The sequence below is a fragment of the Anolis carolinensis genome, chromosome 3, assembly GCF_035594765.1.
Source record: "Anolis carolinensis isolate JA03-04 chromosome 3, rAnoCar3.1.pri, whole genome shotgun sequence".
Taxonomy (NCBI): Eukaryota; Metazoa; Chordata; class Lepidosauria; order Squamata; family Dactyloidae; genus Anolis; species Anolis carolinensis.
This window is the reverse complement of record NC_085843.1, coordinates 193,188,188-193,757,696: the sequence shown is the minus strand read 5'-3', so window position 1 is coordinate 193,757,696 and position 569,509 is coordinate 193,188,188. Positions and strand designations below refer to the sequence as shown.

Genomic DNA, 569,509 nt, shown 5'->3' with positions numbered 1-569,509 from the left:
GACTATGATGAAATAGTCCAAAATTAGGATTGTTGTTGTTGTTGTGTGCCTTCAAGTCGTTTCAGACTTAGATCAATCCTAAGTCTAAAGTTTAGAACAGGGGACAGGTAAATGACCTTTGGGAACACCTGCCATAGAACATGCCAAAGAAGACTTTTTGTTAAACATGGGTAAATGAAATCATAAGTTCCCTGTCCCTCAGATATAGAAGTTGTTTTGTGTCAAGCCTAGTTCCTCAAACAGATTATTTATGAAATTTTCCACTGACGTGAAATATAAGCTGATTTATGATAGTCCCAATAAACTCAGTATAACATCTTTTCAAAGTAAGAGTGCTATGAGCTAGCATCTTAAAAGGAGAAGTATTGTTATTTTAATAGCTGCTGTTTCTAAATTGTTTTACTAATTTGTAGCTTAAATGTTTAATAGATATTTATAATTAGAAGTTTGGGTTTCTAAATCAACTCATAAAATATAAAGATGCCAAATAAGGCAGATGTTGAAGTCAATATAGTGTAGTGGTTTGAATATTGGATGAGGATTACAAGATAGCAAAGTTTTAGGCCTCGTTTAGCCATGAAAATTCACTCAGTCAGGTTCTCAACCTGGGCCCCCAGATGTTTTTGGCCTACAACTCTCAAAAATCCCAGCCAGTTTACCAGCTGTTAGGATTTCTGGGAGTTGAAGGCCAAAAACATCTGGGGACCCCAGGTTGAGAACCATGCACTAGATAATCTTGGACAAGTCCCACTCCCTCAGCCTTAAAGGTAAGCAATGCCAAACTTCCTCAACAAATCTTGCCAAGAAAACCATTAAGACAGGATCATAGCAATACCACAACAACTACAACCTAAAAACTAACAGAACATAAACAGAAAAGAGAAATCAGAATCTCCTAGTTTAATGTAATAACACAAAAGAGACTTATCCAGCATTGGTGGAAACAGTAAATAAACCAGAAACTACCCCTGTATGTCAACAACACTCCCACAGAAGCCAGGTATAGAAGAAACTCATCCATGCATTACAATAGCAGACAAAAGTCTTAATACAACCTTGTTGACTTATAATAAGGCCAGGTCTTCATACATGCCATGTTATACGCACAACTGCCAGTGAATGATTGGTAGTTGATGCAAATCTTTTGTGGTTCAGTCTGATGATGAAGGGGGATTTGGGTTTCAGCAGGTTGACCAAGGAAATGTTGAAGGCTCTGAATTGTCAGAAATGCAGACTGACCACGGAAATGTTGAAGGCTCTGAATTGTTAGAAAGGCTGCCGGCTAGCAGGGTTATAAGGATGACCTTTCACAGGATTTTGAACATCAACAAAGTCCAGATGGCTTGGGCAGCGAGGCAGAGGAGTCTTCCTTAGATAGAGACACTAGATTAAGATCAAGAGTTCGTCCCAGATATTCTGTGAGAATCGCTAATAAACGTGTGGGAACCAAAGCTCAGAGGAATGTTTTTCTAGTTTGTAAGCATGGTTAAAAAGGGTGAAACAGGGAAAGATTTCAGACAGAGCAATGTTGATTTTGGAAGCTTCACTCCTGCCTTGTCTCTGTTCATGGAAAGGGATTCTTGTTTTTGTTCTTGCTTAGATCCTGCGTTTTGGATTGTATTTCACGCTGCCTTGTTTTCAGGACTGATTTGCTATATTAGAGAATTTGAGCCATATTTTACAGAGGCTTTGAACTATAATCTGCTGATTACCTTTACAGTTGGATTATTGCTTTCTTTACTGCTTTTTATTGAGATCTTGCTATCTTTTATCAATAAACTGGGGGGGGGGGGAAACCAAGTTTGCTGTGGTGGAGTGTGTGTTAAGAGCAAGGTGAACGAGCGCTGAGGTGCAACAAAATCAGTGTTCCCTGCAAGCAGGGATCTTAATTTTTCATCCCACAACATTAACCCTACAATTGCTTATTCATAGAAAGAACTGCAGTGTAGAAAAGAACATGACGGTGCTAATCAGAATACGTTTGGGGAAAGGGATAATTGTACTAAGAGTACAGTATAGAGCTGTTTGGTTTCCAACCTATAAAAAAGCCAAAAAAAAGAGGAAGGAAAAGAAAAAAATGCCAGACCTCATAATCCTGAGGTCAACTCTACCCACAAGCACACGCTGGAGCAAGATATGCAATCATCAGGCCACAACATGGCTCTTTCCAACCTCAAATCTCATATGTACCAGGAAACACAGAGGAAAAAGTATGGGGAACATTTGCCAAAGTCATACTTTAAGGCATAAACTCAGCCAGGGTTGTAGCCAATTTTTCAGGTTAACCCCCCCCCCCCCCTCCCCGGCTCTCCTGGCGTGTCCTTATGCACCAGGAGAACTATCAGATCACTAATATGGAGGCAAAATAAGTTTTTTCTTACTTTTCAAAGCGGTTTGGGGGGCTTTTGGGGAGGAGGTAAGTGTCCTCGCGGTTTTCTGGGCTAATTCAGCTCATTCAGCCCAGAAAACCGTGGGATAGTTTTCTGGACTGCAGTCCAGACAGCGGAAGTAGTGGGTTTATCCCTCGCCTTCCTGGAAGACATGGAATAAACTCACTATCAAATTAATTCACCACAAACCAGGGTTTTCATTGTTTGTGGTGAATTAATTTGTGGTTTCCAGAAATGTCATCTGGACAGCCCCCTTTTTGATGTGGGAAGTCCCGCATTAAAGGGGCTGTCTGGATGGGCCCTTAGGTTACAACTGAGTTTATCTGGGGTTTGGCTGCCCAACATGTTTAGGCTGTCAGATATTGACTTTAAAAGTTAACCTTGCAACTTCCAAATAATTTAGTCAAAGTAAATCTACAACTATGATAAATTATGTTGACTGGGTTCTTCCTTCATTCTTCTTCCTTCCTAAACACGATCCACCAAATAAAACTCTCCATGTCAATATAGTAGCAATTTCTCTAGCTATGAGTAGGAACAAATTCAAATGTCTCTTTGTTCAGGTCCTTTCATGGTGGTGAGTCATGAAGCTGGAAGTAGCCAACATCATAACTTTGCATGAGAAACTCATTCTACCATGGTTGGGAAAAGACTTTTCCAATATTATAAATAAGCTCTGTCAACCAAATGTAGAAGTATTGATGAGATTCCCAGTCTCTTATCATGTTTGTAAACTGTTTGATTTTTTTAATTACCTGGTCCTGGTGATGGTGATGATCCAGAACCTGTCAGTGAACAAACATAATAGCAGATAGTGACGCAGATGACACTGTAATTCTGTCAATTAGAATGCAATTCAATTACTCAGTCCAAATAAAAATGTCTTATGTCAAAGAACAATTTGTTATCATATAACTTAAACAAAATACACCTGGAAAGAAGGGTTTGACAGATGTTAAAATGACAGAGAATACTGGCTAACATATGTATGATCACGTTCATGACAGATTACACAACTATTTAGATTCCATAACTACAGTATAATTCTCCCAGGTCATATTTCATTTTGAAATTGCCTCTGTGGGACATGGGGATGGTTCATGGAATGGTTACAACCCTCTTCCCAAATAATCTTATACATACAGCTGGGGTCAATGTGAAATCTCATATGTAAATTTATTATTGTATTTTAATAGTGTGTTTTGTACATTTTATGAATTACCTAGTAGTGTTGGTACTTCAGACACAAGTATGAAGTATGAACAAACATGAGGCATTTTGGATATATTGTGTCAGTTGTCTGATATTTAGTGATACAGTAGAGTCTCACTTATCCAAGGTAAAAGGGCTGGGAGAAGCTTGGATAAGTGAATATCTTGGATAATAATGAGGGATTAAGGAAACGCCTATTAAACATCAAATTGGGTTATGATTTTACAAATTAAGCACCAAAACATCATGTTATACAACAAATTTGACAGAAAAGGTAGTTCAATACGCAGTAATGCTATGTAGTAATTTACTGTATTTACGAATTTAGCACCAAAATATCATGATGTATTGAAAACATTGACTACAAAAATGTGTTGGATAATCCAGAGCGTTGGATAAGTGAGACTCTACTGTATTTAGATATTTAAGCTGATATTTAGTACTCTTTCAAAATATTAAATATTTTAATATTTAATATAGTTGGAGCTATAATCTTTCCTATTGGATTAAATGGCAGCTATTCACTTATAATAAAGGAAGTAAACTGGTGCACTTAGGCCACTTCCACACAGCTGAATAAAATCCCACATTATCTGCTTTGAACTGGAATATATGGCAGTGTAAACCCAGTTCAAAGGAGATATTGTGGGATTTTCTGCCTTGATATTCTGGGTTATAAAGTTGTGTGGAAGGGCCTTTGGTTAAACATGCCCTCTGTCTTTGGTGACCTGGGACAAGTCTTTCCCACATAGACTCCACACCTGCAATTACAATTGGGTTATAAGTGAATAGCTGTCATTTACTCCAGTAAGGAAAAAAGTAAAACCACGTACTTGAAGACAATGCCCCTGGTGCTGCCTTCAGCTTCACTTCATTTTTTGGGATGGATGAACATGTGAAATTTACTGCTCCCAAGAGTCAATAGACAGAATGGCTCACATTTCTAAAGCAAATACTCCTTTTTTTCCCCTTGTGTGTCATGCTATATTTAGATTGTAAACTTGAGATAAGGAAATTTTCAGATTCACATTTGGGAAGCCCTTCTGAGAGTCTTCCACACAGGCATATAACCCAGAATATCAAGGCAGAAAATCCCACAATATCTGCTTTGAACTGGGTTATCTGACTCCACACTGCAATATATTCCAGTTCAAAGCAGACAATGTGAGATTTTATTCAGCTGTGTGGAAAGGGCTGCAATTAAACAATACAGCTTTTATCAAATGCAAGAATAATGTTCTTGCTAGTAATTCTAATAGAGACAGTCCACACAAAATCTGAATGTTACCAACAACAAGGCCCAGGGTCCTTCTCAGGGCCGGTCGGAGATAAATTTAAATATTAAGCGGGGGCGCTGAAAAGCGCCCCCCACCGGCCCCGCCTCCTGAGCCCTGGCCCCGCCTCCCACCCAGAGTGCCCTGGCCCCGCCTCCCACGCTGCGTGGGAGGCGGGGCCAGGGCACGCTGGGTGGGAGGCGAGGCCAGGGTTGGCCCCGCCTCCCATGTTATTCGCCCTGGCCCCGCCTCCCACGCAGCGTGGGAGGCGCGGCCAGGGTTGGAAAGAGGGAGGCTTCGCCGCCCGGGGAGGGGAGGAGGGGATCCTTCCTCCCCTCCCCGGGTGGCGAAAGAGGGAGGCTTCGCCGCCCGGGGAGGGGAGGAGGGGATCCTTCCTCCCCTCCCCGGGTGGCGAAAGAGGGAGGCTTTGCCGCCCAGGGAGGCGAAAGAGAGAGGCTTCGCCGCCCGGGGAGGGGAGGAGGGGATCCTTCCTTCCCTCCCCGGGCGGCGAAAGAGGGAGGCTTCGCCGCCCAGGGAGGCGAAAGAGAGAGGCTTCGCCGCCCGGGGAGGGTAGGATGGGATCCCTCCTCCCCTTCCCGGGCGGCGAAAGAGGGAGCCACAAGGCCAGGGCGCACTGGTCGGGCGGCGGGGCACCGTCAGAGCGGTGCCCCGCCTCCCACCCAGCCTGACGGCGCCCCCCGGGACCTGCGCCCGAGACGGCGGCGTCACGTGGCCTCAATGGTGGGGCCGGCCCTGGTCCTTCCACACAACTATATAACCCAGAATATCAAGGCAGAATATCCCACAATATCTGCTTTGAACTGGGTTATCTGAGTCTAAAGGTAAAGATAAAGGTTTCCCCTGACATTAAGTCTAGTCGTGACCGACTCTGGGGGTTGGTGCTCATCTCAATTTCTAAGCCGATGATGTCCATAGACATCTCCAAGGTCATGTGGCCAGCATGACTGCATGGAGCGCCGTTACCTTCCCGCCGGAGCGGTACCTATTGATCTACTCACATTTGCATGTTTTCGAACTGCTAGGTTGGCAGGAGCTGGGGCTAACAGCGGGCGCTCATTCCACTCCCGGGATTTGAACCTGGCACCTTTCGGTCCGCATGTTCATCAGCTTTAACACACTGTGCTACCAGAGGCCCTATCTGAGTCTACAGTACCCTATATTCCCATTTCAAGCAGAAAATGTGGATTTTTATTCAGCTGTGTGGAAAGGGCCCCAGCCTGTCCTAAAATACAGGATTGAAAGCCAAAATATCCTTGGAATGAAATGTTGAAATTTCTTTAATTTTTGTATTGATTTCTAGGGTCCTTTCACATAGCCATATAACTCAGAATATGAAGGCGGAAAATCACACAATATCTGCTTTGAACTGGGATATTTGAGTCCACACTGCCATACATCCCAGTTCAAAGCAAATAATGTGGGATTTTATTCAGCTGTGTGGAAGGGGCCCTAGTTTTCTGTCTGTGACTGTTGAGGATATTGTCTTCAGAAACCGAAAATGTAGTGTTATACCTGAACAAAGCACACCCGCAATTGTGTTACTGCTGCATCCTCCTTCTTGAAAAGAGCATTGCCACAGGGCATCTTCATCTCCTTGACATTCCACGTTGCTCAGGTAAGGAAAAACATTCCCGGCATACTCGGAGATGGTGTCAATCGCCTGGCCACAGCCAAGCTGCCTACAAACAACTCCAGCATCGATGAGATTGAAGTATTCAGAGCAAACGCCAGTCCAGTCACCAAAATAGTAGACTTCAATATGACCAGAACAGTTATTGCCGCCGCCACTTCCTAGCCGTACGTAGATTTCTTTTAAATGACAGGGGGAAAAATCAGTTAATATATATCACTTGGGGGTGAAGATGTGTTCTGATATTTGCGTACAGTTGTTGGTTTTAAAGCACACAATCAGTCATTCACATCCGAAATTTTGATTACAGTAAAGTCTCACTTATCCAACATTCGCTTATCCAACGTTCTGGATTATCCAACACATTTTTGCAGTCAATGTTTTCAATATATCATGATATTTTGGTGCTAAATTCATAAATACAGTAATTACTACATAGCATTAATGCATATTGAACTACTTTTTCTGTCAAATTTGTTGTATAACATGATGCTTTGGTGCTTAATTTGTAAAATCATAACCTAATTTGATGTCTAATAGGCTTTTCCTTAATCCCTCCTTATTATTCAAGATATTCGCTTATCCAATGTTTTGCCGGCCCGTTTATGTTGGATAAGTGAGACCCTACTGTATTTGCAGATTTGATTAATATGTTCTCTTTGGGAATCAAGAAGTCATCTAGTATAACTCTTTGGCCAATTTCTGGTGGAAGATGGTCGTGCTGGTGGAACTAGATATCCCTAGAGAAGTATACAAGTGTTTCTTTTATATTCATTTTTTCACTTTCACAGGAGTTCTGTACCGCTAACACTAGCAAATATGGAGGCCTATTGAATTACCTAAGTAAATGAAGAATATATGATTTCTTTATGATTTCTTTTAAATGAAATATTAAGAACAAAAGAAGAGCTGTGCTACAGAGTTTAGCATTCCATTCACTCAGCGAATGAGCAGTTAAGTACAGTAAAAAAAAGCCCATTTACCCTGTTCAGCAACCAATGTACAAGTCAGTGAATCTTTCCAGTCTTCTTTTAATGCCAGCCAAATGGGCAGCCATCACTATACATTGTAGTGGTGATTTTCACAATTTAACTATGCTGTGTGAATAAATTCTTAAATTTTCAAAATGTTTGATAGTGGCTTGGTACAAACCTCTGTTCTTGAGCTCTGTTCTTTCCTCTGGCATCTCTATGGCCCCTTCCACACAGCTGAATAAAATCCCACATTATCTGCTTTGACCTGGAACATATGGCAGCGTGGACTCAGATAACCCAGTTCAAAGCAGATATTGTGGGATTTTCTGCCTTGATATTCTGGGTTATATGGCTGTGTTGAAGGGCCCCCAGATCTAAGCCAAACCCAAGACTGCTATTGACTTGTGACAATAATTGTGCCATCTCTCTGTCCCAGAAAGAGAAACTAACTGGACTTACTTACTTCAGTGTTATTGATGGGAGAGCATCCTCCATAAGGTTTACATCACCTGACTACTTTAGAGGGCTAAGGATTTTGTGTCATACAAACCATATAACCCAGAGTATCAAGGCAGATAATCCACAACATCTGTTTTGAACTGAGTTATCTGAGTCCACACTGCCATATAATTCAATTCAATGTGGATTTTATACAGCTGTGTGGAAGTGGTCTCTGTTCAGAGTCATTAGCTGCCCCTGGTTGATTCATGTCTGGAACTCCTCTGTTTTCAGAGTGTTGCTTCTTATTTACTGTTCTGATTTTTGAGTTTTTTTAATACTGGTAACCAAATTTTGTTCATTGTCATGGTTTCCTCCTTTCTGTTGAAGTTGTCCACATGCTGTGGATTTCAATAGCTTCTCTGTGTAGTCTGACATGATAGTTGTTGGAGAGGTCGACTCTGAACAAAGGATGCCCCCAGGCAGGAAGAAGCCAGGAGATGAAGCTATTCAATGCTAATTAAAGTGATTAACTACAACATTCTCACTCCCCTCCATCTGACAAGAGTTCTTCTCTCACCATGGACTTTCCATAGATATATATAAACCTTCCTTGCTTAGTTTCTCCATACTTCACAACCTCTGAGGATGCCTGCCATAGATGTGGGCAAAACGTCAGGAGATAATACTTCTGGAACATGGCCATACAGCCCGGAAAACATACAACAACCCATATCTCATATGCATGGGGGTATTCAGATAACAATACAAAAGGTTTGCTAGGGTAGACTACGGGCCTGCTAGGGGCCCTTCCACACAGCCATATAACCCAGAATATCAAGGCAGAATAACCCACAGTATCTGCTTTGAACTGGAATATCTAAGTCCACACTGCCATATATCCCAGTTCAAAGCAGATAATGTGGGATTTTATTCAGCTGTTTGGAAGGGGCCTAGAACTTCCTTTTTCAACCTGGTGGCTTCCTGAGGTTTTGGAGTGGAATTTCATGACTCCTAAACACTCTATATATAAGCTGGACTAGTGAGTGTAGCCATCCAAACGACTAGGAAAACATTAGATTGGGAAGATACCATGTAGGTGCTGCTCCTCCCTTGCCTCCGATTGAATCATAATGGAGTTCTCAAAGAACTAATGAAAGGAGTTAACTAAAGAAGTTTGGGACAGCTTTATCATGATCTACAGCAGCATCCCTTCTGATTTTTCCTTCAAACTCTCAACAATTAAAAAAAATTCAACTTGTTTTCACCAAAGAGGTTTAAATGGGACAAATTATATGTTACAACACTCACCATCTGCTATTACAGCTGGAAATCAAACAAAGAAAATTAATTAATACACAGCAGTTATTAGCATTCAAAAGCACACCTTCCTTTACTGTTAAACAGTTGCTTGTAGTCATTTAGCTATTAAAATCCTCATACTTTTAAAAGAACAACAGTAATATATTGTATATACATTCAATATTAATAATAATATTATGATGTAATACAATATAATAATAATTATTACCGGGGCCAGGCTGTGGCGCAGGCTGGTGAGCAGCCTGCTGCAATAAATCACTCTGACCATGAGGTCGTTGCTGACCTAGCAACCCGAAAGATAGTTGCATCTATCAAATAGGAAAAAAAGGTACCATTTATAAAGTGGGGAGGCAAATTTAACTACAGTAGAGTCTCACTTATCCAACCTAAACAGGCCGGCAGAACGTTGGATTAGCGAATATGTTGGATAATAAGGAAAGATGAAGGAGAAGCCTATTAAACATCAAATTAGGTTATGATTTTACAAATTAAGCACCAAAACATCATGTTAGACAACAAATTTGACAGAAAAAGTAGTTCAATACACAGTAATGTTATGTTGTAATTACTGTATGTATGAATTTAGCACCCAAAAATTACGATATATTGAAAACATTGACTACAAAAATGTGTTGGATAATCCAGAACGTTGGATAAGCGAGTGTTGGATAAGTGAGACTCTACTGTAATTTACGACATTGGAATGAGGAAGTGCCGTCACAGTGGATAATGTAGTAGCTGCTCCCCCCGTGGCCAGAATCGAACATCTCCTCAGGAGAAGGTTCAATTGCCTCTGCGTCTGTCTCTGTCTCGGTTCTATGTGTATATGGGCATTGAATGTTTGTCTTATATGTATTTAATGTGATCCGCCCTGAGTCCCCTTTGGGGTGAGAAGGGCGGAATATAAATACTGTAAATAAATAAATAAATAAATACATGCAATATTACTAATAATATTGCAATATAATCGTATAATATAATATACTAGTTGTGCCCGGCCATGCATTGCTGTGGTAAAGTATGGTTGTATGAAAAATAAAATATTGAGGAATTGGTGGTAGTTAAGGAAAAGGGTAAAGGTTTTCTCCTGACATGAAGTCCAGTCGTGTCTGACTCTGGGGGGTTTGTGCTCATCTCCATTTCTAAGCCGAAGAGCTGGCGCTGTCCGTAGACTCCTCCAAGGTCATGTGGCATGACTGCATGGAGTGTCATTACCTTTCCGCCGGAGCAGTACCTATTCATCTACTCTCATTTGCATGTTTTTGAACTTTAGGGTTGGCAGAAGCTGGAGCTAACAGTGGGGGCTCTCTCCGCTCCCCCAATTCAAACCTGCAACCTTTTAGCAATGATAGTAATAATAATGACTTTGGTAGTACACACTGCCTCACTTCCTTCTCAGTGTGGAAGAGGCCTAAGTGAGGCCTAACTCTGCCTGACCCCTGGGCTGAGTGGGTTGTTAGGAGACCAAGTGGGTGGAGCTTAGCCTTCTAACTGGTAGCAACTGGATAAAAACAATTATTCCTCTCCCTCTAATTAGGACTTTATTTTTCTTTTCTTTTTGTTGTATGAACGTAGAGGCATGGATGAGGGGTTGTGCTGCCAAGTTTAATGTTTCTAGGATGTGTAGTTTTGTTCTTTTGTCCTAGGCCGAAATTTCATTGCCCTTTTATATATATAGATTGTATGTATATATACTTGTAAACTGCCCTGAGTCCCCTTCGGGGTAAGAAGGGCAGGATATAAATGTCGCTAATAATAATAATAATAATAATAATAATAATAATAATAATAATAATAATAATATAATTTCAAATGGGATGATCAGACAAAGGGCCCTTCCATACAGCCCTATATCCCAAAATGTCAAGGCAGAAAATCCCACATTATCTGAGTGTGGACTCAAGATAACTCAGTTCAAAACAGATATTGTGGGATATAGGGCTGTGTGAAAGGGCCCAGAGTGATGGAAAGGTGGGGGGGGGGGGGGGGGGCTAAGACATCCATGGTCAACCACAGCCCTTATAAGTTCTGTAGTGGATCTTTTCAGGGAGACAAAAGCTAATGCTTTTATGCAACCCATTATTCTGACAGGGATATGTTACTCTCATATGGCCTTATTGTGTGTGTGGATGTGTACCCTAGAATAAACAATGTGTATTAAATTTATGTCATAACATGAATGCAAGTCTATCATCTACCAATGTATAGCGGTCTTCAAATGTTTTGAACTTCAGCTTCTTGAAGACTTACGCAACATAGCAAGTGATCAGGGCTTCGGGTGGTGAAACCCCAAAACATCTGTCCGGCCTAGGATTGGGAATTGCTACTTTGGAGCTTCTATACATTTCATCCCATGAAAATTAGAAAAAGGAAAAGAACAAAAAGAAAATTCTCACCAGTTGTGGGTGTTTCGGTGGTGGCTGTTGTGGTAGTGGTTGTTGAAATCCAGAAAGGAAGGTCAGAAGTACTTTCTGTGATAAAGTGGAAAACAGGATATTAAAAGCAGTTCATTCAAGTATTGATAGAATTTTATAACTTTCCTAGAGTTCTGCGAGACTGAGGGTGACAATTGGTCATTAACAACCGTCAATGAGAACCCGTAGCAGTTACAAGATCATGTGTCCAACTTGTATACAGTATATTTTTGCTTAATTCTTTAATATTTACTTTTTTCATGATTTTCATTCCGTTATTTTTTTTTAAATTGTAAGCTGTTTTGAGGTATAGTCTGGGGGGATAGAGAAGCAGGGTGATGATGATGGAGGAAGAGGAATTTTTAATTCCTAATAGGATGCCTGCACTGAATTTTAGTGATTACTGAAGTACAGATTGCTTCTTTCATTGCCTTAAAACTACACAGTTATGAAATAAAATGAGCATTATCTAATTTTCTAGTTGAGCCCCTGGTGGCGCAGCAGATTAAACTACTAAACTGCTGAACTTGCTGACTGAAAGGTCAGAGGGTCAAATCCAAGGAGCGTGGGTGAGCTCCTGCTGTTAGCTCCAGCTTCTGCCAACCTAGCAGTTCGAAAACATGCAAATGTGAGTAGATCAATAGATACTGCTCTGGCAGGAAAGCAACAGCACTCCATGCAGTCATGCCAACCACATGACCTTGTAGGTGTCTACGGACAACGCCTGCCCTTCGGCTTAGAAATGGAGATGAACACCAACCCCCAGAGTTGGACATGACTAGGCTTAATGTCAGGTGAAAACCTTTACCTTTACCTAATTCTCTAGTACACACTGGTTCCCATTTACCAACAAACTATAGCTTGAATTCAGTTGTCAGTACGAAACAGAGTAGAGTAGACCAGCAAATCCATTTCTGAATGTTGAGTCAATGCATACACATATTCTATTTATTTAGTAGATCTACCCTAGTTAAGAGTAACAATTGTTTTTTTTTTTTACCTAAGGTTGCCCACCTGAGAGTAGAAAATTCCAAGAATATAAATATAAGATTGTGCTATTATTAAACACCCACATTAATATTTCTAATATACACTCAGGACCATTGAAAGCCCTTGTGGCAAAGATAAACATTTCAGAAGTTTTAAGAATCAACAGCCTAAACACTTTAAAGGCACACTGTTAATATTTCATTGTTTTTAGCTTGCTTATTACACTTTTAAACTTGTTTAATGTGGGATTGTTAGCCGCCTTGACTCCCCATGAGGAGAAAGGCCGGGTATAAATAAAGTTGATAATATTCAGCATATATATTCAGTGTTGCACTGTGTTAAATCTTTTATATATTGCATTTTACTATGTTATTTAACTATTTTAACTGTTTTATTCTTATTTTATTGTATTATGATGTACTGGTAGTGGTCCTGCCAGTTGTGTAAGCCGCCCTGAGTCCCCTCGGGGAGAAGGGCGGGGTAGAAATATCAGAAATAAATAAATAAATAAATAAATAATGGCACCAAATCCCATTTGATCTTGGTGGCTAAGCAGAGTCAGCCTTGGTTAGTATTGGTATGGGATATTAAAATACTTACATCTCCTTATACTTTGTATGTTATTTTCTTATAGCATTTAGCTGTAATAAAGATAAAGGTTTTCCCCTGACGTTAAGTCTAGTTGTGTCCAACTCTGGGGGTTGGTGTTCATCTCCATTTCTAAGCCAAAGAACCGGCATTGTCCGTAGACAGCTCCAAAGGCACGTGGTCAGCATGACTGCATGGAGTGCCATTACCTTCCCGCAAGAACTGTACCTATTGATCTACTCACATTTGCATGTTTTCGAACTGCTAGGTTGGCAAAAGCTGGGGCTAATAGTGGAAGCTCACCCCACTCCCTGAATTCAAAATGAATTCAAAATTCAGTCAACAAGTTCAGCAGCTGAGCGGTTTAATCCGCTGCGCCACTGGGTACAGTTTTAAGCAAAATATGTTGCATGATAAAACTATATAGGTTAGCATCACAAACACTTTTGGCAATAGTTTCTATACTATTTTTTAAAAGACTATGTTAGTTTTGAAATGAACATATGCAGCCTTTCACCCTTGTATCCTCATATGCCCATTGCACCCAAAGGGTTTTGGAAATGGCTAAACTCATCCATAGCCACTTGCCCAATAATAAAGTTGCAACTCTTATGTATAACCTATTTAAAATTATACAGATATTGCAAAAAGCGCAACTGACATAACAAAGTCCATTCATGTGGGAGTTGTGGTTTGGCAAGGTACCAGCATTCTTTGACAGAGAAGGCTATAGATCTTGCAAAAAAAACTTATATGACTCCATAGCATTGAAGCATAGCAAATAAAGTGCTGTCAAGCTGCTGTTAATTTAACAGTGCAGATATACCCAAGGTTTATTTCCTTAGGACTCAGGGACTCCCTATCTCCACACTGAAAACATTGTAAAACCTTCTTTATTTCTGCCACACACTTTTCTTTCAGGTGCTTTGTCACCACTGGATTGCCAATTTCTGTGAGGACTTTTATGGGGATGTTCTGATTCTAGTTCTGAGATAAAATGTCTTTTCTTTCTTTCACGAGAAAATCCATTTTTTCAGTTGCCTTCGCCACTGTTTTGGCTATTTGACAGCACTGCTACCTATAATCTTGTAGGAGTGTGCTGTAAAATATTTCCAGCCCCATTAAGTTTATTACAGCCTTAGCTTCTGTCATAGACTCACTCATCCAGCTTTCCTACAGTTTGTTTAACCCTCAGCCCAGAGGAGTATAAATCTACCACTGCCTACATTTCATTATGTGATGTTCTAGGGCATGCATGGGCAAACTTTTTTGCAGGGTATAAATAAATACAATAACAATAATAATAAGCAAGCTTGATGGAGGCAACACCATCAAGGCCATAAACACCTGGGCCATACCTGTCATAAGATATACTGCTGGCATCATAAACTGAACAAAGGTGGAACTGGAAAATTTGGACAGAAAAACAAGAAAACTCATGACCATTCATCATTCACTGCACCCTCGCAGTGATGTTGACTGGCTATATCTGCCTATAAGATCAGGTGGCAGAGGACTCTTACAAGTAAAACAAGCAGTCAAAGAAGAGCATGCCCTGGCAGAATATGTAAAGCAAAGTGAAGAACCTGCTTTGATTGAAGTCAAAAATCAGAAACTCCTCAAAGCACAGCAGACAAAGAATCAGTACAAGAAACCCACACTACAAACTAGAGCTGACAGCTGGCACAACAAAACATTGCATGGAATGTTCCTTGACAAAATTGAAGGAAAAGGTGACAAAGAGAAGACCTGGCTATGGCTCACGAATGGGTCACTGAAGAAGGAGACAGAAGGCCTGATCCTGAGCCCAGGAGCAAGCCGTCTGAACAAATGCAATTAAGGCCAAGATCGAAAAATCAGCTGATGACCCAAAATGCAGACTGTGCAAGGAAGCTGATGAAACCATTGATCATATCCTCAGCTGCGATAAGAAAATCGCACAGACAGACTACAAACAGAGGCACAACTATGTGGCCCAAATGATTCATTGGAATTTATGCCTCAAGTACTACCTCCCAGCAGTAAAGAACTGGTGGGATCACAAACCTGCAAAAGTATTGGAAAATGAACACGCAAAGATACTGTTGGACTTCCGAATCCAGACTGACAAAGTTCTGGAACACAACACATCAGACATCACAGTTGTGGAAAAGAAAAAGGTTTGGATCATTGATGTTGCCATCCCAGGTGACAGTCGCTTTGACGAAAAACAACAGGAAAAACTCAGCCGCTATCAGGACCTCAAGACTGAACTTCAAAGACTCTGGCAGAAACCAGTGCAGGTGGTCCCGGTGGTGATGGGCACACTGGGTGCCGTGCCAAAAGATCTCAGCTGGCATTTGGAAACAATAGGCATTGACAAAATTATGATCTGCCAACTGCAAAAGGCCACCCTACGGGGATCTGTGCGCATCATCCGAAAATACATCACACAGTCCTAGACACTTGGGAAGTGTTCGACTTGTGATTTTGTAATACAAAATCCAGCATATCTATCTTGTTTGCTGTGTCATAAAATAATAATAATAATAATAATAATAATAATAATAATAATAATAATAATAATAATAATATGTTTAGCATTTTCACATATTTCTGTCATTTTTACAAAATAAATTTATATTCCAAGTTGGGTTTAGAGCAGGAAGAAATTATATTAAGCAAATGTTAGGCTCACCTTAATGCAGTGGTTCCCAACCTTGGGCCTCCAGGTGTTTTGGACTTCAACTCCCAGAAATACCAGCCAGTTTACCAGCTGTTAGGAATTGTGGGAGCTGAAGTCCAAAATACCTGGAGGCCAAAAGATTGGGAACCACTGTCTTAATGTCTCCAGAATTTGGAAATGATTTGAACATAGCAACACTAAAGGTTGTGTGCAAGATAATCAGCTGGATGAACTGTAAATCAACAGTAAGACTAAAGATGAGCCTAATATAATATTTTAGCTTTTCTTGCTTAGATATTAAACCATCCAGTCATTAAAAATACAAAAACAAACAGTATATTCATTTTGTCTTTGCTATGGTCTCCATCCACATAAGGATTACTAAAAAAATGATCATGTGTCTATGAACATCTATTCTTTCAGATCAAAATCCATGGCAGCAAGGCTAGATTGTGGATTGCTTCCCAAATAAAATCTAGGAGCAAGAGGTATAACTTTCTCCATCACCTTTTACATCAGTGGTTCCAAATCTTAGGGCCTCCAGGTGTTTTGGACTTCAGCTCCCACAATTCCTAACAGCTAGTAAGCTGGCTGGGATTTCTGGGAGTTGAAGTCCAAACACCTGGAGTCCTAAAGGTTGGGAACCAGTGTTTTACATGCACAGTACAAAATTACATGCTGTTTTCTGAGATTTTCCCCACTCATTAGGAATGGAGAAAATATATTGATTCCTATTTTTAAAAAATCAAAGTTCAAAACCACTTCTGAAACTCAGTCCTAAAATATATATTTTTAGATATTTTCAGGATCACGTCATGCCACATTCGTGAATAGACAATAGTAAATTTGTACCATCAAAATTTATCCCTTGTAAATGATAAAATAATTCCCAGTAGAGGCTCTCTCAGCATGTCAGTTCTGACATCTATTCTCTTGATACCATTCAGCTTTATGCTGACTTTATCAATGTTGTATGTATTTAAGAATGGTAGCTGGTGGTCCCTTCGACAGATTGGTTTCAGGACCTTGGATAGCTCCTGAAAAGTTTGAGGGATCTTGTGCTGTATTTGCTTCCGCTCCTAGAAAGTGACTGAACTGGCTAAGGTTTGAGTTACATCCTGCTTCGGTTGCTGTATGCTTTGAAGAAACCTCAGCTGATACAAAGGGAGTTAACAAATGTGGGGTTAATAAACCACATAATTTTCTTGTTACAACTTCACTGACTACCATTTTATTGTGTTGTCAAAGGCTTTCATGGCCGGAACCACTGGGTTGCTGTGAGTTTTACGAGTTGTATGACCATGCTTCTGGAACATAGCCATACAGCCCAGAAAACTCACATTTTATTTCCAGGCACAATTCAAAGTACTGGTTATGACCTACAATGCCTGTATGGATTAAATCCCAACTATTTGAAATGTGACAGATCATATCTTCTTTTATCAGTCTACATGGGCTCTGAGATCCTCAGGAAAGACTCCTCACTAAGGGTGCATCTACACTGTAGAATTATCACAGCTTTACCCCATTTTAATTGCCATAATTCAATGCTATGGAATCATGGGAGGCATAGTTTTGCAAGGTGTTTAGTCTTCTCTGCCAAAGAGTGTCGGTATTTCACCAAACTACTAATCGTTTTGTACATTAGTCACTTGTATTGTATATGTGTTCAGTTTTAAACCACTTTGCATCCCAAGGGAAAGGATACAAAGAAAGATAATGATGATTGGACTTCAACATGAAACAGACATGGTATTTTTCTTCCTATGATGCACAGGTTATTTCCCCCTATCTTTCAGTTAAATATATTAATGACTGAACAAGATAAAAGTTTTGAAGCTAAAAGTTTGAAGAGGAATATGATATCAAAATTGAGATAACAAAATGTGGGTGGATTAGCTGGCTCTCCAATCATTTAAGTAAAAATCCAGATTAAGAATCTGATCACCCATCTCATGTTCATTCATTTATTCATTTATATTATACTATTTCCCGAATCATTAATCACTCAAGACAGCTTACAAAAATTAAACAGTTCCATATAAAATCTAACATCAGTTAAACACATACAATTAACCTACCAATAACATAAAAAGTAATTTGAACTCATATCCACTAAAAAGCAAACAAGAACATAATACTAGAAGCCCTTTCCCCATTTTAATTTTTTTTCATTGTGTTTCTCATCTCTTTCAGTTATAATTCAATTACCTATCCTTACAGTTCAGGATTGCTACCTATGCATTTAAAAGCAAACTGTTGTTAGTTTTAATTGTTCTGAAGACCATGTATCGTGTTAACTGCATTTCTAAATAGAAGATATTTATAGATGTAATTACTGACTTTATAGTAATGCATTTGTATTACTAAAACTAGCTTTCTAATAATTAAATTTGCCAGTCATCTCAAAGGAACAGACTTCATTTTACTGTGCAGAAACTTTTTTAAAGACCCATACATTGATCCCAAGCTGAAAACTACATTTTCTAATCTTACTTTTAACTGCAATCATTTCTCGATAAGTACTAATAAAAAAGATTTGTGTGATATTCCACTTCTAGTAATGCCTTGTGAATTTGCAAAAGTTATCTTTCCCTAAATTCTGCATGTGGATCTCTGATAAGTAAGTCTCATCTAATGAGAGAAGATTAGGCACAGTAATTACCTGAGGCGGCTTGCAAAACCAAAGAACCGAACAGTGTCACCCAAAGGAGCTTCACTGTTGCATCCATCGTGCCAAATCTTCTGTTCAGACTCCAGAGGCTAAACCAAATTTAAAGGCTCGGGGTGGCACAGGGTGTGGTTGTGCACTTTGGTCATTCTGCCACTCTCATAATTTTTACGATGACAGCTTTGATTTGATAATCCAAATATTTACTGCTATCATTTCCTTGTCTGCCCAAAGGTATAGCACCGGAAGTAAGAACAATTTTCCACTGCCTAGTAAAAACGGGTCAGCAACTGCAGCAGGTATATAAGAGGGCAAACTTTCCCTTTCAGGGTGGGCTGCTCCATTCCATCTTCAGCTGGTTTTGAGGTGAAAATAAATTTGGAAGAGATGTTTGAATTTCTCTTGCATTTTTAGGTAGGTATGCCCTTCAATTGCCCCAGTTAATTCTCTGTCACCCCACTGTTGCATCTATCAGTTTTGCTCTCCCCACTTTTCATTTTCACCCCCAGCTTATTTCAAATGCTGCAAAGAAACAGCAATTCAGGCCAAAATGATTTCTTTCCATGGGATCCTATTGTTCTGCATCAAACCCCATAGGATACAAGAGACTGCTGACAGCTGGGCAATGAAACAGGACGGGAAACCTTTTTTTAATTATTGTTATTTCTTTAGTTTAACTCACGAGCCTCCGGTGGCCTAGAGGATAAAAGCCTTGTGACTTGAAGGTTGGGTTGCTGACCTGAAGGATGCCAGGTTCGAATCCCACCCGGGGAGAGCACGGATGAGCTCCCTCTATCAGCTCCAGCTCCATGCGGGGACATGAGAAAAGCCTCCCACAAGGATGATAAAACATCAAAACATCCGGGCGTCCCCTGGGCAACGTCCTTGCAGACAGCCAATTCTCTCACTCCACGAAAAAAAAAGTTTAATTCATTCAAATAGACATACATTTGTGGGTGTTTGTTGCATACAGTGCAATACTTTCCAGCTATTAGTCTTCCATAATCATTTCTTAGATCATATATTTTCATTAAGGGGTCACAGGCTTCTATTTAAATAGTACATATAAAGGTATTATAGGCTCCAAATTAATATCTGTTTCCTCCTTGTCTACAGTCTTGTAGCTTCCCCTATGTATGTTTTTAGATTAATTTTACATTGAGTATGAGAAACTTTGATAGTTTACATCCCACCTGTTTTTCAGTTGTAAACATGGGAGTAAAGTGCGATAAGGGGTAGGACCTCTGAACAAGATTGCTGGCCCGTGTCCTCCTTTCAGGACATTTCTGCCTCTTTTCAACCCTGGAACAGTGCCTCTCGGTGCTTGTAAAGAGGAAGAAGTATCCTATGAGGGAAAAATTTCTCAATGTGATGAGGTAGATTGCCAGAGTTCTCACCTTTCAGGACACTTCTGCCTCTTTTCAACCAAGAAGGGCTATGCATGATGACTGGAAATAGTTTAACTCATGTGATGAGTTCAGTGCCTCTCTATGCTTGAAAAGAGGCTGAAGTGTCCTACAACTGGGAAATGTCTCAATGTCAAAAGGTGGTAAGTAGGTACAGTAGAGTCTCTTATCCAAGCCTAGCTTATCCAAGTTTCTGGATTATCCAAGCCATTTTTGTAGTCAATGTTTTCAATATATTGTGATATTTTGGTGCTAAATTCGTAAATACAGTAATTACAACATAACATTACTGCGTATTGAACTACTTTTTCTGTCAAATTTGTTGTATAACATGATGTTTTGGTGCTCAAATTGTAAAATCATAACCTAATTTGATGTTTAATAAGCTTTTCCTTAATCCCTCCTTATTATCCAACATATTCGCTTATCCAAGCTTCTGCCAGCCCCTTTAGCTTGGATAAGAGAGACTCTACTGTAATTCCAAACATTTCTTTAATAAACAAAGGACTGGAGACTTGACTCAATTTTTAGAATATCCGCTATTAAATGCCATTAAACAGACATCAACTTATGGCAACCCAAAAACAAAACACATCTGAGTCACCTGCTAACACAGTGTTTCTCAACCTGGGGTTGGGACCCCTGAGGGGTTGTGAGGGGCAGCCAAAGACCACATATTTCTAAGGGTCTTGGGCAGAGACGAACTTTGGCAGACACAACTGAAAATCTCTCTGCCTGTCCAGGTTTCTCTGGATGCAGGGAGGATTACAATTACCATCATTTTGAGTCAGCCGCCCCCTCTCCCAAACCCCACCAGTATTCAAAGTTGGTCATATTGAGTATTTGTGCCAAGTTTGGTCCAGATCCAGCAATTGGGTGCACATTGCTCTGTTTATATGAGTGAACTATAACTCCCAACCTCTATGGTCAGTCCCCTCGAAACCCCACCAATATTCATAGAATCATAGAATAGTAGAGTTGGAAGAGACCTCATGGGCCATCCAGTCCAACCCCCTGACAAGAAGCAGGAAATCACATTCAAAGCACCCGAAGTTTGGCATGTTGGGTATGTGTGGCAAGTTTACTAGTTCTATCACTAGTTTGCTAAAAAGTGCTCTCTGTTGGTGAACTACAACTCCCAGAATTCAAAAACAGCCCCCTCCCCCAGCCCCACCAGTATTCAATGTTGGCCATGTAGGGAGTGTGCCAAGTTTGGTGCAGATCCATTGTGGGCTAGGTTCAAAGTGCACTTTGATTGTAGGTTAACTACAAATCCCAGCAACTACAACTCCTAAATGACAAAATCAATCCCCCCAATCTCGCCAGTATTCAAATTTCCTGCAGAGTACTTAGATAACCTAATTATCCCAAAACATAGGAAAGCTTTCTCTTTGGCTAAATTCAATGTACCCCCTTCTGCTGTATTTGAGGGAAGATATAACAAAGTACCATACAATGAACACCTATGTCCCTGTGAGACAGAGGCAGTGGAAATTGTGGAGCACATTTTGCTGTACTGCTCTTTTTACCAAGACCTTCGTAAACATTTTATAAATCCAATTTTAGAAAGTTTACCAGGGAGATCTGTAAGGTTTTATGTTGATTATCTTTTGGCGGACCAAGACCCAAAAATTACTGCCAAAGTTGCTAGCTTTTGTGCAGCAACAATAGCTTGTCGGCGCAAGATGTTGTCACAGTCTTAGAAGGTTTTAGTATTTACTTCAGTATTTACCTTTGTCATCTTAGCATATAAATGTTTAATACCGCTTTAACTACCATATTCAATACTGGGTTTTAACCTTGCTTTTGACAGTGTTTCTAAATACCGAAATGTATATGTTCCTATTCTATTCTGATGCTTGTACTTTTTTGTTGCTGGTCATCAACCGTAATAAATAAAAATATAAAAATACATTTGGGAGTATCGGATATTTGTGCCAAGTTTGGTCCAGCGAATGAAAATACATCCTGTATATCAGATATTTATGTTAGGGTTCATAACAGTTACAGTTATGAAGTAGCAATGAAAATGGTTTTATGGTTGGAGGTCACCACAACATGAGGAACTGTATCAAGGGGCCACAGCATTAGGAAGGTTGAGAACCACTGTGTTATCAGGTCTTGCAAATTCAGAGCCATGGCCTCCTTGAATAAATGTATCCACCTGTAGTGTAACCTCCCTCTTTTTCTACTGTCTTTTGTATTCCCAAACGTTATCCTCTTTTTTAAAAAGAGTTCTGTCCTCTAGTGATGTGTCCAAAGTATGAGTCAGTTTCGTCCTTTTGGCTAATAGACATTTCATTATTGATTTCTGCTCCAATGGTGGCATCTAAGTTATATGGTCCTTGTATCTCATCCTAGTGAAGTGGCTGGTAGCAAGAGAGATGGATACCTTTTCTTACTATTCCCAAGTCTACCTTGTTGCCTGGATAATACTGTTTTGTTAATGAAGGATTCAATGGTTTATTTGTGACTTCCAGAATCTTAATCTTAAATCAGACTTTCCCGCTTTGTTTGTCATCAATCCTTTTGACTTGGATGGGGAAAAGGGGGAAATGAGATTTGCATGAAATATTTGTATGAATTGCATGATTCATCTTTCCCAACAAAAGAAAGTATGCTCTTGCACTGGTAAACAGGAATTTGGCAAACACTTTTTCAATAAGCTGGTTGAGTGTGACAAAAAGATAGCTTGTCTCATCAAGAAAGAATATTTTTTCATGAATTCTTCACGTCCTGAATCAGAAGATACAACTGGCAAATTGAACACAGTCCATATGGGCACTGTGAACCTGCTGTGGGTGTGCAAACATGAATGTCAGCACTCATATTTTACTCACACTCAAATCCATTTCCACATGTGCATTACTCTTATTGGAGGAAATGCTGAGTATGTCTGGCTAAGAAAAACAAGCATTGCAATATATTATTGTAACTTCCTCTAACATAAAATCCCCCAGGTTTCGATCTAAGTGAATCATGAACAGAAAGTAAATGAAAGGTCACTGTCAGAAGAAGAAATCTAAAAAGAAACAGATTTATCAAACGATGTATTGACACAAAGAGACATTGTGCTTTTAGGACTCTGCTCTTCAGACTTGATTGCCAGTCTGGAATGTGAATAGTGAAGCAGGATAAATAGAGGTGACACTGTTGGATGCCAAAAAGGAGTTAGAAAGGATCTCCATTTAAAAGCCAAATTGAAGAATGTTCTTTCCCATAACAACGTAACAAAGAATTGAGAAAGCAAAACAACCGATGCGTGTTTTGCTCCGGAAAATTTATTTCAGGCAAGTAAGCTAATGCACTTAATACAAGTTGAGCATCCCTCAAACCGCCGAGCTGCAGAACTTTCTGAACGAAAGGTCGGCGGTTTGAATTCAGGTAGTGGGGTGAGCTCCTGCTGTTAGCCCCAGCTTCTGCCAACCTAGCAGTTTGAAAACATACAAATGTGAGTAGATCAATAGGTACTGCTCTGGCGGGAAAGTAACAGTGCTTCATGCAGTCATGCCAGCCACATGACCTTGGAGATGTCTATGGACAATGCTGGCTCTTCGGCTTAGAAATGGAGATGAGCACCAATCCCCCAAAGTCGGACAGGACTAAACTTAATGTCAAGGGAAAACCTTTACCTTTATCCATTGTCCAGAATTCCAAAATCAAAAATGCTATAATATCTAAAACTGTCCACCTAGGTGACTGAAACAGTAATACATTTGATTTAATATACACATAATAATTTTATTTTGTGCACAAAATTATATTGTTCCAGAATTAATGAGAATGGTTTTAAAAATTATGGGGTGTTGTGTGATTTCCAAGCTGTATGTCCATGTTCTAGCAGCATTTTCCCTTGATGTTTCACCTGCATCTGTGGCTGGCATCTTCAGAGATCTTCTGGAGATGCCAGCCACAGATGCAAGGAAAGCGTCAGAAGAAAATGCTGCTAGAACATGGTCATACAGCCTGGAAACCGCACTATCAATAGGCTGACAACATTCAGTTTTGTTTCCTTCTAAGGAACAGATACCTTATTTCTGCATCGGTTTATCCTGTCTAATAATCTAGCGGGTACTGGCTGAGACAACACTGATGTTGCAACAACTCTTGTAGAGAATTACACAAGGAAGGAAGCGAAGTTTTACCCAGTCCTGTGAAACAAAGTTTGTTAATCATAACATGTTGGGAAAAGATGTATCAACTTTTACATGGCTCCAGGTCACATTTTGACTTTGTCTTTGCCAACTAACAAATTCTCAGCTCTGAACACAAAGGCTTTCTTTTTGGAATATGAAAGACAGAACTGCCAATATAAAGGGAAACGAAACCTTTATTCGTGTATTTGTTTGTTTATTCATTTGTACGAATGTAATTTTTCTCTGAAAAAGGTTAAGCCTCTTGAGAATTTGATTTTTGCATTTTCTTGACATAGGGAATGTGAACTTGTTTTGCAAAACAAAACAACCCTTTGTTTGGGTTGCTGTGAGTCTTACAGGCTGCATGGCCATGTTCCAGAAGCTTTCTCTCCTGACGTTTTGCCCACATCTGTGGCAGGCATCCTCAGAGGTTGTGAGGATGCGTGCCACAGATGTGGGTGAAACGTCAGGAGAGAAAACTTCTGGATCATGGCCATACAGCTCGAAAGACTCACAGCGACCCAGTGATTCCGGCCATGAAAGCCGTTGACAACACAATATACTGTGTGCAGAGCACTTGATGAACCAACCTGGATACAGCATATTATTTGAGAACACAGAAATGCTGAACCACTTTAACAACTACCATATCAGCGACCCAGTGATTCTAGCCATGAAAGCCTTCGACAATACATTAAACCCTTTGTTTGCAGAAGAAGTGGTCCTTTTGCTAAAGCAACCAAACTAATAGTCTTCCATGCATTGTAAAGATCTTATTATGCACATATCATATGAACAAATGGATACATATCCAATGCAGAGTAATTACCACCTTGTATATGCTGCTAGTTGGGAACAGTTCTCTTGCCATTTTCAAGCAACAGTAATTTGATGATGAAGTATTACTAATTGATATAATTAGACATGAATAAGTTAAAGGTGGGTTATGTTACAACAAAGTCTTAAGTGTTAAGGAACCTGTTTCTTGAAAGCAGCAATGCATCATTCATCACACACTTGTCCTCAGTCTTAAATAAACACACATCAGGTGTCAAGTGTCAGAACAAAACCCAGGCTCTGAAAAGGTAAACATCATAGTCTTGGCAGATGGAGACCTCGGTGACGCAATGGGTTAAACCCCTTGTACCAGCAGGACTGCTGACTTGAAGGTTGGGTTGCTGACCTGAAGGTTGCCAATTCAAACCCAACCCGGGGAGAGCGAGGATGAGCTCTCTCTGTCAACTCCAGCTCCATGCAGGGACATGAGAGAAGCCTGCCACAAGGATGGTAAAACATCAAACATCCAGGCGTCCCCTGGGCAACATCTTTGCAAACAGCCAATTCTCTCGCACCAGAAGCAACTTGCAGTTTCTCAAGTTGCTCCTGACATGAAAAAAAATAGTATTGGCAATATTTTTATTATGTTATCAATGGAGAAACACCTACGAATCAAGGAAGACAAGCCATATGCCAAGAACTGGATCCTGGAGCCAATTTTCTTTGCCTTCAGGGACTGCATGAATTGCCAAAAAGAAACACAGATGTTTCTAGAAATCCTCTTCTCCTTTGGAAAAAAAATGATAATTTTAATGTTAAACAGAAAGGTGTTGTTGGTGTTGGAGACTTCCATGAAAGACAATGCAACCCAGAGATGGAAACAGGGAAATCTTGATAGTCTATAAGGCTTGGGGACCCCCAAAACAACATTGGAGTCACATGCAGCCCTCTGGCACTTTATGCCCAATTCTGCCAGATGCTACAGGAAATAGGTGATAAGATATAAAAAATAACTAGCTAAACAAGTTCAAATATTTGGCTTAAAATATTTCCATAGTACTGCCACAACACAACAATATGAAAACACTAGTGAGTCCAAGTATCCATATAAAGCAGCCGTAAAAAAGCAGAATGGTAAGCTACAATATAGAAAGGGGAAAAAAGCAGGTTTGCAGTATTTAACTTGCCCAGTCCTTTTCAGACAAGTTTTATTCCGACAAATGATTTAACTTGACTGCAAAAAGCTGGGAAGTCTCTGTTTAAATTTCCCTATAAGAAGTTGCTGTAGACAAATGTCCATCTTGTTGTAAAGGTGGATAATTTACCCCAACAGTGCATATGAGGAATCTTTAGATTTGATGTTGTTGTTAGATCTTAAGTCTCTGAGCATTCTTGCATAGATAGATCAATAGCCTCTTCTACACTGCCATATCAAATCAAAATTATCTGCTCTGAACTGGATTATAAAGCAGTGTACATTTATATAATCCAAAGCAGATAATGTGGATTGTCTGATGTGATAATCTGGATTATATGGCAGTGTAGAAGGGGGCCTATGACTGCCTCATCACTGCCTGTCATGGTAAAGTAAACTACTACTGCACCAGTGGATTGGAGTATCAGGTGGACCATGGCATCTACTGGAAATTCTTCACCATTGATCTTTGAATCAAAAAGTAACCATCTTGGGAGGTAAAGGTTTTCCCCTGATGTTAAGTCCAGTTGTGACCGACTCTGGGGGTTGGTGCTCATCTCCATTTCTAAGCCGAAGAGCCGGTGTTGTCCGTAGACACCTCCAAGGTCATGTGGCCAGCATGACTGCATGGAGCACCGTTACCTTCCCGCCAGAGCGGTACCTATTAATCATTCCGCTCCCAGGATTTGAACTTGGGACCTTTCGGTCCGCAAGTTCAACAGCTCAGCGCTTTAACACACTGTGCCACCATTAATCCATTTTTTTCCAATGGGAATACCAAAGAGAGTTCCCAAAGTTTGCTTCTTCCCAAATAGATGGTCCAATCATATCTCCCTTTCACATGGTGATTGCTTACTTGCATTACTTTGGAATATACTGCTTCCTTCTTTACCATCATGGTAGCAATATGTTATCACACTGGCAAAACTAAGTCCTATACAAACCTTAAGTGATTTGTAATAAGAACTCTGAGATCAGCAATGATCACAATGGAAGCTGGCAAGTTGTGTGTGTACTAACTCTATAGAGCTAATGCTTATTGATCAAACTCCTCCAAAATCCCTGATAAATCTGCTCTCCTGCCTGAATTTTTCAAGGATTATGACGTTCAAAGGTTCATATCCTATATTTTGTTGTTGTGTTGAACCATGAGAAAGGCCAAGAAGGGGGGAAATGCTGTCATTAGTCTTCCTTGACTTTTCAGATTATTCAATTATTTGCGTTTCTAAAACAGGAGCTGGAAAAGCTGCATACTTCTGAGATCTTTAGTATGGCTCTATCACAGCTGTCAAGTTCAAGTAGAGCTATAAACATAAATCTCCAGTTAATCTTCTATAGTGGCAGAATACATAGAAATATGCTGATACAAAAAATGAGATAGTTTCTACAGGCTTTATTTGCACAGTCATTGTATAACGATTTTGTTTGCATAAGGATTAATATTTGATTCCTTTGGGTACTGTTTCCAATTTAACTGCAATACATGACCCCATGTTTTATAGTTATCACTTACATCCTGTTTTCCATATATCTCCTACAATTTCAAACATCTCTTTTTCTTTCAAAGGTTCATATTTTTGAAATATAGTAATGTTATATACTATACTAACTGTGCCCAGCCACGCGTTGCTGTGGCGTTGTCTGGTGGTGTTGGTGAGAAATTGTTGAGGTAGTGGTGGTATTGAATGTCTGTTGTATGGTAGTCTTTGTGTTTAGTATGCACACTGAAGTGGATTATATGGCAGTGTGGAGTCAAGATAATACAGTTCAAAGCAGATAATATAAGACTCTAAATGGGTGATATAGCTGTGTGGAAGGACCTTGAGTCTACACTGCCATATAATCCAGTTAAAATCTGATAATCTGTGGAAGAGGCCTAAGTGAGGCCTAACTGTGCCTGTCCCCCGAGACCAAGTGGGCGGAGCTTAGCCTTCTAACTGGCAGCAATTGGATAAAAACTATTATTCCTCTCCTTGTAATTAGGACTTTATTTTTCTTTTCTTTTTGTTGTATCAACCTAGAGCTGTGAATGATGGGTTGTGTTGTCAAATTTCAAGGTTGGAGGCCTGTAGTTTTGTTGTTTTGTCCGCTACCCTGATGCTATCCCTCTTTTATATATATAGATATAGCTATCATTTCCAATTTTCTTTCCTTTACTTCAGACTCAGCTCCTTCTGCCAGAAATAATGAACAACTGGGGCAGGAGGCAATGACAACACTATCAGATTGACCTACTGATTCAAGTGAAGCTTGACTTCTCTACTAATGTATTTTGCATAAAGAGCCCAAATATTACCAAAAGCTGTGAAAAAAACTCAAATGAAAATTATTATTATTGCTGTTGTTATTGTTGTTGTTGTTGACAAATAGATAGTAAGACACACCAAACAAGATATATATGCTGGATTTCGTAATACAATATCATAAGTTGATCACTTCCCAAGTGCTTAGGACTATGTGATGTATTTTTGGATGATGCGTGCAGATCCCAGTAAGGTGGCCTTTTGCAGTTGACAGATCATAATTTTGTCAATGTTTATTGTTTCCAAATGCCGGCTGAGATCTTTTGGCATGGCTCCCAGGGTGCCGATTACCACCATGACCACCTGTACTGGTTTATGCCAGAGCCTTTGCAGTTCGATCTTGAGGTCCTGATAATGGCTGAGTTTTTCCTGTTGTTTTTCATCAATTCGATAATCACCTGGTATGGCGACATCAATAACCCAAACTTTTTTCTTTTCCACAACCATGAGGTCTGGTGTGTTGTGTTCCAAAACATTGTCAGTCTGGATTCGGAAGTCCCACAGTATTTTTGCATGTTCATTTTCCATTACCTTTGCAGGTTTGTGATCCCACCAGTTCTTTACTGCTAGGAGGTGGTACTTGTGGCATAAGTTCCAATGAATCATTTGGGCCACATAGTTGTCCCTCTGCTTGTAGTCTCGATGGATGCCACCTTGCTGTGGTGGGGGGGCTTAACTACTCCAAGGATACTGAGAGCTATGCTGGTGGTAGTGTAACTACCGGCAGGTCCAACCAAGCCAGAGAGGTCTCAATTTAGGAGTAGAACTAAGAGCACCTAACCCATTAGCATTATGGAGAAACAAACCAAAATGAAGTCTATCTGCCTCGGTCGTCACCCAGGATAAAAAGGACCGTGATGGATTCTGCTGGTTCTGGATATCCATCAACAAGTGGGCTACAGAATCAAAATACAAATGAACAGTCACATAAGCAGAAGAAATATACAATGCCAGAAAACCGCACAATTATTATTATTATTATTATTATCATCATCATTATTTTAATTATTATTATTATTAATTTATTTCATATCAAAAACATTGCATAAATTAGTATAAAACTAATAAAAATAGAAGGAGCACAAGCAGCTAAATATCTTTTGACCAAAAACGGGCAACAGTGACCACATTGTGGGTAGCCTCAAGCCGTTCTTCCTCTGTACATGAGGCAGGACACTGTGGACAATCATACAGATGCAGAGTTGTCTGCTCTGCTCCACAGTCGCACAAGGTGGAGGATTCTTTTAGGTAGTGCCATTTTGCCAGGTTGTCTTTTGATCTGCCCACTCCACTTCTGAGTCTGTTCAGGGACTTCCAAGTTGTCCATTCTTGGTTTGCCCCTGGAGGCAGACCCTCGTGGGAAACCATCCAGTTGGGATTTCCTGGCTTAGCTGCACAGAGGGATGCTTTTGCTGTTCCTGGGGGAACGTCAAGAGGAGTGTTGGTCCTCATGAAGCTTTTCTTTGATTTGAGTCTACTGGGAGGAGGCTGATAGCCATGCAGTGGATGGCTTTCACAGTGTTCAGCCTTATTTCATCATTATTATTATTATTATTATTATTATTATTATTATTATTATTATTATTACTATAGTTTTTACCTGCCTCTCCTCATAGCTCAAGGTGGATTGTGTCAGGACCCAGGCTGCAGAGCACCAATAACCATGCGCAGAGGCCAGAATCTATCTAATATCTTTATTAAAGGAATATATAAAGTCAGTAAAAACAAGTGAAGAATATAGTTCAGTAGTAGACCTTTCAGGAAAGGTCAAATATAGTCCAGGAAAACAATGTCCAATATGAGATATTAAAGTCCAAAGTTATAATCCAATAACCGAAACACACACCTTGCCAAGCAAAGCGTGGGGAAATGACAGGGTCCTTTAGTCCAATGGAGCTTGACAACAAAGGCTGGAAGCAAACTAGATGCTTGGCAAACAAGGCTTGATACGTGGCAACAAGAGGCAAGAAGCAAGAACGAGGTCCGTGGCAAGATCCGAGGACAAGGCAGGCTTGAAACTGGAACAAGGTCCGAGGGAACTGGAGTAGCGTAGTCCACACACAATCTACTCCCGAAGCTGACAAATTGACTCCGCAAGGATTCCTTTGCGGGCAAACACCTATATAGGATCTTGTTTTCCCGCCAAGGAACACTTTCTCTGGGGAACAAGAAACGAAACCTATACTGTGTCCAGATGCATGACTCCTTAAAGTTTCCCAAGGGAAGCAGACTTAATCAGCTAATTGTCTGGCAGCTATCCTGGCGCTCCGGCGAGTCGCCTCCCGAGCGCCTCTATCTTGATTATAATAATCCCGGTGAGAAAATGGGGGAGATTTCTGCTCAAGGCTTGTTTGGCTGACTTCTTGTGGGCAAACATCTTGCAGGTGCAAGGGCTCCAATTCTGGCTGAAACGGTGGGAAACCCAAGTTTTCCTCTTTATCTGCCTCAATAGTACCAGGAACGGGACTACATGGCCCATGAGTCATCACAGATTGCAACATAGCTGAAGACCCATAAGCATCTTAAACACTCTGTAAAATATACATATTAAAAGTATTTCTATAAATACATATTAAAATACTCAGAACAAAGTCTAAAATACAAGACACGAGTTCAAAATTCATGATTGAAACGGCTTTCTGAAACCAGGGCCAGTAGAATTATAAAATCATAGATTTGGAAGAGACCACAAGGGCCATCCAGTTCATCCCTGCCATGCATGAAGTATATAATCAAAGCATTCCTGACAGATGGCCATCCAGTTTCTGCTTCAAACCCTTCAGAGAAAACTCCAGCATGGTCCAAGGAAATGTATTCAACTGTCAAACAGCCCATTCCATAAAGATTTTTTTCCCTTATGTTTAGGTGGGATCTCTTATCCTGCAGTCTGAATTCAATGTTCTATGTCCTAGTCTCTAGAGGAGCAGAAAACACATTTCAGTCCACACACTACACACAGACCTTACCAGCTATTTCATTATTGTTTTGTGGCCCTTTTCTCCTCGTTTTTATTTTATTCATGGCGCAAATTCATTTTGCCAACTGAACCGGTCAAACAGACTTTCATCAGACTGTGCTTCTTACTTAGGACCTTATCACATGAGGTGGGGGGGAATCATAGTATTGTAGTGTTTAGTCCTAGCATTACAAAACACATAGTTCTGTTTGTCATTTCTTATCACATGTGGTTCCTTCTTACCTTTTCTTCCAGAATAATCCAGCAGGAGGCTCCTTTGAAGTGTTCCTTGTGCCGTGTTTGCAGCAACCCGATGGAATTCACCCATTACAATTGTGTCACTTGGGAGGTGGGAGAGCAGGCTTTGCTTGGGTTTCTCTTGCATAGCAATGCTTCTCTTTAGGCAGAAGAGTTTACCAAAGCTCATTGCTCCCTCTTTCTTTCTATTTTTCAATTACACCCCTCAATTCCTCATACAGAAGCACTGCAATATGGGGAACTTATTTGTGAAGCTTCAAAAACTCAGCAAGACATGACCAGTTATGCATTCCTGAAATGCATTTACATGGGGAAAGATATAGGAAAAATTAGTGTGAAGGAACAATTAAAGAGAGAGAACTCTGAGGATACTGGCTTTTCTCTGATCTCAGGACTCTCAATTAGGTTTGGGCCAGAAACAGTTTGAATGAAAATGATTTGTAATATTCAGTGGTCCGTTTTATATAATATCTGAAAACAGAACAGAGAGGAGGGAGCCACAAACCCCAGCAAAACTGATTAAGGGAGCCAGATTTTATCAATTTTGGAGAGGCATGAGTTAAATCTACAATATACCTGAGGAAGGGATAACTTTTCTCTCTCCCCGGCAGAAGCAGTCTCCATCCATTTCTTCTTGGAAAGTTCCCTTCTCTTCAGAAAGGGGCCTGGGAACTCGGTTTCCCAGCAACACTTGCATAGGGTGGGCACTGAAAAGTTCCTCTCAGAGTATGATGGGATTTGAAATTTCTCTCTCTCTTTGTTTCTCAGCCAGTATAAAGCCTGGTGGTGTACTTTGATTGGCTGAGAATGGACACAACCGGCGACTACAATTCCCAGAACCTTCTTTTGCGGTGTTGTGACTCAGCTGGAGCCTCAGAGTGACTCTGATGGGGATTATGGGATTCAGGTTCAAGATGATGGGATTCAGGTTCAAGATGACTCTGATGGGAATTATGGGGTTCAGGTTCAGAGTGTTCCTGCTGTGGAAGATGAGGAACAGGGAGGCTTTCCCACGGCAGGGAATGGTGTTGGTGATACTGAAGCTAGCCAGGTGCAAATTGACTCAGGAAGGGAGGACAGCTCTCAGTCTGATAGCATGCAGACAGACACTAACGTTAATGAGCTGGCTGGCCTTGACGAAACGGAATATTTAGATCGAGTTGGCCGTTTGGAATTCAGGATTCGCAGGAGTGTTAAAACAACAAACAAGAGGGAGGTCAGAGGCCAAAGAAATGCTTTCATGCTATGCAAAGGGTATTAAAAGAGTGTGCTGAGAGAGAAACCTTTGCCAAAGCAACTTCTCGCTCAAGTCAAGAAGCAAGCCCTCGCTTTCCTGGATTATCTTACAGCCTTGTGTGCTCATGTTCATGGGACTTTGTCATGCATTAATGGAACCTTGTTTTATGCTTTATGTTTTCTTGGATTATTCTTTTAAACCTTGTTTTGCAACAATCTTTTGGAACTTTACTTTTGTTTTTAAAAACTATTTATTTCTTATTTCCTAATAAACTACAAAAGACTTCAACCTGTGTACAGCCTGGTGTATTTAGCAAGGTGAAGCTAACCTGAGGTACGACATGCAGTTTGTCTTATTTTTAAAAATGTTATGGTTAAATTCTAAAAAATCAATAGATTAGTTTATTTGTCTTGAAACTTGGCAGGCTTGCAGTTGTAAATGGGGTCTAAAACTGAGGTAGGTTTCATGCAGATAGGCCTTAAAATGGCTGAGGATTGAGCTTTTAAAGTTTCCTATTGTTGCCAATGGGCCGAATCTCTGCCGAATGAAAACGGCAAAACCCATCCCTATTCAAGTAACTTCCCGGTAAACAAAATGAGGTGTCAGCTGACAATGGACCCCAAAACGGCATGCTTTTTGGCTGAATTGCACACCTCTACTCTCCATTGCAGAAATCCTAGATTTAAAAAGCTAGCAGTACAGACAGAAGAAACAAAGGTATTTTGAAATGTTGGTATTTTGAATGGTTACATTAATTTAAAATGGCCATGCCAGGCTCATGAAGCAGGATTTTGGGAGAGAAATGTCAACACTTGGTAGGGGATTGCCCACAGGAATGCCCCTTACTCCCGGTCACTGAAACTATTGAAACTGGGCAAATTTGACAGCTCCTATGCCATGAGTTTTTGGGGTATTTTCTCATGTTATATCCCAGTTCCTGGACCAGAAAATGATATCTGACTGTCTTCGTGCCTCCTCCCTTTTTTATGACTGTTTCTGACGTTTCCCTAACGACTCCTGACAAAGTTGACAGGAAGTCCTTGATCATGGGAAGAGCTCCGTCATAAATCATATCCTCAATAGATTATAAATGTTTTTAAAAGAGGCTGAGGGAAGTGGTGGGTGGGATAAGGTCCTTATGCCATGCTATGGAAGGTCCTTAATGTCATGCCATGGGCAATCGCTTGTGATCAAGTATGATTGTCTTCCAGAAATATAAACTTAGTAGATGATCTGTAAATGACTGTGAAGACCGATTCTGGATCAACATGGTCTTTCACATTGAGGACATAGATTTCCAGAAGGATTTGCTTGACATGCCTTTAGAATGGGGAGAAATGCATTCTGTAGTGACCATTCAAGTAAGCAATATATGTAGGTCTGTCAAGGTACAAAATTGAAAGGTAAGACCAAACCAGTCCAGATAAAGGGCTTTTTTATTCCAAGATATTACAAAGAAAAGAAGATATGTCCTTATAATCTCCCCTGCACATTTAGCCAAGCAAAGTTTCTTCTTGTGATAATGAACTTTCCTTACCAGCAACAGTATGAAGAAATCTGTGTGACTTATATTTACTTATAGACAGTTTCACAACATGCAAGGCAACTAAGAGGAAGAAGATAAAAATGGGAAAACACCCTGGCCGAAGTTACTTCCTCATACAATGAAGCATGGTTGACCCCAGCCTGCATTTTTAAATAAAGTCATGCTGCAATGAAAGGACATTTTCTGTATAAATTCAGGATCTGGAAATCAGCAAAAATGTTTATGAAACAAATGTAGGCAAAGCACAGTGCAGTGCTTTGGAAGCAAGATGTGACCATCGCAAAGGAAAGGAACTAGATTTTGATTGACAGCCACAAAGGGATAAGGTCAGTACCTCCATTTCCCGAAAACTCAGACATGGATTTACGCAAAAAAGGCTCTGCAAGGGAGGGGATGTTTCCACTAGATCTCCTCTTTCAGCTGATTTGTTCTTCAGCAGTGTTTGTGCCCATGCTTAAAATAACACATCCTTTTTAGAAGATTATTCCCAAGATATTTTGCTACTTGAGGCAGAACAACAGAGGGTGTCTCCAGGTAATGTACACAGTATTTACTTATTGAAATATTTGTATTCCACGAATCCTGACTATTGCTAATAATCTCTTCCGTATTTGTGGGATTTATAAAATATTCAAAATATACCAAGTTAATCCTGGCACATGGAACAGGAAAATCCCTGAAGAGTCTCTCTCCACACCTAGCAGTCAAAATACAATAAACAACCCCCCAAAAGAGAGGATATATTGCTATTCTTTCATAGCAACCCAAATCTGCCACCTGAGGCATCTTCTTCACTCTGCCAATGCCTACGGCTGCTCTTCGATTAAGAAGTGGAACCTGAAGTTGCCAGGTTTACATGCTTTGAAATAGCATCACAGGAATAATTACGTAACGTATTATTTCTGGAATGTTCTGTTTCAGATGCCAAAATAGCATGGATACAAAGTATCTTAGGGGTAAAGGAAATTTCTCTTTCACTGCAGGCTACTTTCTCAAACTCTTGCTTGTTTTCATTGCTCTTATCCACACCCTTTCAATTTCCACAACAACTTTTTTTAGGTGCAATGAACGGAGGAGTGGCTACAATACACAGCTCTTTTATACTTGTCACTCTACACCCCCTGCATTCATCTTGTAATCTTCTCCCATTTTGCTAAACCTATTATTTCATCAGGTTTTCTTGTCTTTTAACTTATTTTAGTTAAATATTACAGGAGCATTGGGATATTGATTTTTATTTATTAATGTATCCTTGCCTTTTGTCTTTTACTGTTTATATGGTCAGTGGACTAATCAATAAACAAATCTATCTATACATTTTTTTGGACTCACTGACCTATTTGCAAGATTAATCTTTCCTAATCTAACCTGGTGGCACAGTGTTTTAAAGCGCTGAGCTGCTGAACTTGCAGACCAAAAGGTCCCAGGTTCAAATCCCGGGAGCGGAATGAGCGCCCGCTGTTAGCCCTAGATCCTGCCAACCTAGCAGTTCGAAAACATGCAAATGTGAGTAGATCCATAGGTACTGCTCCGACGGGAAGGTAACGGCGCTCCATGCAGTCATGCCGGCCACATTACCTGGAGATGTCTATGGACAATGCCGGCTCTTCGGCTTAGAAATGGAGATGAGCACCAACCCCCAGAGTCGGTCACGACTGGACTTAACGTCAGGGGAAACCTTTACCTTTACCTTAATCTAATGACCTAAAAACAAGACAGTAGCTGTTTTCCCTGTACTAACACAGATCAAGCCCAATTTCCAGTTCAGAGATGATGATATTTTGTAAATAACAGGTGGCAAAGCAAAGAGAAAGCCACACCTCTCCAAAGCAAAACTCTATAAAACCTGAAACATACATTCCATCCAAACCCCAAAAAAAGACTACCTGAGAGAATGACTGCTAACATGGCCCCTACACTGCTCTTCTTGATCCTTATGGGAATACTTCATGTGTTCAACTCAGGTAGTGTGCCGAAGATTTTTCTATCTCTTTCTTTGCAAAGTGAAAGCATTTTCAAGATTAAAGACTTCAATGAGGGAGAAAGGGAAATAGAGTAGTTTAACTGCTGCGGACAATCTTGAAGCATTAAATCTGTTTCTTTTCTGTTCCATTTGTCAACATTACAAGCTCTATTCCTCATCCTCATTATATGATTGAGAGCATAGGAATGTTTTAATTGCTTTTTTAAAGCGAGTAAGGGGGGGGCATTTCGATGTCCTTGGGGAGGACATTCCAAAGTTGTTCCCATCAGCCATGCTTGAGATGGGAGTGGGACCAAGAGTAGGGCCTCTTCGACAAATCGAAGAGCCTGGACAGGTTTGTACAAGGAGATGCAGTTTTCTAGATAGGCTGGGCCCAAACCATTTACTCTGTTTACTCAGCCTCTACTCCAACTCCTATCATGAAGTCCTATCTTGATTTGGCTCAGAGGTAAATCTCACTGTGTTGAGATTTAGGTGTGTTCTGGACAACATTCTCACATATATGGGTTCGTGCATATTGAAAAACCCTCCAGGTGGAAAGCAGGTGAAGATACAAATAGATTATTTTATGTCACTGAAATGACAACCACCCCCAGTAATTTGTCATCTCCCAAGAATTGTAATGAGCCTCAGAAATCTGCACACTTCAAGGCTTGTCGTACGTTTTGCATGCATGAAACATCAACAGGTTTTATATATACCATTGCCAAAATATGTACAATGTGTACATTTCTGTTAACAGAAACTTATAAACATTTCCATATGAAAGAAAGTGACAAAAATATTGCAATGAAAAAGAAATAAATTGGGAATGCAGATGGAATTTGTAAAGAAATAACAAAGCTGAAAAGCAGGTTATTGCACAACCTGTCCTTTTATCTCTCTCAGAATGAAGTCTACTAAAAAATCTTTTCCTCATAGAAGAAGCCATCACTTAGAATTGCTGTTTGATTGTTAGATTGTAAATCTGAAGACCAGAATTTAATCCCTTGCTCAGCCATGGAAACATATTCTCAGCCCCCCAAAAACCCTGATAAATGTCAGAAACAACTTGAAGGCGCACAACAATAACAACAACGAATGCATGTACTCCCTGTTCCTGCTTTCAATTCTAGTTATTAGGCATGTGGAAAGAATTGGAAAGTGTCATAAGTTGGATCAGTTTCGTATGATTCGTACTTATGATGCGATATCCAATGTGCATGAGCGGTCTGCGCAAAAAATTAAGAAATTGAAACTTACCCCATACTTTTTCGTTTTAGTTTTGTAAATCTCAGAAGGCTCCTAAAGTCAGTTTCATATTCAGTGCAAGGAATCAAAGCTCAAAAAGCAAAGCCAAAAAAGGCTGCCTTAGTGCCTGCCTTACCTTTCCTCTGCAAATTAATGGCCTCTCTCTCGCCATTAGGAGAAGGGAACAGAGGGAGCAATGTTTTCTGGGAGCAGCATAAAACTCTGGGAAATGTAATTTGGGAAAGGAGGAGTCCTATGCCAGAGAATTCAAAGGGCTATGCCCTAAACTACATTTCCAAGAATGCATCAGGATCAAAAGCACCAAAAAGGGTAGTGGAGAGAGAGATTTATACCTCCCTAATAACAGCCTGCGAAAGTTACAATGAATAGTTAAATCTGCAAAGAGGAGGACTGACGAATTCTTTGAGTAAGTAAATCTCTGTGCTGGGTTGGGAAGAAACCCCTAAATGTATGGCCCCCATACTATAGGGGAAGCATATTAATTAGTTTAGAGGCTGGATGGCCATCTGTCAGTAGAGTTTTGATGGTGCCCTTCTGCCTGGAAGAAGGGGGTTGTATTAGAATGGCTCTTGGGAGCCAACTCTAGGATTCAATGAGATAGCTGTTGTGGCTTTTAAAAATGTTTTTGTCAAAACTTTTTTAAAATCCCTAAAATCAGTATATGTATAAATATTTCTGAAAGTTGGGGGGAATGATCCCCTGTTATCTCCTGTCATTGTATAGAAAATTCAAAGAGATAGCTCTTGTAGTTTTCTTTAAATGTTGTTTATAAAAACTTTGAATATTCCCCCAAAATTACATGGATAAGTGAAACATTCTGAAATTTAGTAGGTTAAGAGTGGTAAATGTACCCTACCTTTGTAGTAAGTTTCACCCCGATAGCTTTAAACATGAGGGAGATAGGATCCTCTGAAGTTTCCCCAATTATAGTAATTATGTGCATGTGCAATTACAATAATGAAATACAGTAGAGTCTCACTTATCCAAGCTAAAAGGGCCGGCAGAAGCTTGGATAAGTGAATATCTTGGATAATGAGGGATTAAGGAAAAGCCTATTAAACATCAAATTAGATTATGATTTTACAAATTAAGCGCCAAAACATCATGTTATACAACAAATTTGACAGAAAAAGTAGTTCAATACGCAGTAATGTTATGTTGTAATTACTGTATTTACGAATTTAGCACCAAAATATCATGATATATTGAAAACACTGACTACAAAAATGCTTTGGATAATCCAGAACCTTGGATAAACGAGTCTTGGATAAGTGACTCTACTGTAGTAACAAAGTTTCTTTACTCTCATTATAGTAATGAACTTTCCAGTAAGTATACTTTCGAAACACTTTAAAAACAAAGTGCTCCAGTTTTGTAATGACTTTTGAGCCATATTTTATGTATTGCACATCCCTAGTAGTTATTATTAAAAGGAAATGTATTGGCAAGCCCCTGCTTCTCTGTTGTAACCAGCAAGTGGATCATTGATCCATCAAGTCTAGGGGACTAAGGTGGGTAAAAGTGATTTACATTTCAGTTAGCTGATAGTTAGATTGTTAACTTTTGGAACCAGTAATCACCCGGCAGATTTTGAGTGCTTCGGCACAAAATGTGGCAGCATTATAGGTTATAACTGGGTTGGTATCTGAGAGCAGCAAGGTGGTGTAGAATTGTCCTGAATGGCCTGGGTAATTATATAGCAAAGGCAGGATGAGTCTGGATTGAATGTCCCTGTAGAACAAGCACTAGAGGAGCAAATGATCAGTTGTTTCTATTTGACCCAAGTCACAGGGGCAGAGTCTCTCTGGGTAGGGGCCCTCGTGTACAGCTGATGGAAGGGCATGACATTGAGCCAGGGTGAAGGTCCTCCAATGATTGGGAACCTCTAAATTTGTTAAGTATGCCATAGGGGAGGTGAAATCAGGGCCAGCCCTAGGTAATTTTCAAGTGTAAGCAAACAGAATATTGGCGTGCCCCCCCCCCAAACCAATCACTGAAAAATAAAAGCGTTGGATAAGTGAAAATATTGGATAATAAAGAGGGATTAAGGAAAAGCCTATTAAACATCAAATTACATTATGATTTTACAAATTAAGCACCAAAACATCATGTTTTACAACAAATCAACAGAAAAAGCAGTTCAATACCTGGTAATGTTATGTAGGAATTACTTTATTTGCAAATTTAGCACCAAACATTGAACTGGGATATAGGGCAGTGTGGACTCAGATAACCCAGTTCAAAGCAGATATTGTGGGTTATTCTGCTTTGATATTCTGGGTTATATGGCTGTGTGGAAGAGCCCTGAGGGTCCTTCCAATAGGCTTGATCCAATTAGTGCTCTGTGTCTGAGATACTTTGTTTGATTAGTGCTTTGGCTTGATCGTGCTCCGTCCTGAGTAGCAACCCTGGTCAGAAGCCCAGTGATGAGATTTTCGTTGCTACCGCTTGTTTCCATGTGGATTGGAAGTCATTCTTCATGGTCAGTGGGGCAAGACCAGGAGAATCATGGGATATTCTGAGCCAGTAGTTAAGTAAGACAATCCACACTCTGGCCTCCATTTTCATGAAGGCTGTCTCCAGTTGCAGAATAACATTTGAGACACATTTTGGTACTTGCAGGACTGATCTCAAAATATTGCTTGTGCAAGCTCTATGGGGGCAAAATTGGAGAAGGGGCCTAGCTGGGCTCCATATAGGAGTTGTGCCACTGGTTTGGCTTCAAATAATTTGAATATATGTGTGAATATTTCTGAAAGTTGTGGGGGAATGATCCCCTGTTATCTCCTGTCATTGTATAGAAAATTCAAGGAGATAGTTTTGTATTTTTTAAAATGTTATTTATAAAAAAATAAAAATTCCCCAAAAATTATGTGGATAAGTGAAACATTCTGAAATTTGGTAGGCTAAGAGTGGTAAATGTATCCTACCTTTTTAGTAAGTTTCACTCCAATAGCTTTAAACATGAGGGAGATAGGAACCCCTGAAGTTTCCCCAATTATAGTAATTGGGGAAACTAGCTGGGCTCCATACAGGAGTTGTGCAACTGGTTTGGCTTCAAATAATTTGAATGCTGCAGGTATGAAGTTGCCCCCTCTTGATTGAGGTATTTTAGAATGGCAAATGAGCTCCTTTTTTCAGACTCAGCCACATGTATCCATGGGCTCTTCTGCTACTGTTGGATTGAAGGACTACTCCCAGATATTTGAAACATGAGACCTGATCAATTTTTATCCATCTGTGCTTCAGTCGTGACACTTGGGTCTTTTGGCAAATGCAATGATTTTGGTATTCTTATAATTAAGTTGGAGCTGATCTGCCTTGCAGTATTGTGTTCATGGTCTCAGTGCTCTTTTAAGGCCAATGGGTGTTCTTGAGAGTACAGCTACATCATCTGCATAAAGTAAGGTGGAAATACGTTTTCCTGTCAGTTTGGGGGGGGGGGGGAATCCATGTTGTGAAGAAGGTCTACCATGGAGTTGATGTAGCAGTTAAATTGTAGAGGGGCCAGGATGCAGCCTTGCTTGACACTTTTTTTCTGTTCCAACTACTTCGTTGAGGTGACCCTCAGGGTTACATCTTATTTTCAGTGAGGTCCCTTCGTGGAGTAGGCAGATTAGGTGAAGAAGTAGTCAGTTGATTGTAGAGCTCTCCAGTTTTTCCCATAGTTTAACTCAGGAGATAGAGTCAAAAGCTGCTTTAATGTCTATGAAGGTGACATAGAGTGAAGATGTATTTTGGAGGAGTATTTTTCAACAATATGTTGTAGTGCCAGACATTGGTCTATGGTGGATTGACCTTCTCTGAATCCAGCTTGCTCCTCAGCAATTATGCTTTCTCCAAGTCCAGTCAATCCCCACTGGTAGTCTGAAGTGAATAGTTGAAGCTGGTAATTTCCAAGTAGGTGGAACAGTGAATCCATTCCAGATTTTAATTCAGATTTCAAGAAAAATATGCAAACTGTGAAGGCATGTACTCTAAATACTAGCAAACTTTAGTGGATCAAACCCTCTTGAAAATGTGGATAGGACAGTAGCTTAGCAGTTCAGGAAGAATGTTCACTAGGTTAATGATCTCAAGGAAGCAGCCAGAGCACAAAAGCCTAATTCTGATACCTATTATATGGCCATGATGTTTACATAGTAAACTTGTAAAAACTGCTCACCTACCCTCCTATACTCTATAAAACCATCTGGTAGTGAGAAGAATGACTCCACCAAATGGTAGTATTTTTCAGATAGCAGTGTGGGAGTGGCTGTGAAATCCTGGCTCCTAGATACAAAAATGTTCCATATGGCTCTTTGGTGTTTTCCTTGTTGGTAGGGCAATGATTCTGTTCTGTATTTTAGTCTGAATGTCAAAAGAGCTATCTAAGGTGTTGAGCTCTGACCCCAAATCACACTGGCACCTTGCATAACTAATTTTGAGTAAGTTCACCCTCCCGATATCATAGGAGCCACTAACTGCTACTAGATGTGTACTCAAATACACTCCTTGCCTTAATTGGGTCAGGCAAGTACAATAGATAAACAGACAACCAAATTTAGGTCTTCGAGAACAGCAGCAATAATGTTTTCTGTATTTGTCCAATCGAGCATTTGACAATCCATGACTTACGACCTCATCACAAGATGGGTTGCAAGTATCCTAGGATATTGGCAGCACAGCTTATTGATGGAGCCTCACACATTGCAGGTTGACTTCTGCTTCAGCTCTATCCATAAACTGAGGCTCAAGTGTTCTCGGAAACTTGGCCCAGAACACGGGAGGTCTCCCATTTTCCATAAGAAATCATGGGGCCAGTGCAGAGGGATGCCACATAGCGATGCTTCCCCGTGTGTGATGGAGATGCATTGCTGCTGGTGAGGCAGGGTGTGGGGCTCCAGGTTTTTGCCCTACTGATTTGCCACAGAGGCTGGCGAATCAATCCAAAGGACCTTATCAAGGTGTTGGTGACAATCCATGACTTACTATCTCAATTGGTGAAGAGATGAAATGGCTGGAAACTGATACTGTTTTATAGTTGTTGATCAAAGAGACGACATTTTCAACTGTCTTCTATCAGCAAAGGAAGCTGCAACCATCAGAACAGGACCCCTGTTGCAATTCTTCCTTGGTGCCTCACTTGCTGGTATCCTGGAGCTGGAAACTTCATCCTCTTGAGCCCACATTAGAAGGTGGATGAATCCCCATATCTCTATGCGGCTGCTAGATGTTGAGTAGATTTGAGGGGTAAGGCCAGAAGACATTATTTAGGACTCATCCAAATAGGCCCATATCCCGGGACCTGTCTCAGTTTTATGAGAGGTGTCCAAAAAAAGGCCTAAAAAAAAAAACAAATTTGGAAAAAACAGGATTTCCTTGGTTTGTTCCAAATTCATTTGATACCCCATTAGATCTGGGCCTTCCTGAAAGGCCCAAATCTAAGGGGGTATTGGGCCTGTGAGGGCTGCTTGCCAGTCACCAAAAGGAAGGGCAGCTAGCTGGGTTGGGCGGGAGACTGAGAACACAGTATTCCGGAAAATGTAGTTTGGGAAGGCGAGCCCCCCTGTGGCAGAGAATTCAAAAGGCCCTGCCCTAAACTACATTTCCCAGAGTCAGTCTAATAATAATAAAATTATTGAATCTACAAAGAGGACTAAAGTAAGTAAGCAATAGCATAAATCTGTGCTAAATTGAAGTTCTACATTTAACCATGTGTCATATAGACACACTCTTAGACAGACATTCAAGGGGATTGCTGTGGTAGCCTTTTGGAGATAAATGTTTTTGTCTCAACTTTTAAAAATCCCCAAAAATCAGTAGATGTGTGAATCTTTCTGAAACTTTGGGGGGGGGGGTGTTGATGCCCTGGTTATCTTGTGCATTGCATATAAAATTCAAGTTGATAGCTCTCGTAGTTTTTTTAAATGTTGTTTGTAAAAAAATGCAAAAATTCTTTCAAAATTAGTGAATGAGTGTATTGTTCTGAAATTTGGTGGACTAAGAGTGGAAAATGTGTGGTATAATTATAGTAAGTGTTATCATGGTAGCTCTAAAAGTGAGGGAGAAATGAGCCTCTGAGGTTTCCCCACTTGCTCAATTACTTAGCAAAAAAAAGTAATGAAAAATTTGTTACTTCATTATCGTTATAAAAAAATTAGATCCATAGTTTTGGAAACACTCTCCAATGTCATAACGCGTATTGAAACATTTTTTTTCGTTGATTGCAGAGCCCTAGTAAACATGAATATTTGAGAAAGAATCAGAGTGATTCTACATGGAAAAGCCTCCTTTAATGTTATCTGACAGAGGAATTAATTTTATTTGGAGAATAATGAAAAGGCTAGTACAGTAGAGTCTCACTTATCCAAGCCTCGGTTATCCAAGCTTCTGGATAATCCAAGCCATTTTTGTAGTCAATGTTTTCAATATATTATGATATTTTGGTGCTAAATTCATAAATACAGTAATTACAACATAACATTACTGCGTATTGAACTACTTTTTGAACTACGTATTGAGCAACCTAATTTGATGTTTATTAGGCTTTTCCTTAATCCCTCCTTATTATCCAAGATATTCGCTTATCCAAGCTTCTGCCGGCCCATTTAGCTTGGATAAGTGAGACTCTACTGTATATAGATTATGCCATATTTATTTTGTTGTTACTTAAGAAAAATGGTTATTCAGATTTTAAAATTGTGTTTGTGTTAATGTTATTGTTTTAGTATTACATGTGCTTGGATAATCTTGAACTTAATAATAAGCTCCCTGTTTGTTTGTTTTTTAAATTATTATTGTAGCACCATCGTCATCAACCACATCATCATCAACCACAGTGACACCTACAACACCAGGTTTGTCTTAGTAACACTCTAGTTCACATGGGGGAAATGTAACATTGCAGTTCTATATTTATGTAGAATTAAAGTAAGACTGAATTCAGTAGGGTCTACCTGAGCCAACATGATGCTTGAGCACTGGACTACCACTCCAGGATTGAGATCCTGACATGGGCATGGAAACTCGTTGGATGATCTTGGTCAAGATATACTCTCTCAGCCTTAGAAGAAGGCAAATGCAAACCCTCTCTGTAGAAATCTTACGAGAAAAATCCCGTGTTGGGTTTGTCTTAGGGTCACCATAAACTGGACATTGTTTGAAGGCATGCAACATTTTAAACAGATAAAGCAACCATTGACTGCAGAAAGATGTACAAATACTTGAAGGCTTGTGCCCAGGCCTGTAGCGAGGGGGCGGTTTTAGGGGTTCAACCCCCCCCCCCCCGAAATTGTTCAGGTTATAAAAAAAACCTGGTTTACTCATGAATTTTAACTGGTTAACCAAATCCCCATGCTAAGTCTATGAGACACAAAACATTAAGAGTCCCTCCAGGCACTATCTCAAGCAGATATTGACAGGTTTGTAGCGGGGAGGGGTGTGTGCTAGGGGTTAAATTTTCAAAACCCCTCCCGAAATTTTTTTCTGGCTACGGCCCTGCTTGTGCCTATCTTGCACAGAAATAGAAATCTGGAAGGAAATACTATGTGAGATTGAAGTATGATTCTTTCTTGCTGACTCCAATGAAAGATCATATTGAGAAGGAAAGTGGAAGACTATTGCAATAGGTTATTACAGATTGTTGTATGTATAAAAATGGAAAGATACTCCTACTTTGCCACAGGAGGATTGGTTAATGAAAGTTAATGCCCTTGCTGAGAAGGACAAGTTACCGTAAGTATTTTGATTAGATAAAAATTATTTCGTTGACCCAACAAAGATTGGAATTGTTAATTGGTTTTTTTGTGCATGTGAGATTATTTTTTGGAAAAACAAATAGTGAGATTTGAAGAATAGTAGGGTCAAATAGTATTTTATAGAAGGTCATTTATAGAAGAAAGATTAATATTAAAAAGATTTATTGGAACATTGGAAGTTATTATTCTTGACCCCCCCCCCCCCCACACACACACACACACACTTTTCAGGTGTGTCATTTCCAGAGATGTGAGAGGGGTAAACAATTGTTTTGTTGTTTTTTTATGTGTGTGTTTTATGCATTAAACATTGCATTAAATTTTTTAAAATTCCAAAATCTACAAATAAGTAGTATCTTTATTGACAAACCAAATTGCAGAAAATACATTATGCCAGCTTTCAAAGTTTCTCTGGCTTTTTCATGAGGTAAAGAAGTTAAAATACAATGAGGAGAAGAAAGGCAAAAATCAGATAATTGCATTTCAATGAAATTAGCTGGAGCTACCTTTTATTGCAATTTATTCATAGTTCTCACACAAGAAAGGAAGAGGCTTCTACCAGCATTCAAATTATCAATGACTTCTTAACTCACAAGAGCTGAGACAAAACATGGACCTGGGCTCTAACATTTCTCTAATTTAAATGTTGCTTTGCCTTAAATAATTGCCAAGGAAAGTTTGGTCTTCAAGGATTTCACACATTCTATGAAATAATGAGGTTGAAACCCATTCTTGAGTGTAGTCAAGTGAAAACCACACTGATCTATTTACTTTTGCTCTTTTGCAGGACTGTCCCTGAGGCTAGAAGACACCTACAACTACTGTGAGGGACGTGTTGAAGTTTATTATGAAGGCGCCTGGGGGACCGTTTGTGGCAACAACTGGGACATCAAGAACTCCCAGGTTGTCTGTAGGCAGCTTGGCTGCGGAAATGCTGTCCAAATTGTTCCTTGGCCTCGATTTGGCCAGGGCTCAGGCCGAATCCTCCTAGATGGTGTCCAGTGTGAGGGGGATGAAGCCTTCCTGTGGGACTGCAAGAACCGTGGATGGGGGGTCCATAGCTGCACTCATCAACAGGATGCCACTATTCTCTGCCAAGGTATGAACAGATTCTTGAAATGCTTCTCATCTGTGGATGGAGCCAGCCAGGTGATCACTGACCAGGTGGAGACTTCAGTGGTGACCCATGTCTTCTATCTCATTGGGCAGTGAATCTCTTCTAACTCTTGGTATAAACTTTAATGGAGCTTTAAAGTTTATGAACTACACCTATGCCACTATTCTCTGCCAAGGTATGCAATGATTCTTTGAAGCACTGTCTTTATCTTGAAATGCTTCTCATCTGTGGACAGAGCCAGATGATCACTAACCAAGTGGAGACTTCACTGGTGACCCATGACTTCTGTCTCATTGGGCTATGCATCTCTTCTAGCCTTTGGTATAATCTTCGATTGAGCTTTTTAAGATGATAAACTCCTCCTGCAAATCATTCTAGTACCCTGGATAGCTTGTTTAAATGTTTGAAATAAAATTAAAAGAGGATTCACTGCCCAATAATAAGGTATTCACCAGCTGCCATTGAGCAACTTTCTGCAAAAGCCTGACAAAGTTGCCACAACCACAGATACAACTACAGTAAAATCCCCTCGTCCGAGCCCCGCTCGTCTGAGCCTCCGTGCAAGCGGGTGAACAGGGAGGGCCGCAAAGGCCCTCCCCGTTCACCTGCTCGCTGGCTGGCTAGATGTGCGTGTTGCTAGGTAGATAGCAAGCTACCTAGCAACACGTACAGGGCGCTTGCCCCTTTGGAGGTGCCCCCTGCGTGTTGCTAGGTAGATAGCAAGCTACCTAGCAACACGCAGGGGGCACCTCCCAAGGGGAGAGCATGCCCGTGCGTGTTGCTAGGTAGCTTGCTATCTACCTAGCAACACGCACAGCTGGCTCCTTCGCCACGCCGGGCGCCGGTGCTGCCGGCCCCCGGTGTGACGAAGGAGCCGAAGCACAGGCGGGCAGGTGAACGGGAAGGGCTTTTGCGGCCCTCCCCCTTCACCCTCTCAATGGCTGGGCCAAACGCCCGCCGAAGGGAGAAGTTTCCTCTCCATTCGGTGGGCGCTTGAACCCAGGGAAGCAGCACACTTCGTGCTTCCCTGGGTCTAAGCGGCTGCCAAAAGGAGAGGAAACCTCATAATCCGAGTGATCCGGGTTGACCGAGCTGAGATCTGCCCATTTAACTTGGACTACCGGGGTTCTACTGTATGTAACAAAATTTGAAAAAAAAATCTGTCCCTGGTTTGAAAGTGTTATTCCTGTTTAACTGTGTGGTATTTCCTTTGAAAGCAGTTGTTATACTCCAAAAACTTTATTTTTGTGGCTGCCACAAACTATGTTGAGTTGGTTGAAAATCCATGAGATATTTATTTTAAAACTATAGCAAAATGTGCTGCAGGAAGTTTATTAAACCTTTTCCTTGTTTTTAATGATAGAATCAATTAGGAAATGACATTTATAACCCAGGAACAAACATTGTGTTGCATAGTACTAATTAATAGCTTGAGAACTAGTATTCTGGGAATTACAGTCCAAAAGGTAAGGCTCTGTTTTACAACAGTAGACATGAACAAACCAGATAAGGTATTCATTTGTTCTTTGTTTTTATTACACATAATCTTGCAACTACTTAATCGTACCTCCACACATGATATGTATGGTGAAATTCTTCTTAACAACTTGGCAGAAGGACATAAATGATTGAGCTACTACCTTCCATAGCCTTTATAATTTTACCACGTGGTCAATGATTCAAGACACATGGAAGGTAACTACTTGGATTCATTCCTGTATTCATCTGCAATCTTTGCATATACTGATTAGGTTTGCTTTTAATTCAGTATGAATTATGGAACCACATGAAAGCCAGAAAGCAAGAAAAAGAGAAAGTCGTTACAGCTCAAGATCATATAGTTGTTTCACATGTTTTCGGTTACCTATGGGCCAGCTCTTAGCACTATGGCACTCATTCCCATGCCATTTCAGTACTTATTTAAATAAATACAAACAAGTAGGGAAGGATTTCCAAACACGAAGGGAAGGAGATTCACATGGAAAGTTTCTACAGTGCCTGTCAGTCCGTAGGGGAGAAGAGCAGAGTTCCTATGAGAACTCCGATGTTTTGACCTCTTTTGTGGTTACAGTGGATCAAACTATTATGAAGAGTGGAAATAACTTTATCTGGCATGGAATAACATTTCCTTCATGTTGTCAGGGAAATTGTTTTGCAGAATAAGTTTTGAGTGAAGAATTTCAATATTATCAAAGCTGAATTTGTATGTCTGGCTCCAAAAGTTTAGTCTGGGTAATGGGAATTGTTTAACTAACATTTTTGCATTTTCCTATGGTGTCAGACACTAGTGTTCAGTATACATAGACAAATTACAACTTGGTAAAAGCTAACCACTTTTTCAGCTGCTTTAAAAAGGCTCAGTTTATCTCTCCTTATCTGCTATCTATCCTCATCCTTTGTTACATTAGGAGATGCAAACTAAGTTCAAAATGCATAGTAATTTTTACCCAATTAACAGTGTGGTGGGATGGACAAGGGTTTGGAATCTTGCTACGTTCACAAAAAACTCAGGCAAAAGCAAGTGACTACAGTTTCTCACCATTTGTATGTTCTTCCTAATTAACAATATTTGCTAACTTAACCATAGTCTAATGTCAGTTGGTTATATGTTTCTTATTTTTCTTATGTGAAATCAAAAATTAAAGTGTATCAGACAATCAAAAGATACAGACTAGCAGTCTACATATAGTTGCCATATTCTTATCTTTTATTGTTGCCATTTCTTTCTTAACAGATGAAATCTATAAACCAGGTAAATTTATCTTTTATATGTATGAATCTTCTCTCTTTTCTTGAATATTTTTATTTTTTCCCCACAAATCAACTGAGAGCTTCCTCATCCTGTGAAATACAAAAACAGCTCCAGGCACAGAAATGGACAGTGTGTAAGACATCCCTTGGTAGATAAGGCGATGCCACAATACTGTGTAGAAGCTTGATGGCTTATCTATTCCTTACCTTTCTCCCAACATGGCAAGTTCATGTTCACTGGATGGCATGCATGAGAATTCTGTGACTTGACAAATTACTGAACTTATTGTGGCTCAATATGGCATGTACTAACTGCATGAGATGAATGAATATCATAGAGTTACCATATTCTGAGAAACAAAAAAGAGGAGAATTTTATGGTATACTTCCTCTGAAAGTTACCATAGAGTTGTATTGGAAGACCTAGCAAATTCCTAGGTACCTGTCTATGATTTTATAGGTTCTCCAATGCAACTCTATGATATGTTAGGACCATAAGTGAGAAAATGTAATGGTGGTTACATGTAATTGTTCATGCTGTTATGATTAATTCTGTTTTAATGTTTGCATATTTGTATATTTTAAATTATGTGGTCACACTTTTAATTGCAAGCCACTTAGAGTCTCCTTCAGGAAAGATAAAGTTGGGTATAAATAAACATAATAATAAACATCATCATAATCAACATCATCATCATTATTATTATATCACCTATAAGATACTGTTCCATTATCTGGGAGGAGGCCACAAGGGGTGCTAGAGAGAGCAGGATAGTCCATTTTACAGGGGTGGAAGGTGGGTTGAAGTAGTAAAACCATTTCCTCCTGTTTTCCTGTTATTCCCCCCACCCATGTCCCCATCATGGAAACAACCTTAGTTTATGAAATGGGAAGTGGGGAGGCGAAATAACCAGCTAAACTGGGGGAATGGGTTTTCCTCTTTCAACTTGTCCCCTGTAAAATGAACTATCCTTCTCTCTCTAACACTCCCTTGTGGCCTTCACCTGGATAATGGAACAGTACCAATAAGAATAATAACTGTAGAACTTATTTAATGCAAATATCAGAATCAGACCCCATTAACAAAGTATATTTCCCACTCCAGCTCTTGAAAATCTTTGCCCTGCAGGCTTTTAATAATTTGACTGGAAGAAGAAAAATCTCGCCATGTCATCCTCATACAAAAGGAAAAACATTCCGTATTCTGTTGAATGCAGCATTCACAAGGAAGAGAAATTCTACCCAATTTTTCTGTGTGAGAGGAAATTGAAATTGCAGATGACATGACAGTTTTGTTTTTTAAAAGAATGATTATAGTCTGGGTAATCTAAATGGTAAAATCAGGATCATATCATGATAATAATGCAATGATTTTACACTTACGTCCATATTCATTGCAATTAATTTGTTATACAAAAAGCTTCTAAAATATGAACATCCAATCAATTCCTACAGTTGCACCGGTTCTTTCTTTTGTCACTCTCCAGCTGATTTCTATCAATATTAAATAATCACTTTACTTTTATGGTACTTGGCTGTTACTATTTTTTATCAATGCTGCTGAACTTAATTTTGTTGAGGGAAGGAATTATTTCATAAACAAGTATTACAGATGTTAACCATCATTTTTTTTTACATTTTCTTCCAGCTGGAACTGTAGGAGATTGTGAGTATTTCACATATATTAAAGTAATTGCTTTTAAATACAACATTGCCCTTAGTTTAACACAAAGTAAGCTTCTAAGGCCATATGAGTAAAGAATTTTGCATGAAACTCTTTCAATGTAATAAACATGCTAGTGTGGTTTAAATGTGTCTCTAATGGCTAGTTGTTAGACCCCTGCAGTCTTATCTGTCGTTCTCCTTTTTAAGAAAAATTATGGTACTTAATTTTAATAATTTCACTCCATTCAAGGACTGGGAAATTATATCTCTCTATTGAGGGGTGGATGAGCTATAATATTTTAAACCAATCTGCAACCCAAATGTTTTTGTCATGTTGCTTGTATACGCACAACCCAAAGATTTATTTGTCTTTCCATGGAGACGACCTTGAAAGATACATTATTGGACTAGGACTCCCAGTACCTCCAGCCAACACGGAGACACTTGTCCAAAAGATATGTTTTCCAAACTTTGGGAAAAATTAAAATCAAGCTGTTACTGAACAGTAAATTGTAGTGATAGTTTGGGAGAACCCAATCTGTTTATTTTCAGCTTCAGTTAGAATACAGTAGCAATTTACAGTCACAAAAAATCTGGAAAAAAAGCATTCAAAACAATTTCCAAAAAATTGTATACCGTAAAGATTTGAATGTATACTAGATAACCTAAATCCAATTGACTTGACTAGAGTAAATCCATTAAACGGACCGATAAATGGTAAGCCAAACATTATATGATTTTATTAATTCAGTGGGTCTGCTCTGTTTGAGACTGATAACTGAATTCAACACTATAATATAATCTTAGCTTCAATATTTAAATTGGGTTGTTGTGTGTTTTCCGGGCTGTATGGCCATGTTCCAGAAGTATATACCTCACAACCTCTGAGGATGCCTGCCATAGACATGGGCGAAACGTCAGGAGAGAATACTTCTGGAACATGGCCATACAACCTGGAAAACACACAACAACCCTGTGATTCCTGCCATGAAAGCATTCAATAACACAATATTTAAATTGCTTCAACTACTCAACTCAAGGCATTTTCTCTGATGCACATTACAAAGTTGTGTTTTTAACTCAAATGTTTAAATCATGCACATTTAACTAACTCTTGAAATGAGACCAAATTATTCTGAGTAATTTTTGAAAATTTTAAAATTTCAGTTCAGGCAGTCATCAAAGCACCGAGTCTCATGTATGACAGAATAAAGATCTGTTCATACTTATAGACACTGGAGAGGAATCTTCTTGGTGATTTAGGTTTGTACTACCAGGGGATAAACAAACATCTCATCCCCTTTTGCAAAGAAGTATCAATACCTCCTTGTGTAATGGTTTCTCTGAAGTTTCCCAATAACAGGTGGTTGCCATTTTGGCGTACTTCTGTCCTCATACCCTAAATTGTTTTTTAAGTGTTGGTAATCACAATATAGATATTTGCAAGACTATTTTAAAATGTTTTTAACATCCCCTCCCCCCTCTCCAAGTCATATCTTTACAGCTGGAGAATGGTCCCAATTCATGCGCTGGTCGTGTTGAAGTCACTTACTTTGCAAACTGGCGGACTGTGATTTGCAGTGAAGGATGGGACATAAAGGATGCTGAAACTGTCTGCCAACAGCTTGGTTGTGGCTATGCTCTGGTTGCCTTGACGAATGGCCTTTTTGGAGAAGGAAGAGGTGGGCCTCTGATGACCAAAGTAGATTGCTCTAATGAGCACTATGATTTGTTTTCTTGTTCTTACGAATATCGGCCTGCTACCTGTGGAAACTACAAGCACGCTGGCGTTATATGCTCAGGTAACCATTGCTCTCCTGTTGTTATAAATGTCCTCATTGGCATTTTATAGAAAAAATTTCCATCCCTCACATGCATGCATTGATCCCTCCTCTGCCTCAATTGAGATTGTGTTGTTTAGAATAATGCATTTATATCTGGGATGGTAACACATGTTCCTCCAGATGGTGATCCAATTGTTTGAATATGATATAAAATCACAGTCACTAAACAAGTTACAATTTCTTTATAAATGAATGCCATTGGAATGGTTTGAGAAATGTACAAACATTATGTGAACTTCACATCAAATCAAATCAAATCAAAATCTTTATTATGGTCATAGACCAGCATAAGTGGGGTACGGTCTCATAGAAGCATGTACATAAAATCTAAAAGGCTAAAAAAAATAAAGGTATGTTGAAGGGTAAAATACAAATCTCTTTAAAGAAGTGATTGGACAAAAAAGGAATTGAGAGGGAGGAAAGAGGGAGGGACAGGCCTGTAGCTGGGGGGGGGGGTAGGGGTTCAACCCCCCCCCCCCAAAATTTCAGGTTGAAAAAAAAACCTGGTTTACTCATGAATTTTAACCAAATCCCCATGCTAAGTCTATGAGACGCAAAAAATTACGAGTCCCTCCAGGCACTATCTGAAGCAGATATTGACAGGTCTGAACCCGGGGGGTGGGTGGGTCAGGGGTTCAACCCCAAACCCCCCCCCCCCCAATTTTCAAAACCCCTCCCAAATTTTCTTTCTGGCTATGGCCCTGGGGAGGGAGATTGATTGATGTGGACAAGTATGAGCATTCAGGACACAAGTTTGGGGGACTGGGGTGAAAATAACTGATATACATTTCGGTTAGCTAATAGTTGGATTGTTAGCTGTTGGATCCAATGATCAGTTGCCAGATTGTAAGTGCTGCTGCACAAAACTTGGCGGTATTGTAGTTTATAACTGGGTTGGTATCTGAGAGCAGCAAGTTGGTGTAAAATTGTCCTGTACGGCCTTGGTAATTATATAGCAAAGGCAGGATGAGTCTGGATCAAATGTCCCTGTAGAACAGGCACTGGAGGAGCATATGCGCCGTTGTTTCTATTTGACCTGAGTCACAGGGACAGAGTCTCTCTGGGTAGGGGCTCTTCCGGTATCGGTCCTCAAGTACAACTGATGGAAGGGCAAGCCAGGGTGAAGGCCCTCCAATGATTAGGAACCTCTAAATTTGTTAAGTATGTGGACTTCTGTATCAGTTATAAATGCATTTAGGCTACACAGGCACTGTGAAGGTCTCCCAATTTGCATTTACCTGGAAAAAGCTGTCATGATCAGCAGGCATCTGTTCCCATATTTCTAAGGAAATCGCTTTCTATCATTCTTTCCCACCTGCAAAAAACTGATCTTCCCTGTTAAGGGGAATTGTGACCGAGATACTGTTTGTGCCTATTGCACCAGAGATGGTTTGTGCCTATTGCACCAGAGATAGACCTCCAACTATTGCAACAGTAACTGCCTAATAAATAGGGATTGGGTGTGTGGGAGTGCCATGCCAGTGTCCATGATGCAGCAATGTAATTATGATGCTACATAATTCATAAATATCATACACTTTTCTATCCATTTAAAAAACGAATCACTGTATTTCTTCAATAGTAAGATGCCACCAATTGTAAGATGCACACTAATATCAACACCAGCAAAAATACGCCTGCAATTCTAATATGCACCCCATTTTATATAAGAAAAAAGTGCATCTTAGAATTGAAGAAATACGGTAGGGCTTTTTTCCCACTTCATATGCTATTTTTGAAAACAATGTGAACCTTAACTGTGAACAAAACCAAACCCTTCCTGATTTTCTCACAAATAGTTCTGGGTGCTACATGTTTTGAAGTTAATAGCTCTTAATGGGCAAGGTTTAATTTCATTTGGATTAAAGCACTTCCTTGGAAGTGTTCTATGTTTCAGTGAATGCACACATTGAATCACAGTCAACGTACGTTGACATTAGCAAGAGGATTAAATATAATAATAAATTAATAACTGCCTTAATTTGCCTCACCACAGAAATTCAACAGATAGGCTTTCATTTATTTTAGTGCAAGACTGAGCTGCATGAAAGGGTCATTTTAGACTATTAGTTTGCCTTCTATCAGGTTAGACCATTAATCCATTATTATGCAAGGGAAGAATTCTGTGGAGCAGGGGTTCTCAAACGTTTTGAGCCACAGAGCCCTTTTTGAAGCAAACATTTCTTGTGGAGCCCCAAGAAATGTTTATATATTATATATAATGTATATATATAAGGCATGGGCAAACTGTTTAACCAATGGAAGACCCCAGGGCCCATCCAGTCAAACCTCCTTCTGCCATGCAGGAAAAGCACAATCAAAACAGCTCCTGGGCGATGGGAGGGAAATAGGGTTTTAGAAGCAAGGAAGACCAGAGGGAAAGGATCTGGGCAACAAGGAAGGCAGGGAAAAAAGGCTTTTGAGGGTGTGGGAGGAAGGGGAGGGAGGAGGAAACCACAGAGCCTCTCAGTATGCTTCGCATAGCCTCAAGGGCTCCCTGGAGCACACTTTGAGAACCTCTGTTGTGGAGCATCAGGCAAAGGTCTATTTCACTACCTGCTGTCTGATTCTTTAAACTGGAGGCATTGAAGAATGACACATGCCTACACATTGCTTTTGCCACTGAACCATCTGCACAGCATAGCTTGATTTCTTTTTGCACTGTCACAAGTATTTGAGCAATTTAGGAAGTATTTGAGCCTCTTTATGTTTCTATTCACAGAATCTGGGATGACAACACCTAAGCAGCAATGTAAGCTAAAATTTATGCTTCACCACAATTGAGGGGCGGCATCAGAAGGGGGGTCTTTGTTCTGTTGTAGTTGTCTGTTCAATACACTCTTTCCATTGTATATCAATCCTGCAAGCCAAGTTGCTGACTATTTTGTATGATTGAACTTATGGTGGCAGTAGCCATTAGAAGGAGAAAGAATATTAGAAAATATTTAAAAAATAAGGATGATGTACTCATATTTTGCAAATAATATGTGACCAAACAAACTGAAAGTCATGCTTCTCTGGGGTAAAACTCCATAAAAATTCAAACATATATTCAATTAAAAACAAAACAAGAAGGCTATCCAACAGAATGTCTGCTATCATAGTCCCTACTAGACTGCTCTTCACAAGAAGTTGGCTTTTTGCTAAATTGATATTCAAAGGACTTAAAACAATTTAAAAAGGTTTGTTAAAATTCGACAAGATGCAAAAGTTAGAACACAATGAAATAATCCATAAAATCAAGTTAAAATATAATCACACAAGTATAATATTTGGCAATATCCAGTGCATTGTATAAATACTCCTTATATCTCATATCAAATACCAATGGTCCACAAAAGAAAAAAAATCTACTTTCTCTGTGGAAAAAGTTTAGAGCCTGGGGGTCAGCCACATGATATACATAGCAGATTTCAAAGCACAGGTTGATTCATAAGGGAGTATACAGCCCTTCAGACAACCTGGTCCTGACATGTACAGGGTTTTAAAGCTCATTTTGGAAATGGATTGACTAGCAGAGTTGTTGCAACAAGGGAGCTTTGTGTTCCCTGTAGCCAGTCCCAGTTAGAAATCTGGCTGCAGCTCTTTGGGCCAGTTGCATTTTCAAACACACTTTAAAGGTAGCCCCACATAGAGCATGTTAAAGAAATCCAGCTAGGATGTAGGCATGTGTCACTATTGCTAGATCTGACTTTTCGTGGAACAACCACACATGGCACACATACTTTCACTGCTAATCTGCTACAAACCTGCATATTCAAAAGGAATATACTTCCTTCCAACACAAACTTAATCCCTGTTTCCTGATCTGCCATTCAAGGGACCAGGAGGACCTCAATCTTATTTAGATTGAGCTTCAATTTGTTTACCCTCATCCAGTCAATTACTGATGACAAACGCTGCTTTAGGATCAGGACATCTTCCTTGGCTTATCATAGAAAGAAGTAATAAAAATTGGGTGTCATCTGCATACTGCATACACCACACCCAAAAACCCTGGATGATTCTCAGCAGGTTCATGAATAGGCAGCAGAACTGACCCCTGAGAACCCACAGATACCAGAGAGACCACATGGTGCAATGCCTGGAGAACAAGGTTCAAATCCCTACTCAGCTAGTGAGGCCCAGCAAGTGACCTTGGGCAAGTCAAGAATATCCCATGATTGATTTGCTTTAGGGTTGTCTTGTGTCAAAATTACATGAACACACACAACAACAACAACACAATACGGCACAGGAATGACTGATCCAGGAGCAGGGGGAAAGAAAATGTCCATAAATCCTGTACTTCCCTAATTCTTCTTTAGTATACTCAGGAATTGAAATTTTGTCTCTTTTGTAGTAAGTCTATACTTTTTTGTGCATTCTCTTATTATAATTTTTTTGTTGTAACCTCCGCCAGCAAGGGAGGTTAGTATAACCAAAAGCAGGCGATTGTTCCTTGCAATCTCACTTTCCATGAGAAGAGGCTGGAAACCTCATCCTCTTGAGTCTAGATATTCTCATATTCAGCCATGCTCCATTTTTTTTGCTCAAATTGGTATGTTTGGAAGGTTGTAAATATGCATATTTGAGAAAGGACCAAATTGGTTCTGTATGAAAGTGCCTGCTTTAGTGGACATTAATGCAGTTTGGAGTTTACTAGAAAGGGTTAATATCAAAATTGTACAACATTTATATTGTTTGTTAAAAATTAATATTTAAGATTTTTTTTAAAAAAATCATATGTGTGTTTGTTTTATTGTTCACCCTGAGTGAGGTGATCTTTGTTTAAAATGTATTTCTCTGATTCTGAACTTAATAATAAATTCCCTGTTTTGTGTTTATTTATCATACCACAATGACACCAGTATTATCAACAACACCAAGTAAGTCTTGTTAACATTCTGGGCATATGGTGAATCTCTGCTCCGTGGTCTGCCTTTTGTCTGACCAAGAAGACCTCCATGAAGTAGGGTGTCATCCGCATACTGATGGCACTGAACTGTTAAACTTTGGATGTCTCCCAGCAGTTTCATGGATATCTTAAATAGTTGGGGATGCGGTGGGGGACAGACCTGTACTGCAGTCATGATTGTGCAACATTTATCTTGCTATTAGTTTTAAAATGTATATTTAAGATTTTTTAAAACCCAAATGTATGTTTGTGTTTATTGTTATTATCCACCCTGAGTGAGATAATCTTTGTTTAAAATGAGTATGGCAGATTCGGAACTTAATAACCTCCCTGCTTTTTTATTTATCATTCTACTATGGCACCAGCATCATCATCATCAACAACAACAACAACAACAACAACAACAACAACAACAACAACAACAACAGGTAAGTTGTACTGACATTCTGGGCAAATGCTGAATCTCTGTTCCCTGATCTGTCTTTTGACCTGTCTTTTGGAGGACCTCAATGAAGTTGGGTGTCATAACAATGGCGTTGAACCTCAAAACTTTGGATGTCTCCCAGTGGTTTCATGTACATGCTAAATGGTGGAGGGGACAGGCCTGATCCTTGAGGGACCCCACAAACCAACAGAGCACCAGCATGATATAGTGATTTGAGCATTGAACTACCTCTCTTGAAAATAAGGTTCGAATCCTCACTCAGCCAATGAAAACCACTGGGTGACCTTGAGCAAATGTAGATAACCATATGATAAGTTCACTTGAGGGTTGCCATAAGTTGGAAATGACTTGAAGGCACAAAACAAAATGGCTGGCATTGTGTATTGCAGATTGAGCTGTAATCATGGAGCAGGAGGAGAAGGTTTCTACTTTCCTCCCCCAGCAAGGGAAGCTGTAACCATCCAAAGCAAGACTGCTCTTGCAATTCCTCTTTTCAGCCTTATGTGACATGAGAAAAGGCTAGAAACTACATCCTCATGTGTCCAGATCTTCTCATATTCAGCCATGCTCCATATTCATGGTTGTCGTACTACTGCTGGCTGAATGGGGATTCAAACCTTGTTCTTCAGAGAATTAGTATAATGTTCCAACATAGCACCAACATTGTAAAAGACCCCCAACCTTCCCAGCAAGTAGCTACCATGTTTCCCCAAAAATAAGACAGTGTCTTATATTATTTTTTGCTCCCAAAGATGCTCTAGGTCTTATTTTCAGGTGATGTCTTATTTTTCCATGAAGAAGAATTCACATTTATTGTTGAACAAAAAAATGAACATATATTATATACTGTACAGTAGTTGTCATCATAAACCAGCATAACCAGACAAACTGTGAATCCTATCAAGAATTTCTTGTTACTACCAATATTTCCATGTACAACACTTTACAGTACATACATTTACCAATCCTGCATGCTCTGTTGTTCTGTTTGGCGTGCATGCTTCCAAACAAAAACTTTGCTAGATCTTACTTTCGGGGGAGGCCTTATATTTAGCAATTTAGCAAAACCTCTACTAGGTCTTATTTTCTGGGGATGTCTTATTTTAGGGGAAACAGGGTAGGTTTCCCTGGCAATCATGGTGCAACAAAATGACCTCTCCAGCCCCCCACCCCCACCCCATTGACCTATAATTCAAAAGGAAACTAGAAATGCCATCCTACGTTTCCACCATGGTGAGCAAAACAGATTTCCACCATTCAGCATTCTTAATATAGATTGTGGGAGTCAGACTAGATGATGTAAGTACATCAATATTACTTTTGACCAAATCGGTTTGTTTTCAAGGTTGTAAATATGCATATTTGAGAAAGGACCAGATTGGTTTTCTATGGAATGGTTTCTTCTATGGAATTGGTTTTTAATGGAATGTCTCTGATAGAGGCATTAATTCAGTTTGGAATTTACTAGAAAGGGGTAGTATCAAGATCATACAGCACTTACCTTGTTATTAGTTTAAACACTGATATTTAAGATTTTTAAAAAATGTGTGAGTGTTTGTGTTTAATATTGTTTATTATTTACACTGAGTGAGATGATCTTTGTGTTATCAAAGGCTTTCATGGCCGGAATCACTGGGCTGCTATGAGTTTCTGAGCAGTATGGCCATGTTCCGCAATGCTTCTGGAACATGGCTGTACAGCCTGGAAAACTCACAGCAATCCAGAGATGTTTTAAATGTGCTTGGCCAATCCTGAACTTAAACTCCCTGTTTTGTTTTTATTTGTCATTCTCTATGGCACCAGTATCTTCAACAACACCAGGTAAGTCATACTAACATTCTGGGCAAGTGCTGAATTCCTGTTCCCTGATCTGCCTCATGTCTGACCAGGAGGATCTCCATGAAGTTGAGTGCCATAGAAATTGCACTGAGCTTCAAAACTTTGGATGTCTCCCAGTGGTTTCATGTATATGATAAATGGTGGAGGGGACAGAAACAATCCTTGAGGGACCCCACGAGCCAACAGAGAGCCAGCATGGTGTTAATTTGAGCATTGAACTACCTCTCTTGAAAATAAGGTTCGAATCCCCACTCAGCCAATGAAAAGCACTGGGCGATCTTGGGAAAATCAAGAAAGCCATGTGATAAGTTCACCTAAGGGTTGATATAAGTTGGAAATTAATTGAAATCACAAAACAAAATGGCTGGCATTGTGTATTACAGTAAGAGCTGCTGCTGAAGGAGTAGGAGGAGAGTGTTTCCAGCTGTCTTCCACCAGCAAGAGTAGCGGCAACCACCAGAAGTAGGATCCCTGTTGCAATTCTTCCTTGTAGCCCCACTTGCCAGCCAGAAGCGTGGAAACCTCATCCTCCTGGGCCCAGATCACCAGCTGAATGCATCTCCATCTTTCGACCTGGATCTACATTATCCTATATCCCAGGATCTGATCCCAGATATCTGCCTATCTCAGATTATCTGGCATTTTAGACTCACATATTCTTGTCCAAAGCAGACAATCTGGGATCAGATCCTGGGAAATAATTCAGTGTAGATCCAGCCTCAGGGTGGCAGCTGCCCATTAAGGCAGGTTGAAGTGTGGGGACTAGAAGACAGTAATAGTTACACATACCTTACTAATTCCCTCAACTTGGGACTGATCTCTTGATGAAGTATTCACAAATCTAATAGTTAGAGATTTAGCTCCCTCTTGAGGAACTACAGTAGAGTCTCACTTATCCAACATAAACGGGCCGGCAGAACGTTGGATAAGCAAATATGTTGGATAATAAGGAGGGATTAAGGAAAAGCCTATTAAAATCAAATTAGATTATGATTTTACAAATTTAGCACCAAGACATCATGTTATACAACAAATCTGACAGAAAAAGTAGTTCAATATGCAGTAATGCTATGTAGTAATTACTGTATTTACGAATTTAGCACCAAAATATCACAATGTATTGAAAACATTGACTACAAAAATGTGTTGGATAATCCAGAAAGTTGGATAAGTGAATGTTGGATAAGTGAGACTCTACTGTATTTTAAAAATTATATTTACAAATTGAAGAGCAGATTCCAATTGCTTCCGTTTCTAATACAGATATATTTTTCTACTTTGGAATTTGAGACAAAAGATGAAACTGAATATCATATTTTGCATTTGAACTGATTAAAAACAAAGCAAAATAATTAAACCAATTATTTAAATCTGTAAGAAGAAATACCAATTTAAATCAATTTGCCCATGGATACTCCTTTGTGTGTTATCCAAACAATGGTGCAAAACTAACCCTACAATCCCGTATCATCTTGCATTGAAGTTAGCCTTTGGGTGTTTATGGGACATAACCTTTGAACACAGATGTATTGGATGATATTATAAATTGTGTTAATTTATGAGCAAATCCCCAACCTTATACACTAGTGGATGACAACTGTGTGATGAGCCCCAGACTCTCCAATAGGTCATACACATTCACATTCACACACACACACACACACACACACACACACACACACACATATATATATATACACACACACATACACACACATGCACACACATACAAAGCCAAAACACCTCTTTTTGCCTCTGGAACCCCTCTCAAAATGACATCAGAGAAATATGTCATTTAACATTTTTTAAAGTATACCTTTGTGTTTAATGTACCATATATACTCGAGTATAAGCCAACCCGAATATAAGCCGAGGCACCTAATTTTACCACAAAAACCCGGAAAACTTATTGACTCAAGTATAAGACGAGGGTGGGAAATGCAGCAGCTAAAATTCAAAAATAAAAATAGATATTAATAAAATTGCATTATTCGAGGCATCAGTAGGTTAAATGTTTTTGAATATTCATATAAAACTGTAATTTAAGATAATAATACTTTAATAAGACTGTCCAACTCTGAACACCTATATACTCAAGTATAAGCTGACCTGAATAGAAGCCGGTCAGGACCCTCACTCAAGTATAAGCCAAGGGGAGCTTTTTTCAGCCGTGAAAAACTAGGCTTATACTCGTGTATATACAGTAATTCATGATCCATTCTGAGTTAGAAGATCTTTGTATTAAATGTGTTTGGATAATCCTGAACTCAATATTAACTTTGTTTTGCTTTTAATTATCATTCCACTATGGCACCAGCATCATCAACCACAGTGGCACCTACAACACCAGGTAGGTTTTACTATCATACTGGGCATATATTGATAACTAGATAAAAGTAAATCCCATTGAATCAAGTGAAACCTACCTTAGTCAACTGCTTGAAGTAACTTACAAGGAAAGTTTGTTCTTTAAAGACTTAGCAACTTCTGAGACCCACTTTTGATTTTACCCAACATAATGCCACATTGATCCATTTACTTTGCTCTTTTGCAGGACTGTCCCTGAGGCTAGAAGGCACTTACAACTACTGCGAGGGACGTGTTGAAGTTTATTATGAAGGCGCCTGGGGGACAGTTTGTGGCAACAACTGGGACATCAAGAACGCCCAGGTTGTCTGTAGGCAGCTTGGCTGCGGAGATGCTCTCCAAGTCGTTCCTTGGCCTCGGTTTGGTCAGGGGTCAGGCCGAATCCTTCTAGATGGTGTTCAGTGTCAGGGAGATGAAGCCTTCCTGTGGGACTGCAAGAACCGTGGATGGGGAGTCCATAGTTGCACTCATCAACAGGATGCCACTATTCTCTGCCAAGGTATGAACAGATTCTTGAAATGCTTCTCATCTGTGGATGGAGCCAGCCAGGTGATCACTGACCAGGTGGAGACGACTTACCATGACTTCTATCTCATTGGGCAGTGAATCTCTTCTAACTCTTGGTATAAACTTTAATGGAGCTTTAAAAGTTTATGAACTATACCTATGAACAAGTTTACGATCCTGAATAGCTCCTTTAAATGTCTGACTAAGGCCCCTTCCACACAGCTGAATAAATTTCCACATTTTCTGCTTTGAACTGGAATATGTGGCAGCGTGGACTCAGATAACCTAGTTCAAAGCATATATTGTGGGATTTTCTGCCTTGGTGTTCTGGGTTATATGGCTGTGTGGAAGGGCCCTAAAAGTCAGAGGGGATTCATTGTCCATTGATAAAGAGGTTACCTTATCTGTGATTGAGTAACTTTCTGCAAAGCCCTGACAAAGCTGCGTTCTGGACAATCATTCCCATAATCTCTCAAATAACATGACCACTGACAATATGGAGTGGACACTAGGATATCAGGAGCTGCATGACTCAATTTGAGAATATATTTAGTTCTTCTTTCTCTTCATTACACAACCAAATCATCATACCTCCTCCCTTGAGATGTGTAGTAAAATTTTCCTGTGATTTGACAGAAGGACAAAGGTAATCCAGCTACTAACTTAGGTTTGTCCAAACATCTGGATCACCTTGGCAAGAGCTTGTATCCATTCTTGTATTATTCTGCAATCTTTGCATATACTGACATAGTTTGTTTTTTGTTCAGGGTGAATCATGTAATTACAGGAAGGCCAGAAAGGAAAAACAGAAAAAGCCAAAAAGATCATATAACTGATTGACATGTTTTTGCTTACACATGGGCCAGCTCTTAGCATTATGGTAGTTGACCCATGCCTTGACCCAGTAGTTCATTCCCATGCCATTTTGGTACTTATTTGAGATTCTTATGGAAAGTTTCTACAGTAAGTCTGCCAATTCCCAAGGAAGAAGAGCAGAGTTCCTGTGAGAACTCCTCCCATGATCTGACATATTCGGTGATTACAATGGATCAAACTATTGTGAGGAAGGAAAATGAATATATGTCACCTATCATGGAATAAGATTTCCTTCATGTTGCCAAGGAAGTTGTTTTGCAGCATAAGTCTTGAGTGGAGAATTATCAAAGTTGTGCGTCTGACTTGAGATGTATTGGGAATTGCTTGACACAAGTACAATTTTACATTTACCAAAGGTTCCTTTTGGATTCAAAGGTAATGAGCACGCGATTGGTTAAGAATACAAGATTTTATTAATTAGAAGGCAAAAGCATCAAAGAGAGAAGTACATACCTAACAAATGTCCTTTCCTAAGCCAGTTGTTGGGAATCCTTTGAAGTGATCAATTTGCAGCACTTTCCCAGTATCAGCCTGTAGTGAGGTTAGCTTTACGCTGAATTGCCAGAGTTTGTATAGCCATCTCAATTAATTAACAACTTTGTTTTACTCAAGTGTCCTATCACCTAGGTGTGTAAAAAGTAAACGTTTTGCACCATACAATTAATTAACTCAAAATATGATAGATAAGCCAAGTGAGTGCATAGCAGCCAAGTAGCCAAGTGAGTGGACAGGGGCCAAACCTACTAATTGAAAATTGTATCCCCACACACAACAAAGCCATACCTTTCTCATTAGTTCTGACTGTGGAACAAATTCAGCAAAATAATTCTTATAGAAGATTTAACCCTAAAGGTTTTTTTGGAGAATGGTTTTTAAAGTAACTATTATGTTGTTTTTATCTTATATTGCATTGTTTTTAAATCTCATTGTTTTAGTGGATCGTGTGTATTGTATGCTATGTTGTTGTCATATTCTCGTTGTAAGCCACCCTGAGTCCCCGTGGGGAGATGGTGGCGAGGTATAAATAAAATTATTATTATTATTATTATTATTATTATTATTATTATTATTATTATTATTATTATAACAATTGTGACACTCCAACCTCTCTCTTCAATATTCAAGGGTTTTCCAAAACATTTCCCCACAGTACTCTTCCTAAAATGCTAGTTGCATTGACTCGAGGTGTTCAAGACACACAGAACAATTACAACTTAGTAAAGTTGGCTAATTTTGTAATGACTGTCTTGACTCATCCTCTGCCATCTCACTTTTTCAGCTCTTTAAAAAGGCCCAGTTTGTCTCGCTTCCTTGGCTTTCAACCTTAGTTGCATCCATTGCTGCAAAGTGAGTTCAAAATGCAATAGTAATTTACACTCAGTGAATTCTGTCAGGTGGAATGGAATTTTACTACACCCACAGTAGGCTCAGGCAAAAGCAAGTGACCTCAAAATTTTAGCTTGTATATTCTTCCTAATGAACAAGCTTTGTCATGTTAACTATAGTTTGATATCAATTGGCCATATGTCTCTCAAAAAATAGAGTGTATCAGAAAAACAAAAAGATATAGAATAATAGTCCATTATAGTTGCCATATTCTTACCTTTTGCTATTGTTGTTTCTTTCTTAACAGATGAAATCTATAAACCAAGTAAGTATATATTTTTATTTATGAATTCGTCCTCTCTTCTTGTATACATTTATCTATTTTCCAATGTACAAAAAGCTGAAGGCTTTCTCATCTGCTGAAATACAACAAAAAGCTTCAGACACAGAAAGGGACATTGTGTAAGACAACTCTAGATGGATATGAAAGAAGATACGAGAAAGTGTAGGAGCTTACTTAGACTTTATATACTCTGGGAAGCAAAGAGAGAGAGAGGGATAGCCTATGATATACATCCCCTGAAGTTACCATACAGTTGCATTGGAGGATCTAAAATACTCGTAGAGAGGATAGAGTTGTGCATTGATTTGTTTTCAAAAAAGGTATTCGGCTGGTCCAGCTGGTCCGGATACCCGTAACGGCATGGGTTCTGCTGCCATTTTTTTCGGCTGCAAAAGAACTTTCTGTTGCAGCCATGGCTACTTTCACACAAGTCACACAGCCAGTCAGCCAGCCAGCCAGCCAGATCTTTATGAATCCCTTAAGTCCTCCCATGCAACTCTGTTGTGCTAGGACTATAAGTAAGAAAATGTAATGACATTGTGATTTTCTCTATGGTTCGTGCAAACTGGCTGCAGGTCTTAGTTTTGGAGACATGGAGAGTGGTGAATATCCCCCTCCAGATGTAGCAAAGGACATGCCAAGCTCTTTCACCAAATGGATGTTGCTTACTTCTGCTCTAGAAGAATCTGTGTCTTGAAAGCTTTTAAGGTTGATGAAATAAAGAATTCTTTTGTATAAACATGGATTATAGATATTAACCATCACCTTTTTACATTTTCTTCTAGCTGGAACTGTAGGGGATGGTGAGTCTTTCACATGTTTTAAGGCAACTGCTTTTAACTACAAGATTGACCTTAGTTTAATTCAACATGAAGTAAACATCTATAATGATCTAAGTAAAGTGTTTTATATTATATTCTTTCAATGTAATGAATTGTATTGGTTGGATAAGTTGTACTACTCATGAGTAGTAGTGAGAGCTCTGCAAACTCTTCCTGGTGTTTGTATATAACGTTATTCATGTTAATAATTTCATACTGTGGCAGAACATAGAAAGCCATGGCCCCAGTGTTGGTCTGGAGTACTTATCTTTCTGAGCCAAGGTATCCAATGATGGTGAGGGCTAGAGTCTGCCAATGTCAGCAGAATTGAGTTTCCTATTGCTGCTCTATGCTATCAAGTACAGAACAGACGAGCAATAACATTTCTAAGAAATCTTCAAACTAAATGTTTTAGTCAAGTTGCCTGCAAAGCAGAGATTACAATCTCTTCATTTTCTAAGTAGAAGAACATGGGAAAAGTTTTTTTTTTATTGGGATTCCCAATATCTCCAGCTAGCATGAGCACTGGTTCAAAATAACTTTTCAAAACTCTGGCCAGGATCATAATCAAGTAGTTACTGCACACTAAATTCTACTAATAGCAAGAGTCAAAGATGTTTATTTTTAGCTCTGCCTAGAAACCAGCCTGGAAAACTGCAGTGGCTAGAGTTCCAGAGAGAAGCATTCAAAATAATCTCCATATAATTGTGCACTATAAAGATGGAAATGGACAACAGAGGACCTAAATCCAATTGTCCCAACCAGAATAGATCTATTAAATTGACTGATGAATAGTAAGTCAACCATTATACGAATCTCACTAATTCAGTGGTTCTGAATTAACACTATGGTATAAGCATTTTCTTGATATCTTATTTAAACTACTTAAACTGTTCACATTACAAAGTTGTGTTTCAGACCTCAGATTTTAAAAATCTGCACATTTATCTAACTGTTGCAATGAGATCAAATCAAGCTCAAGCTATGACAATATGAAGATCTTTTCATCCTCATAGGTACTGGGGGCCCATCCAGACAGCCCCTTAGAAATGTGAGCTCCCACTTCTTTAAATGGGGCGTCCAAATGACACTTCACATAAAAGCAACTGCATTTGCTACAAAGCAGGAAAACCTTGCTTTCTGGTGAATGAATTTGATAGTGGGTTTTCCAGGCTGATTCAGTTTGAAAAACCATGAGGGCATCATCTCCCCCAACCCCTCCCCCAAAAGCCTTTAAAAATAAAATAATTTACTGGCCGGCATTAGGCTTCGGAGCACACTTCCTGGAATGTACCAACTATGCCGAGGATGCTGAGGAATCACTCCTGTCTTCCGCAGCTTCCTTACTTGTAATTGGTACATTCCAGGAAGTGTGCTGCAAGGCCTAATGATGGTCGGTAAGTTATTTTAATTTTTTAGGGCTTTTGTGGGGGGTTTTGTTTTCTGTCCTTATGCCCTACTGGAAAGCTCGACAGGGCAACTGGATACCCGCCCTGGAAAAGCACGCACTTTCTGGGGCTTGTGTGGACTTTAACCCGGACGCAATCATGTTTTTAAAACACGATTGCATCCGGGTTAAAGGGCTGTGTGGAACCGCCCTGCATGATTTAACCGTTCAAAATAAAAACACTAGTATGACAATTGCAGTTACAATGCCCTAACACCCTTGTCACGCTAGAACATGGATCCACTCTAAATCCAGTTTCTGCCTCCTGAAGAATTCTGGGGTTTGTAATTTAATGAGGACCAGGACTGTCTGACCGAGCAGTTTAAAGGCCCCTCCCTAAACTACAAGCCCCAGAATTCTGCAGGAGGCAGAAACTGGATTAAAAGTGGATCCATGCTTTAGTGTGATAATGTCCTAGTCTAACTTAAGACACTGTAACTGACTAATCGAATGCCATCCATTATTTGCAAACTACAGTAGAGTCTCACTTATCCAACACTCGCTTATCCAACATTCTGGATTATCCAACACATTTTTGTGGTCAATGTTTTCAATACATCATGATATTTTGGTGCTAAATTCATAAATACAGTAATTACAACATACCATTACTGTGTATTGAACTACTTTTTCTGTCAAATTTGTTGTATAACATGATGTTTTGGTGCTTAATATGTAAAATCATAACCTAATTTGATGTTTAATAGGCTTTTCCTTAATCTCTCCTTATTATCCAACATATTCGCTTATCCAACGTTCTGCCGGCCTGTTTACGTTGGATAAGTGAGACTCTACTGTATTTGCAAAGTTTTTTAAAAGTATCTAAATGGCAATATAGATATTTGCAATGCTATTTTTAAAATCTTTTAACCCCGCCCCCCCCCCCCCCCAAAGTCCTGTCTTTACAGCTGGAGAATGGTCCCAATGGGTGTGCTGGTCGCATTGAAATTACTTACTTTGCAAGCTGGCGGACTGTGATTTGCAGTGAAGGATGGGACATAAAGGACGCTGAAGTTATCTGCCAGTATTTTGGCTGTGGCCATGCTGTGGCTGCTTTGACCAATGGCTTTTTTGGAGAAGGAAGAGGTGGCCCTTTGATGACAAAAGTAGATTGCTCTGGTGAAGAAGATTATTTGTTTTCTTGTTCTTATGAGTATCGACCTGCTACATGTGGAAACTACAAGCATGCTGGTGTTATATGCTCAGGTATTTGTTTGTTTATTTATTTACAGTATTTATATTCCACCCTTCTCACCCCGAAGGGGACTCAGGGCAGATCACAATGCACAAATACACGGCAAGCATTCAATGCCATTAGACATATGACATATATAGACAGACACAGAGGCAATTTAACATTCCAGCTTCTGGTGTCATGAGAGTATGCTCAATTCCGGCCACAGGGGGAGCTTCACCATCCACTTGTGACACCGAGTCCTTGATGGAGTACTTCCTCATTCTTCTGCACACTGCTGGAAGGCTTTTATTGTGTTGTAAATTAGTTAAATTAGCCTCCCCGCATAAAGCGGCACATAAATTTCCTACTCAATAGATGCAACTGTCTTTCGGGCTGCATAGGTCAACAGCAAGCTAGACTATTAATGGTCGGGAGCTTACTCCGACCCGGGCTGGCTTCGAACTCATGACCTCTCGGTCAGCGGTGATTTATTGCAGCTTGGCTACTAACCAGCTGCACCACAGCCCGGTCCTTAGCCATTGTGCTCTTTGCCATTATGAATATCCTAACTGGAATTTTTATGGGAATTCCCTTCCACTCTCCCATGTACATGCATAATCCCTCCCTTGTCTCAAAGGCATTTATGTTTGGGATGGGAACTTACGACACTCCAGATGTTGACCCCATCATCCCTCACCACAGATGAGGTCAGCTAGGATTTGTGGAAACTGCAGTCCAGAAACATCAGGATTCCACATAGCAGTAATGTTTCTGTGGCTGATTTCTTCCATCTTATATGAAACCTAAAATGGTATATAGCTACATATGATACATGATATTAGTAAATAATAATAATAATAATAATAATAATAATAATAATAATAATTACATACATACATACATACATACAATATAGATAATTATGTCACTAAACAAGTTCTAATTTCTTTATAAATAACTAGCAGGCAGAACAATTTGTAGAATGGTCAGATTTAAGGCCTTTAAAATGTACAAGCAATATCCAGAATCCTATATCAGTTACAAATGTGTTTAGAGGCTCTGTAGGGACTATGAATGTCCCCCAGTCTGCACTTACCGAAGTTAAGTTAACACTTACTATGTTCAGCAGGGGTCTGTATTTCTCAAGAAGCATATTTCTGGCCTTTTCATCCATCTCCCATAAGACTGATCTCCAGTATGAGGGGGAATTCTGACTGGGATGGTGTTTCTGCCTGTTACAACAGAAATGACTCATGGGAAGTTTCTTAACAGATATGCTTCCATTTATTTTAGTGCAGGACTGAGCTCCATAAAGGGTAATTTTGGATCATTGGCCTGTCTTCTACCAGTTTAGACAATTAATCCATTATTATGTATGGGAAGAATTATGTGGAGCATCAGGCAAAGGCCTGTTCTGCTACCTGCTGTCTGATCCTTTAACCTGCAGACTTTGGGTATGGAAATTCCACTTTCTAAACATAAACCATTGACTCTGCTTTTGAACCATTTGCACAACATAGCTTCATATCTATGTGCAAGGAATTCCTCCCATGTGCTTCTATCGCAGATAGCTGAGAAATTATATGAAGCCTTTGAGCATCTTTCTATTTTCATCCACAGATTCTGGAATGACAATACCTACACATGCACGTAAGCAAAAAAAATGCTTTATCACAATTTGGGGGAACTTCAGAATGGGATGATTGTATTGTTGCTGTTGTCTGTTGTAAATGCTCTTTTCTTGTGTGATGTACTATTTCACATCTCTTGTGAAATCCAGGATGCTGACTATTTCACATGATGAAATGCATGGTTACAGTACCCACTAAAACTGTGGTTCCTAACCTTTTTTTTGACCAGGGACCACTTTGACCAGGGACCATTCTCCAACATTAGTACCAAAAGGGTTACGAATCAGTTTTTAGTCAACTTTAGATTTGGTTTGGTTATTTGGCGTGCTGATTCAGAAAATTGCATTGGCTAGACCACATCAGTTCTGATACAAAACATATGCCATCCAGTAGTCACCATTTGCTCACGCACAGAAAACCATATTTAATAATCTAGAGCTGATTTTTCCTGCATGTCTCGTGGATTTTATTTTAGATCTCGCGGCCCAACAGTGGGCAGGAACCCACAGGTTGGGAACCACTGCAGTAGAGGAAAAAAGGACTATTAGAATTTATAAAAAAAACATAGAGATTGTTTACTTATATATTTTGCAAATAAAATTTGATAAAAGCAAACATAAAGGCACATGTCCCCAGGGTCAAACTCAATTAAAACAACATATATTCCATCCAGAAAATAAAAAAGACTTCTCAAGGAATGTCTGCTACCATAGCCCTATGCTGCTCTTCATGTTCATTACAGGAATACTTTGTGAGGCTGGCTCATGTAGTGTGCCTAAGATCTTTCTGTCTCTGTTTCTGCAACACAACAGTATTTTTAAAGTTAAAGACTCCAGAGATCCTGAAAGAAGGAGGAAAGTAGAAGAGGTTTAATTGCTGGGGACAATCTTGAGGTATTTACTCGAGAAGCATCACATTCAATGGGTGCAATGAATACAGAAGTGAAAAAGCTATTTCACTGGTTACAACTTCCAGAATTCCAGTTCTGGGAAGGAGTCATGCTGTCAGGAAGTTTTAGAAAGCTACCGTACTTTCTAAACATGGTATAACATTGAGACATTCCGGTCATTGGATGCGATCAGATGTGTTTTATTTTGTTTACTATGTAGCATCGTAAATTCAATCAACTTGCTATATTTGGAGGGTCTCCCATTCACTCTGGGGCTCTGGAGGGTTATTCAGTATTCATTCTCTGTATTAAATGCAATTGGATAATTCTGAACTTAATAATAACTTCCCTGTTTTTTTAAATTATCATTCCACTATGACACCAGCATCATCAACCACGGTGACACCTACAACACTGGGTAAGTCTTATTAACATTCTGTGCATTTGCTGGGAACTAAACTGCCTGCTTCTCTCTTGGTCTGGATACCAGTAAGCTCCATTACATTCAGTGGGGCTAACCTGAGCCAGTTTGGTGTAGCCATTTGAGTGTTGGACTATGACTCTTGAGAAAAATGTTTGAATCCTTGCTCTATCATAGAATCCTACTGGGTGACTTTAAACAAGTCACAATCTCTTGGCCTCATAGGATGGCAAAGAAAACTCTCTCAGCAAAACTCTTGCTGAAAAAAAACCCTATGATTATTTTACCTTGGGGTCAGTATAAGTTGGAAAAGTTTTGAAGGTATGCAACAGCACAATAACCCATTTGTAGGAGAGTATAAGATTGAGGCATAATTCTATCATAACATACAAATTTTAGATTTCCTTCAGAGTTTTTTCACTTTCTTCCGTGAGCAGAGAGAAGAATAAGATAAAAAGACATGACTACGTATCACTTCTCCTGTATCACTTTTAATATATTTGTCTGGAAAGTGCAGTAATTGGCACTTTGTAAGCAGGTCTTAAATAGTCACATATCAATGGCCTGTTGGAATAGAAAACTCTTTAATCATCTCTAAAAAAAAACAAGTAAGGAAGATATTGGTCTAACATATCTGGAATACCTGAGGGTCCCATACTCCCACATAATGTATCGGTGAAGCAGGTGAGACAGAAAGAAAAGCTTCCCCAGCAGATCTCAAAACACATGCTGGTTTGTGATGGAGAATACAGCTCTTCACATCATCTGGACATAACTCATACAGTGCCTTAAAGCAGTTGAAAATTTTGGACACTCCAAAGGCAACCCCTCACATACAACATATTACTGTAATCGAGTTGCGATATAATCATGTAGCTGAACTTAATAATAATCTCCCTGTTTTGTTTTATTTATCATCCACTATGGCACCAACATCATCAACCACAGTGACATCTACAACACCAGGTAAGTCTTCTCCTATAACACTTTTAATAGTTTTGCCTAATACGTGCAATAATTGACAACATTTATATTGTAATCTGCTCTGAGCCACAAGGAGAGGCAGGCAAGAAATAAAATTGTTGTTATTGTTGTTGTGCAAGCAGGCTTTAAGTCATCATAGGGGATCACTCATGGCCAAGTATAATTGCCTTCCAAGTATAGATAGAGTCTTGGCAGTGGATCTGTAAATGACTGTAGAGAACTATGTTGGATCTGCATGTTCTTTCAAAGTGAAGACATTGATTTCCAGATGGAAGACGGTCCTGACAAGGGTTGGCTTGAAGTGCCTTCCTCTTGTCATGTTTCTCTATTTCACCCTCCATTTTTGCCTTTTTGAATTCCACAGCACTGTTGGTAACAACTGACCTCCAGTCGGAATGCTTGAGGGCCAGGGCTTTCCAGTTCTTGGTGTCTAATCCACAGTTTTTAAGGTTAGCTTTAAGGCCATCTTTAAATCTCTTTTGCTGTCTACCAACGTTCCACCTTTCATTCTTGAGCTGAAAGTAAAGTAACTGCTTTGGGCGATGGCAATCAGGCACTTGGACAATGTGGCCACTGCAGTGAAGTTGATAGTGGAGGATCATATCTTCAATGCTGTTGGTCTTTGCTTCTTCCAGAATGCTGACATTTGTCCACCTATGTTCTCAAGAAATTGGTAGGATATTTCAGAGGCAACACTAGTGGAATCGTTCCAGAAGTTGAGAGTGACATTAGACAGTCCACATTTTGCAGGCATATAACAAAGTTGGGAGGACAATAGCTTTATAAACAAGCATCTTGGTATCCCTATGAATGTTCCGATATCCAAACTCTCTCTGCTTCATTCGAAAAAAACTTCTGCAGAGCTCAGACTGTTGAATTTTGGTGTCGGTGTTGGCTCTTTTCGGAGAAGTAGCTGCCAAAGTAGCAGAAATTGTCAACATTTTCTAACATTGTGCCCTTAAGCTTTATTTCTGGCATAGCAGAGGGATTGGTTGTTGGTGCCTGCTGGCAGTGCACTTTGGTTTTCTCAGTGTTCAGTGAGAGGCCAAGCTTTTCATATGCTTCTGCAAAAGGGTTTAAAGTGGCTTCTAGGTTTTCTTCTGAATGAGCACAGACTAAAATATCATCAGCATATTGGAGTTCTATAACAGATGTTGTTGTGACCTTGGTTTTGGCTTTCAGCCTGCTGAGATTAAATAGCTTGCCATTTGTCCGGTACATGATTTCTACACCGGTGGGAGGCTTTCCATTAACAAGGTGCAGATTCAAGGCTACAAAGATGGAAAATAAGGTTGGGGGTTTTCTTTTTGTGTGTGAAAAATGTATGAAAATGCACAATAAAAACGTTTTAAGTAAATAAATGGGACAATAATGCATCCCTGTTTGACACCTGATTCCATTTTAAATGGGTCACTTGGATGGGCTGTCCAATACTATTCCCAACATGTCATCATGGAGGAGCTGCAAGATGTTCACAAATTTATCAGGGCATCCAATTTTTAGGAATATGATCCAGAGAGCATTGCGATTCACTGTGTCAAATGCCTTTGCAAGGTCGATGAGTGCCATGTACAGATGATATTGGTTTTGTTCCCTACATTTTTCTTGGAGCTGTCATGCAGAGAAGATCATATCCACAGTTCCTCTGGAGGAGTGGAGGCTGTTCTAGAATTCGAAGAGGCTATCTTCTGAAATAGGTAGAAGGTGCTTTGCAAGGATTCTTGCAAGGATTTTCCCAGCAGAGGTTAAAAGGAAGATGCTTCAATGGTTTCCACAGTCTGTTCTTTTCCCCTTTTTGAAAAGGGTGATGATGGTGGCATTCTTGAAGTCTATTGGGATCTTTTTGGTCATCCATACTTTTTCAATGAGCTGGTTGTTTCATTTAGATTTCAGCAGGTACACCAAATCTTTAATCCTGCATCTTCAAAGGGACTGCCACCCCATCCAGTACAGGATGAATCCCTTTTCCCTTATTTGGCTTTCAACCAACCAGGACAACTTGTCTGGATTGAATTTCAATGTGTTTACCCTCATTCAGTAGATTACGGATGACAGGCACCAGTTCAGAAGCAAAACAGCTTACGTGGCTTGCTGTGGAAAGGTGTAATAAAGTTTGGCATCATCCATATACAGATGGCACTGAATTCCAAAACTCTAGAATCTCTCAGTGGTTTAATATATATGTTAAATGGGGACTGAGGCGAGGGGGGACGGACAGGGATGGACAAATCTCTTAGGGACACCACAGACCAGCAAAGAGCCAGCATGGTGCAGTGGTTTGAACAGTGCACTACTCTCTGGAAAACAAAGTGCATGAATCCCCACTAAGCCAGTGAAACTCACCAGGTGACCTTGGGCAAATCAAGAAAGTCATATGATAAGTTTGCCTTAGGGTTGTCACAAGTTAGAAAGTACTTGAAGGCACAAAACACAGTGGCGGGTGTCTCATAGTGCAGTTTCCACTTTTGATCAAAGAGAAGAAGGTGGTTCTAGCTGCCTCATGTCAGCGAGGGAAGCTGTAACCATCATAAGCAGAGCCCCTACAATAATTATTGCCTGCAACATCACTTGCTGGTGGGAGGCGACTCGAAATGTCGTCTTTCTGAGTCTGGTTCGGTAGCTGAATGGATCTCCTTTGTGTGGCTGCTAGTTGTTAAGGCAAATTAGAGAGTGGGAATCAGACCAACAGACATTATGTACTTACCAAACTTGGGACCTACTTCTTGAGGAAGAGATCAAAATTCTAATAAAGACAGAGACTTGGCTCCCTCTTGTGGAATTATATTTTAAATTATGTTTGAAAATTTAGGAGAATATTTAAAATCTTCCACTTTCAAATCAAGACTAGTTTTTCAGTACCAGATTTTCCCAAATGTCATATATACCTACAGATATACACAAATATATATTCATATATATACACAAAGCCAAGTACAGTAGAGTCTCACTTATCCAACATAAACGGGCCAGCAGAACATTGGATAAGCGAATATGTTGGATAATAAAGAGAGATTAAGGAGAAGCCTATTAAACATCAAATTAGGTTATGATTTTACAAATTAAGCACCAAAACATCATGTTATACAACAAATTTGACAGAAAAGGTAATTCAATATGCAGTAACGCTACGTAGTAATTACTGTATTTACGAATTTAGCATCAAAATATCATGATATATTGAAATCATTAACTACAAAAATGCGTTGGATAATCCAGAACGTTGGCTAAGCGAATGTTGGATAAGTGAGACTCTACTGTACCTCTTCTTGCCTCTGTAACACCTCTCAAAATGGCAACAGAGAAATTTGGCTTGTATGATTTTGAAAATTATTATATGCATTTTTCTGTTTAATGTTACTCAGTATTCATTCTGAGTTAGGGGACATTTGGATTAAATGTGATTAGATAATTCTGAAATTAATAATATCCCTGTTTCTTTTTAATTGTCATTCCACAATGGAACCAGCATCATCAACCACGGTTACACCTACAAATCCAGGTAAGTCTTATTAACATTCTGGGCACATGCTGGGAACTAAACTGTATGCTTCTCTATTGATCTGAATAAAAGTAACGTGCATTAAATTCAATGGGCCAACCTGAGCCAGTTTGATGTAGCCGTTTGGGTGTTGGACTATGACTCTTGAAAAAAATATTTGAATCCTTGCTCAATCATGGAATCCGACAGGGTGACCTTGAACAAGTCACATTTTCCTGGCCTCATAGGAAGGCAAAGGCAAACACAACAAAAAAGCTTGCTGAAAATACCCTATGAATGTTTTATCTTAGGGTTGGCATCAGTCGGAAAAGTTATGAAGATGCACAAAAGCACGATAAACCAGTTTTAGGAGAGCATATGGCATAATTCTGCCATGACATACACAATTTTGAATTTTCAAAAAAATTTAAATATCCTCCAGAGTTGTTTTTTTCACTTACTTGCTTGTGCAAGGAGAAGCATAAGATAAAAAACACATGACTATGTATCCCTTCTCCTGTGCTACCTTTAATATATTTGCCTGATAAGGAAACCAGTGAAACTTGATATATTTCCCGCCTTTTGGTCAAGAAAGGCATCCCTCTTTAGTGGAGAAAATAATGAGAATTTGGTTTGTTTGTTTTTTACTGTGCTTTCTTAGCCTTTATTGAGACCTGTCCAGGAAACATAGGAACACTTCGTGGTTGTGACTCTGCATGAAACAATTCTTCCTGGGTCAAACACAGCTTTTTAATGAAGATTCTTAGAAAAGGAGGAGGATAAAAGATACCCAAAGCCAAAAGTGATTAATCATAACAGGAAACCCAACTGGCATATGCACAAAAAGATTGTGCAGAGGATCAGGGAAGAACAGAGAAAGGGAAGAGCTTGGACGAATTCCTTCTATGAATCATTACTTCCACAATCTCCAAGTCAGGATGGTCATGCAAGTTGGGAAGCTCGCAACGGGACATTTCTAAAATGAACATTTCTGAGTTCACTGAAGAGGCTAAATTAGTTCTAAATTAAACATATTACACCAATGTGCAAAACTTAGGGAGGTGTCAGTTTTAACCAGCTGAACAGCACTTGAAAGAGTCTCCTTTGTCCTTCCCGCTCCAGCCATCTTATCTAGTCAGAATTGTGCCGCCGCACCTGGGGCTATAACTCCTAGTGAAAGAGGCATGGACATGACATCTTTCCCCAGGGGATTGCTTCTTGCCCTCCTTTAGGGAAACTGGAACTCTCAAGGACCAAAACACTGTAGATAACTCAAAACTGGTTTTATTGTTCACAAAAGGTTATCCCTTTAAGGCAATAAGCTGGAAGTTTCAAAGGGGTAAAGGAAAATATACGTTACAGTCTTTGGTTGTCTTGGGTCCAAGGAGCTTTGCAGCTGAGAAGCTTTTCCAGGTCCCTCTTTCTCAATGGCTGTGAATGCCGAAGCAATCCTCAACCCCAGTCCAAATGACCTATGTTTGAAGACACAGAGCCTTCCTCTGGTGCCAAAGAACTGATTTGAAGGCACTTGAGACTTCTCAACGTTGTCCAGGTTGGTCTGAACATGGAGCATAAGTCTCAAGGGTAAGAACCTCAGAATTGGTGCTGAGAGGTAACTTAATCAAGGGCTTTTAGAGCCAAGTCTCTCTCTTACGTCCATCTAGTAGAAAGCTTGATAGTGGAATGAAAAAAGGAAACACTGCCCTACTCCAGGAAGAGGTGGAGTCAAAAAATTGAGCTGAGGAAGCAATATAACTGGTGCAAACAACATTGATTGACAGCTATAAATAACCAATCAATCCAACTACATTTACAGGGTAAAGACAATATCAGGTATGATACAATTCAAATCTTGCAACTTACAGTACAACATATAGATGGCGCCACTCGCACCGTCACAAGAATTACACCCAATCCACTTTTCCTGATTTATGGAGGTTTTTTTTATATTGTTAAACTGTTATTTCCCCATGGTTCCCCATTATTTGTGCAGGTTGGGGCTGGCCGGTGTTTGGGTTTTGGCCTTCCCTGACTTAATATTTGTCTTCCCGAAGTAAGTGTCAATGAAAGTTTGGACTTCATCTTCTGTGACCTAAGGGAACATAGAAGTCAATTCTTAAGATTAAATAATTCACTGACCTTATTAATCCATTCACTTTTGGTCTTTCGCAGAACTGTCCCTGAGGCTAGAAGGCACCTACAACTACTGCGAGGGACGTGTTGAAATTTATTATGAAGGTGCCTGGGGGACTGTTTGTGGCAACAACTGGGACATGAAGAACGCCCAAGTTGTCTGTAGGCAGCTTGGCTGCGGAAATGCTGTCCAAATTGTTCCTTGGCCTCGATTTGGCCAGGGCTCAGGCCGAATCCTCCTAGATGGTGTCCAGTGTGAGGGGGATGAAGCCTTCCTGTGGGACTGCAAGAACCGTGGATGGGGGGTCCATAGCTGTACTCATCAACAGGATGCCACTATTCTCTGCCAAGGTATGCAACGATTCTTGAAGTACTTATCTTGAAATGCTTTTCATCTGTGGACAGAACCAAGTTATTACTGACAAAGTGGAGACTTCACTGTTGGCTCATGGCTACCATCTCATTGGGCAGTGTATCTCTTCTAGCCCTTGGTATAAACTTCAACTGAGCTTTTTAAAATGATGAAATGGCCCTGTGAATATCTTTAGAACCCTAAATAACTCCTTTAAATGTCTGACTAAAAGTCAGAGTGGATTCACTGCCCATGAATAAGGGATTTATTATTTGTTTTCATTTGTTTTTGATTGACTTTCTGGATAACAATTCCCACAATTCCTCAGATTACATGGAATGGGACCTGGTATATGAGAAGATGCAGCCCAAAAAGTAACTTTTGAAAGTGCTGCTCATAAGAACAGGCATGAATCAGTTTGATGAGATATATAGTTCTTCTTTCTCTTCATCACACAACCATTCATCACACCTCTTTCCTTGAGATGTGTGATAACATTTTCCTGCCAATTTGGCACAAGGACATAGCTGATCCAGCTACTGCTTTAAGCAGTTTGATCAACCATCTATATCACTTTGGTAAGAGCTTCATGATGATGATGATGATGATGATGATGATGATGATGATGATGATGATGATGATGATTTTATTTTTGTATGCCACCTCCATCTCTCCAACGGGGACCCGGAGCGGCTCACACGGATGCAAGCCCAATACAATCATATAATATCATAAAAGCAACAGTTGAGACATCAAAGAATGCATTTAAAACAAATTAAACAAGTCATGATTTAAAATAGACATAATTAAAATATTAAACAATGATTCAAATACATGGATGATTACAACTAATATCCATCATTGTATTGCAGAAGGCTAGAAAGGGAAACAGAAGAAGCCATTAAAGCTAAAAGTCATATAGCTGGTCAACATATTTTCAGTTACACATGGATCAGCTCTTAACATTATGGTTGTTGACTTGTGCCTTGACCCAGTAGCTCATTCCCATGCAATTTTGGTACTTATTTGAATAGCTACAAATATGTAGGGAAAGAGATTCACATGGAAAGTTTCTACAATTTGTCTGTCAGTCCCAAGGAAGAAGAGCAGTGTTCCTATGAGAATCCCTCCAATGGTCTGACCTCTTTGTGGTTGCAATGGGTCAACTCTTGAGGGGGAAGATAACACTACTTCACCTGTCATTGAAGGACATTTTGTTCATTTGGTCTGTGAAGCTGTTTTGAAGCATAATCCTTGAGTGAAGAATTTGTTAAATATTATCAAAGCTGAGTTTATATGTCTGACTCCAGAAATCTATTCCAATTTTTGGGAATGGCTTGAAACAAGTACAATTTTGCATTTTTCCTAAAATACCAGTCACATTGACTCCAAATATTATTCAGGATGCAAAGAACAATTACAATTACAACTTGCTGATAGCCATTGAGGATAGAGGAAAGCTAGGATTTCAGTTGAGCTCCTAGGCTAGTATAAGCAGATTATATATGTGTATATGTACTGTATGTATATCTATATATATAAAAGAGTGATGGCATCACGGCGATGGACAAAACAACAAATCTACAGCCCCCCCAAACTCGAAAATTGGCAACGCAATCCATCATCCCCGCCTCCAGTAAGATACAACAAATTTACACATAAAACACTATCACAACACCAAAAAATGCCAAAACTAAGTACGCATGCGCAAAAACACCATGCTTCAAACCTTTATGGCGCTCGCGCGGCTCCAGTAAGATTTATATGACAAACACAATCACAGGGCCACAAACGGCCAAAAACTGCAACAGGCGATGTGCGCCTGCGCGCACCCCCCCATCCCTTCCCGCGCGCGCACACACACACCTCGCCTCAGAGCTGAAGGAAGGAAGGCAGGGAGGCCGATTCCTTGCTGGGCGCGGGATGGAGGAGGCCGCGCTGGGAGGCGTGCGGGCCTCACGTCGCTCTCTGCCCTCTCCCCCTCAATGTCCTCCCCCCTCAGGGCCCATGGAGGGCCCCGGTTGCCGTTCAGGCCCCCTCCTCCCGCCCCTCTCCCCTCCCCCCAATGCGAGGAAGGCCCCGTGGAGCCCCCCCCCCGCCTCACCCTCTCTCCTCCTCCTCCCTTCTCGGTTCTTCTCGGAGGTCTTCAAGCTCTTCAAGGTGAGGGGGGAAGAGGAGGGCACGGCCCTCGAGCAGGCCTGGACCTCCCCTCGAGTTGTTTGGGGCGCCAACCCCCGCCCTTCCCGGCCTCAGGGCCCTTCCTTTTCCCCCTCACCCGGTTAAACGGCTGACGGGGAAAAGGAAAGAGCCTCAGGCCAGGAAGGGTGGAAGTTGGCGCCCAAAACAAGTCAAGGGAAGGCCCAAGTTGGCCCAGGCTGAGCTTCCCCCTTTTCTGTTGTTGTTGTTGTTGTTGTTGTTCTCACCCACAAATTACAACCCCTCCAATGCCTCAGAAGCCCCCCTTTTTCCCCTCTCAAACCCTATCGCCCTCACCTTTCCCTTCCCTGTAATAATTATTAATATAATAACTGATCATCAGTTAAGAATGTAATAATCACCAATAATAATACTAATTTATTATTAGTATAATACTGATAATCATTCGAGAACATAATAATTCATAATAATAGTCAGTTCTTATTATTATAACACTGACAATCATTCAACAATGTATTAACAAATCGTAATAATAGAAAATTATTATTATTATTATAGTAATAATCATTCACAAATTAATAATTATTATTATAACATTGATAATCATTCAACAATATAATAACAACTAATAATAAGTAGTTATTATTTTTATCACAATGATAATCATTCAAGACTATAATAATTATTATTGTTATAACAGAAGGCGCCTCATATAATCCACTTCTAAACAAATAATATCACATTATAAATATACACTAGAATCTCACTTATCCAACATAAACAAGCCGGCAGAACGTTGCATAAATAAATATGTTGGATAATAAGAAGGGATTCAGGAAAACCAATTACACATCGAATTAGGTCATCATTATACAAATTAAACACCAAAACATCATGTTATACAACAAATTTGACACAAAAAGTAGTTCCATGCGCAGTAATGCTATGTAGTAATTACTGTATCTGCAAATTTACCACCAAAATATCACAATACATTAAAAACACTCACTCCAAAAACATTGACTATTAAAAGGCAGACTCCATTGCATAATCCAGAACATTGCATAAACGAATGTTGGGTGAGATTCTACTGTAATATGAAATAATTACTGTGGTACAATAATACACAACAATATCATCTCAGGACAGTAAATAAAGATCAACACTCTAAAAACACAGCTATTCCATCCAGGAAACAATCAGGGCCATCTAACACCTCCCACCAAAGGATTCCCCCCTTCACACAGGAAACCACCCACACTTTGAACCTACAAGGCCATTCCGTACTCTGGGGCCAATTTGCAATATATTAATATATATAATAATACAATACATATATAATACAATACATTGTATATACATATAATACTGCTAATAATATTATAATACACTACAATATAATACTAATAACAAAACAAAACAATATATATATTACTACTAATATTGTGAAATAGTCGTATATGTTATAGCGTAATATCCTATCATATGTCTTTAATGTAATAAATGAATAAATAATACTGTATAATTTTTGTTGACGGTCACAACAAAAATAAAACCCAATGTAGATTGACCAACATCACTAAAAAAAAGCCACAGCAACGCGTGGCCGGGCACAGCTAGTCTATATATATAAAAGGGTAGTGAAATGTTGACCTAGGACAAAACAGCAAAACTACACATCCCAGAAACACTAAACTTGGCAGCACAACCCCTCATCCATGCCTCTACGTTCATACAACAAAAGCTCCAGCTACTCCAGAAAATGGCCAGGCTTTGAGACTGCAAGGCTATTCACTGCTATTCCACCTGGCCAACAAAGGATTCCCATAAACCACAGCAACGCGTGGCCGGGCAAAGCTAGTGTATATATATATATTGATGGATGCATGCTGTTTTAATCTGAGTTTTAATCTGAGTTTTATGTTGTTATTTACATGCTGAAATGTTTTATTTAGTTGTATTTTATATTGTGTTTACTTTATGTTCTGTTTTTTAGGCACCTTGTGCCTTGTTTAAGCCGCCCCAAGTCGCTTCGGGGAGATGGTGGCGGGATATGAGAATAAAGTTATTATTGTAGCTCAACAATATATGTTCTGTATATAAATAATTGTTCACTTATTCAATCAGTTCATTGTGCTGAAGAGCAAGTAGATCACAGTAGATCACGACCGGTTTCGACTAGGTCTTCTTCAAGTGAATTAATCTGGGAAAATTATAATGAATTAAATTAAGGAAGTGGTCTGCGAACACTTAGAAACAAATGCGGTCATTGCTAATAGTCAACACGGATTTACCAAAAACAAGTCATGCCAGACTAATCTGATCTCTTTTTTCGATAGAGTTACGAGTTGGGTCGATACAGGGAATGCTGTGGATGTAGCGTACCTGGATTTCAGTAAGGCCTTCGACAAAGTCCCCCACGACCTTCTGGCAAACAAACTAGTAAAATGTGGGCTAGACAAAACTACGGTTAGGTCGATCTGTAATTGGCTAAGCGAACGAACCCAAAGGGTGCTCACCAATGCGTCGTCTTCATCATGGAAAGAAGTGACAAGTGGAGTGCCGCAGGGCTCCGTCCTGGGCCCGGTTCTGTTCAACATCTTTATTAACGACTTAGACGAAGGGTTAGAAGGCACGATCATCAAGTTTGCAGACGACACAAAACTGGGAGGGATAGCTAACACTCCAGAAGACAGGAGCAGAATTCAAAACGATCTTGACAGACTAGAGAGATGGGCCGAAACTAACAAAATGAAGTTCAACAGGGACAAATGCAAGATACTTCACTTCGGCAGAAAAAATGGAAATCAAAGATACAGAATGGGGGACGCCTGGCTTGACAGCAGTGTGTGCGAAAAAGACCTTGGAGTCCTCGTGGACAACAAGTTAAACATGAGCCAACAATGTGATGCGGCTGCTAAAAAAAGCCAATGGGATTCTGGCCTGCATCAATAGGGGAATAGCGTCTAGATCCAGGGAAGTTATGCTCCCCCTCTATTCTGCCTTGGTCAGACCACACCTGGAATACTGTGTCCAATTTTGGGCACCACAGTTGAAGGGAGATGTTGACAAGCTGGAAAGCGTCCAGAGGAGGGCGACTAAAATGATTAAGGGTCTGGAGAACAAGCCCTATGAGGAGCGGCTTAAAGAGCTGGGCATGTTTAGCCTGCAGAAGAGAAGGCTGAGAGGAGACATGATAGCCATGTACAAATACGTGAAGGGAAGTCAAAGGGAGGAGGGAGCAAGCTTGTTTTCTGCTGCCCTGCAGACTAGGACACGGAACAATGGCTTCAAACTACAGGAAAGGAGATTCCACTTGAACATCAGGAAGAACTTCCTCACTGTGAGAGCTGTTCGACAGTGGAACTCTCTCCCCGGGGCCGTGGTGGAGGCTCCTTCTTTGGAGGCTTTTAAGCAGAGGCTGGATGGCCATCTGTCGGGGGTGCTTTGAATGCGATTTCCTGCTTCTTAGCAGGGGGTTGGACTGGATGGCCCATGTGGTCTCTTCCAACTCTACTATTCTATGATTCTATGATTCTAACCAAAAACATATAAACATATAACATATCCATGTAAATGTCATTATAAATTTGACATAGAGACTTACAATAGTACATTCATATGTATACCCTTTATGCTCCTCTTTCTAGTTGTGTTTTTATGTCTTCTCTTTTTTTCTAGAGTAGGTCTAAATAAAAGGAACAAACAGTGGCTATAACATAATTTAAGATTTTTAAGTTTCAATTAAGATAGTATCTTATTTATATACTCACAGTGTTGATACTCTGCTGGCTCTTGGTTATCTTAATTGAAACTTAAAAATCTTAAATTATGTTATAGCCACTGTTTGTTCCTTTTATTTAGACCCACTCTAGAAAAAAAGAGAAGAAGACATAAAAACACAACTAGAAAGAGGAGCATAAAGGGTATACATATGAATGTACTATTGTAAGTCTCTATGTCAAATTTATAATGACATTTACATGGATATGTTATATGTTTATATGTTTTTGGTTAATTCATTATAATTTTCCCAGATTAATTCACTTGAAGAAGACCTAGTCGAAACCGGTCGTGATCTACTGTGACCTACTTGCTCTTCAGCACAATGAACTGATTGAATAAGTGAACAATTATATACAGAACATATATTGTTGAGCTACAGTCATTTTTGATGTATGGATTATGTTTATTACAATTGTGAATTCTGAACATATTGTATTTTATTCTATATGAGTTCTTACGTTATACTTGTTGACTGAACATTGCTAAAGCAATCACTACATTTGTGGGTATCTATTACTTTTGTACATAACCAGGAACCCATTTACTTAATAAAGTTATTATTATCATCATCATCATCCTGATCATCATCATTTTTATATTAAAACTGCATTCTTATTGGCCAGCAAGAATGCTAAAATAACATACAAAATGGTCCTTTTCCTATATGAAGCAGCTCAGCTAAGAACTGCATACTTGGAGTTGATTGGGGTAAACCGTAGAGGTGATGCAGATATATGATCGGGATCTTGATCTCTTGTTAACAGCTTGTTTATTTTAACTTGGATTGTGCACTGTATGTGTATGTGTGAAATGTGTTTGTCAAGTGTTTTGATATGGCCAATGGGCTAATTTGTAAGTGAGGTGCTTGTAACTCGGGGACTACCAATATTATATGTAATGGTGTATTCGAAGAGAAAGACAAACTAAAACTAGATCCAGCAGCAAATTAACTTTTATTCCTTCCTTTGATCTGAATCCTCCTATAGACCAGCCTACAATAGACCCATTGAATCAATGGAATTTATAAAACTATTCATTTAGCACTCAACAACTGATTCAATGGGTCTACTCTACTTGGGATTATCAATTAGCATTCACACCTTGACTCCAGTTTGATGGGGTTTTTTATAAATCAGACAATTAAAAGAACATAAAGAGTCAAATTTTTGCTCTGAAACTAAGGCACATATCCTCCAACTCCCCCAATTTCATAAAGTCTATCACAGCTAGCATATTCTTACCTTCTGTTTTGTTATTTCTTTCTTAACAGAGGAAATCGATAAACCAAGTAAGTCTTCCTGTTCTATTCTCTAATGTGGGGTAAAGGGCTTTGTGCAGCACCCCAGGAGCCCCAGGGCAGCCTGCCATATCTTTACCTCTTCCATCCCTTTTGCTTCCTCATGCCCTCTTGGATTCATGATGACCATTGGCATTCAGAGAAACCAAAAGTGGGTTTATTTGGGATGCGGAGGACATGGAGAAAGGTGAATCCCTCCAGGTCCGGCAGAGGAAGTGTCAGGCTCCACTCCTACTCTAGAAGAATATATGCCCTGAAAGCTTTTAATACTGTTATTCAAAGAAGAAAAATCAGTCTAAGTTTCCTAATAGAAAAGGAAAATATTTTTCCCTGCTCATCTCGGTATTCACAGGAAAGAGAAATTGTATCCAGTTCTTCTATGAGAGAGGAAATTGCTATTGCAAATGATATGTCAGGTTTTGTTGATTTTTTTTTTTAAAAAAAGCTGTTATGGTTCGGATTGTATAGGGATTGTAGTCAGGATCATTTCAGGACAGCTCTGCAACCACTTTACACTTCTGTCCAAATCTATTTCACTCAATTTTATTATGCAAAAAGCTAGTCTACAAAGCCAGCTTCAAAACTCTGAGCATCCTACCAATTTCTGTATTTGCATTGGTTCTTGTGGCTCCCCAGCTGCTTTCTATCACTATTGGACAGTCACTTTAGTTTTATATAACTTGGCTGTTGATACTTTTCTAACAATGTTTATGTAAACATGGATTACAGATGTTAACCATCACCTTTTTGCATTTTCTTCCAGCTGGAACTGTAGGGGATTGTGAGTATTTCACATGTTTTAAGGCGTTTTCTTTTTCAATAATAAATTGACCTGAGTTTAATTTAGCACAAATACTTCTAGGCCAGTGGTTCTCAACCTTCCTCATGCCGCGACCCCTTAATACAGTTCCTTATGTTGTGGTGACCCCCAACCACAAAATTATTTTCATTGCAACTTCACAACTGCAATTTCGCTACTGTTATGAATAGTAATGTAAGTATCTGATATGCAGGATGTATTTTCATTCATAGGACCAAATTTGGCACAAATATCCAATATGCTCAAATTTGAATACTGGTGGGGTTGGGGGGATTAATTTTGCCTTTTGGGAGTTGTAGTTGCTGGGATTTATAGTTAACCTACAATCAAAAAGCATTTTGAACTCCACCAACAATGGAATTGAAGCAAACTTGGCACACAAAACTCCCATAACTAACAGATAGTTCCTAAGTCCATCAGAAATATGGCAACACCACACTTGCAAACCCTCCAGGAGTCCCGACGTCCAGGTTGGGAAATACTGTTCTAGGCAATCTTATTACAACAATTTTTGAAAATTTGCAAATTTGAGTTCAAGCAGAGATCAAAGCTTCGAGCTTTTCATCTTCACATGTACAGGGCAAAATACACTTGCACGGAATTCACATGACTAGGTTTGCAATATTCAGGGCCACACAATCCTATGTATGCTTTATCCTCTTGTGTAAGAAGATATCAAGTACCTCCTTGTGCAATGGAGTTTGTCAGGACCACTAATACAGATTCAGCACATAGCTGAGCTTTTAAATCTTATTTTATGATGAAAGTTCAACTTAATGTTCTTTCAGGTTTCAAGGGAATCTTGGCCACTATGGCTTAGATTCTGCATCACACACATAGCCATGATGTTGTAGTTATGTTTTTACTCCTCATCCGCCTTCTGAAATCATCTTAAAACCCAGTCAGCCATCCAGAGTAGTGGTGCTCTGAGCTGCTCTCAAGAGAGGCACTGCAGGATGAAATGACCAGACCCTTCCAGCTTAGAATCATAGACTCATAGAGTTAGAAGAGACCTCATGGGCCATCCAGTCCAACCCCCTGCCAAGAAGTAGGAAATCGCATTCAAAGCACCCCTGACAGATAGCATCCAGCCCCTGCTTAAAAGCCTCCAAAGAAGGAGCCTCCACCACAGTCCGGGGCAAAGAGTTCTACAGCTGAACAGCTCTCACAGTGAGGAAATTCTTCCTAATGTTCAGGTGGAGTCTCCTTTCCTGTAGTTTGAAACCATTGTTCCTCATCCTAGTCTCCAGGGCAGCAGAAAACAAACTTGTTCCCTCCTCCCTATGACTTCCTCTCACATGGCTATCATGTCTCCTCTCAGCCTTCTCTTCTGCAGGCTAAACATGCCCAGCTCTTTAAGCCACTCCTCATAGGGCTTGTTCTCCAGACCCTTGATCTTTTTAGTTGCCCTCCTCTGGACACATTCCAGCTTGTCAACATCTCCAATTGCGGTGCCCAGAATTGGACACAGTATTCCAGGTGTGGTCTGACCAAGGCAGAATAGAGGAGTAGCATGACTTCCCTGGTTCTAGATACTATACTCCTATTGATGCAGGTCAAAATCCCATTGTCTTTTTTAGCTGCCGCATTACATTGTAGGCTCATGTTTAACTTGTTGTCCACGAGGACTCCAAGATCTTTTTCACACGTACTGCTGTTGAGTCAGACATCCCCCATTCTGTATCTCTGGATTTCATGTTTTCTACTAAGTGGAGTATCTTGCATTTGTCCCTGTTGAACTTCATTTTGTTAGTTTTGGCCTATCTCTCTAATCTGTTAAGATCATTTTGGATTCTGCTCCTGTCTTCTGGAGTATTAGCTATCCCTCCTAATTTGGTGTCGTCTGAAGTTTGATGATCATGCCTTCTAACCCTTCGTCTAAGTCGTTAATAAAGATGTTGAACAGAACCAGGCCCAGGACAGAACCCTGCGGCACTCCACTTGTCACTTCTTGCTTGCCCCTATGGATCTGACCACTTCAACTGCATTGATCAAGTCCTCCATGTTTGTTAAGATGAGTTCAAGAGTAGCCGATCCCCTTGCTGCCTCTTCTACCTTCTGGACCATAAAATTGTCTGCAAGGCAAGCGAGGAATTTATTGGACTTTTTACTCTTGGCCGAGTTTGTTTTCCAGCAGATATCTAGATAGTTGAAATCGCCCATGACTGCTATATCTCTTCGTCGGGTTCTTTATTCTGGCTCAGACGTCTGTTGTATACACCCACAACGATGGGTGTCTACTTATGGACAATGGTGTGATGAAGACTTGTGATAGTGTCCCTGCTTCTGCTGCCCATAGCATGGCTTGCAGGTTGGGGCAGGGGGGCTGCTCACATGATTCTTCAATGTCCTGCTCAGAAACACCACACTCTTTCTCTCTGGATTTCTGACTGCTTTTTAAAGATAGATTTCAAAATCATCTGTGGCTGAATCATTGCTGCCCTAATTGCAAATGAGACTACAGAGCAGTTATGGTGTGCTAACTCTAACATAAGGCACTGTAACTGACAATTGTTTGTAAATTGTGCATTTGTAATGGTGATAAAGTTATATGCAGTACTTTTAAAAATGTTTTAACATCCCCTCTCCCATCCCCAAGTCTTGTCTTTCCAGCTGGAGGGTGGCCCGAATCGGTGTGCTGGTCGTGTGGAAGTCACTTACTTTGCAAGTTGGCGGACTGTGGTTTGTAGTGAAGAATGGGACATAAAGGATGCTGAAGTCTTCTGCCGGCAGCTTGGATGTGGCCATGCTTTGTCTGCTTTGACCAATGGCTTTTATGGGGAAGGAACGGGTGGCCCTTTGTTGACCAAAGTACATTGCTCTGGTGAAGAAGATTATTTGCTAGATTGCTCTCATGAGTATCGGCCTGCTACATGTGGAAACTACATGCATGCTGGTGTAATCTGCTCAGGTAGCTGTTGTTCTCTTTAGCAAACCTTCATTGGACATCCCTCTGCTTGATACCCCCTCTCCCACAGCCTCTATGGGGATCCTTTTATTTAGAAAATTAATTTATATTTTGGGTGGGAACTTGTGACCTCCAAGATGCTCATGAGCTGTCTATCCCATCATGAAGGTGGCTAGGATTAATGAAAGATAAGTCTATTAACATCAGGATTGTACAAAGCTTTCCAGCCATGATCCATGTGATATTTCCTGTGGCTGATTTCATCCAATTTATATGAAATCTAAAATGGTATAGGTAAAGGTAAAGGTTTTCCCCAACATTGAGTCTAGTTGTGTTGACACTGGGGGTTAATGCTCATCTCAATTTCTAAGCCGAAAAACTGGCATTGTCTGTAGACACCTCCAAGGTCATGTGCCCGGCATGACTGCATGGAGCACCATTACCTTCCCGCCGGAGCGGTACCTATTGATCTACTCACATGTGCATGTTTTCGAACTGCTATGTTGACAGAAGCTGGGGCTAATAGCAGGAGCTCACCCACTCTTGCTGATGTGATCTTGTATCAGGATGGGTGGGAAAAGTGAATTGCTGGCACTGTTAATGGGTCTGTGTCATGCTTGATAGGGGGACTTAGAATATTCAATGTTTCCACCTTCCTATACCCCTAAACTCCATGAATGTGAAGGGCTGAAAATAATCATAAAGGAAAGTGAGCTAATTTCATCAACCACAAAGATTTTGGGGGGAATGTGCTGGGGTTTTTTTTTCATTGAGTTCAGGGCTAAAAGGGGAATTTTGACATAGGAATCTGCCATCTACTAGGTTAGACCATTAACCCATTATTATGCATTGGGAGAATCTGGAGTATCAGGCAAAAGTCTATTTCACAATCTGAGAGTAGAAATTTTAACTTTCTCTACATAAGCCATCACCTCTTTCTTTGCAAATGGATCCTCCCACCTCCTACTCTCACAGGTAGTTTAGCAATTTTATGAAGTATTTGAGCCTCTTTCTGTCTCCATCCACAGATTCTGGAGTGACACCACCTGAACTAAAAGGTAAGTTAAAATTCTTGCTTTACCATATTTTTTGAGGACATCATCTTGTACTTTGTAACTATTGTACATCAGTTGTGCAATCCAGGTTGCTGGTTATTCTACTTGACCAAACTCATGGTAGCAGTACCCACTAGTGCAGTGGTTCTCAACCTGCGGGTCCCCGGATGTTTTGGCCTTCAACTCCCAGAAATCCTAACAGCTGGTGAACTGGCTGGGATTTCTGGGAGTTGTAGGCCAAAATACCTAGGGAGCCACAGGTTGAGAACCACTGCACTAGAGATAGAAAGAGCATTAGAAAACATTCAAAATTGGTCATAAATCACTTTTCTCAAGTATTAGGAAACCTTAATGAGGAGAATTCATGACACACATGTATCTTTATAATTTAGAACTTATTTTATATGAAAAATTCATATGGAGTTGCATTTAAAGTGACATCTGCATAAAAATGTAGTTTCCTGTTGAGGAATCTTGTAATTTTTTAATAAAACCCTCTTTTTCTCCATAAAAAGCCTATACACATTTTATTTTACGATTTCAAAATGGAAATAGTCTGCCACTGTTCTTATAGCAGTGAGAAAAATGGTTAAAATTGTCCTTATCTACTTTCACATGTTTCGTTTTCACAGCCTCATCTGCATGCATAAAAATCCTCAACTTCACATTATAGAAAAGGGGTGGAAGATGCCCACTCCTTTTCTACATAAACTAGGCTCCTACAGAATTTCTCCTATAGTTCTGAATGTTGCTGTATCTGCTACTTAGCCAAATAGACTTAACTAGTGTTTCCTGACCCAACCAAACCCCAAACATGATTAAAATGCCATTGAATGGTGCTTTGATAGTTAGTAGAACAGATCTCCGTCTCTCTTTGCAGCTGATGATGCCCAGTAAAGTAGGTTTCAGGGGAGTTAAGATGAAAGTAGCCATCATGACTGTAAAAGCTACCAAAACTTACCCATAACGGTTTTGCATTAATGACCACTACTTATGATTGTGACCAATTACCACAATCACAACTCTCTTTCTGAAACTTATTTTATGGGGAATTAACTTTATGAGAAGGTCCATTCTGTCATTGTGATTAGGCCATGAGTGAATGATGTTAGACCAAAAGTCTTTACTTAGGTCAGAGAAAACTTTGAAGAGAAGATTTTGTAAAACTACAGCTCCTGGTATTAAGATAGCGTTGAACCACGGCAGTTAAACTGGCTTCAAACTGCATTAATTCTACAGTGTAGAAGAAAAAGATGAGTATAAACAAAACAATACAAAATCATAAAACGATACAAACCGTGTTGCTGTGACAAAGTAATAAGGACAGCAGGAAAAGATAGTGGAAAAGAGACTGTTTACAGGGGCCTGAGTTTGAGAGACGGAATAGAAATTGAAATTGTCTACATTATTTCAACAGAGGAAAACAACTAGCAGTACTTACTGTTTATTAATTTCCAGCTATCTGTGTATGTGATTAATAGAATTTCAATTTCATTTAGGCAAGTTCTACACTGGGAGTTCAGGGGTGGGGTGAGGGGGAAACTACTGCTGATCAGATTAAGTTATTATGTGGAGTTATATTGAGGCTGTTAGGCTGCCAACAAATTTTCATTATGGTTCTGAAACTAAGTACTATATGGTACAACTGTTGAGATTACTGTACAATATCCATACACAGAAATGAGCTGTTAACCATCTTTATACATGTGATTATCTCAAAGCCTCAAACTAAAACTAACTCTGCTTCATTCCAGACTTTGAAATACAGCTGGTGAATTCTTGCAGCCCTTGTGAGGGGCGTGTCGAGGTTTATTACAATGGCACCTGGGGAACAGTTTGTGATGATGACTGGGATATCAAGGATGCACAAGTGGTTTGCAAAGAGCTTGGATGTGGAGATGCGGTTTCAGCTCCAGGAGAGGCTCACTTCGGGGAAGGCAATGGAAATACCTGGCTTTCTAACCTTCAATGTGAGGGCACTGAATCCTACCTTTGGCAGTGCGAACACTTGGGTTGGGGCATCCATGGCTGCCACCCCGAAGAAGATGCCAGTGTCATCTGCACAGGTAACTTCATAAAATTATGAAGTGGAATTTGTCTAGTATGAGAATGAAACCAGCGAGTCTATTTACCTTTGGAACAAACTAGCTGCATGGCAGCAAAAAACTCAAGACCTTGGATGAGACCATAATTGATTTTTCCCCTGTCATTAGTATTAGAATTTTTGGTATTGTTTTACAAAGCAGGGATGAAAACATAATTTAAAATGTAACGTGGAATGAAGAAATGCTAAATCCTTCTCTTGGAAGCTAAGCACATCAGCCATTGTTACTAATTGAATAGAAGACCACCAAGGTGCATCAGATTGTATGTCAGGGGAACTGGCAAAACTACATTTGAGTATTCCTTGCCTAGGAAAATCAGATCAAATTCATGGGGTTATCATAAGTCAGCAGGTGACTTGAAGGCACACACATACCTGTCTAGCTTTGCAACTTACTAGATATGTAACAGACGTGGAGGTTCGCCTTAAGAACTAATGAACTAATTTGGTCATGAACTTTCAGAGCTGCAAGTCTCCTCCAATATGCTGAGATATAGCCTTTGAAGGATAACAGGATCTTTGAAGTTCTAAATCAAATTATTAGTCCCGCAACAAGAAATAAATCCAGTGGAACAATGCAACTTGCATAAGTGTTTACTTGCCATGTTTTGTGTTATTTAAATAGGGCTCCTTTAGTGGATACTAACATTTGATTTATGCTTGAAGCTCTAAAGATTTGTTGTTCTTGAAGCAATAGATCAACACAAGTTTGTTCTGGAATCTTTCATTTGCTCTTTAATGATATAAATGCACACTGTTCAGTTACTCATTCCCACAGTTCAGATTAATAGGCAACATTTTCCAGCCATTGTAATTTATGGAAAGCGTGGATTTTATATTGCCAATAGATATCATTCACAACTAGTGAAAAATGATGGCCTATCCACTAGGTGGTGATAGAAGCTACACTCCATAAGCAATCCCCAATAACTTGATCCTTTAGTTCCTCTATCCTTAGTTTCTATGCTTCCCCGGCTGATGAACAACAGAAGTTCTGCAGGTTTGTTTTTAAGTTGAATTTGTATGTAAGTTGGAATAGGGACATTTTTAAGCAGAATTCTAGCCATTTCTTTTTTAGTTTTGGATAGCCTAGGGAAGAGTTAATTAATACCCATGTAACATTTCTTTTGCTGTCTGTGGCCCTGTTCAAAAGATTTCACCTCACTTTCTGCTGATAATTGGATTTTAAAAATCTTGCATTGTTGTGGTGAGAAAGCTTCTGTTGAGACACTTTTGATAGTCCAATGCTCCATAAATTAAATAGCTCCTGGTCAAAGGGAGCCCCAAACCTTTCAGAGTGGGAAAAGTTACCTTTTTTGAACAGTTGGAAGCCTCCAACCAGCACAAGAAGAAAATCCCAACAAAAATGTGTCAAAACATTTTAAGACACGTTACAGATTGAACTTCTTGTTGGAATTCTGATCTACCTTTTTGACATTTCTACATCAATGAAATGCAGTCTAAGTTGCTAGGCATGTACCATCACGCAGAAAGGTACAGGCCACATTATCAGACACTGAAAATCCCTCTCCGTCCTTCACTGTCAAATGCTATATATTGCCTCTGGAATAATAATTTATTAAGGGAGATTCCTATCACATTAGTCATCCTTCTGTATCATGTCAGCGACTGACAATTTGAAAGGAGAAATAATTAGGTGTCAAAAGTCATACTTCTCACACAGCAAAATTGGGGGTCTCTGATGTTGCCCTACCCCTTTTTAAATGAAATTAATCCAATATAAGTATATATTGCTTTCAGACAGAGAGAGGCCTGTAGCAACATGACCTAACTTTCAGTTATTTGCCATGCAGTGACTGAATTGGAGAAGTACCAACATATTAAGAGCATAGGAATGTGCTAGGGACACAGCATTCAGCAGTCTCTTCTACGATGATGGAAGGATAGAAAGTTTCCCTGTGTTTGCATAGCCATGGTATGCAAATCACTATTCACGATCATTGTCTTTTGCTGCCATTATAGGGCACTGGATGTGAAGGGAGGTCATTGTTAGCTGTGTATTGTTAGAACAAAAAATGCAGTGCCTGCAATTCAGTACATTGACTTCGGAAGCTTATGTTAATATGCATTGACTGAATCATCACATGAATGGCCTTCTGGGTCTGGAATGAATCACCAGTAGTTCTCATTTAACTACAAAGGTCAAGCTATGCATATGCAGCAAATAGTTCAGCGGTCGTATGATATTATGTAAAAATCACAGTTGGATGGTTGCCTTGATTATTCAATTTGCTTTGATAAAATCTAGAGCAAAAACCACTTTTGTGGCAAAGGCAACAAAACATTTTAATAGGTACCTACTGTGGCCCTGTCTGCACTGAGCATTTAATACAGTTCGAAGCTAGCTTCAAACTATGGTGGCCATACAACCAATGCCCACAAAATTTTGCGAAAGCAAGCCCTTAATGTGCATCAGTACTCTGTAGTTTGTGTCATCACTATCCGGGCCTTTGGAATCATCTGCAAAGTGAAGCCACTTTCTTCAATACTGGTTTGAAACTGATTTCAGTGGTCAGTGTAGTGCCCTACATTTCCTAAGTGCAAAAGCATTTTTGCAAACTATCCCTCAGCATAAGAAATGTGGTTTGACAGTACACATCTACCAATATAGTGAAAAGATTGATCATTTCTATCTATTGGATTGTTAAAAGAGTGTTGGAATAAAGCATGCACTGAAAACATGAGGTGGGGAAAAGTTCAAAAGATGCATTTTCATCAAGAAAAACACAAAGACACTGTTAGAATTATTTTAATTCAACTAGGAAAATACAGTATTTTTTTTAAAAAAAAATCAGCATGGAGTCATTAAGCAAAGGTCTTTGGGATTGTGTGTGTACACGAGTCAGTATTCCCACAAATGTTAGATATCTTTCTTTTAACAACTGTATTTTTAGGAAGAATCGAGCTATAGAAAGACTTAGCATTGTACTGTATGGTTTAGCAGTCATTCTACTTTCAGAAAGTTCATAGTAGAAATAAAATGCAGCACAGAATCAGATGTTGACCACTGAAGGTATAGTGAGAGGTGGAGCCAGTAGATATTACATAGCATATATTAAGAACAGCAGAAGTATCTTGCACTTTGCATAGGTGTTTGGATTTTTTTTGCCTTCAACCTAAATGAAAATTATTTTATTGGCCAAACCAGTTCCACTGCACATGTAGATTGTTGGCCAAAAGTCTACTGTTTCCTGTACCAGCACAGAGATAATATAAACAGTCCATTGCTTGCTCTTTTACAGAGAACATGAAATCCAGCTCATGTTTCAACTTAATCATCAATTTCTTCAGGTATCACTGTTAGAATAATGTCTTCATTGCCTCGGCGTACCACCAGGCTGAGCGTATTGTCCTTTTTGATAATGTCACTGACATCATTGGCTGAGAGTATGGGTTTTCCATTGATGCTTATAATGATATCATTTTCTTTCAGGCCCCCACTGAAAGACAAAGAAATTACCTTAAGGAAATAATCAAAACCTATCAGAATTTGCAAGATACGTGATCCAGAAATCTTAAGCCAGAAAACAGCCATTGTTTGGAAATACGTTTGTATTGTACTCTTCAGATGCTCAATTTGGTTCCTACTATCAGAACTTTTTTGGGTGGAGGGGTCCTCTTTTGGACTTCAACTCCCAGAATACTTTTTCAAATCACTGATTACTAAACAAGCCAAAAGCAGAACAATATCCAGTGGCAAATGTTCTTCAATAAAAGCAATTTGAAAAGATTGTGTGGTCCGCGTTTGTGTCTCTATGACATGGTGCAAATTGTGAACCTCCAAATATCATTTGACTTGCCACTCTCAGTATCCTTACCATTGGTTTCTTTGGGTGATGGAATTGCAACTAGTGTACATCTGGATAATTCCCATCCAAATGTATGCGATTTGTTGCTATGTGCAGTAGGTTTTGCACCACTGAGTCCAATGGAGAAACACAAAATGTGCCCTTAACTAGCAGTGTCCTACTTGAGAATTATCAAAACAAGAAGTTCTGGAAGCCTGAGTGGATGTCTGCCTTTTTTGCAGCAATCTCATATGATTTTCAATGGGTACCCTCTTCATTTTTTCCCTTTCACCAATATCCCATAAGCACTATTTTTCTACAGCAAATCCAGGGCAAATGATGTGCTTTCAAAAGCACTCGCAAAGGTCACTGCTGGCACAGAGGCAAACAAGGAGGATACCGCAGCTATCCTCTTTGTTTCGTCTTGTCTCATCTTGTAGACAAACTCTGGCTCTGAGTTATGGAAACATTAACCCAGCTAACGGGATGAAACATGATTCAGAGCCTTAAACATAATCACGTTATATACCCACAAAGCAGTCATAGCCCCTCATCCAAAGACAAATGCCTTACATAAGCACTTCTTTCAGGATGGATATTTTTCAGATTTGATTAATTCTTTTAGAGGCCCTGACCTTTCTCTGGGTGAACAGACTTCCCCAACTCCTCTCTGTGTAGCCCATCACTAAAGAAATGCTGGTAAATATGAGATGCAAAAATATACTAAAATATACAATTAATTTAGTAAACTGTTTTTGAAAATCAGGATCATATGGTTAAGAATACATTAGTTTTATATAAATATATTGCCAGATATAGTATACTTTTCAATATCTGAAACCTGAATACATTTTATATTGTAAAAAAAATAATTGTCACAAATTAGTGCCTTCCAAAACTGCCATTTGATTTTTTAAAAGAACTTAAGAAATGAGCAAGAACATATTATTGAACTTCAGCATCCACTATCACTCGCTTACCACTGTCTTTGGACTATGGCTGATGTGAGTTGCAGTCCAACAACATCTGGAGGGCCACAATTTTCTTTAGTTTTGTGTAACAAACTGTGGCTCTTTACTCAAACAGTAATGTTCTGAAAGTTGCTGAGTGCCACATTAGAGTTCATCTAGTCCAGTGGTTCCCAAACTACTTGACTGGGGACCACTATGACCAGGCTCTGCTTTGACCAGGGACTACTCTCCAATATTAGTACCAAAAGGGTTATGAATCAGTTTTTGGTCAACTTTAGATTTGGTTTGGTTATTTGGAGTGCTGATTCAGAAAATTGCACTGGATAGACCACATCAGCTCTAGTTTCTGATACAGAACATATGCCATCCAGTTGTTGCCATCTGCTCACCCAAAGAAAACCATATTTAATAATCTAGAGCTGATTTCCCCCGCATGTCTCGTGGACCTTGTTTTAGATCTCGCAGCCTACCAGTGGGCTGTGGCCCACAAGGTTGGGAAGCACTGATTTAGTCTAATCAGCTAATGAACAGGAAGTCTCTAATATCAATGCTGGGAATACAAGAGTTGGCTAATGTTATTAGCTTAGCTTACACAAGGTGCATCTACACAGAAGAATAAACAGAGTTTGACACCACTTTAACTGCCATGGCTATAAAATTATAGCTTTGTAAGGTATTGAGCCATTTCTGCCAATTAGTGTGAGTACATCATAAAACAGTTCCCATGATTTGATGGCAATTAAAGTAGTGTCAAATTCCATTCATTCTACAGCAGTTCTCAACCCGTGGGCCCACAGATATTTTGGCCTTCAACTTTCAGAAATCCTAACAGCTGGTAAACTGGGTGAGATTTTTGGGAGCTGTAGGCCAAAACACCTGGGGACCCACAGGTTGAGAACCACTGTTCTACAGTGTAGGTTCACTCATGTTGATTGTGAAGCTTTCAACCAGGTGATGTATATGGCACTTCTTGACCACTGAAAAGCTTTAAACAAATGCATGGGCTGTGTGGAAATAATGAATACAAGAGTGGCTCTGTGGGATCAGATTTGGCACAATGTAGGTTGCATTTCCTTCTGGTATGCTATCATTCAATTGTTTGTGCAACTTTTATCAGATGAGAAGACTAGTCCATTATCTATTCCTTTCCCATTCTCAGCAGTGCTTACTGCCCAGCATGGGATGGATATAACAGCAAAGTCCCTCTTCTTAACTGTGGCACTGGGAAATAAACAGATTTTCTAAAATAACACATCAAAAGTCAGATGCACGGAAAATTTTAGTTATTTTTCCTTTCATTAAACATCATGATCAAAGACTTATTAAGTGTTTATCCTTCAAGCCAACAAAAATAGGATTATTTAACTTACGCCTCAGCTGGCGTGCCTGGAATTACTTCAATAATATAGGCTCCGGAAATAACGTCAGGGAAGTCTTTATGGCGTTCCTTCAGTTCTTTAGCTTTACTATAAAAACAAAACCAATCAAATTGAATACGAATTAACCTTTATGTTAGAGTACTTAGCAATGAAATGGAACAGGTTTCCAGAAAACCAAAAGGCATTAAAAAAACTTAAAAGGGGAACCACAGTTCAGATTTCCAAAATCCAAAAAAAGAAAAATTAATTCTGTGACTTCTGTTGAAAGTTATTTCACAAGAAATGTTCTATTTTGTTGCCCATTTTGATATTTTACTGATTTCATTTTTTAAAGACACCCAAAAATTAACTTCAGAAAAATTGAACGCTACAGCGTTTTTGAGTTTCAGACAGCATTTGACACAGAGCTTTAGGTTTAAGAGAGAATTTGACATGAACAAAGATTGTGTCATTATTTTTTGTTGCATTTGGCAATGCTTAACATATTTATTCATATCAGATTCTGTTTGAACATGCCAAATAGACTCTGATGATCTACAACAGCTCTTCGCAGGACTTCTTAGAACTTCTAGGGGAAGGGAGAGGAAAACCATATGTCCCTTGTTCTTATTTATTTTCTATGGCATATAAAATATAAACTGGAATGGCTCAGCAGTGAAGAATCATAGGTCAACCTGCCCACACATCGACTAAACACAATTTCAGGAATGAGAGACTCTGGGCCCTTCCACACAGCCATATAACCCAGAATATCAAGGCAGAAAATCCCACAATCTCTGCTTTGAACTGGGTTATCTGAGTCTACACTGCCATATGACAGTTCAAAGCAGAAAATATGGGATTTTATTCAGTTGTGAGGGAGGGGCCTCAAATTCAAGGAAATATTTAAACACCTTTCTTTTCTTGGACTTCCCCATCTTCATCTTGTCCAAATTACCCAGTGAATTTCCATGACCAAGTTGTGATTTAAAAACTGGTCTCCAGGATCCAATTTCACCACCAAACTACTAAACCATGCTGGCACTCATATATTTAGAATGGCTCTCATGAAATTCACAACATTTAATTCTCAGAAAATTAGAAAATAGGTGTTTGGTAGATGAAATACAATACTTTTAAAACTTACCTAGGAGTGAGAGATACCATTCGTATGCCAATGTATTTCTTCTTTGTTACAGCTTTCCCTGTTGTTGTTGTTTTTTTTAAAAAAAAATTTTAGTATGGTATCATCTTTTTCATTGGATCAGAAATACTGCACATGTTATGTATTATTATATGTTACACCTAAACAAATACTGAGCCACTTTAAAAGAAATAAATGAGGGAACATTTTGAATGTTCCTACACCAACAGTAAAAAGTAAACAAGTGCATAATGTTGAGAGGTCCCTTTACAAATATATTATCTTACTAAATTTAAAAAATACACTCAACCTTCAGCTATAACGATACTGTTACTCCATTCTACTATTTTGTTCTATGTAGAATGCTCTTAAGGTACTATTTTGTGCATCGACAATAAATTTCCCTGTTTTCACTGAAGCTTAACCCTCCATAACTGTGTGCTTAAGAATGGACAACTCTTGACACTTCAGACTAGAATTCCCATAATCCATCGGCTATGTTGGCCAGGGCTGAAATTTTGTTGTTCAGAATTGCAGCCTAGGTTTCCTGTCATGTAATACAGTATATGGTACCTTTGGATTGTCGATCGTGTGACTCAGTAAGGAATTTTTTAATTTTGTCCGATGGAATTGCAAAGGAGATCCCAGCAGTGACTTTCAGGGTATTAATGCCAATCACTTCGCCATCCTGTAGTGATATGAAAAATTAAATAAGCACAAATCATTTCTAAATAAAAATTGCAATTCTGTTCTCCTTTAGCCAGAACAACTATTTTGTGGGCAGACAGATATTCTAAGCTGAATGTCAGAAAATATAAAATCTTGTTCATTTCTTTTTTACAGTGAACTATTTTTACTAGTATGGCTATTTTTACAAGCTGGCTCAAGATCTTAGTGGTATAAAGAATACTATGCATCAAGAGTCTGAGAAAATCACTTCATGAATATGTTTTCGAACATATTGCAGTATAGTAAGAAAACGTATTGTATTCAAGCATTCGGAGATATCACTTTCCACAGGGAGAAAGCAAGGGAACTCAAGGACATAGAAGAGTTTGTTTAAGGGGGGGGGGGGTAATCAACATGATGGTATTTCCATAAACATTTGTCAGCTTCCCTCTCTAAACTTTACTAATCTGAAGATGGGAGAGTAGGGGTGTGTGTGTAAAATTATTACGAAATCTGAAACATACATTTAAAGTACTAATAACATATCTTACCAGGTTTACCAGAGGTCCTCCAGAGTTTCCATACTGTAAAAATAGAAAAAAAATGTTTTAAAATTTTATTCATTTACAAACTTTCTTTACATTAGGAAATATGGCTGCTGCCCAGAATTTCTATAATCCAGTAGCCAATTCTAATAAAGCACCTAAGTGTCAATCAGAAGTACTTTCAGGCAAGCAGCTCCTAGTCAAAAGATCAATCAAAAGACATTATGCTACTATACTTTTTTATTCCCTAATGGGTTTTCTGATGGTGAGAAAAAATGGTAGAAGTAATAGGAAAGTATGGGAGGGATAAAAATGGAATACACTGCCATCTGAACCCTTTGTAAAATTATATGAATGAGGTAAGACAATTCCATGATTAAAAGCATCATCTGGAAACTTCCCACAATCTAGAAATTACAATATCACAAGATTTGAATAGGTGCTTCCAGTATTGTAAGTGTGGTAAAGCAAAAGCTCATTGAAAGGTACACAATCCTGAAGCGCATTGTTGAGAATTTCATGAAAGAAAGATCCCTAAACATGTAGTTGAACCATTGGGAAGAGCAAGAAGAGCATTCAAAGGGGACTGAATTGGAAAGTTTGCTGAAGCACACTGAAGACCAAACTAAATATTACAGTAGCCAAAATAAAGTTCTCTTGTATGAAGGTGCTTAAGGAAACTGTCACTGGAAAGCTTTACAAGGTAGTAAGCTTTTGTACCTTATTCAGAACCCAATGTATTTACATTGTAACTTTGATGCCTGTCTTTAAAAAAATACATTTCATATACACGTACTTTACGTTTTTCTTCTGTCAACTTCTTTTGCCATTTTGTACTTCTCTTGCTCTAAACCCACAAGACACTGATTCCTTTATTTCCTGACCTTGCTACAGAAGCTTAGGAAAATATGGATGTTTTCTTAATTCTGCAGACACCTAAATTACAGGAAGTTAGCTCTTGGACAGTTAGATGTATGTTAGTTGCTCCTTCTAGTCTAGTAGATGAAGCACTGTAAGTCAGCATTTCTTTATCTTAGTCCGAGAAATGAATCTTTAAAAAAATAAAAACAACGGTTCAGGCAAGCCATAATTAATATTTAAAGGCAGTTCAAGAATACAGCCTGCACTTAATTTTAAAAGAGTGCTGTGGTTTACTACCCTATACTTGATAATGCTTTTAAAAGAGTAAACATAAATTTTAATGAAAGTCATTATTATCTGTTCCAAGCAACAAGAATGGAAAGAACTGTGATTTGTTAGGTAGGAGCAAAAGTAAAGTCATAGCAAAAAAAATCTGCTGATATCTCCTCTTTTGAGGTCAGAAACATCAAGTCAGGGAAAGAGAGCTTTGTGAAAAGTGACTTACATTAATAATTGCATCTGTTTGGATATAGTCCATATCAGAGTTTCTGAGTCCCAGTTCTTTGCCTCCCCGTTGAGTTGTGCTAACAATCCCCGTAGTCACTGTATTCTGAAGAGAAAATGGACTTCCAATGGCCACCACAAATTCACCAGGACGTAACTCTGCCGAACGCCCAAGCAATAGGACTGGTAGTTTCCCCTGCAAACACAGAAAGGAAAAAAAATGTAAATCAAGAACAACTCAAACACTTGGATGCTTAAAAAGCATCAAGAGATGAGAGTTTGGTTTCCTGACCACTTTTGTAAGATGGCACCAGCCTGAATTGCTAGTGAACAAAATATGGCAACTTGGGAGATTCTTAATAGGAATCTACTTGGAATCACTGTATGGTGGAAACAAGAACTGTTCTAAAATACAGCTTCATCTTTACAACATAAGCACATGCAACTGGGACACTTGATACAATACCCAATTGAGATTAAGATTATATGTGCCTAGATGTGACATCAAATGAAAGTTCTGTGTACAGTACTGAGCCTTGTGGATATCACTAGAATTTCACAACAGCACTGATTTGTATGTTTAGTTAATATATAGTTAAATAAGAACACAATACTATACAGAAAATCCAAACCTGACCCACTTGTGCTGTCGCACCCAAACTGCTTTAAATGTCTTTAGCATTAATGTGTCTTAACTTTCTATCAGCTTGGGGGATGCTGGATTGCCTTCTTATTTGAGCAAGGAACCCTACAGAATCAATGTCCACACTATTGCTTTCAATAACAATTTACTAATTGATCTTGGGTCTATCTCCACCCAGGTACTAACTTGATTTCCCCACAACAAAGCCCTTACCTAATGCCCAGGTGTTAATTAGTTATTGGTTAACTAATTATTGGTTAATTGACTTGAAATGGCTTGTTCAAGCCTGGATCTCGCTGGGACCAACTGCAGACATGTCTTGCTTCCAAGATTCCCTAGTGGTAATAACTCTGATATAAAATTTCTCTCTTTCCCTGGGCAAAGGGGCAGGCAAACTTACTGATACAAACCAGGAAGGGTTTTCTTAAGCTCCACCCTCATAAAACTAACAGAAAAGGGACTAATCTGTAACTGTGAGTGAGGCAGCCTGACAAAGGGAACTGGGAGTTCCAGCACACCTCTCAATACCCACTTATTGGGAGCAGCAGCTGCTATAATAGGGGCCTATCCTCCTATCACTTGGGACTTCAGCTAGTTTCTTCCTAACTGACAGGAGAACAGACCCCCAACTCAATGATCACAGCAACTGCTGCATGGCAAGTACAGATTGGGGGCTTTCACAATCACTCTATATCCATCTAAATGTGCTTAGAATTTCCTGAGACAAAATATAGCACTTCAACAGTTTACCAACCCTATAAAGCAAAGCAAAAGACATTCTGGAAGCAATTCAGGCAGCTAGAAAAAACTTCTGAAGGGCAATCTGAATCAGCCGGTTTAAAATAATGGAGTATCCATAGACACATCCTGTGTTATACAGTACTCACATTTATAACGGCATGTTTTAACCACTGTAGTTTAAACAATTACATCCCAGGATACAAAGGATACTTTTATCATGTCTTTTTAATCTTGCTTTGAATGCTATATGAAGCAGGGTTTTACAAAATAGAAGTCTTAGAGAAAGAAAAAACTAGAGAAAAGGAATAAAGGACAAAGTAGGTTTGGTAGTGGAAATGTTGTGTCAGGCATAAAGGAAAATTCAGGAAAACAATTGGGAAATGGCCCATTTCATGATTCATCAATAGCAAAGTCCAAATGATAGTCTCACATATGATATTCTGTCAGCATTTCCCTGTTTCTGGTTTCTTGAACATTTCCAATTCCTCTATCCAATAACACTCTTTCCATTGATGTGTCCATGCTGCTGAATATGTAAAATGTCAACAAATTATAGGTAGATGAGCTTTAGTAATATCATAATTGTGAAGAAGGGGGGGGGGCAGGAAGACATCATACCATCCTGTCTCCTGTTCCATCAGTTGGCAGTCCCTCCCACCAAGGAATAACTGCCAACTCTGGGACCAGAGTGAAGAACGAGGGGCCAGGAAGACATCATACCAACCTGAGAGCCAGGAAAATAGTTCCATCTTGTCTCCTGTGCCATAGCAACATGCTATGCTAATTTTACATACATATATATCACACAATAATTTATAAATATATCACATATTGTATAAACTTATAATATTGTAATACAATATTATACTAATAATACTACTATATTATATTATATATTATATATTAAATTTAATATTACTAATAATATTACCATATAATGATATAGTACAATATAGTAATTTAATATTTATATTGTGCTATCCTAATAATAAATTGTATGTACATTTGATTTGCCAGCCGCTCTGAGTCCCCTCCGGGGTGAGAAGAGCGGGATATAAATGTAATAAAATAAATAAATATAAATTAATATAGTTGCACAAAGATATCTTTCTTCTAAAGAAATTGTGTTTGTTAACCTTCAAAGACATAAAGTAGTTTTGTTTATATACTACTTAATTGAGCTGAAACACTTTGAAATATATCTTACACACACATCTAGAGAAGAGGGAAATTAGGGGGACCAGAAGACTGAAATACACTGAAGCAGCATAATGTGTTCTATAACCTGTCTAAAATGGTATATCTATCAGATCAACCACTGATAAGAGCAATAACTCTCCTGAGACAGACACACATTTTCATAGCCTTGGGATACCTTCTGGCAAGAGAAATTAGCTATATAATAAATAGCTGGTGAGTAATGCAATAATCCTCAATTGTGCTGAGTCTTCAAGCCTGGGCCAATATTGGGTGAAATCTTAATTCAAAGTCAAATACTGTATGAGCTGGCTCAGGATCATCTATGTGATTCAACATGCCTTCTGGAAAGAGTTAGCCTTTTCTTCGTGGGTTTAAAACAAAATTTGTTACAAAATCCCTTCCTCAGCAGATGTTATAAAACATGGTTGCAAAACAAAATGAGTAGCATACAGAAAGTTTCCATCTTCTTATCTTTTTTTAAAAAAGACATCATTAAGCAGAAATCTCTTGAGATAAGACTGCCACTCAATGTGGCAACCATTATGCACTTATATAAACGGAAGTCTCTTCCTTTTTCTTTTGGAAACGGGTCCAGTTGAGCTCAAATGTTTAACCAAATAAATCAGGACCTTAGAACACTATCAAATGTAAAGGGTTCAGCTAGCTTGCAACGTTAACATAAAACCAACTTAGCTCAAAATGTTTTTGCATTACAAGTATCACTTGTAATATTTACAATGTTTTTGCATTACAAGTATCACTCTTCAATATTAATTATGATTTGACACAGGCATGAAGACTCATGGGATGTGTTGAAAGCCATACGTATTACCTTAAAGCAATAAAAGTTCAAATTTGCTTACAAAGTTTATTCCTCCCAGATTTAAAGGGAAGACTGTTTTTCCTTTAAATGTGCAATGAATGCAATCCATAGATATGCAGATATAGGACCAAGCTTTTGAAGTGTGTTTGACTTCCTTAGAAATTATTGGCACTCCTAATTATCATATTTTTGGTGGAAAGAGGTTTCTGATTTAGTGACTGGTGCTGCCAAGATTGACAGAAATGAACCCCCCATTTAGTATAGCCATCCGTTTTCAGTTCAGTTGCAAATTCTCCATACAGATAAATAGTGATGTTGAGGAACTATTTGAAGTCTACTTCCCAATTCAATACCCAATTTATTGCTATTGCTTTATCTGTCACACGTAAAGTTTAAAGAATGAACTGTCTTTTCAGTTTGATTGTATTTATCTATTCTAACTTGGTTGTGTAAAGCAAAGATGGAAACAAGCGGCCCTCCAGATTTGTTGACCTGCTACTGCCATCAACACTAATCAGCATAAACATAGGATAATGGGTGCTGCCATTCAAAACATCTGGGAAGTCCCTCCCCCCCGGTCCCTAATGTAGGGTCATCACTATACACAGTCCTTTAAAAGGAGAAGATGGTAGTTAATTCCTGCCAAAAATGTCTAAGAACAAGAAAATATTCAGTACATTAAAAAATAGCACCTCTTGTTCATAAAGAGAGCATCGGAAAAAGGCAGGTGGGAGGGAGAGGGAACTATTTTTGCAAGTAAACTCTATTGGACCGAATTACTTTATAATTAAAATGGAGAGCTTTCTAAAAGCATGGCATGACATTATATGCCTTCCAGCATACAATAAAGGGTGAAAGTCTGGACATGTCATTGATTTAAATCTCTCTGTGTGTGCCCTTCCCTCCTTTCCACACAGTGCTGAGTCACTAACTCATTATATAGCCCAGGGCAAACCATAACCATTTGTTTCTCTACCCCCCGCCCCTCTTTTATTCAATTCCTGCATGATGTGTGCTTTCATGCAAGATTCATACAGCAAAGTATTATCAGATTTTTTTTTCAAATTCTGAAAGCCAAGATAGCTTTTCAACTCATGTGCGTCATAAGCTCTGCTCGGAACACTACATTTGTAGACTCAAATACTATCATGCTGCTCTCCGGGCATAGGAATCTGGATAATCAAGGAAAGTATACAGGAACCCAAACATACTATGATTTATCTTTACTATGATGAGGATCTGACAATAAATACCCATCTCTCCCATCCAATGCTGTTCCTATAAAGGAGAAGTGGTTACCAAGTTATCTCTCTTGCTCTTCTCTTCTAATGTCCCCAGCCATGACAATTAATTCACTAGTAAATTATATGGGACAAATGCAAGATACTCAACTTAGGCAGAAAAAATGAAATGTAAAGATAAAGAATGAGGGATGTGTGGCTTGATAGCAGTATGTGAAAAAGATTTTGTAGTCTTCATGGACAACAAGTTAAAAATGAGCCAGCAATGCGATGCGGCAGCTTAAAAAGCCAATAGGAATGCGATTTTCCTGCGTCTTGGCAAGGGGTTGGACTGGATGGCCCAAGAGGTCTCTTCCAACTCTTATTATTCCATGTGATAACCTCTTTGCTTCACAGTTTTGTTGGAATGGTAGAGTATAATTCAAAGAAAACAGATTTTGTTGAACATTCATCACTTAAGTGCAAATTAATCTATATTCAAAATAATAAAAAATGGCCCTCAGCCCAGATAATAGTTCTTTCAATAATCTCTGAAATGGTTGCTACCGTTTTCTCCAGACCTACCAAGATAGTCACAGAAATGGCTTCTGGATAAAAACCACAGTACAGATTCAGGCACTAGGCGCTACCATACCTGCTTGAGATAGTATTCAAGAATGCTAAAAATCTCAGAAATACAGCTTCCATTATTCAGTTTACAGAGCACCCCTGGACTCTGAATATATGCTTGTTCCAGAAATATTGAAAGGTGGTAATGAGGAAAGCTAAAAACTGGAAGAATCAATATAACCTTGTAGATCTAAAAATCTAGTATCCAACTTCTTCTAGGATTTAGGATCCATTCCCTTGTCCCTCTATCCCCTCATCCTGCCTTCAGAGATGTAATTATCAGTGCATGAGAAGACATGTAGCAGTCTTAACTGAACAGCAGTGATCTGGGAGAATAAGTGACGTCAAGACTTAGAAAAACCTTACTATATTAAGGAAGGAATTCCATTTTATTTGTTAACACAATGCCAGGAAAAACAGTATACTTCCAACTTCAATATGTTCACAGGCTTATAATATTTTCACACACTCTGCTAGATTCCTACTGTATCAATAATACACCAGTAAGAATGCAGCAGAAAAAATAGACACTACTTTATGTTGTGAAGTCACAGCGTAATTAGATGTTATTTCATTATTTTAATGTAATGTTTTCTTTTTAATTATGTTTTATTCTTTTAAGTCTATATCTGAACTATTTCAATACTGTGATTTATATGTTGCTTTATTATTCTTTTCAGATGGCAAGTTCTTTTCATCTTGAGTTCCTATTTTGTGAGAAAATCAGGATACAATTGATACAACAGTAACAACAACAACAACAACAACAACAATTATGATGCTGTAGGTTGGCTGCATCCTCAAACATGTAACATGGCGTTCAATTACTCTAACAAAAAACCTGCACTATGCCAATGTCCATCAAAACAAGCACGCATGCCCCTTTCTTTACTAATACAGCAACAGTGCTATATGGGTAAACATTATGGCTAGAGGTATTTTTAAGTTACTATACTTAAAAACTACATCAAGTGTAGTAACAGTCACCAGTTTAATTCCCATGCAGTCATGCTGGCCACATGTCTTTGGAGGTGTCTACGGACAACGCTAGTTCTTTGGCTTAGAAATGGAGATGGGCATCGATCCCCAGAATCAGGCACAAGTAGACTTAATGTCAGAGGAAAACATTTATCTTTACCTATACTGTACTGAAAAATAAACATGGAGAACTATAACATATTGCTCAGCTGGGAATTTTCTTCAGGCTATGCAGGAAGCTATATAATACTTTATGTACTCTCTACAGCTTTTAACACTTTACAATTGGAACCATCTTACTAAATGAACACATACAAGATGTAAAGGATTTTATTATACTCCTAGACCTGGGAAGCGTTCAATGAAGCATGAAAGAAACTCAACTACGTATCACTTTTGAACAAACAGAAAAATAACCAACTCTTCCAATTAAAACCTTTTAATTTTAGCAAATGGCCTGTTAAACAGACACCATAAAAACAAGAACTTCCAAAGGTACTTTTAAAAGTAATTGATTGAAGTGACAGTCCAAATCAAATCCTAATAAATTGGTGGCAATTTATTAGAAGTAATCCTTTTAATTATAGTTCAACCCCCCTTATCTACAGAATCAATAAAGATGGTTTTGAAACATGATGGTTCAAAACATTTTTCCCTATGATTCCATTTTTGTATCCACATGCAAGATCCTCGGCTAATTTGTTTCTATCAAAGCAGTGCTTCAGGTCAACCCCATTTAGTTCTCAAAAGCAATTGCGAACTTTTGTCCTTCTAATTTCTCTTTAACCCACTATTTTCCTTTCTATTTGTCAGATCAGTTCATGTGGTTTTCTTGCCCTCTGTTAACACTGTGGTTACTGAATTTGTGTGGCCAGAGAACTTGAATTTTTTTTCCTGTGTACACAGCCGTTGCAAAGCAGCAAAGCAAACTTTGGGTGTTTATTCATAACTGTGCTACTAGCCAACAGTTTTTAATTTTTAAAAAACTGGTTGAATTTCAGAGGTGCCTCTTATGAAACATGTGGAAGTGATTTTAACAATAAAAGATATAACCTGACCTCAGAAAGCTTAGTCTCATATGTTTACTTCACAGTGGTTTAAGAGATCTAATGCACACAGACTTCAAAAAAGAAAACAATATCATTTTTCTTGTCATTATTTTCAAATTGCGGTAATAGTCGCTAGTTATTTCCCAAAAAACATTTTAAGACGGACCTCCCTCAAAGAACATCAAAGTAAAACTAAGCAGTGAACTGAGGGTGGAGAGGTGAGTAGGCAATGGGATTTTCTGGCACAGAATCACCTAGACGTTTGAGCATATTAACCATATACTAGATCACAAGCAAGCAGACAGGTAGGTGGCAAACAAGCAAGGAAGTGAACTTTACTAGTTCTTTGAATTTGTAAGAAACCTTGTGCATGTCAAAAATGGTCATCATAGGGATGAAACTAGGCAAGCATCCAGAGGACAGACTATGAGACTTAAGAGCCTCAATTTTTGACAAATGATCGTCTAGCATTGTATGTGGACCCCAAATGATAATTAAATCAAATTGAAATGTCAGTTACTTGAACCTAAGTATCATGTTGTCTAGTTTCAGTAAATCATATTTTCAGGTAACTAAGCTTTGCTGGGGGGGGGGGGGGCTAGTGGCACAGTGCGTTAAAGCGCTGAGTTGCTGAACTTGCGGACCAAAAGGTGCCAGGTTCAAATCCCGGGAGCGGAATGAGCGCCCGCTGTTAGCCCCAGCTCCTGCCAACCTAGCAGTTGAAAACATGCAAATGTGAGTAGATCAATAGGTACTGCTCCAGCGGGAAGGTAATGGCGCTCCATGCAGTCATGCCAGCCACATGACCTGGAGATGTCTATGGACAACGCCGGCTCTTTGGCTTAGAAATGGAGATGAGCACCAACCCCCAGAGTCGGTCACGACTGGACTTAATGTCAGGGGAAACCTTTACCTTTACCTTAAGCTTTGCTGAGTTCAGTCATGATGTCAAAATGCAGTGAGTCGAAAGCAGAACTAAAAGCTTCTCCACAGCTGGACCAAAGGACAAGTTTAGGTTGAATTTCCCCCCTTCAAGGGAATCAGACATAGGTAGCTTTCACAAATATTTCCAGCAGTATCCCAAGATGCCATTTTAAACCACTATATTGCTTGGAACTTCTAAAGCCAAAAGAAATGTCTTTCTTCTAACCTTATCTATTTCTGGGACATTTAGATTACCAAGTGAATTCTGATAAGAGCTATGTTCAAGCACTCAACTCTCAGAGGAAGAGTCAAGGCAATACCATTACCACCCAAATTATTAATAACATTCGTAGTGGCAGCCTAGAAGGACTTCTTGGCTTCTAGAATCCCAAATCTATGCTTACGGCTTTCTTCTGTAACAGCCTCCATGTGGGAGGTCTGCTCAGTTCCATTCATTTTGGCCTTCAATCAGCTAAAGTGTAATCACAGGATGTGACCTATGTTCATGTTTTGTTGGGCTTTTTTCCTCCTTTTTGGTACAGTTTATTCTTTCAGGGGAAACAGGAAGTTTTAATTAACTATTTGTGGTTTGGCAATACTTCATTAAATGGTTTTAGTCACTGCATGTTGGAGCTTACAAATTATTAAGGTTTGCACATATTGGCCAGAAGTTGTGTCCTTATCTGTACATACTCAGATCTTGCAGAAGGAGGTATTCAATACCTCCTTCCAAACAGCCACCAACCCGGGAAACTACAGCAACCAGGAAGATGCTGTATATAATCTTATTCCTGAAGCCATTGGCTGATTGCAATAGTATGCCTAGGTTTGCACGGTATCCTCTTGAGTTCTGAAGAAAGAGCAGCCATATGTTGGGACTTTGAGTTCAAGAAGAACTGGAACAAAGCAGGCATGTCCTTATACCTGAGCTGATCTGAGGTTAAGGGGATGGATCTATGCCTAGCAGCTCTTCACCAGTTGTTGATATGTACCAAGGGAAGCAACTGGGCAGATTGCAAATCTACATATGCTGGTGGAGACTTATGCAATGTAGAACCTAGACTGTTGTTTCTTACATATAAACCCATGAAAAAAGTTATAGGAAATCATGTGGATAAAAATATTTCTTACACTTAATGGGAGGGAAAAGGAGAGTGACTATGAAAAGATATCTAACTGCTACATCACTCAAAGGGTTCTGACAATTAAAGGATACTGTGCAGTTATTTTATCTCTTCTCCTAGCAGATTTTGGCAGGTAAGAGCACACTTGGAAAAAACAATGGAAAAAATCAATAAGAGGAAGGGATGCAAATTGAAAATAATAGTGTTTAGACATCTCAAATATTTCCATGAACTAAACCGAACAATTACCCTAGAAAAAACTACATCCTGAAGTACTCACAGTGGACAATTATCCTGTATAATATAAACATCAAGATCCATACCAGTAATTCAGTTTTTCAGTTCTGATGCTATAGGTTTTTATACAGGCTGTAAATATCATTTTCCCAGTTTAACACTGCTTTATGATAAATATTTTTACACTCAAAATAATATATCTTGCTATTTTCCTTTTGTCTTATCCCTTACTGTTCTCATTGCAGTCCAAAAAATACAGCATAGTATGTGTATTGAACTATCTCATGCCTGACAGTGCTTTTTGAACATTTTGTGGGAAGAAGGGAAGCTATATAGCAGGAAAATAAAGGGAATGCTAAAAAAACTAAAAAAGCAAACAGATACTAGTGTGCTTCAGGTATTTATTTGAACCTGAACTTCATCTCTGGAAAATATTTTTAATTGCCCTATATGAACCAAAGATGCATTATCTAAAATATCAATTACATTGACAAACATTTTGAATACAAGTTAAGAATGTTTAAAAGTCATGTGTTCTGGAGAATACAGAGAAAAATGTTCAAGTTATTTTTTTGAAGATATGCGAAAACATATATTTGGCTGGGTACATTGTCCCTATTCATGGGTAGTTTCAGGATTTATTTATGGTAATAAGAAATGATTTAGACATGGCAATATGATGCTATCACTAATTATGGTATATCACTAAATGAACTAAGCATCTGAATCATTGTAAGGCAGGTCATGACGTTCTTTTTCCCAAAATAACTTTTTCTCCTCCACTCAATAGCAAAAAAAAGGGGGGGGAGGGGGAGGGAGTAACAATTAAAGAAAATTCATTCTCCCAAGATAATCTTAAGAAATGGGGGTTACAAAGTGGAGTCCACGACATACGAGTGTGGAGAAGAGCAAACCACAGACCTCTTACAATGCAGTCTGAGCCCCACCACATACACAATAGAAGACCATCTTACAGCATCACCAGGGGCACTCAAAGTGGCCAGCTTCTGGTCAAAGAACATTTAGTATAATGCCAATTTTTTAACTTTTGTGTGGTTTTACTATATATTATAACTGTATTCTCAATTCGCTTCAGACACGATAAATAAATTCTCCAAGATCTCGAATTTTAATCATCCAATTCACCATGTACCTCCCTGTAGGTTTTGTCAGCACAATCTTATGGAAAGAGCATGGGGAATTTTTCAGAGATCTGTTTTTCATTTGCACTGAATTCTTTTCCATGGAAAGTGGGTTAGGCAGTGGAAACCAGTTAGTTCTACTGGTGCTTGCAATTTAATGCTTTATTTAATTTCCTTTCCTGTTTAAAAAAAGCAGGCTGTCCTAAGCCAGGAGAACAGCACTTAAAGGAAAATTGTATGCATGGGAATGCAGGAACAGGACTATTTTAGAAATGTCAGCAGAGTGGAATCTTAAGAGCAAAACGCTGTGCATTTTTAAAACCACAGACATTCCATACCCCATGATAGTCCTCTTATCTAGCCAAAGGAAGAAATGCTTTGCTTCAGTTTCAGAAACAGAATTATGGGAAGGATATGTTCAGCAATCATTTAAAGGGTATTAAATATTCTAGTCAGCTAAAAAATTTTAAGTCTATGTTGAGTTCATATTGCATAAACTAAAAAAAAGGACTGAATAGGAATATTTCCTAGAGTGTATTATTTTACTCTTTCCAGAAACAATACATAAAACAATCCAGGAAGCAATGTTTAAAAGGAAATTGCTGGACTCAGCTACTGCACACACTTCCTCTCTTCATCTTTGCCAAAAGATGAAACTCGCAGCAGTATCCACCATAGTCAGTAAAATATCTGGTTTTGTATTTCCTACACAGTTAGAAACAGAGCTTGGAAATGTTTTTTCTACTACAATTTTTTTAACTTCAAAGTCCACAGGGGCACTGTCACATTGCCAAGCTCAAAACAAAAGCCCAATGAATCTAGACTGTGTGCAAAATAAGTGGATGTCACCAGCACCATGGAGAAAAGCAGGACTTCCCTTTTATATATGTGGCCGTGAGAAGTGAAAAAAATATCCTAAAATTCCACAGATGCCACCGCACACATGAATTAAAATGAGTAAATATACTATGTATTTATCAGAAGGAGAAACTAGAACAATCATGATAAACGTAATGACACATAATGCTTAATAGCTCCTCCATCTCTTTTGATACTAGTCACCCATCAATCCCCATTTGAACACATTCCCCTGCTTTTTCATTTGACTGTGTATTGGACCCAGCTGCTAGAAAATTGACTTTAAAAAAACATTCTCTAGGCCTACTTCTTTCACCTGTATAAGTAATCTTACAATTGCTGAATTTCTGTATGGCTCAGCATAGCATAATAGTTCCACATGGACTAACTCCCAGATTTATTGCTGAGCTGCACACTCCTCATGACGAATGCTGTGGACCTTGGGCATGAGTACCAGAAAAGCATCTAACTATGTCCCCATAACCTGGCATGAAATGTTTACCCTATATACTCATGCATAAACCTGCCAGTTTTAGTTGTTGTTTTTTTTTAAAGGGTAACCCAAAAGGTATCAGTTGACTTGTCCAAAAGTGAATATGAATACTATGCCCAAACCCTTTATCAAAAAAGAAATCATCCCCTTGTTTGATAAGAGTAGTGAAAGGCAAGAACCTATACTATCCCAGGAGAAGCTAAGACACACCAACTCCCTCTGCTCCTCCCATCGTGGCACCACTTCTGATTTTTTGAATGCCTAGATCAGGGGTCCCCAAACTAAGGCCCAAGGTTATTTACCTGGCCCCCTCCCTCAGTTTTAGACTTAGGCTCGCCCAAAGTATGAAATGACTTGAAGGCACACAACAACAATCCCAATTAACTTTACTATCTCATTGGTCAGAAGCCAACACTTCCCATTGAAATCCTAGTAGGTTTATGTTGGTTATTCTTATTTTTAAATATTGTGTTATTCTTTCATTGTTGTTGTTGTTTGCACTACAAATAAGACATGTGCAGTGTGCATAGGAATTTGTTCGTATTTTTTTTCAAATGATAATTCGGCCTCTCAACAGTTTGAAGGATTGTGGACCGGCCCGCTGCTTAAAAAGTTTGAGGACCCCTGGCCTAGATGGATACATGGCAACAATCGTGGGCCTCCTTGAGATGGTACTAGCTCTTTCCCCTCTCTATGGAATGACCCTTGATTTATCCATGGGTCATATAAAAATCTTTATTCCCCCCCCCCCCAAAAAAAACCTGTCCTCAGTTTGTACAAGGGTTTAGATATAAGTATACATTATCCATATGCGAGAGGTCTCAGCATATGTCATCATTTCATGTCTGGCTATGGAAATACAGTAAGTGCTTCTCTAATCGTTCCCCAGTCAAGGAAGTGAGGTTGGGTTTCCAATCTAGGGGTGGGAGTTTGGTGATTGCAGTAAGAAGAAGGAAAATATCATTTACCCAAAAAAGACAGACACAGGCTTAAGGCTGCCTTTAAACAGCATATTTGTCTAACAGGATAAACAGTCCATGTTTAATAATGCTTTGAAATAATTCTATTTTGAGTGTTGGAGCTGCTATGAATGTGTGCCTTATCACACTGGGGTCACACATAAATACTGGCTACACTTGACCCTGTTAATTGTTTAAATCATGCCAGAAGCATCCTGACAATCTACTAATGAACTAAAAACATTGATTGTAAACGTCTGGGAGCCTAGGCACGTGCTTCTGCATGCAGCTGGGGAATCAGTTTGATCCTTTTGTGGTTTTTCAAATTGTAGCATTCTGACTCAGTACATCCTATGTTTGTCAAAAGAGACAGCAAAAAATGAAGGAAGGAACCAAAAGACGTGACAGTACATATTGTTCAGGTTCACTCCTCACACCAACCACACTGCCAATAGTGGCCTGAGAAATTACTTAGTGTTAGAAATTGATGAGATCCTGCCAATTGTAATAGGAAGCTTGAAATAATACTTAAGGGTGGATTTACACTGCCCTATATCCTAGGATCCGATCCCAGATTATCTACTTATCCCAGTTTGTCTGGAAGTGTAGACTCATATAATCCAAATCAAAGCATATAATCTGAGAACAGATCCTGGGATATAGGGCAGTGTAGATCTAGCCTCATTCTTTTCCTTACCACTTGTGTAGCTTCCTTACCTTTTATATTATAGACATATTAATAAAAATAGCTAATGGTAGCAAAACACTACCTAATGGCATTCTATCAGTTGTTGCAAAGCAACACATAGTTCCTTATTAGGTTCCTTTACATATTTACTCAATAGGTTTATAGAATACAGGCAAGAAGGGATGTGATGCAGTGGATGGGGTGAGGAAGAGTAATGTGATAATGACAAAGCAATCATAAAGCTACAGAACAGTTTTACAGGATTATTCTACACAGGACAAATAGGGACATTTCTTCAATAAAGTGACATAAATCTGACACAAGAAACAATAACATCAAGGACAATTAATTGCTGACCTAAAAAAAACTGGTGGAGAAAAAGGAAATTGCAAGACAAGAGTGGAAAATGAGACCGCTGAGACAAGACACATTCGCATTTTCTAATATGTTAGCAGACATCTGAATAGAGATAATGGCTCCTTTGCATAAGAAAGTCCAGAAAAGTACATTGTTTGGGGATGCATGCAGTCATCAAGACTTTTTATGATCTTCAATTCTTCTACACTTGCTAGAGTGTACCTTTTCTGGCCTAAAAATGAACTCTACTTATCAAGACCATAAGTCGACTTTTTGCCACCTCCTTTTTAATTTTTTTTTCATTTTGCCTCCCATGACATAGGACAGGTTTAATTAAGATGGTGTCAATAACAGCAACAAAATGTTCCTCAAGAATAGTCTCTAGTTTCAACACAGCCAACATACCTGAAATTATTGCTTTTGTGCTCAAATGACCCAACAGCTATTAAGCTGCTAGAATGTTTATGTCAAGATCTTTAGAGGTTTGTGGCCATTATGAAAACTGTCCCATTTCATTCTAATCTCATCCCAGCAACTATTTGGCTGTACATTTGTACCTGAGGCATGAATATTGTACTTATCAGTGCATCTGAAAAAAGGGGATTGTGATCCATGAAACCCCATGCTAAATAATCAGTTAACCTCAAAGGTGGGAAAGTGTGTCTGTGTTCCCACTTCGACACTTTGCAATTTAAAATGACTAGGCGTTTTTCTTTTTCAATATGCCAAACTATATAAAACAACATGCACACCTGAGTCATTAAAGGAAGTCTCTAAAATAACATGAAAACAGTGGGCAAAGCAAGCTCACCACATTAAAACCAGGGAGGACTCCAGGGCATAAATAAACATTATTCTTACCACATTTTGGGACAAATATCAAGCACATGCTAGAAGATGTAGTCCTAAAAGACTGAGTTATGTTGTAATAGAGCATTCTGCTCCCAAGTAAACGCAGCCAGTCAATTGGGGCACATCTGCACAGCAACAGCTTGTTTTTGTTTTTAGCTAGGCAAAAACAGAAGGAGGCTCCACGCAAAAGATAAGTCCCTTCTGCCCAAGAGTAACCCTATGTTAAGAAAGTTGGCAGGTTCCCTCAAAAACAATTTTCCAGTCATGTTGACAATTTGCTTGATGTTCTTCCTTGCACGTGAACTGAAGATTGCTCTACACACAGTGGTTCCCAACCTGTGGTCCTCCAGGTGTTTTGGACTTCAGCTGCCACAATTCCTAACAGTTGGTAAGCAGGCTGTGATTTTCTGGGAGTTGAAATCCAAAAACAACTGGATGGCCAAAGATTGAGGACCACTGCTCTACAGCAATGTATTTCATCTCTTGAGACATGTTCAAACAAGTTTCTTAACTATATGATATTCCCTGTATGACATATTTGTCAAGGATCCACTTGGACAGAAGCTATTGTGTGTGTGTGTGTTGGGGGGGGGGGTTACCGTCCAGGCACACAGTTGTACGAATCTTTTACCAAAGTAATCCTGTAGAGCTGGTCAAAACATACAGTCATTGCTCCACATTTGTGCTTTTGACTTTTGAGGATTTCATTATTCATAGATTTGATTAAAAACAATTCCCTAGGAATCTCTAGGTCCTCCAGTGTGACTCTATAAATCAGCTTCCTCCAATCAAGCTGGAGGACATGGAAATTTCAAGAGAGAAAACCTTCCCTGTCCTCCAATATGATTCTATGTTCAGTTTCCAGAGAATGTAGACCATAGAGGCATGCTGGAAGACATAGAAAATCCAAGAGAGGTTTTCTTTCAGATTGAAAAAAAATAACAATTCTTTATTCACTGTGTTTTCACTTTCATGAGGGTCCTGTACCCCTAACCCTAGCAAATGTGAAGGGCTGATTATACATGATATTCCTGTTCCAAATGATTAAAATGCAGGTGTGTGTGTGTGTGTGGAGGAGGGAAACAACTACCCATCCCCCATCTCAGTTTTGGTATGACAATCTCGTATCTCAATGGAGATCCCTCATACAAAATTTCAAATGTTAGGAAATCAGCATTTAGAGTAGCATTTATATATTTAAGAGAAGAAAACTTTTGGAGCTAGGTATTTCAAAGGCACAGAGACGTTTTCCTGTATTGAGTTTTTCTGAAAGTGTGCATGGCAATAACAAACTCATGCTAGTGTGCCAAATATTTTTGTTTCCGCTCCACTAAATCTTTGTTTCTTTTCCTAGTTGAACAACTATCAGATGAGAAAGACTCAAATAAGCAATTCCTTTTAGATTCTGGAATGTACACACAAGTAAACTCACCATTTTACATTAGCAGGGACCAGGTTGGGGACCATTTTACATTAGCAGAAGCACAAAACAGGTTTTTGTTTTACTTTGCAAGAGGTAGCTGCAGAACACACAGCAGGTCAAAATGTTTTTAGACTCATCCCCCATACTGCAATCCTGAATATTATTTATATGGAGTTTTAATAAACTCAAAAGTAAATAAAATCAATGGAACTTAGTTCAGTTATACAGTTGGAAAGTCTATATTGAAAGAATATTAGAGCACTGCTAGACAATTGATGCATCTTACTTATCACTGACTCACCTGAGTGTCTATTTTTATTAGTGCAATATCTGCTTTTTCGTCGACATCTTTAATTTTAGCTTCATATGTGACACCATTCTTCAGTTCCACTTTTACTTTGTTTTTATTGGTAACCACATGGGCATTAGTAACTATCAATCCATCTTCAGAAACAATGAATCCTGAGCCACTGGCAACAATAACTTCCCTCTTTGAAAAAGGCAGCCTAGAAGAAAATAATTTTGGGGGGAAAGAAGTATATGAACACAGTGTTAAAAGATAGTAAAAACAATCTGCCTCTTTGATTTTTTTTATACTGAGAAGGCACACTTGGGTTTTGTAAAATCTCAGATACTAATTTCACAACATATTCATTACTGCATCAATTTCCTTTTCACTTGGCAAATATTTAAGAAAATGTCAACATGTAACTTTATTCATTGTCTAAAGTCAATTGTTAGTCCTGATTAGAGGAGACCTATTGAATCGATGGGATTTAAATAAGTATTGATATAAAAGGCCCTATTCACTGGAAGGGGTAATTCTAGTTGGAATTAACAGTTAATATTATGCTTAAAACAATATGTTTACAGAAGTACACAAAAAGCAAAAAGTCACAAGGGAAATTATAAAATTTGGATCTTTTGCTTACTTGCGAAACAATTCAATATGAACAACAGCCGGGGCGATCTTCTCTACCACATCTGCAATGAAGTTGTATTTGTGCCGCAAGCTATTGGGATCTTCCTGGCCTGAGGAGTAAAACAGAAAACAACTTGTCATCAGTTATGAACAGGACATAAGGAATTGTATAAAGAATTGCAAAACATTCGTCTTAAAAGAGAAGCTTGTGGCCAATGAAGTTTTACAACAATGTCTCAAAACTTCACTTTTAGGGGCAGAAGAAAGATTATATTTAATTACCAGAGTAGTACAGAACAAAAGTGAATCCAATAACAAACATTGAAGGGGACTGTATTTCACTCTCCAGACATTACTTCCCCTATAGTACTAACTGAGGGTGCATCTACACAGTAGAATTAATGCAGTTTGCCACCACACTACGTGCCATGGCCCAAAGCCATGGAAACATAGCAGCTATAATTTTACAAAGTCTGTAGCCTTCTCTGCCAAATAGTGCTTTTGCAGCACCAAACTACAACTCCCATGATTCTATAGCATTGAGCCATGGCAATTAAAATGGTGTCAAACTGCACTGATTTTACCTTGGGATAATGAACGAATCCCATGTTAAATGAAAGGATCTCATCTTGGGAGAAAGAGGGAATATAAAATCAATCAATAAGTGACACTAACATGTTTACATAGAAGGGTCTTGTTTTGTACCTCAAGTTCAACTTGGAAAAACTGCCTTCTTACCGTCTATATGGGTCATTCTTAAAAAACCAAAATATGGAGTCTCATTTCAGGAAACAGTTCAGTTATGAATTAATGCACACACAAGCATATGAACTGGGTGAAATATTTTTATATATACATACTCTTTAGCCAGGTATTGCCCATTTGCCTTTCACTTTAGAGATAATCGAATGTATCAGCGACAGAAAAGAGGGACTGTTTCTCTTTCCTTTTTAAAGTAATTTGTTGAAACCTGAAGTCCTTTCCTACTTATGGCATCCCTATCACAGGATTTTCCTGGCAAGATTTGTTTAGAGTGGGTTTTTCTTTGCCTTCCTCAGAGGCAACGCTCAAGAGTGGTGACAACAAAGAGAAGCTAAAACAATTTCCTTTTCTGATGTTTATCCACTCAAATCCCCAGCCAATGCTTTTCCATCAACGGAGAAAGGGGAGATCTGAATAAAAATAGCACAGTATTTGTTCTAATTATTAATATTAACAAAGTTCCCAGACATGACCTCCAATGTTGCTTTACACATAATTAAGTCTTATATGCAGTTTAATCTTTACTATTAGCAAAAATTACATTCTCTGTTTGCCTGTGCTTCTTATCGGTTACAAAATAGGTTTTGCTTTTTAAAAGATTATGAGCTTAATGTGGTGACCTCACCATCAAGGCATCTACCAGCAGTTTCAGTGGTGGAAGTGTTCATTCAGACAATAAACGGCAGCACTGAAAGCTCAAAGAAGTTGAATCTTTATCCTAAAATACAGTGCATGTGTATGTGTGATCTCATTTGCCCTCTTTGATTTATTAGTTACTGCTGCCATGCAAAAGTAGTAATTTGAATCTACAGCTCTAAATCTCTTTTCCAGAATGGCCCTACTGTTTGCTGTTAAGACATTTTAATGCAGTGATTGATCTTTAATAAAAGCAAGCTGCTTCAGTGCTGATAACTACGCTGTTATGCAGTAATCTATTCATTACTGTATGCCTATCTAAAATGGTCATTACATGCCTAAGAAGCTGCTTTTGAAAGTATTATGTAACTCGCACTCAGGCCATGATGTGGGCAGAGAAATAATTCCAATAATTTTCTCAACTCACTAAACCTAGTTCTTGTGTGTCTTCAAGTCATTTGTAACTGACAGCAACACTATGGTGAATTTATCACAGTGCTTTCTGGGTGTGGGTGGGGGTGGTAGAGTATTTTGGGCTGGGGTCATTCCTCCTCCTCCACTTACCTCTCTCTCAAAGGTAAAACAGTTTTGTAAAAACGCAGTAAATCTAAGGTGCCATCTAATCTAAGTTGCACCCCGTTTTTGAAGCCCCTTAATACAGCCCCGGTGGCGAAGTGCGTTAAAGCACTGAGCTGGAGACCAAAAGGTCCCAGGTTCAAACCCCGGGAGCGGTGTGAGCGGCCGCTGTTAGCTCCAGCTCCTGCCAACCTAGCAGTTCGAAAACATGCCAATGTGAGTAGATCAATAGGTACCGCTCCAGCGGGAAGGTAACGGCGCTCCATGCAGTCATGCCAGCCACATGACCTTGGAGGTGTCTACGGACAACGCCGGCTCTTCGGCTTAGAAATGGAGATGAGCACCAACCCCCAGAGTCAGACATGACTGGACTTAACGTCAGGGGAAACCTTTACCTTTACCTAATACAGAGAAAACATTGTACCTTAGATTTGCTGAAATAACAGTACGCTTGTGTTTGTGTGTGTGCGCACACATGCGCATGCACGCACACACTCAAAGTCAATAGGAGCTATCCAGTGTATTGAACTATCCACTTTTGCTCATGATTCATACAAATGCACAGCATGTGCCTAAATACTAGAAAGGTCAAACAGTATTTAAAACAGCAGCATTTGGACAGCATGCAGTCTAAGGCAGCTAATGCCTGAAGCCACAGAATCAAAATGGGAGAATAGCAAGTCTTGGCACCAATAGAGAAAGCACAGGTATAGTTTGTATGTGGAAAGCGTGGTTGTCACTGGTCCTAGAAGCCATTCAAATGACTTTTTTTTCGTGTCAGGAGCAACCGGGGTTGCTTCTGGAGTGAGAGAATTGGCCGTCTGCAAGGACGTTGCCCAGGGGACGCCCAGATGTTTTGATGTTTTTACCATCCTTGTGGGAGGCTTCTCTCATGTCCCCGCATGGAGCTGGAGATGATAGAGGGAGCTCATCCACACTCCCCCCAGGTGGGATTCGAACCTGGCAGCTTTTAGGTCAGCAACCCAACCTTCAAGTCACTTAGTCCACTACGCCATCTGGGGGCTCCTATTCAAATGACTGATCATGACCTATAAAGTCCTATGTAGCTTGGATGCTAGACTGTGTGAACAGCCCTATCTTCCCATATGAATTGGTTAGGTTCTAAGATCTTCAGGGGGAGGCCTTCTCTTGGTCCCACCACCATCAGAGTCTGGTTGCTGAAAACATGGATGGAGCCTCTCAGTGGTTGCTTCCACTGCCTGGAAAGCCCTTGCACAAGAGGCTAGGCTGGACCTCTTCTCAGCTTTCCTTCTTCTATTTTCTTTAAGAAGGTGATTAATGTATAAGAGGGGGGGGGGGCTTTTACTGGGAATGTTTTATTTATCTTCAACGTGTGTATGACTTAATGATTTTAGCCTTCTGTGCCAAAGATTGCTGGTACCTCGCCAAACTATAGCTCCTAGGATTCCACAGAACTGAGCCATGGCAGTTAAAGTGGCATCAGACTGCATCCAATCTGCAGGGTAGATGCACCCAGGAATAGTTTTAACCAGTTACCCGCAGCAATTCCGTCCCACCATTCTGACATTCCAAGACCTTCTGATAATACCTATGGCTAAAAGAAGTCAGTTGAAATAATCAGAGATTCTAGGGAACATCATGTCAGCAGAAGCTCATTTGTTTGTTTCATTGACAAGATTCAACCAGAACAACCGTTCAGATTCTCTTGCATATTTACATAAACAATTTCTGATATGTTGAAGGTGACAAGAACCTTTTAGGGCATTACTGATGTTCCAGCGCTCTTCTCCAGATACCATAGGTGTAATGAACCAAGTGGACCTTTCTTCACAGAACATTAAAAATGCTTTTTCTAGAAAGAGAATATGTTTTTTTTTTAAGGTGATGCTATCAAGGAACTGAGTAATATACCCTATACATTCGCTTAATATTAATAGGAAACGATTTTATCAGATCTATTGCTACTGAGTATTTTGAATCTTCTGAGGCTGAAATTCTCCAGAATGCCTCCATGCCAGGCAATTTGAAGATACTACCTATGTTTATATGTTTGCATATCGATAATTTGCTCATACAAATAAAGCTGCATTTTCCAGTGAAGGCATGATCTGTTTTTAAAACAGTACATTCCAGATTCATTCATCTTATTTGATTGAGCTGAAATGAGTATGCGTTAACTAGAAGGATTTGAATTTAAGCTTTGAACAGCCCACCTGTATGCCATAACGGAAAAAAAAGAACTTCAGTGGGCCCTTGGTATCTTCTTGGCTTTGATTTCAGGATGGCCCATAGATATTAAAATCTATGGATACTGAAGTCCCATGATATACAATGGCATAATAAAACTGCAAAACTGAACTTTGCAAATGGATTTTTAAAGATATTTTCAATCCATGGAGGGTAGAATCCAGGGATATAGAGGTTTGACTGTACTGAATTTTCCCTCAGTTTCAGTAATGATTTTATATAAGGTCTAAGCACAAAATACATTAGAGATTTCACTGCAAAAAGAAACGTTGAAAGGAAGTTACTATGAGTAAAATGGCATTACTTCAAAGTAGGGCATCCCCTTAATACCCAACAACCACATTAAAGTGTTCTGAAGCTGAAGGCCAGAAGGAGAAGGGAGAATGTACTTTTATGCATGACTTCAGCATGGAAAATCTGCCAGGGATTTGCTGCACTGCTGGCAGGAAAAAGCTAACACTGGCACCCGTTTTCTCTTTTAATGCTTATTCATTAAAAGTTTCTTGAAATAACTCATCTCAGGTAAGGCTTCTGAAGGAGAGGAAGTATGGCAGAGAGGAATCAGGATAATCTATTATTTAAATGCAAAAGTGGGTGATGAAGCAAAAGCTTGAAGATATGCAAGGATGGTCAACTACTCTCTTCAGTGAAAGTAAATTTAAAATCACTGAAGGATCAAACAGTGTGTACACTAGCGCTACCTTATTAAACCATGTGAAATCCCACTCAGCTGTGGAAATCTACGGCTGACCCTGAGCAAATCACATTTTCGGAGCTTCAAATGAAGGCAGTGGCAATGGCAACTCCTCTCTGAACAAATGTTACCAAGAAAGAAAAAAACCATTGCTCATTTAGCCTTAAGGTCAACATATGGTGGAAAGGACTTGAAGGCACACAATAAATTTCAAAGGGAGAAAGCTGATAAAAGTATACTATAGAAATCAAATTACCCTCCATATATTGTTAAATTCCAGTTCCCAGCAGTCTCAACAATAGTGTACTGGAAATGCTGGAAATTTTAGTTCAACAGCATCTGAGGACCAGATTACTCACATCATTTCGTGTATCCACATGAGTGAGAAAATAATTTCCATTTTTATAAGGGTAATAACAGAAAACATGCAAAATCTACAGCAGAGAAGAGAGTAATTCAGCACCTTCAGAGAATTTGAACAGAACTTAGAAAAGTTTTTTTTTTTTACTACACTGGGTTGCAGGGTTCTGTGAACTATAGAAGAGAAACGTTTCCAATATTAATTTCTGCCTGTCCCAACCAGGGTAGCCAAAAAAGAGGGGACTGTGGATTGCCTCCAAAGTGGCAACTTTTCCATGCAGGCTTATTGAAGAAATAGGAGAGTCCTACCCCACCTCAAAGCTCAGCTGTTGTTTTAAATGGCAGAGATGTACTGAAAGGCAGAAATGCCTCTTTGTATCTTCATCAACAAACATGTACTGCTATTCTATTCTATTCTGCAAGGTGAAAAACTACAAACAGGAGTGTTGGACAACCCCGGTTTATCTGAAATTTTAAATTTACTCTTGGGAAAGGCCACACAGACGCGAAGACACGAAGACCTATTCATTGCAGAATGATAACACAATACTTTAAATTGCAGGAGAGAATAATTGCAACTTCAGTACAGTCTCATACATTATAGGCTGGATCATATAATATTATCATATAATCCCGTTTCTAAGTCCAGATTATCTGCTTTGAACTGGATTATTTGAGTCTATACTACCATATAATGTCAAGAGTCAGACGCCAGTTAACATACAAAACAGAGTTTATTCCGAAGATAAGCCAGAAAATAACATAAACACAGGAAATATCCTTGAAACACTTCACTTTTCAGTGTTTCGAGAGTAGATTGGGACAGTAATAACTCAAAAAACGAGCCACGCTAATTTCCCATGCTGGCATTCAATAAAAAACTAAATAACGCTTCAATTCAGCTTTGGAAAACAAATAGCGTTAATTGCTGGAAAATAAACAAACTAGAAAAGCAATAAAGCTGCTTCCACGGTGCAGATAAGCCGAAAGCCTCAAAGGGATGATGAATAGCCGTCGTCAGAAGAATCCAAGGTCAGGTCAGGAGGCAGCAGAAATTCCGAAAGACAAACCAATAGTCAGAAGCCGGGAGTAGCCGTCAGTCAGAGGGAGTAGACAGAAGCCAGGTCAAATTCAATCCAAAGTCCGAAGAGGGTGCAGTCATCCAAAACAGGTCCACGATAAGACACAGTGAGAGCCAAGCTAGGTGATATCAGCAGATTCAAATCATAGTCCAAGTCCAGTCTTCACAGAGATCCCAATGGCGCCTCAGCAACACCTTGCCACACGCAAAGTGCAGTGGCCAAACATTCCCATTTTATTCCCCTTCCTCCTGGGTGACCAAACACTCACACCCAAACACCAGGTGTCCCAAATCTACTCAGAGTCTGAACTCCACACAGCTAGAGCTCGTGGATCTGGAGTACCTAGCAATTCGTCGGAGTCCCAATCATCCTGCCCACACTTAGCCCCATGAACACTTAAAGAACCATCCTCCCTTCTCCAAGCATCCCAATTGGGATCAGCTCCTGCAGAAACCCCAGGTTCAGAAGTATCCATAGGCCCCAAATCCCCAGACATCTCCGGTGGCTGTGCCCATTCAGTGCCCGCTTCCCCAGCCACCACCTGTTCCTCAGCATCCATCTCCCCATCTGAATCTTCCTCAGAAGATCCCCTATATAGCTCTCTAAGTCGCTTCCTGCGCAACTCCTTCAGTGAACCCTCATCACGAGGGTTTTTTCTTCCTCTTCGAATTCCATCACCATCAACCATAATCCCCGAAGGCGCAGTCACAACATATAATCCAGTTCAAAGCAGATAATCTGGATTTAGTCAAAAACTGCATTATATGGCAGTATAAATGAGGCCTTACATATTCTTTTTGCACTAATTTAAGTATTTCCTCTTAAGCATGCAAATGTATAATTTATTTCTTCTAAGACAGAAAAAACATGTATCCTTCAGGAGGTCTCTTTAATTAAAGCGTACATAAACCTAACAGGAAACCAGAGATATAAAACAAAGTAGTTATTACTATTTCCTTCTTAATAAAAGGAAGACAATTATGTCTTAGTGCTCTTTGATACAAGGGTTTGGTCATCTAACATTAAGAGGGAGCAAAGATGGACCTCTCATACACTGTTGTGACTGCGCCTTCGGGGATTATGGTTGATGGTGATGGAATTCGAAGAGGAAGAAAAAACCCTCGTGATGAGGGTTCACTGGAGGAGTTGCGCAGGAAGCGACTTAGAGAGCTATATGGGGGATCTTCTGAGGAAGATTCAGATGGGGAGATGGATGCTGAGGAACAGGTGGTGGCTGGGGAAGCGGGCACTGAATGGGCACAGCCACCGGTGATGTCTGGGAATTTGGGGCCTATGGATACTTCTGAACCTGGGGTTTCTGCAGGAGCTGATCCCAATTGGGATGCTTGGAGAAGGGAGGATGGTTCTTTAAGTGTTCATGGGGCTAAGTGTGGGCAGGATGTTTGGGACTCCGACGAATTGCTAGGTACTCCAGATCCACGAGCTCTAGCTGTGTGGAGTTCAGACTCTGAGTAGATTTGGGACACCTGGTGTTTGGGTGTGAGTGTTTGGTCACCCAGGAGGAAGGGGAATAAAATGGGAATGTTTGGCCACTGCACTTTGCGTGTGGCAAGGTGTTGCTGAGGCGCCATTGGGATCTCTGTGAAGACTGGACTTGGACTATGATTTGAATCTGCTGATATCACCTAGCTTGGCTCTCACTGTGTCTTATCGTGGACCTGTTTTGGATGACTGCACCCTCTTCGGACTTTGGATTGAATTTGACCTGGCTTCTGTCTACTCCCTCTGACTGACGGCTACTCCCGGCTTCTGACTATTGGTTTGTCTTTCGGAATTTCTTCTGCCTCCTGACCTGACCTTGGATTCTTCTGACGACGGCTATTCATCATCCCTTTGAGGCTTTCGGCTTATCTGCACCGTGGAAGCAGCTTTATTGCTTTTCTAGTTTGTTTATTTTCCAGCAATTAACTCTATTTGTTTTCCAAAGCTGAATTGAAGCGTTATTTAGTTTTTTATTGAATGCCAGCATGGGAAATTAGCGTGGCTCGTTTTTTGAGTTATTATTGTCCAATCTACTCTCGAAACACTGAAAAGTGAAGTGTTTCAAGGATATTTCCTGTGTTTATGTTATTTTCTGGCTTATCTTCGGAATAAACTCTGTTTTGAATGTTAACTGGCGTCTGACTCTTGACATACACATTGTTTAAAACTGCAACTTTAACTGAACCAAGGAGTCAATTTCTACTTCTGGGACCCTCCAGTGCCTGTATAAATAGCAAAAACACATCTATGGTTAGTTGGGATTTTAAGCGCAGTATATGCAATCTATTTATTCATTGTGTTGTCGAAGGCTTTCATGGACGGAATCACTGGGTTGCAATTTTCCAGGCTACATGGCCATGTTCCAGAAGCATTTTCTCCCGATGTTTCGCCCACATCTATGGTAGGCACCCTCAGTGGTTGTTGACAACATCTGAGTGTGGCTGCTATAGATATAGGTGAAAGGTCAGGAGAGAATGCTTCTGGAACATGGCCATACAGCCTGGAAAACTCAGAGCAACCCATTATTTTCCGCAATTTTTCCTAATAGAAGAACAACAATTTTAAAATAGACAATGCCTCTCCCTTTTGGGGACAAAAAAAAGGTCATCCATGCAGAGTTGACCGCTACAAAAAAGAGAGAAGCGTTCTTTGTTCACTTGCACATAACCTAAAAAGAGAATAACTGAAGTTGCATTAAGTGAAAAGCCACACTGAAACAGGAAAATGTTTGAATTCTCCTGTATCTATTATATGATAAAACTACTTACTCAACAAAATCACCATAGCGTAATTCATCTGTATTCCCATAACTACTGACGCTGTTTACAAAGTGCAGACATAAAGGGCAAGAATAGCTACTTCTTTGATTCCTATATAGGATAAATGGTTGTACTGTGTACTGTTTTAAAGTATGACTCACATTTTGTTTTCAGTCATACCTGCCCATCTGCAGGAAAACAGCAATGCACTTCACCTTCAAGGATGAAGACATAACATGTTTTCTTTCTCTTGTACTACAATGCCATATAGAAACTGTCATGGATTTTAAAAAGCCCTGGGCTAGAATCTGGGGCTCTAACATTTATAGTCCCTAATAGCCCATTTTCAGACTAGGCTGGCTCTTCTTAATTATTTAATAACAAAAAAAGAATGAAGTCATAAATTATGTTGGTCCATTAAATCTTCAGGCAGGAACACCTTGGTTTTAAACAGGAAGTCTTCTCCCTACTCAATTATAAACCACAGACAGCGGTGTATGAATCAACCAGCCCTCAACATGATTATAGTCACTGCTGTTGCTATTACTGCTGCTGTTAGAAAAGACCATCAAGAAATAGAACATCATTTACTAACAAAGAAGAGACTAGAAGTTAGAGTAGGCGTTGAAAATTCATGAACCCCAGGTCTTATTCTTATTTGAGAGTGGTATCTAACCACAATCTCCCAAGCCTGCTTTTAAAACTATTATAACATTTTACCAAAGAAGGCTGGTCATAAAGCTTAATTGAAACTTACCAAAACACAGAGGAAGCGGCCTCTTAAATTTCCAAATATGACCCATAGGCTGTTGATATTTTTTTTACTGCACTTTACATTCCCTCTATCAAAGCTATCGGAAATGTAAGCCAATGGAAATATTTGAGAGGCATATATTGATCTTCAGAAGCAATGAGAGAGAAAGCTTCTAACAAGACAGGAAGGAAGATAAACCAGGGTGTCCACTGCCAAAAGAAAAATAACTCAAGGCTGACAGTTACTCACAAGATGAAAAATGAGAATTCTCTCCACTCTTTAAAAAATGAGCTTCAACATCAAAAGGTCAGTCATTCTTTACTCCACAAATGGGCAACTATGGCCAAAAGTGAGCAACTTATAGTCCTTCAGAGACAACGTTGGATTGTAAATGCACACATAAACCTGATGCAAATATCCCCCCTTACGCAACCTATTGTAATTACTTTTTTCTCCTCCTTAATGTTGACAAATTACAGTCTGCTTAGCTGCTTAGCTCACAAGTAAAGATGGTAGTGGACAAAACAAGAGGGAAACGAGGCATACCATTCCATTCAGAAGGATGAAGAAGAGTCTAAAGTCTTTTCTACACTGCCATATAATTTAGATTACCAACGCAGATAATCCATGTTATCTGCGTTAAAATTGGATTATATGAGTCTACATTGCCATACAATTGTTCAAAGCAGATAATCTGGATTTTATATGTAGAAGGGGACTAAGAATCCAAGACACCATTTAGCAATTCGCCTGAAAACAACACCATTAGAATGATTAAAAGTTAAGAACTCTTTATGGCTTAGGGTGCTGTGAGTTTTCCGGGCTGTATGGCCATGTTCCAGAAGCATTCTCTCCGGACGTTTCGCCCACATCTATGGCAGGCATCCTCAGAGGTTGTGAAGTATGTTGGAAACTAGGCAAGCAGGGATATATCTGTGAATGTCCAGGGTGGGAGAAAGAACTTTTGTCTGTTTGAGGCAAGAGTGAATGTTGCAGTTGGCTACCTTGATTCAGCTTCCAAGCCTGGCTGATTCCTGCCTGGGAGAATTTTTTGTTAGGAGGCGATTAGCTGGCCCTGTTTGTTTTAACCCTGGAATTCCCCTGTTTTTGAGTGTTGTTCTTTATTTGCTGTCCTGATTTTAGAGTTTTTTGATACTGGTAACCAGATTTTGTTCAGTTTCATTGTTTCCTCCTTTCTGTTGAAATTGTCCACATGCTTCTGGATTTCAATGCCTTCTCTTTGTGGCTTATTTTCCATTTTTACAACTTCCGATTCAAAACAGAGACTTCTCACATGTTTCTACCAATTAAATAGGAAACTTAATAGATATAAACCTTCTTCTTGTTTTAAAGTTGATATACACAGTGGCATGGAAATACCAGAAATAGTGGAAAATAGGATTCAGCACTGTAAACAAAATATGCACCTGTGTTTGGATTTTATTTAAATGCTTGACATTTATCTCTTGGAAAACAGGATGCAACTATTGCATTTAGTAAGATGTCCTATACAAGAGAACATTTGATATAAGTGTTAATATTCAGTGCAGCAGATATTCTTGCTGTGGAGACAAGGAACCAGTTGTCTCCATGGAAAATCTTGAAGAAAATAATTAATTAATGAGGCTGGTAAATCAAATTCTTAAGACACTAACAGAGTATACGGAAAGGAAGGAAGAGTTCCTATTTTGCCTTAATGTTGTGTAAATTTTAAGAATCATATTTCAAGCAACAACTCCCAGCAAACTAAAATAAACATACAGAAATTACATCATTTAAAGTTTATTTCAGAAGAACTGGCTACAAATGTGTTGTAATTTGGAAACTGGCTTAAAATCCTAAGCCCCAGTTAAAATAAAACTTAACTTCTAGCTATGTTTTCCCCCAAATTTGGAATTTACTTTTGGTAATAATACAATAACCCTGCATGTTAGAAAGGGACATCAAATATTCAACAAAAACAGCATTTTTTAATTCTGCATCTGAGTGACTAAAAATTGTTCACCTATCTCGAATAATAAATGCAACGTAACTATATATTCTTCTGATTTGTTTTTGAGTAGGAAGCCATGGGACGTGAGGTTGGTATTTTACAGTTACGTACAAAACTAAAGTGCGATTTTAGTGTTTAGTCCATTATAAACTCTTTTTCCAGTTACTTTAATGGGTCCTGTACAACCAGACTATGAAAGCATGGACAGAAAATAGAAACACATTGACCCAAGTGCAATTACTAATCCTAAAGAGAGCAAACCTGTCGAAGCAATAGAATTTATAAAAGCACAGACTAATCATTCAGCAGCTTAATCAATATGACCATTTCAGCTAAGAATAACAACTGGATGGATATGACCAAGAATCTCAGTGCCCTTTAATGACCTAGAAAGAGTCTTAATACAGACAATTTTTTTCACTTAACAATTTTAGTAACTGTTCCTGAGGTTAGGCAACGTCCATCAGGTAGTCCATACTTATTAAGAGACACACATACTAATGCAGCAACCCAAGCCAGCCTTGCTAAGAGTAAATGAGCATTGTGCAAAACCTAAATGAAAGATGGAGTGTATCATGAATTACACTTTTTTTCTAAAAATCAAATTATGCTAACAATGAAAATTATAATGAATCTATATTTAAAAATTCAGTTTTTAAAAAGTAAACTGCTCTACACAAAATGAACTTTCGGATGGATCGGAACAGTTATATGTAGAGAAATTGACTGAATTCAATGGTACTTCAATTAGTCAAGTATGGGTAAAGGTGCATCTACACAGTAGAGTTAATACAGACCAACACTATTTTTACTGCCATCACTTAATGCTTTGGAATCCTGGCATTTGAAGTTTGGTGAGGCACCAGCACTCTTGACTGAGAAGGCAAAAGACCTTGTAAAACTACAATTCCCATGATTCCATAACATTTAGCCATGGCATTTAAAGTGATGTCAAGCTGTATTAATTCAACAGAGGAGATGCATCATAAGTTTAGATCTAGGCCACTGTATTCTCAAAATTATTCAATGACTTTACTTTATTTAAAAATAGCAAGATAGCTCAAGGATTCCATGTAAGTTGCCAATCATCATCATAACTTTATGCAACCATTCGAGCATTTTGACTGCAAAATTAGTTTTGCTGCATCAGGGATGAGACCTGTTTTTTCAGTCCCACCCTCCTTTTCCTATTGCCATTCATACAAAAGCACCAGCTAGAGGAAATACAAGTGTTGAGTCTCCAGAAACACCAAATGATCACAGTCAAAACATATTCATCAGAGTCAAGGGAGGAAAATAGTGAAGGAAACATAAGGATGTCTGAGAACCAGACTGGAAACCTAGAAACTGGGTATCCAGGTCAAAAACCAGGCAGACAGCAGAAATAAATTTTGTCAAGATTTCCGAGCTGCAGGAGATGTGGAAGGGCATGAATTGTGTGAAGAAATAAAAACATCTTGACACTTGCACTATCTGCACAAAGTAAGGGCACATCTACAATGTAGAATTAATGCAGTTTGACACCACTGCCACTACCATGGCAGAATGCTATGGAATACCGGTACTTATCATTTGCTGGGGTACCAATACCCTTTGGCAGAGAAGATTGTGACCTTGTAAAAGTATAACTCTGATAATTCCATATCACTGAGTTATGGCAGTCGAAGTGGTGTCAAACTGTATCAATTTGACATTTCTATCAGCTTACATTACTATAATAATAATAATAATAATAATAATAATAATAATAATAATAATAATTTTATTTATAGATCACCCTCTCTCCCCAAGGGAACTATCATTTTCTTCTTCCCAAATCTTGTCTACCACCATTTCCAATGAGCACTCAAACCTATAAGAGCAGATTTTCAGAAAGCACAGAAAGTTGCAGAGGGAAAACGAGGGAGAAAAAGTTATTTGCTGTGAACTTTGGGCTGGATCCAACTGGGGACATCTGCTGATGGAAGAAACTCCATCAGCAATTCCAGGAAGAGGTGATTCCACCCTTTTTGCACAGCAGCCAGAACAAGATGTTCTCCTTTCCCTCCTGTCCCCAGCACCACCCAAAAGTATGCTCTGGAGGGTTTCCAACAGTACCCCATTTTGGGTCACTGGATGTAAGACGGAATGCAAATATAACAAATAAATAGGAAATGGCAAAGGGAAAGGAATCACAGAGATACTGGACTGTTACCTAAGTTTATATTTAATTCAATCTTCTCAGGCGGTCTACCTGAAAGTTTACCCCAAAGTACTTTTCACTGGTCACTTGGGGCAAAATATTTTTACTTTTGTAGACTCAATAGATGTACATTCAAGCTTCTAGTTCATGCTGTAATAGGGATACTGAGGAGTTTGTTGGTTTTCAATGGTTTCTTCGCTGTATATTTTTCCTGAATATTACTGGTTTTTTAAGTATATGTTTTTAATTTTTTAATACCATTGGATGGGACACATATATTAAAACCTTTTAAACAAGCATACATCTTGATTTGATAGTCAGAATGAATTTTTCCCAATAAAATTTTGTTCTTCTCCACTGATCCCTTTCCAAGATAGAAAAGCAAATTTTAGTGTTTCTTCAATAATTTTAGGAATTAAAAAACTTTGTGGACCCAAAACCGATCTCTAGGAACAAATCCTGTTTATAACTCTGGGGCTCAAACCGAATGGACTTTCCTCAAATGAATTTCAAATCAGGCCACTGCTAATGTAATAAACAACATTCTGGATGTTTACAAAAATGGAAGATTAGGACAATGTAACAAAGAATTTGTTATTATTTGCTGGTACGAACGGATAGAAACATTCTTTCCTGAAGGTTACAATGCAAACTGGAAAAACAAATGATTTCTTTTGTATCTTTCCAGGTAAGATACAAAGGAAATGTTCAGTCAATCAAGATATGCACATAATATGTCACAATTCGAATTCTTCAAGGGCAACTACACAGGTTTATGGCATCATTAGCTGCAACAGATAGAGATTCAATAATGAATTTGAATTTTTTTCATTTAAAATGTTTTAAAAGGTTAAAGCTGCATCCACTCTGAAACTAGTAGGATTTTTCTAATCAAGCAAATTCCAGAAACACAATCATCTGAGCCATTAATGCACAACTAATGGGGGAAAACCATGCCACAATCCAGCTGGCATAAAGGTTTGGAAAGCTTCACTCTCCCAAATACTGCAAGGTTGTTAGTACAATGACTGCCCATATTTAATGCAATGACAGTGGGCTGTGCTCTCAGTAAATCTGCATATGAGTTAAGCCTGAAAGAGATGGGATTTGTGCAAATGGTGCAGCCTAAGGATTATGTCATGTACTTTAATAAGTTAAGCACCACTGCTATGAGTCCTCCATTTGTACATGGCCTGCGTTTATGCATGACCTGGACAAGCCGGGAAAAGCACTAGTTGTATGTGAATCTGTTGTCGTGTGCCTTCAAATCATTTCTGACTTATGGAGACTTTAAGACAACCTTATTACATGGTGTTTTCAGCGAGATTCATTTAGCAAGGATTTTCCTTTGCCTTTCTCTAAAGTTGAAAAGTATGACTTGCTCAAGACACCCAGTGGGTCTCCATGGCTGAGTGTGAATTCAAACCACTACACCATCTTGGTTTTATATGTGAATCTACTCTTAAATTAAATATTTTTCAACTTGTGAATATTTCACAAGTTGAAACTCATTTCTCCACATACACCCAGACTAGTATCACTGTGTTTTGTTTTACACAGCAAGTATATATCTATTTCCAACTGTTGGATGAAAAAGGTTCATTTCAATATCAACACTGAAATAAGATCAAATTACACTAGGGTCACCCATGAGCCTGAACAAGCTGAATGAAACAAATTGATAAAGATCTTGGTACTACAGTTTGTTTCCATGGTTTTCTGTTGTACATTCAAAGGAAATTAATTTCAAAGCAAGGAAAAGACCGTATAATTCATGTTTTCTCAACTGCATCCTCAGAGGTAGCATACCCAGGAAATGCTTCATAATAATATTGTGGTTATAGAATTATATAAACTGAAAACCTGGCTATGTATGCAGGCATTTGAAGAATAAGTATGTCTTGGCTTCGACGCGGTCTGAATTAAGGCTCTTGTATAAGGTCTGGTGGATGAATGGCATAAGCACTTTGCATTGTTTAAGCTTTGTATATTGTATTTTATGACTGTTTTAACTGTTTTAACGTTTTAGTTCATTGTATAACAGTGTAACGGCATCAATTGCCACTTGTAAGCCGCCCTGAGTCCTCTCGGGTGAGAAGAGTGGGTATAAATAATTGAAATAAATAAATAAATATGGATCTTGCAAATTACCCTATCAGTGGTTTTTCAAATTTGTCAATCTTTTGGAATTTGTCAAACAAAGGAATTGAAAAGCAGGGTTCGCTAGATTCAATACATTTTATTATCAGGTAAGGTAAGTTTGTATAATGAAAGCAGCGTAAAGCTTTCCAAGAACTGATCAGGTTTAAGACCCAAATTTTCTACATGGTGATTCTGAGTACTATTCTCCAGCACTTGCAAATATTTATCCAGCCTCAGGCTAAAATATGAAATGCAGATTCTGATGGAATAGGTTTTAGCACTGCCAAGAATGGTTCCATGGGCTTGCAGTATCCATTTACTCTGCTAAGATTGCTGACTTTGCTTTTCTGATTTCATTTTCCATGACATCATCACTTGACTCAAGGGCATTTAGCTATAAAGAGATTAAGATTAGGCACTTCAGTTACATCTGCTCTGGTGGACATACCTACAAAGTCATCTCCCTGGCTATTTTTATATGTAAAATACTATTAAGCCAACACAAAAGTAAAGAAATCAGAACTATACAGAATGTTTCCTGGATCCAAAGGGGATATGTCCCAAGAGCCCTATCAATACCTGAAGTCATGTGAACATTTTTTAAAACTATACCATCAAATCACATTGGAGGATCAATATAAGCCATAAACACTTAGGGAATTCTTTTTTCTGGAGAAGGGAGTGAAACTGGATATCAAATCCATGTACAGGGGGGCTTACTACAATGAGAAATAATAGCTAGATGTTTCAAACACTCTTTGAGAATTGTGTTAATACTTTCCTGTATATGATAAAGATATAATTATGGCTGTGTAACTAATATGGAACCAAGTGAATAGAACCAATTTGGACCAGTTTGGGATCAGCTCCATTCCACTGTGTTTCTAATGTCTAAGTATAGTTTTGGAAATTGGACAGTGATGAAAATTTGAAATGGCTGTGCTGGAGACAGTTGTACAGATACCATGGAGTGCCAAAATGACTAATAAAGAAGCCTAAAGAAAAAAAATCTGAACCTTTGCTAGAAGCCAAACTGACTCATGAGAAAATATGATTATTATTTTTTTAATCAGGAGGCAGTAGGAAAAGAAGATGGTTGATAAACTCAAGTATGGCACAGCTGTGAGTTTGCAGGTTCCAAGTATGGCAAGTTGGTTGTCTCTCATTGATGGGGTTGTCATAAATCAAAATTGACTTGATAGCAGTTTAAACAACTGTATCAAATTAGATTAATTGAATTCAGTTCTGAATGGAACACCCTTGTTGGAACAAATTTGGACTGATCCAGATATCAAAAATAAGCAAGAAAAACTACATAGTGAATCTCTAGCCTGACCATATCAGAAAAACACCAAAGTGATATAATGTGGAGGGGAGTGGGATTTGCTCATTAACAACTTTAATAGGCAACCTGGGACAACTGTAGTGTTCAAGGGCAGACTGTGGGATTAAGTTTATAGCCAGTTTATTTTCTACATTTCTTCTCTTTTCAGTTTGAAGATCTATGAGCTTTTAACATTATCTCACTGAGTCTGACTAAATGCCCTAAAAGCACCATGTCCTGTCTGGTCCTGGAAACTAAGCAGAGTCAGCCCTGGTGAATACTCTGGTGGGAGACCACCAATGAAAACCAGAGACTTTAAGATATATTTTGGAGGAAAGAACTAGCAAAACCACCTCTCAGTACTTCTCATCTAAGAAAAGTCTTGAAATGAATAGTGTCATCATAAATTGAAAGATAATTTGAAAACACACACACATCGGTTCATTGAAAGTATGGTGTTTAAGGTTTGGGTCTTGTTGGTTATCATCTGAATCCTTCTTTTTTCGTTTCCAAACGACTGTCTTGATGAATAACCAAGCTTAAAAGCCTTTTTGCTGATTTGTTAATTTGAGAACTTAGCTGATAATGTGCACTCAAATGAAGTGCTTTTAGTTGTTCTGTGCAAATCTTTTTTAAGATCATAATTCAAGAGCTTTTGTCTATCTATGCAATTTTGCTCTGCCAACAAGCATATTTATTTAATTCGCAAAGCACATTTATTATTATACTGTATGCTTAATTAATTTTATAAGGCAAAAATTATGATCATTTTATTGCCTAGAGGGTTGAGTAAGCAAACCATTGATTTAGTCCCTATTAGTTCTTCTCATCAGTTAATCATATATGGTAGAAGTTGGACAGTCTAAGTCACCACAGAAAATGTAGGACCAAAACCCAGGATTACTATCTGTCTTCAATGTAAACAGCTGAGCCTGGGAAACCTGAGCATGATTGCGAATGATCTCGTGACTTGGATCTGGTGACTGCTCATTCATGGAACTGCCATAAGACAAAAGTTGACTTGATTGTAGTCAACAACAAGACAGTTGTCAGGACATTACAGCATCTTTAACCTACTTGCAAAAATTAAGAGGCAGCACCAAGTCAATTTGCTGAGGTCAGAAGTAGAAAAGTCTCAGCATTCAGTGAGCAAGTGAAGGACTTCTAGGTCAGGAACAAAGAGTGCTGTATTCTCTGGCAAGAATTTATGCAGATGTTGACAAACAAAGCATAAAGCCACTCCCGATGCAACAGAAGAGCACTGGGAATCTAGATCCCTAATTCAGATTCATGGTTTGCATCGAAAACAGATTGATCCCAGATGAATCAATGCAGAGATGAATCGCCAAACTGAGCTGAATTAAGGGGGCATGCAGATCCGTGGAAAGACCATAGTAGCAAGAAAGATCACTAAAGTCTTATAGTTTGGATGTGTAATGAACAGGCAAAAATATCTTAAAGTTCTTTGCCTGTCCTCAGCAAAATGTGACTTCAAGATTACCCTTTTTCAAAAGAAGTGTTTGCACCCATATTCCAGGCCTATCCCAAGATCTACCAGATGTTTGGACAACATGTCAGGCTTTCTTCAAAACAGAGGTACAAAAAAATACTCCAAGAGTCTACATTCATTCCAGACTGCATAGTTTCATTCTAGAATCCTAGCCTTAAACGTCTCAAGTCTGTCCAATACCGCTAATCATTGCATGCACTGCAGGCTGATCCAACAGTTACTAGGTCAAAATAGCAATATGCACATTTATGAAGAAGTAAGCGGTGCAGAACTTTGTTAGACGTGGCAGCATCCAGCCCCATCATTCCCAATTAAACCTAGAATCAGGGGTGGTGTTACTGATCTAAAGTGCAACAACAAATAGAGATGTATTCTTACAGCTTGCCACACTTTCCCAGTCAAAATACTTTTTAGATGTGTTTCATCCTTACTGATAGTAGAGCACCCTCAGGAGAAAAAACTTAAAAAGTGAACTTCTGGTGGAAAAACGGTTGGAGGTAGGATTAAAACTCTCCACTCCTACGCCCTATTTGGAATTAAAAATCATCACTTTGCCCATCATTTTATAAGAATATTGCAAGAATCATAATTTTGCACATAAGTCTTCCATGGATATAGCCTTACAGTGTGTTCTTATTTATATTTACTCACAAATAAAACCCTGTGTTCAGTGCCCCTTCCACACAGCTGAATAAAATCTGACATTTTCTGCTTTGAATTAGAATATACGGCAGTGTGGACTCAGATAACCCAGTTCAGAACAGATATTATGGTATTTTCCGACTTGATATTCTGGGTTATATGGCTGTGTGGAAGGGCCCTCAGTTTAAGAATCCAGCCTTTAGCAAGCATCAGGTAGGAAGCTAGCAAGGGCAGAGCTCTTGTTGATTCTTCAGGCATGCTCTTCTAAAAGAAAATATTTATCTCTAGGAAAATACTATCTAGAGCCAAACCAGATGTTGCACACCAGACGAGTAACCGTCTCTCAACTTTTCCTTAATGAAGAGCAGTCATAAGATTTTGCAAGTTTGGATAAAGGAAAGGGACCATTTAATTCTTTCTCTTTTATCTGCTTTTCCACTCACTACCCCCACCCCATTTGCTTCCCTCTCCTTGAATTAGCACTTTTACCTTCCCCTTACATGGAAAAATAGCTGGTGGGAGTGGGTTAGCTGAGTCAGGAAATGGGCAGAGAAGTATGGATAAAGCAGTCTTTCATCAGCCACTTCTCTGTCCAACACTACAGCATCCAAGGACTGTTTTTTTTATTTATTTTATAGGAGTGTGACATCAGATTGCAATGTATTAAGGCACTTGGGTGACTCTTAGGGCACTTTCACACAGCCCTATATCCCAGAATATCAAAGCAGAAAATCCCACAATATCTGCTTTGAACTGGGTTATCTGAGCCCACATTGCCATATATCCCAGTTCAAAGTAGATAATGTGGGATTTCCTGCCTTAATATTCTGGGTTATGTGGCTGTGTGGAAGGGACCTCAATCAGACAAGAGTTTGCGTTGAAATTATGTCTAATTAAAATGAGAATATTGAGTTAAGACCACATTGCACATGATTAAGGCTGTATAACTCTACACATTAACCAGGGAGTAAATTCCACTAAATTCAGTTGGACTTACTTCTAAGTAGACATGCTCTAGAGCAGGCATGGGTAAACATGGGCTCTCCAGGTGTTTTGGACTTCAATTCCCACAATTCCTAACAGCCAGTAGGAAAATTCTTGTGACTATTATCAATCATTGCTAATGTAACACTATCACACAGATATGCCCTGTTTAGCTGATTGTAACATTGCATTCAATCTACTTAGCAGCAACGTATAATTCTGGAATTAACAGTACTGTACATGCAATGGCTAGTAGTTGTGTATTTGCACTGCATCAAAAACAAAAGGAAATAATGTCTTTTATCACTATTGATTTGCTTTTGAAATAAAACTAGAAAAATACTAATCTTTTCCCAGCCGGCTTCTCATCCCATCTCTCTACAGACTTTCCACTTGCTAATTTCCCAAGCAATACCACATTCTCCTCCACCCCAGTCTGCTTCCTCCTGTCTCCTTACTCAGACCATCCACTTTTGTTCCCCCCTTCAATTCACAAGGATTAACTAATTCTCTCCTTCTCACCATCTTGCCCTGATGACCCACTTTTATTTCTGTTTTGGAAAGGGGGTGGGGGAATGAGGGTAGCATGACCTCTCCGTGGTATTGCCCAAAGAAATTTCATAATCACTTGAGCAGTAGTCCGACTTTAAAAGTTTGGGTTCTTTATAAATGCACACTCACCCACAACCAATTATCATTAAGATATGGGCAACCAAATGAGATTTTGTACTTCTGAAGGAAGGGGGGGGAGTATTATTAGATTTGATTTTCCGTCACCAAACATATTATAGAATAAGTGCAGTTTTTAATGACATAATCAAAGTTGTAAGTAATCTCTAAGTTCATACCTTGCTCATGCAAGGAAATCCAGGAAAGGAATTCCATCCTAACAAGTGTCTATTAACTTCTGCTAAAAATCTTCCAGCAAAGGAGTACCCACCAAATGACTTATTCCACAAATAAGGGGAAATGGCCTAGGGACACTCACAGATAATAATAATAATAATAATAATAATAATAATAATAATAATAACAACAACAATTATTATTGGAAAACTATTAAGTTCAAAACCAGATTCTTCAGAAAGACTGAGATTGGCAGAGAAAGATGCCTGATCACCAGCGAATACAGAGTTAGATGTGACTATTAGCTCAGCAATAGGCAGCTTCCAGTAAGCCTTTATCTTAGGCCTGTGATCATTATTATTCTTTCAATATTGTAGCTGTTCTTCATGTACTTTTGGATGCTGAATTTGAAAAGCACAAACAAAAATGTGCCATGCATCCATTATTTTTTATACCTATTTCTTATTTTTTATCACAAAGAAATCTTATTCAGGTATGGATACAAATGTCTGAGCAAGTTGTGGAGGGAAAAATCCTGTATGTTATGGAACAAATCTGAGATCATTTTTGGATTTAGCATGCCCAGGATACCTTTTTTTTTTAATGAATCGTCACCTTTGCAACCCAGTGCAATATGTACAGTTATAAACATGATGGCTCAAATCTTCTTGGTATGCTACACCTATGTAATGGTGCCTTATACTTGTATATTCTGGGATGTGTGTATTGTTATTGTTTTTCATTTCTATTTTACCACAGTATTAGGGCTCAAGACAGTTTAAAAGACCTAAAACAAAAAAAGGTTCAGTGTCCTTTATCCAAAATGCTTGGGACCAAAAGTATTTGGGATTTCATTTTGGGGTTTGTTTTGGAATACCTGTACATGCACATAGTACATAGTGAGATATTTGGAGTTGGGGTCCTGGTCTGAACACAAAGAGCGCATTTCAACACCGTTTTAACTACCATGGCTCAATGCTACAGAGCTGTAGTTTCACAAGGTCTTGAGCCTTCTCTGCCAGAGAGAGCTGGTACTTGAGCAAACTACAAATCACAGGAGTACATAGCATTTAGCAGTTAAAGTGGTGTCAAACTGAATTAATTCTACACTGACTGTTACAGCCACCCCTGTGGAACATTGTGGATTTTGGATTTCTGAATAAGGAATGCACAGCCTGTACATTTATAAGAATACAGTAGAGTCTCGCTTATCCAACATAAACGGGCCAGCAGAATGTCAGATAAGCAAAAATGTTGGATAATAAGGAGGGATTAAGGAAGGCCTATTAAACGTCAAATTGCGATAAGTTTTTACAAATTAAGCATAATGTTTTACAATAAATCAACATAAAAAGCAGTTTAATACAGGGTAATGTTATGTAGTAATAACTGTATTTACAAATTTAGCACCAAAATTGCAATGTATTGAAAACATTGACTACAAAAACACTGACTACTAAAAGGCAGACTGTGTTGGATGATACAGAATGTTGGATAAGCGAAGATTGAATAAGCGAGACTCTACTGTATATACATATTTAAAAAATGTAAAATCAGGAAGCAAAAGGTGATACTGGCTGCAACTCCACTGTGGAATGAATGTTATTTGACACCACTTGAACTGTCATGGCTCAAAGCTATGGAATCCTGGGATTTGTAGTTTGGTGAGGCACCAGCAGAGGCTAATGGCCTTGTAAAACTACACATATCCAAGGATTCCACAAAACTGAACCAGGTGCAGTTAAAACAGTGTCAAGCTGCATTTATTTTACAGTGTAGATGCACCCACTATCAGCAATCCATATGGATAATCTGGGTTTTGGAATTCCAAATATGGAATGGTCAACCTTGTACATTTGTAAGAGTACAGATAAATACACACACACACACAAATGAGTGAGAAAATATAAAATCAGAAAGCAAGAGGGTCACTGTCTAAAAATCCCATGTGGTCCATTTGGGGTTTTGGAATTCCAAATATAGGATGCTCAGCCTTCAACTTGCACTTATGTAAGGCTGTTTTCATATAGCCTGATAAATGTGTGTGCTGGGCTGGGCATCCCTTATTCAGAATATATATGGATAACACACACACACATACACACTTCCAAACAGTACTAGTGCTATAAATTCCATATAAGTCATAACAGTGGTCATAATCTTTAAGTTGGATGAGACCTCCCTCCCTCATGGGCCATCCAGACCAACCCCATTATTTTGCCATGCAGGAACACACACCCAAAGCACCCCGACAGATGGCCATCCAGCCTCTGGGTAAAAACTCCAGAGAAAGAGATACAGAGACAGAAACGGAGAATAATAACCCCTTTAGTTTGCTATGTAAAAACACAGTCTCCAGAGAGGAAGGGGAGAGAGAGAGAGAGAGAAAGGAAAGCTTAAAAGTTGGAAGAGAGCCCAAGGACCAGCCAATCGAGCCCCATTATTCTGCCATAAAGGAACACACAATCAAGGTACCCCCAAAAGAAGGCCATCCGGTCTCCGAGTAAAAACCTTCAAAGGAGAGAAATAAGGTAGATAGACAGACTATGAAGAGTTGGAAGAGAGCCCAAGGGCCATCCAAAGCACTTCTCCACAGAAAGAGAGAGCGAGAGAAAGCGAGATACAGATAGCCCAAGGACCATCCAATCCAAGCTCATCCTTCTGCCATGCAGAAGCACACAATCAAAGCTCCTCAGACAAATGGCCATCTAGAGGAGAAAGTGGGAGTCTTAAGGGCCAAAAGAAACCCACAATGGCCATCCAGTCCCACCCTGTCACAATCAAGGCACCCCTGCATAAAACTGCCAGTGAAGGAGAGAAAGCAATAAAGAACAGGACCAGAGAGAAGATCGTAAGACCATCGAAGGGCCATCCAGTCCAACCCCATCCTTCTGCCTTGCAGGGACACGCAATCAAAGCACCCCTGACAGATGGCCATCCAGAGGAGAGGGGGGGGGGAATGAGAAGATTGTAAGATGGGTTGCTGTGAGTTTTCTGGTCTGTAAGGCCATGTTCCAGAAGCATTCTCTCCTGACATTTCGCCCACATCTATAGCAGGCATCCTCAGGCAAGTGGGGTTTATATATCTGTGGAATGTCCAAGGTGGGAGAAAGAACTCTTGTCTGTCTGAAGCACGTGTGAATGTTACAAATGATCATTTCCATGAACCTTTTTAAAACTTTCATGAACTTCCAGACAACAATCAGGGCCCGCTAATCACCTCCCATCAAAAGATTCCCCCAGGCAAGAAACAGCCAAGCTTTGAAGCTGCAAGGCTATTTAATGATAATCAAGCTGATCAATTGCAACATTCACACTTGCCTGAAATAGACAAGAATTCTTTCTCTCACTCTAAACATTCCAGATATATAAGCCCTACTTGCCTAGTTTCCAACAAACCTCACAACCTCAGAGGATACCTGCTATAGATGCAGGTTAAACGTCAGGAGAAAATGCTTCTGGAACATGGCCATACAGCCCGGAAAACTCACAGCAACCCACTGATTCCGGCCATGAAAGCCTTCAACAGCGCAAGATTGTAAGAAGTGGAAGAGATCCTCAATGGCCATCCAGTCGGACCCCATCATTCATTCATGAATCAAAGTACCCCCAGCAGATGGCCATCCAGCTTCTGCTTTAAAAACCCCAGGAGAGATAGAGAGGATCTTAAGAGTTGGAAAAAATCCCCAAGGGCCACCCAGTCGGACCCCATCATTCTACCATATATGAATCAAAGTACCCCCGACAGATGGCCATCCAGCCTCCAGAGAAGGAGAGAAACAAAGAGAGATAAGAGGGCCAACCAATCCAACCCCATCACTCTGTAATGCTGGGACACAATCAAAGCACCCCAGACAGATGGCCATCAAACCTATGCTTCAAAGCCTCCAGGGAAGGAGAGAGAGATCCAGTCCAACCTCATCATTCTATTATGTAGAGATACACAATCAAAGCCTCCCCCCCCCCCCCCCACACACACAGATGGCCATGTAGCTGGCAAGGCCATGAATGCTAATCAAGGTGATTAATTACAACATTCACACTGGCCTCCAACAGACATGAGCTCTTTCTCCCACCCTGGACCTTCCACAGTTATATAAACCTCCCTTGCTTAGTTTTCCAATATACCTCACAACCTCTGATAATGCCTGCCATAGATGTGGGCGAAACGTCAGGAGAGAATGCTTCTGGAACATAGCCACACAGCCCGGTAAACGGTTCCTCACTGAGGACTGGAGATTTGGGCAGTGTGGGGCTGAACTCGCAACAATGGGGAGAGTTAGGGTTAGGGTTTAAAGTGGATCCAAGCTCTAGTGCAGGCATGGGCAAACTTGGGCCCTGCAGGTGTTTTGGACTTCAACTCCCACAATTCCTAACAGCCTACTGGCTGTGTTGTTGAAAGCTTTCATGGCCGGGATCACAGGGTTGTTTTATGTTTTCTGGGCTGTATGGCCATGTTCTAGAAGTATTCTCTCCTGACGTTTCGCCCACATCTATGGCAGGCATCCTCAGAGGTTGTGAGGTATGGAGAAACTAAGTAAGGAAGGTTTATATATATCTGTGGAAAGTCGAGGGTGGGGGAAGAACTCTTTGTCAGTTGGAGGTCTGCGTGAATGTTGCAGTTTATCACCCTAATTTGCATTGAATGGCTTCATCTACTGGCTACTTTCTGCAATATTCACTGGCCTCCAACTGACAAGGGGTCTTCCCCCACTCTGGACTTTCCACAGATACAGTAGAGTCTCACTTATCCAAGCCTCGCTTATCCAAGCCTCTGGATTATCCAAGCCATTTTTGTAGTCAATGTTTTCAATATATCGTGATATTTTGGTGCTAAATTCGTAAATACAGTAATTACAACATAACATTACTGTGTATTGAACTACTTTTTCTGTCAAATTTGTTGTATAACATGATGTTTTGGTGCTTAATTTGTAAAATCATAACCTAATTTGATGTTTAATAGGCTTTTCCTTAATCCTTCCTTATTATCCAAGATATTCGCTTATCCAAGCTTCTGCCGGCCCATTTAGCTTGGATAAGTGAGACTCTACTGTATATATAAACCTTCCTTGCTTAGTTTCTCCATACCTCACAACCTCTGAGGATGCCTGCCCAGATGTGGGTGAAACGTGAGGAGATAATGCTTCTGGAACACAGCCATACAGCCCGGAAAACTCGTAACAACCCTGTGATTTCAGCCATGAAAGCCTTCGCCAACACATTAACTAAAAGGCTCCTCACTGAGGACTGGAGACTTGGGTAGTGTGGGGCTGCCAACAATGGGAAGGGTTAGGGCAGAGATGGCCAACCTATGACACACGTGTCAGCACTGACACGCTTAGCCATTTTTGCTGACACGCTGCTGCATGCAGATTGATTGGATGACTATGTCTCTTGTGGCCAAATTTGGTGTGATTTGGTCCAGTGGTTTTGTTGTTTACCCCATGGGAACTATGCACTTTTATATATATAATTGTAGTATATTATCATATTATTACTATTATTATTATATTATTCATTATTCATGACTACATTGAAACTAGAATAAGAGAGAAATCAGCATGGAAACTGCAAGAGGTACCATAGATTGTTGTACATGGAAATAATGGTAGTACAGTAGAGTCTCACTTATCCAACATAAATGGGCCGGCAGAATGTTGGATAAGCGAATATGTTGAATAATAAGGAGGGATTAAGTAAAAGCCTATTAAACATCAATTTAGGTTATGATTTTACAAATGAAGCACCAAAACATCATGTTATACAACAAATTTGGCAGAAAAAGGAGTTCAATACGCAGTAATGCTATGTAGTAATTACTGTATTTATGAATTTAGCACCAAAATATCACTATATATTGAAAACATTGACTACAAAAATGCGTTGGATAATCCAGAATGTTGGATAAGCGAGTGTTGGATAAGTGAGACTCTACTGTAACTAGTTTTTGATTTATTGAATACAGTTATATATTACAATGATATATTTTTGTTATTTAAACTATACATATTACGAAATTACGTTTTTTTTTCTCGAAGTAACACACCACCCAAGTCATACTAGGTTTTTAGGTGAATTTTGACACACCAAGCGCAAAAGGTTGCCCATCATTGGGTTAGGGTTAGGGTTTAAAGTGGATCCAAGCTCTAGTGCAGGCATGGGCAAACTTGGGCCCTGCAGGTGTTTTGGACTTCAACTCCCACAATTCCTAACAGCCTACCGGCTGTTAGGAATTGTGGGAGTTGAAGTCCAAAACACCTGCAGGGCCCAAGTTTGCCCATGCCTGCTCTGGTGTGATGTGGTCAAGCTAACTAAACTGTTCCTCACTGAGGACTTGAGACTTGGGCAGTGTGGGGTTGATCTCCCAACCACGGAAGGGAGGGCTGGGAGGCCTACCGTGGCTGCAGGGTCCTCTCTGGATGGCGATGAGGGCGGGCTGCCCGTGTCCCTCGGAGCGGCGGCTGGCGGTGCGGAGCTGGCACAGGCTGGTGTAGGTCTCGCCGTCGGATCCGCAGACGGGCTCCGGGGAGGCGCAGGCGCAGCGGCCGGCCTTGGCCCTCCTGCGCACGGTGGCCGAGGCCGGGGCGCCTCCTTCGCCGGGGGAGAGGACGCAGAGCAGGCCCTCGGCGCAGGAGGGCAACTCTCCGCCCGCCGTCGCCCAGCACGGCTCCCCTTCCTGGGCCGCGCAGACCGGGCAGCAGCCGCAGGGGTCGAGCGCGGGGCTGCCGGCGCAGTCCGCGGGCAGCTCGGGGCAGCGGGAGCGGTCGCAGCGGTCGGGGCAAGGCGCGGCTCGGTCCTCGAAGCGGCGCCCGTGCAGCTGGGCCTCCGTCAGGGCCGCTAATAACAGCAGGAGGAAAGAGAGGCGCTTCATTTTCCCTCAGGAGAAGAAAAGGCGGGAAAGAGACGCACAGAGAGATGGAGCAGCGCTCTGGAGATCTCTCAACCCGGCGCAGAGGGGGAAAGCGATCCGCTTTTAAACAGACGGATGGAGGAGGAGGGGACTCGCTGCTATTACACAACCAACCAAATAAGCCAGCCGTCAAGGATTACCCTCAGGGCACGCTTTCCTTCTTCTTCACAGATCCTCCCTCTTCCTTATCTCAAGCCAGGCTAAGCTCCTTTCTCTTGCTGGCACGCTCTCCTTCGGAAGGCGCTCACACGTTTCGTACTACACCCAGGGTTTCATGGTCGGAATCACTGGGTTGCTGTGAATTTTCCGGGCTGTATGGCCATCTTCCAGAAGCATTCTCTCCTGACGTTTCGCCTGCATCTATGGCAAGCATCAAAGGTCTGTTGGAAGCTAGGCAAATAGGCCATCCAGTCCAGCCCCATCCTTCTGCCATGCAGGGACACACAATCAAATCACCCTTGACAGATGGCCATCCAGAGAAGAGAGAGAAGATTGTAAGATGGGGTGCTGTTAGTTTTACGGGCTGTATGGCTATGTTCCAGAAGCATTCTCTCCTGACATTTCACCTGCATCTATGGCAGGCATCCTCAGAGGTTGTGAGGTCTGTTGAAAACTAAGCAAGTAGGTCCAACCCCATCCTTCTGCCATGCAGGGACACACAACCAAAGCTTCCCAGAAAGATGGCCATCCAGCCTCTGCTTAAAACCCCCCAGAGGAGAGAAGGGTTGAAAGAGACCCCCAAGGGTCATCCAGTCTGGCTCTGTCATTCTGCCATGCAGGAACACACAATCAAGGCACCCCCGACAGATGGCCATTCAGCCTCTGCGTAAAAGCTCCAGCGAAGGAGAGATAGCAATAAGGACCAGAGAGACTATTGTAAGGCCATCAAAGGGCCATCCAGTCCAACTCCATCCTTCTGCCATGCGAGAACACACAATCAAAACTCCCCAGACAGATGGCCATCCAGCCTCTGCTTAAAAACCCCCAGAGGAGAGAAGGGTTGAAAGAGACCCCAAGGGTCATCCAGTCTGGCTCTGTCATTCTGCCATGCAGGAACACACAATCAAGGCACCCCCAACAGATATCCATTCAGCCTCTGTGTAAAAACTCTAGCAGAGGAAAGAAAGCAATAAGGAACATGACCAGAGAGAAGATTGTAAGGGCATTGAAGGGCCATCCAGTCCAACCCCATCCTTCTGCCATGCAGGAACACACAATCAAAGCACCCCTGACAGATGGCCATCCAGAGGAGAGAGAGAGAGAAAGAAATTGTAAGATGGGTAGCTGTGAGTTTTCTGGGCTGTATGGCCATGTTCTAGAAGCATTCTCTCCTGACGTTTCACCCACATCTATGGCAGACATCCTCAGAGGTTGTGAGGATAGCATAGGGAAGGGTTGACACCCCTGTGGGGTTTGTTCTGCTGTCTGTGCCCCTCTTCAAAAGATTTCACCTCACTTTCTGTCGCTTGGATTTTGAAAAAAAAATGGCTTGTTGTGGAAACAAGGATAAATAAAGCTTCAGTTGAGACACCTTTCCCGATGATAATTCTTTCAGGAGTGATTTCCCCTTCCTAGATATAGATTTCTCACTTCCTGTTGTCTCATATAATAATAATAATAATAATAATAATAATAATAATAATAATAATAATAATAATAATAATCTATTTATATTCCACACTAGCTCCCCGAGGGGACTCAGGGCGGATTCCAACATAAAATGGCAAACATTCAATGCCTCCATAAACAAACAAATACTGACATAAAAATCCCAGAGAAACCCCACATATAAAAATAACAATAAAACCTCACATCAATTTAAAGTCTAACATCAATAAATTAAACTACATGTAGTCAAACAAAATTATATAAAAATTATATAGAAATCCAAACACCATCCACATTAGTTTATAACAGCCAACAGGGGTGTTGTCTCACCCCCGTTCTTAACAATTAGTCAGTTTTTTGTAACCCGGGGACGGCTTCAGCTTGTATTCCATAGCATTGAGCACTGGTCCATGGCATTTCAAAGAGGTATCAAGCAAAATTCATCCTACAGTGTAGATCGCATGTGTCAAGCTCAAAGCCCACAGGCTGCATTTGGCATTCCATGTAATTGTATTATGTGGTCTTCCAGATACTGGACAACTACAACTATTGGATTTCTCATCATTAGACATCATGACTAGAGCTGCTGGGAGCTGAGATACAGTAACATCTGAAAGCATTTGTTGTTTTATCAGAATAGTGGGTTTTGAATTTAGGTGTATGGATATGCTATCTGATGTTAAAATATCCTTTCACCTTTCTCCACAAGTGCTGTTAGGTTGCCACTCCCATTATCCTCAGTCCGCATGGTAGATAAAGCAATGGGAATTGTCATTTAGTAACATCTGGGAACCCAAACTGTAAAAACTAAAGAGCACTGACTATTATGTTAAAAAAAAATAGTTGGCCCTCTATGACCATGTATTCTCCATCCATGAATTCAACAGGCCCTTTGAAGGCAACCATAAAGGTGATGTGGATAGTGCTATGACTGTGTTTCCACAGGCCAGGAGTTTGAACTAGATGGCTCTTGAAGCCTCCTCCGACTCTATGGGGGCATCCACTGTGGAATTAATACAGTTTGATACCACTTTAACTGCCATGGTTCAGTGCTGTGGAATCCTGGGATTTGTAGTTTGATGAGGCATCAGCACTCTTTGGCAGAGAAGGCTAAACACCTTGTAAAACTACTACTCCCATGATTCCGTAGCATTGAGCCATGGCCATTAAAGTGGGGTCAAATTGCTTTCATTCTACAATGTATTGCATCCTAGGATTCAAACAAGACTGGTTTTGCTGTCCATACAACAAAGGTGATGAAAACCAGATCCTGTCTAATATTGAAAACTATAAGCAGGGTCAGCCCTGATCAGTACTTGGATGGGGGACCACTAACCAATACGAGATGCTGGAGGAGACTGTATTTCAGAGGAAGGAAATTGGCAAAACAACCTCTTAAGTATTCCTTAACTAAGACAATTATATGAAATTCATGGGGTTGTCATAAAAGAACAAGCAACTTCAAGGTAAATTGTTGTTTATTTGTTCAATCGTTTCCAACTCTTCATGGCCTCAAGGTAAATACAGATGTGCAAAAAGAGATCAAGGGTGGGTAAAACTTAAAACTGGAGGGAACACGTACTTCGTCTGAGGCTTCAAAGTTTTTGTGCACAGGCTGCTTTGCAAAAGCCACATAGATTGGTGACAACTCTGACCCAAATATCTGCAGCTTTAGAGACATAATTTCAACACTCACTAACAAAACAGAACTCAAATTCATTGTGGAAGACTTTGCTATGCCCTATAGACGTTTTTGGCTAATGGTGGCCCTATGGCAAACCTGTTGTGAGGTTTTCTTGACGAGATTTGTTGAGACGGGGTTTGCATCTGAGGCTGAGAGAAAATGAGCTGTCTAAGGTCATGCAGTGGGTTTTTGTGATCAAGTGGAATTACAGATTACAGATCTAAGGCAGAGTTTCTCAAACTGTGCCCCTCCAAATGTTTTGGATTTCAGCTCCCACAGTTTCTAACAGCTGGAATTTCTGGGAGCTGAAGTCCAAAACACCTGGAGGAGCAGTTTGAGAAATCTAGGGCCACAGTCAGAAGAGCAATAGGTGGGCCTGATTGTAGCACTGCAGGCTTGAGTACAAAGGATATTCAGTGCTATTTTTAAAGGAATGCTTAAAAGATTGCTATTTGTACCATACGTAGTTTGCTCAAACCAATACACCATGCTTTAGAGCAGTGGTTCTTAACCTGTGTGTCCCCAGGTGTTTTGGCCTACAACTCCCAGAAATCTTTGCTAGTTTACCAGCTATTAGGATTTCTGGGAGTTGAAGGCCAAAACACCTGGGGACTCACAGGTTGAGAAACACTGCTTTAGAGCCAGTGTGAGGTAGGGTTTTGAGTGGACTCCAGGACCTAGGGCTTGAATCCTCACCCAATCACAGAAACAACTTGGGCAAGTCACACTCTATCAACCTCAGAGGGAGGCAAAGACAAACTGCCCCCTCTGAATAAATCTTAGTTTAAAAAAACCATAATAGGTTCACTGTAGAGTTGCCAATATTTGAAGGAATACAGCGGTATTGTCTCATACATGGAGAGAAACAAGAATAGTTCCTCCTTGCTCTGACTCCTTCTACATCAGGGACGGGAAAAAGGAGGGACTCTGTAGCTAGAAATACCCCAGTCCTCCATCCCCCACAGACTATCTTTGTTAACTGAAGGATTTGTTTGCCTTTGCCTTCCTTAGAAGCTGAGAGAGTATGACTTGCTGACGCCCACCCAGTGTATTTCCATGGTTGATCGGAAATTCATACTCTGATCTCCAGAGTCATACTCTAACACTTAAACCACTACACTACACTGGTTCTCAATATTATCTCTATCCAAAGGATCTGGATGCTTTGGCACAACCCCAAAGTGGTTTGGTTATGTTTAGATTAGGTCTACAATATATGAGCAGACATATTGTATATCTCTGGAAATAAATATCAGATTTGCCTCAGAGGCATTATAGTGGAGTGGGCAATATTTTTGAGCCTAAGCATCACATTCCTGTAAGCATAACCAGAGTGGCATCTTAACTTTGTCCTATGTGTTGTCAAAGGCTTTCATGGCCGGGATCACAAGGTGGTTGTATGTTTTCCGGGTTGTATGGCCATGTTCCAGAAGTATTCTCTCCTGACGTTTTGCCCACATCTATGGCAGGCATCATCAGAGGATGCCTGCCATAGATGTGGGTGAAACGTCAGGAGAGAATACTTCTGGAACATGGCCATACAGCCCGGAAAACATACAACCACCCTAACTTTGTCCTGTTCAAAAGTTACTTAAATTGTGTATATGTGCCTTCAAGTCACCTGTTTATTATGGTGGCCCCATGAATTTCATGGGTTATTCTTAGGCAAAAATACTCAGGAGGTGGTTTTGCCAGTTCCTTTCTCTGAAATATAGGCTTCAGCACCTGGCATTTATTGACAGTCTCCCATCCAAGTACAAATCAGAGCTGTCCCTGCTTAGCTGCCAAGATCAGGCAGAGTCTGGACTTCTAGACATTATAAAATGGCAACATATTTGTATTAGGAGCGTAGCTTTGGGTTGGCCTGTTAAAACTGTGCCTGTTCAATGTTAACGTTTTGCAGAATCTTTCTATTTGTTGCCATAATTTTGTCTTGCATTCCTAAATTGAAGCATTTGTGCAGCATAAGGTCACTGCTGCGCTGGCAGTGAAGTCAGCGCATTCTGTCCTAAACACTGATTTTCTGGCAAGTTTCAAATTTCTGGGACGAGGAAAAGCAATCTCTTTGTCCTAAAAATACCTTCTTGTGCTGTTCTTACTACATTTACAGTCATCAGAAAAGAAAAGTGCAAGAACTAAACCAGCTTGCTTTTATCAGGCAGTAGATAAAAGGGTACCTTCCTGACACCCAAGCCTACATTTTCAAATAACAAATAGAAGCTTCTGCTTACTTGCAAAGAGTCTCCCTTTGTGAACTCAGCCATGACTCCACACTACCATTAAAGCCCACAAAGGGAAACATTTTCCACACTATCTGTTATAATTGTGAGGCAAATCAATAAATTTTACCGCTGAGTGGGGAATTAAGCTTTGGTCTCCCCCAAACCTATTCAAAGCTCTTTACTGCTAAATATTATTGCCTTCTGGGCAGGCCACAATGTTGGTCATCAGGAACATGTTTTCAGCAGTATGCAAATGTTGACCTTCTTTAAAAAGGGAAATTCGCAACCAGTCTATCATACCTTAAACCAATCAGCAGCCAAAATGTAAATTTTGATGAGCCATCAAGGACAATCTTGACTCACCCATGTCTTTTTCAATTGTTAAACCAGGCTGAGGGGCACGAAAATGTAGCCTTTGGCACTAGAAACTAAGACTATTGATTTTAAAAGGAACAAAACACCCTTATTTTTTCCAAGTAAAATCTTGTGAAAACCTTCACTCGTTCTGATCTAGGAAAGCTAAGAGATAACTCTGTTTCAAACCAAGACTCCACAAAAAAAAGAAGGCGGCTTGGGAAATTGTAGTCTTATGCACTTCTCCAATTTCTTCCTTGATTCCCATGTAGAAATGAGTTTGCCTAAAATAGTAAGCTTTTACCATTCCAATATATCTCCAGCTAGATCCCTCTATTTTCGGCTCTCTGGTTCTTATTTCTTACACCAGAACTGTCCTCTCCCTTTTCTCTAAAACTTCCAGCCCAATTTGTCATCTTTACATCAAGAGACAGCAACTTACATTCCTCATCTATGCTGGCTAGGGCTGCCGGAAAATGAACTGCAACATCAGAAAGGCCTCAAGTTGCCCATTCTTGCTTTAAACTCTGAAATACTGATGTGAAACCTACTACCCACATTCTTTCTGTAGTAAAATTAGAAACTTGTCTTTGACTCCCATTTCTATATCTGCTTTTCTTCTAACTGAACAATTCCTTCCTAATTCTGCACCATTGCCCCAGGGTTGTGTTTCCTTCCATAACTCTCATCTTAGAAGCCTAAGTACCGTAAAGGCACCAGATCCAATCAGATCTTGAAAGTTAAGCAGGGTCAGTCCTGGTTAGTACTTGAAGTGGAGACAACCAAGGGATACTAGTTGCGGAAAGTTATACTTCTAAAGAAGGAATCAGCAAAACCAATGGCGCTCTATGTGGGGTTGCCTTTAAAGACTGTTTGGAAGCTGGAACTAGTCCAACGTTCTGCAGCCAGGTTAATAACCTGGGAGCGTACAACTCCTCTGTTGAAGCAGCTCCACTGGCTGCCTGTTAGCTTCCAGGCACAATTCAAAGTGCTTGCTTTGGCCTACAAAACCTTAAACGGCTCTGGTCCAACTTACCTCTCAGAACGTATCTCCCCCACGAGCCATCCCACAGAATAAGATCTTCAAGTTAGGCCCTGCTCTCGGTCCTGCCGCTGTCACAGGTGTGGTTGGCGGAGACGAGAGACAGGGCTTTTTCGGTGGTGGCTCCATGGCCGTGGAACTCCTTGCCAAGGGAAATTAGGGAAGCCCCCTCACTCATGTCTTTTAAGAAGCAGCTGAAGACCCGGATGCGGGACCAAGTTTTTGGCCCATCCTAGGATATGGCTTGATATAACCTGATGGAGTCTTTGGATTAATATGAAGTTGAACACTGACTGGCTTTGACCTTTGGCTCAATTCTACTGCCCCTGTTGTAATGGTCACATGGTTTTTATTGTTTTAATTGAATTTGGATACTGGCTTTTAATTGTTTTATGACATTTACTACATTTTGTATTATATGTGGTACCTATTTCCGCCATTGTGTAAGACCACTCTGGGCTCCCCTGGGGAAGAAGAGCAGTATATAAATTAAATAGATAAATAAATATTCCTTGCATGAGAAAACCCTATAAAATTGATAGCAATTTGAAGGAAAATACAAAACATCAAAATTTAATTCCTTAATTCAGAATAGTGGGACAAACTTTCTGCTTCTCTATACCTGCAATTCAGTCTCTCCCTTCTGATGGTTTCCCTTTGTCTGTCTTCTTATCATCATGCACCATCAAACCCTTCTTTCTAAACCCATTCTTCCTGCTGCATGAATCAATTTACCAATGCTTATCTATTTAACTGGAGTAGGAACAAAGATTTTATAATCTTCTTCCTTAAATTAATTAACTCATCAATGCAAGGAAGTTCGCAAATATCCACCTACTGTTTGTCGTAAACATAGGATAATTTTAATCCCATGCAGATTTTGCATTATCAGTTACTCCTTGCACCAGTGATAATCCCACTATCCTTGCTAATATTTAAGGTATCACAACTTGTTTCTTCTCTAATCATTAATTTCAAGCCTCAGGATACATGTAAGTATAGCTCAGATCCTTCAGTTCCTGGATTATCACTCCCTTTTCCACAATTGGATCCTAATTTATTCATCTCAGTTTCTGTCTTTATCCATTTCATTATACAGAATTGTGAGGAAAACAAGTGTTGTTTGAACAGATCAAGCTTAGTAATTAGGTGGATAGATAGATGCAATTCAATAAAAATCTACTAATGCTGATTTTTAATTAAAACTGTAACCTTGTGAACAGTGTTCTCTCACTACTTCGCGGTTCACTTTTCGCGGATTTGCTGTTTTGCGGTTTTTCAATAAACTCTAAAAGGCTATTATAAATCATAAAAAATTACAATTTACAGCCTAAGGAAGAGAGGAAGGAGAAGCTGAAGGGAGAGAAAAGGAGCCCAAGTGGCAACAGGAGAAGGAGGTGATTTATCAACACACGACTGGTTGATAAAGACTTAAAATAGTGTATAACTACTAAAATAATGTATAAATATTAAAATAAATATAGTGAGTCATAGAGTCATAGAATAGTAGAGTTGGAAGAGACCTCATGGGCCATCTAGTCCAACCCCCCGCTAAGAAGCAGGAAATCGCATTCAAAGCACCCCCGACAGATGGCCATCCACCCTCTGCTTAAAAGCTTCCAAGGAAGGAGCCTCCACCACAGTCCGGGGGAGAGAGTTCCACTGCCGAACAGCCCTCACAGTGAGGAAGTTCTTCCTGATGTTCAGGTGGAATCTCCTTTCCTGTAGTTTGAAGCCATTGTTCCGTGTCCTAGTCTGCAGGGCAGCAGAAAATAAGCTTGCTCCCTCCTGCCTATGACTTCCCCTCACGTATTTGTACATGGCTATCATGTCTCCTCTCAGCCTTCTCTTCTGCAGGCTAAACATGCCCAGCTCTTTAACATGCCCAGCTCCTCATAGGGCTTGTTCTCCAGACCCTTAATCATTTTAGTTGCCCTCCTCTGGACGCTTTCCAGCTTGTCAACATCTCCCTTCATCTGCGGTGCCCAAAATTGGACACAGTATTCCAGGTGTGGTCTGACCAAGGCAGAATAGAGGGGGAGCAGGACTTCCCTGGATCTAGACGCTATTCCTCTATTGATGCAGGCCAAAATCCCATTGGCTTTTTTAGCTGCCGCATCACATTGTAGGCTCATGTTTAACTTGTTGTCCACGAGGACTCCAAGGTCTTTTTCGCACACACTGCTGTCAAGCCAGGCGCCCCCCATTCTGTATCTTTGATTTCCATTTTTTCTGCCGAAGTGAAGTATCTTGCATTTGTCCCTGTTGAACTTCATTTTGTTAGTTTCGGCCCATCTCTCTAGTCTGTCAAGATCGTTTTGAATTCTGCTCCTGTCTTCTGGAGTGTTAGCTATCCCTCCGAGTTTGGTGTCATCTGCAAACTTGATGATCGTGCCTTCTAACCCTTCGTCTAAGTCGTTAATAAAGATGTTGAACAGAACTGGGCCCAGGACGGAGCCCTGTGGCACTTCACTTGTCACTTCTTTCCATGATGAAGACGATGCATTGATGAGCACCCTTTGGGTTCGTTCGCTTAGCCAATTACAGATCCACCTAACCGTAGTTTTGTCTAGCCCACATTTTACTAGTTTGTTTGCCAGAAGGTCGTGGGGGACTTTGTCGAAGGCCTTACTGAAATCCAGGTACGCTACATCCACGGCATTCCCTGTATCGACCCAACTCGTAACTCTATCTAAAAAAGAGGTCAGATTAGTCTGGCATGACTTGTTTTTGGTAAATCCGTGTTGACTATTGGCAATGACCGCATTTGTTTCTAAGTGTTTGCAGACCACTTCCTTAATGATCTTTTCCAGAATCTTGCCTGGTATTGATGTGAGGCTGACCGGACGGTAATTGTTTGGGTCGTTCTTTTTTCCCTTCTTGAAGATAGGGACCACATTCACCCTCCTCCAATCTGCTGGGACTTCTCCTGTTCTCCAAGAACTCTCGAAGATAATTGCTAGTGGTTCTGAAATAACTTCCGCTAATTCCTTCAATACTCTTGGATGTAGCTGATCTGGCCCTGGCGACTTGAATTCGTTTAGAGTGGCCAGGTGTTCCTGGACAACTTGTTTCCCTATTTGGGGTTGGATTTCCCCCAATCCTTCGTCCATTCCATGTTGCTGAGGTTGAAGATGGCTTTCTTTTTGTGAGAAGACCGAGGCAAAGAAGGCATTAAGCAGTTCTGCCTTTTCCCTATCCCCTGTCACCATCACCCCATCTTCTCCTTGCAGTGGCCCTATCGCCTTTTTCTTCCTTTTTCTACCAACGTAAGCAAAAAAACCTTTTTTGTTGTTTTTTATGTCCCTGGCAAGCCTGAGCTCATTTTGCGCTTTAGCCTTGCGAACCTTTTCCCTACAGGTGTTGGCTATACGTTTGAATTCTTCTTTGGTGATTTCTCCTCTTTTCCACTTCTTGTGCATGTCACTTTTGAGCTTTAGCTCAGTTAGAAGTTCTTTGGACATCCATTCTGGCTTCTTTGCATTTGTCTTATTTTTCTTCTTCTTCTTTGTTGGCACTGTTTGCATTTGCGCCTTGAGTATTTCACTTTTGAAAAACTCCCATCCATCCTTAACTCTCTTGTTTTTTAATATTGGCGTCCATGGGATGCCGCTCAGTAATTCCTTCATTTTTTGGAAGTCAGCTCTCTTAAAGTCCAGAATGCGTGTTTGACTTGTCTTAGTTTCAGCATTCCTTTGTATTGCAAACTGCAGGAGCACATGGTCACTTGCCCCTAAGGATCCAACCACTTCAACTGTATTGATCAGGTCTTCCACATTTGTTAAGATTAGATCAAGAGTTGCTGATCCCCTTGTTGCCTCTTCTACCTTCTGAAGTGTCCCTACTTCACGGATTTTCACTTATTGCGGGTGGTCCTGGAACCTAACCCCAGCAATAAGTGAGGGAACACTGTACACCCTAATTCTTAACTAAATCCTTAGCTAAGAAATTGTTTGATCGCCAAGTGCCCCTAACACAGATATGGGGAACAGGCACGTCTCAATCCCCCCTTCCACAGCCAAAAAAGCCTTACTCCTTGCCCTATGGATTTGCCCACCCTTACCTTTAACTCTGAGAAAACAATTGTCATTGTTGCTATAAACATATTTATGCCCCACCCTTTATCAAAGATCTCAGGATGGCTTACAAACAGCATTAGAACAAGTTAAACAGTTCAAAACAAAATAATTCAATAAGCTAAAAATATAACAAGTGGCAAGTCAAATAGATTACAATGTTTTTAAAACTAGGTACACCTTTATTTGGGTAGAATTAATGAGGCCCGCTTTTTATGATCAGCCAAGTTTTGAGTAACAACTACATGACACAAGTGTTTGAAGGCCCTCTCCTATGTCCCAATACAGTGTACTGATCTTGCTGGGGGGTCGTGGAGTAGGGTCTTTGAACCCGACTTTAATCCTTGGACAGCACTCATGGGGAGAGTTGCTCCATAAAATCTTGAGGTTCCAAGCTGTTCAAGACTTTAAATATCATCAGAAGCAAATATCATCTGAAGAGCATTTACTTCTCAACATCAGATAGTATCTGTAGGGCCAACCTTGCATATTGTACAAATCTGTGTATTATTCTATATTATATTTGTGTCAATTGTGGGGCCACTGTCCATTTAAAAGATTGATGATATCAAAGGAGCATTGTACTAAAGACAACAAAGTTTTCACAGGACTATTTCTGTTTATTTTTAAAACGTCATTTAGATTTCTGTGAATCCAAGAGGGAAAAACAAAATATAGTATGCAAAAATGTTTTTTTCACTCTAAACACTTTATCTTTTGAAGTGCACTAAATTTAGTAGTCTTATAGGATTCTTATGTTTTGTCATAGAAGTCAATTTATTAACAAATGTGACATTTACAGAAAACACCACAGGTTCTAAAATAATTTAACAATTTTCATCAATTTTATATAAAAATGTACTGATAAATAAGAGACCCTGACAATTTATCAACCACAAACATTTTCCCACACTAGTCAACTAAGAAATTTGATTTTAACTCATAAAGGGTACTGCTTTGTTTCTGATTCAATATTGAAAACTGGCAATATTAAAACAAGATTAACATGCAGTGTGTGGAAACTGTACCAGAACCAAGAACTCAAATACTACATCATCAAGGTATGGCAATACAAACATTCCAAATCTGTTTCTCCCACAAAGTACATGTTTATGAAAAATAAGGTTTCATATACCTATTGGCTAAGTTTGTTACAAGTTAAAATATATTGTACTAAACTAGACTTATTATAACATTCAACTTATTAGATCACAATTAACTGAGAAGGCAAATAAGTGTAATTTACAAACACTGCTTGTAAATATTTAGCTTATGGTTAAGAAATGTAAAGGTGCTGCTATACTGAATCAATCTTGCAACAGGATCATGACAATTTGACATTGTACTGCTCTATCTTTAGGCTTTGTCCATGCTAACATTCTTTTTCTGTTTCAATTTTGAGTCGTGAAAGACCAACATTTTATTTATTTTGTATACAAATGTTTTCCCTTCAAACCTGCAAGATGGTTTTTTTCTTTATCAGATTTTGAATTTGCACCCATTGCTTTTCAGTAAATAAATTCTGAAAAGTAAATAAAAAGCTAAAAGTAAGTTTAATGAAATAAAAATTCACTATTCCGATGGTGGAAATCTATGATACAAAATTCTAACACGCTGGAAAACAAAATGAGCAGCTATATGGGCAAAAATTGTAGAAATTCACACAAAAACGCAATTAACAAAAGAAGAGACCAATGGCCTAAGAAATAGCAAGATTAAGTCTGTACCAAGAAGGTAAAACATGACCAACTCTTGGTCATGATTCTGTAAGTAAAACTGAAAAAGAAAACTGGAGGGTAATATTTTACAAGCTCAAGCACAGAACAAGTCCCCCTATTAAATATCAGCAGCACCTTTATGTCAACATAGCCTTAGATAAAAATAATTTTTCAGGAAGGATATTACTGCACTTCAGAAACTTTGGCTCAGGTGGGGGGAATGCCTAGCTCTCCAGACTATTGTTAGACTTCACACTCATCATCTATTGCCATTGGCTATGCTGGCCAAAGCTGACGTGGAAAACCTGAAACCATATGTTTTCCACCTTTCAATTAGCTGGGCAGTTAGGATAAAATAAGGAATCTGCCTATGTTTGAAGCCTTAACAAACAAACCAATAAGATTATTATGATGAGAACCTTGAGTAAGATGGAAGTTGGGTTTATATGTTCAGACAGGAGCTGGGTCACAAGTGTTACTCCAATTCTTTTTTTCCCTCTCTATATGGCATTCAAAGGAGATGCCTACTTGTCATTAGAAGTGGTGAAAGAGTATTTCCCTGAAGCCATTAAATGGCATGGAGGTTAACATTCATGTAGTGCTTGCTCTAGAAAAAAAATATGACTGCCCAATTCTGAGAAAGTTTAAACAATTAGGAAGGCAGGTGATGAATTATTGTTTATTTTGAAAATAATGCTAGCTGTTGCTTTGAGTTGACAGCCTACACAATCAAAGCCCAGTGTCTATAAAGCCAACAAAATTCTAGTGGCACTTGAACCACTGCTTTCTGCCAATGAGGTTTTAGGGCTGGTATGGCTGAATGTCAGCAGCATTTTGAGTATGTGGAAAGAGCCCTCTCATTGAGGTGGGATAGAAAGCAGGGAGCAAACCTTGGAAACAACATGAAGGCAGCAGGCCACTGTCTTAATAAGGCTAAAATAACATCCCACACAACTTCATTTTTAAATTATTTAAAAAATGAAATTCACACCAATACAATATAACCCATTTGCTGTCTGTGTTACTATTCTTCACTCAGATTTCTCAAACATTTCCTTTGTTTCCTGTTTGTCAAGCATTAAAAATGTAAGATTTTAATTCATTTGAGTACTGAAAATTGGAAAATTTGAATTGCATATACAGCATCATGTAAAATTTTGGGGGGTTTGATTAAAGCAAACATTTTCACAACCAAACAAATAGTACATGCTCATTCTGATCAAACATCCAGCATCAGCTTCACATATCCTTTGATCACTGAAATTCCTGAAGAGATATCCAGTTTAAGATACCAATCCTATCATATCATTTGATAAATGTGCTGAACTACACCATACAAAGCAATTTCTCTTCAAGGTTGAAAACCACAAAAGCAAAATTCATTATCTATCTAACCCCCAAACATTTAACACATCATGAAGGAATAACCCACAGGCACTTTTAATAAATTTAGTGCAGCAAAAGTTACAGGCCACAATTGCATTACTGAACAATTCAGTACCTCTTAACAGAATGAAACAATTTTGTTCAGTTTTGAATGGCTCAACTATAAAATGGAAATAATTTATAACACACTGGAAAAAAGGATCACACAAAAGAAAAAAACTTAGACAATAGTTTTAAGCATTTAATTTTTTTTCAAAGCCTAATATAAAATACTTCTAGACAAACCTTTAGAAGATTTAGTAGTCCAGTTTCCCTTCTCCCTACTTAAAAAATCCATATAACATCCTTATTTATTGGTGGTCCATTAATATCCAAATGTGCAAAAGTTACAATTCACTTTTAGGAGTGCATCAAAAATAGGCTGAATATTCAAAATAGCTGTATTACTCTTATGTAAGTTTCACAGCACCAAATATTGGGAATTCTAAAGGAGTTGGATTCTCTAGAAGAAGGGCAGTGATTTACAGAGAAGTTACGAAAGAGTCCCAATTAAGTCAACACATTTCTGTCAGTGTCAAGTGATCTTTAGGGATTCTTTTCTCACACATAGAGATACGCACTTCATGTAAATTAACATATATTGTCTGTAATGTCTGAAATGCAGCAAACCCCTTTTTCATTTTGTAACTACACACACAGATTATATAGTGGCTCATAAATCTGCATATTGACGATAAGGAAAACACTCCTCGTTTCAGACACTGCAGCAACAGTTTGCTTTATATAAAACCTCTCTTTGCATAGGAAAAGTGCATTAGGTCACCAACAGATACACTAAGTTTCTGTGTTCCTGTAAAAACAGACGCTGCATCCCCATCTATTCAGAAGTCTGAAAGGCTATGCCAGTATTTTTAGGGGGAAATGCCAATTTGCACATCAACCTGATTTACAGAATTAAATTATATATCACAGATAATTTAGTCACAGGATGACATTTTTTTATTATAGATTTAAGATGATACTCAATTTTGCGAAACTGAATTAAGATCAGCTGGCACCTTGCTTATCAACATTTATTTTGTTAATCTTGGCCCCTGTCTGTTAAAGATTTGTCTTCTGGCTGCAGAGAAAGCAAAAGGCCTGCTCTGATAATCAGTGGAAGGCATTATATGACTATCAAAACATACACAGAGTTGAATGTATGCACACATACAGATCTACATAAGCAACATCCCATTCTTTATTCTTTCATCCCACAGTCATCTTTGGCTAAAGTCTGAGCAAGGAAATTCAAGGACCAAAAACAAATGCATCATTTTCCCCAAATTCTTCCATTATTACACATCACTGACTGGAAGGCTTGCATCATCCAGATCCACTGGGCCTGGATCCTGTTCCTGAGTGCCATTTTTATTCTGAGGTTCCACCAGGCCCTGTATAGTCACTTTGGAAGTTGGGTCTCCTGAAGAGACAGCCTGGATCTTGATGCTCCCTGGCTTGGTCTTCGTAAAAGATTCGTGAAATCGTCGCTTCTCCATGGTGGAGGGCTTGCTGTTAAGGTTTTGGACCACAGTGGAGTTGTTAGTGGTTGTGGAATGTGAGGTGGCTGTGGCTGTTTCTGCAGAACAGCTGGATTCGGAAGAACAGTTGGAATGCTCCTGCAAAGGAGAAGGGCTTGTCAGATGCAAAGGGTCATTTATTGCATGTTAACAACTCATGTCAGACTTGTATCACTGTAAAACAAAACAAAACAAAAATCAAAAGGAAAAAGCAAAGCCTAACAGCATAAAGCAGATGCTGGTCCAACCCAGCACAATGTTAAGACTGTGAGTTTACAGCACTATGTGATGACAGACTGAAGCAGCCAAGAATAGTATATAAAGTTTAGCATGGCATTGCTTGAAGTTTATTAGCATAACCTGGCTTTTGATTCAGTAAGTACATTTGTTTTGCACAGAGACATTATGGAAGACATACTTTAAAAATCTGAAACTACACAAAAAATGTTTACTCAAAAATAACTCCAGAACCTAGTCCAAAAATGCAGGCAAAGTGTATTCACATTCAAAAAAGAAGCACAATAAAATCCCTCAATCTTTGCTGAATTTCCAAAATTAATGTAATTTCCTTTTTTGTTGATTATATACCTATTGCTGTCTTGGTAAACTGAACTACTGTGTATCATAAATAATACCTTAATTCCTCTAGACCAGGGGTCCCCAAAGTAAGGCCCAGGGGCCGGATGCGGCCCTCCAAGGTCATTTACCTGGCCCCCGCCCACAGTGTTATAATATAATAATATTATTATAATGTAATACAATATAACACTAATAATAATACCATATAATAATATTAATTATATATTTTATATTACATATAATATTACTAATAATATTATAGTATAGTGGTATAGTTCAATAAAGTAATATATAATGCTAATATTGTGCTATGCTAATAATATAATATACTAGCTGTGCCCGGCCACGCGTTGCTGTGGCTTAGTCTGGTGGTGTTGGTCAGTCTACATTAGGTTGTATTGATGCTGTGACCTCCACCCTTCTTTATACTCACATTAGTAGTAGTATTTGAAGTCTGTTACCTTCTTCAATTTTTGTGTTGATTGATAATTGCTTGAGATCCCTGTTGTCTTTGGTTTGTTGTTAATTGTAATGTCTGATTCTGCTGAGTGTGGTTTATATTTTTATTGTGGTACAATAGTCTTTTTTTTGTTTTGCCTGTGTAGGTGTTTATTATTGTTGTTGTTGTAGTGATTATGAAGGTTGGATAAGTTAGATGCTACTGTATTTTTTTTTGGAGGCCCAGTGTAGCACTGACTGGCCTCTCAGCCTCAGTGCCTGGCTCTTTCTTGCCTGTGATGGTGTTGATTCTTATTGTTGTTGTTGTTGTCGTTGTTATTATTGTAATTGTTTTTTTGGAGGCCAAGTGTGAATGTAGGGATTGGGGAGGTGGATGAGTTGTGTTGTCAAATGTTGTATTTGTTTTAGTCACAATGCGTTGTTGTGAGTTTTGTGGGTCTGGATTGTGGTTTTGTGGTGTGGTTGTGTTGTTATAACTGAGAGGCAAGGCTTTTGTGTTGTGTTGCGAAGTTTTGTATTTCTCGGTCGTTTAGTTGTGTGCCAAGTTTTGTATTTCTGGGGCGTTTAGTTGTGTTGTTATAGTCACGATGCATTGTTGTGAGTTTTGTGGGTCCGGATTGTGGTTTTGTGGTGTGGTTGTGTTGTTACAATCGGGAGGGAATGCTTTTGTGTTGTGTTGCCCAGTTTCGTATTTCTGGGGCGTTTAGTTGTGTTGTTATAGTCATGATGCGTTGTTGTGAGTTTTGTGGGTCCGGTGTGGTTTTGTGGTGTGGTTGTGTTGTTACAACCGGGAGGCAAGGCTTTTGCATTGTTTTGCCAAGTTTTGTATTTCTGGGGCGTTTAGTTGTGTTGTTATAGTCATGATGCGTTGTTGTGAGTTTTGTGGGTCCAGATTGTGGTTTTGTGTTGTGGTTGTGTTCTTACAACTGGGAGGCAAGGCTTTTGCGTTGTGTTGTCAAATTTTGTATTTCTGGAGCGTTTTGTTGTGTTATAGTCACGATGCGTTGTTGTGAGTTTTGTGGGTCCGGATTGTGGTTTTGTGGTGTAGTTGTGTTGTTACAACCGGGAGAAAAGGCTTTTGTGTTGTGTTGTCAAGTTTTGTATTTCTGGGGCATTTAGTTGTGTGCCAAGTTTCGTATTTCTGGGGCGTTTAGTTGTGTTGTTATAGTCACAATGCATTGTTGTGAGTTTTGTGGGTCCGGATTGTGGTTTTGTGGTGTGGTTGTGTTGTTACAACCGGGAGGCAAGGCTTTTGCGTTGTGTTGTTAAGTTTTATATTTCTGGGGCATTTAGTTGTGTGCCAAGTTTCGTATTTCTGGGGCGTTTAGTTGTGTTGTTATAGTCACGATGCATTGTTGTGAGTTTTATGGGTCCGAATTGTGGTTTTTTGGTGTGGTTGTGTTGTTACAACCTGGAGGGAAGGCTTTTGCGTTGTGTTGCCAAGTTTTGTATTTACGGGGCGTTTAGTTGTGTTGTCATAGTCACGATGCGTTGTTGTGAGTTTTGTGGGTCCTGTGTGGTTTTGTGGTGTGGTTGTGTTGTTACAACTGGGAGGCAAGGCTTTTGCATTGTGTTGCCAAGTTTTGTATTTCTGGGGCGTTTAGTTGTGTTGTTATCGCATGATGCGTTGTTGTGAGTTTTGTGGGTCTGGATTGTGGTTTTGTGGTGTGGTTGTGTTGTTGTAACCTAGAGGCAAGCCTTTTGCATTGTGTTGCCAAATTTCGTATTTCTGGGATGTTTAGTTTTGTTGTTATAGTCACTGCGCAAACAACTTTATCATTTTATATATATAGATTGTATGTACATATAATTTGTAAGCCACTCTGAGTTCCCTTTGGGGTGAGAGAGGGTGGGGTATAAATGTAGTAAATAAATGCAGTAATTATTTTTATTTTTAAATATTGTATGTTCTTTCATTGTTGTTGTTGTTGTTGTTTTTGCACTACAAATAAAACATGTGCAATGTGCATCAGAATTTGTTTGTATTTTTTTTCAAATGATAATCCGGCCCCTCAACAGTCTGAAGGATTGTGGACCGGCCCTCGGCTTAAAAAGTTTGAGGACCCCTGCTCTAGACAGTATTTTCTGAACGCAAGAGCTCTAATGTGTGAACTTCTACATTTTAAAGGTATTTTTCTTGTGTTTAATAAGCATAGATTTGCAACCTAAACATATCCTTAACTACCCTACTGATAAAATACATTTGCATAACATTATCAAGGATAAGCAGCTTGCTATTATATCCTGCTTGAGTATTCCCATTTATAATATACCGTATTTGTATTTTTAGTCGCTAGAAGGAGAAAGAAACCAAAGTAGCAGCTACACCCAGGTCCACATATCATAATTTTTAAAATCCCAAGAAGCAAATTTCTGAATTTTGTTTAGCAGCTTCCATTTGCAGTTCTCACTGTTATGGTGCTTTTCTACAATAACCCTGGTTTCTTCCTATCCCTGGTTAACCCTATTATGTAAATGTGTTTATTACCTTCTACAGAGATAACATTCCCTCAAATGCTAAACTATAAATTGTACATCCTACTAAACACAATTATTCAACATTAATCCTCAGCTGAATTCTGTTCAAAAAGTATGCTTTCAGACAGGAGTAGAAAGTACAGCTACCTGTGGCTACAATCACATTTTTGCTGCTTCTCAAACTTCTCAAGACTTCTTCATTTTTCACAAAAATTTATACATATCAGAAATCACTTGAAAGTACAAAATACACTCCATTTGGAATGATGTTTCCTCTCTAAATACCCTTTTGCACCCCAAATTCCCTAGAAATCCCCCCTTTTGGCTAAAACGTTTTGGAGTGTGAACTGAGAAGTAGTGTTTTCAGCTGAAAAACAGATGCAAAAGTGGCCTCCATCCCTGTCTGTCCCTGCTTTAAGACATGCTGTGAAACAACATCAGTAGCATTTCCACAGTAAATCAGCGAAAAGGTTATCAATTATAATCAAGGCTTGAATTTGCTAAGCTATTCACAATGCAAGTCAATTTTATTCAATTCAGTTTTATCCAACAACCCCTGAGTATCGAAAGACCTTTCTTAATGTAGATCTGAAAACCAGATCAGGAGGCAGAATGTCTAGCACTATCCGCCACAGGACCTGTACCATGACAGGATAGTAATTTCATACCATCAGGGCATCAAAATAAAGCACAACTGGGATCTTTCGGATGAGGGAATTATTGTTGTGTGCCTTCAAGTAATCTCCAACTTTTGGTAATGCTATCGCAGGGCTTTCTTGCTAAGATTTGTTCAAGCGATGAAGAGTTGCCTTTGGCTTATATTGAAGCCCAGTAAGTATGATTTTCCCATTCTCACCCAGTAGGTTTCCATTTTTGAATGGGGACTTGAAGTTGGTCTCCATAATCTTATTCCAATGCCCAAAATACCACATCATCTCCAATGAGGGGCTATATCATAATACTTTCCTATTCTGATTTCTTATTCCCAAAACGTTAATTCTCTTCCTTTGAAAATTGTGAAACATCTTTTCCAGAATATTACCTCAACAATACACGATGACGTTGAAATGATTGCCTTTCACAGTACTATGCTCCAATGTTTGAACAAGCACCAATGCACAAGGACTGTTCCAACAAATCATGCCAGGATGTCAAATATCTTGTAAGAGAAGCAATTTCAACTGCTATACAGCTAATTTAATGAATGAAGGCCTACAATTTGAAAAGGTTGGATTGTAACAATAATATGGCAATTTTCTACAATACAAACGATTGCTGGAAATTACTACTGCAAAGTATGTCCTCTATAGTGCTGTTTCATATGACTTCTCAAAAGACACTACAATAATCAGTAGTACATTTCAAGCTATGCCACAAGCAATGAACACTCCTAGAAATATTTATTCACAGGAATCATTTAACGAAGAGAGAAAGAAGCTAAAATATGTCAGAATCATTTTGGAGTAGCAACCTTCCCAAAAAACTTGTGTGCTAAAATGCATAAAAAGAATGCGTTCCAAACAGAAATGAATAAATTCCAAATACAAAAATTGAGCCTCTAAAAAGCTTCTTTTCTAAAGTGATTACTATGTAAGCATTTTGATAAAGTTTTAATCAAAGCCCAAGTGGGACCAGCAATAGGACAAATAGTACATGTTGCCATCAAGGTATACATTTTACTATGCCTAGTCACTTAAACAGTAAAAAGTCATATTCATTGTATTATTTTGATTAACAAACAGATTGCAAGCTGTATCAGACCCTACATCTTGTCTAACCATACCATGCATATCTATAATGAAAGCCATGCAAATCAGTCCAGAACGTTTTCCTTAGTGTGCACACTTTACATGCACACATACCAGCTATTAGGATCTCACAAGCTTTTAGTTAGCTGTGTTTCAAAAATGATAAAATGGAAATATGAACTCTCATGCAAAATTAGACCAAGTTTAGGTTCTATATACATATATACTATTACTACTACTAAAGCTTTTGTATTCAGTAAAATAAGCACGCTGGAAATATGAATAGAAATTGTAGCACTATGAGAATGTTACCATTCGTAGTGTATCTTATTTAGAAGGAAACGTTTAAATAGAGCAAGCCTGATGGCCAATGAGAATTATTCTGGAATTGAGTAATTCCACAGTGATTGTAATCAACAGAAGAAACCACAAGATTGACCTCATTATATTGTATAGTGTTAATAAGGGTTTTTAAATTTCAGCTCTCGGTTAAGGTGGCAAGTTTACATGAGAGCCCACATACATGCTGCATTCACCAGTTCTTGATGTATACCTCTGTATACAAGGATTCGACAGCCTTCTGGCCTGCCGCATCTGGAACACAGTGCAAAGCTAAGATTAGAGTAACCTAAACTTGAAAAGAGGAGGGAAAGAGAGACAGAGACTGAAAGGGGAAAACAAATACTGCAGACAGTCACTAGCAGAGTAATCAGAAAGATTATACGCAAGGAGACACACACACATAGGAAAATCCCTTCTTGATAAGCTTATCTCACCAGAAAACATTTATTCCCAATCAGAGCCTCAGCTGTGTGGTGGCAACTTAGTGAATCTGCTATGATTTCCTTGCAAAAGGAAGTGAAGAGTAAACTTTTAGCAAAATAATCAGTCTTATTAAAACTATGCCTCTAATACAGAAAAATTAAACTTCTGATATATTGAAGAAAAAACAAAAATCACATCCTGCAAAACATAAATCATAAATTATTGTTAGAAAATGGAATATTACAATTACCACAAATTACAGCATGCAATACTATGTTGAGAAATTCTAAATTTGCTTTCTACTGAATACTTCTACTACAGAGCTATTGACATCTGTCATTACAGTAAACACTTAGGCCTGCAGGGAAGCTAAATCAACACATATAAAACACCATCTATTCAATGGGGTCTACTCTAGATGGCACCGACAACAGGATTCAGATGTCAGCTTAGCAACTTACTATCTTAGATGTATACCAACAATAATACTTAGAATTAGGTTCCTTAAATACTACACTAAAACCATCACTAAAATTACTGTGGATCACTGCTAAAAAGAAGGCTAACCAAAAGAGTTCTGCTGAATGCTACTTTAAATCAATTCGAGGGATCTCTCAAGTAAAAGATTTAGCCAACACAGTCAAATAATTTAACAGGATCTACGGTACTTCAAATTAATATTAAAAATTAAATAATTCTCAAATCCACCAGTTGTACTTTCTGAAAATTAGGACAATGCAATGCAGACTGGCAACATATAGGGCTATGTCTAAGATTAGCAACTACATAGAAATGCAAGGGCCACTGCAACCTGAATTACACACAAAGATGTTACTCCAAATTTAGGATTGACTAGGAAAGCAGACAGAAATAAGGTCAAACATAAATAATTTATCATTGTCAAAACACTATGATTTAAAATTTGCTAAAAACATACAGAAGCTGCTGATCTTCCAGGACCCCGCTGTGCTACTATTGCACCAGAAATTGCTTTGATCCAGCTATGCATGTCTTCTGGGCTATCTGCCTGGAAAGATATGCAAAATAATAATATTGTGTCAGTTTAGAGACACACTGGTAAACCGAAAGGTTTTAATCACTGATAATGTGAAAATTCATTTAGTGCCTTTTCTATTTCTCAAAAAGGAAAATACAGATTTTATTTTGCTTTTTCAAAAGACTGAATTCAAGAGTTGTATGTGTCGAGTGAAATCCTGTTTTGACTCCTTAACCTAGAGAGATACAGTTATGACAATTTCTGCATTCATGATCTCTGTGTAGCCCAGGAGGTACATAAGGCCCATGAAAGTCTCAAATTCCCACTCACTGAACAGCAGCCACTGCAATCTACTGGGATCTGTTTTCTTGTCTTTCATAAAACACAAGCAACCTCTAGCGTGAGGGAAAATTGCAACAAGGCTTCTGCTTCTGCTTGTTATATGGGAGATCGTTCATGAAAGTAGATGGGAACAACAGCTTTTCCCCAATCAACAGGAGAAGAAACCCCTGTCGACTGCAGCAGCCGCTGCCTAGTAAATTTGGATGGTGGGTTGGGAGAGTCATTGCATAACACCATAGTTTATGTATTCATACATCTCCAACTGGATTCTACCCTAAATACTTGATTTAAAGCAAGGGCAGTACTTTCAGAATGTGACAATTGCCATTTTCAGAGTTCCTACATTATCTGGAAAAGATTAGCTATTGATACAGTAACAAAGCACAACTCAAGCTTCCACTATGTATCTAACTTTACTGAACATTTCATTTTGAAGCCAGAGCCACAATTCAAATTTCTCAGTTTTTGGATTAATTGGTCAAAATAAATAATGAAAATGAATATTGCTAGGGACCATGCTACTTCACCAAAGGCACTGTAACCATATCAACAAATATGGACCTACTGAGAGTCTAAAGAGAATGGGGGTAGGGCAAATAGGACAAAACCTTTATAATCCAAAGAGAAGGCACAGCCTGAGGAAAGATGTACCAAGAACTGACTCAACACAGAGAGAGCACACAGATTTCCAAAGAAAGCAGATCCTGTACTGATTTGTACCAGTACAGTATCTGAAAACTGATAACTGAAAAGTTTTTACAAATCCTTCCAGCATTGTAATCTTATACAAGTTTACTCAGAAATAAGTTCTACCATGTTTCATTTGCTTTACCTTCAAGTTAATGTACAAAAATAGCAATCAAAGAACAAAGCACTGGAAATGACTGCTTAACTGGAGTTGGAAGATTGACTAAAGCAGTGGTTCTCAACCTGGGGTCACCAGATGTTTTTGGCCTACAGCTCCCAAAAATCCCAGCCAGTTTACTTCCTGTTAGCATTTCTGGGAGATGAAGGCTAAAAACATCTGGGGACCCCATGTTGAGAACCACTGGACTAAAGAGTCACTTGAATTGGTATGTCTACATCATATTTCAAATCAGTGGTTCTCAACCTGTAGGTCCCAGAAACCCTAACAGCTGGTAAACTGGCTGGGATTTATGGGAGTTGTAGGCCAAACATCTGGAGACCCACAAACTGAGAACCACTGTTTTAAATACTTATGTTCTGTTTAAATGTGAAGTTTTATACTACCAAACATTCAAATGAAATTTACTTTCCTATTGAAAGTGTTTTCCATAAAGTTACCTGTACATAAAAAGTCCGAGAACTTGTTACGATTTCAAAAAGATTGTCTCTCATCATTATATCACTGAAAAACAAACAAAGACATTTACTTATTTAATAGTCTTTAAAAGCAATACAAAAACCTGGTTTACTCATGAATTTTAACAGGTTAACCAAATCCCCATGAGTTTATTGATGGAACCTGATTTCTAAATTATTTTGAGTTAAGAACTACTCTTCTTTATTTGCTAAAAAAAAGTCGTCGTCCCCCCAATTTTTTTTATTTTTGGCTATGGCCCTGACCATCTCAACTTAGTCCAGTAGTTCCAATATCCTATCACTTCTGGTTAAAAAATCTCATATTTAAAGGCATTTGGCTTTAGTATCATGGAAGGAAAAAGAATACTACATCACAGTAAAGGATGATGTGTAGGCAGGCTTTAGAGTTCTAACTGAATATTTACCTTAACATTTATTAATCTTAGAATTCTCACCTTTGTTTACATTCCTGGACTTTATTAACCTCTTTCAGTGGTATAATCCGAAGAGGCTCCTTATCCTGGAAAAAAACCCTAGAAGATTAGCAACTGCTAACTTATGTTTCTAGAGTGTTCTGGATACATACTTGAGGTACACATACATGACTTCCCACTTACCAGACTGCAATTCTATATTTTCTATATTTTCCTTGCTGTTGATTAATACACGTAAATACTTGTTATATAAAGATATGCAGTTGTACTTGTTAATGAAGTTGTTGGTGTAATGTTAAATGTATTAGACCATATAAAGTGCATAGTTTTAATGTAATAACTATTCTAATCTTGAAAAAGAGAGTTCTGTGCATATCCGTTTCACATAAATGATATTATACTTGACAGTTTAAATGATAGTCTGAAATGATTCTATATAAACACCAAACAAGCAAAGGAAAGAAGGAAGAAACAGAACAGAACACAATTCACATTGTTAATATAAAAACTGAAAAAATGATTTGTGATTTGGGTTGCTGTGAGTTTTCTGGGCTGTATGGCCATGTTCCAAAAGCATTCTCTCCTGACGTTTTGCCCACATCTATGGCAGGCATCCTCAGAAGTGTGAGGTCTGTTGAAAACCAGACAAGTGGGGTTTATATACCTGTGGAAAATCCAGGCTAGGAGAAAGAACTCTTGTCTGTTTGTGATATGTGTGAATGCTGCAACTGATCACCTTGATTAGAATTTATGCCCTTGCAGATTCAAAGCCTGTGTGCTTCCTGTCTGAGGGAATCCTTTGTTGGGAAGTGTTAGCTGGCCCTGATTATTTCATGTCTGGAATTCCTCTGTTTTCAGAGTGTTGTTCTTTATTTATTATCCCTATTTTAGAGCTTTTTAAAGCCTGACTGCTTCCTGCCTAATTTTGTTCATTTGGATGGTTTCCTCCTTTCTGTTGAAACTGTCCACATGCTTGTGGATTTCAGTGGCTTCTCTGTGTAGTCTGACCTAGTGGTTGTTATAATGGTCCAACTCTAACAACCACCATGTTAGACTACAAAGAGAAGCCACTGAAATCCACAAGTATATGGATAATTTCAGCAGAAAGGAGGAAACCATCAAAATGAACAAAATCTGGCTACCAGTATTAAAAAAAAACTCTAAATTCAGGACAGTAAAGAACAACACTCTGAAAACAGGGGAATTCCAGACATGAAACAATCAGGGCCAGCTAACACCTCCCAACAAAGACTTCCCTCAGGCAGAAAGCAGCCAGGCTTTGAATCTGCAAGGCTATTACATGCTAATCAAGGTGATCAATTGCAACATTCATACTTGCCTCAAACAGACAAGAGTTCATTCTCCCAACCTGGATTTTCCACAGGTATGTAAACCCCAGTTGCCTAGTTTCCAGCAGACCTCACACCTCTGAGAATGCTTGTCATAGATGTGATCGAAACATTAGGAGAAAATGCTTCTGGAACATGGTCATACAGCTCGGAAAACTCACAGCAACCCCCGTGATTCCAGCCATGAAAGTCTTCGACAACACATCGATTTGAGATTTGATTGCATACGAATAACACAGTCTGATAATTTCTTCTGAATATGGGAGGCATTATGATAACTCAGAGACTGTATCTATTTCAAGTTGATGCAGGTTAAAGTTCCAAGACAGTTCTTTGAGGATATGTGGCTAAAATGCTGTAAGAAGCAGTGAGGCCAATTATGATTTTGGCAAATGATATTATGTTCAATATATTGCTAAAAGCACATAGCAACAGATTATCAAGAAAAAAAAATCTAATTGCTGAAACAGCACAATAGTTAGAATGTATGAAAGTTCACACGGTTTGTTTCCAGTTCAACCAATGCCATATATGAATTTCTCATTCAGTCTCTAATGCCAGAAACATTACCATATTTCATTTGCCTTTTTTCATGCGCCATCATGTGGTTATTAGAAGAACAACAAAATGCATGCTTTCATGAGCTGTTATTTCATATAAGGTCAATACCATAGAAGCACATTTCATGCTAACTTTATATTATGACAAGTTTACCTGGAGACTTAAAATACTGGTATGATTGATAGGAATGCAGAACAATAATAGTGGAAAATACAGTAATAGTTCCATTTTATAAAAGTATATGCTACTGTATATCCTTCTATTCTAATTTCAGCTACTATCTTTTTCCTATATATAGAAGTGAACCTCCATTGTCTGTGTTTAACTGGAAGATGATTTATATTTTAAACTGAATCCATAAAGTATCCACAGTATCTTTTATTTTAAAGTTATTTCAAAAAATATCAACTTGACAATTCTTACAGTTTGTTAGGCTGCAATCCTAGACATCTTTTCCATCAAAGAATATTCAGTGAACCCAACAAAACATACTTCTCGCATCATTTACAATCTCAAATTACCTATTTATCAAATTATGTAAAGGCATTTTTTCAGCTCGAAAAATCAGCTGTTTTAACCTGTCTTGAAATTATCAAGTCTTACTTTTACAGGCATTTCAGCTTTGAAATGGTGTGGCTGCATACAGGAATAACCTATATGCAGGTAAGTTAAAGATAAAGGTTTTCCCCTGACATTAAATCTAGTCGTGTCTGACTCTGGGGGTTGGTGCTCATCTCCATTTCTAAGCTGAAGAGCCGGCGTTGTCCGTAGACGCCTCCTAGGTCATGTGGCCGGCATGACTGCATGGAGCACCATTACCTTTCCGCTGGAGCTATATCTATTGATCTACTCACATTTCCATGTTTTTGAACTGCTAGGTTGGAAGATGCCTGTGCTAACAGCAGTAGCTCACCCCAGTCCCTGGATTCGAACCACCAACTTTTCGGTCAGCAGGTTCTGCAACTCAGCGGTTTAATCCGCTGCACCACCAGGGGCAGATACTCAGCTGTAAATTAACATATTTTATGGACAGCTTTGCATCTGTACATAAACCATTTAAATCACCTGGATTTAAATCAAACTATCCAGTCCTGAGAATGAGGAACAAGGGTCAACTCCCCTATCTCCCTGCTCCTCATCAGCTTCAAGTAACATTTAAAGGTTCCCTCAATTTTTTAGGAGAGCCGTGTCTAAAACAGTTATTCTCAACTTGAAATAGAGAACAAATGGACAGCAACAAGAAATAAGGAAGGACAAAGGACATTGCTAAATAGAGTTTCCACCATAAAAGCTAAACTAAAACAGTTTAGGTTTTGAAATGATTTTTCCATGAATTCAAGGCTAATCTTTAAAAAAAGGCAATTGGATACTTACCAGTTCAGATTTAAAATAGCCTATTGTGTTTTCATCTAACTGGAAGTATCTTCTTTTCCAGTTCTTCATCTATATAAACCAAGCAAAAAGTAACAGAATTGAATGTAAATATATACCCCCTCAAAAAAGGCAAATATAAACCAAATCCATTGTTTTCAGCAAGAGCAAAAAGAACACCATCTAGCCTCCAAATTAATCAAGTTTTAATTTATCCTCCCTGGTTTCTCCCAAGCTGAAGGATCCACTCCAATTGATGCTACCATAGGTATTCCATTTGCCAATAAGGTAAGACTAAAAATAGACATATTCAGAGCCATTTCACTCAATAAAAATATCAAGTCATGAAGCATTTACCTTATTCTTATACAGTGTATGGCTCATGTCATATACACCAATTCAACTTTACTTGCATCCATAAGCCATATGGAGCCCCCGATGGATTAAAGCTTCGTGACTTGAAGGTTGGGTTGCTGATCTGAAAGCTGCCAGGTTCAAATCCCACCCGAGGAGAGCGCGGATGAGCTCCCTCTATCAGCTCCAGCTCCATGCGGGAACATGAGAGAAGCCTCCCACAAGGATGATATAAACATCAAAACATCTGGGCGTCCCCTGGGCAACGTCCTTGCAGATGGCCAATTCTCTCACACCAGAAGCGACTTGCAGTTTCTCAAGTCGCCCGACACGAAAAAAAAGCCACTGGTGAACATATGGTAGTCCACATAATAAATTGGCATAAACTAGAAGTTCATTACACTGAGTTTATTTCATTCTGATCACGTATTTTCATTGTGCATTGTATGTAATGCATGATATACTATGTAGTGTGGGAAGAAGTCCTGTTTACAGAATGATAATCATATTTGTCATTATATCAATTTGTGCAAATGGATCCTAGGTTTAATAAATTGTTACCTTAAATTCTTTTCAGAAAAACACATATATAAAATGAACAAACAAGCAGCTTCTACTTAACCATTCAAGAACAAACATTCAGTCAAGATAACTTTAGTTAAGTAGAATGAGATAATTGAGAGCTTTCTTGATGAAGTTCTAAAATTAGCACTGTATTCCGCCATTTCTTCTTTACTTTCACCAAGAGACATAGCCTCCTCTGAACTGCCTGGCAAAAGGGTCTTGTTGTACACAGAACAAAAACCTCTTTTATCTGGAAGCATATCCTACTTGCTTACCACCGCTCCTTGTTTAACACAGTAGCCAGCTTTGATCACAGCATTATCTGGGGGATGTTTGGCAGAAAAGTAAGGAAGGTGGCTTTGGGACCGTTTCAAGTAGTTTTTATCACCCTCACCACATTCATTTACCTCTTCTTTCTAGAGAAAAGTAAACAAAACAGCTTAAAAGGCTAGGTCTAAAATTCACTACTAATTAATTAAGCAAAAACCTTTTTTCTTAGCATTATTTCATGTAACTCCCATTCTGGGTACTACTTTAACCAGGATTTCAGCAAACATGGGAGCTATGTATACAAATGTGTTTGCAGCTTATCCCAGATTTATTTCTTCCATAGAAATCCCTTACTATAACATATGTTCTGGATTTTTATCTATACAAACCAAAATTAAAACTTTTACAGTCCTTCCAAAAGTCTGAAAATATAGTAGAACAAATAAATCTGAACTGCTTGCAAGAATTAAGAATTAAGCCTGTTAAGAATCAAGGTATTTGGGGGATTTTCTCCTGAAGATCCAGCATTATGCTCTTGGATACTAGTCTATTATAGAACTGAAACATTTAAAAAATTTAGGAACAAGTCTCAAAGTTTCCGGAAGTCAGATCCTCAGGTTGCGAATATTCCTTCACCTCAATTTATCACAAACATATCAGTTATGTAACAATTATCTATCCAGAGTCCTTCAATTGCAATTGCTATAACCATTCTACACCAGCAATTTATAAATAAAAGCACAGTATTTTGATAGAAGTGTTAGTGGGTAGAGGTATGTATAGACGGGAAACAGGCCACCTATGAGCAGAACTCCATTTCCAGTAGGACTGTCCTACTGGAAAAAGGAGGAAAAGATTTTTACTGATTCCCCATCCATAGCTTCTGCAACATCTGAAAAGATGTTCAGTGGGCTCTGTGAAACAGAGCATGAAGTGGCAAGGCTACTTTAACCAATGAATGCTACCACTCTTCCTCCCTTCAAGAGCCTATGATGAAATTCAGCCTCTCCCATGACAGAAGTCTAGGTCTAATCAAAACAGATAGATACTCCTACACTTGATTTAAACAATAAAACACAATCATTTAATGAATATTATGACAGGATGTTAAAGTAATGATATACAGAAGATATATTTAGATATCACAATTTATAACAAATACACTTGTTGTTTAAGCGTCTTCAAGTAGTTTCCGACTTATGGTGACCCTAATGTGATTCCCATCACAGAGTTTTCTTAGCAAGCTTTTTCAGGGGATTGTCTTTGACTCCCACTGAGGCTGAGAGAGTTTAACCAGTGGGTTTCAATGGCTGAGCGATAATTTCAGCCCTGGACTCCAGAGCCTTACGTCAAAATACAAACCACTACACAACATTGGCTCTTTCCTTATCAATTCACAACAGTAAATATTGGATTGTGTATGCAAAGCAATCCACAGCAATGCACATATTCACTTATAAAAGGGGCAAATTTTATTATTCCTCTTACTGCAGGAAATTATCCACCTATAGGGATAACATTCTGATCACCTAGTACCTTTAAGCAAACATGTAAATGCTATAAAATGCAATCATACCTGAGTAGGGGTTATTATAGGAACACCACCAACAATCTCTGTTCGATAAGACATTTGCTTCTTTAACCCTAGATTTTCAGTGTGACATGCTAGATTATCACTTTGAGTCAGTGGCTCAGCCTGCTTTGGTACCTGAAAAATATATGCACTGTTTAATTGACTGTATTAAACCCTATAAACAGGGGTGTACGCAATATTCTTAAAATTCGAACAGACTAGTGAGATAAGACTTTGTAAATGTCATACTTATTTTTCTCTTACAAAAATTTTTCTTATCTTCATTCATTTATGAAAAGTATTAATAAATCAGTTATCTGGAACTTGGGCAAAGAACTGCAACTTGGGTGCAATGGACAACAAAGTCACAGTATAGAACACAATAGAAATAAAACGTATTAAGAATAGTCTAAAAGTAGTTCTAAAGCCAGAAGTATAATAAATTAATATATTAAAACATTTTGACAAACTCTCAGAAGTTCAATTTAAATGGATTTAGAGTGACGTCTTCTGGAGTCAATAGGTGGGGGAGTCTTCTACCAAAAACAGCCCTGTTTTCTATATTCTCAGTCTAATCCTTGGGAGGGTGGGACTCTGAATTCTGCTGAAGATGTTAAATTCAACAGAAATTTACATATGAGGATGATCTCACGTTCAAGCCATTTTCTTTACTCAATTTCAACAATTAATTAATGACAGAATTAGGTGAATTTGCCTGAAGCTTCCTAATTTCCCCTCCAGATCCCACTTGTTGAAATAGGGCTTAAACTTAAACTAGCTTTTGTGTTCTGACAAAAAGTGTCTCTACATTGTAGAATTGAAGCAGTTTGACATCACTTTAATTGGCATGACTCAATGCTATGGAACCAAGTTTGATAAAGCATAATAATAATAATAATAATAATAATAATAATAATTTATTTCTAACCTGCCCTCTCCCCCCAAAATGACTCTAAGAAGTCATTAGCATTCTTGAGTAGAGAAGGCTAAAAGCCAGTATTCTAGTAAAGTTTTATAACTTTAAATTTATGAAATATATATTAAATTATTATTTATTCTGTGCTGACTCTGATAATTTATAATAATAATAATAATAATAATAATAATAATAATAATAATAATAATAATATTGGGCAAGCCCAATGCAATCATATAATATCATAAAATCAATAGTTAAGACATCAAAGAATGCATTTAAAACAAATTAACAAGTCATGATTTAAAATAGACATAATATTAAACAATCATCCAAGGCGTTAAAAGGTCCAATATAGGACAACAGTCTGGGTGACAGTCAAACTGATGAAGGGAGTGTCTATAACAGAATATAACATACATGAAATAGAGATAACAAGCGGGGAGGATAAATCTAAACAGAAATCAAACTATAAAGTGACAGGGCAAGTTTCAATGTGGATATGGGCAGGTTATAACGGACTTGTCTACTATTTCTGGTGGGGTTTTTTTTTTTTTTTTAAAAAGATGTTTAATCTTACAATGCACCCTTTGCTGTGTCACAAAAACAGCAAGAAAGTGAACAGCAATAGTTCAAACTATGGAATGTTTTGAAATGCAAGAACAAGATAGTTATACCAAGACTTCCATTAAAAAAACACTTTTCTGAAACCCTGCATGAGAAGACTAAAATTATCAAATTTCATGATACAGAGGTTATGTGTGGGTATCCCTTTCAAACAAAAAATAAAATTTCATTACTAATAACAAATCGGACAGAAAGGATGACAAGCAAGTTACCAATTGGATTAGACCATGGTAAATTCACTAAGCAAAAAGGGCAGTATTCAGGAATTGCCTGGGTATACCTAAAACCCTTTGAAAAACGACTACCACACAGCCGATTAAATTATTCCAGTTTCATAGTGTCTAAGCTGTGCTGGTCAGGTGGAACACAATTCACACACCAATTTGATACATCAAATTCCCACGATCAAATTGGTATCTTGAAATTTAGAATGGGCTTTCATATTACTCTGAACAAGAAACTTAGATCTGTGAAAATTTCTAGATTGACTTAAGTCATAAAATACTTATGAAACGGATTTCGAGTGGCAACTGATACGTACATGGGGTCTTAAATTACATCTCCCCTCATGCCTAATAAGTAGACTTGAACTTGCAATATAAAAAAGTTATTTCTATATTTTTCCAAAAATAACAAATGTATATGTGGAATGACCCTATTATCATACCCAAAAGTTACTTACTGTGATTTTGGTAGCTTTGTTCAGGACATTTACCCATTCAACTAAATCTTGCTGATCATTGGCTTGTAGGAAGTATTTCCTCATCCCTGCATTCATAACTTTTATAAATGACAGAAAAGTGAATGGAATGCATTAATTTTAAAAAGGTTTATAGCTTGGTCTAGGCAATATAAAAACATTTAGAGATAGGGAAGGACACCACGCTCATTATTCATTCTTTCTTGTCTCAAAATCTGCAAAAAATCTACATTTAATGCTTTAGTAACACATCTGTGTCATGAAGTCACCTTCAACTTATGACATCCTTATGAAGATCTCTTATAGAGCTTTGGCCAGGCTTACAAAACACTATCGTCCCCACCCCCATCCTCGTTTCTCCATCCCTCCAAACATTGTGCAAGTTAAGGAGGGAGCATGCATATACTTGTTATGTGAAAAAGAAAAAAAGCAACAATGATTTCCCGACATAGGAACTGATTCCCAATCTTTACTGAAGAATTGCTTGGTCACAACTCATGCACATGCAACCCAAAGAAATACAGAATAACTTCCTGGGAACAGAAGAATTATCTTCTTTTATACACACTAACCACTTTACAAAATCAACAATACCTAGTGATATGGTGGATATAATGGTGTCAGATCTAAATTTAGAGTCTGAATGACATTTTAGAGGAAAAGAAAACTAGCAAGTTTTTAAAGCATAAAGAAGTATATGTAATAACCTATACGAATCTACTATGAGTTTTTTCCAAACCCAAATGTTTCAAGCAAAATGACAGAATTCTTGCTTTACTAGAAAATTAAAATATAGAAGTAATCTGCGTGTGATTGGTAATTATATGAATTTATTTAGCCTCAACAAAATGTTCTCATAATTTATGTAGTTGTGTATAGGAAAAATGAATTGAAATACTGTTCATAAAGACTGTTCTATACTGTTGTATATCAGAGTAGTAGATGTGAAAATATATGTTCATATGGGGTGGGCAGTCCACTTACTTTAATAGTGATAAAAGAGAAAGTGAATTGTTACCAGTGCACTAATATTCAGAAATATTCTGTTCAGTGTGCATCTTTATTTTCTCATAAATACAGATAAGCCGAAAGCCTAGGGAAAATAGTGCTTCATCATAATCAGATGCGAGGCAAACTGTTGCATGCAACCTGTGGCAAGACTAAAATTCACAACCAGATGACACATCACAGTCTGCAGCTACCTTTAAAAACATCCTTATCACACATTATAGTGGTCCAACACTATGACTCATATTCTGACACTATTCTGCATTTGGTTCAGCTTCTTTAAAATTGAAGACTAAATAATTAAAATTTGCACCACTTCAGAAAAGACAGCAGTCTAAACCTATTCTAAGCAAAGGGCCAAATCCAAACATTTGCAGATCTCTTAATAGCAAGCAGTCCTAGAGAGAGAACATGTTCACAAACTAATATCTCACAGTACATTGTGTGTAAGCATGACAGTACCTTTGGGATCAATGTATACATTTCCCAAAAACTCTGTAAAATGAATGTGAAATCCAACAAAAATGCAGAAATATCTACTTTGTGTTAAGTCAAAGTGGCAAATGATCACAAATTACTGCTGCAACAATAGGACCCAGGATCCGATAGTAATGATCAAATCCTCTTTCAGATAGGAAAAACCAAAAATAAATCTGAACAAATAACTGCATATTTACTAGTAGCAGGATTTTCTAATGTGCAAAGTTATACCAGAAATCTGAAATTAATGTTGCTTCGGACAGTATAGTATAAACCTTTTTGAGACCAACAGGAGAGCAATCAGAAGACATTTTCAACTATAGGCAGCCACCAAGTTACAAACGACTCATAGTTAAGAATGGGGGTGAGACAACAGGAAATGAGAGAAATCTACCTCTAAGAAGGGAAATTCACTACTGAAAGAGTTTTCATGGGACAACAATCTCTATACTGAAGCTTTATCACCAATCCTTGTTTCTACAACAATCCAATTTTTTCAAAATCATTATCATAGGGATAGAAAGTGAGGTGAAATCTTTTGAACAGGGGCACAGACAGCAAAACAAACACAACTGGGGTGTTAACCCTTCCCAACTTACAATTAAAAAATTTACCTGTTCTGACAAATTCAACTTAAGAACAAACCTACAGAACCTATCTTGCTCGTAACTTGGAGACTGCTTATACTGTGTAACAAAAGTGATTTCAACACATTACTGCTAAGTCGTTTTTAAATATAATTATCAATTCAGGCATTTTATTTTTTTTAAAAACTACATCAATTTTAATTTCTAATACTGTACTGTATGAATCCCTGTACCCACTGGACCAATACCCACAGTTTCACCTACCCACATCTGACAAAATGCACATGCTCAAGGAATCTTCTAGGTCTTCCAGGCAATGCTATGGTATACTTCCACCGGAAGTTACCATAGTCTCTCACTAGAGGGCCTAGCAAATTTCTTATGAGGATATGCTACCCAGATACTTCCATTTGTGCCTTACAAGAAAAAATAATTTTAAAGTAACGGAAAATTAACAGCTGTTTTTAAAAACTTACCAAAACAGAATTCTGCTTTTGGCCTCAGTTTAGTTGCATCACTAACCTAACAAAAATAACAAAATTCATGTTATGAGAAATACATCTTGTTTTTAACAAAAAAAGGTCAGATAATAGCTCTAAAAATCAAGCCATTGCAACTGTATGTATTCAATTAGCATGTGAAAATCCAGTTATTTCATTAATATAATGAGATGTCACAATGATTACAGAAAATTAGTTGTATTATTTGCTACCAGTAAACAATATATCTTTCAAATCTTGGCATGCAACTATCTTTGTAATAGAAAGACTCAATTCTGATTCTGCACTCATCAACTTCCAAAAATTGACTTCTACAAATTTACACCTCCTTAACTGTTTTAAGTATTATTTTGTTTCTTTATTGTGTAAACATCTAAACACCCCACAGTTCATTGATCCTGAAGCCTGAAAACTCAGAGACAGATGAGAACTAACAAATCCAAAGTTATGTTCAAAATAAGTCGAGTTCTACGGATATTGTGGACTGATAAAAAGATAAATTGGTGCTAGAGAAAATCAAGCCTGATATTCTTCATAGAAGCCAAGATAACAACAAACTTTGCACATATCATGAGAAAACCTAACTGAATAGAAAATACAATAATGTTTGGTAAGGTGGAAGGCAATATAGGAAAAGGGAAAGACTACGTTGATGGATTCACACAAGGAAGCCAGAGCCCTGAGTTTGCAGGACCTAAGCAGAGCTTTTGATGATAGATTGACTTTGGGATATTCTCATTAATAGTGTTGCCAAAGTCAACTTGATGGCAGTTAATAATACAGGGAAGAAGTATGCTTATACACATATAGAAAGAAGTGTGTGCACACTATATTGGGAAATAGAAACAGGCCATGTTGGGATGGTACAAAAGGATATAATGAAAAGGATGGAAAGATATTGTAAAAACTGCTTAATAAAATATGTTTAAAATTGAGTACAAAACTGATACAATTAAAACCAAACAATTATATCAATAAAATGTACATTAAAGCCACACAGCCTTATTACCAGTAAGCAAAAATTTTATATTTAAGATGTATATAATTATTGCATTGCCTTATAGCTTGTTGACTGTAATAAAGGCATCATTGATTGATTGACACTTGACATTTCTCCACCAAGTATTTCCAGATGTCATATTTTAGAACTTTTGGACCTGTTTTCCAAATATCCTTGTGGTATTTCTTTTAGTAAAACAAATAAACAACAAAAATACAACCTGAAAATATTGCTGCCTTCAAATATTATATCCAAGAACAGGAGCAATGTCAATCAATCAAGTAACCATTTTCCAATTTTAAGACATGTTTTAATAAGGGACTACAGAACAGCTATAGTGTTCCCCCGCTACTTCGCGGATTGCTTATCGCAGACTCGCTGTCTCGCAGGAAAATTATTTATTTATTTATTTATTTACCCCATTGCTGCTTCTCCTCAGGGCTGCCCCCTTGCTCCATTCCTACCATGTTTATTTATTTATTATTTATTTATTTCCAGCATTTATGCCCCGTCCTTCTCACCCTGGGGGACTCAGGGCGGCTTACAACAGTTGGCAACATTTAATGCCAAGAACATAATAATGAAACAAAAAAAGTACATATCATCAATTACAACTATAAAAATACATTAAAATACATTATAACATTTTAAACATATGTAAATTAGACCAGTTTGTCTAAAAACCTCATGCTTCAGCCTTCAATCGGACCATGTCGACGTTATCGTATTACTCATTAAAAGCTTGTGCACACAACCATGTTTTCATGGCCTTTCTGAAACCCAGAAGGGTTGAGGCTTGTCGGATATTTGTGGGGAGGGTGTTCCACAGCCGGGGAGCCACCACCGAGATGTTGCTCTGGCTGCCTCTGCTCCTGCAGCCAGGGAAGAAGGAACACTGCTCTGGCTTGGTGAATGAGCGAGCAAGGCAGGGTGGATGAGAGAGTGAGAGAGTGAGGGCGGGTGGCAGCGGCAGCAGGAGCCTGGAAGAGGCAGCTAGGCTCTCACTTTTGCCACCGCTCCAGCCGGGCCATGGCAGGAAACATGGAGGACTCAGAAGAGGGGGCAGGACTCGTGGAGGTCTCCGCCCCCTCTTCCATGTCCTCCACGTTTCCCAGTGTAGCCTGGCTGGAGCGGCGATAGAAGCGGGAGCCTGGCTGCCTCTTCCAGGCTCCCGCTGCCGCCCGCCCCCATTCTGTCAGTCTCTCACCCACCCTGCCCTGCTTGCTCATTCACCAAGCCGGAGAAGCGTTCCTTCTTCCCTAGCTGCCGGAGCAGAGGCAGCCAGAGCAACATGGTGGGAACAGAGCAAGGGGCCCGCGGGAGCTGGTAGGGAAGGCTTCACTGGCTCCCTCGGGCTTGCAAGGGGGAGAAAGGCCACCGAACTATTTAAAAATATGTATGAATATTAAAATAAAAATAGCGCCCCTACTTTGCGGATTTTCACTTATCGCGGGTGGTCCTGGACCGTAACCCCTGCGATAAGTGAGGGAACACTTGTATATATAACTATATTACTGCTAAAAAAACAGGAAAGTAAGCAGCATAGATATCATTTCTTTTTTATGTTTGGATTATGAACACAAAACTGTAATCATAAAACTAAAATCAAATGAGAAATACTAGATTAACAGACTAAGAATTATAAACTAAATCTTTAATCGCCCCCCTGCCCTCACCCACCCACCCACCAAGTGAATTTGTTTCATTGTTTTACAGTGATATAAACTCAACACACATATATATTGAAAGTTGTTCTCATCATAATGATTGTATTGTAAATAAACTTCACAACATGATTTAGAGGTCTCATGCACATCTCTTTACTCTGGCGTGCCCACAAGAAGATGAGAAGCATTTATTTCCACTACATTTGACCCAATTCCAATAATCACAAGCCAGGCATTACCTAAAGATGCCACCACACCTGTCTTTGTTCAAGTACTTAATAAGCCTAGAAGGCATAATTAACCATATTCCTTTTACATAGCTTCCAACTGAGCCAGGTCAGAAAGCCATACATTAAAAGTGTAGGCCACATCCTGCCTTGTTAGGAGACCACAATTTTCTAATTTAGACATAATGAGAAGCTATGGTTTTGTGGAGATTATTTTGCTTTCTTTCAGTTACCTCAACTTGATGAGGCAAAGGATGAAGTGCCATGGGAAAAGGTGGTCACACAGTAGTGCAGGAAAAAAATCATGCTTATTAAACCACAATGTAATCATTTCCATAAACCCACTGTGTCCAAACTAAGATGATATTAGTTTTATCCTTTTACCCAACTTCAACACATAGTTTAAGATCCTAGGTTTTTTCAAATAAACCAGGGGTAGACAACCGCAAAAGGGGGGGGGGGGAGCAGAGGAATTTTCCATCACCCAGGTCTCTGTGACTGTCCCCACCAATATGTTCAAAAATAATAGTAACTGGAAGCTTACTTCAGGCACAAGGAAGGTGCTAAAACAGAATTCATACAATTTTGCCCCCCCGCAGGCTTTGCTTTTAGGCTGATTTTTTTCCCCAGCAATGGGGAAACAGAGCTTGAAAGACCACTATTTAAAGTATTCTGATAATGAACTGTAGTTCCTAGTTTAGGCTTGACACGCACACTGTCAACACGTAGATTTTAGTATGCATACTGTATTCTGCACACAGCTTTGACAATGATTTCAGAATTCTAGCTTTACACCATACCAATCAGATGTTCAAAAGGCACAGCCACAATGCAACTTCCTTCCAGTATAGTCTTAAACCATTAGACCAAATGTATACACGTAACTGTCTTTAAATTATTAAAATATCATCAGAATGCATTTGCAAATATAATGTTTTCCGGGGTGCACATACCTTTGAAATATAGGTAAGTTTAATGGATCCAACTGGTGGAGATCCAGAGGGAAGGTTCTGTAGTCAAGAACATAAACTGCATGTAAAATGAAAGCTACTAATTAAGACATACAGACATACCTCTTTTAAGGAAACAGATATGTTCCTAAACACTGCATTATTTCTTTGTAGAAAATTTGATACTAGAGTTAGAAATATTACAGAAAAAATAAGGAGGTTCCAGTACCACAAAAAGTAAAAACAGTTCAATATATATTTCAGAAAGTGTTTTATTCAAAACTATGTGCACATGTGAAATAGTTTTACATAAGTAAATAAGTTTTACACAAGAGACAACTTGAAACTTAATCTGAAATTCTATCCAGGAATGATTTTTTTCCTTTCACAAGTGTCTACTTATTATTTCTATTTTGGTGGCCAAATAGAGATCTTTTTTTAAAATCACGCTAAGGGTGAAGCAGACTTATTTGCTTTCCCTTTTTCCTTCTACTTTGCTGCTTATGAAAGCTAAATAAGAGAGTCTGGAAACAGCTACTGTTTACCTCTTCTGTTGTAAGTAGACACGTGCAGCAAGAATATGATCAGATATGACCATTTATCCAGATAATACATTTATTTGGAGGTGAGTTTCAATAATTTTAAATGGCCTTTCAAAAAATGTGTCCAGGTAGACAGCATAATGTATCCAAATTTCCAATGATAAATACGTCAACTATGAAAATAAATTCCCCCTTTGCCCCACAACTCTAATAAAATATATAAAACAATCAAATATGTAATGCAAGGATTACAAATCAATTTTTGAAAAGACCTGCCCAGCTTTTAAAAGCTAAATTTAACATACGAGCTTTTGAATTCGATGGCGAAAAGGAGAAGTAATCTCAGATTAGAGTACCTGTGGATTATCCATGTACCACACCAAATTGTCTTCTTTTGTGTCCAGTATAAAATATCTCCGCAGAAATTTTCCACTGTTTTCATTTTCTTCAATATCGAGAAAACCACAAATACGATTTTGACGATCCACATAAGGCATTTCTAAACTTGAACATTACACTGAAAAACAAAAAAAGTACCAAAGTTTGCTTTACCAGAAGAGTATGAATTGAATTTGTTCCATCACTAGTTTCATTTAATACACCCATCTCTGAGTAGCTCATTTTCAGGAAAAGGAAACACATAAACAGCATAAATTCCATCATCACGGCAAAGATTTAGAATACCTTTAGTGAACAACATAGTTTCACATATTAATGACATTAATAATAATAATAATAATAATAATAATAATAATAATAATAATAATAATACCCCACTTTCTCTCTCCCTCAGGAGACTCAAAACAGAATAACATAAAAGCATCAGAATACAATTTAAAATATACAAATATGCAAACATTAAAACAGGATAAAATATAAACAGTGTTTTAAAAATCCCAGTTAAAAGCCATTAAAACATGTTCAAAGTTAAAAACCACAGCATCCCTTGAATTGATCTTAAAAACTTTCATCTTTAAAAGTCTGCCTGAATAAGCCTACTGCTGGAAGGACAGCAAGGAGGGGGCCATTCTGGCTTCCCTGGGCATGGAGTTCTAGAGTTGAGGGCAGCTATTGGGAAGGCCTGTTCTCCGATTACTACTAACCAGGCTTGAGATGGAGGTGGGATCAAGAGAAGAGCTTCTTCTGAAGATCTCAGGGCTTGGGCAGGTTCGTACAAGAGGATCCGGTCAGCCAAATAGTGTGGACCTGAACCATCTAAGGCATTTATAAAGCATTAATGCAGTATACAGAATGTTGACCGAGCCTTGTGGTTTATAAAAAAAATTAGAAGACACTATATCATTAGAGCCACTGCAGTACACTGATTTTAGCACTGGGTTAGGGCAATAAAAGAATAAGGTTCAAATCTCCACTTGGCCATGGCAACCTCCTAGGTGACTTTGGGAAAACCACATTCTCTCTCAGACTCAGAGGAAGGAAATGGCTAACCTTTTCTGAGTAGGTTATGTCAGGAAAACCTCATGATAGGCCACTTTAGGGTCACAGTAGTCAGAAACAACTTGAACACACACAACAAAAATGTATTACATCATGCCAAAAATATTTAGAAGTTCCTATGCAGTTATACTACATGCTTTGGCTTACTGTTAGCTCTAGCTGGAAAAGCCCACTGAACAAATGTGGTTTATTTAGATAAACTGCATAAGTAAAAAGTGTTGTCATTAGAGTCTACCCTAGTTGGGACTAATAGGATTCAGCCGTTCAAATGCCATGATAGTTATCTATAATTTGGCACTAGCGTACTTCTTTGGTTTTATTCCAATGTTTGATCTGGTTTGTCTTATTTTTACAAAGAAGGGAGCTTCACTACCATCTGCTTCCAATTACCATATTTCACTACATATAGTCACACTTTTCCTATTCCCCCCTCAAAAAAGGGGGCATGACTATTATGCCGTGAAATGTTTTGAGGCCTGCAGGGCCTCCCCCAGCCAAGCAGCTGAGGGAAACCCAGTAAACTTCTCCCACTGGCGTGTGTGGACAAGCAAGACCCAATGGGAGGTACGTGAGTGGGTGAAAGCTCACCCACCTGTATGCTTACCAACCAGAGTTAACAAGTCTTCCTCGGCTGGCGGTAACCTTCACCCACTCTTGCGCCTGCTCCTTGGAATTACAGAAGCTGCGACTATTATGCAGGGAATATAAAAAGACCCTATCTGGGAACCCAAAAAGAGGGGTGCAACAATTATGCAATTAAATATGGTTTGTAGTCTATTTCAGCACTGATCAGAATTGCTAAAATACAGGAGTAACCATTTCTACATTGACCCCATGTGCTAGTTGGTTACAACTATTTCTTACTATCCTGGAAACTCACTGTGGACCTGCATGTGACAGCTCATGGGCTAACACTTTCCCGCAAACTACTGTTTTAAGTATCCCTGGACTATTTGATTGCCATATTGGCAATCTGGTGACATCTATGCATATAGCTGCCTACTTGGTTGAAGTATTACTCTAGTATTTTCAACAAGGCTCATGTGTCACTTGTTAAAATATAGTCCCGGTAGACCAGACTTTCAAAAACCTTGCTAGAGCTTGAACATTTTCCCATAACAGCACATAATAGATCAGGTGCTTCAGAAATGCGATACAACTGAAATATACGTGAAGTTTCAATATACTTTTTCATGTTTATTCTTGTTTGTACTTGTCAATCTTAGGCAGAATGAAATGAACACTAGCAGTGAAGAAAGACTGGGAGGAAAATGAAGATTCAGAGCAAAGGAATTAGGGAAATGGACATTAAGCAGTAACCAGAATTGTTCATTGCTTCTTAATCTATTATTTCTTTGGCTATTATCCTCTAAGCCAGTGGTTCTCAACCTATGGGTCCCCAAATGTTTTGGCCTTCAACTCCCAGAAATCCTAACAGCTGGAAAACTGGCTGGGATTTCTGGGAATTGTAGGCCAAAACACCTGGGGACCCACAGATTGAGAACCACTGCTCTAAGCCAGTGTTTCTTAGGCCCCTTCCACACAGCTGAATAAAATCCCACATTATCTGCTTTGAACTGGAATATATGGCAGTGTGGACTCAGATAAGCCAGTTCAAAGCAGATATTGTAGGATGTTCTGCCTTGATATTCTGGGTTATATGGCTGTGTGGAAGGGCCCTCAAACTGTGCTTTTCCAAGTGTTTTGGACTTCAGCTCCCAGAAATTCCAGCCAGCTTACCAGCTATTAGGAATTTAGGAGCTGAAATCCAAAACATTTGGAGTAGCCCAGTTTGAGAAACCCTGCTCTAAGCCATCATTTAAGTGTAACTACACAGAATAACCCATTATGCAACTAAAATAGTTTTTTTCATGAAATAACTTACCTCTCAATTCAGGGAATGCTATCAGTTAGCACTACAATAGTACCAATTCATTGGGACATAACCAAAAACACAATTAATTTCAAGAGCTCTGTTTCAAGCATAAATGCAGATCTATAAGGTGGGAAATGGTCCACATGTGGTCCCCAAGGCCATTTACAAAACCCATCAATGGCAAATAAATTCCCTTAATTGTGTTTTCCTTTTCAAAATATTGTTGTCCACATTTTGAACCCATTCAACTATTGTGAATCCAAGAGATGTCCTTTTTAAAAAGCAGAAAATAAATTGGAAGTCACTTCTGATTTAACTCTTGCTTTATAAATGACACTTCTGGGCCAGAGAGGGGGAAAGAATAATAAAATTATCTCCATATTGGTGGGGGTAAAATTTAGAGTAAAAATTGTTGTTGTTTTTTAAGTGGTAGGATACAGGGGTTTGTACATTCTTTCATGATCTGGTGAGAGATTTGGGCAGCTTCCAGATCTCTGGTAACTGCTTGGACATTCTCTAGATGTTAACATAATTTAAATTGACAACTGGAACATCTATTCATTTTCGAATGATATTCTGAGAAATTCAAAGTCCAAGTATACTACAAATTATAGCAACATCAATATCAAATGCAGTTCTAGCCAGATATTCTCCAAGTAAATGTGCAGCTCTCAATACATGATAAAAGTATTTATAAATCAGTTACAGGACAAAGCTACACAGGCTTTTACAAAAGTGTTCTCAAACTGGGACCAATACTTGCTTGCCTAAAATTACTGCAAGTGAGAAAACAAAATAGGGGGAGAACCTATAAAATTAATTCTGTGATTTCTCCCTGATGCTAATGAATTGTCCACCAAATTTCTTGCAGTTACAGCACTCACATTTTTGGCCAATTTCAGCTCCAGGGAATAGATAATTATTGAAAGAAAATCACAGCATGTTGAAATAATTAATATGGACAATATGCCATATAAGTGGTGCAAAATAGGAATAACATTGATTAAATTTATCTTTTCCCCCAAATTTAGCATACAAAAGAATTATTTCTACAACCCCAAGGCCTGTTCTGGTAAGCTCATATAATTTCTCCATTTGCATTGCTATTACCAGCCAGCAAATCAACAAAAACCTATTGGAGTATAACTGGTAAAACAAATGTTTCCTATCCTACATTTTCTGACAACAGAAACCTTATACCACAGTTTATTAACTTTACTTATTTTGCCAAAGGAAATGGTGGCAAATTTACATACAAGCCAGATGGGATGAGGAGATGCCTGTTCACTGGGCTTTAAAATGACCCTAAAGTTTTCTTATGGTTGGGCAGAGATATTTCCCTGAAACTTTGGTCAAGTTCCAAGCTGTACATTCTTGGATGGATGTGGGTATGCACTGACACACATATCCTCCAGTCACCTGTTAACTTATATATGTGTGCATTTAAAATATTTTTATGCAGAATTGATTTAAATTTTATTGTGAATATCTTTTAACTGATTGTTTTGGAAGCACCCTTGAGTCTCACCCCGGGAGAAAGGTGGCATAAACAGGCAATAAATAATAGTCCTGTGGATTACATAGTTTTCTTTGGCAAGAACTGCTCAGAGGTGGTTTTGCCAGTTCCTTCCTCGGAAATATATCCACCACCTTATTTACATTTTTAATCTTGAGTTCCTTTTTGGTGATCAAGTGACTTTCAAGAGAAAGGAGAACAGAAGGATGCTCAGTTGTGTGTTTCTTCCCACTTCAAAAAACAGAACAAAATCTTAAGTTTGATGTGTTTTTTAGGAAACCTGGTTAATACAAGCTGTATGCTCTTTCTGTTGATTGGAAGTTTTATTTGTTTATAAATATACTATTGGCATGTGCCTGTGATGGCAAACCTAAGTGCTGTCACAGATAGCCAGGTATATAGCCATTAGCCTAGCCTTAACTTAGTAGCAAAATAAAGCAAGTATCATTCTCAGTCAGCTTCCCAAATGAGTGATTTTCTAGAACAGGGGCGCAACTGCAAAGAGGATCCTCTCCTGTATCTTCACATGATCCATAACTGTTTAAGAAACAAGAAATTAAACATATTACAATTGTTTCTTCCTGATTTCCTGCTATATTCCTGCCATGCACGGTTCTGATTTGCTTTATTAGCTTGCCTATGGGTGTACTATTGCTAAATGTCAGACCAATTCAAAATTAAAACTATCACTTTCACAATTTCATTACAGGTATGGGGGTCAAATCCATTTTGCATCAATAAGGTCTGAATTCAGGAACAAGTGGTAAGCTTCTCCCTCTCCTTTCATGCATAATGCCATAGGCTCAGAATTATAGTATAGGTGTAAGACTTGTTATAGAAATTTCATCTTGCAATCAATTTTCTATCCACCTGTGCATCAATCTAGAGCAGTGCTTCTCAAACTGTGTGCTGTGGAGCCCTCAGGGCTCCATAAAGCAGAGTCAGGGACATCACAGGGGCTCCATGGCCCCACTGTTTAGGAAAAATGCTGCCTGTGGAGTCGCGTTACCACCAATACAGCCTACAAAGTCTCTCTGCCATGACCTACAGGGCCTCCCTGGCACCACCAATGGGGTTTCTCCACCGCTGCTTTGACTGTGGTTTTCCTGAAAGGCAGAAGTAGGTTGGACTGAGTGGCCCATGGGGTTGCTCCTATTATTATTCTTATTTCAAAGGCTGGATGGCCATCTGTTGGGGGGTGCATTGACTGTTTTTCTTGCAAGGCAGAAGGTGGTTTGACTGGATGGCCCATAGGATTGCTCCTATTATTATTGTTATTACAAAGGCTGGGTGGCCCCTGGGGTCTTCCACTGAAATACTGTTAGGTTTATGTTGGTTAAAATTGTTCTTCATTAAATGTTGCATTGTTTGTTCATTTGTTCTTTTTTTTGTTTTGTTTTTTGCACTACAAACAAGGTATGTCCAGTGTGCATAGGAATTTCTTTGTTTTTTTCAGTTATTTCACACAAACATTCTCCATTCATCTGCTACTGGCCTGGCCTGCCAAATTTTAAAGTACAATGCGGCTCCTGTATCCAAAAGTTTATTGGGGCTCCACGAGAAACATTTCTTTCAAAAAGGGCTCAATGGCTTTAAAGTTTGATATCTAGAGTGTTCATATCTCATGCTGTGCAAATACCAGTACATCCAATCCTTCTCTAGCAGTTTCTGTGCCTAAGACAACAGATGACAAATATGACCTCCGATTCCCTAGAATGGTTGTTCTCAGAGATTTCGACACATTGACAAAAGTCTTTGGACTGAATATATTTCAAGACTTCTTGGCCAGTGTGATAAACAAAAGCTTTCTAACCATTCATTATTCAAAAGTACAACCTAGAAGCGATCTGAAGTCTAATTCTGGTTTGCATTTCCTGGATTTTTGTCTTGACTATATCATTCAGAGTTTAAACTACTCTTCTAGTACCAGACACTTAGTATTCTGAAGTGGGGGTTTTTTTTTTTACTTCTTTTGTAATAAAAAAGAGGTTCCAGCAGCTTTGGGAGTGTCAGTGATGTTGTGGGTGGGCATACTTTCCTCACCCACATTCCAGGTCCTTTAAATCATCTTTCATATTTGGTTTTGCAACAGAAATGTTCTTGGCTGTCCTGTGAGATGACCTTGGCCAAGAGAAAGATAGGAGCATGGACTTGCTTCCAATAGTCAAATACTTTCATTATCATCAGCAAAAGTATCCTTCCAGTTTGTCTATCTGGATTGGAACTGGAAAGTACTGAATTGCTGTGATTCTGTAAATTTTGGCCAAAGTCCCATTTTTTAAAAAAAAAAATTGCTCAAAAATGTCTAGGGCGTGCACCCCAATGTCCCTTAAACCAATATCAACTCTCAAGAAGTCCTTTTTAAAACAGGAAGGTATTCTGCTCACCTCCTGTTGTAAGTGGGGAGGGGGGGGAGAAAGTGAATGTCATGAAGATGTCTTGTGATTGTGCAGAGCCTAGCTTTGAGCATCCCAAACTAGGTAATCAGGAATTGAACAAGTGGAGAATGACAGTGAGTGTAAGTGTCTAGTACTGTAATATTTCTAGCGATTCAAAATTTATTTTCAATAATATATTATGTACATGCATTGTACATATGCCGGGAATGACTGCTTATACAGTGTTCCCTCACTGATCGCGGGGGTTACGTTCCAGGACCACCCACTATAAGTGACATTCCGTGAAGTAGGGGCACTATATTTATTTCAATATTTACACATATTAATAGTTAGGTGGCCGTTCTCCCCTTTGCAAGCCTTCTTCCTGCACTTACTTCTGGTACCTTTAGTCCAATGGCTTATTAATGGCTGCTCCCACTGAAACTTTATTCCACAGGAAACAAGTCAATTCCCCCTTCCCCAGCTTTCCTTTTGCTGACAGACTTTTAACATGTTAGTATGAGAGCTTGGGGTGTGTATGTGTGTGTATATATAGCTTATACCCTGTTTCCCCTAAAATAAGACATCCCCAGAAAATAAGACCTAGTAGACATTTTGCTGAATTGCTAAATATAAGGCCTCCCCCGAAAGTAAGACCTAGCAAAGTTTTTGTTTGGAAGCATGCCCGCCTAACAGAACAACAGAGCATGCAGGAGCGGTAAATGTACGTACCATAGAGTGTTGTACATGGAAATAATGGTAGTAACAAGAAATTCTTGATAGGATTCACAATTTGTCTGGTTATGCTGGTTTGTGATGACAACTACTGTACAGTATATAATAAATGTTCATTTTTTTGTTCAACAATAAATGTGAATTCTTCTTCATGGAAAAATAAGACACCCCCTGAAAATAAGACCTAGCATATCTTTGGGAGCAAAAAATAATATAAGACACTGTCTTATTTTCGGGGAAACACGGTATGTAATATATATATATATATATATATATATATATATATATATAAAATAAATATATCTTAATTCTGCTACTGCTTCTAAGTAAAAAACAGTTTAACCACTTTGAAAATGTAATGTTTTGTTCTTGAAAAGGGAGCAAAGGAGCATTTCTTCTTTACTTTTTTTGTTCTTGTAATGGTGGCAGAAATATAACTAAGACTGTATTTTCCCCTTTGACATGCCTTCTGTAACAAACCACTTTTTCTTTAGTAGGTTCAATAATAGCAACCACTTTAGTAGGTTCAATAATAGCAACCAATTATTCAACAATAAATGTGAATTCTTCTTCATGGAAAAATAAGACACCCCCTGAAAATAAGACCTAGCATATCTTTGGGAGCAAAAAATAATATAAGACACTGTCTTATTTTCGGGGAAACACGGTATGTAATATATATATATATATATATATATATATATATATATATATATATTATAAATATATCTTAATTCTGCTACTGCTTCTAAGTAAAAAACAGTTTAACCACTTTGAAAATGTAATGTTTTGTTCTTGAAAAGGGAGCAAAGGAGCATTTCTTCTTTACTTTTTTTGTTCTTGTAATGGTGGCAGAAATATAACTAAGACTGTATTTTCCCCTTTGACATGCCTTCTGTAACAAACCACTTTTGCTTTAGTAGGTTCAATAATAGCAACCACTGTGCAACAAATATACTGTATAGAAGCTTAATACAAAACAAATGCTTCCAATTCACATACAGTAGAGTCTCACTTATCCAACACTCGCTTATCCAAAGTTCTGGATTATCCAACGCATTTTTTTAGTCAATGTTTTCAATACATTGTGATATTTTGGTGCTAAATTAGTAAATACAGTAATTACTACATAGCATTACTGCATACTGAACTTCTGTCAAATTTGTTGTATAACATGATGTTTTGGTGCTTAATTTGTAAAATCATAACCTAATTTGATGTTTAATAGGCTTTTCCTTAATGCCTCCTTATTATCCAAAATATTCGCTTATCCAACATTCTGCCGGCCCGTTTATGTTGGATAAGTGACTCTACTGTATATCATCCTCCTCTTGTTTTAGTACTGTAACTGAACTTCTGTCAAATTTGTTGTATAACATGATGTTTTGGTGCTTAATTTGTAAAATCATAACCTAATTTGATGTTTAATAGGCTTTTCCTTAATGCCTCCTTATTATCCAAAATATTCGCTTATCCAACATTCTGCCGGCCCGTATATCATCCTCCTCTTGTTTTAGTACTGTAACTGCAGGCATCCATAATGCTTGGAATGATGCCATTCTTCTTAACCCTTGTCACCATATAATCATGATGGCATTTGTATGCCACTTCTCTGTCCAAGCTACTGAGTGTCATAAAATTAAAGGACATACTATTTAAAACATACCAAAAATATCTTTTAAGAATGTAACAACAATGCAACAGAAAAGAAAATGAAGCCTTGGAAGTCACAATTCCAGAAACTGATATATTTAGGAATTCTTGTTTATGATATTATATTATTTCACTCACATTATCGTTCTTAATAAATGAAGAAACAGATCAAATAAAACAATTATTTAATGCCTATGTAGCATGTTTCTGAAACTAGATAAATGTCAAACTGTGACAACAACTGTATATCATTATTCTTGTCATGAAAACCTTGATTATATTGTCCTCTGCAAAATTAAGCACCTACACACCCTGATGTTTTTGCATCTTCCTCAAGGAAATAAGCCTGCATTTAAAGCAACACCATCAGCTTCCTTCCTTTAGAACAAAAGAAACCCTGTTGTATTTTGCATGAGCAGGAAATGCATGGTAAAATACAGTCTTGCAAGATCCAAACTAACCTAGTAAATTAATGTATTTATATTCATTCAATATTTATTGAATAATTGTGTATCCAACCCCAAATGAACACATTTCTTTAAAAAATGAACAGTAGATGTAGAAGCCAATATCTATTTTTTTCTCAATCAGTCATCTGTACTGCTCAGTGCATCTCAAACTACCTGAAGTGAGAAGTTAGCAATCCCTCACCCCATGCTGGTCCCTTATCTGTGCCCAATGGCTAACACTATGGTATTTTGCTTTTTTCTGAAAGCTAACAAGGGGACAACAGCCAATGGATCATGGTCTGATACTGAACCATGGGCCATCACTTTCAGCAGTATTGAATTAGGTAACTTTGCTAAGAATGGTGACTGTTCTTAAACTTATTCATATTACACAAAACGTAAAGTAACAACACAGAAATGTCTACTCATTAAAATGTTCAAGTTAAGTGTCCATTCATGGAGAACAAAATTTAAAACTGTGTATAGCAACTATAAATTATATCAAATTCATTTCTGCAATTCAGTAACAACAGTCAGTAAACAATTGAGTAATTAACTGCAGACATATAACCATTGCTACATGTTTCCAAGCACAATCCCTGTTGCATACATATTTACAAACTACTACTTGGTTTATTTTCTTGGGTAATTGGATCCTAACAGTCATTTCTGTAAATGGGCAGTTCTCAAAGTGTGTTCTGCAGGGCGCTTGGGACTCCATGAAGAATACCTAGTGGCCATGCAGTATCCTCCTCTGCCTTCTTCCCCCTCTAGGCTTTCCCTCCTCCCCTTCCCCCACCTCCCTCACCAACAAAAGCTTTTTCAACCTGCCTCTTTCACCCCCAAAATCTTTTTCAGGACTGGCCTATCTTTGTGACTACATCTTCCCCTATGAATCTATGCAACCTCTAAGATCTTCTGGGGAGGCCCTTCTCTTGCTTCCTCCCCTTCGCAAGCGCGGTTGGTGGGGATGTGGGAAAGGGCCTTCTCTGTGGTCGCTCCTCAGCTATGGAATTCCCTTCCCAGGGAGATTAGGTTAGCACCTACCCTCTCCATCTTCCGTAAAGAACTAAAAACATGGATGATCTGCTGTGCATTTGATTAGTCAAGTCCTTATAACTGTCCCCATTCCGATTTGTAATTTGCACTGGCACTTTACTGTTGTTCTACACCCCAAGATCATCTTTCCCCACCCTGTTTTGTCCACCCTATACATTTACTTTACTCATGCACTTTATTCATCAGTTTTAAATTTTTAGTGAGTTGTGACTCATGCCTAGCTAGATCTCTCAATGGTTCGTGGACAATTAAGATTGTTTTTATATCTTATGTTTTATAATTTTAAGTTAATTTAAACTTCAGTTTTATTCCTCTGTTTTTAACTATGATGTATGTGTTTTTTAAACTGTATATTTTATGATATTTGATGTTGATTGGGCTTGTCCCCATGTGAGCTGCTCCGAGTCCCTTCGGGGAGAGGGAGGCAGCATACAAAAAAAATAAAGTTATTATTTCCCCACCTCCTTTGCCCCAAAAGTCTTTCCCCCATCCCCTTGCCACCAAAAGCCTTTTCCCCTTGCCATCCAGATCTTTCCCCATTGCCTTGCTTGCTTCCAAAACACTATTTCCATCCCACTGCTCAGGGGGTGCTTTGATTGTGCTTTTCCTGCATGGCAGAAGTGGGCTGGACTGGGTGGCCCCTGAGGTTGTTCCTATTATTATTATTATTATTATTATTATTATTATTATTATTACAAAAGCAGGGTGTGGATATAGGCTACCTGTTGGTGGTGCTTTGATTGTGCTTTTCCTGCATGGCAGAAAGGGGTTGAACTGGATGGCCCCAGAGGTTTCTGCTGTTATTATTATTATTATTATTATTATTATTATTATTATTATTATTATTATTACAAAGGCTGAGTGGCTATCTGTTGAGGGTGCTTTGGCTGCACCTTTTCTGCATGGCAGAAGGGGGTTGGACAGTATGGCCACTGGGGTCTTTCACTGAAATGCTGTTAGATTTATGTTGGTTAAAATTGTTCTTCATTTTAAATATTGTATTGTTCTTTCTTTCCTTTTTTTTCTCTTCACTACAAATGAGATAGGTGCAGTGTGCATAGGAATTTGTTCATTTTTTCCAGTTAGTTCACACAAACACTCCATCCATCTGCCACTGTCCCAGTCCATCTGTCAAATTTTAAAACACAATGCATCAAAAAGTTTTCCCATGCCTGATATGCATTATATATAATATTATCTATAAACATTTATTTAGGCTCCATGAGAAACTTTTGCTTAAAAAAGGTCTCCACGGCTGAAAAAGTTTGAGAACCCCTGCTGTACACAACCAGAATTCATAGCTACAGATGCTACAGAATGACTTTCTGCACAAGAATGGGCTGAGTAAAAGTCCTTTGTTAACCAAGTGAAAGGTAATATGATTTTGAGACTAAACAGAGACAAGTTATGCAATTGCACCAATAACTTAAAACATACAGTTTCCATGCTGAAATGTAAATAAGTAGTCCTTAGTATTTTGTCAAAGTAGCAAATTCCATGTGGATTCTAATGTCACACACTAGAACAGAATGACAGCCACATAATATTGCTACAGTCAGCAAGGATAATTATTATTGTCAGGACAACTGTGCAGTACTAAAGCACAGCAGTGGGAACTCACTATTATTAATTGGTCCAAACTAATTATCTGCAGTTGACATGATCTTATATTTTGTCCTATTTTAGATATAGCAAATGCAGAACAATTATGTGCAAACAAATACAGTAGAGTCTCACTTATCCGAGCTAAACGGGCCAGCAGAAGCTTGGATAAGCAAATATCTTGGATAATAAGGAGGGATTAAGGAAAAGCCTATTAAACATCAAATTAGGTTATGATTTTACAAATGAAGCACCAAAACATCATGTTATACAACAAATTTGACAGAAAAAGTAGTTCAATACGCAGTAATGTTATGTTGTAATTACTGTATTTACGAATTTAGCACCAAAATATCACAATATATTGAAAACATTGATTACAAAAATGACTTGGATAATCCAGAGGCTTGGATAAGTGAGACTCTACTGTAGTTGAAAGGGAATACCTCGAAACACATTTGTCATATTTGCCTATAAGAGTGCCTGAATGTATGAATATCAATTAAGTTCAATTATATCTACACTAACTTTAGAACAAAGTTTAAGAGTGAGAGTGCTAAGATGCCAAACTTAAGACGGTTGTACTTTGGACGTATCACAAGAAGACATGGCTCATCAGAAAAGACAACAATGCTTGGTAAGGTAAAAGGCAATAGGAAGACCACATTTCAAATGGATAGACTCAAACAAGGAAACCACAGCCCTATTCTGGAAGGCTTGAGCAGAGCTGTTGATAATAGGGTTAACAGGGAAGCTCTCATTCACAAGGTCATCATAACTCAAAGTTGAATTGAGGGCAGCTAACAAGAATGAAAAATAGAAGTACAAATGAAGGAAATCGTCTTCAGCATTATAAGACATAACCCATCAAAACTCCAGATATTCTGAATTAGTTCTTCTGTCACACTCACCACTGAATTGCCTAGAATCGGCCAGAAGGATTGACATCTTCAATAGCAATCTGATTTATCTGCCTGCTATTGTATGAAGGAGATCTAGGCCCTGCCCTATACCTGTGAATTGTATCAATGACTATCAAAATACCACAAACGGAAATCAGTTTAAAATGCATGTAACTGATTTTAAAAAGGTGCATTACATTTAGTACCTCACTATATCAGTTCAAATTCTATTTAATAACTGGTTGGTTCTGCATATTAAATTGTATTCATAAGCATACAAAAAGAACCTGACCAAGATTTAAAATCTGATCTGCAGCATGCTGTTAATACAATTAGATAGACAATGATTTGTCACATAATTCATATAATAAAATTATCGAGTGTTCATAATAACACTTATAATGCTTTAACCTGTGCTTTTTATGTAAAAATGCTTATTGAGTATAGAAGTCACCTTAAAATATGTTAAAATAATTTTCTTAGCTTTTATTAAACTCTGCTTCTGCTGTTAATTTCCCAGCACCCAACTTGAGGTCTTTGTAGGATCAGACTATAATGGCATAATTCTAAAGAGCAAGATTTGCATAAGAATTAATTTCGGAGCTATGAGTTTCCCAGCACATCAAGAAGACAGAGTAATTTGCATATTTTCCTAAAAAAATCTTAACAAGAAAACTTTTTCATATAACATAATCTAAAAAAGAACTTTTCAGAGCTCCATATAAATCATATAGATAAGGAGTTTTTGTACATTTTAAAATTATTAATGAATCTAGCAAGCCCAATATTAGAAGAGTTTTGAAGTAGTCATAAAAGAAACATTATACTGGATTCCAGTTTTAATTTGAACACGTCTCACATCTTTTAACAGTTGCTTCAGGATCTCAATTTGTATTAGCACAAGCACGAATGCACAATTTATAAAAAGTCACTGGAGACATTTGCAAGTCATTTGTGCCCCCACCCAACTTTTACACAAGCACTGCATGCAACCACAGCACAAATCACTCTATGATTCAAGGCAGATAAGATCGGAGTCTAAACGTCACAGTCAGAACACTGAAGTAACCAAAATTACTCGGTAACAAGATCAGCCCCTGACCGCTGGGGATGTTGCATAGTCTAAAACACTTACCAGGTTAATTATACCATAATCTGCAGCATTTTCCTCAGGGCAAAAACTAATATTGAAAAGTCAAGTGAAAAAGTAGGTGGACATTTAAGAGAAGATGCTGCAAGATGCAGAGCTAAGCAAAAACAGAGAAAAGCCTTTCATGACAATCCTCATTAAACTGGTAATATCCAACACTCTTATTAAACCAGTCCTTTATCTCTTCCACCTCCTGCTCATCTCCTAGCTTGCTTTCTTTAAACTCAGCACTAGCACATCTAACACAACATACAGCATATCTTGTGTCTATCCTGGAATGAATTCACTTCCCTCTATCCACTCTTGCTAAACTGTTAGTGCTTCTGAGAAATCTCAACTACTCTAACAAATATCTCCCCTTTCCATTTCCCAAAAACGAAAGAAGAGCCCTGCTGGAGCACACAAAGATCCATATAATACACACACTAGCTGGATTGCTGTGAGTCTTTTGGGCTATATGGCCACGTTCCAGAAGTTTTCTCCCCTGATGTTTCGCCTACATCTGTGGCAGGCAAACTCAGAGGTTGTGAGAAAACTTCTGGAACGTGGCCATACAGCCCGAAAGACTCACAGCAACCCAGTGATTCCAGCCATAAAAGCCTTCTGGCAATACACCCAATAGCTGACAAAATGTTGTCAAGGAGGAAAATAAATAACCCTGTGCTGCTTTTCTCCAGCAACTCATTACAAAACTATGATTCCACTTTAACTACACTGATTTTGTCCTATGAAATTCTAGGTTTTGTAGTTTTGTCTGAGGCACTCTGGCTAAAGATTATAAAAATTCCTAAAATGCTTATCTCACAATTTCTCAGGAAGGAACAATGACAATTAAAGTGGAATTATAGTGCCAGTGGTTCCCTGCTTCCATAACAAAACACTGAAAGACTAGAGCTTGAAAAGTTACTCTTTGAACTTTTAATTTCTAGAATTCTGCCCCCAGCAAATGTTGTTCAGGGACAATTCTGCTTGCGGATTATGGGAGTTGTCATCCAAAGGAAGGTAACTATCCCAAGCTCTGTAACAGTACCAGCCTCCAAAAGTTCCTCTTGGAAGTCTTCTTAGGCCTCTTCTACACTGCCAGTGAATCCAGATTACCAAGGCAGATAATCCACATTATCTGCTTTGAACTGGATTATCTGAGTCTACACTGCCATATAATCCAGTTGAGAACAGACAATGTGGATTTTATATGGCAGTGTAGAGGGGACCCTAAACTAGCAACCATAATTACCATATCTCATATCACAGCAAGGGCTGACTTCCAAGAAGCAAGGCATGAAAGTAACAGCAGCAGCCCTGACCTTTAATTTGTGCCTCCTCCAGAAGCACCATTACCAGCCACCATGGAAAGGTCACAAGTGTAGAGCATCCTTTATCCTAAATGCTAAGAACCAGAAGTGTTTTGAATTTGGGATTTTTCCCCCGATTTTGCAATATTTCTATATATTTAATCTTGGAGATAAGAACATGAAATACAATGGGACATTGGTAACCACTAGGATTTAGTTCCACAAAGCCCCGTGTATACCAAAACTCATGGATGCTCAAATCCTCCTATATACAATGGTGTTAGTAAAATACTCCTATATACAATGGTGTAGTAAAATAACGGCGCTCCATGCAGTCATGCTGGCAACATGACCTTGGAGGTGTCTACTGACAACGCCGCTCTTCAGCTTAGAAATGGAGATGAGCACCAACCCCCAAAGTCAGACATGACTGGACTTAACGTCAGGGGAAACCTTTACCTTTACCTTACTGTCCTTTATACAAAACTTAAAATACTGTCCTTTATACAAAACTCCAAAACCAAGCTTTGCTTTTTGGAATTCTTTTTAAAAAATTCAAACCATGGATGGTTGAATCTGTGGATACAGAATTTGTAGATAAATAAGGCTGAGTGGACACATTAGGTTTCATATCCAGCTCATACTCATAGCCTGAAGACAATTTATACAGAATATTTTAATGTTTTTAAAAATAATTTTGTGTATGAAACCAAGTGTGTGTTCACTGAAGCATTTGAAAAGTGTCATGATTTCAGCCACTCATGTGAACAATTTTGGATCATTTCAGATTTCCTGATAAGGCACACAATATGTAATTCTACAGTAATTGAGAGACTCCTTCCGCTGCATACGTTTTCGTAGAACTTAGATTCTTTCACATACCAATGTAAGTTGAGCATCCAAAATATTCCAAAATTCTCTCTCTCTCACTCACACACACGCACAATAAAATCCAAAACTCTTCTGGTCTCAAGCATTTTGGAGAAGGGATATACAACCTGTATTCAAACTAACCCATCTACAAGTGCATGTACACTAAAGAATTACAGTAATAGTTTAACCCCACTTTAGCTTCCATGGCTCAATATAATGGAATCATGAAAGCTACAATTTTACAAGGTCTTTAACATTCTATGTCAAAAGGTACTGGTGCCTAATCAAACTACACACTCCCAGAATTCCAAAGCGTTGAACCATGGTAGTTCAAGTGGTGCCAAATTGCATTAATTCAATGGTGTGGATGTATCCTTAGTTTGAATAAGCTTAAGATGTGAGCTGCACGTAGGTCTGCCTCTGGCAGCAACTGAAAATAGAGTAATTACAGGGTGCATTAATTAATTCAGTTTGACACCATTTTAATTGCCATGGCTCTATGCTGTAGAATCAAGAGAACTGCAGTTTTACAAGGTCTTCAGTCTTCTCTGCTGGTGCCTCACCAAATTACAACTCCCAGGATCCCACAGCATTGAGCCATGGCAGTTGAAGTGGTATCTAATGGCATTCATTCCACAGTGCAGATGCACTCTAAGTCTTGAAAGCGTTGAGGCGTTCCTTCGTTGCCTTCTTCCCCAAGGCTATCATGCATACATTTCCCTACACCCACCCATACAGAACATATACCACATAGTTAAAGTAGTGTCAAACTATGTTAATTCCATAGTGCAGATGCACCCAAAGTCTTCAAAAGCTTCCATGTGCTCCTTCATTGCCATCTCCCCCCAGGAGAGTGTGCATACATTTCCCTACAATCCCAACAAACACATCTGCGCACAATTCAGTTCAGGTAATGTCAAAATTCATTCATTCCAAGGTGTGGATGCAACCTGAATCTTTGAAAGCTTTCAGGATATCCTTCATTACAGTCTTCCCCCAGGAGAGCGTGCATACACTTCCCTGCACAACACACCCACACACAATACAGCTCAGGTAGTGTCAAAATGCATTCATTCCAATGTGGGTGCAACCTGAATCTTTGAAAGCTTTCAGGAGATCCTTTATCATTTTCTTCCCAAGCCTCACACACTTCCCTTACACAACACACACAATGCAGTTAAAGCAGTGTCAAACTGCATTTATTCCACAATGTAGAGGCTCCCCAGAATCTTTGAAAGCTTTCAAGTGTTCCTTCATTGCCTTCTTTCCCAGGAGAGCATGCATACACTTCCCCACACACAATACAGTGAAGATAAACCCACAGTGTAGAGCAGGCATGGGCAAACTTGGACCCTCCAGGTGCTTTGGACTTCAACTCCTACTGCCTATTAGAATTGTGGGAGTTGAAGTCCAAAACCTCTGGAGGGCCCAAGTTTGCCCATGCCTGGTCTAGAGGCACTCAGATTTTTTGGCCCCTTCCACACAGCTGAATAAAATCCACATTGAATTGGATTATATGACAGTGTGGACTCAGATAATCCTATTCAAAGCAGGTATTGTGGATTATCTGCCTTGATATTCTGGGTTATATGACTGTGGAAGGGCCTTAGGTGTCCCTTCATGCCATATCCCCAAATAATAACCCTCACTCACTTCCCTACACACACACACAATCTAGTTAAGGTGATGTCAAACTGCATTAATTCCACACTGTAGAGGCAGCCAGAGCCTTTGAAGGCTTTTAAATATCCCTTACATTGTCTTCTCCCCAAACAATATGCACTTCCCTACACACAATATAGGTTAAGGTGATGTGCAACTGCATCAATACTACAAGATATCCAAACAGCTTTTAGGTGCCTCTTCATGCCTTCTCCCCAAACAACCACCCTTATGCTCTTCCTTACACAGACAATCTAGTTAAAGTGATGTCAAACTGCATTAATTCCACCATGTAGAGGCACACAGAGCCATTGAAAGCTTTTAGATGTCCCCTTCATGCCTTCTCCCCAAACAATAACCCTCACGCACTTCCCTACACAATATATAGTTAAGGTGATATCCAGTGCATTAATTCCACAGTGTAGAGCAAGCATGGGCCTTCCAAGTGTTTTAGACTTCAACTCCCACAATTCCTAACAGCTACTGGAGGGCTGAAATCTGCCCATGCCTGGTGTAGAAGCACCCCAAATCTTTGAAAGCTTTTGTGTGTTCCTTCATTGCCTTCTTTTCCCATATACTGCACTTCCCTACACACAATATATAGTTAAGGCGATGTCCAATAGCATTAATCCCACATTGTAGAGGCATCCAGGACCTTTGACAGCTTTTAGATGTCGCCTTCATGCCTTCTCCCCAAACAATAACCCTCATGCACTTCCCTACACACAATATATAGTCAAGGTGATGTCCAACTGCATTAAAGCCACAATGCAGAGGCATTCAGAACCTTTGGACACTTTTAGATGTACTGTTCATGCCTTCTTCCCAAAGAATAACCCTCACGCACTTTCGTACATGCAATACATAGTTAAGGTGATATCCAACTTTATTAATTCCACAGTGTTGAGCAGGCATGGGCAAACTTGGGCCCTCCAGGTGTCTTGGTCTTCAACTCCCACAAGTCCAAAACACCTGGAGGCCCCAAGTTTGCCCATGCCTGGTATAGAGGCACCCAGAGCCTTTGAAAACTTTTAGGTGTCTCTTCATGCCTTCTCCACAAAAAATACCCTCATACAATATATTGTCGAAGGCTCCTCCAAACAAAGGATTCCCCCAGGAAGGAAGCAGCCAGGCTTTGAAGCTGCAAGGCCATCCAAAGCTAATCAAGGTGGCCAACTGCGCCATTCACACTTGCATCAAACGGACAAGAGTTCTTTCTCCCACAGATATCTTGCCTAGTTTCCAACAGACCTCACAACCTCTGAGAATGCCTGCCCCAGATGTGGGAGAAACGTCAGGAGAGAATGCTTCTGGAACATGGCCATACAGCCTAGAAAACTCACAGCAACCCAAACCTTACAACCTCTGAGGATGCCTGTCATAGATGTGGGCGAAACGTCAGGACAGAATGCTTCTGGAACATGGCCATACAGCCCGGAAAACTCACAGCAACCCAACCCTACACATATAGTTAAGGTGATGTCAAACTGCATCAATTCTACAGTGCAGAGGCATCCAGCGCCTTTGGAAGCTTTGAGGTGCCCCTTCATGCCTTCTCCCCAAACAATAACCCTCTTGCACTTCCCCACACACGCCTCCTTCCTTGCCCTTCCCTCCTTCCCTCCCTCACGACCCCTCCTCAGGCTTCCAAAGCCCTCGCGCTTCTTGAGGCCTCCCGCGCGCGCCCTTACCTTTCCCCCTCCCTCGCCTCAGCCCCTCTGAGGCGAATATGAGGTCTCCCCTCGGCCCTGCTTCTCTCCCTCCGCCCCTCCGGTACTCACTCACTCAAACCCCGGGAAATTCCTGCCAGGAAACCGGCCCTGCCGCCCCTGCGTTCCTTCCCCCTCCGAGCTTTCCCTTCCTTTCCTCCGCACAGCAGAAACTTTATTGCCTCGGCCAAGCCTACAGACAGGAACTGCCTCTCCCGATCACGGCGCATGCGTCAAGCTCCGTCGCGCCAAAGAACGACGTCTCCCAAAGAGGCAATGCGGCAGAAGGGAGGCTGAGAGAGCCGGCTCCTTTGCCCCAAAGCATCACGGGACTTGTAGTCTTGGGGCGCTTGATGCCTTTTGGAGAGTGTTGCATGCCGGGGTATGTATTCAGAAAAAGAGGCTTCACGTTTTAACCTGTCAGAGGTGGTTCTGCAGAGCAAAGTGGAGGATGCTGCGAGTGGGTTTATAAAAAGAGAAGGCCATTCCACACAACCATATAACCCAGAATATCAAAGCAGAGAACTGGATTATCTGAGTCCACACTGCTTTATAACCCAGAATAGCAAGGCAGAGAACTGGATTATCTGAATCCATACTGCCATATAACACAGAATATCAAAACAGAAAATACCCAATATCTGCCTTGAACTGGTTTATCTGAGTCTACACTGCCATATAATCCAAAATATCAAGGCAGAGAACTGGATTATCTGAATTCATACTGCCATATAACACAGAATATCAAAACAGAAAATACCCAATATCTGCCTTGAACTGGTTTATCTGAGTCTACACTGCCATATAACCCAAAATATCAAGGCAGAGAACTGGATTATCTGAATTCATACTGCCATATAACACAGAATATCAAAACAGAAAATACCCAATATCTGCCTTGAACTGGTTTATCTGCGTCTACACTGCCATATAACCCAGAATATCAAGGCAGAGAACTGGATTATCTGAATTCATACTGCCATATAACACAGAATATCAAAACAGAAAATACCCAATATCTGCCTTGAACTGGTTTATCTGAGTCTACACTGCCATATAACCCTGAATATCAAGGCAGAGAATGCCCAATATCAGCTTTGAGCTGGATTATGTGAGTCCACACAGCCATATAATCCAGAATATCAAGGCAGAGAATCCCCATTATCTGTTTTGAGCTGGGTTGTTTAGTGCACACTGCCATATAATCCAGAATATTGCGGCAGAGAATCCCCATTATCTGTTTTGAGCTGGGTTGTTTAGTCCACACTGCCATATAATCCAGTTCAATGTGGATTTTATATAGGTGTGTAGAAGGGGCCTTAGTTTCATTAGCTGGCCTTTTCCTTTCTGCATACTGACATATAATCCAGACCTATCAAAGCAGAGAATCCACATGATCAGTTCTGAACTGGATTATCTGAGTTTACACTGCCATATAATCCAGTTCGAAGCTGATAATCTGGATTTTATATGGCAGTGTAGAAGGGGTCTGAATGCCCCGCCCAAAAAAGGGAGAACTACATATTATTTATTATTTATGTTATATTATATTTGTGAATATTTACATTTATTCATTTAACATTATTATTATTATTGTATTAATATAATAATTTATTTATTTATACCCCACTTTATTTCCCCAAAGGGGACTCAAAGAGGCTTGACATTAAAGCATTAGCATACAATTTAAAGTATACAAACATATTAGTGCTGTTTACGTTTAGTTCTGTTTTAATGTTTATACAAACATATAAACATTAAAACAGAACTAAACAAACAGCACTAAAAAATTCAGTTTAAATTCATCAAAACATATTCAAAGTTGAAAACCACAGCACACTCCTGACTAGATCTTAAACACAATTTTTTAAAAATTATTTTATTTTATTCTAATATTTCATTCTATATGTGAAACGCTGCATACTGAATGCCCCCCAAAAGATGGAAACTGCATGTTTTTTTTATTTTTTGTACATATATTTTAATTTTATTAATTTTATTTTTATATTTTTATATATTTTTAGCGTGTGACATGAGGGGAAAAAAGCTCTGCTTAGTGAATGCCACCCCCAAGTGATAACTTCATATTTTTATTTCTGTATTTATTTTATTTCTATTTAATTTTTTCGAATATGATACATTAAAGAAGGTCAGCATACTGAATGCCTCACCCTCCAAAAAAGTGGGAAAACTGGATAATTTTTTGCCTTTCATTTATATTATTATTGTTATGTTTATTTTCATGTATTTATTTATTTAACACAATTCAGCAGACTCTCAGGCCCCTTCTACACTGCCACATAATCCAGATTAGATAATATCGATTTTATATGGCAGTGTAGAAGGGAACTCAGTTAACTGGAATTTAAGCAATTGGAACTCTCAAGCAACTGGCAACAAGATTAAAGAAATACTTTCAATTAAAATTAAAATTAAAGCAATTTTATAATACAGTAAAATTAGTTTCTACAATACAGTAAAATTGTGTTATAGGAAGTTTGTCTTAATTTGCTTTTGATTACTGTATTTAGATATTGATATCAGCTCAATACCAAGTTTATGGTATGGTATAGTATGGGTTAGTTATAGCATGATTCAGACCTATTTTTAATACTAACTCTCAGGGCCCTTCCAAAGAACTATATAATCCAGAATATCAAGGCAGAAAATCCCACAATATCTGCTTTGAACTAGGTTATTTGAGTCCATACTGCCATATAATCAAGTTCAATGTGGATTTTATACATCTGTGTGGAAAGGGCCCACATTGACAGAGCACCTACCAAACCCCATGGGTGCCGATTAACTGAGAGCCTACCATATTATTAATTGAATGTCAAATACACTATTGGGGCTTCATCCCATGCAATAAGTAAAGTGTTGGAGATTGCTGTTTTTTTCCCTTAAGCTTTGCAACACCCGGTTGGAAATTAAACAAATTATTTTCCTACCGCCATCACGTGTTTTCCTTCATTCAGCTTTCATTTCAGATTATCCTTTTGCCCTTCCCATTACACGGGAGACAGTCTCCTCCCACGGTCTCCTCCCCCGTTTCCTTTTACTTGAAAAAATTCTCTGTGTTTGTTATCGTGGAAGTACTTTTTAACGCAAGATCATTAAACGGGATTTCTTCTATTCTTTATTATTCTATTATACAATTTGTAAGTACAGCAATCACTTAATTCAAAAGGTAACTCAGTTGAATTTGTATTGTTACAAAAGATATAAATTATCATTGCTTCCTCCTCGGTTCTAAAGATTATGGTGGAAGAAAGTATTCTATACTGCCTATCTCAACTCATCCCTCCAGAACATCATCATCATTATCTTTACAAGCAGACAATGGGGAATTCCCATCACACGTTAAATTTCACATTTTTACTCGACATTATACGGGGAATTGATTACCTAGGGGAAAAATACACTTTAGAAATGGTGAAATACCTGGAACCAACAGTATGAGCTTGAAGCATGTGATGGGCTCCATAGGTAGCCGTTTCTTAAAAGTGTAAAATCGCTGATTTTATTGCGTGTGATGAAGTCCTCTGTAGGAAAGTTGGAAGTCGACTTTTAATTAATTAATTTTCTATTTCCTGTAATCTCATTTTATTTTGTAAGCATTATTTTAAGTTATTGTTTGTAGTTTACTAGGAGTGCATAGTGTGACGTCTTTTTGAATTCCATATCATCATCATAGGCTATCCCACGTGGCTGAGTTTGATTGCCTTCCAAGTGTGTGGTCTTGATGGTGGGCCCATAGGTGACTGTAGAGACCTATAGTTAATCCACATGTTCTTTCGAAGTGAGGACATCAATTTCCAGGTGGAAGGCAGTCCCAACAAGGGTTGGTTTGATGCAACTTTCTCTTGACACATTTCTCCCTTTCGCTCTTCATTCGTATCTCTTCAAATTCCACAACACTGTTGGTAACAGCTGACTTCCAGTTGGAATGTTCAAGGGCCAGGGTATTCCATCATTTTCCTAATTATATGTAGATTTTAGTAAATAAAATACTGATACTTCTATTGAATATCATTGGGTCTCTGACTGGTTTTAAGCGGGAAATTTTAGGAAAAAATATGAAGAAAAATGCTTAAGATAAAATCTCCCTCCCTATAGAGCCGATAGTGTTGCTGTAGGCAAACATCACACTACACATTGCTACTGTAATTCAATTCAACTTTTAAAAGTAATACATAGATAACATCTCTTAAAATATATATACATTTTTGCACTTCTATCTATAGAAGAGCTTTCCAAGCATTTCATGTTGGTGGCACACTTTTACCACAAAAAAACCTGGGAAAACATTGACTCCAGTATAAGCCGCAGGTGGTAAATTTCAGAAATAAAAATAGATACCAATAAAATTACATTAATTGAGGCCTCAGTAGTTTAAATGTTTTTGAATCTTTACATCAAACTGTAATTTAAGATATGACTGTTCAACTCTGATTAAATCATTATTTTCATCTTCTTCAATGTAAATGTGCATATGTATCCTTTTAATAAGAGTGAAATAATAAATGTAATAATAATAACAAATGCAGTAAAATAATGAATGTAATACTAGAGTAAAATAAGAAATGTATTAATAATAATAAAAATAGAGTAAAATAAATGTAAAAGTAACAATAATAGAGTAAAATAATGAATGTAATAATAGAGTAAAATAATAAATGTAACAATACCAATAATAATAGAGAAAAATAATAAATATACCATATATACTTGAGTATAAGCTGACCTGAATGTAAGCCCACCAGGACCCTCCCCTGAGTATAAGCCGAGGAGGGGTTTTTTCAGTCCCAAAAAAAGGCTGAAAAACTAGGCTTATACTCGAGTTATATACAGTAGTTTAACTCCACTCTAATTGCCATGGCTCAAGACTAAGTTAATAATGGACATTGTAGTTTTACAAGGCCCTTAATAAAGAAAACGGCACATCTGCCAGACTGCTAGCACCTCATCAAGCTACAAATCTCAGGAAGCTGTAGCATTGAACAATGGCAGTTAAAGTGGTGACAAACTGCATTAATAATCTAGTGTAGATGCACCCCAGGTAACAAGCAGTGCCTGCTGAAATTTTGTCTTCTGCACAACCATTAAAGATGTAAGAGCTGTTTTCAGTATTCTCCCTGGTAAGCCCAAGTGAGATGTAAAAACAAGAGTTAACACAAAGAGGGATATCTTTGCTATAACTATTTATTTATTAGATCTTTACTGCTATTTTAAAGGCCATTAAGCAGTCCTGTCCAGGTAGCATAGTTAGAAAAATATAATCATAACAAAACGGGGGAACAAAAATACACACAGCCTTGGTTACAACTATTTATAGGATTGTGGGATAATTTAAATTCCACCTTTTTCATTCATTTCTTTTGCATAATAGTGCCAGCCAGTTCCCAGTCTTTAAGGATTTATGAGGTTGAGGCTTTGGTTTTTTGATATTTTTTTTTAGAATATTGAGATTCATCAGTTGGACCTGAAGCGAAATGAAAGCACTCAGAAATTAACTAATAGTCCAGGAATGTTAGCACTGAATGGAGCTTTGACCAAGCTGTTTGGTTTCTAATTTAAAATGTCTGATTGTTTTAATAGTAATATGTTCATGTTTTTATTTTTATTTTTTGATTTTGGGAATGCTTTATATTTCTATGTTGGTAATTGAATGTTTTACCTATGCTGGAAACCGCCCTGAGTCCTTTCAGGGAGATAGAGTGGTATACAAATAAATTGTTGTTGTCGTTGTTGTTGTTATTGTTATTGTTATTATTCTATTCATTGGAATAAGGTAGGAAAAGAGAATCAAACTGGGACAGAAATTCTTGTCATTCAGAAATCACTTAGATTAAACAATGTAGTTAAACAGATGGGGTCACATGCCTAATCTGACAATCAGATGGTTATATATTTAGGGAGCAGTTGATCGTTTTGTGTATGTGTCTTCAAGTTAACTTTCAGCTTATGGCAACCCTATGACTTTTATAGGTTTTTTTTAGGTAAGGAATATTCAGAGGCGGTTTTATCAATTTTGAAATATAGCCTACAGCACCGGATATTCTTTGGTGGTCTCTTATACAAGTACTAAGTATATCTGACTCTACTTATCTTTCAAGATCTGATGAAATCTAGTGGCTTAAAGGCATTTAGGCCCATAACTATCATTACTAAGGAGTAATTAATGGGGAACATAAAGGAGGGCTTTTTAGTACTCTAGAGACCAATGAGGTTTATAGGAGAGAACGAACAAAGTAGGTTGCAGAATGGTCATCATATATCAAAAAGTATTACAGTGTATAAAATAGTGATACATTTGTACTGTTCATCCAGAGACTCGTATTTTATAAGGGTTTATGAATTATATAGAATGGAACTCAAATACTTATTTTGATTGGAATAATTACAAGTAAGCACATTTAAGGCTAGATCCAGCAGGCTTTATACCATGCTGCTATGTAGCCAATATGAAATGAAAGTTTACACTCAAAACTAAATTCTAAACTACTGCATAATATCCTTGTGACATGAATAGTGATCAGACAAAGAGTGCATCTACACTACAATTAATGCAGTTTGACACCACTTTAACTGCCATGGCTCAATGTTACGGAATTATGGGAAGCATAGTTTTGTTGCTGAACACAGCACCCCCTCACTTTGATGATTTATAGTGTGCTAAGGACACCAGAATAAAACAAAATGGTTTTCTTTCCCTTCTCCACTGAACTTTCATTACTCCAGCAAAGAGCGAGACCAGTAGTTTGACCAGAAACCACAACTCTCCCTTAAAGTTGATTTTTAATTTTTATATTCTTTTTATTAAAGGTTCAGAAATATATGTTGATACATATCAGCACACATGCAGACCAGATCTGTAACAGAAATCTCATACAAAGAATCCATACTTTCCAAACCCTTTGATAAAATGTATCTGTTTCTGATAACTTTTAGTCTATCTTGTATCCTTTTCTCTTTGCTCTGTTCACACGCACACACACACACACACCCCTCAAATAATAATATATATCAAATATACTGAATATATAATTTATGTGATTTCTGCAAAGCAAGCCACAGGAGTCCTTACCTTCCTGCTGATCACACTGAGGAATTTTCTAGACATCTGGGGCTAAACAAAATCCCTAGACGAAGATGTCAGTCAAGGTCCATTGTGTATATGTAAGGATCAGCAAGTGGTCTCAGCTCTAGATCTGATATCACCAGCCAATACTTGCTCAACTGATTGTCTCAATCAGGCTGAGAGATGGCTGACCACAGAAACAGAGACTAATTTAATTCCTTTATTTAATATCCAAGGTTTGGTTACAGGAGATCGCTACCTTTTGTTTCAAGATCCCTCACCCTTGTTTTTCCCTCAGGATGCTTCCTCATCACCAAGGACTCATAATATACATCAAAGTCCAATGACAGAAACCATCACCCTTTGTTTCAGGGACCCCAAACACTTGACTATCATAACCCCACCTTTATCACCCAAAGTTGGACTATTATGCTAGTCAGAAGCCCCCTATGTATTCCAAATATTGTCACAGGAACTTCCTGGGTAATCCCTCACAACTGCCAGAAACTAACCACAACCATCCCGTCCCAGCTGGGAGAGAATTCCCACCTGAAATATCAGCAGAACCCAGCCAATGCCATCTGTATTCATGTTTATTCTTGTACGTTTTGGTGCTAGCCATACTTGCATCCTTACTGGCCAGATCGTAATTAAAACCTCTGTGGCTGTCTTCACCCTGGAGTACGTTCTCTAATCTGAAACTTTGGGCTGTTAGCATAAATGCCAAACAGGACCCTCCATATCTGTGGTTCATAACTCTAAATTCAACCTCTGTTTTTAGAAAGTCTTGGGGCTTCTCTTTCAAAAACAGCAGGCACTTCACCAAACTACAACTTTCAGGATTCCATAGAATTGAGTCAATGTTGTTGAAGTGATGTCAAACTACATCAATTCTACACTTTAAATGCACCCTTGGTCAAGTTGATCAGAAAATACAGATGATACTAAATATTTGAAACACTTTCTTTAATTGGAAACAATTTATGCTAAGAGTACAGTAGAGTCTCACTTATCCAAGCTAAACGGGCCGGCAGAAGCTTGGATAAGCGAATATCTTGGATAATAAGGAGGGATTAAGGAAAAGCCTATAAACATCAAATTAGGTTATGATTTTACAAGTTAAGCACCAAAACTTCATGTTATACAACAAATTTGACAGAAAAAGTAGTTCAATATACAGTAATGTTATGCTGTAATTACTGTATTTATGAATTTAGCACCAAAATATCATGATAGATTGAAAACATTGACTACAAAAATGGCTTGGATTATCCAGAGGCTTGGATAAGCAAGGCTTGGATAAGTGAGACTCTACTGTATACATTTTTTCTTGCCGAAGTGGATACAACAACTACAGAATTATTATTATTTAGTAAATGTGTTTTTAGCCTTTTCTCTTTTTACATTTTAATACGCAAATTCAGACATTACCTCAAATATTTTGGAAGTTTTGAGATATTTCAAATGATTCTTTCCAACAATAATTTCTGCTGGTGTCATAAAAATAGTTTTACAATATTTTGTTTCCTTTGGAATAGTTAATATATTTTAGTGTGCAGTAGTTTAAAAAGGGCCTTTCCTACCAGACTTAAAATAGGCAAATATCTAAAAGGCCTCCTCCTCAGTATTCAGATCTTGCATGTAAATACATCTTTGTGGCAGTCAGGCATTTAGTAACCAGACTTTATGTGAAACAAAAGCTGCAATCAGAAAGCAACAATGCATGATGGAGTCAGTGGTGAACAATAGGTTGCAATTACCATGGCAACACTTTCTGTCAAACCCACAGTGTGGGCCAGAAGATTTTAATGGTTTCACAATTATTCATATATTTTAAGTGATCTTTCAGTTACAGTCCCATAGTCAGACAATCTAGCAGTAAGTTATGATTCACAAAGCAAGGACAAAACAGTACAGTACTTGTAATAATTAGTCCAGTGCTAGCAAAACCGACACTGATGCTTCATAAAGAATTAGGTTCTGGTACTATCAGTGGTCCTGAAAAGTGCCTAATTACATTTTATTAGTGGGTAGACACTAGGCATTGTTACTGTTGATATCTTGGATCCACAGAGTGCACAACTGTTAGTTTTATTGGGTTGTTGTGTGTTTTTCAGGCTGTATGGCCATGTTCCAGAAGTATTCTCTGCTGACATTTCACCCACATCTATGGCAGGCCGCCTCAGAGGTTGTGAGGTATATGGGAAAACTAAGAAAAGAAGGTTTATATATCCATGGAAGGTCCAGGGTGGGAGAAAGAACTCGTGTCTGTTGGAGGTCAGTGTGAATGTTGTAATTAATCACGTTGATTAGCATTGAATAGTCTAGCAAGCTTCATCTCCTGGCTTCTTCCTGCTTGGGGGAATGCTTTGTTCAGAGTCATTAGCTGCCCCTGATTGATTCATGTCTGGAATTCCTCTGTTTTCATAGCGTTGTTTCTTATTTACTGTTCTGATTTTAGAGTTTTTTTAAATACTGGTAGCCAGATTTTGTCCATTTTCATGGTCTCCTCCCTTGTGTTGAAATTGTCCACATGCATGTGGATTTCAATGGCTTCTCTGTGTAGTCTGACATGATAGTTCTTAGAGTGGTCCAACATTTCTGTGTTCTGAAATAATATGCTGTGTCCAGGTTGGTTCATCAAGTGCTCTGCTATGGCTGACTTCTCTGGCTGAGTTAGTCTGCAGTGCCTTTCATGTTCCTTGATTTGTGTTTGGACAATGCTACTGCATTTGGTGGTCTCTATGTAGACTTGACCAGTGTCCACAGCTGCATGGTTTATGATAGACTCCTGCGAGGTGAGATGATCCCTCTTGTCCTTCACTGAACGTATCATTTGTTGGATTTTCTTAGTAGGTCTGTAGATAGTTTGTAGGTTGTGTTTCTTCATCAGCTTGCATATGCGTTCAGTGATTCCCTTGATGTATGGAAACAACCCTTTTCCTCTGGGTGGATCTTTGTCTTGACTCTCGTGGCTTGTTCTTGGCCTTACAGCTCTTCTGATGTCTGTGGTGGAGTATCCATTGGCCCGTAGAACCCAGTTTAGGTGGTGTAGTTCACCTTGGAGGAGGTGAGGTTCGCAGATTCTTTGTGCACGATCTGTCAGTGCTTTAATTGTGCTTCTTTTTTGACTTGGGTGATGGTTAGAGCTTTTATGAAGGTATCTTATCCATGTATGTAGGTTTTCTGTAAACTGTGTGGTCCAATTATTGATTGGGTTTGTGGATGACTAGAACATCTAGAAATGGCAGTTTTCCTTCCTTTTCTTTTTCCCTGGAGAATTGGATGTTTGGATGAATGGTGTTGAGGTGGTTCCAGGAACTTGTTGAGTTCTTCTTGTTAGCATATTACCATTTTTGAGGTGCAAATAATAATAATAATAATAAAACTTTATTTATAACCCGCCACCATCTCCCCAATGGGGACTCGGGGCGGCTTACATGGGGCCATGCCCAGACACCATACAATATCACAAAATAAAACAATATATCATAACACAATATAATAGTACAAAAATAATCATATACATTACAACACAAATCAGAGCAGACAGGGCGGGCCACATGAACATTTAATTAAAAACTCGGGAGAGAGAGGCATATAAATAAAGAGAACAGGGGTATAAGATGGAACAGTCCAAACAGTCCAAAGGATAGAATCCAAGGGGGGTAATCAAGAGGTATAAAACATTTACTCCCCGAAGGCACATCGAAAAAGCCATGTTTTTAGATCTTTCTTAAAAGCCGATAAGGTGGGGGCTTGCCTGATCTCAGAGGGCAATGAATTCCACAGTCGGGGGGCCACAGCAGAAAAGGCCCTCTCTCTCGTTCCCACTAGACGGGCCTGGGATAGAGGCAGTGGCGAAAGAAGGGCCTCCCCGGATGAGCGGAGGGATCGAATAGGTTTATAATAGGAGATACGGTCACGAAGGTAGGTGGGTCCCAAACCGTTTAGGGCCTTATAAATGATGGTATTCACCTTGAATTGGGACCGGAAGGTGAACGGCAGCCAGTGGAGCTCCTTGAACAGGGGAGTAGATCTCTCCCTGTAGCTCGCCCCTGTAATTAATCTGGCCGCCGAGCGCTGAACCAATTGTAGTTTCCGGGCCGTCTTCAAGGGAAGCCCCACATAGAGCGCATTACAGTAGTCCAGTCTAGAGGTAACTAAGGCATGCACCACCGTGGTCAAGTCAGACTTCACGAGGTATGGTCGCAGTTGGCGCACAAGTTTGAGTTGTGCGAAGGCCCTCCCGGCCACCGCCGACACCTGAGCCTCAAGCGTCAGCGCTGAGTCCAGAAGGACCCCCAAACTGCGGACCTGTGATTTCAGGGGGAGTGCAACCCCGTCCAGGACAGGTTGCCACCCAATACCCCGATCCGACGCGCGACTGACCAGGAGGGCCTCTGTCTTGTCAGGATTGATCCTCAGCTTGTTCCTCCTCATCCAGTCCGCCACAGCGGCCAGGCACTGGTTCAGCATCCGAGGGGCTTCCTTGGATTCAGATGGAAAGGAGTAGTGGATTTGCGTGTCATCTGCGTAGAGATGGCAACGCCCTCCAAAACTCCGGATGACCTCTCCCAGCGGTTTCATGTAGATGTTGAATAGCATGGGGGATAGAATAGACCCCTGCGGGACCCCACAGGTCAATGGCCAGGGGTCCGAGCAGGAGTCCCCCAGCTTCACCATCTGGGAACGACCCCCCAAGAAGGACCGGAGCCACTGCAGCACAGTGCCACCAAGCCCCATCCCAGAGAGCCTCCCCAGAAGGATACCATGGTCGATGGTATCGAAAGCCGCTGAGATGTCCAAGAGAACCAGCAGGGTCACACTCCCCCTGTCCAGCTCTCTGCGGAGGTCATCCACCAAGGCGACCAAAGCCGTCTCGGTACTGTGCCCAGGCCTGAAGCCAGACTGCGAGCAGTCCAGAAAATCAGTGTCATCGAGAAACTCCTGGAGCTGCTTGGCAACCACCCGCTCCAGCACCTTGCCCAAAAATGGGAGGTTGGAGATTGGTCTGTAGTTGTTACAAATAGATGGATCAAGCGAAGGCTTTTTTAATAGTGGTTTTACTACCGCCTGCTTAAAGCAGGCTGGAACTAACCCCTGAACCAAAGAGGCATTTATTATGGTCACAAACCAATCCAACAACCCATCTTTGGCCAGCTTGACCAACCAGGAGGGGCAAGGATCCAGAGCGCAGGTGGTCGCCCTCACAGACCCGAGAATCCCCTCCACGTTATCAGGAAGAACAAGCCGGAAAGAATCCCATAAGATCGAACAGACAGGTACCTCGGTTACCTCCTCTGGAACTACAATTAAACTGGAGTCTAGCTCAAGGCGTATCTGAGCAACTTTGCCTGCAAAATGGTGAGCGAAATCGCTGCACCTAGTTGCCGAGTCATCGGGAAGCCCCTGTGCCTCAGGAGGCCGTAGGAGCTCCCCAACAACTCGGAACAACTCCGATGGCCTATTGGCCGCAGACGCTATGCGGGCAGTCGTGAAAGCTTTCCTGGCTGCTCGCAAAGCCACGGAGTAAGCCCTAATAGCGGCTTTAGCCCGTGCTTGGTCAGACACATCCCGAGATTTCCTCCAGATGCACTCTAGTCCCCTCCGCTCACGCTTCATCACGGCCAGCTCCTCAGTGAACCAAGGAGTCGACGTGGCTCTACGTAGCGAGAGGGGACGTTCGGGAGCGATCGTGTCCAGTGCCCTTGCCAACTCCCTGTTATAGCGATCAGCCAGGGCATCGACAGGATCGCCAGTCTCCAAGACAGGAAGATCCCCAAGAGACCTCAGAAGTCCATCCGGATCCATCAGTCTCCTGGGGCGGACCATCTTAATGGGTCCACCACCCCTGCGGAGGTTAGAAGAAACGGCGATACTTAAACAGATCAGATGATGGTCAGACCATGACAATGGAAGAATATTTTGCTCTTCCACTCTGACTGTCCCACCGTCCACAACAAAAACAAGGTCCAAGGTGTGTCCTGCCTGATGTGTGGGCCCAGATATAATTTGAGACAGCCCCATGGTTGTCATGGCAGCCATGAAATCCTGAGCTGCTCCTGTCAATGTGGTCTCAGCATGAATGTTAAAGTCTCCCAGCACTATCAGTTGTTGGGAGACAAGAGCCGCATTGGAGACCACTTCTGCTAGCTCAGACAGAGAGACTGCTGGGTCGCGGGGTGGACGGTACACCAGCAGAATCCCCAAGCTGTCTCGGGCTCCCACCCTCAGGAAAACACACTCGAACCTCGGAGATTGCGGAACGGCGCATCTGATCAGGGCGATGGACTGCCTAAAGATCACCGCAGCTCCTCCTCCCCGCCCCCCAACCCTGGCCTGTTGATGCACCCCGAAACCTGGAGGACACAGCTGGGTGAGATTCACACCTCCCAGCTCATCCAGCCACGTCTCGGTGATGCATGCCAGATCCGCCCCCTCATCCAGGACCAAATCCTGGATGATAGCTGTTTTACCGTTGACGGATCTGGCGTTCAAAAGCAGGACCTTGAGGTTGGGGGGTCTGTCCTGAAGACTACCGCACCTAGACCTCTCCAGGGTCGCAAAAACTCTGTTGCGCTTCTCCCCGGGTCGATAGTGACCGTGCTTTCTCCTCCCCCATATCACCTCAATGGGGCCACCTCCATGAAAGCCTTCTTCCCCCTGATGGATAAACTGGGTGGAATTACCAGTTGCCGGGACTAGTCAGCTGTCCTGGCAAGGAGAGCCTCCAAGGGTACTTGTTTGTTTAGAGAAGGAGCTTCTCTCCACTAATGGGAGAGAGGGGTCAGTTGATTTATCATCAACATGAATGGGAAGGTGACTAAACAAGACTGGAGTCTTGTTGTGGGATTCGGAGGTAGAATAAGCATGACTTAGAATTGGGGACTCTTGAATGTCAATACTCAGCCCGATGTCCAAGGGGCGAATCAGTGGGTCTACCAGAACCCTCCTGAGAGTGATGCCCCATTGTTGCAGTTTGGGCCCACACAAAAACATTTTTCCTTTAATATTTTATCTTCCAAGCCAATGATAAGACGCAAGGAGCGGTTCCAGGATTGGTATTCTCTACAAAGCCAGTCGATTGTCTTGATTCTCACTTCCGACCAGCTTATGGATAAAATTTGTGCAAGAGATACCTGGACTGCTCGCTTAGAAGTCCACCTGCCTCTGTTTAATAACGAGTCTGAAACTTCCACTGCAACCTTGTTTGTTCGTAACAGATGTTGAGAGTTGCAGGAAGTCTCCAAAGATTGTCCGGCCAATTCAGAGGGCAGCACAGTGTTAGACTTCTGCAGGACATTATTGGTTTCCTTCCCATCCCCCCTCCCCAGACCCATTCCCCCAGATAAAAACCCACCCTCCTCTCTAGTCCCTCTAAGGCCTGGACCGACGACCACCTTCTGCTCCTTGAGCTTAATTTCTCCATGGCCTTCCGGAGTGTTTAGTTCCTCATTTGAGTTAATAAGCCTGGTTGGTATAGTTGTTATAGTGTCTGTAGGAGAAGGGTATTTCACAATCAGGGAAATTCCCTTGAAGAGATGGTCGAGCTTCGCGTTCAGTATTTCCAGCTGCTGCAGAACAGTACCGAACGATTTCCCCAACAGATCACATAAGTGCGAGAGTTCATTATTGCTCGGAGTTTCCTTCCAACTCATTTCTTATTACCTTCTCAGAAAGCCTTCCTATAGTATGCCACTCTGCTCTTTCAAAATTAGCACCTCAATCCTATAGTCTCTTTCTGTCAAGCTTTCACTCAGCAGTATATCCACCAACATACACAGACCAACAATTCACATTCTAAACCCTCAATTACCCATCAGTAAACTCACGGTACTCTCAAACCTAAGTGATCGCTTCCTATGACATTAATACCAGGTTAAAACCCGCTACCTATCACGGTCAATACAGTTTCCCTGCATAGAGATAAAAAGTTTCTCACTCCCGACTCTGTAAGACACACATACACAAACACATACACACAAAAAGAGGAAAAAAAAAAAGGCAGGCAGCAGACTATGAGGATCTTATAAATGCTGCTTAATACAAGTCCACCCAATTAAAGATGTCTCGAGGCCACCTAGTTTGATGTAAATTCCAGATGCAGGAGAGCAGAGCTAGCGAAAGTGTCTTCCCTAGTAACACGAGGTCAGAAGAAGACTAATGGAAGCCACCCGGTCCGGCGTGGCCTCCAAACGCCTGGTTCTGCTTGTATAGCCGATGCAGCCGATGCAATGGGCCGAGGGAGGCCGCCCGGTCCGGCACAACCTCCTGAGGCTAGAATTTCCTATGTAGGGGCCAAAGAGGATTGAGGCAGGGCCAAAGTCTCTTCAGCGCTGTTGCAGGGGCTAGATCCTTCTCCCAGGTAGCCAGGAAAAGGCCAAGACCAATGGCCGGCAGCCTCCCTGTTCGTTGCCTCCGCAAAGGCCGAAGGAAAGGTCTGTGAAGGGGGGGGGAGGCCGCCCGGCTCGGCGCGGCCTCCGGAGGTCTGAATCTTCCCCCCTGAGCAGCCAGCAACAGACTGAGACCGATGCCAGGAAGCCGCCCGGTTCGGCGCAGCTTCCAGAGTCTTAATGAGGCCGATGGAAAAGGCCGAGAGGAAGGCCCGATGGAGAAGGCCGAGAGAAGGCCCGAGGAGGGGGGGAGCGGAGGCCGCCCGGTTCGGCGCACGCCCCACCGCCGGAGAGGAGGCAGCTGGAGCTGGGATGGGGGTAGGCCTCCCCAATCGACGGGCCCAAGCCGGCGAACAGCTCCGAGGAGGTCGCCCGGTCCGGCGCGGCCCCCACGGCCGAGGGTGGAGGGAAGGAAGGAAGCCCAGCCAAGGGTGGAAGGAAGGCAGGAAGCCTAGCCGAGGCCGCCCGGTCCGGCAAATGAAGGCAGCAGCAAGCATTTATTCTACACTGTAAACAGGCTTGCACACTATGCAGCCTGAGGGCCAAATGCAGCCCTCACAAGGATTTGATGCAGCCCACAGATGTCTGAGGTCAAGTCTTAGAGAAGGAGATCAGAAGCAATGCGACAGCAGACTAGGAATCGGAAACCGCTATTCCCTCCTCCAAGTGTTTTCCATCTACTTGTTTCCTTTCTGTATGCATGAAAGTTACCACACTAACCTGTGGTAATGGGGGCACCACCAATAGATCAGCTAGGATACTGGAAGTTCTAGTCTCTGATAGGAACATGTCCTGGGGAGGTTATTGGATAACAGGCTGAAGGAGTGGGGAGCAGGGATGAATTTTTAGGGTCGAGGTTAGGTGAAAATTCAACATTAGATTGGATGTTTTAGAGGGAGAAGGAGGTGGTGTTCTTGCCTCTGCTGCTCTTCCTCTTTGCCTCTGTCATCTCCTCATCAAGTGACATCATCCCCAATATCACACCATTCACTTGCTTCTCCTTTTTCTTTACTACTCTGCTCTTCTTTTTTCTTTGCCTCTTGTCATCTCCTCTTCTTCAGGTGGAAAAATCACCAACTCTGTGCCGTTCATTTCCCTCAATTCTGAGGGATGAACATAATTTAACCATGAAGTCGTTGTGGGGTCTTCATAACGAAACTAAGATTATCCCTCACAAATGAGGAAAATGAACAGAGTTGGTGGTTTTCTCCTCCAGTGGTGGGTGCTCCGGTGGCACTTCTTCTTTCCCTTAGAAAAAGACTGCAACTTGCCAGCATGCAGAGGGGGGGGGAGGTAGGGAGGTAGGGATATCAAGACCATTTATTTATTTATTTATTTACAGCATTTATATTCCGCCCTTCTCACCCTGAAGGGGACTCAGGGCGGATCACATTACACATATAGGCAAACATTAAATGCCTTTTAACATAGAACAAAGACAAGACAAACATAGGCTCCGAGCAGGCCTCGAACTCATGACCTCCTGGTCAGAGTGATTCATTGCAGCTGGTTACAGCTGGCTTGTTCTCCAGCCTGCGCCACAGTCCGAGCAAAGACTAATCCACTTTGCTGTTTGCTCTGAGGGAAAAGTGCCCTCTCACAAACCTGGAGTGAGGCACAAAAAACCTATCTGCGGTCTACAGACCTATCTGCGGTCCTATTTAATTTCGGCCATTTACTACTGACAAGGTGTGCCGGCCTGATACAGATGCACCCTTGGTCACATTGGACCAAGTGTAGCTCTCTAGACACTGTTGGGCTCATTGGCCATACTAGCTAGGATTTATAGAAACTGCAGTCCAACAACATCTAGCAAATTAATCTTTACCAAACTATATCCTAGAGGATGAAGCCATACAGATATCATTAATAGATGGTCAAAATTGCTGTAAGAAATGACTGTCTGCAAGTGTGTCTGCTAGATTATTGCTTCTTACACTGTGGGTCCTGACCCCAAATGAAGTCCCCTTAGCTCAGCGTTGGGGTCCTGAATCATTTGGCAAGAGTAAAAGTTATCTGAATGTCATCTAATGGCTGTTTTAGATAATTTCCATAAATCCGTTGTGCAGTGTTTACAATGGACTCTGCAGAAGATGCTTCAGCTGCAGTTCATAAAAAGGAAAATCTGCCTGTTTAGCAAGCCTAGCAAATGCTGGTTTCTTATCAGCAAATGTTTGCTTTTTGTATCTGTTTTATATATCTGTATTCCAGGGCCACATAACATTTCTTGGGCCAAAAAGGGATCTTGAATGGAAATATTTAAGAAGCACTGTGCTTTGGGAAACTTTACAGATTTAGCTTTTGTTTGTTTTTCTTTTAGGCTACAAGTATCTATATTTTATTGAATATTATATTATGTTTAGCTTTTAATGGTGGTAGTCTTCATTATTGCTGTAACCTACCAGTGATAGGAAAATTATAGCAGCATATTGACTGTTCACTTTGTCTTAAGTCAGAACTGGCTTGAAGGCACAACAATAATTTACTGTGGCGAGAATACACATCTGTAGGAACCCATTCAGCATGTAGAGGTGAACACGGGGAAAGCTTAAAATAAAATCAATGAGCTTCCTTCCCCAATTTTTTGGTTTCTTTTCTCCTAGTTAATGTTTTGTTCCTTTGAGTTTCTTATTCTCTTTGTTACTTTCCTGTTGTTCAGAAATGTTTGTTATTCTATACGTCTCTGTTGGGAAGAGTGTACATAGTAGCTTACTCTCACACAGGCAACTGTGACCTTCCTTTTTGCAAAGTTGTTTGTTTTGGATAGGAGGAGAGTTGCCATGTCACTGCAGGTAAAGGGCTTCCCCAGTCTATTCTTTGGAAACAATGCCATTTCCTTTAGTCATTTGATCACAGTTGTGTTGGCCGATTCCTTCTTTTGGCCATCCTGTCTTTCAACAAAGAAGAATCGCTTAGAGGGCATAGTCAGTTCAATATGTTACAAATCCAGCTTTATATTTCATTTGTCAACTGCAAGTTTCTCACCTGAATGGTTCTGCATTATTTGTATAAATACTGCAATTCCCCAGCACTGGAGCTGAAATATCTTGGGATGTGGAGAAATGTGTGGAAATTTGTTCCACTTGTGTTATCTGTGTGTCATTGAGTATTATGGGTCCTTTTAAATGTTTCTTCTGGTGTGGTTATGCCCAACAACACAACTATTTGAAACACAGGGAACTCTGAGCATGGGTTGATTAAATCATTGTTGAAATACCATAAACATACGTTATGTTTTATTTTTTTAATCATCATAATCATCATCATCACTCAAGTTTATCATCATGATGTTCCTCATACATCTCTGCTCTTCTGCTAAACAATTTTAGTGTGGGAGCACATACCTGTTCTTTTGATTCTTAATTTTAAGTAGCAAAACCAGGAGAATCTATCTCATTAAGATAAAATTCAGCAAGGGCCTACTTATTTCAAAACAGGGACTAAACCTTTTTGGTTTCAGTGCCTACTGAGGTTCAGAGATGTCCCCTCTCCCAAATCTCACCTGGAAGGACATAGAGTTGCTGGTTAATGATTAAAAATGAATGGAAATCCTTTGGGCTCCATGTTCGCTGGTTGTGGGAAAACTGCAAGTAAAAACACTACCCTTTTTTACATGAGAGAACACATCTCTAGGCGTCTTGAGGTCCTTTAGCTTGACTCTAATTTCACTTATGCCAGAGGAACACTGGAGAACCTAGAGATTACTAGACAAAACATATTAATCAAATCTGTGATTCACCAAATCCGCAAAAGGTAAATCCGCAAATGTGCAGGGTCAACATTATAATGATCTGCCTCAACCAGTTGCCCTTCAAATAGTTGAACTAGAACTCCCATTCCAACACACTTACAAGGCACAGGGTTACAAAAGATTGATTTACATTTTTAAAAAATGGGATTAATACAGAAAATAGATTTGGCAGATAACCATGCCATTTTGGTGGATTATTTATAAACTAAAACAACACTCAATGGTAGTGGTTTGAATTATATGTGCAGGCCAGAGGCTATTGTAATTACACCCACACACACTGTTTGCTCAGTTGCTGGCTGATTTTCAAGTGCCAATCATTTTGACCTCTTTTTGGAATGATAAAAATATCCAAATGTGTGTCTTTTAAAAATACATTTTAAAGCTATTTGGAGTGGACAAAAAATGAACGTCCTTGAGTGTTTAGTTTTGGCAAGCAGAGCTATACGAGCAGAACACAACCATGTTGGAAATGCAGTAGAGTCTTACTTATCCAACATTCGCTTATCCAACGTTCTGGATTATCCAACGCATTTTTGTAGTCAATGTTTTCAATACACCATGATATAGTGTATTGAAAAGCATTAAACTGCTTTTTCTGTCAAATGTGTTGTATAACATGATGTTTTGCTGCTTAATTTGTAACATCATAACCTAATTTGATGTTTAATAGGCTTTTCCTTAATCCCTCCTTATTATCCAACATATTCGCTTATCCAACATTCTGCCGGCCCGTTTATGTTGGATAGGTGAGACTCAACTGTACTTGCAAGCTCCAACTGCACTAATCCATTAGAAACAGTTACCAGTATTTTTGATAATATTATTACAATCTGGTGTAGAGAGATATTTATAGATATGTTCCAGGAGTCAAGTAATGTGATAGATACAGGAACATTTTCAGCAATGTATTCCAGCACAAATAAGCAAAAACACTTTCTGCTCATTTTTGCATTTTCTGAATTAATTTGAAACTTTCAAACGATTTCCCCGCGACTACTGTCATAAAATTTAACCAGTCTATCCCCAAATAAAAGATTGAGAACTTAGGAAAATAGGGAGGCATGACATACCTAATCAAATGCCAGTACTTCAGTTATTGAAGGACTTTTGTTGCTGGTCACCAAACATTTGAAGGCACACAGATGGCATTGAGGGAATAAATACATTTACCAACTCCCAAACTCTTTCAGCTTTAAGACTGGAGAATTACTGTATTCCTACAGAAGAAACATAATCTTTCAGAAAGACAATCTGCAGGCTACAGAGGAACAACTGAGAAACAAAGGTGTGTTTTCTGTGCATTGAACTGATTGTGCCCTTTGAGTTATTTTTGTGCTGAAAAGACTAAAGAGGAAATAAACGAACACAAGTCTGGAATAGGGCAAGGCCATTCCTTTATGCATCTTTATGTCACAGACGATGTTCAACTAAACCAGAGCTTTCCAAACACTTCATGTTGGTGACACATTTTTTAGACATGCATCATTTTGGCACACAGTAATTCAATTTTAATAGCAATCCGGTGTTTAAACCAACCCCTTACGTAAATTGTAATAATGGAATGTATGGAGACACAGCATATCTCATGAAAACCTTCCTTTATATTTTTAAAAATATATGATTAATTGCTTCACATAGACTCAGAGGTTTCTCGTTACATTTGTGCAACACACCTACACAATGAATCCGACACATTAATGTGCTGTGACACACAGTTTGGAAAACTCTGAACTAACACTATCATATCATGGTGAACAGCCCAAGCGATTTCTGTGCAGTGCTAATAATTCCTCTCCTCTCACCACTATTTTTTCTATTAAAAACATCCTGTTTGGCGCTCTCTAGTAGTCAGACTACAACTTCCATAATCCTCTGATGGAAATTGTAGTTCAACAAGTCTGACCAGAATGAGGTTTTGAAATTAAGGAACAGCAGGTACTACTTATAGAAATAACCAGGGCTTTTTCTGTGTGTGTCACTGTATTTGTGGTATGGTATCAGTATTTTTCCATACTGGGGGAGTATGTGCCTGTGTGGTAAGATTCTGGCACTGTTATGAACACTTTGTTTACTAATACAAAAATACCTCTGACATCCCCCAGCAATTACATCATGTTTCCTATATTCAGCCACACTGACATACTGACCCATGCTTCCTGTAACACCCACATTTTGACTCCATGGGTATTTTTATTCTTAGATGCATGCCGTGCTTCCAGTTTTTGCATTTCTTGAAAGAGGTGTGTGTATAGCATCTTTCAGTTTAAAAGGTGGGGTTGAAACTTAGTGGGGAAACTTGTACTTTTTGCATAGCTGGTGATTTTGTTCAGTTTTCCCTTTTCCTTCCTCTCAGCTACTTAGCTTGATATACCTTTTGCATTTGTAAAACTTCAAAAAGGAGGGAGCATTGCATAATAATTTTTCCTCCTTTCAAATACAGTGAGGCCTCAACATTTGCTAGGGTTAGGGCCAGAGGACCAAATACTATTTTTTTTACCGGAGAGAATACCAAGGAATATCAAGGTCCTTCAGCACAATTCTAAAATCATATTGGTGGATCTAGAGATTCCTAGAATGACTATTTGAATCAAATCCATGAATAATCAAATCTACAGATGTGGAGGGCCAACTGTTCATTCAGGGTTGGCAAGCACCACCTTTGCAAGCAACCACAAATGCAAAGTAAGCAGTTGTATTACTGTAACTGACAAGTTGTTACCCTTTCTATTTACCTAATCATAAAGTAAAAGCTCAACTTTTTGCATATTAATCAGCCAGGACCTACTCTTTCTATTTAACTGATAAAGTGAGCCTTTATGAGTCTCTAGCATATTATTTTCATAATTGAAGTTGAGACTGTTATATCATGGTCTATGGAACGCTTTGATCTTGAACAACAAAGTGTGTCTTATTCAGCTTGTTTACAAAAAAAGCTTTTCAGTTACTTCAGCCTTTTCAATTTTTAGTCTTAATGCTGCAGTGCTTTTCTCAAATCCTATAGACAAGAAGTCAGTGAAACCTAAACTACAGGATATCCTAAAAATGTATACATCCTTTAACAGCTAATAGTTGCTATGGTTATTACTTGAAAGGCTAAGGAAATACATTTATATTGAAAACATGCTATAATAATGAGTTAATCAGAGTTACAAATTCCATCTTAAATTACAATTTTATGTAAGGCATTCAGATTGGTGGCGCAGCAGAACAATGCACTGCTTGTATTGTCAAAGCACAGAGTTGCAAACTTCCCTTAAAGTTCCTCTTGTTATTCCATGAGACTTCTCTACTTTGGAATCTTTTATAGAATATTAGAGTTGGAAGATGCATCAAGGACCGTTCAGTCCAGCCTTAGAATACCTTTCAGGGAATCTCTCAGGCTAGATCTACACCATATAATCCATATAATCCAGTTTCTGAATCCAAATTATTTGATTTGAACTGGGTTATGTAAACCTACACTGCCATATAATCCAGTTCACAGCAAGTAATCTGGGTTCAGAAACTGGATTATATGGCATTGTAGATGGGGACTTAGTCCTCCAATGCAATTCTATGGTATGCTGGTTTGGAAGTAAGATAACATAAGCCAACAAATTCAAACTTTTTGTAATCAACAGAAATGAGAGTAGCACAGTTTAAATGAATTTTTATTCTGATTTTAAATATGTCTATTTTTTCCATCATGTCAACTTTTTGAAATATGGCATATGGTACATTACAACAGACTATTATAAAGTCTGCACATTTTGCATCATATTCCTGTAACACAAACCAACAAGTATTTTTCATCAGATATAATTTTAGATCATTCTTATAGAATTTTGTGCTGAATTGAGATGTGTTTCTTTTTTCTCTATCGTGCAGTTTCTGTGATGAAGCTAATTGAATAACGAATGCATTTACGCACTGATATCAATTAAATCTAATTATTCACAAGCCAACAAGTATTTTTCATCAGATAGAATTTTAGATCATTCTTATAGAGTTTTTTGTGCTGAATTCAGGTCTGTGTTTATTTTTTCTCTATCACATGTAGTTTTTGCAATGAGGCCAATCAAATAATGAATGCATTTACACACTGATATCACTAGAATCTAATTGATATCAGTGCATAAATGCATTCATTATTTGATTAGCCTCATCGCAAAAACAACATGTGATAGAGGAAAAATAAATACAGATCTGAATTCAGCACAAACAAATTCTGTAAGAATGACCTAAAATTATATCTGATGAAAAAACTTGTTGGCTTGTGTAATGTAGTGTTGTTTGGTCATATCCATGGTTTTGGGTAGTGTCTGTTTAGATGGGAGCATACTCCCCATGGAAACAGGAGTCTTACTATATTTATATGTGTAATGGCTTTAAAGCTTGAGCTGTCCAAGTTGGTACCAAAATGTTTGATTCACAAGCAGCTGTGTCTTACTACCAACCCCTATCTGCCCCAATTCAGTGATATTACCATGACTTCTACCCATAATATCACAACTCAGATCATGCCCCTGAAATTTCAGGGAGTGCTGACCTCCCAATCATGTGATTGATTTATAGTCTTTAATTTTTTATTCTCCTTAGAGTGTTTTCCCTTCCCTTTGTGGCCTAAGCGCCTCTAAGATAATATGGCAGTTTTACCTTGGAGAAGAAATGTTATCCCTTCCATGTGATTTGTGTATTGGATTAACTTGATAATTTAGAAACATTATTTGTTTATGGATATGCTTTTGAGAGGTGACCTGCTACTACATTTTTAAGGGTTTTGTGTAATACTTTATGAATTGTGATGTATTTTTTGCTTAACAATAGGATAAACATAATATTTAGTCAATGTTTGTGTGCTTCATAGTTTTCTACACATGAACATACACAAACATACATAGGTAAAGTACGGGAATAGCAAAAAAAGAACTGGATATAATGCAAGAATGAAACTACAGACCCCTAGGTTTTTCCCAGTCTCTTGATATCTAAGTAACTTGTGTTTTATGAGGAAGCAGCCTGTGCTTTGAGGTGGAAGCTGGACAAAGGTTGGCTGCCTAGTACCTTTATGAGCAGCATTTTAAGCATGTTAATAATTTCCGATTATCAGCAATAGCTCAGAGGATTGCAATGCAGCTGGATAAAACAACTGCAGAGTATGGAAGAAAAAAAATGAATAATAAAATCAGATGTGCACAGTTTTCTCTGGAAGAGATCAAACCCTGTATTTGCTAATAAGAACTAAACCAGTAATTGGTATCCATGCCTAAGAGCATATAAAATATCAGCAGCATTAGCTACAGGAAACAACAGCAGAATAAAGATGAGATGCACATCCAAACAAACCCTGCATTAATGGAGACTGCAGTTTATTTTCATGTGATGCTAAATTTGATCTCCTGCCTGAGTAGCTCAGGCCCTTCAAGCATGTATCCTACAACAGGTGTCAAAATAAGTTCTTCCATGGATGATTCAGGAGAGTGTGTTGTCTTTTATGAGGATGGGAAAAGAAAAGAAAATGTCACATAGATGGGAACGGAGGGAATACTTGCTTTCAGGACCTACAATGAGAAAGATGCAAATGTTAGCACACATTCACGGCTGATACTGCAAGTAAGTAAAATGTAAAAAAGGATCATTTGTTAAATTAAAAAGGAGACGAAAGTAACAAGTTTATCAAAAAAGTTTGCAAGAGACAGAGAGAGTGTCTTCTTCAGCTAGACAGGTTGAACATTCCTTAGAATCATAGAGTTGGAAGAGGCCTCATGGGCCATCCAGTCCAACCCCCTGCCAAGAAGCAGAAAATCGCATTAAGGCACCCCTGACAGATGGCCATCCACTCTGCTTAAAAGCCTCCAAAGAAGGAGCCTCCACCACAGTCCGAGGAAGAGAGTTCCACCGCCGAACAGCCCTCACAGTGAGGAAGTTCTTCCTAATGTTTAGGTGGAATCTCCTTTCCTGTAGTTTGAAGCCATTGTTCTGCATCATAGTCTCCAGGGCAGCAGAAAACAAGCTTGCTCCCTCCTCCCTATGACTTCCCCTCACATATTTATACATAGCTATCATGTTCTCCTCTCAGCCTTCTCTTTTGCAGGCTAAACATGCCCAGCTCTTAAAGTCTCTCCTGATAGGGCTTGTGCTCCAAACCGTTGATCATTTTAGTTGCCTTCCTCTGGACACATTCCAGCTTGTCAACATCTCCCTTCAACTGCGGTGCCCAGAATTGGACACAGTATTCCAGGTGTGGTCTGACCAAGGCAGAATAGAGGGGTAGCATGACTTCCCTGGATCTAGACACTAAACTCCTATTGATGCAGGTCAAAATCCCATAGGCTTTTAAAGCTGCCGCATCACATTGTTGGTTCATGTTTAACTTGTTGTCCACGAGGACTCCAAGGTCTTTTTCACACGTACTGCTGTCCAGCCAGGCATTCCTCATTCTGTATCTTTGCATTCCATTTTTTTCTGCTGAAGCAAACTATCTTACATTTGTCCCTGTTCATGTGGCTGAGACAGTGACCCTGCTATGTTTTCTGATCATTCTATGTACACAAACTTTGTTTTGTGCACAAAAATATTAAAAATATTGTGTAAAATTACTTTCAGACTACTCATATGTGCATAAATTATAGATGAAACATACAATAATTCATTATTATTATTATTATTATTATTATTATTATTATTATTAATTCCCCACTTTTTATCTCCACAAAGTATTTGTTTCAAGTATTTGTTTCTTACTTTTTCCAAGGCCAATATGGTCTTTTCTCTCATTTATCTACACCAGCATAATTATGCCAGTGCAGTGTGCCAACAGGATCCTGCCCTCAGGCAGATCTTGGATTGCCACAGAAGACTAGCAAATGTTTTATTTTATTTTAACTTTCAGAGATGGAGAGTAGTGTTTGTGGCTTTTAACTTTGGATCGTATGCACCTGGACATAGTTGAGAAAACACATCCGTCATCTACGAAAATGTCTTGGTCCAGCCTTGTCTCAGCTTGCATGGGATTTATCAATACAAGAAAGGTCTATATCTGAGTGGTTATATCCTACATTATGACCCTGTATTCACAGCTACTCACGGAAGTGGACGGATATTAGCACAAGTTATAAGCATATAGTCAGAGAATCAGAAGGTCACTTTGTTTAAAGAGGAGCTGATGTAATCTTTTGCTCTATTATAGAATTGTTTTACGTAGAAGAAACTATTCATTATAGAGAACATGATGTTGCCTCAGAAACCAGCACCGCCACATCAAATTCTTCTCCAGAATATGTAGTATTACTCACTGACCATAATAGCTGGGGAAATTACAGGAGCTATTGGATTACTTACCAGCATGTGTCATAGTGTCATCACACTCAGCATTTTCACTTTTACATGACATGCTGATGACTAGAGATGCATGCCACTAACTGTTATGAGGGCTACAGTAAGAAACAGATCTGGGGATAATCACTGTGGCATTAAGCACTATGGATCTATCCTTGGGACCTCATCACACTGGAGCTTGGATCCACCTTAAATCCACTTTAGGGAGAGGGCTTTAAACATCTCAGCCAGACAGGTCCTGGGCCTCACCAAACTACAAAACCCCAAAATTCTGCAGGAGGCAGAAACTGGATTTAAAGTGGATTCATGCTCTAGTGTGATGAGGCACTTGAGTCACATAAATTTCCTGAAAGATGATATTAAACTGTTGGTCCCTTCTTGGTCAAGCCTTTCTGATCATTAACATCCCTTGGAGAAATTGTCCATAATGCCTGGCCAAACTCTGAATATAGGAATCTTTTCCACAAACCTGCCTAGACTGCTAAGGTCTCTTTGGAAGCAGATGCCCTTAATATTGCAGCATAATGCCAAGGGACCTTCTCTCTCTTATCGGGCTTGCCAAACGGGTGTTTTAAGCTCTTTGTTTTGTTTTCCCACTCTTTTTAAAATTACTGTTTCCCAAGTTTTTTTATTTACCTTGGAGATTTTTTTTATTTTAAATTGTTACTCAAATCTAAGGTTAGACTGACTTGAGGACCATGTGATCTGCTTTGTTTGAGACTTTCCAACCAGAGACTAGACACATGCTTAAAATTAATCCTGAATCTGTGCGCTGGTTTAGATAATCAGAGCTGGGCAAATTCACAGCCATTCCAGGCAAGAATCTTTTCCAAATCACTGTAAGCTTTCTTAATTTCAGAAGTATAATATTGAACAGGGAGGTATTTTTTCCTTTTGATACAATTGTTCAATAACTGGGAGATATGAATTCTAGTGTTTTTATCATGTCAGAAGCAACCTGAGAACATACTGCAAGTCACTTCTGGTTTGAGAGAATTGGCTGTCCACAGAAATATTGCCCAGGGGATGCCCAGATGTGTTACTGGGAGGCTTCTCTCATGTCCCGGCAAGTTAGAGCTGACAAACGGGAACTCACCCCGTCTTGCGGATTTGAACCGGCAACCTTCAGGTCAGCAACCCAACCTTCAGGCCAGCAATTAAGCTGGCACAAAGGTTTAACCCACTGTACCACTTTGGCCCCCATGAATTCTAGTCAAACTACTCCAAATAATTCAAAAACTAGCAGGAGATCTAGATCTACCTTCTGTCCAACCCCGCTATAATCTGCTTTAACTAGTTTGATGGGAAAACAGGACATAAATTATATACACCCATATAAATATTTTGTCACTCTTGTAAAAGTGCCCCAGCCCAGTTACTGAAAGCTTATTTTTGTTTAGATTATGCTTGTGCCATCTCTTGATAACTGGTTATGTAAATGGGTCAAGAGTCATAAGGTGCATCCTTCTTGAGATGCATAGAAATATAATACACAGTAGGCCCTTCATGCTCGCTGGGCCTTCAGGATTCCTGCGAGAGTGAGAAAAACATTTTTTTTAAAACAAAAAACAAAAAAACCCCCACTATTTATCTGAGAGAACAGCTATCTAGGGATCTCTCAGGCCACATTTACACAGCCACATGAAATCCAGATTATCTGCTTTGAACTGGATTATATCAGTCTACACTGCCATATAGTCCAGTTTAAAGCAGATAATCTGGATTGTAGATGAGGCCTTAGTCCTCCATATAGCTCTGTAGTCAATTTCTAATTGTCTCTTTAGGAATCTCTATAGCGTTTCCAGCACAATTCTATATATGGTCAACATCCAGCTAAAGCTGATCTTACAGTCTCATTGGAGAACCTAGAGATTCTGAGAGAGATCATATTAACTAAATCCACGAATAATAAAATCCCCAAAAGTTAAACCCACAAATGTAATGGGTATGCACATTATATAGTCCTAGAGTTTTTTGAATCCACGTCAGGTATCTCATTTTTCCTTCAGTGTAAGGATGCTTTCTTGCAAGATGGCACAATATCCATTCCTATTCCTTACCTTACTTTTGGAAGCAGGTTTCTTAACACCAAACTTTTGGGTAAGTCTCTCGGTAGTGAATTCTTCCCACTTCCCATCTATCTGGCACTGGGCTTTTATTTCATACTTGACTTCACGCTCCTGCTTTAAGCTGACAGGGCTGCGCTCGGCAGTAAAAAAGGATATAATTGGATCTGCATGTTTGACTCTCTGAAATGACATTGAGTTAAATTCAGTTCTTGGGTTGCCAGTGTGTGTGTGTGCTGAAGCTACTCAAAAGTCTGCATGCTTCCCCCTCAAAAATTTCTAATTCAGGAGAGATTACTGTCACTCAAATTGCGCCGTTTTGCTCAGGCAAATGTGGTTGTGATGTTGACTACTTTATAGACTGTTCTGTTTGTTTAAGAGAAGTTTACTTTTGGATAGATGAAAAAGGAAGGGGGGAAAAGATGCCAAAGAGGCATAAATAAAATAGTGAGAATAACAGGGTTAAAAGTCACACAAATGCATTTCCCCTTTAATTTTCTCTATATCCCTCTTTTAGTATATTATCATCAGTATGCTGCAACCACAGAATCAAATTGGGGAACCCATGGAGTTGGCATTGTCTTTGCAATGTGCCACCAAGGCTTGGTTTTTTCAAGTGGCGGCATTGGAAACATGGGCCATGAATGCAGCTTACTTGCATTGCACATGACACATACGTCATAATGCTCATTGCCCCTGCGCTATTTTTGCCTTTACATCCTGCTATTTCCCAAACCCCTGTAATAACTCTGTATATTTTTAAGGCTGTTTCTGAGCAGTGTTGACTTAGGTGTGTACCAGCTCTGTGGTATCGTAATTCATACTGGTAGGTGTGTCAAGGAAGCTGAAGAACCACTTAAACAACATTTCTTTCCCATCATCACCTTTGACCTGGGATTGGAAGAGAGAGCATTTGAGGACACAAAATTAATCTGTGTTTTCTCTTCTTTGCTGAGAATAGAAGCAGAATTCCCTGGGCAGATCCACTCATGCAGCGGAAACAAGGCTTAATGGGTTAGTGTGCCAGGATTTATTGACTGACAGGAGGGATGATGACTGCTTCCTTTCTCAAAGCACTTCTTGTCAAGTAAAAATATGGCTGATTTTTTAAAATTAACTTCCCTGATCTCCATCTTCCTTTCACCCCCAAATAACAATTGTATAGGGTTTTTTGTCATTTTTAAAACTAGGTAGCCTTGGTTAGTCTTTATCTGTAGACTGAGGATGATCCAATATACTTATGCTGTACTTCACTCATTACACCTGAGTGTGGCTTGTTTTAAATTCAGCAAGGAGCATTTTATATAACAACAAGGGTAAAACTGGGTGTATTAACCATTTTTAGGATACTTCTTTGCAGGTCAGTAGCTACAACTGAGCAGTAGGGCTTATAGTTTGCATGCAAAAGAAGTCTCAGATTCAATCCATTACATCTTTAGGCTTATTATTATTTTTAGGGTTATTAAAAATATCACCGGAAACCTTGGGAAGCTTCTGCCAGTGATAACAATTATCTAGATCAGTGGCGTCCAACCTTCGGTTCTCTTGGTGTTTTGGACTTCAGCTCCCAGAATTCCTGACCATTGGACAAGCTGGCCAGGTTTTCTGGGAGTTAGAGTGTCAAACACATGGCGGACCAATGATTGGATACCACTGATCTAGATGGATTAATGGTCTGATTCTGTTAATGCAGCCTCTCAAATAAATGTATATAGCTAGGTTGAGCAATGTGGAACCCCTGGAGTAGATGTAGCCCCTTCCATATTTGGTACAGCCAAAGACCCCCAATATCAAAGCCAAAGTTACTGTGAAATCCAGATAATTGTTCACATGATTTTCTTACCTGCATATAAAAACTGTACGCTGAAGCTTCGTGCCTGACTGCTTTTATCTCAAAGAAGAATCCATATATGGAAACAATTTCTGCATGGTATCTTGGTTCCTAAAGTAGCCAGCATATTTTTATTAATGCAGCTTTATCCCAACTAATTTCAAAACTATGTCGGCAAAAATAACAGCAAAGAATCTCTTTAACAGGAAGAAATAACTCATAGGTCAAGGGGGAAACATGATTATTAAATTATTTTTGAAATTGTAAGCACTATAACAGAACAGTGAAACGGCACACATTTGTCTGAAAGACAATTAAGCTACTAATAGAGATTCTGTAAAGAGCATTTTAGTACTGTGATTGAAGTAGTTTTGAAGATCTCTCCATACAGTTGAAGATGATACACAATCAAAACAAAGTGAAGTGTTCTGAAGTCCCATTTGTTTTAATTGGAGAGTTGTACTTAATTCTGCAATTTTAAAGTGATATCAAACTCAATAGCCCTTCCTTTGGAGTATACAGATGCAACATTATACTGTAGCTCTGCCATTAAAACTGTAGAATTTCAAGTTTTCTGGAGCAATGCTTCGCCTGAGTTGGGGACCAGCAATTATCTTGTGTTAGGAATGGGCACCATATTTGTGCCCATTGGTTATAATTCCCTCCCCCCCAGACCCTTGATAAATGAGCAGCAACTAATAGCTTGGCAACTGATGTTGTTCTCACTTTGAGAAGTCTCGCTGTGGAGTACAATTTCATGTCTGCTCGGAAATAAGGCCAACTGAGTTCAATGTAAATGGTTATAAGATCGTATTCTATATTTTTTTCCTAAGCCATTTATATCCAAATCAGCCCATGTCCCTATATCATGTTTTTTTTTCTTTATTAAAAATAGTGAAAATGTTGTTATTTGTGACTTGCTAGGAATAAGTTCTAAAGCAAATTACAATGGATTTACAAAACTGGAACATATTAAAAATACAAATGCTTACAGACCATGTGATTCTTTGGTTAATAGAAACATTATCAGATTATTTGAAAGTCCAATTCTTATGTTACAAGCAGTACATTGCAACCGCCATATCTGCTGGGGATATATGCCTGAACGTATCTTGAAAACCATGGATAATAACAAACCCTATTGAAATTAACAACCAGACTTAATGTAAGAGGAAACCTTTACCTTTACTTACTGGAAGTTTACCATAGAGTCTTGCTGGCAAGCCTAGAAAATTCCTAGAGAGGTATCCTTTCTAGGAATTTGCTACATCCACCAGCAAGATTTTGCAGTAACCTCTAGTGGAGATATATATATATATATATACACACACACACACACACACACAGAGAGAGAGAGAGAGAGAGAGAGAGAGAGAGAGAGAGAGAGAGAATTGCCTGGAGGACCTAAAGAATTCCTAGATAGAACGTATTTTGTCAGATGCAGGTAGATGAAGTCATGGGTACTGTGCCACAGGTATGGGGATTGTGCTGTTGTTACTGTTTATTTATATAACACCTTTAAATGTACATACTGTTAAATTATGTTATATAAGGAAAATATCTTTTTTTATTTTTCATGGAGCCTTTTTTATTTATTGGATTTTTAAAAAGGTTTTATACACTCCTCCGTTTTCTGAATAAGTGGTTTCTGTTCATGTTATTTTAAATTGCTGTTTTCATCTGTCACCTATGCAGCTACCTGGAATAATTAAGCTGCATTTTCTGAAAGTTATTTTGATTTTTTATTTGTTGGAGAAAGGGTGGAAGATTGCAGGCAACAAGGTAGGTAGGTGTGAATATAATTCATCTCACAAATTCTGGCTGAAGTTTTACCCTCCTATCTGCCAACTTGAGCACATATTTTCAATGTATTCCCTCCTCTTCCCTTATAGTTACAATACTCCCACACTTTACTTACACCAGTGTAGATTACAAGCTGGCAGCTCAGAAGCAAGAAGTAGGAATGTCTTCATGGTGTTGTCCCATGGCCATTGCCATGCCGGGAGAGCAGACTCTTTTTTTTATAGAGCAGCTATTTTGATGGCTATTCAACACTGGCACCCTCCCTCAACAAATGAGTTCAGGCAAACAGACATATACAAAAATCTGCCTCTGCCTACACACTTCCTAACATCTAAGATGGAAGAGAAGAATATGAGGATAGCTGTGGAAATTGATATAACAGTTGCCCCTCTTGATATTCTACTAAAAGAGAAGAAGGCAGGGGCATCATGGAGCCCTTGTCTTCTTGTTCTGTTTGCTTGTTCTTATAAAATTCCTGCTGGCACCAAGCAATTATGGAAAAGGGAAGTGATGAAACATCTTATGCTGTAACACACGTCATTGTCTTACAACCCCATCAGACTGGCAAAATTGCCCATCCTATGACACTTTGACCTCACTTGAGGCACGGAGCCCACCAGATCCCATGACATAATGTTGATCTACTTCCGACAGGGCTCTGTGCCGTAAGTGAAGTCAAAGAGTCGTAAGAAGCAGTGCCGGCAACACGGGAGGCTTCCCATGTTGAATAGGAAACAACTGGGGGAAGCCGGGTGGCGACGCTTCCCCCTGTGGAATGAGGTGAGGGGCAAGTTGGGCGATGCGGGGCGTGGGGCAACAGTCTGTGGCAAATCCTCCCCTCAATGTGATGAGGACCTTAGTTCACCACTTTCTCATAGTGCCTTTGCTCCGGCAACCATTCAAAAATGGCTCCACATACCCTCAATTTCTATCTCAGCTTACAGTGCTCTTTGCTCTTCATTTTCCACTTTTCCTTCTTCAGTAGTAGGGACTGGGGAATAAAGTAAGTGGCCTCCAGAAGGCCCAGAAATCTTCCCTATGGTTCCCACTACCGTGTTTCCCCGAAAATAAGACAGTGTCTTATATTAATTTTCACTCCCAAAGACGCGCTAGGTCTTATTTTCAGGGGATGTTTTATTTTTCCATGGAGAAGAATTCACATTTATTGTTGAACAAAAAATGAACATTTATTATATAGTGTACAGTAGTTGTCATCACAAACCAACATAACCAAACTGTGAATCCCATCACGAATTTCTTGTTACTACCATTATTTCCATGTACAACAATCTATGATATGTACATTTACCCATCCTACATGCTCTGGTGTTCTGTTTGGTGGGCATGCTTCCAAACAAAAACTTTGCTAGGTCTTACTTTCGGGGGAGGCCTTATATTTAGCAATTCAGCAAAACCTCTACTAGGTCTTATTTTCAGGGGATGTCTTATTTTTGGGGAAACAGGGTAGTCTACTCCCCAATATCACAGGAACAACATTTCATGAGATGTCCCTATTTACTGATATATTGTTCTTTCCTTCCTCCTCTGTAGTTCTTCATATCTTAGTGTAGTTACCTCTGTAAGCACCAAGCCAAATCTCACTGCCTGAGTATTAAAGTCTCTCTGAAATACCATGTCGCCACCATTCTCTAGCTGAAAGACAAGGAGAATATTATATAGAGTTCTTCAACAGTATTTACTAAAAGATGGATGTAAATAAGGGAACAGAGCTATTCTTTGGCTTCTCTGTCAGCCATAGCAGTACTGCAGAATATTGCAGCCTATGCCTAAAACTGTGGTGTACACAAACAGACTGATTCAAAAGCATTCATGTTTTCACCATTTAATAATATGGGCAATGGACATCTATCCTTTTTGCTATCCATGGCAGTCCCCATGGATCTGGAGGGCCCACTGTACTGCATAACATCTCAACCAGTTTAACTGGTTCTTTGTATCTTGCATGTCTGATTCTGATTCATAATTGGACCAGCTGCTTCAGGAAGACCAGAAATTTTTTTTCTGACTTTAGCTCTGTGGTGATCACATAGTTATCACTAAAAAGAATTCGTACAGTGGTGCAGATGCTTACCACTCCCTGTTTGGACACAACTTTCCTGCATCAGCTTCAGAAAGCAGACTTGGAAGGAAAAGTCAATGCCTTTTTCTTGTAGTACCCATTTACTAAATGCATCTATCCCACAACTTTGACTAATTTCTAGTGTAAGTTGGGTTGTGTGCTATGCTTCTATATAGTCAATGACATAAAGTAACAATGCATCTTCTTATTTTATAAAAGAGGCCCCATGAGGTTCCCACTCTCATATTGCCCAGAGGATACAATTTTAATGTTTGGGCTGAATTATATCTAACCAACAAAACATCTTCCTAAAAGAAATGCCAGTTTTATTATCAAACAGCAAAGAGTCCTGTAGCCATTTGTGACTGTCAACTTTTCTGAAAGAAATTAATGCAGTTGTCCTCGGGATGTTATATGAAATCAATGGCCCTTTACGCTTAATTTGGGTTTACACAGAGGGCAATGGAATGTGCGACAAAAGTTTTTTTTAAAGCTTGCTTCATCCACATTCTCTTATTTAAGCAGTATTCAAAATTATGTTATTGTCTTCAAGTATGTTTCCCCACTGAACTCCATTATATAGCTTCTAGATCAGTGTATGACCCTTGTATTCACCAGGGATTTTTTTCCCAGACTTTGTGTGGATACGCAAAACCCTATTGAAATAGTTAGCCCTATTGAAATGAAATACTTCTGGCCCAAAACTACAATGGAACTACATTAGAGGAGCTAGAAAATGCCTAGAGGACGTATTTTGACAGATATGGATAAATGAATTAGGGATACCAATCCTTCTGGGTATGAGAGACTACTGTGCATGGCACACACACATACACAGTTTATCTCTCAGGGAAACATCAGATAAGAAATCTGTGATGATAAAATGAATTAGAGCTTCCCATATGCATGCTGTAGTAAGCATACCAACTCACTGCATGATAATGATCAGACAAAATCCTTGTCAGCCATGGCAAAGGAAGGAAGTTAATATCCCATAGTTCTTCCAGATGCTTACCTTTGGGAAAAGAAGAAAATGAATCATTATTTCAGTGTTATGCAGGAAAGAAAAAAAATAATGGTATTGCACCTACTATTATTGTAACTGGAATGGCTCGTTAAAAGGACTAATTCAGGAGAAGAGATTGGCATATTTGCTGGGATGTTAAGAACTGAGAAAACGACTGAGAAAGCTGAAAGGTGAATGCAAGTTGATGAAAAAAACACAATTTTTGTGGCAGAAGCCACAGGCTACAGTTATAGTGTTATTATTCCATTTTAATTCCATGACATTACCTTTCGAAATCCTGGAATTGGCAGTGTAGGGAGAGACATTCAGAATGTCAGCCTGAGAGATTTACGACCTCATCACACGTGAAAATTTTAGTGTCCTAGGACACTTCTACTCCAGGTGAGCCATGGAGCCCCAAGCTATGGGGCTCCATGGCTCAACTGGGGCAGAGGCATCCTAGGACTCGGTGCCACCAACACAACTGGGATTTCCTCGCTCCCCCCCTCCCCCGATTCACCACGGAGAGTGATGTATTGATTTGGAAAACCTCATCAATGTGATGAGGTCCTCAGTGCCTCACCAAACTGCAAATTCTATGATTCCAGTGGATGTTGTCATAGGAGACTCAGGCAACCCCCCCCCCCCCCCGGATGAAATTCTCCTAGCTTCTGTAATTTCCCACATTAACCACTTTTGCCATCTAAACCACACTGGTATTGTTGGCAGCAAATGTTTTGATTTTCATCTGTGAAATGTTGGAGGATATTTGGAGGAACACCTTTTATCTGAAGGTCTATCCTCAACTATTTCTAACTGCTGCCATTCCAGTAGGCTATTATCAGAGTAGATGGGATCCAGGGTCATTCAGCCAACCCTGTGGAAAGATCACTTGGTTTTCTCCTCATGTCTTGTTCCTTTTAAATCATGTCTGTTTAGCTCATAAGCCTCCAGGCAAGGACTGTCTTGTTTTCAATGTTTCATATGTCAGCCATTCTTGGAGATTTTTTGGCTTCAGAACAGAATTAAAATGCTTGAAATAAAATGTGAGGGAGGAACTTTTTTTTGGTTTTCAGTTGTCAAGCTAAAGCCAAACTCCTATGCACTGTTTTGTGGATCATTTCAAGTGCTCTTGATTAGGTTTTTACAAATCCTATTTGATCATGACTGCAATCTGAAAGGCTTTATTTCTTTCTCTAGTCTTAATTTACCTCCAAATAGAGTAGACCTATTGAATGGTAAATTGGCACTTATGTAAATTCCAATGATGTGGTGGGTAGACCCCAGTTCAGGGACTAGTCCAAGATACCCTATGGGTTCCTGAAACCATGGATACTAGTACTGAACCCTGTGCCAGTAATATTTTTGGGACTCAATTGACTGCATGCAACTAAAACTACAGTAAACAAAACCACGGATAAAGGGGGATACATGATATTTTTGGACTGTGGTTGACTGCAGGTAACTGAAACCATGGAAAATTAACTTGCAGATAAAGCGGTCTTACTGAAACTGAATTTAGGCCTTTGTGAAAGTGCACATTACATTTTTAAAATAAATTTTGTAAGCCACCTTCTAATTTTAAAATTATATATTAAATTCATTCTTGTATTGATATTATCTATTTTATATATATATATATATATATATATATATATATATATATAGTGGTGAAATATGTATGTATGTTCCACAAAGGATCTTACATGGCTTGATGGATCTGGACCAAACTTGGCACACATACCTTTCATTATCCAACTTAAAATACTGTCAGAATTTCAACTAAGAAAATCCACCCCATTTGGGGCAATGTCTTTAAAAATGAATAAGTATGTATGTGTGTGTGTGCAATGCTCAGATGTAATCACAAGTGGGCAGTATATAGATAGAAAGGCTGTCTCTGCGAGAGAGATGACAAATGGAAGAGGGGTTATTACCATGGAGATGTGCTAAGGGTGCTAAGAGGCTAGGGGAAAAAAATGGCATCCTCAGAGGATGTCTGCCATAGATGTGGGCAAAACGTCAGGAGAGAATACTTCTGGGACACGGCCATACAGCCTGGAAAACATACAACAACACTATTGGTTATGTTGGCTTCAAAAGTCTGAGAGTTGTAGACCCCAAAAAAGTAACATTTTAGAGCTCTGATCAGCACTAATTGAGTCAAGCAATGACTTCTAATTGACTTTCTCCAGTCTTGCTTCTACACAAAATTATACCAGAGTTCAGGATTGTCAAAGCGTTTCATTTGTCAACAATGCACAAATCTATATTTGCTAAAAGTCAGGGTCTGATACAGTTTTGGCAGGCCAAGCCCAATACCAAGTATCGGATTTAACAAGATTTGGCCAAGTTTTACATTAACTTCTGAGATGTTCATGCCACAAGGAAGGAGAAATTAATTTGACTCCTTCTCTTGCAAAACAATTCCATTTTCTTTGCTAATAGCAACGTTTGTGTCTTGGTTTAGTGGCTGAGGATGGCTATGTGTGACATCACTGTAGTCTGCTTTGGGTTAAGAGGACGGAATGTAACATAGGTTTTCTTATGAAAGCAGCTATTATTCCAACACAAATGCAGTGAGAAAAAAGCTGAATGGAAAGATTTATTTTTAATGTGGTTGCTTTGAAAGAGCTTGTGACAATGCACTTCCATTCTTTTTTTTTTCTTCCTGCCCTCACAAAAAGTGCACAGTAGCTCCTTTTACACAATCCAGAGCTATATAAATGTTAAGTAGTCACAGAAGTTGCCCTTAAGTGTTATAGTAGGGCCAAAAGAGGACTGAGAATAGCATTAGGCAATATTATTGCATTCTTTCCTATTGCGGTAACCCAGAAATAAGTGCATAGCACAGTGAGCAAAGTACATATAGCCCAGTGGTTCTCAACCTGGGGTCCCCAGATGTTTTTGTTCTTCAACTCCCAGAAATCCTAACAGCTAGTAAACTGGCTGGGATTTCTGGGAGCTGTAGGCCAAAAACATCTGGGGACCCCAGGTTGAGAACCACTGTAAGCAAAATCTTGGGGCAATCTTTTCCAATGTGGTATCTATGTGTGTTTTACTACAACTTCCAGTAAACCTGACCATTGGCCACAGGGACTAAAAGAAGTTGTAGTACAACACTTCTAGACAGTGGAATGTTAAGGAAAATCCTTTGGGATTTCTTTTTTTGGTCTTGAACAGAAAGCTGGCACCATTACTTCTGATAGTGTTGAACAACTCTTGTAAAGGAAAATGGGAAGTGGATTTTTAATTGTTTGGGAAACCTGGTGTTCAATAATATTTGATAATCCCCATTTTAAAATTTCAAGTTTAAAGCTTTGTTACTCAATTCATGAATATTTACATAACACACATATATGACCAGCTCCTCTTATAAGCAAATATATTATAGCATCTCTCCCATTTCCCTCCCTCCCTATGAGGGATGCTATAATATTGATATCGTCGTTGTCATCATCATCATCATCATCATCATCATCATCATCTTCTTCTTCTTCTTCTTCTATTGGGAATAAATGATTCAAATACATAGCCATATTAGTCTGGATCAATATGCAAAGGAATCTTGTAGTACCTTTGAGATTAACTGAGGGAAAGAACTTGGTAGTACAGTAGAGTTTCACTTATCCAAGCTAAACGGGCCAGCAGAACCTTGGATAAGCGAATATCTTGGATAATAAGGAGGGATTAAGGAAAAACCTATTAAACATCAAATTAAGTTATGATGTTACAAATTATGCACCCAAACATCATGTTATACAACAAATTTGACAGAAAAAGTAGTTCAATACGCAGTAGTGTTATGTTGTAATTACTGTATTTACGAATTTAGCACCAAAATATCACAATATATTGAAAACATTGACTACAAAAATGGCTTGGATAATCCAGAGGCTTGGATAAGTGAGGCGTGGATAAGTGAGACTCTACTGTATAAGCTTTCATAGACTTACCTCTATTTCATCTCGTCTATGAAAGCTTAGGCTCCCAACTTGCACAAGTCTGCCCTTCCCATGCAATTTGTATAGTCCCACTTTTGTCCTGTAAGGATGATGTTGTGTGATTCATTTTAAAATGTTTTAAATATTTTGTTCTGTTATGCATTTTAATTTTGTATTTTGTATTGTGTTTTAATTGTATGTTGAACTCCTTGTTCCTTGGGTTTCGTCCCCATGTAAGCCACCCCAAGTCCCTTCAGGGAGATGGAGGTGGGTTATAAGAAATAAATTATTATTAATTATTATTATAACTTCTTTCTCTCAATTAATCTTAAAGATTCTACAAGATCCTTTAAACTGGGAGTAGTACTGGACACTCTTCCCATTGCACTTTACAGCTTTGCTTCTGTCTGTCTTATTGCATTCAAGCTTGTTAACATGCAAATAAGATTTAGAATCTTGGATCACCTTGTAATTCCTTAACTAAGTAACATTTCCTAACTTGATGGAAACATAATTTAACCATGCTTTGATTGTAACAGAATGGACCTCTTCTTCCCTATGTAGCTGATACCTAGTGAAGTAAATTGGAGGTCAAGTTACCATTGTGGCAGAAGCATCAAATTATGAGTTATAGTTTCAACGTTATTGCCACAATCATAACTCATCCTGCAACTTGCTTTACTAAGCATCAAGTTCATGGGAGAAAAGAAGGTCCATTCTCCTGCCAGTCAGAGCACAGTTAAATAGTTCAATTAAATTTAGAAGGACCAGGTAAGAAGAAGTTATTTGATGAAATATTTAAGATTTTATTGCTTATATTTAATTTTTTATCACTGATAGTAGCCACATACCAGCATGTGCCACATCACTATTGTACATATCTCCATTTACAAAATAACACTGATTTGCTGAGCTGCGGTCCTGTAGAAATTAGGGCTGTGCAAAAAAAATTGTTTGTGGATCCTAAGCGTGATCCGTTAAATCTATATTTACAATTCTAGAGGAGAGAGGAGTCACAAGTGTGCAGCCGGAGGAGCTAACTGCTTGTTGCTTGTTATTTATTGTTTGTTTTATATTTTAACTTGTTACACTTTGTCTTTTTGGGCTTGGCCCCATGTTACCCGCCCCGAGTCCCTTCGGGAGGAGATGGTGGCGGGATACAAAAATAAAGTATTATTATAATTATTATTATTATTATTTAACTTCTTCATGAACGATCAGCCACAACCACCACTCACAAATAGCTTTATATATGCTGATGACCTTGGCCTTACAACACAAGCGAAATATTTTGAAACAGTTGAAAACCAACTCACTAATGCCTTGAAAGATCTCTCCAGCTACTACAAAGAGAACACCTAAAGCCTAACCCTGCCAAGACAGAAGTGTGTGTTTTCCACCTACGTAACTGTGAAGCCAACAGGAAACTGAAAGTTACTTGGGAAGGCCAAGAGCTCGAACACTGTTTCCATCCTAAATATCTTGGTGTCACCTTAGATCGAACAATAACATATAGGAAACACTGCATGAACACCAAGCACAAAGTAGCTGCACGCAACAACATCCTGCGGAAACTGACTGGCAGCGCATGGAGTGTAGACTCACAAGTAATAAGAACATCAGCCCTGGCCTTGTCTTACTCAACTGCTGAGTACGCCTGTCCTGTCTGGCAAAAGTCTGCCCATGCGAAGCAGGTGGACATAGCACTAAACGAAACATGCAGAATAATCACAGGATGCCTTAAACCTACACCTGTTGATAAACTCTACAAGTTAGCTAGCACTGCCCCTCCTGACGTGCGACGGGAAGTTGCTGCTAACTGCGAGAGAAATAAGGTCGAACATTGTGAAAGCCATCCACTGCATGACTATCAGCCCCCTCCCAGTAGACTCAAATCAAGGAAGGGCTTCATAAGAACCACCACTCCTCTTGATGTTCCTCCAGCAGCAGCAAGGGTGTCCCTCTGGGCAGCTAAACCTGGCAATTCTAACTGGATGGCCCCCCATGAGGGTCCTCCTCCAGGGGCAAACCAAGAATGGGCAACTTGGAAGTCCCTAAACAGACTCAGAAGTGGAGTGGGCAGATCAAAAGATAACTTGGCAAAGTGGCACTACTTGGAGGAATCTTCCACTTTGTGTGACTATGGAGCAGAACAATCAACTCTGCATATGTATGCTTGCCCACAATGTCCTGCCTCATGCACGGAGGAGGAGTTGTTTAAAGCTACGGACAATGCGGTTGCTATTGCCCGCTTTTGGTCTAAAACTATTTAGTTGCTTGTGATTTCCTTTTTTTCATCATTTTAAAATGTATTTGTTATGCAATGCTTTTGACACTGAATAAATAAATAAATAAATAAATATTATTATTATTAACCCCTGGTAGGTCTCGGTTTCTGCTCTTGCCTCCTCATCCTCCGCCTCCTCCTCCAGCATGGTATCCTTCTGTCTGCTCTGAGGCTAGGAGCAGGAAAAGAAGGAGGGCAGGCAGTGCACGGGGTTATAGGGTGGAAATGTCGTGCCCCCTGGCATCTCTCAGCCTCCTGTGGGGAAAGAGAGAGGGGAAGAGTACCACCCAGGGGTTAGATCCTCTGGCTGTGTTCCCACAGCTCCTCTCTCCTCTAGAATTGTAAATACAGATTACACTAATCACACTCACGATCCACAAATGTTGTTTTTTTTTTTGCACAGCCATAATTAGTCATCCTTCTGCATATAACCCTGCCTTTCCACACTTCCTTCTTATTGTGATTCTGAATATTATTGATGGGTTTTACCTGTCAATAGCAGATAAAGGGTTAATCATGGGGAGGGGGCAGACAGGCAGTGGGGTGCACACAATTTTGCTTCAATTACAATTTGCCTCTGTTGTATGATAAAAGTCCTTATGCAAGTATAAGCCAATACAGAATTCCATCCGCAGTTTGCATCTGCACACTGATTCCAACCATCTGCTTGATTAACCATTGAAAAAAGAAGTCAACTTACTTGAAGTGATGCCATGTAAACGGAGGGACTGAAAAATAGCTATGTATCGCTGTCCTATTTCCCTTTCCAGGAAGGCGCATATCTTGGGCAGGCTGAAAACAAAACAATGTAGCAGAAAATATTATTTAATTCAGCATAGTTTCCTTTCCAGATTTAGTGCCAGTGTATGATACATATACTGTTTTTCTACATGGGAAATACTTGCAGTGCAAGAAAAACTACTGAAAGTGCACAAGGAAGGCCGAGTGAGATTTTTGAATGTGTGCTGAGAAGCTACAATGTGTCCCTGCAATGAAACTTATGTGGGTACATATAGGACATATATGAGACTCAACATATATGAGACTCAATGGGCCCCTGGTGGCACAGTGAGTTAAAATGCTGAGCTGCTGAACTTGCGGACCAAAAGGTGCCAGGTTCAAATCCCGGGAGCGGAATGAGTGCCCGCTGTTAGCCCCAGCTACTGCCAACCTAGCAGTTCGAAAACATGCAAATGTGAGTAGATCAATAGGTACTGCTCCGGCGGGAAGGTAACGGCACTCCATGCAGTCATGCCGGCCGCATGACCTTGGAGGTGTCTACGGATAATGCCAGCTCTTCGGCTTAGAAATGGAGTTGAGCACCAACCCCCAGAGTTGGTCAAGACTGTACTTAACGTCAGGGGAAAACCTTTACCTTTACTATGAGACTCAATGTGCATTTACATCCACAGAAAGCCCTTTCCTACACAGAAGCACCTTCCAAGAATGAAGTAACCCAATGGACATGAAGTAGTCAAGCTGAACCCATTTACATTTGTTTTCTCTCCTATAGTTCAATTATCGGCAGGCCAGAAAGAGGAGTCTGAGTTTTGAAAGAATTGCACTTTCTATGTAGACAAGAAATGGAGACATCATGTCTATTTTAGTACAAATTTTACTTTACAACTGTGCAATCTCAGACCTCAAATCAATTTCCAAGAAAAGGTCTTGGGATCACTGGTGAAGAGCCATTGGATACTTCAGATTTTCCTTTCTGACTGTGGTAAGGAAGGTCCCACAAGAGGCTCTCACTATCAGACAATGGAGATGTCCACTACAATTGTTTCTGTTCCTCTGACAATGCTCTTGGGGACAGAAGGGAACTGAATTTCTTTTGCGTAGCTAGGGGTGGGGTGGAGGGAGAGATCCAGAGAATCCATCCCAGGCCCCGTTGTTCCCCAGATACGATTCTTCAGAAAGCCAGATAAGTGGGTTTGGGGGGCCCTGAGTGTCTACCTAATCCAGAAACCAAATGAAGACGCAAGATGGGTTCAAAGGCAAAAGCAGAGGTTTTTATTCTTCCTGGCCAGAAAAGATGTTAGTGGAGAAAGCAATCCAAAAAACGATGTACCCTAACTGTGAACACTATGGTTTATTTATAGTACATTTGATAGAAAGAAGCAGCAGTATGGGACAATTTAAAATTGTCACAATAATTTCCCATTGGTTTTGAAAGGTGCTGGCTAGGATCCACAGCTTCATTGGAGGAAATGCAGGACTGCTTCTGCTTCTGAATCCATCAGAGGCGAGGTGGGAAACCTAATAAACTGTCATTCATGGATTTGAAGTCTTGTGTCTTTTGTGAGTCTTTCCCAGGAACTGGGTGTGTCTGGGTGGAATGTGGCTGATGGGTCCTGGTGGTCCAATGCCATCTAGACAAAAGAGGGGCTGGCTGATGGACAAAAGCTGTTTTAGGTTACATACAATTGAGGATTCACAGAGGTGGTCTGGATAGTTTCTATAGATCAGGCAATGTTTCCAGGGCTAGCCTAGATCATGTTATGCCAGATAGATAAAGGATATTGGATTATGGTGATTTTTTTCTGGATCGGAGTGAGGCGAGGGTGATGTGAGTTCACATTCCCAAGGAACTTCATAGAAAGGTTACTTTTAGGGCAATTAAAAATGACTATGTAACTGGTTATATTTTCCAACGGAGCCACATCTTACAATTTAAATACTCTATATAACTCATATTATTGGGGGTTTGATTTCTCGATAACACATGAACCAGAAACAAAACTAATCCAAAAGCTGGCGTAGTGTGTTTCTTCCCATTATGGTGGGGGAAGAAGAAGAAGAAAATGACTGCTTAGCCTCAACTGGCACAGCCAAAAGTTTAGAACAGGGTTTTTGACTGCAACTCCCAGTATTCCTCATCATTGGCCTGAGCTGGGGGAACTGAAGTCCAGAAACATTTGAGTATAAGAAATCTGAAGCTTTCACTTTTAATTTGAATTACTTGTCTCAACCCAAAATGCAGTTAATCTTAACCATGGTTTATTGAAACAAAGTGCCTTTGTAAACCAAGGTTTATTATTATTTTGTTTCAATAAACTTTAGTTAAAAGTAAACATTGTTTCTAGACATAGTTCCAAACTGAGAGTAAAAAAAATGAAAGCAAACATTCTAACCTACTCCTCCCTGTCACCCTTTAGATGTTATGTGAAATATTTTGTTGCTTTTACAAATATACTTTTTTTTGCTTTGTTACCAATTATACATTTTTGCTTTGCTACCAATTAAGCCTCAACTGGTCAAAATAATATGCACCTTTTGCAAGCTGCTAGTGTGTTAGAAATAATTAAAGATGAGCTCAATACTATGCATGTATGCCAACTAATAAAATAAGAGTGAGCTCAAATTATGAGCAAACTAACTTATAAAAGCACCTGTGGCTAGAACCATTGGGACTTAGCCAAACACAAATTGTGTCAACTAAAGATGGAAAGAAGTAAAAACTGATAAAAAGCAATTAGCTATCTCCAGTCAAACTGACCTAACAATTACAGAACAACGTGTGCCAAGTAATGGGTGGTGTAAATAGAGGGCAGGGATACTGGAATGATGGGTGATGTATGCAGGAATGTGACTTCATGTGACTACATGTGACTTCATTAGGAACCTCAGACAGGTGAAAAGTTTGGATTACCCAGCCAATGGGGAAGCAAGAAAGAGACTAACATCTCATATGAAAGAGAATAAAGAACTTTATTTTTCTGTTGTTGGGTGTGCCTGCTTGCTATACACCCAATCTTCCAAGATTGTAATAAATATATTCTGCTTCACCAATTTTTGTCCAGATCTCTTTTCAGAATTTAAGATTCTTTTTTCTAACAGCAGGTGAGAAAAGCAGCAGATGAGAAAAGTTTGTCTAAATCCTTCCATAGGATTCTAAACCATAAAATAATTGTTACAGATGAAAACAGCTATTGTTTCTATTGTTTGTTCAGTGTCCCAGACTTCACTGACTGTGATATGCAAGCTGAGAATACTAATTTTGTAGTACAATGATGAACATTTATGAGTAAGGTGTTTCAAAGGTTGATCCAAAGTTTGATTGGATTATTAACAGCAGGTAATATCTAACCAAACATTTTGGTTATTTAATGATTAATAGGAAACGAGCACTTCAAGGCCAGTTCCATGCCAAAGAGGAAGAAGCCAAAAGCACTGAACTGGTAGACTAAACAAAACTGTCAAAGGTTCGCTGATCTAAGCAAGTACTCTGGCATTATTCGATCAACAAATCCACATTTTTTCCAAATGGCACAACAAGCAAGCCCGCCAAGATCATTACTAAGGGTTGCAGGTGTTTATAGTACTTTGTTTCTGAAACAATTTTCAACTTTATTTTGTATCAGTTTACACAAAGAGGTCTAGACTGCTTTCTTTTTAAAAGTGTCTAGCTTTGTGACAATCTAGAGTCTACCAAGAACTCCAGAAGATGATGCCAATTATATAAATTCTGTCATGATTTTCACTTCCGCTGAAAATACTTTGTCAGGACCTTTATCAGGATGAACTGAAGTGTCACCAAAGAACACACAAGCTTCCTGGTTCTACAGAACTTTTAGGTTCTACAGAGCTTTCAATTAGTTTAAACTTGCATAATATTTTGTGACATTTTTGGTTGGTACCCAACTGCAAATTGTGTTTTCTGCTTTGTTTTCCCATAGAGAAATGTAGCCGTTGTTGTTGTTGTTGTTGTTGTTGTTGTTGTTGTTAAGAATACATATATCAATAGAAAACAAAATCCCATGAGAAAAAAGTAAAAAATATGAAATGAAAATAGTAGAGGGAAAATGAAGCTAGAAATTTACAATTGAACCACAATGGCCAAGAATTGTCTATGCACAAGATATGTCCTCATCATATCACAATCGAAGCTTGAATCTGCTCAACTTCTAAAATTACACTTATTCGTGAAAGAAGCTTGGAATGAAATTATTCTCTGCCTGCTCCTTTCACAGTCTCCACTTCTAACTTGCAAGCTTCTGTGGTACCCTCTCCCCAAATAAATCTTGCCAAGAAAACATATAGGTCAGCATAAATCAGAGAAAACATGAAGGCACACAACCACAACAATTCTCTTGGGCACACTTTGGGGATTTTTTGGTCAGGCTGTTTGCTTTCTACTTGAATATGCCAGGCATATCTATTGTTTTCACAGTTTGTCAAAAACATGTTGCTAAATCAAACACTCAAAATGTCATGGAATGCTAAAGCCCAATATTCAAAAGTATGGAATGCTAAGATAAAGTACTCAAAAGCATGGAATGCATTCTATTTGTGTACAATTGTTATTCTAATCTTCAGATAAAAGACTTTTCATTAGAGTTATGTAATCCAGGTAAAGTTTGTGTCCTGGCTTTCGGTGGGGGCCCTGATCCATTTTTTGAAAGCCTCCTGAATATCAGAGGGCAGATATCTGTTTTCGCTCTGGAGATGCCAAAAGATCTGTTTTCTATTGGCTCAATATGGAAGGGGCTTCCCAGGCTCCCGTTCCCTGTCATTTTAGGCATTTAAGCTGTTTGTTTTTACTCTAGAGGAGAGGCGCTTAATTGCAGGCAGGCGCACACGCTTTATGGAGGCTTCTTGTTATTAAAGCTGTTTTTCTACTCTAGAGGAGAAGCAGGAGAGGCAGCACACCTGCTTTCTCTCAACAGCACCAGCACACCATATAGCTTTTCAAGAGGAATTTTAAGGAGGCTCAGGGAAGGAAGAGCCATAACCTGTAGCTCAGTAGAGCGATCCTCCCTGGACTACCTTAAAAATCCCCATACTTGTCTGCAAGGCTGCAATCTCCTTTCTGCTTGGGGTTTTTCCTCCTTAAAGCGTTTCTACTTTCTACTATAGAGGAGAGGTAGGCTTTTTTGTTTTTGTTTGCTGGGATTACTATTATTAATAATAATCTTTTAGAAGCATTTCCTGAATGAGAGGAAGGGAAGGAGAAAAAGAACCTAAAAGGGCGAAAGCCCCCAAACGCACACGCACACCCCACCCACCATCCCTCAGGTCTCAAACTCCCAGTCAGTCGCACTAAATATAAAGAATCAGGAAAATAAAGGAAAATCAAAAAGATTCAACTGTGATGCTGAATAGGGGAGAAGGAGTGCGTTTTCGTACCGGGAGGACCCTTACCATTACGGGTTCCTGAAGTACTGAAGGTACTGAAAAAAACAGAGGAAACGAAATCCGCACACAACCCTACCTTTCATAGTACGAATATATGGACCATAATCTTCCTTCTGTGAAAGGAATAGAATTTTCCAACCTTCTCTTATAAGCACCACAGAGGCACTGGGCTGGCCAATGCCAGATATAGGATGCTAGTTAGATTAGGGATGAAAAGATATTTGGAAATATCTGAATCCCAGATGAGCAAGAAGGTTCCTGGTGTTATGGAATGCTGACAAGGAGAATCATGAATGGACACTTTTAAAGTTTTCTTATTTACTTATTTATTTATTTAGGATGTATTCTGCATGAAAAATACATGCAAGGCTATTATACAAGAAATTGGGATTTTCTACTAAGAAATATTATTTTTTCTCTCCAGAAACAAGATCTCTAAAGAGAAAACATTATTTTTTCAGCATTTCTGAATAGAAAATTCTGTTTTCTGCATGCATACAACACCATGTGTGGGTTTTTCAAAGAAGAAATACTGAATTGTAAATAGCTCTTAAAATTCTTCAATATTAAGCAACTTTCTCACAGCAGAGAGGGAAATGGTTAAATGAGGCATTCTTGTCCATAAGAATGACCTTTACAAAAATTTACATCCCTAGTCTAGATGGCTCAATGGTGTGACTGGGAGAAAGGGGGTCCTTCTTAACTGTTCCCTATTCCTTGTGACAATTTGCTTTTGAAGCACATCCCAGTTTTATAATAGGACTGAGACGTGGCAGGAGGGGACTTCGGTTTGAGAAACCCCAACACAAAGCTCCCTTGGTCTTGTGGAACTGCTTTAGTTGTATGGTTCTTTGGAGACAGGCCAGAAATTGGGACTTGGCAGTAATTTGTTATGTAGATGACCTCCTGCAGCTGCTTTGGTGAACAATGTAAGGAGCTGTTGTAAACCAGCACGACACCACCTAGCATCTCACAGGGCTTCTCAACAATACTCAGCTCTGTCTTTCTTTCTTTGGATGATGCTGTCTGGAGAGCCATGGATCAACTTTAGATACTCTTTCTGACTAGATTCAGCAATCTCTTTTGCCACTGGTTTTGCTCCGTCATAAAACAGTGCTTGGAACAGTTGTACATGTTCTTCACAATGTTGAGTTCTAATAAACAAACTCATTTTCCTTCACTTTAGGCATTTTTATGGAGGTTTTAAAATGCAATGTTTTGTTAAGTGGTTCTCTCTATGTGATTCTGAATTTATATCTGTTCATACTCTAATGTACATCAGTTGCAATTATCTATATATATACGCACACACACATACACATACATACATTTAAGTCAATGAAATCAGCTGGCTTAAGCATGCATAATTTGTGTTTATCCATGACAAGAATGTGGACGTGAACCCCACACAAGTTCAACAAAACTTTCTTTGCAGTTATGCCCTTTTTAGATGGGATATTTTGATATTCTGCAGGGCATGCCCATTCTGAATAAATTCTGCCAAGAATATCCTGTTCATCTGAGAGTTACCAAAAGTCCAAAATGACTTGAAGACACACAATAGCAAATCTTGCATTGTATGATTTCAACTGAAGGCTTGCTGTCAAGCCTTGAGATACGGCAATGGCCACTTACTTGCCAGGGAAGAAGAAAGTTGTTCAGGAAGCCCCTGTTTGCAGTTTTACACCGGGGAAAAGCAAATGTTGCTGTTCCCCTGGCTCTCCAGTGATTCGCTGGAAATATGGGGAAATGACCTTATTTCCTCCCCTCTGCCCCAGCTGCAGAAGTATTGCAGAGCTGGACAGGAGTTGGCTAGGATCCTCTCACAGTACACTTTATGGCACTATATTACACATTGAAGGGAATGCTGGGATTTGCAGTTTAGGGTCGTCGTCGTCTCACTCGTTCAGTCATTTCCGACTCTTCGTGACCTCATGGACCAGTCCACGCCAGAGCTCCCTGTTTAGCAGTTTAGGGTAGGACATTTATAATTCTCAATCAGAGAGTTCTTGGGTCTCACTAAACTACAAATTCCAGAAATCCAGAGTCATAGCTGTTAAAGTGGAGTAATAATTCTATAACATTGTGATAGGGACCCATTAATCTTCTCCCAGCCAGTAAATAACAAAATGCACCCCTAAAGTTTGACAGATACTCGGATGGTAGTAGATGTTGAGCAAAACACCCGTGAATAACTCATTGCACAACATTCAAGAGAAGAAATATGTCTGAGCAGTTTCAAATTCTACATGCCTAGGTCACCGACAGGATCATGATTCAGGGATTAAATCCCAAATGTTGGCATTGTGGGAGTAGGGAGTCATGGTACTCTCATCTATGGTGGGAATGTGAAGAGATTTAAAAAAATTGGAACCAAATTCTAACTCAGGTTGAATTACATACTAAAACCAAATTTGATATAAATATGCAAATTCTGTTAATAGGGATATATGGGGACAGAAGAATTAAGGACCAAGACCAAGAATTAATGATGATAATGATAATGCAGTAATAGTATGGGGGTGGAAGATTAAAAAGAAATGGACATTTGAAAAATGGTATGAATATATGTGGGATCAAATACAACTGGATATTATGGACATTATAAGAAACAAAAAAACATGGTCAGACAAACAGAAGAAAATTAAAGAAATATGGTCTCCATTTAGCAGATGGCTACAGATTGTTAAACCATATGACAAAAGCTAGAAGAAAAAATTGGAAAGAATGGAAAGAAGGATCATGTAACAAGAAAATAAGGTTTAAGTTGTCAACAGAGAAGGGGATGGGGTGGCTGTGGGGTGGAAGAAGGGAATGGAAAAGAAAAATGTAACTATGATTATGTATTATAAAATAATAATGATTAATAAAAATTCCCTTTGTAGAGAAGAAAAAAAACATTCAAGATAAGAAATATGTCTGAGCAATTTCAAATTCTACATGCCTAGGTCACCGACAGGATCTTTAATAATTTTGTAATGTACTATTACATTATATCAATATCAATAATAGTATGTAGAGCCAGGCCTGCACATTAGCTGAGGTTAGGAGCACAGGACCCCTATGGAAGTGAAAAACCACGAATAAAGATATCTGCTACATTTTTACTTGTGAGAACATCTCTATAGGAAATTGTAGGTCTTCCAGCTGAGCTCTATCGCCAACCTCTACGAGAACCTGAACATAACATTGGTAGAAAAATCTAGTCTTCCAGCATGACTGATGGAAGTTTATAGAGTCACACTGGAGGAACTAGAGATTTTGAGGACTTCATCACACAGATTTAGGGCTCTGTTTCCATGCACTTTGAAAACGGAGCCCCAAAGAGATCATCACATAATGTAAAGGCATTTCCGATGAGGGTCTGTTTCTGCAGTGGATGGAAACAGAGTCCTAAAGTCATCTTCAGGAGTTGGGTGTTACCTAACTCCAAATGGTAAAAAGTGGGAGAAAGGCAGGCATTGATGCAGTAAGGACATGGGATGGCTGGCCATCCCAGAAGATAAGGAAAGACGGGAAGGAATGGGGTAAGACGATTCCCTCTGCTTTCCCATTGCTCATGGGATGAGGACCCTAGAGATAACATTTTAATAAAATTTGTGAATAATCACATCTGCAAAAGTAAAATGCAAATGTGGAAGGAAGATTGTACACAAAAACCCTAGCTTTCAAATGATGTGTTCAGAACTGAGGAGGCAGAGTTGTCCCTGTTACAATATCTGTCTCTACTGGCCTGGGTTTTGAATATCTTAGTTAATTTTGCTTGCTGGAATGAGGTCCCATTAAAATCTGGATATCCAGGTTCCTCCTTAGTACTGCATACATGTGCCAATGGATTCATGAATAAATGCAGCATGTTCCTCTTCCCATTGCAGATGTCCTGAGCTACAGGAAGTTATATAAGATCATATTAAACTAAAGGAATACAGATGTGTATATGATGAAACAGTTTGAAATTAAAACCAGAATGGGAAGGTTAACAGATTGGGTTTATACTGGAAATATAGTTAATCAGTAATGTCATTTAGAAAGCAAAATCCATTTGAAAAATTGAATGCTTAGGATGCATTGAGTAATATACTGTGATGTGGATTATTGTAAATGTAAGTTGTATAGTTACAATTCTGCACACGCTGGCATAAAATACTTTCTGATTTTCTTGTATGCTTTTCATAGACCCAGTGCTCCTCAGGTCAAACTAGCAAGTAATAATTCACCCTTGACTTCAGCTCATTTTATTTCTCTTGGTCAAAAGAAAAGAGAGAGAGGGAAGGAGAGAGAGAGAGAGAGAGAGAGAGAAGAGAAGGGAGGGGAGGGTGCTTGATTCCAGGCATGGGAGCTTCATTTGGAGCCAAACAGTAATTTCTTTATAGCTATACATGACTCATAGGAAAGAATGTCTCATGGGGATAGTAGCAACAAAAACAAAACAAAAAAGGCAGAGAGGATCTGTTTTAAGAGAGAACAACTAAGATAACTGAAGGCATTTGCACAGACGAGGCATGAAATCCCCTTAAGATTAAATTGAACTCCAATGTGAACATTAGCACTAAGGTCAGCCTCACCATTAGCCAGAATGAGGATGCCGCCTCGGGCAGCAAAGTTTCATTGCCATGAAAATGCAGCAAACTGTTAGTTATTAACTTTATTATCCCTGTATTTTTACTGCCACAGAGGGGGAGAAGTGTTGTATGTGTGTGTGTGGGAGCATTTCTGCTTCTGGTGCCAAAATATCTTGACTGGCTTAAGTGTTGTCCATGAGGCAACTATGCAGTCTGTCTCGGAGGGCAGAGATGGCATTTATTGCTGGGCTGCCTAAGGACAAACCTTGTAAGACTTGCCTTGGCCAGGATTTTCTTTCTCTTGTCCCCATCTCTTTCTTCCCGTAATGCCCTCTACACTACCATGAAACTGGAAATAAGAAAATAGAAGCCACAGCAGAGTTATCAGCTCCCCTTAGTCCCCAACCCAGGCACTAGCTGAGGCTCATTTATGCCAAGCCAAATGCCAAGGAGCATGCAGCTTTTGCATTATGACAGGGGTACAGGTATTTACCAGGCGTACAGGAATTTAAATATACATGCATTTTAAATTTTATAATTCACGATCTAATAGAGTCTAATTAGAGTTTTAATTGATGTGGTACTATTTTATTGCTTATTGATATGTTGTTGTTTTATTGAATGTATTCTGGGCAATGTAATTTGCCGACTGTTGTAAGCTGCCCTGAGTCCCTCCGGGTGAGAAGGGCGGGGTAAAAATTATGTAAATAAATAAATATTCTGCCTTCCTTTTACTTGCATCCTCAAATATCCAACATTGTAGCAACTTAAAATTGAGTATTTAGAAATATTGTTTAGGAATTCAAAGCAAAGTTACCAAGTGACCACAGACACCGAAAAGTACTAGATGTGAATGATTTCCAATCTGTTTATCTTCTGCAAAGCTAGACGTTTGGGGAAATCTCATTGGAGGTTCTCGACTCCCATCCCATAGCTACACTTCTCTAATTGTTCAAAACAAATGTACAAGAGGAGCATTATAGGAGTAGTAGGCTTTGCCACCGTCCTCCAACCAATGCAACTTTTCATTTTCAAGGTCCAAAACAAGCTTATGCATGTAGGTTGATTCCAGATCTTTCTGTCTGAGTGAATGAATGGTGGAGTGTGCTTTCATCATACCATTCTTCTCGTGTGTCTCTTCCACTCCCTGACAATACATAAGACATTTGCTACAGATCAGTCGCAGGAGTTTCTGACTCTTGAAAAGTGGCAACCCTCCAAAATGTTCAGAGATGGTTTGCCTTTGTCTTCCTCCGAGATTAAGAGAGTGTGACTTGACTGAGATCAACCAGTGGGTTTCCATGGCCAAGTGTGGATCTGAAACTTGGTAATCAGAATCCTAGTCCTAATGCAACCCAAACCATGACATCACACTGGCATGAGCAGAGTTTGGCCTGGGTACTGCATGAATGGAAGACCACTAGAGAATACCAGAGATCTTTAGGGAAGCCTGAACCTGCCAATGAATTGGTTACCAGGGGAGCAGGGTGCTGGCCAAATATACCTAAACAAAATGATGCCTTATAGTACCCCAAATGCTACATAGCTGATGATTTGCACCATGCTAAGTGCCTCTGAAAGATCCATCTAGAAGAGCACACAGCTTGTACCACATACAAGTTGAGCATTCTGATGGTTCAATATGTAAAACCTTTGTTTAACACATATAATTATTTAAAGCTACCCTTTAAGTTATATGTATGATGAGATGTATATGAAACATAAATTAATGTCATGTGTAGACTTGGGTCCAATTTCCAAGATATCTCATCATGTATATGCAAATACAGATATTCAAAAGCCAAAAACAAAAACTCGAGCAATTCTTATCCCAAGCATTTCAACCTGTAGTTCAAAAGGTTGGGTGGTGGAGCCACTGTGGAATTTCTGACACTAGCTTTACTAACATTAAAGTAGGGAGATGGAGAAAGAAGAGGCTCATATTTTCAGAACATAGTAACATAGCACATTCCGAGCTCTCTAGAAGAAGGTTGGATATCATAAATATGAAAATATACTACAGATGTAAGTACCTGCTAAAATATGTGAGGATGGTATCATAAGACGGAATTATCTGGATTTTGGGGTTTTGCTGCAAGAAGACCCAGCAGAGAGTAGTACGCAAGAGGTGGAATTCGTTGAAAGTAAATAACCTGTGAGGAAGGGAAAAATCTTTAGGACTTACCAGTTCAAATAGTATTTCTACAATAATTTTCAACTTAAAATAGTTGCACCGTTGTGTTGTTTAAGTGCAAAAACCCTCCACATCAACAGATTCTGCATCCACAGATTCTACCATCCACAGATTGAAAATAGTTCCCCACCCCACAAAAATCAAAAGCAAACTTTGTTTTTACTATTTTATATAAGGACACTATTTTATATTTTACTAGCTGTGCCCGGCCACGCGTTGCTGTGGCGAAGTCTGGTGGTATGGGAAATAAAGTATTAAGGAATTGGTGGTAGTTAAGGTAAAGGGTAAAGGTTTTCCCCTGACATTAAGTCCATTATAAATGGGTTATATAGTTGTGTGGAAGGGCCTTGAGTCTACACTGCCATATAATCCAGTTCAAATCAGATAATCTGTATCTTATAGGCAGTGTGGAAGAGGCCTAAGTGAGGCCTAACTCTGCCTGTCCCCTGGGCTGAGTGGGTTGCTAGGAGTCCAAGTGGGCGGAGCTTAGCCTTCTAACTGGCAGCAATTGGATAAAAACAATTATTCATCTCCCTCTAATTAGGACTTTATTTTTCTTTTCTTTTTGTTGTATGAACGTAGAGGCATGGGTGAGGGGTAGTGCTGCCAGGTTTAGTGTTTCTGGGATGTGTAGTTTTGTTGTTTTGTCCTAGGCCGAAATTTCATTACTCTTTTATATATATATAGATATAGATATAATGGGGCTTGAGGATCCATAGATGTTGGTATCCTGGAAACAAACCCTAACAGACACAAAGGGCCTGCTGGACACTTAAATATACATTATTTTCCTCCAGTATTTATGTATATCTTTTAGAAAAAGCACCAATTAGCTGGTGACCAAAGATATAAGCTTTATTTCCTGATCACTACTGAGAAATGTAGCCTGTCTCCATGCACTTTTGACCTGTTTGCCCCTATTTTATCCATTGATGGTGATGTTTGTTTTTATTACCTTCCCTATTTGTCATTATGGTTTTTTGTCTCTTGTTTTTAATTGCTTATTATATCTGAATGTTATGTTGATATTGTTTTTACTTACTCACTTTGCTTTAAACTTTCATATTTGTTTTATCTTGGGCTTGGCCCCATGTTTGCCGCCCCGAGTCCCTTCAGGGAGATGGTGGTGGGATAGAAAAATAAATAAATAAATAAATAAATAAATAAATAATTGTATCCCGGATTGGAATACAGAAAATGTTGATTTCTAAATTAAAAGTGCACTGGCCAATTTATCTGTATTTCTAAAGTAAGTATTTCTTGTATCTCTCCATTGGAGATACATACTATTTATTTGGTCCCCTACTAACTTAGCTAGTTACCTTTTGAACTAATCTGGTGAAAAATTACCTTCTGGGCTGTGATGAAATAGCCTTTGTAGATTGGAGATGAGAGCAGGGTATGTTCAGATGAATTTTTACATAACATAATGATGCAGAGGCTTTTGTAAGGGTCACATGGTGGCAAAGAAACTTTAAAAGGACAGCTCTTTAAACTTTGTGGAAGGGAGCTAATTGCTTTTGGAGAAGGGCAAAGCTAATGAATCGCTCAGATAGACAAGAGTCTGTTTAAGGGTTTGAAGCATGGAAAATGTGCATAGCTTTCAGCAGCATTTTGGAAGTTTTCTTTTAAAGTTTACAGGAAAAGGGATCTTTGCGAAAGAAAGAAAGAAGAGAAGAGAAGAAAAGAAAGCAGACATTATGTCCCAGTGCTATAAATATATCTTTTAAACAAGGCACCAAGATATATAGCCACCCCTGGAAGCTACCAAATGATTTAGTGGTTTGAAAAAAACAAAATCTAAAATTTGGTACAGCAACAATAATAAGGGAAAGAACTTGAAGGTCTTTCCTCTTATTATGCATTGGTACTATAATATAGTATATAGTCTTTGACCTTGTCAGCCACCTGGAGGGAAAAATGGCCAGCATTGTTTTTTCCCTCTTTCTCCCGAAAGCCTTTAATATGTTGAAGACCAAAAACAATTCAAAGTCCATAATTTAGTGACAGAATGCATACTTTGCATATAGAAACCCCCAGACCCAATCCCCTGTATTATTAGGCATGGATAGAAAAGATGCTAGACTTGGGGCAGCTGCTGGTCAATGAACCAACAGCCTGGCTAAGTATATAATAGCTTGAATCAGCCTAGATCAGAAGTAGAATGATGTGGTACTCCAAATGTTAAACTGCAATTCCATACATTCCTAACCATTGGCTATAATGTTTAGGCCCGCTGGAGGTTGCAGTTCAATAGTATCTGGATAGTTGTATGATTCCCCCCATCAGCCTAAATCTGGTGATTAGTCCTAATAGAGTCAGGATAGTGTGGTGAATTTAGAAGACAAAGTTAAACTCCTCTTTGAACAACTCTTGTCAAACAAAGCCCATGGTACAGTTGCCTTAGAGTTGTGATAAGTCAGAAATTACTTCAAGGTACACAACAAGTCCTAATAAAAATAGACTTCCACATCAGTAGAACTTACACGCATGCCAAGTTCTCACTGATTGTAGGCCTAGTTGAGATGGACAACTGGCTTAAGTTCCTGAGAAGTATGGAATTTATTATCTCTATTGTTCTGCTGATGACATTCTTACCACACGATTACATGTTGTGTGTTACAGGTAAAAGACAACACCATTGGGTTTGATACAGGACAAAGACACGAGACCACTACAAACAGTAGCATATCAATTACAATAGTTGCAGGGACATGAGAGAAGCCTCCCACAAGGATGGTAAAAACATCAAAAAATATCCGGGCGTCCCCTGGGCAACGTCCTTGCAGACGGCCAATTCTCTCACTCCAGAAGCAACTCCGGTTGCTCCTGACATGAAAAAAAAAAATTACAATAGTAATGGTTTTTTACAACATGATAGTAATAGACATGTATAGTGGACATAAATCTGTTGTATGCACAAAGTCTTATAACAGTGATGATCCTTCAATAACAATCCCAAGTAAGTAATAATATATACTTTGCAAGAAGGCTTCTCCTTGAGGGCACAGAGTCCTTACTATCTTGTAAGAAGAAGTTTGTAAATCCCAAAATCTATAAACAGATAATTTAAGTCTTCCTCAAGTGGAAAAATACAAAATTCACAGAATGCAATGGAAATCTAGTTTCATATACAGTAGAGTCTCACTTATCCAAGACTCGTTTATCCAAGGTTCTGGATTATCCAAGGGATTTTTGTAGTCAATGTTTTCAATATATCATGATATTTTGGTGCTAAATTCGTAAATACAGTAATTACAACATAACATTACTGCGTATTGAACTACTTTTTCTGTCAAATTTGTTGTATAACATGATGTTTTGGTGCTTAATTTGTAAAATCATAACCTAATTTGATGTTTAATAGGCTTTTCCTTAATCCTTCCTTATTATCCAAGATATTCGCTTATCCAAGGTTCTGCCGGCCTATTTAGCTTGGACAAGTGAGACTCTACTGTATTTCCGCTTGAGGAGGACTTAATATAGTCAAAACCAGAAAATTGGAAATCCTTTACGTGGAAACCCTCATCCAGGAAGCGGAAGCTCCATATATCAATATCAGTAGAGAATTATCTGTTTATAGAATTTGGAATTTACAAACTTCTTACAAGAGAGTAAGGACTCTGTGCCCTCAAGGAGAAGCCTTCTTGCAAAGTATATATGGTTACTTACTTGGGGTTCTTATTGAAGGATCATGGTTATAAGACTTTGTGCATATAACAGATTTATGTCCACTATACATGTCTATTAATATCATGTTGTAAAAAACCATTACTATTGTAATTGATATACTACTGTTTGTAGTCATCTCATGTCTTTGTACTTCAGAGAATCCATTTTCAATTTAGATACAGGACAACCACATATCTGACACCAAATGCACCACCAACTAGAAGCCTACTATTCCAAGAAAAGAGCGATGGGAAGGAGAGGAATTTTTACTGGACCTTCAGTAAATAGGAATGGGAGGTTTTAACCTTCTAACAATAGCAGTCCTATCAAAGATCAAATCCCCGAGCTGCCATTTGCCCATGGAATTAAAAGGAACTCCCACTGGCACTAATGGGAAATGTTCTTTTCTCTCTGTTGCTAATAATGGACCTGAGAGGGAGGTCTATGTATCATGATCACGGTGGGAAGAAAAGAGCTAAATGCCTCTTTTCACATGTGCTGACATTCTAATAATGTTCCCTCCCCCCTCTGTTTTTATTTTTTTGGAAAACTGACCATTTTTTAAATAAAGCTGTTAATGCCATTTCTAATGATGCCCTCAATTTCACCTGGCAAAATGAAAGCTTTTGGAATTCCCCATCTGAGAAAGGCATCTCTTCCTGTCACCCACCATCCTAATAGATAAAGCATTCCTCTTTCTGTCCTTTGGGCTTTACCAATCCCGCAATTTGCAAGGGGAAAACCATGACTTAACACCTGTTTGAGTAAAACTACAATTCGGCATGCTTCCCGTGGGGTAATTCCTATTAAACTCAAGTGAACTTACATCACATAGGATGCTGCTGAATGTAAGACATTTCAAAAGGCTTTCTTTTAGGACGTGAGATCATTTGACCCAAGGGGGTGGTAAGTGGAATTTATATTTGAGTCAGATACATGCCCACACAGAAAGAGAGTGTAATGTGGTAGTTTAAAGCACAAGTGATAACTTAGGAAGGAAGTTCTTTGTTCAAAGGTTCACTGCATTAGACATCTATTCTCTCTGAGCATCAGCTCCCCCATCTGTAAAATGGGGACATTTAACAAGGATCAATCTAACAGTCATGTAAGAATTGCCAAGACAATACAGGTGCTCTAACCACCAAGAAAAAAAACTATATAAATGGTAGCTATAACTGGTATGTACCATATTATGCTATTATATTCTTAACATCAACATATTATAAAACTGCCAACTAAAAACACCAATATAAACTGAATGAAAACACAGTCTTTAAAAGTCAGATGAAACATGGAGTAGTACAGTGATTCTCAACCTGTTGTGACTCAGCTGGAACCTCAGATTGACTTTGATGGGGATTATGGGATTCAGGTTCAAAATCAGAATGTCCCTGTTGTAGAAGATGAGGAACAGAGAGTTTTTCCCACAGCAGGGAATGATGTTGACGATACTGAAACTAGCCAGGTGCAAGTTGACTCAGAAAAGGAGGACAGCTCTCAGCCTGATAGCAAGCCTGACTGACCTTGATGAAACCGAATCTTTAGATCGAGCTGACCATTTGGAATTCAGGGTTCGAAGGAGTGTTAGAATAGCAAATAAGAAGGAGGTCAGAGGCCAAAGAAATGCTTTCATGCTTGGCAAAGGGTATTAAAACAGTGTGTTTGGAGACAAACCTTTGTCAAATCAACTTTCGTTTAACCAAGAAGCAAGCTCTCGTTTCCTGGATTATCCTGCTGTCTTTGTGTTCATGTTATTGGGACTTTGTCATGCTCTACTGGGACTTGGTTTTATTCCTTGTGATTTCTTGGATCATGGTTTAAGGCTTTGTGTTGGAACGATCTTTTGGAACTTTACTTTTGCTTTTAAAGAACTTTTTATCTTCTATTTTGTAATAAACTACAAAAGACTTCAGCCTGTGTGCAGTCTGGTGCATTGAGCAAGGTGAAGCTAGCCTGAGGTGTGACACAACCTGTGTGTCCGAAGATGGTTTTGCTTCAACTCCCAGAAATCATAACAGCTGGTAAACTAGCTGGGATTTCTTGGAGTTGTAGGCCAAAACACCTGGGGACCCACAGGTTGAGAACCACTGGAGTAGTAGAAGACAAAAGAACAGTTGACTGTCTGAACTGACACCATCCAATTGCTTCATACAGATCAGTGAATGATTGTCTGATCTTCCATGCCTGGTCTCTTTGAAATAAGGATAGTCAGATTTTTCCAACATAAGGTGAAGAGGCCCAGATGCAAATTATATGAAACTATCTGCCATGGCTATCTGCTATTTGTTGTTGGGTGACTCCAATATTTTTCTCACTTATTGTGACCCTAAAGCCACAATATCAACAGGTTTCCTGGGGCCAAAAGTGTGTGACTTGCCCAAGGTCATCCAGATGGTTTCCCCAGATAAGCAAGGATTCAAACTCTTGTCTCCAGAATTCTAAATCAACACTTACTATTTCATGCTGGCTCTAAGACTTCTATATAAACATAAAAAGCAACAGCAGGTGAAATTGAGAACTCTCCTATTTATTTGCTAAGTTCTATTTATACACTGCCTTTTATCAAACAAGATGGAGGTCAATTATAGAAATCTTCTCCCCACTTTATACTCACAGCGAGGTAGTCAAGCTGAGAGTGTGTGAGGGACCCAAGACCATCCACTGAGTTTTATGGCTCAGTGAGCACTACAACCTGGATCTACAAGTCACAAGGCAACACTCTAACCCCAATAAATCATTTATTGTATAAAATTGTGGAGGTTTGCTTTGGATGGGGGAAAAAATCAGTCGACAAAGAACATGCCTATCAACACCAGGCACAGAACTGAGCTCAAGTTGAGATTTATTTTGGATTCTGGCAGTCCAAAAGTTGTTTTTCTAATGTAATTTAATGTTGACATGACTACCAGCCAGTCTCTTTTATGGCCACTCTAATTGCTTTCCTGATGAAAGCCACTATCCCAGTGGACCTACTGTGAGACAGCAGGGAAAGTCTTGCTTAACTTGAGCAAAATAGAGTGTTTTATGTGAATGATATCATTTCATATTAAGAGGATTCTGGCATGTAAAATCAGGTGCTGTTGTGTATGAAACAACCTTACTAGGGGACATCATGCTCTCAAACATTTTATAGATGAAAACTGGGACTTATGTGACTACCCAAAATCAGAAGGTAGCAAATTTTATGAATCAGGAAGAACAGATAGGCTTGGAAAGGGTGCCGCAGTTTGCTTTTGCCTGTGCCTATTGGGAAAGACAAAATTCCATTCCTTCCTTTCCTCTGCGCCTGCTGATATCAGTTCGCAGCAACTGATGTAAGCCAAGGATGAAGGAGGAAAGAAGAGCGAAACTGGGACATTTTTAAAAGAGCTGAAAAAGGAAGATGACCGAGAATTAATTGGGGCAGTCCCTACCAAATTGGAATAGTTAGAGGATATGAGATGCATCTTACAGCCACTTCTCATATAAAACATATTGCATGGTAGCCTGTGCTTTGAAGTAAAGTTACAGAAATTAGTTGAATTCTGTTCTAGAAAGATTGCTCTAATCTTTCATTGATCAGCAGCTTAGTGCTGAAAAAAGATACTGCTAGCTTGCTCTTCTCCCCAATTTACTTCCTGATGTTATCACCTGTTAAAAGGTAAAGGTTTCCCCTGATGTTAAGTCCAGTCATGTCTGACTCTGGGGGTTGGTGCTCATCTCAGTTTCTAAGCCAAAGAGCCAGCATTGCCCATAGACATCTCCAAGGTCATGTGGCCAGCATGACTGCATGGAGCGCCGTTACCTTCCCGCCAGAGCGGTACCTATTGATCTACTCACATTGGCATGTTTTCGAACTGCTAGGTTGGCAGGAGCTGGAGCTAACAGCAGCTGCTCCCGCCACTCCCGGGGTTTGAACCTGGGACCTTTCGGTCTCCAGCTCAGTGCTTTAACGCACTTCGTCACCGGGGCTCCCTTATCACCTGTTAAACATTAGTAAAACCATCCTGATAATAAGAGCTGTTTAACAGTAGAATATGCTCCCTCCAAGTGTAGTAGAGTTGCCTTTTCTGGAAGTTTTTAAATAGAGCCTGGATGGCCATCTGTTTGGAATGCATGGACTATGTATTTTGCATGGCAGGAGGTTGGACTGGGTAGCCCTTGGAGTTTTTTTTCCAACTATATGATTCTATGATCAACATTTTGCATGCTACTTGAGTAACTGTGGGAACACCCACATGACAGAAAGGTCCCATATTTTTTCTGTTTTATTCCAATCTTATACTGGGTTAAAATAACCCAACTTGGATATGCTGGTATAACAAGGTCCCTGGATCATACTGGGAGATGGCAAAATATTCTAAATGTATATGGCTCTCCAAAATAAAATTGGAAAGAACAGGGATAGAAGCAGGGACTTTCCTGGTCTAAATCAGCACCCTGAATTTTTTTTAAAGGCATAAAAATGTTAGTTGTAGGGTTGACACTGAAAATGTTTGAGTTCCTGACTATTGCCTATTTTATTTTATTTATTATTCATCCATCTATCCACTTAATGTCTATGGCAGAGCCTCCAGAATAAGCCAAACATGTGGAGAAATGGGACTTATTTTTGGAAATCCTCCTGGACCTCAGTCACTTAAAACTGGCTTTCCTAGGATTAAGTAAAAGTTTTCCCCTTACGTTAAGTCCAGTCGTGACTGACTCTGGGGGTTGGTGCACATCTCCTTTTCTAAGCCGAAGAGCCAGCGTTGTCCATAGACACCTCCAAGGTCATGTGGCTGGCATGACTGCATGGAACGCCGTTACCTTCCCGCCAGAGCGGTACCTATTGATCTACTCACATTTGCATGTTTTCGAACTGCTAGGTTGGCAGGAGCTGGGGCTAACAGCGGGCGCTCATTCCACTCCTGGGATTTGAACCTGGCACCTTTTGGTCTGCAAGTTCAGCAGCTCAGCGCTTTAACACACTGTGCCACCAGGGGCCCCCTAGGATTACTTGCTCACTATTCTTGTACTATTTGTTCCTTGCTGGGTATTAATAAGCCATCCTTTGCTTCTGTCCCCCCAAAATAAAAAGAGAGAGTAGTTTAAGTCCTTATCGGAGATAGAGCTGTATATAAAGTTTTGTTGTTGTTGTTGTTTAAACAGCCTACAGCAGTGGTTCTCAACCTGAAGTCTCCAGATGTTTTTGGCCTACAACTCCAAGAAATCCCAGCCAGTTTACCAGCTGTTAGGATTTCCGGGAGTTGAAGGCCAAAATCATCTAGGGATCCCAAATGAGAACCACTGGCCTACAGCTTATGTAATAAAGAGGAAGGGAATCTGCATCCCCCTAAGATTTCAGTGCATATTAAAAAACTATATACAGTAGAGTCTCACTTATCCAACACTCGCTTATCCAACATTCTGGATTATCCAACGCATTTTTGGAATCAATGTTTTCAATATATCGTGATATTTTGGTGCTAAATTCATAAATACAGTAATTACTACATAGCATTACTGCGTATTGAACTACTTTTTCTGCCAAATTTGTTGTCTAACATGATGTTTTGGTGCTTCATTTGTAAAATCATAACCTAATTTGATGTTTAATAGGCTTTTCCTTAATGCCTCCTTATTATCCAACATATTCGCTTAGCCAACATTCTGCAGGCCCATTTATGTTGGATAAGTGATACTCTACTGTATCTTTCAATTTGAATTCCTTGTTTACCCCATCAGATATCATGGCTTGGGAACAAACAGAAGCCACACCTTTTAGCCTTGCCTCTTACCAACTCCATACATTGAAGGGTAGAGGAGGACCTGCCTGTGTCAGCTTCATATAGGTCATATTCTTCATATAGGTAGAGGTGATTTCAACCATACTATAAGTGAAGGCCCCGACTGCCCTAGCGTGATGCAGATCTAAAGGAGCATGTCTAAGGAAATGATCCTTCACCTCAAAAGATACTCCAGGGTAACCAGCAAAGCAAAAACCAGATTATTCACACAATATCCCGCATTGTACCCGCCAGTTAACTCAATCAGCTTCACCTCAAGCGATTTCACCCTAAAGCCAAGTAGCCTGCAAAATGCAACAAAACAAAAAACCCAAGTGGGAAGATATGGAAAGAATGTTCCCACTTTCCTAGGTTCTGGAATCGCCTTCCTAAAGAAGCTAGAACTGCACCTTCCTTACTGTCAATATTCGTTCATCCCAACTCACATTTTATAACAGGGTGTTGTCAATAAAAGGGATTTCAACAGGATGCTGCACTGTTTTTAATTGTACGGCTTTTAAAATGTTTTGAATTATTTTTAATTGTGTTGCCAACACCAACACTCTGCAGCCAAAAGCCAGTCTAGACCGAAATTGTGTTTTCTTTTTAGAAGTCTCTTCCACAGTACTCTACACTGTACTAAGGAAGAAGGGATGGTTGCTGAGCCCAAGTGGAAAACAGGCAAGCACACAATGATATTTAAATGTCAACAAGTTCCCAGGATTGTTACCTGTGCTTTTTGTAATACAAGACAAAATGGATCTATTCAGTGGCTATTGCTGAGAACACCCAGATTAAAGATTTGCATTTGTCTTGTAAGAGAGAAGTTGTGAATTTGATATATGAGTTTGTAAAGCACTGTTACAATCCCAACTACACAGTAGAAGCAGTTTATAGGCTCACACCAGAGAAGTGGTTGTCAAACTGTGGGTCCCCAGATCTTTTGGTCTTCAACTCCCAAAAAACCTAACAGCTGGTAAACTGGCTGGGATTTCTGGGAGTTGTAGGCCAAAACACTAGGGGACCCACAGGTTTGCTTGGGATTGTGAATGATAGATGGAATCTCTTACGTGTGCCCAGAGATACCCTGCAGAATGATGCACCACTCAGCTTTGCAGAACAAATACCACAGGAACTTTTACTAAATCCAAGAGATCAACAGAACAATGGTATTTACAATAGTCTCTCTGATTGCTTACAGAAATCAGCAGTCAATAGGCAATCCTTTCTTAATCCATGAATCTGCTTCAGTGAATTTCAGCAGCAAACAAGGCCTCAGAAATATGTCAGGCCTCTCTACCCTGTTTCCCTGAAAATAAGACATCCCCAGAAAATAAGACCTAGTAGAGATTTTGCTGAATTGCTAAATATAAGGCCTCCCCTGAAAGTAAGACCTAGCAAAGGTTTTGTTTGGAATTATGCCCGCCAAACAGAACACCAGAGCATGCAGGATTGGTAAATGTACGTACCATAGATTGCTGAACATGAAAATAATGGTAGTAACAAGAAATTCTTGATAGGATTCACAGTTTGTCTGGTTATGCTGGTTTGTGATGATATCTACTGTACAGTATATAATAAATGTTCATTTCTTTTGTTCAACAATAAAAGTGAATTCTTCTTCAGGGAAAATTAAGACATCCCCTGAAAATAAGACCTAGAGCATCTTTGGGAGCAAAAATTAATATAAGACACTGTCTTATTTTCAGGGAAACACGGTAAGTACAGAGCCAACTTCTTTCGAGCCAATACTCAGTAGACTCACACACACACAGGTAGAAACCTGTTCAAACTGATTCTCCAGCAGCAGGATAGCAACAGTTACAAAAACCAATTCCCAGGTCCTTGCAAACTCAACCAATCGGCTTCATGCATTTGATTTTCCAGTTAACACACATATAGTACCTTTGCAAACCCTGACAAGGTTGAGAACCACTGCTCCAGAGGAAGCAAATGTACATAAGTTCCATGGAAAACACTGCTGAAAGGTTATTGGTGACCTGCTTTCAGCAGGGTTTGGGCATGACTCTAACCGCATGAACTATGATGCTTGCCAATGACAAAGCATTCATTCTTGTAAACATTCTGCATAGCCTTCATATCATTTAAATGTGCTTAATGCACATACCATGCCACCTGTAGGAAACATTGACATGATAGCTGTCTGTGCCCAAGGGTACTCTTATGGGCTGGTATATGATGAAAGTACTGTATATTTAAATAGAAAGATCCTAGCCATGCAGAATACTTACAAACATGAGTGATTTCTTAATGTATACCAATAAAAGATTTATATTGGTTAGAGACTTTACATTTTCATTGTTCTCTCCTAATATTGGATACATAAACTCTTTGCCATCTTTCACATTAAAAGTAACAGCCAAAAATGTTAGCTATTGCTTGATACTAATGTGCATACATGCTCTATGGCAAGAAGCAAAACGTCACGTTATCCCTTTGAAACTTGCTTCTTTTGCTGTAGAGACAATGCATATTTTTCCCTTCAGGACCCATTTGGAAAAGTAAATAAAAGGAACACAATTTACTTGCACATTCTCTTAGATGACCCTTAGACTGGGAGAAGAAGTAACATTTAATGAAGTGTGTTTGGATGAAATATTTATGGGGAGCCTTTTCTTTGCAGTGATCCTTTATCCATCCTTTCTTGCCTACTTTTATAACTGCCTTTAAGTCATTTCTGTCTAACAGCAACCTGATCACAGAGTCTCCTTGGCAAGATTTGTTCAGAAAGGGTTTGCTGTTGCTGTCCTTTGAGGCTAAGAGAGTGTGACCAGTCCAGAGTCAGCCATTGGGATTTCATAGATGAGCAGCTGGTAAATGGCTGGAATTTCTGGGAGTTGTAGGCCCCAGTTTGAGAACCACTGCACTAAGGGCTGGGAGGACTCACTGGGTTGCCATTCCTGTTGTAACCTGGACAGTATGAGTTTATGGGATTTCGTGTACGGACTTAGTAAGAAAGTAGCATACACTAAGGCAGTGGTTCTCAACCTGGGGTTCCCAGATGTTTTTGGCCTTCAACTCCCAGAAATCCTAACAGCTGGTAAACTGGCTGGAATTTCTGGGAGTAGTAGGCCAAAAACATCTGCAGACTCCAGGTTGAGAACCACTGCACTAAGGGCTAGGAAGGCCCACTGGGTTGTCATCCCTGTTGCAACTTAGACAGTATGAGTTTTTGGGATATTGTCTATGGACTTAGTAAGAAAGTAGCACAAACTGTGTATCAATCTGACCTTGAAGATCTGAGCACTTTCTGCAGCAGTTCTAGTGGCAGCTTCCTCAAGTGAATATGAGAACCAAGATGCGGGACAAGGTTCACTTCTACCCATCTCTCACAATCGGAGATCAAGGATGGTTGCTGGTACTGATTTCAAAGAAAGAAGCGTTAAAAACATAGTAATTCTGAACTCTGGGACCACCTTGTGGTGGATATTGGAAATTAAGGTATCACATGCAAGTTAAGACTAAATGAAAAGGCCCTGGGTGTTTATGTAAAAGTTCAGTTATAACTATGTAGGTCTGGATATCAATATACAGCAGGCCCTCAATATCTGGTGCGGCTTGCTTCCAGGGCCTCCTGTGGAAACCAAAACCCTTAGCTGCTCAAGTCTCATTATATACAAAATAATAATAATAATAATAAAAACCAAAAGATCTCAGCCGGCATTTGGAAACAATAAACACTGACAAAATTACTATCTGTCAACTGCAAAAGGCCACCTTACTGGGATCTGCACGCATCATCCGAAAATACATCACACGTCCTAAACACTTGGGAAGTGTTCGACTTGTGATTTTGTGATACGAAATCCAGCATATAGATCTCGTTTGCTGTGTCATACTATGTCTTTGTGTCAATAATAATAATAATAAAACTTTATTTCTGTTCTGCCCTATCTCCCCAAAGGGACTCAGGGCAGATTCCAACAAACAACGGCATACATTCAATGCCTTCATAAAACAGATAAATATAATAGATATGATAGATACAATAACGTGGCAAAATTGTGTCCCTCATATAAAATGACCAACAGAGACAGCCTGTGAAATGGCAGAAATATACAGCAGGGTATGGCTATATATCAGTAAACTGTTTGACAGACAGCAAGTTTTGCTTTTTGGATTTTTCCCCAATTATTTTCAAGCCATGTTTGGATCCATGTATGCAGATATGAAGGGTGGACTGTGGATGTAGATGCAGATATAATGAATACAGTTAATTTATAAGGTATCAGAAACTGGAAGTTATAATTTTTAATATGTTGGGGTTGCAATTCTCAGGCAGAATAATAGTCAATTGTTACCCCACTACCCAACCCAAACAAGTAGCACATACCCATATTTACTCAAGTCTAATGCGCCATCTGCCTTGATATTCTGGGTTATATGGCTGTATGGAAGGGCCCTGGGACATTTTAAAAGCAGCTGAAAAGTTTGATTGTGATTGTTGCTGCCAAATTTGGAGAAATGGAGGATATACATTTACAGCAAGCACACCATGCCTGCTAAATTCTCCTTCCCTAATAATACTGGCTACAATTTCCAGCAGCTGCCCTTTTCTTTACATACTATCTTGATATAAATGCGAAATGCCAGCATGAAAACCAGTTATAAACTGACTCAGTTGGTCAAAATTAAAACCAGAGTTCAGAAAAAGTGCTCTTAATCTTTTGGATCTTAACTTACTGGGAAGGCAGTATTCCAACAGAGTGTTTTTTAAAGATTTGGCTACCACTATAGGTAGGTTTCATACTCAAAACTAAACCAACCATGTTAAGACCATATTTGCCACTCACCTTACAGCCTGCAGAATAATAACTACAGACATTGGTTGGGCCTATGCTACTTCTCATGAGCTGTACACACCTAAGGGAAAGGAAAAAGACTTGAAATGAGAAGGGTGACTGGAGGAAAGTCACAAGAGATGCAGCAACCTACTTGCCAGGTAAAATTTCAGATACATCAGCACAACCACACCCCAGACTGAGCAAAACCCAATCCAGGCCAACCCTTTTCCCCAGGAGACATTACTGATGGTTGTGTTGCTGCCAGGGAAGAGCATCTGAAAATCCTTTTTTCACCTTCCGAAATAATTAAACTGCACATTCCTTGGAAATAGAAATGCTTGTACTTGGAAACATTGTTCTATGTTTTTTTTTTTTTGTTGGAGGACTAAATGAAGAGAAATTTAACTCACATGAGACCAGCTGTAGGGCTGGATTTACACTGCCATATAATCCAATGCAATGCTGCCAATCTGCATTCTGAAATTGCATTATATGTCACTGTAGATCCAGCTTGGGTTTGCTCCTCTGAAAATTGCTAGCTTTTATTTATATTTTGACCTCATTGCAGCAAATCATTGATTGAAATTTGCTATCAGTAACGTTTTTAAAATATGTGTATATGTTTCAGAGTGTGTATTGCAAAGGGGGAGCGAAAGTGAGACCAAGATCAAGGAGGATGAGAGTTGTTACATCAATATCCTGAATTTTTCCTATCAACTAAAGGCATGGTACATAGTTCTTTCCTGCACCCCTGTGTTGTTCTCACAAGTACCAGGCTGACCCAGTGATTTGCCCATGGTCACCCAAGGAATTTCATGGTATCTCGAACCTAGGTCTCCCAAATCAAGGTCACACTCTAACTATTATACCATATTGGCTCTTTTTCTTCCATGACGGTTTCTCCATAAAAATAGCCTCCTGGTATATTTTCTTACTGGAGAAGTAATTGCCCACGGTGAGGGAAGTAACACATTCTTTAGGCTAATTTACATTGGAGAAAACTATGTAATGAGAACGTTGCACTCACAGCAGCACATCTCTGGTCTAATTCTGTACTCTCCTTGCAGCTGCTTTGAACCTTTGCCTTTCAAAATGGCATATGTTTCAGCTGTCACCTGATACTGTGCCCCCACACTTCCAACTCCATCCTGGGAGTCTTAAATGTTAGCAGCAAAGAAAGAGAGGCGGTCTGCCGAACTTTACAGAATATTGAATTCCGTCTGAAATAAATTTTCCATGGCCACCCAGTGCATTTTGCTCCCTGAACAGGCTGACTGATGAACACTAAGATAAATCCTCCCCCGTTCTATATACGAAAGATGTTGCCAGAGTCTTACTTCATGCAGGAAATAGTAGTGTTCCACTATCTTTGATAATGGAGGAAGGTAGGGAGTTTCAGGAAAAACATCTATTTCTGTTGACTATTCTAAAGCCTTTAACTGTGTGGATCATAATAAATTGTGGCAACTTCTTGGTGGTATGGGGATACCAAGTCACCTAGTCTGTCTCCTGAGAAATCTGTATAACGGCCAAGTAGCAACAGTAAGAACAGACCACAGAACAACAGACTGGTTCAAGATTGGGAAAGGAGTATGGCAGGGCTGTATTCTCTCACCCTACCTATTCAACTTGTATGCAAAGCACATCATGCGATGTGTAGGGTTTGATGAATCCAAGGCTGGAGTTAAAATTGCTGGAAGAAACATTAACAACCTCATATATGCAGATGATACCACTTCGATGGCTGAAAGTGAGGAGGAGCTGAGGAATCTTATCACCAAGGTGAAAGAAGAAGGTAGAAAAGCTGAGTTGCAGTTAAGCATCAAAAAAGCCAAGATTATGGCAACCAGATTGATTGATGACTGTCAAATCGAGAGAGAAAACATAGAGCCAGTGACAGACTTTGTATTTCTGAGGCAAAGATTACTGCAGACGCTGACTGCAGCCAGGAAATCAGAAGACGTTTACTTTTTGAGAGGAGAACAATGACTAATTTTGATAAAATAGTGACGAAGGCAACAAAAGTCCGCATAATTAAAGCAATGGTATTCCCCATAGTAACCTATGAATGCGAGAGCTGGACCATAAGGATGGCTGAGCGAAGGAAGATAAGACGCTTTTGAACTGTGGTGTTGGAGTGCCTTGGACCCCAAGAAGATCAAACCAGTCCATATTCCAGGAAATAATGCCCGACTCCTCGCTGGAGGGAAGGATATTAAAGGCAAAAATGAAGCACTTTGGTCACATAATGAGAAGACAGGAAAATTTGGAGAAGAGAATGATGCTGGGGAAAATGGAAGGAAAAAGGAAGAGGGGCCAACCAAGGACAAGATGGATGGATGATATCCTTGAAGTGACTGGCTTGACCTTGAAGGAGCTTGGGGTGGCCACGGCCAACAGGGAGCTCTGGTCCATGAGGCCACGAAGAGTCGGAAGTGACTGACCAAATAAACAACAACAACAAAAGTTCAACCATAGAAATTGACATGAGATCCAGACTTGATCTTGACATGAGTTGAACATGGGATGCCTCCCTTGCCCTACTGTTTGGGAGTTAATTCGTCTCTGTATCCATGAGTCATAACTGATGATGGCCGACAGGGTGCTCTGGCGTGGGTTGGTCCATAAGATCATAAAGAGTCGGAAGTGACTGAAGGAATAAACAACAATGATCTCTGATGCTTAGTTTAACAGCAAGGATGGCACACACAACTCTCCACTTTTCAATTCCCAGCATCTGCCGCCCGAGGGAATCATTATAGTCTGCCTAATGCTGTGCCATTACTTTTGGCTATTCAGTATAATCATGGAATTGGAAAACAATCCTATGTATTTGCCACTTCCTAAGACACATGAAACCTTTTCAAGACCATGGATTCCCTTTGCCCATTCCCTGGGGAAAAATTCTAAAATAAACTAACAAACCCATATAGGATAACATAAACATTGGATAAAACAAATAAAACAAATGGATACAATCTTTATTCAGACATAAAAAATTAATAATATAGCTGCCAAATTTCATAGTCCTAGAACCCAAAAACTAATGCAATATTCAGTGTAAGAAAATGCCTCCATATATGAAGGGGGAACGTCTTTAAATGTGTTGACTTTACCAGCTACTGAGATAAAATTGATTTTGTCAAGGCTAGTGTGTCAGCCCCAAGCAGAAACTTCTTAAAAGGCAGTTTTCAAAATATAGGAAACTATTCCAGTAAAATAACAACCCGATGATTCATTCCACATCTCTTGGCAAGCAAAGGGCGTCAACTTGTGCTTCTGCCAAGTGACAGAAGGACATATTTCTACCATTCCCTCACTCCAATAATACCTAATTCATGAAGGGTTGTGCCAAGAGACACAAAAATCTGCTAGTAAGAAATAACATTCGGCTGACCTAGAATTTGGGCTATGGTAAGGTGCAAAACATAATTACATCATTAGGTCTGCTATTCATGGTGTGTAATGCTGCTTTTCAGATTTACAACATATAACTAGTGCTTTACTGTTTAGCTGCAGAAGCAACAATTAACCTGGTATCAAGTTTGACTGTAACACCTTTAGTAGCAAAGATTTGTTTCTCTTAGCAAATGGTTTCCTCCCTCAATTACGGTACGTATTTTACATTTAGCATATTTTGTTCCATCATTAGTAACATCCAGTTACTACAGAAAATCCTCTTAACAAACAGTTGTGTGGGAGCCAGGGGTGAAAGCAGTGTTGACAGGAGTGGGAGCAGTTTACCTCAAATACCTTGGAAAATTCCTAAAACCTATTAGGTTGGTGGCAGCTTTAATTCAAAACAAAGTTTAAAAGATAAGCAGGGTTCACTTTACCCTAACACATATCCATCATCGTCCTGCTACCATATTGTAGGTATAGGGGTGGGATCTTTTAGGTGTGTGGAAAGGTCTGCCCTGCCTTACTTATAATTGTCCATGTCTGTGATCGCTGGTCCCCTTTGTCAGGAGGGGAGAGGCTGACTACCAACGAAAGATGTGACAAGGCTCCTGACTGCTGCTTCTCCTCCTCTCTTCCTTCCCACTGAGCAGAGCCATTCAATGTGGCACCTGGAAGCGGGGGCACCTTGGTGTCTTTATTTTTAGGCCAGTTTCTGGGGTTATTTGGGGTGCTGATTCAGAAAATTGCATTGGATAGACCACATCAGCTCTAGAATATTAAATACGGTTTTCTGTGGGTTAGCAGATGGCGACTACTGGATGGCATATATTCTATATCAGAAACTAGAGCTGATGTGGTCTATCCATTGCAATTTTCTGAATCAGCACCTTAAATAACCAAACTGGATCTAAAGTTGACCAAAAACTGATTCATAATTCTTTTGGTACTAATGTTGGAGAGTGGTCCCTGATCAAACTGGTCTCTGGTCAAGTGGTCCCTGGTCAAAGTGGTCACGTGGTTCCTGTTCAAAGTGGTCCCTGGTCAGAAAAAGGTTGGGAACCACTGTTTTAAACCAATACATTAAGCAGCCCTGAACACTTTCCACACCTCCTCAAAGATTCTGCTAGAAGTATAAAGAATATACAGATGCAGGTAAAAATGTGGCAAAATTGTCTTCTCTCTTGAACTGCAAACAACATCAATATGGGGGGTGGTGTTTGGAGGATCTTGTATCTTGTCCCAATGGGGAAAGGCATTTACAAGGGAAACAATCACAGCAGATTAAAAAGAGTATTTTCAAAACATCTTTCTTAATTTGGTTAATTCAAAATTGAAAATGGATTATCCAGCTCTAGATTGTTCTTAAGTAACTACCATCAATATAGGATATATTTCATAATTGTGTTTCTTTATATGTTTTTAAAGATGACATGGATAGGCAATAATTTGGCTGACAATTCACAAATCACAATCGGGAGGGAATGTCAGTAATTTTCACAATTACATGGGCCAGTCTACATATCGAAAGGCAATGACATGACATGCAGATAGAGCAATGGCTACTTACTTGTAGAAAAGGGAAGGAAATTGTAATACATTTGCAGAAGCTAGGATTCCCAGGACATCATCTTCATTTACTTCTATTTTGGAATTGTATAGGTTCCTGAGTGCTATAGCAAAGGCTTCACATATGACAAAATAAATACATGCATATAAATACACAAATACAGCAAGAGTTAAGCATATGTTCCTCTTGAGGCCTACAGTGTTTTCCTTGTTCTTTGATCTACACATTAAAATTAATCTAAGTCTTTATTATTCAATTGCTAGTGTCATCCCACCATCAACAACAACTTATTCTGTGTAATAGGAAATGGTAATTTAATATCAAGTAAGTTTTCTGTCAGAAGATCTGGCATATGCTATTCTGAACTTTAAATTACTTGAGAAGTTGTTCTGATGGCTTAAGCATTACTATCTCGTTGGAGACACAGAATACAGTATATTATTATTATTATTATTATTATTATTATTATTATTATTATGTATTTTTATTATTATTTTATTATGACACAGCAAACAAGATAGATATTCCATCCTCGGAATGGCTAAGCCCCCCCCACCACATCAAGGTGGCACCTGTGGGGGGGTATTATTATTATTATTATTATTATTATTATTATTATTATTATTATTATTTTATTTCTTACCCACCTTTCTCTGTGACTCGAGTCTGGTTACATCATCACAAAAACACATAATTATCTAAAAACATTCTATAAATATACATATAAAAACATATTTCTACAAAATATATATTAAAAAATACAGAACAAAGATGAAACGTAAGTTGCAAGTTTAAAATTTATGATTAAAACTGGCTCTTCCGGCAGGTCGTTCCACAGTCTTGGGGCGACCAATGAAAGGGTCCTCTGGATGATGGTCGCCAGTCAGGTTCTGGCAGGTTGGAGCAGACGGCCGCCAGAGGACCCCAGTGTTCAGGGTGGATTGTACAGAAGAAGGCAATCCTGCAGGTGACCTGGACCCAAACCATGTAGGGCTTTAAAGGTCAAAACCAACACTTTGTACTTTGCGAGGAAACTAATTGGCAGCCAGTGGAGTGACTTTAGGATAGGTGTAATATCACTCCTGGATGTTCCTGTAACCAATCTGGCTAGAGCTTCCCAACTTGGCACAAAGGTAGCCCAATGTAAAGTGCATTGCAGAAGTCTATCCTTGAGGTTACCAGTGCATGCACTATGATGTTTAGGTCCTCCAAATCTAGGAAGTGGTGCAGTGGTTTGTTGAAGTCACCCAGAATTAAAAAGCCCGGGAGACTCCCAACAACACCTCTGAGACCAGTTCTGTGTGGTTAACTAGGGAGCCTGTTACACCATATGAGCTCCATATCTATGGACCAATATCGTTTATCAACATCTGACAAAATATTTCACTTCTCAGTATTTTCTAGGTCATCCAGATTGACTCTGTTGTATTCTTGAACCACAAGTCCTTTACAAACTGCTATTACAGTAGAGTCTCACTTATCCAAGCTAAACGGGCCGGCAGAACCTTGGATAAGCGAATATCTTGGATAATAAGGAGGGATTAAGGAAAAGCCTATTAAACATCAAATTAGGTTATGATTTTACAAATTAAGCACCAAAACATCATGTTATACAACAAATTTGACAGAAAAAGTAGTTCAGTACGCAGTAATATTATGTTGTAATTACTGTATTTACGAATTTAGCACCAAAATATCACGATATATTGAAAACATTGACTACAAAAATGCATTGGATAATCCAGAAACTTGGATAAGCGAGTCTTGGATAAGTGAGACTCTACTGTACCTGCAGTTTTATGTATCCATGCAAAGCCCAAGAATGTACCTCCCATGGATACTTTTTACTTTAACAATTTTATCTTTTGTAAGATGCCTTTGAGTCCCAAGGCTGTTCCAGGATTAGCAGTCATATATAAAGATCACATTACTTTATTTATTTATTTTATACTCCGCTTTATCTCCCTCGAAGGGGACTTAAAGCGGCTTATCGTAAAAGCATTAGCATAACCATTTAAAATATACAAATATACAAACATTAAAACAAGATTAAATATAAACAGTATTAAAATATTCCCAATTTAAAACTATTAAAACAAATTCAAAGTTAAAAGTAATAATAAGCTACATATAATTTAAGACACTTTTTAATACTTAAAATCAGTACATATGGACCTGACTGGACCAGCATGCCCTAGGCAGGAATGTTTAAATCTCCCCCCCCCCTCTCTCTATGGATTTTTTTTTGCGCTGGATTCAGATCTGTGTTTATTTTTTCTTCTATCGTGTGTAGTTTTTGCGACGAGGCTAATTGAAAAATTAATGCACTTACGCACTGATATCAATAGAATCTAACTAACCACAAGCCAACAAGTATTTTTCATTAGATATAATTTTAGGCATTCTTACGGAGTTTTATGTGCTGAATTCATACCTGTGTTTATTTTTTCTCTATCACGTGTCGTTTTTGTGACAGGTCTAATTGAATAATTTATGCATTTAGGCACTGATATCAATAGAATCTAATTGATATCAGTGCATAAATGCATTAATAATTTGATTAGCCTCATCGCAAAAACTACACGTGATAGAGAAAAATAAACACAGATCTGAATTCCAGCATTAAAAACCTAAAATTATATCTGATGAAAAATACTTCTTAGCTTGTGTTATGTTTCCCCATCCTGTTTCATAGAAAAAGACAATGTAGGTATCCTCATGAAGAATATATAATTACCCAAGAATCTATAATTTCCTAAGTTAACTCAAATTGTGCCTCCAATCTTTAATACCTTCCAAAACAAGCAGCCAATATAAAATGCTATGAATTAATATTTCTACTTGCAGATATTGCCAGACAAAATAATGATATTACCAAATCGAGTGACATCTGGATCATTGATCTCCAAGGCAATTGTGACTTTGGTCTTTCTTTGCTCCTGTTGAGTCTCTTCTGTATGTTTCCGGTCAGATAGAAGATACTGTTTATAGTAACATCTGATTTCTGCCAGAAAACATTGTGAACACAGGAATTTTTGTATAGAACCTAAAGAACACTGAAGAGACAATTCATGATGTATATACTACATGGCCCATTTGAACTAAATGGGGACTGAGAAACAAAACTTGATCAGGTGCAGCAGCTAGTATAATGGCAATGGAGATCTATTCAGTCTCAAATGTTAGCCGCGTGTAGATTAATAATACTTAATTACAGTAGAGTCTCACTTATCCAACATTCGCTTATCCAATGTTCTGGATTATCCAACACAGTTTGCCTCCTGCCTTGATGCACAGCTGTTTCGCTAGGCAGCAAAGATTGAACTTTTTATGGAATGAATTTCCAACAATGTTGCTACAATTCTATCTTTATTTGTAGTCAATTTGTTAGTAGCCAGTGTTTTGTGGTCAATGTTTTTCTGTTGATTTGTTGTAAAACATGACATTTTGGTTCTTAATTTGTAAAATCATAATGTAATTTGATGTTTAATAGGCTTTTCCTTAATCCCTCCTTATTATCCAACATTTTCACTTATCCAACATTCTGCTGGCCCATTTATGTTGGATAAGCGAGATTCTACTGTACTTATAAACATAGGGGGAAAAATAAAAAGTACCAGTAATAGATTAACATTATGTGCTTTCTAGTTGACTGTGATATGGCAGGTACATCAAACAGTTAGACACTGCAAATTTTAAAAATACAACAAAAAGGTTAAAAAAAATAGAAAGGAAACTATAACACTACAATCTAAAAAAAAAGAAATAAAAAAGAGTAGAGAATGATATGTTTATATTCATTAAGGAATTAAAAATAATCCCAGAGTGCATCTACACTGTAAAATTAATGTGGTTTAAAACTTGATTGCTACAAAATCATGGGAGTTGTAGTTTTATAAAGCCTTTAGCTTCTCTACCAAAACTACAGTTCCCAGGATTGCATAGTCTTGATCCATGGCAGTTAATGTAGTGTCAAACTGCATTAAATATATAGTACAGAGGTACTTTCACTCAGTAATAGGAATGAAACTTGCTTGTGCTGAAAATTGTCAGAAAATAACCCATGATGACAGAAACATACTTTGAACATTTAAAAGCAAGAACTGTGCATTTGTTCCATCAATCTGGACAAGCCCTTAAATGTCTTAAGCGATATGTAAACAAAAATATACACGTGTTGTAATTACTTCTAATGCAATACCTTTGGTATAGCTGTCTGCAGTATGCAAGTCAGTATTCTGCACAGCTGTAGCAAGTAGCTGTGAGAGGACCTGGGATTTAAAGAAGTACATGCGATGGAGTTCCCATTCAAAGTCCAAGCACTCCAGTATGACGTCTAAGGAGATAAAAAGAAAAGGGCAATTGAGGGTACTACTAAGAGGTGATAGGCCAGTTACAACAGCCACCAGACACCAAGTTCAGTGGCATCATACAGGGGCGCAGGGAGTGTGTACCCTACCAGGTGACACCGCCAAAAGGGGTAATACCAAATGACGTATACACAAAAATCTGAGCAGTGTTTCTCCAGAATGTACTTTTCTATTTTTAAAAATCACTATACAGTGCTCCCTCACTTATCACAAGGGTTAGGTTCCAGGACCACCCGCAATAAGTGAAAATCTGCGAAGTAGGGACACTAGGGGCTGGGCTGTGGCGCAGGCTGGTGAGCAGCCTGCTGCAATAAATCACTGACCATGAGGTCATGAGTTCGAGGCCAGCCCGTGGCAGGGTGAGCACCCGTCAATTAAAAAATAAAAAATAGCCCCTGCTCGTTGCTGACCTAGCAACCCGAAAGATAGTTGCATCTATCAAGTAAGAAATAAGGTCCCACTTATAAAGTGGGGAGGCAAATTTAATTAATTTACGACGTTGGAATGAGGAAGTGCCGTCAAAGTGGATGATGAAGCAGCTGCTCCCCCCTGTAGCTAAAATCAAACATCCCCTTAGGAGAAGGTTAAATTGCCTCTGCGTATGTCCTTGTCTCGGTTCTATGTGTATATGGGCATTAAATGTTTGCCCTATATGTATATAATGTGATCCCCCCTGAGTCCCCTTCGGTGTGAGAAGAGCGGAATATAAATACTGTTATTTAATATTTATACATTATTTTAGTAGTTATACACTATTTTAAGTCTTTATCAACCAATCGTGTGTTGATAAATCGCCTCCTTCTCCTCCCGTTGCCGTTTGGGCTCCTTTTCTCTCCCTTCGGCTTCTCCTTCCTCCCTTCCTTAGGCTGTAAATTGTAATTTTTTATGATTTATAATAGTCTTTTAGAGTTTATTGAAAAACCGCAAAACAGCAAATCCGCGAAAAGTGAACCGCGAAGTAGTGAGGTAACACTGTAGTTAATCATAAACACAAAACCAGCATACACTATCACTATAGTTAGTAAACTCAGTGTACACTATCACTATACTTACATGCTCTGTGCTATTTTTAACCCTTTCCCTGAAACTCACTGGGTGATTTTGGAAAGTCGCAATCTCTCAATCCCAAAGAAAGCAAAGGTAAATTTATTCTCACCATTGATTGGACATGACATGAAGACACACAACAAAAACAAAGTTGACATGTGCTCTGGTCAGAGCATTATTGCCAAATTGCAATGACATTTCAATGCATTTGCTTTGCTATTCTGCTGCTGAACATGCATGCCCAGTGTGGGATACATCTCACCACGTTAAAACAATAGATGTGGCTCATAATGAGACATGCCGCATTATCACAGGATGTCTATGCCCCACAACACTGGAGAAATTATACTGTTTAGCCGGCATTGCACCACCTGACATCCGCCAGGAAGTAGCAGCTAGAAATGAAAGGACCAAGGCATTGACATCTCTGGCCCATCCTTGTTTGGATATCAGCCAGCACGCCAATGACTTAAATCAAGAAATAGTTTCCTAAGATCTACAGAGATACTCTCAGGAACACCTCAGCAAGCAAGAGTCCAAAAGTGGCAGGTTAAAACCTGGAACCTCAATCAGTGGCTGATGCTGGATGAAAGACACCCTCCTGGGCACACAGAAGACTAGGCAACTTGGAAGGCACTCAATAGACTGCGCTCTGGTACCATGAGATGCAGAGCCAACCTTAAGAAATGGGGCCACAAAGTGGAGTCCACGGCATGCGAACCACAGACCACCTATTACAATGCAGTCTGAGCCCTGCAACATCCACAATGGAGGACCTTCTTACAGAAACCCCAGGGGCCAGCTACTGGTCAAAGGACATTTAGAATAATGCCAAGTTCTTCTTGTTGTTATTGTTGTTGTTGTTGTTGCTGCTGCTATGTGTTTTTAACTTTGTGCTTTCAAATACAAGTTGTACTCTCAGTTTGCTTCTGACACGAGAAATAAAATGTAGTTTTGTCTGCACACTCTACAAGCATGATCTGTTGTTTACATTGCTACTGGTTTTTATAATCACCGATTTTATGAAATTTTCTGGTCTTTTAGCCTCAGCATTGTGGTATGATCTAGTTTGAGAGGAGGTCCATGGGACACCAACCCTAGAGATGTCACTGTAAGCATTTAAGTAGCACTACTACTCACCTGGTTCCATGCCCTCGGTGATCTTCTGTGTGAATGAAAAAAGCATCTCATGTGGGTCTGCTTGGATGAAAATCCTCAGTGAAGAAAAAGAAAGAAGGAAAAAACATTTACGTGCTTCTAGATTGGTTCTAATGTTATGCACATTAAAATGTTTAGTCTGCGGCTGCAAAAATGAGTACACACTCTCAGTGAAATTGGATGGAATAATATATCTTTTTTCCCATCCCAAAGTTGAAATCTCCTGAGTATATGCCATATTAAAATGTATTTTCTTCTTTAGAATATCAAAAATTTTAAATGACATTGTAGATACAAATGACAAGAAAAAATGAATAGAGGGGAAAACTACAAAAGAAATTACCTTTACAGGTGCTCAAAAGTTCATGAAAGTATCAATAACCCCAGGTAACTTAGAAATAATTGAGGAAAAATTCAAGCAGCAAATGGCACAATGATACTGCAAAAATATATTTTTTGTGATGCTCTTGGTGGCTGCAAAAATTTTGCTCATTGAACTTCATGATACATAATTGCTTGGACAGAAATGCATTCTACACATTCCATATGCAAAAGGGGAAGTTCTAATGCTTGGTAATTCTCTACAGTTTCCTTTATCATGCCCACCATATCTATATTTTCTCCCATTGGTGGGAATTTTATAGCTTGTATGTTTTTGAGCATGGCTGCTTTAGAAATGAACATTTAGTGAGATTTGCAAGGGGGAAAACAGGAAATAATAATATTTATTTATATCCCACCACCATCTCCCAGAAGGGACTCGGGGTGTCTTACTAAGCACTCCAGGGTGCACATATAACATACAACAGGTAAAAATGGTACAAAAGTATAAAATTATAACAACCAACCCTGGCAACACATAGAGTCTCACTTATCCAACCTTTGCTTATCCAATGTTCTGTATTATCCAACGCAGTCTGCCTTTTAGTAGTCAATGTTTTTATAGTCAATGTTTTGAATACATTGCAATGCTATGGTGCTAAAGTCGTAAATACAGTAATTACTTCATAACGTTACTGTGTATTGAACTACTTTTTCTACCAATTTGTTGAAAAACAATACTTAATTACAGTAGAGTCTCACTTATCCAACATTCACTTATCCAACGTTCTGGATTATCCAATGTAGTTTGCCTCCCACCCCGATCCATGACTGTTCCGCTTAGCAGCAAAGATTGAACTTTTTATGGATTGAATTTCCAACAATGTTGCTACAATTCTATCTTTATTTGTAGTCAATTTGTTAGTAGCCAATGTTTTTGTAGTCAATGTTTTTCTGTTGATGTGTTGTAAAACATGATGTTTTGGTTCTTAATTTGTAAAATCATAATGTAATGTAATGTTTAATAGGCTTTTCGTTAATCCCTCCTTATTATCCAACATTTTCGCTTATCCAAAGTTCTGCCGGCCTGTTTATGTTGGATAAGTGAGACTCTACTGTACAGCATAAAATCATAATAATACAATGTTAAAACAACAGTATATAAGTGCCGTCAATTCACAAAGTGCCAAGTGTCAGCTTCATATAGGCCCATTCAGCCTACTCAAGGTCAAAGGCCTATCTGAACATCCATGTATTCAGGTTGGAAAGAAAGGATTGAAGGGTGGGGGCTAATCTAATGTCTTTTAGGAGGATATTCCAGTGCTGGCAGGCCACCACAAAGAAGACCCTGTCTCTTGTCCCCACCAACCACACTTGAGATGGTGGTAGGACCAAGAGAAGGTCCTCCCCTGTCAATTTCAGAGCCCGTGCCAGTTCGTAGAAAGAGATATGGTCACGAAGATAGGTTGGACCTGAAGCATATAGGGCTTTATAGGTAATAACCTGCACCTTGAATTGACACCGGAAACTTATCGGAAGCCAGTGGAGCTGCTACAACAGGGTGTGGTATGTTTTGTGTAGCTACTCCAGTTAGTAATCTGGCAGCTGACCTTTGCACTAGCTGCAGTTTCCAAACTGTCTTCAAAGACAGCCCCATGTAGAGTGCATTACAGTAGTCCATTCTGGATGTAACTAAGGTGTGGACCACCGTGGCCAAGCCAGGCTTTTCGAGGTACAGTCGCAGCTGGCACACAAGTTGTAACTGTGCGAAGGCTCTCCCAGCCACTACCGACTCCTGAGCCTCAAGCATCAGTGATGAGTCCAGGAGGAGACTGTGGACCTGTGTCCTCAGGAGGAGTGTAACCCTGTCGAGCACAGGCTGCCACTCTATACCCCGATCGGCCTCGCAACTGACCAGGAGGACCTCTGTCTTGTCTGGATTAAGTCTCATCTTGTTGGCCCTCATCCAGTCCATCACAGCTGCCAGGCACTGGTTTAGGATCTGGGGAGCTTCCCTGAAAATTGGTGGAAAAGAGTAGTGGAGTTGTGTGTCATCTGCGTAGAGATGACACCCTACTTCGAAACTCTGGATGATCTTCCCCAGCGGTTTCATGTAGATGTTGAATAGCATCGTTGCTCAAATGAAAGTTGGATTCCTAACAGCTTTCTAATGAAAAAATAAACAGTATTTAGGGTTCTTGGAATTTATGAAAACTAAAAATGTTTTTGTAGAGAGGGAGAATTTAATATACTAAGTTTATGCTCTTTCTTATGTGGAAAGTACTACCAATAGCTACCAATTTATGCAGAGCAAATTACTTAAAAATAGGAGCCACTACTTTTTTTTTGGCTCTGACTATGTTGGCACTTCCACGAAAACAAATACAGTAGAGTCTCACTTATCTAACACTCCCTTATCCAACGTTCTGGATTATCCAACGCATTTTTGTAGTCAATGTTTTCAATACATTGTGATATTTTGGTGCTAAATTCATAAATACAGTAATTACTACATAGCATTACTGCGTATTGAACTACTTTTTCTGTCAAATTTGTTGTCAAACATGATGTTTTGGTGCTTAATTTGTAAAATCATAACCTAATTTGATGTGTAATAGGCTTTTCATTAATCCCTCCTTATTATCCAACATATTCGCTTATCCAACGTTCTGCCGGCCCGTTTATGTTGGATAAGTGAGACTCTACTGTAGATCTTTTCAATATTTAATGAAATCAGAAAAGTTTTGAGGGGAAAATTATTTTACAATGGAGGTATCACAGTAATAATATAAGATAGATATCATTCTTCAAATCAGCCAACAATTCACAGTAGATTGGAAAATAATCTTCTTGGGAAATATTGGGGATTCACAAAACAACAAATACAGTAGAGTCTCACTTATCCAAGCTCAACGGAACGGCAGAAGCTTGGATAAGCAAATATCTTGGATAATAAGGAGGTATTAAGGAAAAGCCTATTAAACATCAAAATAGGTTATGATTTTACAAATTAAGCACAAAAACGTCATGTTTTACAACAAATTTGACAGAAAAAGCAGTTCAATACACAGCAATGTTATGTTGTAATTACTGTATTTACGAATCTAGCACCAAAATATCACAATATATTGGAAACATTGACTACAAAAATGGCTTGGATAATCCAGAAACTTGGATAAGCGAGGCTTGGATAAGTGAGACTCTACTGTATGATAATCAATTCCAATAACATTCATGAGGAAGTGTTTATGAAACATGCTTAAAATAGTAAATAGATGTAGAATATGTAAAGAGAATTTTTTTATACATCTTCTATGCTGGCCTCTAAGTATGAGGAACGTGAGGACCATTAATATCTTTTCAGGAAAGGAGTTTAAAGCTACGGACAACGCGATTGCCCGCTTTTGCTCCAAAACTATTTAGCTGTTTGTGATTCTTTTATTTTATCACTTTTAAACTTATTTATTATGCAATGCTTTTGACACAAAATAAATAAATAAAAAATAAAGGAGTGGTGAAGTGATAGTTTTTGTAGTTCATAGACTCAATTGGGAACAGATTGCGAATGAAATATTCAGTAGAAGACCTCCGTGGATTAAAACAGCTGTATGCAATTTACAACCATTTCCAAACTTTAAAAGCCCTAGAATGTTGATATTCAACTTGTGGGTCTCCAAGTGTTTTGGCCTACAACTACCAGAAGTCCCAGCCAATTTACCAGCTGTTGAGATTTATGGGAGTTGAAGGCCAAAACATCTGAGGACCCACAGGTTGAGAACCACTGCCCTAGAAGAAATCAGATTCAGGTTTCTGCAAAGCAGCTCTTCTCTTCACCAACAGGCCACTAGGTGGAGAAGAAGAAGAGGAACAAAAAAGGGAGAGAGAGAGAAGGGAATGGCAGAAACAGAGATGGGTGGATTTTCCACAGCTTAGTAACTTCATCCTTATTTATGATGATGATGATGATTATTGACATTTATATAATACTAATAGTATAATGTACTGATAGTGTATTATATATATTATAACCCATGCCTGCGTCTTGTCCCTGTCTCTGTTCTATGTTATGGCATTGAATGTTTGCCTTTATGTGTGCAATGTGATCCGCCCTGAGTCCCCTTCGGGGTGAGAAGGGCGGAATATAAATGCTGTAAATAAATACATAAATAAATAATATAGTACAATATAATAACATATAATATGATAATTGTATATTAGATATCTATATATATAAAAGAGTGATGGCATCAGGGCAGCGGACAAAACTACAGTCCCCCCAACCTCGAAATTTGACAACACAACCCATCATTCATGGCTCTAGGTTGATACAACAAAAAGAAAAGAAAAATAAAGTCCTAATTACAGGGAGAGGAATAATAGTTTTTTATCCAATTGCTGCCAGTTAGAAGGCTAAGCTCCACCCACTTGGTCTCCTAGCAACCTACTCAGCCCAGGGGACAGGCACAGTTAGGCCTCACTTAGGCCTCTTCTATAGATTATCAGATTTGAACTGGATTATATGGCAGTGTAGACTCAAGGCCCTTCCACACAGCTATATAACCCATTTAGAATCTTATATTATCTGCTTTGAACTGGATTATCTTGACTCCACACTGCCATATAATCCACTTCAATGTGCATACTAAACATAAAGACAACCATACAAAAGACATTCAATACCACCATTACCTCAACAATTCTCACCAACACCACCAGACAACGCCACAGCAATGCGTGGCCGGGCACAGCTAGTTACATATAATATTACTAGTAATATTGCAGTATAATGTGTTATTTTTGATGTAGATATGGATTTGTTTTTGGGATTTGGGGAATTGGTTATTTTTGTCTTTGTTCAGCTTCTCACAGTATTGAATGTTTGCTGATATCTGTTGTAAACCGCCCTGAGTCCTATCTTGGAGAGATAGGGCGGGATATAAATAGTACAGTAGAGTCTCACTTATCCAAGATAAACGGGCCAGCAGAACATTGGACAAGCGAAAATCTTGGATAATAAGGAGGGATTAAGAAAAAAACCTATTAAACATAATATTACATTATGATTTTACAAATTAAGCACCAAAACGTCATGTTTTACAAGAAATTGACAGAAAAAGCAGTTCAATACACAGTAATGTTGTGTAGTAATCACTGTATTTACGAATTTAGCACCAAAACATTGCAACACTTACAACAAAAACAATGACTACTAAAAGGCAGACTGCCTTGGATAATACAGAACCTTGGATAAGTGAAGCTTGGATAAGTTAAAAAAGGTAAAGATTTTCCCTGACGTTAAGTCCAGTCATGTCTGACTCTGGGGGATGGTGCTCATCTCCATTTCTAAGCCGAAGAGCCGGCATTGTCCGTAGACAACTCCAAGGTCATGTGGTCGGCATGACTGCATGGAGCGCTGTTACCATCCTGCCAGAGCAGTACCTATTAATCTACTCACATTAGCACGTTTTCGACCTGCTAGGTTGATAGGAGCTGGGGCTAACAGTGGGTGCTCATTCCACTCCCGGAATTTGAACCTGGGACCTTTTGGTCTGCAAGTTCAGCAGCTCAGTGCTTTAACACACTTCGCCACTGGGGCTCCTTGGATAAGTTAGACTCTACTATATTATTATCATTATCTTTATTTATTTGTTTATTTATTTACCTACTACCTACATATGTTTCTCCACAAATTGTTCCCCATGGATTGTAATCTTCAGTAGTGGAAAGTTTGCTGGCCCCCGGTTTACAAGATGGAGAAGCAGAACCAAATTATTGACCTGGGCTATTGATTTGAAGTTCAAAAAGTCCTCAGGTATTTTAAATTGTTCAATAGAGAAACTGGCTGAAATCCTGCATCAGAGGCTGCAACACCTAACTTAACAATGATGTAGCTCAGTGGTTCCCAACCTGTGGGTCCCCATGTATTTTGGCCTACAACTCCCATAAATCCCAGCCAGTTTACCAGTTGTTAAGATTTCTGGGAGATGAAGGCCAAAAACATCTGGGGACCCCAGGTTGAGAAACACTGAGTAGCTGCATCAATGACTTGATACAAAACCTTTCCAGTGAATTGCAGTGAAGCACATCAAGACATTGCATGCAGTTTTGCATTGGGCAATGGGATTCATAACACTATGGTGCCCATTTCGCAACAAGGCTCTTAGGTCTATGCAGTCTTGTGTGCAACTGGACCCACTGTGCAATGGACAAACTCATGGCCGTGATAGTGCCATGGTCCCGAAAATGTAGCTAAGAAAAGAGATATTGTGCATTTTTGCAGTTCACTTTTCCATGTTCCTAAGTGAGTTTATGATGGCATAAAAGCCTAAAGGATGCAAGTCTCTTTTCTTTTTTTAGAGAAAGCTGGAGGAGAAGGTGAGAGGTGTTTGCTCCACATAGGTCACACTGAAACAAATGACCACCACTTTCAAATTACTTTCTCTAATTCCAATCTATCAACAAAAAAACAAATAAAATAAAATGCCAACAACAACAAAGGTACACATTCAGGCCAGAAATAACATAACTTTGGATTCCAGTTTCCTACTTCAAGATATAAACAGCCTGATATATTTGGGGAGATTTCATATGGACCTATTAATAAAGTAGGCTCCCATGGAGATTGCTGGATGCTGGATAAATGTAGTTTCTGGTTGCTTGAGATTTACTTAAAACAGGCCTAACCAATACTATACCCCTGCACTAAACCTCCCATAAACTTTATATTGACTTGATATTAATATTGAAATAAATGAGAAGCACATAAAGACAAAGTCAGACTTAACATAATGTAACACAATTTTACTATATTATAGGTAAAGGTTTTCCCCTGACGTTAAGTCCAGCCGTGACCGACTCTGGGGGTTGGTGCTCATCTCCATTTCTAAGCCAAAGAGCTGGCGTTGTCTGTAGACACCTCCAAGGTCATGTGGCCAGCATGACTGCATGGAGCGCCATTACCTTCCCACCGGAGCGGTACCTATTTATCTACTCACATTTGCATGTTTTCGAAGTGCTAGGTTGGCAGGAGCTGGGGCTAACAGCGGGCACTCATTCTGCTCCCGGGATTTGAACCTGGGACCTTTCGGTCTACAAGTTCAGCAGCTCAGCCACCACCGGGCGGTGTGTTTTTATAAAAACAACTTTTTAATATTTAACGAATTACAGTATGTATTTGATTATTTTTGCTGGTTACCTGAGAGAGTTCTGATTGCTTGTGTTCTGGTTAACTGAGAGTCTAGTGTACCTTCACATTTTATCAGACCAATATTGAAAGTAATAAAGGAAATGTGTCCTTCAGACACTAGAATCTGATTTTAATTCTTCGTTGTAAACAACTAAACCTAACAGTTAACACTATAAGAAACATTTCCATATTAAAATAGCTTGTGCATTTTAAACACCGATTTACCTGGGTTTGGGTTTCTGCTTTGGTTGTATAGCTTTCAGTGAGCTAGACTTTTTCCGAAACTGCACCCCGGCCTTCAAGGGCTCTCCTTCAGACAGGGAAAGTGGTGTGTCAACTGCAGGATTAAAAATAAACAAGATGTGCAATATATCAGGATAGCAAAGCTTTTTGTTGTTGTTCCAAAGGTGACATTGATTTAGGGCAAGTATGTCACTCATGAGTGCATGGTGATCTGGTCCAAAAGAGGCATTGCTGGGATTCAGCAGTTGCCAATATGCTTGCTCGGTATTGTTAAAGTTGAGAAAGATGTCTTTAGGCTACTTAAAAAGATTGTCTGAATATTTCACCTATTAATAATAGTCAGTGGTGAAGAATCTTGGGAACTGTACTAAAAAAATGTGGGCCACTTTTGTCCACCATTGATCTATTGTTTATGTAAAACTAAACTATCGCATAGATCACAATGAGAGGATGGAGGTGCAGGACATGACCTATGGGACAACAAATGTTTTTGTTTTTTTCTGATACAGAAGTTAATGTTCTGGGTTTCAGACAAATTCCTCCAGCAAACTGGCTTTGAATTTTTTCAATGTAATAATAATAATAGTAATAATAATAATAATAATAAGAAGAAGAAGAAGAAGGTGAAACAAACTCTAAAGAAGTCTATACAGTGTTCTCTCACTACTTCGCGGTTCACTTTTTGCGGATTTGCTGTTTTGCGGTTTTTCAATAAACTCTAAAAGCAACGGGAGGAGAAGGAGGCAATTTATCAACACACAATTGGTTGATAAAGACTTAAAATAGTGTATAACTACTAAAATAATGTATAAATATTAAAATATAGTGTCCCTACTTTGCGGATTTTCACTTATTGTGGGTGGTCCTAGAACCTAACCCCAGCGATAAGTGAGGGAACACTGTACTTGCTCGGTTGTTGCCCAGGACAATAAGGACCACAACGGGTGCTACTCCTGGGCACCCATCGACAAGTGGGCTACAGGAACCAGGACCCATTGCTGAGCAACCAGGGTATGGGCCTGTAGGGCAACTGGAAGCAAAACAACCAGCAGAGTGTCTGCTGTGGACTCATCTTGTTGTGTTTCAAATAATAATAATAATTTTCTTACCCACCTCTCTTCACAGCTCAAGGTGGGGCACAATATAGTTAAAAACAACATAATCATAAGAACAGCCAGCAAAATATATGACTTTAAAATTAAGAGCTAAAATGGACGGAGTAGGCCTGTTGGAAGAGATAGATGTTGTATTGTGTCTTAAATTCTGACAGCTGATTTAGCTGTTGAAGTTCTTCTATCAGGTCATTTCACAGTTGTGAGGTGGCTGTTGAGAAAGTACTCGGGGTGATGGATGCTAGTTGGGTTCTGGCTGCTTGGAGTGGTCAGCTCCCAGAGGAACTCAGTGTCACAAAGAGTGGGTTGTGCAGGAGAAGGCAATCCTGTTGGTTACCTGGACCCAAACTATGTAGGGCTTTAAAGGTCAAAACAACACTTTATACTTTGCCCAGAAACTAATTGGCAATCAGTGAAGCGATTTAATATGAGTATAATATGCTCACTCCTAGATGTTCCTGTAAGGAGCCCCGGTGGCGAAGTGTGTTAAAGCACTGAGCTGCTGAATTTGCAGACTGAAAGGTCCCAGGTTCGAACCCCGGGAACGGCGTGAGCGGCCGCTGTTAGCTCCAGCTCCTGCCAACCTAGCAGTTTGAAAACATGCCAATGTGAGTAGATGAATAGGTACCGCTCCGGCGGGAAGGTAACGGCGCTCCGTGCAGTCATGCCGGCCACATGACCTTGGAGGTGTCTACGGACAACACCGGCTCTTTGGCTTAGAAATGGAGATGAGCACCAACCCCCAGAGTCAGACATGACTGGACTTAACGTCAGGGGAAACCTTTACCTTTACCTAGATGTTCCTGTAACTAGTATAGCTGCTGTGTTTTGAACTGCTTTGAGTTTCTGAACTAGGTACAGAGGTAAAAAAAAAAGTAAAGGTTTCCCCTGACGTTAAGTCCAGTCGTGACCGACTCTGCGGGTTGGTGCTCATCTCCATTTCTAAGCTGTTGTCCATAAACATCTCCAAGTCATGTGGCCAGCATGACTGCATGGAGCGCCGTTACAGAGGTACAGACGTAGTCCAATGTAAAGTACATTGCAAAAGTCCGATCTTGATGTCCCCTGCGCATGCACTACCAATTTAGGTCCTCCAGTTCTAGGAAGGGGCACAGCTGGAGTATTAGCTAAAGCTGGTAGTAATCACTCCTGACCATCACATCTGCTTTGACTGACATTTGAAGAGACAGATCCAGAAGCACTCCCAATCTGTGGTCACAGTCTTTTAGGGGGAGTGTAACCTCGCCCAGAACTGGCTGACATACCTCCATCCCCAGGTTAGTATCCATAATAGCAAGCACCTTTGCCTTGTCTAGATTCAGTTTTAATTTGTTTTACTTTGTCCAGTTCATTACCTTCTCCAGGCATACATTCCAAGGAGACATGGTATCTGTTGCCAAAACCGTTTTTGAAAGCAAGGAGAAGTAAATTTGTGTGTCATCAGCATACTGATAAAACCCTACCCATGCCTCCAGATGATCTCTCCCAGAGATTTTATGTAAAGGTTAAAAAGCACATACAGTAGAGCAGGGGTCCTCAAACTTTTGAATCAGAGGACCGGTCCACAATCCTTCAGACTGTTGAGGGGCCAAATTATCATTTGAAAAAAAGAATGAACAAATTCCCATGCACACTGCACATGTCTTATTTTTTGTAGTGCAAAACAGCAACAACAATGAAAGAACAATACAATATTTTAAAACGAAAACAATTTTAACCAACATAAACCTATCAGGATTTCAATGGAAAATGTGGGCCTGCTTCTGGCCAATGAGATAGTCAAGTGAATTAGGATTGTTGTTGTTGTGTGCCTTCAAGTCATTTCAGACTTTGGCCGAGCCTAAGTCTAAAATTAATTATTTATTTACTGCATTTATTTACTACATTTATATCCCGCCCTTCTCACCCTGAAGGGGACTCAGAGCAGCTGTATGTACATACAATATATCATATTATTAGCATAGCACAATATTAGCATTATATATTACTATATTGAACTATATCACCATACTGTAATATTATATGTAATATATGACATATAATTAATATTATTATATGGTATTATTATTAGTATTATATTGTGTAACATAATATTAGTATCAATATTATATGTATATACAATATATTATATTAATAAAACTGATATTAAAATATATTATAAAACTGATGGCGGGGACCAGGTAAATGACCTTGGAGGGCCGCATCTGGCCCCCGGGCCTTAGTTTGGGGACCCCTGCAGTAGAGTCTCACTTATCCAACATAAACGGGCCAGCAGAATGTTGGATAAGTGAAAATGTTGGATAATAAGGAGGAATTCAGGAAAAGCCTATTAAACATTAAATTACATTATGATTTTACAAATTAAGCACCAAAATATCATGTTTTACAATGAATCGACAGAAAAAGCAGTTCAATATACAGTAATGTAATTTAGTAATTATTGTATTCCCTAAAATATCGCAATGTATTGAACACATTGACTACAAAAACCTTGACTACTAAAAGGCCAACTGTGTTGGATAATACAGAACCTTGGATAAGTGAAGCTTGGATAAGTTAAAAAAGGTAATGGATAATACAGAACATTGGATAAGTGGAGGTTGGATAAGCGAGACTCTACTGTACCAACTTATTTTTGAGGAGCAGCTATCCCCAAGTACCACTATCTGTAACCTGTCTGAGAGGCACAACTGGAATGACTGCAACATAGTGCCTCTGATTCCCAGTCCCCCCAGAAGGATACCATTGTTAATGATACTGAAGGCTGCTGAGAGCTCTAGAAATACCAACAGGGACATATTCCCCTGTCAGTGTTAAGACAGAGATCATTCACTGTCTACTTGAGGTATTAGCTTGATTGTGTGACCTTTCTGTGGGCAACAGTGCGAACATCTTGAATGTTACCCTAGAACTCAAAGGCCTACCCAGTCACATAATAGAAACTTATAGAAACTCTCCCTTGAAAAAGAAAAGAAAAAAGAGTACCCATTATTTTCAGTCTCCATCCTACCTGTCATCATTCTCATCAGTGTCTCATTGAGGCCCACTCGGGCAGCCTTACAAGCTTGTGCAATTCCAAGTAGGCCACATGTTGGACTAAGCTGAGATTGACAACGATTGGTGAGTCCAGCTTGCTTGCGGAAAAAACGTGGTTTCAAGGGAAGTGCAAGCTGAAACAAACACATGATTCCCGTGACAAGGTATTTTGTGAGTATTGAAAGAATCTATTTTAACAAGGCCAGGTCACACTGACAACCAGAGCCGGCCCTAGGTATTTTTCAAGTGTAGGCAAACAGAATTTTGGCGCCCCCCCCCCCAAAAAAAACAATCATTGAAAAATAAAAGCGTTGGATAAGCAAAAATATTTGATAATAAGGAGGGATTAAGGAAAAGACTATTAAACATCTAATTACATTAAGATTTTACAAATTAAGCACTAAAACATCATGTTTTACAACAAATCAACAGAAAAAGCAGTTCAATACCTTGCAGAGGCAGGCCGCAAGAGACAGGAGTTGCCTCGATGGCGCCCCCAACAAGATGGCACCACAGGCAACTGCCTAGTTGGCCTAGTGGTTGAACCGCCTCTGCTGACAACCCACTACTAGGCTGAGAGGAGACATGATAGTCATATATAAATATGTGAGAAAAAGTCATAGGGAGGAGGGAGCAAACTTGTTTTCTGCTGTCCTGGAAACTAGGACGCGGAACAATGGCTTCAAACCCCAGGAAAGGCAATTCCACCTGAACATCAGGAAGAACTTCCTCACTGTGAGAGTCGTTCGGCACTGGAACTCTGCCCTGGAGTGTGGTTGAGCTCCTTCTTTGGAGGCTTTTAAGCAGAAGCTGGATGGCCATCTGTTTTCATTATTTATTTATTTATTTCTCACCCGGAGGGACTCAGGGTGGCTTACAACAGTGGTAACAATTAGATGCCCATACAAACCAATATAAAACAGCACATAAAACAGTTAAAACTATTAAAAACATTATGAATTAAAAATATACATTTTAAACATAATGTCATTTTCCTGCTTCTCGGCAGGGGGTTGGACTGGATGGCCTGTGAGGTCTCTTCCAACTCTTATGATTCTATACTAAATACCAGTGGGAAGGACTGTTGTCTTCAGGATTTGTACCTTCATCTTTGGATATGGTCGTTGGTGTTTCCAGGAATTGTTTTTAAAACATTTGACACAGAGATTATGTGTTTTGCTGATTATTCCCTACTTTATTGCACTGATACAGGGCTTCTTGATGTGTGGTTTGTTTGCTGTTGCTTAAAATCTGCGGTTTATCTGTGACATGCTCTCTCTCTCTGTTTTTCTGTATATGCATGCATAATTTACCTGGGATGTGTATTTTATTTCCTTTTTGTATGGATGAGTGGTGTGAATAAATGCACATTTTACCTGTAACCATGTTTCTTCTCTCTCTGAATCTAGGTCTTTAAAAAATTATTATAGAAATTCTGGGCCTTCCTGACTGATGTTAACCAATACCTTTGTCCTTTATAAGGTAATATAAGTCCATCTGTGTTTTCCCATCTGAATCTGTAGCCTTTCTTAAGTTTATCTGTCAGGAAAAAGTACTCTCTTCTTTTCTTTATTGTCTTGTGTGGAAATTTTATTAATACTGAAATCCTGATATTTCCTATTTCAATCAGATCTTTGGTATGGGCTTGCAAAACTTTGTTTCATACTTTCATTCTTGTAAACAACACAATCAGATCTCTTGGAAATTTATTTCCTATTGCATGTTGGGATTGGACCCTAAAAATCTTGTCAATTTGAGTCTTGATCACTTGCTTTGGTCTACCAAGGATTCCAGCCACAACTTCTGTTATTGCCATATCAAGTTCCTGTACAGATTCTGGTATTCCTCACAACCTCTCTTTGTGCATACTCTAATTTTTGGAGTTGGATTGAATCTCTTTGGAAATCCATTTACATCTTCTTTTGTGTCTGCTCAATTATCTTTATTTAATGTTTTTGCTGTTCCTGCTGCTTCAGTACCACTTACTGTGTTTGCCATCTGTAGAATATTTTTCTTCATTTCTTGTTGCCCTTTCTGTAGGTAATCTTCAGGCTGTGCAATTCTCCTGTCAGTCCGGGCCTCCGGGTTTTTCATTCCATCTGTAATGGCTTTTAACCAGGTCAAGATTTCCCTCATTGGATGTTCTTCTTGTGGAAGAGATCCTTTCTTGGAAGTTTCTTTCTGGGCTTTCTGATCTTTGAATCTTGGTCTTGTTGACCTTGCAGTCACTTCTGTAAACAAGCTATCTTTCTCTTTAAAACCAGATATCTAATTTTTGAAGATTTATTGTAGAGCCTCCTTTGGCTACTTTCACTTTTAGTACACTGTCATTTACAGCTCTTTTAATTGTTTCTGAGTTTTCTGTACTTCAAACTGTATTTCAAGCTCTATGGTTTTCTCTATTTCAATGGTTCATCTCTATGATTAATCTCTATGGTCACTTCTTATCTTATGTGCTGTTTTGACTCAGTCCAGAGGCTCTATGTGGTCCCATATGGCTATTGAGTTCTTAGGCATGTTAAACAAATTTGAATTCACATAGTTCTTATAGCATAATATTTAATAAATTAATTCACTTTTACCCCTTAAAATTGATCTCACCAGAGAAGTCTTGAAGAATTCCACTAATTAGATTTTTAGAGTCCTTTTTAAAAATCTCTATAATTTCCAAAGGAGGAAAAAGATGCAATTCACCTCTCAGAGATATTTTTGGCAACGAACTTGGTAAACTTACAGCAGATTTAAGGGCATATTTCAGATAATTTTTTAAGCCTTGTGTAAATTTAGTATTTTAAGAAGCGAATAGGAGGTGCTTTTGTCTGCATCTGCTTGCATAGCAACATTGCTGAGATGCGCAATCTCTCCTCCTTCCCATTCCTCTGTTTCAGTGGGAAAAGTGAGATCTTTTGAGCCTTGAGGGGCTTGCATCTGTCCTGTTTATTGCTGAAAAAGTATTTTTCAACTCCATATATGATAAATCCCCAAGGATATCCCAGTGTTCAGCTAGCTTCCTAAGACACAGTTCACAATTCCATTTCCTTTATTGGAAGCCAGAAATGTAGGTTTGAACAAAAGAGAACTGGTTCAAAAGAAATATTGTATTTTGCAGTACTTGCCTTTGTATTTAGGGTTTTAGCACTTTAAATGCCCCTTGCTAGTCTTCCAGAAAATGTGTGTTTTGTGCACATTGTGGTCTCCATTTTCTAAGAATGCCCACTGCACATACACTCAAAATCCAACACAGGAGTGATAGCAGTAGAAAGGGTTTTCAAGTAAATCACATGTTGAGACTAAAGAAAGAGGTTCTGCTGGTGGCAGTGGGACCTAGAATGGTAGGAGACCTGTGGACTGAATTACTTTGTGTATATAGAGTAGGCAAGAACTCGTGAATTTTAAATATTGGCTTAAAGTCTGTAGTATAGCTACAATTATCTATGACTTCTCATTAAAGTTGTGCTTCCAGTGTTTTGGTTTTAATGTCTTCAAATACATTAAAAAGTGGACCTATAGGAATAGTGCAGCTCAATCTGTGATCCCTTTAAATTGTATAAAAGTGCAATGCATTTCTTCACAATTAAGTTTAATTGAACTCAATGATACTTGCTGCCAATGTATGGGGTTTCAACCATTGTTGATGAAACTAGTAATTTTTAGAAGGCTGGCCAGAAGTTTCATTGTGCTCTTGCCATCTGAAATTATCCCACTTACCTTTGCAAGCTCCTTCTCATTTGGTGAAAGTCCTCCCAGGGATACAAAGGGAGCTGACAGCAGATAACTGGAGATTTAAAGAGATGCCTTCAATAACACAGCTCAACACAACAAATTCTTATTATTTTGCCTTTTAAGTCTGTTCCTGGGGTTCTTTGGAGCGCTTATTCAGAAAATTGCATTTGATAGATGACATCAGCTCTAGTTACTTAGATATGGTTATGATTTTCTGTGAGTGATCAGGTGACGACTGGTAGATGCCATATGTTCTACATCTCAAAAATTAGAGATGATAGGAGAAAACGGGCTGTTTTGGAATCAGCAGGGAAAGAAACCAAAAGAGGGTCAACATTTGAAGCACCAAAATGTCTGTTAGCCAGTGATGATCAGTCAATGTACCTCTATCGGAAGAACAAACAAATACATAAATAAATATTCCCTGAATTCAGATAATCCCCCTTTCAAAGCAAAATCTAATTCTTTTCTGACATGGAAACTAAGCACAAAAAAAATAGTTTAATTTTGTGTTTTTACACACTGGCCTAAAAAAGTCCAACTAGTAATGCAAGCTTGGATAAAATCACAGAATCAATGTGAACCTGGTAAATCAATGCTATATAAACACCATTGATTTAATGGTTCTACTCTAATTGAACTAAGAAGTGGATTTAGGCTGTTATGTTAAATGTAGCTTGCAGCTGAACGGTCTTTTCTTTTTTTAACTCAAGGCAAACATGTGGGGACGAATCTGTCTCAGGTTGCAGTTCTAACATGTTAGGTTTAAATCCCCCCCTGACAATTTTCTTTTACTCTTTATGTGCCTTCAAGTAATTTCCAATTTAGTTGGAGGAGACTGCCTCTTACTATGTACAACAGACCTGATAGAAATTGCATTGCCTGTGTGTTTGTCAGTTTAAAAGAAAACTATACTTCGCTATGTGTTAGTGTGTAGTTTTTTTACCCTGGTGAAGTGCTGCTTAAAACAGTGGTTAGTGGAATGGTAATGGTCCATAGACCACCAGCTGCTAGTTCCTAGTGAGTTTCCTAGTAAGAAAGAAGCTGTTTTAGCCAATGGACTCTAATGTGGTAATAGTACCTGGCATAATAGTGGCAGGAGGGAGAAATGTCTCATCCTGTACATACCTTAAGGAACATTCACCATATCCACTGATCATATTTTATTGCTATTCATAAATACATGTGTGTGTGTGTAAAGGTTTTCCCTTGACAGTCTAGGCATGTCCAACTCTGGGGCTTGGTGCTCATCTCCATTTCTAAGCCGAAGAGCCGGTGTTGTCTGTAGACACCTCCAAGGTTATGTGGCCAGCATGACTGCATGGAGTGCTGTTACCTTCCTGCCAGAGTGGTACCTATTAATCTACTCACATTTGCATATTTTGGAACTGCTAGGTTGGTAGAAGCTGGAGCTAACAGCAGAAACTCATCCTGCTCCCTGGATTCAAACTGGTGACCGATCGGTCATCAAGTTCAGCAGCTCAGTGGTTTAATAATTTAATTGCTACTTTGTCCACACATACAGTCTGTCTATATAAATATGTCCCCATTTAGTTCACTCCATGCAGCTGAGCAATTGGACTGAAGGTGCATTTACACTATTTAATTAATGCAGTTTGGCGCCGCTATAACAGGCTGTTAATGTTGTGGAACCTTGCGTTTTATAGTTTGGTGAAACACCAGCATTCTTTGGCATAGTAGGCTATAAAAGGTAAAAGTTTCCCCTGACGTTAAGTCCAGTCGTGTCTGACTCTGGGGGTTGGTGCTCATCTCCATTTCTAAGCCAAAGAGCCGGCGTTGTCCGTAGACACCTCCAAGGTCATGTGGCCGGCATGACTGCATGGAGCGCTGTTACCTTCCCACTGGAGCGATACCTATTGCTCACATTGGCATGTTTTCGAACTGCTAGGTTGGCAGAAGCTGGAGCTAACAGCAGCCGCTCCCACCGCTTCCGGGGTTTGAACCTGGGACCTTTCGGTCTGCAAGTTCAGCAGCTCAATGCTTTTATCCACTTCACCACCGGGGCTCCATAGTAGGCTATAGACCTTGAAGAAAAAAAAACCCACCCTACTCCTATTACTACATAGCATTGTGCCATGGCTGTTAAATTGGTGTCAAACTGCATTACCTCTATAGTACAGATGCAGCTTTAATCTACTAAAGTTTATCAGCTTTGTTCTCTAAGCTACATGATCTCTCTGCGAACTGATTGCTTTTGGAAGACAGGGATAACAAGTTATTGCTAACTATAAATGAGACAAACGGGATAATAAAATCCTTATAAGGATTGTTATAAGGGAGATATATACACTGAGAATCCTCTATTTCTTCCGTTACTTTAAGATCACAGTTTCTTTCTTAAAGAATTCCTGGCATCAGTCCTGTAGATTCTATAGATCTCTGGAAGTGACTAATGAAGCACTTTTGTTCGCAGATGTTTCTTTTCATTCCTGTACCACCCATTTGCCCATTACAAATATAGAATAGAAAACATTAGCAGCTACTTACAGGCGTGCTGTATTTTCTAAAGCATGTGTTTCAGTAGGAACAAAAGTAGTGAGTGGAACTAAGTCTAGGGAATTCCGGGTTTTGGCTTGGAAATGCTTATAGCGGGCCATGTCGGTGGTGTTCAGAAATGGTACGCGGCCTTAAGTCAGTATTCGATTGGAGATAAGTAGGGATTGCTGGAGGAAGGCTTACAAGTCCTCCTCTGCTTTTCTCCTAAGAATAAAATATGACTTCAGGCCTTTATACCAGTAAGAAACTGTGATGTGTGCATATGGAGAGGGCACTATGATGTCATTTTTCTTCTATGTCATCACAATACAGCATCTCCAGACTCCAGGATTTCACCCTTTCTTGATCAAAGTCAGAAGAAAATATGTCTGCACACAATTATCTTACAGAGCCAGATGTGAAACTCCTCCTAGCTATGTAAGCTATCCCTTTTGAAAAATCTATTGCTGAAAAATAATACAAAATATAATCACTATGTACAAAAACATAATACAGTAGAGTCTCACTTATCCAAGCTAAACGGGCCGGCAGAAGCTTGGATAAGCAAATATCTTGGATAATAAGGAGGGATTAAGGAAAAGCCTATTAAACATCAAATTAGGTTATGATTTTACAAATTAAGCACCAAAACATCATGTTATACAACAAATTTGACAGAAAAAGTAGTTCAATATGCAGCAATGTTATGTTTTAATTACTGTATTTACGAATTTAGCACCAAAATATCACGATATATTGAAAACATTGACTACAAAAATGGCTTGGATAATCCAGAGGCTTGGATAAGCGAGGCTTGGATAAGCGAGGCTTGGATAAGTGAGACTCTACTGTAATAAAAATGGTAGTGTCCATTTGAATTCAAAGATCTTTTAAGGTCTAATGCTGACAAATTAGTCACACTTCAGTTTTAATGGGAACAGAAGAGCTCAAACCACTGCTGCATTGCTTTCAAAGGAAGTCCAGGAAAACTGAGTTCAGAGTTCAGCTATTTTGAGTTAACTGTCATATGGTATAACCAAGTCTACTAAAAATGGAAATCATTACTGTTTCTTTTTTTAAATTAAAAATGATGTGAAGATAGTTTCAGTGAATGTGAAAAAGCATGATGTATCTAAATTCATTTTTAGCTTCATGTTGCTTTGTTTCTTCTGAGTTTATTCTGCACACACACACATACATTCACATGTTACAGTAGAGTCTCACTTATCCAAGCCTCGCTTATCCAAGTTTCTGAATTATCCAAGCCATTTTTGTAGTCAATGTTTTAATATATCGTGATATTTTGGTGCTAAATTTGTAAATACAGTAATTACAACATAACATTACTGCGTGTTGAACTGCTTTTTCTGTCAAATTTGTTGTAATTTTTTTTTATTTTTAAAATTTTTAAAATTTGTTTTGGTGCTTAATTTGTAAAATCATAACCTAATTTGATGTTTAATAGGCTTTTCCTTAATCCCTCCTTATTATCCAAGATATTCGCTTATCCAAGCTTCTGCCGGCCCGTTTAGCTTGGATAAGTGAGACTCTACTGTACATACTATCTGTGTCCACCTGCCTATCTGTGGGTTTAATTCAGTTTCTGTTTGTCACTGTATTCTGACAAAACAGGCAATGGATTTTCACAAAATTTGGAAAATACATGGAATGGTCTGACTCATAATACAAGCCAGGCATGGGCAAACTAAGTCCTGGAGGCTGGATACGGCCCCTGGGTGCTTATTTCATGCTCTCTTCAGTTTCCTTGTCCTCTCGGCATAAGGACACGGTGACCTGCCACCTCCTTATGCAGAAAGGATGGGGGAAGAAGGCACACAGCAACGGAGAGACCTCTGGAGCGCTCTCAGCCACCTCATGTCTCGCTCTCCTCCAGTCCCCGTCCTTATGCTGAAAGGACGGCCCAAAGAAGGCAGGCAGTGGCTGAGAGCCTTCTGGAGCGTCTCACCCTACTCCTGGCATAATGCCGAGGACAGACCAAAGATCAGGAGGATCAGGGCAGTTGCCACATGTTCCGTTTTCCTCCCAGCATAAGGATGGGGCGAGCAACCCTATCCTTATGCTAGGAGGACACTTACTTACTTACGTGATCCCTCGTAGTTTGAGGATGACGGTCCTCCATTTCTTGGAAGACGCCTGTGCGTGATTTTTTTTAATATGTGGAGATCGGTGCACGGCCGGTCAACACACAGTCTTCACAAATTGAGGTCCCAGCAGTGGTGTGATTAACACAACGAGAGTGGCTTCTCACAGCCGTTGTAACATGTACCATGTTATCCTCCACCTGCTCTGCCTTTGAGGTCTTTGGGTCTTCGAATTGTGTTTGGTCTGAAACCTTCCCTGTGGCCACTCCTGGGAATGTGTGACTCCCATGGTTGTGCCCTCAGGTTCATTGGAACACACAAGCCCCCTCACCACATCAAGGTGACAATCCATCAAGGGGGCTAGGAGGACAACCTGATGATGATCTGGGCCCTGCCCCACCTATTCCCAGGCCCACCTTCTCACAGGCCCTCTCCCTCCTCGGCCTGTCCCTTCCAGCACATGCCTGGCCGCACTTCTTCCCAGCCTGGACCTCTTGGTTGGGCCCACAGTGTGGCCTCAAGGCAAAAAAGTTTACCCGTGCCTGATATAAGCAATTGGGTGTACAGTGTTCCCTCACTTATCACTGGGGTTAGGTTCCAGGATCACCCACAATAAGTGAAAATCCGTGAAGTATGGACGCTATATTTATTTTAATATTTATACATTATTTTAGTAGTTATACACTACTTTAAGTCTTTATCAACCAATCATGTGTTGATAAATCGCTTCCTTCTCCTCCCGTTGCCACTTGGGCTCCTTTTCTCTCCCTTTGGCTTCTCCTTCCTCCCTTGCTTAGGCTGTAAACTGTATTTTTTATTATTTATAATAGTCTTTTAGAGTTTATTGAAAAACCACAAATCAGCGAATCCGCAAAAAGTGAACTGCGAAGTAGTGAGGAAACACTATACTATATTCACTTGGGTGGGAGGGCCAATTACTTTTTCATTGATTTTTCACCAAATGTGAATGCTACATGGAATGACCTGACTTACAATGTAAACAATGTGATAAACATGAAAATCACTTTGAAGGATCTTGGGAAATGTCCCAATTTTTTTTATTAGAACAGAGTAGTGTGGCACGTTGCCACGACTGTATCAATAAAAATAAGGTTTCAGGGTTGTTGTATGTCTTTCGAGCTGTGTGGCCATGTTCCAGAAGTATTCTCTCCCGACGTTTCGCCCACATCTATGGCAGGCATGCCTCACAACCTCTGAGGATGCCTGCCATAGATGTGGGCGAAACGTCAGGAGAGAATACTTCTGGAACATGGCCACACAGCCCGAAAGACATACAACAACCCTGTGATCCTGGCCATGAAAGCTTCGACAACAAATTAAGGTTCGTTCCTACCTTGTGTAGAAATGGCTGGAATATTTTAATGTAAATTTGGGTGGTATGTGATGTACACTGCATTCCTCTATCACCTTCAAGACCGACTGAGAGAATAAAGTTGGTAACATAGGTTTTCATAGATGCTTCCTCAGGTGCATCTCTCATTTAGTCTTTAAGGAGCTATAAGGTCCCTTTGTGTACTGATATTCTAGACTAACAGGGCTATGTTTTGAATTCTACCAACATTCATGTTTGGGGAATCCTGAGGCTCTACAATTTTTCCCCCCATCAAAACATGTCATGGTTTACTTTGGCTCTTGTGTGAGGCATATTCCAGGACCACTGAAGAACACTGTAACATGAAGAACATCTGCACATTCACACAAACCTCTAGAGCCATTGAAACTGAACAATCATTAAAGACAGTTAATGCCATCTCCTGGTCTTCTTTGATCCACCTCTATGGCCCTTGTGCAATTTCAAGTTTTGGCCTTGAAATCTTAGAAAATTGGATGACATGGAGGCAGTCTGTTGCCACAAGTGCATTCTCGCCAGAAGCAATGACTGGAGCAAGAGTTACAATCCTAGAGGCATTCTTTTATTGGAATGGTGCTTTCTTTTACAATGAAGATTGTTTTGGACCTCCAAGATCAAACATTTTCTGACCAAGTCAGTCTATAAAGGGATGATTTCATTGTTGGAAGGATGTCAACAAGCTTGTCCACAGAACATCTGGGTAGCTGGCCCAAAGAAAATAGCCATCCCAGCCCTAGAACGAATAACGCGTACAATTATTATCACCTCTATTTCAGAAATGGCACAATACTGCATTTTCATTTATAGAATGCATTTATTTCAATTATAAATAAATATACTGTAAGGATTCACTCTCATCTATACTTACATGGACATTAGTTTTATCAATATCAATAAAGTTTGCTTGAGAATAAACCAGCTTAGAGATTTTTTATATACATATGCAAATATAAAGTTAATAATTTTGAGTACAGATTCCCTCTATAGAGCATTGTAAGACATAAAAATGGCTGCTAAATGCATTGCTGTGTAGAAAATAGGAGTCAGCAAGTACAAACGTGAGTAGTAAATAATTACGGGCCAAACATATGGGTGAGAAATTCAGTCAGGGTTGTGATTCTATGTATTGTTAATGAGTTGTGAAAGGAAAGCAAATGAACTTACGCCATATACATTGCCTTATGAAGGGTGACAAATCAGATTGGTAATTTTTGGCAGTACTGTCAAGCCCCAGCCCTGCACATGGCCAACATCTGAACACAGCTATCTTCCCCTGCCCACAACTGTCTCTCTCCAGATGTGTCAGTTTGCTGAAATGATGACAGTTGTGGTCTTAACACATTTGGAGGGCACCAGTCTAGGTTAGGCTGTCTTAATGGTAAACAGGTGAGGCAGTTTTCTTCATGTCTAACGTTAACACTTTGGGAAGCACTGCAAGAAGAATACAATAGTTTATTTACATTTTTTGTCATTCAGGGAGTTTAGCTGATTTCTTCAAGATCCTTGATCAATTAAACTTGTGAATGTTTTAAAATAGGTATTGGAACTATATTGTTGCAGGTCTACTGAGTTCCATTGGAATAAAGGCCCAGTTGAACGAAGAAATGTGACAGCAAAATCCATATTAAACACTAAAGACATCCGTTGTTTTGTTCAAGAGCACTTGCTGCTTCCTGACATGTCAAAAGTACTCATAGGTACTAATAAATAAAGCATTTGTTTTTAAATAAATTGGGAAAACTGATCAAGTAATCCATGTTTGCAATTGTCATAACTAAGGGCCAATTCACCATGAAGCTGCTCCTGGCTGTCTTTATGACATTCAAAGACTTCTGATCCATAGTAAAGGCAAAGGTTTCCCCTGACGTTAAGTCCAGTCATGACCAACTCTGGGTTTGGTGCTCATCTCCATTTCTAAGTCAAAGAGCCGGTGTTGTCCATAGACATCTCCAAGATCATGTGGCCGGCATGACTGCATGGAGCGCCGTTACCTTCCCGCCGGAGCGGTACCTATTGATCTACTCACATTGGCATGTTTTCGAACTGCTAGGTTGGCAGGAGCTGGAGCTAACAGCGGCCGCTGACGCCGCTCCCGGGGTTTGAACCTGGGACCTTTCGGTCTCCAGCTCAGTGCTTTAACGCACTTCACCACCGGGGTTTCCTGATCCATAGAACAGGGCAAACCAGGTTAATATGGTCTAACCCACATTAAGGAAAGTCAGGAATACTTCAAAGTTTGACAATTTTGGGCACAATATGGATGGAAATACCAGGTCCAATGTGAACCAGTACGCAGTCCAAACAAGCAGCTGCTGACAGCCCATTTTCTCTGTGTTGATCGGCTAAAGGCTCTGCCTGTCATGGGTGACCCATGCTGACATCACAGAAGTATCCACATAACCAAGAAGAAGAGGGGTTACAACATAATAAGGATGTTAAGGTGATGATCCAGCCAGGCCAAAGCAGACTCCTCCTAGACATATCATGTTGACTCCACCTGCCTTTTGTTCCGCAATAAGTCTCAACTGTACTTACACAGGAATTAGTTTCACTGGTAACATAAGAAATATTTGAAAGTACATCTGCATAGATTGTTTGCTGTAAGAGATCATGAAAACAGTGCTCAAGGCCCAATTCTGTTATCGGTAGAAACTACTCACATCATTTTCAGAATGAGTTGGATTCCATTCATGATTCCTTCTCTCACAGTCTTTTCTACATTATATTGCTGAGGTTTAATATAAATATCCATGTACAGTGAAAATACAGAAGCCTGCTGATTGGGAAAATCAATATACAGTGCTTCCTCACTTATCATGGGGGTTAGGTTCCAGGACCACCCGCAATAAGTGAAAATCCATGAAGTAGGGACACCATATTTATTTTAATATTTATACATTATTTTAGTAGTTATACACTATTTTAAGTCTTTATCAACCAATTGTGTGTTGATAAATCGCCTCCTTTTCCTCCCGTTGCTGCTTGGGCTCTTTTTCTCTCCTTTCGGCTTCTCCTTTCCCTCTTCCTTAGGCTGTAAATTGTAATTTTTTATGATTTATAATAGTCTTTTTAGTTTATTGAAAAATCGCAAAACAGCGAATCCGCGAAAAGTGAACTGCGAAGTAGTGAGGGAACATTGTAATACACGAAATCACAAATGGTTGTTGGGATATATGAAGTCAACTAAATCATTTGATTAAAGGTGTAGGACCAAAGCTGAGATATGCTAATATATAATGTAAGATACTCTCTGTTTCATTCTTGACTTTCAATTGCCTTTGTTTTGCTTCTTCTTTACATGAAATAGCCAACTTTCCATAACACATCTGATAATTAAACCTGACACCTGCAGCCTCATAAAATCTATAAACCTTTGTGCCTTTAGATGTTTTGCCCTCAAATCCCATCAGCCTCACCAGACAATGCTAATGATAAGGAACTATTGGTGTTAACATCTAGGACACAAGGGATCCTGTGGACCCTAACATAAAAGATACATGTGTGGGCTTTTTCCCTTGGCAAATGTAATTTGTGAAATAGTATTCCAACTAGTCTTTGATTGAAATCACTCTTATGAATCATTTTATCCTAAATTAGCATATAAAAATAATAAGAAATTCACTCTTCTGCATTGGCTTCAAAGATGAGGTTGATTAAAAAAAAAAGATTTTGATGTGGTTTTCAGATGGGTTTTGCCCCTAAACCATATAGAAAGTCACCAAACCATGCAACAACACACAAAAACGACCCCAACTCATACAAAAATCCTAATTTTTCATTGCAGTGCTTCTCAAAATGGTGACATTAAGTAAGAAAACATAACTTCTGGCCATTATTTTGAGAGCAACTGAAAGAAACAGAGGTATTCTAGTGTGCTGGGGGTTACAGTTCACAGAGGGTTTTGGGTGATGAATTATTCTTTGGCTCTCATGCAGTTGCTTACCCTAATCTAGATGCACAATGGCTTTCTTGGTGTGTAGATGCTTGTCGTATACACACAATATGCCAGAGATAAGACAACTCAGTCTATTACCATTTCACATCCATGCATTGAACTGACACATCAGAATTTTCTTTTGAATGATGAGATCTTAACTCTTGAACACTTCTCCAGGTAAGGATATGAATCAGGTCGTTGCAGAAGGTTGTAGCATTTGCAGTTGTACTTGTCTTTAAAAAAAATTGCCATTCCTGACTCCAACAAACCAATTTTTAAGTCTGTCTAATGGCAAGGTGTAGCTAAACAAAAAAAACCCTGTTCCACACCCATTTTATCTCATTTAATATTTTTAGAGTTATACGTTATCAATGAAATGATACTTTTGCACTACAACAGCATAAATATAATAATGTTTTTTTAAAAAAAAAATCAGGGAGGATAAAACCTTTCTTTCATACTGCAGGATCGCCTCAGAATGCACTGCCCATTTTAAAAGAACTTTTAGAAGAGTCGTGTAGAGCCAAAAAAAACACTACATATGACCCCCCCCCCAATTGCTACACTGTCACAGAGCAAGCAAATGAGGAGATGCCAACATCCAGTAGAACCAAATAAAATGTAAGAATCTATTGCAAGAATTCACATTTCTTGGAATAGTCCTCAATTGGATCATGTTTTGCTTTTAGAAAACTACAAGCTTTTGGGAATCAACATTACGTCATTTGCCAATCACCTAGATACCTGTACAGCATTTTCTTAACACAGAAGCTTAAAAATAATTTCAATGTACAGATGTATTTTTTTTCTTCCCCAATGCTTACCAATATCATCAATGTGTGATGATGTTCATGCCTGCAATATGTTCACAAGAATATTTTATGTATCCCCCACCTGGATTGTTTCAAATTACATCCTTGTTAAGATATGGTTAAATAGTGTCTGCTCCATTCTTCTACCCAGTTCATGTTTCACTTGGAACTAAATAAACAAGTGCCACAGGATAGCGAAGAAAAGTAGAGAGAAATAGCCGGTAGAGAGAACGTTTCTTGAGCCCAGGCCTTTGGCATTGCAGTTGCTTGAATAGCAGCAGTGAACGCTCACGCCTTGTGCACGGGAACCTTCCCTCCGTGCCCGTTCACAGAACGATCTGTAGGAACAGGACTTCATAATGCCACCTAGAATAGATTCAGAGGCAAATCCAAAAGACATTATGCCATCCATGCTTATCTACTTCTTTATCTCATTAACTTGAAGTGGAACATCTAGGCTCACTTCCTCAACCTGCTTACTCCTAGGCATAGAGATGGACTTTAACTGGGCTTCATGAAGGTCCTTTTCTCTTCTTCTGCCTTTTCGTTATGGGAAATCAAGCGCTAAGTCAGTCCTAGATGTATTCCCACACCTGATATATATTTTCTCTTTATCTAAATTGCAGCCTAAGAAAAGTAGACCTTACATCTCACAACATATTTACTACTTGACCACTGAAACTAGAAAATCAATCAGAGAAGAAATTGTCCTGTCTATGTAACATCTGAGAAACGTTATTAAAAATAGGATAATAACTTTATTTTTGTACCCCATCTCCATCTCCCCAAAGGGACTTGGGGCAGCTTACATGGGGACGAACCCAATCAACATAGTCAAAAAATAAACTATGAACATATGAAATACATACATAGTACAGTAGAGTCTCATTTATCCAACATAAACGGGCCGGCAGAATGTTGGATAAGCAAATATGTTGGATAATAAGGAGAGATTAAGGAAAAGCCTATTAAACATCAAATTAGGTTATGATTTTATAAATTAAGCACCAAAACATCATGTTATACAACAAATTTGACAGAAAAAGTAGTTCAATACACAGTAATGCTACGTAGTAATGACTGTATTTACAAATTTAGCACCAAAATATCACAGTGTATTGAAAACATTGACTACTAAAAGGCCGACTGCATTGGATAATCCAGAACGTTGGATAAGCGAGACTCTACTGTACATAGTAAGTACATAAACAATAGCATAAAAAATAGAAAAACAGTAACATTATAGTAGAAATAAATCAACCATCAAACAAACCAATAAAGTTGAAATAACTGTTAGTGGGTGGGCAGGCTATTAAAGATAGGATGGCTTGGAGGTTTCTCATTCATAGGGTCACCATAAGCTGAAGTTAACTTGAAGGCAGTTAATGAAAACAACAACTAGAAAAACCGCCTCAATTTCTAACTGGAGTTTTGAGGAATATTTATTCACATTTCTTTGACAACACAACAGTTTATATTCCCCTCTCAAATAAAGAATAGAAGGTATCACTCACACCCAGGATACAAGTGGTTTCCAAAATGTGGGGAATAATTAATTTTTTTAGTACAGTAGAGTCTCACTTATCCAACATAAATGGGCCAGCAGAATGTTGGATAAACAAAAATGTTGGATAATAAGGAGGGATTAAGAAAATGCATATTAAACATCAAATTATGTTATGATTTTACAAATTAAGCACCAAAACATCACATTTTACAACTAACTGACAGAAAAAGCAGTTCAGTGTATGGTAACGTTATGTAGTAATTACTGTATTTACAAATTTAGTACCAAAACATCGCAATGTATTGAAAACATTAACCACATAAACATTGACTACTAAAAGGCAGACTACGTTGGATAATACAGAATGTTGGATAAGTGGAGGTTGGATAAGCAAAACTCTACTGTACTTATTAACTACTGAAAGCTCAGTGGTTAATGTAACTGTCTTTGTAACAGTAGACAGCAAAGTGAATGATCAGGAGTGTTATAGATAAAATACTATTCATTCCATCTAGAATTTTTGACCTAAGTTTTTATTTTTATAAACCTGGTAACAAAAACCTAGCATCCCTAAAGACCATAAAGGAATCAAATCCTGTCTGATCTTATAAACTAACCAGAGTCAGCCCTGCTTTAGACTGGAATGGGAGACACCAATAAATATCAGGTGTTGTAGGCTACATTTCGGAGGAAGAAAAAGGCAAATCACCTCTGAGTATTCCTTTACCTAAGAAAACCCTATGAAATTCATGATGTCAACATAAATCAGTAGATGGAAGCACATACCCATGCAAGGTGATGTAGGCAATTTTCAGAGGAAGGAAATGATTAATGCCTTCTGAGTATTCCTTGCCTAAGAAACTCCTATAAAATTCATGAGGTCACAATAAATTGACAAACAACTTAAAAGGGTCTGTATGTGTGTGTGTGTATGTAGGTATGTATGCATGTGTGTGTGTGTGTGTATGTATACATACATATACATGTATACACACTCACATATCCAAAGACTTCTCAAAGCCGCCTTCATTTTAAAGTGGCCAACCTGATACCTTGGATTACTACTGTTATATAACCACTTACTTGACTGTCCTTTGATGATTGCACAGGCATCAGAATATCCTGGGCAATGCTCAGTTCCTTGTCTGTTACATTCTTCATCGCTCATGCCTACACACGTATAGCATTGCAGTGCTTCACCTGTTATCATTTAAAAAAACAAATGAAGGACTTACTTCCAGAGAATGAAAATTATCTCAGATCCTATGTTAACAAGGAGGACAATTTTAATTACACTGCAAACTTTGCCAAAGAATCGTTTTAAAAAATCCAATAAGTTCATTGTGTTTTAGTCATATGAATACCAATGCAGAAAGGTATCCCAAGCCTACAAATACTGTGTTTTTCCCATTTCCATTTTGTATTTAAGAGCATTAATCTGTTTGAAATTGTATTTCATCTTTGTCTGCCAACGAAAGAGAGACCTTGCAGGAAACTCAAGAAATGCCATTTTCCTTAACTTAGAATAATGTCAGTTGGAAGAAATAGAAATATTACTTCCTAATCATTTAAATGCTTGAATCTCCACCAGATATACTGAATAGTAGTTTATGAGTGCTTAGGCTATAGGCCATTCATATGCAAAAGTGAAATATAAAGATATGACATAAAATAATTTGCATATAGATGTTGCATATTAAAAAATCAATATGATTAACATACAGTTCAACACATTTAAGTGTAAACAACAATAACATCTAGATTAGTTAAAATTAGATTAGCTAACAGCATCCCCAAAACAATCAACTGGGATATCAGCAATAGATTTTGCCTGAATTTCCATTACTGCCAGGGCAAAAAGAGAAACATTGAAAGTTATTGTCGAATCAGTATTACACAAGAGACAGAAAATCTTTTCTGAAACATGATTGGGCTATAGATAAGGCAGAAGAAATCCCAAAAATTTGGTTCTTGGCTGAGAATATAATGAACAGGAGAGCAAATAAGGTGGCAAATCATCAAGATATGATGAACTTCCTTGCCCATTATTGTGGTGGAGATGAATTCTGGAAATAAAATGCAGATTTTCAGCAAAGCGCACAGGTTTTTGGGGCCGGTAAGCCTGCAGTTGATCAACAGGCATGCCATTTTCAATGCTAATATGCACTTAAAAGATAATTCAAGAAGCTCTTATGAATCTTGGGGATGTACTAAAAGACATCAGTATAATATACATTAAAGAACTGAACACTAAATTAAACAACTGACCACCAACATTTGTATCTTAAGCGACCCAAAACTAGTGATGGTGGTTCCCCTCCTAGGCAGTTGTTTGTTGTTAATGAAACCAATAGAATTATGAGCAACAAAGATTAAATATTATATATGCTAACCGTGCAACAACGAGAAAGAATGGAGAAAAATTACTTACTTTGTATGAAAAGCAAGCTGAGCAGGACCAAGCTGGTGAAAGGCTTCATCATGCAGAGCCAAGAAATGTATCATTAGACAAAGCAACCGTTTGTCATTAAACCTCTAATGCTTATTCAGCATAGCTAATCCTCTATAGGGGATGATGCAAAGGATCAAGAGGTGTGTAGAATGCTACTTATCTAGCTTTTTATGGCTACCCTTCCCGTCAGATGTACCTCCCTGTATTTACAACACTCTCAGAAAACACATTAAATGGTCATTTAAAAGAAAATGACTCAAGCACATTAAATAAATATATGACTTAACAGAAACAACTTGATGCCAATTGGCATCTGATACCATGTGACATAGATGTCAAGCACTTCAGATTAAACATGGTCCTTAATCCTTCAAGGGGCTAAATGTTCAGCCTCATTTCAGGAGGATATTTCTGAATGTATAACATCAGAGATTTTAGTGTTCATTTCTTTTGAAAACGAGGCTAAAAAAGTAACTCCATGCTTATAAACATGTTTACTCCAAACATTATCATTCAACATGCCCTTTATTGCTTTTTGAAAACCCTCTGCCCCATGGACGTTCCACAGTCTGAGAAATACCCAGCACAAGCTTTGAATAATTTAATTAATTTTGAAGTGCTACTAATTGATAATAAAAATGCCTAATTTAAAAAGGAAAACTGCTCCATATGCATCCCAATGGAAGCATCGGAAGAAATCAAGTGCTCTTTCCATGACGATCAGCCTTATATAATGGCTGGGACGGCACAGTTCATGAGGGTCCTTGTAAGCTGTCTGCGGATTGGCGCATCCAATGTAAAAGTAAACAGATCAGGAATAATGGAACGCCTTGATCAGAGATGAGGATTATATCACTTTTTAGATGCTGTTGAACTGCAACTCCGATTTTACTATTTTGGTAATTGTTTTACATGAAATTTTAAATCTCTGATTGACTTTCTTGCTGTTTGTTGTCTACCTCTATGTCCTACTATGACCCTCAAGTGAATCTATCATGGAGTTTTCATAGTAAAAATTGTTTAGAGGGGGTTTTGTTCTGTGGCTGAGAGAGTGTGACTAGGCCAAGAATATCCATGGCTGAGCGAGATTCAAATCCGAGTTTCCAAAATTGTAGTCCAACATTCAAATTACTACACCATGCTGGCTGTCACGACTGACGGATTATCATCCACTTAAAGCTAAGCATGTGTCACTACTATCACTAGAAGCAGAAGAGACTAAACTGAGACTGTTATGTTTGGCTGTCAAGTGAGTTGACATGACATGTTGAAAAAGATACCACTTGGTCCAATGAAAGGCAATAGGAGGTAAACACATTACAAGTGGATAGACTAAATCAAGGAAGTCATGGCTTTGAGTTTGCAAGACCTAGGTAGGGCAGCTGATGACTGGGGATTTAGGAAGTTTTGTATTTATAGGGTCTCTGTAAGCCAAAGTAACCTGGCAGCAAATCAAAACATCAACAATGCATCATTAAAGCCTTCTGATTTGGAAATCAGTCATCAGTCATAGGTATAAACCCCAAAAAGAATCTAAAAATACAAGCAGCTGTATTGAGCTATAAAAACAAAATACATCTAGCTGTTTTCCTCTCCAGTGGAAATAGGTTGCTTGTATACTGTTGCTAAGGTGCCCTAAGGGCAGCTGGTGAATTTTTTTACCATGGAGATGGTGAATCCACTCTGTATTTTACCAAGGCTTTTCTGCAGCTGCTCTGAATTTAAAGAGAGCTCTGCTACTGCCAAACCTCTGAAGGGATAACGGCCAAGAAAAAGGAGATGCAAGCAAACAATGGAATGAAACCAAGCCATATTCTTTCCACAGTGGAACCAGAAAGCATTGGAAAATGCAAGAATCTCAACTTTTCAAATTTTCATTTTATTTTACAAATCAGTAAATGCAGATCAAATTTACACTCCTTAAGGCAAGAGTCCCCATGCAAGTAATACACATTTATATTAAATCCAAAAAAAGACATCCAACATGGGAACTCATGTACAAAGGGAAGGCTAGGGCGGGCAACTGTGATTTTATTAAAGAAATGGACAAATCTCCCTGATACAGGAACTTTTTGAGATCAACTTGCTATGGATTATACTAAGAAAAAAATTGCAAACAATAGCAAGAAATTCTGATAGTCTTCTTAGTACTGCATACAATCAAATCAACATTATTTAGAAAGGAAAAATACAGTAGTGCATACAAAAAAGTGAAAATAGAATCCTGTTCACATCGAAGTGTGGACATCAGTGTGCCAGTGGTCATATTGCACTCAAAGTTGAACTCCAGGATTTTGGTTAAAAGTTAGCTTTTCCCCATTTTGGCAATCAGTTCATCACAAATCTTTGTCAGTTCTTCTATTTCTTTATTCTGGAAAAGAAGACACCATATAGAGTAAACACTTGTTAGTATAAAATGTATTTAATTTTGAACAGCTGCCATCACTTTCACATGCTTGAATCTTTTGTTAGAGATCACAGACAGTTCAGAGGGAAAATGACAAGATGGGCGTGAGCTAAGAAACTCAGAACACAGCTCAAAATTTTATAAGGTTCTATACTTGCCAAAAGAGAACTCAACAGTTTTTTTTAAAAAACAATGAACTTAGCTAAACCTTGTCTCTAAGAAAATGAGATCTATGCCAATCAGTTGTTTGAATAAACAAACTTACGTGCATTGAGTTGGATCCTGACATACATTATGGTTGCTTACCTGTAACCATGTTTCTTCGAGTGGCCATCCGCGAAATTCGCACATATGTTAGTTGCTGCACAGGTGCATCAATTAACATATATGCGTATTTCACAGAGACCATGAAGGAGAAAGTGCATCTACTCTATAGAATTAATGCAGTTTGACACCACCTTAATTGTTGTGACTGCGCCTTCGGGGACTATGGATGATGGTGGTGGGATCAGGAGAGGAAGGAAAAACCCTCGCGAGGAGGGCTCATTGGAGGAGTTGCACAGGAAAAGGATTAGAGAGCTTAATGGGGAATCTTCTGAGGAAGATTCAGATGGGGAGTTTGGGGAAGAAATGGATGCTGGTGAACAGGTGGTGGCTGAGGAAGTGGGCACTGAATGGGCACGGCCACCTTGGGTATCTTCAGGAGCAGATCCCACTTGGGCTGCTTGGAGAAGGGAGGATAGATCTTTAAGTGTGCATGGGGTTGAGTGTGGGCAGGATGATTGGAACTCTGACGAGCAATTAGGCACGCCTGATCCACGAGCCCTAGCTGTGTGGAGTTCTGACTCTGAGTAAGATCCGGGACACCTGCTGTTTGGGTGTGGGTGTTTGGACACCCAAGAGGAAGGGGAATAAATTGGGAATGTTTGGTCATTTCACTTTGTGTGTGGCAAGGTGTTGCTGAAGCGCCATTGGGATTTCTGTTCGTTCAAGAAGACTGGACTGGGACTTTGCTTCTGATCTGCTGTTACCTTTGTTGCCTTGGCTCTTTGTGCCATTTCGTGGACCTGGTTTTGATGACTGCACCCTTTTGGACCCTGGACTGGAACTCGACCTTGCTTCTGCCTTCACCCTTTGATTGATGTCTACCCACGGCTCTTGACTACTGGTCTGCCCTCCTGACCCTGTTGCTGTCTCCTGTCCTGACCCTGGATCAACCTGACAACGCCTCTTCACCTTTTCCTAGGAGCTCCTGGCATTATCTGCATCTTTGAAGCAGTTTGCTGCGGTTCCAGTTTATTTGTCCTCAGACCAGTTTGGTGATTCTTTTGAGAACTGTCCCTTTAAATCCCCAGAGCCGGCTGTTTGCAACAGAAAGGGCTTGGACCCACAGTGCCTTTTGCACTGGCTCTAAGTTTGTTTTCCCTGGCTTTGTTTTCCTGTTTGGAGTTCCGGGTTTAGCTACTAATTGTAGCTCTTGGAAGGTTTTTGGAAGGTTCCAAGTCCTTGTTTGTTTGGTCTATTTTTCTAAGCCAACTCAATTTGTTTTAGAAGCTGAATTGAAGCACCTTTTTAGTTTTATCTAAATACTTTGCGTGGATAATCTGGTTGGCTTGTTAAAACATACTTTTGATATATATTTTTGTTTGGACTGCTTTTAAACTGATAGTTAAGTGTTTAAAGCCATCTTCTGTGTTTATGTTTACTTTTTGGCCTATCTCCTGAATAAACTCTGTTTTGTTCGTTAATTGGCGTCTGACTCTTGACATTAATTGCCATGGCTCAGTGTTATGGAATCATGAGCTTTACAGTTGGGTGAAACACTTTGGCAGATAAGGCCGAATATCCTGTAATCCTATCTTTCCCATGATTCCATAGTATTGAACTATGGCAGTTAAAGTGGTGTCAAACTGATTTAATTCTACAAAGTAGATGTGCAGCCTAACTATCCTGGCCACAGTGTGGAGCACCCCTAAAAGAACGCTCTTGCTAACAATGTCCACTTGACACTCATAATAGGCATAGGGTAAGTAGTACGAATTCAAGAAATGGATCCTGAGACGAAACAGGCAACTATTTGTACTAATGTCAAAAGGTAGAACTCACCATAATTGTTGCTTTGCCTGTTCACTATTCTCTGGTCCTACGATTGGGAGCTTCAAAGAGTTTACACGGTACCATCATTCCATAATTCACAATATCATAATATCTTGGTGTTACCGGAATATTAATACATTCTATTCTTGACTGCTGGATCATGAACTAAGATGTGTATTTACTCCACAAATAGTTCTCCAATCAAGGAATGAATCTGAATTCTAACATTCCAGATTAGCAAGTAACCATTGTGTTTAATCAAGGACTCAAAGATACCTCCCTACAAGCAGCTTCAAGGTACAATTCACAAGTCACCTTTTGTTCCAGTGTTCTTTCCAACGCATCCACTTTCAGCTGTTCTTTACGGAGGCTGGCTTGGTAAGCTGCTTGTTCTTGCTGAGCCTTGCCACGGACTTGTGCAATTTCAGCATTGGCTCTGTGGAAATACAAATCACCAGAGTGAGCGCCAAGGACAGATTGTCTTGATTTGGTGTCTAGTAATAGCATTAAAATACTTGGATGAGGGGTAGGAGGGAAATTTGCCTGCTTGGAGCATACTCTTAGGAAAGCTGGATTTGAGAGCTATCAGCTGCTAGGAATTATTTCACTTATATTTTTGTGTGCATATGTGTATTTTATTTTTCTGGAACAAACATGCAAGCAATCATTATTGTATCTGAAATGCATGATAAACTAGGGAATTTTAGGATATAATGGCACAAGCACATGGCTTAAGTACCAAACTGATTGATACTGGATGTGGAAGTGTGCTTTCGCAGAACTGCCAGGTATTGACTGAGGTTCTGTTATTGGCATTAAGTAGGACTTCAAATGTGTGGTGACTTACTCATCATAGTGAAACAGTTTTCTGCTGACAACAGCAGAAGCAGAGTGACACATCTGGCAACATTGTGCTTTGTATTTGCAATGGCAATAGCACATTGAGCAATGGCACCAAATCACTGACACGTGTTGTGCTATGTCGATATTCTGCATGAGAGTTATGCAGTGTTTGTAACTTAACTCTTTACAGGAGTATTTATATAATGCTGAAGGGATGCTGAATTGCAGCCATCATTAAAAAAAGCTCCATCCTATTTCTAGATTTTTTTTTTCGTGTCAGGAGCAACCGGAGTTGCTTCTGGAGTGAGAGAATTGGCCATCTGCAAGGACGTTGCCCAGGGGACGCCCGGATGTTTTGATGTTTTATCATCCTTGTGGGAAGCTTCTCTCATATCCCCGCATGGAGCTGGAGCTGATAGGGGGAGCTCATCCGTACTCTCCCCGGGTGGGATTCGAACCTGGCAGCTTTCAGGTCAGCAACCCAACCTTCAAGTTACGAGGCTTTTATCCACTTGGCCACCGGGGGCTCCTTATTTCTAGATCAATCCTCCCAAGCATACAGAAACTGCTTGGTGATATGTCAGAAGGGAAGAATAAAGAAAAATGGAACAGGATTCCCAGAAATTCAGTGGTTATATAACTCTCTACTCTTTTCCTATGGACTAACGAAACCAATAATGCAAATTCAGAGAATATAGTCTAAGTATCTCTTATTCAAAATGCTTGGAACCAGTTTTTCCCCCAGATTTTGGAAGTATTACCCTATATGTACACAATAAGGTTACTTGGAGATGAATCCCATGTCTAAACATGATTTTCATTTATGTTTCATATATACCTTATAGACATAACCTGAAAGAGATTTTATACTATTTTTAAATAATTTTGTGCATGAAAAAGTTGGTGTCTATTGAACACCTATCTTAGCCATGTAGCTGAACAATTTTGGAGTATTGTGTGGAGTTCGGAAGGATAGATCAGAGATGCTCAACCTGCTCATGCATGAAGAATAAGGGTTCTAGCGTTAGCACAATTTCTTTTTCTTTGTGATCCACAGAACTCCCTGATGGGAATGTGTTATACAGAAGCCTGTGGTTGTTGTCTGAGAGCCCACACTTCCAGCAATTAAATACCTGTCCAGTTTTTCCTCTGCATGAATTTTGAGGGCTTGGTATCTCTGCTCCTCTTTCTTCACCCGTGATAAATATTCTTGTGCACATTTCTTTAGTACTTCTTCATTCTTAAATGGAAAAAAATAAGTAGAATTAACTAACAGAAGAGGAAGGGATGCATTTAAAGCACGCTGTTAAAATTTTTAGGATGTTTCTTTACATTTTTTAAACAATATTTGTATGCCACTTGACATTATGAGAACTCCAAACAGTTCATTTTATAAACAGACATTGCCTGGAAAGGAAAGAAATTAGGAAATCTAACTTATATTTAAAACACTATCGTTATTATTCTGTCTGGGTATTCCTGCTGTGTAACAGCTATCTTCTACAAAAATTATAGTTTCAGCGTTTACATCTGGGAAAATAGAACAAATACTAGTTTAAGGAAGTTATTTTGGATCATCCTTGTGATATAATTACTTAAGGCCCACCTCAAGCAGGAGATGACTAGAAGGCAGCTTACAAGCTGCTCAACTAATGAGCCATCTGACCCTGAAGCTCTGATACAAGATAGGTCTTAATGCATTACAGATCCAGTTCTGGTCTACTAGACCACTACTTCTTAAACTGTGGGTCCCAACCCAAATGGGTTCCTCTTAGATTAATATTGGTATCCTGAAACAATTGGCAACAGTAACCTAGTGGCTGTTTTAGACATTTACATGAATCTGCTGTGCAGTGTTTACAGTGGACTCTGCTGAAGATACTTCAGCTGTACTTCATAAAAAAGGAAATCAGCCTGTTTAGTAAGCCTTGCAAATTCTAATTTGTTATAGGTAAATGTTTTGTTTTCCTACTTTTTTATATACCTGCCGTCACTTAAAAATTCCTCAGGCTGAAAAGGGTTGTGAATGGAAAAGTTTAAAAAGCACTGTACTAGACCATGGAGGCTGCCATTACTGACACACTACAGTTATCTACTTTGACTAGAGGAAGGTAGCAGCTGCTGATATCCCTACTACAAAGTTATAGCACTATTACTACAGTTTAAATTACATAGGTTGTGTCCTATGGGATTTTGGAATTGGTAGTTTTGAGACGGGCAGATATAGATCTCAGCCAGAGAGCTTGAGTGCCTGGGCTCCCAGGATTCTATAGGATGGAACCATGACAACTAAAGTAGAGTAATAGCACTATAAATGTGTAATGTCAAAGAACCTTGGTCAACCTTGATGCCAGATAAAATCCTTCCAAAGGGATCATATTCAATTGCAATCCCAAGATCGTAAATAAGGCTGTAGTCAATTAGGTGCTTGAGGACTGAGGATCTAAGAAGCACTGAGAATCTAAGAAGATCTAAGCATTTTCCATAGAAAATTCTGTCAATCAGTCCCTATGCTGAATGAAAAATCATATAATAATAGAATCAGAATTGGAAGAGACCAATCCAATCCCTTCCTATAGAAGAAGTCTTAGTTGCAACTGATCCTAGGTTATGACAAGCATTTCTTCACTGGAACTCACCTTCCTAAATCCCTCAAGGACTTCTTTCATCTTTTCATATCTTCTAAAGAGATCTGCTAATGATTTTTCAACAGAATTCAGATCTGATAATGCTTGCTCTTTTTCAATAATCAGTTGCTGGACAGTATGATGGGACACAGATTTTTCTCTCTGTTCATCTTCTGTGGGAGACAATGATAGAAGAGGCTCTGGTAAGAACTACAAACCCTTTTTAATTGCTGTTTTCTAGTGTGACTTATATATGACATTAAGCATCAAGCATTAAGCATCAAGAAGAGATTGGATTCTCTTTCTGAACAAAGAATGCAAAGAAAAAGATTCAACAAGGAAATGAGTTACTTTTTGCCAATGATTTGTCCATTTCAAGAGATTTGCTTAATTGAGTGTAGTACAGTTCTTAATTCAGCATAATTGGGATATCTATGAAGGCAAAATGAGTCAGAAAAACTGGCAGATCACAACACAATAACAATCGTGTCAGAAAATCTTTGCTGGATCAGTCCAGCATCCAGTTTCCCTGCAGCGGCTAATGAGATACTTATGGGAAGCCTCACAGTAACACAAAAGACAACAATACCTCTCTTTTGTTGTTCCCCAATGACTTACATTTACAGATGCATTGCTTCTGATCTATATCGGGACTGGCAAAGTGTAACCACATGCAACCCCAGGATTACACTTTTATGTCCCTCAAGAATCCCTCAAAACTTTCTAATCTCCCAATTCTTCATTTTAAAAACAACACGGTGGTTTCCAGACACGTTCCGCCTCCAAACCACACAGAGAGTCCCCAAACATGTGAGAATACATGAAAAAATTCATGTTACTCTATAACTCCCACACAATTCCTAAAGAATTGTTTCCTTTGCAGTCCCTCTCATAATGATGGGAAGTGATGTAAGAGACAGCAGAGGAAAATGGAGGGATTTGGGCTTCTTTTGTGGGGGGGTTGAGCCCATGGACAGTTGAGGGGGAAACTGGATCATGGCCCTCATGCAGTGGCCAACCAAGGTCTCTATATAGCAAATTGATTTTTTTTTATTCTCCATGCAAAGCAATATATTTGGTCACCATAACCACATCTTGAAGTAGAAGATTCCACAGTTCAACTAGACTATGTGCAAATAAGTGTTTTTCTTTCTTTCTGATGACCTTCATTAGATGTTTAGTCACTATAGCGTTTCTCCTCCTACCCACCTTTCTCCAGACTATTTATAATTTTGTACACCTCTATTAATCCTCCTGCATTTCCTATCCATTTTTAAACTAGAAAAGTTGGAACCTTTCTGTTTTAAATTACCAAGTCTCTAAAGGTTACATAACATACTACAAAATTTGTTATTGGCAAGCATTTATGTGTCTAGCAAACCACAGCTCTCTGTTTGCCAGTGTCTCTGTAAGACAATCTATTGAAAATGCCAATAGTATAAATGCGGTATAAATTACACTTCAACTACAAATGTTTATCTTCCATTTTTATTTTTATAGCACCCAATTAATGAGTCAAAGTTAACTTCTGGTCAACACTGCATAGCATAAAACGTTTGTATCTCCTTGTTCAAAGAACTGGAAAAAAAATCTCTTGTTATAACACCATTCATTGATTTCATTGTGCAAAATAATTGCTAGAGAAGAGCAACAGGTAAAAGATGAAGAAAATATTGTCTGAATTTTCAATTTGAAGTAGTGGATTCAATCCTCACATGTGGTACAGAAAATACTCACCTATTCAACCACTTGCTTTTGGGAAAGGAAACTAATAGCAATAAATCAATCCCTGCTAACAAAGATCATGCTAATTGGTAAGAAAAGTGGTTGAAAACACAGGAGGAAGAGAGAAAGTACAGTAAAGTCTCGCTTATCCGACATAAAAGAGCCGGCAGAACGTTGGATAAGCAAAAATGTTGGATAATAGGGAGGGATCAAGGAAAAGCCTATTAAACATCAAATTATGTTTTTGCGCTGCCGAGCAGTGGGGTGGGTGCAGTCGTGCTCCTGGATGGGCAGCGCCGATTTGTGCATGCTTTTTTGGGGGGAGATTAAGGGTGTTGGTTAATACAGAGTGTCGGTGGAGCGAAGGTTAGATAAGCGAGACTCTACTGTATGTGATAATTTCTGCTCTGAAAACTTTACAGAAAGATTTTCCTTGCAGTATATTTCTTGGGCAGCAGCAGATATTAGCAGATTCCAAGTAGGTATTGCTGGGACAATCTATTCTAACCTATTTTATAATAGGATTCGCAAGACCAGCAATTCTGAAATGAGGCCTGGGAGGATTTGTAGAAGGGAAACATCTAAGTTAAACATGTTCTACTTTCAAGCCACATGGATAAAATTAGCAGTGAATGAGCAAACAACTGCTCTGAACACGTAAACCTTTTGGATTATTTCGCATACCACTCCATCCCAAGCAAATCTTCAAGATTCCCTTATAGCAGCAGCACCTGATATCTCATGAAATGCCACTCCTGTAGGGAGTTATTGCACCCCTGTGTCCAAACAGAACACTTTCATTCCACATTTTGAATTTCAGATTGTGTTCTGAGTTTGTGTGGATTTTCAGAACAGAAAGACGAATAACCAAGATTCATAAAGCTCAGACTTTTATCTGTCTCGTGTATCTATGTATGCATGTACAAGGCTCTAATGTTTCTGATATTTATTATTTGTACATATATGATTGTTGTGTGTTTTTAAGTCATGCAATGAAAACAACAACAACAATTTATGTTTGTATAAATAAATATCAGAAGCATTAGATCTTTTGTTAACATTTAAAGTTAACAAAAGTATGGATTTTTCCATTTCTATTACCCTATGTTCTCAGCCATCTTAGGATGCAATATAGCCACACCTTTCTGTTCAAAATTATCTCATAATTTTTAAATGTACTATTGCCGTCTAATAATTTTTCTTCTCTTATCTATCACAAAAAACTCCAAATACCCAAGGGATTATTTTTTCTGATGCAAAATTATTTTTAAAAATCTAAATTCTGCCTTGTTATCAGAGTCATCAGTTTCAGATATAAATGTCAGAATGGAAAAATATTTCCTTGAGTGACCTATGCATCCAAAACTTCAGTATCTTCTCTGGAGTAAAATGGACAGATTGTCCCCATAACTGAAGTTTGCATGTCCTGCTGAAGGTTGAAGGGTACAGTAGCTGGTTAATGAGGCCAAAATTAGAGTGCTTTCTTTTCTTATAAAAATATGCACAAAAGTGACTAAGAAGTTCATAGAAACTCGATATCAGTTGAAGAAATGGCTCCCATCACCATAGTTATAATGCAGAATTATCCATGGAAATACTTTGGAAACAGCTGGAATTCACAGTTAGCCAGTAATAATACAGCATGTTGTTGCCACATCTTAATTGAGGAGGTAATGAACCTCACTACACAGACTTTACCACTGCTTTGCAAACATATTGGTAATTAATGCCTTGTATTCCTATGAGGATACAGCAAAATAGACAGAATACAAGCGAAAGAAAAATTGCAATATGCAGGTGCCAAGGTTGGCAAACGCATTACTTACCAGGCTTGCCTTTTATTTGGATTTGCAAGCAAAGAACAAGAAGCAACAAAAATGGAAGCAAAATAGAAAAATCAGGGAATTATCAAGAAAGCAGAAAAAAATTAAATGCAACAATCTGTAATGCAGAGAGCACAATATTCTTTTAATTTGGAGATGGAGATCAAAACAGCATAGTTGTCTTGAATGGATGAATATGGTTTTGGCCAACAAATATAGGGATGGTAAGCAACCACGTGAATGAATGGTTCAGTGAGAGCAGGAAATTCAGGTTGTAAATATGGAAACTGAAAAATGGAAATGCTCTTTATGGAATTTACTCTCACAAAATGTCAGGGACAAAAGGACCATTCAAAGGGAACTTGCATAATCTGTGGAGCACTGGCTAATCCGAATGAGTGATATTTCACTCAATAATCCTTACCATCCGCCAATGCTTTTAAAAAATAGGTTTCTTTCAGTGGATGGCACTGCAAGCTACAGTGTGGCAAACACAGGACACAGCCAAAATGCAATTTAATTTTAGAAAGCAAAAAAGCATGCAAGAATGGCAGAGATTGACGGAACGGTTCTAACAAAGGAAATTATATGAAGATGAACAACATTTGAAGGATACATAACAAAGGATGCTGATAGTCATACACAAAATACAGTTAGATGAAACCCCTGCCTCACAGATCACACATTCATATCTTTAGAAGTGAGCAGACATTTTTGCATTTGTGTCACAGGCACTGCATTACTTAAGCCACTTCTTTAAAGCCTTATCATGACTATTTGACTCAATTCAGCGATCCATCAAAAGGGATTAGCAAAATACATTCAGCCGCAGACTTATGAAGAGCTCAGAAAGGGTCTCTCCAAGCTGTATGAGGAGAGCAGAGTGATATTTGCCTTATTCTTTTTCTGAAGGATTTCAACCCTTAAATTTTTTTTTGATGCAGCACACAGACAATATATTATATATATAGACACATCCTGTATGGGACAATTGCATATCTAACCAGGAAGCACAGGCAGATATATGAGGATTAGATGATCCCCATCTCTTTTCCTTTTATAATTGGAATCTGAAATCCTGCTGTCAACACACAAAACATCTGGCCATCTAAACATTTAAACCATCCAAACTGGCATGAACCACTTAAGTATAATTCTCATTCTGTGTCTGATTCTGTGTCTTAGCTTTGGCAATCCAGATTGTACAAGCTACTTTTGTGACCAATATATTTGTAGGCTCCGTGGGTTCCAGTTCTCCAGACATCAGCCGTTCTACATAATGAATATATATGCCTCGTTGCGACTCAAAGCTCTCCTATGTGAAAGAACTCCCCTCTTTCCAATGGGAAAGAATGGTGTCACTATGAACCTCTGTTTTGTTTATGTTACAGCAGGTAAGGGAGGAGAGTCAACGTGATGTAAGGGTCTTGAGCGATGCTGAGAGACAAACCTTCAAATCCTTACTAAACTATTGGAAATCCACTCCATGGCCTTGGGAAGGTCCCACTTTAGAAGCTTAATAAGAAGGTGATGGCAAACCTCCTTTGAATACATCTTGTCAGGTGTGTCAACAAAAGTCAGTTGATATGAAGGCACGTAACAACAATAACAACAAAGTGAAAGAGCGATGACTTCTACCATGTAAAAAAAAGGAAATAAAACCAGCCTGAATCTCTTTCTCTGATTCTAAACAGCCTTGAGTGATTTTCCTAAAAGTTTCACAAACATTAGCAACTTTGCCAAAGAGTATAAACCCCCATGGTTAAAGTGGCTATACAATTATGCCGGAAAAGTCTTGTGAGGATCACTTTTGGATACACATGCATAAAGTTGCAGTGTTGTGATGTCTGAGTTTAAAAATGAGTGTGTTAAGTTTAGATTTTGTTATCCAATCAGATAAACAATATAGGCAGCTGATCTCAACAAAAGCTCTGAAACCATGGTTTAGGAATTGGATCAGTGCCATGGGATGGACTGCATCTAGATCCAATGGGAAAGGGGGAGAGGGGCAAGAGTCTTGCCCCAAACAGCTCCCTTTCATCTGAAGCCATTTCCCTTGATATCATCTGGCCCCATTTCCTCTTTATCCATATACTGAGAGATAGGAGTATTTTGTCCATGCTTCTCTTTGCATAGATATGGATATCTGCTTAGAACATCTGCTTAGTATCTAGTTCCTTCAGGACTGGAATGAATCCAGATCTCAGTCTGAGTCTCAGTCTTTCAGTCTGAGAGGGGAGATGCAAAGGAATGATCTTCTAGAGAAGGCCACTGTTTCTTAAACGGTTGGTCCTGACCCCAAATGAGTTCCCCTTAGGTTAGTGGTTCTCAACCTGTGGGTCCCCAGGTGTTTTGGCCTACAACTCCCAAAAATCCAAGCCAGTTTACCAGCTGTTAGGGATTTCTGGGATTTGAAGGCCAAAACATCTGGGGACCCACAGGTTGAGAACTACTGCCTTAGCACAATGTTAGTGTCCTGAAAAAACTTCTAAACATTGCCTAGTGGTTGTTTTAGACATTTACACAAACCTATGTGCAGTGTTTAAGTCGACTCTGCAGAAGATGCTTCAGCTGTACTTCATAAAATCAATAATCACCCTGTTTAGCAAGCCTTGTAAGTGCTGATTTGTTATCAGTAAATGTTTGATTTATATACCTATTTTACACACTTTAATACTTGGTGTCACATAAAAAATTCTCAGAAACAGAGGAAGTCAAAGGAAAACCTACTCTAAATTAATTTTATGAAGGGCACCCCATGATACATTTGCCTTAGGGTTACCATAAGTCAGAAACAAGTTGAAGGCACGCACCAACATACTGTCAAAAGTATGCTCCTTTCTACCCATTAAAAACAGCTAACCTATAGTGCTAAAAAGCAAAGAGTTACCAATGAGTACTTTAGGGCAAATTTTTAAGTCTGTTCCTTTTCTTGTACTGCAGAAATGGCACCAGAAAAGATACACATATACAGAATGTTTTGGAAAATGTTCACAACAAATTATTACATAGGTGCTGAATACATTTGGCAGGGGTGATACAAATATTGATAAAAGAAAAAGACAGAATGAGTATCAAGAGCAACAGAAACAAACTACACACATACACACTGAACCCCTGGTAGACAATTGTGGTAGGCCAGGGAGCAAAAATGTTACCCTAGCATCCCACAGAAATTGCATGGACTGCCTAAATACCTTAAAATGAAAGAAGCCAAACCAGAAGTGGTTGTAGTCCACTTCTGGCTTTGGAAAAATGTGAAGTTTTAAAATATTAAATAGTGCAGCAGGTCCCAGATCTATTTAAATTGTGAATTGCTACTTCTGGATAATAATTTATCAACCTTTTTGTCAGAGAAAAAAAGGCTGGGAAGTCGGGAAGGCTAGAATGCCCCAACGAATTTGGAAAGCCAAATACAGCAGCACTATGCCTACTTCAAATATAAAGTACCATGATTAATACTGCAAACTTTCATATTTGCAAAGTTACTGTGGATACATAAAAATAATATAAAAATAGTGCTGCTCCCCACAACATCATAAATAGAATCAAAGAATCATAGAGTTGGAAGAGACCTTGTGGGCCATCCAGTCCAACCCCCTGCCAAGAAGGAAAATTGCATTCAAAGCACGCCCAATGGATCGCCATCCAGCCTCTGTTTAAAAGCGTCCAAAGAAGGAGCATCGACCACACTCCAGGGCAGAGAGTTCCACTGCTGAACGGCTCTCACAGTTAGCAGATTCTTCCTAATGTTCAGGTGGAATCTCCTTTCCTGTAGTTTGAAGCCGTTGTTCCACGTCCTAGTCTCCAGGGCAGCAGAAAACAAGCCTGCTCCCTCCTCTCTATAACTTCCCCTTACATATTTATTCATGGCCATCATGTCTCCTCTTAGCCTTCTCTTCTGCAGTCCAAGGTTTTCAGAGTGATGCTTTATGAGCCCTTGGTCTGTCACTCTTCAAATTGGAAATGGAGCAGACATAAACTTTTATTTTCTAACCATTCAAATAATGGATATGCAGATCCCGAGAGATTAATCTCACAAACACTGTTATGATTTATCTTTAATCAGATACAGCTGATGTTCAGTTAACCTGATGAGTCTGTTTTAACTGTGGTTTTTTTTCGTGTCAGGAGTGACTTGAGAAACTGCAAGTCGCTTCTGGTGTGAGAGAATTGGCCGTCTGCAAGGACGTTGCCCAGGGGATGCCCGGATGTTTTTGCCATCCTTATGGGAGGCTTCTCTCATGTCCCCGCATGGAGGGAGCTCATCCATGCTCTCCTCGGGTTGGATTCAAACCGGCAACCTTAACTGTGCTACTAGACACAAACATTTGGTGCCATAAGCCCTTCTGAAACTGAAAGAAGACAAACAAGCCCCGTCAGATCCTCATTGGTTCATAGAGTTGTGATGTCTTGTAACAAACCAGCAGCCAAACTAATTTGGAAAAGTTATTCCCAAAACAAGTTTAGCACTGTAAGACAGTGAATTTTGCAAGGCAACACATCCAAAAGCTCTGGGGAGGTTAAGTATTTTAAATTGCTGAGTACTTATCTCAGTATCTGAAGAATAAATACTGACTAGCAATCATTTAAATAGACTTGTAATCAGTTAGAAAGGGTTTCTTTTTTCTAGGTGGAGGGGCAAAACCCAATGAGAAAATTTGCTCTTGATGTTTTTTCTTTCTTTTCCAGACTGAAATTCCTTTGGGAGACAGCTGTGTTGAAACCATTTCTTCTTCTTCTTTTGAAAAATTTAATAAAATGGCTGACTGAAATCTAATTCCACTTCTCCTCACGTATGCAATATATGATGCGTGGCTGATGTATCTCTGCACATTTCTTGGGAGGTAAATTTCACTGTAATCAGTGAAACCGGCTTTCAAGTGAATGATAAATATGCGCAAGGGGCCTGTAGGAATGTCGAAAGGATTTGCCAATGTGTAGGGAGCCTTTGCCCTCCATTTTCCCACTAAAAGGGGTTGTGTGCACTGCATCCCTGACTCTTTTTGAAATCTCCCAAAGTGAAGTGATGCCAAAACTCCTCCTGTTGTGTTGTGCCCTGGATTGTGATCAAAGTGCTTATGATTGGATTACCAGTTGCTAAACATTTCTGTATCAACTAATCCATGAACTAGGAGCTCTGCTAAAATACACACACAGAGACAAACATATACATATGGAGAATGAAGAGAAATCACCCATTGGCATTGGTACTTACATTATAAGCTATCATTCTAATCAGAAATGTATTAAATAATGGATGATCCATCTAACTAAGTAACAACAAATTCTGCTCAGGATGCCAAGACTGTCTATGCAAAATCAGACATCTGAATTAACTAGCGTTCTCTGAATTTTTCAAATCTCATTTTCATGAATTTACCATAGCAAATTTTTCTTGATTTTAAAAACCAATACCAAAGAAAAGTGGATTTTAAGATCAAAAGTGCAACTCAGCTTTACATTAATGTCCATTGTCTCTGATTAGACCAAGGAGTCTGTCTGTCATGACAATAGCACCTACCTATCATCTGAGCGATTGTCTTCTCATACTCTGAAACGATTTTCCTATAAAGGACAAGAAAAGACGATAATGAATGTGTCCACATAAGTTAGTTTTTTCAATAGCATCAACACATCTTCAGAATACATAATGGGGGAAATAAGAGTTTAGTTATAAAATAAATATTTAATCTGAATTCAGGATTCAGGAACCGGGACTGTATGGTCTTCAGATATCAATGGACTGCAGTTCCCTAAGTATCTCAGTATTGGCTATGCTGACCGGTGCTGATGGGACCTCCAATCAGGTAATATCTGGAAAGCTAAGATTTCTTAACTCCTGCATAATCAACATATGGTACAGCCAAATATATCGTAGAACTATTAATCCTATGCTGCTGTGTTCCCGAACATGCTACTCAACACTTGTGGTCTTTCTAGGGCTAGATGCAACTCCTTCTTCTATGAAGAGCATTAATCAAAACACCCATTGACATGACTGACAATTAATATGGAATCTTTCATACTTGACCTTGAAATCTGGAAGTAATTTGCTAAAACTCCATCATCAGCATGGGTAGAGAGCATGTATAGCAGTGGTTCTCAACCTGGGAGTTGTTTTGGCCTACAACTCCCAGAAATCCCAGCCCGCTTACCAGCTGTTAGGATTTTTTGGGAGTTGAAGGCCAAAACATCTGGGACCCACAGGTTGAGAACCACTGTTGTATAGCTTAGATAGGACTCCAAGCATCTAAACCAGACTTGTCAGGTGAACAGACTAGCAGTCCTGCATAGATAATATATCAAAGATATCATAATTTAAAGTTCTGTCTTAAGAATATTAGAAATCAATGAGGTGTGTTAGTGACTTCAAGTAGACGACAGATTGTGTCCTTCTGCTATTCCATATGCCCAATTTGTAAATTCGTGTGGGAGGAATACTTTCCTAATTTTGCCAGGAAACCAGGACAGCAAGAAGGAAGGATGATGATTTGCCTCCTCATGGTCTCAGTTTAGTGTATGAAAAATAATTAGCAATTGTGTTCTTATTCAGAGTAACAGAAAGTATAGGTGATGCCATGCAAATCCTTGCCTGTCCCAGTTTTAAGGCAAAACATTAAACCTTCAAGCAAAGTGACAATTCTACAGTGTTGCTTTCACTTTAAAACACACATACTCAACATCCTATTCTGAATTTGTTCCCAAAAAGAGGCTAGCTAGAATAAGGAGATTATAAGCGATTTAAGCAGCTCATCCATGTCTTTCCAGAGTGAAATCAGGCTAATGAAATGTGACTAGCCTTGATCCGCAGCATTTGCGTGGTGAGTCACAATTTGCGAAGTGAATATTAAATAAAGTCAAGCATGTGCTTCCTTGCCTGTTTATTCCCTAAATTGTGCCACACTCAATAATTCTTTGAAGATATTTTAAAATCTGATGATGAAAAAAACCCCAACTCTATTTTTCCCATATTACCAAAAAAAGTATCACAAGATATTTAAATGAAAAGTGTGTGAGTTTTATTGCTTTATCAAGCTGACCTACTGCTATGGCCATCTCAAATAAGGATGAATAAGTCGCAGGTTTAGGGAAGAGCTGAAGAAGGCTTAATTCCACATGAAACTCCCTACACAGTATTTATATCTAAGGGCATGTAAACACTTTTCAGGTGGAAAGGTGTTGGAATGGAAAAATGTTTAAGAAGTCCTGATCTAGAGAAACCATTTTATTTTGGCAGCAATGATTCAGCTGACTTTCGGAAAGATCCCCAAAGTCATTTCAGGTACAAATCACCTGCAATCCTTGCTTCCTCGGTGCATAAATATCATTATGTTTAACAGAGATGAGCCAATATAGTTCTATCTCAGTTTCACTCTAATTTTAAAGGACCGAATATAGTTCAGTCTCAGTTTCAGTTTCTTTCCCCCCACTGTTTCAACATTAGTAAGGAAGGGCCTAGTAACAAAAGTTAAAAGAAGTCACAAGCACATCAACAGTTTTTCAGAGGAGTAAAGCACGTATGTTCTTTCCTATCTGAAAGAACTGATATAGAAAAAGATAAAAACACACCTCATTTCCATGACTTCCCTCCTGCTCTCTTCATATTTTTCTTTCCATTCTGATACCTCTCTTTCCTTAGCTACAATCTATTATGAAAGGAGAAAAAAAAAGTTTTATCATCATAAAGATACCAAGAGTCAATCCAAAAGAGTTTTAAAAATCAAAATGTGTTGGCATATCTATTTCTTCTATTTTAAAACAAATTTAAGGCTAGGGAAAATAAAGAGGGTAAAATCTAGATCCAGGTTAACAGAGGTTAATCCAGCTTAAATTGTTAACAGAGATAGAGAAAGTTTCTTTCACACATGAGAAAAAGACATATGACCTACAGATGTGCTTTTGTTTGGACCCCATCCGTTAATATGACATTCATACAATACTAGGATTCCAAGCCCCCCCCCCCCCCACCAAAAATACGTTTCAATCACATTATCAGAAAATGCTAAAATTGTAGCTCATAACTTCACTTCTACATGTGCAATACTGATGTGAACTTAACACCAGTGGATCTTGCCAAAATCTGACCATGAGTGTTATAAATTCGATAAACTAATACATATGGTGCCCATGTGCGTTCTTTTGCCATATATGCAAAAACAGCTGTGCTGAAATTCATAGTGCAAGCAAGATTTTCTCTCCCCAAGTAATTATTATCATAAATAGATGGAAAATATGAAACAAATGGCCAAGTTAGATAACTCTGTATACTGCAAAAATGTTTACAGCTGAGGTCCAGAACAGACACTGTCCTAGCTACTTGTTAGTTTACATCTGTGGTTCCAAACCTTTTTTTGACTAGGGACCACTTGACCAGGGACCACTTTGACCAGGGACCATTCTCCAACATTAGTACAAAAGGGTTACAAATCAGTTTTTGGTCAACTTTAGATTCAATTTGGTGATTTGAGGTGCTGATCCAGAAGATTGCATTCGAAAGACCACATCACCTCTAGTTTCTGATACAGAACACATGCCATCCAGTAGTCGCCATCTGCTCGCTCACAGAAAACCATATTAGAGCTGTTGTGGTCTATACAATGCAATGTTCTGAATTAGCACCCCAAATAATCCCAGGAACAGGCCTAAAAACAAAGACACCAAGGTGCCCGCACTTTCAGGTGCCACATGGAAGGGTTCCGCTTAGGGGGAGGGAGGAGGAGGGGAAGCAGCAGTCAGGAGGCTTATTCTTGTGCCTTTTGTGAGTAGTCAGCCTCTCCCCTCCCAACATCCCTGTTGCTCAGCACTATAAGAGGGTTTTGAGAGACCAGTGACTCTTGTTGCAGCGGTGTAGTAATGGTGCTGGCGGACCATATTTTAGTTCTTGGGGACCACTGGTGATTCATGGACCACAGGTTGGGAACCACTGGTTTTGATTAAGGGGTAAAATGCTGAGTTAGGAGCACATCATGATTAAGAATTACTGTGGAATATATTGCTGAACTATGGTTAAGAGTAGTAAGAGAGAAATTATTCTTAAGTAGGAAATGAATCATTCCTTGCCCTGCATTCTACCACTCATAACAAGTTAAGTAGCATCTTGCTTGTTTTGGCTCAAAGTTACAGCACATAATTTGTTTATCTTAATAATAATAATAATAATAATAATAATAATAATAATAATAATAATAATAATAACCTTTATTCCTACTCTACCCTATCTCCCCAAAGGGACTCAGGGCGGATTCCAACAAACAACAGCATACATTCAATGCCTTCATAAAACAGATAGATATTGGCATAAAATCCCAACAAGACCCCACATATGAAAACAATGTTAAAAACCCAACATCCAATTCAACTTAATATCAGTGAATTGAACATAACATCAATAAATTAAACCAATGTAGTAAGACAGACTATACAGCTTTTATCTTTTGTTTAAAAAAAATGGTCCAAAGAAATCTTAGAACAAATGCTTTTCTGAAAACCAATTAATAACGAGAAACAACTTTTAAAATTTCAAATAAAAACTACCTCCTCCCTGGCAACTCTCAAGGCAGAGTCCAGATCTTGTTGCTGGTAAAGTAAACCGGAAGTATTTTCTCCTTCGGAGCTACTTATCCGAGAGTACAGTGCACTTTTACAGATGGAAATATCAGTGGAGATTGCAGGGTCTCTCTGTTAAAAGATGAAAAGAAGGTGGTGATAAACAAGTGGCTGCAATAGCATTTCAATCAATCATTTTAGAATAAGCAGGGAAGGAAGTGGGCAAGGCAGGACAAACAACGAGGAATGGTGCTGTTATGATGAATGGAAAACAGGCATCTGAATCTAACTTTGCTGGTACCATACAGATGTCAGTATGAATGGATCTTAAAAGTCTAACATGTGTAACACAGATTGAAAAAGCATGACTAAATAAAATACTCAAAGCAGAGACCCAGAGAAAATGAACAAAACAGTCAGAATAAAGGATGTATTCCCTAATAATCTTGTTTTTGAAAAGCATGCTTGTTTCTGATGAAGACCCAAGGAACAGTGCAATGGTTCTGGTTTAACAGGGGTTATATACAAAACCACAAATGCATTGTTATGAATTCTGATCTTTCTGCTTCAAAGTATTTCAGCACTGAACTCTTAGTACCACACAGGCTCAATTTGCTCAGATGTGGGAAATACTGACCTCTTGGCCTGAGAGAGTGAGAGGGAAAGGGCATAGTTTAAAAAACGATCTGTCCATATACCTGAGCCTACTCCTCACCAAAATCTTCTCTAGCTCTCTCTCACCAAAGACACTGACTATTCTTTCTATCATTCTCTTCAGGGCAACCGTCTCACAGGACATAGGCTGGCACCTGCTGGACTCCTATTAGCAATACAGTGGTTTATTCACACTAGCAGTATCTAACAAAAACAACAAGGCATGAAAAGCACAGGACAAGTGCAAACCAAATATTTTTTTTCAGTTGTCCTGTTAAACTACATGTGCTCTATTTATATTTTCCTTTTCTTGCAGATGAAAATATTGACAAGGCTGTTAGCAGTGTAAGGAAAGGAGTTTTTCAAAAGATAAAGATTTTCCCCGGAAGTTAAGTCTAGTCATGTCTGACTCTGGGGATTGGTGCTCATCTCTATTTCTAAGCCAAAGAGCTGGCGTTGTCAGTAGACACCTCCAAGGTCATGTGGTCGGCATGACTCCATGGAGCACCGTTACCTTCTCGCCGGAGCGGTACTTATTGATCTACTCACATTTGCATGTTTGCAAACTGCTAGGTTGGCAAAAGCTGGGGCTAACTGAAGGAGCTCACCCCATTGCTTGGATTCAAACGGCTGACCTTTCGGTCACCAAGTTCAGCAGATCAGCACTTTAATCCGCTGCGCCATTGGGGGCTAAAGTAAAGTAAAGTAAAGGTTGGGCTAAAGTAGGGGTGGGCAACTGTTTAGGCAGTTTTGGGTGGTTTTGGGCAAAAATGGTAAAAAAAAAATCAACCTGAAAAGGTTATCTAAAAAAAAGTAAGAGGAATCTGGGAGATCTGCAGGGCTCCCATGGAAGCGAAGGGCCACCAGTAGCCTGTGGGTTGCACTTGACCTATCCCTGTGTTAATGGGTGCCTGAATGTTGAAGAACTCCAAAGCAAGACACACCCCAAAGTAAGTATTGTCAGTCACACAAGACCATCAAAGAAGAATCCAAGGAAACCATCACCATCTTGCCTTGCTGTTCCTGACTTAAGATTGAGTAATTTAAACCATCCACTTGCCTCATATTCTTCTGGTAAAAAGGCAAAGATCAAATACTGGGCTACATAGGGTAGCAATATAAGCAAGATTTTCATACTCAACCTGAGAAGTTCATGCAATGCAATTGGATGTATCAATCAATCAAAATAGTTTATTGTATGGGCCCAAGACCATGACAGAAAGCATCACATGTGCACAATAGTACCCTCGGAGCAACAGGCACCAAAGATACTAAAACAGAAACCATAATCATGCTCCCACTAAGAGCAAAAGCAATGCAAGTCAACAATTAAAATACATTTTGGAAGAGGGTCCAGTTAACCCCTAAAGTCTCCTTGGATATATGTCAATCTATGGTTTTGATATAGACCACCAAGAATAGCAGGAAAATTTTCTGATTTCAATATTATAAATGCACATAATATTCTACACCTTTGCATAAATAACAAAGCAATGCTGAACATGTAAGAAGCATTACTGCCATGCAATTTCTGATTTGTATAGACAGTTGGACACCATGACTTCAAAAGCTCACTGTTTACCTAAGCAGATCAAAAACAGCTTAATAAGCTGTAAGTAGAGAAATTAGGTACCACAAATTGCAGGGGATGTATTTTACAACACCATAAATAACAAGACCAGAAATGCAGTGACCGAGAGGAAGATGGAAGGAGGGAGTCCTGATGGCTCTTTGTCATAGAGAATGGAGCAACAGCACCTCCTGTGACTGAATCTGAGTGCAACCTCAACCTCCAAAGCACCAAAAAATACCTGGACTTCAAGACTACATACCTCTTTCTGTCTGTCTTGTTCTGTTCTGTCCTGTCTCTAAATGGCATCGAATGTTTGCTGTATATGTGTACTGAGTCCCCTTGGGGAGATAGGCCAGAATATAAATAAAGTGTTGTTGTTGTTGTTATTAGTCCATTGACTGAGTAGATCTATTCCCAGAACTAAGCAGGCCATGAACACAAAATGTAAACGAAGGTCTCTTAAAGTGTTTTGTTCCTTGAAACTAACTACCAGTGCCATCATCATATTACCTGCCAATAAGTGAGTTTTAGGATCTTGTTTGATATTATTTAGAAGTGAAACACCCAATCCCAAATCAAACAAACAGTTGGCTTTCATATTTGTGGTGCAGCAAGTTTACTTGGGATTTAATTCAAGATATTACAGAAGCTAGGATCTGAAGAAAACCTATGAGATAGGTTCAGCACCTGGATAGCTCCTTTAAAGACAGGAATAAATGCCAAAGCAGGTTCCTGTGACATCTGGCCAAATGAGATTTTTTCCAGTTTCTTTCTATTAAGATATTATTATTATTATTATTATTATTATTATTATTATTATTATTATTATTATTATTGTATGACACAGCAAACAGAATAGATATGCTGGATTTCGTATCACAAAATCACAAGTTGAACACTTCCCAAGTGTCTAGGACTGTGTAATGTATTTTCGGATGATGCACGCAGATCCCAGTAGGGTGGCTTTTTGCAGTTGGCAGATCGTAATTTTGTCAATGCCTATTGTTTCCAAATGCCGGTTGAGATCTTTTGGCACGACACCCAATGTGCCAATAATAATAATAATAATAATAATAATAATAATAATAATAATAATAATAATAATAATAATAATAGTAGTAGTAGTAGTATTGGGAAATGAACATGCAAAGATACTGTGGGACTTCCGAATCCAGACTGACAAAGTTCTGGAACACAACACAGTTGTGGAAAAGAAAAAGGTTTGGATCATTGATGTTGACATCCCAGATGACAGTTGCATTGACAAAAAACAACAGGAAAAACTCAGCTGCTATCAGGACCTCAAGATTGAACTTCAAAGACTCTGGCAGAAACCAGTGCAGGTGGTCCCGGTGGTGATGGGCACACTGGGTGCTGTGCCAAAAGATCTCAGCCGGCATTTGGAAACAATAGACATTGACAAAATTACAATCTGCCAACTGCAAAAGGCCACCCTGCTGGGATCTGCGCACATCATCCGAAAATACATCACAAAGTCCTAGACACTTGGGAAGTGTTCGACTTGTGATTTTGTGAAACGAAATCCAGCATATCTATCTTGTTTGCTGCGTCATACAATAAAATAATTATTATTATTATCATGACCAAAATAAATTGATAGACTTTGATCCAATTGCTAGCTCCAAGTGGAATAGACTAATCAAACCAACTGCTGGATGGCGTTACCAGTTTTGTAAATCCCACTGATTCAATTGGTCTACTCTAGCAAGGATTAGCAATTAGATTTAGGAAGCAATAATATTACCACTCAATATTAGCACATTCAGGGTTGTATCTTTTTCCTGAATGTCAGACTTGCAATTTAATATAGAAAGAATAGTGAAAATTATACAGGAACTTTTTACTTTTGGATGAAAAAAAAATCCCAAGACACACAGCTGCATGATATTCAGAAGTACCCTCCACCAAGATGGATTAAAGTTGCTATATAGTCTCCAGCAGATCCTATTACAACTAATCTGCACTTATTCCTTAGCTACTGTAAGTCAGTGTGTCTTCCTGAAGATTTGCCTATTGTTTGTTTAGTTGACCTTGGCAATTGCTGCTTCAAATGGGAAGTTAATGATTAAACAGGATGCTTTCCAACCTGACACCAGGAAAACACAAAAGCCACAATAAAATTAGGGATTTCCTGTACGCCAAATTTTTTGTATTCACCATCAAGATCAGAAAAATCTCATCTCTTTATTGTTGATAGTAACAGGAATGTTGCAATTGGAATATATGCAGTTAGAAAGCAACTCATGCTTCTGCCCAATATCTTCTTGTTACATGTTGGAAAAATATCTCTTATGCTTTCTACAATTTGTAGATAATATTCTTTTAAAATATTTAGTTTGAAACATTCACTGTATGTACAATATTATATGCATTAAGTAGGGACCCAAGTTTCAATTGGTAGGTTATTAAAGGTAACACTTCTTGAACCAAAGAGCATCTACATCAGTGATTCTCAACCTGTGGGTCACCAGATGTTTTGGCCTTCACCTCCCAGAAATCATTACTAGTGGTAAACTGGATGGGATTTCTGGGAGTTGTAGGCCAAAACACCACAGGTTGAGAACTACTTATCTACATTATGGAATTAATGCTTTCGATCATGTTTAGACTCCCTAATAATACACATGAGGACCTTTACATTCCTTATTTGCACTTTACAATCCTGAGATCGAATACTGCTGTTTTATCTATAGCAATTGCTGTATTTTATTGTTTTTACCAGGGGGTACTGTGAATTTATGACATTGTGTTTGACTGTTTATTGTCTATGTTTTGTTTTGCACTTGTTGTATTTTGTATGTCGCACCTGGAGTGTTCTGTGAGCTGCCCCGAGTCCCTCTGGGAGATGGTGGCGGGATATAAATAAATTATTATTATTATTATTATTATTATTATTATTATTATTATTATTATGCAATTTCACACAATTTTAACTGCTATGGCCCAATACTATGAAATCATGGGAGTTGTAGTTTTACAAGGTTTTTTTGTCTTCTCTGACAAACAGTTTTGATACCTTACCAAATTACAAACCCCTTATCATGGCAGCAAATGGGGTGTCAAACTGAATTAATTCTGCAATATAGAGGTACTCCAAGTGGAAGCTTTTGTGATGCATCACATTATTCAATGTTCAAATAGGTATGCAAGCTGAATTTTATATACACATATACAATATAAATTTGGATTAAGTGATTATGAGATAGATTGCTAACCAGCTCTAATTACAGCTGCAAACAAATTTCGGTATAGGCATTTTCTAAAGGAAGGTGCTTATATTTGTGAAGCAACAACCTACTGCAGGGCTGTGGTATATACTGCATTTTACATCAGATATACAACACTAGTGAAGAATTCTTTATAGAAGATCCAACTGAAATGCAATCTCCTATTACCTGAATTATGGGACAGCCACAACCATATTTCATGCAACCAAAATTAAGACATATGGAGGGTTGAATTACACAAACAGATACGAATAAATATCTAAATGGGAAATGTCCTTTCCAGCCCACTAACTGGACAGATCCTGCTAGAACCTGCTTTTTCGCTTACTAATTTTTAAAGAGAGGTAATTCTGTCATTTTGCAAAGTTATCTCCAAATTCTATCTTTGTCAATTTTCTTGTTTTAAACATTTTATTTAATAACATCACTGTATGCACTAATGAAAATATACCCTTAAAAAAGATGTGGAAAAGAAAGATATACAAGCTCTCTCTACCTTTTACTTCTGTGTATACTATGTGTATGTTTGATCTAATTGACTTTGTATCAGTCCCTCTGCTGCCACCTTTCTCCCACAGAGAATACAACGTTGTCAATGCTTTCCAAGTTTGACAGCGAGAAGGTAAATGGCAGTAGAGTCTCACTTATCCAACATAAATGGGCTGGCAGAACATTGGATAAGTGAAAATGTTGGATAATAAGGAGGGATTAAGGAAAAGCCTATTAAACGTCAAATTACGTTATGATTTTACAAATTAAGTACCAAAAGCATGATGTTTTACAACAAATCAACAGAAAAAGCAGTCCAAAACACAGTAACGTTATGTACTAATGACAGTATTTATGAATTTAGCACCCAAACTTCGCAATATATTGAAAACGTTGACTAAAAAACATTGGCTACTAACAAATTGACTACAAATAAAGATAGAATTGCATAAAATGAACTTATAGTAGCAACACTGTCAGAAATGAATCTATAAAAAGTTCAATACTTGCTGCCTAGAGAAACAGCTGTGGATCGGGGCAGGAGGCAAACTGTGTTGGATAATCCAGAACGTTGGATAAACGAATGTTGGATAAGTGAGACTCTACTGTATTTCAATTCCCTTAAAACTGTTTTTTCTTGAGTCATCTGCTTCTATTTCAAACTCACAAATTCAGATTTTAACACCTATTCACATGTGATGACTCATGGGCCATGTAGTCCCGTTCCTAGTATTATTGTGGCAGATGAAGAGGAAAACTTCATCTAACTGGTTTCCCACCGTTTCAGCCAGAATTGGAGCCCTTGCACCTGCAGGATATCTGCCCTCCAGAAGCCAGCCAAACAAGCCTTGAGCAGAAATCTCCCCCATTTTCTCGCCGAGATTATTATAATCAACAAAGAGGCGCTCGCGAGGCGACTCGCCGGAGCGCCAGGATCGCTGCCAGACAATTAGATGATTAAGTCTGTTTCCCTTGGGAAACTTTAGGGAGTCATGCATCTGGACACAGAATGGCTTTCGGTTCTTGTTCCCCAGAGAAAGTGTTCTTTGGCGGGAAAACGAGATCCTATTTAGGTGTTTGCCCTCGTAGGAAACCTTGCGGAGTCAATTCGTCAGCTCGTGGAGTGAGATCGTGTGTAGACTTCTACTCCAGTTCCCAGCTCCTGAATCAAGTTCCCAGCCCTGCCTTGTTCCACGGATTTCTATGGACTCAGTTCTTGTTCCACGATTGCCTTGTTTCAAGTTGGACCTTGTTAAGTTTCAAGTCTTGCCTTGCTTTGCGTTTTAGCCACGGACCTTGCTTCTCGGATTCAAGCCTTGTTTTCTATTCCTTCGGATTTACCTTAAGCCTCTAAGACTATGGACAGTTCCCCACACTATTGTTTGCCAAATAGTGTGTGTTTCGGTGAAGTGGATTATAACTTTGGGCTTTAATATCATATATTGGACATTGTTTTCCTGGACTATATTTGACCTTTCCTGAAAGGTCTATTTCTGAACTATATTCTACACTTGTTTTTATTGACTTTATATATTCCTTTAATAAAGATATTAGATAGAATCTGGCCTCTGCGCATGGTTATTGGTGCTCTGCAGCCTGGGTCCTGACATCACATGAAATTCAACAGCCACATTTCTCAACTTCGTCACACAAAAGAAATCAGTTTCCATAAGCTCTTGCGCGTGTAAATCCCTAACAAACAACAATGTTTAAAAGCCTGTTCATTGCAGTTGATGAAACAGACAGCAACAGCCTCATTACAAATTGATGGGAAATCTGCTATTGGCTTTAGCAGGAAGTGGATTATGTTCATACATTAAGCAGTCGGATTTCAGGCTATCTCATCAGAGCAAACTGTTCATCAAAGAAGAAAAACAAGTGGACTTTGCTTCTCTGAATTAGCTTGCCCTCAATAAGCCAAAAGTAGATCCCCAGTCAAAGCTGCTCAGAACGCAATTATGGGTCTGCAATGTAATGGTTTTTCAAAACAGGTCAAAATCATAGTTCGCTTGAATCTACAGCTCACTAATCCGAATATGTCAGTACATTCTTGTAGCATTCACTCACTATGAAAGATAATGTTTCTTTTGTTTCAAAACACCAGTGCTATAACCAGCTGTGTTTGGTTGTTATCAGCATTAAACAAAGAAACCCAAACAAACCCCAAACCACAACCCCCTTCTCAAGTAAACCCCCATGAGCAGTGACCTTTGCATTAACATCACCACACGGGACCCTCTAGAGCAGCTGCACACATCAAACACACCACTTAAGAACCAACATCTCACTCTAGTTTAGACCACATGCATCACAGGAGCAACGTCACACAAACATGGCAACAGCCAGCATGCTGTAGGCGTATCAGGAAGGAAACACTTTAGATTTCAAAAGAATAAAGGGCATTTGCACAGAGAGGGCTCCGTCAGCTTCCTCTCCCCTCCAGATTGTTTCATCCTTATCTGTTAGATGCTTAAGATGTGGGTTGATTGAACATTTAAGCTTGTAATGCCTACAGTGAAACTGGTTTAGATGTCATGTTTAAAACTATTGCTGAAACAGCAAAATATCCATCCATACAGAACTCATCACACACTGTAGCTAGGGGCTAGAAAGTTATTTCTGAAATACAAAATCTATTACGTTGTTCATTACAACCCCCCAAAAGAACAACTCCTCAAAACTGCCTTTTCCTAGAGGAAAAATACCCATGTGTTGCATTGTTCATTGCATTGCTTGTTATGGATAGGACAGAGGAGTGTAACTGTTTGTCTTGAATGTATGTGCAACAATCCTCCACCCAAAGAGTTAAGAAAAAGGTAATGCACAGATGATGCATTACATTAAAATAGATGTAATCTGTGCCTACACTTGTTGAAAGAGGAACTAATTGCAAGTAACATGCCTTGTCTATAACTAACTCACGACCAACACTTGGAATGTCTTACATCCATGGTAACCAGACAGAATTCTGGCTTGCTGTGAGTCTTTCAGGCTGTATGGCCATGTTCCAGAAGCTTTCTCTCCTGACATTTCACCCACATCTCTGGCTGGCATCCTCAGAGGTTGTGAGGTATGTTGCAAACTAGGCAAGGGAAGTTTATATATCTGTGTAAGGTCCAGGTGGGAGAAAGAACTCTTGTTTGTTGGAGGCAGGTGTGGATATTGTAACAGATGTGGGCGAAATGTCAGGAGAGAAAGCTTCTGGAACATGGCCATACTGCCCGAAAGACTCACAGCAACCCAGTGATTCCGGCCATGAAAGCCTTCAACAACAGACAGAATTCTCCTTTTATAAATTAGGCAACATGCCAACCTCAGGGTTCAATTTAATTGTAGACAATCTGTCTTTGGCATCATAGCTACTCATCATATAATTAGTGGGTTTTCTCCAACCACTGGAAGGAGATCTAGATGAGTTCTGTTCATGATGCTCTGGCTTGCTGGAAAGGGAGGGCTGAACTTTGCCGATTCTCTTTTTCTCTTACAGTCCACAGTGACACCTCCCACATTTTCTGGGGGTCCTAAATTCCATGGAATAAATTATTGGAAAGTAGGGAATTGCAGGGAGGGAGATGAATTTGCAAAGATCAACCTATCACTTTGGTGCAAATTTCTGAGAGAAATATCTGAGGGGCCGGGCTGTGGTGCAGGCTGTTGAGCAGCTGCAATAAATCACTCTGACCAGGAGGTCATGAGTTCGAGGCCAGCCCGTGGCAGGGTGAGCACCCATCAATTAAAAATAAAAAATAGCCCCTGCTCGTTGCTGACCTAGCAACCCGAAAGATAGTTGCATCTATCAAGTAGGAAATAAGGTACCACTTATAAAGTGGGGAGGCAAGTTTAACTAATTTACGACGTTGGAATGAGGAAGTGCCGTCAGAGTGGATGATGAAGCAGCTGCTCCCCCCTGTGGCCAGAATCGAACATCCCCTCAGAAGAAGGTTAAATTGCCTCTGCGTCTGTCTGTCTCTGTCTCTGTTTGATGTGTTTATGGGCATTGAATGTTTGCCCTATGTGTGTATAATGTGATCCGCCCTGAGTCCCCTTCGGGGTGAGAAGGGCGGAATATAAATACTGTAAATAAATAAATAAATAAATAAATAAAATATAGGGAACTACAGGCGAAATGAACATTCCCCAATTTATTTATTTACTGTATATACTCGAGTATAAGCTGGGTTTTTCAGCCCTTTTTTAGAACTGAAAAAGCCCCCCATGGCTTATACTCGGGTGAGGGTCCTGGTTGGCTTATATTTGGGTCAGCTTATACTCGAGTATACATGGTACATTTATTATTTTCGTCTATTATTATTGGCATTGTTACATTTATTATTTTACTCTACTTATTATTATTATTACATTTATCATTTTACTCTTGTTATTATTGCTACTATTCCATTTATTTTAATCTATTTATTATTATTAATAATAATACATTTATTATTTCATTCTGATATTATTATTGTTATTGCATTTATTATTTTACTCTATTTATTATTGTTCATACTGTACATTTATTAATTTACTCTATTATTACATTTATTATTTTACTGTATTTATTATTATTATTACACTTATTATTTTCCTCTATTGTTGTTGTTGTTGTTGTTGTTATTATTATTATTATTATTATTATTATTATTATTATTATTAAAAGGATACATAAGCACATTTACATTGAAGAAGTTGAGAATAAAGATTTAATCAGAGTTGGACAGTGTTATCTTAAATTACAGTTTTATGTAAATATTAAAAAATGTAATTTTATTATTATCTATTTTTATTTCTGAGATTTACCGCTCTCGGCTTATACTTGAGTCAATGTTTTCCCAGTTTTTTGTGGTAAAATTAGGTGCCTTGGCTTATAGTCGGGTCAGTTTATACTTGAGTATATACGGTACTTACTATATTTTATCCCGCTCTATCTCACCCCGAAGGGGACTCAGAACAGCTTCCAAATTGGCAACTATTTAATGCCAAATAAGCATAAGCATAAAAATACAATGTACACATACTTTAAAATCAGTAAAAATTAAAAAAAAACATAGCATATGAATACATTAAAAACAACTATTTAAACCACACAAGATCCAAAGTTATAATCCAGGAGCCATTCCAATTGTGTTACAATTACTTCATAGCTGTCTATTGCACCGAGTGCTCTCCAAAAGCTTGGTCCCATAGCCAGGTTTTTAGTTTCTTTCTAAAGGTCAGGAGGGAGGGAGCTGATCTGATTTCACTGCGAAGGGAGTTCCACAGCTGAGAGGGGCCAGTATTGAGAAGTTCCTGTCTCTCGTCCCCACCAGACGCACCTGCAAAGGAGGTGGGACAAAGAGCAGGGCCTTCCCAGAAGATCTTAACCTTCAAGGTGGTTCATAGCGGGACATACATTTGGACAGGTAAGCTGCTTTCACTTTTCTAAGAACAGAAATATTACACTAAATCAGACAAATCTTTGACTGATGGGAAGACCCACACTAGAATCAAAGAATCATAGAGTTGGAAGAGACCTAATGGGCCATCCAGTCCAACCACATGCCAAGAAGCAGGAAAATAACTAACTGCATCCAAACCAATGAATCCTCACAACTTAATCAGAATTGTTATCTATCAAAAATATAGGTTACTTGCTTTATCCCACCTCAGTATTGTATCTGTGATAGCTTTCAAACAATAGCATGCTAAAGTTAATGTCAAAAATTTGGTGATTTGAGTCATTTGCCAATGATTAATAACTGACCCATATGAATTTTACATACATTTCTCTCGCCACTGTTGGGTATTCTGAAGTTAACACTAATACACTCAAGGTAATTGTGAATACTCCTCAGTATACAGTGTTCCCTCACTTATCACGGGGGTTAGGTTCCAGGACCACCTGCAATAAGTAAAAATCCGCAAAGTAGGGACACTGTATTTATTTTAATATTTATGCATTATTTTAGTAGTTATACACTATTTTAAGTCTTTATCAACCCATTGTGTTTTGATAAATTGCCTCCTTCTCCTCCCGCTGCCGCTTGGGCTCCTTTTCTCTCCCTTCGGCTTCTCCTTCCTCCCTTCCTTAGGCTGTAAATTGTAATTTTTATGATTTATAATAGCCTTTTAGAGTTTATTGAAAAACTGCGAAACAGTGAATCCGCGAAAAGTGAACTGCGAAGTAGTGAGGGAACACTGTATTTCCAAAATCTGGATATTCCAAAAGTGTGCTGGGTTTGTCAATATTTCCATGAGGATGTTTAATATTTATCAAATATTAGACATTCCATTTAATGTAACAATTTGTACATATTATACTAATTACTACCCCCACTAAAATTTCTCCAACATAATCAGCATTGAATTATTGTAAAAGTTAACTGATCAAGCTTAATTTGTGAAGTGCAAAGCAGTGCTGAGCAACACACTGACAGCCACAGTTGTGTTTCTGACCAAATAGACGTGCTAGTAATTTCTGAAATATATCTGCAAGTGATGGTGACAGCGTTTGAGAGTATAAGAAGATTCCTGGCATGCTTCTTAGGTCTTTCTAAATATGAAGGTGCCAAAAACATCAAGCATCACCACTCAGAGAAACTCCAGTTAACTTGCTGTTAAAGGGAAAAGCAGCACTTGGATTCCTTAAGCAGTGATCAATCACACACACACTGCAGGCACAGAAGAGATACCTCAGTATCTAAGGAGCTGAAAGAAGACAGGGTAATTTGTCTGGCTAACTTCAGGGCTTCTATCCTCATTGCGGCAAACTCTAACTCCTCCTGTCAGTGGAATGGTTGGTGGTTGTGAGCGATGCACAGGGAAAACTCATTAAAAACAGGGTGTTAAAATGAAAGCCTACGTTCACAGAATGAATGCCATACATAAATCCATTATGACCAACATTTTGGGACAACACAATCTTATGTTGATATAGCATTCCTTGGAGGATTGACTAACTACATGCACCTGTACCCCCCACTTTTCTATAATCTGACGTTTTGAGTAAGGTGGGAGAATTCTTTTGAATATTATCCCTAACCTTCCTATCCACAATGTATTTAAACTCCCTCTCCTCCCCACATGGCTTGGAACTTAGGTAAAGCACTACCATTACTGTTACCTGGATTCCCCAACCCCTTTATATTCCAAGAAGAGTGCTGGAAACTAGTAGTAGTTCTCTGAGGAGAAAAGAAATACATCTCCCTGCCCCTGCTAGGACTATTACACTATGAAACACGACTTTTGTTCTTGGGTTATAAATATCATTTCCTAATTAATTTTATCATAAAAACATGGGAAAAATTTTTTAACTGCAGAAACTTTGTTTTTGCAGGACATCCTACAGCACATTATGCTATAGTTTTTCAGTGAACATCTCATACAGTCACAATCAATTCAGCATAGTTTGTGCAGCCACAACAATGAAGTTCCTGGAGTATAACAACTACTTTCAAAGGGGGTACCACACAATTAAACAGGAAATGACACTTTCAAACCAGGAACATATTTTTTTCCAAATTTTGTTACACATTCTTATTAGTTACATAAAATTTGAAGTCATTGCTATGATCTATACATTAAATATTGAGTAGCATGTGAAGCAGTTATTTTTAGAAGGTGGGTGGAGAAGCCTCGGTTATGTTTTTAAAATGTAGCATTTGAGAAGTATGATGAAATAAAATCATTACATGGTTCAGTATCCCTTATCCAACATGCTTGGCACTAGAGGTGTTTTGGACTCATTTTTTTGGATTTTGAAATATTTGTATACACATAGTGAGATATCTTGGAGATGGGATCCAAGGCTAAATGTGAAATTCACTGATGTTTCATATACACCTTCTACACATAGCTTGAAAGTAATTTTATACACAATGTTTTAATAATCTTATGCATGAAGCAAAGTGTGCCTACACTGAACCACCCTAAAGCAAAACTGTCACTCTCTCACTGTCACTATTGGAATCCCAAATTTTTAAAAATTTGTTCAATTCTTTCGTTTTCATTACGTCTTATTTTATCTTTCACTTCTGTCATTTATAATTCAGCCATACCTAGCTACTTGAAATAGGGAAATAAGCAATTTTCTGCCCATGGGGAGAAAATTTATCTTAAACTATATAAATCCATCTGATTCAGGGCTTTATTAGATCTCTGTTTTCACTGAATCAATTGGGCAAGTGCAATGTGTTGCATGTTTACTCAGAAGAGAGATTTCCAACCATGTACACCACAAATTTCCCACACTAATAGAATAGCTACCATTATAGTTATGAACAGTTTCCAAAGAACTGTCACACTGAAGCACAGAAATGTTGTCTTCCCGACATTATCTATATTCGCATGTAACATAGAGTATACATGCACACACTGTATACACCAGTGATTCTCAACCTGGGGTCCCCAGATGCTTTTTACCTTCAACTCCCAGAAATCCAAACAGCTGGTGAACTGGCTGGGATTTCTGGGAGTTGTACGTCAAAAACATCTGGGGATCCCAGGTTGAGAACCACTGGTATACACGATATATCTGCTATAACTATGGATGGAGACATTATATGAATTATGGTGTAGCATGAATAACCATTAATGGATACATCTAATTCACATGATAGGTTGAAAAGATGTGTGCTAACGTGCGTGAGAGAGAAAGAACGAGGGAGTGACTATGAAGCAGCCATGTATGGAAAACTGTGAAAATCAACCTTAAGAGAATCAGGGAACTGACTGATTCATTATGTTGAAATATGGCTGTCTTACATTAATGGTAGACTTGGGGAGTGGGAATGTGGAGAATGTTGCATTACATAAGCCTGACTCTTTATGTTTTACTGGTGTGTACAAACACACAGCCAAGGAACACCAACAGACTCTTTTATTACAAACCTGAAGTTTCTGAGCAAATATTGGGGGATTCTTTTCTGCTAAGTCAGGTTCTAGATACTGAAGCTGATCACACATTGAAGATGGATGAGATATTCTACTGAGGAGAGCATCAGCAGAGACAAAGGGGTCATCAGGTGTGGTCTGAAGAGCAAGGAGGACACAGAACAAGTAACAAAATCTGGCAGAACAGTCCACAGATAAAACCACTCAGAAGCCTCTGTAAATATATGTTCAGTTCATAGGGAATTACCAGCTAAATCTGCAGTAAACAGTATTTTCATGACAATGGGTAGAAAAGAGAGAAATAGGAAGCTGAAAGTTGCTGTATGTCGTTTGTGCCAAGACTTTAAAAGGAAAAACATAATACAGTTTATCGTCATTGATCAATATAATGATATCATATTATAACCCTTTAAACCAGAAATGAGAACAAAGTAGCAACCTGGATGTTTTTGGACTACAAATCCCAGCAGCCACAGCCAATATTGCTAAGGACTAGAAATGCCAGGAACTACAGTTCAACAACTTTTGCAGGAGACTATCATGATTCCTACTCTACTTTAAACTGATGCACTGCTTTAATTCTACAAGGCAACCGTTTTTCACCCAAGTCAGTTGCCCAAAACAGAATTTTCTGAAAGAAGATCTTACTATGTCAATGTTGTTTGAAGGGGTTCCTAAAGTCATGGGCTCCAGTTCTTTTGTTTTTGACTTTTCAGAGGGCTGTATTGATGACTCTTGGGGAGCAACTAGGGATCGTGAAGTTGGATGTTGTAGTTTCATTCCAGAGGGCAACTGAGTTTCCGTTTCTTCCAAGCTCGACCTGCAATAAGATATAAGGAAGTGTAATTTCCATAGGACCTTATACTTTGCTACTAAATTGACTGCCAAACTGACGGCACCACCTATAATTTTGCATATACATTTGCATAACATCAGATCCTAACCTTTAAAATTTGAAAATTAATCTAGTAAGATTGACCACTTGCCTTTCACTAATAATCCTGTTTGTACGCCTCTCCTAGCACTTTTGATGGCTATGACACTTTGGATAACCACTCCCCCTGATGATATCAACATAATTAGCACTTTAGCCCAGTTTCCTACAGATTTTATCCATGATTTTATCATGATGTATTGTATGTGTTTTTATAACTTGTTTTATTGTTGTTGGATTTGATTTGTTCTACTGCTTGTTTTTATATTGTCGTGACTGGGTTTGGCCCCATGTAAGCCTCCCCGAGTCCCTTCGGGGAGATGGGGCGGAGTATAAGAATAAAATTATTATAAATGATTATTATTTAAGACCAATGGTTCTCAACCTGAGGTCCCCAGATGTTTTTGGCCTACAACTCACAGAAATCCCAGCCAGTTTACCAACTGTTAGGATTTCTGGGAGTTGAAGGCCAAGAACATCTGGGGACTCCAGGTTTTGAACCATTGTTTAAGACCTTGATAAACAGATATCAATTACTGCATCGCCTTCTAATTGGTAACTGATAATTATGTCTCATTATTGTGTTATGCTGATCTGATTGTAAACAATGCATTTATAATAGTTATCATTGTTATTAAGGTTATTAAAGTTGTTTGGCTCCATACTACAAAGACAGTATTTGAACAGGGAATGATATGGGTCAGGGAAATGACATTATTACAGTAAATCCACACACACACACCCGCCCCGTGTGTAAGACTCCCATAAACCCGAGAGAATGCCTCCCTAGGAATCAATAAGTCCTCCAGTACAACTCTAGCATCAACTTCTGTCTGAAATTGATTCTTATGTTGTGGTGGACCTAGAGATGCCTAGAGATATTACGTTAATCAAATCCATAAATAATCAAATCCAGAAAAGTTAAACTTGTAATGTGGAGGGATGACGATACTTTACAAAACAAAATCAGCAGGTACCATGGAGACAGAATTGTATCTTGCAACTTCTCTCAATATCCGAATCAGGAAAAGTGTTGCATCCTCTGAACCAAACTGACAAGATGTAGGTATGAGGAGGATGAGAGTTAACAGACTGAAGTTGAATCCTGACAAAATGAAACCTCTGGTTATACTCAACGGCATGATAGCCCATGTACTCTAATTTCCCTCCTGTATGGAAATGAGCTTTTCCAATATAATTTATAACAATGCATGATAGGGTCAACCACATTATGTGCATGATTATATAGATTGCATTTACTCCCCTCAAATGAAGTTTAATGAGAGAAAGAAAATAAATGCTTCCATTTCTCATTGTGATTATTACACAATCCTTTAGAAATAATTATTCTTTGATTTTTTTTAAAAAGTAGCTAAATACCCAGAACAAGGAGTTGTGGAATCAGATATCCGAACTGGAGGAGACTTGACTGGACTCTCCTGCTGTGCATCGAACATAAGGTACAAAGACTGTTTTGTTTGAGCACCATCATCCTGCTGTCAAAAGAAAGGGCAAGAAAAGAAAAGATTACCACGTATCTACCACTGGAACAAAGACCCCCCCCCCTCCATGCCACCAAAGGAAAGCAATGAAATGATTAAAGCTGTATATCGGGAAATAAATTATATCAAACCAAGTGCACTGCATATTGGGTCATTCAATTTAAAATAAACCACAGGATTGTGGCCATTGTGTCAATGTTATATTTCATAGCTAATCTTCAGAAGGATTAATCAGAAATCTACAAACAGAAACTTACAGGAATTGAGGAGCCTATTTTCTCCATATATTCTATTTCATACGGGTTGCCATATTCCAGATCTGTAATATATAGCAAAGTGTGCTCAGTGAATTAGAAGACATTCTTTAAAACAACACACAAACCGAGAAGCTTTACATATAAGACTTTCTTAATGAACTCTAAAAATCAAAGTTATATACAGTAGAGTCTCACTTATCCAACACTCGCTTATCCAACGTTCTGGATTATCCAACACATTTTTGTAGTCAATATTTTCACTATATCGTGATATTTTGGTGTTAAATTCATAAATACAGTAATTACTACATAGCATTACTGCGTATTGAACTACTTTTTCTGCCAAATTTGTTGTCTAACATGATGTTTTGGTGCTTAATTTGTAAAATCATGACCTAATTTGATGTTTAATAGGCTTTTCCTTAATGCCTCCTTATTATCCAACATATTCGCTTATCCAACATTCTGCCGGCCCGTTTATGTTGGATAAGTGAGACTCTACTGTAATTCCAAATATGCTGGATACTGATCTTTGCTTACATATCAATATAAGCAGTGGATCAGCTGTTGTCTAAGTCATTCATTTTGTTGAGTTTCATGTTATCCTTCCTCTTTTCTGTAACCTTTGCTCAAAGTGGCTGAAAACAGAGTTTCCCCTCCTCACCAGCCTTGTACTCAAAAATGCTCTTCCCTCCTCTTTACACCATTAAAAGAACATTCATGTCCGCTTGACTGAACTTTCAATTCTGTATGCCTAAAAGGAAAGTCATATTTACAAGCTGATGAGCATTCACATTGTGTCATTCTCATAAAACTATGGAGCTTTTATCTTGGGACTGTAATCCCATTATTTATTTTTTTCTTGAAATGACTGAAATGATAGATTATGAGCACTCTCATGCCAAAAGAACTTAAAACAGACCTGGCTGTCCTTAATTACTATGTAAAGCATGGGCCTTCATAAGAGAAAGCTTCCTGTTTGTTCAAAAAAATTAATAGGTGTAATATATCAAATTTGATGTGTGGCAAGGCACATTCCTGCACATATCCACAAGTGAACAAAATGAGAAAGGGCAAAAATATCCTACTGAATTATAGTAACAGAATGATTAGGCTTGTCTTAAGGCTATTCATTACTTGATAATGAAGGCTATTTTCACTTATGAATGGACAATGATTCAATCTTAGCCGGCATTTGTTTCGATTTTGTTATGACAATTGGCTCATTGAAATGGGGTAAAGCTATTAGGGACTGAAAGATGGCATGTGTATTGTGTACTTGAGAAAACAGTTCAAAGAAGAGGGATGGGAATTGAGAGTTGTTGGACAGCAACTCTCAAAAGCCCTGGATCAATGGTGTGCAATGCTAGAATTTACAATTTACAGTAGAGTCTTGCTTATCTAACATAAACGGCCCAGCAGTACATTGGATTAGAGAAAATGTTGGATAATAAGGAGGGATTAAGGAAAAGACTATTAAACGTCAAATTAGGTTATGATTTTACAAATTAAGTACCCAAAACATCATGTTTTGCAACAAATCGACAGAAAAAGCAGTTCAATACATGGCAACGTTGTGTAGTAACAGCTGTATTTACAAATTTAGCACCAAAACATCCTAATGTATTGAAAACATTGACTACAAAAACATTGACTACTGAAAGGCAGACTGCATTGGATAATACAGAACATTGGATAAGTGAAGGTTGGATAAGCAAGACTCTACTGTACCAATATCTATGGCAAGCATGGGTAAACGTTTTTGCCTTGGGGCCGCATTGCAGGTGAAACTCCATGCTTCATGATAGACACATGAGCCTGGGAATGCCAGCCTCAAACCAATGTGTCAATTTCATTTTTAAAAGCCACATATAATGTATGTTTCTGCACTTTTCACAATATGTGCATTTCAATATACTTGGTAGTGGGAAATTTCTGGCTTTCCCAAGAAACTGTGTCCAATTCTGGGCACAGCAATTGAAGGGAGATGTTGACAAGCTGGAATGTGTCCAAAGGAGGGTGACTAAAATGATCAAGGGTCTGAAGAACAAACCCTATGAGGAGCGGCTTAAAGAGCTGAGCATGTTTAGCCTGCAGAAGAGAAGGTTGAGAGGAGACATGATAGCCATGTATAAATATGTGGCAGGAGGTCATGGGGAGGAGGGAGCAAGCTTGTTTTCTGCCACCCTGGAGACTAGGAAGGGGAACAATGGCTTCAAACTACAGGAAAGAAGATTCCACTTGAACTTTAGGAAGAACTTCCTAGCTGTGAGAGTTGTTCAGCAGTGGAACTCTCTGTCCCGGAGTGTGGTGCAGGCTCCTTCTTTGGAGGCTTTTAAGCAAAGGCCATCTGTCGGGGGTGCTTTGAATGCGATTTTCCTGCTTCTTGGCAGAAGGTTGGGATGGATGGCCCATGATTTCTCTTTCAACTCTATGACTCTATGATTCTATGAAACATTTCCTTAAGTGTTCTGTCACCTTATGTAAGGTGTTTAAACTCTGTAATTGAAGTAAAGTTAGAAAAATACAAGAAATCACATCAATGTATAATTTCAACTTCTAATCCACACTAGCTGCTCCAGTGAGTCTGCCTTCTAAATGATAATATACAAATAAAACAGACGTGAAATTACATGTTTGTCTCAGATTCATAGCAGAATTGACAAGAGATGTTCAAGATTCCTTAGCCCCTGAAGGTTGCACAATCAGCAAAGCTTCTTTTATAGCAAAAGCACAGATAAACATATTGATTACAATGTAGTAGTTCCAATTACATGTGGAATTTCATGGGCATCGAATCTTCTCCCTTTTATGTTCATAAAAGGAAATGACATCTCTTACATTTTAGGCTCTGAATCACACCCTTTGTCTGAATCTTCCACACATTCTATCACCGAGACATTTTCTTCCGCAATCGCATATAAATGTGTTAATTATGATAGCTTGACAGTGAGAAAATGTGCCAGTTGACTTCATCTTTACCTCCTCCATCACACCAGATGAAACATTTCCTGAAATCTTAGATGCCAACGCAGCTGTCACTAAAGCTTTAAGGATCTGACAATATAATCTCTCCCAGAAAAATTCAGAGAGAAACTAATAGTAAAATCTAGACAGTTGGCAAAATATTTTCCAATTGAAAAACACAACACAAAAGAAAACACCAGAATACATCATTCCAAATATACAAGCACTTCTCTGATAGTTGAAATATAAAAATATTGTCATATGTAGCATAAAAATAAAAAATGAAAGCAGATATTATTCCAAAACAGCTTAAAAAGGAGGAGTAAAAATGCCAAATGAGCTCCAAAGTACATTTTCCAGCTCAATCAGCCTTTTAATAAAGCATTTTATCGGAAGCCTCTTTTAAATGCTTTTTGTTGCTTGGAAATGTAGCAATAAGACATTACAATTACTTGGTATGACCCTTTGTCTTCGGGATTCAAAGATTTAAAAAGCCAAGTAGCAGGATAAGGAGAATTCCAATGAATTATCTAAGAAACTGATTGAATCACCAAACTCTTACTCCTTTGCTGATCCACCGTCATTTTCCTTATCTTGCCAGTCAGATAGTTTTTGGCAACAGAACGATGTTCAAAGCACTATCATGAATGGCACAGATTACTGTTTCAGAAAACAGCCTTTAATTATTCCGAAACTTCCCAAGGTAGCACAAAGAGGACTCAGTAGGGAAAGTATATTTAAATGATCTCAATAGAGGAAACATTACTGGCTGTAATTAATAGGAAATCTATGTCACATGCTACCCAGTAGACCTAAGGGAAAGGCAGATTAGCATTTATAGCCACTTTGGGTGTCAGTCTATGATCAGATTGTGTGTGAAATAATTATAATAACAGCTTCAAAGGAGAGCAAAGGCAAACTCCCTTTGAACAAATTTTGCCAAGAAAATACCAGTGATTGGTACCTTATTGTTGCCACAAACAGGAAATATGACTTGAAGGCATACGACAACACAAGTGTGAAAAAGCTGAGGGCACAAAAATTCCCCAAATCAAAGCAAAACAGAACAGATAGTACTGTCTTTTAAAATCATTTTTTCTGACAACTGATTCCTACAGCCAGTATGAGAAGACTCTTGTGGTAACCATTTAATGCAATGTTGGGGCCAAAAGAAGACTTTGAACATGGGAGCTTCAACAATGACACAAAGGACTGTATGGGGTAGTGGTGGTGGGGTTTATGTATTATCACCAATGAAGTCAATGGCAAATTGATGTAAATTCACTTAGGTCAATTTACAATTGACTTTACCATTCAATTTAATTGAAATGAGGCAGAGAATTTATCTAAATACACTGTTTGACCAAAAAACCCTAACTACAGTAGAGTCTCACTTATCCAATACTTGCTTATACAAGGTTCTGGATTATCCGATGCATTTTTGTAGTCAATGTTTTCAATATATCGTGATATTTTGGTGCTAAATTCGTAAATACAGTAATTACAACATAACATTACTGCATACTGAACTACTTTTTCTGTCAAATTTGTTGTATAACATGATGTTTTGGTGCTTTATTTGTAAAATCATAACCTAATTTGATGTTTAATAGGCTTTTCCTTAATCCCTCCTTATTATCCAAGATATTCGCTTATCTAAGGTTCTGCTGGCCTGTTTAGCTTGGATAAGTGAGAATCTACTGTACTCTGAAGGCACCTGATCCCTTGGGAGCTAAACAGGGTCAAGTCAGATTGATATTTAGAGGAAGGGCTGCCAAGAAATAATAAGTGCTGCAAACTGTATTTCAGAGGAAGGCAATGCAAACCACCTCTGTGCATTTGTTATAGGGTTGCTATAAGTCAACAGGAGCTCCTGATGGCGTAGCGGATTAAACCACTGAGCTGCTAAACTTGCTGACCAAAACATTGTTGGTTCAAATCCGGAGATCAGAGTGAGCTCCCACTGTTAGCCTCAGCTTCTGCCAACCTAGCATGCAAAAGTGAGTAGATCAATAGGTACCGCACCAGCAGGAAGTTAATGGTGTTCCATGCAGCCATACCAGCCACGTGACCTTGGAGGTGTCTACAGACAACACCGGCTCTTCAGTTTAAAAATAGAGATGAGCACCAACCCCCAGAGTCGGACACAACTAACTTAATGTCAGGGGAAAAACTTTACCTTTAGTAAGTCAACAGGTGCCTTAAAGGCACATAAAAAGTTCCTGGTTAACCAAATGAAAAAGGATCATTTGAGATATAACAGAGGATCCAAAGAAATCAAGGAATATATTTTGTGCTCTCATTTACTTCAGTTGCCCCTTGTGAAATAAAACACTATTTCCACTTCTTCTCCCAGCTTACCTTCTGTGGGAGAACTAAATTTTGTTTCATTTACAAACGTCGATAGGTCGGATGGTTGAGGATAGTCCTGTTTATCAGAATCTAGATCCACTGTCATACAAGTCCATTTCTGACTGCCCACTGACGATGCCAGTTTCTCCTCATCTGTTGCATGAACCACAGTGGATACAACAGAAGACGTTTCTGAAGTAGAGAGTGGTGTAGATTCCTGAGAACAAAACAAACATTAAGTGGCAGTTGTGTAATAAAGAAAGAACAATTGTTCAAGCTTCACAGTCAGTCCTTAACAAAAATGAGTGGAACTTTTGTTTATAAAGCAGTGTCTTAATTAATGCAATGATAATGATATATGTGGTGATATGTTGTTTTTGTTGTGATCTATCCAGCTATGTTTTATTGCTACATGATTACCTCCTTCTATATTATTTCTTCTGAAAAGTTTCGTTATATACAGTAGAAAATGGAATAGTTCATCACTTTAAAATGACAATTAGTTTGGTTTGAGTTTTATTCTCCAATTTACCAGGGAGCCAGGATCCTAAATATCTTAAAGCAGTGGTTCTCAACCTGTGGGTCCCCAGGTGTTTTGGTCTATAACTCCCAGAAATCCCAGCCAGTTTACCAGCTGTTAGGATTTTTGGGAGTTGAAGGCCAAAATATCTGGTGACCCACAGGTTGAGAACCACTGCCTTAAAGGAATTTATTCCTATCATTTCCTGGAAACTAATCAGGATAGGCACTGGATTTTACTTGGATGGGAGATCACCAAGGAACAGCAGGTGCTGCAGGCTCTATTTCAAAGGGAAGAGTTGGCAAAGCTACTTCTGCAATTTTTTGAAATTCATAGGGTGGCAATAAATTGACAAGCATTTTAAAGGCACATGCACACACCAGGGTGGAAAGATGCTTTGTAATAAAACTTATCCACATTTCCTTTCTGAACCTAAATATGGCTAAAATGAAGTTGTTGGCATCTTTGTGGTAAGTGTAGCCTGATGACTCCTCCAAGCAAGACAATTTGTAATCTAATTAATCTCTTCTTCCTAAAAGTGCATTGAAGTTTACATAGCTTTTTAATGTCATATTTTCTGCATTCAAGTTTACCGGATTAATACCAGCTGCCTTGTTACAGAATAATTTTCAATTCATTTTCTTTTTTTCATGCCTGCTTTGATTGTTTATAGTTGAAGAAAAATTAAAAGCTTGGCTGGCAGGTTTTGCACACTAATTGCTCTGGTAACAGATACCCTTTTACATTTGCTTGTCAAAAAGACTACACTAAAATAGCTAAGATAAAACATTAGGCCAGTGATCTTATTTGAAGACACTGGTTCATTATTCCTATTCAAGATACTTGATGGTGACTTTTGCAATGGAGTTGATATATAATGATCATTAATTGGCACTGGACAAATATTGGGTGGAAAGAGAAAACAGTAAAACAAAAAGCTTTTACGAACTCTTTACCTGTGAGGGTGCATCCGACAGAGGAGATCTTTTTGGTGACTTTTTCACCCTAAAAGTATCACTGAAAATTAGAAAGGAGACACTGTGAATATGGCAGGCCATAGAAAACAATGGGCATATGAAAACAGACAACTATAAGCAGTGGTTCACTAACTGCAGACCTCCAGATATTTTGGACTTTAATCTCCCAGAATTCCTAACATTTGGCCACTTGGAGGGCTGAAATTTGAGACCCACTGATGCAATGAAAAATGCCACCATGGAAAGCTTTCCGCCTTCTGAAAGCTCAGAATATAATAAACATCATGGAAGAGCATGCCATGACTCTTGCTTTTGTATCATGCACTTTCAGACTGAGTCATTGCAACAACAATAACAACCACAAAACAAAGTTAAACAACTGATGGGATTGTAACATAGGGAACAACAATCGATGCAATCAATGGGGAGCAATTTGTTCAACACTGAGGTAGAAAAAAAATGGTTCTGGAGATGAGTCAACATTACATCCAAATGATGCTCTGCATAAGGTCATAATAATGAGAATAAGGACGCTCAATAACAGATTCACAATTTTGCATAATATCCACAGAAAGCTTACTGTGAAAATTTTGTAACACAAAGTAGCTACAGTTATCCAATCTATCACTCTGTATTAGCTAGCAAAGTCATATTTGTCCTTTCTTGAAAATTGACTTCTGTGCAGCTCTTATACTCAGAGTGTGCTATATTTTCCTTAAGCTTTGGTTTTAAAATAGCCTTGAAAGTCAGGTCACTTTTACTTCCACGGAACAGACATGGAAAGAAAGGGTACAAAAGAGTAACCCAGTTGAAGATTACACTCTCTGGCTACAACAGAGAGTTGAGATAATCTCAACTCTACCCAAGGCCAGCTCTCACGATGGTATAATAGATTTATTTGTGCAACCATTTGGAGAGACAGCCATTGGATGACCAGCCTCATTATAATTCTATTCTGAATTTTACTAGGTCCCTCTTATCTGGGTATTTTAATCTAATGATTCTATCTTTATATTGCTGCTACAGTCCCCCCCCCCCCCCCACCTATGAAGTTGACTGAATTGTATTAGTGGTTGTTTGATTATTATTACTGTTGTTTTAACTTTCGTTTTTAACCTTTGTTTTATTACCTTATTGCGTTTTGACCTGTGTATATTGTGTTAATGTATTTGTGTTGTTACTTTTGTAACATTGTGAGCCGCTCCGAGTCCCCGCGGGGAGATGGTGGCAGGGTATAAATAAATTATTATTATTATTATTATTATTATTATTATTATTATTATTATTATTATTTAACAGCTAGCAGAATGACCCACATCAAGAACAAATGATTATACACTAGGCCAGGCATGGGCAAACTTTTTTCCCTTGGGGCCGCATTGTGGATCAGGCCAGGTAGGCCAAGCCACAAAGTGGAGAGGCCGGGCACATGCTGGGTGGGATGGTCCCAGAATGACCTGGGAGAGGGCAGGGCCAGAAGGAGCAAGTCATCCTCAGGTTGTCCTCCTGGCATAAGGACGGGGATGCTCACCCCATCCTTATGTTGGGAGGAAAACAAGACATTATTTATTTCTATCCCATTTTTTTCCTGAATTGGGACATGTCGTGATTGCCCCAATCCTCCTCCCTTATATTCCTCCCCCAATCTTCGGGCTGTCCTCTCGGCATTGTTCCTGGAGGAGAGCAAAACAGGCGATGTCCAAGAGAGCTCTCAAACACTGCATGCCTTCCTCAAGCTGTCCTCCCGGCATAAGGACAGGGCCACTCGCACAGTCCTTATGCTGGGAGGAGGGCGAGATACATGGTGGCTGAGAGCACTCCAGAGGGCTCTCATCTGCTACATGCCTTCCTCCCCCATCCTTTTTGCATAAGGATGTGGCGGGCCACCGCATCCTTATGCCGAGAGGACAGGGAAAATGAGGAGGGTCTGAGGTAAGTGCCCTGGGGGCCACATCCAGCCTCTGGGGCTTAGTTTGCTCATGCCTGCACTAGGCTTTTCACTTTTGTTGGGGTCCAGGATTCCACCCAAAAGTAGAAAAACCACAACTAAAATAATCCCGTTATTTTTTAAATGGAAGTAAACCACTTTCTAGTAATCTCTAGGTCCTTCAATATGACCCTATGTTCTACATCTGGTGGAAATGATCACAGTCACCTTGGTGAACCTACAGATCCTTAGAGAGAACACATTTATAAAATCTGTGAATAATCAAATCCATAAAAAGAGTTCTATCTATAAACAGATAATACATCTGTTATAACTTCCTGAAAAAAACACATTATTTTCAGTCAGAAATAAATTGTCCTGCTGCCACAGGCTTCAGAAACAATGATCAGGATAAAGCTTGGGTCCCCAATATGGCATTCCGACATGGATAATGTGCCTACAAGGAAACACCAAGGAGGCTATTTTCCCCCTGCAGGTGATTGAAGATATTTCAGTGGAGTACTAAAGTGTGATTCTTCTTCATTTCCAGAGTGTTTTTTGGAACAGGATAGCTCCTTCCTGCTTACCATGCTACTGAATAGAGAAATATTTCCATACATTGTTATGGGCTGGGAAGAAATAATATAAACAGAGGGTACAGGTATACACCTACAGGCATGGAAGGCCCACTGAGTAACCAATTTGTGCTGATGCTCAGATAATTTTCCACTCCAAAATTTGAAGTGCCCCCACAAGCACTGAGAATATGTCTTTGTCAGAACCTAGAGCTTTGAAAAGTTACTTTCTATGATTACAACTCCTATAATGTCATTTGGGAAGATTATGGAAGGTGTAGTCCACAAATGTACACTGCAGCCCCTATATTTCGTGCACGCAATTTAAGGGAGACATTGATAAGCTGGAATGTGTCTGGTGGAGGGCGACTAAAATGATCAAGGGTCTGGAGAACAAGCCATATGTTTAGCCTGCAGAAGAGAAGGCTATGAGGAGACATGATGAGGACCATGTATATATATGTGAGGGGAAGTCATAGGGAGGAGGAAGCAAGCTTGTTTTCTGCTGTCCTGGAGACTAGGCCATGGAATAATGGCTTCAAACTACAGAAAAGGAGATTCCACCTAAACATTTGGAAGAACTTCCTAACCATAAGAGCTGTTCAGCAGTGGAACTCTCTGCCCCGGAGTGTGGTGGAGGCTCCTTCTTTGGAGGCTTTTAAGCAGAGGCTGTATGGCCATCTGTCGGGGGAGCTTTGAATGTGATTTTCCTGCTTCTTCTTCTTCATCATCATCATCATCATCATCATCATTTAATTATTTATTAATCGCCCTCCATCCAAGATGCTCTAGGCGATTTAGGCAGGGGGTTGGACTGGATGGCCCACAAGGTCTCTTCAAACTCTTATGACTCTATGATTATAATCTGCTAGAATCTAATCCTTTGAGTGAACTCAAAGATACAGGTCTTAAGGCCAGAGTTTGCAATGGTAAAAGAAAAAGGTTGAAACTAGCTAATAGTTACAGAATAGCTTCCAAACTTAACATCACTGAGTATAGAAATTTCCAAGTCATCAACCACAAAAACAGATAGTGACTAGCAAGAGGAGAACAGAAAACAACAGAAAATACTAAAGTTTATGTAGAAGAGATCAAGTTCTTGCCAAGTTAATGACATACCAGGACGAACATACTGGTCAGCTATGTACTGCTTATGTTGGTACACCACATCAATTTCTTGTAAAGAAAAAATAGGTTTCCACCCTTAAAAGTGACTCTATGTGTTTCCCAATGTAACAGAAATGGGGTAGCAAACCTGGATGGTGCAATGCTATGGCTCCTTGCTTTGGCTCCTAGGATCAAGGTAAGCTACAACAGGGGCTTATCAGTGGGGTCAGGCAGAGGAAGATGAATGCAAGAATAAGTGGATATCACTTTTCAATTCCTTTTTGAGGGCTAAAGGCAGCCTACTAGTGATCTGTTGATTTTATAACAAATAACATACCATATTCATGCTGAAAGTGGGTATATGAAATTAGAAAATAAAATATATCATAGGTTTAACCAAGCAGATCCATAAACATGCAATTTCCCACCATATATTAACTTTGTCATAAAGCTAATACCACAGCTTTGCAGATATACAAAGCAGAAAACCAACAAAACTGGGGATGGAGGGGAGCAGGAAGGTAGAAGGGATTTTTGTCCATAACAAGCATGTTTTGAGTTTAAAATTACTTACAACAGAGAACATACAGACATCACATCTTCAACCATCCTAAGACAAGTAAGACAAAAGAGAGAGAAAGAGAAAGAGACAGACAGAAGGCACTGACTGATACAAAGGAGACACTCCATTAATTGCATTAGCAAAACATCACCAAGTATAGTTGCTCCTTTAGGAAATCCACGTCCTGAGGAAGTCGGACCTTCCAATATACCACTGAAAGTAGCTGTACTGAAGCACATTGTTAAACACTTAGATTCAATCAGGGAGATTTGGCCTGTTGGTTTCTAGCTACTGTTTTAATTTTGGGACATAGGAGAAAAATCACAGATATGAACAAGGTAAAAAAATAAAGCCATTTTTTCCTCCACCAAATCGGTCTGCTTTCTTCTTCCATGAAAGCTACTTGTCAAAGCTGATATCTATCTCCACCAGTTTAAATACTATCAGTGGATTACCTTTCCATGATAGTAGCCATCTGCTTTCTTATCTTGAGTGGCTTAGGTGATTAAAGCACACAATGCCTAGGTGCACGCAAAGAAATTAGAAAGAGCTGTGTTTTAAGGAGCAGAGAGAAAAACTATGACATTTTATTGTGATTGATTCATGGCCAATCTACACTTTAAGTTAAAAAGATCAGAAATTACCAGATTTTGTTCCTATTTTTTCCAATATCATTTCAGAGATTCACATAAGTTTTCTGTCTGTTCTCAGGATGATTAGAGACTTTTTATACCATTAACACAGTATAAAATTGAAAAGAACAGGTACAAAATCTAGGACACGAGTGACAAATTTAAGGCTAACAGGCCAAATCTGGTTTGCCACATCATTTTACGTGGCCCGCGAGACACACTTACTATGGGAAAATGTAAGCATTTTAAAAACCTGAATTTGAATATATTTGAATGGCCGTGTTTACATTTTATTTTGCATTTGTTATTTTCAGAACATGATCAATGGATGAGGATGGTGTGCGATCTGGTGTTTCAGGTTACTTAACAATATGTTAAGGAGTAGCTACGTTTATACAGTCTAACAATTACAAACAGGACTTTGAAGGCAGCCATAAGGCTGATGTGGCCCATGATGAAAATAAGGTTGACACCTTTGATCTAGGACTTTCAATCAATCTTAGTGCACCCCTTAGTGCTTGAACATCACTACGGGCATTTTTCTGCTTAAGGATGTCATTCCCTGATCCCACCACTCAGGGGTGTAGCGAAGATCTAAAGACGTGGATGTTCCACTGTGCTTTTGACAAGACAATCCCCCAGATAACTTGGCCCCAACTAGGACATAAAATTATGGACTGGCACTATATTATTGTTCTCTACCCAAAGATATTATGCTCCATGTTACATTGCCCTCCATTGCTAATTTTGCCATCTGACTTATACACTTTATCCTTCAGCCCTATCCTCAAAATTGATTTGCACCTGTCTGTCCACCCATGCCCAGAACCTGATTTGTTATTTCAGGTTCATTGGTTGTTGGTTCAATGGTTGCCTTATACTCTGTTATAATGTTGCTGTTTTATGATATCGTTTTCTTTATTTCAATGTGTTATTTTAGCTATGTTGATCGGGCTGGTCCTCATGTAAGCCGCCCGAGTCCCTCCGGGAAGATGGAGGCAGGGTACAAAAAAAAAGTTATTATTATTTTATTATGACACAGCAAACAAGATAGATATGCTGGATATTACTACTACTACTACTACTACTACTACTACTACTACTACAGTAGAGTCTCACTTATCCAAGATAAACGGGCCGGCAGAACATTGGATAAGCGAAAATCTTGGATAATAAGGAGGGATTAAGAAAAAGGCCTATTAAACATAAAATTACATTATGATTTTACAAATTAAGCACCAAAACATCATGTTTTACAAGAAATTGACAAAAAAGTAGTTCAATACACAGTAATGTTATATAGTAATTACTGTATTTATGAATTTAGCACCAAAACATTGCAACATTTACTACAAAAACAATGACTACTAAAAGGCAGACTGCCTTGGATAATACAGAACCTTGGATAAGTGAAGCTTGGATAAGTGAGACTCTACTGTATTACTATTACTGTTATTATCATGACAGTGAGAAGGGAGACTACCTGTGACAAACAGCTACTAGGTTGGAGTGATACTGGTAGAGTATCTCTCAGAAACAATGGCAATGACACCATAGCTAACACTTGTTCACAATGTGCAGAGGAAAGCACATAAATCTCCTTTTGAAGATCCTTTACCAATAAAACTCAACCCAAACTGAAACAAGAGATAGTGTCAGAAAATGAAACTCCCAGGTCAAAGGGCACTCAATGGGTTACTGTGATATAGCAACTACAAATAGTCCTATGGTTGTACAATTGAATTTAAGCCGAAAGGTATAGCATTGCATGCTAATGTTAGGGTTACTTCCAAATTCTATGTATTGTGTGAAAATTGGACAGTGAAGGAAGGTGACAGGAAGATAATCAATTCAGTTAAAATGTGATACTGAAGAAGAGTTCTACGGATACTGTGGACTTTTTAAAAGACAAAGAAATGGGCTGTAGAGCAAATGGAACCTGAAGCCGAAATGCCTAAACTGAGACCGTAACATTTTGGACATATCAAGAGAAGATGTAACTCACTACAAAATACAATGCTTGATAAGGTTGAAGGTGGAAAGAGGAAGACCACATTACAGATAGATATACTTTATTAAGGAAGCCATGGCCGTGAATCTACGCACAGTTGTTGAGAACAGGTTGACTATAAGATCTTCCATTCATAAGGTCGCCATAAGTCAAAGTGGACTTGACAGCAGTTAAAAACTACAAAACTTTGGCACTAAAATATATGACTTTTGAAGCACTTTCCTGCCATTGAACTACTTGCTAAGGCACAGAACTAAAATAACCGTCAATTTAGTTGCTAGGGTAGCAGAGATACTTTATGTTTGACACAAAGAGAACCATCAGACTGAATGTGAATAAATTTATCAAACAGTAAAAACCTTAAAACAATCTCCCAAGAAGAAAAAAGCAGCCAATTGGGAGAAAAGAGACAAATAGTAGTGACTGGGATATACAGTACATTCCCTTCAAATCCTAAAACTATACAATTGGGGAGAAAATGAACTAAAATAGTACTGCAGCAAAGTCTGATGGCACAATCTAGCTGGAACACCAAGCTTTGCCCTCCTGGCTAATTTCTGGTTACTTGGGTACTTATGCAAAGAGGATCAACTAAATAGGAGCAGGTGGGCAATTACCTGAAGATCTTGCCTGTGAGCAAAAAGTCATGTTTCTTTGAACCTCAGGCTTATCATTATGTACGAGTGAAAACATAGCCAGTGTCTATGCTGTGTTTAAACCTTCATTTTGCTTTTGTGAAATGTGTATTTTTCAAAATATAGAGAAGCCACTGTAAGGACTCAAAGGTAGATGCACAGAAAACCAATAATACTGTGCTTTTAAATAAATCACACACAAACCTCAAATATTAAGGAACTTTGCTTGGGGAGTTAGGAGGAAGCTCAATGCTGCAAAGATGAATACTTGGTATTGTCATAACAAATAATTATAGGATTACTTAGTCAGCCAGAATTTAACTCCTCCGTCTTAAACGGGAAAATATGAGTAAAAATAATTTTAGTTCAGTGTGAAACTATCTCTCAAAAAAAAAATCTTCTGCTTCCTCATATAGAAAATCAACTTACAAAATAGTAGGTTATCCAATAATATGAAAAAAACAGAAGTGACATCTTCTAACCAAACATCACTATTCACGTGAAGTGCAAAATAGTATTTTTTCTATGGAAATATCCATAGTGAAAGCCACAGAATTGGTTGACAACGGCACAAACCCAACTCACTGAATCAATGGGATTTACGGCCAAGTTGAGACACCGTTCAACAACTGAGCCAATGGATCTCCTCTAACTAAAAGTAATTAATAGGTTTTTATGTTACAAAAAATCATATCACAAATGTAATTATTAAAATTCTACTTATATAGTATTGCATCTTACATCTACACATGTCATATTACATCTACAAAGTTAAATGTATCAGATTTATTCCAATTTAAGTGAAACCTCCAGGCAACAATTTCCCTTGCCACTCTTTCATGAACAGTCCTATTTAAAAAAGGCATGAACCAACAAAACAAAAGTAAACTTACTTCAATTGCATCTGTGGCTTCTTGGTTAAATGATACATCCTACACAAGATGTAAGCCACTAAAATGAAACAGAACTATTCCGGACTAGAGAAAGATTGAATTTTGATTATGTGAACAGTTCCATTTATGTAAAATTCTGTAAAAACTTTGTTCACATGACCAAGGCTTTGCTGATTAGCCCCTAATCCTAAAAAGAATTCTTGTTTGGCTGAACTCCTTAAACCAATTAGCTGTATCACATATACTTCCACAGACAGGCTACTTAAAAGTACATATTTTTATTTTTTTTAAAATACTCATTATTGTGGAATGTTATACATTTTTGTCAGTGGGGTTTCTTAATTTCAAGAAAACCATTTTTTAAATGGTGAGTCAGCATGCTACTCACCATTAAACTAAATCGGGGTTTCCCAAATTTTGATTAAGATGGCTTGGACTTCAACTCCCAAAAGCCATAGCCAACTTGCCCAATGGTCAGGAATTCCGGGAGCTGAAGTCCAAACATCTAGAAGGTCAAAATTTGGGAAACACTGATCTAAACAGAACTAATATCTCAGTTGATGAAGACATATCATACCTCTAAATAGCTAACATCTGAAGAGTTGTTGTGTGTTTTCCGGGCTGTATGGCCATGTTCCAGCCCAGAAAACACAAAACAACCCAGTGATTCTGGCCATGAAAGCCTTAGACAACACATTAACCTCTGAAGTGTAAGAAACATATTACACTGGGCTAAATGGAAGCCTTTTCCTAGATGCTCAAAAGGGGATAGTTGAATTTCAAGGCATTCTCAAAGATAAAAAAGATAGCTAGTAAAAAAAGAAGCGAGAGAAGAAAAATGATGCTTCTAACTTCCCCAAAAATTTTGGAAAAGGACACGCTTTAAAAACCTATATCCTATGCTGTAACATAATTACAAGTTTGCCTAAATATGAAGCTATGAAAGTATGCACACATTTTTCAACATGTTAACTTACGTCTTGAGAGGCGTCTTCTTCTTTTTTGCAGGTTTGCTGAGGCCATCTCCTTCTGTCCCATTGATCTCATTGGCATTAGCTGGTATCTCGAAGGAGGCTGGAGATTTGGTGGGAGAGCTGGCTACCTTTGAGGAAGACTTGAAAGGGTCAACTGAGTCCTCACACATGTCCGGATCGAAAGTGTAGGCTGCTGTCATTGGCTGAGGCAGTTTAGGAGAATCTTGCACTTTGCAAGTGGGAGAAAATGGGTTGAAGTTGGGGTCATCCCATTTGTCAATATCAAAAGTATAAGAGCCTTTGGAAACAGAGATCTCACCGGAGTCAGGAGGGGCCTTGGTGGGAGTGGGGGGAACGTTGTCAAGCTTCTCCCCAGTCTTTTTAGTCTTTGGCCTCCTGAGTGGCATTTTGGCACCGGGCTTTTTGCCCACTTTTTTGGGCAGGGGAGGGCTTTCTTGCTGCTCTCCACCACTTCCTTTTTCCTCAGAATAATCGAATTCCAGCCTTACAGCTTTTACTGGAGGATCTTCAGGTCCCCCAGTGTCCGAAGGAGCTACCTCCACGGCTTCGGGTGGCGTTGTAAGAGGGAGGACTTTCTTGCTGGCTGGGGGAGAGTTCTGCACTTTTTTATTTCCAGCACCAGATGCACTTATCTCTTCTAAGTTGCTAGGGTCAAATGGATAGGCTGCTGTTGGTAGAGCAGGGGTCTCCTGATTTTCAGTGGCACTTTGAGAGGACTCTGTGCACTGAGTTTCAATGGTTTCCAACCTCTCTTTTTCTTCATTCAGTGCAGCCGAATCTTGCTTGACCTCAGATGGTTCTGGCTCCTGGACAGGAGGAACTTCCAAAGATTTTTTTGCTAACTGTTTTTTCTTTAAGGAACCTGGCCTTGATTTCTTTGTGCGCTTAAGAGTGCTGGAGGCACTGCTTGAACCAGTACTGAATGTTTCTGTTGCTGAACCTGCTGCCTCGCTATTACCAAGGAAAGATGATCCATCAAAATCACCAGCTTGCAAGCTAAGGGATCGAGACAAAGTAGATCTGGAAATTGGAATGGAATCTGTGGATTTTCTTCTGATGTGTGACTTGGAGTCACGGTTTCTTATGTCCAGAGAACTAGGATCCCCGGCTTGAGAAGTATCTACCACCTCAATGCTGTCAAAGTCTAAGTTGTAGGTCCCACTGCTAGCAATGGGCTTGTCCTCATCAAAAACCGTAGAAAATGAGTGGGAAGGAGGTGAGAGTGGAGTTTCTTCAACAGATTCACAATGTGAAACATCAGCTATGGATACTGTGTCGGAACAAAATTCTGGAAAAGCAAGGGAGAGAGTGATCAGTCAGGAATGCCCAATTTAACACAAATAGAGAGAGAGAAACAACAAATTATGTGCATATGCTTAATGATCTGAAATGGCAGAAGTGATTTTAAATGACATTTTAAAATACAGTGGGATCCACAGAGGTTTTGTTCCAGGACCCACAAAGAAACCACAATTAATGCATGCTCAAGTCCCTTTGTATACTGTAGTATAGTAGTAATAAAAATGGGCTCCCTTATAAAAATGACAAAATAAAAGGTTTGATTTTTAGATATTTAAAAAAATATTTTCAAGCTGGGGATGGTTGACTCCATGGATGCAGAATGGATAGGGAGGGACAACTGTATGTGTCTTTTAAATAGATGTTTCCTTTGCAAACTTCAAAATTCTCAAAGTAATATTTTCCCCGTGTTCTGCCTTCTTTCTGTGTGCATATTATTAAAACTCTTCTGGGTCGAAATGGAAAGCAGAAAAAACAAAGTATAATAAATATTCTTTTAAAAAAGGATAAAAGAAAGTAAGAGGAAAATAAATTGTTAGGAAGTTCAGAAATAAAATTACAAAGAATTTAAATTGATCTGAGTTGAGTCTATTTGGGACAAATTTATATGACAAAGAAAGAAAGAAATTGGTTTGCTACCTGCTAAGAAGATTTAAGTCATTGGCAGAACAAACTCAGGAGCAACCGGAGTTGCTTCTGGAGTGAGAGAATTGGCCGTCTGCAAGGACGTTGCCCAGGGAATGCCCGGATGTTTTTCCATCCTTGTGGGAGGCTTTTCTCATGTCCCCGCATGGAACTGGAGCTGAAAGAGGGAGCTCATCCACGCTCTCCCCGGGTGGGATTCGAACCTGGCAGCCTTCAGGTCAGCAACCCAACTTTCAAGTCACGAGGCTTTTATCCCCTAGGCCAGCGGAGGCTCCTAACACTATATATGTTATATATATATATATAGTGTTATATGCATGCAAGGTTGCATTATCAATGATGAAAGTGAAATAAATGCTCAAAGCTCTCAGTGGCTGGAGCTCACTGCTGATCCTAGTATTGTATATATGTGCACACACATATACTTCTTATACTTTTTATATGTTGTCTAGAACACTCCCTGCCTATGAAACTTTGGCTGTCCACGTGTCTTCTAAGCTTCTGGTAAGCAGCTGAAAGTGCTGTTCCGCCTGGCATTCAGGGTTTGAAATTGTTGTTTTAATTGTTTTAAAACATGATTCTAGGATTAATTTTAGGAGTTTTAAAGAGAATTTTAATGTATTTTTAAAATGTTTTTATCTTTATACTGCCTTAATTAGTTTTCATTTATTCATGCCCCCGGGAGCCCTTGTGGACTAGGTGGTAATACAGAAATACTATAAACAAACAAATGAGTAATATAGAGAATTGCTTTGAGAAGAGAGAGTTGCCAATCTCTCTCTCCCCACACTTTCCCCACTACAGCCCTATTTTTCATTGTAGCGGAAGCACAGAGGCAGAGGCTATGTTCTTTCAGGTTCTGGCCTTGGTTACCCAGTTAGGGCACAAGTGATGGTCCTTGGGTCTAAACAGGACTAGTCGCATTGGAGTGCTTCTCTTGGCCTGGCAGTGCTACCAGGTCCCCACTGGCATAAAACAAAGGTGGCATTCCAACAAGAAACCCTGCACACCAGTACAAAGGGGATTTTAATTTTGGATTTGCTAAACCATTTAATAAAGACCTGCATCCGGGAATGGGACATTAGCAAACCATATCATATTATTGATATGGTTATGAAATATGCATATATGTCTGTCTTTGAACTTGTTCAAGTTCCCTTTTAATGCTGGGTTAAATTAAAAAAGGTAAAGGTTTCCCCTGATGTTAAGTCTAGTCGTGACTGACTCTGGGGGTTGGTGCTCATCTCCATTTCTAAGCTGAAGAGCCGGCATTGTCCATAGACATCTCCAGGTCATGTGGCCGGCATGACTGCATGGAGCGCCGTTACCTTCCCGCCAGAGCGGTACCTATTGATTTACTCACATTTGCATGTTTTCGAACTGCTAGGCTGGCAGGAGCTGGGGCTAACAGTGGGCGCTCATTCCGCTCCCAGGATTTGAACCTGGGATCTTTTGGTCCGCAAGTTCAGCAGCTCAGTGTTTTAACACACTGTGCCACCAGGGGCCTTAAATTATCTTTATACTGCCTTGGGTTAAATTAGACAAGAGTTAAATGAGGCTCAAACCAGATATAAGCAAGGCACCATTTCACAAAGAAAGACATTTGCTGCCATCATCTTATTTTCCTTCCCCAACAATGAATATTCTATTCCTGGTGTTGGAGGCTGCATATTACATTGATACCTTCAGAAGCAAACAAGGAGGATTAAAATGCAGTACTTATAATTGTAATGAGTTATCCCAAATCATATAACCATACAAGGAAGCGGCCAATTCTCTTGATGTTCTGAAGGAGTTCTGGTCTATCTTATGGTAGAGAAAACCACCCTACTGTAGGGAAGATGCAATCCTTGTGTGAGACAGAATGACTAAGGGTCTGCCTGCATATGTGGTATGTCTAATAATGGCATTGAATTTTTGCCATCTATATGTGCATTGTAATCGCCATGAGTCCCCTTCAGGGTGAGAAGGGTGGAATATAAATACTGTAAATAAATAAATGAAATAAATAAGGGCAGTTCTGTACAGACACATATTGCGGATCAGAACAGACACTTACCACCACCATAGAAATTGGTGGTGGACATCTGCACTGCCTGATAGCAGGAAAAAGTCTGAATCTTGATAGAGGATTCGGACTTTCTCTTGTATTATTTTATTCTGAAGTGAAGCATCTTTCCCTGGGTTAATTCAGATGAGCCTGATCTAAATGGTCAGTGTAGATGGGGTCAGAGAGAATGTAAAGACACTGCAGTAGAATACTTCTTCACAAAACACAGACAATATTTACCCCCATAAAACAACAAGTTTAGAAGGACTAAGTGCACTGTGTAGCATGGAAACCACACAGCAATTATTGAATGAACTTACTCAGAACAATCGTATGATACTTGTCCTTAAAGAAACTCTGAACAACAGCATAGCCTAAGAATAATCCTGCCAAACAGATTAAATAAAAAGGCTGTGACTTGCCCAAAGATATCAAGTGGGAAATCACACGGGCGACTAGGGATGGGCTTCTGACATCTCTGTCATGTCACACTGATTAATTTGGATGGTCACCATTATCTCTTGCACACTCATACACTGTACTTTGCCACCCTCAGGCAGAAACAATTGCATTTCCATTCTACTACCAAGCTGAAAATAAGGTATATACGATGAACAATCAAATTGAAAATAATCTACATCATTATTACTAGCTGTCAACATTCATCTTTCCGGTGGATGAGATGCTTTAGCCCTTTTTTCCTTGGCAATTATTTTGCTCTGCATGTGATCTAATAAACGCTCATGTAAGGCCAAAGACAAAAGCGTTTTCACAGCGGATTTCAATATTCTAACAGGAAATTGAGTTTTCCTGTCTATGGTTGCAGATTAAACCTGTGGATTGATTTATTTACATGGGAAGGATTATAAAATAAAGCTTATCATATATCATATATTTTAAAATCACACAAACATAAAGAAAGGACACACTTATATGGCTAACTGCCTGCTAACATTGTTTGTAAACCGTTTTAGCATTCATACTACTTGGCAGTTTTACATATGCATTTAATACACAAATAGTGGGGTTTTTTTCCTAAAAGTAAGCTGTCCAAATAACCACCACACAAATAACAGTACATCTAAAACACATGTTGCTGAGTGAAAATACATGTTGCATAAAGATGTAGTCTGGAAGTAAATTTCAAAGATTGGTAGGGAGCAGTACATCAGCAAACGCTTCTAGCCTTTATAGTGTTAAATGCCCTTTAAATCAGAAAAAGGGACTCCTTTGCCCTTAAGATATTAAAAGCATGTGTGAATAGTATATGTGAAAAGTTTTTTGCTATAAGTAGATGCCAAATCTTAGATTGAGAATAATGGACCTAAGTAGAGAAGAAAAGAGACATCTGTGAGCTGGACCTCCCATGTATGGTGTGTGTATACAGTTGTTCAAATTACTTTAAACACAAAGAAAACTGAATGTTAATAATATTATTAAACTTGATGAACTGTGATTTTTCCATTCTACAAGTTGTGTTTAGATTTACTCTTGTTCCATGTTTTATTTAATTGGGAGTTATTCTTGCCAGCTGAGCTGCTGTTCATTTTTCACTCAATAAGCACATTTTTGAATATCAGTCAAGCTTCTCTTAAAGAGACACAGAACTGTATGAATGCGGTGCCTCAAATTAAACTTATAATAATCCAACTTTAAACATGTTTGGCTTTCAACGGTATGAACTATTTGGTTCAAAGCAGCTCACTTCCTTGTAAACACGTAGTGATTTGTAGCCATGCAAGTGTTTGTTGAGAAGTTAACTCCTCTGTTTGATGGGTTAGATCCGTGACTACAGACTTAATATGCAACCATAAATACTTATCAGAAATAAATACACCCATACAGAAGTATATCTCATCAACCTTGAAAGGGCATACTTCAAAGCAGACATCCCTTCCCTTTCCCTAAGCTAAGAAGTCCAAACCACTATAACTTTTTTTCATGAAAGCTGATGTTCTTCAAGTTCCTTTATTGTTGTTGTTTTCTGCAGCATCCTTTCAAACAGTGAGTCCCAAACTCTAGTCCTTCAAGTGTTTGGGGCTTCAACTCCTCAAAGCTTCATTTGCATTAGCAAATGATCAGGGATGCTGGAAGCTGAAGTTCAAAACACCTGGAAGACCAGAGTTTGAGAAGCACTGCTTTATAGCATGGGAGTACAGGGTGAGTGACAGGGTCCTGCAATGGGCCAGAAGGTGACACCTGCCCATTTGTAATTCCTTGTATCTGCCCCATTTTGAGGTGAGTTGCATTGTGACATTTCCACTGAATTGAAAATGACCCTTTAATCCAGTGGTTCTCAACCTGTGGGTCCCCAGATGTTTTGGCCTTCAACTCCCAGAAATCTTAACAGCTGGTAAACTGACTGAGATTTCTAGGAGCTGTAGGCCAAAACACCTAGGGGCCCACAGGTTGAGAACCACTGCTCTAATAACTTCTGCTTGAAATTCTGGTTTGTTTCAAGCCTCTCCTTCCCCATATGTAACAGAATTTGAAAAAAATCTGTTCCTTGTTTGAAAATGTTATTTCCTATTAATTGTGTGGTACTTACTTTGAAAGTAGTTGTTATACCACAGAAACGTTGTTTTTGTGGCTACAAACTATGTTGAATTGTGTTTTTTTTATCACATCAGAAGTGAAAGCAAGGGTACAGTTGTAATGTATTTAAATACATAAGCAAAGTTAAAAGCCTGGCATTATACTAAATGTCCTTTGACCAGTAGCTGACCACTTGGAGTTCCTCTGGTGTTGCTATAAGAAGGTCCTCCATTGTGCATGTGGCAGGGCTCAGACTGCATTGTAATAGGTGGTCTGTGGTTTGCTCTTCTCCACACTCACAAGTACTCACTTTGTGGCCCCATATCTTAAGGTTGGCTCTGCATCTCTTGGTACCACAGCGCAGTCTGTTCAGTACCTTCCAAGTCACCCGGGGAGAGTCTCTCATTCGGTATCAGCCATGGCGTTGAATTGGCTGATACATTATGAGATGTTCATTGAAAAACGATAGCAAAATGTGCTGCAGGATGTTCCGCAATAACAAAGGTTTTGAAGTTTAATAAACTTATTCCATGTTTTTATGATAGAACCAATTAGGAAATGACATTTATTGCCCAGGAACAAAAATCATGTTACAGTGTTATTGGAGACAACCTTCAGGATAGTAAACTACTATATGGTCAATCACTACAAATCCTATTCAAAGTCAACCCTTTACAAATTCATCTATCTCCACTGGATCAGAAATGTTTGGCAAAACCCTCACTGAAGATAATAAGGAGATTCACATTTAAGAGTTTTTCCAGAAGGCAATTTCTTCACTGATAGGAAAGTTCTCAATAAAAGATACCTATTAACAAGACAATTTGCTATCACTAGTTTGTGCCACAGAGTCTGTGACACAGTACTGATTCGGTCAATCTATCAAGACTAATAGGTATCAGCATGGATTAGTAAATCAAACACCTGCAAGTCCAAACCCTTGGAACTGGCATTTGTCCTTCCAAAAAACTAATTTAACTGGAATGTATTCAAGTTCTTTACAGAGAATATGCTTGCTTTACACCTTTTATTTTCCAACAGACTCATCAAATTAGCAAAAGTATATCCTCCTCTAAACTGATGGTATATTTTGGGTGAAACATATACATTAATATAAAGTGAGGGTGGCGGGATCAGCCAATCTCAACAAGACTTGAACAGTTGACAATGCATCTTTGTGGCTGTAGAAAGCTTTAGATTCTGTCCTTTTGACATCAAAAGTGACTCAGAAATTAAAAGAATGTTGCCCTTTCACTTCAAAGCAGACTCAACAAAAAGGGATTTTTTTTACTACTCTTGACATTTAATCACAGGGGCTGAACTTTTACATTAAGAAACATGTAAGTCCTACACAAAAGAGCCCCTGCTTTTAGGCTCAAATGAAATGATACTACATTCCCTAGTGCCTCATTGTATCAACCTTGTCTTAAAATACCTTCAATACGAGGTTCCATATGAGTCTGATTCTTGGTTTCTTAGTTTTAGTTTAAAAGCGGTTACTTGAACAGTTTCGGAGCTAGAGGCACCAGATCCCTTCTGATCTTGGAAGCTAAACAGAGTAATCTCTGTTTAGTACTTGTACAAGAGACTACAAATTAATACCACATGGTGCAGGATATATTTCAGAGGAAAGATCTGGCAAAGACACCCTTGAGTATTCCTTGACTAAGAAAAATTAATGGAATTGCCATAAGTCAACAGGTGACTTGATGGCATGTGAAATGTGAAGGCATATGAAAACCTGAAGGCACTTGAAAACTGAATTTTCAAACACAGGATTTTTCAGTGGGTTGTGGTGAGAATAGGGCTTAAAATAACTCCTCTCTAACAAAGAGAAGACCAATATAAGTAGGCATAGGTATCCTAAGGCTGTGTCTATAATGTAGAGTTAATACATTTGGACACAATTTCAACTGTTGTGGTGTAACACAATGGGAGTAATAGTACTGGTGCCTCAACAAAGGAGCCGTGGTGGCGTAACTGAACTGCTGACCTAAAGATCTAAAGGTCTGAAGTTCAAACTCACGAGACGGGGTGAGCTCCTGTCTGTCAGCCCCAGCTTCCCATGCGGGGACATGAGAGAAGCCTCCCACAGAACGGTAACACATCCGGGCATCCCCTGGGTAACGTCTCTGTAGCCGGCCAATTATCTCACACCAGAAGCAGCTTGTAGTATATTCTCAATTCACTTCTGACATGATAAAAAACAAACTACAAATCCCAGAATTTCATGGCAATTAAAGTGGTGTCAAACTGAATAAATTCTATAGGCTACAGTTCTAACAGAAAAGCCTCAAAGTAGTTCTCTAAGATCTCAGCCAAGGCTCCTTCTCTGTCTTGCTGAGATGCTGGTTACAGAAACAGAGACTTTCTACATTCGAATAACATAATCTATACTTATGAGCATGACCATTTCCCTGACCACAATGAGCAATAAATTCAAACTCACTGAAATAAAACAAGAATATTGAATGTCCCCTTCCCTATTTGAGAGGTTCATCCCAAATCATGATTACCTATGTCCTCTGATGGAAGTTGAGGTTGAACTTCCTGTTCTTCTATTTCAAATGCTGCAACTTCTGGTGGCGGCTGTGGTAGTGGTGGTGGGGCAGCCTTCACGGGAGTTGTAGATTCTGGTGTCTCAAATGCTTCTTCAGAGTCTGAACTCCTGAGCACACACAAAAGAAAAACAAGAGTGCTGTTAGCAACTACCATTCAAAATCAAAAGGGACAAACAGTTCAAAACACTATGCATAGAATATATAGACCTCTTCTACTGGAGGAGGCTAGAATACCTCGTATTTCTTAGACAGACTGAGTTCTCAACGACCCCTTTCACAGAGTTATTGTTTGGAGCAGGCTATCATGTTGGTAGGTTCACTCAGAAGACCTCTTAATATGAAAAATTTCAAGGCATCTCAAAAGCAAACAAACATGCAAAACAAAGTGAATAGTACCCAAAAAAGTCTGCCTTTTCAACTAAAGGATACTTTAGAATGGACAAACTAGAGCAATGTCAATGACCTTTCAAGAAGATGGTGAATTTTTCTTTGCCATGAACAGAAGCAAAACTAAGAAGGAAACAGTGCTCCTCTAGTTTCTGATGAAATCTGACTTGTTATGCAACTCTGTAATTGTTCCTATAAAACAAATGGGTACCAGTTATAAGTAACAGTGGGTGTTGCCAAGTCCTTGTTATTTGGGTTAATGTTAACGAAGCAGCTTTATTTTGTACATTGCCTTGCATTTCTGAGCTCACACATGTTAGCTCTATTTTTGATCGCTCATGGGTTTTACCTATTAATTATTATTATTTATTTAAAACATTTATATTCCGCCCTTCTCACCCCGAAGGGGACTCAGGGCGGAGCACAACATATATATGGCAAACATTCAATGCCGGAACATAAAATAAGCTATAAATACATAAACATTAAAACAGTTATCTCCACTTAAAATCAATTGTTTAAAACCATCTCACGTCAGCCATACTGAATCCGGTCAGCAGGGTGAAATTTCCTATTGCTGCCATTATTGCACTGTCCCAAAAGCTTGGACCCACAGCCAAGTTTTTACCATTTTTCTAAAGGACAGGAGGAAAGGGGTTGATCTAATTTCACCAGGGAGAGAGTTCCATAACTGAGGGGCGATCACTGAGCAGGCCCTCTCTCTCATCCCCGCCAATCGCACCTCGGACAGTGGCGGGACCGAGAGCAGGGCCTCCCTGGAAGATCTTAATCTCCACAGTGGTTCATGGAGTTTGGACAGGTAGTCTACTGAGGCTGTTTAGGGTTTTATAGGCCAAAGCCAGCACTTTGAATTGTGCTCGGTAGCAAACTGGCAACCAGTGGAGCGGACATAACATGGGAGTTGTGTGCTCTCTGTACGCCGCCCCAATAATTAACCTGGCTACCTGTCTATGAACTATTTGAAGTTTCCAAACAGTCTTCAAAGGGTTGTCGAAGGCTTTCATGGCCCGGATCACAGGTTTGTTGTATGTTTTCCGGGCTGTATGGCCATGTTCTAGAAGTATTCTCTCCTGATGTTTTGCCCACATCTATGGCAGGCATCCTCAGAGGTTGTGAGGTATGGAGAAACTAAGCAAGGAAGGTTTATGTATATCTGTGGAAAGTCCAAGGTGAGAGAATAACTCTTTGTCAGTTGGAGGCCAGTGTGAATGTTGTAGTTAATCACCATAATTAGCATTGAATAGCTTCATCTCTTGGCTTCTTCCTGCCTGGGGGCATCCTTTGTTCAGAGTCGTTAGCTGCCCCTGGTTCCCATGTCCAGAACTCCTCTGTTTTCAGAGTGTTGCTTTTTAGTTACTGTTCTGATTTTTGAGTTTTTTTTTAATACTGGTAGCCAGATTTTGTTCATTTTCATGGTTTCCTCCTTTCTGATGAAGTTGTCCACATGCTTGTGAATTTCAATGGCTTCTCTGTGTAGTCTTACATGATAGTTGTTGGAGTGGTCAAGAGTTCTTCTCTCACCCTGGACTTTCCACAGATATATATAAACCTTCCTTGCTTAGTTTCTCCATACCTCGCAACCTCTGAGGATGCCTGCCATAGATGTGGGTGAAACGTCAGGAGAGAATACTTCTAGAACATAGCCATACAGCCTGGAAAACATACAACAACCCAGTCTTCAAAGGCAATCCCACATAGAGTGCATTGCAGTAGTCTATCCTAGATGTAACGAGAACGCGAACCACTGTGGCCATGCATGTTTTCTTGACATGCATGGTTTTCTTGACCTACATGACAATTCAATGTAGCTACAAAATGAACACATTTTTGCCATTTGTGTACTATCTGATGTAGTTTTAATAACAAAAAGTTGTACTAATACAAAGTGCTCATTTCATCCTTTCATCTGCAACATCTTTCAAAAGATCTTCTTGAACCCCTCCTTGCCTCCTGGCAAAATATTGACCCCTGTCATGTTTCCCCAAGATATGAAATGACATCCTGACTCCCTTTAGTATAGACTGCTTTTCATGAAAAGTCTGTTTTCAATACAATTTTGTATATCCTGGCATTCAGCTTATCTACATTATAGTTCCACTAGATATTTTTAAAAAGAAGAGTCAAGAAATAGGATAATGAATGGAAGGTGAGAGTGAAAGGCAGAACTGATCATATGAACTGTGAGGTACCACTGAAACATCTCTCAAAGAGTTAAGACAGATTTAACAGGGTCAGGTTTAAATCTGCTTAAGCCAGCGTTTTGCAACCTGAGTGTCGGGACCCCTGGGTGGGTCACGAGGGGGTGTCAGAGGAGTTGTCAAAGACCATCAGAAAATACATATTAATTCACAGTGCTCTCCAGAGGTAGGTGAACTACATCTCACCCAAATCACTGTCAATTCCTCCCAAATTCCTCCAGTATTTTCTGTTGATCATGGGGGGTTCTGTGTGGGAAGTTTGATCCAATTCTATCATTGGTGGGGTTCCAGTATATTCCGTTGGAGTTCTGTGTACCAAGTTTGGTTCAATTCCATCACTAGAAGAGTTCAGAATGCTCTATGATTGTAGGTTAACTATAAATCCCAAATGACAAAGTAATTCCCACCCAATGCCACCAGTAATCAAATTTGGGCATATCAGGTATTTGTGACAAATTTGGTCCAGTGAATGAAAATACAACCTGCATATCAGATATTTACTTTATGATTCATAACAGTAGCAAAATTACAGTTATGAAGTAGCAACTAAAATAATTTTATGGTTGGGGGTCACCACAAAATGACAAACTGTATTAAGGGGTCGCAACATTAGGAAGGTTGAGAACCACTAACTTAAGCAAAGCACTGTTTGAGGATATGGAATTTCTATGAGGATGAATGGAGGATTGTTTTCTTTAATACACTAAAACAATATAAAACAACTACAGAGATGCAGAATAAAAGTGAAGTAAACCATGTGCCTTAAACATTATCTAGCAAGCATTTCAGCTGGTGCAATGTCAGTTTTTCCTTCTGGTTTTTTGACAGGAAGAAATGTAATGGTGTGATGGTTTCCTGAATGACAGGGCTGACTTGCCTATTTCCAGTGATTTTCTGCATGGCTTGGAGACTGTAGTCTCCTCTGCTCCTCACAGCTGTCCACATCCAACGTGCCCACTGCATGGGGGACAAAATGAAACGGTGAAAGCCGTTTCCTCCTGAGGCAGCAGTCAAAAAGTCCACCAGATGCCGTGGATGAGACGAAGGGATTCCCTGGCCTTGCCGGCCTCAGGAAAGAATATTGCTCCTTGCAAACATTAAATGATTCGATTCACAAGCAAGATTTCTCCTAAGCAATGAAGTGCAATTGCTGGATTTGTATTCCTAATACCGTTCACTTGAAAGCGTTTTCTCTGTGCAAAGGCTGTGTGGGCTGGTGTTGAAAAGCCCCCAGTGTTGTTCCTGACAGCTCCAATGGTTTGATGGACCAGATTCCTTTCTGCTATGTATCTGCACAATGCCAATGAGGTTTTTAGTCTTCCTGCTTATATTATCAGATAACATGCAGCTGTTGTAGTCTGGAACCTGCCATTCTCTCCAGAAATCACTTGTCCTGGAGAATGTATTTGAGTTATTCCTCTATCCACGCGAAGCCAAAAGATTTCTAATAAACGCGTTTCCTGTTTCCCTTTCTTTGGGAGGGAAAGAAGGGAATAAAAGTTGGTTGAAAATAAAGTTATCTTGAGCCTATGGAAAAGACTTACGCAACATATGTTTTCAGGAGAAAACCTCACTCTGCCCATAATTGTTTCCCCAAACGTGTCCTTTGTTTCCAGGCTCAATCCATGTTTGTGCAGCATGCAAAGACCGAGGCTTTAGATTTCACCGTTATTATTCCTTCTAACCTGGCCCGGCCTCTCCCCGCCCCGCACTTCCCAGTACATTACTTTGATTCAGAGTGAACAAAGAGCTTCTGTAAAAGGAAAATTAAGCCAGGAGGTTGAACAAAGGACTCTTGCCAGGACGCTTCAACCTTTTGAAATATCAAGGGTGAAAACCATCTTGATTGTGGCTTCAATCGGTTCCTCCGCCATGACCCCCTTGCATAGATTTGAAATAAAGAAAATAAATACACACATTGCTGTCTTCAGTAAGAATAGCTTTATTGCTAAAATAAAAACATAGTGTATCCCCCTCCACAAAATGCATCCTTGTTTGGACCACATCACATATTACTCAGCGCCTGTTCTGAAACCTGCTTCAAATACCATTGGCATGTGACCCCAAAGTGACAAAAGCTTCAACTTCTTCTAGAAATTAAACAGGTACTACATGAGATTATTGTATCTCTAACAGTTGTTAGAGATATAATGATCGCATAAGGAAACTGATGAAGAAACATGACCTACAAACTATCTACAGACCCATTAAGAAAATGCTATGTTCAGCGAAGGACAAGAGAGATCCTCTGACCTCTGCAGGCGTCTATTGTATACCATGAAGCTGTGGACAAGTCCACATAGGGACCACCAAACACAGTGTCCAAACACGAGTCAAAGAACATGAAAGGCACTTCAGACTAACTCAACCAGAGAAATCAACCATAGCAGAGCACTTGATGAACCAACTTGGACACAGAATATTATTTGAGAACACAGAAATCCTGGACCACTCTAACAACCACCATATTAGACCACACAGAGAAGCCATTGAAATACACAAGCATGTGGAAAATTTCAACAGAAAGAAAGAAACCATGAAAATAAGCAAAATCTGGCTACCAGTATTTAAAAACTCTAAATTCAAGACAGTAAATAGAGAACAACATTCAGCAAACAGAGGAATTCCAGATAACATACAATCAGGGTCAGCTAACACCTCCCAACAAAGGACTCTCTCAGACAAGAAGCAGCCAGGCTTTGAATCTGCAAGGCCATTAAATGCTAGTCAAGCTGGCCAACTACAACATTCACACCTGCCTCAAATATACAAGAGGTCTTTCTCCCAACCTGGACTTTCAAATACATAAACCCCACTTGGCTGGTTTCCAACAGACCTCACAACCTCTGGGGTATTTCTCTTCCCATAGAGGAGAGACTGCTTCTGGGACATGACCATACAATCCAGAAAATACACAACAACCCAGTTGTTTAATGTATTCATCTCAAACATTTCAATGCTGCCCTTTATCAAAATGCATTTTGAGATGGTTTACAATAAAATGCATACCAGAAACGATCCACAAATAAATGCAGCAGATAAAACACATTTTAAGGAAGTACTTAAAATGCCTGGGCAAATTTAAAAGGTGTGTTTGGGGGGGATTTTTTTTTACCTGGCACCAAGGCAACACATTTCTACAAATGGTACATCATGGCCCCTTCCCAAGTTGATATCAGCTTCACTTCTAATCTTGAAGAATGTGGGCAAGGGCAATGGAAAATAACCACAGAATTTGGGGATGTTAATTAAGGGAACAGATATGCCTTAAAATATCTGATTCCCACTCTACTTATAAACGTAAAAAGAAAGCCTCAGCAGTTTGAAAAACAAACAGGCTGCCAGAGAAGCTCTCTTAATCTGGGGAAATGTGATCTGAAGAAGCATTCATTAATTGGTAGTTAAAAGTGAGATAAAATTGCTATAATTGTGCAGTGTGAAAGGTCCCAAGCATTTTGGATAAGTGATACTCAACTTGTATTTCTAAACCCTGTCCAATATCGTGTTTGTTCTTTGAACTAAATACCAATAACATGGTCAGAAAGCACAGTAATATCATTTCAATATTGCTTGAAATGTTGTGGGTAGTAACAATGTTAGCAAATGGAACTGTTCATTGAAAAGCTTGATCCACAAAAACAACAGCAAAAGTAGAGGCTCTGACAGCTTCAAGTATTAATGGGTTGTTAGCTACCTTAGTCCCCATGAGGAGAAAGATGGGGTAAAAATAAAGATGATGACGATAATAATAATAATAATAATAATAATAATAATAATAATAATAATAATAAAAACTGTGAACAAAATGCAACAAGTGGGGAGAGAAGGAGAGAAGAAACAAACACAGAGTCTTAAAACATATCTGTTTACAGGGATGAAAACGAGCCTCTAAAAATTTAAGCATGGAAGATTTATCAACATTTCCATTTCTTTTCCATCCCATATGTATCTTTTTACAACCAATTCCCTTACATCATCTCTAAGTAATGCCAAATGGGTCTGATTTAAGGTTAGCCCTTTCACTGCAGATTCTCTCAAGGGAGAGATCAGGAAAAAGCATGTTCCCTCTGCTCCAGCTCCATTCAAACTTTTCTCACAATCAGAAGAGAGGAATTCCCAACTAACAGTTAGCATTTACTAATAGCTTAACACAAGATTACTCTGACTATTAAAGATTAAACCCACGCTCAGCTCTTACAAATGGAAGAAAAGCAAAGATCTATCTAGGTTGTGTGAGATGATATGACATACTTGCCATAAAGTTTCAGTGGTAGCCCATGTTATCTGAGGCAAAGGACAAGTCTGACAGTTTTGAGTATAATACTGTACACTGTTTGCTGGTAGCAGACCAAGGCTTCCATATTATTAGTGTTGTGAAACCACTCTGATCTCAAAGCAGCTATCGAAAGTGCTGAATACTAGTCTTAGAATAGGTTCAGAACCTTGGATAGCTCATCTGAATCCTGAAATATAATTCAAAGTGGATTTTTCCACCGCCCTGACATGAAAGCCAGGTTCTAAACAGTCTTCCAACAACAGCAAGTGGCAAGGGAGCATCAGGGACAATTGTGAAGGGCCCGCTACTGTTGCTCATCCATGATCTGCAGCCTGAGACATCTGCTCTGCTCTGTTCAATAGTAGCAATGACCATGTAAGTCAGGGGTCCTCAAACCTTTTAAGCAGAGGGCTGGTCCACAATCCTTCAAACTGTTGAGGGCCTGAATTATCATTTGAAAAAAAATATGGACTCATTCCTATGAACAATGCACATGTCGTATTTGTAGTGCAAAAAACAAACAAAGAAACAACAACAATGAAAGAACAATACAATATTTAAAAATAAAAACAATTTTAGCCAACATAAACCTATCAGGATTTCAGTGAGAAGTGTGGGCCTGCTTCTGGCCAATGAGATAGTCAAGTTAATTAGGATTGTTGTTGTGCGCCTTCAAATCATTACAGACTTTGGGGGAGCTTAAGTCTAAAACTGAGGATGGGGGGTAGGTAAATGACTTTGGAGGGCTGCATCTGGCCCACAGACCTTAGTTTGGGGACTCCTGATGTAAGCAAAGCAAACAGAATATGCAATTGGAATGCTCTGAACACTGAAAAGCGCTATGCACTAATTAAGTATGATTATTTCCCATGAGAAAGAGTGCACCTTTTAACGGATTGGTGGTGAATTTTAAAAATCTGGAAATTAATAGGGAGGAGCAGAAAGCAAGACAGCAGCTCAACTTAAATATGAATGCCTTCAATGAGACATTCTTTGTGTTGTCGAAGGCTTTCATGGCTGGGATCACAGGGTTGTTGTATGTTTTCTTGGCTGTATGGCCATGTTCCAGAAGTATTCTTTCCTGACGTTTCACCCACACCTATGGCAGGCATCCTCAGAGATTGTGAGAATACTTCTGGAACATGGCCATACAGCCCGGAAAACATACAACAACCCAGTTATTTCTTTGCTTCCTTAATTCCCAGCCCCCCGTTGCTTGTGCATCATGCTGAGTAATCCAGTGCGTTTGCTCTCTGAGCCAGCACATGAGCCATGTGTCTTGAACAGTTTCTTGAGCACCAGAAAACTCTTTGTTTGTTGTAGTAAAGGGCAACTGCCAGGATCTGGAAGACCATATCAGTCCACTAAAGGACCACATGCAACATATATATTTTTGTCTTTCCAATTTGGTTTACAAAAGCAAGTGTGGTGTATGATCCTGCAGACCAGGGTAAGAATCCCTGCTTAGTCACGAAAACCACTGGATGGCCTTGGGAAAGTCATACTTTCTCAGCCTCAGAGGAAGAAAATGGTAGCCCACCCTGAAGAAATCTATCCACGAAAACATTTTTCAAAGTCCCTTAGGCCATTTGTGGCAGAAAACAAAACAAAACCTTTCCAATTTAAGGAACAGAAAAGTAGCCCAGAAAGGGGGGATTTCATTGAAAGCCCACAAGTGCTACTTTCCCCACTTCTAGTCTATAGGGAAGGGCAAAGGCAACTGATTCTATGGGCCTTGAGATGAAACCACCACACTTCAAGCTTGCAGTCTCCATTTTGGGACCCTAGTAAATGCAACTTGAACATCTAGCCAGGTTGATTTCTGACTTTGGCTATTCTACCACAATCCAAGTTTTTGCAATGCCTGACAACATTTTTAAGGACGTTGCTTTCTGATTTTTACTGAAGACCTGCAAAGCTAAGTATTATTCTTAACACCTATATTGAAACTTCAGTTTTTATTCATAGCTATTGTACAACTGAAATATCAGCTCTTCATTTCCAGCAGACCTAGTTAATCTTTGCCTCAGAAGTAATTGTTGGCTTAGTAGAAGTCCGTCCTAGGTTTTACCATTGTACACTCTGTTTGTTGCACATTATAATTATTGTCGATATGCTATTGAGTCTACTAATCTATTAAAATACACAGAACCCTGTATTCCTATACCAGAAGACCTAATTGTATGGTGCAGTCAATAAAAATTAGGTCATTGACTCAAGTGGTCAGGATAGCAGCCTCTTAAAAAACAGCATGCAGCAGAAACAGAAAAAACATATGTGAGAAATTAGGCTATATAACATTAACTTCATCAGAAAAAGTGCATTATTAAAATGCTTCCAAAGGACTATAAAGATCATAAGGATTCTTAATAATGTGCCTTATCAGGAAGCTTTGCCCTGAATTCCTCTCCCCTCTTCTAATCACTTTTATTTCCTTTTAAAATATTAAGGTCAGGAATATTAGCATGAATGCTGAGAAATTAATGCAAGCATTTTAGTACCGTGTTAAAGCTGAATGAATGAAGCCAGGCAATATAGAACAGCAAGCCTCTTAAAGCATGACACAAAAGATATTCTTTTCAGCTTTTAAAAATACTGTCACAACAACCTCCTACATCTTTTATGCAAAGGAGTGGGGGAAAAGGGGGAAACATCTCAGTATGCGCAAAAAATATACTGGATTTCTCTCTGCATCCTGAAGTAGTTAGTTCGAAGAGTCCAGTATTCACTTGCACATTTATACATTTGCTCTTTGTTTTGAAAGTCAGCATCTCTGGCATACACAAAGATCTTCGGGTACTTGTTTTTATACACTAGGGCCTGGAGCTCCATACATTTGAGTTGGAAGCTTAAAACTATATGGCAGGTCATAACACAAACGAAAGGAACAGTTTAGAACAGTTATAAAGCCTTATTTATTACTAATACACCATCACAGTACAACTTAACAAAAAGGAAACCAAGTCTCTACCCAGTCTTTTCACACTCAGTTTATTTAATGAGAACAAGGTGAGAAAGGATTAGTTCTCATTTTGAAATTCATTTCACAAAAGGTAATACTGAATTTCAGCCACAAAATACAGTTTTAATAAAGGATTTGCAAAATGGAAACAAAATAATAAAGATTCTCTGCAGTGAAGGAAAATGACCTACTTATATATTAGGCTGAAATAGATTCAAGCTAAGGTACATATACAACTTTTAAAAAACTATATACTCTGTCTATGTGATGGCGTTGCTCTCTAACTAGCCTGGAGATGCTTCTGTTGAGCTTGTGTCCCAACACTCTGGACCATTGACGGGGTGAACAGGAGAGTTTTCACCTACTATCAGTCAGTTGGGGTCCTTATCCTTCCTTACCAGTCATAAAGCATGCATGGTCACCCAAGTATCACTATAGTTTGCAGGATACCAGTGTCCGTTACTGACACCAACCAGCATCCCTGTTGACCTAACACAAATCATCAATCAGGTGGTAAGGTGTCAATGCCAATGCAAGGTAACCAGCTTGAGTGCAATGTCTTGGGCAGTAATAGCTATTATTTTGTTACTCAACAGTCTCACAAAATAATGCATCAGAGTTGTTCAGAAGATAGGAATTTTATAACACTCTTGCCATTGAGAACACTGTGAAAAAAATGTATTCCTATATTTCCTCTGTATATTATCATGTTTGGGACAAACAAATGAAGAATGATGAAGTGTTTCAACAGAGAACAAGTCACAAGAACAAACCCTTTTGGAACATTCCACTTTTTAATATCTCCCATCCAAAAGAGGCAACGGCAACACATTCCATCTTACAGGCGCCAAAGCTCTCCTCTGGGTGGGATGGCTTAGTTGGGCTGGATGAAAGGTTCCTATGGGTTGGATGTGGCTCACAGATTACATTTTACCAATGCAAAGTCTTTTCCATAGGTATTTTCAGTGTGTGAAACACCCTTCCACAGGACGTCCCACTGGCCTTCTCCCTGCTCTCTTTCCATTGACAGGTGAATACCTCTTTATTTAGGTATGCCTTTGAGCTGTAAATTATTTAACAATAGCATCAGCATAGTGAAGTGATTTCAGCATCAGACTATAACTCTGGAGATTAGAGTTCAAATCTAGGTCTGCCATGCAACCCATTGGATGATCTTGGGCAAGTAACAAGCATAGAAGTACAGTAGAGGTCCGGTTATCTGACATAAAAGAGCAGGCCGAATGTTGGATAACCAAAATTGTTGGATAATAGGGAGGCCCTATTATCCCTCCCGGCAAGCACATGGCTTGAAGAAGCCCACTGCTGACTAGAAAAACCGCTTTTCTAGGCAGCAACACGCAGGGGGCTTCTCCAAGACGGGTGCTTGGCCAGGAAGGAGGAGACTCTTCCCTCTAAGCACCCAGCTTAGAGAGGCCTTCTGCTGCCTAGAAAAAACAGTTGTCTTCTCCCTCCTGGCCAAGCACCCAGCTTGGAGAGGACCCCTGCGCGTTGCTGCCTAGAAAAACAGCAACACGCAGCAGGCCTCTCCAAGCGCCGGGCACCCGCCAGGAGGGGCAGGACACTGGCGTGTCGGATAATACGGAGTGTCAGATAAGTGGAAGTTGGATAACCAGAACTCTACTGTATAATTTAGTTAACGTAAACCATAGTAAAGGAGCTCCTTTATACAGAACACAACACAATGCAGTGATACCTTTATTGGGCCAATAAAGCATGGAATACATTATGCAAACTTTTCAAGCTGCACTGGCATCTTCACCAATCAAAGATCGCAAAAATCACACAAGAGAAAAAAGATGATCGTGTTAGAGCTGCTGGCCTACTTTTTTTCTCAGCTGTTAATCTGTTCTTAGTTAAAATAGATTTAAGGGATCTCAATGCAAAAAAAAAAAGATCATTTCCTTTCTTGGTCATGTGGGGACTAGTGACAAATAATTCTAAAAGACACATATCACATTTTCAACTCCATTAGCAACAAAAGTAGCTTTCTTTGAGATTTAGCTGTCCCTATCCTGTGCAAAACTAACTGCCCCTTCCTTAGGCAGTTTTGCAAATCTTGACACCTCCCCACTAGTGTCCCTTTTTCTTATAGTCCTCTATCTAACTACAAGCCTTTTTAGTAGTGCAAGTATTGGGAGTGCAACTTTTGCTGCTGGGCTGTAGTAAACAGTGCAATAAAAACTTTAGCTAGGAAAGAATGAGATTTTAATTGTTCCCATTGCAGCTGTATGTTAGACCAGGTTACGTAAATATTAACTACTTTTATAATTCTTTCCTGAACATCCATTAACAGAAACATAGAGAAAAGGCACATAACTCTGCTCCACCATCTCCTGTTCAAAATATTAGAGAAACAACGTCTTGGACACTAGAATAGAAATCATAAAAAGTAGAGGGTGACCCTTAGATAAATTTTGGAAGTAACGCTTTAGTGGTCTTTAGAAGGCTTAAACTGTTCCTCTTTATTCCTGAAAGGCTTACCTGGGCTGCTTATTCCGTTCCCCCTGTATGTATTTTTGAATCAAAAGTCTGCTGAAATATGTTAAACTTCTCTTCTTTTAAACCTCATCCTATTTTTCCCCTGTTACTTCTGCCTTTGGTATTAAATTTTCTGTTAAAGTAGAAATTTTATTAACTGAGTTACATCTGTAGGGATACAATTGCTGAAAAATAAATAATGAAGAAGAAAATACAAGAGAAACAGCAGAAGTAGAATATTTTTGGGATGATGGTATTGAACCGTTTCTCCTTAACTTAAATAAACACATCAAATTTCCAGAAATGTGATTTTTATTTTTATTTTTTGGATCATGGACGAAATTTGTCCCACAGTGCTTTCTCCCTCTGGTCCACTGACTTGTTTCCCAGACCTTTCCTTTTTCTGCAGGCAAGGTAAAGCTCTTATCCCCAGATAGCAACTTTTACAGTTTCCTTGTGCATTTAAATGTTTAAAGTGAAAGCAGGCCTAACACTGCGTAGGAGTATCTTTTCTAGCTCCAATAAATCTCTATGTATCCCCCTCAATTGTTTTCATCTCACCAAACATTGAGGATAAGAAAACAATGCAGGTCATGGATACCAGACTCAAAGATGTATCTGTTGTTAAAATATTTATTTGTTGTTGTGGTTGTTGTTGCTGTTGTGTGCCTTAAGGCCGTTTCTTATGGTTATCCTATCATGGAGTTTTATGGAACCAAGAGTATGACTCTCTCAATGTCACTGAATGGGTTTTCATGGATGAACAGGGATTCAAACCCTGTTCTCCAGATTTGTAGTCCAATGCTCAAAGCATTGAGCCACCCTGTGTCACACTGGTTAACTTGAATTACATCTAATTTCAAGAAAGCCAGTTATATTGTAGCTTCCAAAGTAGCTTAATCTTGGCCATATGTCCAGAGAAATCAGGAGAGGGTCTGTACAAGTCAAGGCTCAATATAGTTTGTTCAGGCATGATGTTGGACTGTGGGCTAATGAGTCAGTAACTGACAAACCTTTTGTAATGTTGTCTAAATTAGGGTACATCTACTTAATCAATGGGATTCATGTTGACTTACCATTTAGCAACCAAGGCAACAGATCTAGCTGCTGTTTTATCTACAGCAATTGCTGTATTTTATTGTTTTTACCAAAGGTACTGTGAATTTATGATGTTGTGTTGACCGTTTATTGCCTATGTTTTGTTTTGCACTTGTTGTATTTTGTATTATGTGTCACACCTTGAGTGTTTTGTGAGCTGCCCTGAGTCCCTCTGAGTGATGGTGTTGGGATATAAATAAAGATGATGATGATGATGATATTATTATTACTGACACAACAATAATAGCACAGCAAACAAGATAGATATGCTGGATTTCATATCACACAATCACAAGTCAAACACTTCCCAAGTGTTTAGGACTGCATGATGTATTTTCGGATGATGCGTGCAGATCCCAGTAGGGTGGCCTTTTGCAGTTGGCAGATCGTAATTTTGTCAATGTCTATTGTTTCCAAATGCCAGCTGAGATCTTTTGGCACGTCACCCAGTGTGCCCATCACCACCACCTGTACTGGTTTCTGCCAGAGTCTTTGAAGTTCGATCTTGAGGTCCTGATAGCGGCTGAGTTTTTCCTGTTGTTTTTCGTCAAATCGACTGTCACCTGGTATGGCGACATCAATAATCCAAACCTTTTTCTTTTCCACAACCGTGATGTCTGGTGTGTTGTGTTCCAGAACTTTCTCAGTCTGGATTCGGAAGTCCCACAGTATCTTTGTGTGCTCATTTTCCATGACCTTTGCATTATTATTATTAATAATATTAATAATTATTAATATTAATAATATTATTAGTAATATTATTATAATATTATATTATAATAATATTAATAATATTATTAATATTATTAATATTAATATTAATAATATTACCTTAACTGGAACTAGCAATTGTATTCAGTCACCAACGTCTAGCCTAGATCTACTAAGCAACAAGCCAATAAACTTGGCTTGTTTCTAAGCCTCACAAGTTTATTTGAGAGTCTTACAATAACCAAACTTTATACCATTTCAACCCTATCATAGCCAATAGGTATCCACTGTAGAATAGATTTTGGAATCCAAACCCCTGGCAGGATAGAACATACAGCGAGTGAATTATGTGGTTTAATTATGTGGTAGTGTCTATTGCCCGTATCTGCTGCATCTGCTTTGAGTCCCCACAGTGCAGTAAATTGTCCACAGCACAGGCATCATAGAATTAGACTATAATTTAAGCCTATATTCATGGGATTCCTTTGTTAGTCATACAGCTAGAAAAAGAGAATATTTCCATGCTCCCAATAGTACTCAAAGTGTATTAAAGTTGGCCTTTCCTTAAACTCAAGAGACACACAAACAATAAACATATTAAATTTGACAGTCTTATTGCCATCCATCATATTTGGACTCAATGTTTCTTTTAAATTCCCATACATACATTAAACATGAAATACAAACAATGCTAAAACTATTATAATAAAATACAGCTGTTGTGAGACACAGAAACGTGCATCACTGTGAAACCAAGACATCTAGGAAAAATTACCAATGCTATGTAAGGAAGAATTGAATGTACAATTACCATTGCTGGTGAGAGTAACTTATTTATGTGATCTATGTAGTGTCGTTCGTTTAATTCTATTGTTCATTGGTTTGCTTGTTCATACCATTGGTTTAGACTTCCCATCTTCAAAGCCAGATAAATAACCAAAAGGCAATTACACAAATACTGATGCTTGAAATATCTAGTGGAACCAAACAGACAGACACCATTGCATCCTCTCACAATGGCATCACTATACCCATTCACAGAGTAACATTCAGCCTCCAACACCTCATGTTTTACAATGACCTACCTATAATATCAAAAATATATTGATATTTTTCAGTTCATGACTGAACAAAAGGGTTGACCTCAGTCTGACCTATATGAACTGATGGGTCAGTAATTCATCTGGTACCATTTAAAGCCATCTGATTAACCCATTCCCTTCCAACAGAGAGTCGTTGCTTTAGTAGCCACCTCTGTCCAAAGGCAAGAAGATATATTAATGATATTGTTAGGTCCTAGGAATCCATCTTCCGATAGGTCCTTTGGGCCATATTTTTTACTATTAAGTATTAATGGCATGCTATCATACCCTTGTAAGATTTTTCAGTGACAAGATCATCTGTCCTGGGATTAAATCAACCATCACAATGAGCTCACACTGTGAGGAGCCAGAACTGCAAAGCCAGTCACAATGTCTAGACAATGGTGGAAAGGATGTGTGTGAGAGAAAAGGAGGAGGGTGTCAGGTAACAAAAGGTATCATGTCTGAGTAAGACTGTAAAAGAGTCCCTTTACACCCTATATAATCAATGCTGATGCAATTCCACTCTCATAGAAACCACAACCACTGCTTGTTTTATGCACATGAATGCACTGGAAAACCACTTTGCCTGTGGCAGTTCTTTAAAATAGATTTGGCTGCCAATGGAAGAAAACAACTCAGCAGTCTTCTGGGTTAGACTGTTTTATTGTATTTCTGATATGGTCCTCAATCTGCTCATACATATATACATACACACACACACACACACACACACACACACACATATATATATATACACACACATATACACACACTGTATTTTCCGGCGTATAAGATGACTGGCCATATAAGACCACCTCCAACATTTTCAGTTAAAATATAGAGTTTGGGATAAGACTACCCCTCTTCCAATGCACATCAAATAAAAATTTAAAAAATCCATCAGATTTGATTTCAATATGGTAATTTTAATTCAAATGTTTATGACATGCAGGTACTTAGCAGGAAAACTGTCTCCCTGCCTGCCTAGCCCTCCCTGTCTCCAAGACTATCAGAGCGGTAGTGCAAACACACAGAGAAGCAGGTACGGGTTTTTTTTTTTGTGTGTCAGGAGCAACCAGAGTTGCTTCTGGAGTGAGAGAATTGGCCGTCTGCAAGGACGTTGCCCAGGGGATGCCCAGATGTTTTGATGTTTTACCATCCTTGTGGGAGGCTTCTCTCATGTCCTCGCATGGAGCTGGAGCTAATAGAGGGAGCTCATCCGCACTCTCCCCAGGTGGGATTCAAACCTGGCAGCTTTCAAGTCAGCAACCCAACCTTCAAGTCACAAGGCTTTTATCCCCTAGGCCACCGGAGGCTCCTAGCAGGTATGGTAATAGAATACAAGGGTGGGCCGGATGGGTGAAAAAGGCATGTTTTCCTGGGCACAGCGCCGCAGTATATTTTTTCCATACCCCGGGCATCCCAGATGCCTGTAGCTTGCTCTACCCGTCACTTACACCTTCCTGGTGAGGTGCTCCCTCACCTCGTCATTGGGACCGCGTTAAGTCACTTCTTTCCACAAATCCTGGTGAGTGGATTTTATTCTAGCATAATTGTACAGCACCACCCTTGCTGCTTTCATAAGGTCACCGTATACGGCAGGGATGTGGCCACAGATTCTCCAGTCCAGCTCAGAAGTTTCAGCACTCGCCCTATAAGACAACACCCAGTGTATAAGACGACCCCCGACTTTTGAAAAGATTTTCCTGGGTTAAAACGTATTCTTATATGTCATAAAATACAGTATATATAGAGCAGGGGAGGGAGAGGACTTTGCCTAAGTAGTCATTACCATTATGGACACATTTCTGAGTAATGCTGTTACTCAAAATCTCACAAATCTGTTGATTTCCACCAGACAAGGGACTTAGGGTGTTGGTCATCTAGAAAGCATGAGCAAATAGAATTGATCACATGGTGTAAAGGTTTAATAAGTTATGAGGTGGTATTCCAAGATGGTACCAGGTGACTCACCCTCTGATGGGAAGCATACTGCAGTCAATAGCACGCACTGCAACCCCCTTCCAGAACCAGGAGGCAATTGTGTTCATAGCTTGCCTTCTTGCCACTTTAATTCTCAAAAAGAAGCTGTGGCTGATCTTATCAATGAACAATTTCATTATTGTTTAATTTGGTCAGTGGGTTGTTCTCCACCCACTAAATAAAGCACTCTCATTTTAACAACCCCCTGTAGAATTCCCCAGCTTGTATCTTCCTTGGAACTCTACAGTGTAATGTGAGCTAAAGCCATCTACATCCTGTAAGCATCCCATTTCCAAGAACTGCTGCATTAGTACAAAAGGTTTTGAGAAGACATATCAGGCAAAATACCCACAAGAGTACAATAAATTATCCCGGTGTGTTCTAGTTAGTTCTAGTTTTTGAAATTTCCATTACATTTCAGAAATGCACTTTTGAAAAGTGAGATATTTAAGAGGGTTATTGTAGTGAAGATAAATACAGTACAGCCACTATACCCACAGGACCGGAGCCCCCAGTGATGCAATGGATTAAACTTCTGTGCTAGCAGGACTGCTGACTGACAGTTCGAATTCAGGGACAGCAGGTAAGCTTCCTCTGTCAACTCCAGCTCCCCATGCGAGGACATGAGAGAAGCCTCCCACAAGGATGGTAAAACATCAAGACATCCGGGTGTCTCCTGGGCAATGTCCTTGCAGACAGCCAGTTCTCTCAAACCAGAAGTAACTTGCAGTTTCTCAAGTCACTCCTGACATTAAAAAAAACACACAGGACCAATATCCACAGCTTAATATCTCCACATCTGACAAAATATGTCCACCCTAGGAATTATCTAGGAGCTCCAGGTGATTCTATGGTATACTTCTGTCAGAAATTCCTATAGATCCACCCTGCAGGAGTTAAAGAATTCCTAGGGAAGATGCCTACCTAGGAGTTTTCTAGGTCTTTCAGGGAAACTCTATAGTAACTTCTGGCAAAAGTCATTCATTTCAATAAAATTTTCTATTGCTTTCATGGTGCATTTATGAACATTTCCTCAATGGATATGGGGGCATACTATATTGCAAGGCTCTTCTAGCTATAGTTCATTTCTTGTTCTTTTCTCATGAAAATATGTATCAAGTCTGTGTCAGTAGCTCTAGGTTTAGCACCTGGCACCATTTCACATACATTCTTCCTTGTTCTCTATGTTAGATTACTAGAACTGTCACTCCTTTGTATTTACAAATTACACTTACACACACTGACCCACAACGTTGGGATGGGATGGAGAGGGACAGATATATCCCATATTGCAAAATTGCTGAGTGACTAAACGGTACAAAATGGCAACTAATTCCCCTGTATCATACACAGTGAAGATATATTTTGTTCCCTTTTTTGAGAGAAGAAACAATCCTTCTAGGGGATATTCTGGTTGGAAAAGCCTTCAACAATACAACAATCCTTCCATTAGTATGTGTATGCTAACTTATGCCAACCCCATCAATTTCATAGTTTTCTTTATCAAGGAATACTCAGAGACATCAGCCATTATTAGCTGATATTAAGATGCATTTTATTTCATTCTTAGGTGTTACGAATATGGGGAATACCTGAGTGTAAAGGCTTTCCCCTGACATTAAGTCTAGTCATGTATGTCTCTGGGGGTTGTTGCTCATCTCTATTTCTAAGCCGAAGAACCGACATTGTCCGTAGACACCTACAAGGTCATGTGGCTGGCATGACTGCATGGAGTGCCATTACTTTCCTACCAGAGTGGTACCTAATGATCTACTCACATTTGCATGTTTTCAAAGTGTTAGGTTGGCAGGAGCTGGGGCTAACAGCGGGAGCTCATCCTGCTCCCCGGATTTGAACCGCCGCCCTTTTGGTCAACAGGTTCAGCAGCTCAGTGGTTTAACCCACTGCGTCACCAGGGGCTCCATAGCATCCCTAAACAGCTTCATTCTTTAGGTTCTAACATAAAATATATGTTACATGAAATATATCATTACTCTTAACCACCCTTTGTTTGTTTTTCCAAAAAAGAGGAAGAAGACAACAAATAAGGAAGAAAGCAAATAGTGACAGAGGAAAAGGAATTAACTTTCACTCCTGTGCTTCACTCTTCATTCTCCACAATGAAAATCCCACCAAGGGTTTTGCCTCTTTCTTCTAATTTTATTCCTGCACAGTTTTGTGCTTGTCACTTATAAATACAATGCAGTCTTGTAGCTTCTATGGTTTTGGTCAGCCTCCGACTCTAACTAAAATCTATTTCCATGTCTACAGTATATTAACTCTACATTCCAAAGTTGCTATTGTAAAGAAAGGGGCCACCTGCATACAGATATATGCAATTACGAATATGGAACTGGACTGTCGTAAAAATGGCACTAAATTTATAAGTACACATTTACTAGATTTATTTATTGTTAAGCTCTCCACATACTCAAATACTAATGTACCAACCCAAATCCCAAAGTCTTATTGAATTAGCTCACCATTTTGATGATGTTGTACACTCATCATTCATTTCTGTTACAAAAAGGGTTGTTATGGCAGATATCTCTTGATCCTATAATGTCTATAATAAATTAAGTTACTCGAAGCCAAGAAACTTATTTCGTCGTCTTCTTCTCTGAGACCTATTGGTTACAATGGTGTATTTTCTACAACGACCTCTTGAAAACTCTTTTAGAATGTGTTCCTTTTAGGAAGCAAGTTAGTACTAGAGAGTGTAGCTTTTATCTTTTTTTTACAACTGCCTGCAACACTGAATTATCTTTGCCATGGAAGTAGTCAAGCAATTTGTTTATTTGAGATAAGTACCAGTGGAGTGTCTCTTCCTTGTTTGGCCATTAATTCCTTGAGCTCAGCATGCATTTGCAGTATTCCTGCAGCAAAATGCATGGTGGTGTCAGCTGAATATTATACAGCTTATACTAGAAAGTGAAATATGCAGCCCCTGCAATTTTTTGGTCTGAAAAAAAATAAGAAGAGACTCTCCTTAAATAAATCACATTTTACTGAGGTATGAAAGTGAGCTCTATTTTTCTACATTACATGAAAGAGGATTGGATTTCTTGTGCTCAGCAAAGCAACATAAGCATTTAATGGCAGCCAGGTATTTCAAGATTAATTCAGTTTAAATATACCTGCAACTGTGGAGTGCATGGTGGTGCAGTGGATTAAACTGCTGAGCTGCTGAACTTGCTGATCGAAAGGTTGGTGGTTCAAATCCAGGGAGCAGGATAAGCTCCTGCTGTTAGCCCCAGCTTCTGCCAACCCAGCAATTTGAAGCCATGCAAATGTGAGTAGATCAATAGGTACCACTCCTGCGGGAAGGTAACAGCTTTCTATGCCATCATGCCAGCCACATGACCTTGGAGGTGTCTATGGACAATACCAGCTCTTTGGCTTAGAAATGGAGATGAGCACCACCCCACAGAGTCAGACACAATTAAACTTAATGTCAGGGGAAATCCTTTTCCTTTACCTATACCTGTAATACTTAAGGAGAGGACCTAAATCCCCTAAAAGGCACAAGATCACATCTGATCTCAGAAGTTAAGCAGGGGTAGCTCTAGTTAGTACTTAGATCAGAGGTTCTCAACCTGTGGGTCCCCAGGTGTTTTGGCCTACAACTCCCAGAAATCCCAGCCAGTTTACCAGCTGTTAGGATTTCTGGGAGTTGAAGGCCAAAACATCTGGGGACCCACAGGTTGAGATTCACTGAGTTAGATGAAAGGCAGTCAATGAATACCAGGGGCTGTAGGCTTTATTTCAGAGGATGAAACTAGCAAAAAAAACCCCAAAATATTCCTTGCCAAAGAAACTCCTATGGAAACTAGAAAACTATGGGGTTGCCATAAGTGAGAACGAATACCAAAACCTCCTAGAGAAAAACAGAATGCATAACACCACGGTGAGTCTTATGAAGCTGCCTTATTTTGAAATGATAACTCTTGATGGTAGAATTTAAACCGATACACTCAAAAGTATATGGCAGCAGCGAGGATAGGGAGTAATTCAGCAGTGTGCTTCAGAAAGCAATATTTTCAAAAGACTGTTCTCCCTCCTCCCACAACTGCATCTGCTAAGCTGCAACATTAAATTTCTCTTCCAAAGCGTGTGCATGATAATCCAGAGAGTGAGAAGGATTTGGAGTGTCAGGTAAAAACACCCAAAGGGCCCATGCATCTTTATGTTTTCCATGTGAAGAAAGCAAAATGACTTCAGAAGCATCTTTGGTTCTCACTGCTATGTAAGGATGAATAAAGATGCACCTGGGGGAATTGTGCCTTTCATGAAATTCTTAACAGGAAGGACCACACCTAACATCTGCATCTAGGAATCCGATCTCATGCCAGTGATGGATGAGAAAAATATCCTTACACAAACACATGACCCCAACACAACTTTTCCAGAGGGTCAGCAGAAATTATATGAAGGAAAAGGGGAAATGTAAGCCCATGGATTCTTCCCCAGAAAATGCCCTTTAGTGATTTTACATCCTTGCCAGCTCCACTTCTGTCCTTGGAGATTGGATAGAGGAAAAATCTCAGGCTGCAATGTTTCCTTACTGCTTTTAAACATTGCTGAAAAATTCAGCTGGATCACAATGCTGAAGGAAATGCTCTTAAACGTTTAAGAGGGTTGTGGAATTCCATACCAAATATTCCAATCTCTGTAGCATGGCTCAGAATTGGGAAAATATTTTTAAACTACTAGTCCCAGAATCCCCCATTAAACATGACAAACAAACTGAAAGTCTAAAAATAGAATTTCCATGCTCTGCCTTTACAAAAACTGCACGTCTGTTTCCAGGAAAAAGCAGAGTATTGATTATAGCCTATAAAGCTCTTGTTGGCTTAGGGCCAGGCTCCTTGAATCTTCACTTGTATGGGGTACTTTTTAGAATTTCCTGAATTGTAATTGTACAAGCAGAATATATATTTCCTTTTCCAAAAATAGCTCTTCTCTGTCTTGTACATTACATTAACCTTCAAAATCAACGTATTCTAATCTAAAATAATTTCTTAGGACTTCTGTGTGCACAATGTCTTTCTTGTGCTGATAACACATCTATGTAGAAGAATTGGTTAGATCTAATGATGCAACTACAATGTTTATCTGTATTAGACATGTGCATTTGGGAGAAACCTTGTCCTGTTTCGTGTCCCGGCTTTTGTTGGGGTCCCCAATCTGTTTGTTGTAAGCCTCCTGAAATTGGGAGGGTTGTCTTTGGTTCTTTCATTTTGGGGCCCAAAAATTGGACCATAGGGGTGGGCTTCCCACCCACTAACTGCCATTCCCAGCATGTATTCTTCTTACCTGGCACCTGCTGTTTCCAAGGCAAGGAGGCAAGTTCAGATGCACATGAAAGCAGGCTTTCATGTCAAGCAGATTTTTGTGTGAGGGGGCTTCCCATTTTGTGCTTCCAAAGAAATGGAAGACATGAGAAAAATGGTAGGAACAAACTTCATGCACATGTCTAGTCTGTATATGTAAATATTTTTATTACCACATCAACCAACCAACTCACAAGCAATGTATCGCAAATAAAAACATAGGAGTATTACCTAATCATGGTTATGATCTCAAATACACAGTCCTATTCTACATATGTTGTGCATGCCTAAAATATACCTATATGTGCGTACACATGAGTGTGTCAATGTGCACACACATGTGCAAGTTATAAGGAAATATTAATAAGATTCACTTCTCTCTTACAAACAGAACTGTCCTAACCACTTTTATTAGTGCAAATGTAATGCTTATAGTAAATGATAAACATGGTTCACAGTCCCATTTCAAGTTTCTTTACAGTATAATCACAATACAGACCAAATGAAGATCTCTATCTACAGCTGAAAGAACCTACCAGTCTACATTGCAAAACTTCCAGTTCTCTCCATTGCCTTGGATGTGCTTGTGTCATAAAAAAACCTCACCAGACACAGATAATTTAATCAGCAGACATTCATCTTGATGGCAGAGTGACAAAAACTGCAACAATGGACCACTAAATAACCATGTCTCTGTGAAATATGCATCCCATCTGCAGAAGTCTCTTAAGAGATGGGAGGAAATAACCAATCTATATTTAGAATATGCACCAGTGTCCAAAGGAAGAAAATGCTCATCAGGAGGATATTTAAAATTACTTTAACTGCTTGTTCTCCATGTCTTTGCAAAGCATAGATTCAAGGGCAATTTGTTCACAGCACAAGTTTATTAAAATAGTTGCAATAATGAGACAAATACCTCCTTAGCATCTACCTTGTTATTTTGAATTCTGACTTAGTTTTACATGAGATGTCAAGGCAAGACCCCCCCCTCCCCCCGCAGCAAAAGTCTTAATTTGGACCATGGTGGGAGATTCAATCCCCGCCGACTGGAGCCCCGAGTCCCGATGGCTTACCAGAGGAAGACTTGCAACAGCCGTAAACTCCAAAGAATACACTGTCTCCACATCCCCTTCATGAATTACAAAATAACCCCTTTAATAAACTGACACCCAGGCGTCCTTTGGCCCTCATACTTGCTTCACTGTAGCCTTCATTATCTCCTTTTTGCTTTTCTTTTTACTTTCACAGCCTGCCCCGGTTATCGTGCGGCCACTCAATTCCAAGCAGAGTTCTCTCCCCCTTTTTTCCTCCTTTTCACTGCCCCTTTCCATGCCCCAACCTTAGGTCAACTTCTGTACCCCAAAGTTCCCAGTATTCGCTGATTAGGCAATGCAGGACCCCTTAATGTGTGTGTTGTAATATTTTATGTTTTATAATTTCATAAAATATCTTTGGAGCCATGAAGCCACTGCCACTACCTTGGTGACTTTTCACCAGCACTCCTTGACATGGGATTCCATCATCATCGTCGTCGTCATCATCATCATCGTCGTCATCATCATCATCATCATCATCATTTAATTACTTATGAATTGCCCTCCATCCAAGATGCTCTAGGCGATTTACAAGATAAAATTGTAAAGGATAAAAATACATACATACAAATATTGATAAAATTAACATAGATTAAAAGCTCTAGTAAAGAGCCAGGTCTTAAGTGCTAGGGTAAAAGGCCTTAACTCACGCATGGCTCTCATATAGGGTGGCAAGGCATTCCATAAGGCAGGAGCAGAAATAGAAAAAGCTCTGCGTCTTGTCCTTTCCAAGTGCACTTCTCTAGGACCCGGTATGTAAAGTAAGTCGCGTTGAGATGGTCGTTGCGACCTCCGATGATGGGAGAAGGAGAGATGGTCCCTAAGGTACGATGGGCCCTGGCCGTAAAGAATTTTAATGGTCAGAACTAGCATCTTATATAGACCACGGTAATCAGTTGGAAGCCAATGTAGATGCTGCAGCACTGGTGTTATGTGGCATTTCATGGGTGTTCTTGTGAGTAGCCTGGCTGCCGCATTCCCCTTGTGTCTCCCTGGTCTTCATGTCAACAAAGGACTCAAGCACCCATCATCTTCAGAATCAATCCCTCTCTATTGATTCCAGGTTGGACTGATTGCACAAAGGATGACCAGACCCTGAATTGGGCTAACCTTATTTTGTGTGGCCATATGGACATAAAGGACTCATAATCACCTGGCATTCTTCCTGGAGTTTGGAAGGTCCTGCCACTGTTTTTCCTGAATGCCATTTCCCCTTTCCTAGGAACTGATTCCTTAATCCCATTATATTGGACAGTATATTTGTAAAGTCAACAATGGACACAGGTGCCATGGGTGCCAGACCCACCTGATGGGTCATTCATCAAAACAATAATCCTCAGGGACCTGATGGTCCTGCTTCGTTAGTTTCAAGGTTGAGACATTGTAAGCCAATCATCAAACTATATTCTCCTTTGTTTTTCCTGACTATCCCGTCCCCGTCTATCATTGGAGAGGCAGAATCTGCGTCAGAAGAGGGGAAAGCTCTCTCATTGGCTGCTGGGTGCTGCAGCCCCTTCATGTGGATGGAATCCTCCCAGCTGCTCTGCCAATCAATACAAAGCCAGCCCCAGCTGGGCATGTGCGTGAAAAACAAAAGATGGAACTGTATAAAACATGTATGTTTATCTGTACAATGCCACGTCAGCTTCTTTGAGCGGCTTACCACTGGCTCACATCCTTTCTGGCCGGATCGAATAAATTACTTCAGTGGCTTCTGCTTCAATTGGTGAGACTTCTTTGATTGGAGAACAGTGGGTTTTAGCATTGGGTCTCACCAGACATGGACTCTGCAGCACGATGCACCTGTCAGATCTCATTATCCACATATTGGGTCTCACTATCTGCGGTCTGGATCTCATTATCCACAAACTGCTCTAAATTGCTTGATTTCACATAGAGTTGCCAGACTGTTTACAAAAGATAAGAATACTGAAACTGAAAGAAGTCCAATCCCTTCCCAAAAGAAACCAGAGCTAGAAATTGCCTAATTTACACTTATTTTTTAAATCTTTCAACTGACACTTTTGATAAATTTTACCTTAGCCTAGTAGCTTTCTCAGAAACCCAAAGCATCTGTAGCATTTAAGACCAAAATGCTGAACACCAAGCAGAACATTTCTGCATTGCAGAAGGAATACAAGTACTAATACAAGTACTATTTCACATCCTATGGTCCTTCAAATCATCCAGCTTTCTTCTCACACATGGTCATGCTAGATAGAGGATAGTATGATAAGGTAAAGGTTTACCTTTAACTACGTGGTAGTTAAAGGTAAAGATTTCTCCTTGACATTAAGTCCAGTCATGACCGACTCTGGGGGTTGGTGCTCATCTCCATTTCTAAGCCGAAGAGCCGGCGTTGTCCATAGACATCTCCAAGGTCATGTGGCTGGCATGACTGCATGGAGCTCCGTTACCTTCCCGCCAGAGCAATACCTATTGATCTACTCACATTGGCATGTTTTCGAACTGCTAGGTTGGCAGGAGCTGGGGCTAACAGCGGGCACTCATTCCGCTCCCAGGATTTGAACCTAGCACCGTTCAGTCCGCAAGTTCAGCAGCTCAGCGCTTTAACACACTGTGCCACCAGAGGCCCTGGACAGTATGATATATAGTCCAAAAGTACATTTTCCAGGGGAAAGGAGTTATAGGAGTCTCATGTGGCAACAAATCTTTAGATTAGCTTAAAGGGTGAGAAATCCTGCCTTACTCAGAGAGTTATCCGCAAAGTATCCATTTTGAAATGATGACTTCAGCAGAACTATCTTGATCACCAGATGATCACCAGATGTACAGGATAAACAACAGATGAGTGCAGTAACCTTGTCCTTCTTATGAATCTCTCTGGAACATTTGGTAGACCGTACTCAGAAACAGAAAGATGCTCATTTGTCTGACTCAGCATTTCACTCCTATTCATACACTATCTACAGACCATGAAATAGTGTCTTTTACCCCAAGGCAGAAAGTATGTGTTTCCTGATGCAGAATGAACCATAAAGCGACCCAGAGGCAGTACAGATTGAGCATTCCTCATCCAGAATTACAAAATCCAAACTCATACACATGAGTAGCTGATAATGACATCATATCTTTCTCATGGTTGAGTGTTACACAAACTTCCCTTCATGAACAAAAGTACTGAAAATATTTTATAAAATTCAGGTTGTGTGTAAAAGATGTACATGACACATAAATTAATTTCCAGTTTACACTTGGGTTCAATCTCCAAGATATCTCTTTATGTACATATATGCAAAAAAGGTACCGTATTCCATAATAATAATAATAATAATGTTCAAAACCCGAAATCCAAAAAACGTCAGATTCCAAGCATTTTGGATAAGGGATACTCAACCTGTACTAAAACCAAAAATATACCCACTATGTATTTTTAATACTGATTGTGATAAGTAAACTTATGACACAAGTTGACTTCCATAAAGATCAAATAGATAAGTGGTTCTCAACTTGTGGGTCCCCAGATGTTTTGGCCTTCAACTCACAGAAATCCTAACAGCTGGCAAACCGGCTGGGATTTCTGGGAGTTGTAGGTCAAACACCCGGGGATCCACAGGTTGAGAACCATTGAAATAGATATTCTCCATGATCATTCAGAATGTTTGTGTAGTCTCTTAAATCTGTCCAAAGTTTCTGCCTTATTTCCTTAACTTGGGGGCAGTCACCTCCTCCATAAATTTAAAGTAGGATACGTCAACGCCATATGACAGGGCCCATTTTGCAAGAATGTTGTGGCACAACAAAAGTGATGCTACATAACTTCCATCATATTTGGCCTATCATATTTGGCCTATTCTGTTCAAAATTACAGGATTTGGTGAGAGTAATATTCAGGGAAGAACTAGGTTGCTCATCTCTGAGTGATTCTATGGTTTTAAAAAAAGGACCCCCAAATCACATATAGGATTTCAGAATTTTCAGGAAGTACCAGGCATCTTTAAGTAAAGGTAAAGGTTTCCCCTGATGTTAAGTCCAGTCGTGACCAACTCTGGGGGTTGGTGCTCATCTCCATTTCTAAGCCAAAGAGCCGGCGTTGTCCATAGACACCTCCAAAGTCATGTGGCCAGCATGACTGCATGGAACACCATTACCTTCCCGCCGGAGCAGTACCTATTGATCTACTCCCATTTGCATGTTTTCAAATTGCTAGGATGGCAGGAGCTGGGGCTAACAGTGGGTGCTCATTCCGCTCCCGGAATTTGAACCTGGGACCAGTTGGTCCACAAGTTCAGCAGCTCAGCGCTTTAACACACTGTGCCACCAAGGGCCCCTCCCTGGCATCATTGAGGGCTAAAAAACTGGGCTTTGTGTGCTGAATATGATCCATAAGCTTGGCTTTCCTCACCCTGATTTCAAAAACACATGAAGGAAGCTACAGGACTGTGCAGCCTACACCTACTGTCTTCCCTTGGGGCATGCTTTGCCTATACTCCACAATGCCATTGTGGACATGTTTCCCTGTTGCCCACGCATTTGTTCAGCTCTATAAACATGAAATTTTGACATATAAGAGGACACCCTGATTTTGGCAGAGAGCTCTTGTGCAAATGCCTCAGTATGAATAGATCTCTGTTTTCCACATCATCTGAACAATATGATTTTCATTGACTATAGTGTCTTGGCCAGAGTTTGGATCAGAAACTGAAGGTAGAAGTAGCTCATGCAGCAACTAAAAAAGCCAATCAAATTCTAGGCTATATTAATATAGGTATGGTGTCTAGATCGAGGGAAGTAGTACCTCTCAGTTTTGCTTTGATAAGATCTCACCTGGAATACCGTGTCCAATTCTGGACACACAAGTCAGAAGGATATTCACAAGCACATGTCCAGAGAAGGGCAGCCAAAATGATCAAAAGTCTGGAAACTGTGCCCACAGAGGAGTAGCTTCCAAAGTTGGGTATGCATAGCTTGAGAAGGTTAAGAAGTGACACATTAGCTATGTTTAAATATTTGAAAGGATGCCATATAGAAGGTGAATAAGCTTGTTTTCTGCTGCTTCACAAACGAGGCCATGTAGCAATGGATTCCAATGACAGGAAAAGAAATTCCACCTCAACATTAGGACAAATTTCATTATGGTAAAACCTGTTCAACAATGGAATATGTTTCCTCACTGGGTGGAGGTGTCTCATTTTTGGGGAGATTTTTAAACAGGGACCATCTATCAGGAATGCTTTGATTCCTGCGCGAAAGGATTGGACTGGATGGCCCTTGTAGTTTCCAGCTCTATGATACATACAGTTTCAGTTCCATATTAATGCATGTTGGTGAAATCAAATGAATGGCCCACTTGTCACATATTAAAAGCCAGAATAATGGAGTGATGTTGTTTTAGAGCAGAAGATGACCCTAATATGAACATCTGTTATTCTACCCCCAACTGTACCAGTTAGATATCAGTGGCGAGCACATGGAGAGACAAGGCAGGCAACATCATGACTGCTATCAGAAATGAAAACCACATCATGAAGATGAAAAAAGGGTTTCATTCCCACAAAGATGACTGTAGCAAATGGAAGTGCAAACCTGAATTTCCTACTTATTTATTTATGAATATCTGTAGATTGTTTAGGTCTCAAACTTTTAAAGATTTCAGTAAATATTTCTTATACATTTCTGTGGAAAATCCAGCACACACATATGCCCAATAAAAGCGTTTCTTAAGGTTAGCTGATACTGATCATTTTTCACTTGTGGAAAATGTCAAGTTTTGCTTATAAAAAAGCACAGAAATGCAACCTTTTGCATCTCTTATGATCACGAAAAATGTAATCTCAATCCACAAGTGATGCTTCATAGAATGTAAGAAGCAACATCTACAGATTGTTTCCTGCATAGAAAACATTCCAATTTATTTACCAATGCCTCTCAACTAGGCCTGGTGTAACAAAATAATTAGTAAGCTTAATAATAGCTGCTGTTTTAGCTGGAGAAGATAAAAGCCCACAAGCAAGGGCTTTCTTTGAAGCTAACTACTTTTGAATTTCAAACTAAACCTTATTGTATTTACTGCTAGAAGTCCTGTCATGCTGTTACAGAAGCTTAAAGCTCCCACAGCAGGGAATATTTCCATTTTTAGAATTCATTATTGATTTTTTTTTAATCGCGGAGAAGCTTAAAATGGTGAAAGATGTGTCTTATTGTTATGGTTGCCAAGAGGTCCCTTATATTATACTCTAAAATATCATATATACTGGTAATTCTGTAGAATAGGGATGGTCAATCTTTGGCCCCAATGATATTTTAAAATGTCTAGAAGTTCTATCTAGTCTTGTCAATTATGGGAGCTGTAGTACAAACAATCGACTATAAGTGATCCCAAAGTTCACTACCCCTGCTATAGAACTCATGCTCAATAAATCTTGCTTTGTAGAATCAACACTTTTTAGATGTTTTCTAAAAACTTTGAATTACAGTAGAGTCTCAGTTATCTAACATAAACGGGCCGGCAGAACGTTGGATAAGCGAATATGATGGATAATAAGGAGATATTAAGGAAAAGCCTATTAAATATCAAATTAGGTTATGATTTTACAAACTAAGCACCAAAACATCATGTTTGACAACAAATTTGACAGAAAATGCAGTTCAATATACAGCAATGTTATGTAGTAATTACTGTATTTACGAATTTAGCACCAAAACATCACAATGTATTGAAAAGATTGACTACAAAAACATTGACTACTAAAAGGCAGACTGCATTGGATAATCTAGAATGTTGGATAAGCGAATGTTGGATAAGTGGGACTCTATTGTACCAACATAAAATAAAAATAATCTGAGAACAAAAATGCAGTTTCCTCAAAGAGTTTCTAATTTTGATCTCTGAAATCTAACTAAAATGTATGTGAATTCTATAGTTCTATTAACAATGCCCATCAACCATAATAGTTATAAACATAGGCAGAAGAGAAACATCTGAACAAATCACATCACTATGACAAATATAAACAATGAGAACTTACTTAAAGGCTCTCTGAACCCCATGAGTACAAGAATCATTATGTGGATTGCTGTGAGAGGAACTAATGAATTAAATCAACTGCAGAGAATGAGATAGTAATGATCTAGACCAGTGGTTCTCAACCTGGGGTCCTCAGATGTTTTTAGTCTACAACTCCCAGAAATCCCAAGCTGTTAGGATTTCTGGGAATTGAAGGCCAAAAATATCTCGGGAACCCAGGTTGAGAATCACTGATCTTGACCATCTGCAAAATGATTGACAAACTCAACCTTCCTCAATTCAAGGTTCTCCAGATGTTTTGGACTTCTACTTCCACAAACCTTCATCATTCTTTGTGTTAGCTAGGGCTGATGGAAGGTATAGTCTAAACCAGGGGTCCCCAAACTAAGGCCCGGGGGCCGGATGCGGCCCTCCTAGGTCATTTACCTGGCCCCTGCCCTCAGTTTTATAAAATATTTTTATATCAGTTTTAATAATATAACATATTGTATATATATAATATTGATACTAATATTATGTTATACAATATAATACTAATAATAATACCAAATAATATTAATTATATGTAATATATTACATATAATATTACAGTATAGTGGTGTAGTTCAATATAGAATTATATAATGCTACTATTGTGCTATGCTAATAATATAATATATTGTATGTACATACAGCTGCTCTGAGTCCCCTTCAGGGTGAGAAGGGTGGGATATAAATGTAGTAAATAAATGCAGTAAATAAATAATTAATTTTAGACTTAGGCTCGGCCAAAGTCTGAAATGACTTGAAGGCACACAACAACAACAATCCTAATTAACTTGACTATCTCATTGGCCAGAAGCAGGCCCACATTTTCCATTGAAATCCTGATAGGTTTATGTTGGTTAAAATTGTTTTCATTTTAAAATATTGTATTCTTTCATTGTTGTTGTTGCTGTTTTGCACTACAAAAAATAAGACATGTGCAGTGTGCATAGGAATTTGTTCGTTTTTTTTTCTCCAAATGATAATTTGGCCCCTCAACAGTCTGAAAGGATTGTGGACCGGCCCTCTGATTCAAAAGTTTGAGGACCCCTGGTCTAAACCATGTGGAGGGCACGACGTTGTGGAAGGATGATCTAGTTTCTTTATCAGCTACTACCTCTCAGGCTTCTAGCTGTAAAATGAGGCTCCTCATGCCAATATTGAGGAAGTAGATACACAGCACATCAACACTGAACAATGGCTTCAAACTACAGGAAAGGAGATTCCACCTGAACATCAGGAAGAACTTCCTCACTGTGAGGGCTGTTCGGCAGTGGAACTCTCTCCCCCAGACTGTGGTGGAGGCTCCTTCTTTGGAGGCTTTTAAGCAGAGGCTGGATGGCCATCTGTCGGGGGTGCTTTGAATGCGATTTCCTGCTTCTTAGCGGGGGATTGGACTAGATGGCCCATGAGGTCTCTTCCAACTCTACTATTCTATGATTCTATGATTCTATGATCACATACTGTGGAAGAGTTCCAGACCAATTCTGTGGTAGTCAATTGCCGTACAAAGCTGATCTAGGATAACACAAGACCATCTTAACATGGCTTTGACCTGTATTAACCAAAGTCAGCAGATAATCTGAATTCTGGCCCATCCCGGGGAGCAAAACAGAAGTGAAGGTGGGACCACGAAGACTTTGTTTTGATTATCAAGATTTCCTTTCTGCTTGCTGCCCTAGCCTGAGGAAATGGCCAAGCAGGATATATATGGAAGACATTATACTGAAAAGGACAACTCAGGAGCTTTGAAATCATTATTTTTCTCTGATGTTATCATTTCTGTAGAAAAAGGGGATTACCCTTTTTCTTAATAAAAAGTGATTAGAGGAAAGGAAATTGGGTTATGATGATGCACATGAGCCTTTGTTCAAATCCCAAATCCTCTCTCCCAAGGATCTGAACATCAGTGAGAGGCAATGGGGTGTGTGGAGATTACTCCTACATTACCACAAATATTGCAAGGGAGGGAGAATTTGGACAAGATAGGTGTACTTTGTCCAAAGCCAATCTAACACTTCCGACACTTCAAGAATTGGAGGTGACAACATGTAATATGAATTTTGCATCCCATAACATGGCTCAGCATGGTGTTATGGTTTTGAGCACTGGACGATGACTCTGGAAACTAGGATTCAAAACCTTGCTCGGCCATGGAAACCCACTGGATGACCTTGGCCTTTTTAATAAAATGATGCTATCGCTGTCCATTGTCTAAGGGGAAAATGGGGGAGTTCCTTAACAATTGGCTGTCATTAGAGGCTAATCAGCTGCTAGATGGAGGATATCTAGCATCTGTTACAAATTAATGGATTGGAGATGAAAGACAAATGGACATACACACACACAGCCTCAGAGGAAGGAAAAGGCAACCCTCTTTTGAACAAATCTTGCCAAGAAATCCCTGTATTAAGTTCATCTTAGGGATCCCATAAATTGGAAACAATTGGAAGCACACAAGAACAAACTATCAACCGTACCTTTCCACCATGCTGATGATTTTAGTACATTAGTGTAAACATTTTTTGTTTTTTTAACACTTTTTGCATCACATTTTTCCTCTTTTTCTCTAAATAGCTTTATCGAGAGAAAATGGCTTGCCTCACAGCAGGTACAATGATTGATACCAGTAATGTACTATTGTTCAAACCTTTAAAAGATAGAATTAAGCTTTCTTTGAGAGCAATCATGGGCACGGGGTCACTAATTTGTAGGCTGAGTACCACAATAACAATGACAATTACACAGCATCCAAAAATATTCTATTGTTTTCTGTGAGAAGAAAATATGTATGTATAAATAGGAATGACTTGTGCATGTAGGGAAGCCAAAATTACAAAATTGTATCTAGACGACCCTCAGGAGTGCCAAACTACTAGATAAATATTGACAATTTATCTACACCTATTATCATTTCTCGTTTCTTCATACACACACCCCCAAGTTGTAGTCATGTATTCATATACACAAAGATCCCCACTGACTGTGGCACAAACTTCTGAAAACTTCTCTAACTCAGCACCAATTCATTGACATGAATCTCAGAAAAGAGAATGTCCTAGATGACAATGCCCCTCATTTCTCTACTAAGTAGCCACGTGCTCCAGGAATTTGCATACTGTAAAATCAGGTATACAGTCCTTATTGTGTAAGGTGACCTAATGACAATGGTACAATGTAATGATAAAGTCCCTAAGGAGGAAAAACCACTCTTTTCCAACTTGCACAACCAATCAAAGATGAATGTAAAGTTGGAAAATCTTTCTTATCCACTTCAATTAAGAATCTTAAGCATGTATCCTAGGGAAGGCTTGGGAAGGTGGATATGTATTCGCACTTGCTCTATATAAAGAAATATTGATGTAAAGCAGTGGCCCGTGGACCACCAGTGGTCCACAAGAACTAAAATATGGTCTGTGGCCTCACCATTACTACTACAGATAATAACACAGCCCAACCAAAAAAAATTTTCTTGGTGTCTTCATTTTTAGGCCTGTTCCTGGGGTTATTTGGCATGCTGATTAAGAAAATTACATTGGATAGACCACATCAGCTCTAGACTATTAAATATGGTTTTCTGTGGGCAAACAAATGGCAACTACTGGATGGCATATGTTCTGTATCAGAAACTAGAGCTGATGTGGTCTAGCTAATGCAATTTTCTGAATCAGCACCCCAAATGACCAAACCAAATTTAAAGTTGACCAAAAGCTAACTTGTAACCCTTTTGGTACTAATGTTGGAGAATGGTCCCTGGTCAAAGTGGTCCCTGGTCAAAAAAAAGGTTGGGAACCACTGGTGTAAAGGAAGAGAACACATACACTTTATAATGGAGCATATTCCATTGACTCCATGAAAGACTGTTCTTGTGTTCCTAATTTATTTGTATCACTAATCCGTATTGACAATTCTACACACACACACACACACACACTGAATGAACTAGTTCCCTTTTTATCCTATTGAAAATTAGCAGAGCAGCTTGACTGAAGCATATGTAATTCTACATGATTTTAAAAACAAAAACACAAGCTTTCTGTAGGTGGTGAAATAAGACAATTTCATATTGGGGTTAACCTAAAATAATGAACTAAAGCTCCCTATTCTAGTGCGGACATGAAGTTGTATTCAGAAAGAGAGCATCCCTAAGTGAAATATATATCCCCAAAATGGAGGTCAGATAAATCAATTCAATAATCCATGTGCTTTTGTTCAATCAAAATGCATGTTGCTTCCATGGAAAAGCATCTAATAAAGGTCCCTGCTTTTGATACAAGACTAAACACATCCAAGTTTGGAATAGACAATCCTTAATTCGTCCAATAACAAATCTTGCTTTAGCATTACAAACTATAGTTATCATAAAAATGGTCTTTTATTATGAAGCTGAAAGAGTGTCATCAGCACATGTCTTTGTTTTCAATATATAACAAGCCAGGTGCCTATTGTAATGGGGTAAGGTATTCTCCTCTAGAACATCTATGCAAATATTAACAGCATGGTTCCTATTCTAAAAGGATAGTAAATATTAGGATTTTAATGTGTATGTATAATTACACAGAAAGCCTCCTTCAATCAATACTTACAGAAGAGCTTCTCATGCAAAACGGCCAAAAATATTGGTAAAGATGAGATTAAAATGACCATGATTTAGTATGCTCAAGAATGACTAGAAATGGAAACAACGATTTTTTTAAAGTAATCCGCTATTTTCAAGATGATGGAATGTCAATTAATTACGAATTAACATCAAGTAATGTTTAGTATAGTGAACTATAAAAGAAAGAAGCTATATGGATTTTTTTTTTACTATCACCACCCATTTCATTATTGTATTAGTGACAAAGCCAACTTTTTCAGCAGGAAGAAACTTATTGAACAGATAATACAGTAAAGCCAGCCCTCCATATTCTCTGTGGTTAGACATAAGGAACCCCAAGAAATAAAAAAAACCCTGTGAATGAATTTACCTAAGAAAACATTTATCTAGAATATTTAGGTTGACCAGCATGACTTTAGGTTGATCAGCATGACTTCTGCTGGAAATCAACCACAGAATCACAATGGAGGATCTATAGATTTCTAGAGATGTGTTTAACATGACCCTACGATCAACTTTAGCAGAAATTGACCACAGAGTTGCACTAGAAGACCTAGAGATTCCCAGAGAAAATATTTTCATCAATCTCATGAATAATATCTGCAAAAGCCAACCTCGCAAACGTGGTTCAGCCTATTATAATCCATCAAAATATACAAGGATTAGTAGTACAGGGGCTCTTCTAGACAGACCCTTTATCCCAGGATCTGATCCCAGGTTTTTGTTTTTTTTTTAACTTTCAACTGGATTATATGAGTCTGTACTGCCAGATAATCTGGGATAAACAGAAAACCTGGGATGAGATCCTGGGATAAAGGGTCTGTCTAGAAGGGTCCTAGGTAAAGGTAAAGGTTTTCCCCTGACGCTAAGTCCAGTTGTGACTGACTCTGGGGGTTGGTGCTCATCTCCATTTCTAAGACGAAGAGCCAGCGTTGTCCGTAGACACCTCCACAGTCATGTGGCCGGCATGACTGCATGGAGTGCCGTTACCTTCCCGCCAGAGTGGTACCTATTGATCTACTCACATTTGCATGTTTTCGAACTGCTAGGTTGGCAGGAGAGAAGGGCCCTAGGATCCCCGTAATACTGGGGGGGGGGGGGGGGACAAACACCTGAGTGAATATTTTTCTGGGCATTTCTAGGTCTAACGACACCATTCTATGGTCAACCTCTACAAAATCATGCTGGAGAACCTAGAAATAGCTATATTTTGGTTGTCTGTAGGGCAGGAGCAGATGAGGCAACAAATACATGAATCCGCAAATAATCAAATCTTTGACTGCTTTACCTGCCAGTGTGGAGGGAAAATGGTATATTGGTTGTGCAGTGGCTTTTCCTGTTAAGACTAACTATTCACCCTTCAGTCTAAACAGATTATTAGCAAATAAACGGTGAAAAAAAAACTTTTATGAACAGCTTTAAATGTTATATATAAAGAAAGGACTATCAAATCAAAATTAAAATCAAATTGATTAAACTTGTCTTTGATTATTGATTTAAATTCTGGGTGGGTGACTTTTAAGACATCTACAGACACACATGGGTAAAAGAAATCCCAAACCATGCTTCTTGAATATATCCCAATTGCTATATAGGTATATGCTAAATAACTTATGCCTGCCTGAAACATGAAAAAAGGACATTCAAAGAAACTTAGGTAAAAAAATGTAGTAGTATATATGTTAGTATATATTTGGTTAGCAGTTTCCAAGTACAGTAGAGTCTCACTTATTCAAGCTAAACAGGACGGCAGAACCTTGGATAAGCGAATATCTTGGATAATAAGGAGGGATTAAGGAAAAGCCTATTAAACATCAAATTAGGTTATGATTTTACAAATTAAGCACCAAAACATCATGTTATACAACAAATTTGACAGAAAAAGTAGTTCAATACGCAGTAATGTTATGTTGTAATTACTGTATTTACGAATTTAACACCAAAATATCACGATAGATTGAAAACATTGACTACAAAAATGCCTTGGATAATCCAGAACCTTGGTTAAGCGAGTCTTGGATAAGTGAGACTCTACTGTACCTCAGAAGAAAGACACTTGGCCTAATGAATGAACAAATGGATGTTAAGCACACTTTGGACGAAGGATAACAAATCATTTATTATACATTCTGAGCAGCTAATATATTGAACATCCCAAAGAAAATGTTCCATTTTGTTGACGTTCAGCCAGAATAAAGTATCCTCTTGAAAGGATGGACAAAAATGTTACTATTTATTTTTTAAAGCCATCTATATAAGAGCACTTGATGGAGATAAGTGGCTTGTGAACAGGCAGAAAAAGGGAGGAGGGGGAAGCAAAGCAAGCAAAGCAAGCAGGCAGCAAGAGGAAAGACAGTGAAATCAATTTACATGCTGTGCATTTTAAACAGAATCACAGAAGATGGTTGATGGCCTTGATTGATTATGTCTACAGAACATGTGAAAACACACACACACAATACTAAATGGTTCACACAGTTACTGCCTTGAAAGATACAAAAGGGTGAAAATTCCTTCTCCGAAGAAAATTCACACATGCGATGAAAATATTTACAAAAAAATCAGTGTGTTTGATGAAATCTTAAGTGTGCCTTGAACCGGCCACAGTGAATGGTACACAAAGGCTGTCACATACGTCAGCTTCTCTAAAGGGACCCTCCAGCTTCCTCCACACCACTGTTTCCATCCTCTCTCTGTGCACAAGGGGGGGAAAGGAGTAAAGCAATCCCGTACTTACATGGCCTCGGATGGTTCCCGAATCAGGCCGCTGGTCTGTGCCTGCTGCAGAGACTGCGACCCTCCCATCCTCAGAGAGCCCTGGTGCAGGAACAAGCAACACTGAGCCGGGCCAGCTTCCCCCTGTTAATTCCAGCAGCCAGGAGCCCAGCGAGATGGGATGGAAAAGCTGCAATACTGCAGTGCAGATGAAAACAGCTGCTCGCATCAGGGGCAGCAACAGCCGAGACACTTTTGTCGGCAGCCTCTCTCTCTGCTCTGAACTGTTGCCAGGCTCTTTTCCCAACCACCCGCCCCAGTCCCCCTCCCCACTTGGTTTCCTTCCCTTTCACTCGAATTAAAATGGATTTAAACCCAATCACCGTGCTGGCTATTGTGTCAGATTCTGTGACAGCCAGCAGCAGCGAGTCTAGGTACCAGGCAAGGAAGTGCCTTTGCAAGGTCTGCTGGCTATTCCAAGTGGCTTTGGGATGGGGGGAGGATGGACGGGAAAAATTAAGACCCTCCCTTTAAGCACACATTGTCAGCTACTGTGGATCCCTGAAGACCCCCAGGCAGGACCATTGCATTGTGTTGACTCAGCTGATTTGAAATGCAAATAGATTTGCATATACCATGTCCCTCCGCATGTGCTCTTTATTTTGACAGCATGCCCTGCATACATTTCAGAGCAGTAAACAATAGAGGAGATTAATATACAGGGAGGTTTTTAAAGCCCCGCTTCTCTCCGGTCTATCCCTTTCCCCCTTTTCAAACAAAAGAGTTCATCCCTCTTTCAGGAATGGAATCTTCCAAAAGGAAAGTAGGGAGAATGTCATGAAGAGCCAAGGTAAACATGGCAATGTGTGAATAAACAGGGGAGCCACTTGGTACTGAGATATTATTATACATTACCTTGCGTAAAGGCAAGGCGGCAAGCTGATTGGGGCAAGCTGAGAAGAAAAGGGGTGCATTTTTCTCCTTATCTAGTGCATTAACCAGCTAGAGAATCAGAAGTCAATGACAGCAGGGGATATTAAGAATACAGATTTATTTCGCTGAGAACTTGACTTTTCATCATTTCCTTGCGTCTGCAAGGAATTTCAGCTGGGAACTCAGAAGGGAAGATGCCACTCCAGTTTCCATGTTGCAATATTTGGTTGATCAGAGGCTTTATAGGTAAAACAGATATTGATAGATATCAGACTAGCTAAATATCAGAGCCAATACCAAGCAACAAAATGCTATTAAACACACACATTAAGTGATGCTCATTTAATTCCATTGTTCAAGCTATTGCTTAGTGATCTCCAGAGCACGCTGCACTACTGAGGCACGAATGAATATAGTGAAACTTGGTGTGGAGAGAACAGAAAGTGAAAGAATACAGTAGTGATTTAACAAAAAGGCCTAGCTGAAGTGCACCCTTTTTAAAAAAAAATTAAAATGCATTCAAACTTGCAAAGAATTATTACCTTTACAATTGTCAACATGAAGTAGAAATTTTATCAGAGAAGTAGATAGGGGCCTCCAGTCTCTACTGCAATGATTCCCAAACTTTGTTCCCCAGGTGTTTTGGACTTCAACTCCCAGAACCCCTAGCTGACTCATAGTTAAAACATCTGGAAAACCATATTTACTAGTGTTGGGGGTGCAGGACCTATTGAAAGACAGAAAACTGGGAATTAAATGCTATTTTTTTTAAGTTGAGAGAACATCTAGAAATCTTTAGGTCCTCCACCATGACTCTAGGTCAGGCATGGGCATAATTTTTGGCCTTGGGACACCTTGTGGGCCCTGATGCAAGGGCTGGACTGGGAGGGAGCGTAGGTGGGGCCAGAAGAGGCAGAGTCGTGGGCCGGAAGGGGCGAAGCCGGAGGGGGTGGGGCCGGGGCTGGAAGGGGCAGGCTGGGGCCAGGAGATTGAAGGGGTGAGTCTGTCTCCAGAGACAACCACAGCATATTTCTCTCCCCAGCTCTTCTCTGGGCCCTGGGAAGGCAGTGGCCCACCTTCCACAGGCCCAGAGAAGGGAGAGAAACACACCACTGTCATGCATGTTTGGCAGTGGCGTGTTTCTCTCCCCAGCTCTTCTGGGCTCCAGGAAGACAGCGGCCTGCATTCCCCGGCCCAGAAGAGGGAGACAAACACATCACTGCCAAGCGGCAGCAGAATTTCTCTCCCCAGCTCTTCTCTGGGCCCCAAAAAGGCAGCAGTCCTATACGGCTCGGGCCTTGCCTATCTCCGTAATCGCATCTCCCCCTATGAACCAGTGCGGGCCCTGAGATCGTTCAAGGAGGCCCTCCTCTCGCTCCCACCTTCGTCCCAGGCACGACTGGTGGGGACGAGGAAGCAGGCCTTCTCGGTAGTGGCCCCCTGGCTCTGGAATCTCCTGCAAAAGGAGATTAAGCAAGCCCCTACTCTGTCCTCCTTTCGCTAGGAGTTGAAAACCTGGTGGTTTCAGCGGGTCTTTGAATAAAGTCCTCTGGTGTACCACCGACCCCTGGCCTGTAAACATGCTGTACAAGGATCATCTAACAGTCCATGTCAACCCACCTGATTATATATTCTTGTTCTTTCTGGTTGTTGTGATTGTTTCTTTTGTTCTTCACTGCTTTACGAGTTGTATAGGTCTTTAATTTTGTTTAATAATGTGTGTACTGTGTTGCTTGTAATGTATGATGCTGTTTTTATGCTTGTAAACCGCCCTGAGTCCCTTCAGGGAGAGAGGGCGGTATATAAATAAAGTTTTACTTACTTAATGCCCAGAGAAGGGAGAGAAACACACCACTGTCAAGCATGCTTGGAAGTGGCATGTTTCTCTCCCCGGCTCTTCTGGGCCTCGGGAAGGCAGTGGCCTGCATTCCTTGGCCCCAGAGAGGCGAGAGAAACATGCAGCTGCTGAGTGCTCTCCAGAGAGCGCTTGGAAGAGGCGTGTCTCTGCCTTAGCCCTCCTCTCAGCCTGGGGACATGGTGGCCCAATGCATTCACATATTGAAGGGGAAGCCAAAGCAGATGGGGACTGGGGCCAAGAGCCCAAAGGGCGGCATCCGGCCCATGGGTCTGGGTTTCCCCATGCCTGCTCTAGGTCCTCCAAAATTTCCAATAGGGGTTTAACCACAGAGTGACACTGGAGGATCTAAAGATTCCTAGAAACAATATTTTAATCAAATCAGCGAATAATCAAATCTGCAAAAGCTATACCCATAAATGTGGAAGACTGACTGTATTTTAATAAATGCATTTTTCATTTATGAGAACTTGGGCATTCTTGAAATGTATGGCTTAATTATTTAGGTAAGGTTTTTAGATGAGGCTTTATTTGAGCTATGGAGGCAAAAGGCATGTTTACTCTTATTCTATAAGGAATTTTACACTGATGTGCTTGGCTTAGCCTGGCGGGAAGAACTGGAAAATTGTAAGCACTTTCATTTTGATCAATGAAGAAGAAAAAGACAAAACATTGTGGCCTTTCCTGAAGGACCATTAAGATGTAAGATCATCAGTCTTTCTCTGCTTGTGGATTCATGCTCAACAAGCCTTCACACATTTATTGCTACTAAATTGTTTTAATTTTTTTGTAGACTACTGATGGTTTGAAATATTTATTATTATACCTTTAAAATATTTATTACATACATATTTATTCATTTCCTGACTATCTGCCTTTTTAGTTGAGCACATTTGCAAAATGCTCATATTCTGTGTGTATTCTCTCTAGCACTTATCAGAATGAACAAATACATCAATATTTGAGGCAAAAAAATACAATACTGCTGGCATAAGTGAACCAACAGTTTGCTTATTATAGGCATATCTCATCTTTAAAAGCCTCTGATAAAGCTTCTTTTTCAAAGTATTTTGAGGGAAGCCAAGCTCAGCTCAATCACCTTTTTCTTATTTTCTATCTAGCTGGAGGGTTTTTGGTTTTCTTTTGAGAAGCATTGGTACTGGGAGGATGGTGAAGGAGGGCTGTAGGAAGGCAGGCTTTCAGTGTTAGATTGCTGAAAAATGTCTATAATACACAATGAAAGAAAAGCTGACCTGGAAAAGAAGAGGCTTCTGCTTTAGATGATCATACTGTTGCTATGTGTGCTTCCTTACAACAGGCAAGGTAAACAAATGCTTCCAGAATCACTTATTGAACATGTGTGGAGAAGAAAATGAAATAAAAGAGAAAAGCAGATTTTCCGGCTTCACCAGTTGTCTGACGTACTGAAAAAATTTCATCCCAAAATGGAAATCTTAAGAAAAGTGGAGAAAACGGAAAGAAAACAATAATCCTGGGAATTGATGTCTTTTAGATGCGGCTTCAAATGGACTCTATAAGATTCAAAACGCTTTGTTTACTTATGCAAAGCTTACCTTGGCTGTTTCATTTCACATATTCATGTTTGTTTTCGCTAAAAAGTTTGCTGAAATTAATTTCTCTCTTCCATTTGCAATCTCAGATCAAACCGAGTTCACAGCAAAACAATCCTCTATAAAGCCTGTTAACTATTGACGAGTGTGAACAGAAGGAGCAGTAATTCCTCTACATTACATTCTTCAAATCTCTGGAGAGAAATCCTTATTGTCTGTCTCCAGAGACCGCAAACTGAATCCAATTCAAGTGAAAGATCCATTAATTTTTAAAACTGTGTATGAAATTTAGGTGTTGCAATTCCCTATGCTTTAACTTCACTGCAAAGTAAACAAATGTGCCACATGAAAATGATGTGTTGTACATCACACCCGTGAATTCAGTCGTCCAAAGGCTTTTCCCCACTCTGTTAGCAAAAGCTGAGAAAGGGAAATGATGGAACAGAAAGTAATATCTGCAAGCACAATTCAAAGTGCTGGCTTTAGCATATATTGTCCTAAACAGTTCTGGGCCAATTTACATGTCCAAACGTATCTCCCTCCATGAACCAGCTAGGAGGTTAAGATCTTCTGGGGAGACCGTGCTTTCAGTCCCACCTCCTTCGCAAGTGTGGTTGGTGGGGATGAGAGACAGGGCCTTCTCAGTGGTGGCCCCTTGGCTAGTGAAATTAGATCAGCCCCCTCCCTCCTGACCTTCAGGAAAAAGTTAAAAACTTGGATGTAGGACCAAGGGTTCAGTTAGGAATCTATTAATACAATAAGGAATTGTGCAATGACGATCTGGAATGGGAATGGACTACGATATTGGACTGTGTAATTTTAAAAAGTGGTTTTTAATGTTTGATATGCTTTTAATGATTGTTTTAATAAATATGTTTATTTTATTGATATATGTTCTGATATAATCAAATTGCTGCCTATATATATGAGCCGCCCTGAGTCCCTTACAGGATGAGAAGGGTGGGATATAAATATGGTAAATAAATAAATAAGGGCCTCCCACCGTAATTCTATGTACAATAGAGTCTCACTTATCCAACACTCACTTATCCAACGTTCTGGATTATCCAACGCATTTTTGTACTCAATGTTTTCAATACATCGTGATATTGTGGTGCTAAATTCGTAAATACAGTAATTATTACATAGCATTACTGCGCATTGAACTATTTTTTCTCTCAAATTTGTTGTCTAACATGATGTTTTGGTGCTTAATTTGTAAAATCATAACTTAATTTGATGTTTAATAGGCTTTTCCTTAATCCCTCCTTATTATCCAAGATATTCGCTTATCCAATGTTCTGCTGGCCCGTTTATGTTGGATAAGTGAGACTCTACTGTAGTTGGAAAAGGAAGAGTGGATATCCAAATTAATAGATATTATGAGCATGGATAATGCCCCTGGTGGCACAGTGTGTTAAAGCGCTGAGCTGCTGAACTTGCGGACCAAAAGGTCCCAGGTTCAAATCCCGGGAGCGGAATGAGTGCCCGCTGTTAGCCCCAGCTCCTGCCAACCTAGCAGTTCAAAAACATGCAAATGTGAGTAGATCAATAGGTACCGCTCTGGCGGGAAGGTAACGGCGCTCCATGCAGTCATGCTGGCCACGTGACCTTGGAGGTGTCTACGGACAACGCTGGTTTTTCAGCTTAGAAATGGAGATGAGCACCAACCTCCAGAGTTGGTCATGACTGGACTTAACATCAGGAGAAAACCTTTACCTTTACTATGAGCATGGATAAACTAACCCATCTATTATCCAAACATTCTAAGGGACAAGGAAGGAAAAGTACAGACCGGTCACCACTATGTAATTACTTAAGATAAGAAAAGATGGAGTTGATAATAAAACCAAAATAAGAATCAGGAAAATATCTATATGGTAACTAAAAGGAAAAAAAAGGGGGGGGGGACAGTAGAGAAAGAGAAATTAAAAGAAAGAAGAAAACCACAACGGAGAAGATTGGAGTGCATCCCATACACTCTGAAGCATCCAAGAACTGGGCCCCTTTTGTCGCTGTCATCTTGTTGTTGATGTTGTTGTTGTTGCTGCTGCTGCTAATGTTGCTGTTGTTGCTGAATACACTATCTCTACTTCCAAACCCTCTTAGATAATCGGGTTATGGATAGATGTTCTCTTTTTTTGTTTTGTTTTTGTTTTCTCTTTTTGTAACATTAGTCCCTCCATCACCCCACTCCCCAATCCATATCTTTCTATACTTTATCTTATCATGATGTTCATAAAAGACTCAATTAAAAAACTATTTTAAAAAAGAAAAGAAAATGGGGTCCTTCCATACTACTTTAACTGACATAGTGCCATCCTATGGAATCCTGAGATTTGTAATTTAAGGAGGTATATTTATAATTCCCAGCAGAAACCTCTAATGCCTCACAATCTACAAGCTCCAGGATTCCAAAGGATGCCGCTATGGGTTTGCAGTGAAGTCACAGTGATACAATTGTGTAGTGTAAAAGAGCTGCTCTTGTTTGCAAAAAAGACTTGATACATGCATACTTTCTCGGATGCCCCAGTCACCTATGATTCCATCCATACTTTAGTTTACAGAAAGCCATAACTCTGAAGTAGCTTCAAGATTTAAGTCTCAAGACAAAAAACAAACAAGAAATGGTTAAAATTGTGAGTGTAACAATGCAAATTATCCATGTTTACTATAAATTAAGGCCGACAGATTCATTCCCAGATTACATATACCAGGTTGCAATCTGAGTAACAACAACCGGACAAAACACTAATACTATGCAATTAATACTAAACAGTGAAAAAATTCCTTCTTGATTGCTAACAAGATTGCCCAGCTGCATTTTGAGATGCGCCATGCAGAACAAGATGGATTTTTTTCTTTATTGTTTCATGAAATTAGAACAGAGAAGATTGGGGATTTGGGGAATTGTTCCCAAGCTGTCTGAGACTCTTTTTATGGGTATCAGAGGCTCTGCATTTCAAAGGGAAATATGATCATTCCAATAGCTTCCCCACTTATGCTATATTTCTATGAAAAAAGAAATGACTGGACTTTACAACACCAATTTCCCAGAAGAGTGGATAATTTCCTGACACCAGATCTTCTGCTATGGTTATTAGCCCAACATGCCCATTTATCATGGAGTTCATCTGCAGAAAGGCGGTGGAGATTTGATGTGACTATTTTGTGGACTATGCTTCCTAAAATGTGCCATCTGACAATGGATGTTTAAAATGTGTTTGCCAAATACCATTCTACAATTGCCCCATAAAAGCATCAATGCCTTCATTTTTATTAGCATGCAATTATAAGGTAAGCACAAATATACCCTGGAGAACTATGTAAAACTAATGTAAAGGCTTCTTCTTGACATTAAGTCTAGTCAAGTCAGACTCTGGGTGGTGTTGCTCATCTCTATTTTTAAGGTGAAGAGCCAGCGTTGTCCGTAGATGTCTCCAAGGTCATGTGGCTGGCATGACTGCATGGAGCACCTTTACTTTCCTGCCGAAGCAGTACCTATTGATCTATTCACATTTGCATAATTTTAATTGCTAGGTTGGTAGAAGGTGGGGCTAACAACGGGAGCTCACAACAGGATTCAAACCGCTGACATTCCGGTCAGCAAGTTCTGCAACTTAGCGATTTAACCCGCTGCACTACTACGGCCCCCGATCACGTCTAAGTCTCAGCCTAATCAACATAAAGCCAAACTGCTATAATGAGAGAAGACAGACAACTAATACCAGTGTAAAGTCCTTGGAGGAACAACAGGATCTGAATGTAATAAGTAAACAAAGAGAATAAAGGGTGGCATGATCAGCATAGCCTACTCCTAACCCATAACTGCCATCCATTGCTAAAAGCAAAAGGTTATTATTTCAAGGGACATTAATGAACAATGGGTGTAAATCAAATTCACAACACTGCCAAAGCTCTTTAAGCATACAGATGCTGTCCTAAACCTGCCTGAAAAACTGCTACCCCTATAGATAAAGAATGGGAATGAAATCCCACGGTGATTTTCTCTGCAGAATTCAAAACACTTTATAAAAGGTTAGCCTTCTGATATGTCTGAATGCCAACCATCTATTTTGTATGCAATTGCTTTGTATTGCTTATTTGATAGCAGGTGATATATTTTCACATTTTTCTTACAACTCTTTACACAGCAACTTCGATTGCAATGGCAAATAATCATTAGACTGCAATATGTTTGCTTTTCACAATATGTTGTTATTTTTGTTCTGTTGAGAAACCTAATGGGAAATATTGTACATCTTATGGTTTCTCTCTCTCTTTCTCTGCCCGGACTGCATTTCATTCTCACTAGTAATGGTTTGGTTCAAGGAAGAATGTGGGACAATTGTTTTGTTTATTCAGGGCTGATTATTCCTGATTTGGCCCTTATTGCACTGCAATCGAGATGTGTCTCTTTCTGATATGTACACAAAGAGACACTACAGTGACAAGCAAGGTTTCTACAAGAACTCCAGCTGATCTGTAGCAAACAGTATGATCATACTTGTTTTTCAATTGTACTTGATAAACAATCTATGGAGCTCTGTTGCTAGTTTATTGTGTTAACCTGGGAGCAGACAACTACCGTTCTGTGGTATATTCCCACTGAACAAATCAAGAAAGAAACCACAATCCTTGTTTATTTGTGTGGTTGTCAAACTACACATTCATCTTCTCTACATTTAACAGTACCACATCATTATTTTCTCTGAGACACATGCCTTAGCAATTACACTTATTTTTGTCTGCCAAGGAACAATCATAAACAAAACATGCTAAATGCAAGAAACACGGGTGATATTCTTGCATTTGGCATGCAAAATATGCTAAATGTATTGTCCACTGGTTGGGAGGAGACAAATTAAACAAGAAAAACTAACCACTGCCAAATGAAACCAAGGTTCCTGCTGATCCCTGAATTGTCAAGTCATGAGATACCGTACATCTAGAACAGCATTTCTCAACCTCGGGGTTGGGACCCTGGGGGGGGGGTCGCAAGGGGGTGTCAGAGGGGTCGCCAAAGACCATTGAAACACATATTTTTCTGATGGTCTTAGGAACCCCTTTTGCAGAGAACGCTGAAGATTTCTCCACGAGTTTGGCCCAGTTCTACCATTAGTGGGGTTCGAGGGGCTCTTTGCTTGTAGGTGAACTATAAATCCCTGTAACTACAACTCCCAAATGTCAATGTCTATTTTCCCCCAAACTCCACCAGTGTTCACATTTGGGAATATTGAGTATTCATGCAAAGTTTGGTTAAAATCCATCATTGTTTGAGTCCACAGTGCTCTCTGGATATAGGTGAACTACAACTCCAAAACTCAAGGTCAATGCCCACCAAAACGTTCCAGTAGATTCTGTTGGTCATGGGAGTTCTGTGTACCAAGTTTGGTTCAATTCCATCATTGGTGGAGTTCAGAGTGCTCTTTGTTTGGAAGTGAACTATAAATCCAAGCAACTACAACTCCCAGATGACAAGATCTTCCTTACTTGCTTAGAAAGTTGTTTTATTAAACTCTTATAGCCCAAGCTTTTGGCTGCTCAACAAGTAAATTGTCAAACAGTGCCAGAAGGGACTCATGTTGAAGATCTCAGAAACTTTAAATGAGATTGCTGGTATTGATTTTGATGAGATTTTGCTGGTATTGATTACTGCAATATTTTATTGGTTCGTTTTCTAGTTTTCCATTTCACACTATGTATAAAAACACAAAATTTGATTCTTATAAAAAAATTCCTTTATGTTCAACAGTCCATTATTTCCTAATGCTACCCAAACCTTATGAGGGAAAGACACACACGTTGAAGACACAAATGCCACCCCAAGTCTGCAAGATAATCCAGGAAGTAAATATAATAAATAGATTACATTTATTTCTGATTTCGACTTATCAACCAATTTGAGTAATCTTGTTTAGAGTTCCTTCTGCCTTTTATTTGGTTTTCTAAAGGTTTTCTATACATGACACTCCATATTATGTTTAAGCAGATACTTACTTATCTCTCCATGATCTCACTCAGCCTAATCTCTTTTCACAGTTGCAGCCTCGACTCTTCATTCTGCTAATATTACTCTGCTCTTTCAACAGCCTATTTCATATTATCTCTCTGCTGTTCCTTATACCAAAGACTCCTTCAACAGAGATTTCTGCCTGTTTCTCTCCCTTCTCATCTTTTCATTGCAACTATCTGTGCAGTGTAATGCCATACATGCTGACCCAGAAGCCAGCCTAATTGAGTGGAATGGATAACACTGCATAGTAAGTGTAGGACTATAGTCTTATGCAGGCATTCCCCAAGTTATGGACAAGATGGGTTCTGAAGGTTTGTTCTTAGGCTGGAAGAGGGAGATTTTTAAAGTGTAACTCCAGTCTCTATCTATCTATCTATCTATCTATCTATCTATCTATCTATCTATCTATCTATTTTTTCTAGCTTTGGACAACATAGGAAAGGGTTAACACCCCTGTGGTGTTTGTTTTGCTATCTGTGCCCCTGTTCAGAAGATTTCACTTCACTTGCTGTTCCTGTGACAAGTGGATTTTGGCTTGTCATTTTGTGTGTGTGTCAAGAGCAACTTGAAAAACTGCAAGTCATTGGATCTCTTACAAGATACTGATCCTGACATTTAGAGCTTGAAATGGCCAAGGACCATTATATCTTGTGGACCGCCTCATTCCTTTTTTCCATCAGTGGTCACCTCGATTCTCCCAGGAAAATCTCCTATACGTACCGGGCCCTAGGGAGGTACACGTGGAAGCTACAAGGCGTAGAGCCTTTTCGACCTATGCTCCAATTCTGTGGAACTCATTGCCTCCATATATTAGAGCAATGTCGGAGTTGCGACCTTTTGTCAAAGCACTCAAGACTTGGCTGTTTGATTGTGCATTTAAGTAAATCAGATCTAATTTGCCAAATAGTCACTGTTGAATGTTTTTATGTTGAATGTTTTATATTGTGGAATGATATTTTAAATTGTAAGTCGCTCGCAGCACTCTGGTGGAGAGCAACTAATTAAGAAATAAAGTGAAGTGAAATGAAGTGAAGTCACTTCTAGTGTGAGAAAACTGACTGTCTGCAAGGACGTTGCCCAGGGGACGTCCAGATGATTGATGTTTCACCATCCTATGGGAGGCTTCTCTCATGTTCCCGCATGGGTAGCTGGAGTTGACAGAAGGAGCTCACCCGCTCTCCCTGGATTCGAACCACTGACCTATCGGTCAGCAGTCCTGCCTGCACAAGGGTGTAACCTATTGCACTACCAGGGACTCCGGCTTGTCATAAAAACAAGGATTGGTGAGAAACCTTCAGTGGAGACATCTTCCCCCATGATAACACTTTCAGGACTGAACTTCCCTTCCTCGGGGTAGATTTCTTTCACTTCCTGTTGTCTCACCCCTGTTCTACATGAATAATTTGTAAGTAAGATGTTCATGACTTGGGGACTGCCTGTACTTCTTTGTTTAAATAGTCTTGTGTCTTTTCCTGTTCCAAACAATTTTCTATTTTAGTCTTTCTTAGAATGCATGCTTGCAAGCAGAAATGTGCTTCGGAGTTTCAGAATTTGATTTCATATTTATGCAGACGATACCCAAAGCTATTACTCCTTTTCACCAAAAGCCAAAGGATGCTGTCATGACACTAAACCGGTGCTTGTCATTGAAATTGATTCTGACAAGACAGAGGTGCTCCTGGTCAGCTGGAATGCAGATCAGGGTATAGGGTTACAGCCTGTGTTGGATGGGGTTACACTCCTCCTGAAGACATAGGTTCTCAGCTTGGGTATGATCCTGGACTCACTGTTGACCCTGGAGTCTCAGGTGTGGATCCCAGGAGCACCTTTGCACAATTAAAACTTGTGCACCAGCTGCGCCCATACCTTGAGACACCAGATCTGGCCATGGTAGTCCACACCTTAGTCACATCCCATTTAGATTACTGCAACACACTCTATGTGGGGCGCCTTTGAAGACAGTTCGGAAGCTTCAACTGCTACTGAGATATGTAGCCAGATTACTAACTGGAGTGCCATACAGGGAGTGAATAATTCCCCTGCTGTGGCAGCTCCATTGGCTGCTAGCTTGCTTACAGGCTAAATGCAAAGTGCTGGTGATTACCTTTAAAGCCCTAAATGGTTCGGGCCATTTAGCAAACCATATCTCATTGTACAAGCCTTCCTGAGCACTTTGACCAGTGGAGGAGGCCCTGATCTCAGTCCCACCCCGTCTCAAGTACAGCTGGTGGGAACAAGAGGGAGACCATCTCCATGGTTGCCCCTCAACTTTGGAACTCGTTCCCCAAGGACATCAAAATGGCTCCCTCCTTACTTTCTTTTAAAAAACTGCTTAAAACTTTTTATGCTCACAAGCATATAATGAGGAGGAGGTATAAAATCAATAAGCGGAATGGAACTAGTATGACACTCTGGCTAAGGTGGCTTTTAAAATTGTTATTATCCATTGTAAATTGCTCATTTTAACTTTCTGTTGTACAATGTTTAGTGTTGTTTTTTTCTGAATGTTTGCTGGTTTGATGGAAGCTGCCCTGAGTCCCCATGAGGATATAGGGTGAGATAAAATTAAAATACTATTATTATTACTGACACAACGACATAGTATAGCACAGCAAACAAGATAGCTATGCTGGATTTCCTATCACAAAATCACAAGTCGAACACTTCCCAAGCGTTTAGGACTGTGTGATGTATTTTCGGATGATGCGCGCAGATCCCAGTAGGGTGGCCTTTTGCAGTTGGCAGATCATAATTGTCAATGTCTATTGTTTCCAAATGCTGGTTGAGATATTTTGGAACGGCACCCAATGTGCCGATCACCACTGGGACCACCTGTACTGGTTTCTGCCAGAGTCTTTGAAGTTCAATCTTGAGGTCCTGATAGTGGCTGAGTTTTTCCTGTTGTTTTTCATCAATTCAACTGTCACCTGGGATGGCAACATCAATGATCCAAACCTTTTTCTTTTCCACAACTGGTGTGTTGTGTTCCAGAACTTTGTTAGTCTGGATACGGAAGTCCCACAGTATTTTTGAGTATTCGTTTTCCATTACCTTTGCAGGTTTGTGATCCCACCAGTTGTTGTTTTTATTATTATTATTATTATTATTATTATTATTATTATTATTATATTCAAAATAGTAGTTGAATATATATATAATACAATGTATCTAAATGACAGCAATCCCTGCAAAAGCATGATTAAATGTTTCATTCTGTCACTTCCTGAATTAATCAAAAACATCTTTTTTGCTTCCTGTTTATATACTTGGGAACACGAAGAAAAAGAAATCACAACTGACGCAAAGAAAAGTTCTCAGAAATGCACTTCTATGAGAGATATAATCCAAGACACAATGTGGATACCTGAAACTTGAAATAATACGGTAGCAGATCTTATATCTGGACTACAATGGGACAGGAGAATACCACAGAATCGTACTGAAACTGAGAAACACTTCTGGGGAAAATATTTTTTTCGACCTTGACATTACATCCATGGATAAGGGGGTCATGCTGCATTACTATTAAGTGCTTGGGAAACAATAATCAATTTCCCTTTAGAAAAATGACAATTTATGAGAGAACTCCCATGCTGCATTCTTTCTGCTAATGTAGAACAGTATTCAGTCTAACACTCAAAACAAGTTACTGATGCTTTAGGTCTCCTGTAATACAGTACATTTCAGAAAACAGTTCAATGCATGCTTCACACATTCTATATAATTCCTGCAACCCTGAGACATCTGACCTCCTACTGTTATCCGCTGAAGTGGAAGGAATAACAACATATGTATCACATTTTTTGCCATTTCAATTTGTGTTAATTGATGCATGATAGATGCCTGCACTTCTTGTGAATTCTGGTAAGGCACAGAGCAATTGTCACAAGCTGCCAGATCGAATTGGTGGGGTGGAGGAAAACAAGTCCCCCAGGGAACGCATGGTTCAATATTCTCAGTTCCACAGTATGACCTTTCCATTAACGGGGGTGCAAAATCATAAGTCATATGAGCCATTAATCAGAATCAAAACAGAGCCCTCTCCCTTTTTTGCACCCGGCATAGACGTGAGCATGCATCTCATTTCAGCAGAATTACAGACTGGAGGGGTGGGGAGGGAAAGACTACAGCCAAGGCAAATCCCTTTGGTGCCGAATTAAAAAATCTTTTGATTTATATCTGACTTTTGTGATCACAAAAACATCCAGCATGGTTTCATGGGAACAAAATGAATGGCCATGCCTGCAGTTAGCATGATATGTAACTTTCAAGTTGTGTGTGGGTTGGGCCTTATTTGTAGAACTCTGTTGGTGAAGGTGATTTAGGGGAAGAGAAGCCTTTCAATGATACTGGCTTCAAATGAAGTAATGTAAACCATCTCATATTATCTCTATGATATGCAGAGCTTAGAAAAGAGTTTCTCTATAGTTCCCAGAATTTCCCAGCCTGTATGCTGATATCTGGATGATGTAGTAAAAAAAGGTAGAGGATTTTTTTTTTGCTAAAGTGTGATGATATATTATGAATAGGGTTGTTAGACAAGATTTTGACTTTACTTGACCAAATCATAATTGGTTTTCACTGTCTCCTGGACCATATTAAAGAAAGGAAATTTTTTACCTTCATTTGTAAAACGGAAAGAATAAGAAAGTATTTTTTAAACTACTTTAATATATGAAACATTTTTATTACATAAACACCTTCAAAAAAGAGTTCCCATCAGTGTAATGCATCATGTAATGTTAATAAGATATTTTTTATCATTTCAGAAGCGAATTTAGGCAAGTTGCTTCTAGTGCGAGAGAATCGTCTGTCTTCAAAGACATTGCCCAAGGGATGCCCAGATGTGTTACCATCCTGTGAAGGGCTTCTCTCATGTCCCTGCATGGGAAGCTAGAGCTGACAGATAGGAGCTCACCCCATCTCATGGATTCCAACCGCCAACCGGTCAGCAGTTCAGCTGGCACAAAGGTTTATTAACCCATTGCGCTATTGTGACTCCTAACAAGATAACTGATTTCACTTCAATGGAACAGAAAAGTACCTTCATGACCCACAGTAAGCTCACCTTCATTTTTTCATCAAATTGGATGGGAGGAAAAAGAAGGAGCCAGTGCATTTGTGAAACCAGCTCAATGTTTGCTTCATTCTGAGTCCTACTGGTTAAAAATTATCTCAAGGCTATATCAGCTGCAATTTACCTTTCTGGGCATAAACCTCCACCTTGAGAGAAGAGGAATCTATTCCTCCGCATCCAACTGACTTAATAAAATTTGGAAAAAATCTGTTCCTGGTTTGAAAGTGTTATTTCCTGTTTAATTGTGTGGTACTTACTTTGAAAGTAGTTGTTATACTCCAGAAACTTCGTTTCTGTGACTGCCGCAAACTATGTTGAATTGGTTGAGACTCTATTGAAATATTCATTGAAAAACTATAGCAAATTGTTCTGCAGGTTGACCCGCAAAAACAAAGTTTTTGCAGTTTCATACACATTTCCCATGTTTTATGATAGAATTAGGACATGACATTTATAACCTGAAACTAAAGTCATGCTACATAGTATAACAACAAGCAAATGTTTGAAACACGGGGGAACAAAATAATTCTACTGAAACCAAAATAATATGAAGCACTAAGGTTTCTTTTAACAACTGATATGCACAGTACCTCTTTATTTCAAGTGTCAGTGTCTTCTTCTCCTGGTCAGGTTGCTCTTTCTCCGTAGATGGTTGAGGTGTCAGAGATCTCAAGTCAGGAGTAGGTGGGACACTATTCTCAGCATGTTGGCAATCACCAGACTCAGAAACACTGCAAAATAATTTGTCACTGTTATAAAAAAATAATACTGTATCTGTAAAATAAGATAAGTACACATGTTTTATGTGTAGCATATTACTGTACAGGTTCTAGACCAGCTTTCTCCTTCCTGGTGCCCTGTAGATGTTAGGGCTTCTGTCCTCATCACCTTCATCCAGAATGAACAGTGGAAAGGGATCCTGGGACATACAGTCCAAAACATAACAAAGACATTAGGTTGGGGAAAGCTGGGGTACATAATTGTTGGCCACACAAATTGTACCAAGTAAACATCTACACACCGTGCTATACCACTGCTGAAGATAAGCAGGTGCAGAATTGACCAAACAGATCATGACAGAGCTTTTACACCACTGCTAAAAAACTTGGTACCCACAGACAAAATATCCATTAGGGACAAATCAGGGAATAATCAACCTCCAAAGTTGGTGCATGTGGCTAAAAGAAGGCCTTTAGACATCAGGTTACCAGATCATTAATAACCTTAAAGATTAGCAGTAATACTTAAACCCAACCCAATCAGAAATGTATACTGGCAGAGATGTACAAACAGAAGTATTTATCTGTTAAAATGATATATATTCCTGAACATTACTTCTTTAATAGATAATTTGGTACCAGCATCAAAAATAGTATTGAAGGAATAGGGGTACGTGACAAAAATGAAGAGCAATTAACATATTCAAACGTAACAATATCCACATGTGAAATGAATCAGTAAGATCAAGTGAGCTTTTTATAAATAAACAAAAACATTTTGAGCCTTCTGCAAATGACTTGAAGGCTTCTTCCAAAATTCACAGAAGTTTGCTTTGGTTTTTTTTTTTTCTTTCACCATCCATAATTCACACCACAAATTCACTTTCTTGACACCACTGTACAATGGATTTCTAAGCACATGGTTGTATTGAAAATCGTCTAAAAATTGACTACACTTATCCAAGCGCCCCCTGGGCAACCTCCTTGCAGATGGCCAATTTTCTCACACCAGAAGCGACTTGCAGTTTCTCAAGTTGCTCCTGACACACACACACACACACACACACACACAAACCCACTACACTTGCTTACATACTTCCAGCTTCCACCCAAAACACACTATCAAATCTGTTGTTTACATCTGATGAGACCCACAGGTCGGTGGCTCAAAAATTATTGGATTTCCAAAAATACATGAATAAGGCAAGACTACGTATCCAGAAACAATCTACTACATAACACATCAAAACTAGAAAGTGATTCCTCACTACTAATTGTCGCATACGGCCCCAAGCCAACACCATTTAAATGTGTCATTCATGGGTTACAACTAATTCTAGAGAATAACATAGACTTTTTATAGGCTTTGTGAGGTATGCCTTTACTGTTTCACAGTCTCCCGATGTTAAAAAAAACTATTCACCAACAACAGGATACATAACGTGGCTTGTAATACAGGACAAGACTTTGCCACCCAGATGGCAACTTTGTTTCCACATCTACTCTGGGAGTAATATTGTACGAACCAGTGACACCAGCCACAATATCAGAGGTGTATTTGCTTATTCTTCATCCAATGTAATATAGAATCATACAATCACAAAATCATAGAATTGGAAGAGACCTTGTGGGTCATCTAGTCCAACCCCCTGCCAAGAAGCAAGAAAATCACATTCGAAGCACCCCCTACAGATGACATCCAGCCTCTGATTAAAAGCCTCCAAAGAAAGAACATCCACTACACTCCGAGGCAGAGAGTTCCACAGCTGAACAGCTCTCACCGTTAGGAAGTTCTTCCCAATGTTCAGGTGGAATCTCCTTTCCTATAGTTTAAAGCCATTGTTCTGCATCCTAGTCTCCAGGCAGCAGAAAACAAGCTTGCTCCCTCCTCCCTATGACTTCTCCTCATATTTATCCATGGCTATCATGTCTCCTCTCAGCCTTCTCTTCTGCAGGCTAAACATGCCCAGCTCTTAAGTCTCTCCTCATAGGGCTTGTTCTTCAGACCCTTGATCATTTTAGTCGCCCTTGTCGGGACACAATCCAGCTTGTCAACATGTCCCCTTAAATTACGGTGCCCAGAATTGGGCACAGTATACATCACTTAATGTCAGCAATCCCTCTCTACACTTTATAACAAAATAATAGGACACAAATCTGGCATTAGAAATGGAAATATCCAAACCAGTTGCAGAGCTTCATTGACATACAATATGGGACACTTACAAGTAGTGGTTTTTAAACAAGAGAATGCAATGTGTAGACTGGAAGCCTTTATAAAATGAGAGTTTTTTCACTGAGAGGATTTCTTAACAATATTTTAGTATGACTGTATTCCACTTGTCATTCTACTGACAAACTGATAGCTACATATCACATACTAAGGGAAGTTTGATATGTCTTTTAGAAAGCAAGCCCATGTGTAAAACATGGCAGTATTCTGATTAGAATGTGATTAATGCACAAGTGAAAATTAGAAATCTTGTCATTTTGGCTGACAGCTCTGAGAATCCCTCTGGCCATGTAGCCAAGGGAATTCTATGAGCTGTCATCCAAAAAAAGTACTTTCTCAAACTCTGTGCATAAGTGACTGAGGCCAAATCCATTTTGAAGCTGTAAAAGATACAAAAGTTGAAGATCTCTCCGCCTGTCCTTCTCTTCCTTTTTGGAAATAGACAGCATATCCTCCCACCAAAAGCTCTCTTGCTGTGATTCACCGGTCTCTCAGCTGGCCATGTAGGTAGTGCCAAGTTTGGCCCAGATCCTTTGTCAGATAGGTTCAATGCTCTTTGGATGCAGGTGAACTACAACTCCAATATGCCAAGGTCAATCACCCCCAAACCCGGCCTGTATTTACAGTTGGCCACATTGGTTCAGATTCATCATCGGTGGGGGTCACAGGGTTTTCTGGATGCAGGGAGAACTACAATTACCATCATGTTGGGTCAGTCCGCATCCCTCAAATCCCATCAATATGCAAAGCTGGTCATATTGGTTATTTGTGCCAAGTTTGGGCCAAATCCATCAGTTGGGCACACACTGCTCTGTTGATGTGGATGAACTATAACTCCCAACCTCTGATATTGTGGGTGGTGTCACAGACACAGTAAAAAAAAACCCATGACAGATGGCCATCCAGCCTCAGTTGAAGAACATCCAGGGATGAAGACTCTACTAGATTCCAGGTAGACTGTACTTCACTAGAGTTGGAAGGGATCCCCAAAGGACATCTAGTCCAACTCCTTTTGCCATTAAGGAAGACACAGTCAAAGGCCTCCCAACAGACCACCATCCAGTCTCCTTTTAAAACCTCCATAAAGCTTCAATCACTACAGAAGTGGAATGCTGGGGCTGTTCAAGTGCAGGTACTGCTATAACTTTTACAATTTGCACAGTTTGTTGATTGAGTTGCAGTAATTACCACTAAAATAAATAAGTATCTAATTAAGACAAGAAAAAAATGTTAGTGATGAACCACATGGAGCAGCTATAGAGGAAACTACGCAGGAATCAATTACATAGCATAAAGTGTAAAGGAATGAACACACACACACACACACACAACTCTTTTTAGTGGTTGGTTTAACCTCTGGCTTGCTAGTAAAAATGAAATACTGTGTCGTGAAAGGATGGCTGCCTAGAAAGCACGGCACCAACATGAAAAGTTTGGAAAGCTCTGGTGATTCTATGTGATTTGGGTTCTACGGTAAATATTCAAACTGTGGAGTTCTAGTTCCATGCTACTAATCTCAAACACAGGAATCAAACATGTTCAGAGTTCTGGTATAATGTAAACACAAAAATACTGCATTTCTTTGCTTTCACACTATTTCTTGTGGTGGTTACCAAGCCTGCAAATTCTGCAAGTGCTGTGCTCTAATTACATTTTGACATTTCAGCTTATGGTTTCTAAGTGTATGAAAACATTTTTAGCGTAAGTCACTGAATAGGTGAAGAGAGAAGGTAAATCAATGTATACATTTTTGTTATTGGAGTGCCCCCTATTGATCAGAGAGCAAATGGCACTTGGATAATACAACTGTAATGTTTCCCCTTGTACTCCACAAAGTTAAATGAAAAAAGAACTCAGACTGCATGTGGAATAATACTTCTCTATCTACTTCTAGAGCAAACAATGTTAAAAGGAATATACCCAGGCCTTTTTAAGATACGGAAAAGTCCGGAGAAGGCCAGGACTGAAGATTAATTTGATGTCTCTTCCTGCTGCCACTATTTTCCATTATGTTTATGGAACTCAAATCTGTGAGATTCTTAAAGAAATGGGTGAGCAACAATTTAGCCAAACCAAGGCTGATGTGCCCCCCTCCACATGAGGTCCAAAACAACTGTCCCTACCCTCTGACCTGAGAGTATGCTGTAATGATAAATACAGTTTTTAAACATGGGTGCATTTTGCAGCAGCCAGGAAAGAATGAATGAGAATATTGTGGCACCTTAGAGGCCAAATATGGAGTTTTTTTTAATGGAATGAGCAGGCCTAGGCAATCATTGCTTGCTTCTCATTACAAATCTTTCAGGAATTCGAAATAAGGAAGAAAGGGGCACGGGAAGAAGGCCAGTTAATTCTTCACAGGACTCATACTGTCAGCACCATGATTTATGTGCTGGAGCTGACATATGAAGAAGCTTATAAAGTGCCTTTTAAATTTTCAAACTACCATACTCGTATGTATGGCAGATAGAATCAGACAATAGAGAAAAAATGTGCTTATTTTGCTCTCATCCTAATAATTACTCACAATCCCAGAGTGACTGTGCTTGCAAAAATAATTTCAATAGAAAACTAACAAGGGTTTACTTAATATTTCATCTTCAGTATATTGGCATCCTGATTTGTATTCTCCCACTAAGTCTGCAAACAATTTTGCTCTCTTCTGTCTAACACAGTGGTTTTCAACCTTCCTAAAGCCACAACCGTGTAATACAGTTCCGCATGTTGTGGTGACCCCAAACCATAAAATTATCTTCATTCATAACTGTAATTTTGCTACTGTTATGAATCATAATGTAAATATCTGATATGCAGGATGTATTCACTGGACCAAATTTGACACAAATACCCGATACGCCCAAATATGAATACTGGTGGTGTGGGAGAGATTGATTTTGTCATTTGGGAGTTGGAATTACTAGGATTTATAGTTCACCTACAATCAAAGAACATTCTGAACTCCACCAACAATGGAATTGAACCAATCTTGGCACAAAGAACTCCCATGACCAACAAAAAGTACTGGAAGGGTTTGGTGGGAATTGACCTTGAATTTTGGAGTTGTAGTTCACTTACATCCAGAGAGCAATGTGGACTCAAACAATGATGGATCTGGACCAAACATGGCATTAATACTCCATATGCCCAAATGTGAACACCAGTGAAGTTTGGGGAAAATAGACCTTGAAATTTGGGAGTTGTAGTTACTGGGATTTATAGTTCACCTTCAATCAAAGAGCCCCATGAACTCTACCAAAGACAGAATTGGGTTAAATGTCCTACACAGAACCCCCACAACCAACAGAAAATGCAGGAGGGATTTGGGAGGATTAACAGTGATTTAGGAGAGCACTTCAGCCATCTCTGCCAAAGGGGTTTCTGGTGGTCTTTGGTGACCCCTCTGACACCCCACTCGTGACCTCCCTAGAGGTCCCGACTCCCAGGTTGAGAAACGCTGGTCTAACAGGACAAGAACTCCTTCCTTCTATAAAATCCCCCTCCACACACACACACACACACACACACACACACACACACACACACACTTTTTCTCTCATCTCCCAGAATAAGCAGTGTCTGCAAATGCAGCGCTGAGAAAAATGCAATTCCTGCCACAGTTACATTGCCAAGGCTTCTATCCATCTCTTTCAAATAGATGCACCATATATATACTTGTTGTTTCACGTCTGAAAGTATAGGATTACCTTTTTAAGTGAGACAGACAAAATGGAAAATGGCAAAGTAGAAGGCAAGCCTTATAAGCTAGAAAACAATATCAATTTCCCAAATGAAAAGACAAAAGATTTCTATCTACTATATCTTTATTATTCACAATGTAATCAGTATTATCAAAGATGGCATACTTTTCCTCATTCTGATATATATATGTGACTGGAAGGAATGACACCAGATCCCATTTAATCTTGGAATCTAAGCTGGATCAGTTCTGTTTAGTACTTGAATATTGCTCACCTAAGAAAACCGGATGGAACTGACGGGATCACCGTAACTCAATAGCCAACTTGAAGACGTACACACACAGAGTAATGATCTGTCTGAAACCAGACCGCACAGATAAAGAAGTTCAATCAAAAGAGATGGCCATGTCCCCCCCCCCCCCCCCACACAACAAGCAATTTCCCTCTTCTTCTGACATCTCAAGGGTTTCCCAGCCATACAGAGCATATCTTGAGAGTGCTAGGTTGGGATAAAGAGAAATCACTTCCTACTTGGTCCGCTGTTAAGAGCTTTTCCAATACAGATATACCCAATTGAATTCTGGCACTAAATATTTTAGTTTTAAATAAAACTACCCATATTTTCCTATTATATCTAAACTTTATGAATTCTGCAAGGTTTAAGCAAGAGATCATCTAACCATGATTTATTAACTTGTTCATTGTATAGAATAGAATTTTTCAGTGTTTCCAGATCTGAAAATACCTGGGAACTGTGACTCAGCCCTCCACATTTGCTAAGGCTGAGGGTGTAAAACCATCATGAAAGTGAGAAAACTATGATTTTTAAAAACCTCTGGCAACACCCCTACATGAATCTCTAGACCTTCCAGCAAACTTTGTGGTCAGCCTTAAACAGATATTGACCACAAAATTCACTGAAGGGCTTAAGAGATTCCTAGACACAAATCTGTAAAAGTTACTCCAATCTGCAAAAGTCAAACCCACACATGTGGAGGACTGACTATAATTTAAAATGAAAAGTTATTTTTATCTCTTATCAAAAGCATTGCATAAATTAGTATAAAACTGATAAAAATAGAAGGAGCACAAGTGGCTAAATATCTTTTGACCAAAAACGGACAACAGCAATCGCATTGTCTGTAGCCTCAAACAATTCTTCTTCTGTACATGAGGCAGGACATTGCAAACAAGCGTACAGATGTGGAGTAATCTGCTCTGCTCCACACTCACACAAGGTGGAGGATTCTTTTACCCTGTTTCCCCTAAAATAAGACATCCCCAAAAAATAAAACCTAGTAGAGGTTTTGCTGAATTGCTAAATACAAGGCCTCCCCCGAAAGTAAGACCTAGCAAAGTTTTTGTTTGGAAGCATGCCGGCTGAACAGAATAACAGAGCATGCAGGATCAGTAAATGTACGTACCATAGAGCGTTGTACATGGAAATAATGGTAGTAACAAGAAATTCTTGATAGGATTCACAGTTTGTCTGGTTATGCTGGTTTGTGATGACAACTACTGTACAGTATATAATAAATGTTCATTTTTTTTGTTCAATAATAAATGTGAATGGAAAAATAAGACACCCCCTGAAAAATAAGACCTAGAGCATCTTTGGGAGCAAAAATTAATATAAGACACTGTCTTATTTTCGGGGAAACACGGTAGGTAGTGCCATTTTGCCAGGTTGTCTTTTGATCTGCCCAGTCCACTTCTGAGGCTGTTCAGGGACTTCCAAGTTGCCCATTCTTGGTTTGCCCCTGGAGACAGACCTTCATGGGGGGCCAACCAACTGGGATTTCCTGGCTTAGCTGCCCAGAGGGATGCCCTCGCTGTTGCTGAGGGAACATCAAGAGGAATGGTGGTCCTCATGAAGCTTTTCCTTGTTTGAGTCTACTGGGAGGAGGCCGACAGCCATGCAGTGGATGACTTTCACAGTGTTCAACCTTATTTCTCTCACAGTCAGTAGGAACTTCCCATTGCAAATCGGGGTGGGGGTGGGTGGGTGGGGGGGCAATGCCAGCTAGCTTGTAGAGTTTATCAGCATTTGTGCTTGGTGTTCATGCAGTGTTTCCTATATGTCAGTGTTTGACAAAGATGACACCAAGTTATTTAGGATGGAAATAGTGTTCAAGCTTTTGGCCTTCCCAGGTAACTTTCCATTTCCTATTGGCTTCACAATTACGTAAATGGAAAGCACACACTTGTGTCTTGGCAAGGTTAGGCTTCAGGTGGTTCTCTTTGTAGTAGCTGGAGAAATCTTTCAAGGCATTAGTAAGTTAGATTTCGACTGTTTCAAATTCTTTTACTTGTGTTGTTAGGCCAAGATCATCAGCATATATAAAGCTCTTTGTGAGTTGTGTTTGTGGCTGATCATTAGTAAAATTGTTAAACAAGGTCGGTGAAAGAATGCTGCCTTGGGGTAAACCATTCTTTTCCTCCTCCATCTACTTTTCCTGACTTGAAACTCCACAGAAGCTGTGATTTTCTAGGAGGGTCTGGACAGTTTTTGTAAAATCATAGTCCTGAATGATATGGAATACTTCATGAAGCATTTTCCTATGTTACACCGTGTCATAGTCTGCTATAAGGTCCACAAAAACTGTTCCCATAATGCAACCTTTCTCATATGCTTCCTTGATGTACTCAGACAGATTAAGAATTTGGGCTGTACAGTTTTTCCCTGGTCTGAAACATGCTTGTTGTGGCATAAGCTGGGGTTTAATAACAGGTCCTAATTGATTTAATAGCATCCTCTCATATACTTTATATAGATGGCAAATGAAAAGTGGAAGCTTGTGAAAAGTGATGGGGAAATTTGTAAACTGATTGTTCAATGCAGCTCATTCATGTAAGGAAAACAAAATTTTCTTCTTATATCCTTTGAAATAAAGAGGAATTTCCATAAAGGAAGTAGTTTGGCTCCTGGTTAAGGACCTAAAATATATTATTGCTCTCACTAACCTTTACTGAACCGACATGTGATCCCAAGAACATTTGTTCTCCAGGTATTACCCAGACCCATGATAAGACCTTAAAGCTATTTTTGAAATCAGGCCCAATGATTAGCTAATGTACACACTGTAAGCATAGAAACACAATTATTTTCCTTACAACTTTACCCACTGCATGTTTCTTAGGTTCTCTGGAGTGTAGGTTTTTTTTTTCTTGGATAATTTTCCACTGACCTTATAAGGTAATGTGAAATATACAGCAAATGGCTGTATGCCAGCTATGCAGCAGCAACATTAGAGTAATTTCAGGCAAAAGATACAAACTTCTAAAATTAAACACTGCAGAATACAATCTGTGAGAAAAAGGATGACACCACAAACCCAAGTTTGTATCCCTGCAAATGAAACTGAGTGGCACATTTATTATTGATATGTTTCTTTAGAAAGAGAATCTCAGTTTCAAATAAAAGGGAAAAAACATTTGTGAAGAAAACAATAAAGGTATTAATAAAGATCAACATATTTGCTGTGACCTTTTCTCAACAAGATGGAAGGTGGAGCTATTACTGCACAGTAACATTGGAGCCAGTTTGGCTTCTACACCAGCCGTCAGCTTCTAAAGTTGCAGTTTAGTTCATATTCGTATATTCTATCAACAACTAGGTCCTGCTCATTTTGGAGCTGTTAATAAAAGGAGATGAGAGGTGGCTTTAAAAAGAAATCTTAAAAAAGGATGCAAATTAATGTTTTCACCCAGGATGTAAACATGGTAGAGATTCGGTTTCTAAATTTGCAAGTGAGGGTACAGAACGAATTCTGTAAGCAATAGTCAATATTAGGAATCTGATTCAAGAAAGCATGCTTAACACATTCCAATGAGTGACATTCATGTAAACATGTAAAAAAAAAAAAGGTGGAATCTGGACAACCACCTGTTTGGCAGCATTAGAAAGGAATTTAATGTTCCCTTTCAAAGTGCTAATCATCTGGAATCATTTTTTAAGAGGGGGGAATTGAAGTCAGGGGAAACCAAAACACTTTTTTATATTGTATATAGCTCAAGCTCAGGATTGCAGCATCAGCTTGCTTCTGTGAGTGCAAAGTCCCAAACTGGTTCAGACTGCTAACCTTTGATCTACAAGGGATTTCTGCTTATTCTGGTATGGTAGAACAAGGCTGGATATAATGCAGTTTGAAACTGCATTATATACTCAATGTAGGCTCATATAATGCAGTCCAATGCAGTTAAACTGCATTATATGGGTCTACACCAGGCATGGGCAAACTTTGTGAGCCTGGACACGAGGGTCAGGCCAGGAGGGAGGAGGGCCAAGCACACACTAGGTGGGGAGGGTCTGGGTAAGGATGGGGCCAGGAGAGGGCAGGACAGTGCCTGGATTATCCTCAGGTTGTCCTCCGAGCATAAGGACAGGGCTGCTTGTCCCATCCTTATGCTGGAAGAAAAGCAGGACATACGGCAACTGTCCTGATTCTCCTTCCCATCCTTCTCCCCCAATCCTCGGGCTGTCCTCCTGGCATTATGCAGGGAGGAGGGTGAGACAGGCGGCAGCAAAGTGTGCTCCAGAGGGCTCTCAGCCACCACGTGCCTACCTTGAGCCGTCCTCCCAGCATAAGGATGGGGTCGCTCACATTGTCCTTATGCCAGGAGAGTGAAATACATGGTGGCTGAGAGCTGCTCCAAAGGGCTCTTAGCTGCTATGTGCCTTCCTCCTCCATTGTTTTGGCATAAGGATGCAGCAGGCCACCATATCCTTATGCCAAGAGGACAGGGAAAATGAGGAAGGCCTGGGATAAGCAGTTTTGGGCAATCTTAAAAATGTAGTTGATCTGAAAGTTTATCAGACAAATGCTAGCAAGATTCATTTTAAATTTGAGTCATGACAGTTTGCCACTGTCATCTAAATGCCTTTAAGTCTGGCCTGGAAGAGAGTGTGGGCAGAGAAAGGAATGCAGTGTATATACTCACATACTCAAAGACACATGAGATCCACTTCAGAACAGTTGTTGTTGTGCTGACATGGAGGATGGGTAGAGGCATTTATTCAACAGGACTCTAAAGCAGACACCCTTTGTTGCCCAGATCTTCCTTGCTATTTAACTCAGTTTTGATGTTTAGGTACTCTGTCTTTAACATCTTGCTTGCTTGTTTGTTTCAAAGCCATTAGAGAAATACAATCCAGTACAGTAGTGGTTCTCAACCTGTGGGTCCCCAGATGTTTTGGCCTTCAACTCCCAGAAATCCTAACAGCTGGGTAGTGTCAAAGCATAAAACAGAAAGAAAGAAGGGCTGCCATGTACACATTTACATTCTTTTTCAAAAGGTTACTAAAAAAATTGCTAATGCAAATACAGAAGCAGTGTATAGACCAAAAATCTGCTAAAACAAAAGACAAAACAACAACTGCAGAGAGCAGAAAGAGATATGCGAAAAGACAGATTGGTCATTTGAAAAGAGTTATCAGAATGTTGGTTGTTCTCCAACTGTTTCCCATTTCAGAAAATAGAAATGGTCTTGAAAACAGCCCTTTTGCATTGGCTTCCAAACACCCCATTGGTCTATGGAAGGAAAAGTGGCCATCTAGAATAAAATACTTTATTTATATTTTGCGCTATTTCCCCAAAGGGACTCAGAGCAGATTACAGGTACATATATGGCGAACATGCAATGGCCTCATACAATTGCCAGAGACAGACATTACACAAACAGAGGCAAGGCTTCCCTCTTTTCATCTCCGGCATCTGAATGTGCTTGACTCGGCCATAGGAAGGTGCTGTTGTTTCATTTTCCACACCAAGGAGCCTGTCGTCCATGGACACCTTTCCTGGTTGGATTTTTCCGGCACGTTTTTCAGGGCACCTTTTCTCTCCCCGCCATTTACATGGTTGTTTTCAAACTGCTAGGTGAGCAGAAGCTGGGCTGACAGCGGGAGCTCACCTCGACCCAGGTTTGAACTGCCAACCTTCCGGTCAGCAGGATCTTCTATAGTAAGCGTTTTAACCCACTGTGTTAGCCCAGCCCCTGTATCAACTGGGATGAATTTATATAGGAGACCTGAAGGAAACTTGCATGTATGTATAGAACAACACTTTCCAATGTCAGATCTCCACTGAGATCAGGGATTCGTCCTGTCCTTGATGGGATCAATCTCTTCTTGAAAATTCATTTGTGGTATAGTCTTGGATCTAGCCTAAAACTAGGATGGTCAATATTTTTCAGTGTCAGCAGCCATTTGTGTATTTACAACTATAGCTAGTGTACCAGTTGTTCCTGCCTCTAGAGATGTTGAACACAGACACAGTAATACATGTCTTTGTTACTTTTGACTTGGACCATTATAAAATAATTTACATGGGATATCTTGGAAAAGTTTCCAGGAATGTTTCACACCTATGAGGTATTCTAGATTTAAAATCTCATGATGGTTTTACCTCCATCGGAAACACATTTGGTGGTAACACGAAAAGAGATTTGTTAGTGTCTATTTCTAGGTTCTGAAGCTTGTTGTTACAGGAGGCCAGGCTGGCTCCTTTTCTGTTGTTCTTCAGGCAAAGACATGATTAATCAGATGAACCTTTGGAATGTAAACTGTTTATGTTATTTAAAAAACACTATGTTTGTTTTAACTGTAACTTTGTCTTTATTCATATTGTATTATTATTATTATTATTATCATCATCATCATCATCATTTATAATAGATAAACACAAATGAACTACACGAACTTGGAAACATTTTTCTTTCGCAACTATTTGTCAAAACACAATGTGGGATACATAAAAGAACAATCTAAACCAAAACACCAAAATAATGTTGTCCAAAAAAGTTTCATAATAAGAACAAAGCATAAATTTGGGAGAACGAACAAAGGCAAAGTTGTCATTGCGTTTAAAAAAACTGAATTAAAAGCAAGGATAAATAAGACTGCCGAGATGAGATCTATTTCAAGGCATCTAGACCTCAAGAATGTGGCCAGAAGGGAGCAGGACTGGATCCCTACTAGTCTAGCATCTCAATTAAATTGGAATAAACACCATTAGATCTTGTGAGGCTTAGTAGATTTGAATCAAACTGTTCAATGACTGAGTTTTGAAAGTCTGGAACAATTAGGAAGGATAATATATATGCCTATGGATAGAACGGTTGGCCCAGTAAGCCTGCTGATGGAAATGGAGAGGAGTAAGCAGACCTATGAATTCCAGGATCTACTTCTTCCTCCCTTTCATTCAAGTCAGGCAAGTACACCCAAGTTAGTAGAGCTCAAATCATAGAATCATAGAATTGGAAGAGACCTCATGAGCCATCCAGTCCAACCCCCTGCCAAGAAGCAGGAAAATTGTCTTCAAAGCACCCCCAACAGATGGCCATCCAGCTTATGTTTAAAAGCCTCCAAAGAAGGTGCCTCCACCACACTCCAGGACAGAAAGTTCCACTGCCAAACAGATCTCACAGTTAGGAAGTTCTTCCTCATGTTCAGGTGAAATCTCTTTTCCTGTACTTTGAAGCCATTGTTCTGCATCCTAGTCTCCAGCAGAAAACAAGCTTGCTCCCTCCTTCCTATGACTTCCTCTCACATATTTATACATGGCCCTCATCATGTCGCCTCTCAGCCTTCTATTCTGCAGGCTAAACATGCCCAGTTCTTTAGGCCACTATGCATAGGGCTTGTTCTCCAGACCCTTGATGATTTTAGTCGCCGGTCTCTGGACACATTCCAGCCTGTCAACATTTCCCTTCAATTGCGATGCCCAGAATTGGACACAGTATTCCAGTTGTGGTCTGACCAAGGCAGAATAGATGGGGTAGCATGACGTCCCTGGATCTAGACACTTTACTCCTATTTATGCAGTCCAAAATCCCATTGGCTTTTTTAGCTGCTGCATGACATTGTTGGCTCATGTTTAACTTGCCTACGAGAACTCCAAGATTTTTTTCACACCTACTGCTGGCTAGCCAGGCGTCCCCCATTCTGTATTGTTGCATTTTATTTTTTCTGCCTAAGTGGAGTATCTTGCATTTGTCACTGATGAATTTCATTTTGTTAGTTTCGGACCATCTCTATTATCTATTAAGATCGTTTTGAACTCTGCTCCTGTCTTCTGGAGTATTGGCTACCCCTTCCAGTTTTGGTGTCGTCTACAAACTTGATGATTATGCCTTCTAACCCTTTATCTAAGTCATTAATAAAGATGCTGAACAGAAGCGGGCTCAGGACAGAACCCTGCTTATGGCACTCCACTTGTCACTTCTTTCCAGGATGAAGAGTAAGCACTGGTGAGAACCCTTTGGGTTCGTTAACTTAATCAATTACAGTTCCAAATCAGGTAAGAGTATAGCGGTGTGAGGAGAGGAAAGGGGAAACATTCACAGATTTTGATGGACCAGAATACACATGGGGGGGGGGTGGCACTGTGAGATATATCAAGTCTAGGTCATGAAGGACATTAAGAAACATTAATCCTCTGCTCACATTGTTCACAGCTTTGAGAAATATCCCTCATCTCTCTTATGTTATTTGAGATGAGGTTTTTCTGGCTTCTAGCCTGCCTTCTTATCCAGAGGTTACAACAGAGTGTTTATATTTAGCAACTCTAGCATTGACCTACTATAACTCTTCACAATGTCTAATCAATATTGAAATTACAAAGATGCCTTGTCATATAAAACTGTCTTTTATTCAAGGATGTACCCACTTCAGAGGACACAATGACTCGCTTCACAAAAATAGGACCATATCTATTAAAAAGGTAAAGGTTTTTCCCCAACATTAAGTCTAGCCATGTCCGACTCTGGGGGTTGGTGCTCATCTCCATTTCTAAGACGAAGAGCCAGTGTTGTCCGCAGACACCTTCAACATGACTACATGGAGCGCTGTTACCTTCCCGCCAGAGCGGTACCTATTGATCTATTCACATTCGCATGTTTTTGAACTGCTAGGTTGGCAGAAGCTGGGGCGAAAAGTGGGAGCTCACTCCGCTACCTGGATTCGAACCATTGACCTTTTGGTCAGCAAGTTCAGCAGCTCAGTGGTTTAACCCGCTACACCATTGGTGGCTCTCCCATATCTATCATACGTCATAGAAAATGGCACACTGCAAACTTCACCATTTTCAATTTACTATGTTTCAATGCAGCTCTCACCCTACCAAGCCAACCGACTTGTAACTTTTAACTTTGAGTTGGCCTTAAGTATAACATCAAAATTTACTCTACAATCATAAAATAAACTTGAAGCTGCAATCATATGCATTTCTTACTTGACTAAAATCTCCATAAAACTACTTCTGAGTAGACAAACATAAAATTATGCTACTTAGGTAAAATCCTATGCATAGTTAACAAGTATAATTTATATAGGAACAGACAAGGTTTACTTCTGAATAAACATGCCAAAATTCAAATGTCACTGCCCATTCATTTCAACAGCATGTAGGCATGCCTAACATTCTTCACACTGGTTTGAGCCAAGACAGCATTGCATATCTTAAGCTAAGTTTACAGAATGTTAACAGAATGAGCTGGTAAAGTCCTAAAGTGCTTGAATAGTTAGTACCAATCCAGAATGCCAGAGATGCTAGCAGTTCATCCATGTTCTTAGAGAAGGAATTTTATAAATCTGGTGGAGTATCTTCTCATATAATTTGCTTTGTTTTTAAATGTACAATACGATTCTTTGTCTACACATTGGGATATCTGAAAATGTGGATAATAGCCAACCCTATATTATAACTATCATTGGAAGCACGCCATACAACAGCATTAGAGGATCTAGACTCAAATACTAATAGAAGGAAATATTTTTTGGAGAATCGAGAAGTGAAACTGTGGATATTGAGTCCATGGATAAGGGTGGTCATACTTAAATGTAACCTTAAAATGTAACATTATATCTCACCTGCAGAACCCCTGGTAGCTCAGCGTGTTAAAGCGCTGAGCTGCTTAACTTGCTGACCAAAAGGTCGCAGGTTCGAATCCAGGGAACGGAGTAAGCACCTGCTGTTAGCCCCAGCTTCTGCCAACTTAGCAATTCGAAAGCATGCAAATGTGAGTAGATCAATAGGTACAGCTCTGGCAGGAAGGTAATGGTGCTCCATGCAGTCATGCCAGCCACATTAACTTGGAGGTGTCTATGAACAATGTCGGCTCTTTGGCTTAGAAATGGAGATGAGCACCAACCCCCATAGTCGGACATGACTGGACTTAATGTCAGGGGAAAACCTTTACCTTTACCTATATCTCACCTGCAGGCTGCAACAGGATGTGCATTCACCCTTATTTGAAAATGTAGCTTGAGAATGTCCTTCTGGAAATTCTATTTTCTTAAAGGAAGGGACCACAAGGGCTATCTTTTTCATTACTCTCTCAGTGTATGAATCTACTGCTTTTAATGTTACATTTTATGGACTCGAACCATAGAGGTGCTTCCTTTGGAGGGAGTTTTGAGTTATTTGTTATTGTGTTGCTTCAGTCTGTTTCAAATGCATGACAACTCTGAGGTGACCCTACCACAGAGTTTGCTTAGCAAGATCTCTTAAGAGCTATTTGCTCTCCTCCAACTCTTTGCTGCTGAACCACATGTGCCAACACGACTGGTTACCTGAGTGTGCCACTTGTGGGCAATCAGTCTGAATCAATTTATCAAGCATATAATCCGTAGCAAATAGGAAATAGCTTCAAATAGCAAATAGCAATAACAAATAGCAAATAGCTTCAAATTGCGCAGACAGTGCTGGGGGAATTTCCCTGGAAAAACACTCTCTGGAAAGACATTAACCCTGCATACCATGCTCTTCTAGTACATACATGCATCCATCTGCTCTTAATTAAAATAAGAAGGCGATCCCAAAGTGCTGGATTCAAATATGTGTGCAATGTCATGTCTATTTTGACTCTATGACGTCAGGATGGGTGGGAGTGGAGGATGTTATTTGTCCAAGGAGATTCATATTAAGAATAGCACCATTGGTTTGGGAATTCCAACTGCCTTGGGGGAAAATGCATGAAAGCAACTCTCCCAAGAGGATTCTCTCCCCAACTAAGGAAAGAGTTCACTTCATTTTTAGTCCTTGTGCCCCTGCATTTTAAAAAAATAAATGGACAAGCTAGTAATTTCCCTTTACAAAGTTATTTTTGAATATAAGATTTTTAAAGAGTACAGTAAGCCCACTGTATCCACAAGGGTTCAGTTATGTGACACACGACCGGGGGGGGGGGGGGGGATGCCGGGCTGTGGCTCAGGCTGGTTAGCAGCCAGCTGCAATAAATCAACCTGACCGAGATCATGGGTTCGAGGCCAGCCCATGTCGAGGTGAGCACCCAACAATTAAAATTTAAAAAATAGCCCCTGCTCATTGTTGACTTAAGCAACCTAAAAGATAGTTGCATCTATCAAGTAGGAAATTTAGGTACCACTTATATGTGGGAAGGCTAATTTATGACACCATAAAAATCACCCAGCCACCGTTGGAATGAGGAAGTTGCCGTCACAGTGGATGATGAAGTAGCTGCTTCCCCTGTGGCCCGAATCAAGCATACCCTCAGGAAGCTGGAAGCTGGAGAAGGTTTAAATTGTCTCTGTGTCTGTCTCTGTTCTATGTTTTATGGCATTGAATGTTTGCCTTATATGTGTACAATGTGATCCACCCTAAGTCCCCTTCGGGGTGAGAAGGGTGGAATATAAATATACTGTAAATAAATAAATAAACATTAAATATTTAATTATTGTGTCAGAAGCAAACTGAGGATACAATTATAATGTATTTTAAAAGACAAACAAAGTTTTAAAAAACTTGGCATTGCAACAGATTTCCTTTGACCAGAAGATAGCCACTTGTAGTGTCTCTGGTGTTGCTATGAGAAGGTCCTCCATTGTGCATGTGGCAGGGCTCAGGCTGCATTGTAATAGGTGGTCTGTGGTTTGCTCTTCCCTATACTTGCATGTCATCGACTCCACTCTGTAGCCCCATTTCTTAAGGTTGGCTCTGCATCTCGTGGTGTCAAAGCGCAGTCTGTTCAGCGCCTTCCAAGTCACCCAGTCTTTTGTGTCCAGGGGGGTTGTTTCTCATCTAGTATCAGCCGTGAATTGAGGTTTCAGATTTTAGCTGCCACTTTTGGACTCCCACTTGCTGAGGTGTTTCTGCGAGTATCTCTGTGGACCTTAGGAAGCTGTTTCTTGATTTAAGGCATTGGCATGCTGGTTGATATCTGAAAAGCTGTTCGGATATCCGCCAGCTTATAAAATGGCAGTGATGTAATGTAGATACATCCATGTTTATGCTGTTGCCATTTACTAATGTGAGTCAATGATCCATGGCAGCTGGAAATCACTGGTCTATATTCTATATTTAGGGAAACAGTGGTGAACTCTGGTGAAGTTCTCAACACTTGAATGAATGCCTCCACTCCTTCCTGTCAGGTCTGATTGTAAACTATGTAAAGCCTCCTTTCGGCATTATCCTGAATGCATGAAGGGCTAGATCAGTGATGGGGACATAGAAAGAAATGCAAGTCTGGTTCCCAAATTACCCCAGCAGTGCTAGACACTTTTGTGCACGTAGCACAAAACTCTGTAAAGGACATTCAGCATCTGGCAGAATGTTAGTGACAGAGCAAAAGCCTTGATAAAGCATGGAAGTAGTGTAAACATGTTCAAGTAATCATGGCTGAAGAGTAGCTTTGTCCTCAACATATGATGGGCTCTCAGGTTGCCAGATATGGATATCTGTGTATACCTGAAGTGGTACAAGGTATAGCTTGTGGGCAAAGTACAGTCTTCAAACCTCTTTTTTGTGACCCTCAAGATCCCAGAACAGAGAACCAGTGTGGTGTAATGATCTACCTGTATCAAGAACTCTGGGAAATCAGTATTCAAATCTGTGGAGAAACACGTCACACTTTCTCAGCCTCAGAGAAGGCAAATAAATAATAATAATAATAACAACAATAATAATAATAACTTTATTCTTATATCCTGCTCCATCTCCCCAAAGGGACTCAAGGCAGCTCACATGGGTACTAAGCCCAGCAATACACAATAAAATACTATCACATAAATACATTTAAAACATAAAATCATAAAACACAGAATACATTAAAACATACTCAAGCAATAGCTATAGTCAGGCGCAGTGAAAATATTCCATTGGGGGCAAGGCAAATGTTGTCTGTGTGCAATCTCTCTCTCTCTCTCTCTCTCTCTCTCTATATATATATATATATATATATATATATAAATAAATGTAATGTTAGTTTTACTATGGAGTAAACAACAAAACCACTGAACCAAATAACACAAAATTTGGCTACAAAAGACAGTCATCCAAAATATGTATTTCAATAAAAAAAAAAACCCTAGAAAAATAGTGCAGATTACAGAAGATGAAGAAGAGCCTTTCTCCCCCTAACTGCCAGTTAGAAAGGTAGGCTCTGCTGCCTTTAGCCCGCCCCCTCCGCTGCCTTTAGACCCCGCCCCCTTTGTATCCTAGCAACTCCCTCAGCCAAAATGTCACCCAGGGCACAGGCAGAGTGCACTTAGGCCTGATCCACACTACCTATAAAATACAGATTATCTGATTTGAACTGGATTATATGGCAGTGTAGACTCAAGGTCCTTCCACACCCCGATATTACCCATTTATAATCTTATATTATCTGCTTTGAACTGGATTATCTTGAGTCCACACTGCCATATAATCCAGTTCAGTGTAGATTTTATACAGCTGTATAGAAGGGGCCTCATATAATCCACTTCTAAGCAGAAAATGTAAGATTATAAATATAATATGAAATAATTACTGTGGTATAATAATACAGAACAATATAATCTCTAAAACCAGGACAGTAAGCCTCCGGTGGCTCAGTGTGTTAAAGCGCTGAGCTGCTGAACTTGCAGACGAAAAGGTCCCAGGTTCAAATCCGGAGAGCCAAATGAGCGCCCGCTGTTAGCTCCAGCTCCTGCCAACCTAGCAGTTCGAAAACATGCAAATGTGAGTAGATCAATAGGTACCGCTCCGGCGGGAATGTAATGGCGTTCCATGCTGTCATGCCAGCTTCTGCTAACTAGTAGTTTGAAAACATGCAAATGTGAGTAGATCAATAGGTACTGCTTCAGTGGGAAGGTAACGGCGCTCCATGCAGTTATGCTAGCCACATGACCTTGGAGGTGTCTGTGGACAATGCCGGCTCTTCGGCTTAGAAATTGAGATGAGCACCAACCCCCAGAGTCGGACATGACTGGACTTAACGTCAGGGGAATCCTTTACCTTTACCTTTTAATTACTGTGGTATAATAATACAGAACAATATAATCTCTAAAACCAGGACAGTAAATAAAGAGCAACACTCTGAAAGCAGGGAAATTGGGAATTCCAGAAAGGAAACAATCAGGGCCAGCTAACACTTCCCAACAAAGGATTCCCCCAGGCAGGAAGCAGCCAGGCTTTGAAGCTGCAAGGCCATTAAATGCTAATCAAGGTGGCTAATTGCAGCATTCATACCTGCCACACTGAGACTATTACTTGCTATTCAAACTGGCCAACCAAGGATTCCGCATGGTAGAAAGCGGCCAGACTCGCAAGCAGCAAAGCTATTCAGTGCTTTTCAACCTGGCCAACCAAGATTTCCCCTAGGTGAAAAATCCCCAGGCTTTGAAGCCACGAGGCTACTCCGTCCCATTCAACCTGGCCTAGCAAGGGTGCCCTAAATAGAAAGCAGCCAGGCTTTTAAGCTGCAAGACAATTTAATCTGGCCAAACAGTGATTCCCCCACAAAGGAGAGAGCCAGGCTTCACAGCGGCTCTTTTAGGGTGTTACTCCAGAAAACGGCCAGGCTTTGAGGCTGCAAGGTTATTCACTGCTACACCACCTGGCCAACAAATGATTCCCATAAGCCACAGCAACACATGGCTGAGCAAAGCTAGTATCTTATAAACCTCTACTGAATGGACCGGAAAGAGAGCAGTAGCTGGGTCTAGGTGGAGGTAAGGGACAGTCGTCAATTTATGCCCATTTAATCAAACACACATTTAAATAGCCAGATTTTCAGATGTTTACGGAATGTGGCCAGGGTGGGGGCTAGTCTAATGTTTCTTGGGAGGGAGTTCCAGAGCCGGGGGGCCACCGCTGCTCATCCCCGTGTTTGAGACGGCATTGGAAGCGAGATGAGGGCCTCCCCAGCAGACCTCAAAGACCACACAGGCTCATAGTAGGAAATGCGATCACAAAGATTAGCCGGACCTGAACTGTTTAAGGCTTTATAAGTGATAACCAGCACCTTGAATTGGGAGCGGAAACTTATCGGCAGCCAGTGGAGCTGTAAAGACATCCATCCTCTGAAGAAATCTTGCCATGAAAACCCTTTGTCATAACTCAGAATCATCTTGAAGATACATAACAGTAAGCTCCTATGACATTCATAAAGCCTCCAAATGAGCCTAATATTTAGGGGGGGGGGGAATCCTTAAATCACCATCAAACTTCCACAAATGACACCAACCCATTGCAATTTAGCTTTACTCACTTATGGTTCCCAGTTTCCTTCCCATACAGAAAAAAGAAACCTGAACAAAAATGAAGTTTAATCAAAACCAGGAGTGACAACAATGAAACTGAATCAAATTGAATGTGTACCACAGTTATGGGAGTCTCTGGAGGTATGAATTGTTCTCCCTAGCCTCCAACAAAATTCCACAAACCATAAATCAGAAAACGAAAAAGATGACATGGTAGAGCCCTCCATCACACCAACCAGTGCTGGGGGATGAAGTAATAGGCTTGAGACAGCTGCCCTTGAGAGACCATAACAAAGATATAGTATCTTGACTGGACAGATGGAGGGACAGAAACTGAGCTCCTATTACACACTGCCATCTGGAAGACATTTGGCACTAAATGACCCATTTTTTACTTACACACACATAATCAGAATTACAGGTCATTCTTTATGGACAAGCATTATCCAACAGCAAGATAAGCTAACTAAAGGTGTTGCAAAGCAAGGCTTGGAATGAATTTTAAGGGTAAAATCAGAGATAGTTGAAGAATCCATTGGTCTGATACAGATGGCTAACAGTCTTAATACAATACAATCAGGCAAATCCAAGAGGTAGAAATGCAAAGGAAGCACTGCATGTAAAAAGTATTCCAGATTCTAAACACACTGTCCCAAAATAGCTGTTGGATACTTTTGTATAACTAGAAAAATAAAGCAATGCAAATGCAGACGATAAGGCTTCATAATCTTTCCAACAAAATAAATTTCCACTTTGTATTTGAAAGACTGCATTCTTGTGTTTGCCAAAATCAAATTTCCCATAACTATCTCCTTGCCCTCTCAGATGAATTGGTCCTGCTTGCAATTTCAATTATGTACATGTTGATATTACACAGTGTAGTTTTCTTACACGGATTTCTCTACGCAACAATAACAATCCATTTACATACATCTCTTTTACTGCATGTTCAAAATATGGGGACATATGATTTATCTATACTAATAACTCATCCTCCGTTAAGATAAATGTTGGTTTGTTCTTCAAAAAAATATTCTGCAACTCCAAAAGTTCAAACCAAATCTAGCAGTTTGGAAGTCACCAACTCCTTCCATTCTTTGTCATTCTAACAGAAGTGTATTTAGTGGGATGGCATTATGTAACTCCCTACATTCACCATCTGCTAAGGGTGCTTTCAAAATACCCATCTGGAACTACAATATTGCTCAGCTTGATGACTGACAAATTAGGATAAGTAGGGAGCTGACCCATTCACAATTATCCCTCTACTTCCACAACTCATTTAGTACAGCAGATCCTTGGTATTTACTGCTGTTTCATTTCAGGACAACTTCCTCCCCCAATGGATACTAAGATCAGTGGATGCTCAAGCTATATTATATACAATGACACAGTAAAATTGTATTCCTTATATAAGACAGGAAAATCAAGGTTTGCGTTTGGATTTTTCTTGCGGGAGTGGGCAGATATTTCAAGCTGTGGATGATTAACTCCATAGATACAGAATCCGTGGATACAAAGGGTCGGTTGTATTTCTTCGCCATCAGAAAACATTCTTAATTGGCAAAACAGATAATGCATAAGACCAGAGATATCTTCAGAGTTAAACTATGGGTTCCTGCCCCAAGTAGGATCCTCTTAGCTCACTTTTGGGGTCACAAAACAGTAAATATTTGAAACTTTTCCACAAATCTTTTAGCAACAATGTGCTTTGTTTACAGAAGACTCTGCAAAAAATGCTTCAGCTGTACTTCATAAAAAGGAAAATCTGCCTGTTTAGCAAGCCTTGCAAATACTGATTTATTATCAGTAAATGCTTGATTTTTATACCTATTTTTATACCTCTATACTTGGGGTTATGGACAAATTTCTCAAGCAGAAAGGTCATGAGTTTAAGAAATTCTGCTTTAGAAAACAAATTTGAATGCATAAAATGTATCAAAGAGCACTATGTCCACACTTGAGAAGCAAACTTAACACCTCATTTTCATACAGATGCAAAAAAGGAATCATAGCCCACAAATCTGATACTGAAATTGTATTCATTTTACAGGATTAGCCATGTGCATAGTTCCCAAATTGTTCCATCTTTTCTCCACTCATAAGGGGAAGCTTAACAGCAACATGACCTAATAGTTGGTATAATGTCACAATGGCAGAAATAGGTCTATTCTTGATAACGGATTCTCTCTATTAGGCTCCAAGACAGACAACTGAGAGATTTATTGCTTTTCCTCCATTTTCAAAAGATACAGTTACATTCAGGATGGAAAAGGGACAATGGTGAGACTGTGACCCTTGGGACTCCTGAGCAGATGCTACAGACAAATAGGAAAATGCAATCTTTGCCTTCCACAAAAGCCTTGCTCTCATGTTGAATTTGATTTCTTATGTACTATAATATTTGGAATCACTTTTCCACACCAAATATGTGACTTTTAGAAGCCTGTTCCAACACAAGAGCAGTTGTGTCCTCTTTAACATTGCCTGTTTTTCAATCTTGTAACTCAGAGATTTACAGCAGAGTGAACTGGTTATAACAATTCTACAATGTACTACTTTGAGAAGTACAGGAAGTTTCAGAGTTACAAACATCCAACTTATAAACGACTTGTAGTTAAGAATAGGGGTGAGACAACAGGAAGTGAGATAAACCTACCCCTCGGAAAGAAAATTCACCCCTGGAAGAGTTATCATGGGGAAAGGGTATCTCGACTGAAGCTTTATCACCAATCCTTGCTTCCACAACAAGCAAAATTTTTCAAAATCCAATTACCACAGAAAGTAAGGTGAAATCTTCTGAATAGGGCCACAGACAGCAAAACAAATGCCACAGGGGTGTTAACCCTTCCCGATGCTATCCAAAGCCGTGTGTGTGTGTGTGTGTGTGTATCTATTGCTTTTAAAAAATGTACCTGTCCCGACTTAAATGTACTTTTAAAAAATGTACTTGTCCCGACTTAAAAACAAATTCAACTTAAGAACAAACCTACAAAACTTATATTGTTCATAACTTGGGAACAGACTGAATTTCATTAATCACTCCATTATGAGTGATTACTTAAAAGCAGGTTCTTCAAAGTTTCTATTGCAATCTTCAGGGGGAAAAAAGAGTCCTCCCCCATATTCCATTGGCTTCTTCCAGCCTTTCATAATTCAGTGACAGGTACTACATGATACAGTTTTAAGCTTCTTCTATATGTTTTCTAAAAGCAATATTCCTAACCTATTGCCAGATTTCATTATAACAAACAGCACATTGCAGCATTTTTGTTAACCTTTCTCCAAAAAGTATAGCAGGCAGGAAGTGATAAAATAATGTGTTTACATTTAGCCTTGTTAAAATACATCTTAAATTCACCACTCTGTAATTCTATTAAGCTAGAAAAAAGCAAACTATTCTAGAAATGCAAGTATCATACATAATCAAGTATCAGATGAGCAGAATATAAGCCAAGGCATCTAATTTTACCACAAAAAACTGGAAAAACTTATCTACTCGAGTATAAGACGTGGGTGGAAAATGCAGCAGCTACTGGTAAATTTCAAAAAATAAAATAACAATAGATACCAATAAAATTACATTAATTGAGCCATCAGTAGGTTAAATGTTTTTGAATATTTACATAAAACGTTAATTTAAGATAATAATAACACTTTAATAAGATAAGATTGTCAACTCTGATTACCTATATCAGTGGTTCTCAACCTGTGGGTCCCCAGGTGTTTTGGCCTTCAACTCCCAGAAATCCCAGCCAGTTTACCAGCTGTTAGGATTTCTGGGAGTTAATGGCCAAAATATATGGCGACCCACAGGTTGAGATCCACTGACCTATATGCTCGAGTATAAGCCGACCCAAATATAAGCCGGCCAGGACCCTCACTCGAATATAAGCCAAAAGGGGCTTTTTAAATCCTATAAGGGGCTGAAAAACTTGGCTTATACTCGAGTATATACGGTAGTGCTAGAAAAAGTAAAATTTTCTGAAATTCTAAGTATTACTTATCCTAACTACTTTGGGGTAATATGGCTTCATGCAGTTTGATAAGACACTTAAACAAGTACTCTGATAATTAATTCTGCTTACAGTTTAATTCTGTAATCACAAAGGGTCTCAGTATACCTTGAGATTTTCATTTTGGTGGAGTGGAGTAAAGCTGTAAAGCCAAAAATTCCTGACTATAATACAAATTTCAGGAATCTTTAAGAGTGAGCCATGACAATTAAAATGGTATGAAACTGATATAACAATGTAGTGCAGGTATATTTTCTTCTCAGTATCTGGAGGCCTTTCCACACAGCCCTATATCCCAGAATATCAAGGCAGAAAATCCCACATTATCTGAGTGTGGACTCAGATAACCCAGTTTAAAGCAGATATTGTGGAATTTTCTGCCTTGATATTCTGGGATATAGGGCTGTGCGGAAGCACCCTTAGTCTCTTGCTATCAATCAAGACAACACAAAACCAAAGCTTGACAAAAAGAAAAATAAAGAACCAATCTGAAATGAGATCTGTCTTCTGCTCGCAGCCAACTGTAAAAAAACAACCAAATAAAAGCAACAACTAATCAGCATTCATTGTTAAATGTAACAAACACTATGGTTCTGAATCTACACACAGCTTACTTTTAAAGGATCTACCAAGAAAGATCAAAAAGGTCTAACCAGCATGTAGCTAATTTATCTCTTCTCTCCCATGGGATGCAAAAATCGTAGTTCTTTCCTTTTATTTACTAGCTAATACCAGGATCATTCAGACCAATTCGGCTCAAATGCAACTTTCATGAGAAGTGCTTTCCTAAGATTGCACTCCAAATTCATGGCCACTTCATCTCTGGATTCTACCAGCACAAAGGAACTGAATAGACAGATGTAATATATATCTTCACTTCATTCCAGGGAAACCCCCCTACTCATTGCTGTTTGGGCTTTTTTTTTTTCATTTGATAGTCTGTAAAAAAGGGCACTGCCATTGAGATATTGGAACAGTTTATGGGGCAATGGGTAGAACCACAACAATCATGGCTAGTCAACTATACCTTGTTGCAGTCAGCTCAGCAGAGCCTACAGTAGTTTCAAATCCATCAGAAAGATGAGTGTTTAATGGCTCTTTGGAAGAATCTACAGCAGATGGTGATTGGATGACATCAGTTGGAGCAGAGGAACTGCATAAATGAGATAGGAAATATATTAAGGAATTATTCCTTCAGCTGTGTCTAATATAAACATTGATCTGAGCTCCATTATTTGCAAGAGTAACTTCAAAACAATGATGCATGTTCCTTTCTCAAACCTTTGGCAGTGTTGCCAGCTCAGGAGAGGAAAATCCCATCTCAGTCCCTCGATCCATGAAGTCCATTTAAAAATATATTAATAATGGCTTCAAAATGAATAGAAGAATTACTTTGGGAGGAGGTTACTCTCTGACCATGAGAAGAAGGACTAAATTGATATACGAGGGCTATCCAGAAAGTAGGTTACACTTTGGAATTAAAAATGAACAAAGTATAGGAGAAAACATTTACCATATGCAGTTGAAAGCCACACCCAAATACCACATCTCATGTAATCGCCGTTCAAATCTAGGCACTTACCATAGCGATGAATGAGCTTTGCAACTCCTTCCCCACTAAATTCTGCTGCTTGCTTCCTCAACCACTTGTTTCCAACAATGGGGGTGTGGCTAGCAACGCAGTGTTTTGGCGATGCTGCGCAGTTGCGAGAAGGGATGACCGGCTGGTTGAGGATGCAAGCGGCAGAATTTAGTGGGGAAGGAGTTGCAAAGCTTATTCATCGCTATGGTAAGTGCCTAGATTTGAATGGCGACTACGCGGGATGTGGTATTTGGGTGTGGCTTTCAACTGCATATGGTAAATGTTTTCTCCTATACTTTGTTCATTTTTAATTCCAAAACGTAACCTTTGTTCTGGATAGCCCTCGTAATAAGCCAAGGTGTACTGTGGAAGTAGTGAAAGAAATCTGTCTCAGAAATTCTCAGTGGGGATGTGGACTTTAAAGCATTTCTGATAGACTTCTAATTGTTTATCCACCAAAAGATGCACACATGGTTCTCCTCATCACTTTTACCCTCATAACAACTCATAAATGTGATTGGTACAAGCACTATGTACCCTTGGAATGGATCCCCACATTCTTTAGTTCCTTGGGAGTAAACAAACAAACTAATTAAAAACTCATGGACACAGCAGGAAGAGCCCTGGAGTATTTAAAAAATTTAAAAACATTTTGAAACTCATAAACGAATTAAGTGGATTTGAGAAATATATCAAATTTGAACTTCATTTTAAATATTCAGATGAAGAAGTACAAAATATGTATTTTCAACTTGACAGCTCTATGTCCTCTCACTCAATTCTGTGCCATCAGAATTATCTGAACAAAACAATCTAAACTGGTTTAGAAGAGATTATTAAGAAGCCCTTTCCAATCCACTCTACAGATTCTTGGGGAACACAGTGGAAGGATAAAAACTACTTCCAAGTTGCGTCCAAGACTGTGCGTTTTCAGTGCATGAAACACTCAAAAGAAAATACTCCACAGTTTAGCTGCCAGCTGCTTAACAACAGCTGCAAGTAGCAAACAGTAAATACATTCAAAAGACCCATGGATTCAGTCTGCAAATTAAGTCAATACTTTGATCAACAACTGCAAGCTCCCGTCTCAAGTTTGCAGGTATCTGGGTCAAACTTGGAGAGAGCATGCATCTGAAGTTTTATTTTAAATATCTGGAACAGCTCTGTTGAAAGGAATAGGAAATATGGTACATTTTTAGCATTTGAAGCTGGTGAAAACAACAACAGCATGGAGGCACATAAATAAAAAGTTAGTGAATGTGATTAATTTAAGGTAGCATTTGAGATGTGTCCCAAAAATGTCTAAGCAAGGGAAGAACACAATCACAGTAGGTATAACATGAACTATGCATTTACACAGCCAGCTCAATTAACATTCAACTAAGTTGTTGAGTAAAAACTACAATTTCAATCTTAGGGGAAACATCTGAATACAAAAGCACACAAGGAACACTTGTATGAGATTCATTATCACATTCATCATTGATTACTCATAGTGAAAACCAAGAACTTATAGCCATTGTTGGTATTTTCATGTCATCATTGCAATTTATCCCTAAGAACATGGTTAAAGGTAAAGGTAAAGGTTTTCTCCTGACATTGAGACTAGTCATGTCTGACTCTGGGGGTTGGTGTTCATTACCATTTCTAAGAGGTTCAGGACCGGCCAATCTTTGCGACCGCATCTACGAACCTGTGTGATATCTAAGATCTTCTGGGGAGGTTCTTCTCTCACTCCTGCCCCATCACAGGCACAACTAGTGGGGATGGGAGTGGGCCCCAGCTCTGGAACTCCCTCCCCAAGGAGAACAGGTTAGCACCCACCCTGTCCATCTTCCATAAAGAACTAAAAACATGGATGTTCTGCTGTGCATTTGACGAGATAATCCCTTAAATAACCTGGCTCCAATTAGGACATCAAATCTTGTCCTTGCACTTTATTATTGTCCTCTACCCAAAGATATTATTACCAGTCTTACACTGAACACCACTACTCATCGGACTCATGCACTTTATCAATTAGCCCTGTTTTCAAAAGTCAGTTGCACCAGCCCGCCCATCCATGCCTAGACATGGGCTTTATTTCAGGCTCATTGCCTGCTAGTTCAAGATTGTTTTTATTTTGTCGCAACTGCTATGTTGTTATAATTGTTGCTGTTTTATTATGTTTTATGATATTGTGTATGTATTTTAATGTGTTTATATTTTACAATGTTGACCGGGCTCGTTCCCATGTAAGCTGCTCCGAGTCCCCTTGGAGAGATGGAAGCGGGATACAAAAATAAAGTTGTTATTACAGTAGAGTCTCACTTATCCAAGCTAAACAGGCCGGCAGAAGCTTGGATAAGCGAATACCTTGGATAATAAGAGGGGATTAAGGAAAAGCCGAATACACATCAAATTAGGTCATGATTTTACAAATTAAGCACCAAAACATCATGTTATACAACAAATTTGACAGAAAAAGTAATTCAATATGCAGTAATGCTAAGTAGTAATTACTGCATTTACAAATTTAGCACCAAAATATCACAATATATTGAAAACATTGACTACAAAAATATGTTGGATAATTCAGAACATTGGATAAGCGAGTGTTGGATAAGTGAGACTCTACTGTATTATTATTATTATTATTATTATTATTATTAAGTGGAAGAGCCGGCGTTGTTTGTAGACACCTCCAAGATCATATGGCCGACATGACTGCTTGGAGCGCAGTTACCTTTCTGCCGGAGCAGTACCTGTTGATTTACTCACATTTGCATGTTTTCGAACTGCTAGGTTGGCAGAAGCTGGGGCTAACAGTGGGAGCTCACCACATTCCACAGTTTCAAACCACCAATCTTTCGGTCAGCAAGTTCAGAAGCTCAGCAGTTTAATTCACTGTACCTCCAGGGTTACAAAACAGAATAACCTACTCCCAAAAATACACTTTGTGAACTAGGAAAGTATGATAATATATTCTAACCATCTCTACTGCTGCTATTTTAAAACAGGTGAAAAACAATATTTCTCATGAGTTCAGTGCCTTGTCCAAGAAAATGAGGCTATGACTCAAACTGACAGTCCAAGAGAAGCATCAGCTCCTTCCTCCCTGCCTTTTCCCTCCTTCCCTTCCTTCCTCTTGTCCTTTCTCATTCCATATAAACAGAGATGGAATTAGCATACATTGCTGCTACTCTCCAAGGCACACAGAAAACATCACCCTGATACTTCTTACAGAAAGGATATTCTGAAGTATGTTTATGGGACTAAGAAGAAGAATATGTATGGGTATGAAGTATATTTACATAGGATGATTTTTACAGCTTTCCAAATCAAGGCTCCTTTTAAAAGTGAGAGAGAGAAATGTTCTGCTACTGTGAATTAAGAGATACATGAAGGCTTTTAACATGACATCAACTACATCTGTTATGTACACATCAGACTTACAGACAGAGAGGTATGGCTGATAAAGAAAGGTTGGGATCCTATCCAGAAAAAACTTCCCATTCCTAATCTGTTGCCGAGTGCATCAAAGCATTTCTGACATATGGTGACCCTAAGGTGAACTTGTCACAGGTTTACTGGGACTGAGAGTGTGTGACTTATCCAGGCCAGCCCTACTGGGTTTTCATGGGCCAGCAGAGATTCATACCCTGGTCTTAAGAATTGTATGTCAATACTCAAGTCACTACACAATAAAGGGAATAAAGAAGAAACTAACGAAAAAGGTAACAGTTGTAAGATACAGCAGGGATGTTGCGAATAGGATGACTTGGAGGTCTCCCATTCATTCACTACAAGTTGAAGGCAACTTGATGGCAGTTAACAACAACAAAGACAGAAGTCATTTCTTCCTATTCCCTCTGTTATGATTCCAACTTACGTTTTCGTTCCTAGTGAGATAAAAGCAAACACTGTGCCTAGACACCCAGATAGGCTATAACTATGACATCATATTCAGTTTCCAACACATTTTCTATAACCCTGGCTTTGAAGTAGAAAAGAAAAGAAAAGGTTATCATAAAGAACCTGATTAGTAAAACATAATAGGATAGGAAGCTCCACAGTGCCTCTTTGCCATGTAACAACAACACACGTAATTGGAATGAAAGTAGCAGTAGAACAAGCAAATGAAAATGCAATCTTTTTTATAGCACCCCTCTGGAATCTTGGCAAGCTACAAAGATATTGTGCCAGACGATGAGATTAGTCAGAAAATACATAACTTGGGGCCAAATCTCCACCCTCTTCCTACCCATTCCATGCACACACCTTAAATTGTTAAGGACTTAATCATCCCACAACAAGTTATTACCATGGGGGACAAGGATGGAGGGAGCAGAATCTCAAGTTGAGTCACTTGAATGTAAAAGAAAAGATTGAAGTATGGAATGGAATATAGTTGTCACTCCACATATATGGTTTTGAGTTTTGCAGATTTGACTAAACTCTGGATCCTCCAGTGTGACTCTATGGATCAACTTCCTCCAGTCATGCTGGAGGACAACAGATTTCTAGAGAGAATACTTCTCCAAAAATCTCAAGGCCCTCAAATGCAATTCTATGGTCCACTTACAGCAGATGGGGATTGTAGAGCAGTGGCGGTCAACCTGTGTGTACCCATGTGTTTTGGCCTACAACTACCAGAAATTTCAGCCAGTTTAACAGCTGTTAGGATTTCTGGGAGTTGAAGGCCAAAACATCCGGGAACCCACAGGTCGACAATCACTGCTGTAGAGTCATGTTGGAAAATAGCAATTTCTTTAGTCATGTTTTTTCCCTCACTTTAATGGGGTCTCTATGGTCTTAAGTTCAGTAAATATGAAGGACTGACTGCACGGATACATAATGCAAAATGAGACACATTCACCCAATACAGTTAGAGAATTATGATTCCACTTAAATTGCCAAAGTATCATCCTATGAATGTTCACTGAGGCACCATAGTTCTTTGGCTGAAAATTGTAAATAGACCTTCCTAAGCTGCAAATCCCATGATTCTGTAGAACACAGGACTTAAAATGGACTTATCCAGGCCAGCCCTACTGGGTTTTCATGGGCCAGCAGAGATTCATACCCTGGTCTTAAGAATTGTATGTCAATACTCAAGTCACTACACAATAAAGGGAATTTTTTTTTCGTGTCAGGAGCAACCGGAGTTGCTTCTGGAGTGAGAGAATTGGCCGTCTGCAAGGACGTTGCCCAGGGGACGCCCGGATGTTTTTGATGTTTTTACCATCCTTGTGGGAGGCTTCTCTCATGTCCCCGCATGGAGCTGGAGCTGATAGAGGGAGCTCATCCACACTCTCCCCAGGTGGGATTCGAACCTGGCAGCTTTCAGGTCAGCAACCCAACCTTCAAGTCACTTAGTCCACTATGCCATCTGGGGGCTCCAATAAAGGGAATAAAGAAGATGCACATGCAGTGTGAAATGGGTCATGGTTGAAACTGTTCTGTTTGAGTTTCAGTTAAGGATTTTTTTTGGGGGGGGAGGTGCGGTGAAGAGACGTCGGAATGTTTATTTAATTTATATTATTATATTATAACTGCTGCCACCACTTGTAAAGATGTTTATAATGCGGCCACTAGATGTAAAGGGGATTATCCATGCTTGCCACCACTGTGGGAAGATATAGCCACTAGCTACTTAGAGAAGAGACCTTTTAATTTTTGTTTTTCTTCTTTCTTCTTGTTTGTTTTTGATGATAATATATATATGACAGAAGCTGAGATGTTTAAAAGAACAATAACACATTTATTCTGGCACAGAGCTTAATGGTTACAATAACTTTCTCTTTAGAGGCACTTTGGTTAACAGTTGCAAAGCTAGAATGAGGTGTTTCAAACTTCTTAAAATGTCACTTCTTTCTTTACTGCTCTAAACTGCAGTCACCCTATGAATTACAATCACATATTATCTGTTCCTCATTAGGAGACAGACTACTTTAAAATAAGTCACCAAACTTATTTTAAATTGACTCAAAAATAAGCATTTGAGTCTCCCTGATCCTTTCAACTGAGGGTCAGTCTTCACTGTACCTCATCAGGGCACAGACTAACTGCTTCTTTTTCAAACCTGCACTTCTCCACCAAAACGGCAGTTGGCTCCACCCACTTCTCCATGGCAACCAACTCATGAGTGCAAAGTAACTGAAATATTGACCCTTTTAAAATGCAATTAAACATGACATCTGTAAACTAAAAAAATCACACTTCGTTTCAGGGGGGAATCAATGTTTCCAGTAAAATATTTCAGGAACATCTCAGCAAACAAGAGTCCAAAAGTGGCAGGCTAAAACCCAGAACCTCAAGCCATGGCTGATACCGAATGAGAGACTCCCTCCTGGGCATACAGAAGACTGGGTGACTTGGAAGGCACTGAACAGACTGCGCTCTGGCACCATAAGATACAGAGCCAACCTATTACCTATAATCTATTACAATGCATCTGAGCTCTGCCACATGAACAATGGAGGACCTTCTTACAGCAACACCACAGGCACTCCAAGTGGCCAGCTACTGGTCAAAGGACATTTAGTATAATGCCAAGTTTTTAACTTTGTTTGTGTTTTTAAATACATTATGACTGTACCCTCGGTTCGCTTCTGACACAATAAATAAATAGTAAAATATTTGAAAACTTACAAGTAGTCTTATGAAATTCACCACTAAAGGAATGCTTAATCACTATGTTTTACAAATCAATTGGCATCTTTCATTTTTTTTGAACTTGTCCTTCCAAAAGTATGGTTGTCACAACTTCATCCAGTGGGATTCTTAAGCCTCCAAATCATGATGTCTTCTCCTGCATTCACGTATTGGATTAACATTGGGTGGGATGATATCCTCCACCATAGGAAAGGCAGCAAGCTGAAATAGGAGCATCCTATACGTGCCACCTCATATTCTCTGCATACTGGTAGGTCTGGCCATGGAAATCCCCAAGCTTATATGTAAGCCACAAAGTTGAAGCTCATCTACTACTCACAAGCACCATGATTTGACAAAATTAGGACTGACAGAAAGGCACAAAATTGTAACCAGCCAGGACATTCCAACATCAGTTATATCAATATGGTGCGGTTGTAGCTAAAGTCTTAGCTCTGACCATAAGGATTCTCATCAAAAATGTTACTTAATTCAACAATGGTGACTGTATCGGAGTTCAGCTCACATCATGATGGGATTGTTTGGATGAGAACATAAGATAAGAACATGTTGAAACTAAAGACCCTGTTTGTTTTTCTCTTCTACCTTCACAAAACAAACATATGTCATGAAACTGCAAGGTGACACTATAAATCAGATTTGGCCTTATCTTTGAAAACGCACCTACAGCCAACTCACATGAAAGTTACATCTGCTGAGTGGATGGGACACTTATTCCGAGTATGCTATAAATTTTGCCTAAGGAAGCAACAATTAAATCACATTACCATTGATTAAAGCATAATACAATGTCACATAAAAACCCAATCTTATGCATATGTATGTGGAAATAGGTTCTGATGAATTTATGAGATGTATTCACAAGTGCATGGCCAAAATACTCTAAAAGCACCAGATCTCATCTAATCTTGGAATCTAATCAGGGTTAGCCCTGTTTAGTACTTGGATGAAAGACAATCAACAAATACCAGGTGATGTAAGATATATGCCAAAGGAAAGAACTGGGAAAACCACCTCTGAACAATAATAGCCTACGAAAATCCTAAAAAATCATGGAGTTGACATAAATTGAAAGGCACATACATACGCTTACAAGTGCATGTATATAGGATTGCATCCAACAGGTATAATGCTATATACAGGCAATCCCCAGGTATATTTAGCTTTGGATAGCACAGGGAAAGGTTAACACCCCTATGGTGTTTGTTTTTCTGTCTGTGCCCCAGTTCAGAAAATTTTACCTCACTTTCTCTCCCTGTGATCACTGGATTTTTTTAAAAAATAGCTTTGTTATGGAAACAGGGATTGAGGAGAAAACTTCAGTGGAGACACGTTTTCCCCATGATAACTCTTTCTAGGGGTAAATTTTCTCACTTCCTGTTGTCTCATCCCCATTCTTAACTATGAGTCATTTATAAGTCATATGTTTGTACCTGTACTTTGATCAGGTCAAAGGATTCACCTCCAAGTACGCATGGAGTATACCTATCAAATTTGACACCACTTTAACTGCCATGGCTCAATAGTATGGGATTATGAGAGCTGTAATTTTAACAAGGCCTTTAGCTTTCTCTTCCACACAGTGCTGATGTCTTGCCAAACTACAAATCCCAGGATATAGTAGCATTGTACCATGGCAATTAAAAGGGATGTCAAGCTGCATTAACTCGACCGTATAAACGCACACATGGCTAGGACTGCAAAGTGAATGTACTTAAGATCTGGACTGTTAACCTCATCATATACGAAATGATATTCATGGAAAGATGAATATGACAAAACTCACAATTTCACTCAAGGATATCACATGAAAAGTTACAATCAGCTCACAGTTAGCCTCATGCATTGACACACACACACACACCCTCCCCGCCATTCCTATCAAGACAAAACAGAAAGCCCTTGTAAATGTCAAATCTATCTGTTCATTACCAGAAGCAGGGAAAGCACTTGTTCTTCCTTGTGCTTTGACTGGCGCGCTTTCAATTTTTGTGCACAGCCTCCAATTTACAGCTTGTAAAACCCCAAAGCCAGAAGTTTCCTTGCGCCACACAACCGACCGGCTTACGTCTCCATGGAAGTGGTAAACACATCCCAGGAGCCTGAGAAAGGCAGGCACATTTTCCGGCAATGTGCACAACAGCCTCCAGCTACAAGGCAAATAAAGACCCTTTAATTTGTGGTACAGGAATCAAGTACATAAAGGCTGAAAAGTTTGGAGAGGGGGTGCATTTACACTGGAGAATGAATGCAGCTTGGCACTACTTTAACTGCTGTGACTTAATGCTATAGAATCATATAAAGTTCTTAGCCTTCTCTTTTGATGCATCTACAATATAGAATGAATGCAGCTTGGCACCACTTTAACTACCCAGTCTTTTAAACTTGTACACGCCTATCTATATTTTATAAATGCATTTTATGAATGTTTATGTAAGTTAATTTTTAACTGATTTATAGTGTATTGTACTGTTTTTATATGTCTGTTTTATTGTAAGCCGCCCTGAGTCCCCTGTTGGGTGAGAAGGGCGGGATATAAATATTGTAATAAATAAATAAATAAACTACCATGGCTCAATGCTATGGAATCAAATAAAGTCCTTAGCCTTCTCTACATCCAGCGTTTCTCAGCCTGGGGGTCGGAACCCCGGGGGGGGGGGGGTTGCGAGGGGGTGTCTGATAGGTTGCCAAAACCCATAAAAACACATATTTCTGATCATCTTAGGAATCCCTTTGGCAGAGAAAGCTGGATGCAGGTGAACTACAACTCCAAAACCCAAGGTCAACGTCCACCAAACTCTTCCAGTATTTTCGGTTGGTCATGGGAATTCTGTGTGCTAAGTTTGTTACAATTCCATCATTGGCGGAGTTCAGAATGCTCTTTGATTGTAGGTGAACTATAAATTCCAGCACCTAAAACTTCCAAATCCACCCCCCCCCCCCCCAATCGTACCAGTATTCAAATTTTGGCATATCAGGTATTTGTGCCAAATTTGGTCCAGATCCATAGTCATTTGGGTTCACAGTACTCTCTGGAGGTAGGTGAACTACATCTCCCCTAAGTCAGTTCCTCCTAAATCCCTCCAGTATTTTCTGTTGGTCATGGGGGTTCTGTGTGGGAAGTTTGGCCCAATTCTATCGTTGGTGGAGTTCAAGGGGCTCTTTGATTGTAGGTGAACTATAAATCCCAGCAACTACAACTCCCAAATGTCAAGGTCTATTTTCCCCAAACTCCACCAGAGTTCACATTTGGGCATATTGAGTATTTGTGCCAAGTTTGGTCCAGATCCATCATTGTTTGAGTCCACAGTGCTCTCTGGGTATAGGTGAACTGCAACTCCTAACCTCAAGGTCAATGCCCAGTGCCCACCAAACCTTTCCAGTATTTTCTGTTGATCATGGGAGTTCTGTGTGCCAAGTTTGGTTCAATCCCATCGCTGGAGGAGTTCAAAATGCTCTTTGACTGTAGGTGAACTATAAATCCCAGCAACTACAACTCCCAAATGACAAAATCAATCCCTCTGCAACCCCAGCAATATTCAGATTTGGGCGTATCAGGTTTTTGTGCCAAATTTGGTCCAGTGAATGAAAATACATCCTGCATATCAGATATTTACATTACGATTTGTAACAGTAGCAAAATTACAATTATGAAGTAGCAATGAAAATAATTTTATGGTCGGGGGTCATCAAAACATGAGGAACTGTATTAAGGGGTCAGGGCAGTAGGAAGGTTGAGAACCACTGATGTACATTGTAGAATGAATGCAGCTTGGCACCACTTTAATCACCATGGCTCAATGCTATGGAATCCTATAAAGTCCTTAGCCTTCTCTCGGTGCATCTCCACTGTAGAATGAAGGTAACTTGGCACCACTTTAATTGCCATGGCTCAATGCTGTGGAATCATATAAAGTCCTTAGCCTTCTCTTTGGGTGCATCTACACTGTAGAATGAATGCAGCTTGACACCACTTTAATAATAATAATAATAATAATAATAATAATAATAATAATAATAATCTGTATATAAACATAATAATAATTAGGACCGAGTTAACAACAAAACTGGGCCAAATCACACCAAATTTGGCCACAATACTCATCCCTTTCCAAGGAGTGACTTTGCAGCTTCAAAGCCTGGCTGCTTCATACCTAGGGGATTCCATTGTTACCCAACTTGAATACCACTGAATACCCTTGCAGCTTCAAAGCCTAGCTGCTTCATACCTAGGGGCCGCCATTGTTGGCCAACTTGAATACCATTGAATAGCCTTGCAGCTTCAAAGCCTGGCTGCTTCATAACTAGGGAATCCTTTCTAGGCCACCTTGAATGCTACATAGAAAACCCCACTTAGGACTACACCACAGCAACACTTGGCCGGGCACAGCTAGTAAAAATATAAAACTTTATTTATATACCGCACCATCTCCTCGAGAGGACTCGGGGTGGTTTCCAAGCTGAACATAAAAAACATTCAATTGTCCAAAAAAAAAAAAACCCCACACAACAAAGTTCAACATAATCAACATAACAAACAACATCATAAGACAAAACCAAAACAATTCTATGAAAAAACAGATACAAAATTACAAATCCAATCCATACAGTCCATCAAGGAATGGCAATGATGGAATATATCAATATATGCCATCATTCCCATAGCTCAATACTATGGAATCCTATAAAGTCCTAACCCCTCTCTTGGTCCATCTACACTGTACAATGAGTGCAATATGGCTCAACTTTAACTACAGTAGAGTCTTGCTTATCCAACCTTCGCTTATCCAACCTTTTGTATTATCCAACACAGTCTGCCTTTTAGTAATCAATGTTTTTGTAATCAATCTTTTCAATACATTGCGATGTTTTGGTGCTAAATTCATAAATAAAGTAATTACTATATAACATCGCCATGTATTGAACTACTTTTTATGTCAATTTGTTAACAAACATGATGTTTTGGTGATTAATTTGTAAAATCGTAATGTATTTTGACATTTAATAGGCTTTTCCTTAATCCCTCCTTATTATCCAACATTTTCGCTTATCCGACATTCTGCCTGCCGTTTATGCTGGATAAGTGAGATTCTACTGTACCCATGGCTCAATGCTATGGAACCATATAAAGTTCTTAGCCTTCTCTAGGTGCATCTACACTGTAGAACGAAGGCAGTTTGGCACTACTTTTAAGAGCTATGGAATCATGAGATCTTTGCAAAAGATCTTGCAAAAGTACAGTACTCAAACTTTTTTTTTCGTGTCAGGAGCAACTGGGGCCGGGCTGTGGTGCAGGCTGGTGGGCAGCTTGCTGCAATAAATCACTCTGACCATGAGGTCATGAGTTCGAGGCCAGCCCATGGCGGGGTGAGCACCCGTCAATTAAAAAATAAAAAATAGCCACTGCAAGATAGTTGCATCTATCAAATAGGAAATAAGGTACCACTTATAAAGTAGGGAGGCAAATTTAACTAATTTACGACGTTGGAACGAGGAAGTGCCGTCACAGTGGATGATGAAACAGCTGCTCCCCCCTGTGGCCAGAATCGAACATCCCCTCAGGAGAAGGTTAAATTGCCTCTGCGTCTGTCTCTGTCTCGGTTCTATGTGTATATGGGCATTGAATGTTTGCCCTATATGTATATAATTTGATCCGGCCTGAGTCCCCTTCGGGGTGAGAAGGGCGGAATATAAATACAGTAGAGTCTCACTTATCCAAGGTTCTGGATTATCCAATGCATTTTTGTAGTCAATGTTTTCAATACATCGTGATATTTTGGTGCTAAATTCGTAAATACAGTAATTACTACATAGCATTACTGCGTATTGAACTACTTTTTCTGTCAAATGTGTTGTATAACATGAAGTTTTGGTGCTTAATTTGTAAAATCATAACCTAATTTGATGTGTAATAGGCTTTTCCTTAATCCCTCCTTAAGGTAAAGGTTTTCCCCTGACATTAAGTCCAGTCATGTCTGACTCTGGGGGTTGGTGCTCATCTCCATTTCTAAGCCGAAGAGCCGACGTTATCCGTAGACACCTCCAAGATCATGTGGCCAGCATGACTGCATGGAGCGCCGTTACCTTCCCGCCGGAGCGGTACCTATTGATCTACTCACATTGGCATGTTTTCGAACTGCTAGGTTGGCAGAAGCTAGAGCTAACAGCAACTGCTCCCGCCGCTCCCGGGGTTTGAACCTGGAGCCTTTCAGTCCACAAGTTCAGCGGATCAGTGCTTTAACACACTTTGCCACAGGGGCTCCTATAATCCCTCCTTATTATCCAACATATTCGCTTATCCAACATTCTGCCGGCCCGTTTATGTTGGATAAGTGAGACGCTACTGTACTGTAAATAAATAAATAAACAAACAAACTTGAGAAACTGCAAGTCAGAAAGCGTCTGGTGTGAGAAACTACAAGTCGCTTCAGGAATGAGAGAATTGGCCGTCTGCAAGGACGTTGCCCAGGGGACGCCCGGATGTTTTGATGTTTTTAGATGGCGTAGTGGACTAAGTGACTTGAAGGTTGGGTTGCTGACCTGAAAGCTGCCAGGTTCGAATCCCACCTGGGGAGAGTGTGGATGAGCTCCCTCTATCAGCACCAGCTCCATGCGGGGACATGAGAGAAGCCTCCCACAAGGATGGTAAAAACATCAAAACATCCGGGCGTCCCCTGGGTAACGTCCTTGCAGACGGCCAATTCTCTCACTCCAGAAGCAACTCCGGTTGCTCCTGACACGAAAAAAAAAAAACCATCCTAGTGGGAGGTTTCTCTCATGTCCCCGCATGGAGCTGGAGCTGATAGAGGGAGCTCATCCACGCTCTCCCCGGGTTGGATTCGAACCTGGCAGCCTTCAGGTCAGCAAACCCAACCTTCAAGTCGCAAGGCTTTAACCCACTACGCCATCTGGGGCAGGACTCAAACTGCCTTGATTCCACACTGTAGATGCAGTCACACTACTTTCTATGTTGTTTAAGACCCTCCTGAACATTACTCAGCCGCATATCCAACATGATTCACACTTACCCAGTTCTCTTTGGCAGAGAAGGTTAAAAGACCTCCGAGTTGAGAATCAAAACACTCCAGACCCCATCGCGGCGCTTCGTTTAAACCCAGACGCATCCAAGATTGCCTTCCAGAACTCCAATCTCATGAAGAGAATTGCGCTCCGCCAAAAGAATGCCCCAAACTCTTGGCGCGGCGGCGGCGCTTGGAGAAGCAAAGCTGTTGCTGGGAAGGGGGGTGGTGGTGGTGGAGCACACAAAGGGCCAAAGGGCTATTTGGGGAGGGAAATAATAAAGGAAGGCACCAGCCGGCGCACTCTTTGGCTTGAAGAGGCCCCTCCCTCCTCTGAGGCCAAGCGAGCCAACAGGCGGTTGCGCTCCGAAGGCGTCCGAGGAGGGAAGGAATGCGGCACGCCTCTCCGCGCCCGCCTTCTTCAAAACCCAAGACCCCGGCAGAGAGAGAAAGCCAAGGGCTACTGAACTGGTCGCCGCCTGGGCTTCGTATTGGCCCGCTTCCCCTTGTGTGGAGTCTACACGGACACCACTAAGCTGCTAGGGCCACCGCAGGGCGGGAAAGTGCTTATATTCCGTAAATTTTTAGGCGCATCTCCAGTCATGGGCAAACTTCGGTCCTCCAGGTGTTTTGGACTTCAACTCCCAGAATTCCTAACGGCTGGTAAATTGGCTGGGATTTCTGGGAGTTGGAGTCCAAAAGACCTGAAGAGCTGAACTTTGCCCATGCCTGAGGGATGCAGTTTGATATCCCTTTGACTTGCTCAATGCTGTGGGATCCTGGGAATTACAAGGCTTTCATATCCTGTGAGGACTTTGGGCTGTGTAGCCATGTTTAACATGCTTTAACAGCATGTTAAAGAGCTGAGCTGCTGAACTTGCGGACTGAAAGGTCACAGGTTCAAATCCTGGAAGCAGAGCTTCTGCCAACCTAGAAGTGTAGACTCAAGGTCCTTCCACACAGCTATATTACCGATTTATAATCTTATATTCTCTGCTTTGAACTGGATTATCTTGAGTCCACACTGCCATATAATCCACTTCGGTGTGGGTTTTATACAGCTGTGTAGAAGGGGCCTCATATAATCCACTTCTAAGCAGATAATGTAAGATTATAAATATAATATGAAATAATTACTGTGGTATAATAATACAGAACAATATAATCTCTAAAACCAGGACAGTAAGCCTCCAGTGGCTCAGTGTGTTAAAGCGCTGAGTTGCTGAACTTGTGGACAGAAAGGTCACAGGTTCAAATCCGAGGAGCAGAGTGAGCATCTACTGATAGCCCCAGCTTCTGCCAACCTAGCAGTTCGAAAACATGCAAATGTGAGTAGATCAATTGGTACCGCTCCGTTGGGAAGGTAATGGTGCTCTATGCAGTCATGCCGGCCACATGATCTTGGAGGTGTCTACGAACAATGCTGGCTCTTTGGCTTAGAAATGGAGATGAGCAACCCCCAGAGTCGGACACAACTGGACTTAATGTCAGGAGAAAACCTTTACCTTTACCTAGCTGAAGATACTGTTAAATTTACAAATACCATGATTATTTATTATTATGGAGTCCCTGTTGACACAATGGGTTAAACCCTTGTGCCAGCAGGACTGATGACCGAAAGGTCGGTGTTTTGAATCAGGGAAGTGGGGTGAGCTTCCGTCTGTCAGTTCCAGCTTCCCATATGGGGACATGAGAGAAGCCTCCCACAGCATGGTAAAACATCTGGGTGTCCCCTGGGAAAGGTCCTTGCAGACTGCCAATTCTCTCACACCAGAAGCAATTTATAGTTTCTCAAGTCGCTCCTGACATGAAAAAAATTATTGTTAAGGTTTTTACCCACTTCCCGGCCATATGATATTCTGTTGCACTTGTCTTGCCTAGCACTTAATAGTTCGCTTTGCCCATTCTGAAGCCATGATCATTATATCTGGCCCTGCTGACAGAGCGTTTTGGAACTGTTTATTATTTTTTTAAAAATGTGGTTTTGAATTGTATGTTCTTGTTTCATGTTTATTATTCTTTATTATGTTTAATTTGTGCTATGGTCTCTTTGCTATGTTGGAAACTGCCCTGAGTCCTCTCGAGAAGAGAGGGCAGTATATAAATAAAGTTATTATTATTATTATTAATAATAATAATAATAATAATAATTGATATCCCGCTTTTTTCTCCATAAGGAGACTCAAAGCGGCTAACATTACACTACAATTTAAAATATACAAATATTAAAATACAATTAAACATTAACATTAAAAACAATTCAGATTAAATCCATGAAAACATTAAAAAATGTGCCAGATGCAAGGAAGCCATGCTTTTCCCATACTGGGACTGTATGATTCCATAGCACGGAGCCATGGTGCTTAAAAAGAGTGTCATAGTGCATTCATTCTAAAGCATAGATGCTACCAACTTTTTTCTCTCAGTGAGGCTCCAAGGTGCTACAAGATCCCTTTGCATACTGTAAGAAAGAGAGCATGCACATGCCAGGGAGCCAAAACACTTTTTTTCACTGTTGTGATTATTATTCTCTCTGCCTCCTCCTTCCTCTCTCTCTCTCTCTCTCTCTCTCTCTCTCCAACGCTGCTTTCCAGGACTTTTTGAGTCATGACAGGCTACGGGGTGGCTGTTTTGAATCTTCAGCAGGCTTTTCCACTCGACCTGGCAATTAGTCTCTTACACAACACAAGGAGGAAGCCCCAAACCTGACGGACGTTTCATCTCCATTCTTTCCTAACAAAGGGTGCATCAACACTGCAGGATGAATGCAGTTTGACACCACTTTGACTGCCATGGCTCAATACTATGGAAATGTGGGAGCTGTCGTTTTTTGGGGAGGCACCAGCAGTCTTTGACAGAGAAGGCTAAAGACCTTACCATACTACAACTTCCAGGATTCCATATACTAGCTAAAATAGTGTCAAACTGCACTAATTCACTGTAGAATGATGCACCCAAAGCTGCCTGATGCTGATAGAGTAAGACAGTCATGGGCAAACTTCAGTCCTTCAGGTGTTTTGGACTTCAACTCCCAGAAATCCCAGCCAGCTTACCTGCTGTTAGGAATTGTGGGAGTTGAAATCCAAAACACCTGGAGGGCCGAAGTTTGCCCATGCCTGGAGAGTTGATCGTAGGTACTAGTGCTGCTGCTAACTGAAGCAAGCAACTCGATGAGAGGAAGATTTTGCTTTGGCAACTTCTAAAGCTTGAGTGACACATAGTCGTATGCTAACAGCATCACAGACTGTGGCCTTTCCCACACAGCTGAATAAAATCCCACGTTTTCTGCTTTGAACTGGAATATATGGCAGTGTGGGTTCAAATAACCCAGTTCAAAGCAGATATTGTGGGATTTTCTGCCTTGATATTCTGGGTTATATGGTTGTGAGGAAGGGCCCCTAAGATCACAACTTTCACATTACACAATCATAGGGCTATGATTTTTTTTAGCTGCAATCCTAATAGTTTTGGAGCACCTCTAAGGAAATCTGGGACCTGCAGTTTAGGGAAGGGAGTTTAGATCTCTAGAGAAGCAGCATGGTATAGTGGTTTGAGTGTTGGATTATGACTCCAGAGAACAAGGCTCAAATCTTCCCTTCACCATGAAACTCACCCAGTGATCTTGGGCAAGTCACACTCTCTCAACCTCAGATGAAACAATGGAAAAACTCTTCTAACAAACTCTTTGAGAACTTTGCCTTAGAGACACCATAGGTTAGGCCAACAACAATAATGTAGAACTCTCAGCTACAAAGCTTTAGTACTTCCCTAAACTGCATATCCCATCTTGCCATAGGATGCAGGCATGGCAGTTAAAGTGGAACCCTACAGATAACAGTCTGCAGGGTGAAAGGGCTAATGGGTGCATAAGAGACTGGATTTGCATTCTTGTCAAAGTGGCTCTTTAGGGCCCTTCCACACAGCCATATAACCCAGAATATCAAGGCAGATAATCCACAATATCTGCTTTGAACTGGATTATGAGTCCATACTGCCATATAATCTAGTTCAATGTGGTACTTTACGAAAGTACTTTACCAAGTGAAAGTGTGATGGATTGAAGAAAAGAGCTAGGTTTGTGCTCACAAGATCTAGGTTCAAATCCACATCCAGTTAGTCCCTAACTAAAAGGTATTGTACAATAAAAGGTCTGTACAATGAAAGGTCTGTATAGCCATTGTCTGCCTCTCAGAACTGTGGTAAGGATTAAACAGGATAAACCACAACCACAGCTCCCTTGTTCCTTGAGGGACAGAAGGAAGGAGGATGAGTCATGTATACATGATGGCCATGTATAAATATGTAAGGACAAGTCATAGGGAGAAAGGAGGAAGCTTGTTTTCTGCTGCTCTGGAGACTACGATGTGGAACAACAAGTTACAGGAAAGTAGATTCCATCTGAACATTAGGAAGATCTTCCTAACTGTGGGAGCTGTTCAGCAATGGAACTCTCTGCCATGGAGTGTGGTGGAGGCTCCTTTGGAGGCCTTTAAACAGAGGCTGGATGGCCTTCTGTCAGGAGTGCTTTGAATGAAATTTCCCTGCTTCTTGGCAGGGGATTGGATGGCCCACGAGGTCTCTTCCAACTCTAGAATTCTATGGTTCTATGAGTCAAAGAGACAAGAAAGCAGTATATATTTATATGTTTCATCACCTGAATTTCTTCCAATATTTCACCCCAGGCAGCTGTTATAACCATAACTGGAAAGTTCCAGTTAGGTTGATATGCTCTAGGTTGATATGGTCCCAAAAGTGATTTTTGGAACAATTTCCAAAAAAAGAAACAAAAGCAAAACGCAAAGTTTCCAGATTCAGTGTACAATCTTCTTCGGTAAGCACAACCTATTCCCCCATCACAACCGACAAGACAAGAACCAGAGCTTCTAAAAAAGGAAACCAGGCACTTGCTCCTGGAAAATATGATTCTCTTACTTCCCTGAACACCAAGAGGCATCAGAAATGGAGGAGCAGGAATGTTTTGTTTTATTCCAGCCTTCATCTGTTATTTCAAAGGAATGGAGTTGCCTGGGATTAGAGCCAGGGGGTACGATTAGAAAACACTTTCACACTATAAAAATATTTCACTTTAATTGCCATGTTTCCATCCTAAGGAATCCTAGGACTTGAAATTTGGGGAATCAGAATTCTCCAGTGCTCTAGCACCTCCCCAACTATGAATTCCATGATGAACCACAGCAGTTAAGATTCCACCTGAACATTAGGAAGAACTTCCTAACTGTGAGAGCTGTTTAGCAGTGGAACTCTCTGCTCCAGAGTGTGGTGGAGGCTCCTTCTTTGGAGGCTTTTAAGCAGAGGCTGGATGGCCATCTGTTGGGGGTGCTTTGAATGTGATCTTCCTGCTTCTTGGCAAGGTGTTGGACTGGATGGCCCACAAGGTCTCTTCCAACTATATGATTCTATGATTCTAGGTGGAGTCAAAATATTACAATTCTATACTGTGAAAGGGACCTAATGTCCATATGCATTCATCCTTTAACATACTCCAAAATTGTCCACATGGGTGGCTAGGATAGCAACACTTTTGATTTCTGATAGTTCAATGTGTATAAACCTGTTAATAAAGTTTCTTAAAAATAATGTATACAAAACTATTCAAAATGTATGAAAATACATTCAGGCTATTTATATAAGGTTTATATGAAAGATACATAAATTTCTGATTTAGACTTGGGTCCCCTATCTAAGGTATCTCCTAATGTACATATATGCAAATCAGATATTTCAAAATACTTTTGAAAAACATCCCAAATCCCAAACCTTATGGTCCCAAGCATTTCTGATAAGAGATACTCAAACTGTATAAGCAAATTACCAAAGACTAGGCTAGTATTCTCTAGATGTTTTGGACTATACCAAGAAGGCACTATATATTTGCAGCAACAATTATGTAAACCATAGAAATCCTGGTGTGACAGGTTCTCCTGCACTGAGGCCCCTTCTACACTGCCATATAATCCAGATTATCTGCTCTGAACTGGATATGAGTCTACACTGCCATATAACCCAGTTCAAAACAGATAATCTGGATTTTATGGGGCAGTGTAGAAAGGGCCTTAGAGATCCCTTTCAGGGCTAGTCATGCCTTGGAGCTTGTGGGTGAAAAGAGATAAAGGAAATCGGGAATTAATATCTGAATGACCTATAACAAAATCTTTTTTAAATGTTTTGCTTTAGTCTTATGAACCCACAGTAGCATCAGAGCCTGGAAAATTACTTTTCAAAAATGATTTGTTATTCATTGCCCTTTTTAGAAAGTATCCTGTGCCTGTCAATGTTATATATATATTTAGAAAACCTTTCTTGCTTTCACACTGTGGCTCATTGAGTTTCAATTACTATTTTTGGGAGGCTAAGGACCCTTAGAAATGATAACAGAGTAGCCCAAAACTTGAGAACGTACCGTCATAATCCATTTATAATGGCCTTACAAGTATTATTTTAAAAGAAGTCAAAAACAATACGCATTACACCAGTAAATTAATTTTCTCTTCCTTGATAAACTGCTACTAAAATGAAACTTGATAACTTGTTACACAAAAAAAAATCCATACATATATACACATTTTGTTATTTTTCTTATGGACAACACATAAGGCTTACCTCAACTTTTGTATCTTAGAGGTGAAACATATGAGACAAAAAGGAAACAAACCCTGCTTAGTTTACCTATTCAATTTCTCCACTCATTGACGTGATTGGGATTAAAACCAAGAGGTACAACAAAGACATTTTTTTTTTCAATCTATAAGAGCTAGTATCGCCGCCATGTCCTACATATAGTTGACCTTCTGCATTTGCAGGTTTGCCTTTTGTAGATTTGATTGTTCATAGATTTGAGTACAATGTTTTCCTGAGAAATTTCTAGGCTCTCTAGTACAACTTGACCATCGAATCACACTATGTATAGCAGCGTTTCTAAACCTGGGGGCCATGATGGGGGTGTCAGAGGGGTCGCCAAAGACCAGTATTTTCTGTTGGGCATTAGGGTTCTGTGTGGGAAGTTTGGCCCAATTCTATCATTGGTGGGGTTCAAGGGGCTCTTTGATTGTAGGTGAACTATAAATCCCAGCAACTACAACTCCCAAATGTCAAGGTCTTTTTTTCCCAAACTCTACCAGTATTCACATTTGGGCATATTGAGTATATTGTATCAAGTTTCGTCCTGATACATCATTGTTTGAGTCCACAGTGCTCTCTTGATGTAGGTGAACTACAACTCCAAAACACAAAGTCAATGCACACCAAACCTTTCCAGTATTTTCTATTTGTCTTGGGAATTCTGTGTGCCACATTTGGTTTGGTTCCATCGTTGCTGGAGTTCAGAATGCTCTTTGATTGTAGATTAACTATAAATCCCAGAAACTACAACTCCAAAATGACAAAATCAATTCTCCCCAATTCCACCAGTATTCAAATTTGGCCGTATTGGGTATTTGTACCAAATTTGGTCCAGTGAATGAAAATTCTGCATATCAGATATTTACATTATGATTCATAGCAGTAGCAAAATTACAGTTATGAAGTAGTAACGAAGATAATTTTATGGTCGGGTGTTACCCCAACATGAGGAAATGTATTAAGGGGTCGTGGCATTAGGAAGGTTGAGAACCACTGATGTATAGAGTCACTCTCTATAAGACCACCAACCTCTAGTAAAAGTTGACAATAATCTCTAGGTCCTCCAGCTTCCAGCAGAAGTTGACTATAAAGTTGGGCTGGAGGACCTATGGATTCCTAGAATGGTATTCTCTCAGATTAAAAAAAACAAACAGTAGTTTTTTGTGTCCCCCCCCCCCCATGTTTTCAGGTTTTCTGCCTAATCACAACAAGTGTGGAGGGGTGTCTGTATATGGCATGGGTTTGACGGAAAATATAAATCTTACATTGAAACCCATAAGCAAAACTGCACAGTGATTCCTAGAAGATTCTCATTTTTCTAAATATTTTAGGTAAAGGTAAAAGTTCCCCCTGACGTTAGGTCCAGACGTCATGTCTGACTCTGAGGGGTGGTGCTCATCTCCATTTCTAATCTGAAGAGCCAGTGTTGTCTGTAGACCCCTCTAAGGTCATGTGGCCGGCATGACTGCATGGAGCGCTGTTACCTTCCCACCGGAGCAGTACCTATTGATCTATTCACATTTGCATGTTTTCGAACTGCTTGGTTGGCAGGAACTGGGACTAACAGCAGGCGCTCATTCCGCTCCTGGGATTTGAAACTGGGACTTTTTGGTCCGCAAGTTCAGCAGCTCAGCGCTTTAACACACTTCGCCACCAGGGCTCCCTTCTATAATAATTTTTATAATAATAATTTTATTCTTATATCCTGCCTCCATCTCCCCGTGGGGACTCGGGGCGGCTTACAATTCTAAATATTTTACTTTAAATAAAATTGTATTCATCAACTATAGGTGGGACATGAGAAAAGGCTCCCACAAGGATGGTAAAAACATCAAAACATCCGGGTGTCCCCTGGGCAATATCCTTACAGACAGCCAATTCTCTCACAACAGAAGTGACTTGCAGTTTCTCAAGTTGCTCCTGACATGGAAAAAATAAACTATAAGTCATTATTGTGTTTTTATAGGTTCACAAAACAACTCAGTAGTGTATTTTTACTCAGAGGTAAGTTCCATTGAGCTACTAATACAGTAAAGTCTCACTTATCCAACGTTCTGGATTATCCAACACATTTTTGTAGTCAATGTTTTCAATGCATTGTGATATTTTGGTGCTAAATTCGTAAATACAGGAATTACTACATAGCATTAATGTGGAATGAACTACTTTTTCTGTCAAATTTGTTGTATAACATGATGTTTTGGTGCTTAATTTGTAAAATCATAACCTATTTTGATGTTTAAGGCTTTTTCTTAATCTCTCCTTATTATCCAACATATCCGCTTATCCAACGTTCTGCCAGCCCGTTTATGTTGGATAAGTGAGACTCTACTGTACTTACATGTTCAGTTCTAGCTCAGTGAATTAGCTGACCACAGATATCCATTTTCCAGGAAAGACCCATTTAACTAAAGTAGAACCTTATATTTAAAGCTGCTTCCTGCACATGAATCTAAACCTCATGGAAATTATTTGTGGTGGCTGAAAATTAAAGCTGTTCACGTATCAACAGTCTTGATATGTGACTTTGAGGCTTGGTAAGAACTTTTACTTTCCATTCCAATTTGTATGGGGAGGGGGTCCAATCCACATCTATAAACCTTTACTAATCTAAGGAATGGAAATGTTCACTGAAGCCACCAAACCTCAGCTTACTGGGTCTCAACACTATGAAATCATGACACTTTGCATAGTTTCCAGCTGAAAACAAAAGTTGGCCCAAAGAGATCTTGAGCGTCAGCCAGAACTGGTGGAAAGAGTCCCAAAAACTAAGTAATCTCCCTGCTTCCAACTTGGGCTTAGTGACAAGATCCAAGAAGAGTTTCCTTCATTCCATTCAGATGTTGTCTCTTGTTTAAGGCACTAACGTTCAGAACAGTACAACCCTAACACATCCTCTTATGACGTGTATACTTTTTATACAGCACAAGATGACAACACAACTTCTCAAATCATCACTGGGGAATTAAACGTATCTAGTCCTAAATTTGATAGTCCTACCTTTACATCTTTAAACATTCCCTCAGTACCTATTATCTCAGGCTTCATTTTGTTTTTATCTTTTTGCTTTTACGCTCACATTTGTGTTTGCAATAAAGATCCCGGTGATCAGCTACACATTGCAGGGGGAACGTTTGTACAACCAAACCAGACACAGCACAGATGGCCCTGCACTTTTTTTACAGCTGCATCATAACCGCCAGATGCTCTCGTTGACATCATCTCCAACATTTCTTCCTCTCTTGCCCTACAAAGGATCCCAGGTTCATTTCAACTCCCTGGTAAGCCATTGTACCTATTTTGATTTCTGCCTTCCATCCAAAGAAAATGTACTAAAGTCTTAAAGATTCCAATTTACAGTATGTCTCTGACTAAGCTAGACTCTTCAGTTTTTGCTCTTTTAAAGCTCTCGGTCTTATTGAAGAATGAACCATGATCTCAAGAACCACCTATTGTATTCTTAAATATTTGTGGCTGACTCAAAACCTAATTTAGGTCATCACCCTAAAATCTGTCACCAAAATCCTTGCAGATGGCCAATTGTCTCACACCAGAAGCGACTTGCAGTTTCTCAAGTCACTCCTGACATGGGGTGGGGGTGGGGGGACCAGAAGAAAACCTATTTGCTTTACACATCACATATTTTCCAGAATATTTTAGATAACATGAAGGCGACCAAGTTATAAAACTGGGGGTGGGAGGATGTTTAAAATATTATAAAGCATTACTCTGTTCTGATGCAAAACAAACACAAAAATGAAATCATTGTTTGAGAAATAAGCAGCTTTTGTTTCATGTTTCTTAATTACCTTGACAACTGAGAAAACAAGAAAAATATCATGGAGAGGGAGGTCTCCACCTGGCTACCATAAATGCAAATACTTTGAGTATCATTGTGCTAGCTACTAGATTTATTTGCTATCCAATTCAATTGTTTAAATCTCCAGGTAATATCCCCTGATGCAAAGCAGTCATTTTTGGCTGGAATTGCAATACAGCGAAAACTCCCCCAACTCAGTGGGTTCCAGATGTGTTGGACTAGAGCTCTTACTCGCCCTATTCGTTGAGACCGAGAGAGACTGAAATAGAGCATGCAGTAATGCTTTACAGAGATGTTATCTGTACATGCATAACAATATTCCTTTTGCAAAGCAAGTAATAATTTGAAGTATGTTTTGTGTAGGAACTGATATTTATTTATGCTTTGAAGGGATTTTTTAAAGATGGATTACTTTTTAAATATAGATTCCTCAACCCAACCCCTAAAAAGGAACATAATATACAAATTATGAAAAATTCTGCCACAATAGTTGTTTCAAAAGAGATTATAAAGTTTGATCAAAATTTTCCAAGCTCTAGTACAGAGACCAATAAAGCCCATGTAATACTTAAACAGAACATATTACTACAGTAGAGTCTCACTTATCCGAGCTTCGCTTATCCAAGCTTCTGGATTATCCAAGCCATTTTTGTAGTCAATGTTTTCAATATATCGTGATATTTTGGTGCTAAATTCATAAATGCAGTAATTACAACATAACATTACTGCGTATTGAACTACTTTTTCTGTCAAATTTGTTGTATAACATGATGTTTTGGTGCTTAATTTGCAAAATCATAACCTAATTTGATGTTTAATAGGCTTTTCCTGAATTCCTCCTTATTATCCAAGATATTCGCTTATCCAAGCTTCTGCCGCCTCGTTTAGCTTGGATAAGTGAGACTCTACTGTATGTCCTTAGCTTCAATTATGAAATTAGCTCAATTGAAGAACTATTATTATTATTACTAGCTGTGCCAGGCCACACATTGCTGTGGCTTATGGGAATCATTTGTTCCCCAGGTGGGAATCCTTGTTTGGTGAGCTGGAATACAATGGAATATGCTTGCTGCTTGGAAAGCTGGGTATTTGCATTCTAGGTGAATGGTTTTTTGGGGTGCTAGAATTGCAATGAATAGCCTAGCTGCTTCAAAGCCTGGCTGCTTGCTACCTAGGGGAATATTTGGTTGATCAGCTTCAATAGTAGTATCGCTGCTTCAAAGCCTGGCCACCTTCTACAAAGGTTAATCATTTTTTGGTCTGGTTGAATGGCACTGAATAGCCTTGCAGCTTCAATGCCTGGCTGTGTTATACCTAGGGGAATCCTTGTTTGGCGAGCTGGAGTAGCACCCTCAATCAAAGAGCTGCTTTGAAGTCTGGCTACTTCCTTTGTAGGGAAATCATTGTTTGGCCAGCTTGAATTGCACTGAATAGTCTTGCAGCTTAAAAGCCTGGCTGCTTTCTACATAGGGCATCCTTTGTTGGCCAGGTTGAATGGTATGGAATAACCTCATGGCTTCAAAGCCTGGGGGTTTTCTATCTAGGGGAAATCTTGGTTGGCCAAGATGAACAGCACTGAGTAGCCTTGCTGCTTGCAAGCCTGGCCACTTTCTACCTTGCGGAATCCTTGGTTGGCCAGGTTGAATAACAATTAATAGTCTCAGTTGTAGCAGGTATGAATGCTGCAATTAGCCACCTTGATTAGCATTTAATGGCTTTGCAGCTTCAAAGCCTGGTTGCTTCCTGCCTGGGGGAATCCTTTGTTGGGAGGTGTTAGCTGGCCCTGATTGTTTCCTATCTGGAATTCCCCTGTTTTCAGAGTATTGCTCTTTATTTATTGTCCTGATTTTAGGGATTATATTGTTCTGTATTATTATACCACAGTAATTATTATATATTATATTTATAATCTTATCTGCTTAGAACTGGATTATGTGGGCCCCTTCTACACAACTGTATAAAATCCACACTGAACTGGATTAAATGTCAGTGTGGACTCAAGATAACCCAGTTCAAAGCAGATACTGTGGATTATATCTGCCTTGGCATTCTGGGTTATATAGATGTGTGGAAGGGCCTTCAGTCTACAATGCCATATCATCGAGTTTAAATCAGATAATCTGTATTTTATCAACAGTGTGGTAGAGGCTTAAGTGAGGCCTAACTCTGCCTGTCGCCATTGTGGCTGAGTGGGTTGCTAGGAGACGAAGGGGGTAGGGCCTAAAGGGGGAAGGGCCTACCCTTCTGACTGGCAGCCAGGGGGAAAACAGTTTTTCCACATCTTCTAATTTGGACTTTATTTTTCTAGTTTTTGTTTGTTTATTTGAAAGACATAGATTGGATGATTATGTTTATTGTTTATGGTGCGATTGGGTTCAGTGGTTTTCTTGTTTACTCCACAGTAAAACCGCACATTACATTTATATATATATAATAATAATAATAATAATAATAATAATAATAATAATAATAATAATAATAAAACTGTATTTATACCCCGCCACCATCTCCCCGTGGGGATTCGGGGAGGCTTACATGGGGCAGAGGCCCAAACAACACAGGACAAAATATAGGCAACATAATACAGATCACACTATAAAAAGATAAAACAGTAATACAATATATCAATTAAAACAAAAATACAGGATAAAAAATTGCATTTAAAACACATAAATGGTAAAATCGTATTATTATTATTATTATTATTTATTTTGAGTGGATATATGAATGGGGTCATGTTGCATTAAAAAAAAAACATGCATCTCAGTAGAGATCTCACTTAATTAAAGGAAATCCCACATTTGGAGGAATTTAAATTTAGCCAGCATAGTGAATCCTAACGTGCCAGAAGCAAACTGGCAGGACACATCCAAACTGGATTTACTGCTTCTGACATCTGACACCACTTTCCATTCTCCTTGACTGCTTTCCGGCCAGGCCAGGAGCACTTAAATTGATATCACTAGAAAATTGAGACTTCCAGCCTCTCTAAAAAAAACAAAAATAGTAAAGTGAGTGTCATCTATGCATGACAGTGTCTACATGCCAATCAAGAGGGCAAGTCCAGAAAAAAGTCGGGGAGGGGGGGAATACCTGGAAGTATTGAGACTTTCCAGTTTGTTTTGGTTTGATTTCACCAGCATATTCATGGTTTTGTACACAACGTCTTTCACAGGTTTTCCTCCATCTGTCCCACTCTTGTCTTCTTCCTCCTCCAGCTCCTATGGATCATTTATCACACCTAGACTCAGACAACATTTTCAGCCATTTCCATTGAACATTTTAAATTATTATTTGGGAGCTTCATTTGGAAATCATGCTATGCTGTTATTAAAGTTAAAGCCTTCAACTAGTGATGGTGAATTTATTTTGATTTTAGTCTATGTTGCCCCTAAGAAAATGTGCATTTGGAAACTGGTACATTTAATTAATAAATAAATACCTGAAAGAATGCCTTCCCAATTTCCTTGACAGCTTACCTGAGGAACTGCATCTCCTCCTATCAGCCCACTTAACCCCAGAGATCATCAGGTCCTGCCTCCGGCACAAGTACAGTTGGTGGGAATGAGAGACAAGGCCTTTTCGGTAGTGGCCCCATGGTTCTGGAATTCCATCCCCAAAGAGGTACATACAGCCCCCTTGTTATTGGCCTTTCACTCTCAGGCGAAAACCTTTTATGGAAGCAGGCCTTCCCTGACAACACAAAAGAGCAGCTTACCTTGGTCAGACAGGGTCATATGGCCAAAGAATTGGAGCTCTGAAACATTTAGTTTAAGGTTTTAATGTTTTAGGACAACCTCAGTGGCATGAGGCATAGGGATTTTAATTAGAATGATACATGTGATCACGTTTAGGCTTATTTATATTTATGTAATTTGTGTGTTACACAATAGGATGATTTATCGGTTATATGCCAGGTTGGGGGGATGATGTTTATCTGTATTATGTAGTTTTTTTTTTCTATTTTGTTTGCCACTTTGAGTCCCATCCGTGGGAGAAAAGCAAGATAAAAGTAAATAAATAAACAAATAATATCAACAACTAAAGTAGATTGATAAAAGGTGATTCTCCTTTTCACAATAAAATTTTGGTTTGGATTTTTGCATAGAAGGAAGTGTTAATATCCAGAGGAACATCAAATTATTTAGGTTTTCAATAGCTGGTGATGTCTTACAAAAAAAAAATCCTCTTACAGCGTAAAAGTTCAGCACACATTTGCTATCCAGCTTTGTTAGCATCTAGTTTTCCCAACTTATGAAAGTTTCTTTTGACAGGACTAATTCTGTCCATCATAGAAAGGATATAGGATCTCTGTATTGTTCTCTCTATAAGTAACAAAACAACACAAAACCCAACTTGAGAAGTGAAGTATGACATGAAAAATAGTGAGAAGAATTAAGCAAGTGTTCCCTATTTGCTTTTCTCCTGCTGAGAGGCAAGAGTCAAGCAGATTCACAGAACTGGATAATATATCATTTGAGCTTTTAAAAGGTGATTTCCCCCTTGAAACAGACATTCTAATTACTCTTTCGAGGCTTACTTTACTGGAGGTGTTGGGAACTATTTGTTCTGTAGGTGTGCCTTGTCTTCTGGATGGGGTCCAAGTTTCAAAACTTTATACCAGCTGAAACTCAGCAGCTAGTCTGTGTTTGAGCACACCCAAGGAGCCACTCACCAAATATTTTATAATGCCCCAAGTTTAAAAAAATAGACCAATTTTGTCTACAGCTAAAAGGGACTACATTTCCCAAACCTGAAAGAGTACCACTGCAAGATAGAAAAAGTCACAAAAGGTAGAAGATTTAGAAAAGAGTACAGGCCAACCTTCCAAGTTACAATGCTTCAGATCTCATACTCCTAAGCATAGTTGGTACAAGGCACTATAAAACAGGGGATAGGCAATCTAGTAATACATATCACTCTATGTAACAACATTTGAATTTTTTTCTGTTCCTGGTTTGAAAGTGTTATTTCCTGTTTAATTGTGCGGTCCTTACTTTGAAAGTAGTTGTTACACACCAAAAACTTCATTTTTGTGGTTGCTACAAATTGTATTGAATTGGTTGAGACTCTATGAGATATCCATTGAAAAACTATAGCAAAATGTGCTGCGGGATGTTCCACAAAAACAAAGTTTTTAAAGTTTAATATACTTCTTCCATGTTTTTATGATAGAAGCAATTAGGAAATAACATGTATAACCCAGGAACAAAAATTGTGTTACATAGTGTTACTCCTGAAACAGGCAAATCTGAACAAAGGCTGTCTTCCTTCTAAATTGCCCTAGGAAGCCCCATATTCTTGTATCTCTGCTTCACATTATTCTATATTCCTATGCAACATATCCAGAGGCATGCAGCTAAAAAAAGGAAGCTGTTTTGCACAAAGCAGCAGCTGCTGCTACTTGGAAAAAATCCTCAGACAGGAAAAACAGGTGATAAAAATTCCTCACACATAAGCAAGCATAAAGAAATGGAGTTATGAATTAGCAGCTGCTGCTCAAGACACCATCCCTTTTGCCACAGGTATCAAAATAAGTAGCCCATTATTGTTTTCCCAAAAATGTACCATATATACTCGAGTATAAGCCGACCCGAATATAAGCCGAGATACCCAATTTTACCATAAAAAATTAGGAAAACTTATTGACTCGAGTATAAGCCGAGGGTGGGAAATGCAGCAGCAGCTAAAGGTAATTTCAAAATAAAAATAGATACCAATAAAATTACATTAATTGAGGCACCAGCAAGTTTAATATTTTTAAATATTTACTGTATTTCAAAGAAAAAACAGTAAACTAACTCTGTAAGTGGAAAAGTAGGGTCAACAAAAACAATATGGTATTACCATATTTAACAACAACAACAAAACTTCATTTGTACCCCACCCTATCTCCCCATGGGGACTCAGACCAGCTTCCAAAATAGTAACAGGCAACATTTAATGCCTATATAAACAATGCAGAGCTAGATATAGATCGATAATTATATATACTTATTTCACATATGCATTTCCACCTGAAACGTTTGCAAATCCTCTCTATATATGTGCATTTCCCCCCTACATCTATCTAGAAATCTCTATATATGTGTGTGGTGTGCATTTACCCTGTAGTATTTCCAAGCCCTATATATCTGTATTCATATATATCTAGCTAGACATCTCTCTATATATAGATAATTATATCTGCATAGGATTTGCAAAGATTTGCAAACATGTGAGGCAAAAATGTATATAAAAATAATGTATACACATAGATACAGATATACAGGTATATGGAAATCTCTAGATATCTATATGTATATAGGATTTGCAAAGACTTGCAAACATATGAGGCTAAATTCATATATAAAATGAATATATATAGAGTGATACTTAGGTAGATGGGGATTGTAAAGGCTTGCAAGGGGAAGTGCCTACACATCTGTAGAAGAGATTAACAAATATTTCAGGGACAAATACTTTTATAAGATTAATGGGTTTCTTCTTCCTGACTTGCAAGGGCTTATTTTCCTTTTCAAAACATTCCCTTGGTTAAGAGCAAGGGAGGCTTTGGAAAAACAAACACACTGATAAGGGAGGAGAGAAATATATCATATATTGCAAGCAATGGCCTCCAGGCTCTGTTGCCTGGCTTGACCCCGACCCCATTATAAGCCAAGGGAGGCTTTTACAGCTGATAAAAAGAGCTGAAAAACTTGGAGTATAGGAGTATATACGGTACATGCTCTCTACTTCTCTCTAAACTTCCCAACTGACAACTTATTTCAGAAAAGACATGTCCCTTCTCTAAATAATGCAGTAAAAAGAAGAAAGGACGGAAAAGTCAAGTCTCCGAAAGCCTCTTTTCTGAGGTATTCAGAAGCTTCAAAATGCAAATTTCTTGTATGTCATTTCAAAGTATTTGAAACCATTTTTTCTCTCATGCATAATGACAGCTTTTCCTCCCCAAAAAAATAAACAAAAATTGTAACTGGCATTTTGATTTTCAGTCAGCAACACAGCATGTTCCACACATATCACCTGCTTATTAAGTAGTCAAGTATCCAAGACACCGCAAAAATAATACAGTACTTCCCACAACTTTAACTTCACCATGTGGCAACAGCTAGGGCCACTGTTTAAGTTGTCAACTTCATATGCATCACATTAATAGGATGTGAGCTGGAAATTACAAATAGTCCTCAAAGAGGAATGAGACCTCAGAGTTTAAGGACCCTTTTACATCATGCAACCATAGTGTTGTGATTCCACTTTAACCGCTGTAATGGCATCCTATGGAATCCCAGAATTTACAGTTTAAGAAGAGACACCTTAAATTGTCTGCCAGAGTTTTAGTGCCTTCCCAAACTATAATTCCTAGGGTTCCCTAAAATGTAGCCATGGGAGTTAAATAGGAAACATGGCACTATAATTGTGTAGTGTGGAAGGGTCCTAAGAATATCTGGAAGTGAGGTTGTCATTTTCTCCTCTCCAGACCACATTCTTGTATCTATACAATTTCCTGGACCCACAGTGTCCAAGTGACGTATTTACTGCAGTGTCCAAGTGACATATTTACTGCCATCATCTCATTGCCAAGTAAACTTGATTGTATTACAACTTTGCTTGACACCCATTTGCTAAAACACAACAGCCATGAAAATAAAACAAAATGGTATCTCAAAGGGGAGCTACATCACACACCCTGGAAGGACTTTGCCCGAATTCTCAATGTATTGGAGAAAATGTGTTTATTCATGAAGGGAAGGGAAGGGAAGAGGTAACTCTGTGTACAAAAGCGAACCCCACCTCCTCCAAGGTTAACTAAACCACCTAAACTGAGCTCTACAGGCCAATGGATACTCCACTATAGACATCAGAAGAGCTGCAAGGGCAAGAACAAGCCATGAGAGTAAAGACAAAGATCCACCCAGAGAAAAAGTGTTCTTACCATACATTAAGAGGACCACTGACCACATAGGTAAGCTGATGAAGAAACACAACCTACAAATTATCTACAGACCCACTAAGAAAATTGAACAAATGCTACATTCAGCAAAGGACAAGAGGGATCCTCTCAATTCTGCAGGAGTCTTATTATATACCATGCAGCTGTGGACAAGTCTACATAAGGACCACTAACACGAATAATGGAACATGAAAAGCAATGCAAACTAACGCAACCAGAGAAGTCAGTCATAGCAGAGCACTTGATGAACCAACCTGGAGACAGTATATTACTTGAGAACACAGAAATGCTGGACCATTCTAGCAACTATCATGTCAGACTACACAGAGAAGCCACTAAAAACCACAAGCATGTGGACAATTTCAATGGAAAGAAGGAAACCATGAAAATGAACAAAATCTGGCTACCAGTATTTTAAAAATCTAAAATCAGAACAGTAAATAAGGAACATCACTGTGAAAACAGGAATTCCAGACATGAATCAATCAGGGCCAGCTAACACCTCCGAACAAAGGATTTCCCCAGGCAGGAAGAAGCCAGGACATGAAGCTTGGAAAGCCATTTAATGCTAATCAAGGTGATTAATTACAACATTCGCACTGGCTTCCACAGATATATAAACCTTTCTTGCTTAGTTTTTCCATTATACCTCACAACCTCTGAGGATGCCTGCCACAGATGTGGGCGAAATGTCAGGAGAGACTGCTTCTGGAACATGGCCATACAGACCGGAAAACACACAACAATCTTGTGATTCTGGCCATGAAAGCCTTCGACAACACTCTCTGTTATTAATTCACATGACTAAGTGCTGAGACTTAATCCTGAGAACAGGTTCGCTTGTGAAAGACTGCTGGCTCAAATAAAGTACCAATTACCGGGTGGAGGGACGCTTTGGTTTCCTTCCATATCATTATCTTAATATCTGTACTGATTTTAAAAGTAGCAGAGCTCAAACCTAGCTACAGTTTTAGTGTCAACTTTGTTTTCATGCTCTCCGAAACAAATGATTCTGAAACCAGAGCAGCAGTATTCTCTGAAACAGTTAATGTTTTCCACTGTACCTTTCTGCTCTGACGTCAGCTCTCGCCTCATCTGAGGTGTCGTTGGCTGCTACTGCTATAATGTCCTTCTCAGGTACAGCAAGGAAAGAGTGACAGAGCTCAGGAAAAGTGCTGAGGTTAGGGAAAAAGCAGGAATATCATTAGTTAGAGGAGAAAGTATATAGGCTTGAGAATTATTCATTCAAAGCTTGTCCTGAAATTCAAGGCAATGCCTTTTTTTTAAAAAAAATGGAATATATTGGGTGGGGTGAGGAAGCAAAGAAAATGTTTTTTAAAAACATCATTAATGCAAAGTAGGTTTCAATTTGCATTGAAACTGTTTTTAATTAAATTAACTCCAGGACCAGATACTGGCTTAAGACTTCTTCCTCAACTCATCTTAGGTTTGAAAGAAGGAAACAGGGCAACAAATCAGGGAGGGAAGGTGGAGGGAAGCAACCTGTTGAATTGCTTCCTAGCCTGGTGACCTTAATGTGTTTTCTTTGGGCCCTTCTCAGGATCTGATTCCAGATTATCTGCTTTAAACTGGATGATATGAGTCCCCACTGCTAGATAACCTGGGATAAACAGATAATCTGGGATCAGATGCTGAGATATAGGGGCAGTGTAGAAGGGGAGAACCAAACTGGGTATTCAAATCTCAGATATATAATCACAGACATAGCAAGACTTGACCTGAATGCAGCAATATAACATACTAATTGCAACCTCAATGTGTCAACACTGACTACAAAGTCAATGGGACATTTCAGATGAGTTTGCAGTAAGTAGCATTGAAAAGTCCCTGGTCAAACCGTTCAGATCTGTAAGAACAAACACAATAATTATGTCTATTCTTCAAAATAACACAAGAGCTATCCTCTTTCCAAGTACTAAGAATCATCTGAATTACAACTGACAACTGAGAGATCATAATGCTATAAAGGTGACATTCCTTAGATATTTACTAAGAAGAAATCCTCCTTGAGTTTAAAGGGAGTTAAACCAAGAGAAATGTGTACAAGATTGCAATCTAAGTGACATATATAATAAAAAATAGAACCTGCAGGTGAACTTCTAACTTTACATAAATCCCAAATGATGTTATTTAGACCTACATCAAACCATGAACCTTTTCCTTAATGAAAATAAAAGTCTACAGGAGAAAAATCCATTTCTCTCTAGCATTGAAGTAATTATTTTGCATTTAGCAGCTCAACCTAACACTATGAAATCAAAACATGAACTGATCCACCCTCATTATATGCAATCTTATTTCAACTTCAGCATAAAAGCAAATCTCTGTAACATAGAAGTGTAAAGAAGTACCTTTCAGCTGGTAAGCCATCCATGTCCACGTTTTGAGATGCACTGGGGAGGCCCTGTTCAGATTCAACAAGTGAAGTAGTTGATTCCTTGTGCTGGACATCCATAATGGTCTTCTCAAGGACCACATTCTGTTCTCCAGATTGATTTGGAAAAGAAGCATCAGGAAACATACTTGGCTCCATCCTTTCACTAGTGTCTGAACCTTCTCCATCAATTCCTTGATCACATATACTAGATTGCAAGGCTGAGACACAGTCAGCAGTAAATAATGTGCTTGCAATACCTGTTTTAGAGCTGTCAACAGAAATATGCTCTTTTGTTTCTGCTGTGCTCAACATGGTGCCATTGCCTTCTTCCTTACACCCTTCATTCACATGGTTGGGTTTGGAGTCACCTGGAGAATCATCATCAAGGTTTACTTCATTTTTTAAATAATCTATTAATCCATGTATTGCTGTGTCCTGAGTTTTCTCTTGCTCCTGTCCGTCTACTGATTCTGTCAAGAAGGTTGTGCTTTCAAAGACTTTTTCCTGAAGTGTATTTTCATCCAAAAGGTTGCTGGAAGCAGATTTCTTCTGAGTTTCATCAGGCAGGTTGCTGGATGGCTCCATTTGTTCATTGTACACACAAAAATCATTTAGAAGAGGTGTTAGTACTAAGGTGTTGCCTAGGTCAGTGATCTTCTCTTCAGTTTCTTTGTCCACACTCAGCATTGAGTCGTGACACTGGCTTTCAGACAAACCTGGTTCTGCAGTATCCAGACTAATTAAATTACCTGCTCCCACTTCTGCCATCGTCGTTCTGCCAAAATCACTCTTTGGAACAGATTCATTCAAGGCAGTAATCATTGAAGACAGCTCACTCTCAGAAGATAGAGGTAAATCCTCTGTTTCTGCGCTGCAAGAATTCCCCGGCTGCAACTTTCCTGCTTCAGGGCTCATCCAATCCTCCTTGCTGTCATTGCTTACAGCACTAACACATTCACTTACCACTGCCTCCATCATCCTTCTGTTAGAACTCTCTACCTGATTGTCTAACTTTGGCAAACTTGGCAGAGCTTCTTCACTTTTGGAATATTTTTTAATAGGGATGTTTTCTGAAAAAGCATCAGACAAACAATCCTCTGGTGGGTTTGTCAAAACTTTTTCATCCTGCACTATTTTTTCTTTAGTAACTTTATCTAAAATCCCAGCCTCTGAAGGGAACTCGGATCCCTCTGTTTTCTGACCATCCTCTGGTTCTCTATTTTCAATCATTTCATCAGTTTCTTCCAGTCCCTGTTTACACTGAGATATTTGTTGTGTTGATGAGCTGTCTCTCTCACCTGCACTATTTTCAGCCAAATGGGGTGTCACCTCTGCAGTCAGAGTACTTGGAACTGTCTTTTCAAATATTTTGCTAATATGCTTCCTGAAATCAAAAAAACCCATGCCAAAGGTCCCAGAAGACGGTTCGTCATGCTGTTTTTCACAGCCTGCTGCAGACTTAGGACTACTTACTTCCATTTTGGGGATACTAAAATTCTCTGCAAAAGCACCCTGGATTTTTTCTGCATTCCCTATGCTTTTTAGGCTCTTGCTGTGCTTGTCATCTACACAAGCAATGTTTGTTGCAATGCCCTCATTACAGTCTGCTTGCTTACCAAAAGATGAAAGGCTCTGAAGCTTCTCTTCTAAGCTTGAAAGGCTGAAGAGAGATTCTACCGAGCTGTCAAACTGCTGGGCTTTGAAGTTTACATCACTTTTGGCTCCTTTTGTTTTAATTGCTGAGATTTCGGTCTGTAGTTTCTTAATATTAAATGGTGATAAATCTCCTCCCAGCTGCCTTGCCCCAGAAGAGTCTTGGGAGACGAAGAAACTGTCTTCACTTTGGCTTGGAATCACAGCGTCCTTCCCAGGGATTGACTCTACAGGAATATTATCTGAATATAATTCTTCGGGCTTCTTTTGATCTGCCGTACCTTTCTCTGCTGAAGGATCACCCAAGTGTACAGGTGTAGCAGCTGGAGCAAGACTCTGAAAATTGGGAGTGGCACCTAAGAAGCCTTGGCATGCCGTAATTTCTAGCTCATCCTTTTGTAATCCATCCACAATGCCATCATTCATGCATTTTGTTGGTGGTTGGCTCACTCCGTTGTGCTGATCATGTGAAAATGCAGGCACAGAAAGAACTGTTAGATCTACCTGGGAGCCAGCAGGTAGGAACTCTGTGTTTTGAATGCTGTCTGTTTTATTCAGTAAAACAGTATTGCTGGAAGCCATATCTGTGATTTCAGTTAATGCAGGACTCTGCTCCTGAATTTTTGCATTTTCAGCTCCTGTGAAAGTCAAGTCCCTTTCATAATTTATTTCTCCAGGTTCATATTTCAGGGTGGTTTCATCCACTAAATTTGGCTTCTCTTCCATTTCTGTATAGGAGCTTTTTTCTGCCAATTCTGTTACTTTAAGGTCAGACCCATTACCTTTGTAGCTGCCATCAGCACAAATCATTTTAAAATCTGCTAGCAATGCCTGTGGCTCTTCAACTTTGGGAGGGAGTATTTTCTGTACCTTTGGATCGTGCTCTGTAGCACCAATGGTGCTTTCATATGCATGGTCTTTCAGTCCACTGGGTTGCTGGTTTATGACAGATTCTTCATCATAGAAAGCATTGCTGTGACCTGCTCCATCATCAAGACTGTTTGAAATTGGAGAATCAGAAACATCCTGATTTGACTTGTTTATGGATTGTTGGTCAAGACAACTCTCTTCCACTTGGCTGCTTCCTAGACTTTTCAGGTTGCTGATTTGTACAGTATCCAGGCATTCAGAAAAACTTGGCATAGGTGCATTTTCCCCTGTGACAGCTGTTGGATAATTTGGTTTCATGGTTAGTCCACAAAGGTTATCTATAACTATAATTTCACTTTCACATGAGGGCTGAGAGCCAATGGGTTGATTTGTGTCCGGCAAATGTACTTTTTCAGGTGGAGTTTCGTTAAGCTGTTGTTCATCAGAACTTCCTAGTGTGATAAGATTGGTGTGATCCAGATTTTCAAATTCTGATTTTGAAGGGTGCTGTTGATCTTTGAAAGTGGCGTTAAAGGACTCCAGGCTGTCTTTCAGTTCTCCTTGTGGTGGTGATGTGAGAACGTCCACCATCTGTTGCATGTCTGCAGCCTTTCTCTGAAGAGTGTCCAAAGATATTTCTCCATCACTGCTCTTTAATGCATTTTTCTGCTCCCTTATGTTGTGATCTTGTAACTCTCCCAGATCCGGCTGCTGAAAATCAGCCTTTTCAGTGCTTGCTGTTAGTAGGCTGCCAGAACAATCATCCTTCATACTTTGATTATTTTCCTCAGTCGCTTGTTCCTGCTGTACTTCCTGCAGGGGGTCCAATTTGCTTTCAACTTGCTGTGCCACATTTGTATCAGCCGCCTGACTTTTCATTTCAGCTTTATATTCCTCTTGACCCGTTTCATTACCTTCAGTCTGACCCGGAGCATTGCTTTGCTCAGCAACTGCCACAGGTACACCGTCAGCACCGCTGCAAATCAGCTTCTGTTGTTTACTTTCAAAACAGAATACATCCTCCTGGCTTTTTGTTTTTATGACTGTAATGCACCCAGCAATCTTTGTCTGTTCACTTAAGTCCTGATGCTCGATCTCTGCGTTAGGAACTGGTATTATTTCTGCAAAGTTTGTGTTGCTCTCAGATGTTTTTTCAAGCGTCGTTTGGCCTTCCAACTCCCATTCAGTTTTTTGAGGAAATGTGCAATCCCAGGATCCATCTCGCTCATTTTGCATAATAGCATTGTCCACAGAGTGCAGCAGCAGTGAACCATGTGTGTCTGCTGAACAAACTTTCTCTGTCATTTCACAGACTGGAAAGCTGAGCAGTGTATCTTCTGTTAAAAGATCACAGCTTTGTGGGCACCTTTTCTCTTGTAAATGTGGTTGCATAAATGAAAGGCTTGTATCTTCTTTCTCTTGTGGGACTGTTTTTTCTTTCTCTGATTCCATACTAAATTCAGGTAAATGGTCTTCAGGTGCATTCTGATTATTTTCAGAACTGAAGTCTTTTTCTAAAACTTTGCCACTGGCATCGCTTTGAACACTGTTTGCCTGAAAGCTCCAATAATCACCCCAGTTAGCACTAGAGATTTCTTCCCCTTTGTTATTATCAAAGGTTAGCAAGGTCTCTTGAGAACAGTTTACCTCTTCCTGTATAAGAGGACTTGTTAAAACCGACTCTTCCTGACTTCCTCCCTCTCCTAAAGAAATGCCTTTGTTTTCCGGAGGTACTAGACTATCTTTTTTAATGAGCTCGGTAAGCTCATTCTCACTTGTGAAGTTTTTTACATTTTCCGCCAGGGACAATCTTTTATCTACAGTTGGATCTTCTGTCACAAAATACACAAGATTTTCTGGGTCGGTGAGAGCAATGTTTTCCCCACTCACACACTCGACTTGTGTGATTTCTTTGCCGTTGGCATGCTCTGCTCTGTTCTCAGAGGCAGTACTTTCTTTTTGCTTTTCATTTTCCTCAGGCAATAAGGACACACTGGGAAGCTCGGGGCTCACTAGTAAATTCACACAGTGGTTTTCTCTTTTGGTAAGACAGGGGTTGTCTGGTTTACTTGTGGTTTGATCTGGGCATTCTTTTTCAGGTGTGTAGTCCCTGAGTTTCTTTTCCGTCATGGTTATCAGAGACAAATCAGAAGGGCTGAAGGACAAACTGGATAGGGCAGAACCAGGACAAGAGTGCTCCTTATTATCTTCAGGAAAAACTTGGTGGGATTCACCTCTTTTGCTTATTGTTGCATCATTGCTGCTTTCATTGAGGGTGACACAACTTTGGCCATCAACATTTGAACCTCCTGCTATGGAACAATTTGGGATTAAGGCTTCCTTTTTCATTACCAAGCTGTTTGAGCCATCTGTGATCTGTCCACCTGGTTTTATTAAAGTTTGCTCCCCATGATCCACTTCCAAAACTCCTGCTTCTTGGCTGGTGTCATGAGTGATACTGCAATCTGGCTCTTCTCCACTCATGGGTAACAAAATGCCATGTGTTTTCTTCTTGTCATTCAGCTCTCCGCTCTGCTGTAATGAGTCTAATTCACTGGAAACAGTTTGTGCATTCCAAGTTTCTGATATCAAAGTAGCCACTGACATAGGATCCAACACAGAGCTAAATTCACCCGAATTTTTCTCATCTTTTATTGCAAAAGCGGCATCTAAGCAATTGCTGAGAGATGCATCAGGAATAGTTTTTGCAATTTTGTCATTCACAGAGGTTGACAGCAGGCTAGGAAACTCTCCATGGCTATCTCCAAGACTGACAGCAGCATGCTCCTTGGCACATGCTACCAAAGGCATTGGCACAACTTGGCTTTTGCTTTCTGTTCCTTCATTAGCCCACTCTGAGAAGCCAGACACAGCCAGATCTTGTTGTTCATGCAGAATGTCCTCCAGTGCTGTCATCTCTGGAGATACTGCAAATGTCTCTGCACTGGGTGATCCTTCACCAGCATTACTGTACTGGCCTTCGTTACTAAGGCTGCCAACAATGGAAATGTATATTCATTTCAGTTCAGCAACAGAGTGGAACACACACAAAAATACTTTTTTTAAAAAAAATCATGCCACAAAAGTTTCAAAGCCATGCAGGCACATGCACTAAAAAGCTGCCTGTCTGCTTTCATGAGGCAAGAGACCAGAGGCACAAACGTCATAAAAAATTCTGAAGGATTCATTACATGGAAATATACTCCTTCAACCTATCATGTGAGATATGTGGATTAACTTCCTATGGCTCATTTTAAATAATTTATTGAGGTGCATGCTGTTTCACTCCTTTGTGCCATAATACACATAAAATAAATCCTAAAACAAATGCCAAACATGGAAAATTCATCAGAATGGGATTGAATTCCAGGTGGAAAACTTGCAGGGATTGTATTATTTCTGTCTATAAAAGGACACAAAGTTCAATACTACAGTAGAGTCTCACTTATCCAACATAAACGGGCCGGCAGAACGTTGGATAAGCAAATATGTTGGATAATAAGGAGAGATTAAGGAGAAGCCTATTAAACATCAAATTAGGTTATGATTTTACAAATTAAGCACCAAAACATCATGTTATACAATAAATTTGACAGAAAAAGTAGTTCAATATGCAGTAATGCTACGTAGTAATCACTGTATTTATGAATTTAGCACCAAAATATCACGATGTATTGAAAACATTGACTACAAAAATGCGTTGGATAATCCAGAACGTTGGATAAGCGAATGTTGGATAAGTGAGACTCTACTGTACTTTAGTTTTACTTTTTGTGTTGCAAACAAAAACTAAAGCTGCAATACTAATGTAGTTTACAATTGACTATGGCCCACCAAATGTTCATATGAATGAACATGCCTATAATATCAGCCCCACATAAAATATGAAATAAAACTACTGAAAGTGACTATGGTGTTTTAGGGACCACTGTGAAATTGCCACTTATTTCTATGCAAGATATTGAAACTTTTGGACCTACTATTTTCCTACCAATAAGCCGCTTAACTCTGTGACCTTTTTCAGATACAGTACTTTCATCCTCTACTATTGGAACAAATACCCAGAACCTCATCACATTGAGGTCCTTAATGCAGGGGACAGCAGGGGAACCCATAGGGCAGCTGGGTAAATTGTGGGACAGCGGGGCAAATCTGTTGCCCAGCACCCCGCATTGCCCGCACCACCCACTTACCCAGCACATGCCCAAAAGCATAGCTTTCTGGCAGGATCCTGCACTGTCCTCATGATTCTATACCTGAACACAAATAGTCCCCCATGTTCAGGTTTCCCTCTCCTACCATGCTTCCTCAGTGCAACCAGCACAAAGCTCCACCGGAAATAGATGTGCCTTGTGGGATGAGATCCAGCGGGCTCTGTGCCAGCTGTGTCGAGAAAGTGTTGTAGGATGGGGAATTTATCTCATGTGATGAGGTTGTAAATCTCCACCCATCTTTCCACCATAATTCCTAGTGAATTCCAGACCAAAATTTTAGACTGTTTCTTGTCTTTTAATGTCAGATGTGATAGGTAGCTGCTGCCTATGACTGTTACCACTATCTAATCCTTCATCTCTATTTTCTCCTAGATAACACTTTGTAATAAGCAGGCACCTCAGTTGTTAAGAATGCAAGCTTTGAGGCACCAAACTGAATGTAGAGCACTGGACATGGACAGCAGCCATGTCATCTGTTATCATTGCCTTCTTCGGGCTTCAAAATTAGCAGCGGAGACAGTAGTTTGGCAAGGAGAAGACATTTCCTGGCTCAGAAGTGTGGCGGAGAGATCAACGGTCATCTATTAATCAAATTGGGCCAACTAAAAATATCTCTGTTGTGTGGATTCTGGATTGTGTTGTATTTTGCTGTATGGCAATGCAGCATATGTTTCCCAGCAATCAATATATCTCTAAACTCACCACCTGTGGTAATAAAGGCACTCAGGCCCCTTCTACGCTGCCATAAAAATCCATATTATCTGCTTTGAACTGGATTATATGGTAGTGTAGACTCATATAAACAAGTTCAAAGCAGGTAATGTGGATTATCTACTCTGATAATCTGGATTATATGGCAGTGTAGAAGGGGCCTCAGATTTTATTATTTTAATTATATATGCTATTATTGTGTTCGGTTTTTATCTGTTGATTCTTGGACTTTGTCCCCCTCTGAGCAGGGAACCGCTCCGAGTACCCTCAGGGAGATGGAGGTGGGTTATAAATAAAGTATTATTATTATTATTATTATTATTATTATTATTATTATTATTGAAAACACTTTTGAAAATGAGACATTTGTAGTAAAGAGTGCAGCATGTGGCAGAATCTCAATTTGCTTCTTATCTTTGATCTTTTCTATGCCATGACAAACCGTGCTGAAATACGAGGGCTATCCAGAAAGTACATTACATTTTGGAATTAAAAATGAACAGAGTATAAGAGAAAACATTTGCCATATGCAGTTGAAAGCCACACCCAAATACCACAGCTCACATAGTCGCCATTCAAATCTAGGCACTTACCATAGCGATGAAGGAGCTTTGCAACTCCTTCCCCACTAAATTCTGCTGCTTGTCCTCAACCAGCCAGTCACCCCTTCCCGCAGCTGCAAAGCGTCACCAAAACGCTGTGTTCCAGCCACGCCCACATTGTTGGAAACAAGTGGTTGAGGAAGCAAGCAGCAGAATTTAGTGGGGAAGGAGTTGCAAAGCTCATTCATTGCTATGGTAAGTGCCTAGATTTGAATGGCGACTACGTGAGATGTGGTATTTGGATGTGGCTTTCAACTTCATATGCTAAATGTTTTCTCCTATACTTTGTTCATTTTTAATTCCAAAACGTAATGTACTTTCTGGATAACCCTCGTACTATATGTTTTAAGTTTTAAAAAAAGGTGCCTCATGAGAACAAAACCATCTTTGCTGCATGTAAAGCTAAATCTTAAATTGCCATGCAATCATGCTTTACCTTTAAAATATTCAACCAGATCCTATCTGATCACGGAAATTAAATAGGGTCAGTCCTGGTTAGTACTTGGATGGGTGACTGCCAATGAACACCAGGTGCTGTGGCCTATATTTCAAAAGAAGGAGTCCTATGGAACTTCATACCATGATCTCCAACAATGGACTCCTTCTTCAGATAACAACCATGTAGCAAAAACAGTGTCTCCCACACTCAAGACAGACAATCCCTTCCAGATTGAGGGTGTTGCAAGCTAGTGAAAAGCACAAGAGTATCAACCGGCTATATCTCTCTTCCTTACTTTCTAAAATATCATGTCCCAAAGCAATTTATATCATACTGTTCCTGAAAGAAAGCATGGAAGTGATCAACACCAGGAGAAATCTAGCCTGTGAATTGCATGTAGACACCCAAGATTGCTTTGTCGTTCCATGCCTGCAGCCAAAGACACTGACAAATTTCTGCAATTTTCCATCTAGAGAGGTATGGCCCTACGGGATCCTCTGAAAGGGCATTTTGAAGACTCACTCCCATCCCATAACCTTCCATTTGAAGCCTCACTCCCACCCCATAACCTTCAATAATTTTCAGGTGAAACCTGGGATACATGTGACCAAGCAACATTGGACTGCGGTCTAGATGTTGAAATTTATTATTGGGGGAATGGGACACAACCTAGGAGGGTCTGCAGTACTTTGCTTTTGCCTGAGCCTATTGGGAAGGGTAAAATCTCAACCCTCCTTTCAATCACACATCCCAGGATCTTATCTGCTTTGAACTAGATAATGTGAGTCTGCACGACAAATAATCCAGTTCAAAGCAGATAATCTGGATTTTATATGGCAGTGGAGATGGGGCCTGAATTAACTGGGTATAAATTAAAAAAATTGGATGGCAAAGGATTAATTGGGACTGACTTTGCCAAATTGATACAGTTAGAGGATATACAATTCCTGCAATTGCTTATCACAACAAGATAATCAGTTTTATCCAACTGTAACTATAGTTGTCCAACCATCCTCTCAATCATCTTGCCTTTAAAAAGGAAGAATGTTAACCATTGGCTTATAAAGTGCAACACCTGCATTCAGGCAAAAAAAATTCTGAATAGTACCAAGACTATAAATGGTTAGTTGTTTTCACCCCACTTCGAGTCCTACAAATTAAATAAAGTTATGTATGAACAGATGGACAAATGAATTTAAGGAACATATTCACAAGACCTTGTTGCATCCATGTTTTCCAGATGCTTTATAATTTACAAAAGTCAAATATAATGTCTATGTGTATGTGTGATAATGTGTAAATAAGTATAGCAAAGTCAGATGAGATGTTCATTTTGTTTTTAAAAGTATGTCTTTCCTTTAACGGGAAAAGCTCTCAAGGAGAACTCCAAAGTAAAATGCTACAAGTGTAAGGTGTATTTGTTTATTTATTGAGTTCAATTCATCACAAAGTAATAGACAAAGGCATGAATCCTGATAAATTCATGTTGTTAACTGCAAATCTTCCTAAGGCTCTGATCCTCATCATCGGGGCTTACTTTCAAATAAATGTGTCTCCAGCTGAGTTACAAAGGCTTTCCAAATAGGATGGACCAATACACTGAAGGAACCTATGTCCCTACATTGTGTAAGATATGCCAGTAGCTAACACCTTAGGAGTCACAACATTTTCCTGAACCTGGATTTACAAGTTCATGACCCATGCTGAAAGCAATTTGGTAGAGATAGCTTAGCAGACTCACTTACCAAAGGAGATTTCCATGTGATGGTAAGGAATCCCATGTGTTAAGCCATTTATCCCCATACATTAATTACAACACATATTAAAATGTATTGGATGTCCTCTTTGCATCATGTTTAGATTGCATCCTCCTTGTTCTTCTTACTTATACTAACTGGATGTAGCAACTATCCAGGGCCTAACCATCAAGGCCTAATTGGCTTTATCCAATTTGCACATATGCTATGGTTGGGATTATTTTAAATTGTTTTAATGGGTTTTAAATTGTTAAATGATAAATGATGTAACACACATACTGTATTTCTTTGTAATATGCACTCCACCAATATAAACATCTCTAAAAACAGGGTGCATCTTAGAATGACCTGTGATTTATATATATATATATATATACACACACACACACACACACACACATATACATACACACACACACACACAGAAAACTTTTTTGTTGGTATTGAAATTAGTGTGCATCTTAAGCATCAAAGAAATGCAGATATATGTTAGGATTTTTAAATTATTGCTATTTGCTATGCAAACATTTGTGTTATTGTACATTACCCCGAGAACATCAGATATAAGGTAAGATATAAGTGTTTTTAATGAACAGAAAGCATCTATGCTGGACACCTGAACTTTCAGGTTTATGGATTGTTTATTTATTTATTTATTACATAATTTTTACCCCACCCTTCTCACCTATCAGGGGATTCAGGGTGGCTTACAATATAAAAACATAGATAAAAACAGATCACATCACAATTAGAAATCCATTTAAATAAAAAAATACATTAAAATTAAAACCTATATTTAATTGTAGGGAGAGGTTTTATAAAGCTACTTCAGTGTTTGTTAGTTTATCTAAAATGTTTTCTCCTCCACTGCCTGAACATATTCTCAAAGCCATTTTTTTTATCATGACAGAAGTTACTTGAGAAGTCGTTTCACGTGTGAGAGAATTGGCTATCTACAAAGACGTTGGCCAGGGGATGCCGGGATGTGATAGCTGAGAGGCTTCTCTCATGTCCTGCAAGCTGAGCTGACAGACAGGAGCTCACCCTGTCTCACGGATCGAAAGTCAGTTTTATTTTCAGCGCAAGTAAGTAAAGCAAAGCCAAAAAGGCTGCCATTCCTCTTTAACGTAATGGCCACTTACCATTAGGAGAGGGAAGCAGTGGGGGGAAAGCAGAGTTCGCTGGAAAAGAGACTGAGAAAGGACAGAATTCTGGGAAATGTAGTTTGGGAAGGCAAGAAGCCCTATGTCAGAGAATTCAGAAGACCCTGCCCTAAACTATATTTCCCAGAATTCTGCTCAGCATCAGAAAGCCCCAATCAGCATAGGGGAGAGATTTGTCTCCCCGTAGCAGCAGCAGCCAGCCAGAGTTCCAATAAATTGTTGAATCTGAACAGAGGACAACTGACTGATACTTCTGGTAAGTAAATCTATGTGCTGGGCTGGGAAGAAATCCCTAAATGGAAGTTCTATTGGTTAATATGAGAGACATTCAATGAGATAGCTGCTGTGGCTTTAAAAAAAACAAAACATTTTATCAAAACTTTAAAAAAAAATTCCCCAAAATCAGTAGACGTGTGAATATTTTTGAAAGTTGGGGGGAATGATCCTCTGTTATCTTGTATCATTGTATAGGAAAAACAAGGTGATAGCTCTTGTAATTTTTTTTACAAATGTTGTTTGAAAATTCCCCAAAAATCCATGGATGAGTGAAACGTTCTGAACCTTGATGGGCTAACAGTGGTAAATGTATTCTACCGTTGTAGCAAGTTTCACCCCAATAGCTGTAAAAATGAGGGAGAAAGAAGCCCCTGAATTTTCCAATTACTATAACGAAAAAGTAACAAAACTCTCGTTGTAGCAATGAAATTTTCATGAACAATACTTTAGAAACAAAATGCCGGCACATCCTAATTTCGTAACGAGATTTGAATTTCTTTCATCGATCACACAGCCCTACTATCTATATATATAAAAGGGTAATGAAATTTCGGCCTAGGACAAAACAACAAAACTACACATCCCAGAAACACTAAACTTGCCAGCACAACCCCTCATCCATGCCTCTACGTTCATAAAACAAAAAGCTCCAGCTACTCCAGAAAACGGCCAGGCTTTGAGAGTGCAAGGCTGTTCACTGCTATTCCACCTGGCCAACCAGGGATTCCCATAAGCCACAGCAACGCGTGGCTGGGCAAAGCTAGTGTACAACTATAATTGATAAAGTTGTAGCCTTATTCTGCTGTGAGGTCTTGTTTTGTAGAGCAGAACTCTCCCTTGGGCACATCAGCACATAGTAAGTACTCTTCTCTTGGTGTACCTCCTCACACATTCCCAATCTCCTCTGTGGAGCGAGATAGAGAAGAGGGAGTCATGGTCGAGGGGACATCTTACTTTTGAAAGGGAAGAACAATCTATTTGACTAATGGCTGCAGCACATGGCAACCTGATTAACATTCTTAATCCCAAGGCTTGATCTCTATTCTCCAGGCTCCCATTGCAAGAAGGTATAATCTCATGGCAAGAGCACTGCTGTGAAATTACACATATTATACTGTGTGTCCTTGCCCCACCCAAATGTCACTGCTGCTGCTCCAAGATGTTTTGAAGTGGCTACCATAGACCGTATTCCACCGAAAGCAAAATTTGGAAAACTTTCTTTGCCTGGACTACAACTCCAACTTGTTTCAAAAAGCAGTGCTTGCAAAGATGTTAAAAACAGAGCTTGGAAAACCTTTTTTTCCAACCAGAGGCATGTTTTTTCATTTGTTAGTCTTGGTTTTTAACTATCTGAATTACATGCTTTGAGCAAATGTAGTTCGTGATTAATGCATCACGCTTAATAATATCACATCTATGACATCAACAGGCGTGTCCTTAGCTCTCAAGTTTCAGCTCTGAAATCTCAGGGCTGGAATGCTTCTGGATTGGCAACTGGAAACATGAACATTATTAGAAACACACAGATAGGAATACATCCCACTACACACATTTAAAAATTGAATACAGTAGAGTCTCACTTATCCAACATAAACAGGCCAGCAGAACGTTGGATAAGCGAATATGTTGGATAATAAGGAGGGATTAAGGAAAAGCCTATTAAACATCAAATTAGGTTATGATTTTTACAAATTAAGCACCAAAACATCATGTTATACAACAAATTTGACAGAAAAAGTAGTTCAATACACAGTGATGCTATGTAGTAATTACTGTATTTATGAATTTAGCATTAAAATATCACAATATATTGAAAACATTGACTACAAAAATGTGTTGGATAATCCAGAACGTTGGATAAGCGAGTGTTGGATAAGTGAGACTCTCCCGGGCTGTGGCGCAGGCGGGAGAGCAAGCCAGTTGCAATTAACTGCAATGAATTACTCTGACCAGGAGGTCATGAGTTCGAGGCCCGCTCGGAGCGATGTTTGTTTGTCTTTGTCCTATGTTAAAAGGCATTGAATGTTTGCCTATATGTGTAATGTGATCCGCCCTGAGTCCCCTTCGGGGTGAGAAGGGCGGAATTTAAATGCTGTAAATAAATAAATAAATACTGTATATAGTGTCCAGAAACACATAGGATTCAAGCTATGCACTTCCACCAAAGGTTTAGAACAAGAGCTTGGAAATATTGCTTAAATAACTACCAGGAGCCTCCGGTGGCGCAGCAGATTGAATCACTTTTCTGCTGAACTTGCTGACCAAAAAGTCGGCAGTTCGAATCCAGGGAGCTGTTAGCCACAGCTTCTGCTAACTAGTAGTTTGAAAACATGCAAATGTGAGTAGATCAATAGGTACTGCTTCAGTGGGAAGGTAACGGCGCTCCATGCAGTTATGCTAGCCACATGACCTTGGAGGTGTCTATGGACAACGCCGACTCTTCGGCTTAGAAATGGAGATGAACACCAACCCCCAGAGTCGGACATGACTAGACTTAATGTCAAGGAGAAATCTTTACCTTTAACTACCATGGTAGTGTTAGTTGAAAGGAAGTAATTGATTGCGGTTACTCAAAAGTGTGAATTGCAGCACATTATGTTATTTACAAGTAACATGCCATTAGTGTTATTTTAAAGGCGAAACAAACTGATCCTCAACGTCTGAAAAATACCATCTCCTAAGCAAAATCTCAAAGTAGCAAGCAGACATTGTTTATTACTCTTCAGACCTACAACTTTAATATCACGATATTTAAAAGCAATATGAATGGATGATGCGATACAAAAGGAAAGAAAAAAGCAGAATGCAATAGCACTAATTTCAATTAGTTACCTCCGAGGGTTGAATAGAAATATGCAACTTGTTTTTTAAAAAGACAGTATAAGCCACTATCCATCTACGGAGCCACAAGCTTCTGGGAGCCACAAACAACAACATCAATGCACATGCCCACAAAATACAAACAAGTGTGTTTTATTGAAAATTTTTCAGCAACACACACTTGATACCTGCTTATGACTGAGGTTTGGGATCTTGAGTCTTCATTTACATCAAACCCAGCAAAAAGGAGATTATGTGAAACAACAGATTGCTTGGGTTCACTTGCCTTCCAGTCAGACATTAAAGGCCAGCTCCCTCTGTCAGAAGAATGTTTCAAGGTGGAAGAGAAAGAGAAAGATTTCCTGAAAGCCATCCTAAAAGTAGAAAAGTCAGACTGGCATGCCACAAACCACACTCTGAATGTCATTCATTACCATATCTTCACAACTTTGTGATCTCTGTCTATTCACTTATCTTTGACTTCAGCAAGCAAAGGCGCTTTTCAAAGTACTTCCCCAACTATACTTTCTTGTTGTAGGGATCTTGCTCTTAAACGTACCAAGAGATTTTACAGCATTTTGGAGACTAGGGCCCCTTTTACAGTGCCATATAAAATCCAGATTATCTGATTTGAACTGGATTGTATGGCAGTGTAGACTTATATGATCCTCTTCTAAGCAGATAAAGTGGAGTATCTGATTTGATAATCTGGATCATATGGCAGTGTAGAAGGGGCCTCAGTCAGGTCTGGCAACTTAGCAATGTCATAGCAGTTTCATCCCACTTTAACTGCTATGACCTCCAGATATGGAACAGTGGGATCTGTAGTTTAGTGCAGGCAAAAAGTGTGATGCAGTGGTTTGAGTGTTGTATTACAACCCTGAAGAACAGGGTTCAAATCCGCCTCTTGATAACAATGCCTTCTACACTGCCATATAATCCAGATTATCACAACAGATAATCTACATCTGCTTTGAACTGAGGCCCCTTCTACATCGCCATATAATTAAGTAATTTATATGTTTTTAATGCTTTTTAATGCTTGTATAATGTATTCTTATTGATTAATTTAATGGTTTTAAATGTGTTGTTAATTTTTACTGATTTGTTTGGCATTGAATCTTGCTGGGTGTTGTAAGCCGCCTTGAATCCCCTCGGGTGAGAAAGGCGGGGTAAAAATGTTGTAAATAAATAATATAAAAATCCAGATTATCTGCTTTGAACTGGATTATATTGCAGTGTAGACTCATATAATCAAGTTCAAAGCAGATGATGTGGATTTTATATGGCAGTGTCGAAGCGACCAAAGAGGCAAATCACACTCTCTCAACCTCAGGAGAAAGCAATGGCAAACTTACTCCCAAAAAATGTGTCAGGAAAATCCTGCAGTGGGGTCACTTTAGGGTTGTCAGAAGCCATCCATCACTTGAAAGAACGCAATAACAATGAGTGACAGAGATTTGTGTTTCACTCCCCTGAACTCTAGTATTAGAGCACTTTAAAAGAGAATTCTATATCCCTTCCTAAACTACAAATCCCAGCTTTCCAAACAGTGCAGCTATGACAAAGTGGGATCCTGCCATAACCATGCAGGTTGGTTATAAAAATGTTACAAGATGCTATTGTACACTGATACAGACTAACACAACTCAAACATACTAAAAACACTGAAGGTGTTAGATGCATTATTTTAAAATTGACAGCTGAGGGAGCAACAATGCAGGGTTTATGTTGCCTTTCATAGCACTTTCAACTGAATTCCTCCCTGTAGCACTTTATTTCTTTAAAGGTGTGCCACAGCAGTTTTTTTGTTGTTGTTGTCAGAACAGCAATTTCAAGATGGTGGGTGGGATTTACCTTGGGGTAAGGGTTAATTCCTTGACCCTCGTCTTATTCGACTGCTATTTATCATTAAAAAACAGATTAGTGAAATGTGTTCATGCATATCAGTGATTCCCAATCTGTGGTTCGTGGACCACCAGTGGTCCCCATGAACTAAAATATGGTCCGCAGCCTCACCGTTACTACACCGTCGCAACAAGAACGACTGGTCTCGCAAAACCCTCTTATAGTGCAGAGGCAACTGGGATGTCTGGAGGGGAGAGGTTGACTACCCATGAAAGGCGCAACAACAAGCCTCCTGACTGCTGCTTCTCCTCCTCCCTCCTCCGAGCAGAACACTTCCATGTGGCGCCTGGAAGCGGGGTGCCTTGGTGTCTTCGTATTTAGGAAGTATGAGGTTATTTGGGGTGCTGATTCAAAAAATTACATTGGATAGACCACATTAGCTCTAGATTATTAAATATGGTTTTCTGTGTGTGAGCAGATGGCAACTACCAGATAGCATATATCAGAAACAAAATCTGATGTGGTCTATCCAATGCAATCAATTCTGCTGTATCAGAAACTCGAGCTGATGTGGTCTATCCAATGAAATTTTCTGAATCAGCACCCCAAATAACCAAACCAAATCTAAAGTTGACCAAAAACTGATTTGTAACACTTTTGGTACTAATGTTGGAGAGTAGTCCCTGATCAGAGTGGTCCAAAGTGAGAACCACTGATGTATATCATGTGAAGCCTACTCGGTTCTCAAACACTGCTAGAAATTATTTAATTCCTGCCTGTCACTTTGCTACTTGAGCTTCTTACACAGGTGAAAAAATATCCATGTGCTACAGAAAGGAAAACAACACTAGGGAAGTTGTAGGTATGCAGTATATTACATATTATAAAATACACAGGCGTAGCTAACTGCCAGTTGGGCAGATGGAAAAGTCATCAGTTCTGAAGGCACAATGCAACTGTTAGAAAAGTTTTGCGGCACAACATACATAAGGTCATCAGACCCTTGTAGTATGTGCTAATCCAAAAGAATTGCTCCTGGTTTTATATTCTCCGTCACTAAAGAGGATTAAACTTTTCACCGTGAGCACACCAAAATTGTTCAAAAATTTTTCATTTTACCATGCCATCCCTGAATACAAGAGAGTAGTTAGTACGCTATTAAATTCTCAGATTGCAGTGTTAACTGGGTTATTGAAAGAGGAATTGTCTAGCATAACAGCCTATTTCATTAGATGAATTATTTCAACAGCAAAGGAAGAAATATTTTGTGCCTACCTGGTCTCTCCTGCGGTTAAGGTGGGCTCATTATCTGACTGCGAATACGAAACAGAAGCATCAACCACTGAGCTATCAAAATCATCCTTCTCAACAGATCTGTCTTTTTTCTTTTTCCTCTGCCTTTTCTTTTTTACTTCTCTCTCATTATGAGGTGGCTGGACTGGTTCTGGAACAGGCTGAATTTCCTGGAGGGGGAACAAAAAGAATGGGTGTTGAGTTAAAAAGAAAACAGATACATGCAAATAAGTCCAGCTTTCATTCAGCTTTCTATATATTCCCTCTCCCAATTTTGCCCTGACCAGAGCAAGAACAGTTCAGCAAGATACAAATCCTAGCAGAGGGTGAGGAAAACAACAACTGTTCTTAAGCCAGGTATGATGTTCTTAGCTGGTCCCTAAAGGGGAATTTTTATCTCTTCATCCTGCCCAGTGAATGTTTCCCTTTGCTCAGTAAATGCACCACAGTTCCCAAGAGAAAGAGAGAGATAACTTTATTGGATCGAGAAGGGAACTTTACAAAACTACACTGTAGAGGGGAATTAAACACCACATGCAAAACAAAACAAGTTACCCACACTAAAAATAAAGTGAAGACAGGGCTACAGTGAACTTGCCAAGTTTATTTATGTATTTATTGAAACACGTGACAAGAGTCCTGTAGCACTTTAAAAACTAACAAGTTTTTTTCTAAATATAAATGTAAACAAACACAGAGGCAATCTCTATTTTTGAATATTATTTATAGTTACAGAAGGAATATTGTTACCAGTCTTTGAAAAATGGAAATGCATAATGTATGGTTTTCACATTGAGAATGTGGAAGAGTCCTAGCACTTTCTGTTATGTGCCTTCAAGACAAGTCTAACCTACTGCAAGGTTATCATAGCATTTTCTTGACATAACTTATGCAGAGAAGCTGATGAAGAAACATAACATACAAATTATCAACAGACCCACTAAGAAAATCCAACAAACGTTATGTTCAGCAAAGGACAAGAGGGATCATCTCACCTCTGCAAGTGCCTACCGTATATCATGCAGCTGTGGACAAGTCTACATAGGGACCACCAAATGCAGAATTGCCCAAACACAAATAATGGAACACGAAAGGCACTGCAGACTAACTCAACCAGAGAAGCCAGCCATAACAGAGCACTTGATGAACCAACCTGGACACATCATATTATTTGAGAACACAGAAATGCTGGACCACTCTAACAACCACCATGTCAGACTACACAGAGAAAGCATTGAAATCCATAAGCATTTGGACAATTTCCACAGAAAGGAGGAAACCATGAAAATGAACAAAATCTGGCTACCAGTATTTAAAAACTCTATATCAGGACAGTAAATAAAGAACAACACTCAAAACTGGGGAACTCAAGACAAGAAACAATCTTGGCCGGCTAATCACCTCCCAAGAAAGGATTCCCCTAGGCAGGAAGCAGCCAAGTTTTGAAGCTGCAAGGCTTTTCAATGCTAATCAAGGTGACCAATTGCAACATTCACATTTGCCTCAAACTGATAAGAGTTCTCTCTCCCACCCTGGATATTCCAAATACAGGTGTATAAAGCCCACTTGCCAAGTTTCCCAACCTCTAAGGATGCCTGCCATAGAGGTGGGTGAAATGTCAGAATGATTCTGGAACATGGCCATACAGCCCGGAAAACTCACAGCAACCTGTGTCATTGCCTTCATTTAAGAATGAGACATGTCTGAGGTTATCTAGTAGATTTCCATGCCTGAATGAGAATTTGAACCCTGGTCTCCTGGCATCCTAACACAACATCAAGCTTCTAGTATATGCTGGTTTCCAGTGTGCACTCTCTTTGCACTACCAGTAAAAATGTCCTGATGCAGTTACTTGTCATTTACTGCTGAACGGATTTTGCAAATGGAAGAAGGAGTAGAAAAACATAGAAGTGCATTTTAACAACTTGTTAAAGCAGCGAACCATAGGAACCCTGGCTTTTCATGAATAAGCAATTAGTATTCTCTGATTTGCTGTAGTAAAACACCAGGAAAGGAAAACAGTCTATTCCAGGGGTTCTCAAACTTTTAAAGCCATGGAGCCCTTTTTGAAGGAAAAGTTTCTTGTGGAGCCCCAAGAAACTTTTGGATACAGGGGCCACTTTGCATTTTAAAATTTGACCGATGGGCTGGGTCAGGGGCAGATGGGTAGAGAATGTTTGTGTGAACACATTAGAAAAAAACATAAACAAATTCCTATGCACACTGCACATATCTTGTTTGTAGTGCAAAAAGAAAAAAGAAAGAAGGCAACATGTTCAGCCAACACCCAGATCCCAGCAGCATTTAGAGAAAGTCTATCACTTTTTGTACAGGGTCTGGACTAGACACCTGAGACACCTGTCAGAAAATGCTTGTGTCTAGAATCCCATCACCACACCCATAATATTCTATGAAAAAGGCTGGGTAGTTTGTACAGTAGAAAGCTGTCTCTGAAAACATCCACTGTCATTCAGTTCCCATGGTTGATGAAACACAATACCTCATTCTGTTAGTTTTGTCATCCATGATATGGTTGCCAACTACACAGTGACAGAAGCATGCAACTATATAAAATACTAGCTATGCCCGGCCACGCATTGCTGTGGCAAAGTATGGTGGTAGAGGAAATAAAGTATTGAGGAATTGATGGTAGTTGAATCCCTTCTTATTATCCAACATATTCACTTATCCAACCTTCTGCCGGCCTGTTTATGTTGGATAAGTGAGACTCTACTGTATATTTATAATCTTATATTATCTGCTTAGAACTGGATTATATGAGGCCCCTTCTACACAGCTGGATAAAATGCACACTGAAGTGGATTATATGGCAGTGTGAAGTAAAGATAATGCAGTTCAAAGCAGATAATATAAGATTATAAATGGGTTATATAGCTGTGTGGAAGGGCCTTGAGTCTACACTGCCATATAATCAAGTTCAGATCTGATAATCTGTATTTTATAGGCAGTGTGGAAGAAGCCTGAGGCCTAACTCTGCCTGTCCCCTGGGCTGAGTGGGTTGCTAGGAGACCAAGTGGGCTGAGCTTAGCCTTCTAACTGGCAGCAATTGGATAAAAACAATTATTCCTCTCCCTCTAATTAGGACTTTATTTTTCTTTTCTTTTTGTTGTATCATTCTAGAGGCGTGGATGAGGGGTTGTGCTGTCAATTTTTGAGGTTGTGGGGTGTTTAGTTTTGCTGTTTTGTCCGCTGCCGTGATTCCATCACTCTTTTATATATATAGATGCCAAGAAAAATGGAGCAACAGGTAAAAGCAAGATATGACTGAAACAACCACAATTGCAGCCCTAATGCTAAAATGAATGAAAAGGTATGTGATTTTTTTTTAAAAAGAAGCACCATTGCCTGTTACCAAAAAGACACAGTGACAGAACAGCATGGTATAGTGCGGGATAATACCGCCAAGAAGGGCCTTTTCCCACTGTCTTGTGCCATTTTCCCAGATGGTAAAAGTACTTGGAAAAGATCCCAGTATAAAGAAAAGGGCTGGATAAGATATGCATCTCACCAAAATTTGTTGGACTGGAGCTCACATGGTAAGGGTCTATGGAAAATGCAGTCTAACAATACTTACAAGGCCATAAGTGCCCACCCCAATGCATTTAAGGAAATGAAACTGTAATTTTAGAAATCAAAAGCAGGCAACGGAGATTGAGAACTGGACTCCCCTTTATCCATCATGATTATCTATCCTTGCTCGAAATGATGAAAGTTGTATGCCAGCCACATTTCAGGAGCCATAATAATAACATTATTATTATTATTATTATTATTATTAATAATAATAATAATAATAATATTAATATTATCTGTGCACATTCAGAAGAAGACATGCAGGCCACTTTAAACACATTTGCAGAAGCATACGAGAAGCTCGGCCTCTCATTGAACATTGAGAAAACCAAAGTGCTCTTCCAGCAGGCACCAGCCAATCCCTCTGCAAGGCCAGAATTACAGCTTAATGGTGTAAAGCTATTGTCCTCCCAAACCTGTTATACGCCTGTGAAACGGGTACCATGTACAGATATTACACTCAACTCCTGGAATGATTCCATCAGCGTTGCCTCTGAAAAATCCTGCAAATCTCTTGGGAAGACAGGTGGACCAATGTCAGCATGCTGGAAAGAGCAAAGACCACTAGCACTGAAGCAATGCTCCTATGCCATCGACTCCACTGGACTGGCCACATTGTCCGAATGCCCGATCACCGTCTCCCAAAGCAGTTACTCTTCTCCCAAATCAAGAACGAAAAACGGAATGTTGGTGGACAGGAAAAGAGATTTAAAGATGGACTGAAAGTTAACCTTAAAAACAGTGGCATAGACACCAAGAACTGGGAAGCCCTGGCCCTTAAGCACTCTAGCTGGGGGTCAGCTGTGACCAGCAGTGCTGTGGAATTTGAAGAGGCATGAATGGAGGGTGAAAGGGAAAAACATGCCAAGAGGAAGGCGTGTCAAGCCATCCCTGACTGGTACCGCCTTCTACCTGGAAACCAATGGCCCCACTGTAGAAGAACATGTGGGTCAAGAATAGGGCTCTACAGTCACCTATGTATCCACCACCAGGACATTATACCTGGAAGACAATCCTACTCAGACAACAAGGGATTGCCTAAGTAAGTTGTTGTTGTTATTATTATTATTATTAACCCACCTCTATGTCTTGAAGCAGGGGTCCCCAAACTAAGGCCCGGGGGCCGGATGTGGCCCTCTAAGGTCATTTACCTGGCCCCTGTCCTAAACTTTAGACTTAGAGTTGACCTAAGTCTACCTGGTCTTTGGAGGTCTTTTTGCTTATCTATGGTCTTATGAGATCGTCTAGATGGTCTTTGAAGGTCTCTGTGCTTAGCTACGGCCTTATGAGACAATCTAGATGGCTTTTGGAGGTCACTTTCCTTACCTGTGGTCCTATGAGACCGTCTAGATGGCTTTTGAGGGTCCCTTTCCTTACCTATGGTTTTATGATATTGTCTAGATGGCCTTTGGGGGGCCCTTTCCTTCTCTATGGTCTTATGAAACCATCTAGATGGTCTTTGAGGGTCCATTTCCTTACCTATGGTCTTATGAGACCATCTAGATGGTCTTTGGTCTCTTTGCTTACCTATGGTCTTATGAGATTACTAGATCAGGGGTCCCCAAACTAAGGCCCTGCAAGGCCATTGACCTGGCCTCTGTCCTAAACTTTAGACTTCGGGTTGACCTAAGTCTGAAATTACTTGAAGGCACACAACAACAACAATCTTAATTTTGGACTATTTTATCATAGTCCGGCCCCCTAACAGTCTGAGGGACTGTGAATCGGCCCTCCACTTAAAAAGTTTGAGGACCCCTGTCTTGAAGTTATCTACCTCTTGCCATAAACACGTATCAGAGAATGCCTTATTGCTCTTCCTATGTTTTCTGTCCTCATCAGTTTGAGAAATTGTTCTTAGAGAGCCAAATTCACTTCCTACATTTTACAAATGCAAGACTTTGCTTATGTTGCAGCAGCAACTTGTTCTGGTGCCATAGCAATCACATATATACTGTATATTGTGTTCCTGTTGAAAATAAATATTTATTGCACATTTTTAAAAAATATAGCCATTGATTATTTAGTGCTATCCATCAGAAATATGGTTTTCTTCAGAACCATTAGTATTGAAGAACATTTTCAGCAAATAATTGCAGCATTCATCATAATTTTAAAATGATACATGAAAAATGTTGTTTCTCCATTACACACCAGGACATCTCATGCGTATTTACATTCAAGACAAGGTGAGATTAATAGGTTTTTAAAAAACTAACTGAAGAGATTACGTCTACCACATTGTGTGTTCCTGTACTTTACTCCCAAATCACCTCTTTGTTCATTGGATCATCAACTTGATTCATGTTACTTCATGTCTGCAAGGGCTTTGTGTCCCTTAGCCACAGACAAGTGATTTTTATATCAACCATTTGACAGTGGGATATGAATGGAAGGCATTTCATTGAGTTGTTGGCTTTGGGCATGCCTTGTGTTTTAACAAATCCATACCGAACAGCTGTTTTCCTGATTATATCCAGTCAAATCCATCTATGACCCAACTCTCAAACAGGTTGGATGTTGTTGTTGTTGTTGTTGTTGTTGTTATTTTATTGTATGACACAGCAAACAAGATAGATATGCTGGATCTCGTATCACAAAATCACAAGTCAAACACTTCCCAAGTGTCTAGGACTGTGTGATGTATTTTCGGATGATGCGTGCAGATCCCAGTAGGGTGGCCTTTTGCAGTTGGCAGATCGTAATTTTGTCAATGTCTATTGTTTCCAAATGCCAGCTGATATTATTATTATTATTATTATTATTATTATTATTATTATTATTATTATTATTATAGAATTATGAATGGAAAGTTTCATTTTTTTTTCAAGAATCCTGTAAATCTCAGGGAAGCAAATATCTTGGATAATAAGGAGGGATTAAGGAAAAGCCTATTAAACATCAAATTAGGATATGATTTTACAAATTAAGCACCAAAACATCATGTTATACAACAAATTTGACAGAAAAAGTAGTTCAATGTGCAGTAATGTTATGTTGTAATTACTGTATTTACAAATTTAGCACCAAAATATCACAATATATTGAAAACATTGACTACAAAAATGGCTTGGATAATCCAGAGGCTTGGATAAGCGAGGCTTGGATAAGTGAGGCTCTACTGTAATTGGTTCCTCTCTTCTCACTATGTAAAAGTTATGAATAATAGCTTGGAAAAGGGTTTCTGAATATAGAGAACTATCCCTAAATTCCCAACTCACTGCAACGCTCACAGTCTCATATGTTCTCATCACCTCTGGGAACTGATGGTGTTTATTTTGCTAATTCCTTCTATTCAGTAGGTCAGGATAAAAATATCTTTAAAAAATTCCCAATAGTCCATTTCAATAATGCAGGCTGTTAACATGCTCAATAGCTTTATGAAGGGTGTGAAAATATCCCATGATTATTATTTCCCCATGTCTCCTCCCGTTTCCCTTTAAAGCTTGGTATGTCTGGGTGAAAGCTTGTTTTCTGCTGGCCTGGAGACTAGTATACAGAGTAATGAATTTAAATTGCAGGGAAAAAAATCTATTCAAACATTAGGAAGAATTTCCTGATCGAAAGAGCTGTTCAGCAATGGAATTTGCTGCTTGGAGTGCGGTGGAGTCTCCTTCTCTGAAGGTTTTTAAGCAAAGGCTGGATGGCCATCTGTCGAGGATGCTTTGATTGTGCTTTTTAGACATGGCAGGGGATTGGATTGGATAGTCTTGCAGTTTCTTCCAATAGGATGTTGGAAGACCTAGAAATTTCTAGAGAGAAGACTCTCTCTTGGAATCTCTAGGTCCTCAACTGCGATTCTGTGGTCAGCTTCCAGCAGAAGGTGCCCATAAAGTCATGCTGGAAGACTTAGAAATTCCTAGAAAGGTATTCTTTCTGGGAAAAGAAGGTGGCAGGAGATCTATACGAACAAATTATAATGGTAAAAGAAGAAATAATAGAGGAAATTTTCCAAACATGGAGAACAGCCATGGAAATTGAGAGGGAAGCTATACAAAGGGAAATAAGTAATATAGCAAAAGAAAAGTACAATGTATTAAGGGAAGCAAGAAGAAAAATGTTACAAAAATGGTACAGAACTCCTGCACAACTTTCACTTTTTTTACCAGGGATGAAGGACAGGTGTTGGCATGGTTGTGAACAAAGAGGGGTGTTTAATCACATGATATGGGAATGTGATCGAGTGCAAGAATACTGAAGAATGATTGAAGGAGAAATCAATAGAATGCTAAATCTACAAATAGTAATAGTTAATAGAAATGTACTACATGCAAGGATAACAGAAGTGAAGAATATACAAAAAGAAAAAAATGGTTGACAAATTAATAGCGTGTGCACAAATTGTTTTAGTGAGGGGTTGGAAAGACAAAACAAAATGGACTCTGACAAATTGGTATAAGTATATAGTTGATGTGTTAAATGTGGAAATAACAAATTGCAAATGGAACAATATAGATAAAATTGAAAAGATTGCAATAATCAAGATGATGTGGGAACCAGTTAAGAACTATTTAGAGAATGTACTAAGATGTGGAGTGGAAAAATTAAGATTGAGATTGATATTTCAAATGTAACTTCTGTAGTCTTCTGCCAACCTAGTAGTCTGAAAATATGCCAATGTGAGTAGATCAATAGGTACCGCTCTGGCGGGAAGGTAATGGCGCTCCATGGAGTCATGCTGGCCACATGACCTGGAGATGTCTATGGACAATGCCGGCTCTTCGGCTTAGAAATGGAGATGAGCACCAACCCCCAGAGTCAGACATGACTGGACTTAACGTCAGGGGTTATTTGGGGCCCTGATTCAGAAAATTACATTGGATAGACCACCTCAACTCTAATTTCTTAGATATGGTTATCATGGATTTCTATGGGCGAGCAGATGGCAACTGGTTATGTATCTCAAAGCCTAGAGTGCATAGGGAAAATTGGTGCCATTTTTTGAATCAGCAGGTCAAATATATCCAGAAACAGAGCTAACATTTGAGGCACCAAAATGTGTGTTAGTCAGTGGTATAAAATAGCAATTTCTTAAATATGCTAGAAAAATCTTAATTCAGGAACATGCATTTCACATCTCTAAAGGCATATAATAAATACTGTATATACTCGAGTATAAGCCTAGTTTTTCAGCCCTTTTTTAGGACTGAAAAAGCCCCTCTCGGCTTATACTCGAGTGAGGGTCCTGGCTGGCTTATACTAGAGTATATATGGTACATTTATTATTTTTCTCTATTTTTATTGGTATTATTATATTTATTATTTTACTCTATTATTATTGTTAGTATTACATTTATTTTATTCTATTTTTATTATTAATAAAACATTTATTATTTCACTCTGATATTATTGTTGTTAGTATTACATTTATTATTTTACCCTATTATTATTATTAAAAGGATACATAAGGGCATTTAAATTGAAGAAGATGAGAATAATGATTTAATCAGAGTTGGACAGTCTTATCTTAAATTAGAGTTTTATGTAAATATTCAAAAACATTTAAGCTACCCATGCCTCTATTAATGTAATTTTATTGGTTTCAATTTTTATTTCTGAAATTTACTGCTCTCGGCTTATACTTGAGTCAATGTTTTCCCAGTTTTCTTGTGATAAAATTAGGTGCCTCGGCTTATATTCGGGTCGGCTTATACTCGAGTATATACGGTAGGTTGACATGCTGTTTGCAAGTCCTCCCTTTTGGTGCAACAAGAAAAAAAATGATATTCATGTAAGTTTTTTTTTTGTGTTGGCATCAAACACAATCACATCCAGGCTATCATTCTTTCCTGTGATCAAGAGTTAATGATACAAATCATCAATCATCTGTTATATAAAAAGAATCCCAGAGTCAAAGAAAGTGCGGGAGACGTCAATAAATCTATTTGGGGATGGTGGCCTCCAATGGAAAGACTTTTTTAATCCCGTTCTTCCAAAAGTTATGTTTCTCAAAGAATCATAGTTTGAAGAGACCACAAAGGCCATCCAGTCCAACCCCCTGCCATGCAAGAATACCCCATCAAAGCACTCCTGACAGAGGGTGATTTATCATTTCAGTTGGAAAACCCAAGCTACAATCTTAAGACCAAGCTTGGTTTGCAAACATGCCAAGTTCTCTGAAGTTTCCTGGTTCATGGCCAAGCGCTTCATGAAGCATCAAGTACACATCAGCCTAGCTATAAAGCTTTCGATTCAAGAGTTGTCCCTTTTAGGAAAAGGCAGGCAAGTGGGAATATCAACAAGCATCCCTGATTGGCAAAGGATACATCTATACTATTATTAACACATACACACACATATACTAAATATTAACATAGTTTGATGCTATGGCTTTAACTTTAACTGCTATGGCTCAATGCTACAGAATCATGAAGTTGTCATTTTGTAAAGTCTTTGGGGTAGTTAGTTTTTTGGTCAAACTCTCTATTTAGATTAATTCTCTGCCTCTTTTAAATTAAATGGAGCAGTTAAGTGAATGGTAAATTGACTTTTAAGTGAAGTGGGATTGGAGGATATGAGTTTTAAAGGCCATTTTGGTGTATTTATTATATTTTAATTCTGTTTTTATGACATTATTACTATTTAATTGTTTTTTAACTTTTGTATCACTTTTTTAAACTTGTCTAGTGTGGATTGTTTGCCACAGGAAGAAAGGAGGGGTATAAATAAAGCTAATAATAATAATAATATCATTGACTTCAGTGGTGATAATATATAAACCCCACCACCACTGCTCCATATAGGCCTTTGCATGTTCATGGTCTTCTTTCAGTCCCCACATTGCATTAAATGGTGATTACAAGATTCTTCTTAGAATTTGTTGTCAGAAAGATAATTTTTAAAGAAAAGTGTCAAACGGGGTTTTTAGATGGATTTTAATGTAATTTAAACAATTTAGATGCATGAAGCTATGGAGCATTTATGCAACTCTTATGGGTTGTTTTACCTAATGTTTTTATGTTACCTTGTATACAGTGTTCCCTCACTTATTGCAGGGGTTAGATTTCAGGACCACTCGCAATAAGTGAAAATCCGCGAAGTAGGGACACTATATTTATTTAAATATTTATACATTATTTTAGTAGTTATACATTATTTTAAGTCTTTATCAATCAATTGTGTGTTGATAAATCACCTCCTTCTCCTCCCGTTGCCGCTTTGGCTTCTCCTTCCTCCCTTCCTTAGGCTGTAAATTGTAATTTTTTATGATTTATAATAGTCTTTTAGAGTTTATTGAAAAACTGCAAAACAGCGAATCCGCGAAAAGTGAACTGCGAAGTAGTGAGGGAACACTGTATTTTAAATATGTTGTGAGCTACCTTGGGTCTGCCGAGAGAAAGGCAGTATAGAAATTCATGAAATAAATTATATAGAAACTACTACTCCCAGGATTCCATGGCACAATTAAAGTGGTGTCAAACTAGATTCATTCTACAGTGTAGATGAACCCTAAGGACTTGGTGAATCCCAACCCTTTCCTCCCCTATCCTTCTTTCTATGGGAGAGTGCATCCATAAATATAGCTTGGCATTACTGTAACTTCCATGGCTGGATGCTATAGAATCATGGGAGTTGTAGTTTTGCAAGGTCTGCCAGAGAGTCACCAAACAACAGCTTCCATCAAGCCCATAGCCAAGGGAGTGGTTTAGGGGTTCAAACCGCCCTCAAAATCATTTAGGTCAAAAAACCCCTGGTTTACGCATGAATTTTAACTGGTTAACCAAATCCTTCTTCCAAGTATAGGGAAAAGTTTTCCCCTGACATTAAGTCTAGTCATGTCCAACTCTGGGGGTTGGTGCTCATCTCCATTTCTAAGACGAAAAGCTGGCATTGTCCGTAGACACCTCCAAGGTCATGTGGCCGACATGACTGTATGGAGCATCATTACCTTTCCCACTGGAGTAGTACCTATTGATCTACTCACATTTGCATGCTTTTGAACTGCTAGGTTGGCAGAAGCTGGGGCTAACAGCGGGAGCTCACCCCACTCCCCGGATTCGAACCGCCAACCTTTTCAGTTAGCAAGTTCAGCAGCTCAGCAGTTCAACCTGCTGTGCTAGTGGGAGCACAGTATATGAGAAGCAAAAATTTGAGTATCTCCATAACTACAAGCACGATCTCAACCAAATGTTGATTATTCACACAATCATTACCAAGTTTCTACCAATTTAAATTGCAACAGCAGCAATAGCTGACATAGTGGAAGCAACCATACTGGAAGCCCTGCCAAAGAAACAATGGAGCAGGAGCAAAGAGGAGAAGCTGTGTCATTGGAGTTTATATAAACAAGACTGTTTCTGATGACCAAGTGAAAGCTCAATTAGTGCAAAATCCACAGGTTCTATTGCCAGGGTATGTATTTCCTGTGGATAAGAAAAAGCATCTAAGATTTCAACTCAAATGGCTCAGCAGATTACCCTGGTTACCCTACACATTTCATGTACAAGAGGCACTCTGTAAATATGGTGTGGTGTTTGGAGGAGAAGTTGGAGGTAAAGATGGTAGTCTTAGAAGTCTTTGGGCCCTTCCACACTGCCCCTATATCCCAAGATCTGTTGAAAAGCCTTTCACTATATATTTATTAATGTATATTTTTGCTAACCTGTATTCTATGTGATTTGCCAGTTGAACTGTACCTCTTTGGTGTGGGAAGGGTTATAGACATGTGATTGTACTGAGCATGTTCAGACTCAGGACTCCATTTTGTACTCAGTCTGCTGTATACCTCAGTGGAAGTGGATGTGTGTCTGCATTACATTTCAGTGGAAGGGGATGCATGTTGCTATATGGACTTCAGTACAGAAGTATGAGTACATACTTCTAGTTGTATAGAGTACAAGTATATTAAAGACTATGGAAAATTGATTAAGAATGATAACCTGTGTACTCAACATATAGAGAACTATTTATAACTGAACTTCAATAAGAAATGTGCCAGTATGGTGAATTAATACATGATGTTTGTGTGTAAACAAGATATGTTATTTTTCAAAGAAGACTTTGTTTTTTTAATGTCTGAGTGCATATTTTAAACTAAGAGGTTTCAAGGGAGTGTATATCTTTTGGGCAAATTACAAACTGCAATTGCAATTTCAACTTCAAAGAAACAACCATCCTCTGGTAATCAAATATATTTGTAGTGGGATGTCTTTATCATTGGCAGTTTAAAGACATGGTTCTTAAGTTTAACAGCTGAGTTACCTGTATGCCATTACATGATTGCTTATTAATATCACTTGTTCAAATGGTTGACTTTTAACAAGGTCATGCTTTTCTTGACTAGTGGTTTTCAAATAGTGGTCTTCATGTGTTCATGGAGATTCACTTTTGCCAAATGGATATGACATCATTTTTCCTTTTCAATAAGGCTATGATTGCCATTTATTTCCAGAGGGATGTGTGCCCAGAGACTGGGTGCAGTTATTTCCAATAGGATCTGATTCCAGATTATCTGTTTATCCCAGGTTATCTGGCAGTGGGGACTCATATCTTCTTCATTTACACATTTGTTTCCAACTCTTTGTGACCTCATGGACCAGTCGTATATTCCAGTTTAAAGCTGATAATCTCAGATGAGATCCTGGGATAAAGGGCAGTGTGGATGGGCCCTTCAACCGACACCAAAAAAAACAAAAAACAAAAAAAACAGAGTACTATCAGAACAATTTGTGCTTGGCTGAAAACTTATTGCTAATTCACAGTGGGAAAGTCTTGGTGTAACCCAAGAAATAAGAAGAAGAAAGCAGAAGAAAACAGAAACTTCTGAAAATTGTGGAAATTATTGTCCTCTGTGCCCAACAAGAACTAGCTTAAAGAGCGAGCAATGATTCAGAACCGATTACCTGTGAAGAACCTTTTCATAATACAGTAGAGTCTCACTTATCCAACATTCTGGATTATCCAATGCATTTTTGTAGTCAATGTTTTCAATATATCATGATATTTTGGTGCTAGAATCGTAAGTACAGTAATTACTACATAGCATTAATGTGTAATGAACTACTTTTTCTGTCAAATTTGTTGTATAACATGATGTTTTGGTGCTTAATTTGTAAAATCATAACCTATTTTGATGTTTAATAGGCTTTTTCTTAATCTCCTTATTATCCAACATATTCACTTATCCAACATTCTGCCGGCCCGTTTATGTTGGATAAGTGAGACTCTACTGTAATGGTAATTTCAGGATCTTGTGGAGATCTCGTGCCATATCAAGAGACACTGGCCTGAACAGTTAAACTGCATTAATTCCACAGTGTAGATCAAGCATGGGCAAATTGGGCCCTCCAGGCGTTTTGGATTTCAACTCCCACAATTCCTTGTCCAAAACGCCTGGAGGGCCTGATTTGCCCATGCTTGATCTACACTGTGGAATTAATGCAGTTTGACTGGTGTGGATGCACCCAAAGAATTGATGAATCCCAGCCCTTTCCTCCCCCATCCTTTTTCCTGTGTGAGCTTTAGCCTTAATAGCCTTGTAAGGCATTGCCTGGCATGGGTCAGAGTTCTAGCTCCAAGTCACTTTGGAACTGAAAATTTCCCTGCAGTGTTTACACGGAAATGAAGAGTGTTGGGGTTGGGGTTTTTTGGAGGAGGGCCTCCTTACCTTCCAGGATCATCTCATCGCCCTTTCCCTAAAGGAGCCAAGCCATGGGGGATGTGCCAGGGAACGCCTTTTGAGCAAAGACAGCCGCTTCTTGGGTAAGGAGCTTAAAAGGAGGCCTGCAGGTGAACGCCGGGAAGCCGAGCAAAGGTCATCCCCATGGTGGCAGGGATCGGGTTTCAGAAGTGCCTGCCAAGGGAACCGGACGCCGGACACAAAAAGGAAGGCGAGAAGCTGCCCCAGAACAAGCTGCCTGCACGCCTCCAATTGCACAGGCTGCAGAAGCCATGCTTCCATAGCAGTGAGCTCACAGCAGGTGAAGTGTCCAAGTGCATTGATTTGACAATGTTGATGCACCTTGTGAAATCCATGTGGGCAACAATATACATTGAACACACACCCATGCGCGCACACCCTACATGTTTGCTAGTGTTTTGGCACATACTGTTGCTAGCTGCCATCGAACTAGAAACATGGGCAGGGCTTTGGGGTGGCTTTTGGTGCATGCTCATCTCTAGATTCCATAACATTGGGCACACAGCAATCAAAGTGATGCCCAACTACAGTAGAGTCTCGCTTATCCAAGTTTCTGGATTATCCAAGCCATTTTTGTAGTCAATGTTTTCAATATATCGTGATATTTTGGTGCTAAATTCGTAAATACAGTACTTACAACATAACATTGAACTACTTTTTCTGTCAAATTTGTTGTATAACATGATGTTTTGGTGCTTAATTTGTAAAATCATAATCTAATTTGATGTTTAATAGGCTTTTCCTTAATCCCTGCTTATCATCCAAGATATTCACTTATCCAAGCTTCTGCCGGCCCATTTAGCTTGGATAAGTGAGACTCTACTGTATATTCATTCCACATCCACAGTGAGGTGGACCTTAACAGTGCGCAGTTACAAGTGGTTTGCACTGCAGCATGAATGCACTTTAACTGCCAAGGCAAATTTAGACCTAATAATAATGATAATGATAATTAAAATAATAATAGTAATAATAGTGGAAAATGAGCACGCAAAAATACTGTGGGACTTTTGAATCCAGACTGACAAAGTTTTGGATAACAACATGATTGTGGAAAAGAAAAACATTTGGATTTTTGATGTCGCCATACCAGGTAACAGTCGAATTGATGAAAAACAACAGGAAAAACTCAGGACCTCAAAATTGAACTGCAAAGGCTCAGGCATAAACCAGTACAGGTGGTCCCGGTGGTAATCGGCACACTGGGTGCTGTGCCAAAAGTCTCAGCCGGCATTTGGAAACAATAAACATTGACAAAATTACGATCTGTCAACTGCAAAAGGCCACCTTACTGGGATCTGCACACATCATCTGAAAATACATCACATAGTCCTAAACACTTAGGAAGTGTTCAACTTGTGATTCTGTGATACGAAATCCATCATATATATCTCGTTTGCTGTGTCATACTATGTCTTTGTGTCAATGATAATAATAACTTTATTTTTCTATCCTGCCTCCATCTCCTCGTAGTTAACACAGGGCCAAGCCCAAAACAGATAATAAGCAAGTAAAATAGATGTAAAAAAACACCATCTTCAACCAAATAAAACACATTAAAAACAAGTGATACGATATAATAACAGTAAAACCAATTAAGATATGAGATGATAACTTTATACCCTAGGATCTTATCTCAGGCTATCTGGTTTGAAATGGATTATATGAGTCCGCACTGCCCGAAAACCTAGGATAAGCAGATATTCTGGGATCTGTTAAAATATTTGAAAGATCGACTTATTGAAGATGGAACCAGCTTATTTTCTGCTTCCCCAAAGACTAGAACAGGGAACAGGGGGTTCAACTACAGAAAAACAGATTCTTCTTAAACATTCGGAAGAACTTCCTGATGGAAAAAGCTGTTCAAAAATGGAATATGCTGTCTGAGAGTGTGGTGGGGTCTCCTTTTCTGAAGATGTTTAAGCAGCGGCTGGATGGACAGCTGTTGGGAGTGCTTTGATTGTATTTTCCTGCATGTCAGGCGGTTGGACTGGGTGGACCTTGTGATCTCTTCCAGCTCTATGATTATGATACTGTAACACTGGATGAAAAACAGAAGACATGTTTTCCACCTCTGGTAAATGAAACATGTTTCACCAATGAATAATATGACATAAAGGATAGCAACTACTTCACTTGTGATGGCAGAAACATCCCAGTAGACTTTACCGTATATACTCGAGTATAAGCCGACCCGAATATAAGCCGAGGCACGTATTTTTACCACAAAAACTGGGAAAACTTATTGACTCGAGTATAGGGTGGGAAATGCAGCAGCTATGGGTCAAATTCAAAAATAAAAATAGATATTAATAAAATTGCATTATTTGAGGCATCAGTAGGTTAAATGTTTTTAAATATTTATATAAAACTGTAATTTAAGATAATAATATGACTTTAATAAGATAAGACTGTCCAACTCTGAATACCTACATGCTCAAGTATAAGCTGACCTTAATAGAACCCTCACTCAAGTATAAGCCGAGGGGAGCTTTCTCAGCCCTAAGAAAGGGCTGAAAAACTAGGCTTATACTCGAGTATATACAGTATTTTAAATCTGCAAGTCTCTGCATCATAGAACTAGAGGGATAACTGTGTTCTGGACACAGTAGCTCTATTAAGAGTTTGTGTTGATGACCTTTCACTGTGTTGTAATATCTCCTTCTAAAAATTTGAAAATATTTATCTTCCAAACAGGTGGTGAACAAACAGAACAAGCTGTTTATCCTCCAAACAGGTGGAAAACAAGCTTCCCCGATCATAAAGAGTGAAATCCTGTGGAAAAGTGCACAGCTGATGTTTCGGTGCAGTTGAGACAATTGTTGTGTGAGTGAATTACTCATCTTTGGAGCATGTTTGTCACCTTTGATAACCATGGGCCAATTCATGCTGTTTCATGCTCCATCTTGCCCAAAAGATGCAAGATAACATTGAAACAAAACTAAACTTATTTGGTGCTGAATATATGTTATATTGACCCAGGTCCTACACACAGGGATGATCACATACCGGGAGAAAGAAGGAGACACAAGAGCTCTCACCCTGGGAAGAATATTTATGAAAAAATAGTAATCAATATGATGATTTGTGAAAAAAAGAATAAAAAGCCTTCCCTTCACCCTTTTTCATAGCAGTTCTGATAATGACTATTCACAGTGCTACATCACTATATATGGGGGTGGGGTATGATTTGGGAATGGGAGAGGGATCTCCAAGAAGAAGCCTAAATACTCTGAAGGTGCCAGATCCAGGTCAGGTCTGGTTAGTACATGGATGAGGAATCATCAAGGAACACCAGGTGCTGTGGGTTATATTTCAAAAGAGAGCAATGGTAAATAATTTCTGATTATTTCTGTTTCAAGGACACCTTGCAAAATGAATGGTGTTGTCATAAACTGACACATGCAACTGATTTGACAACTGATTTCTCAAGTGTCAGAAACCAAATTGAACTTGGAGACCTTGTGTTGACAAAGCAAACATATTTTCACAGTTCAAAGTCAGTTCTCCTGTGCGCATTGTCCATGTCTTTAGGCACTTGTTGAGCCACATCCATGCCATATGCATGCCCATTCCTTTTCTTTCCCTCCCCTCTCCTGAATGCTTCAGTAAATTTCAACCTGCATATGAAATACCTAAACAGAATAGCAATGAATGCAGGGTTAATGGGAGCATTGAAATGGTTTGGACTCTGTGGTTACAGTCATGGACAGCTATTGTGGGATGCAGCCCTCTAGAAATAGGTGGTTTACATAAATCATTGCGTTGTTGTAGTTTATATGGAACAGACAGACATGTAACACATAGGGACAAAATCAAGGAATATTTCTAGAACCATAATGTATCAATACAACAATGTCCTAGTTCTTACAGAGGTGGAGTTCCACAACTGAGAGAGGTGTGGCCAGAGGCGGTTCAACCACCAGGCCAACTAGGCAGTTGCCTGTGGCGCCATCTTGTTGGGGGCGCCATCGAGGCACTTCTCTGCTCCCCAAAGCCCCGAACGCTTTCCTGGTGAGAACGAATATCTGGATTTCTTCTGTTTTCAGAGTGTTGTTTTTTATTTATTGTCCTGATTTTAGAGTTTTTTTTAAATACCATACTGCCCTATGTTTGGTGCTAAATTCGCAAATATAGTAATTCCTACATAACATTACCATGTATTGAACTGCTTTTTCTGTTGATTTGTTGTAAAACATGATGTTTTGGTGCTTAATTTGTAAAATCTTAATGTAATTTGATGTTTAATAGGCTTTTCCTTAATCCCTCCTTATTATCCAACATTTTCACTTATCCAACTCTTTTATTTTCAGTGATTGGTTTAGGGGGCACCAAAATTCTGTTCGCCTACACTTGAAAATTACCTAGGGCCGGCTCTGGGTGTGGCTTCAGACCAAATTGGTTGGAAATAACAGGCATGGGGATTCAGAATAAAAGTGAAGGTGATGCACTTTAATTATTAACTTAATGCAGACTCAATTTGGATCAAAATGTATATTTACTGTCTGTACTGACAAGAAAGCTTCCATGGAAAATATAGGCACTCCCCTCCCCCCACTGTTCACCTAACAAATCTTTAGGGACTACTTGAATCAGGGCTTTAGTCAACTGTGATGGGTTAAAGCTGCTGCTGCTGATGCTGCTGCTCCTCCTCCTCCTCCTCTTCTTTTACATTGGGCTACCTCTATACCAAGTTCAGAAACTTCAATTAGTTTAAAACGTGAGAGTCAGACTAATTACAGCAGTGGTTCTCAACCTTTGGGTCCCCAGGTGTTTTGACCTACAACTTTCAGAAATCCCAGCCAGTTTACCAGCTGTTAGGATTTCTGGGAGTTGAAGGCCAAAATATCTGGGGACCCACAAGTTGAGAACCACTGAGTTACAGGAATATTGCACCCATACTACACTCACTCCACTGGTTGTCAATGTTTCCGGGCAAAGTACAAAATGTTGATTTTGACTTTTAAAGCCCTACATGGTTTATATCCAAGTTACCTACAGGATTGCCTTCTCCTGTACAATCCACTGTGGACATTGAGGTCCTCTGGGAGGCATCTACTCCAGCCTGCCAGAACTTGACTGGTGACCATCACCCAGAGGACTTTTTCATCATCTGCCCCAAGACTCTGGAATAACCTGCTGGAAGAGCTAAGTGAGCTGTTAGAATTTAAAAGCAATTGAAGACCTATCTCTTCTGGCAGGCCTTCCCAATTAGAATTTTAGACTCATGCTTAATATTATGTATTTCATATAAATACCCTTTAATAGGTGCATTTTACATAATGTTTTATAATTATGTGTTTTTAACTGTGTTGTGCCCCACCTTGAGAAGAGGCAGGTAAGAAATAATAATTATTATTATTATCCTCATCCCTTCTCCTCCTCATCTTCTTTCTCCCCTTTATCAACATACTAGAACACAGGAGCCTACACCAGCTTTGGCTTTAAAATACATTCATAACCACTTTCATCTACCATGTTTCCCCCAAAATAAGACACTTTTATATTTATTTTTCCTCAAGAAGACACACCATGGCTTATTTTCAAGGGATATCTTATTTTGGAGCCCCGGTGGCGAAATGCGTTAAAGCACTGAGCTGGAGACCGAAAGGTCCCAGGTTCAAACCCCGGGAGCAGCGGGAGCGGCCGCTGTTAGCTCCAGCTCCTGCCAACCTAGTAGTTTGAAAACATGCCAATGTGAGTAGATCAATAGGTACCGCTCAGGCGGGAAGGCAACGGCGCTCCATGCAGTCATGCCGGCCACGTTGTCTACGGACAACGCCAGCTCTTTGGCTTAGAAATGGAGATGAGCACCAACCCCCAGAGTCAGACATAACTGGACTTAACGTCAGGGGAAACCTTTACCTTTATCTTATTTTTATATTCATGGCCAGTACTCAAGTGCTCAGACGGCATGACGGCCACTATCACTATGTCTTATTTTTGAGGTATGGCTTACATTGCGCAAATTCTTAGAAATCCTGCTATGGCTTATTTTATGGGTATGTCTTATTTTCGGGTAAATACGATATGTACAGTTTGATCAACTGGGTTCCTCCCCACATCTTCCAGACACATTGAAAAAGTTGTAGGAAACAGCTAGGCTAAAGCATTTAACTCCAGTTTACTTATGGGGAGGCATTTCCCCTGTTCTTTACTAAGAATAAAATATTAATATCCAGGTCTAGATGCGAAGCCAAGAGCAACCTCAAAATTCTCATGTAATTTTTGAAGGAAAGAATAGTCTCATCCGTAGGCTCCTCCTGACCAGGAGCACCTTTTATCTTAGCTGTCCCATGTACAAGCAAGCTTCTGGTCATGAGTCTGTTTTCTCAACCCCATTAGTAATTTAGAGCGGCAGACTGTTGTAATACTCAGTCAAGACTTTGAGTACATTAATTTCATAGCATCTGTATCAGCCAGACAATTGATTCGCTCTGGTATGAACTTCTTGAGAGCTATTCAAATCTGATGCCCCAATAGGCTGAGGACTTTGGATAACTCCTTGGGTTAAAACCCAGAGCAAATTTCTCACTCCATTGAAAAGGAAACCAACTAGTAACCATTATTACTAGCCATATTAGTAATCACTGTCCCCAGACATTGCTTAATTTTGATTTAGTCTTCTATGTCTGTCCTGCCTCATCTTCCTCACCATTTATGTTCATATCCTATTTGAACTGGCCTCTTGAAATAAATACTCATGATATCATCTAATCTAATTAATTGCCATGGCAAAATATGGCTATCCTGGATTAGGTATTTTACCAATCTGGGTTTCCGATTATTCTTCCAAGCACCTTCTCCTGGGAAGACCAATCTCTTCTGAACTATGATGCATAAGTATGACCAACATCAACCAAGTACCTGCGCTGGGTCATGAAAATCCCAATCTTAAACTTCTGGAAATAAATTAACTTTCCAAATAGCTGTGAAAACACATCTTGAATGAACCATCAGACTTACCTGATTTTCTGGGCTGCTGTTTTCATTGCCCATTTTGGCAAGATGATTTCAGGATCACTTGATTACATTCAGGAGGCCAGCTGGAGGGGGAAAAAATCAATAACCATCAGGCATCTGTAGAAACATAATGTTTAAAAAGAAAAGGCCTGCTGTGTTCCTCCCCGAGTGACTCTCCCTATACAAATATTATTTGATAGTCCAAGGCTAGTAGAGTTCTCTGCAAGTACAGTTTTGTATGGCAGGACTAAATGTGCCAGGTCATAGCTTTGCAACTCTAGTCCATTCATTCTCATGCATTATTAATTTTGCATTATTAATTCCTATGGTTAGGTAATATGAAATCTGACTTCCACAAACCTATGCTATCAATTTGTGTTCATTTAAAATTTAAATTCTAAACTCTTTCCATTAGCAAATTGCATCTAACCACTGAAATGCAAGTGTACAAATACACATTGGCAACTGGGACAACCTCCACCGGTTTCTTTATTTCAGTGGTTCCCAAGATTATTATTTTTACCAGGGACCACTCTCCAACATTAGTACTAAAAGGGTTTCGAATTCTGCTCTAGTTTCCGATACAGAATATTTGGCATCCAGTAGTCGCTATCTGCTCGCCCACAGAAAACCATATTTAATAATCTAGAGCTGATGTGGTCTATCCAATGTAATTTTTCTGAATCAGTGCCCCAAATAATCAAACCGAATCTAAAGTTGATCAACTTTAGATTCGGTTTGATTATTTGGGGCGCAGATTCATAAAATTGCATTGGATAGACCACATCAGCTCTAATTTCTGATACAGAATATTTGCCATCCAGAAGTTGCCATCTGCTCGCCCACAGAAAACCATATTTAATAATCTAGAGCTGATGTGGTCTATCCAATGTAATTTTCTGATCCAGCACCCCAAATAACCTCATACTTCCTAAATACGAAGGCACCAAGTCATCCCGCTTCCAGGTGCTGCATGGAACTGTTCTGCTCGGGGGAGGGAGGAGGAGAAGCAGCAGTCAGGAGGCTTGTTGTTGCACCTTTCGTGGGTAGTCAGCCTCTCCCTTCCCGACAGCCCCGTTGCCTCGGCACTATAAGAGGGGTTTGTGAGACCAGTCTCTCTCATTGCAACGATGCAGTAAAGGTGAGGCCGCAGACCATATTTTAGTTCTAGGGGACCACTGGTGGTCCACAGACCGCAGGTTGGGTGGGAACTACTTCTTTATTTGGACTACATATCCCACAGTCTGAAAAATATAGTTCAGAAAAGTCACTTTTCACATCCAGAAACTCTGGAAAAGTAGGTTTTTCCAAGTTCTGATCTCTACATGTTGTCAAAGGCTTTTCCTTTAAAAAAAATAACCAGTGGCACATCATATTATAATGTCCTAATCAGAATACTATGCATCCTTGTCCAGCTGCCACCAAGGTGTGATGAGTCATGGGCCATGTAGTCCCGTTCCTGGCACTGTTGTGCTAGATGAAGAGGAAAACTGGGGTTTCTCACCGTTTCAGTCAGAATTGGAACTTTCCCAGCCAGATTTGGAAACCTTGCACCTGCAAGACATTTGTCTTCCAGAAGTCTGTCAAACAAGCCCTGAGCCTAAATCTCCTACGTTTTCTCGCCATGAGTTTTGTAAACAACAGAGGGGAGTTCAAGCGGCCTCTCGCAGGAGTGCTAGGATAGCTGCTAAGCATTCAGCTGATTAAGTCTGCTTTCCATGAGAAACTTTAAGGAGTCACACATCTGGACTCAGAGAATAGCTTTCGTTTCTGGTTCTCCAGAGAACTGCTCTTTGGCGGGAAAACGAGACCCTATTTAGGTGTTTTACCCACAAAGGGATCTTGCGGAGTCAATTCGTCAGCTACCGGAGTAGCGTGTGTGGACAGCTACTCCGTTTCCAAGCCTCGTTCCTGTTTCAAGCCTTGTTCCCGATTCCAAGCCTTCGTTTCCAGCCTTGTTTTACTCTCCGGATCTTGCCTTGTTTTCCGGACCTCGCCAAGTAATTCCACGGACCCTATTCTTGCTCCTCGTTTCCTTGTTGCCTTGAATCAAGTCTTGTGTTTCAAGAATCAAGTTATTTCCTAGCCTTGCTCAAGTTCATGGACTAAAGGACCTTGTCATCTCCCCTCACTTGCTTGGCAAGTGAGTGTTTCGGTTATTGGATTACAACTTTGGACCTTAATATTTCATATTGGACATTGTTTCTTTGGACTAATTTTGACCTTTCCTGAAAGGTCTACTTCTGGACTAATTCATACACTTGCTTTTATTAACTTTATATATTTCCTTAATAAAGATATTAGATAGATTCTGGCCTCTGTGTATGGTTATTGGTGCTCTGCTGCCTGGGTCGTGACACAAGGTCTCATTTCCTCAAGTCCTACCTCCCTGTCATCTTCTCAGGTCCTACCTCCCTGTAATCTCCCTATATATTATTGTTCTTTTAAACTTCTTTGACTATGGAACAGCCCCGGACTACACCTATGGATCACATGATTTTAACTCGTTGTATGGAGTTAAATGTTTTAATTGTTTTAATAGTATGGTTATTTTTATTGTACTATGTTTTTAAAGGCATTGCCTATGTTGTGAAGCTGCCTTGAGTCCACTCCTGGGTTGAGAAAGGTGGGATAAAAGAGCTGTAAATAAATAAATAAACTGTTTATTTTATAATGTTTTATACTTTTTATCAATGTATTTGGATTGCTGTTTTAATATGTTGTAGGCTGCTTTGGGTCGTGTGAGGGAGAAAAGTGGGATATAAATAGTAAAGGGTAAAGGTTTTCCCCTGATGTTAAGTCCAGTCATGTCTGACTCTAGGGGTTGGTGCTCATCTCCAGGGCCGTAGCCAGAAAAAAAATTCGGGAGGGGTTTTGAAAATTTGGGGGGTGGGTTGAACCCCTGACCCCCCCCCCCCCCCCCGGGTTCAGACCTGTCAATATCTGCTTGAGATAGTGCCTGGAGGAACTCTTAATGTTTTACATCTCATAGATTTAGCATGGGGATTTGGTTAACCAGTTAAAATTCATGAGTAAACCATTTTTTTTAACCTGAAAAATTTCCCGGGGGGGGGGAAGGGGGGGTTGAACCCCTAACCCCCCCCCCCCTCGCTACAGGCCTGCTCTCCATTTCTAAGCGGAAGACCCGGCGTTGTCTGTAGACACCTCCAAGGTCATGTGGCCAGGATATAAATAAAGATTTATTATTACTTGAAACACAACAAGTTGAGTCAACAGCAGACACTCTGCTGGCTGTTGTATTGGATCACATGTCAGACACTTCCCAAGTGTCTAGGACTGTGTGATGTATCGGCGAATAATGCGTGCAGATCCCAGTAAGGTGGCCTTCTGCAGCTGGCAGATGGTAATTTTGCCAGCGCCAATTGTGTTTAAGTGCAGGCCAAGGTCTTTAAGGACTGCACCCAGTGTGCTGATCATCATTGGGACCCCCTTGACTGACTTGTGCCAGAGTCTTTGCAATTCGATCTTTAAATCCTCATATTGTATCAGCTTTTCCAGTTGTTTCTCCTCAAATCCTGCTGTCACCTGGGATTGCTACATCGACAATGCATACTTTTGGTTTTTAACACAATCGTGAGGTCAGGAGTATTGTGCTCCAAAACTCTTTATTTATTTATTATTATTATTATTATTATTATTATTATTATTATTATTATTATTATTCTGGAATAGAGGAAGCAAGGATTTCCAGTTGTTACCAGTGACTGGAGATAATTGTAGATCTGTAGTCCACACATTCTGACCTAAATATGCTATAGGCAGAAGATCCTGCTTGATATTGAAAGCCAAACATAATCACCACTGGTTGGTACTTGGATGAGAAACTGCCAAAAATACCAGCCACTGGTATAACAGCTGAAAGAACAGGCAAAACCACTTCTGAGTATTGCTTGCCTAAGAAAACCCTATGAAATTCATGAGGTTGCCATAAGTCAACAGGCGACTTGAAGACACACACACAGCACTTCTTTTGAATCAGGAGGGAGATTACCACATGAAGCTAGTCATGTTCCCTGTTGTTTTTTTGCAAGTGCTGACTCAGGGTGCATCTGCATCAGGCGTGGGCAAACTTCGTCCCTCTGGGTGTTTGGATTTCAACTCCCAGAAATCCCAGCCAGCTTACCGGCTGTTTGGAATTGTGGAAGTCTAAAACATCTGGAGGGCCAAAGTTTGCCCATGCCTGATCTACATCATAGAATTGATGAGGTTTGGCACTCCTTTAACAGCCATGGCTCAAGGTTATGGAATCATAGGAATTGCCATTTGGTGAGGCACCAAATGGTCATCTGAGAAAGCTAAAGGCCTTGAAAATCACAACTTCCATGATTTCTTAGCATTGAGTTAAAGTGGTGTCAAACAGTATTAATTTGATAGTGTAGATGCACCCTAAGAATGCATTGTTTCCCTCTTTGGTATTAAGAGGAAGGAGCAAGGACAAAGACATCTACTCTCAGCCACCATTTGCAAGCAGTCTTTTACTCTCCTTCTTCTAGAGGGGGAAGGGCTCCACGTGATGCTTTGGGCCAAATCCTATGATCCATGGAGGGCTGCAAGGAATATCCACTTCTCCTGAAAAATAACTTTCTGGCAAACAAATTGGTCAAATGTGGGCTAGAAAAAACTATGGTTAGGGGGATCTGTAATTGACTAAGTGAACGAACCCCAAAGGGTGATTCTCCCCAATGCTTCCTCTTCATCCTGGAAAGAAGTCACGAGTGAAATGCCGCAGGGTTCCGTCCTGGGCCCAGTTCTGTTCAACATCTTTATTAATGACTTAGATGAAGGGCTAGAAGGCAGGATCATCAAGTTTGCAAATGACACCAAATTGGGAAGGATAGCTAATACTCCAGAAGACAGGAGCAGAATTCAAAATGATTTTAACAGATTAGAGAGATGGGCCAAAACTAACAAAATGAAGTCCAACAGGGACAAATCCAAGATACTCCACTTAGGCAGAAAAAAATGAAATGCAAAGATACAGAATGGGGGACGCCTGGCTCAACAGCAGTATGTGTGAAAAAGATATTGGAGTCCTCGTGGACAACAAGTTAAACATTGGCCAACAATGTGATGCGGCGGCAAAAAAAAGCCAATGAGATTTTGTCCTGCATACATAGGAGTCTAGTGTCTAAGATCCAGTAAAGTCATGCTACCTCTCTATTCTACCTTGGTCAGACCACAACTGGAATACTGTGTCCAGTTTTGGGCACCACAATTGAAGGGAGATGTTGACAAGCTGGAAAGTGTCTAGAGGAGGGCGACTAAAATGATCAAGAGTCTGGAGAACAAGCCCTATGAGGAGCGGCTTAAAGAACTAGGTATGTTTAGCCTGCAGAAGAGAAGGCTGAGAGGAGACATAATAGCTATGTATAAATATGTGAGGGGAAATCATAGGGAGGAGAGAGCAAGCTTGTTTTCTGCTGCCCTGGAGATTAGGACACGGAGCAGTGGCTTCATATTACAGGAAAGAAGATTCCACCTGAACATTAGGAAGAACTTCCTCACTGTGAGAGGTGTTCAACAGTGGAACTCTCTGCCCCAGAGCTTGGTGGAGACTCCTTCTTTGGAGGCTTTTAAACAGAGGCTGGATGGTCATCTGTCGGGGGTGCTTTGAATGCAATTTTCCTGATTCTTGGCAGGGAGTTGGACTTGATGGCCCACAAAGTCTCTTCCAACTCTATGATTCTATCCCAGGCCTAGGCTGCACAATAAATCCAAGTGAACTCAAAACCAACACATTTCTGAGTAAACATGATTATGTTGTAAATGCAAACATTTACAGTAGAAACAACTGTGATCCATGTTTCGGTAGGATTGTTATTCTTTTCTCAGCTACTTAATCCCTCCTGCTGCATTGTGAAACTATCATTTTTCTATGCTAGTACTGGAAACATATAACTAACCAAGCATGAAATACATGGGTAAATTCTCCTTTCTGCTTCATTAATACACAAGCTTTCAATTAAGACATTGCTTCAGATTAAAACATAATCCTCAAGCTTTACATCAGAAAATATAACATTCTGCTGAGATGTTTTACAGAAATCACTTGGATTAAGTCCTCCACAAGTGTACATTTCTTGTGCATTTCCATACTAATGTTATGATGAAAATCATTGCTATTATTTTCGTTTCCCGCCTTCCTTCTTATAGGAGTCTTTTATAGCATGCTGCTGTTGTTTCTTTTAAAACCACCTGAGCACAGCTGTGTTTTGGAAAACAACGCTTTCATGAATCTGGTATGGTCAACTAATTAGAGACCCTGCTGTTGTAAGAAAATAAAACTATTTTATCAAACAGTATTAGAGAAAAAATCCAAGTACACTTACATTCCAAAAGGAAGAAAAAAATCCTGGTTCTCTGAATGTCTTTTGGCACTTTGGGAAAAGCCTTAGCAGTTCACTCTTTTCAGCCACAGCACTGCATGAGTCTGCCTTTGTTTTCCTTTCCTGCCTTCCCTTCCTCTGAATCACATGAATGTTACCTTCATTTAAATGACCCACCTTAAATTAAGTATAACCAGTTGAACAAATAACTTTGGCTCCACCTGAAGTACAGGGCAGAACCATGCTCAGTCTCTCATTGCTACTTAAGTAGGAAAGAAAAATCCAAGGAGAGTTGCAACAAGCCAGCAGCTGGCACAGAATGGTCATTTTGCAAACATGAATTTAATAAAGGGGGGAAAAATCATATTTTTGAATATGCTGTGTATGTCCTTTTCTGGAGGAAAACTCAGAAGGCCTCAGAGATAGTTGGCCAGATCTGAATACTTCAGAATGCTTTGGTTTTGAACAGACAGCAGCAAAAGCAATAGGAGCCTAAGAAGATCGAAAGACCCACATAGCCATATAGTAGTGGTTCTCAACCTTTGTGTCCCCAAGTGTTTTGGCCTACAACTCCCAGAAATCCCAGCCAGTTAAATAGTTGTTAGGATTTCTGGGAGTTGAAGGTCAAAACATCTGGGAACCCACAGATTGAGAACCACTGCTATATACCAACTAAACAAATCTTGTTTATTTCAGATTGAAACACTTCAGATATTGCTGAACTGCAAGGTCTCCAAGAGAACTTTTGCAGGGTAGAACAAAACTGATTTAGGGATGTAAAGTCTGCTGTCATTTTTTCTGCCATCAGAAATTTGTCAGAATTTCACAAGTTTATCATCTGCTCTCCAGGTCCTAGATTAATGTACCAGCTGAACACTCCTCTTGTAGGTCCTGCCCTGAAATCCTAACCCATGTAGTTCATCAGAGATTACAATTTAACAACATCTGGAGGACCATGTAGTTCCCGCCTGAGTTAGTTATGTTTTTGTCAAGAAAGATGTTGTTTCATGTTCCAGGAGCCTTAAATAAATGTCATTGAAGACCTATTCAAAACTCCCTATGGATTCTATGTGAGGATAACCTCAATACCTTCCCTGCCAGGAATACAGTGTTGTGTCCAAAATACCTTTATTATCTCAGGACCTTCTTTTTATGTTTTCAAATGTTGTGAACAAAATATGATCAACTGCAGGACAAGTGGTTGGAAAACAGAGAGTGGATGCACTGTCTCCATGGTAGCAGAGCTGTTGACTACATTGGGCTTAACCAAATTTGTTTGGTATATCATTGGTTTTACAAGTGAGCTTCTGGATTAAACTTTTGTTGTTGTTTATTCATTCAGTTGCTTCCAACTCTTTGTGAATTCATAGATCAGCCCACCCCAGAGCTTCCTGTCGGCCGTGGCCATCTTCAGCTCCTTCAAGGTCAAGCCAGTCACTTCAAGGATACCATCCATCCATTTTGCCCTTGGTTGGTCCCTCTTCCTTTTTCCTTCCATTTTCCCCAGCATCATTGCTCTCTCCCAGCTTTCCTGTCTTCACATGATGTGGCCAAAGTATTTCATCTTTGCCTCTAGTATCCTTCCCTCCAGTGAGCAGCCGGGCATTATTTCCTGGAGTATGGACTGGTTGGATCTTCTTGCCATCCGAAACACTCTTAGACTTCTCCTCCAATACCACAGTTCAAAAGCATCTATTTTCCTTCGCTCAGCCTTCCTTATGGTCCTGCTCTCACATCCATAGGTTACTATGGGGAATACCATTGCTTTAACTATGCGGACCTTCGTTGCCAGTGAAACGTCTCTACTCTACACTATTATTCACTTCACTTCACTTCACTTTATTTCTTAATTAATTGCTCTCCACCAGAGTGCTCCGAGCGACTTACAATTTAAAATATCATTCCACAATATAAAAACACAATATAAAAACTATTATCTCTCTAATATTCAGTTTCAAAGTACTTTGTGAGGCATACCTTTTACTACTTGTTGTAGTTTATCATCAACTGTGTGTGAACTCACATCTATTAAAAATCTGGGCGCATCCTTTTAACCATTTAATTTTAATGTTTAACTTTTTAAAAATCTCTTCTTCCTTCTAATGGGGCCCAGTGTGGCTTATTACAATGTTAAAAACTGGTGTAGGTAAAAACTTGAGGATTTGAAGGTTAGGAAAAGAATGAAGTAATATATCATGTTAAGATATCATTAACCTAAAATAGTATGAAATTACTTAAAATTACTTAAACAGAAAGAGCATTAAAAAACCCTTCTGTACAACCAATTAATTTCCTAATGTCTATTTAAAATTTAAAAATCCGAAGAAGGAGAAAAGACAGAGGGCACGTCTGCTCTTCCATGGAAGAGAATTCTATATCTTGAAAGCAGCCAACAAGAAGGCCCTTTCATGTATCCTAAGGCCCCTTCCACACTATCCTGTAACCCAGGATCTGATCCCAGATTGTTCATTTTGAACTGGATTATATGATTGTCCATTGCCAGATAATCTGCGATAAGAAGATAATCTGGGATCCTGGGATATAGGGCAGTGCAGAAGGGACCTTAGATAGTAGTGGAACTAAGGCCCCTTCTACACTGCCATATAAAATCCAGATTATCTGCTTTGAACTGGATTATATGGCAGTATAGACTCATATAATTCAGTTCTATGAAGATAATGTGGATTGTCTGCTTTGATAATCTGGATTACAATGGCAGTGTAAAATGAGACTAAGAAAAAGTCTTCTCTTATGAATTTTCATCTTGTCAGTGAAAGATGTCTGTACTGATGGTGCATCCCTTTGAAATCGCCATGATTAAAATGTGCCAGGAAGTAAGTCGTAATCAGCTATATTCCCATCTGTGATACAGTGAAACCAAAGTCTGCAGACTGGGATCACCAAGGCTTTTTAATTAGCAGGAGTGATGATAGAATCTGCCACACCTCTCAGCTACTTAGTTCTCTCTCAGGTTAGCTACAATCCTCAGGGAAGGAGTTGAGTGGATTTTCCCAGCATCATAGCATTTGGGTTTTCCAGGGATAGCATAGCATTGCTATGATGTATCCCTAATATAGTACAAAATGTCTGGGAATAGTTTGAGCTTGAATTGGCAGTTAAGACCCAGTACTTTACAAAAGAGCAAGAATTATTTTGTTGATGCTGATAGACACAAGTTCCTTCCTTTTTGGACTCTCCTTGGCACTGTGGGTTAAACAGCTGAGCTGCTGAACTTGCTGACCAAAAGGTTGGTGGTTCGAATCCAGGAAGCGGGGTGTGCTCCCGCTGTTAGCCCTATCTTCTGCCAACCTAACAGTTCAAAAACATTCAAATGTGACTAGATCAATAGGTACCGCTCTGGTGGGAAGGTGCTCCACGCAATCGTGCCAGCCACATTACCTTGGAGGTGTCTACAAACAATCCCTGCTCTTCGGCTTAGAAATGGAGATGAGCACCAACCACCAGAGTCAGTTACAACTAGACTTAATGTTAGGGGAAAACCTTTACCTGGCACTGTGGATCTTATAGTACACTGTCATGTACTATAATTTTTCCCACTTTATCACTTTTTTATCATTTTTTAGTGGACTATTATTTATTTATTTATTTCAATTATTTATACCCCACCCTTCTCACCCGAGGGGACTCAGGGTGGCTTACAAGTGGCAATTGATGCCGTTACACCGATATAAAATAAACTAAAATGATTAAAACAGTTAAACTAAGTGACTTGAAGGTTGGGTTGCTGACCTGAAAGCTGCCAGGTTCGAATCCCACCTGGGGAGAGTGTGGATGAGCTCCCTCTATCAGCTCCAGCTCCATGCGGGGACATGAGAGAAGCCTCCCACAAGGATGGTAAAAACATCAAAACATCCGGGTGTCCCCTGGGCAACGTCCTTGCAGACGGCCAATTCTCTCACTCCAGAAGCAACTCCGGTTGCTCCTGACACGAAAAAAAAAAACAACTTTATCACTGATCCACATGATACACGATACTCTGAGAAACAATATGAAGCATTAAACATACAAAAAATATTCTACTATTCACAGTACATGTGAAATCCTAGTCATGCAAAGAGGTCATGTAATAGGAGTACTACTCATAACAAATTAGGGCTGTGGTAATGGGCGGCTCCCATATCTCTCGGATAATGAATCCACTCTAGGTTTTAATCTACATTTCAAAAGAGGCATCCGAGTTGTTAAGCCCAATTTCTCAACTATATTGAGTACTTCGGACAGCTCCTCCAGACTTGGACTAAATCCAGGAGAAGTCTTGTTGTCCTACTGGGAGGAGTCTATAACAGATTATAAAGCCAGGAGACCATAAGGAAGGCTGAGCGAAGGAAGATAGATGCTTTTGAACTCTGGTGTTGGAGGAAAATTCTGAGAGTGCCTTGAATCGCAAGAAGATCCAACCAGTCCATACTCCAGGAGATAGTGCCCGACTGCTCGCTGGTGGGAAGGATATTGGAAGCAAAGATGAAGTACTTTGGCCACATAATGAGAAGACAGGAAAGCTTGGAGAAGAGAATGATGTTGGGGAAAATGGAAAGAAAAAGGAAGAGGGGCCGACCAAGGGCAAGATGGATGGATGGTATCCTTGAAGTGACTGGCTTGACCTTGAAGGAGCTGGAGGTGGTGACTGTTGACAGGGAGCTCTGGTGTGGACTGGTGCACTAGGCCACAAAGAGTCGGAAGTGACTGAACAAATAAACAACACAAAGCCAGGAGAAGACACTATGGCTGGCAATGAAACAGTCACAGTCAGGAATCAGCTACTCTCCAACAGCCATGATTGAAAATCAAGTATGTACAAGGGAGGAAGTAGACTCAGGACATGGACCAAATCAGGTCAAGCTTCAACTCTGTGTTGAAGTTTGATTACCATTAGAGGCACGGAAGGGCAGAAAGAAATAATCAGCGACCACTTTATTTCTGCTTAAAACCATGCATGGATTAATGAGTATGTGTTTTGATTAAGCTACTGTTCCCTTTTGGCTTGGTTTATTTACCTGTTAAATTTAGAGAATGCATGGTGTCCAGTGCTATCATTACCATCTACGTGAGCAATAATTTCTCGGTGATTCATACCATAAACATGGAGTCCCATAAACAGACATTCTTTTAAATATGCTGATGCAACACACATGGTGCCCATTCATCCACTGACTTAATTGCTATTATTATTAACTTGCAATACCAACAGCAAAATTTATGAGAGTAGGCTGAAAAAGCCTACTTGCAGAAACACCAACATAGACTCATAAACTGAGCCCGAGGGTTAAAGCTTAATATGATTTGATACATTATTATTATTTATTTACTTTTATCCCATTTTTCTCCCACAAATGGGAATCAAAGTGGCATACACTTATGTAATTGTTGTAGTAAAATTTAGTGTTATATAGTGTTGGGATAGGAGGTAGTATCCAGTTTCTAGTTTAAGTCATGGTTTTATATACAGTACCAAAAAATAAGACCTAGTAGAGGTTTTGCTGAATTGCTAAATATAAGGCCTCCCCCGAAAGTAAGACCTAGAAAAGTTTTTGTTTAGAAGCATGCCCGGAGCCCACCAAACAAACACCATAGCATGCACGATTGGTAAATGTACATACCAATTATATATGGAAATAATGGTAGTAACAAGGAATTCTTGACAGAAGTCACAGTTTGTCTGGTTTGGTTATGTTGGTTTGTGATGACAACTACTGTACAGTATAGAATAAATGTTCTTTTTTTTTTTTGTTCAACAATAAATGTGAATTCTTCTTCATGGAAAAATAAGACATCCCCTGAAAATAAGACCTAGCGCATCTTTGGGAGTAAAAAATAATATAAGACACTGTCTTATTTTCGGGGAAACACGATATTTGTTTCATTCAATTTGTGTTTTTATTTTAGATGTACTTTTTGTATTATGTTTTTAGGCACTTTGTGCTGGGTGTAAGCTACTCCAAGTCCCTGTGGGGAGATGGTGGCAGGATACAAAAATAAACTTATTATTACTATAGTTAGTCTCCACTGAACCATGAATGTCATTGGAGGGATTTAGGACTCATTATTCTATTTTTGGTTGACCCACCTCACAGATAAAAAGCACCAGCAATGTTATCACATGGCTACAACTGTACAGTATAAATTTGCTAGAAACAGAATCACAGGTAACCCATAGAAATAGCTCTTACCATCAACCTTGGTGTGGTATTCCAGCCACAGTGGTGATACTATCATTCAGTTGTAGTGCCTCCCTTAAAGACAGGTAGGCTGCATGCTTTGAACACACAATGCTCTGTGCTTAATCCCTATTTAAAATGCTTTCTAATTAAGACCAGTATTTAATCCATCACAACGTGACATGCAGAAATTAAGGAAGATCAAGAAGAAATTAAGAAGATCAAGGTTTTCATATTTCTTTGTCCTGCTGCCAAGAAAAGGCTTAAATTTCTTAACTTTTCCATGTCAGGCTGTCATTTTTTATATATAGCAGCATGACCAGTTAAGACTTTTAGATTTTTACTTAAGGTGGAACTGTATTTAACTCATAATTGGAAAAGTTATTTTCCCAATAGGATGAAGAACTGTCCTAAGCAACGACTGTTGAGAACCATTGAGTGCCTTCAAGACATTTCTGACTTTAAACAACCCTAAGACACTGTATCACCATTTTTTTCTGGAGGCCACGGTGGTGCAGTGGGTTAAACTCTTGTGCCAGCAGGACTTGTGACCCGAAGCTTGGGTTGCTGACCTGAAGGTTACTGGTTCAAATCCAACTCGGGGAGAGTGTGGATGAGCTCCCTCTTATCAGCTCCAGCTCCATGCAGGAACATGAGAGAAGCCTTTCACAAGGCTGGTAAAAACATCAAAACATCTGGGCATCCCTTGGTCAACATCCTTGCAGACAACCAAAAGTGACTTGCAGTTTCTCAAGTCGCTCCTGACATAAAAAAACAAAACAAAAACAAAAACCTGGGACTGGGGGGCGGGTGTCACTGAGTAGAAATTTGAACTTTGGTCTCCAGAGTCCTAGTTTAACTAATCAATGGAAACTTCCAACTTGATTCCTTTTATCACAACAAATATTTACTTCCAGCAATCTTTAATTTGTGCCACAAATTGCAGAAACTGTTTTCTATTACTAGTGCCCTTTTGTGGGAACAGAGTCTCCCATTTTGTGAGAGCTGAACTTGTTGCCAGTTTCTTTTTCACTGCAATTGAAGATGCTGGTGATTATCTTGAAAGTCCAAAAGAGCTTGGGAATGATGAGGAGGATATGTACATGCAAGCACAATAATTCCTGATGGCTCCTATATTCCTAGCGAAAGTATCCCATGTTTCTGCTAACTTTGATGGAGCTCTCCAAGGTGCTGTACCTATCTAGGAATATTGTTCAACACTGGAAAATTCCTTTGTCTCCTAGAGTAGATATATCATCCCACTGATTTAGGATACACCAGCCACCTACTTTGGGTGTATTGTAGTGGGATGACCCTTTTGGAGATATATTTTGAATAAATTAGGCCTAAATCCAATTGCCAGTCTGAAGAAAGCCCATTGGGTTAACTGTTGGCTTTTTAAGACAATATTTATGCAAATCCCATTCATTCATTTGTTGAAAAGAAATGAACATCAATTAGTTAGTTGAAAAAAAAAACAATCCTATGTAGATTTTTAAAATACACATATATGTCTGAACAAGTGGAGGAAGAACAGCGTATGATAGGTTAGAAGATCATAGTACTCTTTGTTTTGCACACATTGCTATTAGATATGATGCACTGCCCACACAAACACCCTGCTCTGAATTAGATAAGCGTAGGTGGAATCCAGAAAACAGTTGTCAAGTCTTAGGTGTTCTCTTTGCATGTTCTTCTAGCTCTATAGAAGGGCTGCTTATAAACAAGATAGGCCCAATTTACAGTTACAAGAAATAGCAGTATTACAATTCTGACTTTAAAAAAACCTCTTTAAATAGACATTGTTGTTGTTGTTGTTGTTATTTAAAAGATTCAGTGCATTAAATAAAAACTTTGTAATAAAGAAATCTTAACAGAGGGAGCATTTTGAAATAGAAAGTAATTTTCTGTTATAGCATAAATATAGTAGTGGGGTGGGAAGAGAATCTAGTAGCAGCTTTAAGATTTATCATGAGCACTTGGGAATTTGCATCTCAAGCAGGGGATTGAACTCCACAAAACCTCATGCTAAGATATTACTTTCAGCTTTTAGATTCTTCCCTCTCTTCACATGTTCCTTTTAATGTCCTAACATTTGGGAGAAAGACAGACCTGTTCCTGCTATGTTATTTCCTCTTGCAAGCAAAAAGAAAGAAAGCTTTACTGTAGTCTTTTTTCCTTGTCGGCAGCACTCTCTTTCCTCTCCAAAGCAGTATAATCAACCCCAGTTGTGCATATTGTGCATGTATACCTGAATCTCTAAGGTTATGTTTCACAAATCTGGGTAATTCACAAAATCAAATGATGTAGTAAAGGTATTACGTGCTTTTTTGAATTGCAATAATACAAAATAACACCTCCATCTTTGGAAATCTACAACCATAGGACTCTCTCTCTGCCAATTCATATCTACACTCCTCATGTTGTTGTTATGTGGCAACCATGGATTGATTATATTTCTATCCTGGCTTTCTCCCAGGATGGAAGACTGTTTGAAATGTGAAACCCCTTCTACACTTCCATATAAAATCCAGATTATCTGTTTTCAACTGGATTATATGGTGGTGTAGACTCATATAATAATAATAATAATAATCATCATCATCATCATCATCATCACGTCCTCAGCTGCTGCAAGAAGATCGCACAGACTGACTACAAGCAGAGGCATAACGCCATTGCTCAAATGATTCATTGGAACTTATGCCAGAAATACCATCTGCCTGCGACAAAGAACTGGTGGGATCACAAGCCGGAAAAAGTTACAGAGAATGAGCATGTCAAGCTACTCTGGGACTTCCAAATTCAGACACTTTTGGAGCAGAATACTCCTGACCTCACGATCGTGTTAAAAGACAAAGTATGGATTGTCGATGTCGCAATCCCAGGTGACGGCAGGATTGAGGAGAAATAACTGGAAAAGTTGACATGATATGAGGATTTAAAGATCGAACTACAAAGACTCTGGCACAAGCCAGTCAAGGTAGTCCCAGTGGTGATCGGCACACTGGGTGCAGTGCCTAAAGGCCTTGGCCTGCACTTAAACACAATCAGCGCTGACAAAATTACCATCTGCCAGCTGCAGAAGGCCACCTTACTGGGATCTCCTCGCATTATTCACCGATACATCACACAGTCCTAAACATTTGGGAAGTGTGCAACGTGTGATCCAATTCAACAGCCAGCAGAGTGTCTGCTGTGGACTCATCTTGTTATGAAAATAATAATAATAATAATAATAATAATAATAATAATAATAATAATAATAAAACAGAGGCACAACTATGTGGCCCAAATGATTCATTGGAACTTATGCCTCAAGTACCACCTCCCAGCAGCAAAGAACTGGTGGGATCACAAACCTGCAAAAGTATTGGAAAATGAACATGCAAAGATACTGTGGGACTTCCGAATCCAGACTGACAAAGTTCTGGAACACAACACACCAGACATCACAGTTGTGGAAAAGAACAAGGTTTGGATCATTGATGTTGCCATCCCAGGTGACAGTCGCATAGATGAAAAACAACAGGAAAAACTCAGCCGCTATCAGGACCTCAAGATTGAACTTCAAAGACTCTGGCAGAAACCAGTACAGGTGGTCCCGGTGGTGATGGGCACACTGGGTGCTGTGCCAAAAGATCTCAGCCGGCATTTGGAAACAATAGACATTGACAAAATTACGATCTGCCAACTGCAAAAGGCCACCCTACTGGGATCTGCACACATCATCAGAAAATACATTACACAGTCCTAGACACTTGGGAAGTGTTCGACTTGTGGTTTTGCAAAACAAAATCCAGCATATCTATCTTGTTTGCTGTGCCATACAACGTCGTCGTGTTGATAATAATAATAATAATAGTAATTTTTATTTCTACCCCACCACCATCTCCCCAAAGGGACTTGGGGTGGCCAGCAAAATACAGCGAAGTGTACATAGATAATACATAAATCTGAAACGATAAAACCACAGAATTACAACCACACACATACATAATACAATTTAAAACATTAAAATTCATTATCTGCTTTGATAATCTGGATTATATGGCAGTGTAGAAGGAGGCTGTGTCATCCCTGCAGAATCAGTTTGCATTTTAATCTGATACTTGTTGGAGGCTACCAAGGAAGGTGGTGAAGGTTTCATATTAAAGAGCCAGGTGCATGGGCACCAAGGGTGTAGAATAAACACCACTTAACTGCCATGGCCCAATGCTGTGAAATCACAAGAGTTGTAGTTTAACCAGGTCTTCTCTGTCAGAGAGTCCTAGTACCTCAACAAACTACAAATCCCAGGATTGCATAGTACTTCGCTATGGCAGTTAAAGCTGGGTCAAACTGCATTCATTCTTCAGTGTAGATACACCCTGGATCATGTGGTAGGGACTGGTGTCATAGAAAAGAATGAAGAAGATGGCTTCCATGGCCCCAGATGGAGCAAAACACCAGTTCTTTCAGATCAGAGAAACACCACACTTCATCTGTGTCTCCGAAATGACAGATCTAAACTTGTCTAGTTAAGTTGCTTTGCCAGGATGGCTCAGGCACTATTTATACTCTGTGTTATCATTTTACACTCATAAAAACAAACTGTTTAGCAGTGTCAGGCACTCTCTTCGCAGCAGCTAGAGGCACTTGCATTTCAAGGTGGCTGTTTTTTCCCCCCAGTGAAATTTCACAACACTTTAAAGATCTTGGAAAGTACAGCGATACAATGTAGTTTTCCATTTTGTCTGGAAGACCCATATCTTTTCAATCTTTTTGGCAATAAGGTTGTTTTTGGATATATGCTAAAGTTTAAAAGTAGAAACTCTGAGTATTAGTACCAGAGCCAGGAACGTTTTTTTAAAAACTATCCCCTTAACATCAGCCATAGTTTTTAAAAATAGACTGCATTAGCATTATTTAATACTTATTATTTGTAAACAACACATTACTAATGGTTTTCATTTTAAAAATTAAAATAATAAAAATAAATAATAAAACTTTATTTATACCCCACCACCGGAGCCCCCGGTGGCGCAGCGAGTTAAAGCCTTGCAACTTAAGGGTACATGTACACACTGAAACAGGACATGTGTATCTCTGTCTATGCGTGTATCACTATGGTGTTTTGTTGACTATGGTGTTTTGTTGTTTCATGTAAAATAATTCCTGTCAGAATGTGTACGTGCATCACAAGCCTCCAAAAAGCACTGTTTATTTTCTTAGATCAATGGCTACAAGCAACTGTAGGTGCCAAGAACATATGTGTCTATGCTTGCTGTATGTTTTAAAATTGTTTTATTTGATATGTTAATTGGGTTTTTTATATCAGGATATGAAGTTTTAACTGATTATGTATTGTATTATGTATTGTGGTCGGACGTATTTGTATGTACGGGAGAAAAGCAAGATAGAAATGAAATAATAATAACTCAGCCAGCATTTGGAAACAATAGGCATTGACAAAATTACGATCTGCCAACTGCAAAAGGCCACCCTACTGGGATCTGCACACATCATCCGAAAATACATCACACAGTCCTAGACACTTGGGAAGTGTTTGACTTGTGATTTTGTGATACGAAATCCAGCATATCTATCTTGTTTGCTGTGTCACACAAGAAGAAGAAGAAGAAGAAGAAGAAGAAGAAGAAGAAGAAGAAGAAGAAGAAGAAGTAGTAGTAGTAGTAGTAGTAGTAGTAGTAGTGGTGGTGTATTCAAGGTGCCTGTCAATATATGATGACCCCATGAATTTCATAGTTTTTTCCTAGAAAGAAATACTCAGAGGGCATACTGGCTTGATGGTAAGTCACCCATTGTTCCTTTTTAATGTTTTATTTGTTTTTGCTGTTTTAGTATTGGCAATACTATTTTAAACTTTTAGTTTTATTATAGATCACTCAGACATTTTAAAATGAAAAGTGGTATTAACTCAGGTACAAGCTTCCAGTGAACTCCTCTCTATGCTTCCTCTCAAGTATGCACTTTCCCTGTGAATGTTTCATCACTCAAAATGTAACTGTATAATATACTGTGAAATTCCATCCAACAAGCCTCTCATCTCCATTAGAGGCACACCTTTTAGTGCGGAAAAATGACAGATGTCTTTCCTGCTTTCCTCATTCCCTCATGCCTTATCTTTGACCTGAAACGGCCTTATCAAGTCTGGGTATCGTTTCAGGAAGAGAATGTTGATAATGTAACCGCAGAGAAAATGCTAATTGTTGTATGCTACATTTGCCTGTAAGTTAGTGCCCAGAGAGTCCCCTAAATCCCATGTCCCAATTCTGTATTGGACTCCTCTGAAAATACAGAAACTCTATCCTCAGCCCTCACTGCTTGGATCTGGAGAGAAGCCAAAGGTTGGCCAGACTCATCGTCTCCAATGCTAAAAATATCCACACACATGGAACCCCAATTTACAAATGAGACTCGGACGCTTGTAACTGTAGGCGGAGTGGAGGCTGGTCTGTGTAACCTTGGATGAAGCCTAGGGGCTTCAGCATTGAGTTGCTACTACAGAAAGGAAGTGAGTTCATTGCAACGTCAAGAAAAAACACCCAAAGATATCTCACCCTAGGGCTTCTGGGGGAAAGCCAAAATATTCAGACAGTGGGATGGCTACATAAAAAGGAAGACAGAAATCCTTTACCTTTAATAGTTGTTTGAGAGATGACATTTCAGTAAGTGCAGCATTCTAGCCAGTGATATTACTTCTAAACAGCAATGAAAGGTCCTTGGGTTGACATAGCCCCCATCCTATTAGCCTTGTGTACCCCAAAACTGAGATCTTTTTACTTCTACATTGCTCCCAGTGGCAGACCACACCAGACTAGGGATTAAATGAAAGGTGAAAGAAGACAGTGAAAAAGCTGGGTTGCAGTTAAACATAAAAAAACCAAGATTATGCCAACTAGATTGATTGAAAACTGGCAAATAGACGGAGAAAACATGGAGGTAGTGACAGAGCTTATATTTCTAGGTGTGAAGATTACTGCAGATGCAGACTGCGGCCAGGATCTCCGAAGACGTTTACTTCTTGGGGGGAGAGCAATGACCAATCTCAATAAAACAGTGAAGAGTAGAGACAGCACAATGACAACAAAGGTCCGTATAGTTAAAGCAGTGGTATTCCCTGTAGTAACTTATGGATGCAAGAGCTGGACCATAAGGAAGGCTGAGCGAAGGAAGATAGATGCTTTTGAGCTATGATGTTGGAGGAAAAGTCTGAGAGTGCCTTGGATTGCAAGAAAATCCAATCAGTCCGTACTCCAGGAAATAATGCCTGGAGGGAAGGGCATTAGAGGTAAAGATGAAGTACTTTGGCCCCATAATGAGGAAAGCTTGGAGAAGAGAATGATGCTGGGAAAAATTATTTATTTATTTATTTATTTACAGTATTTATATTTCGCCCTTCTCACCCTGAAGGGGACTCAGGGCGGATTACAATGAACACATATATGGCAAACATTCAATGCCAACAGACAAACAACATACAGTATAGGCAGACACAGAGGCATTTAACATTTTTCCAGCTTCACGATTCCGGCCACAGGGGGAGCTGTTGCTTCACCGTCCACTAGTGGCTGTACTTCCTCATTCCTTTCCTCATGTTTTGCTGGCAGTTTTATGGTGTTGTAAATTAGTTAAATTAGCCTCTCGCATAAAGCGTACCTAAATTTCCCTACTTGACAGATGCAACTGTCTTTCGGGGCTGCATAGGTCAACAGCAAGCCGGGGCTATTTTTTTTTTTAATGGTCGGAGGCTTAACCCAACCCGGGCTTCGAACTCATGACCAGATAACTATCTACTCATATTTGCATGTTTTCGAACTGCTAGATTGGCAGAAGCTGGAGCTAATAGCGGGAGGTTACCCCACTCTCTGGATTCGAACTGCCTACCTTATGGCCAGCAAGTTCAGCAACTCAGTGGTTTAACCCACTGTGCCACCTGGGGCTCCCTCCATACTAGTAGATACCTAATTCTGTATAGAGTTCTCTTTTGGCACCCATGTGGGTGCAAAAGCCATAAACAGGAAAAAAAACTCTGGCTGGCAGACTGTTCATCCAAACTAGCATAGGCTCATTGATTTCAACTGTTGAATGGTAAGTCAATATGTATGCAAATCATTCTGATTTAATGTGTTGTCGAAGGCTTTCATGGCCGGGATCACAGGGTTGTTGTATGTTTTCCGGGCTGCCTCACAACCTCTGAGGATGCCTGCCATAGATGTGGGTGAAACGTCAGGAGAGAATACTTCTAGAACATGGCCATACAGCCTGGAAAACATACAACAACCCATTCTGATTTAGTGGTCTACTCTAGACAAGGCTAACAATAAGATTTAGGCCTTTGACTGGAAGAAATAAACTGCTTTAGAAGGACAGCGTCCTTTCTAAAGGTAACCTAAAAAGAATGGGATTTGTAGATATTTCAGTCTCCCTAGAGATGCTAAAAAAGAAACTATACTAATGCAATTTTAAAGGGAATTAATGCCATTGCATCTCCAAATCCTACATGCGCTAGGCATAGCATGCTCATATTTATCCCCTCATGTCAATTTTACAAACAGAAATGATGACAGGACCTCCACAATGACATTTGCTACACTGCAGACTTTTTGCCTATCTGGAAAAAAATATCCACAATCCAGCATTTGATGACATGCATTTTATAACACTTTCTAAATGCTGTCAAAGCATGTAGTCCTCCAGACGTTGTTGGTCTACAAACCGCAGCAACCCTAGCCAGTACAGTCAATGATTCCTACCCCTGTTCTACAGATATGGACTGACTCAAGTGTTGTGATGCAAACCAGTAGAGCCTAAGCACAGAAATTACAATATTGTATTGATTTTGTGATTTCTTTAGGAGTCTGAGGCGTTGTTGTGAAATTGTGGGTTTTATGGTTGCATCAACAGCAATATTGCACATTGCTGTGGTTACAAGGCTGTTGCATGGAAATCTTGTAATTATAACATTGTAAAGAAAGGTTAACACATGTGGAATCTAGTCTGGAAAGTCTGGAAAGTCACTTTCCCTTTTAACAAACAAAATACACTAGCCTTGGGTTGAATCAATGATTCAAACTTATGATAAACACTCAAAGCAAATGATGACCTAAACAACCAATTCCATAAACTGCAACTTCATGGTGCATTTTGACTACAGATTTGTGGATTAACAGCACTATTCTCATAAAAAGATTGGCTAAATGTAGTCATCAACTTGGAGTTTGGAAGACATGGAAACAGTGAGTGATAAAATCGCTGGATGTCTCACAGGCAGCTTTTTCCAATACATTTCTCCTTTTTCTCTAATGTTTGCCTTGCATAAAATAACTCAAAACATCTGGATGAACTACTTCACTTCCACTGATATTTAATGTCCCAGTTTTTCTCCATTGTGCACTTCATGCAACATAAAATGCTTACATTTTCCTTTTTTTCATCCACAATGCAGTGAGGGTGTTTATGACAACAATATCAACTGCAGTTAGGGAACAGATACCATTCGTCTACACGATGGACCACCCGGTGACGCAGTGGATTAAACCCTTGTGCCAGCAGGAGTGATGACTTGAAGGTTGGGTTGCTGACCTGAAGGTTGCCGGTTTGAATCTAACCCGGGGAGAGCAAGGATGAGCTCCATCTATCAGTTCCAGCTCCATGCGGGACATGAGAGAAGCCTCCCACAAGGATGGTAAAAACATCAAAACATTTGGGCGTCCCCTGGGCAACGTCTTTGGAGACGGCCAATTCTCTCACACCAGAAGCAACTTGCAGTTTTTCAAAAAAAAATTCTACATGATCAGACGAAGGCTCCATCTACACTACCATTTATTGCAGTTTCAAAATGGTGTTGAAGACTGTGGTTTTACTGTGCAGATGATTTCAGAATAAATTCTGGCACCAGTTTGAGACCCAGATGCTGATGACACAAACCACAGAGCACTGGTGCCCATTAAGGGCTTTCTTTTGCTCATTTTTGTGGGAATTTGTTGTCTGGCCACTGTAGTTTGAAGCTAAATTTGAAATGCATTAAATGGTCAGTGTAGATGAGGCCTGAGATGACATCAATAAGAATCCAATTAATATGACTTTTCCCAGTTTAAGACTCAAGGTAGTTTATAACAGATTTTAAAAACAAGAACAATTATTTATTTATTACAATATTTATTACAATATTTATATCCCACCCTTCTCACCCAACAGGAGACTCAGGGCGGCTTACAATAAAACACATACTATATATAAAAATTGTACAATGCACTATAAAACAGTTAAAAATTATTAACTTACATCATTAACTTACATGAATGAATAACTCATTCACCAATAGGGTGAACATGAGCAGAACAGTGTGGGTTTTCCTATGTGTCTTCCCATATATCAACCTATTCCATGTAACTGCAAGAACAATAACATGCATGCAGTCTTCAGCTGGTTTACCAAGTTCCTGACCAAGGGTGGTCAAATCTTGCTGAGAAGACAAGCTTCCAGCTTAATTGTGCTTGTTCAAAGCCTGAGCTCAGGGCTGTGCTTGTCGAGTCCAAACTTGCACATTATGAAAAATTTAATTAGTCAAAGAATGTGTTTGTGTGATATTTCAGACCTGCTGAGCGATGCACTTGTAAATGTGCCATGATTCCTAATACAGTTGTTTCAAAGTAAAACAGCTCAATGTGCAGATTCCAGAAAGAAAGAAAAATGTTCTTTTGCATTTTCAATGTAAGAGATCATTTCTATTATAGGAACAAATTTTAGAAGTAGCTTTGGCTTTTTGTTGAAAAGTAACTGAAATATGGAGCCCCGGTGGCACAGCGGGTTAAACCGCTGAGTTGCTGGATTTGCTGACTGAAAGGTCGGCAGTTCAAATCTGGGGAGCAGGGTGAACTCCCGCTGTTAGCCCCAGCTTCTGCCAACCTAGCAGTTTGAAAACATGAAAATGCGAATAGATCAATAGGTACCGCTCTGGTGGGAAGATAACAGCGCTCCATGCCACAACGCCGGCCACATGACCTTGGAAATGTCTATGGACAATGCCGGCTCTTCAGCTTAGAAATGGAGATGAGCACCAATCCCCATAGTCAGACACGACTTGACTTGATCTCAGGGAAAAACCCTTACTTTACTTTAACCGAAATACATTTTTGCTTCAGTTTTCCCCATTTAAACCAGACCAAATAGTAAACAGGTACATGACCCTGAACACTTCAGAAGGCTGTTGAGAGGAGAAATGTTTCTACAGATGTTTTTCATCGCAGTTTAAGTGGGTAATTAGTGCAATAACAGTGTAGTGTGATAGGTCTCTTATGCTCTTATGTAACCATCCTGACTTAACCTCCACAAAAAAGTGAGATATGAATGTAATATAAAATAAAAAGTTCATATAACTTATGAATCAAGTATTTCTTTGCATACTGATTAAATTAACCAAGTCATTCAAACAGTCTGTTCTATAAATTATTTTTAATTAAATAGAAAGATAAATACATACATGTCAATGCATATATTTAGCAATTGAATCGTTGTGACAAAAAACACCCTTCAGTTAACATTTATTGGACTGTAGACAAATAAGAGAGGTTTACATTGTTCCCCATAATGTATTTAGGTGAAACTCTTATGGAGATAATGATAATATGTCATGTTCTTGTAATACCCAAGATGATAAAGGCTATTACATATTGGCACAGCATAAGGTTTAAGTGACTGAAAGCACATGGTACTTCAGTGGTAAACATATTTATTTTTCAAGCAGCTGTAACTTACTATAAATGAAATGAATAATTTGTCCATGACACTTCAAAGCTAACAAAATTGCATTTTGAAAATTCTGGCATCATAAAGAGAGCAAAGATGTAATGCATCACAAATTATATTCATTTTCACCATTTTCAATGGGTTTTTTAAAATCTGCATTTAGCATTACCTATGATTCTAAAAGAAAGATAAAATGTCTCACTCCTAGTTTTGTGGAAGCAGCAGGAAATCATATTAAGGGAGACAAAATGAATGCACTAGTAAGTAAAGAACATGAAAACACACATCCTTCTTGTATAACCCCAAGCAAACAGTGTCATCGCACTGAATAAAGAGAGAGCATTTCTACCAAAAGACTTCTGAGCTCCCTGCTGTCAAGAGGATTGATAAAAGTGTGAGTATGGATTTACTTACCTGGCCTTCTACAAATATGATCTCTATATAAAATATATAACTCTTCTTCCCCTGATCTTACAGTGTCCTTTGTTGCCGTTTACTCCTTCTCTATGTTGGGATCCCCTTTCCACTGGATCACATGAAAGTGTTCTATTAATGTGAATTGGCTTAGGTTTGAGAACACTATGCTGGATAGCAGCGAAGTGTAAGGAATCTGACCCCGGGAGCTCTATGCTGCACGTCACTTCTCTACAGGAACTCGCAGTTACTGGTTGGGAAAACCGTATAAAAGGAAATGTAATACCTATGAACACACCTTCCCAGGTGCAGCAAACTGGGTGCCAAATGTTTTATTCCTTGATTAGTTTGTAGGGAATGGAATATTTACTCTGTATGCCTGGCTCTATCCATGCTTATAAGTAAGGCACAGCAGCTCTCTGCTTTCACAGTAGGTAAGAAGAAAGACCAGGATCAAATGAAAACTTAAAGCTGATATCCTCCTAAGGACTAGAATCAGAGTTGGAAGAGAACATAAGAAACATCCAGTCTAACTCCTATCATGCAGTAACACACAATCAAAGCTATCCTGACAGATGGTCATCCAACCTCTAGTTAAAAACTCCAGAGAAGGAGTTTGCCACACTTGGATGCAACATATCCAACTGTTGAACAGCACTGTCAGCAATTCCTGCCCCTTTAACGTTCAGGTGGAATCTCTTTTCCAGTACAGTAGAGTCTCACTTATCCAACATAAACGGGCCAGCAGAATGTTGGATAAGCGAATATTTTGGATAATAAGGAGGGGTTAAGGAAAAGCCTATTAAACATCATATTAGGTTATGCTTTTACAAATTAAGCATCAAAACATCATGTTATACCACAAATTTGACAGAAAAAGTAGTTCAATACACAGTAATGCTATGTAGAAATTACTGTATTTACGAACTCAGCACCAAAATATCACGATGTATTGAAAACATTGACTACAAAAAAACGTTGGATAATCCAGAACGTTGGATAAGCGAGTGTTGGATAAGTGAGACTCTACTGTAATTTGAACAAGTTTGTTCCCTCCTCAATATGACCTCCTTCCTTATATTTAAACGTGGTTATTATGTCCCCTCTCAGCTTTCTTTTCTCCAAGCTAAATCTACCCAGCTCCTTAAGCCATTCCTTGTAGGATTTGGCTTCCAAACCTTTTATCATTTTGGTCGTTCTTCCCTGGATGGACACTTTCTAGCTTGTCAATATCCATCTTGAATTGTGGTGCCCAGACCAAAACGGATTAATACTGTTATTTACCTCAGTCTAGACCAGAATTTCTCAATCTGGGGGTCGGGAGCCCTGGAGATGTCACGAGGAGGGTTCAAGAAGGGTCGCCAAAGACCAGTATTTTCTGTTGGTCATGGGGGTTTTGTGTGGGAAGTTTGGTCCAATTCAATCGTTGGTGGGGTTCAAAGGGCTCTTTGATTGTAGGTGAACTATAAATCCCAGCAACTACAACTCCCAAATGTCATGGTCTATTTTCCCCAAACTCCACCAGTGTTCACATTTGGGCATATTGAGTATTTGCAACAAGTTTGGTCCAAATCCATCATTGTTTGAGTCCACAGTGCTCTCTGGATGTAGGTGAACTACAACTCCCACACAAGGTCACTGCCCACCAAACCCTTCAGTATTTCCTGTTGGTCATGGGAATTCCTTGTGCCGATTCCATCTAGGTAGGCACATATTTACATTAATCCTATTGGTAGTCTTGATGAGAGTATGGGATTTATGTAAGCAATGATTTACCATTCAACAACTGATTCAATGGGTCTGTTCTCAAAGGAACCAACCAATGAGTTTCAGGCCAGGATGTTTCTTCACATGGGCAGTGGAACCATTATGCTGTATACGGGCTAATGAGTCCGTCCCAATTAATTTTATGAAATAAAATCATTTCTCAAAGAAGCTGTGTGGGACTGGATGAATAGCAGTGGGAAAGAGATGATTAACTTTTTACTTTTTCTTGGCAGCTATTCCTTATATCAAAATTGCTGTCCCTACACAATGTAAGTAGATAAATAGGTACCGCTTTGTCGGGGCTAATTCAATTAGGAAGGTGTCCATGGACATGAGCCTCTTCGGCATGGAAAGCCTGAGATGAAAAAGTGGGAAGCCTTCCCTCTGTCTATTGTTTGTCTTTGTTGTGACAGCATTGAATGTTTGCCTTGTATGTATTCTGTAATCAGCTCGGAGTCCCCTCAGGAAGATAGAGCAGAATATAAATAAAGTATATTATTATTATTATTATTATTATTATTATTATTATTATTATTATTATTATTATTATTAGGCTGTTAAAAGGAACAGATTTTAACCAACAGTATACAGAAAGGGGAGGAATTATCAAGTGAAATACTCCTTGGATGCATTTACATCGTAGAATCAATGCGGTTTGACACCCCTTAGCACTCTTTGACAGAGAAGACCTTATAAAACTACAACTCCCAGGATTCTGTAGCATTGAGCCATGGCAGTTAAAGTGGTGTTGAACTGGATTAATTCGACAATGTAGAAGGCTGAGAGGAGACATAATGACTATGTATAAATATGTGAGGGGAAGTCATAGGGAGGAGGCAGCAAGCTTATTTTCTGCTGCCCTGAAGACTAGGACGCGGAACAATGGCTTCAAACCACAGGTAAGGAAATTCCACCTGAACATTAGGAAGAACTTCCTCACTGTGAGAGCTGTTTGGCAGTGGAACTCTCTCCCCGGACTGTGGTGGAGGCTCCTTCTTTGGAGGCTTTTAAACAGAGGCCAGATGGCCATTTCTCAGGGTGCTTTAAATGTGATTTTACTGCTTCTTGACGGGTTTGGATGGGATGGCCCATGTGGTCTCTTCCAACTCTATGATTCTAGATACACTCTTAATTGAAGAAGAAGAAAAATTACAAAATTATTTTCTTCAAGGCTCATTGTGTCTTAATTCTTTTATGTCAATTATGCTGGCGGCTTAATTACAGTAGAGTCTCACTTATCCAACACTCGCTTATCCAATGTTCTGGATTATTCAACGCATTTTTGTAGTCAATGTTTTCAATACATCGTGATATTTTGGTGCTAAATTCGTAAATACAGTAATTACTACATAGCATTACTGCGCATGGAACTACTTTTTCTGTCAAATTTGTTGTAAAACATGATGTTTTGGTGCTTCATTTGTAAAATCATAACCTAATTTGATGTGTAAAAGGCTTTTCCTTAATCCCTCCTTATTATCCAACATATTTGCTTATCCAACATTCTGCCAGCCCATTTATGTTGGATGAGACTACTGTATAGCAGGTTTCATGACCTCCAAGTTGCAGTGTGTTTATCATCTCCCTCTGCTGGATACATAAAGCTAGAACCATTCTTTTTAGCTGTCTTTAAATCATATAGAATAACATATGTCCTTTTATCCTAATCTCTGCTAATTTTATAAGCCACCTTTTGTAGGTTTCCTTTTTGTAAGAGAAAGGGGAAACAAACAAAAGAACAATAGTAATGCCTCATTTTCAATGGAGATTTCTTCCCACAAAATGTGTTTAAAGTTATGACAGCTTTGATTGATCTCACCAAACAATAAATGGCTTTCAGGAATTAGCAAAACAATTTTTCCTCCATAAATGTGGAGGGACGTCTGTACAGCTCTATTGAGAGCCCTTTTTCTCTTATACATCTTGTTACACAAGCATTATAAATAATACAATATCACAGGGTCTATTCCCATTCCAATTTGCACTTTCAAGATTTTGCAGCAATTTATCAGTTACCTCGTGTTTACAATATTTACATGGTGCACTTTATCCAGTCTATTTTTACAACCTCTCCGTTTTAATACATGTTTTTATTAAGTTTTTTTGTCATTTACTTTATTGGTTAATGTTTAAATTTTTAATTGTGCATGTCTCTTGTCTATTGTCGTGTTTTATATTGTTATTGTTTTTATTCGGGCTTGGCCCCATGTAAGCCGCTCTGAGTCCCCTTTGGGGAGATAGAGGCGGGGTATAAAAATAAAGTTGTTGTTATTATTATTATTATTATTATTATTATTATTATTATTATTATTATTATTGTCAGCTTGGTGTAGTGTTTTGGACACTAGATTAGTATCACCATGAAGGTTGCCATGAGAAAGGACTTGGAAGCACACAACAAGATGAATTAAATTCTCATTGAAATATTTATTATACACTTTTATTTTCACATCACAGTTGAAGTCCAAAACACCTGGAGGGCTGAAGTTTGCCCATGCCTGCTCTAGTGGTTCTACTGTCCTCTTCTTGGGCTGCAATGCCCATCCAACTGGTGTGAAGGAGAGCTGCGGCTTTCGTCTTTGTCGGGAGCAATGCAGCTCTCCAGTTGTGGGTGGATTACAACTCCCATCATCCTCTGTCAAGTCTCCCTAAAGCCCTGCCAGTATTTTAAGATGGCCATTAGTGGGATTTACACAGCTTCTGGATGTGGCTGGACTAGAATCCCCATCATCTCCTACCATTGATTCCTAAACCATATGGTAGTTTAAGCTGGTCATAACGGTTATGCGTGCCAAGTTTGATCCAGATCCATTGTTCTGGGAATCACACAGCTCCCTGGATGAGGGTGGACTAAAACTCACATCATCCTCTGTCATTCACCCCTAAACCTTATTGTTAGTTTAAGCTGGTCATAACGGTTATGAGTGCCAAGTTTGATCCAGATCCATTGTTCTGGGATTCACACAGCTCCCTGGATGAGGGTGGACTAAAACTCACATCATCCTCTGTCATTCACCCCTAAACCTTATTGTTAGTTTAAGCTGGTCATAACGGTTATGAGTGCCAAGTTTGATCCAGATCCATTGTTCTGGGATTCACACAGCTCCCTGGATGAGGGTGGACTATAACTCACATCATCCTCTGTCATTCACCCCTAAACCTTATTGTTAGTTTAAGCTGGTCATAACGGTTATGAGTGCCAAGTTTGATCCAGATCCATTGTTCTGGGAATCACACAGCTCCCTGGATGAGGGTGGACTAAAACTCACATCATCCTCTGTCATTCACCCCTAAACCTTATTGTTAGTTTAAGCTGGTCATAACGGTTATGCGTGCCAAGTTTGATCCAGATCCATTGTTCTGGGATTCACACAGCTCCCTGGATGAGGGTGGACTATAACTCACATCATCCTCTGTCATTCACCCCTAAAGCTTATTGTTAGTTTAAGCTGGTCATAACGGTTATGCGTGCCAAGTTTGATCCAGATCCATTGTTCTGGGATTCACACAGCTCCCTGGATGAGGGTGGACTAAAACTCACATCATCCTCTGTCATTCACCCCTAAAGCTTATTGTTAGTTTAAGCTGGTCATAACGGTTATGCGTGCCAAGTTTGATCCAGATCCATTGTTCTGGGATTCACACAGCTCCCTGGATGAGGGTGGACTATAACTCACATCATCCTCTGTCATTCACCCCTAAAGCTTATTGTTAGTTTAAGCTGGTCATAACGGTTATGCGTGCCAAGTTTGATCCAGATCCATTGTTCTGGGATTCACACAGCTCCCTGGATGAGGGTGGACTATAACTCACATCATCCTCTGTCATTCACCCCTAAAGCTTATTGTTAGTTTAAGCTGGTCATAACGGTTATGCGTGCCAAGTTTGATCCAGATCCATTGTTCTGGGATTCACACAGCTCCCTGGATGAGGGTGGACTATAACTCACATCATCCTCTGTCATTCACCCCTAAAGCTTATTGTTAGTTTAAGCTGGTCATAACAGTTATGCGTGCCAAGTTTGATCCAGATCCATTGTTCTGGGATTCACACAGCTCCCTGGATGAGGGTGGACTAAAACTCACATCATCCTCTGTCATTCACCCCTAAACCTTATTGTTAGTTTAAGCTGGTCATAACGGTTATGCGTGCCAAGTTTGATCCAGATCCATTGTTCTGGGATTCACACAGCTCCCTGGATGAGGGTGGACTATAACTCACATCATCCTCTGTCATTCACCCCTAAAGCTTATTGTTAGTTTAAGCTGGTCATAACAGTTATGCGTGCCAAGTTTGATCCAGATCCATTGTTCTGGGATTCACACAGCTCCCTGGATGAGGGTGGACTATAACTCACATCATCCTCTGTCATTCACCCCTAAAGCTTATTGTTAGTTTAAGCTGGTCATAACAGTTATGCGTGCCAAGTTTGATCCAGATCCATTGTTCTGGGATTCACACAGCTCCCTGGATGAGGGTGGACTATAACTCACATCATCCTCTGTCATTCACCCCTAAAGCTTATTGTTAGTTTAAGCTGGTCATAACAGTTATGCGTGCCAAGTTTGATCCAGATCCATTGTTCTGGGATTCACACAGCTCCCTGGATGAGGGTGGACTATAACTCACATCATCCTCTGTCATTCACCCCTAAACCTTATTGTTAGTTTAAGCTGGTCATAACGGTTATGAGTGCCAAGTTTGATCCAGATCCATTGTTCTGGGAATCACACAGCTCCCTGGATGAGGGTGGACTAAAACTCACATCATCCTCTGTCATTCACCCCTAAACCTTATTGTTAGTTTAAGCTGGTCATAACGGTTATGCGTGCCAAGTTTGATCCAGATCCATTGTTCTGGGATTCACACAGCTCCCTGGATGAGGGTGGACTATAACTCACATCATCCTCTGTCATTCACCCCTAAAGCTTATTGTTAGTTTAAGCTGGTCATAACGGTTATGCGTGCCAAGTTTGATCCAGATCCATTGTTCTGGGATTCACACAGCTCCCTGGATGAGGGTGGACTAAAACTCACATCATCCTCTGTCATTCACCCCTAAACCTTATTGTTAGTTTAAGCTGGTCATAACGGTTATGCGTGCCAAGTTTGATCCAGATCCATTGTTCTGGGATTCACACAGCTCCCTGGATGAGGGTGGACTATAACTCACATCATCCTCTGTCATTCACCCCTAAAGCTTATTGTTAGTTTAAGCTGGTCATAACGGTTATGCGTGCCAAGTTTGATCCAGATCCATTGTTCTGGGATTCACACAGCTCCCTGGATGAGGGTGGACTATAACTCACATCATCCTCTGTCATTCACCCCTAAAGCTTATTGTTAGTTTAAGCTGGTCATAACGGTTATGCGTGCCAAGTTTGATCCAGATCCATTGTTCTGGGATTCACACAGCTCCCTGGATGAGGGTGGACTATAACTCACATCATCCTCTGTCATTCACCCCTAAAGCTTATTGTTAGTTTAAGCTGGTCATAACAGTTATGCGTGCCAAGTTTGATCCAGATCCATTGTTCT

At 39.4% G+C, this 569,509-nt stretch overlaps 6 protein-coding genes and 3 long non-coding RNA genes across 26 annotated transcripts; 4 read left to right on the top strand and 5 right to left on the bottom strand.

Moving 5' to 3' along the window:
• The first annotated feature begins 34,983 nt into the window (after positions 1 to 34,983).
• On the top strand, positions 34,984 to 57,637 carry LOC103278267 (deleted in malignant brain tumors 1 protein). Of its 2 annotated transcripts, XM_008106766.3 has the most exons (8): positions 34,984 to 36,368; positions 44,425 to 44,478; positions 46,166 to 46,477; positions 49,230 to 49,247; positions 50,895 to 50,912; positions 52,402 to 52,713; positions 55,478 to 55,507; positions 57,606 to 57,637. In XM_008106766.3, exons 1-8 carry the CDS (start codon positions 36,299 to 36,301, stop codon positions 57,635 to 57,637), a joined length of 846 nt encoding a protein of 281 aa, XP_008104973.3. In that variant the 5' UTR covers positions 34,984 to 36,298. The 2 variants fall into 2 exon arrangements, with proteins under 2 accessions (XP_008104973.3, XP_062832106.1); XM_062976036.1 differs by lacking the exons at positions 34,984 to 36,368; positions 44,425 to 44,478; positions 57,606 to 57,637 and adding an exon at positions 45,182 to 45,355 and having other exon boundaries at positions 55,478 to 55,591.
• Positions 57,638 to 57,957: 320 nt separating this feature from the next.
• On the top strand, positions 57,958 to 96,566 carry LOC103278274 (deleted in malignant brain tumors 1 protein). Its single transcript, XM_008106803.3, has 18 exons — positions 57,958 to 58,080; positions 59,901 to 59,918; positions 62,254 to 62,286; positions 62,491 to 62,802; positions 65,320 to 65,337; positions 66,141 to 66,158; positions 68,518 to 68,829; positions 70,421 to 70,450; positions 71,706 to 71,738; positions 72,690 to 72,707; positions 76,192 to 76,224; positions 78,376 to 78,687; positions 85,902 to 85,919; positions 86,692 to 86,709; positions 89,348 to 89,659; positions 90,685 to 90,714; positions 92,466 to 92,777; positions 96,270 to 96,566. Exons 1-18 carry the CDS (start codon positions 58,008 to 58,010, stop codon positions 96,278 to 96,280), a joined length of 1,911 nt encoding a protein of 636 aa, XP_008105010.3. The 5' UTR covers positions 57,958 to 58,007; the 3' UTR covers positions 96,281 to 96,566.
• On the bottom strand, positions 95,570 to 148,418 carry htra1 (HtrA serine peptidase 1). The gene is made up of 9 exons (XM_003218617.4): positions 147,817 to 148,418; positions 119,950 to 120,049; positions 119,319 to 119,523; positions 102,678 to 102,872; positions 101,318 to 101,350; positions 100,671 to 100,785; positions 100,101 to 100,158; positions 98,966 to 99,061; positions 95,570 to 96,276 (listed from the first exon to the last, which is right to left on the bottom strand). The coding sequence occupies exons 1-9, from the start codon at positions 148,289 to 148,291 to the stop codon at positions 96,108 to 96,110; spliced, it is 1,446 nt and encodes a 481-aa protein (XP_003218665.1). The 5' UTR covers positions 148,292 to 148,418; the 3' UTR covers positions 95,570 to 96,107.
• A 14,230-nt stretch (positions 148,419 to 162,648) lies between these two features.
• plekha1 (pleckstrin homology domain containing A1) lies at positions 162,649 to 208,884 on the bottom strand. Of its 8 annotated transcripts, none has more exons than XM_062976031.1 (13): positions 208,737 to 208,884; positions 188,707 to 188,867; positions 187,812 to 187,868; positions 183,941 to 183,986; positions 181,372 to 181,469; positions 179,150 to 179,281; positions 177,579 to 177,719; positions 176,389 to 176,457; positions 173,126 to 173,190; positions 172,653 to 172,716; positions 170,946 to 171,035; positions 169,767 to 169,837; positions 162,649 to 164,078 (listed from the first exon to the last, which is right to left on the bottom strand). In XM_062976031.1, the coding sequence occupies exons 2-13, from the start codon at positions 188,845 to 188,847 to the stop codon at positions 163,862 to 163,864; spliced, it is 1,191 nt and encodes a 396-aa protein (XP_062832101.1). In that variant the 5' UTR covers positions 188,848 to 188,867; positions 208,737 to 208,884; the 3' UTR covers positions 162,649 to 163,861. The 8 variants fall into 8 exon arrangements, with proteins under 8 accessions (XP_062832101.1, XP_062832102.1, XP_062832100.1 ...); XM_062976032.1 differs by having other exon boundaries at positions 169,797 to 169,837; positions 208,737 to 208,883; XM_062976030.1 differs by lacking the exon at positions 169,767 to 169,837 and adding an exon at positions 189,454 to 189,565 and having other exon boundaries at positions 208,737 to 208,875.
• Positions 208,885 to 208,912: 28 nt separating this feature from the next.
• LOC134297714 (uncharacterized) lies at positions 208,913 to 332,406 on the top strand. 2 transcript variants are annotated; one of them, XR_010004566.1, is made up of 2 exons: positions 208,913 to 209,046; positions 332,107 to 332,406. It is a non-coding gene; the product is annotated as an uncharacterized LOC134297714 (long non-coding RNA). The 2 variants fall into 2 exon arrangements; XR_010004565.1 differs by lacking the exon at positions 208,913 to 209,046 and adding an exon at positions 307,190 to 307,449.
• Positions 233,230 to 307,261, bottom strand: btbd16 (BTB domain containing 16). Of its 5 annotated transcripts, XM_062976024.1 has the most exons (17): positions 307,024 to 307,261; positions 304,501 to 304,567; positions 300,767 to 300,926; positions 296,627 to 296,738; positions 288,877 to 288,950; positions 286,521 to 286,655; positions 285,195 to 285,323; positions 282,320 to 282,434; positions 277,360 to 277,429; positions 275,797 to 275,927; positions 262,966 to 263,085; positions 250,933 to 251,024; positions 243,928 to 244,010; positions 242,491 to 242,568; positions 239,125 to 239,223; positions 237,276 to 237,464; positions 233,230 to 233,438 (listed from the first exon to the last, which is right to left on the bottom strand). In XM_062976024.1, the coding sequence occupies exons 1-17, from the start codon at positions 307,131 to 307,133 to the stop codon at positions 233,370 to 233,372; spliced, it is 1,833 nt and encodes a 610-aa protein (XP_062832094.1). In that variant the 5' UTR covers positions 307,134 to 307,261; the 3' UTR covers positions 233,230 to 233,369. The 5 variants fall into 5 exon arrangements, with proteins under 5 accessions (XP_062832094.1, XP_062832095.1, XP_062832096.1 ...); XM_062976025.1 differs by lacking the exon at positions 242,491 to 242,568; XM_062976026.1 differs by lacking the exon at positions 262,966 to 263,085.
• Positions 321,052 to 562,323, bottom strand: tacc2 (transforming acidic coiled-coil containing protein 2). 5 transcript variants are annotated; one of them, XM_062976022.1, is made up of 25 exons: positions 562,205 to 562,323; positions 537,517 to 537,596; positions 516,303 to 516,490; positions 513,368 to 513,496; positions 498,649 to 504,189; positions 497,341 to 497,451; positions 463,636 to 463,761; positions 437,052 to 437,192; positions 382,988 to 383,139; positions 373,925 to 375,230; positions 368,789 to 368,824; positions 364,585 to 364,645; positions 363,118 to 363,325; positions 357,790 to 357,851; positions 357,411 to 357,526; positions 355,745 to 355,916; positions 355,094 to 355,234; positions 352,897 to 352,986; positions 340,253 to 340,396; positions 338,288 to 338,364; positions 336,240 to 336,283; positions 327,180 to 327,340; positions 325,674 to 325,780; positions 324,013 to 324,133; positions 321,052 to 321,564 (listed from the first exon to the last, which is right to left on the bottom strand). In XM_062976022.1, the coding sequence occupies exons 2-25, from the start codon at positions 537,547 to 537,549 to the stop codon at positions 321,499 to 321,501; spliced, it is 9,333 nt and encodes a 3,110-aa protein (XP_062832092.1). In that variant the 5' UTR covers positions 537,550 to 537,596; positions 562,205 to 562,323; the 3' UTR covers positions 321,052 to 321,498. The 5 variants fall into 5 exon arrangements, with proteins under 5 accessions (XP_062832092.1, XP_016847722.2, XP_016847724.2 ...); XM_016992233.2 differs by lacking the exon at positions 368,789 to 368,824 and having other exon boundaries at positions 562,205 to 562,322; XM_016992235.2 differs by lacking the exons at positions 352,897 to 352,986; positions 368,789 to 368,824 and having other exon boundaries at positions 562,205 to 562,321.
• LOC134297715 (uncharacterized) lies at positions 500,737 to 508,574 on the top strand. Its single transcript, XR_010004567.1, has 2 exons — positions 500,737 to 500,845; positions 505,784 to 508,574. It is a non-coding gene; the product is annotated as an uncharacterized LOC134297715 (long non-coding RNA).
• Positions 529,045 to 530,604, bottom strand: LOC134297716 (uncharacterized). Its single transcript, XR_010004568.1, has 2 exons — positions 530,518 to 530,604; positions 529,045 to 529,519 (listed from the first exon to the last, which is right to left on the bottom strand). It is a non-coding gene; the product is annotated as an uncharacterized LOC134297716 (long non-coding RNA).
• Positions 562,324 to 569,509: the final 7,186 nt, after the last annotated feature.

Bases quoted from the DNA above. Each gene is read 5' to 3' on its own strand.
- LOC103278267 (XM_008106766.3), top strand. From the start codon at position 36,299: ATGACTGCTAACATGGCCCCTACACTGCTCTTCTTGATCCTTATGGGA. The intron at 44,479-46,165 runs GTTTGTCTTAGT...GCTCTTTTGCAG, and splicing joins AGTGACACCTACAACACCAG to GACTGTCCCTGAGGCTAGAA. The intron at 52,714-55,477 runs GTAACCATTGCT...TTCTATTCACAG, and splicing joins CGCTGGCGTTATATGCTCAG to AATCTGGGATGACAACACCT.
- LOC103278274 (XM_008106803.3), top strand. From the start codon at position 58,008: ATGGCACCAGCATCATCATCATCAACAACAACAACAACAACAACAACA. The intron at 62,287-62,490 runs GTAGGTTTTACT...GCTCTTTTGCAG, and splicing joins AGTGGCACCTACAACACCAG to GACTGTCCCTGAGGCTAGAA. The intron at 89,660-90,684 runs GTAGCTGTTGTT...CTCCATCCACAG, and splicing joins TGCTGGTGTAATCTGCTCAG to ATTCTGGAGTGACACCACCT.
- htra1 (XM_003218617.4), bottom strand. From the start codon at position 148,291: ATGAAGCGCCTCTCTTTCCTCCTGCTGTTATTAGCGGCCCTGACGGAG. The intron at 99,062-100,100 runs GTAAGTTTTAAA...TTGTTTTTATAG, and splicing joins ATGGTATCTCTCACTCCTAG to TAAAGCTAAAGAACTGAAGG. The intron at 96,277-98,965 runs GTAAGTTAAATA...TTTGTCTTTCAG, and splicing joins CCAGGCACGCCAGCTGAGGC to TGGGGGCCTGAAAGAAAATG.
- plekha1 (XM_062976028.1), bottom strand. From the start codon at position 188,847: ATGCCTTATGTGGATCGTCAAAATCGTATTTGTGGTTTTCTCGATATT. The intron at 173,191-176,388 runs GTAAGTATCCAA...GTTTTTTTCCAG, and splicing joins GCTATTTTAAATCTGAACTG to GATAAGGAGCCTCTTCGGAT. The intron at 164,079-170,945 runs GTATGTTTTTAG...TCTCCTTTGCAG, and splicing joins CTGGAAGATCAGCAGCTTCT to GAGCATTCCAACTGTTCTTC.
- btbd16 (XM_062976024.1), bottom strand. From the start codon at position 307,133: ATGGCCCGCTATAAGCATTTCCAAGCCAAAACCCGGAATTCCCTAGAC. The intron at 277,430-282,319 runs GTAAGTAGCCAT...CCTTTCCCTTAG, and splicing joins TTTCCTTCCCTTTTCTACAA to GTGTGTACAGCTCATGAGAA. The intron at 275,928-277,359 runs GTGAGTGGCAAA...CTTTGAAATCAG, and splicing joins ATTATTCTGCAGGCTGTAAG to TACCAGCAACCATCCTTGAT.
- tacc2 (XM_062976022.1), bottom strand. From the start codon at position 537,549: ATGGGCAATGAAAACAGCAGCCCAGAAAATCAG. The intron at 368,825-373,924 runs GTAAGTTAACAT...TACTTGTCTTAG, and splicing joins AAGAAGACGCCTCTCAAGAC to GATGGTTGAAGATGTGATGT. The intron at 325,781-327,179 runs GTGAGTTCCAGT...TTTCCATTTAAG, and splicing joins TCCTTGAGGGATTTAGGAAG to AATGAAGAAGTACTAAAGAA.